This window comes from Panicum virgatum, chromosome 9K (genome assembly GCF_016808335.1).
Source record: "Panicum virgatum strain AP13 chromosome 9K, P.virgatum_v5, whole genome shotgun sequence".
Classification (NCBI taxonomy): Eukaryota; Viridiplantae; Streptophyta; class Magnoliopsida; order Poales; family Poaceae; genus Panicum; species Panicum virgatum.
Window position 1 is genome coordinate 9,657,711 of NC_053144.1, and position 556,197 is coordinate 10,213,907.

At 46.8% G+C, this 556,197-nt stretch overlaps 44 protein-coding genes, 6 long non-coding RNA genes and 3 pseudogenes across 64 annotated transcripts; 19 read left to right on the forward strand and 34 right to left on the reverse strand.

The window, feature by feature from the left end:
- Nucleotides 1-6,244: 6,244 nt before the first annotated feature.
- On the reverse strand, nt 6,245-12,095 carry LOC120649972 (protein POLLEN DEFECTIVE IN GUIDANCE 1-like). The gene is made up of 11 exons (XM_039926923.1): nt 11,362-12,095; nt 10,800-10,951; nt 9,877-9,980; nt 9,155-9,243; nt 8,994-9,067; nt 8,761-8,911; nt 8,353-8,520; nt 7,802-7,899; nt 7,586-7,708; nt 6,924-6,992; nt 6,245-6,834 (listed from the first exon to the last, which is right to left on the reverse strand). The coding sequence occupies exons 1-11, from the start codon at nt 11,930-11,932 to the stop codon at nt 6,634-6,636; spliced, it is 1,800 nt and encodes a 599-aa protein (XP_039782857.1). The 5' UTR covers nt 11,933-12,095; the 3' UTR covers nt 6,245-6,633.
- A 5,151-nt stretch (nt 12,096-17,246) lies between these two features.
- LOC120649973 (GPN-loop GTPase 3-like) lies at nt 17,247-21,331 on the reverse strand. The gene is made up of 9 exons (XM_039926924.1): nt 21,074-21,331; nt 20,550-20,658; nt 20,358-20,439; nt 19,910-19,995; nt 19,521-19,624; nt 19,275-19,405; nt 19,098-19,191; nt 18,005-18,060; nt 17,247-17,650 (listed from the first exon to the last, which is right to left on the reverse strand). Exons 1-9 carry the CDS (start codon nt 21,116-21,118, stop codon nt 17,551-17,553), a joined length of 807 nt encoding a protein of 268 aa, XP_039782858.1. The 5' UTR covers nt 21,119-21,331; the 3' UTR covers nt 17,247-17,550.
- Nucleotides 21,332-22,066: 735 nt separating this feature from the next.
- On the reverse strand, nt 22,067-23,222 carry LOC120649974. The gene is made up of 2 exons (XR_005665431.1): nt 22,450-23,222; nt 22,067-22,368 (listed from the first exon to the last, which is right to left on the reverse strand). It is a non-coding gene; the product is annotated as an uncharacterized LOC120649974 (long non-coding RNA).
- Nucleotides 23,223-33,069: 9,847 nt separating this feature from the next.
- LOC120649975 lies at nt 33,070-34,792 on the reverse strand. Of its 2 annotated transcripts, none has more exons than XR_005665433.1 (2): nt 33,741-34,792; nt 33,070-33,406 (listed from the first exon to the last, which is right to left on the reverse strand). It is a non-coding gene; the product is annotated as an uncharacterized LOC120649975 (long non-coding RNA). The 2 variants fall into 2 exon arrangements; XR_005665432.1 differs by having other exon boundaries at nt 33,113-33,406; nt 34,580-34,792.
- Nucleotides 34,793-38,057: 3,265 nt separating this feature from the next.
- Nucleotides 38,058-38,802, reverse strand: LOC120648516. The gene has a single exon (XM_039925276.1). The coding sequence runs from the start codon at nt 38,720-38,722 to the stop codon at nt 38,279-38,281; it is 444 nt and encodes a 147-aa protein (XP_039781210.1). The 5' UTR covers nt 38,723-38,802; the 3' UTR covers nt 38,058-38,278.
- An 18,183-nt stretch (nt 38,803-56,985) lies between these two features.
- LOC120649976 (U3 small nucleolar RNA-associated protein 18 homolog) lies at nt 56,986-59,982 on the forward strand. Its single transcript, XM_039926925.1, has 2 exons — nt 56,986-57,388; nt 58,021-59,982. Exons 1-2 carry the CDS (start codon nt 57,343-57,345, stop codon nt 59,691-59,693), a joined length of 1,719 nt encoding a protein of 572 aa, XP_039782859.1. The 5' UTR covers nt 56,986-57,342; the 3' UTR covers nt 59,694-59,982.
- Nucleotides 59,983-76,672: 16,690 nt separating this feature from the next.
- LOC120649977 (binding partner of ACD11 1-like) lies at nt 76,673-80,791 on the forward strand. Its single transcript, XM_039926927.1, has 5 exons — nt 76,673-76,865; nt 78,761-78,864; nt 78,952-79,027; nt 79,183-79,266; nt 79,924-80,791. Exons 1-5 carry the CDS (start codon nt 76,860-76,862, stop codon nt 80,503-80,505), a joined length of 852 nt encoding a protein of 283 aa, XP_039782861.1. The 5' UTR covers nt 76,673-76,859; the 3' UTR covers nt 80,506-80,791.
- Nucleotides 80,792-86,984: 6,193 nt separating this feature from the next.
- LOC120648517 (mitogen-activated protein kinase kinase 9-like) lies at nt 86,985-88,008 on the reverse strand. The gene has a single exon (XM_039925277.1). The coding sequence runs from the start codon at nt 88,006-88,008 to the stop codon at nt 87,019-87,021; it is 990 nt and encodes a 329-aa protein (XP_039781211.1). The 3' UTR covers nt 86,985-87,018.
- Nucleotides 88,009-89,333: 1,325 nt separating this feature from the next.
- On the reverse strand, nt 89,334-95,213 carry LOC120649978 (exportin-2-like). Its single transcript, XM_039926928.1, has 3 exons — nt 93,427-95,213; nt 91,200-92,505; nt 89,334-89,794 (listed from the first exon to the last, which is right to left on the reverse strand). The coding sequence occupies exons 1-2, from the start codon at nt 95,067-95,069 to the stop codon at nt 91,200-91,202; spliced, it is 2,949 nt and encodes a 982-aa protein (XP_039782862.1). The 5' UTR covers nt 95,070-95,213; the 3' UTR covers nt 89,334-89,794.
- A 208-nt stretch (nt 95,214-95,421) lies between these two features.
- Nucleotides 95,422-97,903, forward strand: LOC120649980 (D-aminoacyl-tRNA deacylase-like). The gene is made up of 8 exons (XM_039926932.1): nt 95,422-95,594; nt 95,688-95,779; nt 96,283-96,349; nt 96,463-96,493; nt 96,590-96,730; nt 97,168-97,193; nt 97,279-97,352; nt 97,467-97,903. Exons 1-8 carry the CDS (start codon nt 95,553-95,555, stop codon nt 97,525-97,527), a joined length of 534 nt encoding a protein of 177 aa, XP_039782866.1. The 5' UTR covers nt 95,422-95,552; the 3' UTR covers nt 97,528-97,903.
- A 25-nt stretch (nt 97,904-97,928) lies between these two features.
- Nucleotides 97,929-105,323, reverse strand: LOC120649979 (optic atrophy 3 protein homolog). 3 transcript variants are annotated; one of them, XM_039926930.1, is made up of 5 exons: nt 104,938-105,322; nt 103,089-103,223; nt 102,888-102,974; nt 98,270-98,909; nt 97,929-98,174 (listed from the first exon to the last, which is right to left on the reverse strand). In XM_039926930.1, the coding sequence occupies exons 1-4, from the start codon at nt 105,064-105,066 to the stop codon at nt 98,316-98,318; spliced, it is 945 nt and encodes a 314-aa protein (XP_039782864.1). In that variant the 5' UTR covers nt 105,067-105,322; the 3' UTR covers nt 97,929-98,174; nt 98,270-98,315. The 3 variants fall into 3 exon arrangements, with proteins under 3 accessions (XP_039782864.1, XP_039782863.1, XP_039782865.1); XM_039926929.1 differs by having other exon boundaries at nt 97,929-98,909; nt 104,938-105,323; XM_039926931.1 differs by lacking the exons at nt 97,929-98,174; nt 98,270-98,909 and adding an exon at nt 99,246-99,777 and having other exon boundaries at nt 104,938-105,291.
- A 598-nt stretch (nt 105,324-105,921) lies between these two features.
- Nucleotides 105,922-109,393, forward strand: LOC120649981. 3 transcript variants are annotated; one of them, XR_005665435.1, is made up of 4 exons: nt 105,922-106,617; nt 106,792-107,101; nt 107,719-108,925; nt 109,134-109,393. It is a non-coding gene; the product is annotated as an uncharacterized LOC120649981 (long non-coding RNA). The 3 variants fall into 3 exon arrangements; XR_005665436.1 differs by having other exon boundaries at nt 107,719-107,825; nt 108,779-109,393; XR_005665434.1 differs by having other exon boundaries at nt 107,719-109,393.
- A 36,053-nt stretch (nt 109,394-145,446) lies between these two features.
- On the forward strand, nt 145,447-150,359 carry LOC120649983 (leucine--tRNA ligase, cytoplasmic-like). The gene is made up of 2 exons (XM_039926936.1): nt 145,447-145,770; nt 146,735-150,359. The coding sequence occupies exon 2, from the start codon at nt 146,739-146,741 to the stop codon at nt 150,021-150,023; it is 3,285 nt and encodes a 1,094-aa protein (XP_039782870.1). The 5' UTR covers nt 145,447-145,770; nt 146,735-146,738; the 3' UTR covers nt 150,024-150,359.
- Nucleotides 150,360-151,315: 956 nt separating this feature from the next.
- Nucleotides 151,316-156,611, reverse strand: LOC120649984 (annotated as a pseudogene).
- Nucleotides 156,612-159,354: 2,743 nt separating this feature from the next.
- On the forward strand, nt 159,355-169,856 carry LOC120649985 (replication protein A 70 kDa DNA-binding subunit D-like). The gene is made up of 16 exons (XM_039926938.1): nt 159,355-159,456; nt 159,771-159,845; nt 166,303-166,447; nt 166,526-166,799; nt 166,931-167,027; nt 167,115-167,242; nt 167,346-167,427; nt 167,528-167,642; nt 167,746-167,903; nt 168,064-168,377; nt 168,472-168,593; nt 168,678-168,755; nt 168,842-168,910; nt 169,004-169,080; nt 169,251-169,323; nt 169,405-169,856. Exons 3-15 carry the CDS (start codon nt 166,304-166,306, stop codon nt 169,321-169,323), a joined length of 1,731 nt encoding a protein of 576 aa, XP_039782872.1. The 5' UTR covers nt 159,355-159,456; nt 159,771-159,845; nt 166,303; the 3' UTR covers nt 169,405-169,856.
- Nucleotides 159,857-166,292, forward strand: LOC120649982. 2 transcript variants are annotated; one of them, XM_039926935.1, is made up of 4 exons: nt 159,857-160,849; nt 160,947-161,042; nt 161,128-162,668; nt 162,773-166,292. In XM_039926935.1, the coding sequence occupies exons 3-4, from the start codon at nt 161,798-161,800 to the stop codon at nt 165,706-165,708; spliced, it is 3,807 nt and encodes a 1,268-aa protein (XP_039782869.1). In that variant the 5' UTR covers nt 159,857-160,849; nt 160,947-161,042; nt 161,128-161,797; the 3' UTR covers nt 165,709-166,292. The 2 variants fall into 2 exon arrangements, with proteins under 2 accessions (XP_039782869.1, XP_039782868.1); XM_039926934.1 differs by having other exon boundaries at nt 159,857-162,668.
- Nucleotides 169,857-172,274: 2,418 nt separating the features above from the next.
- Nucleotides 172,275-175,831, reverse strand: LOC120649986 (probable folate-biopterin transporter 4). Its single transcript, XM_039926939.1, has 7 exons — nt 175,564-175,831; nt 175,092-175,219; nt 174,578-174,799; nt 174,009-174,461; nt 173,721-173,918; nt 173,069-173,206; nt 172,275-172,960 (listed from the first exon to the last, which is right to left on the reverse strand). Exons 1-7 carry the CDS (start codon nt 175,675-175,677, stop codon nt 172,699-172,701), a joined length of 1,515 nt encoding a protein of 504 aa, XP_039782873.1. The 5' UTR covers nt 175,678-175,831; the 3' UTR covers nt 172,275-172,698.
- A 3,029-nt stretch (nt 175,832-178,860) lies between these two features.
- LOC120649987 (transcription factor bHLH150-like) lies at nt 178,861-180,323 on the reverse strand. Its single transcript, XM_039926940.1, has one exon. It carries the CDS (start codon nt 179,873-179,875, stop codon nt 179,300-179,302), a length of 576 nt encoding a protein of 191 aa, XP_039782874.1. The 5' UTR covers nt 179,876-180,323; the 3' UTR covers nt 178,861-179,299.
- Nucleotides 180,324-192,837: 12,514 nt separating this feature from the next.
- Nucleotides 192,838-195,492, reverse strand: LOC120649988. The gene is made up of 7 exons (XM_039926942.1): nt 195,295-195,492; nt 194,054-194,156; nt 193,844-193,906; nt 193,680-193,727; nt 193,514-193,567; nt 193,314-193,377; nt 192,838-193,184 (listed from the first exon to the last, which is right to left on the reverse strand). Exons 2-7 carry the CDS (start codon nt 194,150-194,152, stop codon nt 193,144-193,146), a joined length of 369 nt encoding a protein of 122 aa, XP_039782876.1. The 5' UTR covers nt 194,153-194,156; nt 195,295-195,492; the 3' UTR covers nt 192,838-193,143.
- A 2,201-nt stretch (nt 195,493-197,693) lies between these two features.
- LOC120649990 (glucan endo-1,3-beta-D-glucosidase-like) lies at nt 197,694-200,304 on the reverse strand. Of its 2 annotated transcripts, none has more exons than XM_039926945.1 (2): nt 198,245-200,304; nt 197,694-198,140 (listed from the first exon to the last, which is right to left on the reverse strand). In XM_039926945.1, exons 1-2 carry the CDS (start codon nt 198,312-198,314, stop codon nt 197,863-197,865), a joined length of 348 nt encoding a protein of 115 aa, XP_039782879.1. In that variant the 5' UTR covers nt 198,315-200,304; the 3' UTR covers nt 197,694-197,862. The 2 variants fall into 2 exon arrangements, with proteins under 2 accessions (XP_039782879.1, XP_039782878.1); XM_039926944.1 differs by having other exon boundaries at nt 197,694-198,143; nt 198,245-200,229.
- A 551-nt stretch (nt 200,305-200,855) lies between these two features.
- On the reverse strand, nt 200,856-203,897 carry LOC120649989. Its single transcript, XM_039926943.1, has 4 exons — nt 203,624-203,897; nt 203,458-203,525; nt 202,750-202,871; nt 200,856-201,733 (listed from the first exon to the last, which is right to left on the reverse strand). Exons 1-4 carry the CDS (start codon nt 203,745-203,747, stop codon nt 201,199-201,201), a joined length of 849 nt encoding a protein of 282 aa, XP_039782877.1. The 5' UTR covers nt 203,748-203,897; the 3' UTR covers nt 200,856-201,198.
- Nucleotides 203,898-204,516: 619 nt separating this feature from the next.
- LOC120648518 (AT-hook motif nuclear-localized protein 23-like) lies at nt 204,517-205,287 on the reverse strand. The gene has a single exon (XM_039925278.1). It carries the CDS (start codon nt 205,223-205,225, stop codon nt 204,608-204,610), a length of 618 nt encoding a protein of 205 aa, XP_039781212.1. The 5' UTR covers nt 205,226-205,287; the 3' UTR covers nt 204,517-204,607.
- Nucleotides 205,288-211,209: 5,922 nt separating this feature from the next.
- Nucleotides 211,210-212,507, reverse strand: LOC120648519 (mitogen-activated protein kinase kinase 9-like). Its single transcript, XM_039925280.1, has one exon. The coding sequence runs from the start codon at nt 212,406-212,408 to the stop codon at nt 211,413-211,415; it is 996 nt and encodes a 331-aa protein (XP_039781214.1). The 5' UTR covers nt 212,409-212,507; the 3' UTR covers nt 211,210-211,412.
- Nucleotides 212,508-215,063: 2,556 nt separating this feature from the next.
- LOC120649991 (NADH dehydrogenase [ubiquinone] iron-sulfur protein 1, mitochondrial-like) lies at nt 215,064-218,832 on the forward strand. Its single transcript, XM_039926946.1, has 5 exons — nt 215,064-215,531; nt 215,825-216,071; nt 216,380-216,674; nt 216,848-217,222; nt 217,670-218,832. The coding sequence occupies exons 1-5, from the start codon at nt 215,114-215,116 to the stop codon at nt 218,567-218,569; spliced, it is 2,235 nt and encodes a 744-aa protein (XP_039782880.1). The 5' UTR covers nt 215,064-215,113; the 3' UTR covers nt 218,570-218,832.
- Nucleotides 218,833-220,249: 1,417 nt separating this feature from the next.
- On the forward strand, nt 220,250-221,116 carry LOC120649993. Its single transcript, XM_039926948.1, has 2 exons — nt 220,250-220,673; nt 220,827-221,116. Exons 1-2 carry the CDS (start codon nt 220,314-220,316, stop codon nt 220,998-221,000), a joined length of 534 nt encoding a protein of 177 aa, XP_039782882.1. The 5' UTR covers nt 220,250-220,313; the 3' UTR covers nt 221,001-221,116.
- On the reverse strand, nt 221,058-227,309 carry LOC120649992 (dynamin-related protein 1C-like). The gene is made up of 16 exons (XM_039926947.1): nt 226,957-227,309; nt 226,777-226,840; nt 226,590-226,694; nt 225,665-225,766; nt 225,174-225,224; nt 225,021-225,082; nt 224,683-224,773; nt 224,466-224,530; nt 224,191-224,385; nt 223,980-224,099; nt 223,719-223,789; nt 223,332-223,557; nt 222,694-222,744; nt 222,378-222,606; nt 221,807-221,946; nt 221,058-221,482 (listed from the first exon to the last, which is right to left on the reverse strand). The coding sequence occupies exons 1-16, from the start codon at nt 227,095-227,097 to the stop codon at nt 221,357-221,359; spliced, it is 1,839 nt and encodes a 612-aa protein (XP_039782881.1). The 5' UTR covers nt 227,098-227,309; the 3' UTR covers nt 221,058-221,356.
- A 1,808-nt stretch (nt 227,310-229,117) lies between these two features.
- On the reverse strand, nt 229,118-233,863 carry LOC120649995 (threonine dehydratase 1 biosynthetic, chloroplastic-like). The gene is made up of 9 exons (XM_039926949.1): nt 233,362-233,863; nt 232,368-232,547; nt 232,002-232,271; nt 231,551-231,757; nt 230,807-231,055; nt 230,657-230,730; nt 230,374-230,491; nt 229,900-230,034; nt 229,118-229,609 (listed from the first exon to the last, which is right to left on the reverse strand). Exons 1-9 carry the CDS (start codon nt 233,797-233,799, stop codon nt 229,457-229,459), a joined length of 1,824 nt encoding a protein of 607 aa, XP_039782883.1. The 5' UTR covers nt 233,800-233,863; the 3' UTR covers nt 229,118-229,456.
- Nucleotides 233,864-250,582: 16,719 nt separating this feature from the next.
- Nucleotides 250,583-258,152, reverse strand: LOC120649996 (valine--tRNA ligase, mitochondrial 1-like). Of its 2 annotated transcripts, none has more exons than XM_039926950.1 (22): nt 257,977-258,152; nt 257,850-257,891; nt 257,397-257,444; nt 257,110-257,169; nt 256,852-257,021; nt 256,684-256,756; nt 256,472-256,537; nt 256,298-256,381; nt 255,644-255,721; nt 255,374-255,457; nt 255,215-255,294; nt 255,030-255,087; nt 254,630-254,932; nt 254,362-254,532; nt 253,840-254,030; nt 253,340-253,742; nt 252,545-252,796; nt 251,964-252,464; nt 251,761-251,858; nt 251,543-251,642; nt 251,129-251,274; nt 250,583-251,031 (listed from the first exon to the last, which is right to left on the reverse strand). In XM_039926950.1, exons 1-22 carry the CDS (start codon nt 257,983-257,985, stop codon nt 250,866-250,868), a joined length of 3,183 nt encoding a protein of 1,060 aa, XP_039782884.1. In that variant the 5' UTR covers nt 257,986-258,152; the 3' UTR covers nt 250,583-250,865. The 2 variants fall into 2 exon arrangements, with proteins under 2 accessions (XP_039782884.1, XP_039782885.1); XM_039926951.1 differs by having other exon boundaries at nt 250,592-251,031; nt 257,850-257,888; nt 257,977-258,151.
- A 2,158-nt stretch (nt 258,153-260,310) lies between these two features.
- On the reverse strand, nt 260,311-261,518 carry LOC120649997. The gene is made up of 2 exons (XR_005665437.1): nt 261,178-261,518; nt 260,311-260,658 (listed from the first exon to the last, which is right to left on the reverse strand). It is a non-coding gene; the product is annotated as an uncharacterized LOC120649997 (long non-coding RNA).
- A 2,215-nt stretch (nt 261,519-263,733) lies between these two features.
- LOC120649998 lies at nt 263,734-269,608 on the reverse strand (annotated as a pseudogene). The gene is made up of 4 exons (XR_005665438.1): nt 265,741-269,608; nt 264,468-265,358; nt 264,242-264,392; nt 263,734-264,160 (listed from the first exon to the last, which is right to left on the reverse strand). The product of XR_005665438.1 is annotated as a pentatricopeptide repeat-containing protein At4g01570-like (transcript).
- A 3,615-nt stretch (nt 269,609-273,223) lies between these two features.
- LOC120648520 lies at nt 273,224-274,108 on the reverse strand. The gene is made up of 2 exons (XR_005664974.1): nt 273,693-274,108; nt 273,224-273,617 (listed from the first exon to the last, which is right to left on the reverse strand). It is a non-coding gene; the product is annotated as an uncharacterized LOC120648520 (long non-coding RNA).
- A 4,535-nt stretch (nt 274,109-278,643) lies between these two features.
- On the reverse strand, nt 278,644-280,047 carry LOC120647690 (zinc finger BED domain-containing protein RICESLEEPER 2-like). Its single transcript, XM_039924554.1, has one exon. The coding sequence runs from the start codon at nt 280,045-280,047 to the stop codon at nt 278,644-278,646; it is 1,404 nt and encodes a 467-aa protein (XP_039780488.1).
- Nucleotides 280,048-291,202: 11,155 nt separating this feature from the next.
- On the forward strand, nt 291,203-294,434 carry LOC120650000 (glutamine synthetase root isozyme 2). The gene is made up of 12 exons (XM_039926955.1): nt 291,203-291,525; nt 291,899-291,938; nt 292,160-292,263; nt 292,368-292,416; nt 292,515-292,621; nt 292,739-292,826; nt 293,053-293,256; nt 293,354-293,407; nt 293,508-293,545; nt 293,713-293,872; nt 293,971-294,031; nt 294,153-294,434. Exons 1-12 carry the CDS (start codon nt 291,452-291,454, stop codon nt 294,275-294,277), a joined length of 1,104 nt encoding a protein of 367 aa, XP_039782889.1. The 5' UTR covers nt 291,203-291,451; the 3' UTR covers nt 294,278-294,434.
- Nucleotides 294,435-295,496: 1,062 nt separating this feature from the next.
- On the reverse strand, nt 295,497-302,029 carry LOC120649999 (phosphoglucomutase, cytoplasmic 2-like). Of its 2 annotated transcripts, none has more exons than XM_039926954.1 (18): nt 301,315-302,029; nt 299,815-299,896; nt 299,463-299,518; nt 299,119-299,232; nt 298,942-299,004; nt 298,734-298,853; nt 298,540-298,640; nt 298,356-298,415; nt 298,170-298,269; nt 297,937-298,094; nt 297,757-297,852; nt 297,346-297,409; nt 297,190-297,271; nt 296,746-296,924; nt 296,577-296,653; nt 296,263-296,395; nt 295,907-296,023; nt 295,497-295,808 (listed from the first exon to the last, which is right to left on the reverse strand). In XM_039926954.1, exons 1-18 carry the CDS (start codon nt 301,597-301,599, stop codon nt 295,737-295,739), a joined length of 1,959 nt encoding a protein of 652 aa, XP_039782888.1. In that variant the 5' UTR covers nt 301,600-302,029; the 3' UTR covers nt 295,497-295,736. The 2 variants fall into 2 exon arrangements, with proteins under 2 accessions (XP_039782888.1, XP_039782887.1); XM_039926953.1 differs by lacking the exon at nt 301,315-302,029 and adding an exon at nt 300,370-300,654.
- Nucleotides 302,030-303,522: 1,493 nt separating this feature from the next.
- LOC120650001 lies at nt 303,523-307,091 on the forward strand. Of its 2 annotated transcripts, XM_039926957.1 has the most exons (3): nt 303,523-303,885; nt 303,979-306,510; nt 306,589-307,091. In XM_039926957.1, exons 2-3 carry the CDS (start codon nt 306,191-306,193, stop codon nt 306,878-306,880), a joined length of 612 nt encoding a protein of 203 aa, XP_039782891.1. In that variant the 5' UTR covers nt 303,523-303,885; nt 303,979-306,190; the 3' UTR covers nt 306,881-307,091. The 2 variants fall into 2 exon arrangements, with proteins under 2 accessions (XP_039782891.1, XP_039782890.1); XM_039926956.1 differs by lacking the exon at nt 306,589-307,091 and having other exon boundaries at nt 303,979-306,164.
- A 6,009-nt stretch (nt 307,092-313,100) lies between these two features.
- On the forward strand, nt 313,101-316,669 carry LOC120650002 (probable inactive receptor kinase RLK902). The gene is made up of 2 exons (XM_039926958.1): nt 313,101-314,858; nt 315,641-316,669. The coding sequence occupies exons 1-2, from the start codon at nt 313,427-313,429 to the stop codon at nt 316,282-316,284; spliced, it is 2,076 nt and encodes a 691-aa protein (XP_039782892.1). The 5' UTR covers nt 313,101-313,426; the 3' UTR covers nt 316,285-316,669.
- An 8,236-nt stretch (nt 316,670-324,905) lies between these two features.
- LOC120647691 lies at nt 324,906-334,377 on the reverse strand. The gene is made up of 11 exons (XM_039924555.1): nt 333,962-334,377; nt 333,311-333,428; nt 331,810-332,111; nt 331,597-331,728; nt 331,425-331,523; nt 330,702-331,233; nt 328,861-329,287; nt 326,064-326,203; nt 325,846-325,971; nt 325,631-325,757; nt 324,906-325,297 (listed from the first exon to the last, which is right to left on the reverse strand). The coding sequence occupies exons 1-11, from the start codon at nt 334,360-334,362 to the stop codon at nt 325,239-325,241; spliced, it is 2,463 nt and encodes an 820-aa protein (XP_039780489.1). The 5' UTR covers nt 334,363-334,377; the 3' UTR covers nt 324,906-325,238.
- A 544-nt stretch (nt 334,378-334,921) lies between these two features.
- On the reverse strand, nt 334,922-337,058 carry LOC120650004 (cell division cycle-associated protein 7-like). Of its 2 annotated transcripts, none has more exons than XM_039926959.1 (8): nt 336,850-337,058; nt 336,496-336,751; nt 336,217-336,397; nt 336,008-336,078; nt 335,831-335,908; nt 335,600-335,687; nt 335,412-335,467; nt 334,922-335,333 (listed from the first exon to the last, which is right to left on the reverse strand). In XM_039926959.1, the coding sequence occupies exons 1-8, from the start codon at nt 336,913-336,915 to the stop codon at nt 335,266-335,268; spliced, it is 864 nt and encodes a 287-aa protein (XP_039782893.1). In that variant the 5' UTR covers nt 336,916-337,058; the 3' UTR covers nt 334,922-335,265. The 2 variants fall into 2 exon arrangements, with proteins under 2 accessions (XP_039782893.1, XP_039782894.1); XM_039926960.1 differs by having other exon boundaries at nt 336,496-336,739; nt 336,850-337,052.
- Nucleotides 337,059-337,139: 81 nt separating this feature from the next.
- On the reverse strand, nt 337,140-337,971 carry LOC120650005 (annotated as a pseudogene).
- A 37,713-nt stretch (nt 337,972-375,684) lies between these two features.
- Nucleotides 375,685-383,496, reverse strand: LOC120650006. The gene is made up of 5 exons (XR_005665439.1): nt 382,946-383,496; nt 376,748-382,684; nt 376,447-376,632; nt 376,270-376,329; nt 375,685-376,100 (listed from the first exon to the last, which is right to left on the reverse strand). It is a non-coding gene; the product is annotated as an uncharacterized LOC120650006 (long non-coding RNA).
- A 1,338-nt stretch (nt 383,497-384,834) lies between these two features.
- On the reverse strand, nt 384,835-387,409 carry LOC120647692. The gene is made up of 5 exons (XM_039924556.1): nt 386,771-387,409; nt 386,507-386,565; nt 386,284-386,409; nt 385,361-385,496; nt 384,835-385,260 (listed from the first exon to the last, which is right to left on the reverse strand). Exons 1-5 carry the CDS (start codon nt 387,407-387,409, stop codon nt 384,895-384,897), a joined length of 1,326 nt encoding a protein of 441 aa, XP_039780490.1. The 3' UTR covers nt 384,835-384,894.
- A 731-nt stretch (nt 387,410-388,140) lies between these two features.
- On the forward strand, nt 388,141-426,605 carry LOC120647693 (probable serine/threonine protein kinase IREH1). Its single transcript, XM_039924557.1, is given in 16 exon segments — nt 388,141-388,724; nt 389,688-389,860; nt 390,019-390,125; nt 395,938-396,074; nt 396,967-397,059; nt 397,134-397,274; nt 397,350-397,442; nt 397,916-398,114; nt 398,195-398,280; nt 413,393-413,481; nt 415,316-415,367; nt 415,465-415,521; nt 415,624-415,791; nt 416,008-416,085; nt 425,668-425,718; nt 426,150-426,605. Coding segments are annotated over 16 exon segments (2,181 nt in total). The 5' UTR covers nt 388,141-388,523.
- Nucleotides 426,606-429,911: 3,306 nt separating this feature from the next.
- Nucleotides 429,912-443,261, forward strand: LOC120650007 (probable serine/threonine protein kinase IREH1). Its single transcript, XM_039926962.1, has 18 exons — nt 429,912-430,697; nt 431,690-431,757; nt 431,856-432,041; nt 432,161-433,498; nt 435,150-435,322; nt 435,450-435,684; nt 436,757-436,849; nt 436,924-437,064; nt 437,136-437,228; nt 437,980-438,190; nt 438,277-438,362; nt 438,608-438,696; nt 441,217-441,268; nt 441,362-441,418; nt 441,492-441,665; nt 441,838-441,915; nt 442,351-442,515; nt 442,600-443,261. Exons 1-17 carry the CDS (start codon nt 430,070-430,072, stop codon nt 442,432-442,434), a joined length of 3,786 nt encoding a protein of 1,261 aa, XP_039782896.1. The 5' UTR covers nt 429,912-430,069; the 3' UTR covers nt 442,435-442,515; nt 442,600-443,261.
- Nucleotides 443,262-443,418: 157 nt separating this feature from the next.
- On the reverse strand, nt 443,419-445,076 carry LOC120650009 (DNA-directed RNA polymerase I subunit RPA12-like). Its single transcript, XM_039926964.1, has 5 exons — nt 444,840-445,076; nt 444,702-444,742; nt 443,943-444,002; nt 443,803-443,859; nt 443,419-443,715 (listed from the first exon to the last, which is right to left on the reverse strand). Exons 1-5 carry the CDS (start codon nt 444,961-444,963, stop codon nt 443,644-443,646), a joined length of 354 nt encoding a protein of 117 aa, XP_039782898.1. The 5' UTR covers nt 444,964-445,076; the 3' UTR covers nt 443,419-443,643.
- Nucleotides 445,077-446,012: 936 nt separating this feature from the next.
- On the forward strand, nt 446,013-448,117 carry LOC120650008 (HMG-Y-related protein A-like). Of its 2 annotated transcripts, none has more exons than XM_039926963.1 (3): nt 446,013-446,127; nt 446,769-446,982; nt 447,113-448,117. In XM_039926963.1, exons 2-3 carry the CDS (start codon nt 446,911-446,913, stop codon nt 447,746-447,748), a joined length of 708 nt encoding a protein of 235 aa, XP_039782897.1. In that variant the 5' UTR covers nt 446,013-446,127; nt 446,769-446,910; the 3' UTR covers nt 447,749-448,117. The 2 variants fall into 2 exon arrangements, 1 of the variants encoding a protein (XP_039782897.1); XR_005665440.1 differs by lacking the exon at nt 446,013-446,127 and having other exon boundaries at nt 446,775-446,982; nt 447,113-447,801; nt 447,853-448,117.
- A 1,504-nt stretch (nt 448,118-449,621) lies between these two features.
- On the reverse strand, nt 449,622-455,242 carry LOC120650010 (coatomer subunit alpha-3). 2 transcript variants are annotated; one of them, XR_005665441.1, is made up of 4 exons: nt 454,861-455,215; nt 453,702-454,196; nt 450,252-453,260; nt 449,622-450,146 (listed from the first exon to the last, which is right to left on the reverse strand). XR_005665441.1 is itself a non-coding variant. In XM_039926965.1 (3 exons), exons 1-3 carry the CDS (start codon nt 455,066-455,068, stop codon nt 450,304-450,306), a joined length of 3,660 nt encoding a protein of 1,219 aa, XP_039782899.1. In that variant the 5' UTR covers nt 455,069-455,242; the 3' UTR covers nt 450,036-450,303. The 2 variants fall into 2 exon arrangements, 1 of the variants encoding a protein (XP_039782899.1); XM_039926965.1 differs by having other exon boundaries at nt 450,036-453,260; nt 454,861-455,242.
- Nucleotides 455,243-461,047: 5,805 nt separating this feature from the next.
- Nucleotides 461,048-468,160, forward strand: LOC120650011 (serine/threonine-protein kinase GRIK1-like). Its single transcript, XM_039926966.1, has 12 exons — nt 461,048-461,236; nt 461,479-461,893; nt 463,297-463,371; nt 463,454-463,498; nt 463,842-463,916; nt 464,711-464,798; nt 464,893-465,002; nt 466,266-466,361; nt 466,837-466,903; nt 467,183-467,298; nt 467,372-467,450; nt 467,574-468,160. The coding sequence occupies exons 2-12, from the start codon at nt 461,504-461,506 to the stop codon at nt 467,702-467,704; spliced, it is 1,272 nt and encodes a 423-aa protein (XP_039782900.1). The 5' UTR covers nt 461,048-461,236; nt 461,479-461,503; the 3' UTR covers nt 467,705-468,160.
- A 1,799-nt stretch (nt 468,161-469,959) lies between these two features.
- LOC120650012 (phosphatidylinositol 4-kinase alpha 1-like) lies at nt 469,960-493,392 on the forward strand. The gene is made up of 26 exons (XM_039926967.1): nt 469,960-470,850; nt 470,927-471,268; nt 471,358-471,519; nt 472,418-472,588; nt 472,713-472,871; nt 472,986-473,113; nt 474,578-474,881; nt 475,031-475,199; nt 475,628-475,845; nt 476,471-476,629; nt 476,709-476,891; nt 477,809-478,285; nt 478,367-478,726; nt 479,554-479,768; nt 479,958-480,135; nt 482,985-483,121; nt 483,216-483,369; nt 483,682-483,948; nt 484,111-484,188; nt 484,355-484,399; nt 485,449-485,621; nt 485,708-485,903; nt 491,701-491,841; nt 492,118-492,326; nt 492,403-492,564; nt 492,842-493,392. The coding sequence occupies exons 1-26, from the start codon at nt 470,098-470,100 to the stop codon at nt 493,098-493,100; spliced, it is 5,799 nt and encodes a 1,932-aa protein (XP_039782901.1). The 5' UTR covers nt 469,960-470,097; the 3' UTR covers nt 493,101-493,392.
- A 371-nt stretch (nt 493,393-493,763) lies between these two features.
- Nucleotides 493,764-495,678, reverse strand: LOC120650014 (zinc finger protein CONSTANS-LIKE 16-like). The gene is made up of 2 exons (XM_039926968.1): nt 494,671-495,678; nt 493,764-494,555 (listed from the first exon to the last, which is right to left on the reverse strand). The coding sequence occupies exons 1-2, from the start codon at nt 495,616-495,618 to the stop codon at nt 494,235-494,237; spliced, it is 1,269 nt and encodes a 422-aa protein (XP_039782902.1). The 5' UTR covers nt 495,619-495,678; the 3' UTR covers nt 493,764-494,234.
- Nucleotides 495,679-505,934: 10,256 nt separating this feature from the next.
- LOC120650015 (protein CASP-like) lies at nt 505,935-521,756 on the reverse strand. The gene is made up of 18 exons (XM_039926969.1): nt 521,395-521,756; nt 520,423-520,712; nt 519,810-519,959; nt 519,347-519,435; nt 518,347-518,456; nt 518,149-518,243; nt 517,630-517,682; nt 517,340-517,505; nt 516,095-516,187; nt 515,704-515,832; nt 515,473-515,592; nt 515,155-515,235; nt 507,815-507,922; nt 507,320-507,463; nt 507,145-507,243; nt 506,981-507,060; nt 506,370-506,462; nt 505,935-506,272 (listed from the first exon to the last, which is right to left on the reverse strand). The coding sequence occupies exons 1-18, from the start codon at nt 521,528-521,530 to the stop codon at nt 506,206-506,208; spliced, it is 2,103 nt and encodes a 700-aa protein (XP_039782903.1). The 5' UTR covers nt 521,531-521,756; the 3' UTR covers nt 505,935-506,205.
- Nucleotides 521,757-532,055: 10,299 nt separating this feature from the next.
- On the forward strand, nt 532,056-534,302 carry LOC120650016 (ACD11 homolog protein-like). The gene is made up of 4 exons (XM_039926970.1): nt 532,056-532,611; nt 533,125-533,297; nt 533,595-533,740; nt 533,964-534,302. Exons 1-4 carry the CDS (start codon nt 532,330-532,332, stop codon nt 534,068-534,070), a joined length of 708 nt encoding a protein of 235 aa, XP_039782904.1. The 5' UTR covers nt 532,056-532,329; the 3' UTR covers nt 534,071-534,302.
- A 4,903-nt stretch (nt 534,303-539,205) lies between these two features.
- Nucleotides 539,206-541,039, forward strand: LOC120650017. Its single transcript, XM_039926972.1, has 2 exons — nt 539,206-539,689; nt 540,658-541,039. The coding sequence occupies exons 1-2, from the start codon at nt 539,303-539,305 to the stop codon at nt 540,826-540,828; spliced, it is 558 nt and encodes a 185-aa protein (XP_039782906.1). The 5' UTR covers nt 539,206-539,302; the 3' UTR covers nt 540,829-541,039.
- A 1,852-nt stretch (nt 541,040-542,891) lies between these two features.
- Nucleotides 542,892-545,063, reverse strand: LOC120650018 (heat shock 70 kDa protein BIP2). Its single transcript, XM_039926973.1, has 2 exons — nt 543,742-545,063; nt 542,892-543,640 (listed from the first exon to the last, which is right to left on the reverse strand). The coding sequence occupies exons 1-2, from the start codon at nt 545,036-545,038 to the stop codon at nt 542,892-542,894; spliced, it is 2,046 nt and encodes a 681-aa protein (XP_039782907.1). The 5' UTR covers nt 545,039-545,063.
- Nucleotides 545,064-556,197: the final 11,134 nt, after the last annotated feature.

A 556,197-nucleotide genomic window follows, 5' to 3' on the forward strand; every position in this document is an offset into this window, starting at 1 on the left:
AAGCTTCTCTCTACTCAAATCCTTAGTCTTGCTTCTTGAATGATTGAATGAACAAATGTGTGGAAGATGAAGCTCAAGGTGGCTCTCAACAAGAGTATAGTGTATGAATGTTGCCTGGTGTCAAGAGAGCTCAAGATGACCCATTGGAGGGGTATATATAGGCAGCTCACACGAATAGAGCCGTTGGAGAAAAAGCTGCCAGAAAACTGCTTAGCGCCGGTTAATCCGACGAACCTCCAATAGCCTGCGTCGGTTTAACCGATGAATGTAAACTGCCCATTTGGAAAACTAGCCGTTACAACTCGGACAGATTAACCGACGTATCATCGGTTTAACCGGTGAGTGTAGTTGTCCACTGATCAACTGAAAAACCAACTCTCTGGACAACTGCACCGACGTTAACTCAAAAACATCGTCGGTTTAACCGGTGAGTACAACTTCTGAAATCCCTGGAAAAACCATCTCACTGGTCAATTGCACCGACGTTTGATTTCAAACATCGTCGGTTTAACCGGTGTATAGAACTTGAAACACCCTGGAAATACCAACTCTGGACTAATGCACCGACGTTAATTCAAACATCGTCAGTTAATCCGGTGTATAGAACCTGTCCAGACTCTGTTAACTGCGTTTAACCGACGTATAGAAAAATTGAGTCGTCGGTTAAACCGGTGTATAGACTTTTTCTAATTTTTGCCTTTTCTGATTTGAGTCTTGAATGAAATCCAAATATTCTTGAGATATAAGTTGAGAACCACTTATTTGAACTTCTAGGAACCTGAGTGACCATAGTGTGCATCCATTTTTGATTGACCATGTCCATTCTCAAGTTACTTAGCCTTAACCCCTCTTAATAGTGCGACCTCTACAAAACTATAAAACCTATACTAATCTAAGTGTCCTTCTCAACCTTGCGACACTTAGGACTAGAAAGATCCTTAGTCTTGTTATATATTTGAGTTGAATACCGAGATCGCCTTTTTGAATAACGAAATTGAGGGGCCTCTTTAACAAATGACCAAATGAGTGATAATATTTCATTAAGCTGCACAAACTCATTAGTCACAATAACGGTTGTCATTAATCACCGAAACATACCTAGAGGGCCTAGATGCTTACAAACTCACTACCGCTCCGGTTCTTGCTCAACCGGACATCACTAAGGGATTCGATGTGTATTGTGATGCATCTAGGATTGGACTTGGTTGTGTTCTTATGCAAGAAGGCCGATCATTGTTTATGCTTCATGTCAATTGAAGCATCATGAAGAAAATTATCCTACCCATGATCTTGAGCTAGCAGCAGTTGTTCATGCTCTCAAGATATGGCGTCATTATCTTCTAGAAAATTCTTGCAATATCTACACCGATCATCAAAGTCTCAAGTATATTTTGACTCAAGCGGAACTCAATATGAGGCAATGAAGGTGGTTGGAATTGATCAAAGATTACAAACTAGAAGTTCACTATCATCCCGGTAAGGCCAACGTGGTTGCCGATGCTTTGAGCCGAAAGGTCCAATGCCATTGCTTGCGCACTCGATCCGGAGTCAACACTCTTTGTGAAGATTTCCAGAGGCTAAATCTCTCTATGGTGGAGCATGGGTCGCTTGCTTCTTTAGTTATCACCTCCAATCTTATTGATGAAATCAAGAAAGCTCAACTTGAAGACAAGGGCATGATGAAGCTCAGAGCTAGAATTAATGAAGACAAGCTCAAGTGTTTCAAGCTCGATGATCAAGGAATTCTTTGGTTTGGGAAACGTTTGGTAGTTCCTAAGAATTTTGAGCTTAGAAAGAAAATTCTTGATGAAGCTCATGAATCTCAATTTTCCATCCATCCCGGTAGCAACAAGATGTACCAAGACGTGAAGAAGAAATTTTGGTGGACTCGCATAAAGAGGGAGATTGCAAGATATGTAGCCGAATGTGACGTTTGCCAAAGAGTGAAGGCCGAACATCTCAAGCCGGCCGGAACTCTCCAACCTCTTCCTATTCCTTCTTGGAAGTGGGAGAATATATCTATGGATTTTATTACCGGGCTTCCTCGTACTCTCCATGGGTACAATTCTATTTGGGTCATTGTGGATTGACTCACAAAATCTGCTCACTTCCTTCCGGTCAAAGCCAACTACTCCGTTGAGAAATATGCCGAGCTTTACCTCACCAAGATCATTTGTCTTCATGGAGTTCCTAAATCCATAGTGTCTGATAGAGGTCCCCAATTCACCGCTCAATTTTGGAAAAGTCTCCATGATGCTATAGGCACCGATCTCACCTTTAGCACTGCTTATCACCCTCAAACCGGTGGACAAACCGAGCGAGTCAATCAGATTCTTGAAGTTATGCTCAGATCGTGTGCAATCATTTATGGGAAAGGTTGGGATGAATGCCTACCCTTTGCTGAATTTTCCTACAATAATAGTTATCAAGCAAGTATTGGGATGTCCCCATTTGAAGCTTTGTATGGGCGGAGTTGTAGAACTCCTCTCAATTGGTCGGAATCCGGCGAGCGAGTGTACTTTGGACCGGATATTGTTATGGAGGCTGAAGAGAAGGTGAAGACCATTCAAGAACGGCTCCGGGCGGCTCAATCTCGCCAAAAGCAATATGCAGACCGTGGAAGGCGGGAACTATATTTTAAAGTTGGTGATTATGTCTATCTTAAGGTTACACCTTTCAGGGGCACACAACGATTTCAAGAAAAAGGCAAGCTTGCTCCTCGCTATGTTGGTCCATTCCGGATTTTGGCAAAACGTGGGGCTGTCGCCTACCGATTGGAATTGCCACAATCTCTATCAACTATTCATGATGTGTTTCATGTCTCTCAATTGAGGAAATGCCTAAGAGTTCCTATAGAAGCCACCAATTATGAAGATCTTGATATCCAACCGAATCTTTCTTACAAAGAGCATTCTATTCAAATTCTAGATCGAGCTGAGTGCAAAACTAGGAACAAGGTCACTAAGTTTGTAAAGGTCCAATGGAGTCGCCATTCCGAGCGTGAGGCGACATGGGAGCAAGAAGACCAATTTCGACAATCTTATCCCGAACTATTTGAGATCGAGTATGTACACTCACAACCCTCCCATTTACCTTATTCAACATCTTCTTATTGATTCTAAGTTGATTGTCACAAAATCTAAAAAATTTCTGTTGTTGGATGCTTCATGTCTTGAGAAAACCCACTTCTAGTTGTGCAGTTTCTGGGCATTTTTCGTGTCTCGCGGACAGTCCGGCCTTCAGACGCGGACAGTCCGTAGTACAAAACTCCAAATCCACCAGAGAGCCTGCAATCTGTGTCTCCCAGCCAAAAACACCTGCGGACATAGCTATGATTAATCTACATATGTACTACATATCTAGTTTATTTTGTCATAGTTTTGCAATGTCAAATCATACCTTCTCATACCATTTGCATACCATGTCAATCATTCATGGCATATTTATTTATCATGCATCATTGCACTCGTGTAGAGACCGTGACGCCGGAGCAAGAGGAGCTTCAGCCGGAGATCGTTGGAGACTCTACTCCCATCGAGACTCAAGGCAGGCCCCTAAGCATTTCTTACACCCTATTTTTGGATCAACCAAGTATATGTGTCTTGTTTGCGCATGAGTTACTATATATATATATATATATCATTGATTGCTTAGAACCTAATTGATGCATTATCAACCTTGATTAGGATACCATCCTTAGATGAGTATGCTTGAATAGGTGTCACGAACTATATGCTTAGCCATGCTTAGCTACGGTATTAGATGAGAGGTGGCAAGGTCACCACCACTTGCGAGCTATAGGATGTTTGATTAATTTACATGATTAGTCAAGAATGGATAAAAGTTGAGCAAATATGAAAGATGATTCGGACTTGGGCAAGTTGAGCAAATAATGGGACGGAAAGCCAATCAGCATGAGTCACACCTTGCCTTGATCGGATTCGGTGCGAGTTGTGATGGAGTGTGATCAGCGGGTCCGGTGCACTTGTCCTTCTTGACCGTTCGCTAATAGCCTATTGTGTTTGTGTGAAAGGTTGAGGCATGAATCAACACTTATCCTTGGCCGTGGGTATGGTCGTTGGTCTTGTTCTCGTGTGGGAAAAGTTATACACCCCTGCAGGGTTTTTGATCTATTGCAATAGCCGAGCTCTCGGACATTGAGCACGCTCTTGTACTTTGACTTTAACGTAGAGTTACCGAGGAAGTTCATGGAAGATTGAGCTCATTATTTATGAACACTTTACTTATGTAATTGTTTGATGCATGCTTTAGAGATCATAGATGCTCTGTCTCTTGCTTATTACAACTTGATCAAAGTTAGATGCTTTTATGCAAAAGTTAAATACCATACCCTATCCTTGTTACTAACCAAATGCATTCTCGTTGAGGTCGGGATAGTATATACCCATATTGGATAAGCCCTGCGAGTACCTTTTGTACTCATGGTGCTATCGTTAAAGTTGTTGCAGGTGATCTGCAGTCGGATGCCGTCTTTGGGTACTTCTACCCCGCAGACGGAGGTGCGGGCAAGGTTTTCAAGGCATCGCCTAGGCGTCCGAGCGGTAAAAAAACTGAGGCGTTGGCGTCGCCTTACCATTCCTCGCCTTGGCCGGCGTTCCAGTGCCGCGCCACTGGGGGACGGAGCTGCGCCGCCGCCTCCTGTCCTTCCTCCTCCTCCTCCTCCGGTCTTACATCGGGCTCGGGCGGAGGCAGGGGCTGGCGGCGGAGGAGGCAGAGGTGGGTGGCGGAGAAGGCAGGGGTGGGCTGCAACGGAGGAAGCAGAGGCGGAGGCGGAAGAGGACAGCGGCAGCAGCTGAGGAGGAGGAGGAGGGGGGAGGGGGGGAGGAGGAGGAGGCGTGCAGGCAGTGGCGGCGGCGGCGGCGCGGTCGTCGGAGGAGAAGTAGAGGCGGCGGCGCGGTCGGAGGAGATTAGAAGAGGCAGAGGCGGCGGGATGAGAGGAGAGCAGAGGAGGCGGCGGTAGGGTTGGCCGGTTGGATAGGGTGGAGGGGGATGGGTTAAATTGGGTTGTGCTGATTTAATGGGCCTATTTTCCACCTCTAAGCCCAGTAGTCTTCTTTTTTTCTTTTTTTACAGATAAATATATGTGTTCTAGAGGTAAATAGATGTGTTTTACATGTAAATAAGGCGTCGCCTCGCCTCACCGCCTTATCGCCTAGGCGTCCGAGCGGTGGCACATTGCCTCGCCTCGCCTTACCGCTTTAAAAACCTTGGGTGCGGGTGAGGAGTAGATGGCCGGTGGCTATGAGAAAGGCACTATCGGCATATAGTGTTAACCTTCTATTTTGTACTATATATGGAATGAGCGCGACGTAGAACTTTCCACTGCAAAAATTCTGAAACTTGATGTCCTTATACTTGAACCTCTTTTATGTAATCTAAACTATATGTACGGTTGTGCTTGTGTGACGATATCTATATATTGTGCAAGTGGAGTGTGTTTAAATCCTGGACGGTGCTCATGACACATTCCAAGGACTACCGGAGTTGGCCTTTTTTAATCTAGTTAATCAATAGACGATAACTTGATTAAACGGGATCAAATTGGGCTGGTTCCTCACACCTCCGAACCAATTCCCTTCCGGTATTAACACGCTTCGTCCCATAAAGCTCGCGGTCAACAGGGGCAGCGCAGTAATGATGTAATATATGTGATGTATGTTTGGTGATGTTGTGTGCCATCACACTTTCGAAGCTTTGATCATTGATGTATGAAAGCGGTTAACATTTGTCATGTAATGATGTAAATGATACTTGCATATCATGATTTTCGGTGGCAATTTCGTAGATTTGTTTTTTGAAAAATCATAGAAGAAATAGTAATTAAAAAGAGTATACTGAAAACCATATCGATGTAAAAAAAAAGTGGAGTCTAAAAGAAAAGAGATGACCATCCACAGTCACTTCTTTGACTAACACCCGATCAAACTTTTCAACCATCAGTTCCCAAAATGAATATAAAAATATCAGTGCAGACTTGTTATGCAAAGTAACTTGGCAATCTCAAATATGTACTGCATATTTTAACCGTATATATAAAAACAAATGAAGTATCATAACGGAAGTTTAGTTATTACTACATTCAAGTACGTACACCTTTATATTATAACAATATTCAAGTACTAGTACATTTTGATAGTAAATTGAAAAAAAAGATCTCGAACAATATAATATGTGAGAAAATAATCGCAAATACACGTACCAGCACACAGAGAGACACGCTGTGTTGAGTAATCTTATCGAGCTGGTGTTAGTATGAGATAGTACTATCTGTTTCTTTTTTTACCAAAGGAAATGTACAAACATCTTACATGACAGATCAGAACATCTTTGCTAGGTGGCAGCAAATAATTTAGGATGAAGCTAGGCTATGCACGAACAGAGGTCAGAAAGAAACTGTAAACACCACAAAATTGGACTATAAGTAGTTCCTTGAATAGACAAAACCTTGGAAGAAGACGAAACTGTGATATTCATCTGTGCTTTACTATACTATATCAAGACTTCTGTCATATATAACTCGCAGCAGCTGCAGTGCTTGCTGTACTTTATGCACCACAGAAAATGATGATCTCAGAGCTGTAACCATAGCACCAGAATTGTGGTGCCATTGTGTCAATCCATATGTTGTTTCCTTTTGAGCCGAAGATTTACATACCAATTTGCAAGGCATCGAAGTATCAATCCCACAAGTATTTTGAATATCGCGAGCATAAAATAGGTCAGAACTGACCAAAGTAAAATCCAGAATATCCTCCAGATAAAAGGGCCAGCAGGAAGGAGAGTAGCATATACTGGAGTCAAGACACGGATTACCTAAAGAAACAATGCATTTTTTTCATGTAAGTAATCTGTAAAATATAATATGGCACTATAAGATCATGAATATTTGGGTATGTACTTACCACACAAGCTGGGGCAAGGGGGATGAATGTTAAGTCCTTCTGACGGTCATCAGGTTTGTCATTCAAAATCTGTAGAGAATTTTCAGCATATGGACATTAATAGTGATTTAATGAATAATATTCTAATGTGTTGAAAATTGAAATTCTAGGCAATTAAACTTCAATGCCACAAACTTTGGTATGCTCGACTATGCCCAGGGCCCAGGGATAACCAAAAGAAAGAAGGAACCAAAATATACTGAAAACTAATGTTCAATGCATGTCAATCACCAGTCGGCTTTTTAAGTAAATGCATCCTAATATATATAACATTTTGCAAACACTGCTGTTTGGAGGAATGTACCTAACAGGATGCAGTAACACAGAGTATCATTATAGAATCACTGAAAGAGAATTACAAAAATCCAGGAGGCAACACCACAATAGTACACCCGTAATAAAGTAACCAAATAAATTTGAACATCTTGTAACTTTGCGTGTGTGTATATGTTCTTTTAACCTCATGATAATCAAGTACCTAGTTTTGTTAGGTGATCATGTACCTAATAGTTGCTTAGCATCTATTGTAAGTATCAAATGGCACAAGCCCTTATACCTGAAACTCAGATGGAATTAAAATAGCATAATATAATATGGAGTTAACAACCAGTTTAGCACCTCACCTGCTTGCAAAGATCTTCCAAAAACTCTGAATAAGCAACCGGCTTTATCTCATTAAATTTTGCAAGGAAAGAATGTTTGATAGCATCGATAAGTACTTCACACAAAAATACCAAAGACGCATTCTGCAGTGACAACAAGCAAAATCCTTGAAAGAATGTTCGCTTTTGAAAAACTTAGAATTAGACATAATAATCATAGAAGAATAGCGAACTTACAATAAGAAAGCTATCAAACCATGGACCCTCTGCTTCCAAGATGTTTTGAGCAAGTACGAATAGCAGAAAGGCTGTGATGTGAAATCTCTCGATGATGTCTGCATACAATGTTACGAGAAAATAAGAATCATTTTTATGTGAGTTAAATATCAAGAATAAAAGCTTGTAAAGATCAGAAAATTGAAAAAAGCTTGCTAAATGACACAAAGCAGCATGACAATTGAATGTAAAGAAAAATATTTAATTTCCGTTATCAAACTACCAGTTAAAGCTTAGTCCTTAGATTCTGTGTAGCATAAATTGTATTGACCCTTACATTGGTATAAAATGACACAAAAGTTATTTGTAGATGGTTCAGTTATGTCTAAAGAAGCCTGTGCAGTGTGCAGATAAACTCAACTGTGAAGTTCAAGTCAGCATTGTTTGGCATGGCTAACGGGGTCAAGGTGGTGAAACAGCAAGTAGGTCGGCAGTCAAAGAACTTTAGCATAATGAGTACAAATGCAAATTGTTTGGAATGATAGGGCAGATAAAATCATAAGCATACTCACCATAGTATACCAAATTATGAAGATTCTCTTTGCTAACGCGCTTAAATACATTGCTTTTGATCTCAGCAAAATTGTTTGATACCAGTAGAGCCAATAATGCATTGTTGTGGGCAATAATACAGGTTGACAGGGTGATAGCCTGAGCTAACAAGACAAATGAATGAACAAGTATTAACATGTTAAGGAATTCAAAAATAGATGTTTCCTAACATCAAACCGCAGCAGTAGCGATAATACAAGTAAATCTGCAATGTAATTAGAGCAAATTGATATTATTTAAAATCATATTACTGTAATTATTCAAGTGAAATTAAAGGGAAATTAGCTAGTGAGAAGCTAGAATTCAACTGAATTAACCTATGGTGAGTACCAAGAAAATTAACTGATGCGATTTGCAGAAAAGGATATCAAATGCAACAACAGCAATTGCCTCGTCCAAAAGAAATCGCATCAATTCAAATGTCACATTATCTGTAGAGCATGCTGACAACCCCTCAGCTGAGTTGAACAGAACTTGTAGGACATCCTCACCGAATGATTGACACAGTTTGTCAAAGATCTAAAACAAAAAACACATGTCAACGACACCAATTATTAGTCAATAATGACAGATGTATACTTCAGATAAATAATTTACTCACCTCTAGTACATTGTATACCACATAAAGCTTGATTGTGCCCTGACCACGAATGACATGGTAAATTAAGCTAATATCTGATACAAACAAGAATCATTTGTGGGTGGATTATTTTTGTAGGTTATCCAAAAGTTCAAGAAAAAAAACAAATATAAGAAACCAACCTATCATTTGCAAAGATGCAACTCCTAGGGCTAGAACTATAAAACATCCATAATCTGATAAATCAGCAGCATTTGGCCACAGAAACTTCCTGTCAATAATACACTCGATAAATAATTACATGATCCAACATGAGGCAAACAAATTACATGCCAGAGTAATGCTTTGAAACAGGTGACTATTTGTGTAATTACAACACACATATTCCTCTCAAATTAAATCATGTCCTTTACAAGGAGCACAATTTCTTTCAGATAAATACTGCTGCCTTTCAACTGAGATTATGTCAACTTGGAAATACATGTAACTTCTCTAAAAAAATATAGTAAAAAATAAATCATTCTTGTAAATCCAAGATATAATAAGTCCCCCTTGTTAAATCCAATAGAAATAAGTTTCTCAGAAATACAAGTGAGATTGTGGATTTGAACTTTGACAGCCAGCTTAAGTAGAAGCATTCTACCCAGATCCAGAACAAATGCTTAAGACCAGTTGAAAAACTAATGTTTAGGTGCAATTATTGACAAGAAAAATTGTAACTAAAATTTTTAAGACAACGTAAGGCATAATCAGCATCTTCAATCATATATCACAGAATGTTATCCTAATGCCAATATCATGCTAAATGACAGTTTAGTCCAAATTTCTTTCAGGAAATAAACTTTCAAGAAAAATAATCAGAATACTCGAATTCCTTGATCTAATTTACAGTAGAACTGCCAACCTGGTTTTCAGCAACCGCCAGATGGTAACAACAATTCGTGCAGGCATAATTGTGAGCAACGACAAAAATGAATCCAAGCAGACGAAGAATCCTGCGACAATTAGCTGCAGCATTTTATCATAATCAAACATCTCTCTGATCACAAACAAATGTGCAATAACTCCTGAAACATGTTAAGTACACATCTAGAGATAGATGATACAGCAATGTCAACCCAACAGCTGAATACGTGAGGATTAAGACATCACACTTCTGATAAGTTATCTTTACATAAAACGAAAACAAATGGATTGTCTACATTTTATGCCTGCTAGTTTTTTTTTTGTAACTTTAGTCAAACATATATTTGTGCTTAGAATTAAACAACCTAATTACAGACTTAAATTATCCTTCAACATCATCACAGGAATATAACAACCCATGTAAAAAATATAGCATTTACTTATATTGCCCAAAGTCTTGTACTTCTATCTATGGCATGGGATTAGACAATGCCTCATTATCAAATTTGTTCAATTAACATGTACTTTTATTAACTTTGGCAACTTGACACGAACCATATGTTTGATATAACACATTCCGAATATCCTTGAGAACTAAATATTGCATGATTTTTTAATATAATTATCCATGAAAACATTTTGAGTTTGATTGATCGTATGTTATTCTCATTTGTCCATGTGGCTACTAAGAAAGGCAGAAACAATATCCACTTCTGACAATCAATACCATAACAAGGACAGGAATTCATTCATAATCATTCAGTCAAAAACACATGGTGAGTTAATGGTTTCAGAAATATGACAAATTGCCAATAACTCTTGCATATCAAATTCATTTTCAGCAATGCCTAACCAAGCAAGGAAATAACCTAGAACAGCGTAAGAACTCCAACATTTGCCATTAGAAGTGTAGATACATACCCGCTCACATCTCCATGGGACATGAAACATAGTGTTGTACACCCGCTGTCGCTTTTTCTCATTACCCACTGCAATTGTGCTTCTAAGTGAATTGCCACCATACAATTCCCCAAGGAAGTATCTGAATGGTGAATTGTCAAGGCGCTCGACTTCTGCAATAGGCCAATAGCAGAATGGTTAAAAGGAGGCCTAAATATGCATATCTAGGATTTGTTAATCAATATGCAATAGCCCACTATAACTAAATGTACAATAACGCAGCAATGAAAGTTGCTCCACGAAATCTGTTATTCTGTTCTAAGGTCAAGATCTTCCAAATTTAGTCAGATACACAAAACCCATCAAGAACGGACCTTGAGCAAAGCAAAACAAAACATAACAATTAGTATCCCGGACTGTGCCATCTTTACAGCCCAATACAAAATTCATAAACATCGCATTCTACATTGTTCATATGACAGAAAATGGAGCAAAATTATATCATGAATTTCCTTACATTGTGTTCTCTAAAATCAGGACCGGTGAAAGGAAGATCACTTCAAGTGAGCAGCGAGATCTGTACCTCCGAGGATGTTGCTGGTCTCCTTCATGTACTTCTCCCAGTCTAGTGACTGCTCCTTCTCCAGCTTCTTCTTCACGCCCCCATTCGCCTCAGGCCGCCACGCCGCGGCGGCCACATCCGCCACCGCCGCAGCCGCCGCGGCGCTCTCCCGCGTGCTGCTGCCGCAGCTGCTGGTCCCATCCTCTGCGGATGCCGCAACCAGCCTCGCGCTCCCAGATACGCTCCTCTGCCTCAGCTCCACGCCCACATACGTGACGCAGCTCGCCGAGGACCTCTCGGCCTCCGAGCTCTCGCATACCGTCTCGGTCGTCGACCTCAGATCCGGGACCCTGAACGCCGCGGCCGCGTCGCCTTTGCCATCCCCGCGCGGCTGCTCCCCCTCCGAGGCCGCCTCCTCGATCGGGGGGCTCCGGAACCCGCGCTTGCGCTTGGACCGGCGCCTCCGGCGGCGCTGGCCGTCGGACGTGGTGTCGGGCAGGGAGCGCGGGGAGGTGTCGTCCTCGTCGTCGGCGGTGAGGTCGCCCGCGAGGAGCTCGAAGGAGAGCTGGCGGCCGCCGGATCGGACCGACATAGGAGCCTGCAGCGACGGTGGCGTGGGCCGCGCACGGCGACGAGGCGGCGCGAGGGCCCCCGCGAACCCTAGCCGAGGACGTCGCCGCGCCGCACGGCGTCGAGGAGCGGAGGCGGGGGGAGGAGTAACGGGCGCAGAGGAGAATACTCTTCCTTTCCCGGTCGCGTTTATTATGTGCTTCTTATTATTATTTCTTTTTTATTTTGTCATAATGATGGCTTAATTTCTGGATTTTTTTTGGCACTGTTTGTGACTGACTGTGAGATGGTGATGGCACATTGGCAGTTGGCACGAGAATGAACGTGGGATTCTAGCATGTTTGGAAAAGCGAATTTTCTTTCTTGATCCTGGTGCTTTCCGCACCTTTCTTAACGGCATGCTCGTAGAAAAATATCATTTGCTAAGAAAAAAATGTTAACCCATGCACATTAGATGAATGTAAGATTAACTAGACTGTTTCCACTTTCAAAAAGTGCTTGATGGATTAATCGGCTCTTTTACGCTAGAAAATTGGTTTCATTTTATCGGCACAAATGCTGCATTGGACATTGATAAATCCACATAACACAGGTGCAGTTTGAATTTCTTAGTAGGTGACCATAATTTGAGCCTTAAAAAAAAGACTCCCAAGCGGCTCGTGCGGAAACCGTACAGTGTGTGAGTGAGAATCAAGCGAAACTTTGTGCAAACTACAACTCCTACGCAAGAACCAATTGAACACTACAGTGACACTGAATGAATGAACCGACCAAATACGAAATGGATCTGTAATTCATTTTTCTTGAAAGGAAATTGATCTTTAATTAATTCTATATACATGGATCGAGAGACGGACGATCAAACTAAGCAGCAGTGGCAATTTCGACTGGTCGGTATTTGGAGTTGCTACGGCGTCGGGCAGCACGAGCTGCCGCCCCACGTGTTGCGGTTGTTGGTGCAGCACGACGGCCCCGCCGGCGAGGCGTCGCCAGCGTCGACATCCTGGCAGCGCCCGCTCCGCCTCCGTGCCCGGGCGCCCCGCCGCCCCGCGGCCCCGTCCTCGCACCGAGCGCGGCCGTGACGGCAAAGGCCACGGCGAGCGCCATGACCAACAGCAAGTCAGCAACCTGCACGCGCGTTTCGCGTCCAACTCGGCGACCTCGCGCGGATGGCACCCATGCTCGGCAAGGCAGCATCGTGATGGACAAGCCGAAGGATACGCGCATATACCCGAGCTCGCGAGGGGAGGGGGGGTGCACGTGCACGCGTGACGCCGGGAAATAGGGCGTCATTTTCCGTGGTTCCTCGGCGAAGTTCGCCTGAGGATTTCTCTGCTACTGATCCCAGCGCCGTTCCGCGCTTGCACTGCACTCGCCGCTTGCACACGCCCCTCGGAAACGGACGCTGGTACTTGCCGAGAGTTTTCACGGATCAGATCACCACCTGGAAAAGGCGGCTGGAACTGGAACCGTGGGCCGGCGGAGACGTACGCGCGCTAGGAGGGAGAGAGCAGAGAGCAAGCAACGCGATCTGCGCCGGCCGGGCGAGTCGGCGGCGGAGTTCAGCTCAACTTCTATTTCTGAGATCATGGATGCATGGCACGAGAAACGGCGGTACTGGTTGGCTGGTTCAACGACGCACAAGTTCAGCTCTGCTTACTTGAGTAGGCCAATCCTAAGAGGGATTCCATCTTATTTTTCAATAATTTATAACTTACCCGGACAAGCATTTCATTAAGAAATTAGAGAAGTACTCTAGAGAATAGTTTGTTATTACAAGAACACGGGGACGATCTATATATAAACCTAAAGTAAAGGGTCTGATTACAAGACAATCAATGGACTACCACCCAACATCTTAAGAAGCTAAATCATTTTTATGCAGGGAATAATAGTAGGATTCCGTTGTCATTAAATGAAAAATAAATAGCAAAAAAAGAGAGAATAAAATGGGTTCTAGCTAGATAAAACTATATGGGCACTGGTTTTCCACACAAACAGAGTAATATCCGAAATAATACTAATAGCCTTGTAGTTTCAAACAAAGGGAGTTCACCCTTTCCTTCTCTTTTTTTCTGTTGTCGTCTTTTTGTTTTGTCCGCAATTTTATCAGTTACCTGTCTTTTGCAACTTACTGTATTAACACACATAATCTTATTGGTTTCGTTAAAAAACTTTGGTTTTCTGACATTCTTCCGTACGTTGTTTGCCAACAGTGTCTATCGTTTGCCTCCTACCTCATTCACGGCACAGATAAGATGAGAGAATTTGACATTGTCTGACGACGTATAAATGTTTATCTGTATTTCAACACCGCTGCCTATGACTTCTCGTTCAGTTTTTTCTTTGGCACCTTCTGTGAGATGTCGATGACACATCGCTCGGATAATGAAAGTGGGGTCAGCTCCAGGGGGTCGTGGCACATTCTTGGAAAAAAGGGCTGAATTTCTTTACCGATTCATGAAGCACTTTCGAGAACTGAACATTTCAGTGATGTCATGTTGTCATGCTATTTCAGTCCACGCGCATGTGATTCTCGTATATAGAATTTCATGCGGGTACGTGACATACACACAGTTCAGATTTTCTAAGGTGGTCATAGAATGTGATCATGTGATGTATATTAACGAAGAAAGATGAACATGAACTCATCTTTTGTTTCTTAAAAAAACCTGCAAGCTAGAGGCGTGTATACTTCCTGCAAGCCTATTCCTGACAGTGACACGTACTGAATGAACGAACGAAAGTACGAAACAACAAGAACCGAGTGCAGTGTGCAGTAGGTCCAGTGTCTACACCTGGGCGGATCGAGAGACGGACAATTTACAACGCAGCAGGGGAGGCAAATTAGAAACGGATTGGCATTATTTCTGAGCGCTACGGGGCGAACGGCTGCGGGCAGCACGAGCTGCCCGGCGTGTTGGGGTCGTGGGTGCAGCACGAAGGCCCCGGCTTGGACAGCAACGACCTCCTCGCCGCCGCCAGGCCACCGCGAATGCGGTGCCGCGGCCCCGTCCTCGCGCCGTGCGCGCCCGCGGCAGCCAAGGCCAGCACCACCACCAGCAGCAGCAGCAGCATCGCGCACGCGCGCGTCGAGCTCGACGTCCTCGCGCCAGCGCCGGCGCCGGCGCCGGCGCCCATGGCTAGGAAGCTGCGACTCGTTGACTCGTTGCTCGATCGATCGAGGTCACCGAGACGAACGAAGCACCAGAAGCCAGCAGGCTGTTGTTTTCTTGCCGCTTGATGAACACAGGCCTACCTGGCACGTACGGCGGTGCTGCGTTTATAGGCGATCGCGGCCGCGAGGGAGAAGCGTGTGCTTGGAAATGTGCGGCGATTTTCCCCGAGGTCCGCGCGAAGTCTGCACGATGCTTGCCAGCGGTGATCCAGGGGCGTTCCGCGGTTGCTCACTGAGCGAGACCGCACGCGCCGCGGGCACTTGCCGAGAGTTTTCACGGAGCCGCCCAAGGGAAACGGCGGCGCCAGTCGTGTGCCGAGCCGAAGTGTGGGCAGCTCCGGCGGAACATGGCCTAGGTTCTTGCCTGTGCTGTGAGCCGCCAAACGCGAATCCCCTTCATATATAAAAAAAAAAAAGTAAAATGCACTGGGGTCCTTAAACTAGTTGGTCTGTTCTGTTTAGGTCCATAAACTTCGAAAATGCATTTATAGGTCCACAATCTATTCAAGTGTGTCATCTAGGTCCAATTCAGCCACGCCATACCCTAGAAGCTGATGTGGCAGGTTGACTGTGCGGTGATGTGGATCCTTACATGTGGGGCCCCTATGTCGGCCTCCTCCCTTCTTCTTCCTCCCCCGGCCTGCGTCCTCTCTCTTTCTCTCTCTCCCCGTTCTCCCCCTGCACCGCGGCTCCGCCTGCGTGCACGCCGCCGCCGCGGCCACTGGGGAGAGGGATGGCGCGGAAGAAGGAGGGCCGGCCCCGCATGCGTGTTCGTGCCGCGGCCAGCCTCGCGCCGCCCCGCCGCGCACCGCCATCCGCCGGCCTGGGGAGCTCCGAGATCGACGCCCGCCGCCGTGTGCCGGCCGCGTAGGCAGATCTGCGGGTCGTGGCCGTGGAGCAGCGCTAGGGCCGGCGGCACGGGAGGGAGCTCCACCCGGACAGAGGAGGGAGGAGAGCCGCAGATCCGCGCGAAGCTGGCCGCCGGCGAGCTCGGGAAGGGAGGATGCGCCGCTGCGGGGAGTGGCGCCGCCGCGAGGAAGGATTTGGCCGCCGCCATGGGAGAGGGGATCGGGGGAGCAGAGGGCCGTCGGAGGCACGACGCCGGAGATGAGGCAGGGACGGCGGAGGCCGCTCGAAGTTGACGCGAGAGCTGCCCTCGCGTCCTTCGCCCGCGCGCCGCCGCCCTCCTCCGCCTCCCCTGCGCGCCTTCATCCGGCCGCCTGGAGAAGACCGAGGAGGAGCCGCCTCCTCTGTTCCGCGCGTACTCCACCGCCGCGGCCTCCACTGGCGGGAGGGTGGTGAGGCCTCCACTCGCCAAGAGGCCGCGAGGCCGCCGCACCATCTCACCGTCGTCGCCGCTCCCACGAACCCCGCGGCGCCGGTGACCAGCACGGACAGGCCCCTATCACGCCGAGAATCCGCGAGGCCGCCGCAGCTTCGCGCGCTCCGGCGCTGGGCGCCGCCGCTGCGCGCGGCCCTACCGCGTCCGCGTCCGCGGTCGCTCCGCCCTGCCGGCGCGGGCGCAAGCGCCGGGGAGGAGGCTTGCGGCGGGGAGGCGAGCCGCCGCCGCCATGGGAGGACGGGCGCGCATCCGGCCACCCCGTCCGCGCCGGCGAAGGGAGCACAACGCGCTGGAGGACGGCGGAGCAGGGAGGGGCCGGCGCGGGTGGGGGGGAGAGAGAGAGGAGAGAGGGAGGAGAGAGAGTGGGGAGGGAGAGAGAGCGAGTTCGGGCAGGAGGGCCCCTCCGCCGCCAGCCTCACCTCGCCGGGGCTCCGTCCCCTCCGCCGCGGCTCACTTCGCCGGGGCTCCGGTCCCTCCGCCGCAGCTCGCCTCGCTGGTGGCGCAGGGGGGAGAGAGGGGGCGGCGCCGACTAGAAATGGGAGGCGGAGGCGCGGTGCAGGGGGAGAACGGGGAGAGAGAGAAAGAGAGAGAGCGCCTAGTCAGCGCCTAGTCACCGTGCCACATCAGCGCTAGCTGCCCACATGGATGCGTATGGACCTGCGGTGAACGACTTAAAAAGTTTAGGGACCCAGAAATACACTTTCGGAGTTTATGGACCTAAACAGAACAGGTCAACTAGTTAAAGGACCCCCAGTGCATTTTACTCATAAAAAAATGATCCGGTAAAAGATGTACTTTCTTGCATTGCATGATGTATGTCTGCCGGGAATCGGGGATAATTGGCGAGAATATTCACGGTAGGTACAAAAACAGCCTCAATAAGGTAGTTTTCACTTCTGGTGTTCCAACAACTCCAGAATGGGGATTTTCTTGCAAGCAGCAACTAGTTGTCAGCCATACAAGCAGGCATATATAACTTACAGGAGTTCGCATTGTTTCATCTACAGCGATCAAGTAGACACCACTTCAACGCCTACTCAAAAACCCAAGGGTTCACCACAAGACAGAAGACACCACCAACTAGTTACTAGTCGTTTGCAGTTCCAGAAGCATCAAATAGCTAGTCGTCGTCCTCGGGAAGATCAAAGTCCCTAACCTTCACGTCAGCATCTTCCCCATACTGGATGCAGGAATCGATGTATGATAGCACATATTGTATGCTGCAAAAACAAGGGCATTAGGGGGTACAAATACAGTAAATTAGTTTTAAAAAAGAACGGTGTTTTGCATGTTCACCCAGGCCTTGAAATGCATAAGAAATCTCAGAGTCAGCAACAAGAAAATGAAACGTTAATAAGTTTCATTCCAACTGACCAGATTCAGAGTATCTTATTCCCATGGTATGATTTGGATTCTGATTTCAACATGGCTTTCACAGAAGTGGTGTCATGTGTGTGTGCTTTCAGCACCAGAAATTTTGAGGTAGCAAAGATGAAAATATTTGTCTTCCAGATAAATGTAGTACAAAATTAGCTATGCTGTAATCATCAACCTAAGGGAAAGAAACAGTGTACCTGCTCTCCTTTCTCAAGTCAAGTGGAACGAAATTAACCATGTTGTAATCATCAACCTACATGATGGAACTGAGATTAATAGTGCAGACTGAGAACACTGAAAGAGGGCACTAGGAAAGTCAAACGATAAAAGATTAAACATGAAACTGGTATGAGTGAGATAAGCGGCATCTCAGATTAGTTCACATGACATGTACACCAAAATAAAGAACCACAGGTCAATAGCATACAAAATGATTAGAACTTTTAGAAGTGCTTGCTAAGATGAACAAATCTGTCTGCCCGTACAACTTTGTTTCAATGTTTCTGTGACTTCGGCTACCAAGAAACTGAACTACTTCATGGCCAAAGCAATGCAATTTCTATGATAAACATGAAGTTTCCACTGCAGAGAAGATGGACTTAACAAAAGGTAAAGCACTTGAAAACATGTGTTACCCGGACACCCGTGTCTTAATTTTTTTGCCGAGTCGGATACCCCGCACCTGTGTCGGATTCCGACACCCGTGTCGGATTCCAAGTGTTATTTGCCGTGTCCCCGAAAATTCTAACGAATCGGACACCCGCACCCGAGTCGGACACCGACACCCGCACCCGTGTCCATGTAACACTGAAAACAGTATTATCACTAGATTAATCAAGCAACAAGAACAAACCCTTTTTGAGTCCTAAGTAAGTCGGGGTAGGCTAGAGATGAAAAAACCAACACTAGATCAATAAAAAATAAAATTGAAAGAGACACATGTGGAAATCCCCCAGAATCTGATTTGTCTGATACATCCCCAGCAGACCTCCAGTCACCACAGCCAAACATTGGTGTTGAAAGAATGCTTCACACTTTCCATCCATAATGAAAACAAAGGTATGCCCATGGACAATTGCACGAAGAAGCATATGCATCATAGAAAGTGTTCAAACATTTGGGCAAATCTTAACCTGGAAACCACTCAGTATCCAGAGGACAAATTAATTGTATAAAATGTAAAACCAGCAATCATGAGTGCATGGCATCATAGCCTCACTAAAGAATTCCAGTAATAATATTTCACAAAACAAATGATTTCATAAAGTATGATGCTCATGGCAGGCATACCAGTTCAGCCAAAGACTTGTTCAACTTGCCAAACCGGGGTGCCATCTGTCGATTCAACTGTGACAAAAGAACCTGGGCGTTCGGGTCTAGATACCTAGAAATATTGAAATACTAATTCAGAAAAAGGCAGTTGAAAATCTTCGCAACTATGTAAACAAGGAAAGAAATGGAACATACTCTTCAATATCCTTTTTGTTGGAGACCAGATCCATCTTTGAAAGGATGTTGATATGAGGAAGTTCAAGCTGAATCATAGCAGAAAGAGAAGCCATGCAACCACTGATGTATTTTGTTACATCACTGACAAACTAGACCAAGAAAAACAATCAAAGTCAGGCTTGGATTCTGGTTCAGTATCTTCACTGCCAAAGTGCAAATAAAATTTCTATTCATGTCACAAAAAAAACTATTAGTGACCCGAACCTGTGAGTCAAGAAGGTACACAGCACAAACATTGAAATTTTTCCGTTTCAGATGTTCGACAAAGTTGCGCAGAACTGGAACATGAGTGAATAGTTCGATCTGGCCTGGGAAAATGAGAGGCGGAAACTTGTTAACTGATATTGTGTGATGTTAACTGTATAATTATTTCATTTAAGTAAAAGTACACATTCGCATTGCTAAACACACTAGAGGTAACTCAAGATGGTATTCTGCACACGCTTAATGCACAAGTAGTCAAGTATAATAGCTACGAAGAGATAGACAATCGCTTATTTTTGTCACTCATGCAAGTAGTAAGAATAGTACATGAGAAAGTGTGCAAGTATTAGGAAATAGTAACAGCATACAAAGATGAATTGAGAACATACCAGGGCAATCAAACACAAGATAGTCATCATCCAAATAGTTCTCTAGCTGTTCATCCAACCAATCATCCAAACTGTCTTCAAGATGCCTGAGTCGTTGTTAAGTAAACAGCAACCGATAGCATAAAATCCTATTTAAAGTAACACAAACCATGCACATGAGTAACACCCAATATCCTTGAAGAATTACACTATCAAAACTCAGTTAATTTAATTCTTGAGTGATTCCACCCCACAGCACTCATGGCAAGGAGAATCCAGTGATTGCATAACCAAAATTTGTTGTTCTTCTGTTTGAACAGCTAAGCAAGGGAATGACTTTGAAACCAATATGTACTGAACCAGCAGTTTCAAGATAGTCATGGGAGTATGGGACACGCTAAAATTAGTTAAACAATAGGATAGTCATGGGACTATGGGACATGCTAAAATTAGTTAAACAATAGGATACTCCATGCAGTAGATAAGGCCACCATTTGGTCCCATTCCAAAATCCTCCATAACATCATCCAATGAGATCAGCTCCCTGATATCTGCAAACATGCAAGAGAAAGGGGAAAGAAAGGCAGTTAAGAGCAATCACTAATAAAGGAAAATACGATGCACAGGAATGGTACTTTGTCACCGGAAACAGAAACTTTACCCATATCTACGGGATAGTTGAAATGCTCTGCAGCTGGATCCAAATTGACTATATGAATTGACCTGCCCACGGTCTGGCAATGGTCGTACAAACTGGAGCAATAAGTTGACTGCACAGTATCAACAGCCGATTAGAACTACCCGCAAAAAAAAAACCGATTAAAACGAGACATTTCGGAGCGTCTGCATAACAATCGCAGCCATAGTGCAACACGCATGCACGCTTGCAAAATAAAATGCTAGGGCATCCCTGGAATCACTATCACTAAAACGAACTAACCATCGAAATAAATCGCCTCATGTAAGAAACATGAACCCCACTAGAGCGGACCTAAACTATACCGGGTCAAAGCTAAACGGAGCTAAAACGAAGCACCATCGGAGCCCTAATCGGTCGGAGCGACGAACTGATTCGCACCGAACCCCAATCAGCGCGGGCGATTAAACAAGCCATCCCGCGACCACGGCAAACCCTCAAGAGAACTAAGCGAAAAGGAAATGGGCTGGAAGCCGGGGGAGCCTCACCTTGCCGCTCCCAGCGGGGCCGATGACGAGCTGCGCGTACCCCATGGCGGCGCGAGTGCGGCGGAGCGGGGGGGAGTTTGGAGTAGGGTTTCGAGAGCAGGAGGCGAGGGTGCGGAATAGGAGCGAGGAGCGGGAAGCGGGGAGCGGGGCGACGCGGGTTAGAACTTAGAAGGCGGAGGAGATGGCGGCGGCGAGGGAACGAGATCCTCTACCGTTTCGTCCTCATCGGCAGAGGGACGTTCCGCTGGCATGGGACGTTGATTGGACATCTGACGGCGCATACGGAAAGTAAAGAATTCCATTACCATGCGGCCTATGTATCGGCTCATTTAAATTAGCTAAACAGCCCAGATGCACACACGAGAGGAGATGAGTCTAGTGCCGCATTTCCTTCTGCGTACAGAAAAAGGAGAGCGCCGGCAGCGACCGTCCCGCCGCCGCCGGCGGGTGCCGCGTCTCTCTTGCCGCCGCCGGCGGGTGCCGCGTCTCTCTTGCCGCCGCCGGCGGGTGCCGCGTCTCTCTTGTCGCCGCCCTATTAGGCGCTGTGCCTCGCTCTTCGCCATCCATCGACGCCGGATCGATGCTTGTCGCGCTCGTCCCGTCGCCAAGGTCGTCATGGGGTTGTTTTGACCGGGGCTGTCCCCGCCGCCGCCGTCGATGGGCCAAGCCACGGTTGGGAGTCGCAAGGGGGTTCGCACGCGGAGGGGCAGCACACACGGGGAGGGCCGCTGGTGCTACCAAGGTTGAACCACCGCGGAGCAAGGGCAGCCACCGTACAGGATGGCAAATGCAACAAGCTGAGAAGCCAACTTCAGATAGCAGCCGTGTTGGCACTTTGAGCCTGATTATTGTGTCAATTTAGGAATATGATTATTGTAATTGGCTCATTCTGCCATCAATTCACGATGGCCAACTGAAATGTGATGATTGTTTTTGTCAAATGTATTTCAGCACAGTTATTCAATTTATGCATTCATGATGGCAAATTGAGAATATCATGATTATTTTGTCAAATGTATTTCACCACAGCTATAAGACAGAATGCATTGATGAATCATTACTGGTCTAGAATCTAATTTCCATGTGGCACATTAGGCACAAGACTTCAGTGCTGTCATTCTGTGACAGTAAACATTTCCATTCAGTTTATGCTTCCAGGACTGAACTCGGTATGACAAAATGCTCCAGAACTGAACATTACAAAATGGCAAAAGCCGCAACGTACTTAGACCAAGGATTGCTCAAAAGCAGTACTTCACCAACATCTAGTAAAAGATATCCTCTTTGATTGGTCCCTGTAATAAATTAAACAAAGAAGTAAGATTTTTAAAATTATCATATCTGAATTTGTAAACTAACTATATGAGCAATATTACCATTAGCATTTGGGTGAAGCTAAGGCCACCCATGTTATCTTTGGAATCAATACCATCTCCAACTAGTGCTTGAGCTTGTGCTTGTGCTTGTGCTGGTGCTTCACCTCTACATGTCTCTTGCCCACCCTCCTGTATCAAAATTAGAGGGTTTTAAGAAAATAATGGACAGAATTAGTAACAATACAAGCAAAATTGTACATCATCATACCACTAAAATATATGGCACATGTGCATGTGCAGCATCATTATTTGCCTCTTCCCCAAACTGTGATGTAGCTTTGTTTTCTCTCTTTTTTCTAAACTTGCGTTTCTTATCAAGCCAGTTTTTTCGTCGCTTTGAAGTTTTTGTTTGGACCTCTTTTTTCTTTAAGCGTGCATTACTCAACACATCATTTGGTGGAGTATCATTTGTGGAAAATACAGATGGACTCACATAAGTGCTTGGGCATGTAATGATCATCTCTTCAATTTGCTTACAAAGGATGTCAAGTGTGCTGTCCACTAACATGGTGCATTGAGGAAAGTTGGCAGCTCTATATGCCAAATTAAGAAATTTGTTAGACATATATCGACAGCGAAGCAAAGTATCCATATTTGGATTTTCAATTATATTTCTCCCCTGCTTGTCTTGTATGGTTCCACTTCGTGCTTCTCGTGTCCATCGTTTTAACACGTATTGTGGGGGTAGTAACTTAATACTCATCAAATCAAGAACTTTAAGAGCATGGGCACACAATATCCCAATTCTATCAAACTGCCGGCAACTACACTCAACTGTTTGCTTCAAAGGGTCACCGATAACTTTGTAGTCCTCCTCAAAGGTAAAATCTCCAACAAGATATGTATTGTCACCATCCAATGCCTTGCTGTAAGCTGCTAAGGACCTTTCATATTCACCTTGAAAAGCTTCAAATATAGGTGGTGTATACAATTTACTAGTCTGCACCAATATGGGTGGTGGTGTCCTTACACAAAATGTAGGGTTTTTTTTCCTTGAATCGAATTCAGAATCCAATTCATTATTCCTTTTTTCTTGTACCACCCTTTCAAAATGTTTAAAGAATCGGATGATGTCAAAATCAGATTTGAAATGTATTTTTAAATCATTGTTCAAACTCTCACTCAATTGTGTACTTCTCATTCCTAATGTGAAAACATTTTTCATGTAACATTCAACCCATTTTTCTTTCAACTTGTATATACTATCCACCAACTTGGCGACTAGCCAACTCATGTGCAGCTTTGGGTCCAATTCCTGCATCATCTGCTGTTTCAATTTCAAATGCTTGTAAATCTGAAATTTTTCTTTGTGAGACCATTAAGTGCAAGGTTTCTGGAAGGTGCAGTTGATGATTGTGTTCCAAAACCAGATCAGTCACTTTCAAAATCTCCTTCTTTCGGTCCATTATAACAATCATGTGCACTTGACAATCAGTTCTAGTTTCAGCTCGGGGACAATCCCTTTTATCTTTCAATCGATGACCCTCATTTGCGCACACAAACTTACATGATGTAATCTTCCCATCAGATTTTCTTTTGTTTGTGTACCGCTTTCTGACTTCAAATCCTTTCTGTCCACCGTAGCTAAGCCAATATGCCCAAGCCTCATTCGAATTTCTAAATTCCATGCCAACACGTGGTACAAAGCTAGGCAACATAGGTCTGACAATAGAAAAATAAATATGAGCAGGGGCTTGTATAATTGCAGAGAACAAGTAAAGAGTAAAAATACTTAGAATTGGGATTTAAGACAACTAAAATCAATTTGGTGTCACATAGAAAAAAAAATAACAAAGTGGTGTGTATTACTTACGTATTGAAAGCATCATGCCCTTCATTAGCCTTTTCTTCCATATCAATGCTACGTAATACAGATTCAACCAGCAGCTTCTTTCATGATAAAAGGGAGAGATCGATCGAGTTCAAGTAATCTGATGAGGCAACTACTGTCAATATCAGTGATCCCTTCATGTTAATGAGATGACGAGAGAAGGCGGATTAATACTTACATACAAGATTGAAGAGCCACAGCAGCAGTTCTTCCCTCCGGCAATCTCCTCCACGCCGGCCTCCTCGCGCCCGTTCTTGTCAGTTCGCGCCCTTTTCCGTCGGCCTCGCGCCCTTTGTCCCGTCCACTTTTGCGTCCGGACTGGACCGCATCGTGTTCCTGGACCAATGGATCCACTCTGTTTGTATAGTGTTGCTTCTTGCCGTCGGATGTCCAATCAACGTCGCAGGGCAGCCGAACGTCCCTCTGCCGATGACGACGAAACGGTAGAGGATCTCGTTCCGCGGCGAGGTAGGCGGCGCACCAGACGGCGGCGGCGAAGAGGGCGCTGATTAGGGTGGACAGGGCCATCGATGTCTCGGGCTCTCGGCGGCTCGCTCACTCAACTGGCCTGGTTCGCTGGTTCGCTCCCGCTCCCGCTCCCGCGGCCGCTCTCTGCAGGCTCTTTGGTTGGCTCGCTGAGTCGGTTGTGGACTTCTGGTCGAGACGTGTCGCTGGGCGCTGGGACTGCTGCGTTGCGTGTGCCGGCCCAATCGGCGCGGCGCTTCTCCTTCCTGAAGAATGAACAGACATGTTGCGTGCACATGCTCTTTTTTTTCCTCAGAAAAGAAAGCCACGTCAGTACGTGACGCTCTAGTAGTACAGTTTTTTTAAAAAAAGATAGACCACCAGCTTTTATAGAAAGCAATAAAAGGTTTGTAACAAACAAGTTTGTTGGGGTTGCCAACTTGCCAACAGAGCAATAACAGACGAACTGAAAAAGCCACATGCGGCTCAAAAGAAAAGGACAGGGCGCAGCCTGTGGGCACTAGGAAATCCAAATATCTTCATCAGGTTGACTTCTGGACTCCTCGAAGTTCTTTAGCCAGCTGATTACCTGTTCTCTAAGCCCCTCAGTTTTTCCTCCATCAGGGGGACGTAAGAGGATCTCCCATTTCTGCAGTAGAGAGTGAATTTTGTGTATAATTGAGGCGGGGGATCTAGGAAAAATATTTTGAATTCTAGATTTATTTCTAGTTAGCCATAACGCCCAGGCAACAATAGTAAAATTAAAGAGCTTCAGATTATACTCCGTGCACCCTAAAGGGATCCAGTGTTCAAAAAGATCATCGAAGTTCATGGGATTCCTGTGCCATCCTATGATTTCTTTGAAGTAGTCCAGTGTTTTCAAACCCCCTTATTCTATCCCAATTTTCGGGCAGCCCGCACTAACAGCAATGGATGGATGAATCTTTTTACAGACAGTAACAGTACAGTACTGAACGCGTAAGAAGTGATCGTCTTTTGTGTGTATCATGTGTAGTAAAATGTATTTTTTACAGTTGCAACAGATAAACTAACACACGTGCCGAAAATATCCGGCCCCAATAGCTACTACGGTTACTTTGGGTGTGTTTAATTGGTGGAAAAGTTTGGGTTTTGGTACTGTAGCACATTTTGTTGTTATTTAACAAATAATATCTAATTATGGATTAATTAGACTTAAAAGATTCATCTCGTACTAATCAGTTAGACTGTGTAATTGTTATTTTTTTCAACTATATTTAATATTTCATGCATGCGTCTGAAGATTTAATGTGACGAGTACTGGAGAAATTTTTTTGGGAACTAATGAGAGCCTTTGTTACATGAATAAACATACCAAAATACTTGCACTAGGGGGATCACTAGTGTGAGTGTCAATAGATATGGAACGACTCGAGCTGGATCTGTTCCCGCCCAGCCTGGTGCCCTGGTTACGTACTAGCGCTTCGACGGCGGGCAGGAGCGCGTATGCTCGCTGTACGAATGGCACGACGCCGCGGCTCCGTCCGTGCCGGTGGTGCCGGGCCCCGCCTCCGCCGCGGCTGCAGCCAGAGTCCGCCGCGCCAACTTGAGTGCCGTCAGCCTCAGCTCTCCGCTCCTCCTCTGCCACGGCCCCGGCTTGCCCCGCGCGGGCGTGGCTCCCGCCGACTGCGCCATGCTGGCCGCGCCACCATCACCACTACTCGTCCTCCCGACCCCGCCGTCGTCCATCTCCACGGGCCGGATTGTTGTTCCTCCTTGGGTCCCGGCGGCGCGCTGGTGCAGCGGCGCCTTCTCGGCGTCGCCGTCGCGGCGAACGGCAGCAGCGGGAGATTTGGACGGCTCCCTCGGAGAGGAGGGTGGTCGTCCTCCGCACTCGGCGGCCTGGAAAAGAAGGCCGCAACAGCAGGCAGCCAGGAGGAGCAACGGCAACGCCGCGTACACGGGGCTCGCTGGCTTCATGTTGCGGACGCTGACGCGCTTGCTTGCTTGTGTCACAAACCCGAGTTCACCGAGCTCGATCTTAACGCAGATGAGAAACGATGGTCTCGACGGACCTGCATGGGAGTGAATTTATACTTGCGCAGCTCGGGAGAGCCGTGCGTCGCAGGCTAAGAGCGCAACGCCAGGGTAAGTTCCAAAGCTACATGTAATCACACGGTGCTTACTTCGTGCAGAAGAAGATAGATATAGCTAGCCATGGACGAGTTCGAAAATAATGTCGGAAATGATGGTACAGATGAAAAAAACTGCAGGTGAATGGATGGCCCATGTGCGATTGCTTGTTCAGACTTCTTCCTCCCTCACGCTTTCAGGATCCGGACAAATTAAACCGGGAGGCGGCGGCCTCTGTTTCTTTGCAAATGCGAGCGCGACTGAGGGAGCACACGCGGCAGCACATCATCACTTGTCCGTTGCCAACGGTCAAACGGTGGAAAGAGAGGCAGAGGCATACCGAGTGCGAGCGCGCACGGCGGAGCACGTACGGCGAATTGCGATCACAGCTGACCGAAAACGACGAGCTGCGGCGCGCCCGAATTTGCAGAGGCATTTCGGCAGGCGCGCGCTAGCTCGGTTTGGCGACGGTGCCACCGTGCCACTAGGGGAGGGGTGTGATATCTGAGATACTACTACGCTACGCGCGTTGGGATGTCGATCGGTGTGGGTTGGTGAACACTTTTTCGTGCATGCTGCGTAAACGAACGGAAGATGCGTGCGCATCTTGTCGCCACAGCAAGCTGTGTGGCCAACGAAGGCACCCTACATTCGCAGAAACTATAACCCTCCACCACAGTCCGCAGTAGGGCATGTTGCACTGCTCTTAAAGAAAGCGATAGTACAGTACTTCAGTAGTGTCCCATTTGATGATACACTCCATGTCAGCATGAGCGACGGTTCAAACCAGCCAACCGCGTGCCCATGAAAAATGTGCGCCGCCTTTTTTTTTGAAAATAAAAGTGTGCGCCGCCTCACCAGCAACAGCAAGTAGTTGGAGCAAGGGTTCTGACTTCTGAGTCAGGAAAGATCTCGATCGGTGTACTTAATTACATTATGCGACGACGCCATGTGGAGGGAAACAAATTATTTTTTTACTAAAGGAGGAGAGCTTTCGTAATCAGGTCTCAATCAAATCCAAGACATATATACCGGCACAAATTGCACTGTTTTACAGGGAAAAAAAACAAACAGCTGCATCGTCTACTGTTGTTACTCCCTGCGTTCTAAACTATAAGACATCTCAAGAACATTGAAGAGTCAAAACAATCTCAAGTTTGACCAAAATCTATTATCTTATTATTTGGCCAACAAACGGAGGATCCACGTTCGCTCTTAAGGCTTAGAAATTCTCACGTTAATTGGAGAAAAATAAAAAAAATAAAAATTACCCACCACTGCCATTACGATAAAAATTAGCCTAAAATACCCCTATGCCTAATTAAAAATCACCCTCCAATGCCATTATGAAAAAACGTTCGCTCTCAAGGCCTAAAAATTATCACATTAATCGGAGAAAAATAAAAATAATAAAAATTACCCACCACTGTCATTACAATAAAAATTAGTCTAAAATACCCATGTGTCTAATTAAAAATCACCCACCAATGTCATTATGAAAAATTAAATATAAAAATATCATTTAGCTATGTATCACTTACAAATATATACTATTAATAAAAACTAAAGCTACCCGAAAAAAACTAAAGCTAACAACAATCAATCAAAATAAAATGAAAATAAGAATAATTATCTGCATAATATTATTAAAGCTCGACAAATCAAATTGTTATTATAGGTAGATCATAGTTGAATTGTTTTAATCAACAATAAGACATAATTTACGATAATAAACAGGATGATGTGTGGTAAAAAAATAGTATAACATTTAAGTAAGAATATAACGACATGTAATTTTTTGAATTTTCAATACTAGCCGCCCAAATGCGCGGGCTATACGCCTAGTATAGAGAGAAATATAAAGATTTATGATATCAAATTGATGTACTATGAAAATATAACTAATAAAGAATCTAATTGTCCTTAGTTTATATAATAAATGTCATTATTCTATTATATAAATTTAGTCAAACATAAAAAACTTTGACTCTTCAAGATTGTTGGAATGTCTTATAATTTGAAACGGAGGGAGTATATTTCATCATCAAGAAAAAAAATTTAAGATGATTTGTCGTCTTACTGTTGTTATTATACACGCTCTTACAAAGCGACCGGGTAGGTTGGGCATTGTGAAAGGATCGAGTCCCAATAAGGAGGTGTTGAATTGGGACTTTTTCAAATTTCTAGAGAGTCCTTAGCCTAGACTAGTATTGCTCAATCTACAAATTTGAAACCTAATGACTAGAGCACACTAGCAAAGGATTCTTAGGTAGGAGAACATACTAACATGATCATCTTTCCTAGGAAGAACCACACTTAGCAAGAACAAGTTCTAGTTAAGAGATCAAACTATCATGCCATTGTCCTAGTCAAACAAACAAGCAAAGAAGAGCAAGATCACAATAAAGGAAATTTTATGCTTGAATGTAAATGCGAAAAACACGAGACAACCGGATTTTTTCCTGTGATATCGAGGAGTTGACGCTCCCCCCTAATTCACGTTGGAGCACCCACACAAGGGTATCGCTCCCTTGCTTCACCAAGGAGCAAGTGATCACTAAGAATGCTCCTTCTCCATCTCCGGAACGGCGAGCTTCACACCGTGTACAAATTTCTTGTCTTGGGGCTCCCACAAACTCCAAGAGCTCACCAAGAACCTCCCGATCACCGAGACCGGCTAGGTGCCGTCAAACACCAAGAGTAACAAGCTCCTAAGCCTTCACTTGACCTACACTCAATTGGCCCTAACTCAAGCACACTTGCTACACCTGCAAAGGTTGAATTCTTCAAGATTGAAGCACAATCAATGTACTAGATCTTCACTCTTTTGCTCAAAGCACTCTCTCTTCTTCTCAAGGGTGGCTTCAGATATTCAATGCGTCAAAGGCAGTTCAAATGAGCCAGGGGGTGCCCTTATATAGAGTGGAGAGGGTCACATAACCGTTGGAAGTTCACTGTAGAAAAATCGTGACCATCGGAAGAACCGACGGGTGAGAAATTGAATGCGTCGGTTCAACCGGTCTCTCTGTGTCCAGATAGTAGCCGTTGGGGGTTCGGACACAGTATCCAGACTTGCGTCATTGCACCGGTGCATGCTCCGTAGGGGCATCGGTTCAACCGGTGCTGAAGAGGTTCACTGATCAACTCAAACAAGTTTTCTGGAACATACTACATCCAATGCACTGATGGTTGATTCTTAAGCGTCGGTTCAACCGGTGCTGAAGACGAGTTGAGTTCCACCAAAACATACTCTCTGGTACAAAGTACATCTAATGCACCGGTGCTTTGTTTGGGACCATCGGTTCAACCGGTGCTATAGAGATTGTTGACTTAATTTCCCCTTGTATCCAGAGAAGATAGACCGACAGGGGCGTCAGAACTTCCGCCAAGCATCGGATGCACCGATGCTAAGGCATCGGTTAAACCGGTGCTGCAGTTTTTCTTGATTTTCAGCTTAATTGACTTGGAGTTGAATGTAACTTCGATTGTTTCTTCTTCCAAGTGTTGTGTCGACTTATTTTGACTATCTTGGGCTGTTTTTGAGCGAGTGTGCAAGATTTCTAAGGCCAACTCAATTTTGGTCAAGCTACAAACTCATGAACCCCTCTTAATAGTACGGTCAAGAACTAAAAACTATAAACCCTAGCTAAATCAAGTGTCCTTCATCTCCTTGTGACACTTGAGATTAGAAAGATCCTTAATCTTTGGAATTGAGTCCTTGGCACGCATGATTGTTTTGAATTGAGGGGTCTCCTTTCATATTTCATATGAGACTAATCTAATCATTGATTTTTCCTTCAAAACACATGTTAGTCGCATACAGTTGTCATTAATCACCGAAACTTACCATTAGCATCTATCGGCCTAGATGCGCTTCACATTGGCGTGCTGTGTGTAGAGAGAGTTGGGAGTGACGATCCATGCATCCTCTTGATTGCTTCAGTCGTTTCATCTCTCCATCTACTGAACTTCTTTGTCTCCACTCTCGTGAGAAGGTGATCGACGACGAAAAGAAAATCATCCCAGGGTTTTCAATTTCGTTTGACAAAAAATTTCGGACATGACCGAAATCAGCGAATTTCGCGAAATTTCAGCCGAAATTTATTTTTAGACTATTTTTAAAATACTTTTAAATATATTTAAATTATTATTTCTGGAATTTTCAAATTTCGGAGGGGGCCGAAATCAGCGAATTTCGCCGAAATTTTGAACACTAGATCAGCCTACATCATCAACATATACCATACACCAATGCCGCAATAGCCAGGTCACCTCAGTTCCGACCTCCACAGCTTCTGTTTGTAGCTAGCTATCCTTTCTCTTGCTTGGATATGTTGCGTGGTAGGAGTAGAAATTAGGGAAGCTGGAATACGTTTCTACATCGCGAGTTGTACAATAAGCTCCCTAATACAAAGATGCGTGCTCTTAACAAGACGCATCCTTCCGCTGGCATTTCTGACGATGGCGTCTGTATAGCAAGATTGGAATATGGAAGAACAGACTAACTGACGCTTTGTGTTCTTGCTGACGACGAGAGTTTGCTTCTTGCTGGGAGCGGGCTCTGTTCTGCGCTGAAGAAGTTGAACACAGAAACTGAGAAAAGTATTGAAATAATGCTAAGCTTCTTCACACGTCGTTACACAAATATCTATGCATGCACGTATATATTGTCCGGCCATCATCATGTTTTCATGCCTATGTACATGTTATCCTGTAGCTAGCTAGCTAGCAATCCCCAATGTGGTTAACGCCTTAACGGACACACCCCGTGTGGCCGTGTCCATCAATTGATAGCCTAGGGCTACCTAATTATTTGGGTGCGTGAATAAATAAAAGTAATAAACATACAAAATAATAGTTCACAAGCAGCCAAGCCGGCCCGGCCGGTCGTCGTTGTTACTTGTTAGGACTTCGACGCCGGGGGACAGTTTATGTGCACGCTGTTCGAATGGCAAGATGGCCCCGCTCCGTCCGTGCCGGCGCCCTCCACGCCTGCCGCTTCTGCCAGAAGCCGCCGCGCCAGCTTCTGCCAGAGCGGCGGCCGCGGAGCGACGACGCCCTCGGCCCGCACAGGTGTCGCCGCTGCCGATGGTGCCTCATCGCCGTCATCAGCGGCGCCGCCGGTCCCCCCGTACCCCGACAGCTCCATGATGGCCCGGGCGGCGCGTGCCTCGACATCGACCGGCACCTGCTGGCACGGGGCGGCGCCGTGAGCGCCACCACCAGCTGGTTCCCGCGGCTCCTTCGCCGGAGACGATGATGCCGGTGATGACGAGCAGTCGGACACGTCGAGACGGAGGAGGAGGAAGCAGGCGGCGAGGAGCAGCGGAAGCATTCGTCGGGGCACGGATCGCGCCATTCTTGCGTGCTGAAGTTTGAGCTTCCGTCCAACTCAAGTTAGTAGTTGATCAGCTAGCTGATCGAACTGTGGAGCGACCGAGGATGATGATCGATAACCGACGGCACTGTGGGGGTAGAATTTATAGAGCAAGGAGGCTAGGCGGCTGCATTGGGGAAGTAAGTTGAGCGAGCAATTGTATTGCAAATTCGGAGTAACTACGACGTGGAAATGTGAAGGAAGGAGTCGATCGATGTGGCGGCTGGACTAAGGACTGGCCGATACCGGAAATGGTAATCAACGTCGACCTAGCCCTGACTTAACCTCTCCATGATCGAGCGGTGGCTGGCGATGGCGACCGATTGGATATAACAATAATTTCAGTTGAGACTCTCTCCAGACATCGTGGCGACAGCCGTTCTTATAAAACCAGACATGCATGCTGGCGACCGTCTCTCCAGGCTCTGCTAGTTCTCTACGCTCGATGTACGGACGTACGCGCACCGTGCATCACCTGCCAAAGCTTTATTATATTAGAGACTACAGAGATCCAAAGTGCCAAGTGCTGAATGGGCCTATCGTCTTTAGAACGAAAAAGATGAGCCTGAATTTCGCGTGCGAATCCCTTTGCCGTGAGACGGTATGTCTGGACGACGGTACCAGCCCCTACGCTTCAGTGTCTGTTTTTTTGGAAAAGATGCTTCAGGCCTCGTTCGGCAGCAACAGGGTTGGTTCCTGCCCCTGATCCGATCCAGACCAGGATACAGTGAACCGAGTGGATCCACTCATTCCTGGCCTAGACCGATCCTGCCCCTGAACCAACCCTGCTGGTGTCGTTGGGTTCCATTGCTAGGTGATCTGGAAGCATTCAACATTATATAACACATGCATGCATGCTGTCTCAAAAAAAAAACACATACATGCATGCTTCCATCCATCCATCATACAGGCTTTCATCCATCAGTAAATACAATAGTAAACAAGAAAAATGCAGTAATAGAGTTCTTCACACTTAAATTACAAGAGGATATTATCTGAAACTTGCACAACAGTTGTAGATAACAACTCCAAACCAATCATCACTCAATCTGTCAATCAAAAAGCTAGATATAGAGATCTAAAGGAGGAAGAGGAGCAGGAGATAGAGATATATAGCGCATGAGCAATTGCATTGCATGCCGTCCATCATCTCAAACTTGGGTCTCATCAACCTGCATGAACAAACCAAAACCATGCAGTATATATTAATATAGAGCAAATGACTCATCAAATTATAATAATGTAAAACAAATGTGTCCAACCTCAATGAATATTCAGTGAAATCAAGTAAAGCAATAGGTGAAGTAGTGAACATATAACAAACTTGCTCTTAGATCAACTTCAATAAATATGACATCAGCATGCTTCACATAAATTTGTTCATGCAAGTAGTGAATATGCAGTGACATCAGCGTACTTCAAGTAAGGCAGTAAATATGTTTTCTTTCCATGTCTATTCAGAAAATAACATTTCAGATGAGCAGGTAGATGATATTGCATTATTACATTAACCAAATACAACAGCGTGTATCAGGTAGATGGTTGCAAAAGAAACCTCCAATTGAACACAAAGTTGGCCACATGCTCATACTTGCAGGGCTGCTGGTCCAGCAATTGTTCTTTTCTGTGAACTCACATGTTATCAATCAAGAAAATTCAGAGGGTTGCCAATCACTTCTACTCACTTATTAAACTAACAAACAGTAATGGTGAAAAATTGTAAACAAAACAACTACAGCCTACTTCGAGCCAGACAAAGTCATTATAGAAATTGATAGAAAAATAGAAAACTTAACAATTTACTGGATCCTCACAATCACAAATGGAGCCTGAGGACTTGAGGAGGCCATTGCAAATTAGCAATGTGCAATGAATGGCAGGACAGGGTGGCACTCAGTTTTGGTCATAATAAGCAAGTCCCAGAGGAACTTTTAGATAGCAAATTGAGGATCTCAGGCACCTTCGGATCTCTATAGCAAGCAAATATCCCTATCAATTATACATTGTCCACTCACTTCTATACATGAGCACAACAAGCTAGCATCTCCCTATACCCCTCTGCGCTGCTACTCACTCCATTCGTGTCACAAGGCAGCACCCAAGTTTCTTCAGCAGCAGTGAAGCAAGGCGATGACGCTCTCCTTCAGAAGCAGCAGCAGCCACGCACGTACTCGGCCACTAGCTTCATGTTGCGCAACGCCTCCGCCGCACTGGGATTGGATCAGCCGCCGCCGGTGCCGTCCTCAACGCCTCCACCGCCGCCGGTGCCGCCCGAGGAGACTGCCGACACGGCAAGATCCAAGAAACGCGGAGAGGGGAAGGAGGAGACAGAGGCGGCGGTTTACTGGTGAAAGCTCGCCGCCGGTGCGCTGCCGTGCCGCTGCGCCGTCGCCCGCGAACCTTCATACGCCGCCAGCCGCGCCCTCCCCTCTCCGCGCGCCATCGCCCACGAGCGCGCCGCCTGCCGCGCCCCGTCGCCCTTACCTCTCCGCGTCGATCCGGATTGGATCCGGAGGGTGGGAGGTGGGGATTGAAACCGGGCCGGAATGGGGCGGAAGGAGGCCGAATCGAGCCCGTTTTCAATCCGGGCAGCCCAAAACGAACGAGGATTCCAGCCCAAATCTGGTTGCAAACCGGGCCACTTCGTTTCGGCCGGAATGGAGGCCGTTCCGGGCCGGATTGGAGCAACCAAACGAGGCCTCAGTGTCTGTACTTGCCAACTCCACGCAGAAAAGAAATTTTAAAAAAAGGTGCCGCGACACCAAATTACCACGAAGCACAGCTCCTGTTTTGACTGCCCTAAAGAATCGATGCTCGCTGGTTGTGACTTCTTTTTTTTTTTCTTTTTGAGAGCGCTGGTTGTGACTTCTGACGACAAAGATACTCCCACCGGAAGAAAGCGATTTCGTGTGCGCATGGGCTGAGCATTTATTTATTTGAAGCTGTCGCGGACTGTCGAGATGCATGGCGGCATGCATGGCGGCCCGGCGGCCACCGGCTCGATTCCAGGCAAATGGTGTTGAGACTTGCGGCCGGACACGTGCTGCTCCGCGTGACGGTATGAGTTGACTCGTCCGTCCCCAGCAGTCGTCGCCTAGTTCTCGGAGATGTCGCGATCAGCGATGGAAGTTTAGATCATGCATCATGATCAGATTCTGATGTGAAACGCTTTTTCAGCATTGGACCATTCTGGTTGCGCGTAAAACATTCCATTTTATTATGAACTGAATTAAATCTATCAATCTTCTGCGTGTACTACAGATTACACTAGGTCCTAAGAAAGCATGTCTCTTCGGCCAGTCTCAATGGAAGTCATAGATATTAAATTTGCTGACATATGACAGTCTCATTATTATAAAGAAAGAGAAGGTAGAGTTTGTGAGAGGAGTGTCATCAACATAATACTCCTCTGGCACGGTTACCTAATTCACAATCTTGCACATCGCTGGAGCGGCGCGGCGACGGGCCACGGAGTCCGCGCGCCGGGCGCTCACCCGGCGCCTGTGCGTTCCCGCAGCTCCATCCTCCGCCGGAGGAAGAGAAGACGGCCTAGAGTCGTCTGCCACCGGGAAGAGGAAGCAGGCCTAGAGCCGTGGATATCGATGGCCGTAAGGCCAGTCTCAGTGGGAGTTTCATGACATTTAATACAATCGCTTTTGCTGACATGGCAAGAAGAGAGAATGATGGAGTTACATGGGATGTGAGGAGAACTCCATCACCATAAAACTCATCTGATACAGTTACCTAATTCTTAGTCTAGATAATTTTGCCCATAAAACTCCCGCTAAGAGTGGCCTAAGAAAAAAGAAACTTTACACGTCCTTGGTCGCCAAGGCGGCAGCCACGACAAGGTGATCATGCACTGTACGCGTGGCCGTAAAACTTGACCAAGAAGTCTAACTACCGTGTATCGAAACTTGTGGGTGGGGGGGGGGGGGCTGAGCCGTAGCTCAGTTGTCAATATAAGCCGGTGTGCTCCTGCCCGCCCGCGTTGCCTGGTCTTCGTGAATATATTGTAGGCGTGTCCCTATGTATAAGTTTAGGTCTAGCGTACGCCTTAAGTGTGTGAGTGAGGTGCGTGGGTTATGTGTGGTGTGTGTTGGGCGTGCGTTCAGTCAGTACAATTTGTACTCCAGGTCTGAGGAATAAAAAAAACTTGCAGGGGGTTCGCCTTCTTTGCAGCCCGCCTTCTTGCCCAGGCGCGAGACACTAGACATCGCACCTCCATGCCAGCCCTGTTTAGTTCGCGATTTTTTTTGGGTTTTGATATTGTAGCACTTTCGTTGTTATTTGATAATCAATATTCAATTATGGACTAATTAGGTTTAAAAGATTCATCTTGTGCTAATCAGTTAGACTGTGTCATTAGTTATTTTTAACTGTATTTAATACTCCATGTATATATCCAAACATTCGATGTGACGGGTACTGCACAAAAATTTTTAGGAACTAAACAGGGTCGTCGTTGCGAAATGCGAACCAGAGGTGCTAGCCCCACCGGTGCCGTACGCGTAACATGCTGTGCGGGAGGGTTCTGGGAAAACGCATGGAGTATTGGAGTTCCTCGCGCATGCCTTCGCCAACGGTGAAGCGCGTTGCCGTATGTGAGCGCGCTGCCTGAGCTGCCTGGAACGCACGAGATCGACGAGAGGTTTCGTATACATTCAATCGGAACAGATGCAGGAACAAACTGGATCGAGCCGCCGTGCTGGTCGGTTCATGAGGCTTTTTTCACGCGTGAAACTCCAAGAAGAATGCGCTCGCGAGATGACAAGAGATAGAGGTAGGGTGTATTTGGTTGAGCTAAAGTTGAGTGCTAAAATTTAACACCAATTAGTTCTCGTGCCATTGCTCAAACTTTTAAATTTTGGTTGAAGTTTAGTCCACTTTATTATCAAAATGTACTGAAGTTTTTTTTAGGCGAAAAATGTACTAAAGTTTAGAATTAGGCATAAGCATATGGATCTAAACACCTCCTAACACGCTGCTTTTAAAGAACCCCCCACCCCCGCGCAATGTAGGCATCTAAAATCTGCACGCGTGTACATCTGCGTCCTTCCAAATGGTCCTGCATGCAGCATGCAGGCTACGCAAAAGTTCAGAATCAGAATCAGAATCTTTGACTCACGCCGGTAAACGCCAACTAATTGTCCACGATCGATCCACTTGCATTGTGCACTTTTGTGCGGCAGCAGCTTATTGTCAGTCGAGTACGTTTGACCTGGGATGCATGTTTGCGTTTGTTGAGATCTGAGACGTGTCGTACTTGGGTACTTGCATGCCACGTACGACTTTTACTTGATGCGTGTTTGACGGTGCGACTCGTGGCATGCATGTGATGCCTTTTGGGTGCCAGCTTCAGACCAATACTCTACAGTACGCGCAGCATCGGCCAGCCCGCCAGTGAGTGCAATGTCGGTGGTAAGGATTGTAGTTTTTTTAGGCCGTGTTTGGTTCGAATTTTTCCCGATGGAATCTTACTATTTGAAGTATTAAATGAAGTCTATTTACAAATTTTTTTACACAGATGGGTTGTAAATCGCGAGACGAATCTAATGATGCTAATTAATTCATAATTAATCTACAATTAGCAGATAGTTACTATAGCATCACTGTTAATGGCACAGATGGGTTGTAATTGGAAGGCCCAAACTGCCGCCTTACATGCATCTGGTGGTATGTCAACAGATAAATTAAACAATGGTATATATCCACACGTCAGTGAGACAACGATGATATATATCTAACTTTGAGATCTTTTAATGGTGCAGATCCAATTTTTTTCTTAAATTAAACGGCATATATAATATAATTGCACAGCCAGTAACGAGATCGAATCACAACTTTAAGGATCATAAAAAAATTTGAATCGGTCGGCATCACTACCCAACAATGTTGATAGAGAAGGGTTCTGGTTTGAGGGTCATCAATGAACGAATGAAACTGGACAAGGGGAAACAGGGCTGCATGCAGGTAGGTGCTAACTTCGCACGCATGCATGCGTTTGCATGCATCCACGTCGTCGACCAAGCAGAATATAATCGTCAGTGCTCCGCCGGCGGCGCGCAGCCGATGTGCGCGTCGCTGGAGCGGCAGGATGCCCTGGCAGCCGAGTCCGCGCCCTCCACCACCCCTGACATCAGGAACCGCCGCGCTAACTTGTTGGAACGCCGCAGCACCGGCGGCGGCGGCGGCTCCAGCAGCGCGCTGCTGATCCCGTGCCCCGACCCGACGCCGCCGCCACCCTGCTCCTTGTCGCGCGGGGATGCCGTCGCCAACGACGACGGTGGCCCGTCGTCCTTCGTCTCCACGGCCACGGGTTGTTGGGTCCCAGTCTCGGCGGCCACAGCAGGAGGAGCCGTGGCCGTGGGAGCTCGCGGCTGTCGTTGCTCCGGGGATGATGGTCTTGAGCAGTCGGAAGCTCCGAAGAGGAGGAAGGAGATGGCGAGGATCAACGGCAGCACTGCGCACAGGCGTCGAGCTGCCATCTTCTTCGTTCGCAGCGCGCGTGCCTGTGTGTTGTGCGTGCGTGTAGTCTCGATCGGCTGCCAAACTACTCTAGCTGGGCTACAAGCTCTCACGAATGATCATGTACAAAAGGCTCTGCATGTATGGGCCGGCGTTTTATAGCAGGGAGGAGCCGGCAGGGCTGCATGCATGCGTGCTTGCAAAGTTATGAAAGGAGAGCAACGCCAAGAGGAAAGTTCGACGCAGCAACGTCTGTGAGTGCAGACGAACTGAAGTCAACTGGATGGGACACGCGCACGCAGCTGGTGGGCGGTGCCTTGGTACGAACAAGTCGGTGTATATTTGGCATAGCTTCAGCTTCTCCTACGACAGCTCCTCAAGTTTTGAAGCAGCGTCTCTGATAAAATTAAAACTATTTTCAAAATAGTTTGGCGAAATGTGGATCTGCGGGAGAAGCTGGACGACGCTACGATTTCCGACTCCTCCCCACTGCAAGCCGAAAACAACTTTACCAGATGCTTCGTGGATGAAGCTGCTTGACCCCGATGTACTAGGTACTAGTACTAATAAGCACAAAGAAACCTGGTCAGCCTAGTGCCCACCCAGCCCATGCGGTATCGGTTCAGACTTCCCCGTGAGTGCTCGTCGGCCACGGAACCCTTCAGGCTAGGTTCAGGATCAGAACGGCACGTCGGCACAACGGGACACAGACTGGACAGTTTCCAACTCCCCGGTGGTAGTACGTACTTCCCTCTTGTCTACTACGGGCTTGTTTGGAGAAATAGTCAAGAGTTATTTTCAGGACTATTCTTTAGCACATGCAAAATAGCTCTCTATCCAAATAACCCTGGCCTGTTTGGATCCCTTGGCTATTTTGGGCTATTTTGGCTTTAATACATTTTTTCAATCCCCCACACCAAGATTCAATGAAATGTGCCTAGCCATGGCTTTAATACATTATGTAATTGTACTGTGCAAGAAAAGAGAGATTGCATGCAATACAAGATCCATGACTTCCAAATCACTAGAGAGACTCAGCTTACACTAACAGCAAATTACATAATGAATCGGAAAAAAATTACAACAGAGTGCATGTCTTCCTGGGAGAAGAAATTGTCAATCGAAGCCGCCCCTCTCCATGGAGAACAAATCGAAGGGGATCCGCGTGGATCTGGAGGCGGCGGCGGCGGCGTCTGGGGGCTGGATTCGCGACTGAGAGGCGGCGGCGGCGCGAGTGAGGTGGGTGACCGGCGACTGGGAGGTGGCGGCGGCGCTAGTCAAGGCCTGACGGCGGCGCATGCAGGGGCAGGTGGCGGCGTGGCGCGACACTGGGAGAGAGGCGCGGATGGGGGGAGGCGACAGCGCAGGGCGGCGCGGATGGGGCAGTCGCGGCACGGCGCGCGTCCGCGCGGAGAGGCTCACGGGAGGATCCCGTGCGGTGGGGAGGAGATAAGATGGGCCCCACTGAAAAATAGCCCAAATAGCATCTCTTGAGGAGTTATTTTTTTGGCTGGGCTATTTTCAAATAGCTCTAAAATAGCCTTTCCGTTTGGATCTTTTTGGATTATTTAGGACTATTTAGGATGGGCTAAAAAAATAACACATAGATCCAAATAGAACCTACATGTCGGTACGGACGGTGGCTCAGGCGCGCGGTGCCGTCACGTATGTCGGTATGTGCCTTGCGGACGACTATGCAAACAATCGCCAAGAAACACGTCGCGCGCGGCGCGCGCAGTGTGATCATCGTGCTGTATGAGGCGCGATTCGAGCGATGAATTTTGTTCAGAACTAATCAGAAACAGACATGAGGTCCTCTTCTTCTGAACAAAAGAAGAACGACGTACAGAAGTTCGTCTGTAGCGTCCGGCCGGGCCGCCTTTAGTTCGGCCGAGGGATACGCGTGCTTGGGGTATTTTGCCGTATCGGTCGGTTGGTAAGGTTTTCGCTCATGGGAACTCCATGAAAAACGCGCTTGCGGTAAAGGTAAGTTTATCAAGCACGAGGTGCGAGCGACCAAACGATGGCTGGCGACCAAATATTTGTCATCTTCAGAACTCAGAAGGGAAGAAGATCGATCCGGATCACGGCCTGAACCACCACCAGGCTTTGTTTTGGTTGGCTCTGCTCTTAAAGAAGCGACATTTCCCTCTTTTTTTCAGACGAAAAGCCAAAAGGCGACATGGCAGCCTGCTATAGTGCTATCTCAGACCTGCGCACGTGGGGAATCCTGCTTCAAAACGGCCAGCAATGGCTGCAAAAAAGTACACGCGCCGCCCTTAACCAAATTAGAGCAACAAGCCAACAAGGCAGGGCATATGAAAATAGATAAAAGAGCTCAAAGAATTCCGGCGATATATTTTGAGTATTTGGATAAAAAATATCGAAATGCATTAAGAAAGTGTTTGGTTGGAGAAAGCAGACACAGGAGATTTAAATTAAGCTCGCCCTGTGTTGTGTCTCTGAACAGAACGGGCATTGCCTCTTCTCGATGACGCCCCTCGCTGCACGTGCAATGCACCTGACCATTGCCAAACCGTACGGACCATATATAACAAGCCCAGCCACAAGCGGTTCTTCCTGCAACTTTCTTAACGCTCGCAACAAGCAGGCGACGATGACAAGCCATTGCAATGGACAAGAGCTAGGAGACGAGAAGAGAGGGATAGCGGTGCTCGTATTGGGGGGCAATTGCTGGGCAGTACGATGGGTCCAGTTTGTTTCAGTTTATGGCCGATTTTGAAGACTTGATTTTAAGAAATTTAAAAATCAGTGACTCTTAGAATCTAGAATCAACTGAATTTTCGATTATCGATTCTGGGAGTCATTTGACTTTTGAATTTTCCAAAATTGGCGAGAAGCTGAAATAAACGGGACCTTTAGAACTTACTCAACACCCAACCCAGCTGATTATCCAACAACGATATTAGGGCTGAGCAATGCGCGTGTGCGGGTAGTGGTTGGATCCGTCGATCCTAGTTCTACAGTCGACCGGAAGTATTTATCCGCACGGTCGATTTCCAACACTCTACGTGTGTAGGCCCCGAGTTATCCGTTCCCCTCAGGTTCCTTCCAGAAGCACTATTCCATTATCTTTCCTCCTCCATCCTCAACTTTTCTCTCCAGCTCACCCCTTCTCTCTCTCAGGAATGGAACCCCTGCTTGGAATGAGCAACGGCAGGGAAACGGAGTCAGCACACCTTTCCCAGCGACTGGTGGTGGACGACTGCGGGAGTGCACGACGAAGGCCATGTTTGGATGCAAAATTCCAAATTCCAAAATTTTTTTCCGGCACCTGCATGGAGACTTAAATCTAGACGAAATAAAAAACGCATTACGACTGTTGTCTGTAAATGGCGAGACGAATCTAATGAACTTAATTAGGCTGTAATTAGATGCTAAATTACTACAGTAATGCTACAGTAAACAACCTCTAATGATGGATTAATTAGGCTCATTAGATTCGTCTCGCAATTTACAGACGAGTTCTGTAATTATTTTTGTGATTAGTCTATGTTTAGTACTTCAAATATAAAAAGATGTCTTTTCAAAAAATTTACACCTGCAACCAAACACGGCCGAAGCATAAGGAGCAGGCTAGCAGCGACAGGCAACGCTGACGAGCGGCACCTTTCTTTTTTAAGTTTCTTCCTTTTTTGCTTGAATTTTTTGTTGAGAGCTTGTCGTAACATTTGTTGACACAGAATCGCGCCAACACACTCGAATGCGTTAGAACGCGCAAGAGATCGTCAAAATGATCTGAACCAGCAATGCCCTGGCGGACCGGTATGACCGGTTCCACAGACCGGTCTGACCGGTGTGGAGCAGAGAACCGCGAAGACCTAGAAACACGAGCTCGGGAGGGACCCCGTCGGAGCTTGCGCGGCTAGGGTTGCTCTGAGGTCGGCAGACTACTCAGAACGTCTTCAAACGTCGTCGAGACGAAGGAAGAAAGTAATTTAGAGTTGGAAAAGGTTAGGGTTTCAGAGATAAAAAGTAATGCGATATTTTGATTGATTCGATTGAAAATACCTCAATCGGCCTTAGGTTTTATATTTATAGGCCGGGGAAGTCGTACCCCTCTCCAAGTCGGTTTATACAAAAATTTTCAAAAATAAAACGAAGCCTACTCGGATTACAACTGGACAGACCGGTCCCGACCGGTTAGACCGGTCGGCCTCTAAACTGTCAGAATTGGCTATTAACATATGCCCCCTGCTTTTTGGTGAGTTTCACAAGCCAAAAAGCAAGGACTATCCTGATGTACATATTTTACACAGAGCATACAAATCTAAAAATAAAACTAAGGGCGATATCCAATACCGGCCATCTTCGTCCTCATGCACTTTGGCATACGCTAGGATAGAACTTCTTCAAGTACCTCCCATTGATAGACCTTGGTAGACGCTCACCTTGCACCGTCTCCACCATATACAAATTACCGGAGATAACTTTAATAATCTTGTATGGACCCTCCCAACCTGGCGACCATTTGCCAAACTTGTTGCTTTTCATCCCAAGAGATAAAATTGTCATTCAAACCAGATCCCCAACCTAAAAAGATTTAAGTTCTATCTTTTTATTGTAAGCTCTGGCCACCCGAACCTTGTCTTTCTCAATCTCCTTCAAAGCCTTCAAATGCTTGTCGGTCACCTCATCAATATTATCCATCATCAAATCATGGTAATCAACAGCGGAGAGGTCATTTTGCTTTGCCAATCTATATGCGTCCAGATTTACCTCAACGGGTAAAACGGCCTCTTGACCATACACAAGCTCAAAAGGAGTAACCTTAGTAGCATCATGTCTAGATATACGATGAGCCCACAATGCTTCGGATAACACTTCATGCCACCTCTTAGGATTTTTTCCTATCTTCTTCTAGACAAGTTTGATCAAAATATTATTACTAGACTCGGATGCCCATTGGTCTGAGCAACTTAATCTTGTAAGATTCGGCAAAGGCACGCACCTCTTTTGATATAAATGAAGAACCTTGATCCGTTGTCAAAGTTTGTGGAATGCCGAATCTATGAATAATATGCTCAGTAATAAATTCAATTACCTTCTTATGTGTCATATTCTTCAAAGGAACCACTTCGGTCCATTTAGTGAAATAATCCGTAGCAACCAACACGAAGTGATGCCCCTTTGAAGATGGTGGATTAATTGGTCCAATAAAATCCAACCCCCAACCTCAGAACGGCCATGGTTTAATAATAGGATGCATCAACGTAGCAGGCACCAATTGCAAATCACCAAACCGCTGAAATTCTTCACATAATTTATAGTACTTGAAACAATCGGATAGCATGGTGGGCCAATAGAAACCAGCTCTTCTAAGTAACTACTTCATCTTGGTAGCCGATTGATGAGTACCACAAATACCTTCATGAACCTCACCCATAGCAATCCGGGCCTGATCCAAGTCTAAACACTTGAGAAGCAAATCTTCGGCAGTTCGACGATAAAATTCATCGTCAATTAAAACGTACATGAAAGCCAAATGCCGAATATTTTTCTCTGCACCACAACCAGGATCTCTCAAATCCTGGTCTTCGACCGAGACAATTGAGTCATATTTTTTGGCCGAATCAGAACCAGCTGCCGCATTACCGGTCAGACCGGTCTCTGGACCGGTCAGACCGGTCTGGGCGATCAGACCGGTTTCGCTGACCGGTCGGACCGGTGCGTCCAGAACCAGGCACTCTGCTTTCGTTTGCATCGGCTTGCGAATGTTGAAATATTTTCTTCATAACATTATTGCCAGATGCTTGCTGAGCCAGAGTATTTGCCTTTCCATTCTCTTCCCTCGGAATATGTTTGATAATATATTCATCTAAGGAAGAAATAATATCGAGGCATTTATCAAGATATGCATTTAGAGAACCATTATAACACTGGCATACCTTAGATACTTGCTACACCACCAGAAGAGAATCTCCAAATACTTCAACATGCTTCACGCCCATGGATTGCAATAATTCCAAGCCAAATAGAAGAGCCTCATATTCAACTTGCTTATTTGTGCACTCTTCTTCCAATCGGTTTGAAAATTCAAAAACAACACCATTCGGAGAAATAAGAACATCACCAATCCCTTGACCATCATCACAAACCGATCCACCAAAGTACAACTTTCATGGTGTGCAAGTAATATAGCCGACTTCTAGATCATGCTTGTCATTAATCCGATGCTCAACAATAAAATCCGCTACAATTTGGCCTCTCATAGATTTTAAAGGTTCACAAGCCAAATCATATTCAACCAAAGCATAAGCCCACTTGCCGATTCTACCACTCAAAATCGGTTTTTGTAACATATGTTTGATCACATCGGTTTGACATACTACTATACAAGTACTAGATAGTAGATAATGCCTTAATTTGGTACAAGCATATTAAAGAGACAAACACTTCTCAATAAATGTATACCTCATCTCCGCATCAATAAGTCGTCGGCTTAAATATGTAATGATATACTTCTTTCCTTCGGTTTCTTGAGTCAAAACAGCCCCAATAACCTTGTCTCCAGCAGCCACATAAAGTCTGAAAGGTACTCATCTCCTAGGTGCTTTGAGTACGGGTGGCGAACAAAAATAAATCTTGATCTTCTCAAACACTTCTTGCCTTTTTGCCCCCCCAAGTAAATTCGGTTTCATCTTTTAACCGAAGAATATGAGTAAAAGCATCGATTTTCCCGGACAAGTTAGATATAAACCTTCTCAAGAAATTTACCTTACCCAAGAACTTCTGTAAATCCTTCTTGCATGTAGGGGCTTCAACCTTCCTCATGGCTTCAATTCTTTTAGGATCAAGCTCTATTCCCTTCTCATGAACAATGAAGCCAAGAAACTTTCCAGCCGATACACCAAAAACACATTTGAGTGGATTCATCTTCAAACCATACCAGCGCATCCTCTCAGGAGCAAGCCTCAAATCGGCTAAATGATTATCCAAACTGGCCGATTTAATGACAATATCATCAATGTACACCTCCAAGATGACACCAAGCAAATCATGGAAGATTAAATTCATAGCTCTTTGATAAGTAGCACCCGCATTGTTCAAACCAAAAGTCATAACAATCCACTCAAACAAGTCGACAAATCCTGGACATCTAAAGGCCGCTTTAGATATATCTTCTTCGGCCATGAATATTTGATTGTAACCGGCGTTACCATCAAGAAAACTAATGACACGATGTCCGGAAGCCTCATTGATCAACATATCGGCTATAGGCATAGGATATTCATCCTTGGGAGTAGCTTTATTAAGATCTCTAAAATCAATGCACACTCTAATTTTCCCCGAATCCTTTTTCTCAACGGGCACAATATTAGAGATCCAATTAGCATAACGACAAGACCGAATAAATCCAGCGTCAAGTAAACGATTAATTTCAGTTTTAATTCGGTCATAAATAATGGGATTGAAAAGCCTAACCGGTTGTTTATAAGGTCTAAAACCGGATTTAATCGGTAAACGATGCTCAACAAGATCACGACTTAAACCGGGCATTTCATGATACTCCCAAGCAAAGCAATCAACATACTCCTTCAATAAATTAACCAAATCGGCTTTATATTCAGTCGATAAATTTTTGTTTACAAAGGTCGGCCTAGGGATAGTTCCATCACCAATGTCTACCTTTTCTAAAGGATCGGCCGATACAAACCCTTGGCCCAATTTGTCTAGATCATCAGAATCTTCAATGGCTTCACATATATCGTTCGTACGCGCCCGATACTGATCTTGCCTTTGCTGTAACCACTCTGTGTTGGACCGGTCTGACCGGTCGAGGTGTCCGGTCTGACCGGTCGGCTCTGTGCACCGAACGGGACTGGACCGGTCTGACCGGTCGGCACAAGCGGTATGACCGGTCGCTTCTGGAGCTTCTGTTATTCTCATCTGATTTACATTAAATGATTTAGCCGATTATCCAACGGCTTTAGTATAGCAAAAACAAAACCATCCTTAGTGCAACTAATCAAATCATAATCGGACAGATCCACGCCCGATAAACACTTGACGTTGTCGTGTGCACTAATAGAAACCGAATCGGCTAAAGCAACAAAGGATGAAGTGTCCCCATGGACAATCTCAACCTCATCGCCGATCCACTGAACAAGAAACTGATGCAAGGTAGAAGGAACGCACTGATTTGCATGAATCCAATCCCTCCCAAGAATCAAATTGTAGTTACCTTGCACCTCCGAGACGAAGAAAGCCGTAGCAAGCATATTGCTCCCAATGGTGAGCTCCATGGAAGCAACTCCCTTAGCGCTAAGGGGCTCGCTCCCTCCAACACCACTGACCGTCATGTTTGTCTTGATCAAGTCCTCGTCTTGGCCACCGAGCTTCTTGTACAGCGAGTAGGGCATAAGATTTACAATGGCCCCACCATCCACTAGCATGCAAGTCACCAGCTTTCCGTTGATGTGTCCCCTCAGGTAAAGAGCCTTCAGATGGTTGTCCTTCTCGCTTGGCTTCTGAAACATAGCTTCACGGGGCCCAAATTGGAGATGAGCCAAATCCTCTTCCGGAACCACGAAGTAATCCGAAGACAAGTGCACCACGTTAATCTCCAAGTTGGTGCGCTCCGGAGATGCTTCATAATCCACCAATTCCTCATCTTCTGCTGTCAGAGGAACTGCTGGGGCTTCGTCTACAGAAGTAACCGAAACGGGCGGTGCCGATTCGGCTGCTGGCTCTGCAGTAGGCTCTATCGGTCTGACCGGTTGGTCAGAGCGGTCTGACCGGTCTATCTGACCGGTCTGACCGGTCGGCTGCGGCGGTTCGACCGGTCTGGCTGGCTGATCAACTGTCTTGACCTTCCAAACCTTGCTCTGAGGGAACATGGGCCTGTATCTGTTGAAGTCCTCATCCCTCATCTTCTCTTTCTCCTGCTTCTTCTTTTCTTTGTTGCGAAGGCGCTGCAATTTCCTCTTCTGTGTACGAGTTAAACCTGAAGGGAACCACCTAGGCTGATGGTACTTGTCCGCTGCGCTCTTGCTGCTACCAGCCTCATGATCATTAGCTATGAGCGGCTTTTGTGAAGGAACATCAGCTGATTCTTCAATATCCATCGGCTTTTTGCCCGTGTCTTTTATGGGCACTTTGATTTCACTGATTTGAATAACATCGGTTTTAGACTTCTCTGGATCAGCAACAGGCTTCTGCTCCTCTTTCTTTTCCTTGATGCGATACTCGAATCTTGGAGCAGGAACCTGGCCCGGCCTCTGGTGAGACCGGTCTGACCGGTCCATGGCGACCGGTCTGACCGGTGCATCCTGCATCACTGGACCAGATTGGCGTGGCCCCAATCGGTCATGCACGGGTACTCTGGAGCTTTCTCCTTGATAATGTGGAGGATAAGGCATCGGAAAGCACTGCATGCATATCCCCCCATGCTCCCATGCCAGATTTGTCGCATTTGAAGCCGGAGGCACCCATGGCATGGTAGCACACATCTGGGGAGGATACAATGTGACAACATCACCCCTGCGCCTGCTGGATTCCCTCCTTGCGGACACTGGACGGTCTTGATGCGGTGGTGATCGCGGTCTCTTTTTTAGCGGCCGATCGTTTTGAACGGCCTTTGTGTACTTGTTCAACAACTGGTTGAATGTGGGCTTTTGATTAGCAGTTCTTCCCTGCACCTTCACCTCGTTGGTCTTCTAAGTACCCACTTCCGGACGCTTTGGCTTGAAAGTCCGGGGACGGTCACCAGAGCGGTCTGACCGGTCGGAGACACCGGTCGGACCGGTCGTGCCTGATCAGCAGACCGATTTTCTGGTGGAGAGCTTCCTTGCCCCCCGAGTCTGGGATTTCTGACAATGATCTTCAGAGTATCCTTGCCATCATCAGTCTTCTCTTTGATAACTTCCCGGGCAAGGATCTTGTCACTTGTATTCATCGGTCTTGGATCATCAATGACAACATGCTTCCCCTTAGCTCTTTCGGCTTGTTCCGGCCGAATGAGCACCTTTGGATTGTTCAATTCCAGCGTATGAACAGGGAAAGAAGCTTTGTCAATTTGCATCTCAGAAAGTACCAATCATCCTTCATTAATGGCCGATTGTACCTGTCGACGAAAAACATTACAATCATTAATAGCATGAGATGTAGAGTTATGCCACTTACAATATGCATGTCGTTTGAGCTCATCGGGAGATGGAATAGCATGTGACAATCGGATGTTACCATTTTTAAGTAATTCATCAAAAATCCGATCACATTTAGAAGCATCAAAAGTAAATTTCAGCTCCTCTTACCGATTCTTTTGAATTGGCTTGAGAGACGGAACGGAACCGAATTTGGCCTTTGGTGGCCAAACAAACTCAGCAGCATATACTTTCTTGCTATCATCGTCCGAACTATCCGAATCATGATCAAGAATATGTGTCTTGGATCGATGAGGCTTGAAAGTATCTTTGGCATTTTTAAGTTTAAACTCTAAACCCATGACTTTGACTTGCAAGAAATTCACAGTATGATATTCAAAGCCCTCGAGTTTCTCTTTCAAATAAGAAAGTAAACCATTAAACGCCAAATCCGCCAAATCCTTTTCGGAAATTGTCAAACTAAAACACTGATTTTTAATTTCTTTAAATCTTTTGAAATAATCCGAAGAAGATTCATCACGTCCTTGCTTAATCAATGTTAAGTCTGACAATTTTGCTTCGGTTTCCCCACTAAAGAAGTGATCATGAAACTTATGCTCCAACTGAGCCCAATTGCGAATAGAATTAGGAACAAGCGAGGAAAACCAAGAGAAAGCCGTTCCAGTTAAAGATAAAGAAAATAAATGCACACGCAATGCATCATTGAAATCGGCTTCTCCTAATTGCAAGACATATTGACTAACGTGTTCCCAAGTTGTACGAGAATCATCACCATTAAATTTAGTAAACTCAGGAATACGCCAACCAGCAGGAAAAGGAGTAAAATCAAACTCAGCAGGATAAGGTTTTTGATATAAATGTGTAGTACCCATATCCACCCCAAGCTTACTTTTAATCGCATTTGCTAGATCCTCTTTGAACTTAAGGAGATCGGCCTGATAGTGCTGGCTGGTATAAAACTCAGAAAAACGATATGCATTAGAATTTCCATGCGCCATCGTCTGTGAAGAAGTCGGGATCGGTCCTTGGTTAGGTCTAGATCCTCGTGGCCCTCCCGCTACAGTAGTAGTGCGAGGTGGTGTATACAGTGACAATTCATTAGTTCGGTTAGGGGCAGCCGAACCTGGAATTGTCTCGAGAGGCGTCGGCGACGGTACTGAGTAACCGGTCTGACCGGTTTGATAACCGGTCTGACCAGTCTGTGGGACCGGTCCGGCTGGTGCTGTGTGCATGGTCGATGGTGGCGGGGTTTGCCCTGAGAATGAGTTTGGCGGCATACCATAGAGTGGTTCAGATGTGAACTCAGGGGTAGCCGAACTCGGATCTAATGAGTTAGGATCTAACATGGGTTGTTTACCTTTAAGCGCATCAACATCACTACTCAATTTAATCAAAATATCACCCGCAGCAGCTTGTGCAGCAACAATTTTTTGATCAATTATGGATGATATTCTATCAAACATATCAGAGGGAGAGAGAGGCTTACATTGGGGATCTCTTCAATCTTATCCTTGCTAAGCTTGAGAGACGGTAGTACGAACTCCTCCACCCTCTTGACGAGGCCACCACGATCCTTCTTGAAACCCTTCAAGAATTGTGCCTTGACATGCTCCTATACAAGAAGGTAGATCTTGCGCTCTTCTTCGGTGAGCTCCTCCATTGTAGCCGTGGTGATGTTTTCCATGTCAATCTCTGAAGAGCCCATCTTCTTCAAGGAGTAGATTAGATCGGTTTTAAAACCAGATTAATCTTTCCCCAGTAGAATCGCCAAAAAGTGTGTTGACACAGAATCGCGCCAACACACTCGAATGCGCTAGAACGCACAGGAGATCGTCAAAACGATCTGAACCAGCGATGTCCTGGTAGACCGGTCTGACCGGTTCCACAGACCGGTCTGACTGGTGTGGAGTACAAAACCGTGAAGACCTAGAAACACGAGCTCGGGAGGGACCCCGTCGGAGTTTGCGTGGCTAGGGTTGCTCTGAGGTCGGCAGGCCACTCAGAACGTCTTCAAACGTCGTCGAGATGAAGGAAGAAAGCAATATAGGGTTGGAAAAGGCTAGGGTTTGATAAAAAATAATGTGATATTTTGATTGATTCGATTGGGAATACCTCAATCGGCCTTAGCCTTTATATTTATAGGCCGGGGAAGTCATACCCCTCTCCAAGTCGGTTTATACAAGAATTTCCAAAATAAAACGAAGCCTACTCGGATTACAACTGGACAAACCGGTCTGACCGGTCGGGCCGACCGTTCAGACCGGTCGGCCTCTAAACTGCCAGAATTGGCTGTCAACAATATTTTTTCACCACAAAATTCTGCATAATTATTTGTTGGATTTGATTTCAACTTTCTAGTATAACTTTTTTCCTTAAAGTTTTTGTTTCAAACTTTTTGAATGTTTTTTTAGTTTCTGTTGCAATTTTTTCTTCCAACCTTTTGTGTTTCGAAATTTTTGTTTCTAAATTTTCGGAAAATTTTCCGTATAATTTTTATTCGATTTTGCTCCAAAACTTTTCCTGCTTGTAATATTTTTGTATTTTTTATATTTTATATTTTTATATGTTTTTTCCTTTTTAGTTTTTATAAATTATTCCCGTGAAGGTTTGTATAATTTTTGTTCAATTTTATTCCAAATTTTTGCTTGTTGTATTTTTTATTTTTTCCCAAAAGTTTTTTTTTATGTTTCTTTGTTCCTTTTTAGTTTGTATAAACTTTTCTGTGGAAATTTAATTTAAATTTGTTTTTGATGGTATTATCTATGGTTGGGGATTGGTTTGGGGCTAGCCACTAACACGAAACGACTGCGCAATTATTATAGTTTGTGCGTTGCTGAAAAGAGAAGGAAGAGAATGGCGCACTCAATGGTAACGCAAAACAGAAAGAAAATAGCTGTTGGAGATTGACCGTACGCGGCAGAATTTTCGGGCGACCGCAAATTAGTCAGGCCCGATCCGTCATGGAGAGCTGTGGTGGTGGCACGGGCATAGATCTCCCCATCGGTGTCCTCGGGCATCTCAACTATGGTGCAGCAGACCCTGGAGCTGCCGCACAAACTATCTGTCCGAACATATCAGCTACGACGGTGGTGGCTACCTCTACCCTTGCCGTAGTTTTGTGGGACGCCAGCTGTTGGCCGGAGGAGGAAATGCCAGGAAGGTGAGGAGATCTGAAGGCTTAGTCGGAACAAGTGTTAAAATATGTGGCAAATCAGTCCCTCATTTGGATTTTGACTACGCCTCACGATCCAATTGCTTACATATAGCACCCTCAAATATTTACATGTAACACCTTCATTTTTTTGGTTCGCAATTATTCTCCTCGATCCAAATATTTTCAAATACCCTCCAATTTGTTCGTGATTCAAATATGTTCAAATACCCTCTAATTTGTTCACGATCCGAATATTTTTAGATAGCCCCTCAGTGTATCGCGATTATTCTCCGCGCTCTAAATATTTTGTAAAATAGTCCCTTGTTGAGCTCCATTCCATCTGTTAACCTCCTCGTACCTCCATTTCTACAGCTGCCACTTCGTGTCCGCAGTCGGCGACATGGACTTGCTGGAGACCCGCAGTCGATGGTGCACTCGGATATCCCAATCCCAAATTCCCCTCCTCTTTGTCGTCGTTGTGGTCCTCCAAAACTCGTTCATATGATCCTCTCCCTATGTTAGAATGGCTAGAAGCCCTGTTGTAATCTTCCCGATTTTTTTGCCTCTTTCGTTGTATCTTTAAACATTTGCAGTCACTTTTTCCTTTTTTCTGTTTGTTTTTATATAATATATATTCAGTAGGGGATTTCCCCTCCCAAGTTCATAAAAAATGATGAAATACACCGATGACGATATGATCCTTTGCCACAGTCCCCTGGTGACCCTAGCAGGCGAAGGATTGAGCTCGGGCAGTGAGGGTCGACCAGAATGGGGGTGGGGCCGCTGGCGCCATGCGCCCCAGCCGTTGTGCGTCGTTGAGGAGGTGCTTCGTCGAAGTGCCTCACTTTCTTCACCATTCACTCAGGTTTGGGTTGCGCAAGAGTTCAGGCTGCAGAGTGCCACTTCGGTCCGTCCTGCAACCAAGATGTAGCTTGGCAAATTGATTGGGTATGTTTAACCACCATACCATTTTTCAAATTCGCATGCATTTGTTGGCTGTGCTTGGAAGCCATCGCTAGTACTATGATGCAAGTAAGATTATATGGTTAATGTTTCGCGAATTCAGAGCTAATGATCTTTCTTGTGTGCGCTTAGTTGATACGGGTTTCCATTTTCTTACATCATCTAGAATTTGGACAGAACAGAAATTAGAAAACAAAAGATACAAATAACAGATGCTCTGATGCCTGCCGATCAGGTCACCGCTTAAGAAATCCAATCCCGACTAATATTTTTTTCAACAATGCAATTGGTTGTTAGATGATTAATTTTGTTGTTCAATTGAAATGAAATAGTGACACAGCTGATTGGGAAGCTCTGGATGGGATCTGTTGAGAGAAATTTGTTCCCATCCTTCTTGGTGTGGTTATCTACTTTCAGTCTATGCGACGTGTCATACCTGGTGAGTTCAATTGATAATAGCAGGCCATGACTTCATGAATAGGGTTTCCATGTCTCTTGGAGAGGTCGTGTTGAAAATAACAATACATACTTATGAGAAGCTTCTATAAGATTAGAGAGTATGCGTGAACCATGGTTGCCATGCTTCACAGTGAAATATGGAATACTCTAAAAGCTAGATATTTGTACGGTTAGATAAATATGAAAAAATTTCTAGAGTTAGATATTTTGTAAAGAAGTATGTAGAAGATGGGCACATAAAAAAATCATATGAGCCATGGTTAGAGGTGTTCCCCTCTCCTATTGCCATACCATTGAATAAGAGGTCTCAAATAGGAGATGGTAATGTTGTCATGTAGTGTAGTAGTATCATGGTAGGGTAGCCACATAAAAAGTGCAATAGTCTTGTGTTGTACTAAGTTATGGTAAATAAAGAGTTGAGTTCCTATATAGAGTCTCGTGTATTGATGTCTAGGTGAAAGTCTTGTTGGTGTAATGTGGGTATAGGATCCGCCATCCACAGAAGAAGTAGTATCACACACTATTTTGGTATCTTTTTTAAGAAGTCAGTGTAAGGTTAGGGGGCACTGATTTCTCAATAGGTCAATATCATCAGAGCATCTGGAACCCATATGAGAGCAATAGAGTACTTTCAGTGTCACACAAGAAGGCTCCAACTAAAGCCTGGAATCTCATTGGAATTAGTCAGGGTTATATGTTGTTGGCTGAGGGGAAATCTGTGAGATGATCAATGTGTCGGACAATGTGTCAGAAGGCTGAGAATGCCAGTAACTTGCCCGTTGGTGGATGAAAACTACTACATCCTTGCAGTGATAAAAGCTTTTGCGATTGCCAAGCACATAAATGAGATCTCGGCTTGGTCAGCAGCACCTCTAAGAGCTGGAGGTGGAGTAACCGCTATAGCTTTTGTTGGAGACAATGTCTATATGTTAGGATATACTCTTCTGCACAAGGTGATACTTCAACCTTATCTTCAATGCAACAAGGTCCGGGTTTTAATGCCAGCAACATGGAAGGCTAGGAACAAGGGCTCACCTGTAAACTCAAGTTGATGTGTGTTCACTTGAGAGAGAAGGGCGTACAATGACACCTAAAGCCTACATTTTGAGTAGATACCTAATGGCAGACGAGTGGTTTCAATGTCAACCGAAGCCTTTTTTGGTGAAATTGTTCACACCTTTTATCGATATTTGGTGAATTATTCACACCTTGTGTGAAAACAATTGACTGGTGCCGTGCTGAAAACAAAGTTAATCTAGTATCATTGGACACACACTGGTAAACTTTCATTTCTACGATTATGATGATTTGGTTGCATTTATTTGAGTCTTTTAAAACCAGCATTATTGACCTTCTGTTGCTGCTGTGCGGATATTGCTGCTAGTAACAAGCAGTTGCAAATTTGTCGGTGTCCTGACCCGGCGGTCTGGATCCCAACTAGTGAATGCTGCGTGTTTCCTCGTCCCAGATGTTGATGCAAGAGGCAACACAGTAACGCACGGGTTTATCCTGGTTCCGGCCACGGGGCCGTACGTCCAGCAAAGGGGTGTACGAGGGCACTGTATTATTTTGCACCAGAGGTGCCTGTAGTAGGGGGGTACAGGCGTGGCGAGAGAGGGAGGGAAGCTCACAGGTCTCTGCTAGAGGAGAAGTCGATTGAGGCGAGTGCCAATATCGAGTGCTGAGAGTTGCGCTCGTGTGAGGATGATTGCGAACGTCCAAGGTGACGATCATGGCATCCCCTTTAAAGGGAAGCCCGTATCCTCCTTTTATAGTCACAAGGAGGGGCGGTGTACATGAGCAGGGGGTCTTGGGAGTCGCCGTTTTCCCCCAAATCGCGGGGGTGCAGTGGTCGAATACTGTAGGAAGTACACTGTGGGGCATGGCGTCGGGCGTGGCAGTCGTCCTGGATATCGTCCTTGGCCTTGCGGAGATGGCGCCGGCGTCCTGCCAGCCCCAGCGGGCGGTGTGGTCGTTGCTGTACGGTGTACAGTCCTCCAGATGTGGCGTGATGGCACTCCGTGGGCCTTGCAGGTCAGGGTCTTGCGTACACCAACGGTAGCGGGACACGCGGCGGTCCCGGACCCCTCTGGACGTAGTGCTGGCGTGTGCACTAAGGAGGTCCGGGACTCCGGCTGCGTGTGCTGAGCGTCCCTCCTTGAGGGGCGCGTGGCGACACCGGACCCCTTCCCGAGCAGGGGGCGGGTCCGGGGCCATACGTGTGGTGAGGTGGAGTTCGGTCAGCCGGAGTTGGCAGAATAGTATCGAAAACTGTGCCGAGCACGTCTCGTCCCGCGTCGCAGGTACCCACAGTGCCGCCACAGCGTCCGGGATGGCGGAGCAGTGGCCGGAGTTGGCGGACGGGACTCCGGTCACAGCCACTGTGGGGAATGGCGGCCTGACGCCGTCTGTCCCGGGTGCTGTGGAGGGGTGGTTGGCATTTAATGCCCCCGTACGATGGGCGGGTGAGCGGAAGGGCCGTTTGTCCTTTACGTCGACGGGTGGTCTCGAGCGAGGCGGAGATACGGGGCGCAGTCGAGGGTCTCGATGGGAGCCCTCGAGCGAGGCGGAGATCGCTCCGCGGGTTCGTGGAGGGTGCGGATGGGCCGCATGCTGGGCTTCTTTGAGTCCTTTCCTTTCTTCCAGATTGGAAGGTGGCCGTGGGCCTTCGTGGGCCCAGTTGGCTAATATGTGTTTTGTGTTTTTAGGGTGATCTTAGTACCCCGATTAGGGTGTCCCTAATCGTGGTACCCGATAAAATTGAAATGGATAAGTTGGCAGACTCATATGCTTATTCTTATTCTTTTTGTTCCGTGAAAATGGAATATTCCATGAATTCCTCAAAACGAGGCTCATCAAAATGCAAAATCTAAGACTACTAATAAAATAAGAAACAAATTGAACTATTAAATTATTTCCCTCAAATATCCAACTGATTGACTAATTTTTTATAACGTACTCTATTTTTCTTTGCCAAATAAGCCAACAAACGTTGACGTTTTCCCAAAAGTCTTCGTAGGCCTCTTTTCGATGATTTTTTTTTTGTGTGTAATTCCAAATGCGAAGCAAGTCTCTGTAGGACAGATTAAGCCTGGGATAATATTTTGGTACACTGGCCTTTGGATTAATCCTCATAATTTACTGTTATTTTATGGGCTCTGTTCTTGTTGACATACATAGAATGGACAAGTAAACAATGTAGACTGTGTAAACACTGATGTAGAGTGTGGACAAGAGCTTCGCAAGACTAGGCATAGCGATGGATTCCATCAATGTACTTGAATTATAACATAAAATTGTTTACTCCTATTCCATTAAAAATTTATGAATGATACTACTTGTTCAATGTTAACGCCTCCAGTAGTTATATTTGTGTGTTTAGAAAGACTACCTATTGTGATTTGGAGAAGATAAGATTTAAGACCGGGCCGAATAGGTCTTCTCCAGACCAATGGTCCGGCATCCTTTGAAGAGAACTCTCAGACCTACACCAACCCATGAGTAATGTAGCCCACGTCCTCGGTCCGGAAAAGGGAAAACACTTCGGCCCACCCAATCTGAAGCCCGAGCCAAACCGAAGCACTCCCCAGTCTCCCACTTCCGCACCCCCAAAGCCCTAGCGCACGCGGCGTGCGAGAGAGAGCCTTTGGCGGCGGCGGGGGCGACGCGGCAGCCGCACAAGTTCCGGTTGGTCGAGCTCGAGGAGAACGACGGCGACAACCTCGGCCCCCTCCTTCCGCCGCAGGTTGTCGCGGGCGGCCTCCGGACGGTGATCGAGTACAGCCTCGACGACTACGGCAACAAGGACAAGGTTACCACCACCACCCGCACCCGCAGCCTCGCGCACGCCCGCCTCTCCAGGAGCGCCGTCGAGCGCCGCTCGTAGGCCAAGTTCGGCGACGCCGTCAAGGGGGACGACGACGGCTCGCGCCTCACCATGGTCTCCACCGAAGAGGTCCTCCTCGAGCGCCCACGAGCCCCAGGTAGCGGCTCTTCTGTTCCCCCTCATGCGTTTCCTCCACCCTAGATCTGCCGCGTTGATCGATTTATCTCTGAAGCCATGATTAACTATAATTTGCATCGACCATGTATGATTTCCCATCATAGTGCTAATCGTGTTGTTGTTATGGACATGTGGTGTGTACACGAATTAATACTTTCGTATCACCTACCATGGAAGGGACATGCCTTCATTCTCATCCCAATTACTTCTGATGATAGTGTTACCACACACCCAGAATTAGCATTCCGCATTTTCCTGTGACTCTTCATTCTCCCTGACTGATGTCTTATGTCTAGATAATAATTCTAGCTGCTGATGAATGCTACTTTTAGTTTTAGTATATTAAAGGAACATGACCAGCTCTAAACCCTTTCTTAAATTTGTAGACAGATTGTTCTATTTCATCTCAAATACCGAATTCCATGCTGTTGTTGCTATGTTGTAGGTGTAGCAGCAACTGAAGGTGATCTCATTCTACAATAGGATTATATCCTCCTGAAATCTGAATGCAAACACACTACAAGAATCTAGCATGAGTTTTTGCTTATTACTAGTAGAAGTTTTATACATTCATGTTATGTGATTATTGACTGAATTTTGTTTTTTTGGCAGGTGGCAAGATGAGCTTGATATCCCAGAACGCCCAGAAGCGCCGCCTAGAGAAAAGTGGAGCTGATGATGGAAATGATGAGGGCATTGGCTCTCCTGTTGCTATGGATGGAGAGGTTGGGAAGGGCACCAAGTTGAAGAATCACAATAAGAAAAAGAATAAGAGGACTAAGGTGTCGAAGGCTCAGCAGAACAAAGAGGAAGAGGAGATGCAGCAGCTGGAGAGCTCGCTTTTCGGTGCCCTTTACACGCCACTGGAGTTTGGCACTGAGGTAGGGGCTGCAGTGGCAGCTCCTGACAAGGATGCGCCTTTATTCTTCACGGATAGGTCTGCTGCTGATGGTGTGGATGACTTGCCTATTTATGAGGAGGACTTGGCCCATGATGGGGAAGAAGATGAGGTAGTTATCAAGGGGAGAAAGCCTGTTTGGATAGATGAAGAAGAGGAGAGGACAGAGGTGGACATTGTGAAGGTTGCAAGGTTGAGGAAGCTGAGAAAAGAGGCTGATGAACATGTGATATCAGGGAAAGAGTACGAGGCTAGGTTGCGTGGTCAGCATGCCAAATTGAACCCCTTCACTGGTTGGGCTGATATGGACCGGAAGACTATTCCTGGCGCGTCAGATGGTGAATCTGATGATGAGGGGGGTGTTGATGATATCCTTCAGAATAATGATGAGCTTGTTGTCAAGGATACTGTTAAGCTTTTACCTGGGATGCTAGAGTTCTCAAGGCTCGTAGATGCCAATATCCAGGATCCATCGAGTGGCCCTATTAATTCAGTGCAGTTTCATAGGAATGGGCAGCTGATGCTTGCTGCTGGTTTGGACAAGCATTTGAGATTTTTCCAGATTGATGGAAAGAGAAACCCGAAGATCCAGAGCATATTTATTGGGGACTGTCCAGTACTCAAGGCTTCCTTTCTACCAGATGGCTCTGAGGTGATCCTTTCAGGCAGAAGAAAATTCTTCTACTCATTTGATCTGGTAAAAGCTGCTGTTAGCAAGATTGGACCTTTGGTAGGGCGTGAGGAGAAAAGTTTGGAGAGCTTTGAGATATCACCCGACTCAAGAACCATTGCTTTTGTCGGTAATGAAGGGTACATCCTTCTTATTTCTGCCAAGACAAAGCAGCTCATTGGAACCCTCAAGATGAACGGTAGTGTACGCTCATTGGCCTTTGCGGATGGTGGGTACCAGCTACTAAGCAGTGGTGGAGATGGGCATGTTTACCACTGGGATCTTGGAACAAGGAAGTGTATCCACAAGGCGATGGACGACGGTTCCCTGTCTGGCATTTCGCTCTGCACCTCCCGGGACAGCTCTCTGTTTGCCACAGGCTCCACCAGCGGTATTGTGAACGTGTACAAGAGGGATGATTTTCTTGGCGGGAAGAGGAAGCCACTGAAGACAATTGAGAACCTCACCACGGATGTTGGCGAAATGAAATTCAATCATGATGCCCAGATCTTGGCAATCACCTCGAGAAAGGAGAGGAATGGGATGAGGCTCGTTCACGTCCCATCCTTCAGCGTGTTCCAGAACTGGCCAGGGCCTCGGTTCAGCCTTCACTATCCCCGGTGCCTGGATTTCAGTCCAGGCAGCGGGTTCCTGTCTGTCGGACATGCTGGTGGGAAAGTTTTGCTGTACAAGCTGCACCACTATCAAAATGCCTGAGCCTGCCCTTCATAGTGTACTTGGGTAATCCATTTTTGACACTTACTAGTTTTTGAGAACTCCTGTGCCATTTGTAAGGTCAGTTATTGTCGAGTTGCCACTCGCTGATTTTGGTGCTTATCACAAGCTGGGCAATCTGCAATTGTATTTTGGTTATGCTTCTGTTGGTGAAGATTGTTGATTGGGGCGTTTCAGAAACCTTTGGGGAAACTGGCAAATACTTGTGAGAGAACTGGAGCAATGTTTTTCACTATTTTTGATGCTACATGGTGTCCACTATTTTGGTGTCGCTCGCCAGCCCCCCCTCCCACTGGAGATGAAGCTTTTTGGAGCTGAAGTTTTTCTTCTGTTGTTCTTGTTAGCTCTCTACTAGTGGTTCTGTTCCCTTAGTAGCTGCTTGGTGATAGTTTCTTTTCTGTCTGTGTGAACCTGTACCGGCAAAAGTTGGAGTCCCCAGCTGGTTTGTATCAAACTTTTTATTCGCTTTCTATATAAGCAGGAGAGAACTCTGTTTTTTTTATAAAAAAAGTCCCCCTCCCGCTGCTCTCCCCTTCCTGTCTCCCGAGTCAGTCACGCACCCGTAACCCGTTCGCCCGTTCCTCGGCCGCCGCTTCCATCCCTCTGTCCTCTCTCCTCTTCGGCGCTGGACGCCGACGCCGAACCTGCTCGCGCTGCGTGGTCCCAGCGTCTGCTGGGAGGCCAGGCTGCTCACTGGCCTGAGGATGCTGGTTGGGTCCGGACTCCACCATCCTCGCCTCCTCGTTGCTGTCTATCAGAAACTGCGCGATAGCCATGTTCCGAGCGTGGAGCTCCCTCCGTTCTAACTCCGTCAACTTCTTGGACGCTGCTCTACGCACTGCCTCGCCGTCCACCTTGCCCTCGCCGTCCATGACGCCGCAACACGGTGCTGCCGCGCCGCCTCGCCATTTGCCCTCGATCTGATCGGCCGCGTGTTAAGATCCTGTTGGGATCGAAGGGGCTTATTATAAGCACACCCGATTAAGCCCCAAATAAACCTTTTGGCCTCCAAACAGTATATACTGCTGCTCGATCGATGTGGATCTGATCGGCTGCCCCGTCCCCTCCCATCGATACTGCTGCTGTGTTAAGTATATACTGCTGCTGGCCTGCTGCTACGCGAGTCCGAGGTTGACACGAGTTCGCCGTATTCATCCGATTTAGTATCACTTTATCAGACACGCACAACAGAACATGCTACGTATTCTAATGCGGTAAAGCGAACTGCATGTGGGATAGGGTTCGCTTTACCGCGAAAATGTGCTGCAACGGGGCTCTCTATCCCTAACTATATCTTTCAGATCGTGCCTCCGCTCTCCAAATACAGAACACATAGCGACTAGATAGCGAGGAACGCTACATGCGCGGGCCCGCGCAACTAGGCGCCATCGCAACCACCGGCCGACGCGCTGCTGCCGCCACGGCCATGGGAGAATGAGTGAGGGAGGAGGAAGAAGGGCAGCGGCGGCGGAGCTCGCTCGCCCGCCGGTGGCTGGGGCGCGGGTGGCCGGCGCTCTGCTGGGGCGGCGAGGACGACGGGGCCGGCGGGGAAGAAGGACTGCTCGGCTCCTCCCTGCTGGCCCTGCGGCCCGGGCTCCTCCGGCCGGAGCAGGGGCACGCCGCCGCCCGGGCTGTAGAGAGAGGAGACGGCGGCGAGGCGGGCCCTGCGCCCCGCCGGACGCCGTGGCTCCGCCCACGCGCTCGGCTTGCCGCGCCCGTGCGCCCAACTCGGGGAGCACGAGGGCCACCGCGAGGCCCGCCGCGCCGTGGCCACGCCGGCGCGCCGAGGCCGCCGCGCCATGGACGCCGCAGCGCGCTCGGGGAGGCGGCGCCGACGAGGGTGCTGGCCGAGAGGGAGGAAGGAAGGAGGGCGCCGCCGATGGGAGAGGGAGCCGGCCACGGAGGGAGCAGGGGAGCAGGGGCGCGGCCCCGCGCCCGCCGGCCACCGCCCCGCGAGCCCGGCGCCGCCTCGCCACGCGCGTTAGTCGCAGCCACTGGAAGCTCCGCATCGAGGCGCGAGGGCTGCTCCTTCACCTCCGCAAGGCCCGCTGTGACAGAACCGCCCAAATTAAACCGGCTTAAGTGCGCTAACTATCAACTTAATTATTAATCAAGTTGTCACACAGTTAAAACGGTGTAATCCGGCAGCCTATTGGGTTAAGGATCGAAAACACTGGAAGTCTGGCATGAAGATGAGCACAGATGATTACAAGCAGATAAAAGTTTTCAAATTTAATTTACAAAGCGGAGTTTTGCAAACAAATTTATATAAAATATCAGAGTTCAAAATGCAGCGGAAATTAAATAGAAGTTTAGTTTAGAAAAACAACGATAACTACGATGACGTGAGGACGTCACATCGAGCCCACCGATGTGAATCCTAGTTAGCTCCAACCAGCAGCAGCTACCTGAAAACAGGATAATAACAAACCCTGAGTATACTAATACTCAGCAAGGCTTACCCGACTAGTAGTATATACTTAGCCGACTCCTAGATATGCAAAGCTTTTTGGCTCTGGAGTTATTTTGCTCAAAAGCTACTAATGGTGAATCATTGCTTTCAATATTTTAGCTCAAGTTTAATGTACAAATATCAACTAGGTTTGCATAAACATCTAGAGCAAACATGGTACATCACATTATATTTTCCAAGAATATCATAAACATATATTCCATCCTCGTCTTTCAATTCTTATTCCACTTCTTTACTACGATGTGACGCAGTGACCAAGGCTCTCATATCCGCGAGTCACGGCGAATCGATCCGATTTAACCTTGCATGGTGGACCTAACTCACACGACACATGCAAACCACGCCGGGCCACACGCGTCAGCTGTTTCCATCATTACCACGACATCTGAACCACGCCTGCTAAAACCCAGGTGAAGGGCCCCTCACAGCGAACTCTCAGAGAACCCGGAGGCGACATCCAATCCAACACCCGCCATCATCCCACACCCAGCATAGCAGAACAGAATTCAGAGTATCGTCATAAAGTGGTACACAGTTTACCGGTTTCGACTACCTCCTACTTCCGGTATGTGGTTAGTACTGTTCAATCCTCGATCATCAGGGCCAACAACGGTACGGTCCTCAATCGACACAGGCGGAGGTCCACTTTCCAAACATTCCATATCCGTAATCCAATTCCTCTCTGCCCGGTCTCCATTTTTTTCTTTCCTCACGGATTCATTCTCAAGCCACTTTTCCATAAATAACAAAAACCTATAGCTCGCGAGTGACAGCAATCACTCGACTTCTACCGGATCCTAGTTAAGCATGGCAATACTAACGACACCTGTATACTAGTATAGACTCAAAGGTATCTAGGGAGAAATATGCATACTAGGGTTTCATACAACTCCTAAAAACGTAAATGCACAAATACTTAAATAAACATTGAATACTCAAATTAGGGGTTATGCTCCGGGGCTTGTCTGGGTTTGACATAAAGTCAGTTAGTTAGCTTGTAGTCTTGCATCGGCTTGACATCATCCCAGTCCAAGCATGCACTCCAGTCGGTCTTTCCGTCTTCTGGATTAGTCCACCCGTACACCATCTTCTAGCTCGGCTTCAACTTTGTCCTTTAGTTCCACGCGTCGCACATATAGCGTACCTAGATGATATGCAACGATGTAAATGCAATGCAATTAAAGGAAAGACATGACTGTGCAAACATTTATCGAGCAAGCACCGCATACACACTCACCAAGACAAACTGGGTTGGTGCTACAACACGAGAGTTCACTCAAGTATTTTAGACTGAAGTGTTTCCTACTAAAAAGCATTGCTAGCTTGCTTATAAAAAGTTAAGCAAGGATATAAAGTAAGAAAGAACAATTAGAACAATTTATTTAACCAGCAAGGCATAAAAGTAAAATAAATATAAGCAACCCATGAACTAGTTCTCACGAGGTTAACATAACTTATACAGGACTAACTTAAATTGTTGGAATTAACAAGCAACCAAGATTTTCCAGTATTTATTGATAACAGGAGGTAATTAAATTTAACCCCAACATGACATACAAGTTAACTTAACTCAAATCATTGCAAGCACTCACCACTAAGAATTTGCCAAACATGTCTAGTCAAACAAGAGTTAATATACTTCACCTATAAATGACATAACTTGATGGATTGAAACATGCAGAAAAGAATGGCTTAGCAGTACTTTTGGAAAGTGAAAGATATAGCTAGAAACTAAACAAATGCAAAAACCTAACTTGAAGACATGATCTAGCAACCAAAATTTACCAGCATGGTGAGCTATTGATAAAGTATGCAACAATATTTTGCCAACATTTATTGACAACAGAAAACATTTAATTTAGCCCTAGCAAGACAAACAGAACAAAAATAGATTTACAAACATGCACATAGCTTCTGGTTCTGAAATTTTTATAGTAAACTAAACATGCAAAGAGTAAGCTACTTCATAAATATGGCATGCTCAAGATTTACAATTAAATTAGCGCCAACAAACAAGCTTTTATTGAAAATAAGCATGTGAGAGTAATATAAATGCAAAACTCAACAATTTCTGTAAACACATGGCCATATTGAATTTTGGGAAGACATCACAACATCATACAAAGGTAGTGGAAACATATTTTCTATTTTAGCATTTATATTTTATTTATAAACTATTTACTTAGCAATCAACAAATTAAATCAATAACTCGGTCATACTGCACTCAATGAACTTGCAATTTTTACCACAGCACACACATCACAAGAATAGCCTACCATAAAAGATTTCATAATTTTTGAACATCCAAAACTGTAGATATTAAATAAACAATCTAAAACAAGCATTACTCATGATTAAATCAATACCTCCTAAAAAAATTAAGTAAACAGCAGATTAAATATTTTTCCTAATTTCTAAATGCCAAAACAAAACTAACCCAACTGGTTTTACCTTTTTACCATTTTTATACTATTTACTAAGCATTTTCAAAGCTTGCAACCACTTAAACTAGCATTTAAAATAGAGCAAAAACTATTTAGAAATTGAAGATCAATCTGTAAGGAAAGTTGTAGATCTTAGAACATGGAATCCAACAAATTTTAGTTTGCATTTTTCTAATTTTTCTATGATTTTTCAAAATTTCAGCCAAAAATAACAAAAAAAAGAACAAAACTAGATATTATGTTTGGGTCCTTGGTTTTGCAGAAAACCCCCTAGATTTAATTGGAGCCTTGCAAATCGGCCCTTGGCCGGCCAAAACAGGGGAGGGGCACAGGGAGAGCGGCGCCGCCATTCCCCGACGAGGGAGCTCGCCGGCGGCGAGGGCCCGGGGCGGAGGAGCAAAAGGGGGTCGTGGACTACCTCTGGGTGCACTCGGCGCGGGCTAGGACGACCGGAGGCGGGCTCGCCGCGGAAGGGGCGGCGACGGGAGCTCTGCTCCGCGGTGGCGGCGCTCCGGCGGCGTTGGGGTGGGGCAGTTGGGTCCGGGAGCTTCACCGGCGCGTGGGGGGAGCCCGTGGGTGGGTAGGCTTGGCCAGGGAGAGGGCGGAGGGTAGAGCTCCACGGCGAGCAGGGGGCGGCGGCACTGATGGCGCGCGGCGGTGCCTCGCCGGCGGTGATTTGGAGGGGCGGCCGGGCTAGGAAAGTTCCAGGGGAGGTGGAGAAGCCAATTTTGGGGTTGGCTCGGGTTGAGAAGGGGCGGAGTGAGGAGCTCGGCATGCGGCCCGGAGTGGGCGGCGCCAATGGCAGCGGCGGAGATGCTGAGTGCGCGAGCAGGGGCCTCGGCTTGGGGTTCTGGGGAGTGAGGGAGCGAGGGGAAGAAGAAGTCGAACTTGGCTTCGTAGACGACTTGAGCGGCGGCGAGATGGCTCAACGAGCAACGCATGGCACAGACGTCGAGACGACGGTCACTGGAGGAGGCGCGTGGCGAGTTCGGCAACGCCAGCGGGGTGGTTCCAGGGCAACCCATGGGCGTGCGAGGCGGTTTCGGTCGAGGCGCGACGTGTGCAGCCAGTGGCGGCGCCGGCGTGACGGCCCCGACGCCGAGGTGGCGGGACAGCGACGAACGGCGTGAGCAGAGGAGGAAGAGAAATGAGGGGTCCAGAGCTGAAATGTAATTAACAAAATCTCAGAGATCCATCGGTAAATTAAAGTTTTCTCAAAATTTTACATTGAAACTCGAAAAATTCCAAGAATGAAAGTTATTCAAAATTTGATTTCCTCCAAATTTTGTTTTAGGCAAAACTTCATTTGAACAATAAATCATGGTTTAAAATTTGAAATTTTGAAACCAAAGCACTAATGTCCTATTCAAAGCAATATTAAAAGTTTTCTTCAAATTTTATGCTGAAACTTGAAAAACCATAAACACGAAAGTTTTTCACCACTCCAAACTCTACAACTTTGTTTTTAGGCAAAAGTTTATTTAAGCAAGAATTTAAAAGTTATTTTTTTAAAAAAATATGTTTTGTTGGATTGAAAACTAGGCATCATTTCATGTGTTAAAGCACTAGCAAAATTTAATCAAAAATATTTTATGCATGATTAACCTTAGCTATAGGTGGTTAACACCTGGGGTGTTACACCCGCCGCCAGGGGCCCCTGCTCCTCCGTGGCCGCCCTTACGACCACCCAGAGCAGAGGAAGAGGGGCGCCGGGGAGGAGGGGCCACCGGGAGGGGAGGGGCTCGGTGCCTGCCCAAGGCCGTGGTGGCGCGGAGCTGAGGCCGGAGGAGGGGCCTGAGGCGCCGCCGCTCGTCGTGTCACCGACGCGGGGAGGTAGGAGAACGGAGGAGGGAGGGAGGAGGGGCGTGCCCATGGCCGGCGCAGGGAGGGAGTAGGGGGAGGGAGGATGTAACACCCCAGGTGTTAATCACCTATAATCAAGATTAATCACGGGCTTAACTAGTTAATTAGAGACCTAATTCTTCGGGTACAAATCGAGTCACCAAAATCGACTCAAGTTCAGTCCAATTTTCTGGAGCCTGGGAAAACCCGGATACTCCGGGTTTGCACCCGGATATTCCGGAATTACCCGGATACTCCGGATTTGCTTCCGGATAGTCTGGACCTGGAGTTTCTATATCACGTGTCATAGCTCTTGCACTGTTTCCAAACATTAAAACATCAGCTCTTCTCTATTCCTCACTCCCTCGCGAGCTCTCCCTCTCCCCTTGGCCCTAAACTCCAAATCCTTCCTTCTAAATCCATTACAAGGCCAAAGAAGCTTCTACCGGCATGGGGAAATCATCTTTTCTACATGTTCCACCTTGGGTTGGCTTTGATTCAAGTTCTTCGGGCAAGAAAGGTGAGCTCAAGGTGCTAAAAGCTAGGGCTAGCCGATTTGGGTGTTTTAGGAGGTTTTGAGTGATTTCTCTTGGGTCAATAATCTTCTTATGAATCACTCTACTAGGGTCCTGGAGGGTTTCGATTTTTGTGGGTTGGTTTTGTCTCAATCAAAATTTCAGTTTTGGGGGCGAAAACTGTGTGAAACCCGGAAACTCCGGGTATTAATCCGGATACTCCGAAAATTCCGGAAATTCCGGATTTGCATTCCGGATATTCCGGGTTTTTGCAGTATTATAGACGTTGGGTTATCTCTAATTAAACTAGAGGGTTCTGTGAGTCAGTTAAATGAAATCCTTTAGTACTCTCTTTTACTTTTGTATACATGCCTAGCCTTCTAAATGAGTTTAGTAAGTTTTATTTAAAGGACACACTTCAGGCTAAAACAAATTAAATGAACTCTCATAGTGTAGCGTCGAACCATTTTCCTTTTAAGCTTGCTTTGTCTTTTTGATACATCACCCATGCATTCATACATCAATATTGTTGTGTTTCATTTAGATACGCTAGATATGCAAAACATGGGCGTGCAGCACGTGGTGTTGGAGCCGAACCACAAGACAGTGTTCGGTGGACATCTCCAGAAGATGGAAGGACTGCTGAAGCAACCGAAGACCCGGCCCAAGGTCGGAAGGGCCCAAGGCCGAAAATAATATTAACACTAACTTAGTGTCACCCTCAGGCAAGCCCCGGTGCATATCCTATTATTATAAATTATGACACTTATATATGTCTCTATTATTTGTGCATTAGATTTAGGAATTGTTTGGAACCCTAGTTGCATGATCCCTAGGTTTCCATGAGTTATACTAATATGTATAGGGCGATAGAAGTGCTATGCTTAATGGTTCCCGGTAGAAGACGAGTGCTCTCTTGTCACTCACGAGATATATGATGATTAGAAGTCGAGTAATTTCCGGTTACTCGCGAGATATATGATATATTCCTATTCTAGTACATGAGTTGTGTATTCGATATGGAATGAATGGAGAATTGAGACCGGACGGGAATGATAAGGATATGTAGGTATGGCAGCAGGACAGGGTTCCTGGGTGTCTTAGTCTCGTCTGTGTCAGTTAAGGACCGTACCGTTGTCGGCCCTGCTGATCATGTTTGAACTGTACTAATCGCATGCCAGGAGTAGGAGGTAGTCGAAACCGGTAAGCCTAGTACTGCCTCACTTTGAAAGTACAGGATCCCATCTCACCTCCTGGGGTAGTCGAGTAGTCGCGGAGAAATGTGTTGTACGTATTTACTTTTGGTGGTCTCACGTTGAGCTCGGCTGACCATATGATGGTGGGGCGATCCTGTAGTTCGAGGCGGGGAGGGGAAAGGTTGGTGCGTGTGGTCCGACGGGGCTTTTGCGTGCCGTGTTGGTTAGGTCCACCTTGCAAGGTTAAATAGGATCGATTCACCGTCAGTCGCTCTCGGATATGAGCACCTTGATCACTGCGTCGCATCGTAGTATTATGATGGGATAATGAGTATATTTATATATCTATGATGATGAAAGCATTGAATTATTATTGATTGCACTATCATGTTTGATATAGTTGATTTGTGCAAATATTAGATTAGAGTAAATTTATATAGAACCTGGAGCTAAAATATGGAAATTTAGGAATTACTTTAGTCGATGTTTTCTGCAAAATAAGCCACCAGCCAAAGGCCTCGCATGTCTAGGTAGGTGGGCTAAGTTATACCCACTGGTCGGGTAAGTCTTGCTGAGTATTAGTTGCTCAGAGTTTGTTGTTTACCCTATTTCAGGTATAGGAGCTAACTAGGTTTCACATCGGTGGGCTCGATGTGGCGCCTTGTCTTCACGTCTCAGTAGTCCTCGACTTATTTAGTTTGTTTCATTTATTCTCTAGTAAAAATGCTCTGTAAGTTAGATTCTTGTCCGCTGCTATCTTTTCTTTTGTAAAGTTTAAATTTAAAGCGGTGTTGTAAAAGCCTTGAAATTATTTACTATTTTTGTAAGATTTTATCATGCTGGTACCTTCTACGCTCGCCTTCGTGCGAGACTTTTGGTGTGTTTCGATCGGCCTGTGGGTTGGAAACAGCCTGTCGAGTTACACCTAATTAAGCTAATGCGTCTGATGTGTTCAAATGATGGCGGTTATGCTTAATTAAGCGTTTTATCTCGGCGGGTCTGTCACAGCTGGTATCAGAGCTGAAATGCACCAGGGGTACCAGCAGTATTAGTTTGGTGTTTTCAAGACTAAAAATGAATTTCAGAAATCTACATTTCTTTGCGATTAAGGGATTATGAGAGATTAGATCGTAAGCCCTATATAGCATAGGATATGTCAGGTGGCTATATATATAATATCAACTAACTCCTAGCCATTTAGTAGTTATAAATAAATATATATTATAATTTTTCTGTAGGTATACTAACCCCGTTTATGTACGGAAGCTTTATAGCAAACGGCTAGTATATATAGGGAGAGTACGTATGGTGCCACCGAATAATCTCCGTATATTGCCATAGCTTGATTGGCAAAAAAATTCTTTTGTGAGGACGTATAGGCATACATGCATCATGTCATCGCATTGGATTTTAGTGTTTTTGGTGTATTGGCGCTTTTGAGTAATCCTTTTTCACCCGGTTAGCACATCTCACATGTTTCTACGTTTTTCGCTAGTAACTTGTGGCCCAGTTTTCCCAAGTAAGGTTATTTTCCCTTAGGTGCTCATTAATGAGAAAGGTGTAGCAATTTATAGTCGGGTGTATTATTTTCCAGGGGTAACGTTGTGAGTTATGATTTATGTTTTGAGCCCACTTTTCTGAAATTTCAGGTTGCACAACAGCTATTGAGTTTAAACTTTGACATGTTAAGTTTGGAATCCATTCAAATATCTAATTATGAAGTTGTGGCTGCTGTTAACAATTTTAAGATTTTGGATAAAGAAATGGTTAGTCTTTGGATACTGCTGCATCCAAAGGTTAGTTCTACAAGTTATCTATAAATTGACTGTTTCGAAAAATGCAGATAATAAAAGAAGGATCATCAGCATTGGTAGATCTCGTTACCTTCGATCGTAGATTTTTTTATATGTTAGCATACGGTTTAGGACAAATAATTAAAATTCTCAAATCAGTGGCTCAGTGGCTCTGTGACTCTTCCATATTTTCCTAGCATAGATATATTCTGCTACTTATCAATATCAATTTTTGCGTTTTAATTATGTGTCTTAAGTTTTGCTTAACTAGACATGTATTATTAGAAAATCATGGTCATTACGATGGTGTTAGTGCATGACATAATTTAACAACCTCGCACAATGCATGTTAATGATATCATCAAGGGGTTATAGACATCAAATTGACGAATAAGCCGAATTTTAGGATTGGTTTTCGGTAAACTCTGTTCTCACTATGGATGCTACTCGTCCGCTATCTTTGATTTTATTGTGGTGGAGTTGTCCCACAATCTATGGTGCCGCATCGGAACCTAGGACCTCGTGTGTTTTGTAACCACATGATTATGTCACTAGGAGCGCGCTGGTATCTAAGCATGTGCGGATGCGACTCGGCTACAATGTCTTTTTGCACAACTCTGTTGTCTCTACTTTTTGCTTTAGGAAACGGGTAATAGCAAGAAGTTAGTTTTAAACAAAGTTATTCCTAGAAGCACGTTTCACATCCATAGTTCCTCTTTAAATCTCAAGGACGAGATTTCTTTAAGGGGGTAGGATTGTAACACCTCAGGTGGTAATCAACTATAATCAAGATTAATCACGGGATTAACTAGTTAATTAGAGACCTAATCCTTCGGGTACAAATCAAGTCACCAAAATCGACTCAAGTTCAGTCCAATTTTCTGGAGCCTAGAAAAACCCGGATACTCCAGGTTTGCACCCGGATATTCCGGAATTACCCGGATACTCCGGATTTGTTTCCGGATAGTCCGGACCTGGAGTTTCTATATCACGTGTCTTAGCTCTTGCACAGTTTCCAAACGTTAAAACATCAGCTCTTCTCTATTCCTCACTCCCTCACGAGCTCTCCCTCTCCCCTTGGCCCTTAATGTCTAGGTAGGTGGGCTAAGTTATACTCACTGGTCGGGTAAGTCTTGTTGAGTATTAGTTGCTCAGGGTCTGTTGTTTACCTTATTTCAGGTATAGGAGCTAACTATGTTTCACATCCGTGGGCTCGATGTGACGCCTTGTCTTCACGTCTCGGTAGTCCTCGACTTATTTAGTTTGTTTCATTTATTCTCTAGTAAAAATGCTCTGTAAGTTAGATTCTTCTCCGCTGCTATTTTTTCTTTTGTAAAGTTTAAATTTAAAGCGGTTTTGTAGAAGCCTTGATATTATTTACTATTTTTGTAAAATTTTATCATGTTGGTACCTTTTGCGCTCGCCTTCGTGCGAGACTTCTGGTGTGTTTCGATCGGCCTGTGGGTTGGAAACAGCCTGTTGAGTTACACTTAATTAAGCTAATGCGTCTGATGTGTTCAAATGATTGCGGTTACGTTTAATTAAGCATTTTATCTCGGTGGATCTGTCATAGAGGAGAGGCGCCCATCGCCGGCGCACGGAGGGAGCACGTGGAGAGAGAATGGGAGGGAGGGGTGGGGTAAAAAAGAGATAAAAAAATTGAAGCGTGGACTCCGCAGCTGGTAGTTGGTATAGAGAGTGATATAGAGAATGGATGGGTGCGGAAAAATTAAATATAGAGAAGACAATATTGATGATTAGGATAAAATATTCTGATTAGAGAGTGAATTTAGAGTATGACGAGTGCCGATAGGGATAAAGCAGTGGCGCGCCGGCAGACAAGATGAAGAAGAGAACCGCGGGCGATGGCCCCCATCCTCCTCAACGCACTGCGACCTGCACGCGCGTCGTCCTCACCCACGCCGGCGAGTGGCGACTCGACCTCGACTGCCAGCGGCCGACCGCCACCCTCCCCCCGCCGCAAGCCAGCAGGACCACCAGCATCGCCTGGTGGAACCTCCCCACTGGTCCTGCCGGGAAGCACGCGCGTGTGCCTCGGCCCAGTAACGGCAGCGCTTCGCCGTCGCCAGGCTGCTTGGCTTCTCCTTCTTCGCCCCCGTCGTCCAGGGGACGAAGCGCCGGGGACCCGGGGCTTGCGGCTGAGCAGCCGGCGGGCCCGTGCAGAAGGCGCGACGAGGCGACGATGAGGGCGGCGAGCATTAGCGCCTTGCAGCCGGAGAGCTCCATTGCTCGATCAATCTGCTGGAGATGGCAGTCTGAACTCTCTGCGAGAGCTGTCCAGGGTCTTCTGAAGGACGAGCAGGGTGCTGGCTGCTATTTATGGTTGCCGGCTCGCCGCCCGGATTCACACGCGCGCGCGCATGAGACCGCCGCAGGAAGTGTGCTGGAAATTTTAGGAGCAACTTCGATTGGAGTTGGAGGTGTTTTCTTAGGAACAGAGCGAGTTGACTCATATGCTGAGACACTCGTCATGACTTACATTTACGCGTCGCGTAATACGCGTGACCACAATTAGCGGTAGGAATTTCCAAGAAATCCTAAATGATCCAACAAGTCAACAACACATCTGGCTGTACTTTCACTCCATTTCCTACTTCAGTTCATGAGCCGGAGCAACCTCATCATCACTTCATCACATCAGTAGTCCTCGTCAGTTTTTCTCAGTATATTCTTGTGACATGCTTGACACAGGTACCGGACCGTGCGCGTTTGCAATTCAAGCAGGATACCAGAAAATGCCTGGAAGTAGTTAGCATTATTGGTGCCTGTCAGTGTGTCACAGATTTATGCCTCGCAGTCAAACAAGTTGCAGAAAGAGACAGTACTGGTAAGAGACGAATGCCTTTCAGCACACCTAGGCACTACAATAAATCTTGTGCCGTTCTTTTTGCAACTAAATTCTGAAAGAAACCATATGGAACGAACTAATAATACAAAAGATAGCGATATCCTGTCAAGTTATCACCGATATCAATCATAGGTCCGTTCGCAAGTAATCACTAATCTGGGAACTTCGTGCATCGGCTCAATTCACATCTGATTCTACTCTTAACATCATCTTATCTCCGAGACCTCTGTAAAATTTTAGACGACTGTATGAGAGATTTATAGGCCATCCGATCCACAAGCAACAGAGTTACTAGAGTATGGGCCAGAGTTACTAGTTTGCAAGTTAATCATCAAGGGCCGGGGGCAGAAATTTCTCCTAGAAATACCCGAGTCTTTTTTTCATTTTTATATTTAAAAAAACAAAATTTCAAAAATATATGCCGAATAGAGAAATTTTCAAAAATGGGTGCCTGTCGCCCATCCAGTTGGCGAAAGGATCTAAATGTAAAAAAATTTATATTTAGGTCCTGGTGCCCAGGGCGCATTAAACAGTGAATTTGTAAAATCGATATAAAATCATATAAAAATCATAAAAATACAAACTCAACTGTTCTGGATTCTATGAAATAAGATCTACAACTTTTGGTACATAAAGTTTTTCATTTGATCAATGTATCTAAATCAAGAAAAATAGTTTTTGTACCTAGAAAAATCTAAAATAATTCATTTGGTCTAGTTGTGCTTATCTAAAATTTACCAAACTTTTTTTATAGATCTTAGGAAATAAAATAATGGTACTGTAAAAGTTATGGCTTCTAATACTTAGTATAGCAGCATGGATAAATAACCCATTTAAACTAGACATAATGCAAGATCTAATTTTAAAACTTATTCTAGAAATGTTTTCTGGGCCTACCAATTTTGTACAAGACTATTCTCACCATATTCAACACTCTGGCCAAATATGACATGCATCCAAATTATGGATCTTGAGATTTAAATAAAAGTGCATTAAACTGATATTTAAAATAGAGCAAGATACATTGATCAAATGAAAAACTTTATGTAACAAAAGTTGTATATATTGTTTCATAGAATCCATAACAGTTGAGTTTGTATTTTTATGATTTTTATACGATTTTATATCGATTTTACAAGTTTACTGTTTAATGCACCCTGAGCGCCAGGATCTAAATATAAATTTTTTTAACATTTAGGTTCTGTCGCCAACTGGATGGGCGATAGGCACCCATTTTTGAAAAATTCCCTATTCGACATATATTTTTAAAATTTTATTTTTTTAAATATAAAAATAAAAAAAGGGCAATACCCGAAGCTGACACGGCCCAGCGTATGGGCTGATAAGCGTGCTGCGAAGCCCGTCCGTGTGGGCTGTCTCCGACCGAATTTCCTGTCTATCTTCCACAAGAAAAAAACTTACGAATCTTCCACGGTTGAAGATTCGTGCTACGGCCGGGTAGCACTAATCGCATGCGCAAGAATGGTAGGAGCGTGCACGCGGGAGCAGAGCGGAAGCAGATCCGGGTGGGAGGGAAGGTGAGCTGTCAACATGTGATTAGCTGAGGTGGGTAGGGATCTTAGTTTGGATCTCAAATTTCAATTGAACTTTTCTCACAAACTGCTAATCTATTTTCTAAACCGTTTTTACTATAGTGTTATTTAGAATTAAAGCAAAAGAATAAGATCCAATATCAATATATTTTGATTAGTTTTAGAAAATCAACAGTTTCAACATTGAAGTTTGCTATAATCAACATTTTCAATTTACTATTTCAACATTTTTTTTAAAAAATGTTGAGCTAGTTTACCTAAAGTGTTGAATCTAATATTTGAAAATATCGAACTAGTTTCTCTAAAGTGTTGAGATACATTTCAACATCACTAGCTTCACATTTATTTTATATTCGTTCTGAAGAAAAAGTTAATATACCAGCTTTACGAATACAACGATGCTGAGAAAAAAATACAGGAAAACTTTGCTAACATGCTTAAGTGATAATGGACAGTTCGTTTTGATGAGCTCCTCATGCAGCCATGCACGTGGTTGTCGACAGTTTTTTTTTATAAAAACAAACGCTTCAATAGACGGTTGGCTGCTTGTAACATGTGGGCCGTTAAAGAGAGGAAAAGATCAACTGCTTGTTATGGGCCTTAAGTGGCTATATACTGGGCTGTTATTGGATCAAAGATACACAAGCTATCTATCTACTTATTGGTACCAGAAGGTAGATAGGGCCCCCAGGGGCCCCCGTCTCCGACCGCAGCTGCTGTTGCCGAAAGAACGTGCGTTGGAGCCAGCCAACGAAGTCGTGCGGAGAGCCATCACCATTCGTCGATTTCGAACGGATCCAATCCAATCATCCCCTCCTGAATTTGCTTCCGTACGTAACGGCGTCACTCGTTTTCTTTTCTCCGGTTTCGAGGCCGAGGCGCCGAGCAAACGCCGGTGGCGTCACGATCTTGCAACTCATCCTGTGATTACCTGACGATCCGCTACCGCTAGGACGCGAGTGTTTTTGTGCGCGGCGCCTTTGCACCTGGAAAGCGACACGAGTGAATGCTGCTTTAATGAAAAAGCGATCCGTTTGCATTTACCTCGACAGCAAAGCAATGAAACCAGTTTGTACTAATTTTGATGAACCGTTGGATTAATAATGGTATGGTCTGGTCCTTGCGCTTTGTGTTTCTAGAAGGGCGTAAATGTCTGACATTTGGATGGAGGAAAGGAAAAGTCGGAGACGTGGTAGCAATTTTTTTTTGGTTGTAGTAGTGGAATAAACCATGCAATGTAAGACTTTTGGTCATTGTATTGGTCCAAACCAAATCAGAAGAAAATTCTTAACTTTCACGGTTTCACCTCAAAAAGTCAAAACATAGTTTTTCAGTTTAGAAAATCGACCCCCAAAATCCCAAGCTTGTGTTCAAAATCTATCGCAAACCCGACTTGGAGGAGCACAAGAGAAAAGTAGGCTGCGTAAGAACGAACTTTTGCACCAAACCAGAGTTTGGCAGGGTGCCCAATCCAACAGAAGTACACAAAGGAAGCGACATTCGAACTCCCAAACCCCACCATCACCGAGCCACCAAGTGGAAGCGCCCCCTCCCGCTGACAAATCGTGGAACCGGACCAGACCCCCACCCCTACAGGGCAGCCTACAACTACCAGTCGTCCAGTCCACAACCACCGGTCCACCGCCATGGTTAACCTAACCGGTGGGAACTGGTCCGGTTTGACCGGTTACCGGTCAAACCGGTCCGGTCCGGTTCCGGTTCCGGCCGGTACCCAATCGGCCAAAATTCAAATTTTAAATTTGAATTCAAAAAATGAAAAATTCCCAAAAAATTCCTAAAAATACTTCAAGGTGTGATGAATCTAATGGTGTCAAATTTTCTCAAAAATTCATTCATTTAGTATAATTTGTGGGAATTTAAAGTTAAATCAAAAAAGAAAAAGAAAAATAATGGGCCGGCCCATGAAGGCCCACCGATCAAACCGGTCAAACCGGCCGGTAAACCGGTCAAACCGGTCGGTAAACCGGTAAAACCGGCCGGTAAACCGGTTGCACGGGAGCTTTTGAATTTCAAACCGGTCGGAACCGGTTGCACGGGAAAATTTAAATTTATTTGAATTTGGATTTGAATTCAACCGGTTTCCACCGGTAACCGGTCAAACCGGTCCGGTAAACCGGAACCGGAGCCCGGCCCCTGCCCGTAGTGGCATCGTAGTGCCGCGCGCCCGCGGCCGTGCCAACGCGCGTCGCGGTCGCGGCCGGCGTCACCGCCATCTGCCGGTCGGTACGTTACAACTTCACGCGCGACGCGCAGGCAAAAAACACGCGCCTCCAAAAGTCGTCCTCTTCCTCCGCCCGCCGACACGGCGCAAATCCCCCTCCCCCTCATCAGAGGCCCGGACCGGACCCCGAGCGACGCGCGCCTCCCCTGCTCGTGCGGCTGCTCGCCCGCCTGGCCGCCTCGGATTCCACGCCGCCGCCGCGAGATCCCCCGCCGCCGGGATGGAGGTGAGTGCCGTCCGCCGGCTCCTCGAGCTCTCTCTACCTTGCGCTGCCGCTCCCGGGGAGGCTGGGCCTCGGAACTCCCCTAGTACGCGGCGCTGCTGCTGCCCCTTGCGTGCCTGGCGCCGGCGGGCTCAGTCGCCGGAGGCTTTTCCGCAGCGGCCTTGCTTGGTTTGGGTTCGGAATGCCCACCGCGACGACCGGCATTCTGCGAATGCTGCGCGACCGCGTTGCTCCCGTTTGGACGGTGGTTGCGGATATTTTTTTTTCTGGTAGATTTGGTGCGCCCGGGTCCTCCGGAAGCCTGCTGCATTGCCGAGAAATTCTAAGTGCAGACAGGCGCGCGAACGCTCTCGAGCTTCGGATTCGTCTCTTTGCCGTTGGATTCTAGCATTGTAGTGTGTTTGGTTGATGGTATGTGGATTGGCTGGACCTTTTCGGTTGTTTCATTTTTCAGGTCCATCTCTCCCTCCAATCAGAGACGCACCAACACCGCATGCCTGCGGTTCTCTTTTAGTAGTAGCTACTCTACTGGTCACTCACTCAGCCTTTGATGGTCGTGTGTTTATAGAAGGCGGCTAGATCCGATCTTAAGTTTGTTCGTTTCTCGTCGGGATGCTTCCTCTGACGTTTTGTGGCATGGCAGCAGCCAGCAATTGATGTTTTGTGCAATGGCAGTATATACTAAACTGCATATTCCTGCATTTGCCACATGCTTCATTGAGATGCAACAAGGATGCGCGGTTTTGCTTGGTTTGCCCTGACCAACCTTGCTTTATTGATTTGGCCCTTTATTTGTTCCTTTTGGGGTTTTCAGTTTAGGTTTAAGAATGCCGCTGTTGATTTTTGCATTCACAGAAAATAATTCTTCTGACATCCTAATGTGAGAGGATGAGAAGTTACCTGGCTATCCGGCATCATGATACCAGAAAACATATCATGAAATTAAATTAAGGGATCCCTTAAATTAAATATGCCAAACTTGACAATGTGTAAATAAATAAATGAGTTGTATTTCTACTTATATAAACGTCAGTGATACAAATGGTTGAATAATAAAAATGGTTGAAATATGAATAATGGGTTGGTCATGATTCGTCCTTGGATTTAAACCAAAATTTGGCAAGCACCAAGCATTTATTTATAATATTTGTTCATCAAACTCTCCTAGTGTGTTACTTAATGCATACAATACTGGAAATACCAAAATAGTATACCCCACTTGAGATTAAGGTTCCTAGAATCAACTTGATGCTGCTATAGCTTGTCATCTGTGGTCTACAGTAACCAATGCAACAATTGTAACTACATCAGGCTGCACACTTCAATCTTTTGCGCAGAGAGTTTGTCTAGGATAAACATGTCCATATCAGGCATCTCACATGTTACATATTCAGTGAAATAATCTTTAAGATAAGTGGGTTGTCAAGTACATGTCCCTTCATGTTAGCTTTATTGTAGCTTTGCTGAGAACTATATTCACCATGTTATATTGTTATCCCTTCCTCCAGCTGGTAGTATGCCACATTCCTATTTTCTCTGGTAGCTTTACTGGCACCATTGCCACCATCGACGGACCCTTTGGTACATACTACAGTAAACAACTTTTACTAAATCAGTCTGCTGGATGCCTGGATTTGACAGCTCCCTGTAATTCCTCCTTTTTAAGCTTGATGCTTCATTCTCAAAATGATCTAGATTTGCCTGTTAGAACTCTGGAACGTTTGGACTTTTAGAACCCTGGAATGTTTAGACTTTGGGACTGAAATGTGTTGTTTCTGATGTCACCTGAGGCAGTAATGTAATATCACTAAAATTAGGAAAGCCTTATTTCCTACCATGTACTGAGGTTCTATTCAGGCCAAAATTCTAATACCCTTTGCTCTCCTTTTTTTTCACAGATGCGGACAGTAAAAGTTAGCAACCTTTCATTAAACGCTGTGAAAAGAGAGATAACAGAGTTCTTTAGTTTCTCCGGGGATATAGAATATGTTGAAATGCAAAGGTAATTTGTCACTACTTACAGCATTTGCTGTATATGCCCGGAAAACTGGAATTATGCTTCTTAAGTATTTGCTTTTGTTTTCATCAGTGAATCCGAATGGTCACAGCTTGCTTATGTCACATTTAAAGACTCACAGGGAGCAGGCACTGCTGTTCTTCTCTCGGTATGTCCAAGTTCCTGCAACTCATTTCTTGCCACAGCCGTTTAGTTTTTCTGCTGCAGTAGGATGGTCTTACTTTTTGTTTCATGCTATCTAATCTCATATATTTCATTTTGGTCCAATATTTGGCTTACAATAATTTAATTCTTTGTCAACAGGGGGCAACAATTGTTGATCGTGCTGTCATCATAACTCCAGCTGAGAACTATCAACAGCCTCCAGAAGCACACAAACAATTATCGGTAAGAAATATATTTTACATTTTATGACATGTTCATCATTTCAAGTTACATCACTGAAGAAATTACTTGAAAACTGGCCATTTTATTGGATTAAGATTACCTTTGTTTTCCAAACTGAAGAGCTGGTTTATAGTAAATTATTTTCACAAAAAAATTATTCTTGCTAGGGGAGTGTTTGGGGGTTAGTGCAGGCAGTTGTTCACATTGTACTTATCAAGAAAAAAATCAGGATTACAAACAATGAGAAGAAAGTAGTGTATCTTATACAATTCTAAACAAACTATGCATGATGGTAATCAGCAAGAAAACTGCTAAATTGGGCAGTTAATTTGAATCAGCCCAATTCAGCAAAATGAAAATGCATGTCCCATCTCCAAATCAGTTACACGGAAGTTTACTTTACAGTCCATTTGATGATCACCGGTCTTAGGGGTGGTAATGGGCCATGGCCCTAGTGGCCTCTTCACAACCCAACATGACCCTTAAATTTTTTAGATCAAAATTGTATATGATTAGAGCCCAACCCTTTTAGGGCCCGACCCTTAGATTTTGTAAGCCAAAATCTAGGGCCCTTCTGCGATTCACATTCAGACGCAGCAGTACTTTTCTTGAATATGTATTGATATAATTTTTTGCATCTTGTTGTTTGTACAAAAGGGAGCAAGCCCCACTGCTGAATCTGCAGTCAGGAAGGCAGAAGATGTTGTCAGCAGCATGTTGGCCAAGGGCTTCGTCCTAAGCAAGGATGCTCTCAATTTAGCAAGATCCTTTGATGAGCGTCACAACATCCTGTCCAATGCTACAGCCACTGTCGCATCCATAGGCCGCCAGTATGGCCTGAGTGAAAAGATCAATCTGGGCCGAACAATTGTCGGCAGCAAGGTCAAGGAGGTAGATGAACGTTACCAGGTCTCAGAACTCACTAAGTCTGCTTTGGCCGCTGCTGAGCAGAAAGCCAGTATTGCAGGCTCTGCTATCTTGAGTAACCAATATGTCTCAGCTGGTGCTTCCTGGTTAACCAGTGCATTCGGTATGGTAACTAAGGCGGCAGGTGACATGACCTCGATGGCGAAAGACAAGGTAGAGAGGGCTGAGGAGGAGAGAAAAGCCATCATGTGGGAGGAGAGGAACGGGCTGGTGAGCGACTATGCAAAGATCCACCTCGACGAGCCCTCTTCATGGGAACCTGCAGTTCTTCCTTTGGAATCAGTGGATGAGCAGAAGCTCCAGGCTATTTGATTGACGAAATCAAATGTTGATTGCTTCTCACACATAATTCGTTTGCTGCTTGTCCTATATATAGATGATTCTTTTGGTCGATGCATTGAATCAAACAAAGGGGCTTGTCACCCATAGTGTCGTGTAAATTTCGGAGCGTTGTCCTTGTTTTCCTACCAGCTTTGTTATACTAGACCACTGGATGTGAATGGTCTTCTTGCCCCCTTCTACTTACTACAAACTGTAATACAGCTTCCTTCGTTAGCTTCGGCTTCTAATGCTGAGTTGAAATGTGGCAACTAAATTTACTGCTCCAGCCTTCCAGGATTCCTCTGGCTATCCGAAACTATGTGCTAGAAATACCTGATGTTACCTGCTAAATGTTTAACTATATCAATTACCAAAAGAATTCGTTTAAAAATTGTGTCTTGTTTACATTTAAATTCCGAAAATTCCAAAACAGTACGAGAATTATGGGACGTCACACTCTATGTAGCACTGAATCATGTGGCAATTAATCTATCTAGCAGAAACGATAGCTTTCATCGTGCTTGCAGAAACGATAATTCAATACAATTGCACAACAACATTTTCTTGAATTTTGGTGTGCTAGGGAAAGATTACTCCGAGGTGCACAGCGGCCTGAGAGTGCCTGACGCTGGCACACACACCTTACATCTCCCCTCGTGCTTGACGGACACTTCCCTAGCCCTTCCTGTAGGCTGTAGCTGTTGCAGCTGGTTCTTCGATGATCATGGCCTAATGGATAATTGATTTATCTTGATGTTGTCAATGCTACAGGTAGCAAGCAGACTCTGCTATTGGCGAGGCAAGAAATTGGTTGCCAATGGCTTTATGCAAATGCCGACATGGATTGGCTCATGGACAAAAAAAAAATGGCAACTTGCACAGCACAGATAAGCTTCCTACGCGTACATACGTTGACAGCCGATAAAGCCTGCGATTAACAAGATCCTAACACGTGTCACGAGCAGCCACGGTCATATACTAGTAGAATCAAATGTAAGCGGCCATGACCAATTTGGGTGTGGTGCACTCGATCACCATTAACCTGGTGGTAACTTTTGGACCAAACCCGTGGTGCCCTAAATTAAGCCCGTGTGGTGGTCGTGCCTGAACCCTTACGGCGCACCACCTCCGTTCAAGACTAGCTGCGCGCTGAACTCAAACCGTCAAAATGTCTTCAAAGTCCGAGTAGCCGTCAGCCTAATCCATCTATGTCCTTTGCTTACTCAAGCAGTCTCTGTCTTCGAAAATATCTAAGTGAGCTTTACTGATTTAAAACTGAAATTTAAAGATGAAGTGTTCGTCGCTGGCGGCGCTTCCAACCTCCAAGTGTCTTGGGTAGATTATCGGATCAAGTTTAGGCAGTTAAATAACGTCAGTCTACCGCACTCCAAAGTATAATCTTACCATCGGCACATGGTAAATAATCTTCTTGTCAAGACTTAATCATAGCCTCCATGAAAAAAAACGAGGACAATAATAGTCATGCTTATTTGGAACAGAGGAGTCGCAAAACTCTTCTCTTCAAATTAAAAAAGGAAAAAAAGTACTGGGTTAGGTGAGATCTTAAAATACTCAAAACAGAGTGCTTGGATGCTTCTGAGGGAAAACACATTAAAAACAAGTATCTTATTTGGGAGTACCTTTCAAATTACATTAATCATGCAAAATCTCCATCACATAGCCTATGGCAAACGAGGCAACGAATCCACATCAAGCTCTAAGTTACTCAAATTCAGGAGGATAAAATATACATATTCACTTCTCAAATGATTAATTTTGAAATGTTAACATCATTTTCACAATGAAAGATTTTAAATAAAAAAAATTAGTGTCTATCTCTCAGCAGAGTCAGCTGTAATATATAAGTGGCATTTTCAGGGACATCGGTAGATAAAAGCAATCGGCAAAAGAACTACTCAAGATATTTACATAATCCTTTAGCGAGCAAAAGAACTACTCAAGATATTAAGCTAAGCATATGCTAGCTTGCTCAAGCACTTGTATTAAAAAAAAGAAGAAGATTCGAGGGGCATAGAATTAAGTTGAGTGATACCATGGCCGCCAAATACCCTTGTGGCCAGTCACACATTAGATCGAGTGCTCTAAAGTCTAAACAATTGTCACAACATTGTGTGCATCGTTCTGCATTTGATAGGTTGTTACCAAATCTTGCTTGCCTGGATTTGGTTGGTGCTGATTGCTGAAGAACAATCTTTCTGAAAGTTACGTGGATTCTTGTTAGTTAGGAAACTTTTGTGTTTAGGATCACAAATTAATTGATTACCAGTACAGTAGTACCATTTTCCCACCATAATTACTTGTGCGTAAGTTCTTTTATATATGGAAAATTCTCTTTACATATAACCAATTCATATTTATTACAGCGTTGTTTAATCAGATAATCCGAGCCTTTTATTCAGTAAGTGAACCACAACGCAAGTGCTAACCATTTGATTTTCTAGTTGTAACGTGATCGTACAAAAGCTAAAACATTAGCATCCTCAAGCGATTTTTTATATCTTTAGAAAGAGAGATTTTGGTTAAAAATTACCGTCCAATAGTCTCTTCAATTGGATATATAAATATAGACAAAATTGCTCTCTAGACTACGCACAAGATATAAATTTTAGAAAAGCTCTTGGAGATGCTTAAAGTCTTTGTTTACGTCTACTAGCCATTCAAAACCGCTCTCTGCTCACGCTTGCTAAGCCCCTGGTTTTGTGATTGCTGGCTACGTGTAGGGATCAAGGTCCCTACTTCGTGGGAACGGGGATCTTTTGGCACGGTCAGGTCAGCTTTCAGTGCCACGACTGCGTGCGGACATGCCAATGCGCCGTGGCGTGTTTCTGCGGGCGACACGTGTCATTAACCCGCACGACAATACCCATGCTTGCATGGATAGTGACGGTTTAGTTAGTTGGTTGCATTATCATTCCAATGGTACTCATGTAGTACTACTTGATGAGCATAACGATGTGTTTGTTTTTATATTAAACCCTAAATGTTTTTTATTATGGAATAAAACATATTCATTCTTGTGGTCTTTTTTTTTAGATTATTTCATTCTTGTGGTTGTGGGTTGTGGCCGTACATTATTAGCAAAAAGAAACAGGAACAGAAGTGCGTGATAAAAGATTGACAGCAATCCGGTTCCTTCTTCTGCAAAAATGCCCAACTATTGACCTCGTCGGGCTCTAACTTAATTAGCATGAGCATCAGGATTAAAGACATGATGATGCCATCCGTATCTAATGGAGAACGTCGCCGTCGAAACAGAGGAACAGAACAATGACCCGTCGAAACAGAGGAACCAACAGAGAGAATCAGCCGTCGATCGAATTCAGGCCAAGACCGTGACAGTGCACGCGCGCTTTTGGTTGGTCAGATTCAGATGGAGTAGCCGTCAAGGCGTCAAAGTGGCTGCTTTGTTGTTTGCGTCTCGTGGTGGTTGATGCAGACCCACCGGATAGAATGCGCGAAGAAGGCGTCGGCTCTTACGCAAGCTGTGTCGAGCGCTGTTCCGATCCATGCAGAGATTTTTGCTGTAGATGAAATAGCAGCTGACGCTCTAGCTTGTGCGCGCGTGTAATGTTAATGTAATTGCCATGTACTATTTTTTTTCCTTCTATAGTTGATTTGTTCATAGTACTTTGTTGTTTTCAAGCCATTTACTGTTACACTTTGTTGAAATCAACTACTCCCACCGTTTCGAATTATAGATCGCTTTGACAACTTTAGATACTAGACATAGCGTATATCTAGATTCATGGCCAAATTATGTATCTAGATTTGACAAAACAATCTACAATTTGAAACGGATGGATTAACACGCAATACGCCACTTAGCAGAGCCAATCGAAATCAAGAGGGGCTGAAGATGGTGATGAACATCTTGTGAGCCACTATCATGGAAGTTGGTAATGGTACCACTGTTTTATTCTGGCTGGATGTCTGGAATGATCTATTTCTCCAAGAAAAACTCCCAAGACTTTTCACCTTTGCAAAAAATCAGAAGATTTCAGTTGCTGATTTCTTTGCAACAACAAATTTGGCATCTCACTTCCACCTACCACTATCAGAGCAGGCATATGAGGAATACCAAGAATTGCAAGAAATTATACAGAGTATACAAATTAGGCAGGAAGACAAAGACCAATGGCAATACATTTGGGGATCAACAAAATACACAGCAAAGAACTACTACAAATACCTTCACAAGGAAATACAGCCCCCAAAACCTTTCTTATGGATTTGGAATTCCAAATGCTGCAACAAGTTAAGAGTATTTTCATGGTTACTCCTAATGGACAGACTCAATATTAGAAATATGCTAAAAAAGAAAAGATACAAACTTGAAGGTAACAACTACAATTGTGTCCTGTGCCCAGCTCAAAGAGAAGAAACCGCCTTCCACTTGTTTTTTAGCTGTCCTTTTGCTTTGGATTGCTGGCAATCTATTGGAATCCAGTGGCAGATGGGAGTCCCTTTCTTCCAAATGATGGAATTGGCTAGGCAAGACTTCAGTAGCACTTACTTCTTGGAAGTTTTCATCATTGCAACATGGCACATCTGGAAACAGAGAAACAACCTGATATTCGAAAATAGCCCAGCAAGCACAATCAACTGGAAAAAAAAACATCAAAGAAGAATGCACTCATCAAGCTCAAAGAATGAAAGCATCTCTGAAGTCTCCCTTCTTAGTTTGGTCTGACAGCCTGGTTTAGTTTGTTTTGTCTTTCAGTTTTGTTCTGTAAAGTTTTTCCTTTCAGTCTCTATACCTTGTATGTTTAGTCTTGTTTTCTCTTCTGTTGTGTAAATACCCTTTCTTTCAATAAAATTTCAACAGCGGGGGCCTCCCTCGCTGTTTTCGGTTCAAAAACATCTTGTGAGCCTGGAATTCGATTGCTATTTAGACCCTTTTTGGATCCTCCCAGCTAATTCATTAGCAGATTAGCTGGGTTGAGCCAGCTAATTGGATACGTTATTTAGCTTGCTAGAAGAAGCTTAGATGCGCATTAGCTAGTCCCGTTTGGATCTGCTATAGCTAAACTTAGCTACTTATTAATTAGCTGATGGATCCAAAGAGGCTCTTAGTATTTTGCATATACTGCATTAGTGAGTTCTTACTGTATGAATCTTACAGAGAATAATATAGTTCTTGTAAAATCGTGGAAATTTCCCTGGCTCGATGAACCGCCACTGCCAGTGGCTAGGTACTTGGATACCGGCGTGCATGTAAAAAGATGAACGTGACCGGGATGCTTGTGCGTATGCAGGGTCTGCACTTTCCAGTGAAATAGCTCCCGTGGGTAACTAGGTGCCGGGTTTGGATCATAGGAGGACGTAACAAATGACGGTGTTCATGAAACTGACAGCCCGTGTGGTCTGCTGACGCCCTTCTGTTACGTCATTTCTGCTCATCGCTTTCTTTTTCAATTTCTTTGATATTTTCAAGGATGCGTAGACAGCAGATAGCGTATGCATTAGGGTTAAAGCAAGCTAGCTGCACCGCGTTTAATTTTAAGATGAGATTTGGAGACAGGATGGATTATTTTTTGCAGCCATAAGACATGTATATCCCTACTTGCCCATTCTTTTCTCTGGTCTCTTCCAATTGGATTAGGATCACTACAACATTGAATCTGCGTCCAGCCAGGCTCACAGTTAATTAGGATCCTTGTAGCTTGAGTATCTCATCCAACTAAGCGCGTAAGTATTGTTTTAATAATACTGTGATAGGATGCTTATGGTGCGATGTTACCATGTTTAGTTATAGTTTCTTGGTAGAGCTAAAGCTGAAATATAATGCTTTGTTAAAGAGTAAGTATTGTAATCAGGAAGCCCCCCTTTTTTTATTTCTGAACTTAAGTTTAAATTTTTTGTGATAGTGTTCCAATCATCATATGAAACGGCATTAACTGTGAAATTGTGTAAGGACTAACCTGCTTAGCGACATCTATTCATGATCCGTGTAGCGAATTGGCCTCTAGCTGAATTAGTTAAGTGGCTCTAGTAGCACTCTTTAGGTTCTGGTTCGACTTTCCGTTGGAGCGAAATTCAGGCTGAATTTAAAACAATTCCCCTCGCTCCCTCGCTATCGTGGTTGGGGTTTGGGAGGTTTTCTCAACCAGTAAGTCAGGTAATGAAATACGGTGGAGACCTGTCGCGTTTTTTCATAATCCGTGTAGTAGTAGGATAATTTGGGGTTGGATCTCTGATCCTTTTTGGTGTGAGAAACTAGTAGGAGAAAGTTCCATACTGTGCTTCCACATCTCAGCTTGATTCTTGTCGGATGAGGACCATGCCGGCAAACTTCTTTGAACAATATCCTTATCCCTTTATTTTTGTACTGTTCTTGTTGAAGATTCACGTCCTCATTTTTATATGTATATATTCATGTGAGTCCCTAGATTAGATTTGGTAAATTATGGGTGAGAGAGAGCTATGCACAGATGTACAATCCTACGGCTGTGGTCAATCTAATGCCTAAGCGCGGTTGGCAGTTCAGGCTCCGGCGACCAGCCGCCGGAGCGCGTCTTTCGAGGCCGCGACGTCCCTTCCGGCGACGAATGGGTGCGCAAGAAGCTGCGCCACCGACGCCCGTTTTGTGTAGTCCTTCTGCAGGCACGCGGCTAAGAACGCCCGGAGCTCCGGCGACGCCGCGCCGTCCGGCAGCGAAGGCAGCTCGCCGAAGCAGATGGCGCACATCAGCGCCGCCCAGCTCGGCTTCTGCCCGGCGGGGAGGAGCGGGTACCGGCCCATGAGGAGCTCGAGGACGGTCACGCCCAGGCTCCAGACGTCGGCGGCGCAGGGGTCGGCGTGGCCGTGGCGCTCCGTGTCGAACCGTTCGGGGCTCATGTACGCGGCGGTGCCCTCGTAGGCGGCGCAGTGATCGCCGGCGCGGGAGAGGACCTTGGCGATGCCGAAATCGGCGATCTTGACCTCCCCGGCCGCGCTGACGAGCAGGTTCGCCGGCTTGACGTCGCGGTGGACGACGCGGCGCGCGTGGAGGTGCGCCAGGCCGGACAGCGCCTGCGCCGCGACCTCCGCGAGCGCGAGCTCCGGGAACGCCCCGCGCCGGGCCACGACGGCGTCCAGCGAACCGCCGTCCACCAGCTCGAGCAGGAGCGCGACGTCGCCGGAGGCCGCCGCCGCGGGGAGCACGGAGTGGCACCGCACGACGTGCGGCGAGCAGTCGGCGCGCCGCAGGGCGTCCACCTCCGCCGCGCCCCCCGGGTCGCCGCGGTGCAGCACCTTGAGCGCGTACAGCGCCGACGTCCGGCGGTGGGCGACCTTGTACACCGTTCCCCCGTTCCCGCGCCCCAGCACGGCGAGCCTGTCAAAGTCCGAGAGCCGGAACTCTCCGTCAGCACGCGACACGGACGTCGACGCCGCCGCCGCCGCCGGTGGGTTGGGGTGCCGGAACGCGCACGAGGGCACGTCGAGGGAGATGTGAAGCTGGGGAAGCCTCCTCTCTCTGACAGTCAGAGCCATTGGCGCTTGGACAAATCACAGAGAAACTAGGAATATCTTGAGATCAATGGGAGGGAAGGGAAGGATTGCTGCAACACAAGTGTGCTTATATAGTCCCAAGGCTGATTAATTTATGGTTTGAGCTGATTGTGCCCAGAGAGTGATGGGCAACCGCCAGTAATTTTCTGATTTGATTTCTTTCCCCTTTTTTACTCCAAGATTTTTACTTGAAAATGATAGGGAACTTTCCGAGCAGCGCAAGCAACATCCACCTGCACCTGTTCTTGGTGGACGAGAGATGCAGGGTGCCGTGGCAACAAGGTTTGGTCCATGGAGAGCCTATGAGATGGACATTGCAGGTAGGCGGCAAGAATGTTCTCCCGGGCGTAATCTCTAACTCCAAGCACCTCTGGGGGTAGCCATTGGGATGGAGACGGCGTGGTGTGACCTGCCTGCGGCCCAAAATCTCGACGGCTCCGCCGTCATCGTAGAATAATCGTGTCATTTTTAAACCGGGAGATCGGCCGATAAGATCCCCGGACAATCATTAGCGATTACACGGTAATTAATTAGCATGCCTGCAATTTATTTTTCCTGCAGAATAAATTGCTATTTGTAGTAACCTGATGAAAGCAGAGATCAGATTAGCAAGGTTGATCCGTCCAGTTTTTCATCAAAAAGAAAAAAGAAACAAGGTTGATCCATATTCCACTGAGGTGGGGGCCGCTAAGCCATAGCCAGTCGTCAAAGATGAATCAACAAGCCGCTGATTCGGGAGTGAGCTTACGTTTGTTTGTTAATGGCGCTGTGTGCGCCGTGTGCCATCAGTTGCGACCGAGACCGTCATCTAATATCCAGTGTATGGAAGGCACAAAGAGACGAGTCTTTTAGTTAGTGTAAACTGGATAAGCATCATATGAAAATGGACCATATTTTGGGACGAGTACGCTGGCATCTTATCCTTATAGATGGCTAAAAATATTTATGAATATATTTTTGACCAAAATTAAGCAACAAGTTCAACGTTTTCCACTTGTTGAGAGACGGCGCTTGCTCCGAACAATTAGATGGACTGGGAGCCTGCCTAATTGTAAGCGCTTAACTGGGCGTTTCAATGGGCGAAGCGGAGCAATAATGTAAAAATATCCTCAAAGAAATACTTTTCTTAATGCAAAAGGCTTTAAATTAGAAGAAAAAAATAAAAAAAAAATCACCAAGACAATGCTAGTCTGTATCAATTATGATTTAATAATCCCATGTGAATTGTGATTTTCCCACGCATTAATAAATAAGGAACTATTGCACGCAGCAGCTTTCGCACGATTGCTGATGCCATACACTCAAGACACTAAACACTAGCCCCCTTTCCAAAGAAGAAAGGGACTATCGTTCATTCAATTCAAGCATGGTTTCGACCCCAACTGAGGAAGACTCCAATGCACCTGCAGAATACCATTTCCGGTGCTAGGCAGGCACATTAAAAAATTACAGCATGTTCCAACAGTCTCAAGGATCCAGGATGACAGACACATCTCGATCTCGACCAGTACCAATACACTTTGCCCCAAAAAAGGAACCTCTGCCTGAAAAAGAAAATCCTCGGCCAAACCAAATTGACAAATCCTCCACAAGCTAATGTTTTTCCTTTTACATGTTTTGGCATCTGCCCGTTCCATGACATAACCAACACTGTGCCACTAAACAAGGATGATACCAGAAAGGCTTGGCAAACAAACAACTCCCAGAGAATCATCTTTCAGCAATACCCATCGGAAACAAGCGAAGGCCTTCCCTCACAATTGGGTCCCTGAAATTTAGGGATAACAAGGGTTAGAGTTCGCAAAGATAACAAGGACATGTATTAGGTCAATTACAAATTTGCAATGAATGCGATTCTGATTAAAAACCATTGGAATGTTAACATTTCTGGAGCAAATATGATCCCTCACATATTCCATAGAAGCTATTATATTAAAAAAAGATTGATACTTATAGAATGAACATGCAACCAACAAGACAGCACAGACTTTTGAGGTTTTAGCGACACAGACAAAAGAATGCAACAGACCCAAAAGAAAAAGGGCATTTCTCCACTTAAAAGGGAGTGCTCTATTATTAGCTTCAAAATTGCAGATGGCTACTAAAACCTATAAATACTTTGACATTGTCTCTCCAACTGTATTTCGAATTACATTAATTGTTGAACTAGGACAACAGATATTCACTGGAATCCTAAAGACTAACACCCATATTGGTGTCATCAAGACACTTGTATTTCTAAAACCCTTTCAGAGTTAATACAAGTATTGACTCAATACTACGATCCTACCAGTGTCCCGCATATGTAAATAAAACATAAAACTTTTTGGAACTAGATCACTCGATCATTCTGCTGTGTGATTTTCTTTATAATTCGGATCACACATATGTCTAAATCTTTTTGCAGCTGCATGTCAACCCCCTCCTGATATTTAGGAGTTATAAAATTTTGGAAGACATCTTAAAAGCGACAGATTTAATCATTTCTTGTGCCAGGAGCAAGAATAATTAATAATGGGGCAACCATGTAGCTAAATGCTACTGATTACGTAGCCTCCAGACTTGTCATCGCTAAATGTGCACAAACAACACCCTACTTCCAACCAAATTGACTGCTAATCCTAACATAACAAATTTGGAAAGATGACCAAATGCTTGCATATCACCTTTGAGTTCTGATAATTTAGTACTTTACATCCTAAAACGTAAAAGGGATAAGATATGCAACCATTAGAGTTTTTTACTAGAAAAATGTGAATGAAATCACTTCGGTCATGAATTGCTTGTCAAAGAATTTCGAGAGATGTTCAATAACCACTAGTTGCTAATATATGATCATTTTTTCATTGCGTACAATTATATCTAGATGTACAAAGCTTTTCAATGATATACTTAAAGCAGCTAGATATGAAGTTGTAAACAAGAACACAACAATTCGTAATAGTGGCTAATCGAGCTTTTGCTGCATGTGTGCAATTGCAACTACAGATAGTGAAAACTATGACACCCAAATAACATTACATAGCATTCAACAGTTTTTATTGTCACTTTGGCAACATGCATATATACATGATTAACGGAAATTCAGAAATAAGAACAAATGGCATTTCTACAGCAAAAGTAGGAAATAGCTGTTGCATGTCTCATAAAAGAACATAATCAACATTGTTTACCTAGACAATGTTGGCATTGTAGGCTGCACAAAGTTGAAGAAGCACACTTTTGTTAGCTGGGTCCACATGCTGCTCAATGACAGGACCAAACCTCCCAGGAGACTGCGCAGAAAGGGTAGCCAAAGATGTGACAAGAAACTGTTTTGGATCATTTACTTCTTTCAAAAGGTCATCTTCACTCTTTCCAGTATATTGAAGCCGCACAAATGAGACGGAATAACCTGATGTCTTCTGAATATCCACTGCATCAGCACCATCGTTTTGCTCTTGTTGTGCTCCATCTTGATTCGTTCTGGACAGCAGTGTGACAATACTGTCAAGTAATTTTCCCCACAACTGGGCCGCAGCAGCATCCAAAAGCACCGCAGACTCACAAAGCAACTTTGTTGAAGCAACTGCTGTCAGCTTAACTTCAAGAGTACCTTTGATCAATTTGAGATTGGGAATCCAAAAACGCGGAAGGATTTGGGTGAAAAGATTTGGTTGAATTGCATCAATGGAACTGACAAGAACACCTGATCCATATTTGACCAGCACTAAAGACATGAAGACCACAAGAGAATTCACAAACTTCACTGCCTGTCTAGTCTGTAGCCGAGTGAACAAAGCACTCCATATCTCACTTATGTAAGGGCTCATTATGTCCAAACCAACATTTTCCACTAGTGTATTCAGCATGTAGAATGCAGAATCTTCAGTGCTGCTTCGTGAGAGGAGACTGCGGGATATTGCCAAGATATTTGGAAGCCTGCCCTCTTGGTTTAGCTCATTTGGAATTTTCCTAAGGAATGCTCGCAGCAAACGAACCAAGGCAGGAACACATGGTGGCCGATCCCAAGTGGCATTGCTAAGAAGGACTCCAAATAGCTGCATGTAATTCTGAGAGAGAGGTGGTCGGCTCAAATTGACAAGTTGTGCAAATATCTGAAAAGCATAGGGCCAGAACTCTGAGATGTCCTCAACCAATATCCTCTGGAGCACTGGGAAGAGGCTGGCCTCAAAAGCAGGGAGTAATGTTGGGTCCTGCTCACCAGTACGGCCAATTACTGCTGCCAGAGCCTCAAACAAGTAATGGTTGAAGTCAGGGTTCTTGGGGTTATTGCACACTTCCATGAGAATACCCACAAGACGAGTGGTGATCTCGTGAACAATTTGACCAGCTATACTAGCGATCCCAAGAACCCGCATCAGGCACTTCATCAGATAAGGATTTTCATATGAATCGGGCAAACTTAGTGCTGTGGACAGGTTCTGAATGATCTGTGGGGCAAACGGATTGATATCAGTAGCAACATAGCGTGGAGACCTGGAATTGCAAAACAAAACCGTGCAACAAATAGGTTAGGCTAAAAAGGTAACTCTGCATTTGCATTTCCTATTTCTTTGTATAGCATAGAAGGAAAAGGGAAGAGGGAAGCAGATACACATAATACATCATCAGACAAGCGGCCTATGATCAGAATTGAAAAAGATGATTTGGACATCATGAAATAATTAAGAGCGTCTTTTGTACAGAACAAAATACACACAGCAGAGTCAATCAGTAAGCTTGCATGAACAATTCACTACTGCAAGCAAATCTGTTCCAGCAGTAAAACTAACATTAGGAAGATGTACTAACTATCAACTTCTTCCCACAAAAAATTCAGTGTACATAACATGGAATGCTCATGTCAGAATTAAAGAGAATTAAAAGGAGCACAACTAAGTCCTTAGTGCTAATCAACAACTAATGCATCATTTATTCTAGAGCACATGAACTGAGAAGACACAGCAGAATATACGGCTAACAAGAAAATGCAAACAAGGAAACTTCTAGCTTGTCAGTATGAGACACACAAATGCATTGTTTTTGTCTATTCAACACACTAATGCAGAGTTGGCAAGAAAACTAGCAGTCTAAATTAGAAGGAAACTAACTCGAATGGCACTAGCGCACAAGGTTATCTGCTCTTCCATTATAGAACTGAAAGACATGGTGGCTTGAGGATCTATAACTAATAGAGCATTGGATAGAAGATAACTCAAACAGCACAAGTTCAAGGTAAAAGCTGCCCGTTCCTAGTGTGAGTATGAAACCATTTTGTCAATAGGTGATTTGGCTCAGCACTTCAACCCAAAAGGTACCTATGGAACTACTGCCATATAAACTGTGAAAAAGGAGGATATAACACGTGAAAGCCAAAATTGACAAATTTTGGTGGGGTGTTGTTGGAACTTTACGCACCTTGTCACTGTGCTCACCCCTGGTACCGGGACCACATCCTTGATGATCAGCAGGTTCTCGATAAAGATCGCAGCATATGAATGAACAACATTGGACTCATGTGTCAAAAACCTCACCACACTTGGTAACAATGCCAGTGCAGTGGCTTTTGGGATTTGATCCCTGAACTCCTTCAAGAACCTGAGGACAGTAGCCTTCAACATTGGCTCAGACTGCCAATCAGGGGCCTGGAGCTCAGGCACAATCACAGATGTAAAGAAGCTCTCCATGTCAACCACAGGTGTGCCACCACCAGTGGCACCAGGCTTCTGCATAAGAGCGATAACAAGGTATATTGCGGCATCCTTCTCCTTCCAGTTGTTTGCCCGATCAGCTGCATATGCAGCCAACATCTGCTGAACCTGTGCTGACACGAGTGCAGCGACATGGTCCTGGTAGTTCGCAGCAAGGCCTCTCAGCAACCGGCATGCAGCCCGTCTTAGCGTATCCGCATCGCTCCCCTCAGAGTCGCGCCTGACATATTCCACCCAGTTGCCCTCAAACAATTCCTCATCCTCATCCCGCAGCCGCAGGTTAGGCACAACAACACTATCACATATCTGCTTCATCGCCTCAGGACTCCCGAACAAGGCATGGTGCACACTCTCGGCAACTGTAGTCAAGAACCTTATTGCTGTCACAGCTAGTTGCGCGCGGGATGGCGAAGCAGTCTGCGCCGTGAGGAGCCCCCACACAGCCTCAACAAATTCCTTCAAGTATCCCCTGAACTCCTCCTCGTACTTCTCCATATAGAGCTGCAAGTTATCACAAACAGCAGCACGCAGGGCATCTGGGGCACCATCTGCCTCAACAGGCGGTGGATATGATGTGGTGAGGAAGGCACGGAACTCTGTCATCCACTGGCGCATGTTGTCCTCGAAGAACTCAGGCAGGTCGACTGAGTTAAGCGAGTAGAAGATCTCGCAGCAGAGACGAAGGCACTCAAACACGGGGCGGAGCTCGAGCGGATTGACCGTGGTGGACGCGGCCTGAAGTCGGCGGGATGCGAACAGGAAGACCTCGAGGAGCGGGGCGGCAAAGATTTCGAGGCAGTACTTGAGGTCGAGGCGGAGGGCATTGGTGTCGAAGGCGTTGCGGAATCGGGAGAAGAGCGACGCCGCAGCGGCGAGCAAGGAATTGGTGGCGGCGACGTCCCCCGCGTTGACGGCGGTGCCGAGGGAGGATACGATGGACGGGAGAAGCGACTCCCACCTGGCGGGGAAGTCGGACTCCGCGGCGGCGGCAAGGGCCTCGGAGAGCTGCGCCTGGATGAGGGGCGGGGCGGTGAGGAGGAGCTGGAGGAGGTTCGCCTTGATGATGGCGCAGTCGGAGGCGGGGAGGTGGTCGGCGGCGTCGTCGGCCTCTGCGTCGGGCTTGGGCCACCGGCGGCGGAGCAGGTTCTTGAAGTGGACCGAGGCAGCGAGGCGGGCCTGGAGGTCGTTCCGCGGGGAGGCGGAGAGGCCGAGGAGCGCGAGCGCGAAGCCCGGGGAGGCGGCGGCGGAGGAGATGCTCTGCTCGGCGGCGCGGCGCGCGGCGGCGTCGGGGGAGAGCGACTGCGCGAACCAGCCCGCGAGGGCGTCGAGCATCTCCGGCGGCACCTCCATTCCGCGCCGCCGCTGCTCGGCGATCTGGGTGGGATTGGGAGATCGGTGGTGGCCTGGTGGGGAGGTAGGGTTTTTGAAATCCTCCCTTGCGTTTGCGTCTGCTTTGCGACTCGCAAAGGAACGGGGAGGGGGCCGGAAGGGGAGGGGGAGACAGGTAGAGAGAAATGGGGGAGACGTGGGGAGAAAAAGGGAAAAAGGAGAGCGGGTGGTTTGGGCCATCGTATTGGGCCTGCTGTTCTCCGGCCCATAGAGAAAGTCCAAGAAAGTATAGTACTAGAAGAAATTCAAAGCCCGGCCCATTACTCTGTTGGCGTTTCTCACGGCCCATCACTGAGGCATCAGCAGCTTCGCACACGCACGCACCACCAGAGCCGCCGTTCTCTCTTGGCGGTGTCTCTCTCCGGCGAGCTGGGAGCAGCGGCTCGTCCCTCACCGCGCGAGGAGCTGGCACCTGGCGTGGCGGGGGGCAGGAGAAGACAGAGGATGAGGGCCGTGGTGCAGCGCGTCCTCTCGGCCAGCGTCGAGGTGAGCGCCCTCCTCAACTCACTCTGCACGGTCGTAATTTGCTCGGAATCTTGGTGGGCACGAGCCTTGAATGCTCCTTCTGGGCGGTCGCAGGTGGAGGGGCGAGTAGTGTCGGCGATCGGCCCTGGACTCCTCGTACTCGTCGGCGTCCACGAGGCGGACACCGACTCCGACGCCGACTACATGTATAGACTCCTATTCATCAATCCCCCTCACTTCCTCCAATTAGTGGCTTATTACTGGCTACTGCCAGCCATTGTCTCAATCATTGTCTGTTTAGACTTTACCCATTCTAATCTTTGGAAGCTCACCAGAATCTGTAGTGGAAATTTGTTGATCCAGAGATCAGTTAGCTGTGTTGGTTCACTGATCAGTTATTTGAGCTGGTGGAGTGATTGAATGGTGATTCTTTATAGATGAATTGTGATACTAGTCACTTGTACAACTAAGGTCACTTGTTGTGTGGATGCTCATTATATGAAGTACCAAAGGCAATCTGTGGCAGCTGACTAGGTTGCACTAATATTTGTTTCTTGCTCATTCATTTATCAAAGGTCTTCTACTCACAATTTTTCTGATTTGTTACCAACTTACCATCTTTTGATGAAATTTGTTTATGCCGAAATGTTCAGTTAAAATGGCTTGCTATTATAGCGTTGGTTGCATTCTGATACCGTGTCTTATTTAGTTGCCGGAAGGTCCTGAACATGAGGCTATTTCCTAATGAGAAGACTGGGAAAGCATGGGATCAAAGTGTAAGCCCTAGATCCATCTTGGGACCAATAGAATAATCTTGGCCTACTTGAAAATGTTGATTGTCTTCTGTACTTCATATGAGCTTTGAAGATAAACTTTTTCCTTCCTGCAGGTTATGCAGCGTAGCTTTGAAGTCCTATTAGGTAATGTAATGTGACCTTTTACCCTCAAGTGAACATATTAATAACCTCCAGTAGGCCTGTTATTAACTACTCCGTTTCTACTGATATCTTATTCAGTCAGTCAGTTTACATTATATGGCATCCTGAAGGGTAACAAGCCAGATTTTCATGTGGCTATGCCACCTGCAAAAGCAAAACCATTCTATGCTTCTCTAGTCGAAAAATTTCAGAGGTCATACTCGTCCGATTCAGTGAAAGGTAAGACATATTCATTTGCCATCCTGAACTCCTGATTATCAAATAAATGTTTTTTTTGTTAAAAAGGATATGCCTATGTTGGGATTTGCCTTTTGTAGCTGATGAATTGTAACTTTCCCGTGCTTCTCATGGTCCTGAATATTCCTTTATGAGGGCCGCGTATTTCATGCCTGTTATGCTATGCTAATAACTTAGTATTTTCTTTAGTGATGTTTTCTAGTTGTTATGCTAAGTTTTTTACTTTGCTGATATATGGCCATGAGTATGTCTATGTATCAGGCATCGTGCCTGTAGAGTTGTAGTGCATGATCTTCTTGCCGTTGATTTTGTTCCTGCTGTTATTTCTTTTGTAATTTGCTCCATGTACATTTGAAAGATTTCTTCTGTATCATGTGCATGAATCTAATGTTGTTCCTACTTTGACTATTTTTTGGCAGATGGCATTTTTGGAGCAATGATGAAGGTGTGTCTGAGTGAAAAATATGTTGTTTTGTCTTTGCATGTTGTATGGTCTTTTCAGAATAAGAGTTACTTTGAAAGTCTTCCAGGTTTCTTTGGTAAATGATGGCCCAGTGACAATGCAAGTCGACTCACCCTCACTGCAAGGCGCTGCTCAGTCAAGGTGATTTTCCTCAAATTATCGAACTAATTTTGCTATTTGTTGTATTTTATACATGCTGACTGCAAAAGCACGCCTATACCTGGCTGATTTATATGTCTTTATGCATTTGAATAGCAACGGTGATGATGGTTTGCTTAGAGATGGTGAGGCAAGAGTACCTAAAGAGACATGCTAAATTCTATGACTTGGTCTCCTGAGTCCTGCCGGCCTACACGTGATGGAGCCCTGGTCAATGTTCTCCATTACAGAATCTTGAGTTTGGGGTTGGAGCGGCGCTGTGCTTCTATCTGACTTGTTGATCCCTGAGGAAATATCAGTCTTGATTTTTGTTACAAGTTGACATGGATCTTGTTGTTTGCTCACAAATTCATGTAAACCGTCTTAGATATTTGTCATTGGCAGTCACTGCAAACATTGTATTTGTGCAAAACTGCAAATGAGAGGAACAGGCAGTCCAGACTAATTGCTTGTTATCCTGTTCATTTTCTTGTGTGGGATGCTAGACCTCATTATATGATAGCATTAATATGAGAGAATTGTATGAATGGACAGACTGAAAATGCATATGGTCACATGAGCTTGTCTGTAATTTCTGGGATTATACAACTGGATTAACAATCGCCGTACATCATGATAACCGGCGGCTTAAATCAATCAATATACATAACTGGGTTCTTCTACTTGGAATTGTCCGTGTCCTGCTCGAGCAGAATATGGGTAACCATAAGGCAAAATTAAAATGAGGCCCATGTCTTATTTTTTTGAATTCAAAATCAATTCTTGGTACCCTCTTTTGTGCCCAGTGGCTAGCAGCAGCGTCACCTGCAGTTGCAAAGAAAGTGCGGAGAAGCCAGTGTATATCCAGCATGCAAAGCCTCGGCACTTGAACGCATGGAGGAATACAAGAGCATCCTCACCTGGCGTTGCTCTTGATGTCCCTAGGAGGATCGGCTTGGCATCCTCTCATGGCGACGGTGGCGCATCCGGTGCCGACTTCCTGCCGTTGGCCGTCGCCGGAAAAACCGGCACGCCGCGGTAGCCGCCCAACATGGTCTGCGCTGCCGGAGCTGCGGGGGCATGAGTCGGCGGTCGCACGGCCACCACGAGTCCATTACCGCCGGCGCTGCCGTTGTAGCAGCCTCCGGCCATGTTGCTGTTGGCAGTGGGAGCGGCGGTGGCCCTGGACCAGAGCAACAGCTGCTGCTGCTCGGCCAGCTGCCTCCGCAGCGCGGCGTTCTCGGCGCGCAGCACGGCGTTGTCGCGGCGCAGGCAGGACACCTCGCGGTAGCACCCCTCCGAGGGGTCGCGCTCCCGCCAGCGCGCCTCCCAGGTGAGCGTCTCGGCGGCGCGCCGGCGGGCGGCCTCGGTGGCGTTGGCCTTGATGAGCTTAGTGAGGTTGGCCACCCCGAAGACGAGGTGCAGCGCCCGGAAGTCGTTCATCCTGTGCGCCGGGAAGTAGGCGGCCAGCTCGCAGTTGGGCTCGCACTTGCGCCGCTGGTGCTTGCACACCGCGCACGCGCCGCCGCTGCTGCCGGTCATGCCCGTCGTCCGTCCCCACTGTAGATGGAGGGGAGGGAGGGGGAGAGAGATGCATGCGTATACATGTACATGCATATATGGAACATCAAGGGCCAAGGGCATATACATGTACGAATGCAAGAAAGTAAGGTGAGAGGAGGGTCACAGGCTTTATTTCTAGGTTGCTCACAGCAAGAGTTCGCAGAACAAATAGCTAGCTTAAGCCTGCTTGGCTGCTACTGCTAGGGAGACATGGAAACTTCAAATGCATTGTACAAAAAAAATTACAAATGAGCACACGGGCCACTGGAGCAGCGCAATATGTATGGTCAGCTATAGCAGAACCATACATAACTCACAGATGTATCCTTGAACAAAGAAAATAGATATATATATATCTATAATCAGCTATGGCTGAAACATTTTACCTGTGAGGGTCTCAACTTTATGAGTTAGGGGGGACAATGTAAGACTACATTCATCTTTAATATCTCGTTCTGTAGTTACCACCCACAGGTAATCTATGCTGCACTCTAGTTGCTTCTTTCTTACACACTATTATTTCTGGGTGTCCATGGATCAGCAACTACAAATTATGATCCAATATAAACACCAAAGAATGGGCATGCAAACACAACTGTCAATAAAGAATTGGGAAATCAATCAGCAATTTCGAGGTGTTTCAGGGCACCACTTAGCAACATGGAATCCTACTTTACCGCACCAAAGTTGAAATGCATAATCACGCCGCAGGTGTCGCTGTCTTTCCGCCTTCTGCCACATGGACCCCTTTGAAGTTAAGGATTCCTGTTAGGCCTCGTCCTTTAGCAAGCTGCTCGATTTCATTGAGCTTCAATTTAAGATTCTCCAATTCTTTTGCTAAACTCTCTTCTCTTTGTTTCAATTCCTTGGCGTCAACAAAAATAATTGTTAAGCTAAGTTACCACTTGTACAGTTGAAAGCAAAAGTAACAAAAAAAACATCTTTGGACCTGTGCATGTGTCAATTTTCCATGAGTGTTAGAGTATATTTAGTAGTTTAGATATTGTATCCGGACTGCCATACATATCCGGTGGGGTTGCCTTGTACCCAAGTCTTGTACTCTTATATATACCAGCCGAGGCCTCAAGCTAATACAATCCATCAATTATACCAATTCTATCCTTCCTACATGGTATCACGAGATTAGGGTTTGAGATCCTAGGCTATCTTCCGCAGCCCTAACCCTATCGGTCGGCGCCCCTCCTGCCTCCTGCGCGCCGCCGGCCGTCCCCCACGGCTCCCATCCAGGGCGCCCCCTCGACGGCCTCCTAACACGCCCCCGGGGAGGTCTCCCATGACCTCCGCCGGGGGCAGCGCCCTCCATCCCTCCATCGCGGCGGATCGAGTTAATCCGCCGCCGTCCTCCCGTCTAGCAGCAGCAGATCGTGACGTACCTCGCCACCGCCGCCATGAAAGCTGTCGTCGACGACCCCGATCTGCGCTGCCGTGGTGGCAGCCGCAGTCTCCTCCGACGTCTGTGCCCTACCCCGTGGTGCCGTGGTGGCAGCAGGGGCCCCGACACAGCGCGTCGACCTCGTCGCCGGCGGCATGCATGACGGCGCCGCCCCTTCACCGCGTGGGCTCCAGCCGCCTTTCCCCGCGCGGGCTCTAGCCGCCGCAAGGGAGGGAGCCGCCCGTCTTCAACCGCCCCTCCGCGGCCCCTCCCGGCGGGGAACCGCCCGGCGCAGGACCTCCAGCGCCGCCGCAGGGAGCCGGCCGCCCGCCTCCCTCATCGCCGTCCGCCGTCCCTCTCTCACACTCTGTTTCTTCTGCTTCAGATGCAGTCATTGACCGTGACGGGAGAGAAAGAAAAAGAGGAGATTGAGAGGATTGCGCTACGCGAACCCAGAGGTGCTACACGAGCTGCTGCTGATTTGTTTTTTTAGTAATTCCTCTGTTTTTTACTCGAGCACTGCTCGAGATTGAGTCGCCCACCGCCCATCGACCGCACGCCTCTACTTCGACATCAGCATCGGCTTCACCGGCCTCTTCTTCGTCTTCGACTGTGCGGCATAGAGACATGGACGGTGCCCTAGGGGACGCCCATCTGTGCCGCCCACCTCGTCGCCTCGTCCGCACGTCGATCTTCGCCGGCTCGTCGTCGCCTCCACCGATCGGGACGCCTCCACCGACTTCGCCCATCGTCGTCTCGCCTCGCACATACTCGGTCTGATCAGCCGACGTGCGCGATCCACCTGGCTCCCGTGACGTCCATCATCGTATTGCGCGGCTCTTCCCCGAGTATGGAGGGTGGTTGCTGCTTCGCCTCTTCGGGCAGCAGCGGTACCGTCCGTGGTGTTCCTCGTCGTTGCATCTTCACCACCGCCGACTACGTCCTCGACTTCGTCCACGCCGGCCACTTCGACCGCATCTTCGACATCGTCTACGACTACGTCAGTGCGCGCCTTGCGCGCACATGGTCTTCACCGAGCTGTTCGAGTTCTTCGTCGCCTTCTTCGAGCTCCGCTGCCGCGTCCTCCGGTTCATCAGGCCTTGCGCCAGATCATCCGGGGTTACCTCATCGCTTCGTCCAGCACCACCTCGTCGCCATCGTCGCCGTCCACTTCTACCCCTTCGTCTACTCCAGCAACTGCGGGCTGCATCGGCATCTTCTTCCTCGCTGTTCTTCTGCGCCTGCGACCGTCGTGGAGGCCTTCTCTGCTGGTCCCTCAGACAACGGCGTCTTGGTGGTGCACTCTCCCTCGCACGTCCGGTCTTGGCAACACCGGTGCGTGCCATCGCCCCCGATGCATTCACGAGTCTGGCAAACCCGGGGATGTGTCGCTCGATGGCGTGTCTGCGTCGACTGCGGCATCGACTCTCTCTTCGACTGCCTCGACGCGTCGCCGTCTTCATCTCCGGCGTCGTCTCCGTTACGCCTCCACCATGGCGCTTCCTCGTGCGCCCGCGGATTCCTGTGCGGCTCCTTACCATTGGCAACCTCGACAGCTCACCATCGACCACGGCTACCCTACGCACGACTTCCTCGACCACGGCTACTTGCTCCAGTTCGGCTTCTTCGACATCGGCACAAAGGGCTACCATCCGCATGAGTTTCTCGCCGGTTCTCTCCAGTCGCAGCATCCGCATTGCGCCGACGCTACAACTGCGGGGGGTGTCAGTCCGTCGGTTCCTACCTTCGGCTTCTCCTCCAGTCTCACCGTCTGCAGTGCTCCCGCTGTGACTGCGGGGGGATGTTAGAGTATATTTGGTAGTTTAGATATTGTATCCGGACTGCCATACATATCCGGTGGGGTTGCATTGCACCCAAGTCTTGTACTCTTATATATACCGGTCGAGGCCTCAAGCTAATACAATCCATCAATTATACCAATTCTATCCTTCCTACAATGAGCATATGACAGGCCTATTCAATTTTGCAGGCCCTGAATCACACGAAACAATTTTCCGACCTCATAATTCAACTAGGAGTGATGCATTCAAAAAAAATTCAGTTGATGTCTTGCTGTTGGAAATGCCATCAATAGCCAATTTTAGCCAGCGATTAGTAATCCCCATTTTTTGGTTGATCCCTGGGCCAACTCCCTTGCTTCCCAGGCGAAGTCGTAAAAGTAGTGATGACATACTTTTTGACTTCTCTCATAAGGACAGCTTCTAATATGTTGTTGCATAAACCCTATAGGCTATAACTCATTACTAATTTTCCTGAACATGCATTTTTTTAGTCATAAATCATTCCTCTGAAAAAGGCATAAATCCATAATAAATGTTCATAGTAACGAAGCATGTGCAGCCCATCATATGATATATTAGAATAGATCATGACCAATAATTCCTGCCAGGCAAACTACACTCAGGATGTCAATTACTTCCTTATGTAATATGCTCATTATGACACTGCAGATATCCTAATATCTCTGTGTGTTTTCACTTTGTAAATTTTCTGAAAACAAACTACAATTAATGTGTTCAAACTCTAAAACAATGCAAATGGCATTGAGTGAAAGACACTACCTCAAGTTCCTGTTTACGAGCTTCCTCCTTCCTAGCCTCTGACCTTGCACTTCTTTGAACCTCAAAAATTAAAGCAGCAACGGCTACCTATTATCAGTATAACAAAAAGATAGTGTATCATTAGCTGAGCGTTTAATATGTCCATGTGGGTAAATGCAGATGTAATAGCACATATGATTTATTACTGGTTTCGAGAAGTACCGAAAAGATAAAGGCTTCTCCAATGAGATCTGTAGCAGCTTGTACTGCTTTCTGCTCATTTAAAGGTCTGATCTCCATATCTGTTGTATGCCCATAAATGCGCCTTTGAATCTTTGTGGTGATACGATGGTGTATCTGTAATAATGTTTATAGTGATTACCATCAATATGCATGAACAATGTCAGTACCCCAGGACTGGGGTACCCCCTCTTGCTGCGTCTAGGCAAGAGCCTTATAGTTATCCTTAACTACGTCCAGCAGCCGATCCCTTGCGGTCCGGAGCCCTGCTCATCCAACAGCGGTCCCGGACCCGTCCCCTGGTTGGGAATGGTTCGGGAGCACCACGTGTCCCGGGAAAAGCTGGCGGTCAGCCCGAACGGCTGGAAGCTCCGGACCTCCTCCCGAAGAGGACCGGATCCCCAGGGAATCCCGGACCCCCCATGGGGTCCGGGACCCCCCTTTATAGTAACCGAACCCCTCTCCAAGGAAAGGAATCGTCACCCCGCCTAGGGGTGGTCCGGGGCCACCACGTGTCAACAGGCCCAGACACGTATATAAAGCCGCTTGGTCTCCTTATTAAGGCTCACCTACAGCGGCATTCATTACGACAGGAGGATGTCCGCATTAATGTAGCAGAAGCCGAGGCGATACTTTGACCAGGGGACACTATTGATCGCGTATTACCAAGATAGTGGAGCTGCTGGCGCCGCCCACGCCGCGCCTGCCAGTCTGCCATAACAGATGGATATGACGGCTCGGCTTCACCCATTATGACGCCTACATAATAGCCTCCACAGGCCACGCCGCAAGCTACGCTCCCCCAACGGACACCTTGGTGACGGGACAAGAGAAGACCACTGTAGCGCTAGCAGGGCGTGGGAGCGTATCGGAGGAAAGATTCGTAACCACTGTACCCATTTAAATACTCTGCGTAGTATGCTGCGCAGTCACGTTGGGCCCACTTGTCGGGGCCCCAACGTCCTATGTATCCGCCCCCTTGGTCTATAAAAGGGGGCGCCCGCTAGAAGGAAAGGTCAGGCTGGGTGAGAGCCAAGCCCCGGCAGAGGATAGACTCATACACAACAGAGGTCAAAACTTCTCCCAGTGGACGTAGGGTATTACGCTCCGGCGGCCCGAACCACTCTAGATCGTGTGTTCTTGTGTGCTCATCTCAGAGCTAGATCAACCCAATCGCCTAGTACCTCCCCGAGCACTCCCTCTCTGGGAATAGGCGGGTGCGTTCCGCCACCCGGCTGTGGGTACCCAAGAAATCCCACGACAAACAATCACAAGAGAAGTAAGGATATGACAACAAATACAAATGCATTCAATAGCCTAGAATGCTCCCCTTTTGCTCTCTCTTTTTTTTTCCCCTCAAAAAGCAGGCAGTATCAAGTTTGATAGCTAACCAAATACATATATGATCCTAAAGCAGTCATGTCATCAAGGTTCACTAGCTCATCATTTTTATCCAAAGAACGATTGTATTGCATCCTGCCTATTCCAGCCTTGGTAGGCTTGAAACCTATCCTAAATCAAGTTCCACTAATTTGGGAGGCAGAACGCTGATCAATTACTAAACAGAGGAAGCTCTTGACAAATTAGACAAGTGTGAGTGCATGATCAGCGCACATATACAATTTATTCCTAAATCCCTTCGACTCTTCAAATGACAATCTCATTTCGAATGAGATTGTACAATTTATCATACATTACCGCGAACTGCAAGTGCCGCTCTAATCGAACGGATCCCCTTGCTAATTAAGAAGCAGTTTGGCGCAGGGGATGTGCCATTTGACCTAGAATACAATCACCCCGAACGGAGGCGACAGAGGCAATCTTAGCTTACCTGAGCGATGGCGATGATGAAGTTGCGGAACTTGGAATGGACGGCGGCCTGGCTCTTGAGGCGGCTGGCGATGGGCTTGGACAGGGTCCGCAGCGCCAAGGTTCCCAGCTTCGCCACCGGCAGCGCCATTCACGGCTCTCCCTCCGCCGCCGCCTCGACCCCGAGCGGGGGATTCGTTTGCCTCTTGGTTGATCGAATCGAAGGGGACCGGGCCGGATGGATGGATTCGGATCGCTCCCTCCCCTGGTGGGCTTGCGTTGAAACGGAGCTGAACGGGGACAGTCGGACAGAGGAATTGATTGGTCGCCAGCTCAGGGCGTTGTGAGTTTTGACCACTCACATCCGTCCATTTCTAGTTTCAGCTGCAAACTCCTTTTCTTTTTCTTTTTCCGAGTCAAAATGCAAAAACCTTCTTCTTGCTAAGCAAGGCAGCCTACCCTTCTTCTTGGAGTGAGAGGATTTGACTAGTCATCCATAAAAGGTAAAATTTGCTGCCCGACTATGTTAAAAGATGTCTTTTTTCTGATGATAAGTTGAAAGTGCAACTTCAAGAAATTAACTCTTGCAACATTTTTCTCACGTTTTCTGTGTAGTAGTAGCGCTACTGCAGTCGCAGGGCCTAAACCATATCTCTATGTATAGCCTGCCAATTCCTAATTCTAGCTAGCATTTGCCAATTCCTAATCCTTGCTAACGTTTGCTTAAGAAGTTGAGTCCAATAACTCTCTGTCTCTGTCTCATGTAAATCATAATTACTGAAACTGTTTCCCGCTTCTTAATTTGTTTTTACTCGAGTTGATGCCCAATCATGTAGAACTATAAGGACAGCAGCAATCAGTTAGCTAGCTAGAAGGATCAAAGAAAGCTGATTCTGCTTTCCAGCAGCACCCGTAGAAATATAATCCACGTAACTCTTGGTCGACAGGATCTTGTATCTCCTACTCCCTAAAAAGAACGAAGTGGACAGTTTGTCTGCCAATCGGTGTGTCCGCCCCACTCCTCCCGACGGTTCCATGACCCTTCCTCCGCTCCCGCTCCGTCCCCACTCCTCCCCGACGGTTCCATAACGAGCTCGAGCGCCGAGCGCTCCGGCCTCGTCCGCGCCTCGCTCCAGCTCCGACCTCCTCCGCGTCTCTCCAGCTCTGACCTCCTCCGCGCCTCTCCAGCTCCGGCCTCCCCCTCACGCACTGTGCCTCTCCGCCGCGACGGAGCCCGAGGTCGAGCTCTGCCCCACCTCCGACCTCTCCCGCGCGTCGTGCCTCTCCGCCACGCCTCTCCAGATCCAGCCTCCATCTCGCGCCGCTGTGCCTCTCCACAACGCTTGCCCGACGGTTCCTCACCGACGATCTGCTCAGGTCGCGCCCCCTCTCGCGCGGCAGCTCCTCGCCCCCCCCCCCCCCCCCCCCCCCATAATAGGCGCTAGCCTCCTCCAGCCCCTCTCCGCGCTGGCTCCCCTCGCATTCGGCCTGCTCTCCGCGCGTCGTCAGCCTCGACCCGTTCGGCCTATGAGATCCGACCGCCTCGACGTCTGCTGGGCACCACGAGCACCACTGTGTCGAGCCGCACCTCCACCACCTCCTCAAGTCGCTGAAGCCCCGCCGGAGGAGCGCCCCCACGAACAGCAACTCCGGCCGTCGGGCACCACGAAATTCCGGCCGTTCCCATGGTCCTCCACTGTCGGTGAGCCCTCAAACGAGTCCCTTCTCCCCCTCTCTCTTTTCCCTACCTCGCCATGCCCTCCCGTGCACGAGGGAAAGCCTTCTATCCGCCATGGAGGCAAGGTACCAATGACAATTATATTTCCCTAAAAAAAACCAATGACCATTATATGCACTTGAAAATTATTTGACGCAGGTGCGGCATCCTCGGATCCACCCTCGCCCTCGAGGCCGATACGGCAGCAGCCCAGGTGCCGAGGCGTCGTCGCAGGCGGCATGCTGAACAGAGCCGCCTAGGCAGAGCCGCGGCCGGTGAAGACGGTGGCCTGCACGGCGGCAAGCGACGCCAGCACACCATCGCCGGGTCTGCAATGACACATTTCTCCCCGACGAGCACGCCAACTACGCTGCCCTGCCCCTCTGCGCCCTGCAACACAGACCCAGGCACTGTGTAGGAGCTCGTCACCACGTCGCCCACCAAGCGCTCGACAGATTGCCTCAGCCAGGTATTTTAGGCACTGAAGCATGTTTATCTTTATTGTATGTGTTGCTTTTCCTTCATATGGAATGCTACTTTGCTAATTTTGTCCAGTTGATCAAAGTTGATCCACCTTCAACGGCTACTGGCCATGCTATTGCAATTCTTAGTGATAAAAGCTGCTGTGAATCAGACGAGTTCCATTTCAATGTGTACATATTGTGATCCTAGAAATCACATGGGTTCCATTTTAGTCACTAAACTTGGTTTGGATGTAGGCCTTGTGGCTATAATCTATTGCCTCTTGCTTTCATGTGCTTTGTCAGCTTATTATTGAGCAGCACAAGCGGTAGCGCAGCTGTATTATTCTCTGCACTATTTTGCAGCCTCTGAACTTATTATTCAACAGCACAAGCAGTAGCACAACTGCATTATTCTCTGCACAATTTTGCACCGAAGTAACCTGGACATGGCTTCACATTCATTGACATGTACATGCTTAATATATATACGCATATAAATTACTTCACAATTAATGGATTTCGCATTTTTGGTTTGTAAATATTATACCTTGTTATTTATCAGTGCAAGAATGACACAGAGGCTGTCACTTCAGTATTGACTCCATCTCCATGCTTGGTTCAGGTGATCAGTTGCAGTGTGAAGGCTACAATTGAGAGGTACAAGCTAAGAAGGCACATGCCGTTGGATCGTCGTCATCTGGAGCCCCATTCTTAGAGCTCAACGCCCAGGTAATAATTCTCACAGTTAAACAAATATGGTGCTTATTTTATGAGTTGCATACACTAAAGTCAATGCAACCACATGTATTTCTCCACCTTCAAACATTCTAAGTAACCTGGACTATATGGCGGAGCTATAATCTATTTTGTAAGTATAAGATCCTTTAAACTAATTTACGGGTCCTGACTATATGGCGGAGCTATATCTTGAGCCTACTGTTTTTAAACATTTATGGATTTAGCCATTACAGAGTGAATATATGTCTTGCTATAGAACGTGCTACTCCAGTCATGCTGTATTGAGTTCATTGTCCTTGCAGCAAAATGTACTGTAACTCGCAAAATATTTGAAAAACCTTCAGTCTTGGTAAAGATCACATCAATTTCAGTTCTCTGTAACTTGTTTAGGCACTTTCCAGATAGCCTTGCACACTGGTAGCCATGGCTTGTGTTCTGCTAGAATGTTGCTTTGCTAATCTTGTCTTGGTGATCCAAGTTAAATCTTGCTTCGTTAGACACAGCATCTCTCTGTATTATGTGGTGCCATTTATTATTAGGTTCTCTTCTCGGATGTTAATTGTCATGAACTTTTCTGTTATGAAAACTTCAACTCATATAGTGACATGATTTCTTATCAAGTATAGCAAACAAAGTTCAGTAGTTGAGACCTTAATGATCAGAATGTTCAGAAAGCTTACCTTGTTACTCCAATCACCATAAGCTCTGGATCAGGCATCATCAATCATAAAAGATATAATTGTTTTCATTATATTAGAGTATTCAAAGCAACTGAATTTGAAATCTTGGACATAATGATACAACTTACATGCATAACCTATTCATTTGATGTGATAGACCATGACTAAATATTATTTTTATTCAAAAAAGCATGTTGTTTGTGCTGAATTATTTGATTCATGGCTTATCTGATTTGTTTGACTCGTGGCTTATGCTGGTTGCAGCTTGATGAATTGTCATGGTTTAAGTGTTCCTTTGATATTTGCCACAATATGCATAATTTCTATGAAAATGACTGGTGTATGACATTTGCAACTCTTGGGAAGGGCTGACCCATCACATCATAACCAGATATTGGAGGAGCAGCTACTGTAAGTTTACTCCATGATTGTTTTGTGAATAATACTAAGAATGCTAGGCAACTAAGTCAACGACGTAGGGACACTTTTCTTTTTGTTCTGAAAGATGCTTTCCTTATGTTTCATTGATACATATGCGATAATGATACATGACAAAATGAGGACACCTTTCAACTGATCTTCTCATTTGCTGCCTCCTTCGGCTGCATGCCCCCCCTAGGTTTCTGCTCTTGAGAATAGTTCATGCAACCCCCAGGACGATCGCGCGGGAGGGAGGCTCAGTGTTGCAATGACGCACCATCGCCTTCTTGCACTTTTTAGTAGTAGAGAATCCTCATATAGTTTAATATGTGATGTATCTCCAATTTTTATTGTAAAGAAACTTTGCATAAATTTTTGGGTTGTCAATTTCTTTGAAGACACTAATTTTTTGTGCAACCCATCAAAATAAACACCTGCATAGTACATATTTAAGAGCAACCTTAATGTTTCCAGAAAGTAAAGATGAACTTCTTTGTTAAAAAACATGAGCATATGTGTCATTTACTAATGAAAATAAATTAGGTTGTCATGCTAAATTAGCCTGACCCCTTAGCCATAACTCATTGTCATGATCCTATGATAGTGGTGTACATGTTGTAGTTTTTATTTTGTAAAGAACCTAATATGTTTGGGAAAGAGATTTTTTTATGGCATGTGCTACCAGAACATGGATGAGAATATATTGTCTGTGTCACAGCTAAGCTGAGCTCATGTAACATGTTTATTTGGAGGGTTCTACGTACCAAGGTTAAACTAACTGGAATGGTTTCTTGCATTAACATGAAATCTGTCTCTGGATGGTACCAATATAGCCAGCTTGAAATTTATTCTAATTTGTATTCTGATCATACCTTTTTATAAAGGCAACGCGTGCGAGCTGTTCACGGTTGCAGACAATTTTATTTGGCTTTATTGTATATTTATTTGCATATTTAGTTGACCTTGGTGATAATGGTGTACATACAGGTTTGATTTATCTCAATACTTTTTGGAGTGAAATGTTATATATGATGAATATTTTTTTAGTAGATTTACATCTTCCACTATATTTTAGCTCCCGTAGCAATGCACGGGCATTCAACTAGTCAGCAAGAACTTCCATTGTATAACCAGAATGCACTGAGGACGCAATTAAGCTAATTAGCACTAGCAATGCAAATGTGCGTGGTGTGTATAGGCATTTGGGATTAAATGGCGTGTGAGTTAAAGCAAGATGGTCTCATAATATACTTGGAACATCAGATGTGGCACTTTACAGTAGTCTCACTCTCTCATGAAACATCAATTGAGGTTCAGCTTGGATGCATCATGTCCAACTGCAAAGTGCAGAGACGATGGCTACGTTCGTCGACCTTGAGCACCGCTGGGAACAGGCTCCGGGTACCGACTACTGTAATGTAAATGCACGCAAGAGATCAGTGACTTAACTTCCATCACAAGGTCATGAGTCATGACTCACCCATGAGCGTGAGGCGTTACCTGCTTGGGCTCAACCTGCTCGATCCCCACGTCCATTTCTGTCGCTGATCAGATCATTATATTAGACCTTCCCTGCGTCTCCATTTTAATAGACCGTACATAAGCAGGAGCAAACAAACAACCAAAGATGCTCATTGTACTGAATCTGTGAATAATATTTATCCATAAAAATTTAACAAAACTGGTCCCGTAGCTCAGTCGCAGTGTCGGTGTCCCGACCCGGGGGTCCGGATCCCAACTAGTAAATGCTGCGTGTTTCCTCGTCCCAGATGTTGATGCAAGAGGCAACACAGTAACGCACGGGTTTATCCTGGTTCCGGCTACGGGGCCGTACGTCCAGCAAGAGGGTGGGCGAGGGCACTGTATTATCTTGCACCCGGAGTGCTTGTAGTAGGGGATACAAGCGAGGCGAGAGAGGGAGGGAGGCTCCCAAGTCTCCCCTAGAAGAGGAGTCGGTTGAGGTGAGAGCTTAGTGGTGCTGAGAATGATCGCGAGTGTGGGTGACCGTGGTTGCTGATCTTCAGAACGTCCCCCTTTAAAGGAAGTCTGCCTCCTCCTTTTATAGTCACAAGGAGGGGCGGTGTACATGAGTGGGGGAACATGGAAGTCGTCGTCTTCCCCCGAATCGCGTGCGTGCAGTGGTCGAACACTGTAAGAAGTACACTGTGGGGCATGACGTCGGGCATGGTGGTTGTCCTGGGTGTCGTCCTTGACCTCGCGGAGATCGCGCCGGCCTCCTGTCAACCCCAGCAGGCGGCGTGGTCGTCGCTATAGGATGTTCAGTGCTCCAGACGTGGCGTTTTGTGGGTCCTGCAGGTCAGGGCCCTGCGTGCTCCAGCGGTGGCGGGGCACGCGGCGGTCCCGGACCCCCCAGGACGGAGTGCTAGCGTGCACATCAGGAGGTCCGGGGGACACGTGGAGGTCCCGGACCCCTCGAGGGGGGAGGTCCGGGACTCCAGCTGCGTGTGCTGTGTGTCCTTCTTGGAGGGGCACGTGGTGTCGCCGGACCCCTTCCCAGGAGGTGGGTCCGGGGCCATACGTGTGATGAGGTGGAGTCCGGTCGGCCGGAGTTGGCAGAATAGTGCGGGGAGCAGTGCCGAGCAAGCTGCGTCCCGCGTCGTAGGTCCCACAGTGCTGCCACAGAGTCCGGGATGGCGGAGCAGTGACCGGAGTTGGCGGATGGGACTCCGGTCACAGCCACTGTGGGGAATGGTGGCCTGACGCCGTCTGTCCTGAGCACTGTGGAGGAGTGGTTGGTTTTCAATGCCTTCGTACGGCGGGCGGTTGAGCGGCAGGGCCGTTTGTCCCTTACGCCAAGGGGTGGCCTCGAGCGAGGCGGAGATGGGTTACCTGCTCGAGGGAGGTTCGCTACCCTCGAGCGAGGCGGAGATGGTTTGCCTGCTCGAGGGTAGATTCGCTACCCTCGAGTGAGGCGGAGATGCGGGGCGCAGTCGGGGTTCCCGATGGGAGCCCTCGAGCGAGGCGGAGATCGTCCCGTGGGCCCGAGAGGGGTGCAAATGGGCCGCATGATGGGCTTCTTTGAGTCATTTCCTTTCTTCCAAATTGGAGGGAGGCCTTGGGCTTTCGTGGGCCCAGTTGCCTTAACACGTGTTTGTGTTTTCTAGGGTGATCTTAGTACCCCAATTAGGGTGTCCCTAATCGTGGTATCCGACAGTAGCCCCCGAGGCTTTGGTCGAGTCAAGGGATTCGGCCAAAGGGTAACTCGGCAATTTTCCCCTTGATGTGATCGGTCAATGTCGTGCACCTGCCAGGCGCGCCTGAGCGCCAGCCCGGCGGATGTGACAACTCGTCGGTCGGGGTATTGCGCCTGCGGGGAGAGTACTTCGAGGCGCGCGCCTTTTTGTTTGTTTGTTCCGGGGACAAGACGTGTCCGCGTGCTGAGGGGGCCAGGGCGACGATGGCGCCTGCTGCTCGGTTTCCCTGGTTGCCTTGCGGCGCGCCGTTCGAGGGCTGTCGGCCAGAGCCGATGCTGCGCCACTCGGCGTCCAAGGGCTCAGCCTTATTTTGTTCAGTCGCGTCTCGACGCGGTAACCGAGGGCATCTTTTGCTCATGGAGTGCCGCGCCGTCACGGGTGATCCAAGCCCTTGTCCTTTGACAGGCTTGAAACTTGGTGCCCGACGCAGCTATAAATAGGAGTCGTGGGGTTCCCTTTCCTCTCCAACTTCCCTGCTCTTTCTTCCGGCATTGCCTAAGTCTTGTAATGTTTTCTTTTGCCTTTCGTGACCGGCCCCCAGATGGGGTGGCCTGGCTTTTTTAGGCTTTGGTGCTAGGAGAATGCTTGCGAGTGGCGGGGGAAGACCGGAGAGGGCGTGCGCACCATCCCTCAGCTTTAGTGGGATCAGCAGAAGAACATTGGGCCCAAGGGGTCCTGCTCCTGCGATGTCCCTTAGCCTGAAGGGGGGTGGAGACGCCTGACCATGGCGTTAGTGCCAGGTTTGGTGGCCGTTCTTCGCATCGTCCCCCTCAGCAACAAGGTTGCTCTCGGGGAGACGGTGCGGAGGGTGCTGTCCGCCAGCTCGACCCCCCGCATAGTCTTCGGTGGAGGAGATGCTAGAAGAAAGCTTGCGAGGTGGGCATCTCGCTGGACCCGTGCGGCCTGGGGCCGTTCCTTGCATCCCTAGCAGCCTGGCCATCGCGTCAGCCAGTGGCTCGGTGCTTTTCTTCGTCGCTCGCTCCTCCCCAAGACAGGGAAAATTGCCACGCAGGTGGCAACGTGCTTGTAGTTTTTGACGACTTCGCGCCGGTAACCCTTTGTAACCTTTATTTGCATGGAGCAATAAAGTCCATTTCTCCTTCACGGGGAGGATGACCGAGGGGTATAGGGATGTACAGAGGGTTACAACCCTCGAATATGTGTGAAGTTTCCTTCGTGGGGGCGCGTCAGCGCACCCGCGGGTGTAGCCCCCGAGGCCTTGGAGGAGTGTTTGTACTCATCCAAGGGCTATAAACGTCGCCCCGCTGGGTTGCTTCACTGGGGTGGCCGTCCAGCGTCTTTTTCAGCCGGCAACGGCACTCTTTCAGCCGCCCTCGGCATTCTCCGTGCTGGTACAGCGACCCGGCGTTCAGCTTAACCATCAGGCGGGCACGCATTAATAGCGGGGGATTTGGTTTAGACACGTGGAGCTTCACAATTGACGGTCGTCGACTTATTCGAGGGTGCGGTCTGAACCATGGTGTGCGAGTAGCCCCCGAGCCCAGGCCCATGTGAAGGCGTTCAGGGGAACCCTCGACTTTGATTTCGACCCTCGTCGCCCTTCCGTAGGGAGGAGGGGTAAAGCGCACCATGCTACCCATGCCCGGGCCGCGAGCTATGGCCGCATCGGTGAGCTATTAGCGGGTAGTTCAAGCGGACGTCCGTGCCCCGTTCGATAAGGGTCGGCTCGTGATCCATGGACACGTCACATAAAGCGCTTGCGAAGGTTCGCTAGGCGGGGCTCGGACCCGTTCGATGGGGTCCGAGGGCTCGATGCTCTCCCTCGATGGGATCCCCCTTCTAGGCACCCTCGACTGGCCTTGAACACTGCGTAGGATGTCTCGAACTCCGCGTTCGAGGGTAGCTTGTACGGCACATCCCTGCAGTCCCTGACTCTGGCGATCTAGGGCGCCTGTCGAACCCCCGACGGGCCAGGCTTCAAACCCCTGATCAGTAAGGCCTTGGAATGCGATCCCTTCGAGGGTGAAGAGACCCCGGAAGGAATATTCCGTCATGATTAGAGAATGACGCGGAGTCGCCGGTCACGAGCACGGGTCTTCCGCTGATTATGGGTGACGTGGCCCAATTTGCTCGGTGCGGTGCGGGCGCGCCTTTTCAGGTGGCAGCCTCGGGCAGACGAAGCGGCGTGGGCAGCGGCTGACAGATGGGATAGTGCAACAGTCGCATCGCACCCGCCGGTTACCGTGCCGCAATTATCGCTGCGTGCGCGCGTGGGAGACTCTGCGGCCGTAGGGCCCAGCAGTCAGTGACAGCGAAATCTACCGCATTCAATGCGGTAGATTCGGGCTGTGGCGGCGGACCCACCCGTCGCGGTGAATAAAAGTGAAGAGGAAGGGGTTGTTTGGGCTTACCTGGCTATTTGCCTTCGTCCGACTTTGCCTTCTCCGCCTCTACTGCATCCTAAGCGCGCAGCCAAGAGCAAAAGGAGGAAGAAGAAGGAGTGAGAGCGCACCTTTGCCATCCCGGAGCCTTCATTCCCACATCCCCCCTCGACTCGCAGAGATGTCGGATGTCCGGGAGCCCTTGCCGTGGGGGAGGTCCTCTGCCACCGTGGCGGTCCTGGAGCAGTTGGTCGCCGACCGGCTGCTGCTGGTGAACACCAATTCGAGGGCGCCGGCGTGGATCTCCCCGCTGCCATAGGAGACCGAGCCGAAGCCCCCGCAGGGCTACGTTGTGAGCTTCGTGCGCCTTCATGAGCGAGGCTTCGGCGTCCCCGTCTGCAGGTTCATGCGGGCGTTGTGCGAGTATTATGGAGCGGAGCTGCACAGCTTCGGCCCTAACTCCATCACGCAGGCGGTGGTCTTCGTCGCTGTCTGCGAGGGGTATCTTGGGATAGAAGCGCGCGGGGCCAACCGAAGCGGTTCGCGCGCGCTGGTGGCCTGACGTTCCACGTGCGTCACTCCCGGAAGAACTTCTACATCCCCAGCAAGATGACGACGAACAATGCCGGGTGGAGCCGAGGGTGGTTCTACCTTCAGAACTACAGCGGCGCGCTCTCGGCGTTCACCAACAGAGTTCTCCGGGAGCGACCGCCGAAGTGGGACTGGGGGGTGTCGCCCCCAGCGCAACAAGCCCTTCGCAGGGGTTGAAGTGCCACCCCTCGAGGCCTCCAGTCCCTGAAGAATGCCAGATCAACTGCCTGCACGCAGAAAAGTTGAAGAGGCGGAAGGACGCGGCGGAGGCGAATTCCGAGAGAAAGAGGAGGAGGAAGGCAAAGCACGACAAGGCGTGCAAGATCGCTCGCGCGGAGGGGAAGCCGCGGCCTGCCACGCCCGAGTCCACGGACGAGGAGGAGGAGGAGGCCTCGGACGGCGAGGGCCGCCTTCTGGGGGACGACGGGGTGGCAGCGGATGCGAGTTCCCCGCCGACCTACCGGTGGGATGACGGCGAGGGGGCGCCGTCGGCACCGGAAGAAACAAGGACCGCGGCGGAGTCGTCGGCGGATCCATCCCTCGAAGGGGCGGAGCAGGAGTCGTCCCCTCCGGCGGCGGGCGTGGAGACGCCCGTGCTGATAGCTTTGAGGCACTAGGCTGGCCCGAGGGGGGCGCCCTCGGTATAGTCTTCGAGGGGCGGCACGGTACCGCGGGCCCGAAGAAGCGCCACGAGGAAGCGGAGCATGAGCGCTCGATCCGGGTAAGTAGACTTGGAATTCATCTCTGTTGTGTGTTTGATCGATTTCTCAATCCTGTTGTCCTCAGCTTTTGTTGCTCGATTTCCAGCCCCGGGGCCGTCGCCAAGAACGCGGTGCAGCTCGCCCTGACCAAGGCCCTCAAGACCGGGGCCCGCAGCATGCCGCATACGGCGCCGCAGCTCCTGCCTGCCGTGGACCTTGTGGCGGAGGCCGCGAAGCTGCGGGAGGCGATGGTTCGAGGGGCCCAGGCGGCCCAGCAAGCTCGAGCACAGGAGGAGGAGGGCGACGTCGGCAAGAGCGGTGCTGAATCAGCCGCCCAAGCCGACGACGTCGAGGAGACCGGCCGGGGCGGTGCGGATGGCGCCGCCCGGCCGGACATCGAAGTTAAGGCCGGTCAGGGCGACGCGGCCAGTGCCGCCCGGCCGATTACAGAAGGAGAAACTGGTGGTGGTGCGCAGGAGCGCCCCGCCGACCATGTGGAGGTGGAGACCCTCGTCCTCGAGCCCCTGAGGGCCGAGGTCAAGAGTGTCGCAGAAGAGGAGACGGCGCTAGGGGTGCCGGAGGTGGAAGGAGCCCCCGTCTCGGAGCCCACCGAGGCCCGGGACGAGGGTATCGTCGCGGTGGTGCCAGTGCCGACGGCGAAGGGAGCATGGTGGCGGTGGTGGAGCTGCCGGACAGCAGCGAGGAATATGGGGATTCGATGGAAATCGACCCTGCTGCTGCGGCAAGCGCCGCCATGCACATCGCCGAGTTCGCATCGGCCAGCGCGGATGTGCTCGAGGCGGGGACGTCCAAGGGGCCTCAACACGGGGCGATCATCCCGTCCGGGCTCCCCTCAGAGTTCCTCCGCAAAGTGCAGGAGGAAGAGGAGGCCTGGAACGCGCAACTCGACGTCGGCCGCGAGATCCTGCAAGCCCTCGACAGCGCCTTCCAGCTCCATCAGGGGATGGATTACCAGGTCAGCCAGGTAAATACTTTCCCCTGAAAATTGCTTGGATTCGATTTGGCTTTAACGTGCTTTTACCCATGCCCTCCTACTTGCAGCGGCTGAGGGAAATCTCGCGCGAAAAGAGCGCAGAGATGACCCGGATGTACTCCCAGATGAGCTAGCTTGGGCAGCACAACGCCGAGCTAGAGCTCAAGAACATCGAAGCCAACACTAAAATGGCAGATCTGGGAGCGCGTCAGCAGGCGCTGGAGGAGGATTTGGCGCGGGCTACCGGTGAGCGGGATGTCCAGAGGGCCGCAGTGGAGCAGAAGGCTCGAGAGGCCGAAGCGCAGTCTGCCGAGCTGCAACGCCTCCGAGCAGCGCTCGAGGAGAAGGCTCGGGAAGCCGAGGCGCAGATCGCCGAGCTACGGTACCTCAGGACATCGCTCGAAGAATAGGAGACCGAGATCCTCCACAAGGAGGTGGCCGTTATCGCGCTCACCGGAACCCTTCGGGAAAAGAGCGAGGCCCTCGAGGAGAAGGAGGTGGCCCTCCAGAACGTGGGGACCACCCTTAAGGAGAAGGAAGACTCCTTATTCTCGCTCGAAGAGGCCGCCCGAGCCCAGAGGGAAGAGGCGCAGAAGAGTATCACGGGTAAGTACCTTCGAGTTTTCGTCGGTTTGTTTCTTTTCGTAGCTTATGTTGATTTCCTTTGCTCAGAGCTGAGGGAGAAGGTGGCGGACGAGTCCGCGGCGAAGGATGCAGTTCACACTGTGCTCACGGCGGCACAGGCGGAATTTGCTAAGCTGGAGCAAACCGCCATGAGCGTGTGCCAAGGGCTCGAGGGAGTGGGTGCCGTCTTGGGCAGTTCGGTGATCAACCGCCTGCGCGCGCTAGGCGGTCGGATTGCCGAACACGCCAAGAGCACCTTCCGCCTCGGTGTCCTCCGGGCCCTCGCCGTGGCCTCGACACACTACCTCATGGATCTCCAGATGGTGATCTCCAGATGGTGTCGTCGGGGTATGTCGTTCCCGATGACGCTGATACGGACACCGCGTCGGCCATCATGGACGAAACCGACGTAGCCGCGGAGGAGTTCGCCACAATCCTCGCCGAGAAGCTCGAAGCCGACATCCCTCCCATTGCTGAATTCGACGCCACTGAAGACCCGCAAGGGGGGATGGTAGCCTGTAGGAAATCTGGGCCTCGAAGCCCATGTAATATATTAGTGATTATCGTAATCACACTTTGTAATCGTATCTTATGAATATAAGAAATTAATTTTCGTTAAATCGACTGTGTGGCCCATCGAGGCCTTGTGCGTTCGAGCCTTTGTTTTTTTTACTTTATTTCCGTGTTCTCGTATGCGACTTAGATAAACTTCTATGAGGAATTTCGCGTTCATAAACAACGTAGGCGTGGGGTGGTGAGGGGGGTGCCGTATCCCGGAGGCGTAGGCGGCCCCACGACTCGGCCGGCCCCGTACCGTAGTTGCTTATGCCCCGCATCCGTTTTTTCCAAGTATACGAGAAGCTTAAGGATGAGACAGAAATATTTCGAAAAAACATTGACGATTTTCGGGGACGTTCGGGGGTTCCCCCCGTAGTAGCCCCCGAGGGAGGCTTGGCTTTGCCGAGGGTAAAGCCGAGCGTACCTCAGTGTTCGTGCGCGTCCGAGCCCTCGAGGGTCCGGAAGGTTCCCAAAAATAAACAAGTAAAGTGTACTTCTTTATTATTTCGGGAAATCGAAAATGCGAGTACAAACGATGTACAAATAGCTCGGAATTCTAAGGATAGAAGCGACGTAGCTGTTGTATGTTCCAAGCGTTGGTGAGGACTTCGCCTTTTTCATTTGCCAGCTTGTACGTGCCAGGTTTGAGCACCTCGGTGATTATGTACGGTCCTTCCCATGGTGGTGAGAGCTTGTGGCGGCCCCTACTGTCCTGTCTAAGCCTCAGCACCAAGTCCCCCTTGTTGAGGTCTCGACGCCGGACTCTCTGCGCCAGATACATTCGTAGAGACTGCTGGTAGCGCGCAAAGTGTAGGAGCGCCACGTCTCTAACCTCATCCACTTGGTCCAACGAGTCCTCGCGGGCTCGCTGGTTCTGCTGCTCTTGGTATGCCTTGAGCCTCGGCGACCCGTACTCCAAGTCCGTGGGGAGTATGGCCTCGGCGCCATAGACGAGGAAGAACGGGGTAAAGCCTGTGGCTCTGCTCGGGGTCGTCCTCAGGCTCCAAATGACCGAGGGTAGCTCCGTGAGCCACCTTCGGCCAAATCTGTTCAACTTGTTCAAGATTCTTGGCTTCAGTCCCTGGAGGATCATGCCGTTGGCACGCTCCACTTGCCCGTTCGTCTGTGGGTGTGCCACAGCCGACCAATCCACACGTATGTGGAAACTGTCGCAGAACATCAATAACTTCTTGCCTGTGAACTGGGTGTTGTTGTCGGTGACAATCGAGTTCGGGACCCCGAACCTGAAGACGATATCGGTGAAGAATAGAACCGCTTGCTCGGATTTGATTTTGCCGATCGGTCGAGCCTCGATCCATTTGGAGAATTTGTCGATCGCCACCAGCAAGTGGGTGAAGCCCCCGGGCGCCTTCTGTAGCGGACCTGTCGGTACCCTGTAGCAGGGGTACCCACTCTTACTGCGGCAAGACAGGACCCGCGTAGTTATCCGTAACTGTGCGCAAAGGATGGAGTAGCCAGGCCCACGGGTCAGGCTCCTTCCTCACCAGGCCAATGTGTGACATCCCAGAGTTTTAAAATGCTAAGTAAGAAATATTAAATACGATATTATGCATAATCAACCAAGAAGATGGACTCGAATACATTTATGTGTGCATGCATGTGTATGTGTATAGATGCATAGGTCAGAAACCGTAAATAATTTTGTAAACCAATGCAAGTATACATATGAAAGCGAATAGGCGTCTCTCTAAAATCATGTTAAATCAAAGTCTTGTTGAAGTTAAAGAGAGAAAATAAAAGTTTGAACATAAAATGACAGGTCCTTTGAACCGTAGTGTTCAAAGATTTAATTTATCTGTCAAATCTCAAACTAATCTGCTTTGAAAATAATTTCTAAAATATAGCTCAAATGAATTTTTGTCCAAAACCAAAGTTGTAGGTTTTCAAAATACGAACAACTTTCGTGTTCAAAGTTTTTTTTTGTTGCCGCACAAAAATGGAAGAAACATTTGAATTTCGAAGCGCACAGGACATTTTCAAATGTACTTAAGTTTTAAATTGTATCTTTCAAACGAAGCTTCAAATGAACTTTTGCCTAAAACGAAAGTTGTAGCTCTCGAAATTCTAAGCAAGTTTGGTATTCAAAAGTTTTTCATTTGAGGCCATGTAGAAGGAGAAAATTTTAGTTTTCAAACTGGAGTTTTGAACTTCGCTTTATTTACGAAACTGCCATTACCTCCATCCCCTCACACCTCCCTCTCTGTTCTCGCCGTGACGACGGCGTTTGCCAGCGCCGCCGGCCACGCGCCGCGCCCCAGCCCTCTCCGCGCCTCTGGTGTTTCCCTGAAGCTTCGCGACATCGCCACGCGGCGCCATCTCCCTACGCGCACGCCGAGGACGGCCGTCGACGCGCCACGGCGACGAACACGCCGAGCCGTGCCGTGTGCCGCTTCGCAGCTCGCCGCGAAACCCCTGCCCTGCCCCTCCTCCGCCACAACTCAGCGCCCAGATAGCATCTCTCTCGTCCCGTGCATCTCCCAGGCCTGCCCACCGTCTCTCCCTGGACGCGCAGAGGCGCCACCACACCATGGCCGCCGCCTCCACCTAGGCCGCCGCCGAGCCTCCTCCTGCGCCCCTCCTCTCCCCAAACCGACCCTTTAGCGAGCTTCCTCGACCTCCACTGGTCCTCCCAAGCCCAGCCAGGCCGCCTCCCACTCGCCGGAGTGCCGCAGCCGCGGCACAGGGCCGCCGCCGGCCGCCGCCGCCCGCGGACAGCCCGCTACGGGCCACCTCAGCCTCCACCGAGACCATCTACAGGTGCGGCTCGACCTCCTCTCCATTTCCCCCAACCTAGCCCCCACCTCCGGTGCCTCTCCTCGCCGGGAAACGGACCGCCGTCGTTCCTCTGTTCCTGGTCCGTCCAGGGACCTACGGTTAGAAGAAACAGAAGTCCAGGGGGCCAAGCGCAAAAACGCCATGAACTCAAAACAGCGAACTTTGAAAATACCTAGAAAATCGTAGAAAAATCAGAAAAATACAAATCCAAATGTTTTGGAATCCTTGCAACAGGACCTACAACTTTTGTTACATCCAGTTTTGCATTTGACCAATAGTTTTATCTCTATATTAAATATTAGTTTTATACACCTTTGTATGTATCTCCTGTTGTAGTCATGAACTAAGGCTAGTTTTTGGACAGTTTGCTACACCATAGATGAATAGAGTACTGTAAAAATTTGAGTACATTTTGACAACTCTAGCTATATATTTCATTAGATCTTGGTTTATGCTTGTGTTAAATAGAGTTAAATCCACAGGGTTCTATACTAGTTTTCTTGATCTGAAATTTTTATTACAGTCTTAATTTTGTTTATAGATGATATAGAAAAATTTTGGGAATTTTTAGTAATGTGTAACTAGTACTTTTGATTTATTCATGAATAAACTTTGTAAATCAAAAGCCCTAGTTTCTTTTATTAGAAAAATCTCATGTTTTTATTAGAGCTTGATTTTCAGTACATGAACATTCCTGTAAAATTTTAGCCACTGAAACTTAGTATTTTGGTCTGAATAAATTGAACTTGGTCTATGTTACTATAACTTGATTTACTTTGGATGCCTTTTATAGCGCTTGTTTAAATCTGAAAAATATACAGTAGTCTCATCATGAGATCGCCAACACTTAGTGAAGAATCCCTTATCTTTACTTGCATGTTTTGACCTGTACCTTTTATCTTTGTTTAATTAGTGTCTGTTGAAACACTTGCGTTTTATGACTTAGCCAGATTCTGGGAAGCCACCCCACGTTGTTTTTATGAACTAAATTGCATCAAGTTACTACTCTATAAATGACTGCCCAGTAAGTAGGAAATGAAATAAGTGTTTTCTTGACTTAAGTTTTATGTGGACTACAACTTTATCGTGAAGGAAAAAAAATAATAACATCTATATTGTTGAGCAACTCGAAACTGTGCATTCATACATATGCATTGTTGCATTTCATTTAGGTACGATAGATGAATCACGTGAAGGACGCGACGTTGGAGTCAAGCCAGAAGACGGTGAATGGTGGACACATCCAGAAGATGGACGGATGGATCCCGATGTGCACGACCGAAGGAAGATGCTCGCCGAGCAGTTGTTCTCTAACTAACACTAACCTAGTGTTAATTCCAGGCAAGCCCCGGAGCATGACCTACTATTTTAAATTTATGCAACTTATTATTGTTCCTATCTATTTGTGCATTTAAGTTTACAGGAGTTGACTGGAACCTTAATTGCATAATCCTAGGTACCGATGTTTGAACACTAGTATGTGTAGGTCGCTAGTTGGCTATGCTAATGTTTCGGTAGAAGTCGAGTGATTTCCTGTCACTCGCGAGAAATATAGGAGTTGGATGTTTACTACCTGCTGCAACTATAAGGCCTACGGGCGGGACTGTGGTACTTGGGATGTCCCGTCTGTTTAGTGAAATGTGATAAGGCCGCAGTGTGTGGTAGTGGTAGTTAAGCGTTTGAACGTACTAAACACATGCCGAGAATATGGTAATCGGTAAGCTTAAGTACCTGATTGGCCCGGCAAGTGGACTTCTCCCTCACCTTCTTTGAACGTTGTTTCTCATGCGCGCACATGCGGGTGCAGAGTCGTCGTACTCTGTAGTCGAGGACGGTGACCCTGATCCACAACCCGGAAAGAAAGGGGAAATGTTGCACGTGTGACTCTGGGAGTAACCACGTGACGTGTGTTTAGGTCTGCCTTGCAAGGTTAACAAATTCGATTCGAATCGTCCGCCTCTCACGGATAATGGGACTGCTTAACTCTTCTGCTACATAGAGTAAGAAGTGAAAGATGATGATGATGAATATGGTTGGTTGAATGTTGAAAGATAATTGTTTCCCACCATGTATGCTATTGGATAGATGCTCACCTAGAATGGTTAATTGAACTAGAACCTGAAAACTAAAATATAAAATTAAGGATCTACTCTTTACTGCTTTTCGGCAAACAAACCCTCAAGCCAAAAGCCTTGCATGTCTAGATAAAGGGCTAAGTATACCCTTAGTCGGGTAAGCCTTGCTGAGTATTAGTATACTCAGCCATGCTTGTGGCTTTGTTTTTCAGGTGGTACATCTGAGGATGTGGCTGACGTCATGTACGGGCTTCATCATGACGTCTTGTTTCGTCGCTAGACTATCGTTCGTTTTCCGTCAAACTTAAACTCTGTTATACTTTTATGAATTCAAACCTGGTTTGTAATAATAATTCAATTTCATACTCTATGCTGTAAAATTTGTGGAATGTTGCATTCTCTGGACTGCTTTGTCGATCCTGTTCAAGTGGTTTAATCGGGATTTTACCCGACAGCACTGCCGGATTACTCCGTTTTAAGTGCGTGTTAACCTTGATTGTTGTTTTGATGATGGTTAGCGCGCTTAAGCCGGTTTAATTTAGGCGGGGCTGCCACAGCTGGTATCAGAGCTGCAAAGCATACTTCAGAGGGGACAACAAACCTTAAAACATGTTTTCTTAAAGACTTGACCACAAAAATCGCGTTTGCAAATGCGTTGGTCCGTTAAGGATTGTGCCTAGATCGTAAAGCCCTAGGGAAAATTATGGGAAGTTGCTAGGTGGCTATCTATCTATGGTTTATTTATTTCTGACTTCCAGCACTTTACATTTCTGTCAAACCTTATTTTTGTGCACAATCAACCCTTAAATTCTGTAACGACGCACCTACGCTAAGGTAAGAAGGTAAGGATCCTCAGTCAGCTGAGAGAGTCTGACCTTCCTGTCGGTGATGCGAGCCGAACGCTGTCCTCAAGCAGTGGCTTACTTGAGGTGCTGTCAATATATCAACTATCGGTTGAATATATTGGGAGTAAAGTATACTCAGTCAGCTGAGGGAGTCTGACCTTCCTGTCGGTGATGTGAACCGAACGCTGTGCTCAAGCAGTGGCCTACTTGAGCTGCTGCCAATATACCGACCATCAGTCGATTATATTGGGAGTAAAGGAACTTGTGAATACGCTATTTTGATGGCGTATGTTAACGTTGGCCATACGGCGGAAAAAAAATTGTATGGCTGCCGTTTCTATAGTGAACGGTAATGTATGGGTGAATATGTGGGCAACTGCATATGCGTTACCCATGTGGCGTAGGACACATGGGGGCCGTTCATGAGTGCTGGCACGAAGGGTCCAGTCGTGAATATTTTTATATATCTATTTGTGCTGTTCATTTCCTGCAGGTACGCTAACCCCGATTTCGATAGGTTAAGAACGAATAGAACTCGGCTAAATATATATAGGGAGAGACGTAATTTGTGCCAAGCCATCGGTGCTAACCCCGTAAGTCCAAAGCTATTTGGCAGTTGTTTTATTTTGTGAGGACGTATAGGACGTGCATGCATCATGGCATATCTTGATTTGGTTGATCGACTTGCTTGTTATGTTGTTTTATTAAAATATGTTGCTTTTACCTGAATGTCCTCCTAGGTTTTCTGTTGTACTAGTGTGCCCGACGCAATCTGCTAGTCTGATCTTGAGTTGAGAAGGTCTTTTGTAAGTTAGTGGCTTTGGGTCTTGCGTGAACCTTACCGTTGATCTTAACCTGTCAATCGATCCAACCCTTGATCAATGCTTTGAATCTATTCCTATCAAAACCATTGTTTTTTTTTTATTTTTATTATTTCATGGCTCCCTGGCTAAGCCATGATGTTTGTTAACAAAACCCCATCAATAATCATTCTATTCCTCTTGATGTTATGTTTGATCTTGCTGGCTACCTTGATTTCAACATTTAAAAACTTATACTTTCATTCTTGCTCAGTTAATTTTGGATAAATTAAAAAGATTTATGATAATAAAAACTTTTGAAATACAGTCATTGATGCAATAATCATGCATCACCTCATTTCATGTCATTCGTCAAGTGCATGGTGTTGCATCATGATCGGGAATCTGTAGACTGACTAATGGGTATGCGTTTGAGTATCACTTCGTGGGCTGTCTTTAGTTCCCTCTAACCTATCTTGCCATTGCTGGCACTATTGGGTTGCCAGTCTTGATTTCTCTTGTGGTGGTGTTTAGTCACGTGACCTTGATGCCGCGACGGAACCTAGACTCTCGTGTGCGCTGCAGCCACATGATTGAGCTACTAGGAGCGCGCTGGTGTCTAGGTATGCATGACGTAACTCACTACAATTCCCTTCTATGCAACCCTTAAGTGTCCTAACTTCTGATCTTTACTCGAGAGTATAGAGCTAACAAGGTGTTAGTCATGAGAGAATGGTTATGAGGTGTGAATCATGTGCATCATCAACTCGTGTGTACGCATCATATTTTATGCCTCTCCTATATGCATACATCAAAGAACATTGTCATTGGTGCATCATGATGTCTGCATCATTGGTCCAGCAGCATGGCAATTGCATCATGTCATATTCACCATTTCATTCGCATGGGAAAAATTTCATCATTGTATTGCACTAGCATTGCAATCATACGTTTCGAGGGTGCATCATTCTTATGGCCTTCGAACATATGCATCTCGCATCATACTGTTTAATTTAATCAACAGTTTAAGCAAGAATGTCCTTGAGCAAAAACTCACCTTGATATCCTTTCTATTTAGATTCACCACCAGATTGCGAAATTGATTCTTCCCGGACTTAGATCCTCTATTCTCTGCAAAATCCTGCTATATGTTGGTACTAGAATAGTCCATCGGTCCTTTCCAGCCGACTTTGATGGTGATTGTGTCTGCATATATTATCCACATACTCTTGCTACAAAAACTGAAGCCCTGGAGCTTTTTAGTGTGGAAAAAACAATTGATTAGTTCACACAATGGTACGATTAATCTCTACTACTCATAATACCATACCTTGTTTAAAAAAAAAAAAACTCTCTCTGAGTTCTCAATTCTTATCTGCAAAGGATCATATCGTCAACATCAATCTTCTCTATTGTGACTTTAATCGTTCGGAATCTCGGGACGAGATTCTTTTTAAGGGGGGTAGGCTGTGACATCCCAGAGTTTTAAAATGCTAAGTAAGAAATATTAAATACGATATTATGCATAATCAACCAAGAAGATGGACTCGAATACATTTATGTGTGCATGCATGTGTATGTGTATAGATGCATAGGTCAGAAACCGTAAATAATTTTGTAAACCAATGCAAGTATACATATGAAAGCGAATAGGCGTCTCTCTAAAATCATGTTAAATCAAAGTCTTGTTGAAGTTAAAGAGAGAAAATAAAAGTTTGAACATAAAATGACAGGTCCTTTGAACCGTAGTGTTCAAAGATTTAATTTATCTGTCAAATCTCAAACTAATCTGCTTTGAAAATAATTTCTAAAATATAGCTCAAATGAATTTTTGTCCAAAACCAAAGTTGTAGGTTTTCAAAATACGAACAACTTTCGTGTTCAAAGTTTTTTTTTTGTTGCCGCACAAAAATGGAAGAAACATTTGAATTTCGAAGCGCACAGGACATTTTCAAATGTACTTAAGTTTTAAATTGTATCTTTCAAACGAAGCTTCAAATGAACTTTTGCCTAAAACGAAAGTTGTAGCTCTCGAAATTCTAAGCAAGTTTGGTATTCAAAAGTTTTTCATTTGAGGCCATGTAGAAGGAGAAAATTTTAGTTTTCAAACTGGAGTTTTGAACTTCGCTTTATTTACGAAACTGCCATTACCTCCATCCCCTCACACCTCCCTCTCTGTTCTCGCCGTGACGACGGCGTTTGCCAGCGCCGCCGGCCACGCGCCGCGCCCCAGCCCTCTCCGCGCCTCTGGTGTTTCCCTGAAGCTTCGCGACATCGCCACGCGGCGCCATCTCCCTACGCGCACGCCGAGGACGGCCGTCGACGCGCCACGGCGACGAACACGCCGAGCCGTGCCGTGTGCCGCTTCGCAGCTCGCCGCGAAACCCCTGCCCTGCCCCTCCTCCGCCACAACTCAGCGCCCAGATAGCATCTCTCTCGTCCCGTGCATCTCCCAGGCCTGCCCACCGTCTCTCCCTGGACGCGCAGAGGCGCCACCACACCATGGCCGCCGCCTCCACCTAGGCCGCCGCCGAGCCTCCTCCTGCGCCCCTCCTCTCCCCAAACCGACCCTTTAGCGAGCTTCCTCGACCTCCACTGGTCCTCCCAAGCCCAGCCAGGCCGCCTCCCACTCGCCGGAGTGCCGCAGCCGCGGCACAGGGCCGCCGCCGGCCGCCGCCGCCCGCGGACAGCCCGCTACGGGCCACCTCAGCCTCCACCGAGACCATCTACAGGTGCGGCTCGACCTCCTCTCCATTTCCCCCAACCTAGCCCCCACCTCCGGTGCCTCTCCTCGCCGGGAAACGGACCGCCGTCGTTCCTCTGTTCCTGGTCCGTCCAGGGACCTACGGTTAGAAGAAACAGAAGTCCAGGGGGCCAAGCGCAAAAACGCCATGAACTCAAAACAGCGAACTTTGAAAATACCTAGAAAATCGTAGAAAAATCAGAAAAATACAAATCCAAATGTTTTGGAATCCTTGCAACAGGACCTACAACTTTTGTTACATCCAGTTTTGCATTTGACCAATAGTTTTATCTCTATATTAAATATTAGTTTTATACACCTTTGTATGTATCTCCTGTTGTAGTCATGAACTAAGGCTAGTTTTTGGACAGTTTGCTACACCATAGATGAATAGAGTACTGTAAAAATTTGAGTACATTTTGACAACTCTAGCTATATATTTCATTAGATCTTGGTTTATGCTTGTGTTAAATAGAGTTAAATCCACAGGGTTCTATACTAGTTTTCTTGATCTGAAATTTTTATTACAGTCTTAATTTTGTTTATAGATGATATAGAAAAATTTTGGGAATTTTTAGTAATGTGTAACTAGTACTTTTGATTTATTCATGAATAAACTTTGTAAATCAAAAGCCCTAGTTTCTTTTATTAGAAAAATCTCATGTTTTTATTAGAGCTTGATTTTCAGTACATGAACATTCCTGTAAAATTTTAGCCACTGAAACTTAGTATTTTGGTCTGAATAAATTGAACTTGGTCTATGTTACTATAACTTGATTTACTTTGGATGCCTTTTATAGCGCTTGTTTAAATCTGAAAAATATACAGTAGTCTCATCATGAGATCGCCAACACTTAGTGAAGAATCCCTTATCTTTACTTGCATGTTTTGACCTGTACCTTTTATCTTTGTTTAATTAGTGTCTGTTGAAACACTTGCGTTTTATGACTTAGCCAGATTCTGGGAAGCCACCCCACGTTGTTTTTATGAACTAAATTGCATCAAGTTACTACTCTATAAATGACTGCCCAGTAAGTAGGAAATGAAATAAGTGTTTTCTTGACTTAAGTTTTATGTGGACTACAACTTTATCGTGAAGGAAAAAAAATAATAACATCTATATTGTTGAGCAACTCGAAACTGTGCATTCATACATATGCATTGTTGCATTTCATTTAGGTACGATAGATGAATCACGTGAAGGACGCGACGTTGGAGTCAAGCCAGAAGACGGTGAATGGTGGACACATCCAGAAGATGGACGGATGGATCCCGATGTGCACGACCGAAGGAAGATGCTCGCCGAGCAGTTGTTCTCTAACTAACACTAACCTAGTGTTAATTCCAGGCAAGCCCCGGAGCATGACCTACTATTTTAAATTTATGCAACTTATTATTGTTCCTATCTATTTGTGCATTTAAGTTTACAGGAGTTGACTGGAACCTTAATTGCATAATCCTAGGTACCGATGTTTGAACACTAGTATGTGTAGGTCGCTAGTTGGCTATGCTAATGTTTCGGTAGAAGTCGAGTGATTTCCTGTCACTCGCGAGAAATATAGGAGTTGGATGTTTACTACCTGCTGCAACTATAAGGCCTACGGGCGGGACTGTGGTACTTGGGATGTCCCGTCTGTTTAGTGAAATGTGATAAGGCCGCAGTGTGTGGTAGTGGTAGTTAAGCGTTTGAACGTACTAAACACATGCCGAGAATATGGTAATCGGTAAGCTTAAGTACCTGATTGGCCCGGCAAGTGGACTTCTCCCTCACCTTCTTTGAACGTTGTTTCTCATGCGCGCACATGCGGGTGCAGAGTCGTCGTACTCTGTAGTCGAGGACGGTGACCCTGATCCACAACCCGGAAAGAAAGGGGAAATGTTGCACGTGTGACTCTGGGAGTAACCACGTGACGTGTGTTTAGGTCTGCCTTGCAAGGTTAACAAATTCGATTCGAATCGTCCGCCTCTCACGGATAATGGGACTGCTTAACTCTTCTGCTACATAGAGTAAGAAGTGAAAGATGATGATGATGAATATGGTTGGTTGAATGTTGAAAGATAATTGTTTCCCACCATGTATGCTATTGGATAGATGCTCACCTAGAATGGTTAATTGAACTAGAACCTGAAAACTAAAATATAAAATTAAGGATCTACTCTTTACTGCTTTTCGGCAAACAAACCCTCAAGCCAAAAGCCTTGCATGTCTAGATAAAGGGCTAAGTATACCCTTAGTCGGGTAAGCCTTGCTGAGTATTAGTATACTCAGCCTTGCTTGTGGCTTTGTTTTTCAGGTGGTACATCTGAGGATGTGGCTGACGTCATGTACGGGCTTCATCATGACGTCTTGTTTCGTCGCTAGACTATCGTTCGTTTTCCGTCAAACTTAAACTCTGTTATACTTTTATGAATTCAAACCTGGTTTGTAATAATAATTCAATTTCATACTCTATGCTGTAAAATTTGTGGAATGTTGCATTCTCTGGACTGCTTTGTCGATCCTGTTCAAGTGGTTTAATCGGGATTTTACCCGACAGCACTGCCGGATTACTCCGTTTTAAGTGCGTGTTAACCTTGATTGTTGTTTTGATGATGGTTAGCGCGCTTAAGCCGGTTTAATTTAGGCGGGGCTGCCACACAATGGCCCCGGACCTGTTCCCCGCCTGGGGATAGATCCGGAGACGCCACGTGCCCCTAAGGATGGGAAGCTCCGAGTTGACAGCCGAGGCCTCGGACCTCCCATAGAGGTCCAGGACCTCCTGCGTCCATCCAGACCTCCCTTACTGTGCGGGGGTCCAGAGCCGCCACGTGTCCCGGAGGCACGGGCGTGGGCTCGTGCGCGAGCCTTCCGCTGGAAGACTCGCCCACCCACTGCATTTAATGCAGATGGTTGAGGCGTGCTCTGCCACCGCGGCACGCGGGATAGCCTTTGTCAGGCCTCACTGTGGACCGCGTATTACCAAGGTACACAGTGCAGCCGCCTGTGCCGCACCCGCGTAGAGCCCGTCTGCTGCATTAAATGGATACGACGGCACGGCTCTTTTCCATCATGCCGCCTACGCCGCAAGCTACTCAGCCCATTCAGCTACGTGGCAGGCGACGCCGCTAGCTACATCTGGCACCGTTCCGACAAGACAGCGCCTGGACATGCTGAACGGGGGACTCCAGGAGCAGGCGAGGGAATCCAGAAGAGAGATCTCTTTTGCTTGCGATGCTATAATGTATGAACAGTATGTTATTTTATACTACATCGTTGGGCCCACCTGTCGGGGACCCAGCAGCCATGTACGCGCCTCCCTTGAGATATAAAAGGGAGGCCCTCGCTGTACACTACAAGCCCAAACAGACACATGACACACAGGCTCTCTCGAACTCTCTCGAGGCAAGGCAATACAGCACACAGTGGACGTAGGGTATTACGATCCGGCGGCCCGAACCACTCTAAATCTTGCTGTGTTCATCGTGTTCTTGAGCGAGATCTAACTAGGACTAGCTAACCCCCGAGTACACACCCTCTGGGCTGAGGCGGGTGCCTTCCGCCACCCGGCTGTGGTTTGCAGCACCACGACATTTGGCGCGCCAGGTAGGGGGCTATAGCTAGTTTCAGTTCATCTCTTCCTCGTCTCCATGGTTTGTGTGGACGACGTGGAGATGACAGAGGGTGTGGCGTCCTCCACGCCACAGGCCTCTCGTGTTCCTGCTCCAGGGGCTACTGTGCCTGTGGAGCAGCCACCGTCGGCGGCGGCGCGCGCTACTCACTGGCAAGAGTCAGGGCGCCCATCAAGGGCCCCCTCACAAGCTGCGAGTGGCGGAGCCCTGGCAGCGGCTAGGGAGTTGCTTCGCAACCCCCCGGCTGCTGCAGCCTCGCCAGACGCCCTGAGGCAGTGGCGGGACGACGTTGACCGTCTCCTCCACCTGGCTCAGGCCTCCCCCAGTTCTGTAAGGACTTGGCAACGACCTCCGCCCGGCAATGCGATGGTACCTTACCGCCAGCGTCAGGGCGGTGCGTCGGCGTCCGTGCGCTCCCCCACCATGAGGGGTGCACGAACAGAAGACCTGCGGGCGGAGCTCAACCGTCGGCGTGCGAGAGAGGATGCCCGCATCTCCGTCGAGAGGGCGCGAGAGCGCCGTCTCAACATTGAGGGTCGCAACCTCAACGCCGACTTGGACGTGGTGGCACCCAAGCCCCCGGTGAACGCCCGGATACAGTTGGGCGCACCAGTGGCTGGGGTGGGCTACGCTGCGGTGGCGGAGCACCTCCGCGCCGTGGCATGGCCGTCCAAGTTCCGCCCGCACCTGCCGGAGAAGTACGACGGTACCACTAACCCGTCGGAATTCCTGTAGGTGTACGTTACCGCCATCACAGCAGCTGGTGGTAACGGCGCCGTCATGGCGAGCTACTTTCATGTAGCCTTGTCTGGGCCAGCCCAGACTTGGCTCATGAACCTCACACCTGGGACGATCCAGTCCTGGGAGGAGCTCTGTGCGAGGTTCACAGTGAACTTTGCCAGCGCATACCAGCAGCATGGTGTGGAGGCACACCTTCACGCCATGAGGTAAAAACCCGGAGAAACGCTCCGGGCCTTCATCTCGCGCTTCACCAAGGTACGGGGTACCATTCCTCGTATCTCCGATGCATCTATTATCACTGCTTTCCGCCAGGGGGTACGTGACGAGAAGATGCTCGAGAAGCTGGCGACGCACGAGGTGGAAAGGGTTACTACGCTTTTCTCCCTGGCAGACAAGTGTGCCAGGGCTAACGAGGGCCGTTGATGGCACTCAGCCCCCCAAGACGGAGACGCCAAGGCTGGTGGCTCCGGTGCTACCGCTCAGGGCGGTGGCAAGAAGAAGAAGAACAAGAACCGGAGTCGCGGGGAGCCGCATTCTGGCGGACCAGTCGTTGCAGCAGCAGCGCCAGCAGCGGTGCCGGCTGCAGCAGCGGCGGCTGGGGGCCAGAATGCGCATGGCAAACGCCCTCGCCCGCAAGGTGTAAGCGGAGGTTCATGCCCAGTGCATCCCACCGCTCGCTACAGCACCGCTGACTGCCGCGAGATCCAGAAGCTCGCGAAGAGTGTCAGTGGGCGGCGTGAGCAGTCCTCCAAGGACGGTTCACCCCCTCCTCGCCAGCGGCCTGGCAAGGAGAAAGCCTCCGATAACGGAGTCACTGCTGGGGAGAAGGAGCTGGGGTACCAGTCCCCCGCTCGGGTTGCTGAAGGGCGTCTACCATGACGACGACTCCGATTCCGACAACGGCGACCGCCGCAAGAAGCTGTACGTAATGTACGGCGGAAGCTGGGAGTTTGTCTCCCGGCGGGACGTGAAGACCCTTCGCCGAGAGGTCCTTTCGGTGAAGCTGGGGGTCCCGAAGGCGGCGCCGCACCAGAGGTGGATGAACACCACCATATCTTTCGGGCCATCCGACTGCCCGGAGAATATGGCCGGAGCTGGTGTACTACCTCTAGTCACCGCTCCTGTCATATCCAACGTGAGGCTCTATCCGCGAAGAAGTCCGCAAGCTCCTACACGCTGGCTTCATCGAGGAGGTCCGCCACCCTGAGTTGTTGGCCAACCCGGTCGTCGTTCCAAAGGCCAATGGGAAGCTTCGGATGTGCATCTACTACACCAGCCTCAACAAGGCCTGTCCTAGAGACCCCTATCCTCTTCCACGTATCGATCAGATCGTGGACTCCACCTCCGGGTGTGACCTTTTGTCTTTCCTAGATGCATACTCTGGTTTTCACCAGATTCAGATGTCTAGAGAGGATAGGAATCATACTGCTTTTGTAATAGTAGATGTTCTTTATTGCTATATTGTCATGCCATATGGTCAACGGAATGCCTTACCCACGTTTGTACGAGCTATGAACAAAACCTTCTGTAATCTAATTAGAGATATTGTTGAGGTTTATATCGATGACATTGTGGTCAAGACTAAGGTAGGGTCAACACTAGTGGAGGACCTATCCCTTGTCTTCGACCAGCTCCGCGCCACGCGCACGAAGCTGAACCCCGAGAAGTGCATCTTCGGCATCTCAGCAGGGAAGCTACTGGGTTTCCTGGTCTCACATCGAGGCATCGAGGCAAACCTAGCCAAGATCAAGGCGATCAAAGCGATGAGGCCTCCTGGCCGCATCAAGGACGTCCAGAAGCTTACTGGATCTCTCGCTGCTCTTAGCCGCTTCATAACGAGGCTGGCTGAGAGAGCCCTCCCCTTCTTCAAGCTATTGAGGAGGTCCGGTCCATTTTCTTGGACCGAAGAGGCTGAACAGGCCTTCCAGGAACTGAAGTAGCACCTCACCTCACTGCCAGTATTGGTGGCTCTAGAGCCCGGTGAGCCATTGTTTCTGTATCTAGCTGCGTCTGCGGAGGCGGTCAGCATGGTGCTAGTCGCCGAAAGGACGGAGCAAGCTCGCCAGGGGAACACCAGGGTCTCCCCGGCCAAGGATGGTGAGCCGGACCCCGGACACGGGGGCCCGTCAGCCTCACCCCAGCCTGAAGGTCTAGACCCCGCACAAGGGGGTCCGGAGGAGCCTTGTCCCAGTGAGAACCCAGAGCCGCTGGGGGCCCAAGGACCAGACAAAGCGGACAAGGGCAAGCCGGACCCGGTCACCAGGGTCCGGACCATCCAAAAGCCAATCTACTACATCAGCGAAGTCCTACACGAGGAGAAGGCCAGGTATCTTGAGACGCATAAGCTTATCTATGCGATACTTATTGCGTCCAGGAAACTGCGCCACTACTTTCAGGCGCACCGAGTTGTCGTAGTGACCTCTTACCCGCTAAGAGCGATCCTGCACAACTCCAACGCCACAGGCAATATCGCCACGTGGGCGGCAGAGCTGGCTGAGTTCCAACTGGACTTCCAGCCTCGCCATGCAGTCAAGAGCCAGATCCTGGCTGATTTCATAGCGGAGTTGACTCCTTCCCCAAGCAATTTTGGGGGTCCGGACTTCAACGCCGGACCCTTGGAGCCGGAAATCAGGACACCAATCTTCACCGAGCCCCACTGGACACTCTTCTTCGACGGGTCCGCCCGCGAGAAGTGGGCCGGAGCTGGTGTGGTCCTCATCGACCCAAACGGAGATCAGCTGAAGTACATGGTGCACCTTGAGTTCAAGGCCACCAACAACATGGCGGAGTACGAAGCCCTGATCTTTGGCCTGACGCAAGCCCTGTCTCTGGGGTCCGGCAGCTTCTGGTGAAGGGGGACTCACAACTAATAGTCAAGCAGGTCAGAGGGGCTTGCAGCTGCAACAATCCCTAGCTCGCGGCATACCTCATATACGTGAGGAAGCTCGAGAAGGACTTCGACGCCTTGAACTGCAACATGTTCCCCGCGAACTCAACTCAGCAGCAGATGATCTCTCCGCGAGAGCATCTACCTGGGCATCCGTGCTCGAGGGCGTCTTCGAAAGACGGCTGCTGAGACCAACCGCCCAGCCTGCCGAACTGGGTGACGGGGATCAAGCTAGCACCCCGAAGCTAGCGATCCCGGCGGCATCCCACCTATGGTGCCCAACCTGGGCTGTGTGCTCTGTCGAGGATCCTGGAGACCTCGTGGATCCACCCCCACCTGCTCAGGGAAGCCCCGATGCATGGATCTCCGAGATCCGGGGCTACCTGAAAGATAACATCCTCCCTGATGACGATGTGTCCGCTGAGCGCATAGTCTGATTGGCTAAACTTTACGCGGTGGTAGAAGGGGATCTCTACCGCCGTGGCGCCAATGGTGTTCTCATGCTGTGCATTTCCCAGGAAGAGGGCCGTGAGTTGCTCGCGGAGATCCATGGAGGCGAGTGTGGGAGTCATTCCTCATCTCGCACGCTTGTTGGCAAGGCCTTTCGGCATGGTTTCTACTGGCCAACAGCACTCCAGGATGCAGCTGAGCTGGTAAAATCCTGCAAAGCATGCCAGTTCCATGCAAAGCAAATTCACACACCGGCTCAAGCTCTGCAAATGATTCCGCCCTCATGGCCATTTGCCGTGTGGGGTGTGGATATCCTAGGGCCTTTCCCCCGGGCCGTCGGTGGGTACCGGTTCCTCTACGTCGCCATTGAGAAATTCACAAAGTGGCCGGAGGTTACCCCTGTGGTGAATATCACAAAAAAATCAGCAGTCGCATTCCTCAAGTCCATTGTGTGCAGATTTGGCGTCCCAAACCGCATCATCACGGACAACGGGACCCAATTCAAAAGCAGACTCATCCAAGAGTACTGTGAGGACATCGGCATCCAGCTATGCTTTGCGTCCGTGGCACATCTCCGCAGCAATGGACAGGTTGAGAGAGCGAATGCAGAGATCCTCAGGGGACTCAAGACCCGCACCTACAACTGCTTGAAGAAGCATGGTGCCAAATGGGTTGACGAGCTTCCGTGCGTACTGTGGGGCAACCGGACGACACCCAACCGAGCCACCGGGGAGACTCCATTCTTCCTGGTCTACGGGGCTGAAGCATGCCTTCCCCCAGAAATTCACCTGGGCTCACCAAGGGTCCAGGCTTTTGACGAATCCATGCAGGAGCAGTTGCGGCGTGACGACGTGGACTTCGTTGACGAACGAAGGTGGCGAGCAGCAATCCGAAATGCACGCTACAACCAGGCGCTCCGGCGCTATCATCAACGGTTCGTGCACAGTAGGGAGCTTCAGGCTGGCGACCTCATCCTCAGACGGATCCTGAACCGAGCGGGGCTCCACAAACTCTCCCCCAGCTGGGAGGGGCCCTTCAAGGTCACAGAGGTATGCCGGCCCGGGTGCGTTCGCCTCGCCACAGAAGATGGAGTGCCGCTGCCTAACCCATAGAACATAGAGCATCAGAGTAAGTTTTACACCTAGGCAGAGCAGGGAAATAAAATTTTCCTTTGTAATAAGATAGAGTTAGCGTGCGGCTCAGAGCGGTTGGGGGCCACCCTCGTAAACCCGACCTCTGGCATCCATCGTACCGTCGGCTAACGCGCGGCTCAGAGCGGTAGAGGTCCGACCTCGTAAACCCGGCCTCTGGCATCCATCGCGCAAGCCATGTACATCAAGATTGCAAAGGAAAGATCAACTAGTACAATGTTTGTTACATAACGCAAAAGATACAAAGATACAATGCCCAGCTCAAGGGTACGCGCCTCCCTTGAGATATAAAAGGGAGGCGCTCGCTGTACACTACAAGCCCAAACAGACACATGACACACAGGCTCTCTCGAACTCTCTCGAGGCAAGGCAATACATCACACAGTGGACGTAGGGTATTACGCTCCGGCGGCCCGAACCACTCTAAATCTTGCTGTGTTCATCATGTTCTTGAGCGAGATCTAACTAGGACTAGCTAACCCCCGAGTACACACCCTCTGAGTTGAGGCGGGTGCCTTCCGCCACCCGGCTGTGGTTTGCAGCACCACGACAAGACCGACGAGGTCCAGCCCCCACACAGCGAAAGGCCATGTAATGGGGATGGTCTGCAGAACGTGCGCGGGGAGGTGTGTTTTTCGAGCATAGAACTGGCAACCCCCGCAGGTCCGCACGACGTCGGTGGCGTCGGCAACTGCGGTGGGCTAGTAAAAACCTTGCTGAAACGCCACGAGGGTGCGTGGCACGGCATGGTGGCCGCAGACGCCTGCGTGGATATCGCGGATCAGCTCCTTTCCCTCGGGGATAGGAATGCATCGCTGCAGGACTCCTGAGGGACTGCGCTTGTATAGCTCGATGTCGATCAGGACGAAGGACTTGGCCCGCCTAGCGAGGCACCGCGCCTGAGCGCGGTTCGAGGGTAGGACCCCTTGAATCATCCAGTCAAGGTACTGGACGCGCCAATCTTGCGAGGTGGGGGCCTCGTCGACATCCATTGCTTCGGCCTCGTCCGCGGAGGTGGTCCCGAAGTCAATGTCCAAGGGCTCGGCCTCGTCCGCCGGGGGACTCCCGCCGGAGGGCCCGGCGGACGAGGGGCCCAGTTCCGTTGGGTGCTTGAATTCGACGGAGGGCTTGGTGATATCGCGAGCGAAGATGTTCGGGGGGACAGTGGTCCGCCCCGACGCAATCTTGGCTAGTTCGTCGGCGTCCTCGTTATACTAGCGCGGGACATGGTTGAGTTCTAGGCCATTGAACTTATCTTCGAGGCGGCGCACTGCATTGCAGTATGCCTCCATCTTTGAGTCGTGGCAGCTAGACTCTTTCATTACTTGGTCGATGACGAGTTGAGAGTCACCGCGTACGTCGAGGCGTTTGACGCCGAGCTCGATGGCGATGCGGAGGCCACTGAGGACGGCCTCGTATTCCGCCATATTGTTAGACGCAGGGAAATACAAGCGTATCATGTACCGCATGTGTTCCCCAGCGGTGAGATGAAAAGGAGGCCGGCACCGGTGCCGGTTTTCACCACCGACCCGTCGAAGTACATGGTCCAGCATTCGGCCTGGATTGCGGTGGGGGTAGCTGAGTGTCTGTTCACTCAGCCACGAAGTCAGCCAAGACTTCGGACTTGATCGCTTTGCGGGGGGCGTAGGTGAGAGTTTCTCCCATCAGCTCCACAGACCATTTGGCGATTCTACCCTCGGCTTCCCGGTTGCGGACTATCTCTCCCAAAGGGAAAGACGGGACCACGGTGACGGGATGGGCCTCAAAGTAGTGGCGCAGCTTGCGCCAAGCCAAAACCACCGCGTAGAGCAGCTTCTGAATCTGCGGATAGCGTGTCTTAGTTTCAGACAACACCTCACTGATGTAGTACACCGGCCGTTGGACGGACAGAGCATGGCCCTCCTCTTGTCTTTCGACAACGACCACCGCGCTGACCACTTGAGTCGTTGCGGCTACGTACAGAAAGAGGGGCTCGCCGTCCGTGGGTGGTGTGAGAATGGGGGCATGAGTGAGCATTGCCTTCAGCCTGTCGAGGGCTTCTTGGGCTTCGGGGGTCCACGTGAAGCGCTCGGTTTTCCTCAAAAGTCGATACAGGGGTAAGCCTTTCTCGCCAAGACGCGAGATGAACCGGCTGAGAGACGCTAGGCATCCCATGACCCTCTGTACCCCCTTTAGGTCTCGGATCGGTCCCATCCGAGTGATGGCTGAGACTTTCTCAGGGTTGGGTTCGATGCCCCGCTGGGAGACAATGAAGCCCAAGAGCATGCCTCGAGTCACCCTGAACACGCACTTCTCGGGGTTGAGTTTTACCCCTTTGGCCCGTAGGCAATCGAATGCGATCCTGAGATCAGCAATCAGGTCGTCCGCCTTCCTGGATTTTACAACGATATCATCGAGATATGCCTCTACGTTGCGCCCGAGATGGTCCCCAAAAACGTGGAGCATACACCGCTGATACGTAGCTCCAGCATTTCTGAGGCCAAAGGGCATCGTGACGTAGCAGTACATGCCGAAAGGTGTGATAAAAGAAGTCGCGAGCTGGTCGGAATCTTTCATCTTGATTTGATGGTAACTAGAGTAAGCATCAAGAAAGGATAAAAGTTCACACCCCGCAGTAGAATCTACAATCTGATCAATTCGTGGCAAAGGAAAGGGAACCTTCGGACATGTCTTATTTAAACTAGTGTAATCTACACACATCCTCCAGTTTCCACTCTTTTTCTTCACAAATACAGGATTAGCTAGCCACTCGGGATGGAATACCTCCTTGATGAACCCGGCCGCCAGAAGTTTCTGCAACTCCTCGCCGATCGCCCGACGCTTGAGCTCGTCGAAGCGTCGCAGGCGCTGCTTCACCGGCTTGGAGTTGGGTCGGATATCAAGGGAGTGCTCGGCGACCTCCCTCGGTATGCCAGGCATATCCGAGAGGCTCCACGCAAAGATGTCTGCATTGGCGCGGAGAAAGTCGACGAGCACCACTTCCTATTTGCCATCGAGGGTGGCGCTGATTTGTAACGCCTTGTCATCGGGGTGGCTCGGGTCAAGGGGCACCTTCTTCATACCCTCGGCGGGCTTGAAGCTTCCCGAGTGTCGGTGCCTGGGGGTCCAAGGCCTCGCTTGCCATTTTGTCGAGGGTGGCTGCGAGGACCTCGTCCTCCGCTTGAGCCTCTGCGTGCTCAACGCACTCGACGTCGCACTCGTAAACGTGCTCGAACGAAGAGCCGACGGTGATGACGCCCTTCGGACCCGGCATCTTCAGCTTGAGGTAGGTGTAGTTGGGGATGGCCAAGAACTTGGCATAGCAGGGACGACCAAGAATGGCATGATAGGATCCCCGAAACCCCACCACCTCGAAGGTGAGTACTTCCTTGCGGAAGTTGGCTGCCGTGTCGAAGCAGACAGGTAGTTCGATCTGGCCGAGGGTTTGGACGCGCTTCCCCAGCGCAACGCCATGAAATGGCGACTTGCTGGGATGAAGCTTGTTCAGTCCAATCCCCATGAGCTCCAAGGTGTGGGCGTACATGATGTTCAGGCTGCTGCCTCCGTCCATGAGTACCTTGGAGAAGCGGGTGTTGCCGATGATGGGGTCGACAACGAGCGGATACCGTCCCGGGTGCGGGACGTAGTCGGGGTGATCCTCGCGGCCAAAGGAAATGGTATCCTTCGACCAATCAAGGTAGGATGGCGTGGCTTTGGTGACGGAGAAAACTTCCCGGCGCTCACGCTTGCGCTGCCGAGAGGTCATGTTCGTCGTTGGTCCTCCAAAGATGAAGAAGGCGTTCTCCACCGGGGGGAACTCGTCATCTCCATCTTTGTCGCCAGCATCCTTCTTTTTATCCTCGTCGCGGTGCGTGACGCAGTTGTAATACTTCTTGAGTATCTCACACTGCTCGAGGGTGTGATTGACCGAGCCCTTGTGGTAAGGACATGACTTCTTAAGCATGTCGTCGAACAGGCCACCACCGCCTCGAGGGGGGCCTCGAGGTCCTTTGCGGTCCGGGGCGGCAGCGAAGGCCTCCTCGGAGTCCTCTGCCCGCCCCGATCCGCGCTGGTTCAGTGGGACCGGCTTCTTTCCCTTCCTCCCCCGCTTCTGTTTCTTGGCGGGGGCATTGGGCTTGACGTTGCTGCCCTCCGCGGGCGCATTGTCCTTGCGCTTGCTCGGCTTATCGTCGAAGATGGCACCAACAGCCTCCTCGCCGGCGGCGTAGTTGGTGGAGGCATCGAACAGCTCATTCGTGTTGGCGGGTCGGCTTCTCGCAAGCTCGTGCACCAGGTTCCTGCACGTCGTACCCTCGAGGAAGGCGTTGATGACCTCGACGTGGGTGACGCTGGGGAGCTCGGTGCATTGCTTGGAGAAGCGCCGCACGTAGTCGCGCAGGGACTCGCTGGGCTTCTGGCGACATCCTTTGAGGTCCCAAGAGTTCCCAGGGCGCACGTATGTGCCCTGGAAGTTGCCCACGAAGATCTTGACTAAGTCGGCCCAGTTGTGGATCTGGTCCGCAGGCAAGTGCTCGAGCCACGTTCGTGTGGCATCAGCAAGGTGAAGAGGAAGGTTGTGGATGATGACCGCATCTTCCATCGCGCTGCCTAGCTGGCATGCTAGGCGGTAATCATTGAGCCAGACTGCAGGATCAGTCTCGCCCGAGTACTTGACGAGGGTGGTGGGTTGTCGAAAGCGCGGGGGAAAAGAAGTAGTTCGAATCTCCCGGCTGAACACCCGGGTGCCCGGAGGCTCCGGTGACTCACCCCTGTCGTGCTCGGGGTCGAAGCGTCCACCCCGCCGAGGGGTGTACTTCCTGCCGCCGACGATGTAGCGGGTGTCGCCGTCCTCGGCGTGCCCGCGTGTGTCGTGGAGACGCTCCGTCGCGGGAGGCCTTCCGATGCGGTCGTGCACCGAGGGTGCCTTCGTACCGGGCGCTACGGCTGCCTTGCCCTTCCCTGCCGGTGGAGTGTGCACAGAAGCCTCGTGGTCCTGGCGCGCAGTCCCACCGAGCTGCTCTGGAGCTTTCGAGCGCATTCGAGGCGCAGAGCTCTCGGCTTCCTGCACGGCAGCTTGCTCGATGAGTGCCTGTGCCTCGCGGCGCAGGTTGCGGCCCGAAGGCGTCGATGGCTCGGGCATGGCTTGGAGTAGGTAGGCCGCAGCGATGAGTTTTTCGCCGGCCGTCTTCAGTTCTGGAGGTTTGTCGACGTTGTCGTCGACCAGGACATGCTCCCGGGCAACGCGCGCCGCTGCCTGGGCATGTGCACCACGTGCGGTGCGCTGCTGCTCGAGCGCGGTGCGCAGCTCCTGGGTTTGCCGGCGTTGCTCGTTAAGCTTGGCTTGAAGCTCTTTGAGCTGTGCCAGCTGAGCTTGCCGCACCGCCGAGCTTGACGAAGAAGAAGGGGCCGCAGGCGACACCACTGGTTGGTTCCCCTGTGCGTCCGCCCCGTCGTCCCCGTCATCGCCCGGGGTGTTGTCGTTTTGCTCGTCCGCAAGGTCGGCCATGAAACATTCTCGGGCGGGATCATAATCCCCCTCGCTGGAGTCCTCAGAGCAGGTGAGGCAATAAGCCGTCGCAAGCTGGAACGAGCGCAATGCGTCGGGGTCGCGGACCCCAGAATAGTCCTCGGCCTCCTCGGCTGTGAAGTTGTTCATGAAGAAGTTGACGTCGTCGGCGATTGAGCTCGCCGTCTCGGGGTAGGATTCGTCAGGAGACGACGCGATGAGGCTACGGATCGACAGAATATGATGACCCGGTACATCCTCATACTCGGTGAAGTTAGAGCTGATCGAAGAGGCGTAGGTCGCAGCATTGCGCATCCCGAAGGGGAAGGGCGACGGCGAGGTCGAGCCCCCCCTGGGAGGCACTGGTGCTGCAGCAGCTGATGGTGATGGCGCAGATGGCACCGAGGCACATGATGATGAAGCGATGGTCCCGTTGGCCGCGATGCTGAGTTGCGACATGCCAGCCTCAATCCACGTGGGGGAGCTGTGGCGTGCCGCGCGGCGCCGCTCCGCACGTGCTTGTCGCGAACGGTGGCCCGAGCGCCTGTTGCGCTGGGCTGGTGAAGTCGGAGTGGCAGGGTCGCGTCTGGGCGAGAGGAGCTACATGAGGTAACCGTTGCTAGTTGCTCTGAACTTGAGACTCCCGAACCAGATCACGTAGCCCGCTGGGAGCGGATCCGAAACGCCCATGGGGTATGGGTTGGATCTGCCCGCCATCCCTGGAGATCAAATGGGAACAAGAGAGAAAATGTCACGCAGCGAGCCCCTACCTGGCGTGCCAACTGTCGGTGTCCCGACCCGGGGGTCCGGATCCCAACTAGTAAATGCTGCGTGTTTCCTCGTCCCAGATGTTGATGCAAGAGGCAACACAGTAACGCATGGGTTTATCCTGGTTCTGGCTACGAGGTCATACGTCCAGCAAGAGGGTGTGCGAGGGCACTGTATTATCTTGCACCCGGAGTGCTTGTAGTAGGGGGTACAAGCGAGGCGAGAGAGGGAGGGATGCTCTCAAGTCTCCCCTAGAAGAGGAGTCGGTTGAGGTGAGAGCTCAGTGGTGCTGAGAATGATCGCGAGTGTGGGTGACCGTGGTTGCTGATGTCTAGAACGTCCCCCTTTAAAGGAAGCCCGCCTCCTCCTTTTATAGTCACAAGGAGGGGCGGTGTACATGAGTGGGGGAACGTGGAAGTCATCATCTTCCCCCGAATCGCGGGGGTGCAGTGGTCGAACACTGTAAGAAGTACACTGTGGGGCATGGCGTCGGGCATGGTGGTCGTCCTGGGCGTCGTCCTTGACCTCGCGAAGATCGCGCCGGCCTCCTGTCAACCCCAGCAGGCGGCGTGGTCGTCGCTGTAGGATGTTCAGTCCTCCAGACATGGCGTTCCGTGGGTCCTGCAGGTCAGGGCCCTGCGTGATCCAGCGGTGGCGGGGCACGCGGCGGTCCCGGACCCCCCAGGACGGAGTGCTGGCGTGCACATCAAGAGGCCCGGGGGGCACGTGGAGGTCCCGGACCCCTCGAGGGAGGAGGTCCGGGACTCCAGCTGCGTGTGCTGTGTGTCCCTCTTGGAGGGGCACGTGGCGTCGCCGGACCCCTTCCCAAGCAGGAGGTGGGTCGGGGGCCATACGTGTGATGAGGTGGAGTCCGGTCGGCCGGAGTTGGCAGAATAGTGCGGGGAGCAGTGCCGAGCACGCTGTGCCCGCGTCGTAGGTCCCACAGTGCTGCCACAGAGTCCGGGATGGCGGAGCAGTGACCGGAGTTGGCGGATGGGACTCCGGTCACAGCCACTGTGGGGGAATGGCGGCCTGACGCCGTCTGTCCTGAGCACTGTGGAGGAATGGTTGGTTTTCAATGCCTTCGTACGGCGGGCGGTTGAGCGGCGGGGCCGTTTGTCCCTTACGCCAAGGGGTGACCTCGAGCGAGACGGAGATGGGTTACCTGCTCGAGGGAGGTTCGCTACCCTCGAGTGAGGCGGAGATGGTTTGCCCGCTCGAGGGTAGATTCGCTACCCTCGAGCGAGGCGGAGATGTGGGGCGCAGTCGAGGGTCCCGATGGGAGCCCTCGAGCGAGGCGGAGATCGTCCCGTGGGCCCGAGAGGGGTGCGAATGGGCCGCATGCTGGGCTTCTTTGAGTCCTTTCCTTTCTTCCAAATTGGAGGGAGGCCGTGGGCTTCCGTGGGCCCAGTTGCCTTAACACGTGTTTGTGTTTTCTAGGGTGATCTTAGTACCCCAATTAGGGTGTCCCTAATTGTGGTATCCGACACGCGGGTTCAAGCCCCGCCGGGACCATTCCCTATTGCATATCATTTTTTCTGTTTACTTCTAATAATACCATTCATTCTTCATTTTGTTCTTATGTTTATTTATATCTCTCATACCCTTTTCCTTTACATGTCCTTTACATTTCATATGGAAAAAATGCTTTCGTCCTTTTTACAAACCATTCTTGGTTTTTTTTACGTCTCCAATCAGATAAATGTCTATTGTCGTTTCTACATGTCATAGTTTCATCAAAGGCTTTGTATCAAATAAATGTTTTTTCTCCCTAGATCCCATTGTTTCCTAAAGGCTTGCTATTTTTCCTTTTCCTTTACATGTCCTTTACTTCTCATATGAAATAAATGCTTTCGTCCTTTTTACAAACCATTCTTGGTTTTTTACGTCTCCAATCAGATAAATGTCTATTGTCGTTTCTACATGTCATAGTTTCATCAAAGGCTTTGTATCAAATAAATGTTTTTTCTCCCTAGATCCCATTGTTTCCTAGAGGTTTGTTATTTTTTAAAATAAGCGAAATAAAAAAACTTTACTCTCATAATTTCCTCAATGCTTGTTCTTTTTTGTTAAAAAAATGTATTTTAGACACATACACATTGGAGGCCTGTAGTTCATGCTAGTACCAACGGATTATAACCTGAAGATATGATTGCCAAACGAGCCCTATGGTAATAACTACAAGTGCATGTAGTAGATTGACGTGATTTTTTTTTAAAAAAAAATCAATTTTCTAAGGCCATTGTGGGAAATTTTGTGCCCTTTAATACAACTAAGTATAATGTTGTGCTACTGCTACTCTTGACATATTGAGCTATTATATGTTTTGCTAATGCAAATCAAATAACCAAAAGATCGCTGTATGTTTTATAATCTAAAGAACTACAAAGATTTATGCATTGGGCAAATATAGGGGGCACAAGGAATGCATGCAGGAAGATACCAAAGACTCTAGGGAACGAGATGCTCAAAGAAAGTGATTAATTGGAAAGTTTGAGTTAAATGGGGCTGATGATGTACTTGATTTTTTTAAGAAAAAAGTCATTAAATGTTAAAGTAACATAGAATGGAATATATTTTACATTGAATATGATCCAATTTTGTTATCCAGCTACTATTATTAAAAGATAGCAGTACTCCTTCCATCCCGAGTGCAATTCTATTTTTTCGGATAGATTAGTAGTAGCATGAAAAAAACACACATGCCCTCATTTATTTGCCACGCGACATTAGTTTTTGCATAAAAATTAAATCTGGCCACTTAATTAGGCAGACAGTTGAGTTCCACTCTCTAGAATTTCACTCTTTGTAACATTTTTTTAAATACAGATTGTACTTTTTAGGGAACGAAGAAAGGATGTAGGAGGATGACTTAGTAACCGATTATAAGAAAAAAAAACGGTAAAAGAAAGTCTTGGCCTGACCGCCTGAGCGCGTTGCTGTCACTCGCTGCCCGCGCGCGCACACAAACACACGGGCCGAACAGGCCTAACTTAACGGGTGCCTTGGGCGTGATGGCCCGCTAAGGTACGGCCCAAGTATGACAACGGGGTCGGGCCGTGCCAGGCACGGCCCGATCCCCGGCCCCTACGCCTTCCCCATATAAAATGTTGCTGCCCCAACTCTAGCCCCTAGTTTTTCCCCTCCCCAGCAGCCGCCGCGCCATTGCCGCCGCCGCTCCCCTCCGCCGAGCTAGACGGCGGTGGGCGGCCCCTATTGTCCCCTCCCTCCCCCGGCCTCCCCTTAACGCCAGGCGCCGGCATCATCGCTGTGGCCACCCGCTCTGAGCAGCGCGTGCCTGCTAGGCTTTCACGGTTCACCCCTCCTCATCTCCGTTTCTCTCCCCCGTTCCCTTCTCTCTCAGTCTCTCTTGGTCTTCCTTTCCTGGTGGCGACGACTGGTCGAGCGGCTGCGCTACTCGCTCTTCGCCGGGCACTTTGCTGGCGACGAACACCCACCAGGTATGCCCTTCCCTTCTCTTCGCTTCCTGTTATCCGAAACGGAGCACCCCAAACCCTAATATAAGCTAGTTGTATTCGGATCTGACCCGGTTACTGTATATTACCTACTAGCTTCGATTTTGTTTGCAAAAATTATTGGGTTTACATGTGTGCACCCATGTCATATGCTTAGTCCGCCCCCGCCCCTGGGTGCTCGTGTTGTTAGGCGCAGACCTCCTTATCTGCACTTTGCCATGTGTTGTGATTTGAGGGGATGTATTTTATGCACTTTTCAATCCGAGCACATATAGAACTTAAAATAACTTGATATGCTGGATGCGGCTACGATAAGTGGCTCTTGCTAGTTTCTATCCATCTCTGCGATAATTAATTGCTCATTGTTTTTTTGTCAAGTAAAATGTACTTATTTCAATCAAATTATGTGCTTAGTTTAGGTTTGTCAGCTAGTACTCAGCTATACTTGTGCTGTAAGTTTGCTGCTGGGTTCATGAATTTCATGATATATATAGAGAGTTATAAGATTGCAGACACCTACAGTTTCTTGGACCAGGTGCAATTGGATTATATCTAAACATGTTTCTTTTAGTGGTGATGCTGTTAACCCTTGTTTGATTAGTTCAGAATAGATTCGATAGAATATAGGTTGGCTTTACAAGAAAATTGTACTGATATTTCTGCAAAGTTAAATAACTGCTGTTAACCCCTGTTTTTTTAATCAAGCTAAAGTTCTTTTTTTGTTGCTGATATCTGTCATTTAAAATATTATTACTGCCTTTTGTTGCTTGGAGTGGATAGTGGACGCTTGATTGTCTCATTACAGCTTGTAACAAATATTCCCTGCATGTTTATGCATCTTTTAGCTCTTCTGTATACATTCGATGTAATCCACTAGTTTTTGACAACTTTGTTAAATCATACCATGCCAAGCGACTTGTACCCTGATACATCTTTTTTGTTTGCTTAGGAAAATGTCGTCTAATCCTGATGGCGCCAAGAGCTATGCTCGCAGAGACTTCTTGATCAAAATTCAATCAGAGGCTCAAAAGCTCTGGGATGAGAACCGGATTTTTGAGGCTGAACCAGGCAACAGTCGTCCGGGACCTGGTGGAAAATTCTTTGGCAACTTTCCGTATCCTTACATGAATGGATTGTTACATTTGGGCCATGCCTTCTCACTGTCCAAGCTTGAGTTCGGCGCTGCGTACCACAGACTGCGGGGTTCCAACGTCCTTTTGCCGTTTGCTTTCCATTGTACTGGAATGCCTATCAAGGCCTCAGCAGATAAGCTTGCAAGGGAGATTCAGCAATATGGTAATCCTCCAGTGTTTCCTGCTGTAGAGGAGGAAGTCAGCTCGGAAGTAGCAGATAGCCAGGCTAACCAGGATGTTGCTGTTGCCCCAGATAAATTTAAGAGCAAGAAATCTAAGGCTGCTGCAAAGACTGGTGTGCAGAAGTTCCAATGGGAGATCATGAGGGGCTTTGGCTTGTCAGATAAAGAAATTGCTAAATTCCAGGATCCATACCACTGGTTGACATACTTCCCTCCATTGGCAAAGGAGGACCTTAAGGCTTTTGGCCTGGGATGTGATTGGAGGCGGTCATTCATAACAACTGACATGAACCCATTCTATGATGCTTTTGTCCGGTGGCAGATGAGAAAGCTGAAGAAAATGGGCAAGGTTGTTAAAGATATGAGGTATACAATCTACTCTCCATTGGATGGCCAACCTTGTGCTGATCATGATCGAGCAACAGGTGAAGGTGTGCAGCCACAAGAATATGTGTTGATCAAAATGGAGGTGATCCCACCTTTCCCTCCCCAGTTGAAGGCCTTAGAGGGGAAGAAAGTTTACTTGGCTGCAGCTACACTGAGACCTGAGACAATGTATGGGCAGACAAATTGTTGGGTACTACCTGATGGAAAGTATGGGGCCTTTGAGATCAATGATACTGATGTCTTCATTCTGACTGCAAGGTCTGCACTTAACCTCGCATATCAAAATCTATCAAGGATCCCACAGAAGCCAACATGCTTGGCTGAGATATCTGGAAATGATCTGATTGGTTTGCCACTGAAGTCTCCTCTTGCCTTCAATGAAATCATATATGCGCTTCCTATGATGACCATCCTAACAGATAAAGGGACTGGTATTGTGACTAGTGTTCCAAGTGATTCGCCAGATGATTTCATGGCGCTGCAAGATTTAGTCTCAAAACCAGCTCTGAGAGGGAAGTTTGCTGTGAAAGATGAGTGGGTTCTTCCATTCAAGGTTGTTCCAATAATCAATATCCCTGAATTTGGTGACAAGTCAGCTGAGAAGGTGTGCTTAGATCTTAAGATTAAGAGCCAGAATGACAAGGAGAAGCTTGCCGAAGCAAAGCGGATGACATATTTGAAAGGATTCACTGATGGAACTATGATTGTAGGAGAGTTCAAGGGCAGAAAAGTTCAAGATGTGAAGCCGTTGATAAAGAACAAGCTTCTGGAAGAAGGCACTGCAGTGTTGTACAGCGAGCCTGAGAAGAAGGTAATGTCAAGATCTGGTGACGAGTGTGTTGTTGCTCTCACGGACCAGTGGTATATAACATATGGTGAGGCTGAATGGAAACAGTTGGCAGAGAAATGTTTAGAAAATATGAATACATTCTCAGCTGAGACCCGCAACGGCTTTGAGCACACTTTGGGCTGGCTGAACCAGTGGGCCTGTTCACGTTCTTTTGGTCTAGGGACTCGTATTCCATGGGACGAGCAGTTCCTTGTGGAATCTCTTTCAGATTCGACCCTATATATGGCCTATTACACCATCGCACATTTTTTGCAAAATGGCAATATGTATGGCAAAGAGATATCTGCTATCAGGCCAGAACAAATGACAGATGATGTCTGGGAGTATGTGTTCTGCAATGGTCCAGCACCAAAAAGTGACATCCCTGCTACCCTCTTGAGCAAAATGAAGCAGGAATTTGAGTACTGGTATCCCTTTGATATCCGGGTTTCTGGTAAGGATCTTATCCAGAACCACCTGACATTCTGCATTTACAACCATACAGCAATTCTACCGGAACACCATTGGCCCCGTGGCTTCCGTTGCAATGGGCATCTTATGCTCAACTCTGAGAAGATGTCCAAGTCGACAGGGAATTTCCGTACTCTCAAGCAGGCCATTGAAGAATTCTCACCTGATGCCACTAGGTTTGCGCTTGCTGATGCTGGTGATGGTATGGATGATGCAAACTTTGTCTTTGAAATTGCAAATGCTGCTATCATGAGGCTTACAAAGGAAATTGCATGGATGGAAGAGGTGGTAGCTGCTGAATCTTCTCTGCGAGCTGGGCCTCCATCTAGTTATGCTGACCGCGTTTTTGCCAATGAGATAAACATTGCAGTCAAGGAAACTGAGAAGAGCTACAATGCCTTCATGTTCCGAGATGCGCTGAAGTCTGGGTTCTATGACCTGCAGCTGGCTAGAGATGAATACAGACTCTCCTGTGGAGCGGCAGGCATGAACCGTGATTTACTTTGGCAATTTATGGATGTCCAGACGAGGCTTATCACCCCTATCTGTCCACATTACGCGGAGCATGTGTGGCAAAAGATCCTGAGGAAAGAAGGCTTTGCAATTAAAGCTGGGTGGCCAGTGGCAGACACCCCAGACCCTACTCTAAGAATCGCAAACAAGTACCTGCAAGATTCTATAGTTTTAATGAGGAAGCTGCTTCAGAAGCAAGAATCTGGTTCAAAGAAACCCAAGAAGGGAGCTCAACCTGCTCCTCCGTCAGACAACAAGATGAGCATTGGTCTTATATATGTGAACGAGCACTTCTATGGCTGGAAAGAGCAATGCTTGAAGGTGCTCCAGTCTAAATTTGACAGTCAAGCACGTTCCTTTGCACCAGATCAGGAGATTATAGAAGCTCTGAAGAACTGTTCCATTGGACAGGAAGCAAACTTCAAACAAGTTCAGAAGCTGTGCATGCCTTTCATCAGATTCAAGAAAGACGAGGCGAGGGAGGTTGGACCTCAGGCTTTGGAGTTGAAGCTTCCTTTTGGTGAAATGGATGTTCTGCAGGAGAACCTGGAGCTGATCAGAAGGCAATTGGGCCTTGAGCATGTAGAGGTGTTGTCAGCATCTGATGAAGCTGCTCGTTCTAAAGCTGGCAAGTATGCGTCTCTACTGAACCAGTACCCTCCGTCTCCTGGCGAGCCAGTTGCAATCTTCATGAGCAAGCAGGAATTTGAAGCCCAAAACTAAGGTTGCGCATAGCTTTTGAGTTATCATGATAGATAACAGGAGTGTTATCGTTTCCTTTTTTTGTGGACATGTTACAGTTTGATTAGCTTTGAGCTTTTGCCGTGCAAACAATTTTCTCTTCTCTGTAAGACCAGTTCATCGTGAACATCGACATTGCAAACTGATGCTGCCTTCCGTGTGTTTCTCCTTTTGTTTCTCCATTACAAGTCTTTCCTTTGATGTTTTTGTTCTATTGTTAAGTAGGGCACACCGGGAAGCAATTGTGATATTCTATTTGCCCTATAATTTGATGTAATGATACAACTCAATGTGTTACTGCTATACTCCATAGTTTTAGCTAGCTGTGGTACTGTTAAAATGAACAATTCATTTATGCCTTCACGGGCCTATTTAGGCGTTTGCACAATTCTGGTTAGCAGTTTGCACTTAGCAGGTAAACCTATTTTTGCATCACTTGAATTTAGCATTGTGCTGTTAAAATGAACAATTAATTTAGGCCTTCATAGGCTACTTAAGCATTTGCACAGTTCTGGTTTGTTCAGTTGCCAAGTTGGGGTTACACATGCTGGAATCAGCTGCTAACTAAGAATCTTGATGCCTTTGTTCTGCTGTTCATGAATCTGTCGCATTGTATTTCGCAAAATGAATTTTAATATAGATCTCAAGTCAAATATGCACTGAAAGAGGATAACCAGTTTTGTTAACTGCCACAATAATTTTGAAGACTTGCAAAGCCAAAAAAGCCTGCAGATTTTAATCAGTCCAAACATTGTGTACTCATTGGTGCTATATAAGCACAGAGCTGTTGACTTTACTTAAATTACTGGATGATCAGTATGCCTCTCGTTAAGCTCTGCATGCAGTTGATGATTTTTTGGTATAATGCCAATTTTGTTTGAGATTAGAGATTACATAGCTCATTTCTGAATGATTTTAGTTTTTTAATATGGTATTCCCTCTATCTTAATTTATTAGTCGTTTTAGTTTTTCTTGATATATAGATTTTTCTATGCACTTAGACATAATATATTATATTACATTGCCCTGTTTTCTTTTCGAACTCAGCTTTTTTTTATTACCTTTTTTCTTTGGGATTCTATATGTATATCTAATAGTCTATTGGTCCGGCTAAAAAAAGTCTACAGGTTGATTAGTTGTGACTTGTTAAGTCTATGAAATAATTTCTACGGTTGCCTGAATTGAACGTGTGATGTGATGTACTTGTAGCGTAACAATCTTGGAGATAGTATTGACAAAAATATGTATATTTTCTTAAACTATTGGCAAAAATATTACATGAAGGAAAGAGCATAAAAAGTTATGATTTACAATAATATGCCAGATTGCCAGCAATGTACAGAAGTTTCGCAAACAGAGCTACTACTATCTTACAACACGAGCGTCTCTCACTGCACAGCACGCTGCTATTTGTTAGTGCGGAGTATCTATTTATTCTTCACAAATATGAACAACAAAACAAGGCTTTCTAAGATCAACATTCCCTGGGTCTATGAACAACAAAGAAGACCGCATGTCTGAACCAAATCACCAGCAAGATTACAAGAACAAAACTGATGATCTTGCAAAATTGCAATCCTTATAAGGCCTGAGTATCAACCTTTGCTTCCAACGCATCTTCTTCAGTGCCGTCACCCTTGCCATGTTCCGTTGTCTGATGGGCCCTGTATTTCTACTGGTTCACCTTCAATGGGCATATGTTCTTCAATCACTGACTCGGATCCATGAGCTTCAACCTGCTCCGGGATTTCTGACAGGTTATCCTCCGCTCTCTTCCTGGAAACATTCCTGCTCAATGTGCTTGTTAGTGATCTGCCTGGTTCGCCTGCATTTTTTTCGATAACCTTTGCTACATCTTCTGTTGAGTTATCCGCGTCTCCCACCTTGCTTGCTGGGCTTGCTTCTTCGTTCACTACGAGCTTTATTGATGTCCGCTTCTCACCAATCTCCTTCAGGTTGGGACGTGGTGTTTTGGGGAGCTTTGGATCAAGCTCTGTCACAGAACCTGTAGTAGTAGGAAGGCTGGGATTTAGACTTCCCTTCTTTGAGTTCTTCCGGAAAAAGGAGCCTAGGTTAAACAGACCCCCTTGCCCACTGCTTTTTGGTGTGGGGATTTCCTTTGACTTGTCAACTTCTTGGTAAATCTGAGTGTCCGGGCTACGTGCTCGTCCTTTCCGGGATTCCCATGTCTTTGGAACCCCAGTGCCAGGGCGATGAACATATAACCCTCCAGGTTGTTCTTGTCCATCAATGTTTATGTGCTCCACTTCATCCATTAAGACTTTCTTTTCTTCAGGCAGTTCACCAGCATCCAATGCGCTGTCAACTTTGGTTGATACTGGTAGTTCAGCATCAGCTTTCCTCAATGATTCGTCCAAATATGATACATTTTTGTCCTGCAGATACAAACATAACTAGAATTGAGTCCACAAGTGACCTTTTACAGCTCAGTTTCGAACATGCCGTATACTGTCTAGCTCATCAAGTTATTTTTACAAGATAATTTCAAAGAGTAGCAAATAGAATCACCAACCACTTTGGTTTAACCCTGTCACCTCATCAATGGCCACTAAAATGGTGTTGAAAATTATGGCAAAAATGGAAGGAGAATGCTGCAACTGACCTCAGATACATCTTCAACTGTTACTGCCAAGTGAATCCTTCCTTTCTTGACATTATTCAATGATATCCACTTGTCATGTCTTTGTCCACCTCTCAGCTCATGTAAATCAATGGTACATTCTCTGTAAAAGAACAGAACACAACATATTTTTTTTATATCATTTCTGAAAATTACCAAATATATCAGATCCTTACAAAACAACAGTAAGTGACAGATTGTTAGCTTCAACACAAGCCAATTGAATCAAGACACCAGGTTAGTAAGACAGTAGAAGCGTTATCCTATAGATTTTTACTGGTCAAGGCATCATTAGCATTTAGCAGCACGAGCTCAGAAAACAGAACATACCCAAGCAAGTCATCAAACATGGGGTCCTTATCACGAACTTCCATGAGAAGTTCATTTGATGCCTCCCACGATGTAATTGGTATTTTGAATTCTTCAAACCACTTAGGGGATAGTGTTTTCCTCTGTATCTGTGTTTGGAATTTGAAAGGACCAAGACGACCTTTCACATAAGGGTCCGCTAGTCCTGTGCAATAGAACATGAGATGTGCTAAACTAATGAAGAGTAACACAAAAGTTGTCACAGGTTATTCTCACCATTTATATCAGATGGCTTCATGTCAGTTCCTTCTAAAATCTCAAGCTTCACATACGCAATAGGAGGCCTCTCCTCAATGCTGAACCAGTTATTTTCTGTAGAATGCAAAGACATTGGTACAATATAGAAGATAACAGAAAGGGACTGAAAGTTAACCATCACAGAAAAAGGAACTACTAATTTATTATTCTGCTTGATGATGTTGGTCATGATCGATTTTTGTAGCAGCATAGCCGATAGGCCAAAAAATTACAAAATTTGTTTAGTTCAGGTACATAAATTAAAGGAGCATACCAAATTATAGCATTAACTGTCCATAGCTAACATTAATTGTACATCTGCAGGAGGATTTCAGAAACTATAGTGATTTTTTTTTACCGGGAGGACTGATAGGATAATTTATGAAACACAAGCAGAAATAAAGTTGCTTCCTACCTGAAGGAGTAGATGCAAATTTTTCAACATTGATGACAACCATATTGGGCTGGCAGAAGAAAATATACCTCAGTAAGGGGGAAAAAAATACACAGTGGAGAACCTTCAAAAGGTTGCCCTGAGAAAGCTTCTGAAAGAAGCAAAATAAATTAAAAAAGTTAGCTATAAGAATCTGACCTCAACTAATGTCTGCCCAAATGCAGTATCCATCAACTTATCCTGGTAAAACATATCCAAGAGGCTGAGTGATCAGTAAGAAATAGAATCCCAACTGTATTGTAAGAAAGATTATAACACAGGACGATCGTACCAGCCATCCTGAAATTCCTGGAAATTCAGTGACATCAAGACCATGATTAATGAGTGGTTTCACAGTCATCTGAAAATAAGGTGACTCCACAAAGCAAAGTCTTACGCGGCCAAGAAATGGCCAGCTCCGAACAAACTTCACACCAACTAAAATCTGTAAATACATATTCTTAGCTGAGTACAAGGTAATAATACATTTAAGGAAGAAATTGCTTTGTTTATCTAATGAGGGTCTTATAAATTTTGAACTGTACTTTTCACTCATCTGTTTTCCCATAGAAATTTGTATACTTTTACACTATTGCTTAGCACATTTATACATCTGTGGGATCTCTCATTTGTCACAAGAAAAGAGAAGAATATGTAAAGACTCATTGGTTGACCAGAAAACTTTAATTAATTCCCTTAGGATTACATTAAAGTTACAACAGGTACTTGCCACCAGTATGTACAAGAAATGGTGTAATTCTTTTTACATATCACTTTAAGGTGCACGAGTATTAGCAGTTGCCTTCATCAAGGTAAGGAAAACTGTATGAATTTATTTCGAATTTTTGAGCAAGGTCCATAAGGATAATAGAGAACTTCAACTAACAAAAGCAAGTCATTTCCTTTCTTTCTCCATCAAGTGAATCACATGTTTTCTGAAGCATCATTCTTCCTATGTGCGGGTTTAGTGTTTTAAACTGCAATGAGAAAATCAGTTAACTTACCTTTCCCTCGACATGCATGCTAGTTAAATGCATGTTTGCAGTCATTCCAAGTCCCACACTCTTATGCAGCTGCATAGCAAGTACAACACTCATATCTTCAGCGGAAAGGAAATTCATTCCCAGCTCAAGAACCTGGATAGGTGCATTAGAATGATGCAGATTGTTATTAATTGCCTATAAATATTCAGATCAAACGACAGTGATACATACCAAATGGTCATCATCTGATGTCTCAGGTAGAACTCTCATGGAGGTAAACATTGGTGGATTCCTACCCATGTAAAGCTCCTGAACACTTGCTTTGCTCTGTAGAATAACCAGATCAAGTGAGCTAACAGGTATCGATGGATGGTAATGCCTAATTGAAGAAATTAAATGTGAACTGCTTAAAATAAGCATTGTTAAAGTGGCAGTACCACGTAAAATGTCACAAAATAGAGCACATGAATTAGAAAATCAAGATAAAAGAAGGAAACTGTACAACTGTCCAAGGTTTGAACTTGTCCAAGAACCACGGTATGATGGGCCATAGAAGTTGTGAAACGATCTTCTGCATACAGATAGGCCACATCTTGTTGATTGCATGGTTTAACCACCGTACTGACTCTGCATCAGAAAGGAGCTGATAGATAAAAACAATATGAGCTGAATGTGCACAAGCGAGAACAGTCATCAAAATGGAAACAAAAAGGAGAAAATGAAATTGATAGCCTAGTCAACCAGGTTTATCCTTGCATCATCTAACAAGTGAAAATCTTGGATTGGATCACAGAAAAAGGTGAATACTCTTCTTTGGTAGGCGGATTTCATCTCCTCATGTTGTATCCTCTTTCGCAGTCTCATCGCACACCGAGCATTTACCTACAAGGAGGAGCATTTTCATTAATCAATTTATCTGATCATGATCTAATTGCACATCGAGCATTTTACCTACAAACAATTATTAGATCACGACCTGAAAGGCTTCAAAAGTTAATTTATCCAGAAAGGTAGAACTTGGAATGGGAAATACGCTAGATGTACGGTACGTGCAACGACAAGATGAGGAAGTAAATAAACAGGGAAAAAGAAACAGTGTGGTCCGAAAAAATTTGAAGCAGCTTGTAGTCAGTGTTGATGAAGAGATGGAAAATTTCATGTTATACCATAAAGATACAGTGGTAAGGTGGCTAATTAATCAGCCAATGATAGCATAGGAAAGCAACAACTTCATGTCTCTGGGTTCGAACTTTCTAGGAAAATTGCGAACTGCTAGAATCATCCAGAAGATCATACCACTGAAAGCGGAGTGAAGAAAAAGCAAGTCTCAATCACATAGCATGTGTTCTCGATCTATAGGTCTTTGCTGGAATTGAGTTGCACGAATCGCAAAAGGTGTGAATAGATTTTTGTGACAGAAACAGATGAAAGTGAGAATGCAAAGACAAGAATCGCCGTGCGGTGTGGTCCGGTTCTTGCAAGGGAGGGGAGGGGGGAAAAGAAAGGTAAATCTTTTGAGGGGGATCGGAAGTAGTACCCACCATGTAGAGGTAGAGGAAGGCCAGGAGGAAGAGGAGAGAGTGGCGGATGCCGAGGGCGCCGGCGGCCCAGAGCGCGGCCAGCACGAGGCCGATGTGGTAGACGAGAGGAAGCTCGGCGGCGTCCATTCGCGTCCTCCGGTCGGTGCCAGCGGGGTTCTCGCGAGCTGCCGAACTGGGCGAGGAAGATGAAAAAGATGCTGACCGGTGGCGTGGCGGGGCGTGGTGTGAATCTGGAAGGCAACCGGCCACGGCAGCTGGCGGACGGCGAGCGGAAGGAACTAGAGAGGAAGTGAAATTGATTTGTGATAGGGACAGGGGGCGACTGAGAGATATTGTTGCTGTCAGATTCTCCTGGAAGAAGAAGAAGAAGAAGAAGAACTTGTTATCAGGGCAAGCAAGGTGATGGCCGCCAAGTGGAGTGGTGGGTGGCGCACGGCGTCACGGCGTCACGGCGTCACGACGTCACGTGGCTGCCGACGCAAGGGAGGCCAGGTCTAGCTCAGCAACCCGCCCCAGCGCCCGCCGTCCCTCGGCTTTCCCCAGCTCGTCCTGCCGGCACACCAACGACCGCGCCGCCGCTCCTCCCGGTAAGGCTTCTCTTCTTCTCCCTTGTAACGGCATCGTGCAGTGGCCTCAGGGGCGGACCTAGTATTGATGCCCCCGTATTCCTAGGAATACCCTGCCGCCAGAAAAACAAATTAAATATATCTATATATGTATAGATAATTTGATATGTATACTCAGTATGCTTGAACCAAAATACTTCATTTAGACCATTGTAGTTGATCTTTTTTTTTAGAAATACCCTACCTAGAAATTCTAGATCCGCCACTGAGTGGCCTCCATTCATTTCTCCCTTGTAGTTTTCAGGAACATTACATGAGGTGTTAACGGCATAAACAATTTTATGTCCACTGTGGTTCAGAGCTGAAGATGATATACATCGTCACTATGGAGTTCTGAAAGGATAGGACACTACTGTGAGCTTCATATGGAGCAATTTTTCCTTGTATTGTTATTTTTTCCCCTTCTATTGTTATGAACTGCTGTATAAATTCAATTCATAGCTAGTACTTGCTCATAATTGTCTGCCATCTCTTTCTACCTCTGCATGATGATGTTGATAATGTGCTGAGTTTCATCAAGAATTTTTTGCGTTCCGAACTCTTCTCCATCACATAATAATCATCCCAGGTTGCTTCAGACTAGCTTTTCGTTGGTGTATACATATTCAGAGATGGTTTTTTGATATCTGAATGCTATATAGCCTTCATTTTAGTATTCAGGAAACAAGTGATGAATAACGCCACATTGGGAATTGACAACAGGAGAAAAAATTACCAGAACATCTCACAGACAAATTGGTGACGCCCCATTCTTGATTTGATGTCCGAATTAACAACAATCTCAATTTGAGGTTGCTGCAGTGCTGGGCTTCAGGTTCAGGAGCTCTGGCCAGCTCCGGTCACCTTCGATGGCGGCCAGCCAGTCAGCCACGACCCCGCAACTGCTGCGACGCACCACCACCTGCGTGACTGCGTCTCGGTGGCCCCGTGTCCGTCGGCGTCGACAAGCAATGCCGGTCCTCTCCTCCACTGGAAGCGCAAGGTCCCTTTCCCCTAGAAGCAGCACCCCTCGTATTGTACCCTAGCAACCTCGCCTCTCACATTCAATCTCCTTCTCCCGCGTAAGGCCAAGGATTGGAAGCGCGAAATCATCCGCCTCCGCGAGGAGCTCAAGCTCGTCCGTGGTATGGTACGCTAGTGCCAATCCATCCCCCGCGATTGTCCGATTGACCAACTCCCATTTCCCGGCTCCTGTAAATTCAAGAAATTCAATGTGTTGTGTTTCTGGGTCGACGCGGCGACGACGAGGAGGGTTCCTCAGACTCGGTATGATTTCGATTTGATTCGATGTGTTTTTTTTTTTTGGATTTTTGTGTGGGGGTTCTACTAGAATTTGACGCACCTATTCTGATCTGACAGTGTGGTGGAAGGAGAATTGACGGCGAGTGGATTGACCATTTCCAAGGAGTAGTTCGATTGGTTAGTTTTAACTTGAATTTACTGAGCAATGATTTGATGTTGAACATCGAAATTTGAGAAACAACCTTCCTTTGAACTGCAGTTTTTCTGCACTCCGCCAACAGAGGCTTTGAGCAACTAATTTTAGGGGAATCGAATTAACTTTTGCTTAACAAACTCAACTTATAGAGCCAGCACTAAGAGCAACTCCAGTGGAGTGACTAAATTTGAGTGACTAAAACTCATTTTAGTCACCCACTTTCCAAGTTTAGTCGCTCGAAACGTAGTCTCTACTCCAGCAGCACCAACTAAATAGACTAAAAAATAGTGGGGTCTTACTTTTGGTAGTCTAAGTAGAGGGTGACCAAATTGAGGGGGTGGGAGAGAAAATTTAGTCACTCTCTCATTTTAGTCACCCAAATAGAGGCCCTGCTGGAGATGGAAATTTGAGCAAAATAACTAAAATATGGGTTTAGTCACCTAAATAGAGGCCCTGCTGGAGTTGCTCTAAAAGCCAGATCAATGAAGTAACAAACTAGCCAACTTAATCCCCAGGCTAATATAGTAATATCCAATCTGACCAAGCTGAAAGACGAAGCATACCGTACACTTTTGCTGCAGTTTTGGGCGCCGAGGTAGGAATTGACATGCATGCTTCTAGTAAGTAAATCTATATAGCTGAACTAAAGCGGGGCTTCCGGAGGCCTAAGCGTTATCCCGTCAATTCCGTGTGTCCATGTGTCTCCGCCTGTCCTTGATTTTTTTTCCCTGGTAGGGCCCGCAGGAGTTTATATGGTTGTCCCTATATTCCTGTGGCGTGGTCCTCTTTGGGACGGTTGTATTTCGTGGGCTGCTCCTTCCGTTGCCCGTGTGTGCTCATTAATTTGGCCTTCTTTGGTTCAGCCTGCTCCATCGCCGCCTGGTTGGGGTCTGTGTGGTTTGGACGCCATCTCGCTCCTGTGACGTCCCTTGCTGGCGTCGCCCTCAGCTTCCACCTGTGCCTCGCTTTCTTTTGACTCAGCCGCCGGCTGCAGTGCCTTTCCTACGGAAAGCACTGGTTCCTTTTCTTCTTCGGTAAGCGCCAGGCTCGTGTGCCTGTTGTTTTTTTTCGTTACTTTTGGTGAGGATTCAGATTTCCCCGTCTTTTCTCGGTTGTTCGCCGTGCATTTTCTTTGGCTGCTCCGCTGGTAGGGTTCTTGCTCATCTTCTTTTCCCTTTTGTAGATTCAGATTTCCTCGTCTTTTCCCGGCCATTCGCCCTGCTTTTCCTTCGATTGCTCCGCTGGTTACGGTGCCAGCTGACTTTATTTTCCCTTCTCTATTCTTTACTATTGCGTTCCTTTTCTTCATTTCTTCTCCTTCTGTTTTTTCGCATTTGCTTTGTTTGGTTGCTCTGCTTTTATTTCTTAATTTTGTTAGCAGTGTTCCCACATTCGATTTCTTCTCTTGGATTTTTTTTAGGGTGATAGGCACATGCCATATTTTCATTTCTTTCTATCCAGGTTCCATTGGGATCATTTGTGTTGTGGTCTTCGTGGTCCGGGGGCCTTCGGCCTCCCTCTTGGTGTTTACTCTAGGTGAGATTAGTGATTTCAGATTATTACTGTTTGTTGTTTAGTTGCATTATTTATTCTGCTATACCTGTGCTGAGCCATGAATCTTCTTTGTTTCTTTGTTTATGTCTGATATGTCCTTTTGCCTACATGCTCTCAAGGGAATTTTTTCGTTTATGTTAGTTGTGCTCCATGCATGTAGATTCTATCTGCATTATACCGTTATTATATTAGTTGTGGTCGTGCATGTACATTCTATCTGCATTGTCCCGTTATATTTATGTGCCCTGTGTTTATTCTATGCAGTTCGGTTTCTTCTACTTTGTGTTTGGCCTTGCTTGTGTTGTCAGTGTCAGAGTGCGATGTGTCCTCTGTGGGTGTCAATACTTTGTTATGTTGGATGATGTGGATTGATTTGTCATTCCATTATTGTTGGGCTCATTTGTAGCCTGCAGTAGCTGTCAGCTTGGTAAATTTTTTGGATGTGCTGTCCTTTCACTGTGGGTAGGCTCACAAATTAGTCTACACTATTGTTGCTCTACACTGAGGGGTTTTTATGTGTCGTTGATGCCCATTTTGGCTATGGTCCTCTCTTCCTAAATTGCTTTAGTTTTATTTCTTTTGTCAGTGTTTCTACCTCTCTGTCAGTTTCTTTGTTGTCTTGCAGCCTATTTCGATGCCTTCTAAAAGGCCAAAAAAGGCATGCTCACCTGCAATCAGTCCAATCTGGTTTGTTTGTTCATCATGTGCATCGTAGTTCTCCAGCAAGTTGTCATGGCCTTATGGAAGGCCAGCCAGCTGCATTTTTAGGTGCAGGTTTGTGGTTCATTGAGGAACATTTTGGTTCGGTGCCATTCATTTTGTGCTCGGTTGCTTCGTGTTCATCTTTTTGCTCGGTGTGTGCAATTATTCGTTTGCTCATCTGTGCTTTATCTAGACCTTTGTTGACACAGATGGTTGTTCTTATTTGCATTCATGTTCTATTAGGTGCAGCCTCCTCGGCTGTTCCTTCATGGGCATCATCGTCAGTTAGTACCTTCTCTTTTATGTGCATTCTATATTGTCAGCCATATAGAATGTCACTTCATTATTGAGTCTGTCTATGGTCATATATTGTTGGTATAGGGGACCATTACTGTCCAATGGTGGCACGTGTTGATTCAAACGAGAATCGTGCTAAAAGAATGTGTTGTAATAGAGTCAAAGCGGCAGCGAGGCAAGGTCTGTGTATTTCCTCATTGCGTGCCTGCTCTATTTGTTTCTCTCTATTTGATGCCTGCATTTTTTTGGTTACTGTTGGTTGTAGATCGCATTTACCGTGCTCCCTTTGTTGAGCCTGTATTTTCATTTCCTAAGGAGTATATTGATATGTTGAAAGGTACGCTCTTGGATGAGTCTATATGTTTAGGTACTGTAGGTCTATTGTTCTGTATTTTATTTGCACTGTCGCATCTCTTACTGTTCCTGCAGCTAGATATCCCGGACGGTCTTTTTATGGTGGTCCTGACTATGTGTGCCAATATTGTCTTGCTGTTTTCTGGTATCATGAGAGAATACAGAATCAAAGTAACCGTCACAAAATTTGTTATAATGGATGTTGTCGTGGGGGTAGGGTGTCTCTACCTAAGAATAGAGCTTTCCCTTCACCTCTTCAAGAGTTAGTGAGTTTTAATGGAGGTCCACGGTCCAATTCTTTCATGCGACTTATTAGGCAGTACAATTCATTGTTTGCCTTTTGCTCCTTGGGTGTTCATGTTGACAAATCTATCAATACTGGAGATGGTCCTTATGTTTTCCGTATCAATGGTGTTGTTCATCACCGCATTGGGTCACTGCTCCCTGCTCCTGGCAATTGTCCGGAATATGCGCAGCTATATATTTATGACACGGCCAATGAAATTCAGAATAGGCTTAATATTTTCTCTGCTGAAAGTTTTGACCAGCCAGATGCATAGATTGTTGGTGCACTCATCCAAATGCTAAATGAGAATAATCCTTTGGTCCATAAATTTAGAATGGCACGTGATAGGCTTCTGTCACCTGTTGCACCAGATATTGCCATCAGACTGGCTGGCACTATAGATGGTCATGGTGATAGGTATTCTTTACCTGTAGTTCCTGAGTTGGCTGCCTTGCTTATAGGTGGTTTATCACCTAATGTCTCATCCTTTGATGTTATTGTTGAGGCCCATACATCTGAGCTTAAGCAAATCTCTCCAATTCATCCGGCATTAATGTCATTGCAATATCCATTACTTTTCCCACATGGCGATCCTGGTTTTCACCCTGGGATAATGCTGAAACAGATAGATGGCCACCCTACTGGCCGAGATAAGGTGTCTATGCTAGAGTACTATGCATACTATATGCATTACCGTAGAGGAGAGCCTAATCCTGCTCTTTGTTGTGGAAGACTAGCACAACAATATGAGGTTAACTGTTATTCCTGTGTTGAGGCCAATAAATTAGCTTTTTATTTTTTCAATCAAGATTTACTTCGATGTGAGACCTACCAAGGTATATCCGATGCAATTGGTCATGGAGCATCAACAGGAAGAGATGTTGGGATTAAGAAGATGTTGCCTGCCAGTCATATTGGGAGTAAGAGATATATGCAGCAGAATTTTCATGATTGCATGGCTATTTGTTGTGTGTATGGTCCACCAGACAAGTTCACTACTTTTACATGCAATTCCAAGTGGCCTGAGATTACAGAGGCACTTAGATTTGAGGCAGGTCAAAAACCTTGTGACCGAGCAGACATGGTAGTTCGAGTTTTCCATATGAAGCTGCAGGAGTACCTTACTGATATAAAGGAAGGACATATTTTTGGACCTGTTCGTGCAGGTCTGTTCTTATACAGCAATTTTTATTGCCGATTATTTTTTAGATTATGGGTGTTTCAGCTCTTCGTGTATTCTGATTCTATTTAATTTGTGTTGTGTTTGCAGTTGCACATACAAATGAGTTTCAAAAACGCGGCCTACCACATTCACATATCCTTGTGTGGCAAGTTGAGACAGGTAGTGAACTGTCTGCTTCCGAAGTTGATAAGTATATTTCTGCTGAGCTTCCTGATCCAAAGGTGGATCCATTGGGATTTTCTTTGGTCCAAGAATTCATGATTCATGGCCCATGTGGTGTCACCAATCCAAAAAGTCCATGTATGAAAAATGGCAAGTGCTCCAAGAATTATCCAAAGCTCTTTCGTTCAGAAACGAGCTTTGATTCGGATGGATATCCTTTATATCGGCGCAGAGATAATGGCATTCAAGTATGGAAAAACAATGTCCAACTGGATAATAGATGGGTTGTGCCCCACAATCTTACAGCGCTGAAGAAGTATCAAGCACATATCAATGTTGAGTCCTGCAATAAAACGTATCTTATCAAGTACCTTTTCAAGTATGTAAACAAGGGCTTCGATTGTGCCAGAGTGGGATTTCAGACAAAGCAATCCAGTTCAGCTGTGCAATCTAATCATGGACACATTGCATCTGTTCAGCAAGAGCCTGGTGATGGTGGTGTAGATGAAATTGCAGAATATATCAGATCTAGATATTTATCTTGCTGTGAAGCAACTTGGAGACTTTTTGGATTTGAAATACATGGAAATTTTCCTTCTGTTGAAAGACTCTTTGTGCATCTTCCAGGAATGAACTTTGTCACTCTTGATGAAAATGCAGACCTACAAGAGGTGATTGATGATCCTGAATCAGAAAAGAGCATGTTAACTGAATGGTTCACTGCAAACCAGATTTCCTCAGCTGGGCATGATCTTACTTACTGTCAGTTTCCAACTAGATATACCTGGGATTCGGATAGTAAGACATGGAAAGTTCGCAAGAGGGGCACTAAATTAGGAAGGCTCAGGTTCGTGCACATTAGCACTGGTGAAACGTTTTACCTTAGAATGTTGTTGATGGTAGTTCGTGGTGCCAGAAGCTATGAGGAGGTACGCACCCATGAAGGAATTGTCTATTCTACTTTCCGAGAGGCATGTCAGGCTCGAGGCCTCATTGGAGATGACACTGAATGGGCCTTTTTATTCGATGAGGCCATTATTTGGGCAACTGCATATCAACTGAGAAATTTATTTATGACTGTTTTAGTGTACTGCGATGTCGGTAATGTCAGAGCTTTATTTGATAAGTATTGGAAATATACGGCTGATGACATTGGTTACCGCCTTCGCGTTGCACTCCAGAATCCATCGTATATAATTCCTGATTCCGTGCTGCAGTCTGGTCTCATGAAAGAACTGAGTGATATGTTCAGTAACAATGGGCTCTCCATATCATCCTATGATCTACCTATTTCCGGAATGAATTCTGTGGATGCCAGTACCAATAGACTTATTATGGAGGAGATGTGCTATGATAAGGCTGCATTACTTGCTGATTCAGTAAAAATAGTCGCTTCCTTGAATTCTGATCAGAGGTTCATATATGACTCCGTTACTGAGGCTATTTCCAGACATGAATCATTTGTTTATTTTGTTTCTGGACATGGAGGTACTAGCAAGACCTTTTTATGGAATGCTATTTTAGCAACTCTGAGATCACATGATCATATTGTTTTAGCAGTTGCTTCATGTGGTGTTGCCTTTCTTCTCCTTCCTGGAGGTCGTACAGCCCATTCGAGGTTTAAAATACCACTTGATATTCATGAGAATAGCCTTTGTGGAATTGGAAGGGGAACTAACATTGCTGGTCTCATCGCTAGGACTTCTTTGATTATATGGGACGAGGCTCCTATGAGTCATAAACACTGTTTTGAGGCCCTGGATCGCTCACTTCGTGATATTCTGGCTGTTGAGGACACTAGAAATGCTTCATTGCCATTTGGTGGTAAACCAATGTTGCTTGGTGGAGATTTTAGACAAGTTTTGCCTATTATTCAAGGTGGTGACCGTACTGAAACGATGAAGGCATCTTTACTAGGGTCATATTTATGGAGACATGTTAAGGTTATGCGACTCTCTATAAATATGAGACTAAGTAATCCATCTCTTTCTCCACAAGACAAGATTGAAATGGAAAAGTTTGCAAAATGGGTTCTTGAGATCGGTGAGGGCCGAGTACCGATGGTAGTTAAGAATAACCAGCTGCAAAATGATTGGATACAGATACCACAAAATTTGGTGCTCTCACCGAATGGTCCTAAAATACCAGCCATTACTGAAACTATATATGATGATTTCGACCTCTTCTATGCATCGATTCCCTATCTTGCCCAGCGATCCATAGTATGTCCTGTCAATGCTATTGTTGATGAGATAAATAGTTTCATGCTAAACAAGGTGGCCGGTTGTACCCGTGAATACCTGAGTTTTGATACCATTGCCAATTCATCTGAGCAGCCTTCAGATTTTCAAATGCTATACCCCCCCGAGTTCCTAAACTCCATAACTCTTAATAATTTTCCACAGCATTGTCTTGATCTCAAAATAGGTGTTCCTGTTGTCCTTCTAAGAAATATAAACCAATCAATTGGACTCTGCAATGGCACTAGATTGCTGATTGAGAGATTAGGTGACCGGTTACTGGAAGGTACAATCATAACTAGAAATCATGTTGGAGAGACAGTTTGCATACCTAGAATTGTTCTGAATGGTACAAGCCCAAAATGGCCTTTCACTTTACAACGCAGGCAGTTCCCAATAAGAGTTTGCTATGCAATGACGATAAACAAATGCCAAGGCCAGACACTAGGAAAAGTTGGTGTGTACCTTCGTGAACCAGTGTTCACTCATGGGCAGTTGTATGTGGCTGTGTCAAGGGTAAACTCAAATAGTGGTCTCAAACTACTCATTGAAGATGATGATGGTGAACCAACTAACACAACAAGAAATATTGTGTACCATGAGGTTTTAGAACATGTTTAGTGGTTGCGCTATCCAGGCCATTACTTGATCAGATTTGGCAGATCTTTATTGTACATGCTTTATTTTTCTTTTATGTGTTGCATCTTAGTGGTATTGTTAAAAGGTCATCCAGATGCACTGCCATCTGTTTTGATTAGGCGTTACCTAAATATATGTACAGCTTCCTTCATTGTTGCCTACTGTATATGTTACTATTTTAGCTAAACATTGCCTTCACCTGTTACTATTTTAGCTAAACATTGCCTTCACCGTTTCTCTTTTCTCATATTTGTTGCTTCAACAGTTCGGGTAATTATTCTTAGGCCTACTCTTTGCTTCTTTTTTATCTTCTCTGCTATTATTTGTTTGTGCAACAAAGATTTAGTCGCAGTGCCGGAACTCTTACAAAATCCTTATTCACTTTATTTGCACATGACATTGTTTGCTCTCCTACTATTGCATTTCGTCATTTTGCATGGAGCTTCTATTTCATTTCATTATTTTCAATGGAGTTGTTGCTACTACTATTTATTAAATTTAGTTTCTTCTATATTTTTATTGCGCAGAATTTTTATTCCAAAAAATAATTGTTATGCACTTTTCCTTGCAAGGCAGGATGGAGTATTCATTGCTCAAAGATGACACTTCTGAATCACAACATTGGACTGTAAGGACACGAGTTGTCAGATTTTCAGAGTATGTAAGCAACGATGATCCCCCAAAGATTCTGAGCCTTGATCTGATACTTCTTGATGAAGAGGTATTTATACATTCCTAATAATGCTTCTTTCAGTTTGCTGTTCTCCCATTAGTCTGCAACAATTCTTTTTGCATATAGGGAAAAGCAATGGAGGGTCAAATTCCAGAGAATTGGGTACCCTTATTTAAACCACAACTAAAGGAAGACTTTGTTTACTACATCAGATACTTTCAAGTTTGCAATGCCCGCACCACATATTGTCCTGTTGACCATCCATACATGATGAGGTTCACTGCTCATACTAAAGTGCATGAGGTAAAAAATGTCCAAGACACCTTCCCAAAATATGCATGTGCACTGACAACATATGATGTGCTTCGAACCAGAGTAGGCATTACAAATTACTGTTCAGGTAATGACACTCATTCTCTCATTCCAAAAGTATTCATTTCCTAGCACTAATTAGAACATCATTCAATCCTCAGCGAGTCTATTGTTTTTATTATTCTCTTGCATTATAACCACGCATATTCTTCCATACAGATGACATTGGACTTTTCACTGGATGTTCACATGTCAAGCTACAACAAACTAAAGGAGGAACTAAGCATCTACGAAATGTATACCTTACTGATGGCAGGTAAAAAAAAACTATTCCTCTGCATTGCATTGAGTTTGTGAATTTTATATATTTTATTTCATGATTGTTTCTCCTGCTCTCCTATAGAGAGACGACGGTTGTTTCTCTATGGAATCAACATGCACAGAGCTTCGACGCAGACCGTTACATGGAAATGGCCAGCCGTGCTCCAGTTGCCTTTCTTTTTGTTGGCATGACATGCCGCATATTTGAAGGTATACATTTTCTACCCTTTTACCAAGTACCTACTACATTCCATCATCCTCTTTGCATGTTCCACCATCCCTTTCATACACTGCCATTCATTTCCGTTTTCAGAAAAACTGACACTTCAAGGATCCACACTATGCAAATGGTATGCCAATCCAGAGTTACCAGAGGCTGCTGCTCTACAAGATAGGTACTTATTATAGACTCTATCACAAAATCAGCACTAAATAACAAAAGTAGAGATGCAACATCTTAAATGCATTATAATTAAATGCATGGTATACCTGCAGTTGCGCTGGTCAGCTTCTCCCACCTACATGGTTTGGCCCAACTGCAGCACAAATGGAACCAGAGAGAATAACAATGACACAGCTTTCACTATTTACAAATCCCCATATTATATATGTATGGCACTTCTTATCTAACAGTGCATTATTCCAATTTCATACTTACAGAATGCACACATCCCTTTAAAAATTCACACAACTATTCCTCTTCTCTCACATAGAGCAACAGGTACATTATCACTGCAAAAATCAAACATGTGGTTCCTAATCAGTCATGGTGGTACTATGCTTGTGACGAGTGCAACAAAACACTGCAGCCCCATGGAGACAAATATAAGTGTACTGGTCCTAAGTGTTTTGGAACAATAGGAGGGCCTAGGTACTGTATTGTTATTACACATGCCCATAAAGATATGGCCTATTTTATCATGTAGCCTTTCCTGCATTTATATTAGCACAAAAAATTATATTCCTTCATTACATTATTGCTTTGTATATCATAATGCCATACGCTTAACATACCTCCATATATCGTGTAGGTATCGTCTTTCTATTATTGCCACTGACCCTAACCCACCAGCAGAGCAGCAAAGTGAGAGAACTATCCAACTTGTGTTCTTTGGGTCCACAGCACAGGAAATAATTGGCACTCCAGTTGATACTCTCATTGCTACTAATCAAGGCGTCGGAATGTTCCTCCCTAGAAAAATCACTACTCTTTATGAAAAGAAATATGACCTCCGTGTAAGTGTTTCCTCAATGTCACTGCAGCAGGTCAACATCACCTATCAAGTTGATGCCATTGTAGGTGTTGGTACCATCTCTGCACCTACACTACCTCTATTGCATTCCCGTATGTCACATAATCTAAATCTTTTCCATCAACCTGGTTGAGTATAGTAACATGAACTACCAAGTACTCTATTTACCTGACTGTTCTTACTCAGCAATTACAGGACAATGTTCTCAACAGTCAGGAACTGAGAGTCAAGGAATTCACTCTACTGAAAAATCTATAGCCATCACTGCAGCAAGTGGCTCTGGATCCACACCACCTGAATGTAACAAGGTATCTATATGGCACATAAACACCACCTGGTTTCGTTACAAAATTGAACCAACACGTTACTTAATGATTTAAAAATGATGCTAGGAGACCAGCTTGGCATTAACTGATATAAATGTATCTGCCGAAGCAAATCCTGAACTTCAAATCGCTGCAACAACAAAAGTACAACTCCATACCAGAAACTTTTTTTCCTGTTCATAATTATATTTCAGAATATGTATGCACTAATTGTGTCCATGTAATCCTAGACTCCTGAATCAGTTCAAACCAAACTGGCATCAACTCCAGCCTCATTTGTGGACCTACCTACAGCTCAGGTATACATCATAGCAACATGCCTACCATATTACACACAAAATTAATCAGCATTTAATTATGTACTAAAACATTTATACTAATTACTTGTGCAGGTTCATGACCCAAAGACCAAAAAGACCAAGCGTTCAACTGATGAGGCGTCTGGAAGCCTCAAAGAAAATGACCCAGAGTATGTTAATCACTCTATATTTATCTAAATAGAAACTGTACCACAATTCAAACCAGTGAATGATATTTTGTACTGCAATTTATAATTTACAATTCACTTCAAATCAGTATCTCATCGATTTTTTTATATTCAGTAATGTATATGACACTTTGCCTTTCTCTTTGTTGCAGGGATAACCATACAGCAGCCAAAAAAAATACCAAAAGGCGACTAAATCTCACTGATACAGATGAACAAGATTAGGTAATTTCTACAGACCAACAAATCAATTGATATACGCTCTCACAATCTGATCACGAAATTGAACTCATTGCTTCAATACAGGATAAGCACGCAGTAGATGGAGACCTGCTATTTTGCTAATCGACCTGGGAGAACTATGGCACCACATGGAACTGCCTGTCGTCCCACCATGACCTGTTTAGCCCTATTCCATGTATATTAAGTAGTATGATGATGCCTTCCTAGCCGCAGCACTAGATAACTCCGTGAAGTCACTTCAGAGACCTGCTATTTTGCCAATCGACTTGGGAAAACTATGCCACCACATGGAACTGCCTGTCGTTCCACCATGATCTGCATAACCCTATCTCATGTATATTAAGTAGTATGATGATGGCTTTCTAGCCGCATCACTATATAACTGCATGAAGTCACTTCCTTATGTATTAAATAGTAATAACTGCCTGAAGTCACTTCCTTATGTATTAAACAGTAAATCGTGGTTACTATGTAAACCTAGCCAGTTTAGCACCGTGCTCCCTAACATCGATCAACCTCGCCATCCAGTGACGAAAAAAGTCTGCTCTTTTGTACAAAACATTTTTATCCAGTTGTAGAACATCTATATCATGTCTTCCAAACAACTGGTATAAGTATATTAATCAGCGCTACCTCTGCTTGCCGGCCGCTGTACAGTATATTATTGCATCTCTAAATTAGTGTCCTCCAAAAAAAATTTAGCCCTCTATTCCAAACTACACAATTAACATGTGACAAATATTTTATATGCCACATATATCTACACAATTTTGTCACGCACACAATATTTTCTTTCCATAGCTCAAATACCGCTTCAAGCACTGCCACACTAATGTTTTCGCACGCCACACATTATGTTCCTGACATACTCATGTAATTCAGAGAAAAACATACCGACACAACAACAACCATTCCAACAACAACAACATACGGAACACGTGGTGGCTCCGGACCTGCCCCAGGCGGGGTGTCGGTTCCTCCCTGCTGAGGGGTCCGGATAGTATATGGGGGTCCGGGACCCGGCGGGGGTCCGGAACTCCCTGGGAGGTCCGGGGCCCCCAGCTATTTTGGCTGAGGGCTACCTCCTCCGGGACATGTGGCGTCACCGGACCCTCCTCAAGCGGGAAGCGGGTCCGGGGCCGTTTGCCGGGGGAGTAGGGCTTCGGACCTCAGAGGTCCGGCTGCTCGGCCGTCAGGGCGTAGTTAAGGGTAACTACGAGGCTCTTGCCTAGACACAGCAAGAGAGGGTACCCCAGTCCTGGGGTACCGACAAGCTGCTTTGATATAACAACTGGGCGTGCAACCTAATAAACACAAAGATAAGAAAAAAATACTCCCTGCATTACTACCAACAGATCACATGAAGACATCAACTACTTAATTCGTCACAGAATTAAAAAATACACGGTAGCCATCAATAAGCAAAAGTGCGCAACAACATATATACATAGACTTACCCCCCAACAAAGACATCACTCAACAATTCATCATCAGAACCCTGTCCTCCAATGAACACCTCCGATTGCAAAGCACCAGTAAAAGCAAAAAAATCAAAAGCAGAGCAAGCCTCTGGTGAAGCATTGATGAACACAGCAGGAGAATACTCCATTGCCACCACTACTCGAACCAACATCCAAATCTTTAAATGCGCAACCCTGTATAAAAATCGACAATAAAAAATTGAAATAAACACCACAATGTACGCAATCACAACAGCTACCAACACACCTGATGACCCTTCTTCGCACAGCGCAGACCCGGATCCCATTCAGCAGCCCTCTTAACACCAGCACTGCTTCCTCTCGCGCAGTATATAAAGCCCCGTGGCCTTTTTGCCTGCCAGAGTAAGCATAGGTGGCAACGATATTACAGTGCCACCAGGCAGTCCCTGAACCAAAGCTGTCCACAACTGAGCCAAACAGTGCTGCAACTTGTCCATCGAGCAGGACTCATAAAGGCATGCACCAACTACACATGGGCTCCTTCCTTTATTCCCTCACATTTACAAAGTCACGCAATATGGACCTAATCCAGACAGCAACATGCAAATAACACATCAGAGCCCCAACGCATCATTTCTTTATACCTTTGGCAATACAATCAACGAGCCTAAACAGGCCACACGACCATATATGCGCACAACCTCCAGGCGCAGCGTTAGCGCGCCAATTTACCTAGTTGTTCAGACTGCTGGTAGGTTCAACCAAGCAACGGTGTCCACAGCACGTGTAGAGTTCGTGCTTTATTTTGCTCATGTCTGCTATCTTTGTGGTCATATCTTGTTTTGTTTAGTTATTTTTTACCATTTGGTTACAGGGAACAGCACACTGAATAAACAACGGGAATTAAGGTCTGAATTTGGAAGTGTGTTTGCTTCCTGTATAAACAATAGCATATCGATATGTATTCCTTCCATTTTGTTCAATACTTTGCAGGATCAATTAGACTGCTCAGATGCCCAATTCTCAGTTCAGCACTTGGGCAGTGTCGTTGGATTCACTTGGACATAAATTTATTATACAACTATGCTGCTGCTTTAGCATTGCAAAAGCAAAAAGATGGCTTTGAATATGAACCAAGACGGTCTTCATCAGCCAACTATAGTTTCTCCTCACGGCAAAACAAGAAAAGTTTGAGGCTTTTGTAACGGCTGAAACATTAATTGTTTATATACTAGAGGTTAAATCAGAATTGGCTGTATGAGGAAGGGTGTATGTTTGTTGTATTCTGAATTCCTAACAAGATGGGTAACTCATTCACTTGTTGGATAGATATTGCAATGGAATGACCAAGCAGCCAAATGTCACGTCCAATTGGTGGTTTGAAGCATCAGCGCTTTTGAAACGGTTTCCACAACCAATGGAATGGAATTGGGTGAGGGGCATTTCTTCCTTTCCTTTGGAGTACAAGCAGCAATAAGATTTATCACAATAGATATAGTGATCATAGGCTAATGGCAAACAAATGGTTTAGAGTTTATGCACAAACAGCTTCGGAACAGGCGTTACACAATGCAGCTAATATTTTCAGATTTATTCGTCAGTAACATCACTCGAGATCATGTCTGCCTGTTCTTGCTGCCACGTTTTCTAATTTCTACATATGTAAAGTAATATCAACTTCAGTATGCCTAATCATCTATTGCACTCTTCTTTCCTCTAATCCTGGTACAGAGCCGTATAAATCTTTCAACAAAACTGTCTAGCTTCAACTATATTTTAATTTCCTTGATATGATGAATATGCTCCTCTCACTCTGGTAGACTGGTACAGAGCTGTAAGTGAGTCAGGAATTCGGGCACAGACCATTACCTTCTGGGGAAATAAAATAGGTATGATTAGGCCCGCACCCCTCAACCTATGATGTTAGTCCTGTAACTTCCTTTGGAATCAGAAACAGGAACCCAATTGGTAAGAGAGTACCAATCAGCTGTACACCCAAACCCAGAGCAAGATTGTCAAACTGTGCCGTCGAGATATTCAAAGCCGACGCCAGAGCAGCCCCCAGGAATGAACCTAGCGTTGAACCAAGGTTGTTGATGGACATGAAGAGAGCAAATAGAGTGCCCTCAATTCCAGGTGGGCAAAGCTGCCCCGACAAGATCAGGAATGGCATCATCCTGCCAAATGGTAAAACATTCTTGTCAGAAACTAGCACATGGTTCGAGATCAAGTGCCATAGTGCTAGTTAGTTTCACAACTAAAAGAAAGGATAACTAGGGGCATACTTGAACTGATTGATTGCATCAGCCAAAGCAGAACCCCAGAGCACCATGTACTTATCACCGATTCTGTATGGAACATGCAACCGTGACACCAAAGCAATGTCCAGTAGGCTTGTTATGGCAAGACCGGCATGAGCAAACCTGGAAAACTTAAAATCAAATGTTAAATGTTAACACTTAGCAGCCACAAATAGATGTTTCTACATTTTTGTTCTGGCCAATGATTTCTAAAAGTTGTGTCTAGGAACAGGAGTAGTTAAAACTATAAAACCTTTGTGTTTACAAAAACTGGCGAAATTGGGCCACAATACTGACCAAAATATGACCAGTAATGGCTTATAGAAGCACAACACATTGGACGAAAAAAAGAGTAGGGTTTCAGGGGGTTAATCCAGCATGCATTCAGTTTAAGGTGCATTTGCAAATATGGAGAGAAAAAGGTGGTGGATTGAGATGTTGAAATTTTGCTCTAAGAACAGAAGAGGCAACGACCTAATCAAGTACATTAACCATATTTTGTCAAAAATGGACTTACAGTCATATCAAGAAAAAACAAGTGAGCTAACAGTAAAGCTACTTAGTTCCATTACCCATATGGAAATGATGACTTAGAGGTAACATTCAGACAAAGAAATAAATTCAACAAATAACTTACACAAGAATATTCCTGAGCTTCTTGCGCTTAAAATAGCGGTTGTAGGTATATGTGCCAAAAATCAGACTGAACCATCCAATCACACGTGCAGTCCCTATAAAAGATGCCTCCAAATGTAGCTCCTCTGTTTGATAATAGAACATGACTGTCGAAATATTTGGAATTGTAACATTTGAAAAGAAAAACCACGCCATAGGTCTGGATTAAAAGAACAAAATTACCGATTAGTAACTTCGATCAAAGTTAGGGGTATACATTGGAGATAATGTAGCAAGAGTCCTTGGTTACCGCAGAATGGTTGGCTGCTTAAAAGCTGTACACAAACTGAAGAAGGCTGATCTCAGAGACAAAGGTGGCGATGAATTGTTAGAGACATTGTGTTTCTCATTAGCCTCAGCCTGCTTTGACATTGGTCTCCTTTTATTAATTTTACGAGTCCCCTTTCGCCTTCTAGTGCCCTCATATCCAAGTGTTTCACTAGACCCTTTTCCAGAAAAGGCAGTAACAGCACTTTGACTGTCTACATACTTATGCTCATCAATGGCACTCTGGTATCCTTTTGGAGAATCCTCAACAAACATGCAGGAAACGAGTTGAAAGAATGGGAGGGCTGAGAAAACAACATATATGGCATGGAATGGGAGATTGGATAATGCATATCCTCCCAATAAGTTCCCCAAAATCCCACCTACAGCCATTGACGACCAAGATAATGATTGTAGATCACCAGCAAACTCTGGCCTGGAAATAAAAGTAGTGAGTTTTTGGGTCACAATACTCTATGGCAGCATGTAATTTTTTTTTTCAGGGCATAGCAGCATGCCAAATGGGGACACAGGATACACATACAAACTTACCCTGCTGATCGAACTGCTTCCGCAACCATTGCATCTATAACAACATCTGCCATGGCAGATCCCAGGTTCTGTACTATGAGCAAAGCAGTAAGCATATCGGCTGAGGTCCTTAAAGTCTGTGATAGCCCAAGGATAAGCCACGGAAGTAGAGAAAGACAGCTAGAAATGATCAAATAGGGTATACGCTTCCTCTGCTTAATCGGAATGCAGTCTGACAAGATCCTGCAGAAAACAATTGGTATATAGTTAGCCAGTTAGGTAAAAGGTAGGAGGATTTAGATTTTAAAGAGAAGCAGAATGGATGTGGTTATGCATGCATCAAGGCATAGTTCTTGTTTTTTGAGTAACTAGAAAATAGTATCAAGAAGCAGGCATCACTGCAGAAAAGGCATATATAGAGCGTACTATCAATTTGTGGCAAAAAAAAACATAATCTCAGGTAAGTTTGACTGGTAACAGTAGTAGAGGAGGAAAAGCGAAAAAAGTTGCACAAGGCAACGGAACATAACATTACCCATATATAGGTTTAATGCTCCAAGGGAAATATGCAAGGGAGACCAAAAACTGCGATGTGGAGGGCGATAGCTTCATCATGTCCTTCATCTGGTAGGAGACAGCCGTCCATACAAAAGACCTGAAACCCTAGAATGTTCGAAGGAACAGTAGAATTGGATTTAGCGGAATGATTGATGTTGGGGAAGAAAACAGAGAACAGCACACATGTGTAAATTTACAGAAAGATCAGGCTGTTGATAAGAATTTGATTGATTGACTGAAAGGAGGAACTCGAGGTTGCAGGTAACCAGGCATGGTACAGGTTTGATCTGACCAATCGCAGAGCATGGCCAGTGGTGGTGGTGGTGGTGGTGTCAAATACGAATGAGCAGAATTTTCTGGCATTTCGGCGTGCCTGATCTATGCACTCCTCCCAAGTAGGGTCCTGAGGGATGCGATGAGATTGAGATCCAAAGGATAAATTTACGGACCTGGATGAAGTATATGAGGCATACGAGGCAGAGGAAGGAGGGCCCGAACGCCGCCCCCATCCGCCCCGGCCACCAGGCCTGCTGGTGCTGGGGCGGGGCCGCCGCCGCCGCCATGTTGCTTCCTTCCTTGGTGGTGTTTGGGCTGGACGGATCAGCCGGGAGGGAGGGAGGGAGGCCGGGGAAGGAAGGAGAGACGAGATCAGGAGTTGCCTTGGCTTCCCTTCTTCCCTCGCCGCGCCGCGCGGGGAAGTCCGCGGACGGACACGCGCACGCGCTCTGCTGCTGACCTGAACTGCTCGGAGACCTGGCTCAGTGACCAACCGGCGATGGGCCTCGTGAGATGGGCTTTTGTTGTGAAGAGAGAAAGTTCCTGTTGGGCTATTTCTTGCCGAGCCCAGCGCCAGCTGTGAATGAATGACTGATGACATTTCCCCTTAGAAAGGATCAGTAAAGCAGCCCTGTAAACAGTATACTCCTGTAATTCTTCTGTATACACCTGTGTGGGATTTTGCCTACTATATGCTGAGGCTACTCCCTCCGTTTCAAATTATACTCCAGGTCGTTTGACTTTTTCAATCCCAAATTTAACTACTCGTTTTATTCAAAAATCTGTGCAAAACATCACTTCTTTTGTTGTGGGTTGTTTTATCAATGCAAGATCTTCAACAATGACTTAAATTTGACAATGTTTGCATAAATTTTTAGAATAAGACGAATGATCAAATTTAAGATAAAAAAGTCAAACGAACTACAATTTGAAACGGAGGTACTAGTAATACTTTAGTATTCTGCCAAGAAGAAGAGGAAGAGTTAGAGAAATCTTTGTGTCTTCCTATTAGAACTTCTTTGATCCGATGTGATTCTTGTGTAAGTCCTGAGCTGCTGTATTCGGGGAAATTTTCACGGCCCACGCGATTAAATGTGCCAGATAGTTGAAGGCTGTTGTGGTTCCGTGTGAGTTAGGTCCGGTCTAGATCCAAGTGTTTGATCGTGAAAGTGCTCCAAACATGAGAGCTAAGGCTGGTTCCAACGGGGGTCGGTACCGACCCCCGCCGGTCGGTACCGACCCGGCTACCGACCCGCGCCGGTCGGTAAGCGCGGAAACCGAGAGCGCGGGGCGGTAGCGCTACCGACCGGCCGGGCGGTCGGTACCGACCGGCGTTGGAGCCGCGCGCGGTCGGTACCGGCCGGTCGGTACCGACCCGGCCGGTCGGTACCGACCCGGCGTCCGGTCGGCTGCCACATGGCGCTATGTGATTGGCCAACGGCTGCCACGTCAGCTAGCCGTTGTAATTAGCCGTTTTTGACCGTTTGAACTCCAAAAAATTCGAAAAAAATTCCAAAAAATCACAAATTTCGTCCCCAACTCATCTATAAATAGAGAGGGCTGGTTGGAGCTCATTCCACACCTCTCACTCCCCATTTCACTCACTTCCTCACCCACGCCATGTCTTCTTCGAGTTCAAGCGACGGGCTAGGCGATGCTCTCTTCGCCGTCGTTGAGGATACGATCACCGCGCTGAAGGCACAGATGGAAGCTTCATCCTCAAGACGGCGGGCTTGCATTATTTTGCACAACATGATCATCGATGACGAGCGAGGCGGATCGTTTGACGAAAACTATGAGACTGTCACTTCTTTCGTCGGACCAGCGATCCACTACAACGCACCGCCGAGTCTAGCAATTCGCCTTCAGAGAGAGGCCGCGATGACATCAGGGCAAGTATATTCACAGCTTCAGAGGGATTTGATTGAGCATGTTTGGAACAAAAATCATCATTAGATTTATGTAATTTTTTTATTCTTATGTAATTTCCTTTATTTTAAATTGTCGTGTAATTTTTATTTCGAATTTTTATGTAATTTCCGAATTTTTAAATTTAATAAAATGAGGTTATTGTGTCCATTTAAATTATAAAAGAACGCGTTCTGAAATGGTTAAGTCTGGAATGGAAAAGCTGACGTGGCGCTGACGTGGCTGTGGGCTGAGGCTGCAGGCTCACTGATGGAGCGCTGGGGTCGAGTGGGCTGGCGAGAGCTGACGTGGCGCTGATGTGGCTGTGGCTGCGGGCTGGGGCTGCAGACCCACTGTTGGAACCAGCCTAATAGGGTGGGCTAAGTTTAACCAAGACTTATAAACTTTAGCAAAGATACGAGTGCTAATAGGTGCTATAGTTTAGTACTCAACTTTAACCCTTTCAAACAGGTTGTTAGTTGGTTTCTCTCTATTTATCGATTTTACAACAATTCCTCATTAGCTACTTTTTGCAGTTGCTCGACAACTTGGTTTTGGGGTGTTGGACGGCAAGAGCTGGTATTAGGTGTGCTGACAAAGCATCAGGTCTGGGAGTCCTGGGATCAACTCTTTGACCTAGGATTTGATGCCAAAATCCGGACCTTCTTACGATAAGTATGACTTCAATTTGAGGTATAAACATATATCACTCTCCTTCAGGTTGTTTCTCTTATAACTGACCTAAAAAAAACCTGAAAATATTCTTATCTAATCAGGTTCTTGATGATAGGTGTTTATTATGTGTCATTCTAAGTAATGGTCCTTGCCTCACAGGCCCTATAATGTTGAATGAGTGTAGTAGATAGATTCATAGATCTCTGTGCATCAAATGCTGTATGTTTGGATGTTATATTTTACAGACTTGACAATGATATGCGGATCAGATTTTTGGTTGAATGTTTACCTTATGTACTATTTCATTCTGCCTATGCTCTTTTTAGAACCTTTTGTAAAAATATGATAGGCGATTAGCTATTTCTTATTGAGGTAGTCATGTGCAGTTGAATTGCTTATCTTACAATAATGCCCACACTGCATTTTCGAAAATTTTGTGTATATTGTTGCGCGCTTTTGGTAAGCACAGGGAATATAATCTAGCCTCACTCTGTATGTGTTCCAGAACATGATATGAAATTTGTGGAAGAAATCTCTAGGAAGTCCTCTTAATCACAACTCTTATCATTAGGCAATAGTGTCTAATAGTGTAGTGGTGTCGGGCCGAATAGTGTGAGTGAAATGTAGTGTCGGGTCGCCCATTTTGCCAACTTTCGGTGACTCTGCACTGTGCTCTACTGATTATATGGTGTCAGGACAGATCCATTCCGTTCCATTCATTAGTTGGCAGACAGCAGGACAGGGCAGAGTCAGACAGAGATTCAGATGAGGCCACGTTGAAGTCCTTAAAATGCAAAGATTATACGGTAGTACATGTACGAAAATTCATCATCTAATCTGAATGTCTGAGAGAGAGAGAGAGAGAGAGAGAGAGAGAGGCAGCAGCAGCAGCACAAGAGAACAATCTATTCCCAAACATACAGATGGTACGTAACACGACAGCAGATGGTAGGTAGGTACTCCACAGCACAGCAGATGAACAGAGCAGAAACAATACAAGACGAAGAGCAGCATTCACTTGCACGAAGAAGAACTACCCCAGTAGCTGGATCATCCAACACATCAGTAACAAGAGAAGTGTCAACAAGCAAGGAAAGGAATTTACAAATCATGAGCATACATGCATGGACCATTAGTTCATGACAATCCCACCATCATTTAATCGTTCGTTCCCAATCAAAGCAACGGAACGCAATGATTACTAGTACTCCATAGAGTAATGCAATCGCCCTCCTCCCAATCCCGATCAGCTGGCTGCAGGTCGGTTGGTGATCAATCAATCATGTCATGGGGGCCATGCCAGGCTGCCAGGCCAATCAATCCTCCTCACCTCTCCGCGTCGGAGAGCTGCGCCGCCGCCAGCGCGTCGGCGAGCGCGCGCATGGTGTTGACCTGCATCTGCAGCGCCGCCACGTAGTCGACCGCCTCCTCGAGCAGCTCCGGCGCGGGGAGCTTCCGGCATCCCGGGACGAGGCGGCCCAGCACGCGGAGCCGCTCCTGCACCTTGCCGCCCTCCTTCGAATCGGCCGCCGCCCCTGCAAAAGCGGCGGCTTTGCTCCTGGCATGCTGCGGCCGGCGGTGGCGCCGCCGGATCTTGCCGCCCGCCTTCACCAGCACGCGGCGGCGGCTGCAGGCGGCGCCGGCCAGCAGGATTGCGCGGCTCCAGCGCGTCTGGCCGCGCGCCGTGAGCGCCAGCGCCGAGTCGGCCGCGGCCTTGACGGCGCGCGGCTGGCCGCCGCCCGTGGCGCGGAGCGCGTCCAGCAGGCGGCGCCCGTAGATCTTGTGCTGCGTGCCGCTGCGCCACTTGCTGGCCTGCTGCTGCGGTGGCGGCTTACTGCTACCGGAGCGGCTTGCTGCCGCGGCAGACGAGGACGACGGCGGCGAAGGAGAAGAGGAGATCATAGCCGCGCTCGCGCCCGCCCCAGGCCTTATCCGGTTATTCCTGTTCCTTCCAGAAGAGCTGAGACGCGGAAGGGGATTGGGGGCGTGGGGGAAAGGGAAGACGATGGTGGTGGTGGTGGTGGTGGTGGTGGGAGGAAGAAGAAAGGAAATATTGGGTGGGGGTGGGTGCGCTGCGCTTGTCCTGCCGCCTTCTATTCGCTTTGCTGCTGCTGCTGCTGCTGCTGATTAGAGTAGTGGTAGTGGGCTTCTCCTTGCTTGGTTGTTGCTTCTCTCTCTTTACCACACCACACAACACTGCTGACTCTTCTGGTCCTGCTCTGGTTTATTTTACATCATCTTTGCAATTCCACTCATTAGTAGCAGCTAGATCAGGAAACGCACCAGCAAATCGTGCTCATGTCTTGGCTTGCAAACTCAGAAGAGTACATCATGTATCATGATGGATGGATGGATGGATGGGTTATGGGCATACAAATATACATAGAAGACAATAGAGTTGATGCAATTGTTGTTAATTCATGATTCGCAAAAAAATTGTTGTTAATTCATTTTGTCAACATATATAATGGAGGGAGAAGGTGAGTGAAGACATGTCAACAGGCCGGGGGCCCACTAATCATAGATTGGATGGGCCGCCGATTCCTTCCCTTCAGGTCCCGTTTAGTTCCCGAAAAAGTTTGGGTTTTGATACTGTAGTACTTTCGTTGTTATTTGCCAATTAATGTCCAATCATGGATTAATTAACGTCGTTAGATTCATCTCGTGAAAATCAGTCAGACTGTATAATTAGTTATTTTTTCAACTATATTTAATGCTTCATGCATGTGTCGAAAGATTCGATGTGACGGTTACTGTAGTAAAATTTTGGGAACTAAACGGCCCCCCTTTTCCCTTATCATCTACCTTGTTCTGCCTTTACAACAACTGTATGCTTAATACTATAATAGCAATTCATTTTAGTACTATTAATTAGTAGTATCAGCCAGCTAGCTAGCTAGCAGACTGATTGCTTTATTAGTTCGTTGCACATAGCCTTGAATTGATTTAATCTGTGTGGCTTGCATGTGATGTGCTCAATCAGCACAACTGAACTTGGTCGTCATTGTGTTCACTTGAGGAAAACGTCACCTGCAAATGAATTTGTAGCTAAACTGATATCAACAGGTTTATCCATTTAGCATTTTCTCACATATACTAATGCTCTCCCCCTTTTTCCTGAGAAAGTACAAGAGAATGAGGTAATAGGAAATTTCATCGTATCCTTTTTCAACCCTTGGTCTGACTTGAAGAAAACTAAACGGAAAAAAACTACTCGTAAGAAATTCAATAATCTGAAGGGTCATCGTTTTGTTTTCTCGTAGCTTAATAACTAGTGGAATATATATAATGACAAAAGGAAGCAGTAATTATTTATTGTTTCGCTTTAAGCCCTTTAATGGAGTTAGCATCACGCTACCGATTCATCCTTTTCTTTTTGTCAAAAGAAAACGAAAAAGGAAAGGGAGAACGAAATGTGATCAACTCACCTTCTTTATTCCAAGCATTTCGCGACCCCCACAACTTATCATTACAAGTTGAGCTGCGTTGGTTTTGTTAGATATCTAGGCAATTTTCGGTATATTTTAATTCCAAATATTAATATTAATTTCATGATATAGATGAGTGATAATGTGTGTACAAGATATGTGCATGTGTTCATGTTATTCTCACTAATAAGCATGAACAAAGAATTAAACCAGAGTAGGTTTAGTAAGTACCCCAAGGCGGGACCAGTGCCGGAGGCACCGGTTGCGCCGTTACCAGCTGGAATAGACATGCTATTCGACTGGTCTTGCTCGAAGTAGCCGAACTATGTCGATGCAGGAAGATGTTCGCAGTGCAGTCCCACGAACGGTTACGCCGGGAAGTAGACGAAGTAGTCGTTCGCACGAGCGGTTACGCCGGGAAGTAGACGAAGGAGTCGTTCAGGGAGCGAGCAGTCGCGTCAAGACGCTTCCCACAAACCTAATTGCCCGCGTCCCGTGCAGGACCTTCAGCGAGCAGAGGTTCCGGAGGCCCTGCTCTCGCTAGACCTGTGCGCGCAGTGCTAGCGGTGGGGAAGGCAGAAAGCAGCTGAGGGAGAAGGGAGAGGTCTCCTGAAGATGAGTACCTGGATGAGTGCTTGAGATGAGTGAGGATGAGAGGAGAGGGTGCTGGTTTATATAGGCACGATATGCCTCAGGTTCAACGAACCTGGACATCATGAATGACTTTGATGAGCGGCAGTTAATGTACCTCAGGTTCAACGAACCTGGACATCGTAAAGAGCCTTCAATGTCCGGTCATTAGTGACGACATTAATCCTCTGTTTTAATACTCTTTACTGCAAAACATCCTTCTCATCTCAGCACATCACGTCGCACCGCACCGCACCGCACCGGCACCTGCACGTCACGTCCGGCCGCGCACGCGCATGCGCACGCGCACCGCCCCGCGCCGCGCCTCGCCTCGTCTCGTCTCGGCCTCGGCCACGGCCACGGCCCGGCCCGGCCCGGCCCGGCCCGGCTCGGCGAGGCGAGCGAGCGCGCGCGCGTGTGGTTCACTGTCCTCCTCTTACCGGCTTCACAAGTGGTGTACACGAAGTCCACCTTTTAAGTCGGTTGAGATCCTCCTCAATTCCCGGTACGGAATTAAGCATTGATTCCCTAGCATTAATAGTGGGCTTTAAATTCTTTTAATGCTTTAGAAATAATGGGCCAAGCCCATTACTCCAACAATCCCCACCAAGAAATTTAAGCCACACTAGAAATACCCTCATTCCCTCATTGATATACCAGTATTCGATAGAGACTGTTAAGTTGAACTTCCATCTAGGACAAAGGCTACACTTATTCACAACTGTGCAATGGACTATGCCTTGAATTGCCAGTTTTGTGCAAACAAGTTTGACCAGAGCCCTACACTGGTACTAGGCTGCAAAAGCATCCCCGCGGTTTGGAGCTTATAAGTCATACTCCAGGCCCTTCATGAGTTTCTAGAGAATACCCAATTCTCATAGACCATGACCAGTGGTCAAACTCATATAGGTGTGTTCCTTTCAGATGTTCTGTAGGACAACATCTTTGTTTCAAGAAAACAACTCATTTGTTTAAAAAAACCACCTGGCACACATTAAGGTATAGACCAACCTGCCATACAGATTAGAAGAGAAATGCACCTTATACACGGAATGAGCCCTTTTCACAAAGGTTCTCTTCTCACAGTCAGACTTTAGTTTGTTTCACCATCCTAATTCACGGGATCTCCGATCACATAGGACAGGTTTCCACTATAAAAAGACTCACGTGGGTCTCAAGCCCAATTCCATAGATGCATTGTCTATCACATTTCGTGAAAGACCCTTTGTAAATTGATCTGCCAGATTTTTAGCCGTCTGAACATAGTCCAGGGCTATAACTCCGGAGTTTCTCAATTTTCTGACAGATTTCAACCGCCTTTTCACATGTCTAGATGACTTCATGTTATCCTTTGAACTATTCACCTTGACAATTACCGTTTGATTGTCACAGTTCATTAAGATTGCCGGTAACGGTTTTTCAACTATTGGCAAGTCCATAAGGAGCTCACGAAGCCACTCAGCCTCAACAGTGGCGGTATTCAATGCTGTGAGTTCTGCTTCCATAGTTGACCTCGTTAAGATGGTCTGCTTGCAAGACTTCCAGGAAACAGCTCCACCACCAAGTGTAAACACATATCCACTTGTGGCCTTTATCTCATCAGCATCAGAAATCCAATTTGAATCACTATACCCTTCTAGTACCCTTGGGTACCCGGTGTAGTGAATTCCAAAGTTCATTGTTGTAACACCCCGGGTGTTTAAAACACTAAACATAAAATATTAAACATAGCATCATGCATAATCATCAAGATTAAATTAGATAATGCATTTCTTGTATGTTTACAAATGCATGTGTATGTATGTGTATCTAGGTGTATGTGTGCAAGATATGTGTAGAATAGAGTGCTCATGTATTTTTCACCCTCACCATGAAATGACAAATAGAATGTAACGATAGACACCCTAGGTGATGTTTAAAATTTTTGCAAGAATAATCAGATTCAAATTTTAAAGTGGTCACATGAAATGATGAATTAATTCAAATCTTTACCAACATGCTTTAAAAATAATTTTCAAACCATAGCTCAACTAAACTTTTGCCCAAAACAAAAGTTGTAGAGTTTGACAAGATAAACAACTTTCGTATTCAAAGTTTTTCAAGTTATAACATGAAATTTGGAGATAACCCCGAAAAACAGTGGGTTCATTAAACTTGCATTCAAATTTTAAACTTTCAACTCGTTGCTCAAATGAAGTTTTGACTGAAAGGAAAGTTGTAGGAATTTGAATTTTGAACAACTTTCGTGTTCAAAATTTTTCGAGTTTCCATTGAAATTTTTGAGTTTGAAACGAGTCAAATCGTTGACCTTTCTTTTTTTCTCTCTCTCTTCTCTCTTTCTCTCTCCCCTTTCCTCCTCTCTGCGCTCGCGGCAGGGCACTCGAGCACGAGCTCGCTGCGCCGCTGCACGCCGCACTTGCTGCCCGGCCATGAGTGCAATCCCGCTGACCTTCCTTCCCGTCCCGTCGAGCCTGCCCTGCTGCTGACCCTCTGCTCCGTCGAGCACGCCACCAAGCGACGAGAGCTCGGCGACAACACCGTGGCGACGCCGCTGGCCATCAATGCCGATCCCAGCGCCGCGTCCTCTACTTCGCCTGGCCGCACTGCGAAGCTCTGCCCTCTCTCATTTGCATCGCGGACCAGCACCTCGCCCCGCCCCCTCTCCACTCTCGCGCGCCAGAGCTCGCCACAGCCGCCCGCCATGGCCGCCACCCGAGCTCCACCGCCGAGCTCCCTTCTCCAGCCCTCCTCCGTCCAAGCCAACCCCCGAAACGGCATCCTCACCTCCCCCTGAAGCTCCACGGCGAGGTCCCGGCCGCCCATACCTACTGGAACACCGCCGCCGTCGTCATTCGCCGCCGCCGTCGTCATTCGCTGCCGCCGGAGCCGCTGCTCCGTGGAGCTCGCCCCTCCGGTCTCCCTCCGCCCAGAATGACCCCTCAGCTAGCTCCCCCTCGCCGCTCTGAACATCCTGCACCCGGGCCCCGGCCACCCCCTCCTTCCCCCGCCGGAACGCCGCCGCCGCAGGTCCAGTCCGCCGCCGGCCGCCCCTCTCCGCGGCGAGGCCACCACAGGCCACCATCTCGAGCCCCAAGCCCCTCCAAAGGTAGCTCTTGTGCCCCTCTCGCTTTTCCCTAGTGGGGCCCCCATCGCCGGGGCCTCTCCTCGCCGGGAAAGGCTGCGCCGACCCTCCTCTGTTCCTGGTCCGACCAGGGACCTCGGGTTAAAAGAAAACGAAGTTCCAGGGGCCTAGATGCAAAAGTTCGTTTCCTTTTTCTTTTGTTTTCAAAAACAGCAAACTTGTAAATTCCATATAAAATCGTATAAAAATCATAAAAATGCAAACTAAAATGTTTTGGAATCCTTAGATCAAAACCTACAACTTTCGTTACATTCACTTTTTCTTTAGCTCAATAGTTTTTGCTATATTAAAAATACAAAGAAAGTGTAGCTTTTATTAGATCTCAAGTTACATGCATGATATGTTAGCCATTTTCGGTCAGTGTGTTACATGTTAGATTTATAGCCTTGTGTAAAATTTTCATAGACATTTGACACTCCTAGATGTAGGTTTTATTTAGGACTTTATGTATGCCTAGGATAAATAGTTTTAATTTTCCAAGTTGTTCCACCTTGAACCATAAGCTGAAATTTTTTCAGTGATTTGTAATTGTTACTTTGATGCTTTAGAAAAATTTATAGACTTTTTACCCAAGCAGAACATGCTCAAGTGATTTATGCTATGAATAAATGCACTAAACTGAGAAAAATAGCTTCTGTGCCTAGAAAAATCTGATAGTTTTACTAAAGCTTTCTTTTGAGTACTTAATCATGCTAGTAATGTTTGAGCTCCTGGTACTCAGTATAACTACCTATAGAATTTATTTTTCTTTACTGCAGTTGTACATTGTGCTATTTTTCATGCCTTTTGTAATGTTTAGTTAAATCTGAAAATTTTCCAGTAGGTTCATAATAGGATCATAAATACTCAGTTAAATTTTCAGTACTAGTACTTACACGGTTTGATCTATACAAATTAATATTGTTCCTAGCAGTGGCTGTTTAATGCATTTTTAATAATTAATATGCTCAGTAAAAATAGCTAAAAATTTTATGGCACGTTTGTAATTAAGTAATTGACTCTACATAAAAATTCCATCTTCAGAAGCTATACCCTTCAGCGGATTTAAATATTCCATGCTTGCACTTGAAAATAACTTTTCTAAAAATAACAAAACCCCCACTTACTTAATAAGAAATAGTTAATCTAGATAATACTCTATAAATGATTGCCCGAGGAGATGTAAAGAAAATATTTTACCACTTTATAGTGAAGTAAATAATAAATTGTTACGGTCACACAACTCATGCATGTGCATTTCATATAGATACGCATACTCTCGCCGACGGTACGTACGAGCTGGTGCCCGAGTCCGAGAGTGAGCAGCGTGAAGCCCAAACTAATCTAACTGAAGCCGCCGAAGACCCGAACCAAAGTTCGGAAGAGCCCAAGGCTAACTTTGCTTAGCAAGGCAAGCCCCGGAGCATGTCCTACCTATTTTAATTTATGCAACTATTTGTATTCCTGTTTATTGTGTATTTAAGTTGCAGGAATTGTTTGGAACCTTAGTTGCATAATCCTAGGTACCTATGCTTGAACACTAGTATGTGTAGGTCGCTAGTTGGCTATGCTAATGTTCGGTAGAAGTCGAGTGATTTCCTGTCACTCGCGAGCTCATAGGAGTTGAATGCTTACTGCACACTGCAATATAAGGTTTACGGGCGGGGTTGTTGTACTAGTGATACCCCGTCTGTTTAGTCAAAATGGATAAGGCCGCGGTGTGTGGTAGTGGTGGTTAAGCGTTTGAACGTACTAACCACATGCCGAGAATATGGTAATCGGTAAGCTTAAGTACCTGATGGAACCGGCCGTGGAACATACTCCCCACTGTCTGGTCTATGGTCACGCACGGGTGCAGGGCACCCTAGGACGGTGGGCCTGTTTCATGCCCGGGGAAAAAGGGGAAAAGTCGCGTGGGTGATTGCATTCCCCATGCGTGTGTTTAGGTCTGCCTGGCCAGGTTAACAAATTCGATTCGAATCGTCCGTCTCTCACGGATATTGAGACTGCTTAACCCTTTTGCCACATAGAGTAAGAAGTGGAACAATGATGATTAGAAATATGGTTGAATGATGAAAAATAATTGTTTTTCCACCATGTATGCTATTGGATAGATGCTAATGTAGAATGGTTAATCAAACTAGAACTTGAAAGCTAAAATCGGGAAATAAGGACTTACTCTTTATTGCTTGCGGCAAAAACAAACCCCTCAAGCCAAAAGCCTTGCATGTCTAGTTAGAGGGTTAGATATATCCTAGTCAGGTAAGCCTTGAGGAGTATTAGTATACTCAGCCTTGCTTGTGGCTCAATTTTGTTTCAGGTGATACTTTTGAGGACATGATTGCTAGTTTGACTTGGCCGTGTACTCTGCCTCCTGGTTGGTCGGTGGAGTGGGATACGACTCCGGCCAACGATGGCAATGCCGAGTGATGTCACGTACGGGCTTCAACATGACATCATGTATCGTCGTTTAGAACTCGTTTTATTTCCGCTGCAATGAACTCTGAACTACATTCAATTTGAACTTCAAGTACCTTTCAGAGATTTCGAACTTGGTTTGTAATAATTAAGTTAAGACCCTGTAATGTAATGTATCTGTGAAATGTTGTACTCTCTGGACTCACCTTCGTGTGGGTTGCATGTAAGCTTTGGGTTCGATCGGCGCTAAGGTGGATTCTTCGGGACTTTACCCGACAGCACTGCCGAATTACTCCGTTTGAAGTGCGTGTTAGCCGGGATTCTCTTTAAGATGATGGTTAGCGCACTTGAGCCGGATTAATTAGGGCGGTACTGCCACAATTGTCCCCTTCAGATAGCGCATTACTCTTTCAAGAGCCTTCCAATGATCATCTCCCGGGTTTGAAACAAACCGGCTCAGTTTGCTTACAGCAAACGAGATGTCAGGTCTTGTAGCGCTCGCTAAATACATTAATGAACCAATGATCTGAGAATATCTCAGCTGATCTCGCATTATCCTTTTGTTCTTTCTAAGAATTAAACTGGCATCATATGGTGTTGAGACAGGTTTATAGTCGCTATAACCAAAGCGACTTAACACCTTCTCTACATAGTGAGACTGTGTAAGAATCACCCCACCATTGATCTCTTTTACCAGTTTTATATTAAGGATAACATCAGCTTCTCCCAGATCCTTCATCTCAAAATTTTGAGATAAAAACTCTTTGACTTCCTTAATCACATTAAGGCTAGTGCCAAAGATCAGTATGTCATCCACATACAAGCACAAAATCACTCCTTCAGCCCCACCATAGCGATAGTACACACATCTGTCAGCTTCGTTCACAACAAAGACGGCAGAGGTCAAAGTTCTATCAAACTTTTCATGCCACTGCTTAGGCGCTTGCTTGAGACCATATAAAGATTTTAACAACTTACAAACCATTCCTTCTTGACCCTTTGATACAAACCCATCCGGCTGATCCATATAGATCTCCTCTTCTAACTCTCCATTGAGGAAAGCCGTCTTAACGTCCATCTGATGAACGAGAAGACCATAAGAGGCTGCCAGGGAAAGTAACACTCGAATTGTGGTCAATCGGGCAACTGGTGAATAAGTGTCAAAGAAATCTTCTCCTTTTTGGGTATAACCCTTGGCCACAAGCCTAGCCTTGTACTTTTCAATAGTACCATCTGGCCTAAGCTTTTTCTTGAACACCCACTTGCATCCAACCGGTTTACATCCATAAGGACGTTCAACGACCTCCCAGGTTCCATAAGACATAATAGAATCCATCTCACTCCTTACTGCTTCCTTCCAATAGTCAGCATCAGGAGATGAATATGTCTCTTCAATGGTTCTGGGTGTATCATCTATGAGGTATACAATGAAATCATCACCAAAAGACTTTACAGTCCTTTGTCTCTTGCTCTTTCTCGGAGCATCATTGTTATCCTCCTCAGGATTTTCTACAAGTGTATGTTCATTGTGTTCTATCGGCTCAGCAGAGCCATCATCCTCGATGAACTCTTGCCTAGATGAACTTGTTTCATCTCTCATGGGAAAAATGTTTTCAAAAAATGTAGCATCTCTGGACTCCATTATAGTACCAACATGCATGTCAGGTACTCCAGATTTCACTATTAAAAATCTATATCCAACGCTGTGAATAGCATAACCTAGAAAGATACAATACACAGTTTTAGGTCCAAGCTTACGTTTCTTGGTTATTGGCACACTCACTTTTGCCAAACAACCCCATGTACGTAAGTATGACAGTGTTGGCCTTTTCTTCTCCCATTCCTCTAATGGAGTTATCTCTTTATTCTTTGTAGGAACACGGTTTAGGACATGACATGCAGTCAATATAGCCTCACCCCACCATTCCTTGGAAAGTCCCGCTGTATCTAACATGGCGTTAACCAAATCCGTTAGAGTGCGGTTCTTTCTTTCGGCAACCCCATTTGACTGAGGTGAATAGGGAGGCGTCCTTTCATGAATAATACCATGTTCCTCGCAGAATAAAGTAAATAAATTTGAGAAATACTCGCCACCATGATCTGACCTAACTCTTTTGATCTTTCTCTCAAGTTGGTTTTCTACTTCAGCTTTATAGATTTTAAAGTAGTGTAAAGCTTCATCTTTTGACTTCAACAAATAGATGTAACAAAATCTAGTACTATCATCAATCAAAGTCATGAAATATTTTTTACCACCTTTTGTCAACACTCCATTCATTTCGCACAAATCGGAATGAATTAATTCTAAGGGTGCCAAGCTCCTTGCGTCCGCGGTCTTATGAGGCTTACGAGTTTGTTTTGATTCAACACATACATGACACTTAGAATTTTTGACAAAAGTGAACTTTGGAATTAAGCTCAAATTAACTAAGCGCATCATACAACCAAAATTAACGTGACAAAGCCTCGAATGCCAAACATTTGTTTCATCAACGTTAATAACATTGTATGCAATTTTATTACAAACATCTGACAAAGAAAGACGGAACAAGCCTCCGCTTTCATAACCTTTTCCAACAAAAGTACCAAACTTAGACAAGATACATTTATTGGACTCAAAGACTAATTTGAAACTATCTCTACACAGTAGAGAGCCGCTGACTAAATTCTTCTTGATGGTGGGGACATGCTGCACGTTCTTCAGCTGCACGGTCTTCCCCGAAGTAAACTTCAGATTTACCGTACCAACACCAAGAACACACGTATGTGATCCGTTCCCCATCAGCAAGGAGGAAGTCCCGCCGGTCTGGTAAGAAGAGAACAAAGAAGCATCAGCACAAACATGAATATTAGCACCAGTGTCAACCCACCACTCGGGTGAACCAAAGACTGAAAGAACAGTAGGTAATAAATTACCGTACCCCGAAGTTCCTCCAGGCTCGCTAATAACCATGTTGGCGGAGTCGTTGCCTTTGCAGTTCGGACACTTTGCAGCAAAGTGATCCGTACTAGCGCACACATAGCAAGCTCCCGTCTTCTTCTTCTTCTTAAAAGTGGTTGTCTTCTTAGTCTTTGGTTGGTTCTGCGGTGGCTTTTTCCTGTTCTTGTGGGAGTTATTCTTCTGAACAAGATTGACACTTGAAGCACCAACAACTCCTTTCCCACGTATGTCCTTTGCTCTCGCCTTCTCCTCAACATTAAGAGTCCCTATGAGTCCATCTATTGTGAACTCCTGTCTCTTGTGTTTTAGAGAAGTAGCAAAGTCCCTCCAAGAAGGTGGCAGCTTAGAGATTATACCTCCGGCCACAAACTTATTGGGTAACACACATGGGGACTCTTTGCTGCAATTTTTGAGATCTTTTGCCAGAGTATGTATTTCATGAGCCTGTTCCACTACAGAACGGTCTTCGACCATCCTGTACTCAAGGAACTGCTCCATGATATACAACTCACTCCCGGCGTCAGATACTCCATATTGAGCCTCAAGAGCATCCCACAATGCTTTGCCAGTTGGCAGACGGATATAAGAATCCACCAGGTTATCACCGAGAACACTAATGATCAAGCCTCGAAAGAGAATATCAGCCTCATCGAACGCACTCCCTTCCTCTGGAGAGAATTGTTCAGGCTTACCCTCTTTCACATGGATCACTCTCGATAGTGTTAACCACAGTATAAGCCGCTCTTGCCAACGTTTGTAATTTGAACCATCAAAAGGTGGTGGTTTGATTGATGCAGCAAAGCTAGATACCGAAAGCCTATTAACACAATTAGGTTTTTGGATTGTTAGATATCTAGGCAATTTTCGGTATATTTTAATTCCAAATATTAATATCAATTTCATGATATAGATGAGTGATAATGTGTGTACAAGATATGTGCATGTGTTCATGTTATTCTCACTAATAAGCATGAACAAAGAATTAAACCAGAGTAGGTTTAGTAAGTACCCCAAGGCGGGACCAGTGCCGGAGGCACCGGTTGCGCCGTTACCAGCTGGAATAGACATGCTATTCGACTGGTCTTGCTCGAAGTAGCCGAACTATGTCGATGCAGGAAGATGTTCGCAGTGCAGTCCCACGAACGGTTACGCCGGGAAGTAGACGAAGTAGTCGTTCGCACGAGCGGTTACGCCGGGAAGTAGACGAAGGAGTCGTTCAGGGAGCGAGCAGTCGCGTCAAGACGCTTCCCAAAAACCTAATTGCCCGCGTCCCGTGCAGGACCTTCAGCGAGCAGAGGTTCCGGAGGCCCTGCTCTCGCTAGGCAGAAAGCAGCTGAGGGAGAAGGGAGAGGTCTCCTGAAGAGGAGTACCTGGATGAGTGCTTGAGATGAGTGAGGATGAGATGAGTGAGGATGAGAGGAGAGGGTGCTGGTTTATATAGGCACAATATGCCTCAGGTTCAACGAACCTGGACATCATGAATGGCTTTGATGAGCGGCAGTTAATGTACCTCAGGTTCAACGAACCTGGACATCGTAAAGAGCCTTCAATGTCCGGTGCAGGACCTTCAGCGAGCAGAGGTTCCAACGAACCTGGACATCATGAATGGCTTTGATGAGCGGCAGTTAATGTACCTCAGGTTCAACGAACCTGGACATCGTAAAGAGCCTTCAATGTCCGGTCATTAGTGACGACATTAACCCTCTGTTTTAATACTCTTTACTGCAAAACATCCTTCTCATCTCAGCACATCGCGCCGCGCCCACGGCCCGGCGAGCGAGCGCGTGCGCGCGTGTGGTTCACCGTCCTCCTCTTACCGGCTTCACAAGTGGTGTACACGAAGTCCACCTTTTAAGTCGGTTGAGATCCTCCTCAATTCCCGGTACGGAATTAAGTATTGATTCCCTAGCATTAATAGTGGGCTTTAAATTCTTTTAATGCTTTAGAAATAATGGGCCAAGCCCATTACTCCAACAGGTTTTGGCCTTACCTTGTTCATCAGGCTGCACACCATTATATATTCTCTGTGTGGTAATTTTGGTTCTCCAGTTAAAACTTTAGTAATCGACACTGGATTAATTGCGATTGAGAATGTTGGAACAGTTTTATTTTTGTCTTTCTAAAAAAGGTAAATGCATCAGGAGCACTGTATTGGCCGTGTCGGTCGGAGGCGCATCAGAAGCTGATGTCCCTCTCTGACTCTCGCCATCAGCGAGCAGGCAGTTGACTGACAGAACGAGCAGCCATCATGAGCAGGCAGGCAGAGTTGATTGGTATGATTGGTCCAGCAATCATGTTACTGCAGCTCCACCACCGTCATCGATAATTTCATACATGCTCAACAAAACACGCAGCATATATTTATCCACAAATAAATATGCAGTATAATAATTTCATAGGCTATCTCATGCCAAATGCTGGACTAATTAACCTTGTACACCATCATCTCATGCGGAGATGCAACTAATGCAAGGGTCACCTATGTCCATCAATGGGGGAAACGCAACACAACACTCGATAACGAGGATTTTCTTATATCCATCAACCCACACGACGACCGAAAGCGGGCTGCCTGCTCGAAGTAACTGAATTCTCCAACAACGCAGCACGTCCTGCAGATTCCAGGGCCACTTCAGTTGATGTTCATATCCTCAGCACCAGCGCTATCACCGTCTGCAAGCATGCGTCAACAGTTGATTCAGACAACTAAAGCCCATCCTCATTTGCTTCAACTAGTATGCCTAGCTTAGCTTTGCTTGTACAAAAGGGCCGGATCAAAGGCATTACGCACAAAGAGCTTACCCTCGTTTTCTGACGAAGTGTAAATAGAGCGCCTTGCACGTTGTTGTCGCTGTTGGCGTGTTGGCTGAAACAAACAAGAACAAGCGATATTTCATTTCAGGACCAGAAAAGATGAACCTCAGCAGAACGCACATCATCACTTGGAATAGGGTGCTGAATTGAATATGCATGGCTATATATAGAGATAGCACGAGTGGTACCTGCAGCTTTGGCCTAAGTGCCTCCAGGGGTCCTTTGGGTTTGGCAACACCTTGCTGTACAAACCAAGCGTTATGTCAGGACATTAAACCATTCGATTTGGAACTCAAGTATGCTCTACATTAGACGTACTGGAGCCAAAAGAAAATAAAAGGGCAATGATAATACCTTTCCTAGAGCCCAATCAGCAGAATCAAAGTAGGCCCGCTCATGATCCTACATTTACAGAGAATAATTCAGTTACTGATCGCATCAGTTTCCTTATGTGGATACAATCTTATCTTGCGGTGCTATTCAATTTTGTGATAAAGTGAACAAATTCAGAAATGAACCTTTGAGATGAGTGGTGGCTTTTTGGGCATTAGTCCACCAAACTTCTTCTTGATTGCTTCTTCCTGCCCAGAGGAAAATATTATTATGTTCAGTACAACCTCTCGTGCCACTTTAAAGAAACTTTGCTGGTTATTCCATCACAAAAAGAGTGCAGGAGTGACATTTAGATGGCCCTATAATATCTAGAACTAGTGCAGAAAATAAATAACCTGCTGCTGAGCTGATGGCATAGAATTGTCTTCACTTTGATCCATAGGTTCAGGATTTCCATCAAGAGCAGCAGTGTTAGAGTCCTTCGTCTCCGACATGATGCTAAAAAATAGGATCACGGATGTCATTATGCCAGTGGTCACACAATAAAAGCATCACAATAAAGCTGATGGAGGCCACAATTTTACAGTGTCAATGCAGTATGGCTTATACCAGAAAGGCAACATATTGAATAAATAGTGCTTTCTGAAGAGGTGAGGCAATACACATTCTTTTCGCATGGACATATTACTCCGCTACCTAATAGTTTGTTGGTTTGTTCACATCCATTTACATTTTAATTAATGCACTGGTTACTCTGTTTGCTATTACTCGAATGACATGTTAGTACCGAACAAAGGTCAGATCCAGATTTCAGCTACCCAGTCAATTTGTTTCGCTCGTTAGTTGCACTAATTATTAACAGACCCATGCTCAGGCGTGGTAGATGGTAAACCTAAGATCCTTGAGGAGCAGTGTTTATGTTCATCAGTTAATCCAAGAACAAACCACACAAGGAAAATGTCCCAGGAGTCCAACATGCTTTTATGATTCAACTGGCAGTATAACTTTTGTTTCGGTAGGATTAAAACAAGAACGAACTGGGCAACTGCTTTTATAGTTCAAGGAGTTGACACGGATGCCGAGTCAATAAAAAGAAAAAGAAAAAGAAAAAAAACTGGCATGAGAAAGAAGCACAAGCTTCAACTGCTTTCTGAATCTGGAACCTGAGGGAGGCTCCATATCCAAAGAGACTCATACTCCATGAATTGCCGTCAGCATGCATGCTGGGCGACGGACCGACGGCCTCCAATTGTTCATGTAGAAATTAAACAGTACCACTAGCTAGTACTGGAGTAGCATAAGAAATCATAACCATCTGCACCGAACGAATGGTTCGGTCTCCATAACGAAATCGTTCTCTACTGATATGATCAGATCATCAGAACATTAGGTGAGATGAGGGAAGGGGCAAGCATAGCGGCTCTGGTTAAAAAAAAAGAAATTCCCCAAAATTCTGGGAATTGAACAGCGATCAGGGAAGCTACCCCCACGCCACGCAGCAAAGCAATCCGCGGCAAATCTAATGTTTGGAGCTGGGGCTCAGGTCGTCACAGCTAGCTAGCCCGGAAAGAAAACACTATGCAAGGATCGCATCCATGGAAGCAAGCAAGCAAGCAAAGGTTCAAGATTTCCTTACCGGCAAAAGAAGAGGGGTGCGGACGAATGGATCTCTCCTCCAGTCAACAGCAGCCCGGCAGCCCCCCCGGTAGCGGACAAGTCACCGCACAGCACAGCACAGCACAGGGAAGGCCGGAAGGAGGCCGAGGGATTTTTTTTTTTTTTGAAACGAGGCCGAGGGAATTGAGGACGGCAAGGCGAGGACAAGAGGAGGAGGACGAGCCGCGGCAGTGAAAGCAATATGATGATTTGGCTCGGCTCGGCTCGGTCCGGAGAGAGCGTGTGGGGCCTACCACCGCCAATTCGGACGTTAACAAGCGCGCGCAGCCGGCCGTGCGTCGCACATGGGTAAATACGGGACCCAACAGGTGGGTGCGGTTTACGCGTCACTTGTTCCGCAAACCATCACCCGAAATAAGCGCACAGTTCACCGAAGTACTGGTTTGTTTGAGGCTGATCCATTATTTTTCTTAATTGTTGCGTATATTACGCTAAATAGGAGATAATCTATGTATTCATGTTGAAGTAGAAAAAATGCTGACACCCTACATGCATACAAATCCGAAGCTAATAAGTTATAACTGTTAAACTGAACATCTAGATTAAATTTAGATTGCGCTATTATCTTTTTTATAATAAAATTTTTAAAATATGACCATACTTATTTATTTTCACATAATATTTTTAAAAATATTTTTCATTATTTTCTACGAATAAAAAGTTAAACAAAATGAACAAATAGTACACATCGTGAATATTTAGTTGTATAGCATAAATAATGAAAAATGAATATTGCAAACAAATGCATCAACTTCAAGAGTAAATTTAATCACAAGCAAACAAATAATTTGACGTTGCGAACACATTAGTTAAACACAGACAAATAATATAAAATCAGAAACAAATACTTATACACTTAGAGGAACAACAATTTGTATACTTGGAACAAACATTATATGAACAAACAACATCTCTTATAATCTTTGAAAAAGTTTAAATGGACGAAGTTATGTATAAAAAGTAAGGGAGAATGTAAGCTAAATAAGAATAAAATAAAAGGATAGATAAAAATATAAACAATTTACTATGAAATAGAAAGATAAAGTAAAATTATATAAGAAATCAGGGGAACCAAACAAATCAAAATATTAAAAAGAAAAAAAGGGGAAACATCAAATACTAATATCTTTCTATTAGTTATGCACATAGTATAAAAGAAGGAAGAAACATAAACCACAAAATGAAATAGACGATATGAATATTATATATGAAATATCCAAACTTAAAAAGAAGAAAATGTGAAAAAATAAGGGGAAATGAATATCTATAAAATATTTACTAAAAGAAAAAAAGAAAAAGAAAAAGTATGAAGGAAGCAAGGTCGGAACAAGGAAAAAGTATGAAAGAAGCAAGCAACATAGAAGAGAAGAAAAGAGAAACAAAATAAGAAGAAGAAAAGAAAATAAGAAAACTATTGGTTGATGGACTCAAAGCATACGTACGGCAACTACTGACTACACAATAGAGAATCAGTAAACAAATATATATTAGACTTCTTGCGCTAAGTAATATTTGGCCGAATTAGTTTCACCAAATCCTTCAGGTGATGGATCATTGATTTGTGTCACGCGGGCGACATATAGCCGCTGAGGGACAAGGTACCCCAAGAATTCTAAATCACTTGAACAGACGACCCGAATTTTAGAAGTCTGAATGGATGGATGTGCTTTGCTCACAATGGTAAATTGCCTAAAAATATAGCTTAGATAATGTAAGAGAGTCAGACTCTAATCTTATATAGTTTTGAGCTAAAAATATATAAAGATCAAGTCAGATTGTGAAGAGACCATTAATTCCATAATCCGATACCACCCTATGCCCCTGTGAAAATGCATAAGCGGATGCAGTGATCTTGCACTTGAGTCATCAGCCGATACACCGGGCGTGCGTGAACAGAGTTCGTCTACCCAAATTAGTCCGTTGTTCTAGGTCTTGTACCACCGTCAATGCGGTGTGGTGTTTTTATAATTCTGCATCTTCAGGGTTCTCTTAAGATTGCGTCATTATAGTTTTTTTCTTAATGAAATACATGCATGAGCATGCTCGTGAAAATACAGGGCCGGAAATGACTCGATGGCCTTCATTCAATAAGGCATCAACGTGAACTAGTTTTCGTTATATCATAGCATTCTAGATTATGTTGTTCAACTTTGGTCGCGACTTGGTCCAATAGATTTATGAATGCCTGCTGCTGCTGGAGAAAGAATTGCAACAATACTCGCTACATGATGTACAGAGATCAAAGCCGCTGGAACGAACAAGTCGCACACAAATCGATCCGTATGTATGGTCTGGTGATGTATGACAAGGCAGACTCTGATAGATTTTAAAGTATTAATTACGAAACAAATGACCAAGTCATCGGAAACCAACCAATCAAACTGTATTATATGAGCTGGTGATCATGCATGTTATGGCACTCTAAGCATCAGCTGCAGCAGCAGCACTGCACAGTTTTCGTTCAGCTAAAGTAAGTTGGACACAATGCAAGACAGCAGTTGCAAGAGAAGTAGCCGGCGATCATCTACTAGTAGTAGGTGCAGGATCCATAGCTGGGATCGGAGCGCACCACGAGCGCCGAGTTGTTGAAGTAGCAATTCCAGGGGTGCCTGCCGTTGGCGGCGTAGTAGAGGTTCATGGCGACGGCGGCGCGGGACACCAGGCTGTCCGGGTAGTAGCACGGCCCGCCCTTCTGGATCACGGCGCAGCTCACCTGGGAGCACGCGTAGTTGAGGTTCAGCAGCAGGACCTGGTTGGAGGCCGAGGGCTTGGCGACGCACCACGTCTTCTGCGCATCCGCGACACCTGCTGCAATCACACAGTTCAGAAAGACAGCCAGGGCCGGCTTCAGAAACCGATCGCAGGAGAAGGGATGAGATTGAGCATCATCGATTGGTGAATTTATTTACCTGAGGTGAAGCAGAGGAGCATAAGCCCCATGGAGAAGAGCAGCAGCGACGCCGGTGACTGAGCTGTCATCTTGCCGGAGCTGGAGCTGTGGAGACAGATCAGGCGGGGCGCTCTGCCTGAAGTTTCTCCCGTTCCTTTATAAAGAGGAGAAGATGCCCGCCTTGTTCGAGTAGAGTCGAGTAGGTGTCTACCACTACCAGTGACACGGGACTTTGCTTGCACTTTGCATTGCTTGCTGGATGCTCATGTGACCCCATCGACACATGTCTTTGCCTTGCACCCAAGGAAACCTGCCATGTGCTTCTGCTTCGGCTCAAATGCTCAATACCAGAATTCTTTCTGCTCTGGCAGCTGGCATCTCACTCACACAAGCGTCTATGAACTCTGCAGTGCAGTGACCTTTCTTGTGGATCCCGATCCACACGGCACAGCACATTTTAGCCCGCATTGACCAACTCCAGCTTTCCTTCCTCCGACCCCAGTTTTTATGATGTATGCGAGTACTGAAAACAGGTTGCAAAATTCTTCCAAATGTGAGTTCACTTTCCTACTATCTATTTATATGCCCAGCAGAGCAGCGTTCGTATCTCCTCTTTAGTACCCAGCCTTGTTCTTCCAAATGTGTTCTACAAGCACAATTGCACAAACATACTGCATGCTAGAACAAAAGCATGAGATGATAATTACCAAATGATGAATGCATTACTCCACCCATGTGGGTCTGGCTGGGTTCCATAACCACCAATGAGGATGGAGGTAAATCCAGAATTGCCCGTAAAAGATGTTCAACATACCTTGCTTTGTTCCTCCTTGTCATTACACCTTTTCTGATTGCCTTTGCTCCTGCTCTTATTCTCATCCACATTTTCCCCCTTGCCCTGCGAAACTAATTTTTGTCCACTTTGCATCGAAAGATTCAATTGGTTTCAGCCAGATACATCTATTTTCAACATTTGGAATCCTTGCCTCTGGAAGAAAGAAAAAGTTGCTTATACACAAACCTCACCATCCAAAATCAGTACAGACACCACATGAGAGAAATCTTCCCATGGCACACAATACTTCTCAACTGAAGCCAAGCCACAAGCAACCAACATTAAACACATGATTCCCTGTCATGTATGTCTACCATTGCGGGTTGCATCTGACTAACAGAAACATTCATCAGCTAACATAGACAATATAATAGCTAGTCCGCGGCTCTGTCCACAAAAACAGTCAGTAGAAGCAACCCTAGATCCTATGCGCCAGGTAGCCTGAGTTCGGTGCTATCTCCGTCTGGATTAAGCGAAAATTAGACATAAGAAACTCATTGTTAGATGCCATTGCAAGACAAAGCGCATGCTTTGCCGAAAGAACAAGCTTACCTGTGAAAAAGATATCCATACATTGGAGATGCGCACAGGAGCACTTTCTTCAGCCACACTGATGTCAGTGCTGCTTCTATTATATATGCTAGCATAAAAAGAAATGGGTAAAGCCGTAACTAGATCGACCCTATCTCTCTGCCACCAAATCGTCCATTCATTTATTATTTCAATGCTGGTAACATTAAAAAAGCAGAAAGCAACCTAACAGATTAACTTGCAATTTACACAATTATGTAATTAGGATATCATGGCATTACTGTCATTCAGTATGGATGGCAAAGCTTCAAGGGGGCTGGATGTAAAAAAGTTTGAATCAGTAGACATAGATATCTTATGCATGGCACTCTGTAAGACAACATAAATCGAGTGTGTGAGTGGTGTCTTCTATGCAATTATACGCTGCTCTCTTCCATGTTCAAGAAAAAAAAAATCGACAAATAAGGTGATTCTTTTGTGTACCATTCTGCATATGCTGATGAGATAAATGTAGAATTGATGACAGTTAAAAGAATTTTTTAAAAAATATAACATTCTTCTGTGTACCCTTCTGCATATGCTGATGAGATAAATGTAGAATTGACCACAGTTAAAAGAACTTTTTTTTAAAAAAATCATGTAGTTAAAAGTTTAACCGAAAGGTACACACGGGTTTGGAAACTATAATAACTTATACAAGCATAAACATTCCACAACCTGTTGAAAACACGGGACATGTCATCAGCACGCTAGATTTCCATATGTGGGTTTTCATATGGAAAACCACGAAAAGAATATTAATAGCAGCCAAATTCACATGACAGATATTCAATTTTCTATCTTCCATTGACCAAAACATCATGTGTGTGCATATTTTCTCGACTGGTTCACTTTAAGGACATCTGGCCACTTTCTACATGCCTACCTAATTGTTCTTTTTTTTTTGTGGCTTGTGGAAAAGGCAAGTAGAAGATAAACAATGGTATAAAGAAACAGCAACAATGTTGAGTTATTTACCAGCATAATACTTTCATAGTTAGTCATACATAGCGTATGGAAAAGCTCATATATACATGATGATACTTGATACTTGGCACCTACAATAGTCAAAACATAGTTGGGCAGAGCAAAAGATTTTTCTCATGAAAAAACAAACAGTATTTCACGAGGCAAAATATCAGTTTGTACCAATCCCATTTTAAATTTGGAGGATTGTTAGGCGCAGAAGAATGTAAGCAGACAAAACAATAGACGAGCAGTTGAGTTTTTTCACCTATTCACAATCCTCACATCATATTATTACCATATAATCTTTCAAGTGCTGTACAGTTTTGACATGAAATCAAGGAACACAACACAATGGAATCACGTTATGTACATATATTAGTGCATTCACATATATATAAGGCGCTCTCATAGTCTCATGTGCACGCAGGAGACTATACAATACATACAAAATCAACACCAACGACTTGTATGGTAAGGCAGGCAAAACAAGCTCCTACCATTCTTCTTCAATTCAGTGAGAGGATTTCACACTTCTCGCTTATAATGGGTCATGTTACATGAAGATCTGAAGAGGGAGGGCAACCGCATTTATCAGTTGCTCACTCACTAAACACAAGTACAACATCCGGCAGTGAAGCCCCAAATACCTGGGCTAGCGCCAGCTTCTGCCTCTTGTTCAGTCTAGAAAAGTCTTGTCCCCTGCGGGTGTCACCATTCAATAGCTTGCGCCCATCGTCTACTGCTTTCCTTCTCAGGGAGCACAGCTGTGCCGACGCTTCTGCTGTAACAGCGCCATCAGCCTCAGCTTCCGCCTCATCTGCTCCCCAGTCCAACTCGTCATCATCAGTCATGCCCTTTGATGCCTCGCCAAGGGCTTCGCAGCTTCCATCTTTGGTGGGCGCACAGTCCGAGTCACTGCTCCCGCCCCACCATTTCTTAGTTTCACAGGACAAGCCAGATGATGGGAATCCGTACTTGAAATCATCCATGTAGCTTGGAATGGCTTTGGCTTGGCTACCATGCGCCAAGCTAACTGACGCATTTTGTTTAACCGCTGGGGGTGAAACCGAAACTTGCCCTGCCTTAGAACTGCCCTGTTGAGATTTTGCCACTCCTTGGGAAGTGTTCGTTGACCTATTAGCATGCCCAGTCCAATCCAAGTGTCAAATGAATGATGCAATTTGTTTCTTCAGTATAACATATCATCATATGATCCATGCACAGTGCAGATGTACTACTCTGGGGAAAAATGGGGTACACAAAAAAAATTCATTTAACAAAACATGAAGCTGCTTTTCTAGATCGGAGAGACGCGGACAGGCGAGTGGTCTGGTCATCATCAGGTCTACCTGGTAACAACCGCCCTACAAGCCCTAAGAAAGCAGATGGGCAGTAGAAAGCTGAATCATGAACCACTACAAAACACACTTTATGCAATGCAAAGTCATCTTCCAGTTTACATCCATATGCACAGCCATCGAGTCTCAAGTGCTCACAACACAATTTACCAAAGTAGTGATTTGACTAAACAAGGACAAAAGTAAAGATAAAAAAACCACATTCATGCAGATAATTAGTTTAGTTTACATGAAACGGTGAAACATAAATGCATCAACACACTTCCCAACCTATTCTCAAGCAAAGCTGCGCAGAAATCAATCGTGGAGACATTTACCTTATACTGATGTTGAAAATATCACTGTTCAAAGAGTTCATAGAAACCTCCTACTTGCTGAGTTTCTGGGCACACTGGTTGTGCTATAAAGCACCACAATGAAACAACAACTGCGATAGTTTTAGTGATACAAGAGCCATATGTACGATAGCTCTTAATTGCTCAACTAGATAGAGACATCAGACAACATAGCAATATACGACCGTACTATACTTCTTTTGTAGGAATATAAAAACTTAAATTGTTAAATTATGCTGATGTGTCAAACCTGACACAGAATTAGTTACATGACTGAAACAACATTGCGCTTCAGGCATATGTTTTCAACAATACTTCAGTATATTTCATAGGTTTTTATTTAAAGTGGCACTATCAAGTGGCGTTGAACACTCAGTAAGACAACTGCATGAGCCTACTCAAGCTTTGCAGAGCGTGAGAAGTAGGCAGGGAGGGAGGGAGGGAGAGCTTTACTCACGCTACTGATGAACCAGATGGGCTGAAAGCCTTTTGTTTTGCAATTTTTGACAACTCAAGAAGCTCCTTGGCTTTCTCTCTTTCAGGACCTTTTGTGTCGTCACCAGCTTTCCCAGAAACAAGCTACAAGTACGATGATTTAAGTAAAATTACAAATGACTAGACAGAGTCAGAAATACAAGTTGTTGTAAGCAGCGCGACAACATTTCCTCAAGAAGCTGCACATTAATGTACATTGGAATTTAAGTTATCCTCAGATGAGATTATCATATGTGGCAATGAATCTTATTCATGAGGAACAGCTAAGTTGTTGTTCTATGTGCAAGTCACGTGTGTGTTCCAGAAATAGAGAAAGATCAAACATCTGAATCAATTCAGAGCCTGTGCATCAACATGATTCCAGGCATTGGACACTTGGACTGGGGTTTGGTGCTTTGGTAAAGACTAATTGAAAGGTATACATATGCGGTACTCTGTGAAGACAGATGAGGTGTCGATAACTCGATATTGTTGGTATGTTTCTTTTTTTTTTTGGGGCAAAGCTGGTCAATCCAAATTCAGAGCTTGTGCATCATATGGGCAACGCAAGTTGTGCAAGTAGGAAAGTGTGCCAAAAACATCACAGGTAAAACGCATTTTAATTCCCTCTTGTTACCACAGGGTCTAGAGGCGTACGAAAATTTAGGTGCCGAAGCAACGAGCTTGTTACCTTTCGATACGGCCACCGAACAATCCCGTGGCTGCGGCAAATCCTCTTCAAGACACTGGTGCAGACTCCTGCAGACGGGACGAGCAGGCGGGGCGAGACCGTGAGCGGGATGGAAGCAGCGCGGCGCGAGAGAGACAGAGAGGGGGGCAGGGGCGGGGGGCCATACCGAGGATGGAGGCTGCCTCGGCGATGGGGAGCGAGAAGAGCTTGGAGATCTCCTCGTAGGACAGCGAGACCCTAGTGGGCTTGGGCAGGGCCTGGGGCTGGGGCGCCGGGGCGTTGGAGGCCATCCGCGAGGCGGTGATTTGACGCGGGAAGCAGCGAACCGAATCGACGAAGCGGTGAGGAGGAGGAAGCGGCGGCGGGGGGGGAGCACGGCACGGATCGGACAATTGCTGGCTCGCTCGATTCGCTCGCTTTGGTGGTTTAGGATGGTGGATTGATTCGGGAGGGAGGAGGGGAACGTGGTGGGCCCCATTGGGTGAACCCTGATTGATTACAGGCCATGACCGGGCTGGAATTGCCAAGTCAGTCAGTCAGGCCCGGTCAAGTCATGTCTCGCTCGTGTTATTAGGTTTTCGGCCGGGCTCCTTCCTTGCTAAAAAGCTAGTTCGGCCAGCCCAGCCCAGATTTTTTTCTCTTGGCTATTTCTTTATTTTCCCCCCCTCTAAAAGTAGACTATTTCTTTCTTTTTGATACAAGAGTTGTCCCAAATGGATGAAGGTTTTTGCCTACAAATTATTTTTTAAAAAAAAAACAGGCCACCCGTCCTGCCCCATTTCACTGAAACAAAGCAAATTAACGTTCTAAAGCGTGTTGAGTACATTTCATCACACACCCGTCACCACAGATCGGCTCACCGGCACCATGCGACGAGAGCTACGACGACGCCAGTGGAAAGCACATACAAGTCGCAACGTACTACGGCTAGAAGTCCGTGTCACCCTCATGCGTGATCAGTTCCCAGAACACAAGCCGTACATCCAGCATTCTACGCTCAATCTGCACAGAAGCTTGAAATCATCTGAAATCCCAAAAGCAAAGCAACTCCGCTCTGGCTAGCGAGAACAGCTCAAGACGCACGCAATGAGATGCATGTTTCATCTATAATCTATTCAATTAAAATTCAAACATCGATGAGCCCTTTAATTTAATTGATTTCCCTCGGCGCGGCGCTCGGCAAGATCTTATTGGCGCCCAGGCCCAGCTGCTGCTGCTGCTGTTGCTGCTTTGGGCACACCGGCCAGCCGCGGTGTCCATGCACGGGCTCCTCCCCCTTGAGCAACGGCAGCCTGTCCAGCGCCGCTGCGACAAACGTGGCCACCACGACCACCACCGGCCCGGCGGCCACCAGCCCCCCCGGCGCGACGGCGCCGCCCAGCACGGTGCCCCGTGGCCCTGCCAGGAACACCGCCGTCCCCGCCGCGCCGGGGCTGGGGAAAGGGAAGAAGCAGCCGGCCAGGCCCAGTATCTCCGTGGTGCCGCGGAGCACCAGCGCGGCGGCGGCGGGGTCCCGGAGCACGACGTCGGCGACGCGGCCGGCCGCGCCCAGCACCAGCGCGCCCCGCCGCCCGCGCCGCGCGAACGCGGCGACGCACGAGAGGACGTCGCGGCCCGGGGGCACCTCCAGGACGTGGGCGCGCATCGCGCTGGGGCACTCATGCTGTGCGATCACCACCGGCGGCCCGCTGGGCACGGGCCTGCGCCGCGGCAGGTGGTGCTGGCGGCCCGCCGTCGTCGTCCTCGCCGCGGTGGTCTTGGAGGCCATCACGCCGCCCGGGCGCACGCGGCACGTCCGATCCGACCCGGTCCTTGCAGATGGTGATCCACGATGAGGGCCGGGGTGAGGTCGGGTTAGTTTGTCGTTGGCTTTTAAAGGGTTAGGTGCCCGGGCAGGCAGCAGAACTAAGCAGAGGCTGTTGGTTAGCAAGGCAAATAAGCGTGACACAGTTTACTAGTCTATCTCTGATGGAGATAAGCTCGAACATCCTAACAAGCTCCCAACTGTCACGGTCCAACTAACATTCCTTAATCATTTTCTGATAGGGCAGAGCACAGAAGCAGGTGCCATCAGTTAGTGATCTTCCTGTGCAATGTCATGTCATGTAAAATCGATTTGTACTAGAAACCAGGCGCGGCTTTGCCGCGCCCTGTGATGGTGCTTAGCCACTGTTTTGCACTATATAATCCTAATGTATATATTCATGCCTTAAGACCATATTGGATGACCTTGATGTGACTATATAAAGTTATTTCTGTTTATTATGTCGTCAAGCATGCACACAAAGGCAATTCCATATATTTTGTCAACATATTATTTGGAAAATATTGTTCACGTAAATGGTCATTTAGCATGTTTGCACACCACTTAAACGCTACACAGTGGTACATCTTTTTAGTATGTGAGATTGCTGTGTGTGCTTCATCAGATTAGAGCTTCTCCTCCGTGTCAACTCGGCGGCTCAGCTCGGACATTAACCAGGGAGTTAATTCCTTGAATGCCATCAAAATTTATATCAATCCCTTCAATGCCACTGAAAATTAAGCTATCCCTTTGTTGCCATCAAAATTTAATGTTTTATCCCTTCAATGCCATTCCGTTCAATTCTGCTGTTAACCTAACGGAAGCTACTGCGGACCCCATGTGTAAGTGAAAGGGAGGACTAAGGCCTCTGCTTGCGCCGCACCCCAACAGCGCCTCAGCTTGCTCCGCCCCGCCGCGCCATGGCCCCTGCTCCTCCTCCCTCCCTCCTTCCCCCCGGCGCGCTGCGCCGCTCCGCCATGGACCGCAGCCCGCCAGCAGCCGAGCTCGCGCAGGGCCGCCCGCCCGCACGCGCACCGAGCTCCGGTCACCGGCGGAGGGAGCAGAGATGGGGCGCGGCGCCGAGGAAGGAGGCGCGGCGCGGCGAGGTGAGCTGGCCGTGGCGCCCCGAGGCGAGCCGATGGGCAGAGGTCGAGGCAGGCCGAGCTCGAGCGCCCCCGAGCTCCAGGGAGGGCGTCGTGTGCGCTGCTGCCGTCGAGGCCACTCCGAATCGGCCGGGCCGCCGCGCTATGGCCCTGCTCGCCGGAGGAGGACGCGGCCGGGTGCCGCCGCCGCAAAGAGCCTCCACCGCCGCCCCCATAGTGACGCGCCGCCTGCTGAAGCCGTCGCGCGGCCACGGCCAGGTGGGAGCGGAAGCAGGCCTCTGCGCGCTCGCCGGCCGCTGCTCCGCTCCGGATCCGGCCGCCTGCCATGGAAGGAAAGGAGGAGGGGCCGGCCGCGCGCCACTCCGGATCCGGCGCCGGCGAGGGTGGGCGGAGAGGGAGGGAGGGGGCAGAGGGTCGGCGGCGCCCCGATCCAGTCGCCGGCGAGGGAGGGGGAGGACCGTCCCCGGCGATGGGTGAGGGAACGCCGGCGAGGGAGGGGGAGGAGCGCCGGCGGCCGGCCCGCGTCGTGCCTCCGCGCGGAGAGGGAGCAGGGAGGGCGCCGGTCACGAGCGCCATGGGGGCCGGCCGCGCGCCCCGCCATGGCGGGATAGAGGAGCTGTGGCGCGCCGGGGGGAGGGAGGGAGGAGGAGCAGGGGCCATGGCGCGGCGGGGCGGAGGGAGCGGAGGTGCTGTTGGGGGTGCGGCGCGAGCAGAGGCCTTAGCCCTCCCTTTCACTTACACGTGGGGTCCGCAGCAGCTTCCGTTAGGTTAACAGCAGAATTGAACGGAATGGCATTGAAGGGATAAAACATTAAATTTTGATGGCAACAAAGGGATAGCTTAATTTTCAGTGGCATTGAAGGGATTGATATAAATTTTGATGGCATTCAAGGAATTAACTCTTAACCAGGAGGGAGGGAGAATCGTATGGTAGAATTGGAGCGAAATGGTAAGTTTTAGAAATGCTAGAAACTTGTTTCATGAAGCGGTGTGGCAGTGGTCCGGCAGGGGATCTATTCCTCGCACGCTACCGGCGCGCAAGCTATCACAGAAGGGAGGTTCCCTTGGACCCACGCATTGTTCTTCTTCAACCTCGAGCCTGCGATGGTGGTTAGGCCGGGGTTAGGGGAGGAGCTTGCCGGGTGTTGTGGTGTCCGTCGCAAGCCATCAGTTCAATATGATAAGCAAAGGCATGTAAAGAATATTAAAGTTTTTGCTTCCTCCATGGAGACCATTTTCACAATTATGTATCAAAATTAACAGTAGCACATACTCCATCCATCCCAATTATTAATTGTTTTAATTTTTTTAGATACATATTTTGTTTTATGTATTTCCACAGAGCTTGAATAGCGCCATGCGTCTGTGGGAAGCTCAGCCCCAAATCCCAATCCAATGAATTGTTGTCTTCTTTATTTCTGAAAGAAGAATTGCCTTCGCATCATGGCTACAAGATTACCCGTAAACTTAATATTTTCTCATCTTCTTGCCCTTGAATTGAGATGTCCTGTACAATCTTCTTCAACTCGTAATCAGTTTTCAGTATTGGACGCAACCGTTAGCTGTACAAATTTATCAAGGTCTTGCACTCAATTTCTTGGCTTCTCGACCATAGACCAATATGGTATGAATGAGGAAACAAGTAACGAAATGGTGATCTGCATGAAAGAGTTTATCCCATGGGTACGCACCTCTGCCTTCGTCCCGTTGCCGTGCAGCCGTCGAGTCGCCACCGCCTCCACCCGCAGAGGAGGCCCCAGATTTGGGTGGTGGCGGGCACAAGCAGGGGCCAGGCGCACCGGCGTAGCGGCTCGCCGCGGGCTGGCCGCCGTAGCACGTTGTGTTCACGGGAAGCTCTCCTCAGGTGGGCAGCGGATGCGCTGGACCTCCATGTGCGCGGTCCTCTGTGCTTGGGGCCCTGCGAGGCGCGTCAGCAACCATCCCGCACGCCAGGCTCCCTCTCCCGGCGGCCGGCCCTCCCCGCAAGACGTCCTCCCCGGCGACGTCCTCCTGCCGGAGCTCGGGCCCTTCCTGGTGCCGCACGGCCTCCTCCCCTGTCCGCCGTCGCTCTCTATCGCCAGATCCGCCGCGTCAGTCGGCGCGAACGGGTACGGGTGGGCGGGCGAGGTCAGTGTCGGCAGGCGTGGGCGGCGTTGGCGTGCTGCGGGCCACGGCTGCGGCGCGGGCCATGGACGAGCAGGCCAAGGCGGCGGCCGGCGGGGCGGGCCACGGTGGGCGCGGGCGGCATCAACGGCCGTGCAGGCCAAGGCGGGTGCGGGTGGTGTCGGCAGGCGAGCAGGCCAAGGCGCGAGCGGGCGCCGGCGGCGTGGTTCACTACGACCAGGATCCTGGCTTGATTCGTCGCCGTGCCCTCCGCACGTCGAGGTCGAGGGAGCTCCCTGATGGTTCTAGAATAGCCGGAGGAAGAAGCTGCAGAGGTTGCATCCGATCGTTAGCATGGGAACGGACGGTTGAGAAAATTCGGGTGACGTGGCTCATCCTGCGCTCGATTTTGGCCCGATCCAGGGTGAGGTTTCGTCTATTAGAGATTTCAGCTGTCACGTGCCAGAACAGGAACTTCCAGTGCGAGAGCATCTCGAGAGATACAATTGGTAAGTTACTAGTATGGGTAACGGACCAGTCTTCATAGGTAAAAATATTTCAGACAGCCTGCTCCGGCTTTTTTTGCTTTTTGGCCCTTCTCGCGAAAGATTTTTACAAATAGACTCCTAACAAAACGAATTGCGTTTCTGGACCTCAGGAGTCGGCGCCACGACTCATGGCGCCAGTTAACACGTCTCGGCGCCATAGGTCATGGCACCAAACTGTTTGGTCCGTGGCTAAGCTGTCGCTGATGTGGCAGCCTGCTCGGCGCCGCAAAGCAGGCGCCGAGCTCGGCGCCATAAGCTACGGCGCCGAGCTGGCTTCCTACTTCTCTGCACCAATCGAGTACAGTGCCGTGCCGTGCTTTATGTCGTGCTGCTGGCTCGTTCGAGATCGGTTCAGACTCTTGATTGCATGGAGCGGTGGCCGGCTTGCCGCTTGACTACATGCGAGGTGAGGTGAGAAGCAGTTCGGACGCGACGAACTCCTGCCTACTGCCAGGATCGAAAAGAAAGATAAAAAAAAGAAGCCTACTGCCTCTAACTCCAAGGCACGGTACAAATAAAGAAAAAGAAGCATGTACCCTGGCCCGTGTTTGGATGATGGTGAAAATTTTTTTACCTAAAGGAATCTTTTACCAGGCCTCAACCTCCGCCATCCGCTCGTTCTTCTCAGGAAAACACCATGCCGGGCGCAGCATGCTCTGGACGCTCTTTTACCCGGCCAGGACGACCGCGAGCGTGTCCATGACGGCACGGCGTTCAGCGCCTTCCCGGCCTCGTCCTCCACCGCCACGGCCGTTCTCGCCTCCGAGGCCCTCCCGCCGCCTCCCCCACCGTCGTGCGTCCCGGAGGTGTTCAGGTCAAGACACAGGCAGCCAGCTCGGTGCCGTAGCTCATGGCACCGAGCTCGGCGCCATGTTTTGCGGCGCCGAGCAGGCTGCCACATCAGCGCCAGCTCAGCCACGGACTAAACAGCTTGGCGCCATGACCTATGGCGGCGAGACGTGTTAACTCGGTGCCATGAGTTGTGGCGCCGACCCTGGGTCCAGAAACGCAATTTGTTTCGCTAGGGGTCTATTTGTGAAAATCTTTCACGAGAAGGGTTAAAAAGCAAAAAATGCTGCAGCCTGCTAAACTCGGGCTTGGGATTTCGGCTTGCTCGACAGCGAGGTGAATCACCGCACGAGCAGATCGTCGTACGTGTGCAAGTACGTAAGCAGAGTGCCAGAGTCCACGGTCATTTGCCCGGCGGCCCGGGTTTGATGGAGAAGTTGATAAATTGACTTTTACATTTTTCTGGAGTGTGTATATGTCACTCGAGTGAAATTCCAGCTTTCCTCACTCTTTTTTTTGGCCGTTGGATCAAAATCTAACGACATTCTATTCGCTGTATCCAGCCAACAGTATTTTTCTCTCACACCAAACTAGCACCAGCCAGCAGTCAGCAGCCACCAGCCAGCCAGCAGTACTTTTCTCTCACAACAAATCAGCACCAGCCACCAGCCACTGCACAGTGAACAGAGTCTGATTCTCATTTATTTTCTACCTCCAGACATCTTCTAGTCTTCCAGCACCAGCTTGCCACCCACCGCCCAGCCCCACTGCCACACCTCCGGTGCGGGCGAGCTAGGGCTGTGCCAGAGCCCCTCCCGCCTCCGCCTCCCACCGTTATCGCCCCCGCCCCGACAAGGCCCAACTACCTTCATCCATCGTCCGGGCCGGCTGCGCCACCACCGCCGGCCTTGCTACTCCGAACCCACTGCCGCCGCCGAAGTTGGAGAAGAAAGGGAGGATTTGGGTAAAAAAAAGAGAGAGAGGAAATCGCTCAACTGAGTGAAAGCTTTCCCCTTTCAGTTTGTCGTAAGAAAACACAACCCCACACGCACACATGCGAGTAGATCTCAAGCCACAAACAGTACAACAAAAGACATCCACGCATTAATGAAGATAAAACCGAACGCTGGTTCCCATGTTAGCAAGAAGCCCGAGTGAGTATGGACACTGGACAAGTGACACTCATCTTAATTGTTAATTCACAAGATAATCCACATAATGGCAAGTAGCGCAAGTTCGAAATAGCAAAATCATTTCTTCAAAATAAAAAAAGTAAAATCTAGACACACAATTCACACTCAAAAAGCATATAGTTTTAATCGAGAAGAGCATGTGCAAACTTCAGTTTGTCACTGTACAATGTCAGCGACAGTTAGTAATGTACATCACTTATTTCTGTCCCTCATTTACATTTCAACTATGTGATATCTAATCCTAATCCTAACATATGTGCAACAAGAGAACTAAGCTCTAATCGGGTTTGGTCTGTGCAAATGTACATCAATCCTACAGCACCATGTACAGGTCTAACAAAAATTGGTCGTGTCTATGTGTCTGCCTCCGGCGGTCAGGTAGATGATGCCGCGCTAGCGACGGCGGGGACGAGAGCTAGGCCTCGGCGACTAGCTCTCGGAGCGCGCGCCTCGACCTGGCCACGTCCCTCCCGGCGACGAACGGGTGGGCAAGCAGCTCCGCGACGGACGCCCTCTTGCGGTAGTCCTTCTGCAGGCAGGCGGCGACGAAACTCCGGAGCTCCGGCGACGCGGCGCCGTCGGGTAGCGCGGGGGGCTCGCCGAAGCAGATGGCGCACATGAGCGCCGCCCAGTTGGGCTGCTGCCCGGCGGGGAGCAGCGGGTAACGGCCCAAGAGGAGCTCCAGGACGGTGACCCCGAGGCTCCACACGTCGGCGGCGCAGGGGTCGTAGTGCCCGCCGTGCGCCTCCGGGTCGAAGCGCTCCGGGCTCATGTACGCGGCGGTGCCCACGTAGGACGTGCAGTGGTCGCCGGCGCGGGAGAGGACCTTGGCGATGCCGAAGTCGGCGACCTTGACCTCGCCGGCCGCGGTGGCGAGGAGGTTCGCCGGCTTGATGTCGAGGTGCACGATGCGGCGGGCGTGGAGGTAGGCCAGGCCGGACAGCGCCTGCGCCGCCGCCTCCGCGAGCGCCGGCTCCGGGAACGCCCCGCGGCGGCTCCGTACGGAGTCCAGCGACCCGCCGTCCGCCAGCTCGAGGAGCAGCGCGACGTCACCCGACGCGGCCGGCAGGACGGAGTGGCACCGGACGACGAACGGCGAGGCGGTGCGACCGATGATGTCCGCCTCGGCGGCGTCGCCCTGGTGCAGGACCTTGAGCGCGTAGAGCGCGCCCGTCTCGCGGTGGCGAACCTTGTACACGGTGCCGCCGTTCCCGCGGCCCAGGACGGCGAGCCGGTCGAAGTCGGCGAGGCGGAACTGGCTGGACCGGGCCAGCGGGGTCGACGACGCGGGCGGCGGCGCGGCGAGCGGAGGGTTGGCGTGCCGGAAGGCCGGCTCCTGGACGGCGGGGCGGGACGGGACGTTGAGCGAGAGGTGGAGCGGGGGAAGCCTCTTCTCTCTTGCTAGAGCCATGGGTGATGGTACGCTTAACCAACTGTTATGTGGCTAATGACTACAGGTACTAAGTGATTAGTGTGCTATGCTACTCAGCTACTGCTTTGGGCTGGAGACTTGGAGTATTGGATCACAAACTGGCTGCTTATTTATACATATGCAATATATTGTAAGTAATCTGTAACTGTATGTGTTGCTTTCAGTCAGTCACACTCAGATTGTGATGTGTAATTCCCTTTCTTATTATTTTGTTTGCCTTTTCCGAACGAGATCTAGAAGGTGAATCTTCCATCAAGCCATGCCTGCACTTGTTACGGAAGGCTACAGTTGAAAAGAGCCTGAAATCTTTGTGGACTCTGGTTCAAACAGGACTCCAGGAGAGGGCCACGGTTGCTAGGATTCGCTTGTGAGGGCTCTTACAGGGAATATCTCCCATGGTAAATAAATATAATAAAACCGCCACTTGCTTAATTAATCAGAAGATGGATGTAGCTGCCGCCCGTCAGAGATTAACAACAATTTTTGGAAGAGTGACGTGTGAGAACGTGACCCCAGATGGTTGTAACTATAGGGCAGAAAAATATTGGGGTGCACCGGCGCCAATTGGCATTGTTAGGCGTTAATTAGAGCAAAAAGGCTAGGGAGAGATGAGAGCTCAGTATGTGCGCGCGTGAAGATGGCCATGTCAACACCAACGGTCAGCAAGCTAGCGGCTCTTGTAGGACCTACCTACCGTGCATTCCGGCGGCGACGTCTTTAGTTGAAAGAAATGTTGGGCGACGTGTGTCATCAGCCGTGCCCCAGGTTAGACTGCCACGACACGCCGTGGCACTTCAGGCGCGACCATTGTTTGGCAGCCGCCGCGTGCAGCGCATCGCGCGAACCTTATAATCCAGTTCAAAATTCGTCGGCTAAAAAAGACATACTACTTTATTAAAAATTACTCAGGCCAGTCTAAATAGAGTTTCATGAAGAATTTCATGACATTAAATATCATCAATTTTGCTGATATGGCTAAGAGAGAAGGATGATGTTTCATGAGATGTAAGAAGAGTTTCATCACCATAAATCTCATCTGGCACATTTATTTAGTTTTCAATCTAGATAATTATGCCTATATAGCGGCGGATCCAGCAGGGGGCTAGAGCCCCCCTAAGCTCCCCTAATTACACGTAAAATACTGTAGCAAAACATCAAATCACCATTAAATTTTCACACAAATCAACATCTCCATTGTTTCAGCCCCCCCTTGCCTCTCATCCTGCATCCGCCACTGTGCCTATAGAACACTTATTGAGACTAACCTCATGGTTTTCGAGTTGTTAACTTTTCTAGGAAGTTGGAACAAACCATGTACAAACTCCAAAGGACGAAAGAAATTCGAATGTATAAATAAGCACACTCGCAAACGAAATATATAAATAAGCATGCAAACAAAAAATATATAATGATATTAGCTTTTTTTCCTGGGAGCTCGGAACTGCAAAAAGGACGGACATCAATTCAAAGATATACGTGATGACTAGTAAAAGGTCTGAAAAATTGGCGTATCTATTTTAATGATCAGGCTTAAAACGAACCACAATAACATTTCTATATTTGCACGTTTAAAATGATTATAAGTCCATAATCTATTACCACCACTATATAGTATCCACCCTATGGACAATGCTGATATGCTAGAATCAGCTAATGTTGAACAGCAGCACCAAATAAGTTCAACCTACCCTCAAAACAATTTCAGGATTTTTAGTTAAGGAAACATGCATAGTCGCACTGTCAGATGCGGTTTTAGTAGGGGTGCAAAGTAATATTCTTTAGGTGCACCTCCAATCTTTTTTAGTTCAAATTTTAAACTACTTCTTCACTGTGGAATTCTATTTTGGAAAAATAGTACAAAATTTTAAAATAAAAAAGGTTGAAGGTGCATCTAAAGATCACCTCTTTACACCCCTAGATTTTAGAATAACACAACCTAACCACCATCTCTTTCTGGGCTGTTCAATCCCTTCAGCTAGAACATGCTTGTCACTCAGTTTATCTTGGATGGTCTCGAAATGAAAACCTTAAACACTTGGGAAAGCCCACGAAAAGTGAATGAAAACTGACGGAATTGGATTAGTCCAGAGTCCAGACAATATCTGCAAGGCCCAAATCCATTGCAGCTGCGGATGTCAAATGGTAGGCCCAACTAACTACAGAATTGAGGCCTCTCCATTTCAAATCCTGGAGCTGACCTTACAAAATCCGGCCCATTTCTTCCAGCGTTGACAGCGTTTCATACACCCATGGACCACGCGCACACGAGGTCTTCTTCTTCCCAGTTCCCTGCCTCGTGCCAGCTGCCGGCCTTGCCGCACCACGGGAGAGGGGACCCAAGCCATTTCATGCCCATCGTCCATGCACCGATTCCATCCAAGTTCTCGATCCAACACCTCAGCGAAACACAGAGCCCACGCGCCCCCTCCACCACCACGAAACCGTCCTCTCACTGCGCGCGGGTCCCGCAGGCCGGGCCCGGTCGTCATTCTCTCACGGACCTCGAAACCTCGTGGGCTCGTAGCAGCGCCCACCTCTCTCCTGAGACAACCCCATCCCTCTCACCACTCTCCCTAGGCTGAGGGCTCCTCCCCTTCTCTCTCTCTCTCTCTCTCTCTCTCTCTCTCTCTCTCCCCCCCTACCGTCTCCTGCGATCCCATCGCCTCGCCGCCGCCGCCGCCGCCATGGCGTTCCTCGCGAGGGCGCTCCGCCAGTCGAACTCGCGCCTGTCGTCGCGCTGCCCCGCCGTGGCCGCGTCCTGCCGCTGGATCTCCCCGACCGCCGCCGCGGGATCGCCGGAGGCCGGCGCGGCGGTGGCGCCGGCCGACCCGGAGCTGCCGCCGCCGCGGGAGCCCGTGGGGGGCGCTCGGGTGGAGCTCCCGCCCAACCCGGAGGACGCGCTCGAGGTGTTCGTGGACGGGCACGCGGTGCGGATCCCCAAGGGGTTCACCGTGCTCCAGGCCTGCGAGGTCGCCGGCGTCGACATACCGCGCTTCTGCTACCACAGCCGACTCTCCATCGCCGGGAACTGCCGCATGTGCCTCGTCGAGGTCGAGAAATCGCCCAAGCCCGTCGCCTCCTGCGCCATGCCCGCGCTCCCAGGTCAGCCACTGCCACCCCATCTGCGCACGTCGCATTTCCTTGTTCCTGCGTGTTGTTTTGAGATTGAAAACTGGGTCATGTTGATCTGCTTCGTTGGTCCATTACCTAGTGTTGTATAATGTATGCGGCAAATGCTCAGATCCATTCAGTTCCTTGGCGTCTCAGTAATTTAGGGTTATGAGTAGATTTGCTTGTTTGATTTCCCATTTCATCGGAAATAGTTGAAGAAACTAGAGACGTGACCTTGATTTAGTGGATTTTGGAGTACTCAATGATCACTCTTGCTGGATTAGGGATGAAGATTAAGACAAACACTCCAGTGGCGAAGAAGGCAAGGGAGGGTGTCATGGAGTTCCTGCTGATGAACCATCCACTTGACTGCCCAATCTGCGATCAGGGTGGGGAGTGCGACCTCCAGGATCAGTCTATGGCATTTGGTGCTGACCGTGGTCGGTTCACTGAGATGAAGCGGTCAGTTGTGGACAAGAATTTGGGTCCCTTGGTTAAGACAGTGATGACCCGTTGCATCCAATGTACAAGGTGATGTTTTTTTTGTTTTGGGTAATATCTATTAGCATCGCTTCAGGTGGTTTCATGGTTATCCTGTTTGTCTATGTTGTGTTTTCTGCAACCGCCTCATTCTTGACGCACTATATACAGGGTTAGCAACTGATCAGATCAACTTTAAAATATTTTCAACCTCTTGAGACTAGCATTTTTATCTGATGTATATATTCATGCTTCAATCTACTGGTTCTTAATTTGCGTTGTAGAAAATTGTTCTAGCTGCCTGTGCAAGCTCTGTACCTTGGCTGAGATGTATTGCTATTTTCGTTTCAATGTTGCAGGTGTGTCAGGTTTGCTACTGAGGTTGCTGGTGTTCAAGACCTTGGTATGTTAGGTCGTGGTAGTGGTGAAGAAATTGGAACATATGTTGAGAAACTTATGACAAGTGAACTATCCGGAAATGTTATTGATATCTGCCCTGTTGGGGCTCTTACGTCCAAGCCATTTGCATTTAAAGCTCGGAACTGGGAGCTGAAGGGCACCGAGACTATCGATGTTACTGATGCGGTAGGGTCAAACATAAGAGTTGACAGCAGAGGTCCTGAAGTTATGCGTATTGTTCCACGTCTCAATGAGGTTTGATTACTTCTCACTTCTCTTACAATTTTGACTCCTATATATGTTTGTTTTGTTGGTGATAGTACGTGAGCTGACGCTTCGTGGTGTATTGTAGAGTTCATTTAGTCTGCTATATACCTTTGAGAAAAGAAAGATTATGTTTAGTTAACATCACTTCCTGTTCCTTGCAGGACATAAATGAAGAATGGATATCTGACAAAACACGGTTTTGTTATGATGGTCTGAAGAGGCAAAGACTAAATGACCCTATGATCCGTGGTCCTGATGGCAGGTTCAAGGCAGTGACATGGCGTGATGCTCTTGCAGTTGTTGCTGAGGTTTTGCATCAAGTCAAGCCAGAAGAAATTACTGGAGTTGCTGGAAAACTTTCTGATGCAGAATCCATGATGGCTCTGAAAGATTTTGTTAACAGAATGGGTTCAGATAAGGTCCTCTGCGAGGGAAATGGTCCAAATCCTCCAGCAGACCTACAATCAAACTACCTAATGAATACAGGCATTGCTGGGCTTGAAAAGGCTGATGTCTTCCTTTTGGTTGGCACTCAGGTAGGATTCTCCTCCTTGTGCTCATAGCTAATATCTAGTACCATTTTCTTGATCTATCTGCGTTCTATGAAACACCATTATATTATATAGTCACTCAATGGTGTGGTGCCGCATGCTTTTGCGATAGCTATGCAGTGCATATGAATTAAATTGCAGTTGACATTCTTCAAACAAAAGTTATTGGTGATTTCAGTTTTCATCAATTTTCAAGCATACGGAGACACCATTACTGTAATTATCTGTCGGGAAAGGTTTTAAATTGATCTGGTTCGACCAAAAAAAAAATCTTTTGTACATGTAATAGTCCATATTTGAAGTGCCATGTTTGTTCTTTTGTTAAACTTTTTCTCTCCTCATGCATCCTTTTTAGTCATGTTTTGCCGATATGCAGTCTATTGTGAATATAAATGTTATAATGACACGACCCTCTTTTGTGCCATGGAACAGCCAAGAGTGGAGGCAGCTATTGTTAATGCTAGGATTCGGAAGACCGTTAGAGCAACACAAGCAAAGGTGGGCTATATCGGCCCTCCAGCTGACTTCAACTATGACCATGAGCATCTTGGCACAGGACCACAGACCCTTGTTGAGATTGCAGAAGGTCGGCACCCTTTCTGCTCAGTACTGCAATCTGCTAAAAACCCTGTCATCATCGCTGGAGCTGGATTATTTGAACGGGAGGACCAAGATGCCCTATTCTCAACGATTGAGACTGTAGCCAAGAAGTTCAATGTGACGAGACCAGACTGGAATGGCCTTAATGTCCTACTGCTCCATGCTGCTCAGGCTGCAGCTCTTGATCTTGGCCTTGTTGCTAATCCTGCTGAGAGCATCAAGTCAGCGAAGTTCTTGTACTTGATGGGAGCTGATGATATAAGTCTAGACAATCTTCCAGAAGATGCATTTGTTGTTTATCAGGGGCACCACGGTGACAAGGCTGTCTATAGGGCCAATGTTATTCTGCCATCTTCAGCATTCAGTGAGAAGGAAGGTACCTACGAGAACACCGAAGGTTGCACCCAGTGGACCATCCCAGCTGTTCCCACAGTTGGTGATGCTAGGGATGATTGGAAGATCATCCGTGCTCTTTCTGAGGTTGCTGGGGTTCAACTGCCTTATGACAGTCTGTCAGCTGTGAGGGACCGGATCAGCACAGTTGCACCTAATCTCATTCACGTAGATGAGAAAGAACCATGCACAATTTCACCTGAGGTGAAGCCGCCAGTAAAGCAACAAGTGAGCTCAACCCCGTTCAAAACCGTCATTGAGAACTTCTATATGACTGATGCAATCACACGAGCTTCAAAGATAATGGCCCAATGCAGTGCGACCTTGTTGAAGAAGTGAGGTCTGTGTCTTTCAAGCTAATCATCAGCGAAGAGCATCTTAGTTCCCTTTCTTTCTTTGCTACGAGGTCACCACCTGTTGCTTGCTTGGTTGGGAGGTTGGTGTATAATTTGGACTGCCTCTAGATTTTCAGAGCAGCAAAACTTGATCAGTGCATTTCTGTGTTGTGTATGAGAAGCAGAGCATACTCAATAAGCTTGTTGCCCTTTTGAATCATACAACGGGCTACAAGCAATGATTTTACCTGTTCCAGATTTGCTCCTTCCGCTTGGTTGTGAATGCTGCTTATGTAAGCTGGCAAAATAAATTGTTGGTAGGTTAAATTGTTAAAATGATTTAGCGTAAAGGTGAAATAGCCGATTTCATCCCGAAACTATCTCGTTTGGCTCAATTTCGTCCCGTAACTATGAAAACGTCCAAATCGATCCTTGAACTATCCAAACCGGCTCAGTTTCGTCCACTCCAGCCAGCTAGAGCTTCAATTCAATTGAATTGACCATTTTGCCCTCATTTTTTTTTTCACATCAGAGCAGCACAATCTTTTTTCTCATCCCCATGGCGGCTTCACATGAACCTCCTCCCCTTTAAGGAGGACCTCACTATTAACGTAATTATTAAATCTCTTTCTTCGTTCCTTGTCTCAATTAATTATTACCTACCTATAGTATAAATAAGATGCATGTATGTATGTGCGTTCAGCTCCTTCCTGCAGCGACACACGACGAGCACAAGATTCAGCAGTTGCGGCCTTGCAGGTGGAGCTTGGCTGCATGAACAAGGAGAACCAACGTTTGCGGGGATGCTCACGCAGGTCACTATCAGCTACCAGACGCTCCAAATTACAGAGGAGGGTTCTGTGCAGTCGTCATGGGGAGGAGAAATGGGACGGTGCTGATCTAATGTGAAAAGAAAACGGGGTAAAATGGTCCATTCAATTGAATTGAAGCTCCAGCTGACTGGAATGGATGAAACTGGGCCAGCTTAGATAGTTTGAGGATCGATTTGGACGTTTTCATAGTTGAGGGACGAGATTGAACCAAACATAATAATTCAAGGACGAAATTAGCTATTTTGCCTAGCGTAAACATATAGTACTATGCTTCCTTTGCCGAATTTTACCGGTCCGTTCAAAGACTTCTTTAACCTGTTATCATTTGGTATGTCAAGCTGGCCTCCTTTGTGTTTTCTAACAATAATCACAGCTTTTACCCTGGTTGCAACGTGTCTTGGAGAACGTACAATTTCTTCACGGGGGTTTGCTACCCAAGACCACTCTAGAACTTACCATGTATGACACTGGCACCACGCCTTGAACTTGCTAGAAATTCGAAGAGATCATCAACAGGACACTCTATGCCACTGTATTTAGGCTTACTCGCATCTCCACAACCAGGAAACGGTCAATAGGGACTGTTAAACAAGTTGTAACTAACCAAATATGGTTGTATCTAAATATAGAAGAGATATGGCTGGTTAGGAAACATAGGATGTTATTAGAGATAGAACAGTTGTAACCGTGTAAATCTTCCTTTCCTAGATAGTTTCCAAACTAGCCAACTCTCCTATATATTGTGTACATGCGCTTGTTATGCGCCACCAATATTATTAACACGAAGCTGTCGTGATCTCTGATTTGAGGCCGACGTTCACATCTTCTATTGCGCCTCTGATTCTTTTCAGGACAGCGCTCGAACCGTGCCTTATCTATCCAGCTGCCACTTCGCTCGCTCCACACCCAGCCGGCATGGTGCTGCACTGCGCCGCCACACCGACCGTCTCTCCGCCCGCCGCCAGACCCTGCCGCCTCCACCACGGCGCCTGCGGAGCCCTCCCGCACCCGGCCGCAGCCCCAGCGCGCGCGCTCGGTCTCGGGGACCTGCTCCGCCTCGTCGGCGGCGGCGGCGACGCGCGCGCAGACAGAGCCGTCTGCCGCGTGAGGCGGCGGGTGCGGTACGAGGAGGACGAGGACGAGGAAAACGACGAGGAGTGGGGGCACAACGAGGACGTCGCGAGGATGGAGCGGTACACCGAGGACGCGCGCGACCAGGCGCTGCTGGTGAAGGCCCGGGTGGACGACGAGGTGGAGGTCGTGCTCACCTTCAAGGTACCGAGCCAGGATGGGCAAATGCCGCGGTGGCGCGGCGGCTGCAATGCGGCTGTGCTGCCGCCGGTTACTAGTTTTCCGGCGCAGGCCGTGGTTCTCGTCAAGATGCTTTCGTTCTGCCTGTTGCTTGTGCGTGACCGCACTGTGTCGCAGGGCTTCTCGTCGAGCTTGAGCGGGGGAACGGCGGCGGATCCGGCGAGGAGCATCCTGCCGGAGAGGGCGATCATACAGTCGGTGGACGTGGTGAAGGGGCCATTTGACCCCAACAACATCGAGTACCTGGAGAAGGGGGTGGAATGGGACGACTTCAAGAGCCGCCTCCAATAGCAGGAAATTGCCCATGTAAATTTTGTATGCTGTTGTGTCAGTTAATCGAGAAAAATATGATCCTCACCTGTCATTTTCAACTGTTGTTCAGTTCAAATGCATCAAAGAGATCGGCCGAGACAGTAAAAATCAACAAAAGAATACATCTGTACTCGATGGGACCCTACAGATCAGGTCATCCATAATCGTAGGAAAGGCCAAGACGGCCGATGAAGAATGTCCGACAAGCGCGTTTGAAAATCGTGTACAAGACCCTCAATAAAACTCAGATATGAAAAGAATCGACCATTCTACAGCAGTCACACGTGTGCCGCGGTTGTACATTCTATGTTCCAGCTGTGGCAGCCACTGGCCAATCATTTCCATGCGACCGAGTCGATTTCATTCCTCGCCGATTTGTACAGCTCTAGCCTCTTCACCAAGGCATCCCTCTTCTCCATCAAAGCGGGATCCTCATCCAGCATTGCACTGAGCTGTTTCTTCTGTATCGTGAAAAGTAAAGCAAATGAGGGAACAATAATCTCTTTATCGTCCAAGAATCATGAACCATTGCTAACATGAAATGATCTAGACAAGACTAGAACAAAACAAGGAGGGAACAGAATGATACTATCAGGTTCTCTGAACCCTGTGAGCAAGAACAAGCATCAGTAAGAACAAGTTCACAAGCTAGACGAGAAATCAGGGGTGAAAAATATCACATTCAACAAAACTGATGTTTAAAAAAATTCATAATGCATGCCACACCAGTGTGACCTATCTTTTAATTGGATGCAAAACAATTTAATTAGTCAAAGTCAACATACCTCCTTGCTTCCCACATGTGCGTAGAAACGGTTAAGCAAATTTCTTTTTGCCTCCTTCACTTGACAATGTACAATGGCTTTCGGAATTGTGTTCCTCAATGTCTCACAGACCATGTTAATATAAGATGACACATTCGATCCTGACAAAAAAAAACAACAATAAAACCATAATTAGCAGCACATCATAATGGACTCTATTCACATGCGGTAAATATACAAAAAACGTGTAACTAATGCAGAAACTATACCACGGCTAGAACATCAACAAAGGACCATGACCCTACAATAATGTGTTCACAGTTTATGCAAAGAAAAAAAGTAAATGGCACAGATGGCTCACTGGCTAATATTTCATCATGCACTGGAGATATACAACCAACTGGTATGGCACTGCAGCTGTCTGGTTAAGGGCCACATTATTCAATCTGCCTACCATGATTATGTGTCAACATAATAAAGACTTCCTATAATTTAATATTAAGTTTCTTGTGTTGTATATATGTTAAAAATGGTTGTGCATTTTAGTAAATCAGATGTCTTTTTTCCACAAGAGCAAGGAAGGTGAATTTACCGATTCTTCTGAGATGATTGTCCTGATACCTATCACTCACTGGAGTGTTCTTATCAGCTGCTTTCTCTGGTTCAGTAGGAAGTTTACGGAAAAATTCTACTGTTAGGTAGCTGGCTTCCATCTCAACTAGACGAAGAACAGTCTTTCGACCGTCCTCGCGGAATCTTTCCAGGCTTTCATTTGCAGCAGCAGCTATGTCTGATTGAAGTGTCGGGAATCGCTTCAACTCCTATGATATCCAAGATTATGATTGATCAGTAAGAAGAAACAGTAAGACAAAAAGAGAAAGGAAGGAAGGAACAAAGAAGGCACTAACCTCTGTTGCTGCAATTGATCTTCGAACAAGCTCCTTCAAGACCAAATGGACCTGCAAATACGAGGGCATCATTAACCACAAACAGTGAGCAATATCCTATGAAATATGGCTTAAATGCAATTGAAGTGACCAACAAAACCCGGGTATCAGACACCATCCTTCATCCAGCAAAATTTAAAAAATTCAATTTAATGATAAGTATAGAACATCCTTCCATCACATTTGAGAATGCCCCTGACAAGATAAGGTTTCCTGCTATGCATAACATATAGAGGGCATGACTTCCATCATTCATTGGGATGTCCATAGGTTAGTGTCACGGCAATAGTGTGCACATCATATGATTTTAGCAGGCCAATGAACCTTTGATTTCAGCTCTATTTTGATGATTACAAGAGCCTTATAGTAGTTCCCTACTTTTCCCATTTGCCTTTCTAATAACAGTAAGATTAGCCTAGTTTTTCCCAGAAGATAGCAGTACGTGCAAGCCAACATAAATTTAACAGCTGCATAATATAAAATGTATACATACATGTAGGATACGAGATTACTAATATATTCACATACTTGTGCATGAACTATTGAAACATGAACTAAAACATATTAAAAGGAGCCATGCGTCAACGGAGAAGTCATACCGCATCAACAGAAGCTTCAGCTGGACCCTTAAAGTAGCTTAGAGAACTATCTATGAGTCTTCTGTATCCTTGCTCAGGGGCAATCAAGTGGGGCTGGTAACCATCAGCCTCTGAAATAACTTTCCTAACATTTTGCATTGAAAGATGCCGGTCAAATGGAAGCTTCTTCAGTGCTGCAGGTAACTGGTTGTCAAAGACACCATAAATCCGATCTCCACCTGGCCGACTGAGAAGAAGGGGAGTAATGATTAAGTGTAAGTTATCAAAAGCAAACCTAAAAAAATGCTTCTAGTACCTTAACAATACATACAACTATGATAATTTATATTTGGCAATAATTATGGAAGGCACAGGCAGATTAGAAAAAAGGTCGGTTGAATATCTTACCCGCCATCTAAATGCTCTTTGAAAACGCGATCAAATGCACGACACATATCCAATATAGTGTATAATTGAGCCTGCAGATTATACGAACTTTATGAGAGAAAACATAAATAAGGTTTAGAAATATATAATACACAGTGTTTCGTATTCATCCCTGCAAATAAACAATGCGGGTTGCAACACAAACTACCAAGAATGCTTATGCAGTTATGCTTAATTCACAGCAACCTAACACATATAATAAAAAAATACGGTTACTCTTACCCCAGCATCACCACCAATTGGCCTACCAAGTTTATCCAACTGGGCTTCTATTTCATCATTTGTTTTGTTAATCATGGCTATAATACTTGGAATTTTCGCTCTGATCACAGCCTCTAAATGCTGCATAAATAAATGGAAATACATCAGCCCTCAGCATATGCCATTCAAAAGTTTATGGTCGAAGCATACCACAGAAGAAAAATACCCTCACCTGTGACAGAAGCTTGGCAAGATACTCTGCGCCCATTTTATGTGCCAAGTGCCCATATTCAGGACTGCTCTCAAAGTATTCTTTTTCTTTGCGTCTTGCTGAGAGCATGTCAACATTCTTGTTGATATCAGCTTGTGAGCGGTTGACAATTCCCACCCAGGGGTGTTGTAAGCGATACTGCCTCCCTTCAAGTACCTAGGATTACATGGAGAAAGGAATTACTTTAGTGATATGTACATGGAGCATGCATTAAGAAAAAACTGAAAGCGTCATACATCAACAGCATTGGTACCCTTGTCCATCAAATCAAGCTTTGTTAAGACTCCAAAAGTCCTGTCACCTAAAGATGTTAAGAAAAAAGGATGTTAATATATATGATTGGAATTTCACAGACAAATAGGTAGGCTAACAAAATGATCTATCGACAATCCCATCTAATGGAAAGTGAGAAGTCAAATGCCGCAGGGATTTTTTTTCTTTCAAAAACTGCACCTGAAGGATCAACATCCCTAGCAAGCTTGATGGCATCCGATGTAGCTATATCTTGGTTAGCTGGGGAGATGGCCAAGATGATGCAATTTGGCTGAAATATCCAGACAAAAAAGAACATGAGTTAAAAAAAGGTTTTAAACAACGCGATCAAAGCATCTTTAGCAACAGGAAATACAGATAGCTGATCTAGATAAACTAGAATGAAAAATATTATATCTAAATATATATAATGCCCAGACCATGGGGAAAAGTGTCACAGAAGATTCAATGAAGTACAAGTAACTCAAGCAAACATCACATTGTTGTAAGTAGCATGTAACAGAGACGATTTTCTTTACCTTGTCAACATAAGATCGGACCATGTTTTCAATATCTTGAACAATAGATTCTGCTTGTCCCTCTGTAGTAAAATATTCCAGGTGTCAAAAGTTAAATAAAAGAAGGGCACAGTAACAAAAACAAAGCAACAAATTCAACAATTGTGGCATTACCTACAGCGACCTTTGTCAGTCCAGGGAGATCAATAAGTGTCAAGTTAACAACTGCAAACAGAAGTATGGCAAATTAATCCACAGACAGTTCAAGGGATAAGGAACATACATGTACTCACTGCATATAAAACTTCAAGTAACGTAATAAAGCTCGTGCACCAAGAATGTGCAAGTTACAATTTTTAGTTACTTGTGCTTCAGGAACAGGATCCAGAAAGAACCTCTATCACTGTGATTGTACCTTGAATAGAAGACATGACACACTACTTCTAACAACCTCAACAAAAAAAAAATCATAGTCATTTAATCTTCAAATCCTAATTCACGTGTTCTTTATAATTAGGTCCTGAGTAAAGTTAAATCATAAATCTTAATGCATTTCAGAGTAAGCTATTTAAAGGTTTTGCAGGGAGACCAATGCTGGAAAGTCCAAATCCACCATGTTTACCATGCATCAATACTTCAAAATCAGAACAAGCATCAACACTTACCATGTGGTGAATATATACTCAAATGGATGGGAACGTTTGAAATGGCCTTAGTTTTCCCAGTTATGCGATCTGTTTCATCAGCAATCTCTTTCCTCACAGCAGCTGCAATTATATGGAAATTTAAAAATAGTCCAACTATACATATCCAGCAAATTTACAAAAACAGAAAGAGTAGTTCAATAACAAATGCTATTTGACATCTCATTAATAAAATATAGACATAGATGGATACAATAACTATCAGAATGCCATTTTAGACAATAGAAATCAGCCCAGAAAATCGATAGCCGAAATCGATACAACTGCAAGCAAATATATCAAGGATACATCAGTGAATTGGTTCACAGTTATTTCTTTCATGAACTAATCACAATTAGTTCCTTTTCACACATGATATTTCTCACTTTTTTAAACACAGTGAATAGTTTCTCGGTGGCATCTGCTAGAAATTCAATGTAACGTTTAAATAAAGATAAAACGGATGTGTACTGTTCATTTAAGGAAAGGAAAGCAACCAAGGTGAAAGCACGGTAAACTACAAATATATTATGATTTACATGCATTGCAGATATTTCCTAAATATGTTGTTAGTGTACATCACATTGGTTGTCATGGTCAGCATAGTACCATTGTTACAATTAGCAACTACTAGGATGCCCTCTTGCTCTCAAATATTATGACATGCTAGTGATTAGTTGAAGCATGTAACAGTAAATGCCACCATGCATTGTTACCCTGCGGTATCAATTTCATTCAATTTTGGTAAGACAGATGATGCAATTTGTATCTATCTTATTTGAGCATAATTGAAATGAACCTTCACAACAGGCAGGCAGGCATCTTAGTATATCACTAACCCTAACAATTAGAAGTGAATAAAACAAGCAAATTACTGTGATAAATAAATGCAAATTGGTCGCCATACCAAAGTCGGTAAACCGCTTCCTCGGGGCGTGGAGGAACTCGGCATACTCGTGCCCACCATCCGTCTTGTGCAGCTGCAGCACTAGAGGTCGCCTCGTCACAATGCCTAATCAAAACCCAAATTAAATCCTCGACGCCCAAGCCGGTCCAAATCAAACAGCACGCGCGCGATCTAGCCACGACATTACCAGATCCACGAGGCAGGAAGTCCCTCCCCACTATGCTCTCGAGGACAGACGACTTCCCGGAACTCTGGAGGCATCATCAGGAGAGAGAAAAAAAACGAGAACTAAACCGTGAGCGAGCGCACTAGCTAGATCTGGGACGGGGGCTAGCGGATCTGGAAGCGATGCTGCAGCGGCGCGTACCTGCCCGCCGACGACAGCGACGGAGGGGAGCGCCTCCCAGAGCGAGCCCTCGCCGCCGGCGCCGCCGCCGTGGTCACCGAGGACGGTGCACGCGCGCTGGATCCGGTTCACCAGCCCGATCAGGCTCCCCATGGTCGCCATCCTGGGCGAGGCCGCACGCGATGGTCCCGCCGGCGGCTCTGCGTCAGGCGGCGGTGGTTCGTCGGCGGCGGCGAGCAGCGGGAGGCGGTGGGATCTAATCTAACGAGTGGGAAGAGCGGAGAGAATCGCTGCGACAGATTTTAAAAAAGCGAGCCTGTAGTTTTGCTTGCGAGGTGGTGGTGGTGACGGTCGGCACGCGGGAGTATGGGTTTGCGTGGACGCGGCGTTCGAGCGCCGGTGCGGGTGGGCTGAGCCCCTGCAGGTGGGGCTACGAGAACTGTGGGGTCGTGATGGCAGTGGAAGAGTTTGTTCGACGGATCGCCGTCCGTCCTGCTGGTATGGACGTTTGGACGCGCGGCGGACGTGCGGGTTGGATGGGCTCGAATGGACCGGGGCTATGGATCGGGAACCGTTGGATCTCGGCTGCCTTGGCGTGGGGTCAGTTTGTCGGAGGGCTGGTTTATGGGTGGCACCCCACATCCTGGTGCAGTGTCACGCTTCAGCAACAGCTACGCTAAAAAAGGTTTCTTTTTTTAATCCGCTAAAAAAATGTTTAAAAATAAACATCCATTCTCAATGTTTAGAGGGGATAATAGAAAAAATATATTCCTCACGCACGGGTGGAGGCGAGCCGTCACGGAAGAGGAGCAGCCGTCGGCGAGCTAGAAGAGTGAGGAAGGAAGTGGGTGGAGCAACCGTCAATGAGCTAGGGTAGGAGGAGGGGGATGGGGTGGAGCGGTCACCCGCGAGGTGGGGGAGGTCAAGGTGGTGGTCAAGGCGGCGGAGCTTGGGATTTCGAGTTTCCAGGGCTCTAATAGCCACCGGCTCTAAAGGAGGAGGTTGGCGGCCCAATAGTGGATGGTGGGCTGTACATTTGTGGGCAGTGGGCAGCGGCGGGGGCGAGGAGAAAGTCGGGAAGGGGTGGGTGGTGCTGCAGTGGCGGTGGAGGGCCGTGTCTAGGGATGTAAATGGTACGGATATTTTCCGACCATATTTAAATTCGATTCGGATTGGAAGGGTTTTTATCTGTCCGTATCCGATTTCAACTATCCAATATCCGTAACCGATCCGTATCTGAATGCTCAAAAGTTACATTTTTATGATGTGAATATCTGTTACAATCTTATCCGATAAAATCTAACACTATTTGTATTCGACTCCGTATTCGAACATAAATATGAAAATAAATATGATATCAGTAATATCCGTCCGTATCCGATCCGTTTTCATCCCTAGCCGCGTCGGAGCCTGAGCTGGAGCAGGTAGCGACGCTCAGCTCAGAGAGCGATAAACAGATGCTAAAAAAACGAGCAACGCTAAACCTGGAGGACCGCGTCGGAGCCGGGGCTGGAGCAGGTAGCGACGCTCAGCTCAGAGAGCGATAAACAGATGCTAAAAAAACGAGCAACGCTAAACCTGGAGGAGCGGTGATGTGACGTTCGGTCCTGCAGGCAACTTGCAATTTTATTTTGAGTTCTATGCAAATTTAGAACTCCAGAAGGCCGATAAGGATAAAAGATACTGGTACATTCCATTTGGAATTATTGGAAATGCCAGGAAATGTGACTGCGTGCCACCCACATGGCACATGTAAGCGACTCCTGCTGTCGAGCTTAACCACCACGCACCAACTGACCATCCAACAAACTCTCTCCCCCACCATTTCAGTTAACCGCTGCAACAGTAATAGCAACACAACACACCACACCCATCCATCCAAGCGTCACAGCAGAACAGTAGACCACACATTATCACACATTCTCAAATTGACACCACATAATTCACATCCCCGCAGATAAGGTTTCCAAACCTAGCGATAGGCTCCTCCAGACATGTTTTAATTTACTTGAGAACTGGAATGCAGAAGATAAACTCAGTTTGAACTCCACATAACTGCTAACAATATAGGGGAGGTTCAATATGTCAGCATATTTTCCAGCTTGTTATACAAAACTTTGTGAAAAGTCAAAAGTCCCCAATTTTGTTTCAAAACTCAATATAGCGAAGAGATAGGATGGTATACACTTTATAGAACTGATGCAGTCCGGATCTCAATACATTATTATCAGATATTTGGGTTACATATTTATTATCATTATTTGCGAAATTTAGGTGACTTGCACCAATAATTGAGACCACAAAGCACGAATTACAGATGCACAATAGCAGATACACTACACAATCTAACAAGTTAACAAAAGCCAAATCAGCACTACATAAATGGGTATGGCGATGGCTTTACTCCTACAGATGCAGCAAGGTGTGCCTTCTACCTTGGAGTTGAATCTTGCTTGCAAAGTCTCATCAATTTATGGGGGCAAAGGAAAATAGCCATTCACCCATCATGTGCCTAACGACATTAAATGTTCGGATCACGCAACAGCAGCCGGTATATCTCATTGTTGTGCTCTGACATGTACTCGTACCCAAGACTGTCAGCACAACTCTTGAATTCATCGAAGTCTTGCGGTGGCACTTGTATGCCAACTAATACATTTGCTCCAGCTTCACCCTGCACAAGAGAATTAGGTGATGAATGCTCTTTTTTGGTGGTCTTCATTGTTTACTAACACTCATACAAGCAATACACATGTCCCAGAACAATTTCCAGCATGGTATATACTTTTTCTCAAGTTCAGAACGAAAGGGGCATATAATCATTTGAAGAGCAGGGTTTTTTTAAACATGTTCTGGCTTCATGGAATGGAAGTAACAACAAGATCAAAGTTTCAAATTATGAGATCGCATAGATAGACACAATGTAAGAAGGGTACAGACAATAAGGCCAGACTGATCGCATACCTGTCCACGATAATGGAAAAGGCTGATATTCCAACGAGGACTGAATGCATCCAAAAATTTCATGAGGGCCCCAGGCCTTTCTGGAAAAATGAACCGGTAAACAAGTTCATCCTTTATTTCTGATCTACCTCCAATCTGAAAATTGATACAGTGGAATCACTAATAAGATAGCAGGACATTTGCATGAAAAATGCCCCTAAGGGAACTAAAACAATTGACATTCAAAACCTTGGCAGTGTACTAAATTAACCTACAAAATGTCAGCTGCAATCTAGATTTTTAAGGTAATTATTTGTAAACTAGACATCCTCAGTCACAGGTTGCAAAAACATACTAGCCTGATAGATACCTTAATGGGCGTAGATGCATATCCATTGCCATAATAACACTAAAAGTAGACTCATTTACAAATTACAACTGATCCCTTGAAAAATAATGTGCTAATAGCTATTCAGTGTGACAGATGCAACTTACAAAGTATCTAAGGTGGTCTTTTGCTAAATCATTGTCTGTAAGGTTAACAGTCCTCAGTTTCGCAGATTCCATTCGATTCACCATTGCTCCAAGCTCGTTGTTTGTGTAGATGCCAACGCTGTAACAAATATCAATCTAAGTATCTAAGGTAACCATTGTTGTATATACTTTAAAAAAAGATCAGACAATAAAATAAAAAGAATGTACATCTCAGTCAAGGATAAAAACATTGGCAATTTGACATGGATGAATAATGATAAAAAATGTCCAACTTTATAAGTACCTGTAAAGAACAAGGGCATCTTTAGCATTAGAATCATATCTGTATTTAAATTCAGTAATATTCATCCGGCCAACCTGCAGAATGAGATGTCACAAGAAAGGAAATTGATTTTAAACTAAAACAAGTTGGCATTACTATCACAGGGTATACCAATTCTGCAAATCGTTTGAAGCTCCCCTGCTCCTCTGGTAAAAATGTGGCTAGAACTGCTTCACGCTTTCGACCAACATCAGCAAGTTCAGTTACTAGTCTAAGTCGGTCAAAGTTCATATTTGCTCCACTAGTTATGGCAACCACAGTTTCTCCCTTCAAGTTATAGTATTTGCAGTAGGCTTCAGCCCCTGCCAGTGCAAGGGCTCCAGCAGGTTCAAGGATACTTCTTTTCTCCTCAAACATATCCTGCACGCATTAAAAAAAGATACATCTCAGTACCACTGATATACCAAGTGCAGAATGCAAGTATAATGCACTGTATATGATGAAAAAGGACAATATGTATTCAAAAAGATCGAAATACAATAAGTAGTTTGTGATGAATTCTATTTCTGTATCCATACTAACAGAACACTTACAGTAAACTTAGAGAGAGAAAAACTATATTGGATAATGCCCTACACAGTAAATGAACTGATACTAGATAGAGAGTTACGGAACCATAACCTTATAAGGCATTCCCACTAGACAGTGTTCTGATTTCCGAAAATGTTATGGTTTACATTGACTGGCCACTACAACAGAGAATGCTAATGGAACAAATTACAATCTTGTTCTTGAGCATTCTATCCAGAATTCCAGAGCTTCAAGTGAGTTGAGACTATGAAATATTACAGTGTTCAATTAAACACCCATTTAAAGCACTAATGAATGGCAGATGAATACATGTATAGTTCTCACCTTTATAGAAGCACAAATAGCATCTCGTCTGACCATAACAATGCCATCTACCAGTTCTCTACACAGGCGAAATGTTTCCTCCCCTACAGTTTTGACTGCTACACCATCTGCGAAACCACCAACATGCTCTAACATGACCCTCTTGCCATGACACAAGGACAATGCCATTGCATTTGCATCTGAGGGTTCTACTCCAATTATTTTCACCTGTACAGAAGAAATGATGCCAAAGCATACCAAAAAATATCAGCCTGAATGGAAATCACTGTAAGATAGATATACTGGGTTCAATTGTGAAAAGGATTACAGTACAAGGTTGATTCAACATGAAATAATTCAACTACACAAATGCACTTAAACATCAAATCCAAATCTCCATGATGGCATGAAAAGAAACTCATTGTCTTCAACATATTGTTTTTCTAAAGAAATGGTACAATGGAAAACTTACCTCTGGGCGAACCCGTTTCACATAGGCAGCAATACCAGCGATTAATCCGCCACCTCCCACAGGTACAAATATTGCATGCAGTGGACCTTGCAGTTGCCTAACAATTTCCATGCCGACAGTTCCTTGTCCAGTGATAACATCAGGATGGTCAAATGGAGGTATGAACGTGCGACCCTCCTGCTCGCATCGTAGTTTTGCATATGACTGAGCTTCATCGTATGAGTCCCCCTCGAGGACTACCGTTGCACCCAACCTCTCCACTGATTTCCACTGGAATTAAGGTGTTAAGTTTATTGTTCAGTGAGCATTAAGTAGAATACATCGTGAAAGGGAAGCCCTAAGTTTGGGCATGAAAAGATCAGAAACCTTGATTTCTGGTGTTGTCACCGGCATGACGATGACGGCATCGCATCCCAGTCTCTGAGCAGAAAGAGCAACTCCCTGAGCATGGTTTCCAGCAGAGGAGCAGATGACGCCCCTCTCCAACTGCTCAGGAGAGAGTTTTGCCATCATATTATATGCACCCCGCAACTTGAATGAGAATACCTATAACCAAGGAAACAAAATTTGAGAAACAAAGAAAAGAAAGCACAGAAGTGGAACAGTACTTTTCAGTGAACTTGAAATTTACCACATAGAAACACTAAACACAGTCAAGTAAAAAAAATTAGGAAACTGTAATATGTGCAGAAAAAAAATTAGGAACTGTACTATGTATGAAACGTATGTATGGCAAACAGATAGGGAGATTATCTTTGAAACGTGTATAGGATTCCTTCTCAAAAGGTATATATGCACATAAGGTTCCATCGCTATGGGTTATGCTATTGATAAGAACACAGAAAATCAAATATATTAGAACAGTTACAAACTTCCCAGACCCTGAATCAGAGTCTGTCAACTTAAAAAAGAACAGCCACCTCAAGATTTCATCACTATAGAAATCAACCGATAATTGAAGGGAATGTCTAAGTGCAAAATATCCTGAAACGTCTACTCTCCTCGGAGAAAGCGTGACAAGAACGTGTCAAAGCCAAGGTGGAAAATTGAAGGGAATGTCTAAGTACCTGTCCCGGCACCAAGAGAATTCATGAGATTCTGTGAATCCCAGCATCCTATTCAAACCAGCAGAACCATGACGCTACCGAGGTAAACCCCGAAAAGTTTCAGCGTTATCAAAATACTCCATTGAACTTGGCTATGGTTGAGTGCAAAATGTATCCAGAGACACAGGTAGCGGCTAAAGCTTCTTTTGGAATAATAGAAACGCTTTAGTAGCCGCGCCCGTGAACACAACAAACCAACCCAAAAAAGGTGGCTAGACAAAGTAAAACGAAGGCTGCGCGTCGTCGTGGATTACCGGCTGCAGGTCCTCGCGCTTGATCCAGAGGTTGACCCCGAGGCGGTCGGAGAGCTTGGTGGCGAGCTGCAGCGGCGACTCGATTGCCACGTCGTACACCTTGGACGACAGCACGCTGGTCAGGTACTCCATCGCGCCGGGCCCTCCTCCCCCCGCCGCGCCGCCGTCCCCACCGAACCCCTCCCCGTCCGCCGCGCCCGCGTTGCGCTCCCGGAACCCCGCCACGAGGCACCCGCTCTCCCTCTGCAGCGACTCCGGCGCCACCCGCACCATCGGCGCCGGCGCCGCCGGGGCGGCCGCGAGCGCCGCCGACGCCGCCTCCGCGGGCGTCGTCGCCGCGGCGCTGACGGCCACGCGGGAGGGCCTGCGGCCGTCGCGGCGGAGGGGGGAGGCCGCGGGGAAGGCGGCCGAGGCAGAGGCGGTGGCGGCGGCCGCCATGGTGGTGCCCTCGCGGAATTCCTGATTTGTTTTTTTTCCTCTCGCTGGGCGCCGGGGCCGGGTGAAGCGGGGAATGCGTCGTCGCGAGTCGCGGGGGGCGATATGAATATGATGTGGCGCGGAGGAGGACATGGGCCCGTGGGTTGGTCGGGGGGAGGGCGGGGCCCGCGCGGGATCGGGGGGCGTCAGCGTCAAGATCCCCGCACCCGTCCGCGCGCGCGCGGCCTGGGTATCCTTGGCGGTTATGCACCGTCGTTTTCCGCGCGGGCGCCGGTGCGGGGGCATGCCTAACACGAGCGCGGCGAGACTCGAGGGAGAGGGGTCGGCCGTCGGCGGCTCGGCTTCGCGCGTACTGGCGGGCGTACGGGCTCCGCGCCAAGCCGGAGGCCGTGCCGTGGCGGCATGGCCGAGCCGCCGGGGCGGCGGGCCGTCGGACCGTGGACAGTTTCAGGCTCTCATTGCCGACGGCTGGGATTGAGTTTTGGGTGCATCTACACGGCGGTGTCGTCGCGGCACGAGCTTGACTAAGCACAGGTTTCTTGTGCCCGTTCAAAGGGAGCGTGGAGCCTCTCAGGGTTGATGCAAATCAAACCAAGAGACAGAACAGGGCTTTGGTACGCATTGTACGATGGCAGCCTTGGAGGGGGGAAAAAACTGTCCAAGAGACCGTACAAGAGTGTGTATAGGCGACATTAGCTGTCTACTGGAAGATGTGCCATATGAGATCTTGAGGTGCAGCCGTGCAGGAGGAGAAACAGGGAGAGGATGACATCTACTTCCTCTGTTTCAAAATATACTAGCAGATTTTATTTATTTGTTTACCTACATATCATTTGCTATGAATCCAAACATACGCTATTGTATAGATATATAGAAAAAACTATGTATCTAGAAAAGTCAACACGGTGTATAAATCGAAAGGAGGAACAAGTAGTAATTAATTAACTATTTATGAACTATCAATTTGATTGTCGGCAGTGGCGGAGGGCCCAGTGTGGCGAGGTGTGGCTCTCGCCATACCTCGGCCCGGCCCATAGTGGGAATATACATCGGCCCATGAAGAAAGTCCGGTTTACCTCCCTGACCCTAGCAGCCGCAACTTCGTCAGTTCGTCCTAGTCGTCCCCGCTGCGCACCGAGGCGCCGCGCGCCCGACGCCCTCGCCCAGATCCCGGCTCCCTGCAGCTGCGCCCTCGCCCTCCGCCCCTCCGGCCCCGATGCGCCTGGGCACCTCGCTGCCTCCCCGGCTCCCTGCTGCAGGCTGCAGTGGCGTGCCGGCGCCCACGCCCTCCGGCCTTCATCCCCGGCTCGGCGCCTCGGCGGCTCCCCGTGTCCGCGCCGTGCCTGGGTGCCTCGCCGTCTCCCCGGTGAAAGGCCCTTATTTGGTTTTGGTAATTGAGTGACAACTTAGGTGGACTAATAAGTGTTTATGTTGAGATACACAGGAGATTAGTCCACACAAAGACACTAGTATGAGCGACATATGCCATGGAGGAGAAATGGCTAAGGGTTGATGCTATGCTCATATAGTGTGATGGAGGAACTCATTGCATATGAGACATGACATGGAGTTATGTGACCAAAGTGGAGAAGATCAAGACAAGGCTTGGCTTGATGGACCGGTTGCAATGGAGAAGGGCAAGTCAAGGTTTTGAAGCGAGGGACCGCGAGGCGGTGAAGCTTGGGCAAGATTTGGCGCCGATGGACCGAGGCAACGGTGAAGAGCGAGCAAGGTCAAGATCGATGGACCAAAGAGGTCATGTGATGATATGGAGTGGATCATATCATTCAAGGAAGATCAAGCCAAGTGTTGACTCATGAAGATGAAATGGAATGTGCAAGGCAAAGGTATGACTTGTAGGGCATTTCATTTCACCGGTCAAAGGTTGTGTAGAGAAGTGCATGACCGGATTTAGGATAGATGGCCGTACTATCAAGAGGGGCAAACTTGTTTGCATATCGGTCATCTAGTGCCACTTGAGCGATCTAACTTTGCGATGTTGCTAGGATCGAGTGGCGTGGTGAGATCAAGTGAAAATCCTTTGAAAATGATTGTGAAATGCTAACACACATGCACATGGTATTGTTCACGTGGTGGTGTTGGCACATTTGTAAAGGAAAAAGAGTTGGAGTTGATGTTGATCAACTTTGGGAAGCAAGAAAGGTCTTTTGGTTTTCTCCGGAAATTAGGTTGTCTCTTGGAATGGAATACTGCTTTGATCCATTGTGTTTTGGATCAAGAATTCAGTTGGGTTGTGTAGCCCTCTGAATTAGCTTTCCATAGAGTCCAAGATCACCTAATTTGGACATCGGAGCTAAGAGTTATGGCCGTTTTACCGAGATACATTTCTGCTGGAAATAGACCTGCGGACGGTCCGCCCTAGACCTGCGGACGGTCCGCCCTTGAGGGGCGGACGGTCCGCCGTTATCTCGGTTGAGCTCGAACAGAACCATTTTTGGCTCTGTGGGTGGACCAAAATGACCTGCGGACCGTCCGGTCCATGGGGGCGGACGGTCCGCCTTTAAAAGCTTAAACGGGCGCAGAAACTTAGTTGTTCTGTCTTGGGTGTCCAAAATGAACTGCGGACCGTCCGGTCCTTGGGGGCGGACGGTCCGCCTCCTACTGAAAATTCTGGGACAGAAACACTGCGGTTTCTGTGTGTGCTCACTTTTTGAACTGCGGACAGTCCGCCCCTGGGGAGCGGACAGTCCGCCGGTAACTTCCAGATTTAGTCAGAGACGTTTGCAAATCGGTTGGTTCGAAGTTTTGAACCGCGGACAGTCCGCCCCAGGGGAGCGGACAGTCCGCCCGGGGCTCTAACGGTCGACTCTGACACATAATCATTGCAGTTCTAGCCGTTGGTTTTAAATGGCGGACGGTCCGGTTTTTGTGAGGCGGACAGTCCGCGAAAACTCAGTTTTCACGGGATTTGAGTGTAACGGCTAGTTTGGGGCCTCCCTCTATAAATAGAGGGTGTGGCCGGCCATTTGAGATGGCTTAGCACCTTGGGGACTTGGTGTCCATGTGTGAGAGTGCTTGAGAGCCCTCTACTCACTTTAACTTGATAGTAATCATCCGATCGAGTGAGAGAGCGATTCTAGTGCGATTGCTTTGAGAGATTGCATCGAGTGGCACTAGGTGATCGTGTTGCAAGCCGGTGTGCTTGTTACTCTTGGAGGTTGCCACCTCCTAGACGGCTTGGTGGCAAGAGGCTCCGTTGAAGCCCGCAAGAAGAGTGTGCGATGCTCCGGAGAAGAGATTGTGAGGGGTATTGTGCTCACCCCGCGGGAGCCGCGAAGAGCAACTCTAGTTGAGCGAGACGTGAAGAGCAACAAGTGGTTCGGCCGGATCATGTGCTAGAGCTCGGTGTGAGCACTCCACGTGGGAGAGTGTGACTTGAGAGTCACCACTAGCAAGAGGATCGGCGGCAACCTTGGAGCTTGTCTCAACGGGGATTAGCTTGGTGGCAACCAAGTGAACCTCGGGATAAAAATCACCGTGTCAATCTTGTCTACTCTTCTCGGTGGTTTGCATTCTCCAAATCACAAGCGTTGTATTTACTTTCATATATATCTTGTGCTTGTGTAGTTGCTCTCTAGTAATTAGTTAGCTTGTGTAGCTTGCTAATCATCTTCTTGCTTGTGTAGCTAGAAGTAGAGATCCTAGTGTAACTAGTTAACTTGTGTAGCTTAATTAGTTGCTCTTGCTTAGATTTTGTAGCTAAGCAAGTTGAGCTCTTGGATTTGGATTGTGTATCCTTGTCCTTGAGCATCTAGTGAGCTTAGGTTTGGCTTTGTGCTTTTGCTCATTAGAATTGTGTAGGAGCTCCTCCGGTTTGTGAAGTACTAGTGGTTAGACTTATATGACTTGGCATTAGAATTGTTAGGAGAGCTCTTACTAGCTTGGCACTCCTTTTGCTTTTTGTAGGATCTTTTTGGAGGTGCCTTAGAGTCATAGTTAGAGGGGTGAAGTCTTGGCTAAGCGAATAGTTTCAATTCCGCATAAGTTTCGGTTAGCCGGCGCAATTAGTTTTAGAAAGGACTATTCACCCCCCCTCTAGTCCGCCATCTCAACCCTACAAGTGGTATCAGAGCCGAGGTCTCTCATTTGTGGTCCTTACCGACCCGAGAGGATGGCGACTTATGGGCTAGATGTTGAGTGTCCACACATTTTTGATGGCACACACTTTGCACGGTGGAAAAATTGGATAATATGCAATTTTAAATTTATTTGCCCTCAAATGTGGTGGATGGTGGATGTAGGTTTTTCTCATGTGTTAGATGATGGAAATCTAACTCCAACACAAGAGAAATGCCTAGATCTAGACATCCATGCTACTAACATATTATTTAGATCTTTGCATGATTGCATTCTTTGTGAGGTCATGGACAAGAAAACCGCCCACAAGATTTGGAGTTATCTAAATGAGAAATATGGGGCGGCCTCCGATGATCATGATGATTATAAGACCAAGGAGGAAGTGCATGAGGATGATGAGCACATCCATGACATGGTGGTTGTGAAAGATTGCTCCACCTCATGGTCAAGTGATGACGATGATAATCAATCTACAACAAGTTCACTTGACATGATTGATGATGATTCAAGTGTTGCAAATTATGATTCTATTCCAAGCATACTTGATGATCAAGTTGGCTCATGTACGGATGATATTGCTACTTCAAGCTCATCTCCATCTCCACATTGCTTCATGTCACAAGGTGAAACAAAGGTATCAAATTGCAATGTGATTGATCTTAATTCATATGATGAGCTCTTGAGTAGATATGCTAGCTTGACCAAATTATTTGAGGAAGTGTTAGCTAAAACAATCAAATTTGAAAAAGAAAACTCTTTTCTCAAAGACACATGTGAACAACAAAAGCATCTACTTTATGTCATAAGTTGTTCACATGAGGAGCTAAAATTGACTCATGAGGAGCTTAGTGTTGCTCATGAGAATTTGGTACAAGACCATGCTTTACTCACTAACAAGCTTTCTAGTAAAGTAATTAAAACTAGTGAGAGCTCATCACATGTGTCAAAGGATCAATTGCAAAATATTGCTAACCCTTGTGATGTAGGTAAGAAACATGTATCCACCTCATGTGATGATTTATTGTTTATGCCATGTACTTCAAATGCTTGTTCTTCTTCTACTATGCAATATGAGACTAACCTTGTAGAAGAAAACAAAGAGCTCCAAAGTCAAGTGAAGTATTTGAGCAACAAGATAGAGAGATGGACAAAATCAAAAGTCACCCTTGAAAGCATAATAAAAAATCAAAGAAGTTTCGGTGACATGAGTGGCATTGGTTCCAACAAGAGCAAAGCCAAAGGAAAGAAATGGGGCAAGAATAAATATAATAGGAAGATGAAGAAGTAAGAAGAAATGAAGCTATCTCATTTCATGTGCTTTCAATGCCATGAGATGGGACACTTTGCAAATGGTTGCCCCAACAAAGAAAAGCTCAAGTTGAAGAAGGAAGAAGAGAAGTTTAAATATGTCAAATGCTTCAAGTGCCGCACTTGGGGTCATCTCACCTTAATGTGCCCAACCAAGCAATTGGTGAAGCAACAAGAACCTCAACCAAAGCCACAAGTTGAGCAAGAGAAGGCACCCCAACTTCAAGTCAAGATCAACCATGATGACCAAGTTGATGATTTGAAGATGATGAAAAAGAAAACAAGAAGGGGTGGCAAGGCAAGAGAAAGGCATCCAACTCACATTCAAGATGCCAAGAAGTTGAGCAAGAACAAGAATCAAGAGAAGAATCCACATGCTCACATCAAGTGTCATAGTTGTGCAACATTGGGTCACCTAGTTTCGGGTTGCCCAAGCAAGCTTGAGAAGAAGACTCAAGCAAACAATGAGAAGCAAGGCAATGAGAAGCATCAAATGAGCAAGGAAGAAAAGGCTCAACAAAAGAGAAGATGCTACTTATGCCGGGAAAGGGGACACATGGCTTATTCATGTCCCTTAGGTAACAATTCTAAGCTTATTTCAATTGATGCAAATACTATGCTTAGAAAGGATGATAATGGTACCTCATTTGTTACTATTGCAAAACATCCCGCTATTCATAGTAAGGCATTGCCAAAGTATGTTGCTCATAACTTGAGAGGACCCAACCTAGTTTGGGTACCATCAAAACGTGGATAAATGTGTGTAGGTACCAATGACATTGGAGGCTTGATTCAATTGATTTTATCTTGTTCATCATGTGATTGAGTCAAGTAATTAAAGCCTAGTGCTATTCTCATCCCAATGTCAAAACAAAACATTGAAGTCCAAGTACTACAACATACAAATGTCTTATTCTAGTTGTGATGATTTGTTGGAAATATTTGTTGGCTTGCTAATTTATTTGTGTTAAACTTTGCTTTTGGATGAACAATCTTTTTGCAAATTGAAAAATGAGTTAAATGTCATTTACTTCTCAAATGTGGCTTGAAAACTAGTTCTTATGACATTTGGTTCTTTTGTGCACTCCTTGCTTCAAATTTCTGAATTTTCAAAGCATTTATGGGGTATTTATGAGTTTCCTTGATTTTACTCGAATTATTTTTGAATTCTCATTCTTACTCACTCATATGAGTCTTTGGATGATGTTCATGCTAGTTTTGAGATTTTTTGGAATTTTATATGAGCAATGATCCCAATTCAAAGTTAAAATTGTGAAATTTGAAAAGTTCTGGGCTGTCTGAAATTTGGTAGTGCGGACAGTCCGCGGGTAAGAGGCGGACAGTCCGCCGTTCAAGTGACTTGTTCACCAGAGGCTCTGCAGAGAAGTTCTCAACCGCAAAAATACACTGCGGACGGTCCGCCAAAGGACCGCAGACGGTCCGCCTGTGTTGGGCAGTATTTGCCAGAGGCAGTTTCAGTCGGGCGGCGGTGTGAAAATTCAAAGGCGGACGGTCCGCTAGGATATCGCGGACAGTCCGCGAATGGACAAAAAGGAGGATCCTGACATCTAGACTTATCATCAGCTATCAAGGTATATCTCTAGTTGATCACATTCATTTGAGTGCAAATGAGATGTTTGAATTGGATATATATGCTCTTGTTGCTTGCTACAAGATGATTGATTGGATTAAATGGTTAGTGATCAAAATTGAGTTAGTTTGAATGGATATGATCATGAGATGACATTCAATATGGGATATGATTAGATATATGTCTTGTGAGTTCATTCAAATAAGTTAACATCAAGTTTGATTCAATTTTATGAAGTATAGCTCAATTGCTCAAAATCTGTCCTTTATTGAAAATCTGAGTAAGCTGAGAAGATAGCTATAGTTGGATGATCAAATTTATTTGGACTGGCTTGAAATTTGGTATGCATGCCCTACACTTATGGTACTAGTTGCTGTGCAAATTTCATGAGAGTATGATGAGAAATATTTTAATTTTGAAGTGGATCTTGTCAATGCATGTGCAGCAGTTTTCAGCATGCACCCATGAGTGAAGATGTGAAATCTGGTAGCAATCTAGAAAAGCATTGAAGCTCAATTTTTTATGGCTACTAGATGACCTAGTGCCACACATCTCCACAAATTTTTGTGGCAATTCAACATGTACTTTGAGAGATTTGATGTATTATTTGAGAAGTACAAAATCTGCCAGAAAAGTGACAAATATTGGATTGATCTTGAGTCACTTAAATTGAAAGGTCCTCAAGTTGGAATCATCGTTACAAGTGGTTGAGGAACTTAGGTTTGGTTTTGAGAGGAGTTATAAGCATGACAAGAAGCATGACAAGTATTAGGTACAAGGCCATTTGATTGTAGAGTGTACTTATCACATTTTTGGTACTAAAATTGGAAGATCAAGAAAAGCAGGCAATACCCAATATAGAGAGATTCATGATAATTCAAGTATATTCAAATGGTATTCTCTCATGCAAGCAAGGATCAAAGAGATGAAGCAAGCCAACCACAACAAGATAATGCATTTGATGATAAGTGATATTCATTTCATATGGGTGAAGAATGGTATTCATTGTCTTCACCAAGCTATTATAATTGGACTTCATGATGCTAGTTGGAGAACTGAATTGGAATCTAATGACTATCCTCTACTCCAACATAGCAAGGTGAAATTGCTTGACATATGCATTCATTATATGCTAAGGACATGATTAGTGCATATAGTCATATATAGTGATCATTCATGAAAAATAAAATAATTTTAAATGTTTTATGATGCCACTATTGCTTCTATGCTTGATATGATCTAGTGGTAACATATGACATGTTCATGAGCTAGTAAACCCAAGTAGTTGATCTAAAAAATGAGCTTTCAAGTGTTTAACTCAACATTGTCAAGATAACCCTTAGAATGAGGTGTGAAGAAGCTTGTCATTGGTTCAAACCGAGTTGAATTATTTGGACAAGTAGTCTTGATCAAGTCAAAGAGAAAGAAGCTCATGGAAACAATCTAGTTCAAGAATTGGTTATCAATGTCAAATTCAACATAGTGGTCCATCATGATTTTACAAGTGATACTAGATTCAACAAAAGATATATCATTGTATCTCTACAAATGATATACATGGTCATACAAGTGGTATTCATTCAAGTAGATCTAGTGCAATAATGGTGGTTCCACAAGTGATCCTCAACTTTAAGTGATCAATTCAAATCAAGAAAGCTACCCTCATCAAGAAGAGCTCAAGATTCAAGTAGATTGACAAACACTTTGACATAGGGGGAGGAGCCCCACTACAAGGTATCAAGGTCAAGAATCCTACTAGTATCCTACATGTGGCATTTCAATGTGGTCTTCATGCTTTCACATGTTGTTGTTACAAGTGGTGTCAATTTTAATCAAATTGAAAGTGTCCATCAAAAATGAAGATTCAAGACTCAACCATCTACCCAAGTCCAACTCTTTGTATCAAACCACAAGCGCTTCATATGATTGCCTACAAGGAGTATACAAGTGGTAACCCTACAAGTACAAGAGGTACAACTTCAAGTGGTAGCCATTGATCTTCACATGGAAAATTTCATGTGGCTTCGGCCCTTTTTATGGTCATTGATGACAAAGAGGAAGAGAAATGAACAAAGATATGAATTATCCTTTGATGACAAAGGGGGAGATGAGATGAGAGTGCGATCATGGACATGGATCAAGAGGATCAATATTCTTAGACAAGAGAAGCACACAAGTAGGGGGAGAAAGCTCATGAACTTGGTTGCTTGCATTTGATATGTGCATATTCATGTGCTTGCTTGCATTTGCATAAGTTTTAAAATTTATATATGCATTGCTTGTGTGTGATGTATGCTAGTCATAGAACTTAATTGATGATTTGATAACTAGCATGCATAGATTGTAGCTAAACATTTTTTACAAATGAATCAAGAGCCTTGCTAATATTGTTGATCTCATGAGGTATCTTGAGTTTTTGATGAATGTCTAGTTACTCATTGATGCTAAAGAATGAACTTCAAGGATGCAACTCAAATTGGTATCACGCTTCAAAGGTTTATCCTATATACCTTAGCATCACTTAGTAGTGATAACAATCCCACAAATTTCATATTTATGCATGTGTGTGAGTTTAAAACCAAATCTCTTGATCACACATGTAGGGGGAGTTATTACTACCAAGTCGGATTTTTATGGTGCTTATTCAATCTTTCACAAGTAGTCTTATTGGTGGATAAGAAACATAAAATCCAAACCAAGTTAGCTATTTACACATGTGTGAAGTGCTAGCTTGGAATATGCTTAATTTCCATATCTTTGTAGAGTTGTCATCAATTACCAAAAAGGGGGAGATTGAAAGACCCTTATTTGGTTTTGGTAATTGAGTGACAACTTAGGTGGACTAATAAGTGTTTATGTTGAGATACACAGGAGATTAGTCCACACAAAGACACTAGTATGAGCGACATATGCCATGGAGGAGAAATGGCTAAGGGTTGATGCTATGCTCATATAGTGTGATGGAGGAACTCATTGCATATGAGACATGACATGGAGTTATGTGACCAAAGTGGAGAAGATCAAGACAAGGCTTGGCTTGATGGACCGGTTGCAATGGAGAAGGGCAAGTCAAGGTTTTGAAGCGAGGGACCGCGAGGCGGTGAAGCTTGGGCAAGATTTGGCGCCGATGGACCGAGGCAACGGTGAAGAGCGAGCAAGGTCAAGATCGATGGACCAAAGAGGTCATGTGATGATATGGAGTGGATCATATCATTCAAGGAAGATCAAGCCAAGTGTTGACTCATGAAGATGAAATGGAATGTGCAAGGCAAAGGTATGACTTGTAGGGCATTTCATTTCACCGGTCAAAGGTTGTGTAGAGAAGTGCATGACCGGATTTAGGATAGATGGCCGTACTATCAAGAGGGGCAAACTTGTTTGCATATCGGTCATCTAGTGCCACTTGAGCGATCTAACTTTGCGATGTTGCTAGGATCGAGTGGCGTGGTGAGATCAAGTGAAAATCCTTTGAAAATGATTGTGAAATGCTAACACACATGCACATGGTATTGTTCACGTGGTGGTGTTGGCACATTTGCAAAGGAAAAAGAGTTGGAGTTGATGTTGATCAACTTTGGGAAGCAAGAAAGGTCTTTTGGTTTTCTCCGGAAATTAGGTTGTCTCTTGGAGTGGAATACTGCTTTGATCCATTGTGTTTTGGATCAAGAATTCAGTTGGGTTGTGTAGCCCTCTGAATTAGCTTTCCATAGAGTTTAAGATCACCTAATTTGGACATCGGAGCTAAGAGTTATGGCCGTTTTACCGAGATACATTTCTGCTGGAAATAGACCTGCGGACGGTCCGCCCTAGACCTGCGGACGGTCCGCCCTTGAGGGGCGGACGGTCCGCCGTTATCTCGGTTGAGCTCGAACAGAACCGTTTTTGGCTCTGTGGGTGGACCAAAATGACCTGCGGACCGTCCGGTCCATGGGGGCGGACGGTCCGCCTTTAAAAGCTTAAACGGACGCAGAAACTTGGTTGTTCTGTCTTGGGTGTCCAAAATGAACTGCGGACCGTCCGGTCCTTGGGGGCGGACGGTCCGCCTCCTACTGCAAATTCTGGGACAGAAACACTGCGGTTTCTGTGTGTGCTCACTTTTTGAATTGCGGACAGTCCGCCCCTGGGGAGCGGACAGTCCGCCGGTAACTTCCAGATTTAGTCAGAGACGTTTGCAAATCGGTTGGTTCGAAGTTTTGAACCGCGGACAGTCCGCCCCAGGGGAGCGGACAGTCCGCCCGGGGCTTTAACGGTCGACTCTGACACATAATCATTGCAGTTCTAGCCGTTGGTTTTAAATGGCGGACGGTCCGGTTTTTGTGAGGCGGACAGTCCGCGAAAACTCAGTTTTCACGGGATTTGAGTGTAACGGCTAGTTTGGGGCCTCCCTCTATAAATAGAGGGTGTGGCCGGCCATTTGAGATGGCTTAGCACCTTGGGGACTTGGTGTCCATGTGTGAGAGTGCTTGAGAGCCCTCTACTCACTCTAACTTGATAGTAATCATCCGATCGAGTGAGAGAGCGATTCTAATGCGATTGCTTTGAGAGATTGCATCGAGTGGCACTAGGTGATCGTGTTGCAAGCCGGTGTGCTTGTTACTCTTGGAGGTTGCCACCTCCTAGACGGCTTGGTGGCAAGAGGCTCCGTTGAAGCCCGCAAGAAGAGTGTGCGATGCTCCGGAGAAGAGATTGTGAGAGGTATTGTGCTCACCCCGCGGGAGCCGCGAAGAGCAACTCTAGTTGAGCGAGACGTGAAGAGCAACAAGTGGTTCGGCCGGATCATGTGCTAGAGCTCGGTGTGAGCACTCCACGTGGGAGAGTGTGACTTGAGAGTCACCACTAGCAAGAGGATCGGCGGCAACCTTGGAGCTTGTCTCAACGGGGATTAGCTTGGTGGCAACCAAGTGAACCTCGGGATAAAAATCACCGTGTCAATCTTGTCTACTCTTCTCGGTGGTTTGCATTCTCCAAATCACAAGCGTTGTATTTACTTTCATATATATCTTGTGCTTGTGTAGTTGCTCTCTAGTAATTAGTTAGCTTGTGTAGCTTGCTAATCATCTTCTTGCTTGTGTAGCTAGAAGTAGAGATCCTAGTGTAACTAGTTAACTTGTGTAGCTTAATTAGTTGCTCTTGCTTAGATTTTGTAGCTAAGCAAGTTGAGCTCTTGGATTTGGATTGTGTATCCTTGTCCTTGAGCATCTAGTGAGCTTAGGTTTGGCTTTGTGCTTTTGCTCATTAGAATTGTGTAGGAGCTCCTCCGGTTTGTGAAGTACTAGTGGTTAGACTTATATGACTTGGCATTAGAATTGTTAGGAGAGCTCTTACTAGCTTGGCACTCCTTTTGCTTTTTGTAGGATCTTTTTGGAGGTGCCTTAGAGTCATAGTTAGAGGGGTGAAGTCTTGGCTAAGCGAATAGTTTCAATTCCGCATAAGTTTCGGTTAGCCGGCGCAATTAGTTTTAGAAAGGACTATTCACCCCCCCTCTAGTCCGCCATCTCGACCCTACACCCGGCTCCCTGCAGCGGCGCGGGCGCAGCCGGCAGCCCCCTCTCCGGCTCCCCGCAACGCCGTTGCGGCCTCCGGTACTCCCTCCCCTCATCCCTCTGCCCCTTACCCTCTCCCTCCATCCCTTGGTCACTCTCAAATCTCAATTACAGAATTACTCACTCACTGCAGCAGAAACTAGGGAAGGGAAGGCAGCTGCCGGCTCAAGCTCCATGGAGCAACAACCAAGCTCTAGCAGAAAAGGGAAAAGAAAGGCACAAGGAAGAGGTGAGAGAAGTAGTGTTTTTTTGGGTGTTGTATAGGATTGGGAACTTAAACTAATTTACTTTAATGTGAATTTGACTATTTATTTCATATCTAAAGAGCTATTTTAGTCCATTCGGATCCAGTAGCACAAACCCAAGCACTCATCTGTTGCAGAAGAAGGATCAAAATATTGTTGAGGCCATGTCTTTGGTTATTGACGTGAAAACACGTTTGAACGATTTGGGAAGCGAAGGTTATGAGCCACTACTTGAAGAAGTCAAAACATTTTGCCAAGAAAATGATATCCCAATACCAAATATGGAAGATAGTGTACCAAGATTTGGTAGATCAAGGAAAGGAGGGAGAAACAACATCACTCAAGATCATTACTTTCGTGTTGATACCTTCTTTGCTACCATAGATGCTATCACAACAGAGTTTGATCATCGATTTAGTGAGGTATCATCGGAATTACTTACTTGCTTTGCTTGCCTTGATCCTAGAGATTCATTCTCTAACTTTGATGTGAATAAACTTGCTCGCCTCACGGATATATATTTGGATGATTTTTCTTTTGATGACCGAAAAAGAATAAGAGACCAGTTAGAAACCTTGATTATTCATGTTAGAAGAGTTGAGGCATTCAGAGCTTGTTATGACCTTGCAAGCCTAGCAATGAAAATGGTTGAACTTAAGAGGCATGAAATATTTCCCTTGGTTTATCGCCTAATTGAGCTGGCATTGCTGCTACCAGTAGCAACTGCATCAGTTGAAAGAGCATTTTCAGCCATGAAGATTATTAAAACTGAGTTGCGGAACAAGATGTCCGATGGTTGGCTTAATGACTTGATGGTGGTGTATATTGAGCGGGAGATATTTAAAGGAATTGATCTTGAATCTATCAAGAAGGCTTTTCAGAAGAAAAAAAGATAGAAATATGCAATTGCCAAAGTCTCCTAGACGCAACTAATAATAAATATACCGGTATAACTCTATACTCTAATTGTGTATCTTGTATTACATTTAATATTTTAACTCTAATATTTCGTTACTAATTTATGTTTTCTCTTTGTTTGATAGCTTCTTTGGTCCAATTGTTGATTTGATGCGTACTTTACATGTTTTTCTTCATTTGAGGTACTTCTAAATCATATTTTTGTTGTGAACCTTTATTTCCGTATAATATTTGAACATAATCTAGTAATCCACCGCCACACCTAAAATTTTTGGCATCCTCCGCCACTGATTGTCGGATATGTTATTTGTGTCATCAAGTATGTATAGTATCGGTGTCCTGACATCGCGGCCCGGCTTCAACCAGTGAATGTGCTGCGTGTCCCTGTCTCCAGATGATTGATGTAAGAAGAAACATAATGACACCGGGTGTATCCTGGTTCCGGCCAATGAGACCGTATGTCCAGCAGAGAGGTATACACTGTATTACTTGCACCTAAGTGCTCGTAATAGGGGGTACAAGCTGTGGAGGGAAGCTCCCAAGTCCCGGATGCGCTAGGGTTGATTGAGGCGAGTGCCAATATCGAGTGGGGCGTGTGTGTGTGTGTGTGGAGATGAGCGTGCGACCGTCCGTCCGTGGGTGCCCGTGCATGCTCCTCCTTTTATAGACCAAGGAGGTGGGAGTTACACGTGTTGGATATCTACAGGTCGCCTCTTCTCCCCCCGGTCCGGGGGAGCACAGTTGGTCTTCCTTGTCGCCGAGCGCTGTGGAGAATGGCTTAAGTCGTGGTCATCGTTCTTGCGAATCCTTCCACCCATGCCCGGAGCGTGTCCTTGTCCAGTGGCGCCAGTCAACGGCGTGGTGATAGTTGTAGAAGTGCGCAGAACCCCATGTCGGATGAGGTGAGGCATCGAGGGTGTTGAAGGCGCCGGTCTGGCTTTGGTCGAGGCTCGTACTGTGTTCGAGGGTCGTTGCCCATGACCTCCGAGGGTCCTGCAAGGGAAAAAAGGTACAGAGAGTAGGCAGCACAGTGATGGAGGCGTCAGGCAAGTCCGCACAGAGCTCTGCAGACCCATCCTGCACCGGGAACAGCGGCACAGTAGCGGGCGCAGATTGATGAGACGCCGATCATATCCGCTGTGCGGCATGATGGCCAATGTCAGCTGACGCCGCCTGACACCGCCCGATTCCCGCCCCGTGCTGTGGAATAGTTGACGAGTAAATGCGCCCGTCCCGTCGGGTGGTTGGGCCGCCGCTCCGGTCCGCCAAGGGTGGTCTCGAACGAGGCGAAGATTTCTTCTGCGCCGAGGCCCCGCAGAGGGCTCGGCTGAGGGAGCCTCGAGCGAGGCGGAGTCTGTCCTCGCATCGAGGGGCCCCGACGGGCGATCCTCGAGCGAGTCAGAGCTTGCCTTTGCTTCGAGGGTCCTCGGCAGGGAGCTCTCGAGCGAGGCAGAGATCTCTTCCACAGTCAGCGAGGCCTTAGGGGGGCCATATCGTGGTGCTGGGCCGTGGGCCGAGCATGACTCGGGCTTTCCGTATCTGAAGAGGCTTCGTGCGTCCGAGTTTGGGAAGGATCCGGCCCGGGTGACGAATCCCGTTTTGCGCATGTTGAGGGTTTTTTAGCCCAGGGTTAGGGTGCCCCATAATTATGGTATCCGACACATAGACTAATGATTTGTTAATTATATTGACAGTAAATTTTATGGTGTTGTGCTTACAATGGTAGGCAATGTTTCCCTTGATGGTGATGCGCCTATGATGATAATTTTGTCAATTTTGAGTATTTGTGGGCTCGGTCTTTGAAGATACTTATAGATGCAGGATTTGTATATACGCGTTTATAGAGGTGAGTGTGCGTACATTGTGAGTTTCTGAGTTGTGCCATGTGATTAAAAATATTACAAAAACAGCTCGAGCGAAAGCGAATCATGTGCATGTGACTATGCACGTTTGCTGATGGTACAGTATTTTGGAGGATAACGCAATGTTTATGTAAGTTTCGGATGGTTGTTGGCTCTACCAACAGAAAAATGCAATGCGGTACAAGTGCGAGATGAAAAGAATGACGAAATTAGAATTGCAGAATAGACACGTGAAAGAGCATTGGTAGTGCAACGGCCGCTAATACTTCATGATTTTCTACGCAAAGTCATGTATTAGGCATCACAGTCTGCATTTTGCTGCAGTCCAAACCATATATAAACGCTAATCCGATTCGATGAGCTGCCAGGAGCAATCGAATCGAATGGCCGGCTAGCACGTGGGGAGTGTAGTCTCCAAGAACCATACAAAATTTCAGACTCAGATGCCATGCATACAGGAAGAAGCAGAAAAGAGAAGTCTCTGCAGGGGTTGGTCGATCGGTAAACGAAATAACAATCACCCCCGACTCCCGGGAAATCCCCATTTGACGGCGGCACGGGTGCGCAGAAATCCTACAAAAATTCATGGAGACGAGGAACGCGGTGACAAGGCGTCACACAAAGTTTCAAGTTCAGATACAGATAGAGAAAGAGAAAAGAGAACTTCCGCGTGGGGTGGACGGTAAATGAAATCACGACCACCCCGTCCATCTCCGAGCGGCGCGCGCCCCTACTCGCCGCGGGCCGCGGGGGATGGTGCGCCTGGAGCGCGATCTGCCTGCCTTGGAGCCGGCGATGAGCGCGTCGCGGTTGGTGTGGCAGGCGGAGATGAAGAGCGGCGGCGTCCGCGGAGCGCGCGTCGATCGAGCTTGCTGTCGTGGCGTGGCGCTGAGGGAGCGGCGGCCCTCTGCTGCGGCGACGTTAACCCGGCAGTGCGGCGGTGGGCGAAGCTGCAGCCCGTAAGCTAGCGTCCCTTGACACACAGAGTGGTCCTTGATTCACAAGTTTGGCCGCAGAAGAATAGCTAAGTGGCGCATTGTTGCATACTCACTCCGTCCTAGTACAACACAGGGCGTCATCAAAATTTAACCAAATTTATTGAAAAAAAAGGAGAGAATTAACATCCGCTATGAAAATAATACTTCATAATAGATCTAATTATGATATTTTGATATTGTGAATATTTGGTTTCTGGACAGAGGGAGCGCACCTTGAAGCTTGCTGACAGGAAACCTCAAATAATAGTTAATACATCTACAGCATATTCTGGCATAGTGCCCACATGCATCAACATCAAAAGCTTGGCAGTATCGAACATTCAAAAATATGGTTCTGTACAGACCGTCAGTATAATCTTACAAGCTGGAAAATGTGACTTTAATTTCAATTAAAACCATCAATTCTAAACCTGAGTATACAGGTGCCATAACTGACTTCCGGCAAAAAAATGTGGGATCAACTTTGCTACAAGCAGAGCATCTTTAAAACAGAAGCCACAGACTCAGTTATTTCCAATTTTTGCATCTAATTTCTTCTCAGCTTCACTGATGACCTCTAGTTGTTCCAATAATGCAGTGAGCTTTCTCATGTCCTCTTCCTGCACATTCTGTGGAGCCTTCTCACGGTAACCAGAGGCGTCTATTTTCTGTGTCAAGGCATGTTGTAGCCTACATGTACAACAAGAGACCAACCTTGTTAATGAATACCAATACCATACAATAACTGTAAAAAAGTGGACCATGGAGACAGGTTGAGCACACGTACTTTTGAATTTCATCCTTTTTCTTCCTTAGCTTTTCACGTTCAGCATCTGTATTTAGAGCTCCTTGGAGCTGGAGGTACACGGATAAGTCTTTATTTACAACAGCAGTGGCACAGTCAGCTGGAGTTTCATCGTTCTCTGTCAGGATCTGAAGAATTCCAAATAACAGATCAGTGCTCTTGTTCAGGAGCTTTTAATTCAGATGGAATTCAATTTTTTTCTCAAGTATGTAGCATATAAATATGAAAAGATGAAGAAAACCAAGAACAGTTATTTGGCAAGAAACAGCAGGTAACAACAGCAATTTCAAGCAATAGAACTCCATTTAGGTTTCAGGATTATTGATTGTAGATGATGCAAGGCATATATTTCCCTAATGAAAAATAACAGAATAGTACAGAAATGTAAGGCATAACCTTGAGATGTGACACAGAGGAAAGAGACACGATGAGAGATTGATAGCATTGGATAGTAGCAGCAATCTCTTGGCCTCGGCAAAGTGCAAAAGCATGTCGCCTGTAAAGAAAGAAGAAAATATCAACAAGATATTACTCCATTTTGCAAAAGCAGGTTGAAGAAGAATCAAACAAGCAAATACCAAACACAAAAACAAAACAGATGACCATGCACATACCTTTCATTTGAATCTGTTGGTGGCTTCAACGATCTTATTCTGTTCACGGCGTCCAAGACAATGTCCATTTCATTTTCAAGTCTATCATTAGTCCATTCCTGTCATAAAGAATAGTTTCCATGTGTTAAGTTCTCAAAGACTCTTTGCTCAAATCACCAATTGAATTTTTCCTACAAGAATCTTCTTTAGGACATAGGCATTACCTTAACAAGAGATGGATATTCCGAAATCATAATTGAATCTTTCCTACAAGAATCTTTGGGCTGTGGAAGACGCTGCCACAGCTCTTCTGTTACATAAGGCATGAATGGGTGGAGCAGGCGCAGACCAGTCTCCAGGCAGATCCAAAGGGTATCTCTGGAGGCAGCTCTTGCTGATTCAAACTCTTGAGAATCACTGAAGAAATAAGGTTTGATAGCTTCGATAAATACATCACATAGCTGGTACTGCCACCACGAGTATATAGTAGATGTTGCATCAGAGAATTTGTAAGCTTCTAAAGAAGTAACGGTTTTGCCAATGGCTTTGTTAAGCACTGAGAGTATCCACTTGCAGATTGGTGGCATGCGAGAAACATCTACAGTTGCAGGTGGAGTGTAATGGTCGCCCAGTTTGCCCATCGCAAAACGGATGGCATTCCATAATTTGTTGCACCACTGTCTGTATCCAACCACTCTCTTGATATCAAGATTTATCCTGTCAGACTGAGAAACAAAACAGATTGTAAAAGAAAACTTAAATGCATGTATAATAAAGAAAAAACTCAACTGGGCACCATAACAACCTGGGATGTGTAAGCAATCAGTGCAAAGCGGAGGGCATCAGTACCACATTCAGCTATGCCATCAGGAAAATCTTTCTTCTTCCCTTCTTTTGCAATGATTAATTCATTTGGATCCAGGTTGCCTTCTTCCAAACGTTTCAGAAGACCTTCCAGTGACATACCATTTATCACCTCAAGCGGATCAACAACATTACCAAGTGATTTTGACATCTTTCTCCCATGTGCATCACGGATCATAGGATGTAAATAAACCTGAGAAGAGGGTGTGTGGTCATTGATCATTGGACATGAGATAAAATATACTTGACTGCCATATGAAGTGTTAATTGAGTTCAGAAATAAAAAGATATAACTTGGAGCTACAAGCAAAAGGAAAGATGGTAACTTCATGCATTTACTATAACAGAAATAAAGGATGATGTCACCAAATACGTGAGCAATATATGGTAAATATTAAAAAGGTGCAGAGTTCATTCAGAAGGAAATCATTGTGGACTGTAGAGATTACGGGCGGAGAACATAAGCAGAGAACAATTTAAAATGGGCAGATTCCTTATTTCAGTTAACAAAATTCCAGTAACTTGATTAAAATCCACGATATTACAGGTAGATTGCACTAGCATGGGTCTTCTTTTGGTCAGATTACAGCGTTACAAAATTTAGCCACATGAAGGGTCAAAGAAGGCAGAGATAGGTTTTGAATAGAGTATCTAACATGAACAAAATGTATTAGACCAGACTGCTACAATCATATGGTACAGTTTAAAAGGCAGTGAACTGGGACTTGTGCAATACCTTCTCAAATGGCACATTACCACCCAGTTGCAGTCCCATCATCACCATCCTTGCTACCCAAAAGAAGAGAATATCAAGTCCAGTTTCTAGCACCGAAGTAGGGTAGAAAGCACGGAGGTCAGCGGTATCGGACGGCCAACCAAGGACTGTTAAGGGGAAAAGACCAGATGAAAACCATGTATCCAGCACATCAGGGTCTTGATCTAGCCATAATTTCTTTCCTGGATACTTTTTCTGCGCCTCCAGGTTTGCGTCGCTTTCATTTCTTGCAACTATCCAGCGGTTATTGTCGGAACCAAGGTTTTTATCCTGGTCATCTTCTAGTGTCACATACCATGCAGGTACACGATGTCCCCACCATAGTTGCCTCGACACACACCAATCACGTATATTTTCAAGCCATCTGCAAGGACAGCAGTAATTAATGGATAATTTCATTTCAGATTTATCTAATTCATTTGACATGATGATTATAAGAAATGACACATCATAAGATATACCTGTACCAGTCTTGTTCATACTGCTGGGGAATAATCTCAATCTTTTTGGACCTTACAGCATCAAGGCCCGCCTTGGCCATGGAGTTGCAATTCACAAACCACTGTGGTTTTATCATAGGCTCCACTACATCATTAGTTCTTGAACAAACACCCAAGCTCATTTCATTCTTCTTTGTGTCTTTATAGAGACCCTCAATTAGACGAACAAAAAAAAATGTTAATCCATCATACAAAACAAGAAGGCAAAGACCTAACTTTTTTATAAAAAATGATCAAGCTATCAACAATTTCCAGTTTTCCACAGCACAAAGGATATCTGTAAGACATGAGACTAAAAAAATATATTTTTGGATAGCTGATCCCAACCTGACACTAATAAGCTGTTTTCAGCACAAATGCTGAACTGAAAGTCATGCAACATGGTTATGATACAAAGACCATGATATTTCATACAAATGATTGATAATCAGCAATTTTCAGGGAATTTTTTTGAGAGGGATAGTTAAGCAAATCCAGTAATACCTTTTCCTTTAGCGCCTCAATAACGGCAACTCTAGCTGTGAATCTGGGCATTCCTTCAAATTGTGCACCTCCATTGCTGTTTATTTTTCCATCATCGGTGAATATATTGATGAAGTCAAGGTTATGCCGTTTTCCAACCTCAAAGTCATTTGGATCATGGGCAGGTGTAATCTGCATAAAAAAACAGAAAACAATACAATCAATGGGGAAGGTCCAAGTAGTAGGTAAAATAAGATTATAAAAAATAGCCCTCAGCAACAGCTCTTACCTTTACAGCCCCAGTACCAAAAGTGGGATCAACTAACTCAGCATCGCAGATTATTTTTAGTTTCCGTCCATTGAAGGGGTGGACTGCATACCTTCCATGCAGATGCTTATATCTTTTATCCTCGGGGTGAACAGCTATTGCTGTATCGCCCAGCATCGTTTCAATTCTGGTGGTTGCTACAACAATCTCACCAAGTCCTTCTTCAAGAGGATAGGCAAAAGATATCAATACACCAAACTGCACCTCATTGGCATAACCAGGGACCTTTAACATAGTTTCTTCTTTAAGATCAATATGATCAACCTATCAAAACAGCACTTTCCATCTTAGTTATCTTAATTATGCATACAAATGATAACAATGTCTATCATATCATAGAAATTATAAAAGTTCCCTCAACCTCGATGTCCGAAATTGCAGTTCGAAGTGTGCAATCCCAGTTCACAAGGCGATAATCTCTGAAAAGGAATAAACCATTCAAAACTAGGTTGGCAACTAAAAAAAAGGAAGCGTAAGTCAACAATCAAGCAAAATTGATAGTGGAAAAATTTTCAATTTAACACTTGAAAGTGTGGAGAAACTAACCTATATATCAAGCCTTCCTTGTGCAACCTGACAAAAGCTTCAGTTACAGCTTTCGATCTTTGCTCATCCATTGTAAAAGCCTGGTATCCAGTTTGAAATGACGTTACTATGCATGGTTCAATCATGAGCCATGCCAACTAAAATAAATAGGTATGTTACCTCGCGGGACCAATCAAGTGAGGCCCCAAGCCGGCGCAATTGATTCAATATGGTACCACCATATTGATCTTTCCATTTGAGTACCTGTTTGTAAGACGATAAAATGGAAGAAATGAATTGGACAGAAAATTGATACATTAGATACAGGATTAAGCATTCAAACAACACAGAAAACCTTTTCATTTCAAGAACATAGACACTAAGTATATAATGGAAACAAATAAACAATTGGCCGACAAAAATAATATTTCATGGAAACAAAGTGCTTACTTCAGAAACAAAATTTTCACGCCCTAGGTCATGCCTTGTCAGCTTCCTTTCACGCATAAGCTTCTTTTCTACGACAACCTGATATACATGAGAGCAGATGTCAAAAAAAACTACAAAACATTGAAGCACTCAATTGTCCACCAATTAGTCCAAACAAGACATCTTAACCACAAATGCTAGGTTAAATCATAGAAATAATACAAGTTGAAATGAGAAAACACAAAACACACATTTGGCCAAAATTATACAATATTGATTTGCTTAAGCGAATAGAAGTAACAAAAAAGCTACCTCCTACCTCCATCCTGTCATCTGAAATATAAGGGATTCTGGCTATGCACAAATGAATGAACAAGTGCTAACAGTAAACATCCAAAAGTAACGAATGAAATTCAAAACATGAATTCAAAAAAAATACTAAATTGCAGAAGTGTGTTCTATTAACATGTCCCAACACCCATGTTGACAGATTTCTTTTAATGGCTACATATTCTTAACTAGCACTGCCAGCACAGATCTCTACATGTTTGTTCCACAACTTGATTGACAATATACCCAGCCAAAATAAACATATCAGCAACAAAATCACATCATCTGAAGTTGTATGTTTCATCATATAAATTCCACGAAATTAATGAATTCTTAAATGCAGACCTGTGTGGCAATGCCAGCATGGTCCACTCCAGGAACCCATAGAGCATTGTACCCTGACATCCTACGCCAGCGTATCATAGCGTCCTGCATTGGATAATGTAATGAGAATAAAATCATTGTATAGTCAATGTCTATAGTGTTAACATGACATATCTGCAAAAAAAAAAAGAATACCTCTATAGCCACTGTAAGGGCATGGCCTATGTGAAGAGCTCCGGTCACATTTGGCGGCGGCAGAACCTGAAAAGAAATAACAACTCTTTGTTGGAAGCTTACCCAGTAGTTGACAGTACCAAAGCACTAACTACAGTTAAGTAAAAAGATGCAGTATTCTAAATCAGCTTCTATCTAATCTTGCACAACATTCAAGAGCATGAATCACTTACTATAACAAATGGTGGTTTTGTGCTTGCAGAATCTGCACAAAAATATCCTGATGATTCCCACCAGGCATACCATCTGCATAAAAAGAAAAAAATCATGCAGTTGAGCTAGACATTTACAGTGCTACCAATTATAAATTCGACAAATGCAAAAAAAAAAGAATATCATACGATTTCTCAACTGCACTTGGACTGTATTGCTTGGCCATCTGAGGTGCAAGCAATTTCTTCCGTCCATTAGGAGTGTCTGGATCAATGAAATCCTCTGGATTTTCATTCTCCACAGCTTTCTTCCTCTGTTTTTTCTCTGTCTTCTTTGCTCCGTCTGAGGTTGCTTGTGCCTAAGTCATATCCAACAAGCATTTCACTTACTAGATATCTGGATCATCTGTTCAGTCATATACAAATTCAAGAGCATTATAATTGAACCTGGAGCCTAGCTGCCTCCTTTTGTTTTGCCTTAAGTTTTTTCTCTTCTTTCTCTTTTGCCTGCAAATGAAAATTTCACCGATAAATGACTATTCACACACACCATAACAAATTAAACGTCCGATCTCATAACACAGCACATTTCCATCTTCAGTGAAATAACATTAAGTTTGATCCATTGACCATTTCCAATTACTGATTAACCATTTGGGCCAACAAAAAAGAATATTGCAGGGAAATGAGTATACAGTATCGAAAGCAAAGCAAGAAAAGAACTTGGTTGATACCTTTTGGTCTTTTTTCAGCTTCCTTTCTAACTCTTTCTCATCAAGTTGCTGCACGAATTAAAAAGAAGTGAATATTGAAGAGAAAGTGCTGCTAACTAGTTCTGACCGCACAAAGGTGCCAAGTACCCCCCCCCCCCCCACACACACACACAAGCACATTTTTCGAGTGTGGTTGTGTGAGTGGGGAGCATTATACTACCAAAGTGCACAAATTGTCACTTCATACTGTTCATGCATTTCTTCAGGCTCCGCTAACACATACTAGTATGCATTACGCAACCACAAACTGCTGATTCAGACATCTCAGAAAACAAATAGTTGATTCGGAGACTATATGTCACAAGTGAAGTTCAATTTACAATCTCACACTTCCCACGCCACTTGATAGAAAACACGCAAGCTAGCCCCATCAATGAGAACGCGAGATAGAGTGAGGTAAGTGAGTACACGTACCTTCTCATCCGCAAGCTTCCCCGCCCCCTGAGCCCCGGGCTGCTGCATAAAACCTCACCCAAATCAGTCCCACAAACAGAGAGCAGATCCCCACGACCATGAGCTCGATCCGTGCTCCTTTGCTTACCTTCTCCATGCTTCAGATCAAGTCGGATGGGTTGGCTCTCCTCTCGCCGCCGCCAGTAGAGTGGATGGACTACGAGGACGGCGGGAGCGAGCAGGAGGGTAGGGAGGCTAGGGTTCTGTGTTTTTTTTTCCGGTTTGGAGATGAAAGAGATTGGGCAAGCCGGCGCGAGGAGAGCCAACCCGGCTCGCCGATTTAGGGGTCACACGAGTTACTGCCAGCCGATTTGTCGCAGAAGTGGGGTTGTCCGCCCAGATTTTTTGGGCCGATAATTGCTTTACGGGCCGCGTTTTTTCATTTTTATATTTAAAAAAACAAAATTTTAAAAATATATGCCGAATAGGGAAATTTTCAAAAATGAGTGCCTGTAATGGGCGACAGGGTGTCTGTCGCCCATCCAGTGGACGACATGACCTAAATGTAAAAAAAATTATATTTAGGTCATAGCGCCCAGGGCGCATTAAACAGTGAACTTGTAAAATCGATATAAAATTGTAGAAAAATAAAAAAAATACAAACTCAACTGTTGTGAATTCTATGAAACAATATCTACAACTTTTGTTACATAAAGTTTTTCATTTGATCAATGTATCTTGCTCTATTTTAAATACCAGTTTAATACACTTTTATTTAAATCTCAAGATTCATCCTTTGGATGCATGTCATCTTCGACCAGAGTGTTGCATATGTTGAGCATAGACTTGTACAAAATTGGTAGGCCCAGAAAACATTTCTAGAATAAGTTTTAAAATTAGATCTTGCAATATGTCTAGTTTAAATGAGTTATTTATCCATGCTACTATACTGAGTATTATAAGCCATAACTTTTACAGTACCATTATTTTATTTCCAAAGAGCTATAAAAAAAAGTTTGGTAAATTTTAGATAAGCACAACTAGACCAAATGAATTATTTTAGATTTTTCTAGATATAAGAACTATTTTTCTTGATTTAGATACATTGATCAAATGAAAAACTTTATATAAAAAAGTTTTAGATATTATTTCATAGAATCCAGAATAGTTGAATTTGTATTTTTCTGATTTTTTCTACGATTTTATATCGATTTTACAAGTTTACTGTTTAATACGCGCTGGGCGCCAGGACCTAAATGTATTTTTTTTTATATTTAGGTCTTGTCGCCCACTGAATGAGCGACAGGCACCCATTTTTAAAAATTTTCCTATTCGACATATATTTTTAAAATTTTGTTTTTTTAATATAAAAATGAAAAAAAGGCTTACGGGCCACCGCTGCCACCCACTACCCGCCGGTCCGACGGACCTTCTGATATCTGGTCATTACTCACTTTCAGCACGTTGGTGTCTCTCCTCTTCTGCCACCACTCCGCCGTCCCGACGGGGCTTTTCGATGTCATGCCACCCACTCCCCGCTTTCTAATAGATTATGAGCTTCTGATCGTCTATTCTCTCAATTTTCTTAGAAAAATGGAATCAAGTTTAAATGGTCAACACAATGATTCGAAACTTTCTAATAGATTATGAGCTTCTGATCGTCTATTCTCTCAATTTTCTTAGAAAAATGGAATCAAGTTTAAATGGTCAACACAATGATTCGAAACTCTGAAGATCATGATGATTCTATTAGATCAATTAGTACAAGATCAGAAAACTTGCCGGTGCTTCTTCAACCTTGTTCGTGCTTCTACAACTTCAACACAATTAATAATTGCATAATATATTACATTATGTAATTATTAATTAAACCTCAAGTTTGAAACATTAATCCTTGCTGGTGCTTCTTTAACCTTGTAGACTATCACTCTTCTTCCAGTTTGACCTTACATAATATATTGATTTAAAAAGAAGAAGTGACAGATAATTTAGAACAAAAAATCTATTTGGCTTTTGGAACAAAATGCTACAATTGTTCCTCTGGAACATAATTGTTGGAGAACAAATTATTGCATTTGTTCCTCTAGAGCAGAATTTCCAATTTAAAAACAAATAGTTGTTTCAATAGTATTATATTTGTTCCAATGGAACAAATTTTTGATTTACAACCAATTATGAATTAAAATAAAATTATTGATGTGGAACATAATACTAGAATTGTTTCAATAGAATACATTTTTGATTTGAGAAAAAAAATTGTGGAACAAAAAATTCTATTTGGCTTTTGGAACAAAATGCTAGAATTGTTCCTCTGGAGCATAATTGCTGGAGAACAAATTATTGCATTTGTTCCATGGAACAAAACTTCCAATTTAAAAACAAATAGTTGTTACAATAGTATTATATTTGTCCCAATGGAACAAATTTTTTATTTAGAACAAATTATGAATTAAAATAAAATTAGGAATAATTTGTTCTACTCTGAGATGGGAGCAACAAATTTAAATTTCACGAAATGGAACAAATTATTACATTTACATTTGTTCTAATGGAACAAATTTTTTGATTTAGAAAAAAATAAAAATTTGTACAACATATGTGGAACATAATACTAGAATAGTTCCAATAGGACACATCCTTGATTTGAGAACAAATAAAATATGTGGAACAAAAATTTCTATTTGGCTTTTGGAACAAAATGCTACAATTGTTCATCTGGAACAAAATTGCTGAAGAACAAATTTCTACAATTGTTCCTCTAGAACAAAGTTGCTGGAGAACAAAACGACATGAAGAGAACCGAATCTTCAAACATTCTGGAGGTGCCATGCTGAAACTTGTAACAGAAACCAAATAAAAAAGAATGGAACAATTGCGTATGAATATAAGGCAAGAAAGCTAAACCAAAAAAGCTCTAATTGCAAATATGCAAACAAGTATGAATTTTAGGAACTACTATACTAAATACAGACCTGAATAGACATAAAAGTACACATAGAACTGCGCTTCGACCATACTGCTAATGATAAGAAACGGAACATTAACGAGTAAAATAGCTAGAGACAAATCTTTAGATAAATAGCTAGAGACATACGAATGGAACATGCATAAAAGAAATTGTGGAAAGGAATTAAACTAGGAACTAGAAATGGGGATCAACAATAGCACTGAACATTAACGAGTAGCATCTGTACATCACCAAATAAGCGCACCTATTGCTTGCAATATTGTGGAAGGAAGGAAGCAATCATCACAGGAAGATATTGGGTAAAAAGGAATCGGCATAGCGTACCAACTAATCAAACCAGGGAAATCAAAAACAAGATTCCAATTGAAGATCCTCCATTACCTCGACGGAATCCTCTCTCAAGGAAACCCTAGCCAGCTAAATGGATGCCTTGCGAAAGCCGTCGCCTCGCATGAACCCTCCCGTGCAGAAACCCTCACCGGTGAATAGCCTCGGCTTTCATCCCGTGCTGAATCCCTCACCGGCGAATGGCGCCTCATTGCGGAAGCTATCGCAGCAGTCGCTGGAGAACCGAAACAAAAGCAAGAAGAAGAAAAGAAGGAAACAGAAGATGCGAGAGGAGGAAAAGGAAGAAAAGAAAGCTGGGCCGATAACTTGGGCCGGTGAGCAAAGAAAAGAACCGAGCAGGCCGCGCACGGGGAAACGCTTTTGTGACGAAATGGATGGCACCCGCACGCGTGAGTGCGTGACCCTTAATATTTGTGTGTGTGGTGGGGGGGGTTATATACTTCCCCCTCCCCTGGGCAGCTGGCTGGGCCGGCCTCGGCCGTTGGAGTTAGCGGGTCACTATTGGGCCGGCCTGCTAACTCTGTGTCGAGCGGGCCGGCCCACAGGCTAGGGTGACGGCCCAAGCTCGAGCACGGTTCACAGACCGGGCCAGCCCAGGCACGATAGGGAGCGGGCCGGGCCAGACCAAAAATCCGAGCTTTCGGGCGGGCCAGTGGGCTGCATGGCCAACAATTGGAGGCGGATTAGACAAGTGGGTGTTCTCTAAACGTGTCACTGGCACGTGGGGTCCGCTATGTGTTGGGCTAACTTGCACCCCACGGAAGTTTTGGCCCATAAGCTTTTCTTCTCTTTTAGCTTTTGGGGCGGATGGGCTTTACGGGCTTTCTTCTCTTCTCCTGCTGAATCCTCTTCATGGGCCCAAAATTTTGCACGCCGCCTAGCGGATTAGAAATCAGTTGCTTTAGGTTGGGCCGGCGTACACGTGCGATCCAGCTCAGAAGATTTGGGTGGTTTTTTTATTTTTACATTTTTCAATTTTGTTTTTTACAAAAATATATTTTCGTTTTCGAAATTTACAAGTATATACCCCTGCATCCCTGCTGCCGGGCGGCCGGCACCTGGTCGCCCCGCTGCGGGGCGGCAGGGGGTTTTCAACAATTTTCAACGGTGAAAATTTGCGCGCCGGCCCCTGGAGGACCGGTCGCCCGGCAGTGGGGCGACCGGTCCCCCAGGCCGCCCGGCAGCGGGGCGGCGGGCCTGGTGCGCAAGCCGGCCACCCAAACGCGCACCAGGCAGCAGCAAGCAGCTGCGCGCGGCCCAAGGCCAACAGCGGCGCTCCTCTTTCAGCCAGCAGCACATGCGGGTGATTAATTTACTGCTCCAGCTCTTGCATGCAACAGTGAACTATCTTTGATTTGGCATTATTTATTTACTGCTTGCTTGTTTTGTCCGGGAGATTGAGAAATGGATTAGTTTTTCAGACAATGAATTTGAGCCCGTATATATATAATCTGTTGAGTGTTGAGTGAAAATTTGCACGCCGGCTCCTGGAGGACCGGTCGCCCGGTAGCGGGGCGGCCGTCCCCCAGGCATATAATCCAGAAAAAATCCAGGAAAAATTTGCTTCACCAAAAATCCAGGAAAAATCCAGAAAAAAGTTATCGGTTTGTCGTAACACTATTCATACAACATATAATGGTCTAACAGTTCAGTAGTACTGCAAAAGTGTGCTCCGCTGCCGGACGACCGGTCCTCCAGGGGCCGGCATGCAAATTTTCACTCAACACTCAACAGATCATATATATACAGGCTCAAATTCATTCTCTGAAAAACTAATCCATTTCTCAATCTATCCGACAAAGCAAGCAAGCAGTAAATAAATAATGCCAAGTCAAAGATAGTTCACTGTTGCATGAAAGAGATGGAGCAGTAAATTAATCACCTGCATATGCTGCTGGTTGAAAGAGGAGCGCCGCTGTTGGCCTTGGGCCGCGTGCAGCTGCTTGCTGCTGCCTGGTGCACGTCTGGGTGGCCGGCTTGTGCAGCAGGGCCGGCCGCCCCGCTGCCGGGCGACCGGTCCTTCAGGGACCGGCGCGCAAATTTTTACCGTTGAAAATTATAGAAAACCCCCTGCCGCCCCGCGGTGGGGCGACCAGGTGCAGGCCGCCCGGGATATATATCTGTAAATTTCGAAAACAAAAAAATATTTTTGTAAAAAACGAAATTAAAAAATAAAAAAATAAAAAAATCGCGAAGATTTGGAGCAGTCGCTTGAATTCCTCGCGGCGCGCGTCTTCCTGTGGCCGATCACCCTGAGATCACAGGCTCTGCCGGTCGCCCGCCGGACATCGATGCAGAGGAGAGGAGAGTGTGGGCGGCGGAGATCAATCTGTGTGCACCGCCCATTCCCGCGCTCTACATCCAACTGGTTGCAATTGCTTGTCCCTGCGTGCCGGCAAGTGATAGCAGGTGATCGATGACGACCTCAGCTCAATGGCAAGCAGCAACTGGCACCCCCCGCCCTGCTGCCCCCTGTACTAGGTAGAGGTTCTGTTTCAGAGACTTTATGCTTTCTGTATCACCCCAATGGAATGCTTCGAGAGTTCGAGTTGAGCTAGATATATCTGTTCAAGACTATTCCAGCATGGCTTCTAGTAGGGAAGATAGCAGCAATACACTTGTATTAATAACATCCGGATCACAGCGAAAAGAAATTATTTCACAATATTGATCTAGACAAATGTTTTATGATTGAAAACTAAGAGGAGTTACTCTATCTACCCTCTATGACTGTAAGAGTCACTGTGTTCTTAGAGTTCACAATACTTTCACTCATTTGCCCCTCATCACTATTTCTCTTTATGAAATATGCAGGGTGATTTGGCGCTGGTAGTGTTGTACATCCATTCTCCAAGTTGAGCACAACATTAGACATGAATGGCCTGTCGTCAGGATTTTCTTGTACACACAAAAGCCCCATATGGACGCAGAGTGAAGCTTCATCTAGTAAGCAGTTCTCCACAATACATTTGTCTACCAAATCTTTTGCCTTCCCTTCCTTCCAAAGGTTCCATGCCTGAAACAATTGTCACTCATTGAGATTGTATAAAAACTAGATCAAAACCCTTTACTCTGCTAAATAATAATATTTACTTACATAGACTATTAGGTTTGCGTAACTCGGAATGCGATCAACAGAGCTTATCTTGATGCCACTTACAACCTCCAACAGTAAGACACCAAAGCTATAGACATCGGTCTTCGCAGAGAAAATGCCCTCCATTGCATACTCAGGAGCCATATAAGCACTGGTATTTCATATGCAAAAGTTATTAAGATGAATTTGGTACAATCATATATAATTCGTGAAGAATAGTACTTACTATGTCCCAACAACTCTTCTTGTATTTGCATTTTCCTGGTTGTCACCAAAGATCCTTGCCATACCAAAGTCTGCTATCTTGGGTCTCATCTCTGCATCTAGCAAAATATTACTGGCTTCGAGATCTCTGTGTACTATTGTAAGTCTTGAATCATGATGGAGGTAAAGAAGTCCTCTAGCTACTCCTTTGATTATCCCGAACCTTATTGGCCAATCAAGTGTTGCATTTCTTTCATGACCTACAATGAACAATCATGGAATGTCTATTAAAACTAGTAAGGTGCCCGTGCTAACGCCACGAAAAATTTTCAGACATACACCAAACAATACATGATTCATAATTCAAATTGAAAAATATTTAATTCACACAAAAGATAAAGTATTTTGTTGATTACACAACCACATACATAGAGTAAAATCACAACTTTATGGGATCATACATTGAATTTTGATGTATCATCTTAAGAAATGCTAGACAAAGACCATAAACCATCTAAGAACGACAGGCTCAAGGCTGTCGTTTCCCCTAATTTTTGCAAACTAATCGGAGCTTGAAATTGGCATTAGGAGTTCAGGACAGCATAGGTTAATGCAATCCCATATCTTGTTCTCTCTCCCCACTCTCTCTCTCTGCCACCTAATCAAAAATCTTATGTGGACTTGCAGAGTTTTCTTGATGCTTTCAGAAACTAATGAATGAAACCCAATGAAAGCAACCTACAAAATTTACTCCCATTTTCAGCTTCTGCCTTTCTCCCTCCACTTCAGCAAACTGCACGCTGAGTTCTGAGTACCTCCTACCCTGCATTTCCTTTAGCTCACTTTCTACTGCTACCTGCCTTCTTTTCAACTTAATCATGCCGCTTCATCATTGTGCTGCTTCAAGAATGACCTAAGAAGAAAAATGAAGAAATTTAATTGACTTGATTTACTAAAACCTACATTTGTTGTATTTGCTGAAAACTGCAGTCTGAATCTGCTGGATGTGGTTGTTTCACTGTTTTAACAGGTGAAATTGGTAGCTGCTAGCCGTCCCAGCTTCTATTCTGTTAATTTGGTGGGACTAACTTATTTTAATCTTCCCGTAAAAGCACAGCTGAAACCTATACTCCAAAAATGCTAAAAGCTGTGGACCATAATTCATCATATAATCGATGCAGATGTCCAAAATTATTTCGTGTTCGTGTATAGAGATGCATCATATCAGTAAAAGCCATATAATGCTAAGAACTATGTGTAAATGAAGGAACTCAGAATGGCAAGAAGCATGTTACCAACGGATCAAATCAGCTTGTTTCCAGTGATCCAATAACAACATGACTTCATTCTTTGCCTCCAAAATTTTACACACAATTGATAGGAGTTAGTTTGATGTCAATCCTCGGAAATAAATGAATCTGATTTGTCTGATTCGCACCTGTAGCTCATGGATTTTTTTTTTCTTCAAATGATCCTCTTCCTGTGTTAAGCACATCTGTATAGAAGACAACAATTATTCTTATGAGAGAAAAGAATAAAGATGAAATCACAACAATTGGGCAATAAGTTTCATGAACTATACATGCCCCATTCAACATTTAATTAACAAAAGAGCTTAAAGTCTTCTAGTGTTTTTTCACCATATTAAGGATTCCAGGAGCCAGACCAAGAGGACTATTTGAATTACAGCAACAAGTGTTAGATTAAAATATCGAAGGACCTTATTGATTTGTCCTTGTTTTCATAGGAAGGTGGCTCTGTGACTCCATTTCCTGTGCTTAAAACTCTGAAAGTTGCAAATTTGAAGGAAAAAAAAGGTCGTACTTCCTACCATGGGTTCGATAAGAGAAGCCAAGATTGCTCTGTTAGTTCAAAAGAAGAATGCATAGGTAAGATAATTTATTTCAACATTTGGTTGACGCATGTATACTGATAGCATATTCATGTAAAAAAAAGGGAGCAAATGAGTTCAACACCTGAATTAAACAACTATAGGAAAAACATTGACATAACTAAAACTATCAATATCTCCCAACATATCACTTGTAGAGAAAAATGAGAGCATGACTGAGTCTATGCAACATCAAACTTCACACAAGGGAAAAGAAAAAAGAAACAGAAGTATCTACAGGTACCTACCGAATACTTCAGCTATCCAATTCTCTAATAAAATGCATTCTTAACAATGACTTTGCAGCAGACAATTGTGATCAAGTAATTCTAAATAGCCTTATACATTGCTGCAGTTTCATTCATCTAACATATATTGGATACAAAACTCAAAAGATAACTAACAAAAAAATTAGGGAAAAAATAATTGCATACTGCAAGATTTACCTCATGGCAGTTTAAATTGACTCTGCATATGTGATGTGGTACTGGAAGATCCCATTCGATGCAATTAATGCAGTTTGTGGCATTTGACGTGTCATTTGGACAACATGCTGCCTAATCATCTAAGCATGTTTACAGGAAACCCGCAGTAATTTCTCTAAACTGTCAAGACATCAGACATCTTCCTTCTTGGTAAAAGCAGGAATACCAGCATACTGAAAGTGATTATCACTCCAGTATTGTGGTTCAGCCAAGCCTTCTGAACTGTATTAGTACCAAATTTTTTATAACAATAATAATGATTTGTACTGCAGTTTTTCAGTTTGAATATAGAAAGAACGTGCCTTCAAATGATCCATACAAAATTAGAAGTTATGGCACTGTTTTTGTTCATATTTTATTGCCGTAGTTCATTCATCCTGCTGCCTTTTCTTTTCAATCTCCTTATGAAGGAAAACCAGTATTGTTTCTGTGGCATGGTTTGGCACAATGCCTTCTGTAATCATCCTCCTCAAATACTTGTCAGCTTCCTTTAATCTACCAGCTTTTGCATTAATATTAATCAAGGTATTAAAAGTGACAACATCTGGCTTCATGCCGCTTCTGAGTATCTGCTCAAACAAACAGCTTGCTTCTTCAACCTTCCCAACCTTCCCAAACTGATTGATCAGTGTGTTATACATGACAATGTCCATGTAAACACCTTTCTTTGACAACCTGTCAATAATTGTGCTAGCAACCTCTGCTTTTCCCATCTGCCCGAGACCCTGAATGATTAGATTATAAGTTGCTACATCATTAGGACAGAGCTGTCCGCCCCTCTCATGAAGAATTGCCCACACCTGTTTCAAATATCCCTTCTTGACAAATGAGGTCATCAGTGAATTGTATGTATAGCTTGTCCCTTTGTTTCCTAGATTTGTAAAGATCTCAAATAACTTGCAAGCTACACTTAGCTTCCCTTTGGCTAAAAAAATTGACACGTATGTATTGATCATGTCAGCGTCAAAAGTTTTGGCCCCCATACCTTGCACCCGCTGCCCTCTGTGCATTGTAAATATAACAGAGCTCTCTAAACTGTCAGCACGTTTAGCAAGATGATCCAAGTGTGGTGACAATGACCAATCATCCTTGGGATCATTATTTGGGGGCATCAGTATCAGTACGTCCTGCAGGATTAACCAAACCCATTACGTCATCCATATTACCATCAAAGGAAAACATCGGCATCCCATCTTTTGCCCTGTCCTGAGGGCCTCTCAAGGCAACCATCATGTTTGATTTCCACCAGATGGCATCCGGCAATACAGAGCCATCCCTTATAAACTTTACTATTTGTTCTTCCAGGTCCCAACGTTTACTCTTGGTAAAACCTATAAGCAACGATGTTATGGTAACCAAATCAACAACGAAGCCCCTCTGCTCCATCTCCTTCACCAACTCTAGGGCCTCTGCAACTTGGTCCCCCACCCCCTCCTTGCAGAACTCCCGCACCATGATACTATAAGCAATTCCATCCAACAGTTGTTCTTTCCTTCTTAGCTCATAAAACAGCCGGCATGCTGCTTCTGCCCTCCCATTCTTGAACAGCCCATCGATCACAGTGTTGTGTGTGCTCGCTGAGCATTGGATTCCATCCGCCACCATTGTCTCAAAAAATCCACATGCCTCATCGAGCTTTTTCGCTTTAAACAGCCCATCAAGAAGTGAATTGTACACAACAACATCACTCACCCCACTGCTACCCCGCATCTCCTGAAACACACGCAATGCATCATCCATCCGAAAACTCTTGCAGCACCCATTCATGACTGCTCGATAAGTGAACACATCAGGCTCAATTCCAGAAGACTTCATTTCATCAAAGGTGACCAAAGCATCAGTAACCCGCCCACCAACCACAAGCGCCCGGATGACCGAGTTATGCGTGCATATGTCTGGCACAACAGGAGTGGCAGCCTTCATTGCCGCGAAAAGCCTCAGTGACATATCCAGCTGCCTCCACTTGCCAAACGCGTGGATGCAAATGTTGTAGAACCTTACATTCGACTGGAGGCCCCTCCTCGACATTTCGTCGAACACATGGCGGAAGTCATCGCAGAGGTTCTCCTTGGACAAGGCGAGAAGGAGGCGGTTCGTGGCCCGGATGGGCGGTGGGTGGGAGGCGATAGGCAGTAGCCTGCGAATGGCGGGGACGGCCGCGATGATGTCCGGGGAGGCTATGAGGGAAGGGAGAGCGGCGGCGGCGAGGCGGGGGAGGAGGTCGGGCGGCGCGGCGTCCAAGAGGGCGAGCGCGGCGTCGAGGCGCGACGCGGAGAGGAGCGATGCGAGGAGGGTGGGGAGCAGGGCGGCCGGGGACGGGCAGGAGAGCGCGAACGGGAGGAGCTCGTCGAGGAGCGTCGGGGAGCCCGCGGCGAGCGCGCGGAGGAGGGCGGGGAAGGTGGAGGCGAGGAGCGGGGAGGCCGGCGGCGTGGCGGCGAGGAAGAAGGAGAGCTTGGAGGCCGGCGGGAGCGCCGGGTGGCGGAGGATGTGCAGGTGGACGGGGAGCGGCAGCGGCGCCGCGGGCAGCAGCTCGGCGGGCAGGTGCGGCGTGGCGAGGAGGTGGGTCGCGAGGCGGGTGGCGAGGAGCGCGTCGGTGAGGCTGGAGAGCGGCGTGGCGGCGGCCGCGGTCGAGAGCCGGCGGCCGCGGATGGCAGCGAACAGCCCGGGTGGCATGCCTGCTGCCCCGCGGGGCGTCGTGCTGCGCTGCGTGCGACTGCGACGGCCGCGCTTTCAGGTGGGTTTCTCCGCGCGCAGCCGCGCACTCTCCCACTTCCCGGCCGCGAGCGCACACAATGGGGGGATCGCCGGGGCGGCTCGGCTCGACCACGACCCACGGCGGGCGGCGCGTCAGGCGTTCCCTGAGCCGCACAGTGGGCTGTGATGTGCGCTTGGGCTTTATCGTGAAGGACTGAAAACGGCCACAGGCTGCTTATATAAATAAAAAAACGAGTTCCTCTAAAAAAAACGAATGAGGCATTGGCCCTAAAGGATCTCGGAGCCTGGCAGCTCTTGCCTCTGCCGTTTTTTTTGTGTGGGTGGGTGGGTAAAGAGCAGCTCCAGCGTTGAAGGAAAGCGAACGGGGCGCTGCATGCAAACCATACGCATTGGATGGTTCGCATGTTTGCTGTCAGAAAGTGGAAGTGAACTCTACAAATGCGCCGAATCAAAGCCAATAAAATAATGAGGCATGCACATAGCCATTACTTCCTCCTCTCATTTCAAATAGAAATAAGCATTGTACAGTATATATGGAGGCGAGGGCGGATGAGGATCACGATTTTTCATTTTGTGATGTGGGCCCCACTTTTCGATGTTGACGCTCGAGAGACCGAACCGTGATTTGGTTCAGCAGGTTGCCTTTGCGAGTTCTAACAGGACTGGAGCTGCTAAATATGCCCCTGGCGCTCGGATCCCATCCATGGATTTCATGCTACGTACACACACGTACAGTGGAGACTGCAGTCTGCAGGGACGCCATGCCACTCTCTCTGTTTAGATCCAAAATTTTTACCTCAAAAAATATCACATCGAACATTTGGATATATGTATGGAGTACTAAATAAAGTCTAATTTTAATTTTTTTTTGCACGAATGGGTTGTAAATCGCGAGATGAATCTAATGAGCTTAATTAATCCATGATTTGCAACAATGATGCTACCGTAACTATCCGCTAATTGTGAACTAATCATGGATTAATTAGGCTTGTTAAATTCGTCTCGTGATTTACAACTCATCCGTGTAAAAAGTTTTGTAAATAAATTTCATTTAGTACTCCGAAATAACAAGATTTTATTTCAATTTTTTTTTTTGCAAAATGAACTAAACACAATATCCTTGGAGAGATTCAGTACCACGTCGCGGTCATGTCAACCGCATCGCGTTTGCATTTCGCTTCTAAGATTCCACTACTAGCACCATTACCAGCGTGCGCCACCTGTGGCTGTGTGTGCCTCGTCGGCAATTCACCAGCCCCCCGTGGGCGAGCCTTTCAGCAAGGGATTCTACAGACTACAGCCAGTCAGCCACGTAGCCGGATGCAACAAAAGAAGAAGAAGACATTTTGACCGTAGCGGCGTAGCATCATGGCGCTACCCCCTTAAATTTCACCCCTGAGAAGAAATACTCACGCGGCGCGGAAAGGAAAAAAGAAAAGTTTTGGTCATGCTTTTCTTTTGACCACAGCTAGCACAAATTTTAACTAACAATTAGGGTACTAAATGAAGGCAGTTTACAAAATTAACTCCACAACTACTGCGCTACTTCGCGAGACGAATCTAATAAAATCTTTGGCCGCACGGTTAGAGAATTGTACTGTAGTATTACTGTAGTCAATCACGAATTTTTTAGCTCGTTAGATTCGTCGCGCAAAATTGCACCCATTTATAAAAAAAATTATAAATAGACTTCGTTTAAGTCCGTATGCATGAAAGATTTCGCGGTTACTGTTCACAGCACAGATGAACCAAACGGGATGTGAGTGCAGCTACGCATGTGAGTGCTACGCTGAAAAAGCTATCGACAGGAGCCAGCGGACAAACGCGAAATTCGAATCAGAGTTGGAACATGCATGGCAGTATCAGCCGGATGGCTTCTCAAGCGTACAGTCACCGTACATATCCTGTACCTGCTCAGTGCCTTCGCATCCGACGATTGCTTGCTGTAGCCTCTGCCATGCTTCAGGCGCAGGGCTACAGTGTTAGTACGTACTTGTTTGGATGCAAAACCTTTTGGCGCAGATTTTGTGATTTTTACGTTCCAAATGATGCCGAGTTTGTAAATCAATCATCACTCTGTTGGTTGTGCTGCGGTTGGTGGCTGGTGCTGATTTGTTGTGAGAGAAAAGTATCGTTGGCTGGTTGGTGGCTGCTGGCTGGTGCTAGTTTGGTGTGAGAGAAAAATACTGTTGGCTGGATGCAGCGAACAGAGTGTATGTAATTAATCACGTTGCCGGTGGGCAAGCTTTGCATATACCCTCAGCATTCCCTACCCATACTCATGAGTTAATTATCCAATTATTATCCTACCCATAACCTGCCCACTTCAATTTGACCATACCCATTGGGTAACGGATAATATAGAATGTATATGGGTAATCGTGCATCGAACAGAGAAACAAGTCGTGGCTGTACAGGATACATTGAGACATCTGAAAACAAGCTCAACCTGGAGCGCACCGTGTTAGACAGCCACGTAATAATCTCAACGTGCATCTCCATGGGTGGAGATCAATAACAACATATTCAATTTCTATCTTAGAGCATCTCCAAGAATCTAGGCAAATCAAATTAGCTAAATTTTTATTTAGCTATTCATTTAACTAAGATTGTCTTTTTATTTGGTGGTACTCTCCAACAGCCTAGCTATCTATTTATTCAACCATTCCCCTACCCACACACTGATGAGTGGGTCCCACGTGTCATCCCCTTCCACTGACTGTCGAGGGGCTTGATGGCAGCCGCGAGAGCGGGAGGAGGCGACGGCGGTTGGGCTCGGCGCGACGGCGGCCGGTTGGGGAGCTCGTATGGGAGGTCTTGGCAGAGCTTCTCACGGAAGGAATCGAACTGAAACGCCGCCTTGAGCTGGGCTAATCGAGCTGCTGAGCGGAGACGGCCTATGGCGGTCATGGCGGACACGGGAGCAGGACCTGTCGAGGGGCCAGCAGCTCCCAGTAGTAGGCGGACATGGCGGCGTAGTTGCCGTAGGCGAGCTGCACCATATCATCCTCGTCGGGCCCCTGAGGAGGATGCAGCTAGCCGAGAATCTTGCCAACGTTCTGCTGCACCCTCGAGAAGGCTAGCTTGGCGAGCTCCGAGAAGTCCATCTCGCCGCGCGCGCACTAGGAGTGAGAATCCAACCTCTGCCGGGAGCTCGGCGCCGCAGCCTAGGTCCGCGCGCCGCCGCGGCTGCAGGATGCCGGGTCGTGGCCGCGGGCGCCGGGGCTGGAGGCGTTGCACGTTAAGGCGGAGGCCGCGGGCGCCGGGGATGCACAAGGGGCCGCCGGGGAGCAGAACGGCAGCAGCTGAGCAGAGCGGGCGGTGGAGGGGCTTCGCCTTGCGCCCGGCCACCCTCCGCGGTGCGGGACGAGGAAGACGGAGGGGCGAGATGCCGAGCGAGGCCGGCCCGGCAAATATGCCGCGCGAGACCTGCGTTTTGCCGAACGGGATAGCGAGGCAGCCGGGATAGCGAGTCTGTTGGATGATGTTTTTCTGATTTTTTTTCCAAAATTTTAGCTAGCCAGATCTATTTGGAGAGTCTGTTGGAGATGCTCTTACAATACGAATGTTATAGAAGTGTACAACAGTAATCTTTTACATCATCCTCTATCCTCTCTGTACAGAAACTAACTCCTAGCAAGATTCATGTCTGAGCCACTTAACATAGAGCATGCCACTTGCAACGTCCACAAACATTGTATCAGATCTTTCTTCTTCCTTGATTGCTGAAAAGTTATAATATTGTCAGCTTAGACAAGGGTAAGCCATATTTCAAACAAGGTATATGAAAATACAACACTACAAAATGCAGAATTTCAGATCGACGAGGACACAAAGGTCTGATTCTATACTTTAGCGGCTAGACTGATATGCTGAAATATGTGAGACTCACATTTTTTTCTTAAAAGAGTATAAATGTCAACAGCTCAGTGTATAATATTGAATAAAGCAATCTAGTGCCATTAGAGTAGGGTGAAACATGAAAGCCTACCTTAATCACCATCAGTTTGATCTTCCTGATTTCGAGTTGCTACAAATAATTCATAAGCAGGTATGCTATCTTCGACAACTCTCGGCTCAACTGTTTGAAATAAAATAAAGTTAGAAAGCCTATATATAAGTACCAAAAATATTACATAGAAGTAGAAATATGCACCTGGTATGCGACCCTTGAGCCAATCATGTGAACACATTATAGCCTCAATTATTTCCGAGGTTGCAGCGATAATCATCAAGTATTCTTTTAGCAGAACTGAAAATTGACTCAGAGGCTACGATTGAAAGTGGAACACTCAATATATCATGAGCCATCCGAGAAATGATTGGATATTTTGGGCCATTAACCCTCCACCAAGCCAGAATATCAAAAGAACTATTGCCAATTCCAGGAGAAGACGGATCTTCGAGATAGATCTCCAACTCTGATTTACTATGACGACTTGAATTGCTCTCATATATAAACTTCTCTAGTCCCAACCTAGTTGCAAACAAACTAGATGATGACTGTGTTGAACTAGGTATTGCTGCCTCAGAATTCCTTGATGAGTTACCATCTGATGATGCTTGGGAGGGTTGATGTCGGTACCCCTAGACTGGGGTATCCCTTCTTGCTGAGGCTAGGCAAGAGCTTCGTAGTCATCCTTGACTACGTGCTGGCGGCCTAAGCAGTCGGACCCCCGTGGTCCGGAGCCCTTCTCACTCGGTGTAAGGATCGATGGAACAAGAGGGGGGTGAATTGGGCCTTTTTCAAAATTCTAAAACAATTAAAACAACCTTAACCTATGCAATGCTAGTAAGGCTCAATGCACCAACCGGCTAACTAAGCAAACTACACAAGCTAGCAAAGATACAAAAAGATATGAAACTAAGCAAGGTAGAGCTAAGTTATAATCTCTAAGGTTAAGCACATGAATAATTGCAAAAAAGTAAGTGCTTGAAATGAAAGAGTGGGCAAGAGACAACCGGATTTTTTCCCGTGGTGTCGATGTGTTGGCACACACCCCTAATCCACATTGTGACACTCACTAAGAGTCTTGTCACCTCCCATGTCACCGAGACTTTGGCGCTCACTAAGAATCTCCGTTCACCATCCCGGCGTGGTGGAGCTCAAGCCACATACAAACTTCTTCGGGCTCCCACAAACCTTGGCAAGCTCCGGAAGAAACACCTTCAATCACCAAGATCTTCTAGGTGCTGTCAATCACCAAGAGTAACAAGCTAGGGTCTTCACTTGAGCAAGAACCGATCACCAAGAACGAATGCACACAAGCTTCTCTCTACTCAAGTCCTTAGTCTTGCTTCTTGAATAATTGAATGAACAAATGTGCGAAATATGAAGCTCAAGGTGGCTCTCAACAATAGTATAGTGTATGAATGTTGCCTGGTGTCAAGAGAGCTCAAAATGACCCATTGGAGGGGTATATATAGGCATCTCACACGAATAGAGCCGTTGGGGAAAAACTGCCAGAAAACTGCTTAGCGCCGGTTAATCCGATGAATGTAAACTGCCCATTTGGAAAACTAGCCGTTACAACTTGGGCAGATTAACCGACGTATCATCGGTTTAACCGGTGAGTGTAGTTGTCCATTGATCAACTAAAAAACCAAGTCTCTGGACAACTGCACCGACGTTGACTCAAATCCATCATCGGTTTAACCGGTGAGTATAACTTCTAAAATCCCTGGAAAAACCGACTCACCGGGCAAATGCACCGACATCAATTTCAAATATTGTCGGTTTAACCGGTGTGATAGCCTTGAAACACCCTGGAAAACCAACCTTCTGGACAACTGCACCGACGTCAATTTTAAACATCGTCGGTTTAACCGGTGTATAGACTTGTCCAGACTCTACTAACTGCGTTTAACCGACGTATAGAAAAATGGAAGCGTCGGTTAAACCGGTGTATAGACTTTTTCTGATTTTGCCTTTTCTGATTTGAGTGCGATCACTACAAAACTATAAAATCTATACTAACCTAAGTGTCCTTCTCAACCTTACGACACTTAGGACTAGAAAGATCCTTAGTATATATATTTGAGTTGAAAACCGAGATCGTCTTTTTGAATAATGAGATTTAAGGGCCTCTTTTGACATATGACCAAATGAGCGATAATGTTTCATTAAGCTGCACAAACTCATTAGTCACAATAATGGTTGTCATTAATCACCGAAACATACCTAGAGGGCCTAGATGCTTACAATCTCCCCCTTTTTGGTGATTGATGACAACACAAACAACACAATAACGACAGTCTGCTATGCCAGTGTGACACAGTTAGCGATAATGTTTCATTAAGCTGCACAAACTCATTAGTCACAGTGCACCCGTTGGCGCTGCCCACGCCACGCGCGTCAGTCTGCTACGCCAGTCAGACACGACAGCTCGGCTTTGCCCATCATAACGCCTACGCCGTAGACCCAACAGTCTACGCCGCAACCTACACTGCCCCAACGGGCGCCTCGTCGATGGGACAAGTGAAGACCCCCCTCGGTCAGAGAGACAACAGGGCGATGAAGCGTATCCGGGGAGAGATTCTCGACCACTGTAGCACCATTAATGTCTTTTTCGTGGTATACTATACATCCTCGTTGGGCCACCTGTCGGGGTCCAACGCCTGTGTACACGTCTTCCTTGCGCTATAAAAGGGAGACGCCCGTTAGAGAAGGCCTCAGGTCGAAAAGGGACTGATAGGTAGAGGATAGACTCATCCACAGACTCAAGAGCAATACAACTCTCAATGGACGTAGGGTATTACGCTCCGGCGGCCTGAACTACTCTAAATCTTCGAGTGTTCTGGTGTTCTTGCTTCATGAGTAGATCTGCCGAATCGACTGCACTCCCCCCGAGTAACCACCCTCTGGGATTAGGCGGGTGCACTACGCCACCCGGCTGTGGCCCTCCTCCTAGAGCCACGACAGTTGACTTGCATATTCATTAACAACTCAAGGAATGATTTTCTTGCAGATTCAATTCTTAGATCGGCCACAAATGGATCATAAAGCAATTTATAGTAGTACTCAATGGATTTCATTTTGTAGCAGGGGTCAAGAATTGTTGTAATTTCTAATAATTTATTTGCAATGTCCCGATATTTCTCAAACTTGTCCACCATTGGTACATCCATTGATGCGACAAATATATCAACACCGACCTGCCACTCCTGGAGAAGAAGATAAATTCCACAGAAATCATTGAAGTACAGACTTAAAGTGGGATATTTTGTACCTAAAAGTCTTTTTGTAACCTCATAAAAGACCTTGAGGCAATTTGCTACACAATGAATATGCTGCCAGTCCTCATTGGAAGGTAAGAACTTGTAGGAGCTATCACATTCATGCAATATGTGAAAAGCATCACGAAATTCCATAGCTCTTTCAAGCATAAGAAAAGTATCATCGCCGAAGATAGGAATATCCAACTTTGGACTACCAAATTTTCTTCTCCTTGATAACTGAAGCTTAGGACAGACTCCAATGTGGTACTTCAAGTGGCTTGTACCAGCTCTATTACCGGCTGCTAAATCTTTTTTACAGTGCTTGCATATTGCTTTATAAGTACCATCATCTAGCATAGCTAACTCAAATTCTTTCCAGACATTTGACCACAGTTTTTTATTAGCAAGCAAACTTTCTGTACTAACATCTTCCTCTAAATTTGGTTGTATCGAACTAGAAAAGTAAAATGAAGACATATTCAGCAGTGGATATGAAAATCATAGTACAAAAGGAACTAAAATTGAAGTGTTGCAATTAAAGTATAAGGAAAGCAACCGTGTGGAAAAGAATTCTTACTTGAGGTTGACACCTTCAGAGCATAAGTTAATTGAGCTGTTTTCCCTCTCTGCTGTGCCATCGGAGCTTCCAACAGTCCCATGAGAGCCCATCCCATGAGTTTCCATAAGCCACTGCAAAGAAATATAAGGTCCATTAATTTTGTGTTCGGCAACCAAATTTTCTGATCTGTATGTGCAGGAAAATAATCTGGACAAAAAATGCTTGCTCCATTTCAATCGTTAACTGTAAAAAGTGGAAGCGATAGATGACAAAACTACCCAAACCATTGTGCATGGCATCAGCTCCCTGCCGGCCACTGCACTGGGCCGTTTCTGGGCTCTTTGGCACCCATGCCCGGCGGCCGTTGTGATCTGGTCATCTAACCCATCTACGCATGGCATCAGATCCCACTCTACCTTCCAAACATTATACACTATGCATACTCAGCACCTAACCCATCTCCAATTCTGCTTTTGTGCTCGAATCCCATCCAATGGAAAACCCACGGCGGCTATTGGGGAAGAGAAAGGAACTAGAAGCAAACGAAAAGAGAAAGAAGACGAGGAGTTTGTACCGGCGGCTATTGGAGATTGGACGGCGGCGCCGGTCTCCTCGACAGCGGCCTCACGGGCGCGTCCTTGGCAACGGCGGGTCAAGCCTTGCGAACTCGCGAGATTGCCTGCGGCGGCGGCGGCGGCCGGGTGTCGAGGGTTTGGGTAACAGGGAAGAACAGGCAAATACAAAAATACTCTCCCCAAGTCCCCATACCCACCTCACAATTGGATATACTAGGCCTGCCAAGGGAGCGGTTCGGTGCGACCCGCCTGCTGCCCCTCTGCCCCGCCAGAGAAATAAGAGGTTCGAGGATCGACCCGACCCTCACGTCAAAAGAAATCTACTGGCCCGCGGTGCACCCTGGATCGAACCCACACAACCTGTACGTTCGTGTACGAGAACCCACGCCCACCGGCGCTTCCAGGATCAGCAGCTAATAACTACGTGCGTGGTTACTGCATGAATGGGCATATATTGAATGTTTGAACCAGCTTGACCCTGTACGTATTGATATCAAACAACTAATAAACAACTATGCAACGTATTCATAATTCAAGCAACGCTAATAAAATATAAAGGTAGCTCGTAGAGTCATCATAAGGGTCTAAACAACTATGCAACTTATTGATATCAACGTCTCATTATTCCAAAGGATAACTTAATAATGTCTGATGAGAAATTTTTATTTCTCCTTCCACTTCCTGCTGTCTCTGTCTATTCCTCTTTTTTTTTCCAGTTCATCTTCACTCTTCAGTGTTGGTTCAGGAAGCTCTCACTAGCCTTCATCTTCACTCTTGAGGTATCTGAAATAAGTCAGCGTGTTAGAAATTAAGGTACCTGCTGCTGCCCGGTACCAATCCTGAGTGCATATTAGTGCTTCAACCATCTCGGGGGCTAAGCTGCTGCGATGGTCACTGATAATTTTTTTTCCTGTGCTAAAAGCTGACTCAGATGCTACAGCGGAAGCTGCAACAGCTAGCAAATCCCGCGCTATGCGAGCAAGAGTTGGATACTTCAATGAGTTGCCCATCCACCACTTCAATATATCGAATTCTTCTAACCGTGGGATTGGACTCTCCTCCAAATATCTATCAAGCTCTGTGGCCATATGAGTTTCACGGTCATTGAGAAGTTGCTGATCCCATGCAGCCCATACATCTTCCCCTACTAAACTCTTTTCAGCATTTTCAGCTTGCTTTACTTGCTGCTCTGCTTGCTGAGTTGAATATGATGAAAATAACCCAAGCACAAGTTTTTTCACTTCATCAATCTTTTGCTTGCCAGTGTTAGGATAGGACTTGGTAAAAAGAAATTCAAGAAACTTAAGCTTAAACCTTGGGTCAAAAACCACAGGGACAGCTAGCAGTATATATGATATTCTCCAATACTTCTTGAATTTCTTCTTCATCCCTTCCAATACATTGGCAATTTCAGCAACTTCTATGTTTGACTCTTGTTCCAAAGTTAGCTTGATCTTCCACATGTGATGGAAATAGAGGTTTGAGGTAGGGTATTCTATGCCTGAGATGACTTCAGTTGCATCTTTGAAGACTGCCAGCACCTTACAAAGTACTTCAGCTCTTGTCCATTGTTCAGCAGAGGGTGCATAAGTGTATTTTTGGTCCTCTGATTTTAGTGTGTCAAATGCTGCCCCAAACTTAATGGCTGCTTCAAGCATTGACAGCGTTGAGTTCCAATGTGTGGTCACGTCAAGGCCCGGCTTCTTCTTAGATGTAATGCCTAATCGTGCAACTATTTCCTTGAACATTTGTTTTCTAGACTGTGAAGAGCGAATGTACTTGATACTCTCACGAATGTCCTCAACAATTGGTTCCACAAACGTAAGCCCATCCTTAACAATGAGATTGAAGACATGTCCAGCACACCGATGGTGAAGCAAATCTCCATCTGCTGGTATATATTTCTTATCCACAAGATTTTTCTTCAACAAGGCAGCCATTGTATTGTTTGCTACAGCATTATCAAGTGTGATCCCAAACAGCTTGTCTTCAATTGACCAATCTTGAACACAGTTGAGGATCTGGTTGAATAACTCAATTCCAGTGTGCAGTGTCTTCACATCTAGAAACTTGATTATCCTTTTCTGTAGTTTCCAATTAGCATCAACGAAATGACATGTAACAACGATGTAGCCTAGGGTTTGATTGCTAGTCCACATGTCCGCTATCAAAGAGAACCTACAATTTTCATTCTTGAATATATCCTTAAGCTCAGCTTTCATCTCTTGAAAAGCTTTCATGCATCCACTCCTAGCTGTTGTCCTGCAAGGCATCTTAAACAATGGGTTCAGGCTTTCAACAAAGCTCCTAAATCCATCATACTCCGTAACCAGGAAGGGAAGCCCATGAAAGGATATCATCCGCATCAGATGATATCGTGAAACATCTGGATCATAGCTCCAATCCTTTAAACGACTTCCACAAGGAGACCTCAATGTAGAGCTCAAGTCTTCTACTATCCTGAGAGCCCTACTCCGTTTCCTACATCTCCTCAAATGGGTTAGAAGCGCGCTTGTTCCTGAACCACGCTTTGCACCAATAATATCCTCACAATGTTTGCACTTTCCTTGAACCACCACTCCATCCTCGAGTATTGGAACATACTCCTTCCAGCATTGAGATCTGAACCTTTTTGTTGCTCTTGCAATAGTTGCAGCCATAGATACATTAGCCCCATGAGTCTAAGGTTGGTCACTATTGTTGTTACCATCGGCACCATCTATTTCAACGTCTTCTTCAAAATCTGTTAGCAAAAGAATTCAAAATGTTTGATTTTATCAACCACTATTGTTTTGAATGTTTGATTGAGCATGTAGAGGGAAATGGAGACATGAATCTCACTAGCAAATGAACTCGTGCCAATTGTTGTTGGGGAAGTGGGTGCTCGTGGGGAGCCCACACGTTCCTCACAAGCAAAGTAGGGACTTTCAGGGTACGATGGGGAAGGACACGGATCAATATAAGGTGGCAGAGGGGTAATAGGCTCTTGGCTTCGGCTTGCATGGAGCCCTTCATTGTGCCCGGGGGAGATGGCCAAGGCCAATCGGTCAGGAGATAAGATCGGGGATTCATCCATCAAATACCAAATCTGTTGTTCAAAAAATAATTAAATGTAACAGATTACTGTAATCTACTATAAATGTAGACATTACTGGAACAATACAGTAATAAAAGTGCCATGTAATAAAAGTGCAAGCAATAGAGCAAAAGTAAAAAATACAGAAATATAGATTCATGAGTTGCATCTAGACTGCCACGCCTGAGTTTCTAGTGAACAAGAGAATGAATCATAGGAGCACTAGGCCGCCATCCAATCAAATCCCCTGGAAAGAAAGAAAGCAGGCGAAATCTGAACCTGCAATCGTTGGTGGCGGCGGGTGCGGGGACGGAAAGCTTGCAGTTCCAATCTGAGAAGGAGCGGATCTCATCCAGTTCTTGGACAGAAGCTTGCAGTTCCAATCTCATCCAGTTCTTGGACAACAGAGTCAAGGCAAGCAGAGGCGAGGCGGCTGGGCTAGTTGGCGAGCGCTGAGCGGAGGCGAGGCGGCCGGTGCCCGGTTGGCGAGCGCCGAGCGGAGGCGAGGCGGCTGGGTCGCCGCTCGCGGCAGGGTGGGGTGGATCGATTCCGACCCTAGGGTCTCCACGGTTCGATCCTCTTTGCCCCTCTGTCTCTTAGGGTCGGCCCGAACCGAACCGTGGGCCAAATTGCGGAGCGGAGCGAGTTCAGAAACGGGCCAAACCGCTCCCTTTGCAGGCCTTGGATATACCCATCCCCGGTGTACCCATACCCTACCCATTTGCTGCGGGTGTGGATATGGGTAACGGGTATGGATACCCAGTGGCAACATGTAAATCAGCGTTTCATTACGTTCCTGAAAAAGTCGATGGGATGCTGATGCTGCGTACGGTACCGGTAGGCTAGAGTTAGGTTCATGTCAAGTTAGGTTTTGGATCCAAATCCAGATAAGCTATAGCAAGGCGCGCAAATGCGCAATTATGCAGGCTTTTCAATTCGTGCCTACCAGACCCCGCAGAAGGAAAACAGATTGCCTGGAAATGTGCAATAATTATGCGAAGATAAGGTCCTTATCTCCGATCGGCGCAGGTCCGTCTTTTGCCTCGCACACCGTTCGGTGGGATAGGAATTTAGGTATCCCGTGATGATCGTGATCTCCGTCGTGATTCGCCTGCTCGCCACTGCCGCCGGCCGGTCGGTCCGCCGCGTTCCGCTCGTGAATCATGAGATCTCTCTCTTCCGGCGGCGCCGGGGCGGCGGCGGGGGGAAGAGAGCACACAGCAGACAGCGCAGCAGGGGCGGCGGATTGCCTGGCAGGGAGGACGAGAAGCGCACTCGGATTACGTTCCATGCCGCGCAAACCGACGGACGGTAGTCGGTAGTGCCCTGCTGCAAGCTGTGGAGCGTAGCCTAGCCCGGCCCGGCCTCGTGTGGCCCGCCGGGCACGGGCACGGGCACGCGGCTCAAAGCTGCTGCTGCTACGCGCCAACGCCGCCCATCAAACCGTGGTACGGCGGGATCACGCGAGCGTCGTACGGCACCGTCAGCGCTCAGCATCAGCGCGGGGGGCCTCGATCGATCGGTGCCACTGCCACACCTACTGCTGGCGAGTGGCGACGTCGTGGTCATGTTGGTGGTAGCATCGCGTTTCGACTTGGCTTCGCTCCAGGCCGCTAAGATCCAAGCCGCGTCATCGATTCAGGCCCCGATCCAAGCCGCGTCATCGATTCAGGCCCCGTTTGGTTGCGCCGTTTGGTTGGGCGTTGTAAAAATTTTGAAAAGACATCTTTCTACATTTAAAATACTAAACATAGACTAATCACAAAATTAATTACATAACTCGTCTGTAAATCGCGAGACGAATCTAACAAGTCTAATTAATCCGTCATTAGAAGTTGTTTACTGTAGCATTACTGTAGCAATTTAGCATCTAATCACAGACTAATTAGGTTCATTAGATTCGTCTCGCCATTTACAGACAGCAGTCGCAATGCGTTTTTTATTTCGTCTAGATTTAAGTCTCCATGCAGGTACCGGAAAAAATTTTGGAATTTGGATTTTTGAATCCAAACACGGCCTCAGTAGCTCCATCTGGACGGACGAGGACGACACCCGGCTGGTGTTTAATATTTTGGATCAGCGAGACTCAGCTTCTTAATCTTAAATATAATCTAATACAGTCATTGGACCTTGGGTTGTAGAGGTTGTGGCAAAATCTGAGATTTTTGGATCTCCAGCTAGATTTTGAAAGCTGGATTCTAGAATCGCCAGCGACAGTGGCGGATCTAGAATTGAAATTTAGGGTACGCCATATCAAAATTTTAACATACAATTCGGTATTCGGTACAATCTAAAAAAGTTCGATGCATAATAAAAAAATTTCACGAGCAATTCGGTATACATGTAATTATGTTCAATACTTGCATAGATTATAATATAAATAGTAGAAGCACATTAAAAATGTGTTTGGTTGAGCTGTGACTTTTGAAAAAAGCTGTTGTGAGCTGTGGGCCATGGAAAAACAGCTGTGAAAAAATCAGAAGGCCATTTGGTTGGACAGCTGTAATTTTTTATTAGAAAACTGTTAAGGGAACCCACATATCATCCACAATCATCCCGATGCGGCCCTCTTGAGGAAGGCCATTTGGTAGAAGCAAGACTAATTTTAGAAGATTGTAAACCATATCATAAACCTTATGTCTCCCAATTTGAATTAGAACTGAGATGTCAACAAGATTGGTAAGACCTATGAAGCTGTCCTCATGTCTAGTGTCATCAATATAATTATCAAATTGTACTTCAAATTTTATTAATCCTAGTCAAAAAGTCATTAGAAAAAAAAGTGCTGGCAGGCCACCCACTGGGTCCGCCAGTGACGCCAAGTTCACACAATTTACGGTCAGCAGCGGCGTCTGTATCCTCGTTGGGCGGATCCGCAATTCATGGCTCCAACTCCCCAAACGCGTGACGTACGCGCAAATGTGTGCGAGCGAGTGTGCGTGTAGATAAATTAAAGCTCGCTAGCGTAGGGAACGGGACGAACAGGCACGTGAGCCACCATAGCGAGCAGCGGTCATCTCCACACGCGCTGAACCGCTTCTCACACCGCCGTCGCACGCAGCCATCTCCACCCATCACGATATCTGTGGTGATCTGGTCTGATTTTCTGAATACGTGGACCTGCCTATCCTGGGCGGCGCTGTTTATTTGCCTGTAGCATTGTAGCTTCCGCGACGCGGCACGCAGATGGCGGCCTGTCAGCACGGACGTTTCGTTCGCGTGCGATGCATGTGCTGCACCTCAACGTACGTGCAGCACCCGGGCGGGTGAACGCTTACATTGCAGACGAAATCGCAGTGAAACCTTCCTGACCTGTCGCTATCCGGTCCAGCCTCACTCGAGACATGGCGTGGAAGATGGAACATGAGTTACAGAACGCCGTTCAGTAAATATTACTAGTATTTTGTAGTAGGTTTTCAGAGGAAGCGCTACACTACATCTACTTGAATTCCACCCCTTATTTAGTTGCAAAGTTCAAAATTCTAATTTTTTTTCCGACACATGCATAGACTTAAATATAGACGAAATAAAAAACGCATTGCACAGTTTGCCTGTAAATTGCGAGATGAATCTAATTAGCCCGTAATTAGACGCTAAATTGCTACAGTAATGCTACGGTAAACAGCCTCTACTGACGGATTAATTAGACTCATTAGATTCGTCTCGCGATTTACAGACGAGTTCTGTAATTTATTTTGTGATTAGTCTATGTTTAATACTTTAAATATAGAAAGATATTTTTTCAAAAACTTTACAACAAAGATCTAAACACGGCCCAAGTGAGGGGGCCAAGTTAGGTCGTTGATCGGACCTGGTAGGTGTAACACCCCTGTATTAATCGTGCTCGCTAATCACGTGTTTAATCGCTAATTATGGCTTAAGCGCATCATTAGCGTTAACCGAGTTCGCGTGTTAAACATCGTTTTAGCTGTGTTCGACTATGTTTTTCTCCTTGATTCGAGCCTCAAATCAACTTTCGCCCAAAACGAAAGTTGTAGAGCCAAATTTCAAGTTGCTATGTGAAATTATGAGTTTTGGACGGTCAAATCGAGTCAAAACTTCAGTCAAAATCGAACACAGTTCTTCTCCTGTGCACCACTGTGCTAGTCCCGATGTCCATACCGGCGCTGTGGCCGCCGGCGAGCTCTCCACGCGTCGCCGCATCGGCGATCCTCGCCCTCCACGCACGCGGGCGCTGGATGCTTCTCATCAGTTCCTTTTCCCTTCCTCGAGCTCGCGCGAGCAGAGCCTAGCGAAGCCGCCGTCGCTCGCCGCGCCGGCCGCTCCTCGCCGCCTCATCTCGACTCCTCGCGCCAGAGCCTCCTTCGCCTTACCCCGCACCCACGCCGCACCGCCCCGACCTCGATTAGGCCGTTTCCCGGCCGGAATCGGGCCGCCGCCGCCGTCCACCATTGTCGTCCGCCCCAAAGCTCTGCCTCTCCGTCGATCTCTCCTCTCCGGCCACCCTCCGCCCAAATCGAGTGCACGGTGAGCTTCGCCGCATCCTCCTCATCCTCTCCGCCCCTTTCCCCGCCTAAATCCAGCGCCGCGGCCGCCGGAGTGTTGCCGCGCTGCTGTGGCCGCGCCGCCAACACTGCGCGCACGCCGCGGGCCGCCTTAGCGGGGCCCGCAAGCCACTGTCGCGCGCCCAGCAGCCGCCGGCCTCCGCGGATCGCGCCCCCGCCGCCTGGCTCCGCCTCAGCCGCCGGCCGGGCCGGACCGCCGCGCGCCGCCGCCGGAGTGCTGCTGCGACGCCGCAAGCCGCTCCACGCGCAGGCCCTGCCGCGCCGCCGCGTGCGCCTGGCCGCGGGCAGGCCAGGCCGCAACGCCGGCGAGCCGCGGCCCAGCGAGGACAGCGCCGCTGCGAGCCTCCTGGCCGGGCGCCGGCCGTGGCGTGGGCAAAGCAGGGGAGGGAGCTGGCTCCCCCCCGACGTGTGGGACGGGCTGTCAGCCGGTTTAAGTTTTATTTGTTTTCCAAAATCTTCTATTTCGGCTGAAATTTCATAATTGCATAACAATTCACAGGAAAATACAAAAAATGCAAACTAAATTTTGTTAGGTTTCTAAAATCACGATCTTCATAAGAAAAATACTCATGCTTGTGAAATGTCACTTTTTCCTCTGTTAAAAAAATTTGGTTTGTGTTTAAGCTAGTTTATTTAATACCAATTGTTCTGTTGTTCTAAAAATTATGAAAATTATGTAGTGGCTTACTCCTTGCATGTGTAATCCATTGTAAAAATTTCATGTGCTGGTGTTGTGCACTTTTGTGTAAATCTATTTATGTTTAGTTTACCTTGCTAGAGTTAAATAAATGCTTTCTATCAGCAATAAATGTTGGAAAATTTTGATGGCATGCTTTATTAATATCACGTTAAGCTGGTAATTTTTTGTTGCTAGATCATGTATGCAAGTTAGGTTTTTACTTTTAAATTGCCCCTAGCTATGCTCTTTTCTTTTATAAATGTTGTTAGTTAATTATTTTCATGCATGTGTAACCTCAACAAAACAAGCTCCTGTCTTAATCCATGCTACTCTAAGCTAGTTTAGTAGTTGTTGTTTTGAAGAAAACACTTCAGGCTAAACTAGGTTGGAAACTAAACTTACCTAGCAGCGCTAAGCCGTTTCCTTTATCGCTTGGTTTCCTTGTTGTTCGTTAAAGGATTGCCAGTCATGTCATCTTTTAATCGCGTTGCATTGCATTCTGGCCGCCATGCATTGTTTTAGTCAATGCATGACATCCTTTTTCATACATGTAGACCCACGAACGAAGCCGTCCACGAGCTGGTTGCTGAGCCGGTCCAGGAGCTGCAAGTAGGAGAACAGCAGGAGGATGCAGTCGAACACGCTCCCGAAGAAGTCGCTAACCCCGCTGACCTGCAAGGCAAGCCCCGGAGCATAACCCTAATTTAAGTATTCAATGTTTATTTAAGTATTTGTGCATTTAAGTTTTAGGAGTTGTATGAAACCGTAGTATGCATGGTTTCCTGTGAGTGCATACTAGTGTGCAGGTATCGTTAGCAATGCTTTGCTAAGTAGGATCTCGGTAAAAGTCGAGTGATTACTGTCACTCGCTAGTTTTAGGATCTTGATTCCTTAGCTATGTCTTTGAAATGTGTTGATGAGTAAAGAGAAATGGAGACCGGGCGGAGATGAGTTGGATCTGGATATGAAAGGAATGGAAAGTAGCCTCCGCCTGTGTCAATTGAGGACTGTACCGTTGTTGGCTGTGCTGACCAAGTTTGAACAGTACTAACCACATGCCGAAAATAGGAGGTAGTCGAAACTGGTAAGCTAATTACCTGATTTGCACCGATACTTTGAATCGCGACTCGCTACTCTGGGAGTGGAATGATGGCGGGTGTTGGATAGTATGTCACCTCCGGGTTCTCAGGGAGTTCGCTGTGAGGGACCCTTCACCCGGGTTTTGGCAGGCGTGATTCAGACGTCGGGGTAAAGAGGGGAACGATTGACGTGTGTGACCCGACGGGTTTTACGCGTGTCGTGTGAGTTAGGTCCACCTTGCAAGGTTAAATCGGATCGATTCGCCGTCTCTTTCGGTTAAGAGAACCTTGGTCACTTCGTCACATCGTAGTAAAGGATGAAATGAGAATGAGTTGAAGACGTTTGAATGGTTTTAATAGAGGTTTAATGTGATCAACCAGGTGTGCTCTAGATGTTCAGGCTAATCTAGTTGTTACTTGTCAAACGAAATGTAGTTAAAATATTGAAAGTAAGGATCCAGCATTAGTAGTTTTTCAGCAAAACAAACCCAGAGCCAAAAGCCTGCATGTCTCGGAGTCGGCTAAGTATATACCATAGTCAGGGTAAGCCTTGCTGAGTATTAGTATACGCAGAGTTGTTGTTGTACCCCTCCTGAGCAGGTTGTATCCCAGCTGACTTCGAGGAGGTCTGTGCGTCCTGGATTGGATAACCGCTTCCTGCGGGTTGGACCGTCGAGTGGGTCCCGTCTTCTCCGTGAAGTTGGGGCCAGTTGGCAGCACATCGTGGGTAGGATGTGAAGCCCACTTTTATCGTCGTCCGTAGTACTTTATTGTATTTCGAACTCGGTTTTACCTTCCGCTGTGTATTTAAACTCTGTGGTTTGTATTTAAAGCTTTTATGTAAAATTGTGTTGTAAATTAATTTGAGTATCTCTGTATGCTTGTATCACATGTGCTCGTCTTCGTGCGAGACGTCAGTGCAAATGTGATCCTGGAGTACAGTAGTTTAATCGGGATTTATCCGACGGACTGCCGGATTACACCGTTTTAAGGGCGTGGTAATTTGATTATTCATTTAGATGATAATTAGCGTACTTAAGCCGGTTTAATTTAGGTGGATCTGCTACATCAGGTTCTTTGATTTTTATGGAAAGATTACGCGTCCTAGCTTTTTCTCTCCGGCGGAACACACACCACAAAATACCTCGAAAGATTAAAGAATGGCGGGCGTGAAAAGGAAGATAAAGGCCGGTGGCGATACGATCTCTCTGCCCGGCCGCCGGCCGGCTTTTCCATCTCTCGCCGTGCGCCTCTCGCGGTCGAACCGGCCTCCATGTACGGCCACGAATTGCCGCCGGCCGCCGCTTTATTCCGGCGCGAACACCGGTGAGTATCGTCGCCGTCCCGATCATGGCTGGCCGCCTGGCCGCGGCGCCTGGCGCCTGCACGCCACGACGCTACGGGCGACGTGACGCCTCACCTCTGACCGATCGATCGATCGCGTCGTCTTCCTCTCCTTTCCGTAGCAAGCGTGCGCGCACCTGTCTGTCTGGCCGCAACAGGAGATGAAACAGCTGCCTGTTCACACTCATGATTTCCTAAATTCATCCTATAAAAAAATATTTATGTCATGATCATTCAGATTTTCTCCTCTATATTAAGTTTTTCTACACTCATTCATCCTCTAAATCTCTCCACTATACCAACTACCCGCCGCTGCGAGACCCACCTGTCGGTTTTTCTCTGTTTTTTTCAATTTTACCCGAAGCCCCCCTCTCTCTGCTCCCATCCCCGCTCGCCCCGCCGGCCTCCCTCCCTCCCAGCGCGGACGCCGGCCCTAGTGCCCGCCCTCCCCGCGCCGCCGCCGGCTCTGGCGCCCTTCTTCCTCCCGGGCCGAGCGGGGCCATGGCGGCAGTCGGATCTCGGCGGCGCGGTGGAGGCCCGCCTCGAGCTCGGCGGCGCGCACCGGCCACGCGGGGCATGGTGCGGCGACCGAATCTGCCCCGGCGCGGGGCCATGGCCGGTGCCTCGAGCTCGGCGGCGCGGACGGCCATGGTGGCGGCGGTCTCGACTCCGGCAAGGCGCGGCTCCCCTCCATCCTCGCCGACCTCCTTCATGGGGCGGCGGCGGGCCTCCTCCCTCCCTCGGCGGCCATGGCGGGCTCGGATCCCGTGCGCTGCCGCCGGCAGCACGGCTCCCCTCCTCCCTCCTCCCTCGCGGCCTGCGGGCCCGGCTCCGGCGCCTCGAGCTCGGCGGCGCTCGGCCGCGCCTCGAGCTCGGCTGCTCGCTGTCTCCTCCTCCCCTCTCTCCGCCGTGCCTTCCTCTCTCCCTCCTCCCCTGTCTCCTCTCCCTCGGTGGCGGGGCGCGGGCCATGGCGACGGCGGAGGCGGAGGCCTGCGCGTTCCTCTTCCCTGCTCCTCCCTCGCGGCCCTGCACCGAGCGATTGGGACGCGCGGGCCATGGCGCCGCTCGCCCCGCGGCAGCGGAGCTCCCGCTCGCGCGCCGGCGAGCCATGGGGGCGCGCGGCAGGCCGGACGGGAACACGTGGCGGGGCGGAGGACGCGTGCGCGCCGGCGGAGCGGAGGTGCGAGCGCGTGGGGTGGACCAGGTGGTTGAGATGGGGGTAGAAAGGAGGATACGGGATTCCTCCGTGAATAGAGGAAACGCGAGCTTCCTTTATGGTCTAGTAAGGGTAATAGTACACCGCTGCAGGCAATTCTACTGGATGCCCTTCCTCTAGGAACCTTTACAGGAGCCCAGTGTCTCTCTCTGTGTGTTTTGGCAGCGCCGAGCAGGGTTCACCTTACCGTTTTTATTGTAGTGGTAACTTTTTTTTTGAAAAAAATTTGACTTTTGTATTTTTGAATTTTGAATCGGAAAACACTGTTTACCGGACCGGTAACCGCATACCGCTCAGTAGCGGTATCAGTAAAATCACCGATAATCGGCGATTTACCGGCGGTAAGGTGAACCCTGGCGCCGACACGGCACGAGCTGGCCTCGATCGGAGTTCGACCACGGACGCCGAGGCTCGGCCGTGCGAGGTCGGTTTGGTATTCTAAGCCAAGTGGAAGGAGTGCTGCCCGCCTGCCCCTGTGTCCTGCGGCTCCGTCTCCATTGCTGTTTGATCATTCCTGCGTGTTATCGCCAAGTACCAACAGGTTCTTATTCTGGTTGCCGACTCCGGCCGGTATAAAAACTCGCGGAACTACTTCCTCCGTTCATTTATGTTTGACGTCAGCCTCAAAATTGAGCTAATCAAGGTCATCTATAAACAAACAGAGGGAGTATCTCCCAGCCAGACACTCAAACTGTTTATTGTTAGAACTGCTTCATGCTATACTACTACTCAAGATCCCATCTGCATCTACCGATTCACTGTAGTATTAAAAAAAACTGCAATTCTAATTTTATCCTAAATCAAATCATCTTAAGTTTGACAGAATATTTAGAGAAGAGTATGACTCCGTGCAATTCTGACCGTTGAAACAGCTAAACAACAACGCTAAAGGAGCAGAATAACAACTTTGTCAAACTGAACCGAGCATCGTGTCAAAAAAGCATCCACTTTTACCAAAGCACTTCGAATCCATCGAGTGTGACAGCGCGTGCGGCCGAGGACAACCGTACCACGGCGCCTTCCAGAATTCAAGCTCCCAATTCCCAAAGTCAGCATCGCACTTCAGCGAAAAAGGCACACCACATTCTTCCGGTCGCCGGTTCTCCTACTGGCGAGAGGGCGGATCTCTTACGGCTCTTCCTCGCTCTCGATGTGATTGGGAGTGCATAGTAGTAAATTCTTCTCTGCGGTCTCCTCCACAAGCTGGGGTCTCGTCGAGTGTCTTTGGCGTGAAGATTCAAGAACTTTACTTTCAAATTTGAGTGAGTTGAGGGTCTTATACGTAAATTTACACCTCCGGACGATGGAGATTATGAACTATGTTTTAAAATTTCTTTCCTCCAGAGTGCTGGTTATAAAAGCCCAGCTTTTATAAATGGGGATCCTTGCCCCTTCACAAAAAAAAAAACCCCCACCGAGGGGCTCTGGCTCTCCTCCCTTCACTGCCTCGCCTCTATTTATAGAGGGGCAGCTAGCTACGGCTGTGACACACAGATCAATCACACTCTCAAGTCTCAACCTGTGCAGCAACACTCCAAGAGATTCAGAGAGAGCGGAGAGGTGTCCCCTGCCATTAGTCTCTGCTCGTGCTCTGCCTTCCCAGAGGAAGAAGTGAGGAGAGGAAGGCCATCTCCGTCGTCGCCATGGCTCAGCTCGCCGACCTCATCAACCTTGACCTCTCCGACTGCACCGAGAAGATCATCGCCGAGTACATCTGGTGAGTGATGCTGCCGTTCCCTCTCGTTGCATCCGATGCTTTTCCGTTTCCGTCAGGCACCATGGTGTTCATCGGGATCTTGCTGCGTTTCATTTTGTGTTTATGTACATGGAAGACAAGCAAAAGAGAATCACACTGCCAGGAATTTTCATGACCATCTTACGGATGCCTGTATGAATCCTATTAGTTTGATAAAAAAAAGAACTTATGAATTGTAGCTTCTTGATTTTTATCATGGACTCCAGACAGTTGCGCATCGATTCATTCCAAAATGCTGGTGTCAACATGTTCCCCTTCACAAGTAACTAGACACGTCAGCATGCCACTCTTAGGCCGTACTAATCCACTTATAATTCTACCTTGTCTGATCCAGGGTTGGCGGCTCTGGGATGGATGTGAGGAGCAAAGCCAGGGTTAGTACACCTTTTCCTTCCTCCATGATAACCATGAACCCTTATCTTGATCAGTTTTCTTTGGATGATATGTGCCGTGCAAGTGTGCCTTTTGAGCTGTGACAAGTTTTGAAGTGGTTTCTTCACACGCAAAATACTCAGCTCTCTTGCTTGTTCTCAAAACCAAAAAAGTTTAGTTTTCAAGTGCATGACAGCTCCTCTGACTGCCTTTTACTCATCAGACACTGTCCGGACCTGTGGATGACCCTAGCAAGCTTCCGAAATGGAACTTCGACGGCTCCAGCACAGGCCAAGCTACGGGAGACGACAGTGAAGTCATCCTTTGGTACCATGCTCCTGACTCCATTCTTCATCCCCACCGTAATGTGTGTGCCTTGTCGTTGAAGCCTTGAACTAATTCGCTTTCGCATTTGTATTTTTGGCACCAAGTCCCCAAGCCATCTTCAGGGATCCGTTCAGGAAGGGGAAGAACATACTGGTAACAGACCCTCCTTTGATTCATATCTGCAGATTTTCTGCATGAATGTTGGCCATGGGTATGGAGATCTTTTATCTAAAATTTCGAGGCGTGTATAGGTTATGTGCGACTGCTATGCGCCGAACGGGGAGCCGATTCCGACCAACAAGCGGCACGGGGCGGCGAAGATCTTCAGCCAGCCTGATGTCAAGGCTGAAGAACCATGGTTGGATTCTTCAGCTTTTCCATATCTGTAGTCCTGCACAAATTGGACTCATTTGTTGTGTACAGATATTTCATTCAATCAGATGGTGTTTCTTATGGTGCATCTGTCAAAATTCAGGTTCGGGATTGAGCAGGAGTACACCCTTCTTCAGAAGGACACCAACTGGCCTCTTGGCTGGCCATTAGGCGGCTACCCTGGCCCTCAGGTAGAGCTAGGCATTTGTTACAATAAAAAGCTACTTTTCAGCATAACTGAGAGGGAAGAAAATTAGGTGCAAATGCAAGAAAAAAACAAATTCAATACCTCTTGATGATCACAGCTTTTTCATTAACCATAGGTCCATAGCAGAGTTGCTAAGCTTAGATCAATGAACAATGCTTGCCAGCATGCATGAGTTTTAGCCAATTCAGTGAGCGGTGGTCTAACTGCAGGGACCTTACTACTGCGCCGCCGGAGCGGACAAATCGTACGGGCGGGACATCGTGGACGCGCACTACAAGGCCTGCCTCTACGCCGGCATCGACATCAGCGGGATCAACGGGGAGGTCATGCCAGGGCAGTGGGAGTTCCAGGTCGGCCCCACCGTCGGCATCTCCGCCGGCGACCAGGTCTGGGTGGCTCGCTACATTCTTGAGGTACGCAGAGCTGCCGAGACATGGCGTGCCGTGTCACTTGTGAGTGCGTTTTGCTTAACCAGGCGTGCGTTTTTATTTGTTGCGCTGTGGTTGGCAGAGGATTACCGAAATCGCCGGCGTGGTCGTCTCCTTCGATCCCAAGCCGATTCCGGTGACCATTTCTTCACCAAATGTGTTACGTTTTTTTTTATCCGAGGTCATGTTACCCTTGTGGTCTTATCACATGTCATCTTTCTTCTATGTGACTGCAGGGAGATTGGAATGGCGCTGGTGCTCACACTAACTACAGGTACTAGAATGAAATAAAATAAAATAAAATAAAATAAAATAAAATAGTGTCAAGTGCAAAGACTAGCTTTTTTTTTTTAAAGATAAAGACTAGCTTCACTAGCTGGATCGTGAACCTTGCTCTGTGTTGTGTATCGCGTGTTAACCTGCTCCCTGGTGTGCATCCAGCACCAAGTCGATGAGGAGCGACGGCGGGTACGAGGTGATCAAGAAGGCGATCCAGAAGCTGGGCCTCCGGCACCGGGAGCACATCGCCGCGTACGGGGACGGCAACGAGCGCCGCCTCACCGGCCGCCACGAGACCGCCGACATCAACACCTTCATCTGGGTGAGCGACCGCAACCTCATACCAACTGCACATTTCTTTCATCAGCCAGATCACACGCAACGACATATATATGGGCTCATCTCTCTTTTCCTGTTCAGGGTGTCGCCAACCGCGGCGCGTCGGTGCGGGTCGGCCGCGACACCGAGAAGGAAGGCAAAGGTGAGAGATGCAGTGAGGGCGGCGAAACTTTCTTTGGCTGGGTTCAGGAAGGTTTCGATGGGGGTTTTGTGCTTGATGAAGCAAGGGCTGAACCGTGCGGGGTTTTCTTGGCTCGTTGCAGGCTACTTCGAGGACCGGAGGCCGGCGTCCAACATGGACCCGTACGTGGTGACCTCGCTGATCGCGGAGACCACCATCCTGTGGGAGCCGAGCCACTCCAACGGCAACGGCGTCGCGGCTGCTTGATGGTTCTTCCCGGATAGATCCAGCGGAGGAGTCACACGGGTTTCTTCGGCCCGGGTGTGTTGTGCGTGTGAGCCGCGCTGCGGAGATGGCAATTGAGACGGACGGTGTCAGACAATTTCAGACGACAATAATAAACTGCCGTGTGCTCGTTCCTGTCGCTCTCGTTGTTTGCTTGGATGTCTGAATTTCGACGTGATCGCTCTGGTCCATCCTTGCTGATCTCTCGTCAACAAATAAAGTTTAGAACAAACTAGTTAGTAATTCATAGCTTATCAATACATCTCGTTTTAAAATAAGCTAGCAACATTTAGATTTAGGCCCTATTTAGTTCTCAAAAAAATTTCTGCAGTACCTGTCATATCGAATGTTCGGACACATGCATAGAGCATTACATACAGTTGAAAAAATAACTAATTACACAGTCTAACTGATTAGCACGAGATAAATTTTTTAAACTTAATTAGTCCATGATTGGATATTATTTGTCAAATAACAACGAAAGTGCTACAATGTCAAAATTCAAATATTTTTGCGAACTAAACAGGACCTTAGAACAAGCCAAACGTCTAGATTGGTCTTCAAGAATCAAAATTATGGACCGGAAGGAGCTCGGAGCATCACTAGAAATCAGGAACACTGAAACAGAGCTCAGCGGTTTCGAGGGATGAAAACAAAAAGGGCAATTTCTGATTTTCGAGGATCGTTTTCAAGATTTATTCACTTTTAAGCCTAAACAAAAATGAAAACAATTATGGGAAAAAAGCAAAAATAGCAAAAAAAATGAAAATGAAAACAGGAATTATCTGATCATCTTCCGATCTTTTTTAGAACCGATAAAAATACCATATCCACGTAAGCACAACTTGCTATCTATATTTTAGAATATCATATCTATATTTTTAGAGAGTCATGACTCAATTGTCTTAACTCTAAATCACAACCTAGCGACCTAAATTTTTATGGGACTATGAATAGTTTCGTGGATGATATGATTTATAACTAAATTTTTAATCCTTTCGCCCATAATTTCCAAGCACCGGAAGGCAGGGGTGCCGACAATATCGTCTAACACGATCAAGCGCGGAGACAAAGTTAATTCAACCCCAGCCCAGATAATATCCCGGGTTGGCACACAGGAAAAGGTTGTCGATTATCAGATGGTTTGGAGAAAACAAAACAACACTGACAAGTGCCATACAGGTGGGTAAAGATTTTGATATGCTCAAACAAACAAAAAAACACATCTGATATATTGCGAGAGGAGAAACAAGCTCCCAGTTACAGCACTGTGACAAGACTTATTACCGCATGCTGTGCCAGCGGCAAGTCTGCAGTATGGGCAATAAACATACACTTTATTCACTGGTGAGATGGACACGGGGAAAAACTATCAAACACGAGGCCGGAAAGAAGGTTTGTGTAAGTGCTGCTCATTCTAAAACACAGGCTCTTCAAAAATTTATGTGATCACGGTGGGGGCAGAGCGGCCAGTGTACTCTTGCATCTTGGAGAGCTTGAGTGCAACATCAACCTGACATTCAAAACACAACATCAGTAACTGCAGTTTCACAAAAGGGCAAAGCATATTCATCTCTGTGTGTCAGAAAGAATATATAGGAGATATCTTACCAGTGGAGCAAGAGCATCCTGTGAATCCCTGCCGGTCTTGGAGGAATCCTTCTCGTACTGCTCAATGTAGACACGGATGGTGGCACCAACAGAACCGGTTCCAGAGAGACGGAACACCTAGAATGCCAAGAATTCATGTTAGTTCACAAGCATCTTTTGCAATCAGTATGACACAACCTAATCTCTCAAATATAGATCCATCTTGCCGAGGATGATCTCGACTCCACTATTGTGGACTGACTATATTGCTAAAATGTAAGGGTGCATGTGGGCTAAGGTTTGTACCCTACTTTTGCTTTGGTTAAAGAAATAAAAGGAGGATATCTGAAACAACATAGGTTATTCAATCTACATACCAGTCGTGAACCATCTCCAAAGAGGTATCGGATACCCTGGTGCTTGGACACAGAGCCATCAACAGGATCCTTATACTCAAACTCGTCAGCTGCAACTACTTCGGAAACATCAGATCTATTCTCCTTGATCAACCTAGCACAGGGATAATTTAGACATGGTACACAAAAAGTTTTAAGTTTTGCGTTTGCTTGTATTGATAATGAACTACATAAAGCCAAGATACTCTAGGATAACAATTAAAAATTGTCACTTGCATAGTTTGTTTTGGGGAAAGTGCTAGTCTTTTTGGTACCAAAGTCAAAAGAACACTCACTTGTTAACATCAGAAAGTGATGATTGCATGCTGACTAGGTTTGCCATAAGCTCCTTAGCAGCACCAGCATCAACATTCTTCACAAACGAACATGTACATTAAGCATGCTATCTAAAGTGTGGTACACACATGCAAGAATGCAAGATGCAGGTTAAAATAATGCAAGTACCTCGTAGTCATAGCGTGTGTAATAGTGACGACCATAGGTGGCCCAGTGCTGACGAACAATATCTTCAACTGAGACAAGCTTATTATCTCCTTCAAGGTTGTCCTTGTTCTTGAAAGCAAGAATAGACAGCCATGCAAGCACAGCCCAAATACCATCCTTCTCACGAATGTGATCAGAACCTAAACAAAGTAGTAGATATAAACATCTCAACCATGTCAATGCTGCAATACAAAAGTCCCTGACTATGGATTGATTCATGCAAATCACCAACTAAAGAAAATGGGTAGAGCTTATTGTCAGAACACATCAAGACACTTGCCCCATTGATTTACCAAACATTAAACCAATTAGTTCATTGACATGGCAATACAAGAGGTGCTGACATATTTATTACTGTTATCAGCATATACATAGATGATAGCCATAAGTGTTTCAAAAAATTACCGGTGCCAAAGCTCTCTTCGCCACAGATTGAGCACATTCCAGCATCCATCAAGTTGCCAAAAAATTTCCACCCAGTAGGCACCTGAAACATGGTTTTTTATGTTACAATTGTCTGACATTCAAAAATCTTGTAAATCAAGGTCTTTACTAATGTACCTCAAAGAACTTGAGATTTAAATTCTTCGCAACAACATCAAGGGCAGCAGATGTTGGCATGCTCCTGCAGTTTCACCATCGGATCAACATAAATTAAATATAGAGAAACCTTAAATGCATCTAAGATTGTACACCTGCATATCAAGCAGGGATGAAAACACTGGCATTAGCAGCCAGCATGTTTCAGATGGTACTGTTCACTTGTTGCTGATATCTTAACGGTTCATGAGTAGAACCTCACCAAGATTACTCATAAGCAGAACCATTTTGTTGAAGGAAACATGCATTTTTACAGCAGGCTGTGGTGAAGCTTATGCTCAGCCGTAAGCCCTTGACTGAACTCAAGTGAGAATTTGATAGCAACAATATCTGGATGTTGAATTATAAGCAATATGGAGGAGAGTTATTTACCTGGCAACTCCCTTCAGGCCAGAAGCAAAGTAAGGAATTGACTGAACAGCATTGGCCGCGATAATGGCAACAGAGTCCGATGGCGTCACAAAGAATCTGGAACAGAAAAGGGGATCGGCTGCTTTTGATTTTTGAACAAATGTTGTGCATAAGATTCTCAGACAGATCAATAGATCATACCTTTTACCCAGAATCATGTTTCGGTCCGCATCTCCATCAGCAGCCGCACCAAATTCAGGAGGTTCGACGTTTGAAGATGACTTTCCAAGACCCATCCGTTCAACCAACTCTTTTGCATAGGTGAGGTTAGGATCTGGATGGCCACCGCCAAAGTCCTCCTGCAAAAATATGTGATGAATTAACACCAACCCACATTTTTTGGTACAACTTGTGACAATAGAAGAATACATTACCTTCGGGACGCAATTCAACAGAGAGCTTTCATCAGCACCAAGCTCTTCCACAAAGATGTGTTTGGCATAAGCTCCAGCAACACCATGGAGGGCATCATAACTAAAAGCATAAAGCAAGTTTTTTTTAGATGTGCTACAATATGTTAATATGAGAATGGTAGCGTAGTTGGAGTCATAGGTGGGTACCAGAATGTAAATTTTGGAGAGGTCAGCAACTTCTTTATTGCCTCAAAATCAAAAATCGTCCTGGAAATAATAGTAATTAAATCATTAGATTCCATTGTCAACATAACAAGATCTAAGCAATCTACAAAGCATGGAAATTCTCACTTCGATAAAAAAAAACACGAAAGAACATTAAGCTACTTACTTCATTAACTTTATGTAATCTACACTGGAGTCAAAGACATCCACATCAAAGGGGCCTTCAGGTCCACTGAAGCTAGTGACACCAGCAACAGAAATATCAACCTGCAGTAGCAAAGCAACAAGGAGCAGATGAATATTTCGAACACTTGTCAAAAGAAAGAGCAACAAAAAATTTAGCAGGGCACTGAATCATACATCTGGAAGGTCTTCGGCGATGAGGTATTCAGAGATCGTCGTTGTATTAGAGAAAATCTTGTCAGTAACAGACTCAGGGGCAGGCCCACCATTTCCCATATTGTATTTGATCCCGAAGTCCTGGAAATTTCAATGAGATGTATTCAATAACACAAAACACAAGTGGCACTTGATTTGCAACAGACATAGTAGCAGTTAAAGTTGGTACCTCAGTTGGACCACCTGGGTTGTGGCTCGCTGTTAAGATGAAGGCACCCGTAGCCTTTGATCCCTATTATCCATGTGTTTATAAATCAGTAGTCAGGTAATTTCTTAGAACAGTGAACAGGAGTAACAAGCATGTTTATACTGCTAAACATTGTATTTTATCATAAATCAAACTTACATCTGCACCAACTCTTTCACGGATGACAGCAGACACTGCAGGAGTAGACATGAGACTGTTTAGCCCAACCCAAACACGTCTTGCTCCATTGGCAGCAGCCATTTTTGTTATGATCTGTAAGAAGCAAAGAAATGTCATTTCTTGACACTCTATTTAGCAGATGAACACTAAGACTACCAAAAAAACAAAAAGAAAAACCGACCACATGGAGAAAACAACATTCACTGAGACTATATCAATATTGGAATTGAAGTATACAGCAACTATTATCAAAACAGTACAAGCATTACAAAATTGGGTTTGAAAAAAAGGATATATGGGGCATGAAGACTATTCTAAATCACCTGAACAGCATCTTTTGAGAAATAGCGGCCATCACCAGAGACAACAATGGTCGCACCTATAAGAAAGGAAAGGAGACATGAGTAACGACTGCAGAAAAAAACAAGGGGGATGTGGCTATGGCAAATAAATTTCACTATTACAACTCAAATGATGAACAAACATATGCATAAAAACAGCACAGACATAACTTATTAAAACCTTGTATCCTCAAAACTAGTTAGGCCGAATAATATCAGTTACTGCACACTGCACAGTTTATTAACCTAGTCATATTTGATAATATGAACAAAAGAAAAGCAAAGGAGTTGTATGTTTGATGAAAGACTGGTATTTATCTGATAAGTAACTTACCTTTTACATCCTCAGCAGGAAGGGCATTGAATGTTGATTGGACAAAGTTCTGTAGATAATGAGGTTGCTGGAATACAGTAACCTGGTAATAATTTAAAAAATCAATCATACAAAAATAGCCATAATGCATTGTAATTATGCTATAAATAACACTATAAGTACTCAAGTGGCAGAAAATCTGATGAAAAAAATGACCAGCATCTGCAATAGATGTCAGTCATAAACCTTTTCTTTACAATCATACAAATTGAAATACTCTTTATTCATTCCGATAAAGAGAAGGCCAGCTGACTAGGAACTATAAAATGCTCAGGATCACAGGAAAACAAGGTATGTGTAAAATATAAATAGACATTTTGGCAGACAAATATAATAGACACGGTTGCCTCGACTGGAGGAATAACCCATAGTTCTACCCTGCTAATAGCAAAAATACATTTTTTTAATATTTTCCTATTATTAATACTACACCGCACAACAAAGAAAGCACCATGTAAAAACAATCAATAATATTAACTTGATATAATCACATATGGACATTGGATGATTTTATACCATATTGGAGGCCCATAGACATGAGTTGAAAATACTCAGGTCACACCTCGAGAAATTTGTGACACGCCACACTTGAAGCATGACAATTATCAGAATTGCGTCATCACATTCAACCAACAAAAGGCTGAGATCAAATATAACTAACTTGCAACATACTTCCACCTTTACAACAGGAGTCACCAGGCACACATTTAAGCCAAGGGTGCCAACTGAAAAATCAGAATCCTCTGCCTGATCCCAATTGTTCAAATACACAATCCACTCATGCATTGACACATTATGAGTTAGATCCTAACGAACATCAAACAGACCCAACCTGATGCTGCAAACCATGCCAGAAGAGTTTTTGTGTGAGCTATCTCTCGACGATAAACATTGAGAGACCGAAAACCATATCACCGAGTAAGAGCTAGATAGCAAAACAGAGGACCTCGCCATCTTCTCCAGCCACCTAAGCCAGTAATCTAAGCGGTGAGATCCAGTAACAATTACCGAAAGCTGATCAATGCGCGCGTAAATCTTATGAACCAAAGGCATGCAAGCATACAATTCAGATCATTCGAACCCCGTACAGGTAAGCCTAACGATCTATAGTAATCAGCGGATCAAGCCAGCAGGCATGCTCCGAGCCACGGCCGCCCAACAGCGGCTACACCCACCCAACCGCAAGCAAACGCACCACCGCGGATCGCGATCATGGCAGCGGGGTTCCCCAGCAGATCCAACCGAAACGGCGGATCAAACGGAGCCCCGAGATCCCGAGCGAGAGGCCTCCCGGCGAGATCCGCGAGGTGGCGGGAAAGCGAAGGGTGGCGCGCCGCGGATCCGAGCCAACAGAGCCGAGCGCGAACCCAGCGCATCACAGAAACAGAGAGATCCAGATTGGGAGCCTATGAACGCAGGCGGGGATGGGGAGCGAGGGAGGGGCGAGGGCGGGAGGGAAACCTTCTTCCGGAGGCCGGAGGTGCCGGGCTTCTGGCCCTCGAAGGGCGTGGTGGCCTTCTTCGTCACGGTGAAGAGCCCCATGATCGGCCCGCCGACGTCCCGCCGCCGGTCGCCGCGCGAGGCGAGGGGAGTGGTGGCGCGGAGAGGGCGGTGGTGGTGGTGGATAGATCGGGAGCGAGAGGGCAGGGAGGGAGTGGCGGTGTGGTGACGATGGCGACGAGGGCGTGGCGATATTATAGCGGGGGAGGGCAGGGAGCGCACCGAAGAAGGATGCAGATGCTTCATTCCTCGTCGCTCTTTTTTTTCCTTCTCTCCTTCACTTTTTTAAAATGTCCGCCGTGGCTTCTGTTGCTGTGGGTGTATCGCGCTTCCTGTGGACGGGGAGGCGGCGATTGGAGGAAGAAGAAGCAGGTGGTGTATTCTGTGTTGGTTATACGGTAATGCCTCTACGTGATCCTCGCTCCGGACGGGGATTTAGGCACGAGCTAAACCACACAGCCCATATCGTCCTCTTCAACTTTTTATCCTCTCTCTCCCACGCCATGCAGCCGGCCAAGCCGCTACCGGCCGCGCGCACAGCAAACAATGGCGGGCTCCATGGAACTCATGCAGCTCCTCCGCCTCCGGGGACGCGCCGTGGCCGTTGCCTCTACAGCGCTCCGCGGTTCTGTGGTATACTGTGGTAATCAGTGGGTGTAGTTTGGATGTTTCCAGGTGTTCATTTCAAAAAAAATTTGTTGATACATGCATGACCTTCTCAGAACAAGTCATATGCGGTTTCAACTTTTTGAGACTTGAGAGGTTGGTTTGGGATTTGGTACTTGAAGTTTATCGTAAAGAATGTGAGATGGAAGAATGAGGCTGATGTGATCTGTGGGCAGTCTTTGTTTGCATGTTTTGATTTTGTTGGTATACATTATTTAACCTGAGAACAAGTCATCATTTTGCAAGTGGTTTAGAGTTTGATACGTCAGCTTCGAGTTTGACAATTTATAGTTTTCTGTCTCTGAAGCTGTAGACAAAATGAAAGTTTGATATTAGAATTTGTGTATGTATTCAAGTAGAGCCTATAAATACACAAAAAAGTTATTACAACCAATCTGTTTATTTTTTTAATAAAGCATAATTCCACTCTTTACAATGACATGTCGGAAAAAAAAAGGTGACACGAGAATTCTCACGAGCTCTCTGTTATACTTTTAGCGGCCCCTGAAACGGCTTCACATGTGAAGCTAAAGGGGTGTTTGGTTCATAGCCACAATTTGCCATGGGACCTTAGTTGTATTAGGAATCAAGTTAGTTAGGCCTCGAAAGTAGCTTATGTTTTAAGAGCTATGCCATATCCTTCCAACAAAAAGGCAGCTACTTCTCTAGCCTGTAGGGGCCAGCTGCACTTGAGTTCATCGTATGTTCCACGGTACTGCATATAAAAAAATCGTAAAGAAACTCTTTGTAAAATAAGTAAATAAATTTCTGTTGGAAAATATGAGTACGTGCTACCAGATTGGTCCTAAACGAAATAGAAAATAGCTTGGTTTTTAAGCACCCCCCCCCCCCCCCCCAACGAAAGAAAGCGAGGTCTTGCAGCAGTTGCACCTATAGCTGTGTGCCTTGCTGTTTGCAGCAAAAGCAAGAATTGGGCACGTAAAAGACAAGAGCTAGCACGCCAAAAAACTGTGAGAAATACCAATGGCCCACACCTGGTCATTTGCGACGCACAGCTTTTCTCCAAGTACAAAAGCACCTAGTTTTGCATCCTTGCTGAGCCGCAGCTGTCGCCTAATCAAACTCCTCCTCCCACTATATTACACGCAGAAAGCGAACTAATCAGGGATGGGCGGATGGCACTGACGTATGCGTGCCAGAAATCGAAGTGGGCGAGGAGGATCCGCAAGGAGAATCATTCCGATTCCGTGGCCGTGAGCACTACGTTTTTCGGATGAGTACCTGCTCAATTTCCAGAAGGGCACGTTAGATTAGAAGTGGATGTGGCGACCGGTCTGATCAAGCTGATCCGTTCGTCGCACTATCTGCCGCATCCGATTCGACGGCGACCCACCCGCTACAGCCACCGACACCACGTGTGCTCCCGAGCTCGTCGGGCGTCGGTGGACCGGGGGCGGGGGGGCCCGAGTCGTGGCCACAACCACATGGAGGCCGAGACTGGAGCAGAGAGGAGCCTGCCCTGACCTGGCGTAGCATTTTAGGGAAAATTGGGTATGTACCATTAAAAGAATATAATTTTGGGGATGTACCATTAAAAGAACGCTTCTTTGCTTCATACCATCGAAAGGTTGAAACGTTACAGGTTATTACCATTCCGTCTTGTTCAGCTACAAAATCTACTAGTTTTTATTTTTTTCCCCATGAGTTAATTAGGAAAGGACGTATTTGCCCATGTGCCATAAAGAACAAGGAGTTCCTTCGGTTCCTTCCTGCTCTCACGCACATATCGCGAGAGGCGCACGCACGGCCAAAGGCGCGACAGGACAGGCTCCCCGGCGGCGGCGGACCTCCCGGCAGCCAACCTTCAAGCGACGACCTCCTCCACTCGAGCCCCTCTCTTCCATGGTGTGCATCTCTCGCTCCCCCTCTCTCTCCCTTCCTCGTTCCCTCCAATGCGAGTTCATGTCCTAACCCTAGTTTTTTGGGGAGATTTTGTAGGCCTAATTGATGTGAAATTGACTGGAGATGGATCCAACTAGTGTTTTGGAGGGGTAATTTTCTCTCAAACCTTCCAAAATTCTTCTAGTTTTGCTTGTATATGAGTATATGCATATGAGGATGGAGGACTTGGCTGTGTGAAGTGAACGAATGGACCTAAAATTGTTGTTCTTGCTAGGTCCTTACGCTTTGTTCCTTTTGTGTGTGCCCTATATTTCAGGGACAATCTAAAGAATTCATGTAGACTAGATGTTACTGTCAACTCTTACTTAACTGTTCTGGAGGGTAAAAAGGTGTACAATCGGGGCAGAACCATAAATTTGGCTGTGTATCCAGAACACTATGCACTCATCGATCTAGAGAAGGATATTGATGGGTATTTCAAATGGGGCAGTCATGAAAAACCGGTTTTCTGGGTTGTTGGAAAGGGAGATAAATGGCATTGCAAATTGGCATCGGATGCTCAATTTCTTGACCTGCTAAGATCGTCTGATCTAGTCAAGTTGTTTATGACAGTGGGAAGACGTCAGGATGAGGAGGAGACGATGTGTGCTGCAGCCAATGTGGTGGCTAAGGAGATGCCTGCCATAACAGATACAGCAACAGCAACATATGTGGTCTGTGAGGAGATGACTGGTGTAGTTGATGTGGTGGCCAAGGAAAAGATTGGTACAACAGAGAGTGGAGATGAGGATATGCATGCTGATATGGAATGGAGAGAAGTACCTGAATATGGTCAAACAACTGCTGGGCCACCAATGGCTGAAGAAGAGGAAAAAGAACACTTCATGACAGCTGGTTGTGATCCAGATGGAGATGAGCCAATTGGATCAAATGAAGAATGGAGGTACTTCAAATTGGTTGATGGTAATAATGTGAAACCAGTGGAGGTACAACAGACAAGAAAGAGGGCAAGGCCTATTCTAGACTTTGATATTGACAGTGTTCCTGATGATGTGGCTGGCTTGGTAGATGATTATGTTGTGCCTCACACAACATATGACAAAGAGAATCCAGTAATCAAAGAGGGAGACACATTTGAAGACAAGGATGAATTTCTTGAAACAATTAGGACATATGCCATAAGAAATGAGTTTAAGACAAAGATTGAGCACAGTGACAAAGAGAGATACAGAGCAAGGTGCAAAGATGCTAGTTGTGAGTGGAAAGTGTTTGCAAAGAGGCTGCATGGTGGCAACGCATTTATGGTTTTATTTCTATCCTCTTGTTATATATTCTTGTAAAAGGGTTATTTTTTGTGTTTTGCGCTTGATCTAATATGTTTCTAGTTATTCTTGCAGGTGGTCAAACTTTCAAATTTAGATGTGCACACTTGTTGTAGCTCAACCACAGTCAAGGGGCGAGAGGCCACTATAAATTGGTTGTCTCGTAGATCTAAGGATATTGTGAAGGAAGATCCCTCTCTTAGTGCGAAGAAGTTGCAAAAAAGGTTGCAGAAACAATACAACGTTGATTTGTCGTATTGGAAAGTGTGGTCTGCAAAGAAGTCAACCATGAATGACCTTCATGGTACTTGGGAGGAGGGTTTCACAATGTTGTGGAGATTCAAAGCTGCACTAGAAGAATTTTGCCCAGGAAGCATTGTCGAGGTTGATTGTAAGAAGATTGATGGAAAAATGCACTTCTCAAGGATGTTTGTGTGCATCAGAGCTTGTGCCGATGGTTTTTTGGCTGGGTGCAGACCATATCTTGGTGTCGATTCCACTCACCTCACAGGAAAGTATAAGGGACAATTGGCTGCAGCAACTGCAATTGACGGACACAACTGGATGTATCCTGTTGCCTATGCAATTTTCTTCAAAGAAACAAATGCCAACTGAGCTTGGTTCATGGGCAATCTGAAAAAAGCTATTGGGACTCTACCTGGACTGACAATTCATAGTGATGCTTGTAAGGGATTAGCATATGGTGTCAAAAAAATATTTAAGGGAGATGCTGAGCATCGAGTGTTTTAGACACCTCATGGCTAATTTCAGGAAGAGGTACAAAGGTGATGTACTGAAATTTATGTGGCCTTGCGCATGGGCATGTACAGCTCGTAGGCATGATTATCTAATGGAGAAAATTGCAACAGCTGCTCCTAAAGCAATTCCTTGGAGAAACTTGTAGCTGTGGGCAATGGGAGGTGTCTGGGAAACCATGCACTCATGCTATTTTTGCACTTGGGAAATTCAGACAGAAAGAGCTCAAAATGGAGGATTTTGTGGATGAATATTACTCAATAGAGAGGTTCAAACTAGCTTATCAATTTGAGGTCAGTCCAATGGGTGACAAATCTCAATGGCCAAAGAATGACCCTGGTTTTGAAATGATCCCTCCACCACTAGAAAGGCCTGCTGGTAGACCAAGGAAGCAAAGAATTAAGGCTAGTGGAGAGCCAGGAAAAAGAGGTCCATATCAATGCAAAAGATGCTTCAAGTTTGGACATATAGAGAAGGGATGTAATGCAACTCAAGCTGAACTAGAACAAGAGCTTCCACCACCTCGTCCAAAAAAACAGAAAAAGCAAAGGTAAAACTCTCTTATACTACTATTTCATGCCTTATATGTGATACTGTATGGTATACTAACCCTATTTAAACCTTGCAGCAAAACCAAATCTAAAGCTGCCGAAGCCTCTACCAAAGGTGATGAGCTCTCAAACATTGTTGCTGATCCAAAATTCACTTTAAGCCCAGGTGTGACAACTAGGAGTATGGCATCCCTCTCTCCAGCAAGTCTAGGTGTGACCACACGGAGGGCGACATCCATCTCTCCAGCAAGTCCAGGTGTGACCACACGGAGGGCGACATCCATATCTCCAGCAAGTCCAGGTGTGACGACAAGGAGGATGGCATCTATCTCACCTGGAGGAATCAACCGTAGACTTATTATTGAATAATTGTACTAGTGTAATGTTAGAATGGATGACTTGGTTTATGGTCTGTTCTCAACTTGGAACCATGTGAGCTATGGTTAGCTTGTAAGAATGTGTTAGATTATCATGTTCTCAGGTTGGAACTGTATGAACTATGATCAGTTGGTAGTACTGTGCACTGACAAACCTGTGTTATATCATGTTCTAATGTGTGGTGTTGAATTTATGCTCTCAATTGATCTGGAGATCCCTTTGATCTGTTATGTGATGAGATATGTGAAGTGGTAGGGGTATATATGTCCTATCTAACAGAGACTTAACGGTTGTGCTAAGATTCAAATGGATGCAATCTTTCGATGGTATGGAGCAAAGAAGAGTTCTTTTAATGGTACATCCCCAAAGTTGTGTTCTTTTAATGGTACATCCCCAATTTTTCCCATTTTTTAATCAATCAGGATTAGCCAGGCAGGCGGCGGAGGGCCGGGCCGTTAGTTGCATCACAGCATGGTGGGCCCACTAAACCAAAGGCCGAAATGCGGTTTTTTTTTATTTTTTTATTTTTATTTTTTACAAAAAAATATATTTTCGTTTTCGAAATTTACAAGAATATACCCCGGCCGCCCAGCTTCAAGGCGGCCGGCACCTGGTCGCCCCGCTTCCGGGCGGCAGGGGACTTATCTGTAAAAAATTTCGTAAAAAAATTGCGTTCCGGTCCTGAAGGACCAGCCGCCCGGCAGCCGGGCGGCCGGTCCAGGCTAGCTGGTTCTTCAATATTTTCAGAGGACGGGAAGAGCTCGTGTTTCATCTGCCTGCTGGTCTGATTGTGACAGGCTCACTGCTCTCTCTCCACCGAGCAAATCAGCACCTGCTCTCCTTTTTCCATGCCAAGCACAGCAGAGCAATCAATTAGCAGCAGCAGCTCTCTCTCTTCTCACTCATGCATGCATGCACACTCACGCACTGGCACATAGCACAAGCAGCAGCCAGAGCTCCTCTTTAATGCCCCCAGTTATTTCTTTTTCCCCAACCACACCACCGCCAGCAGCCTGGGCTCCTGCTCCTCACGCCATGTGCCTCCTCTCAAGCCGCCGCCACCTCTGTTCCTCACTGTCATGATCAGACCAGCAGGCAGATGAAACACGAGCTCTTCCTGGACGGGAGAGAAGAGAGTGTGCATGAGTGAGAGAGAATAGAGAGCTTTTGGCAGTGCGTGAGTGTGCATTTATGAGAGAGAAGTGAGAGAGCTGCTGCTGCTAATTGATTGCTCTGTTGTGCTTGGCGTGGAAAAAGGAGAGCATGTGCTGATTTGCTCGGTGGAGAGAGAGCAGTGAGCCTGTCACGATCAGACCAGCAGGCAGATGAAACACGAGCTCTTTCTGTCCTCTGAAAATATTGAAGAACCAGCTAGCCTGGACCGGCCGCCCAGCTGACGGGCGGCCTGAGGGGCCGGGCGACCGGTCCTTCAGGGACCGAAACGCAATTTTTTTACGAAAATTTTTACAGATAAGCCCCTGCCGCCTGGCAGCAGGGCGACCAGGTGACGGCCGCCCGACAGCTGGGCGGCCGGGGTTTATTATTGTAAATTTCGAAAACGAAAATATATTTTTGTAAAAAATGAAAATAAAAAATAAAAAAACCGCGGCCGAAATCTTTGGTAGGCCCACGTAGAATAGAGACCGGCCTTCAAAAACGTCGGTGATTTGGGCTGAATGTTTCCGGTATTGACAGACTGAAAAGAAACGGCGGTGTTTTGGGCTGGATTCTTTCAGGCAACGTAGACCAAACCCCCAACGATGTTTTGGGCTGCGCGCCAAATCGAGCCCAGAACGGAAAAACAACATCACCACTGCTGCACCTGCACTGCATGCGATGAACAGCTCAACTTTAGTTGTAGGCTCATGGGTCCCGTTTGGTTCCGTAGTACTCCCTCCTTCCCTGTTTATAAGGCATACACGTATATCAAGATTCAAACCTTGTCATCTTTGACCAATAATTTGACTATTAAATTTTTATTTTTATAATGCAAATTTCATATGATTGGATTCATAATCAAATATATTTTACAATGATTATAAGTTTATAATCAAAAGTGATATAATATATGATAAATAAATGATCAAAGTGTTGTTTAGAAGACCGTGTCATGTTCCACCATGCCTTATAAACGGGGAAGGAGGGAGTATTAGTTTTACTAGGGAATTTTGACTACTAATTACTGGTATTAAATGAAGCCAAATTTGCAAAACTAACTTCACAACTTTTGTGCTACTTCACGAGAGAATTTAATGAGGTCTTTGACCGCATAATTAGAGAATGATTATTGTATCATTACTGTAGCCAATTATCGATTAATTACCGTCATTAGATTCGTAGGGAGAAGTTATACCCATCCCTAAAAAGATTTTGCAAATAGACTTCATTTAACACTCTATACATGTGATATTCTTTTCTTGGATTGTGTGCACTAGCAAACCAAACAAGGCCATGATAACAGAAGAATTAGAACGAAAATATCATATGGTTTGTTGTATACCGCTGCTACTAATTTGAATGCCTGCCTAGGCTACCACCAAGTCCACGGTACTCGATTTGTACTGCGGCACGGCGCCAATGCCCAATTTCACTCTGCCACAAAACCAAAGACCACCACCTCAAGAGACAGAGAGTCATCGGGGCCTCGGGTACCACTCCGTGCTAGTGCAGGAAGGACGCTCCATGCTCTGACGGCAATGCGGCATCGCTGTCGTCTGCTTACAGCCGCAACCGCCCATCTTGTCGCGGTCCGCCTTAACAAAGACCCTGTTCGCATGCTGGTGCGGGAGGCTGATGTTAGAGTGGTGTGAGACAAAAATACTATTGTCTGGTTGGAGGTTATTACTAGAGTAGTGTGAGAGGAAAATACTATTAGCTGGTGCTGGAGCAAAACAGCAAAACGGGTGAAAGTCAGCACGTGAAGGCGCGAGCAGGTCGCTTGGCAAACGGGGGACAACGCACCGGAGGCCGACCCGCCCGCTAAACGCTCTCAAATTGGCCGGCGCGCGCGCGCGATGGCAACGTGAACACGCGCCGCGCCATGCCGCCATGGCCCGTGGCGTCGCCAGCCTCCCGGCAACCTATCGTGCTCACGGGCAAAACATGTCCACGGCGCTGTACAGAGATCTCCCGGGGCACGCCCGGTCGTACCGTACCACGAGGGCTCAAGAGCCTGGCCGGGCGAGGGGCTACTCGAGCCACTCACAAGGATGACCACGCGAGGGAGCTAGGCAGTGACCTCACAGCAATAATGAAGCATCGGCCAAAATCGGCACGAAGTTTAGACCAGATCGGCCGCTGTTCGCCAAGGACTCGGTATCGACATGCCTTGCGCATTCGCCGCGACGAGCCGCCATTGTTTTCTCTTTGCGCGGGCGCCGAGACGCCGCCCGCCGGCTTCCGCGGTGACCGTTCCTCCTGCTTCGGCTTCGCCGGACCCGGCGGCCGGCGCGTCACGACGACACCCCGCAATTGATTAACCCTTCCGGGCAGGCCGCCGCACGAGGAGCCGCGCGCGGGAGGGGCGGAGCGGAGCGCGACGCGAGGTCGCGGAACAAGGCGGCCGGCCGGCGCGCGGGTCGGGCCCCGCGACGGCGGCGGCGTCGGGTCGACGACGTCGCGCACCAGGGTGCCGTGTGCCCGCGGGCGGGAGCACCTCGCGGCGATCCGCTCTGCAGTCTGCAGACGAGGAGTCCAGTTTGAATGGCTTTTCGGCTCGCGCGCAAGTGGCCACCAGAACAAGAGGAGTTTTTTTTTTTTTTAAGATAACCAGAACAAGAGGAGATGCCACCGCTTTTCGTTCCCTCGAGATCCTCGATTGTAATGGTGCCGGCCCATTGCGGAAAACATGTGTCGCCGGAACTGGGCCTCATGTCGTCGCCTTTCGCTTTCTCCCTTTTCCACTACGAGCTTTTGCTCTTTGGTTTTAACAACGTAGTGGGTTCCTGACTTCCTGTAGAAAACAAATGCCACCAGGTTTAACTTTCAACTTTTCAGTTCTCACTGAAGAGATTCAAGCCAAAGGGGGTCATCTAGAGGAGCTCGAGCTTATTCTACTCGGTCGACAACCATTTTCTCAATATGACGCATCAGGCGACGTGCAACTAGTGGAGATGGAGATGGTCAGATGGACGGGACAAGGGTGTCGTGTCGTGTCGTGTGTTGAATGAAATCGCAGGACCGAAGTAGCCAAGGGGAAGAAGAACGGTGGGAGGTTGGAAACGCTGATGGACAATTGGATCTCAACAGAACTGGCAAATTTGTGGGCCTGTGGCCATCCTTTCAACTTTGAAGCACGCTGAACACGTAAGACCTTGAACCTAAACCACAACTCTCAACCATGCACCTTTCCGCCTTTTTGTGGTCAATGAAGAACCCCAATGAGGTACAAAATTATAATTTAGGTGTTGTTTGTTTCCCAAGGTTTTTTTAAGTCCCTGTCACATTAAAAAGAATCTTACTATTTTGGAGTATCAAATAAAATTTTACACGTATAATTTTTTTTTTACAGCTGAGTGCTATTTCGCGAGACGAATCTAATGAGCCTAATTAATCTATAATTTACTACAGTGACCATCCGCTAATCATGGATTAATATATCTTATTAGATTCGTCTCGCAGTTTAGCCCTAGGATTCTGCAGTTAGTTTTATAATTAAACTTTATTTAATACTTCTAAATACTAAGATTCTCTTTGATATGACATAGACTAAAGTCTAGCCCCCTGAAATCAAACAACCCCTTAGATTTTGATATCTAATTATCAAAGAAATACTAACTCACATTCAAATGTTGGTAGTTATAATAGGAAAAATATCATGTGCAAATCAATTTCTTCATGCAAACCGTGCAAACTTTAAAATGAGATTGATCCAATCCTCCATGCTCTTTAGATGCTGATCTGGTGGTTCAGATTGAAGTTTACATTAAGGGATTGATTTGCATCTAATTTGTTCCCGGTTATAATCGGTGATATGCCCCTTGATAGACCGTAAGGAAAAAAACTCTATGGCCTAACCTAGCAAATGGTAGTTATAATTGGTGATACGACCTCTTGATAGACCGTAAGGAGAGGAGAAAAAAAAAACTCTATGTCTTAGCCTTGCAGGTGATGACCGTGGACTGGTCATTGATGGGAGATGCATGAAACAAAACAACTGTTTGGCAAGCAGATCGACCATGGAAGGCTGTACTGATTAGCGGCTAGCGCAGTTGCCAATTTGGATGGGGCAGCCAATTTGCCGGGAAAGGGTGCAGGAGGGGGGGCGTCAGATGCCACACGGACACGATTCATTCCTGCCAAGGTCACCAACAAAGTACAGCGTCAAGTGCGTAACGAGAACGGATGGCGGTGGGCGGCGGCCGATGATCCGCCCATCATCAGACATGCACAGCCACCCCGGGTTACGAATTTCGTTCCGAATCCACTGGTAAGCGAACGGTTCTCGCCTACCCTGCCACACCCCGGTGCCTGCCGCACCATCGATCCGGTTCGCTTATCAGGAACGAAAGCTCGGCGCGTGGACTCGACACGCAAGTGATCCCGTGCGGTTTCGGCCAGGCGAGTCCATGTTCAACACGGGGACGCAGTTTCAGCGAAGGGCTGACCCCAAAACAAGCATGGGAATATGGAATCAGTACACGCCTGGTGTTTCTACCAAATTTCCAGGGGTTGATGAACGGAAGGCAACGTTTATTTATGGCCATCATAAAACGCGAAGGCCTTTCAAAATGAAGTTTATTTATGGGAATTTTATGTAGCTCCAGCCTCCAGCTGTTCGACGCGCAGCTAAAAAATGGAGGGTGATAGCACCAGTAAAACCTGCCAGGATAAACCGGTCAAACCCGCCCGTCCCGGCCGGTGGGGGGCCCGGCTGTCAGAAACGGCCCAGCGCCAGCTGCCAGCAGGCCTGTGCACGCGAACCAACACGCATTTTTTGGTTTGTTTGTTCCGGGGTCAGGTCCAGCCGGAGTCCGACGCAGCAGCACGGCGCCGCGCCGCCGCCCCCTAGGCAGTCTGAACTCAACCACCCTCCCCCGGCAGTGCGCCGCGCACGCGCGGAGCACCGTCTCGCTCGCGCTCCCATTCCCACAGCCGCCGCGCAGGCGCGCAGCCCGGCGCGGCCCTCCCCGTCCCCCGTCCATCGGACCCCCCTTCCCCTCCCCGGAGAGGAAACATCACAGCAAACCTGTTGCGCTCGCGCAGTCGGGCCACCTGTTGCGCTCCCGTCCCCGTCCCTCGCGCGGTCTCGCGGGCGCGGGTCGCCCGCCGCCACCGAACCCCAACGGCCGCCCCCCTCCGCTCCAGCCCCCGGAATAAATCCCGCGCCGCTAATTACCCAACTCCCCGAGCCCTATTCCGCGAAACGCGCACGGGAGTTTTTAGGGTTTTTCTCCCCGCACGCCACCTCTCCCCTCCCTCCGCACACGCAGACGCGGCCGCGTCCCCCAAACCCCCAAAACGCCAACGCCATCGTCACCCCTCTCCGCCGCGCCCCGCTCCGGCCCGGCTCCCTCCACCTCACCTGCCGCCGCCGCGATGCGGTCGACGCCGGCCCCGCCCCCGCCATGGCGGCCGCCGCGGCGCCTCCATTCGGCGCTCCCCCTGCTCCTGCTCGTCGCCGCGGCGCTGGCGGCGCGGGCGGGGGCCGACGACCTGGCGAGCGACGGGCGGGCGCTGCTGGCGTTCCGCGACGCCGTCGGCCCGCGCCTGGCGTGGAACGCGTCGGACCCCACGGGCGCCTGCTCGTGGACGGGGGTCACCTGCGAGAACGGCCGCGTGGCGGTGCTGCGCCTCCCCGGGGCGACGCTTTCTGGGGCGATCCCGGCGGGGACGCTCGGGAACCTGACGGCGCTCCACACGCTCAGCCTCCGCCTCAACGGGCTCTCCGGCGCGCTCCCGGACGACCTTGCCAACGCCGCCGCGCTCCGGAACTTCTTCCTCAACGGCAACAGGCTGTCCGGCGGGTTCCCGCAGGGGATTCTCGGGCTCCAGGGGCTCGTCAGGCTCGCGCTCGACGGGAACGACCTGTCCGGGCCCATCCCGGCGGCGCTCGGCAACCTCACGCACCTCAGGGCCCTGCTCCTCGAGAATAATCGCTTCTCCGGCGAGATTCCGGATTTGAAGCAGCAGCTGCAGCAGTTCAATGTCTCGTTCAACCAGCTGAACGGATCTATCCCGGCCGCACTCCGATCACAGCCGCGCTCCGCGTTCCTGGGGACGGGCTTGTGCGGCGGGCCCTTGGGGCCTTGCCCTGGTGAGATCTCCCCTTCCCCTGCTCCAGCGGGGCAGACTCCATCGCCGACGCCTGTGCCCAGCGGCAGTGGCAGCGGCGGAAGTAACGGCGGCAACAACGGTGGGAATGGCAGAGAAAGTGGCCATAAGAGCAAGAAGCTATCTGGCGGCGCCATTGCCGGAATCGCCATAGGCTCCGCCTTGGGAGCCGCGCTTCTCCTCTTCCTCCTCATCTGCCTCTGTCGCAGGTCGGGGGGCACTAAGACGCAGTCTCTGGAGATGCCACCACCTTCTCCCACGCCTGCTGCTATTGCCGGCGGTCGGAAACCACCCGAGATGACCAGCGGTGCGGCTGTAGCGCCGTTGACCACAATAGGCCACCCTAATGCTCCTATCGGCCAGTCGACATCCGGTAAGAAGCTGGTCTTCTTTGGGTCGGCGGCCGCCGTGGCACCATTCGACCTGGAGGACCTGCTGCGCGCGTCGGCTGAGGTGCTCGGGAAAGGAGCGTTTGGTACAACATACAAGGCAGTGCTCGAGTCTGGGGCAACTGTGGCGGTGAAGCGGCTCAAGGACGTGACTCTATCCGAGCCTGAGTTCCGTGAACGCATTTCTGAGATTGGTGAGCTTCAGCATGAGTTCATCGTGCCGCTCCGTGCCTACTACTACAGCAAAGATGAGAAGCTACTTGTATACGACTTCATGCCCATGGGTAGCCTTTCTGCAGTCCTGCACGGTGAGATCTTTGTGTTCCCGAATTTTTTATCACAAGTTCCAGTTGCATATTACCTTGATTTTAACACTAGCGCTACCATTTGGTTGAACCTGTGCTTGTTAGTACCATTGCCTTTGCATTATCCTTTGGCGGTGGTGGTAGGTAGGGTATTGTTTGATTTCTTCACATATGTTTGTTCTTTAGGAGCTAATCTGCATTGTTTTTCCGTTTGAATATCATCCTCTGCTAGTACAGCACTCAGGATTTGTCCTGGTCTAGGGAGGCCAAGTCAAATTCAGTGGGGGTCAAGGCGTTATTTATTTGCTCGATATCCAAATCATTGGGTTCTGGTTTGCAGTTTATTGGGTATTACTAAGTCGTATACTTACATTGTTGACTCAGATTTATGTGTTAAATCCGGTGATGTCAACATGGAAGCTCTGTTTACCATGCTGAACTCCCCCTTTCATGTTATTGGTCAATTAATATTTCTCAAGTTTAGAATGTCGGAAGTAATTGATTTAGTCATCCTTTGTTAGTTGTATGTATGTTCTTGTGAAGGTCATTTTGAACTTTTCATTTTAATTTTCTGTGCTCTCTGCTTGGCTGTTAGAATACTCTGGATTGATTAAAGAACACAATCTGTCGAGGTCATTGTAGTTTGTGAGCCGGTATTTTATGATTTAGATGTTCCTTGATGCTTCTACGTACGACCGTCTTAATTGTGTCTGTTGACCTTCACAATGTAAGTGGTTAAGACTCTTGTCTCATTCAAAGTATATGAATTTGTTTTTGTTGAACAGGTAACAGAAGTTCTGGCCGTACACAACTTAACTGGGATTTAAGGTCACGTATTGCCCTAGCTGCAGCCCGTGGTGTGGAGTACATTCACTCAACAAGCTCGACAGCTTCCCACGGCAACATCAAGTCATCCAACGTCCTACTCGGTAAATCATATCAAGCACGTGTATCAGACAACGGGCTTACCACTCTTGTTGCTCCATCATCCTCACCGTCTCGCACCACTGGATACCGTGCGCCCGAGGTTATTGATTCCCGGAGGGTTTCCCAGAAGGCAGATGTTTACAGCTTCGGTGTTCTATTGCTTGAGCTGCTCACAGGCAAGGCCCCTAGCCAGGCTGCTCTCAATGATGAGGGTGTCGACCTGCCCAGATGGGTTCAGTCAGTTAATCGCTCTGACTGGAGTTCAGAAGTTTTTGATATGGAGCTCATGAGACATCAGAATGGTGAGGAACAGATGGCTCAGATCCTGCAGCTTGCTATGGACTGCGTAGCAAACAGCCCAGAGGCCCGCCCAACAATGGCACATGTTGTTACGCGGATAGAGGATATCAAGAAGTCAAGCGTGGCCTCAAACATTGAAGAAGGTGATGATCAATCTTCCAAGGCTGAATCGGAGGTGCCCACCAACCCATTCGCTCCTTGATCTCAATTGACTTGAGGGAGAAATCGGCTATAACTCTAGCCTGCATTCAATCGATTCATGCATTGGATGAATCCTATCTTCGACTGAGTCAACTGTTTCGCATCTTTTAGCCTATTGAATTTGACGGTTAACCTGATTGTCATTAAGTTGTGCGTGGTGCTTGCACGCTGTGCTGCAGAAGGTTGATTGGCGTGTGTTTAGGGACCAGTTCTAAAGTGCGATTGCTAAATTACCGTGCGCATTCTAGCCTTGACTAGGTTGGTGTTAGCTTTGTAGCTGCTGCCGTCATTCGTCTTATCCATGTGTAATTACTCAGGCCCATCTAGTGTTTTGATTTTTTTTTGCCAGATTTTTTCTTGACTTTTCTTGTTCTGGTATGGTATGCGATTTTCGTGTGGTCATGTTTTGTAAAAGTTTGGTGAGCTACTGTCAGCTACTGGTACCAAAGGTGGCAGCTGATTGATGGTGGCATTGCCATCGGTCCGTGAAAGCTAGTGCCTCCGTTCGTCAATTGTTGACGTTTCCGACCATGGATTGAACTAGGAATGAACTAATCTACCCTGTCCGAACGTCATCAATAAGAAAACGGAGGGAGTACCTTCTGATTTCTGAAGTCGTGACCTGGTGCCATGGATCCTGTTTTCGGTGAGGCTGTTTGAAATCGGAGCGATTTAGTTGCTCTGCAGGCCCCCCCCCCCCCCCCCCCCCCCCCGGTCTGATATCTTGATGAGCAGGATAGTGATGTGCCTGTCGCCCTGCACAATTTGGGCTGTGTTTAGTTCCAAAATTTATCTCTCCAAATTTCACTATTCACCTATCACATTAAATTTTTTACCTCATGCATGGAGCATTAAATATATGTAAATAAAAAAATTTAATTGCATAGTTTTGATGTACACGACGAGACGAATCTTTTGAGCATACTTAGGTCATAATAGGACAACAATTAACACAAACAAACGAAAATGCTACAGTATTCGATGTGATCTTTTTTACCACCATTTTACAGATCTAAACACAGCCTTGGCCTTGTTCATTAATAGTAGCTGACATGGTACTCGCTGATAATTCAAGTCGGGAGGGTGGGTGGGGGCGGGCCTCTGCGATGCCCACAGGATTCAGGAACCGCGAAATATTCTTGCTCCAAAATTGGGGGTAACGCGTCCAAACTGCTGAACAAACTGCCGAAAAAAAGGGTCGTGATCTAAATGACCCCACTAGCTCTCGTGGTTAGTTTCTCCCCTCCTATTTTTCCTGATTCTGGCAGCACGAGACGCTCAACAAACCGGCCGATTTCCTTTCGTCACAAGCGTAGTATGCGCTGAGCACGACAGCGCGAGACGGAACTGATCCCTTCGTCCGTGGTAGGTCACCTGCGCTCTCGTCCCGCCGCCGCCCGGCGTGGTCCTGCCAGCCATCCTGGACCATTGGGCGGGGGCGGGGCCAGGCGAGCGAGGCCGCCAAATCTGAAAAAATCCCGGGCCATCCCGTGCTCCCGTGTGCCGCCGGGGCGCGTCCCAGATAGACGACGCGGCCGCGTCACGGACGCCGTCGCCCTGTGCCCCCGTGGCCGTGGTGGGCCTCGCCCGTATCGCATACGCATCCCGTATCACGAGCGCTGGGGAGTGGGGACCGGCCGTGCGGAGCAGCAGCAGCGGCAGGGCTCGTCTCCGGCCTAGGGAGCACCAGTATTGCTGCTGCGGGGACCTCGTCTCATTTAGTCATTACCACCTCGTTGCCAGGCAAGGCAACCTTGGATCTGGTACGCGAGCGCGCCGTCGTCGCGGATCACGGGCCCCATGCCGTAGTCGTGACTCGGTGCCTCCCGGAGCAGGCCATTCCATTCCATTCGGGCACCAGCTTGGATCTGTTGCTGTTGGGTACCATCGCCATGGAAATTGTACCATACGAACCACACCGGCCTGAGGCTCAGAATTACCCTGCGAAGAAGCAATTCCCTGCACTTCCAAGCTTCAAATCTTGATCACAAGTGCAATGCTTAAACTTTTGTTTCGTTTGACTTGTATAACAACATATAGTACGGTGCGTCGAAGGACTTTTTGCCGAGTAAGACCACGTCATACGGAGATCAGCATCTCCCAAGTTAAAAGCAGATTAGACTTGGCTCGCAATGCCGGGCGTCGCGGCAGCAGGTGCAGCGGGACGTCTGTTTCGTTAGTTATGAGACGGCTTTGCTAAACATTGGACACGTAGGCACGCAGCGTTGGTGAGAGTTTGACCAAACGCATCAGGTTTTCAGATTGAGAACCGTGATTCTGACTCCCTTTTATGCGTCTGTTGACTAGCACCATCCACACCAAGAGTATTCCAGCATTGTTAACTGGGGAAAAGGACAGTACAACTGTACAAGGAGTCAAAGGATGATATCAACGTCTTCTAGAATTATATTCCTCCTTATGGTGCAAGAAAACAAGTAAATGTAAACAGATGCACGACTCTTTGAACATTTGCTTTTCGCCGCCACCTGTTGTTACCCTTAATCAAGCACACACCATTCAAAATGTCTCCGGGTGTCGTCACACTCGTGTTAGATAGAACTCAGATGGTAGAAGCTTCAAATTGACCAGAAGGGATCGGAGGAAAACACATGCCGTCACGAAAAGCATCTGGCGGCAATCACCGTTCAAATATGAAAGCAAAATCTTATAAAGAAAATGTGAAAGTAAAAAAAAAAGATGAGAAAAGCATCTGTCAATGTGACATGTACGCATGTGTACGTCCTGTCCTTTCACAGGCCGGCCACCGAGCGGCGAGGATGTTGTTGTCCAAATAAAGGCGACTCTCGCAGGCTAAGCTGAGAGCGACAGAGGTCACTCTTTTCCAGCATGCCACAACGGCCTGTGTCAAAGTCTCAAACACGCTCTAGCATGGAACAGTAGCTTGATCCGTGAAAGGCAGTGATAATGACTTTTTTTTGAAGAATTAGTGATAATGACTTTTGGGATGGAGATTACTGAACAGTCCGGCAGAGGTGAAGGGGAATGCTGGTGCTAGTGGCTTCTGAAAAAGATGGAGTGGAGAGATTTTGCTTGTTTTCCGAACTTTGGCTGTGTTTTCTCCGAACTTTCCAAACTTTCCGTCACATCGAAACATTAAATATAGCAAATGACGCATGTATAGAACACTAAATGTGGGTAAACAAAACAACTTATTGCACAGTTTGAATGTACGTTGCGAGATAAATCTTTTGAGCCTAGTTAGCCTATGGTAAGACAATATTTACCACATACAAATGAAAAGTGCTACAGTGCTTTTCAGCTTCACTTTTCGCAAACTTTTCGCATCTAAACACAGCCTTTGTGGGATTTGTACTACTGATTTTCAGCAGTTACATCACGCACCTGTCAGTGATTTCTTTTGGGTCAACGCTCCCTCTCCAACTTAACTGACCAGTATTTGCTCTAAAAAAATCCTTAACTGACCAGTAGTGTAGTTTCTGACTGGTTAAGGATGGTTTGGAGGTGTTTACCCACTTGGATATCAGGGTCACAGTGGCAGCCTCCCAGACGGCTTGCTAAACGTTGAACACGTAATTGTCAGAATATGACCCAACACATCAGGGTTACAGATGAAGGACCGTGATTTTGACATTGTTTTTGTGCCTCTGTTGACCACTACACCAAGAATCTTCTGGAGTTCTGGTAGTATTGTAAAGTGGGAAAATGGAATACTCTCTTAAAACGAGTGAATTTCAGTTAGATCCTTCTTTCTTCAAACCTGCCTAACCACCTTTGGTTGGATCCTTGACTTCACGGAACATAAGCATGGCGTTTTCCTTCTGAACTACCCGAAATTCTTCAATGGGCGAGCAAATTCCCCATGTGTTTTACTATGGTTTTTATCTACCACACCCATCCCATTGTCGTTGAATAAACATGTAGAATGATATTACTAAAACACATCAACTTCTTCTAGAATTCTTCCTTACGAGGAAAAGGAAAAATAGAAATGCGAATGGTTACTGTAGCATCACTGTAGCAAATTATGAATTAATTAGGCTCATTAGATTCGTCTCGCGAAAAAGCACTCAGCTGTCAAAAAACATTTATAAACATATTTTATTTAATATTATAAAATAGTAAGATTCTTTTTGATGTGATAGGGACTTCTGAAAAAAATTTAGAACCAAACAGGGCCGTAGTTTGTCCCATGAAAGGTGAGGATGGCTAGCTTTTGGGATGATGCGGCAAAGGTGAAGGTACTGCTGCTAGTGCCTTCTGAAAAAGATGAACTGGGGTGCTTTTGCTGATTTTACTTTGAGCTTGTTGGGATTTGTACTTGACACAACGACACGTACTCATCGATCTTCAGTGGTTACATCCTGGGCCTGCCAGTGATTTCTTTTGGGTCAAATCAATGGTCCCTTTCCGACTGAACGGACCAAATACTGTAGTTTCTGAATTTTGACTGCTTGAAAGGGATCTGAGGACGTTGATTGCTACTTGCTGTATGCCTCTATACGAGCTGACGGCTGAATCCAGAATTAGTGCCGAGCAAGAGCTCGTGTGTTACATCTGAACTCTATTATTACTGCAGTAACGTGAGCTTAAGCTCTCCAAATCCAGTCGCTCTGTGCGGAAGATATGTGAGAACCGTCCAATTTGATACTATTTTAAACGAACCGCCGGTCATTATCATCCAGATGAGAGTTAACACGTGCTTGCCAGAGCGCGTGCCACGTGTTATCCCACATCTAGTGACACGAATAACCGACACGTCATTCATCCAAAATAATATCAAATCCGGTAGTCCCGGTATGCGCTCCAACATACGCCCAGAATCAGCATATGTACATACCGTTTACAATCGAATACATCGCCAAAAATCCACAAAGAGCAGTTTTATATTATCAGAGTTCACAGCTTAATATTACAAGTTTAACATAGGTGGGTTTCAAACTTCTCTTACAAGCCTTGGGCTCACGAAAGTCATATTAAACAGAAACATAAAGTTTATTATATTTACATGCTCTCGCGAAGCTTAGATACGATAAGCACTTACTAAAGTAATGATGCCTTCCTCAAGGACATCACTACAGCCACCACGACCTATTCTTCCCCCGCGTTTGGATCAGCGGGGTAGAAATGGCCGAACACCACTTCGGGCTCACCTGCAACTAGGTTTAGAAAGCAACCTGAGTACAAAAGGTACTCGCAAGACTTACGCGATTACATATACAAGGATCATGCGAATGCTCAATTAAAACTTTAAGGTTAAGTAATTATTGCACAAGCACTAACTCTCTACACTAACACTTATCAAAATTAATTAATCTTGCACAACCCAAACACTTTTAGTTGATTAAGAGAGTAACATAACAGCCAGTAGATCATTGACAAGACATGATTCCAAAACCAACAATACCGAAACTCTCTAAGAGGAATTCGGCGAACCAAGAGCTTGCTCATATCCGAGAGCGCGGCAATTCGAATTGATTATAACCTTGCAAGGGTGTACTACTTTACCCACACGACGCGAGGACCATGCGACTCACCCAACCGATCACGCTGGGCAAGGGGGTACTCACGTCAGCCGTTCCCAACAAGGCTCAACCGTTGAGGGTACGCCCAGCTTGCGTGTGGAGACTTATTTCCACCGAGGACATCTCTAAATTTTCCTACACATAATTCCACTCGGGGACTTGCTAAGCCTCCCTGCATAGCCCGTTGGCCACGCATCTGAGACCGGGCCCCAATGATCAAGTCAAAGAAGGTAATTGGCTCATCCGTTCCATTATATTGGATATGTGGTAGCACGGAAAGATGCTCAAGGCCGATGGCATCCACTCGGTCCTTAATCGATCCAAGCGGACTATGCCCATGTGATTTCATTCTCGAGGCCCTACCATTCCGCTCGAATCTCGATACTACCAAACTCTACTTGCCCCAGCTCAAGTGCGATCAAGGATAAACAGGTAAGTGTGATAATCCAAACCATTCCTTTCTAGCGAGCAATATAAGTACTCTAAGCAAAACTAAGCATCTAGTCAAATTAAGTTAATAGCTGACTAACATGTGGCAAGGACATGGTCAAACAATTCAAGGAAGGCTAGTGCATCAACGTAGGTACAAAAATGCAATACATAGATAATAAATATAACCCAACATTACCCGGTGAGATAGCTAAGCTAAATCAGATTAAATAGGTGCAAGGAATATGCTTAGCTGCTTGCCTGGGTGAACTTCGGACTCGACCACGAACGGGACTCCGGGTTCAGGCTCCACGGACTCGGCGGGTTCCACGGGTTCGTTCTCCGACGATTCGGTCACTAAAATGCATGAATGCGATGCATGAATTAATAAATGAACTAAACAACAAGAATAAATCATGAAATAATTTGAGCATGCAGAGGACATCACAAAGAACTCATGAAAATTGGTTTTGCAGTAAAAGCATTTTCCTAAAAGTAATTATAAATAAAACAGTTTTCAGCCACTCTAAACAAGGTAAAACAGAAAAGGAATGCAAACTAAACTAAACAAATCCAAGAAAATTATCATAGATACTAGGCATGAAAAAAAACTAAAAAAACTGGTTTTGTCATTTTATCACTTTCCAGCAAGAAGTTCTAGAATAAACCATTTTCAGATAAAGTATAGGAAAACGAACTAAAACTTTGATACACAGCAAGGACCCAAGTAAACAAGGTGCACCACTGAAAACTACACCTAACAAGGAGTCTAACAAAATTTGGTTTGACATTTTTCAAGCAGTATACAAATAACTAAGCAATAAACTCACTTTTTCAAGATAAATCTATAGATAAATCTACAACAAAGTAACATGCAAAAAAATATTTTTCCTAAGTATATATCAGCTAGAGGAATCCAACAAAACAAGTTTCACAATTTTTGGAGCTATACATGAATTTCTATGGATTTTGTAAGATTGCTGCTCAAATAAACCTAAAGAAACCCTAACCGAAATCGCTAGGTGCACCCGAATTCCCACACCCGCAGGCGCTGACGGGTGGGGCCCGCTAGCCAGCGGCCCACCGGCCCGAGTCAAGGCCAACCAAGGGCCTTGACCCGCGGCGGGGCGCGGCCACGGCGCGCGCGCCGCGCGGTGGGTGCGGACACCGTGTGCGCGGCGGCGCCGACGGACGGTGGCGTGAGGCGGCGCGGAGAGGAAGCTCGGCGGCGACGACAATGGAGGAGGGGCTAGGGTTTGCGGGGGAACGGGGCTGAGCTCGACGCGAATAAGGAGAGGGGGCGAGGGAGGAGTGAAGGGGCGGCACGGGACACAAGGATGGCCGGCACGTGGCGCAACTCACGAGGATGGCCGGCGGCGGGGCGACGCGTGCGCGCGGCGCCGAGCGAAACAGAGGAGAGGGAGAGGGAGAGGCTGACGTGTGGGCCCGGCGTGGGATTTTCTTTTTCTTTTCTTTTTTTTCCTGGGTCGTGACAAGATAAGTGCTCATCGGAGTTGGCTGGCCCTCGAGAGAAGAACAGCAGACGACGAACAGTCGACAGCGGCGACGATGATTCCACAGGACAGGACGTGCCGTCAGCTTCGCAACTTGCAAGGCGAGATGAGATGAGTGAGATGATGGGGTAGGGAAGCACCGAAGCGGAGCATCTCGCTTTCTTCTGATGACCGTGCTGTTGGCCTCTGGCCCGAACGGCAACATGTTCCCTTGCCTTTCGGGGGCGCCTTTTCGACCGGCCGTCCTCCCGTTCTCCTGCCCGTCCATGTCCTTCGCGAGAGGAGCTTTCTCAGGCTGAAATGTCAGCAGCCTCTAGATCGATGTGGACAAGCAGACCGCACACTGAAGATCCGGCTTTTCAGAGATAAGTTTGTGGATAATATATGAAGGACATGGTTGGTTGAAATTGGTTTCAGATCTTTATGCAAACAGCTGGTCTGAATTCTACTGCTTTACATGCAGCGATGAAACTGACTCTCTCGGCATGCGCTAGACCACGGTTGTTTCTGAACCCAAGGCAGGATCACTGCCACTTCACATATGAGAGAACAAGTGCCAAGCATGGAGGACCCAAAGGACTTATTTGTAATTTTATCTTTGTCAAGGATCCTTTGTGGGGTCTGTTCGGCTGTCATATTGAACAGTGCTCGGCTGGCATATTACAACTTATTCCCTCTCATATAATACTATTCATTCTACCAGCCGAGCACTATTCATTCTACTAGCCGAACATGCCCTAAGTTGGGTTGGACAGCTGTCCCTTCTGTATCCTTCTAGTACGTGCCTATATTTGAATGTACTATTCATGTATATTTTCTTTAAATTTTAATATAGTTGCGCGTACAATTATCAAAAAAAGTGGCAGGCCATTTCATGTACTCCCTCCATCCCAAAAGAATGCAACTCTCGCTTATCGAGAAGTCAAACAATTTAAAATTTGACCAAATTTATACGAAAAATTACTAACATTTATATCTTCAGATAGATTTACTATAAAAATATATTACATAATTAATCTAATAATACTTGTTTTGTAACATAAATGTTAATATTATTTTGTATAAATTTGATTAAATTTAAAATTGTTTGACTTCTTAGAAAATGAGATCACGACGTACAACTATTGGTTATTAAGGAAAACCGGGCAAAAAACAATCTACATTGTCACATTGGGTAGAAAGAGCAATAACAACCAATCAGGCTGTGATATTTATCAATACGCTGTTCCTGTATAAAACAACAGGCCTAGACAGATAACCCGACGGTACATACTACAGAGTGTTTACAAACAGGCAGAATGAGCGATGTGAAGCTCATTGTCCTTCACTGAACCTGAATGGGGTAACATGTTACATGGTGCGCAGGCAAATCAACAGAGTCCTCGATACTTTATTGCAACTCTTGCGCAGTTTGGACAAATTACACGATTTCCTGAGAAGGTTCCTCACTTCTGCATCCCATGCAGTCATGCTACTCAACTCAAGCTGTACATTGCAATGCACATCTGTTACATGATGACACATCTATGAGGCAGCCCTTTCTGCTCTACTCTTTGGTCTTCATTACCTGCAGAGAAGAAACGAAAATTAAGAAATCAGGGGCAATTTATAGAGAATTGTCGCAAACACGTAACCTCATAAATTTACCCCGCAGGTTTCCATAACTAAATAATATTGATTACAGTGCATAATGAAGAAGATTGCTTATGACCATGAACATTAGATTCCTGTTTTTGGCCTTGCTGCCAGCTGCTGGCTTGACAAGTGAACTATGTTGCGGCTAAACACAAGCTACTCTTGACAAGGATTTCAGATATTCAAGGCAGATCCCTTCATGTAGCTAAGTTCAGTAGCATTGTCACGTATCAGCTACTGAAGCAATGAAAAGGAAAAAAAAAACCTTCTTGAGGCTGGTGCAGCCTGCGATTCTGAGGAGTCGACATCTCCCTTTTTAAGCTGGTTAGGATGTCCTCCATTGTATGTTCCCTTTGCCAGTTTCCAAGCATAGGAAATAGACTTGGTTCAACCTAGAAACGTTACTAGTTAAGTACTAGGCCTAACATCATTAAAAACAGCCTCATAGGTTGGCATATATGAAAATAAATGCGTGAGTACCAATCCAGTTTCTTTGTTCACACATGTCATATTGATTCGAGTCTGAAATCGAACAGTTGGTGGTTTATCTGGATAATCTGTATCACAGAAAAGCTTTAATTGATAGATTCGTCCCTCGTGAACAGTCTGCAAAAAAAATACAGTAAGTCCTCAGCTTTGAGCACAATAAAGCAAATGTAATATGTATGTATCCAGTTATGGGTATTTATGCAGCATACATTGGGAGGGCCAATGATAGTTCCTGTCCAGGACCGCATATAAATGTCATCAGCATCATCCATCCCGTAGCTCACTGTCCCATCACCAATGCCCTTCTCACCACGTTCTAGTTCTTCTAGCAGCCTGAAGTTTCTGGGAACTGCAGAAAACATAGTACAACAAAGTATGAACTAAATTATTATTAGGCGACTAAAAACTTGCTTAGCGGATATTCTGAATCAAAATTTCATCATTCTTATGGATGAAATAAGTTTCGTAATTTACTGGAATATCGTCAGCTACCCATGAGACTTTAAATTTCCAGAACAATCCATATGCCAATTTCTATAAAGGAATGCCAGGTATAAGGCAAGTCCCAAGCCTGCTTTATGTGCAGAAGAGCAAATTCCAATACATTTTTAGGAACTATGCCAGTTTCCAAAACAATTCATACTGTATATTTCTTTAAAATTAGAGACTGGCAAGAATTGAAGTATCAATTCATTATACTGGGCCTGTTTTATGTATGGAATATCATATTCATACCTTTAGGAATGGTGCCATAAATACACAAAGAAAACAATGGTGAACTATTGATGCACAAGAAGGCTGAATGGCCAATAGCCGTAACTTTAATAAACCACAAGAAACATTATCTGTACTTGTGGAGGCACTAAAGCTAGAAAATATCCCTTCTTTCTTTTCCCCCACTATATTTCGAAGGAACCATTTTGTGAGAGTGAGAGCCAAATGACTAAATTTAGTATCACAAATACCAATTTACATTTGGGGCAACATAGAAAGTTTTTTGTCAGATTATAAAAGGGTGGCAGATAGTTATTTTTAAGTAAAATAGAATTTCTAGCTACTCTAAAATGAAGATGAAGGGCCGAACATATAGTTCCCAATCAACTTATGAGTGCATCCACATTGAATAATCTCAGACTTCCAACAATTATTTTGACACTTGATGCTTCATAAGCCATCTGAAACAAAGTAGTTGGGGGCAGTGGGGCTTTGAGTGGAGAATGAATTTAAACATGCCAAATAAGCCACATAAAAGGCTGCTAAACATATTTCAACTCTAATTATGTAATCTGTGAAAGCAATATTGCTGTCATCTCTCAGCAGCGATGCCAGATGCCTTTGGTCGGCCATAGCGGGCTGACAGATTATGATGAGATACTATCAAGGACTATGTTGTCAAGACAAGAGTAATGGAAGTCTAGGTCAACCATGAACACATGGCATGGAGCTAATTTTGATAGGACTCATGCTTGATAATTATCAGCTAGTAAGTATACTTGTGAAATTGTGATACTGGTTTAAAAGAAGACTATAAACTAGGACCATTGAATAGATCACCCCACCTCCTCCTACGAAAGCATGCGCACACACAATTTTGAATTACTTTGATCACTTTAATTGAAGAATGAAGACACCAAATCAACAACCCTACAGCAAGATGCATTCATGCTATGTCACTATACTTGTCCTCCTAGTATGTTCAACAATCCACTGCTAGTGAATGTCTATCTATCACTGTTGGCAAGCAAAAGTGGATACCATCTGTAAATCTTTGAGCAAGATCACATAGAGGCACTTCTACGTAAGGGACTAAGGCCACAGATCAACTCAATATGTGCTAGGTTTAGGAAAACCGATTGATCATGGTGAGTTGCGGATTGGTGCAATTTCCATCAAGGAATGGCAAACCAAAAATGAAGGAAAATGATATGTCAGTTAAGAGTAGGACTAGCAAGTAGATAAAGCACAATATTGGAATCGGGCATCACTGCCAAGAAGGCCTCCAAGCCACATGGAAGAAAATTTTACAGATGGATCCTATTTACTAAATGTTAAGAAAACCGTTAGTAGTAACTTTCAACTTCATTCCTTTAGAATTTGGAGAATTGTCATTTGGTTATCAGGGGCATGCTGGTCAGAAATGGCTAACCGTAACTCATTCCGAAACCATTAGTGTAGACTCATAAGGATTTATTATCGCAAGATTACTATACAAATGGTCCCAAATTCGGTGACAATTAACAGATTGCACTTATGGCTTAATGGATTACACGTTACAAGTACCCAAATGAATATATGATTCAACTGTTCAGAAACTTTTACAAATAAAAAAATAATCTCAGACTACAAAGCCATTCCATGAGCAATGATTTCCAAGAAAAGATGAGTGTGACTGCTCAACAAAAATGATGTGGCCCCCCTCCAAACCCTGAGCCAACCCACCCATCTAGAGTTGGACCAATAATCAAGGAATTGAACCTTCTTACTTATCCATGAAGAAACAAGCCTTCCAAGTATCAACCAAACACACATCATAATGATCATATTTAGAAGGAATGGTCAATTGGGCCTCACCAGCAACTACAGGGAGATGCTAAATTTACCCCAACATTCCACTGTCGCACTACAATCCCAACCCAAAGTAAAATCCTTGTCCCAAGAACCTATAGTTTGCGCAATAGTTTTTTCCACCACACGGAGATAGAAATGGTAACCTTGCACCACCTAAAGTTGCGGGCTTGCGGCCAAGGCAAACTTCACATGGCATGAATCAGAGGCATTGCCGGATCGGGTTCACCCAGCAACCCCAGGTGACCCTGAGCCCAATACCGCTCAGCTCCCTCCTCCCTTGCTCAAGCACGCCCAAATCCGATCAGGAATCCAAAAAGGCACGACTGGCACACAGATCCCACCTCTTCACTTGAATCAGCAGCCCGAGTAACAAACAATCCCACTATATACAACAAGTAACCTCGGGAGAAACGATGAACAGAGACTGGTAGTACTCACCGACGACCGGAGCCGACGGTCCCTCGGACCCCATCGCGAGCCCCTCCGCTTCCTCCAGCTTCACTTGCTGCAACGGCGATTTCTTGAGATGGGAGGAGAGGAGGACGCGTACTGGAGCCGAAGGGCGGTGTTGGTGCCTAACCGAGCCGAGAAGACAAGGAATATTCGAAGCCCCGCGTGAGGTCGTCTTCCAATTCCAAGGGTGGCCGAGAGGAAAATGAAGAAGTGAGAGCACGCCCGGAGCAGCTCCAGAAAGGGAACTGCTCCAGAAAGGAAAAAGGAATACAACTGGAAGGGGGCGGCACACGAGAGAGAGAGAGAGAGAGGCGAAGAATGAGTGGAGCAGTTTAAGAGGACATTTATTCAAAAAGTTTAAGAGGACAGTTTGCTCCAACCTGTCAGCCTTCCCCTCGAATGAGAATTTTGTCTATTTTCAGCAAAGTTTCTACCCATTAACCACTACTAGTAAATAACATGATAAACAACCCAGTGCCACTCCTGATCTGTGAAGGAGATGACTTGGATTCTTGGAGGATCTAGTTCCTTGTACACTATGCGTCAAGTAGTCAAGTTTGATCTAGGTAGACAAGCGTTGATTCCTCGAAACACCTTAGACCCCACATGTCAAACACCAAAATTATATGTTGCGGCCTCATGTCTGAATTCCTTTCCAAGCTCTTGCAGGATCCTATCACCAATTGGCAGAAATGGTTCCATCATTGCTATGGGTCCGGGGCTGGTCATGATTTTGGTGATGCACATTATTTAGATACTGCTATTTGGTCTGCTTTACGCCAATTACTGCCTGAATTCAGACCTGTACCAAGGTGCACGTGCACCCAGGCGATGGCAAGATGGACAGCGTTTGGTTTGATCGCTGGATTGGTCACCAGCCCCTAACTGAGCTGTTCCCGGCCTTGTACTCCCGCCGGCGACCCAACACATCATGGTTTTTGACTCAAGGTCGGGTGATGCTGAGGTTGAGCTCCGAGTAGGGATGTGAGTTATATATATTTTGGCTTATTAGATTCATCCAAAAAGTTAATAAAATGAAAGGATGACATTCTGAGTAAATAATTTGGGATAGAAAATGAACTAGAGTGGCATATCATCCAAAAAATACTATTGACCATCCACTTCCTTAGCTCCGAGGTTGACTTTTTCTACACCCGAGGTAACCTTGTACTCTGTTGCTATAGCTTTTTTTCTAACCTTGCTGATGTACAACCCCTCCCTGGATGTTCCGATCGTCGTGGCATTGGGACGACGCAGCTCGTTCCCTTCTCGTCACGGTTTTTCTACCAATGGCATACGCAGCAATGTCCTTTAGATGAGTTCTCCCCGAGCATTTGGTCGAATGTTGATCGGCTACCCACTGCAGCCTAGCTCATGCGCCGCAACATTACTGAATTGAACCTCTGCGCATACTGTGGCGCTGTGGAGGATCAATCTCATTTGCTTCTACGCTGTCCTCGTGCTAAGATCATCTGGCGCCGCCTGGGCTGGGATGCTGCTTCCGAGACCTGTGCCACCTCAAAACCCTGGACGACGCCTACCCAAAGGCCCGATCCACGGTCATCATTCCAAATGCCAGTTACTATTGCTATTGCAGATGCACTAAGCAGCAATCCAGCGAAACAAGAAAATGGCACTCTGCAGCTCAATCACACACAAAGACCCCTAGCAAAATCATAGCATGCGACTGGGCAGCACATAACAGAACTCCAAAACATCAATGGTAGTCTCGAGTGAGCTTTTACTTTTTACTATTTTTGCCTGAATTTTAGTAACTCTTAAAGATGCAAATTTTACACAGGGGCATCTACAAATCACACACATTACAAAATTTGGTTATGCCTTCTCCATATTTTATTAGCTCCGCCCGAAAACCATGAGGCGATATCATCATCAGAGTCAACCAGCTCCATGCTTCTAGGAAGACGAACGGACCTAAAAGGTCGACTGCATTCTCGTGATTCCTTTATTAGTAGGCCTTTGTTCCTCCTGGACATTTCATCCTTCCATTTCTCCCTTGCAAGAGGATCTTGCGCAGTAGCAGTCTTGCCACGAGCAATGGGAAAACTCTCAAGGAATTTGTAGTCCTGTAGCGGGAGCAAAACGTTAGCCCTGCTGTCATCACCTTCACTGTCTGCACTCCAGAAATCTGAATCTTCGTCAGATTGTGGAGCATTCTTCTGTGGAATTTGCCAATTCTTTGATTGGACGCCATCTTGAACAAATGAAATAGAGGGATTCCTACTATGCTCCAAATCATGATGTGATTCAATACTATCTTGACTGTTCAGAGATTTTGGTCTTTTCCAACAACATTTCAAGCAGAATGCATTCCTCTTGAAGTTCACATAGTTACACCTGTTATTGAACATTTAGCATATAGTTATCTTCCATATTCTGACAAGAACTAAAGTTAACATCATGGTAGGGAAAAGATAGTCACACATTTCAAACTTTTTTTTTCTGATTATAAGCTCATACTGGTGGTAGGCACCAAAACAACTCAATGGATAAGCAGATATAATAGCATAGTGGAAATAGGCACTCACGATACACATTCCCATTCTCCTGGATTGAGCAAACGGTTTGTTGGTTTCTCATGGCATTGCAAGCATCTTGTATTCTTTGCAAAATTCAAAAAATTGCACCTAAAAATGTAAGGTCAGTACAGGAGAGAAAGAAAAAGTAATTGCAGTAAATCCTGGAGCTAAGAAAGCTCACTTTTTGCATATCCAATCACCCTTTTTGAGAGGTAGATGCTCTTGGTCTTCATGCAGCAACTGATACCTCTCTTGGAATTCTCCATCACAGCGCAAACATTTGATATTCTTCGCGAAGTTCAGGAAGTCACATCTGAAATCAATTGAAAGGCATTGCGACGGAGTGGATAGGTTATAGTCTTATAGAACACAAATATTAGCTTTCCAAACATACTTGGGACAATTCCAATCACCCTGCTTCCGGGGTAAAGCTGATTGACCTTTGCACTGTGCAGATTTAGTGGTGCTGGAACCAGGTCCCCTAGAATCGACCTCAACAACCTCGTTTAGTAGGCTCTTTATTGATTCCTTAACAGTTTTGTTTAGGCATGCTCTGTTCTCTACATTGTCAGTAATAACATCAAGACCATAAGTCAAAAGGATGCGCATAACATCCACAGTCCTTCCAACTTCTTCTTTCCGAGCCTTTACATATGCCCTCTCACAACTTCCTCTTAAATTGCATTGACTGCAAACCTGTCAGGGTAAGCTGATGCTACATAAATTAATGTCACAGAATTAAAGCACTCAAACTTTTAAGCATAGATGAAAGTACTGATCCAATGGGTTTGGGAAACCAGACTGCATCAGCAGCAGGCCAAGTGAACTTTTCCCTCTTGTCACAAAGAGATATGATCATTGATTAATTTCATTGACTACCTCTCAAAAATGGAAAGTGTAAAATCCATATTGCAAATATTTTATACATGCTATCACCAGTGTGCGATGGATTTTAGTGAAAGAAGGGTTACTGATGAGTTCGAATAGGTGATCCGTTTTATTCCTTCACAACAAATTTTTGCAGTCAACTATTTCAAGCATGCAATTGAAAAACAAACATATTAAGATCACATACAGTTATATTATCATTACTCGTGCCTAATAACTTGTACATGTGCTTAGTTTTCTAGGCCTTTTTGTGTGTCTAATTCTGGTATCGACACGTAGATCCTACCCAAGAATTTTTGTTTATACTCCAAATAGGCCTAATAACCATTTTCATCCCCCAACTTTGCCCAAAGGCTCAAATTTGTCCTATCAGACCAACCATTCTAGTCCTCCAACTTTTCTTTTGGGCTCAGATATGTCCCTTATCTACTGTGGCATGCCATGTTATTAGCCTACCCTGTGATTTGAACGGACAAATCTGCCTCACCAGCAGACATGAATTGACAAGATTTTTTATCAGTTCATATATTCTTGGAGCAAATTTCATAAACCACATGTATATGTGACATGGTAAAAGAAAATGACTTAAAATTCTTTACTAGCACTCATGATGGATTTGTTGTGCATGTTAACATGGCAGATCAGCTAAAATGGCCAGGCAAGCATCTCCTATGCAGGAAGGTGACAGAGGGGGCAAGAGACAAACAAGCATGGGGAGGATTAAGGAGAGTAGACGACCCCTTTTACATTTGTACATGGCCAACATAAAACCTAGTGACTCATTGCTGACTAGACTTGTCGGAGGAGGGCTGGAGGGGTGAAATTGACCCCAAACACTGGAAAGGTTGGTTTAAGCTGAGGGACGAATTTGAGCATCGGGGCAAAGTTGAAGGACAAAAATGACAATTCCATGAATATTTAAAGTGCAAGGTACTTTTTAAATTGATGAGAAAAGAAAAACGTGCTGCAACAAGATAAATTTTCAATAAATAGTTCCATGTAATTACCTCTCCTTCATCAAGGCCTACATAAGCCCGCAATCGCTTCCCAGAATTTACAACCTTCCTGTCAATGCTGGGGCAACCACATCGCAAGGCGACCTGAATATCCCATCTTGATATATACCTGCAACAAAAGGCTTTCAACTTTAGCTGTAGTGCATCCATTTAAGTCCTTTAGTTGAAAGATGGGACTCGCAAAAGAAATTATAACAGTACTACTTTGCAAGCTGAAACCATGTCTTGTAATTGCACACATGACTATACTGATAGTCTGATAATTTGTGCACCATATGCTTTCCCTGGTTACTAACCCAAAAATGACACTATTAAGGCAGCTTTGCTCCTAAAAGTTGCTACTGAAGTGCGCATGATCAATGTAACATAGCTTAGGGGCACACGTTGTGAGCCAAAATGCTGCAAAAACTGCCAAAATGTGTGCCAATATGGTAATAAACCACCTTGCATGCACCACCGGAGTTCCTGACGAAGAAAGGAGGCGACGCAAATAGCTATTACATTTCCACAAACACCTCGCGTGCAGCTAAAACCATAGCCCCCAAGTGGCCCCAACAGAGACAATGGCCTCAACCCGCACACCAACCAACCCAGGCCACGAACTCCACCCCAGCAAGATTCCTCTGAGATAGGCCACTTCACCTGATGAGCTCAGGCCGCTCGCGCCCAAAACGGAGGCAGGCGGTGCGGACAGCGTTGGCGTCCTTAGAAGACGGCGAGCTGGCGGCGAAGGCGGAGGGATCGACGTGGCCCCTCCGGAGGAGGAGCTCCATCAGCGCGACCCACTCCGGCCACGGATGCGCTATGTCCACTGCGGCTGGTGCGCCTCCGGCCTGAGCAAGACCGCTTCTTGGCTTCTCTGTCACTTGGCATTGGTCGCTAGGTGGAGGTCGTGATCGTGGTTTATGGGATGACGAGAGGGAAAGGTCGTCGATCTCGGAGCGGAGGAAGGCGAGCTTTGGGTCATGCCGGGGAGGCGCTCTGTGGTGCGAGAGCCGCCGGAGCGCCGGCGCGGCGGCCGCGGTGGCGAGACGGCGGTGCATCGCTTGCAGAGGTCCAAAAATTTGAGAAATCAAGTTGCCCAACTATGCGTATTCGTCGGGCTCCGGGCCGGCCCAGTTTAGTAAACTAGGCCAAGTTTGGCCCAACTAAAGTTCCAGAGAGCTTGCATAGTGAAGAATGAACAATTTGCTTATTAGTACGTATTTACTGAGATTTCATTATGCAAGCAACTTTATTCGGCCAAGAAAAAATAAACAATTTAATATATAGATCCCCCCGCTGGAATCACGCTTAGAAAAATCCATGCGTGGCTATAAAATGTTAAAATGAAACAGATATTTATGCCTTTTTTTTTCACTTCCAGCTCATCATAGCTTAGCTGGGAGTTTGTTTTGGTGGCTCGACCTCCCAATACCTCTAAAACAGGGAAAGTTACAATTGTTGAAGACATGAACTGGCCATATAATTCAAGACCAGTTGAAAAATTATACTGATACCATATAGCTGGATCTATGACAGATACCGTAAAATGACAACTGTCATCAAGTCACGGTCTAAGCAAGCAGCAGCATTGACTTCGTTTTATCGTCCAAATCACGGTGTAAGCAAGTCACGGCTCGTCCTTGTTCTATTCCTCAACACAAGTACACAACACGGATACGATAAATAGACAAGTTGACATTGGCCCATCACAATGCCCATTGTGACTGTCTGATCTCTGAAACATCTCAGTGACAGAATTTCTAGCTCCTTGGACGCAAAAGTGTACCATTTCAGCAAACACTTCTAGTGGTAGAGCTCCTAATTTCACATTCCTGGGCGCAAAAGTGTACCATTTCAACAGAGACACTTGTCGTAACAGGATTAACTGCCAGAAAACATCTACAGTCGCAACCATCGTCACTAAATCACTGAAGCATTGAACATGTGAAAACCAGTCATTGTCAGAATGCTTGTCGCTTCAGCCTGTCCATGAGAAGGTGCGCAACTGACTCGTATCCTTGTTCCCTTGCTGTTGCAATGACAAAGAAAGTGAAAAGGAGGCACAACATTTGTCACACATATTTAAAAGCAGTGGAAACAGAATTACCATTGTATATGGCAATCCCAGTTGGTGGTATCTTCCTCTTCTTCAGGCATAAGGAGCTGCAATGTTGTATGACCAAAGGCTACCAAGTAAGCAATGGGAGATATTTTCTCCATGAAAAATCCAACATATCTTGACAGCGCCATTCCAGGCCTCTGAATCTCTGGTTGAACGAGGTTGGGGAAGCTCACCTGTTGCATATCCAGAACTTCTTGATACCCTTCTCCTCAATGCAGTGAGGGCACATCCAATTCTTGTTCTTCCTCACCTCTTCCATCTCTGCTAAAGCAGTTCAAAGTTCAGCTAGCAGGCCAATAAAAATCCACCAAGAACAATGGCATTTCTTGACAACATTGAGCATGATACAAACAGCCCAAGTTCAACCATGGCATTTGTTGACAACGTTGAGCGAGTTCACTTACCTTCGCCGTACCTAACTTTCAGGCAAGCACGGCAGAGTATCCCATTCGAAGAATGACAAGATGAACACTCCGTCTTTCCTGTTAAAATTTACAACAGTATTGACCATGATCAGACAAGAATACATGATGACACGATTGGGGAAAAGAAAGGAGATATGTTCACGGATTCTTTTTTACCTAAGCACGGCTGCTTCAGATCACCTTTCCCGCAGCGCTTGCAGTCCTCCTCGCTGCACAATTTCTTCTGCCTTCGGTCACAGAAGAATGAGTTTTCTCAACTACTTGCACAAAGACTCTAATCCCGCGCAATAACGCGAACAGAGCACAAAACCGGTCATAAACGCGACCAACTACATGTTCGCAATGGTGCGAACTTGCCAGTGTACCTGCAGAAATGGCAGCAGATCCCAAGAACAGAGTCGTACACGCCTCCCCTTCCCTTGCTGTCGCATCGTCTCTCCTGCAGCGCCGGCACCCTCTTCTTGTCCACCACCAACTCCAGATTCTCCTCCTCATCGTCATCGTCTGCCTCCTCCGCCGCTGCCGCCGCCAACTTACTCAAAGCTCCTACAAGACGACAAAAGAAACTTGTTTGAGTCGTTTCCAATCCAGTCGCATACAGCACGGCCAGAATCCAGGGAAGAGCAGCAAATTCGGCAGACGACCTTTGGGAGGCAGCGCCTTGTGCTGAACAGACTGCCCGTTCAACCGGGCGGAGCGGCGGTTCGTCGACGTGGATCCAGTCGGCGTCGCGGCGGCGAGGCGGCTGGAGCGGCGGAGCGGGGTCATCATGCTCATCGCTCCCCGCGGCCTGGGGGGCTTCCGATTCCGGGGGGTAGCGCTCCCGGCCGCGCGGTGGCTGGAGGCGATGTCGCTGAGCTCCCCCGCGCAGCGGAGCAGGCCGAGCATCTCCATTCGGGCCTGCACACCACACGCGCTAAGAATCAGTGGCGCCGCAAGAAATTCCTCGTCCGGTGGAGATCGGATCTGGCCACCTGCGGAAGATGCTTGCGCCTTACCATGTTCTCGGAGATGCGGGCGTCGCGGAGACACTCGTAGTCGGACTTGGCGCTGAGCATCCCCATCGCGGCGGCGGCTTCGGCGGCGGCGGCGGCCTTGCCTTGCCTTGCAAAGATTGGCTGAGATGGCTGGGTGATTGGGGACAGGGTCTAGTGGGCGGTGGGCCGGTGGCTCAAGCGCTCCGCGCTGACCAGTGGTGAGATGTGCGGAGTTTGAATGTGAAAAAGGTGAACAAACGGCTCTCTATTTTATGCGGGGAAAATTGGCCGCTGGACCCGTTAAAAAGTGTTTTTTTTCTCTAGACCACTAAAAAATTATGATTTTACTGAGACACATTAAAATTCTATGGTAGTTTGCTACCGGACACTATAGTGTATATAATAGTATTTTCTAACCAAATGAGTCACAAAACAATCATATAGGACAAGTATACCCTTGCCGCTGCCATGGCCGGCGCTCTCGCGCACCGCAGCCAGCCCTGACCGCAGCTCGAGCCCATCCGCGGGCGCGGGAGGGCTCGGCTAGCACCGGCGCGAGTGAGGAGGACAGGGCCATCCAGAGGAGCTCGCAGCCGACGACGGTGCAGCCGGCCTCGGCGCCGTCGGCGGCGCGGTGGACGAGGGACTGGAACAGCGGGTGGCCCATGGGCTCCTCGGGGATGAGGTAACGACGGCACAACTTGCCGACGTAGACCGGGTGCAGGCCCTTGGCACCTCGTCCGCGCCGTGGAACGACGCGCCGGGCCCGCGCTCGCCGCCGCCGCCGACCTCCTCCTCGCCGGGCGACGACGGCGCGATGCAACTGGACGAGTGCCACCTCCGGATCATGCACCGCAGCTTGCTCAGCCCGCCCTTCGCCATCGATGAATCGATGGATCGGCCGGTAAGACTCCCCCGGCCTCCTCCTCCTCGGATGCACACGCACGCACGGGGCACGGCGCGGCGTCCAGCGACACACGCACGCGCAGTTCACGAATGAAGCGGAGAGGTTTTGGGGAGAGGGGATTGGCCGCTGGAGGTCTGCCCACGACCCTCCATGCGGCGCCCGCTCGAGTTTGCCGTGGCGCTCGATCCCAACAGTGGGGTCTGCTCCCGGCGGCCGCAGCGCTCGATTCCGGCAGTGGAGCCTGCTCCCGGCGGCCGTGGCGCTCGATTCCTGCAGTGGAGCCTGAACCTGACGGCCGCGTCGCTCGATTCCGGAGGGGGTTCCTTCATGCTACCGTCGAATCGGCCGGTGGGAGATGGAATTGAGTCAAGCAATAAGCCCAGGAAGAAGATAGGGAAGGTCGAATCGGCCGGTGGGAGATGGAATTGAGTCAAGCAATAAGCCCAGGAAGAAGATAGGGAAGGGTAGATGAGTCAGTTCTAGTAGCCTTTTATTAAAATTGAATATTATAAGTGATCTAGTGTCTCGTAGCAAATTACCATAAAATTTTAATGTGTCCCAGAAAAGTCATAATTTTTTAGTGACCTGGAGCAAAAGACACTTTTTAATAGTATCCAGCGGCTAATTTTCCCTTTTATGCGCAGTGCTGCACTAGCACTACTGGCGGAGGTTTTTTACCGTGAAAATTTTAACATTTTCCGGTGACGCTTGATGTGGCTTAACTCTTCACCATTAAAAACCAAAAAATGGCAGCTTATCCTAATTTTTTTTGGAACTAGTAAAAACTAAGGTAATGACTTCATACCGGCCGGTTGTTTTTTCGTCCACTCGGACGGCCGGTTCAATCCACCGCCCAGTCGCCATCCAACGATCACGCATCGCGCGCGCCACACGTGCCCCTGACAGGCTGGCCCCACCTTATACAACCGGCGAGGAATTTTATTCAAAACATCGGGTCTCGCGCCGGTCATTTCGTCTTCTCATTCTCTGTCTAGGGTTCCTCTCTATCCCCTCTATCCTCTCGAATCACCGCTCGATTCACCTACCCATCGCAGAGCAAGCTCGGATCCTCAGCGGGGAATCAACAGGATTCTCAATCGGAGACAAATCTCAGGTCAGTTCCCTCTTGTTCTTCAGCTATCGTCGCATCATTTTCGATTTCACGACGATGCAATTTTTTGGGGGGTTGCGTGGCTGTTTTTGGTGGAGATTATCAAGCCAAGCAAATGGGAATCCGCGCGGGGAGGAGACTCATTAGAATCAGGGGGGAGCATCTCTCCTTAGCGATTTTTTTTCATCTCTGATCTGTAGCATTTTGGTAGGGGATGGAGCGGAGGAGCGTGGTGTCGTCTCTGTTTTTGCATTTGATTTTTCTGCAAGGGGTCCATGAAGTTGTGGAAGTGTAGATCAGATAGGTGAGCGCATCCACGGGATATAGCAGCATCTGGTGTCGGGGATAAGATCAGGGGAGGGCTTTTGGGGTGGGGATGGAGTTCACCTCTATTTTTTGTTGGTGGATGTCATCCACAGAGTAACATTTTGGTGTGGGGGCTTTTTTTGGGGGAGATCTAGGCCAGTTTGTGCTGGTTCAGAGTCAGGCAAATGCGTGTGCCCCTTGCCCCATCTGAAAATCATCAAGTTCATAATCAGATAGGAATCAAGTTTGACTCTATTTTTTTTTGCTTAGATAGGAATCAAGTTCATGATGCAACATTTTTTATTAGATTCCTGTAGGAGGAGGGGATCTAGTAGAATCAGATAGGCGAATGAGTGGCAATTGGCATGGGGGCTTTTTTCAGGGTACAGGGAGGGGGGGGGATCCAGTTGTGTAGGTTCGGGATTAGGTAGATATTCTCACCTGAATCAGGCCTTCCCTTTGTAGCGGTTGTGTGTTTTGTGATGTTGATGAAAAGAAATCATAGACGCAGCTACATTTGTTCTTCATATCTGTATGATTCACATATCTGCATATCATGTCTGTATGATTCACATATCTGTATATTATGTTTTTAAAAATAAATCATAGATGCAGCTACTAACCCCCTTTTCCTTTGTAAAGTACAGAACCCCTAGGGAACTCTTATTTTTCCAAGGCAATCACAATGCCAAGGGAGAAACAAGGTCGCGCGCCATCATCTGACGCTGTATGCCCCTCGCATTTTCTGTTTTCATGTTGTTTTTATCAGCAGTATCCATTTTTAGGCACTTTGATTAGGCAAAAATAATCTCCCCATTAGGCAATAACATGATCCCAACTTAGGCAATAATATGATTTTCTGAATCATGCAAAGTACTAGGTAGTATACAACTATCATCACTTGTATTTTTCCCAGCATCTTTCTTAAGTTTGATGCGCAAGCAGTTCTGTGATTACTCAATACCAATTCAGTACTTTTTTTTTCAGCAGGAGGCATATTCATTAATTTCATTAGGCAAAATACCTTTTCAGCAAAGGCATGAGTCATATTGATGTGTTTCATTAGGCAAAATACTTTTCAGCAGAGGCTTTTTTGTTCATTAGATTTGGCAAATTCTACTGAACATGTCTCTCAACCTTTTCATTAGTAGTCATATTCATGCATTATTTTCACTTTTAGGGGGGGACAAAGTTCACTGAATATGTCTCTCACAAACATTAAAACATTATCTATTTATGTGAAGGTTCCAAGGAACAGAGCATCACCCGCTAGACTCGTCAAACTAGATGTATACATGAGTGAACCCAGCGCAAGATGATACGTGATATCAATTTTGGTGGACTACTTAACATCCCATGCTCCACAATACCAGCTGAGTTCGCAAACTGGCTTTTTGTTGAGTGTTTTGATCCTGAAACTTCAGAGTAGTGTTTCTAGGACGTGGTAGAATTCCCGTCACACCAGATTCGGTTGCTCGCATTTTCAATTTGCCAAATAAAGGGGGGAAGGTGATGTATGAGCTTGATGTTGAGGCAAAAAAACTTCATACAGAGCAAGTATGACACCATTCAAGGATCAGCACCAAAGATTGAACAAATAATGGAGATGCTGAAAAAAAGCAAGACTGCAGACGAAGATTACATGAGAGGCTAGCTGATGATAGCTATTTCAACATTCTTGTGCCCACCGACTAGCTTGGCAATAAGCCCTCGATGTTACCCTGCTTTAGTCGACCTCTCAGCTGTGAAGAAGTTGAACTGGTGTGAGTTTGTGGTGAATCAGCTGAAGGATGCAGCTATAAAAATCAACAAGAAAAATTCTGTGAGGGGTTGCATTCTTCTACTTGTTGTAAGTTTCACTTTTTTTTTCCATCTGCAGTAATACGTGTTTCCCAGATTCACTAGATTTATTGTAGTTAATACATGCACACAGACTCATTTGTATCTATTGTTTTTTTTCTTTTCTTTTTCAGATTTTGTATGCAGACTCACTAGATCTTCCTAATATACAAGTCCCCACTTTTCGGTACCCTGTAGCAGGGATACCCACTCTTACTGCAGCAAGGCAGGACTCGCGTAGTCATCCATAACTACGCGATGAGGGGCGGAGCAGCCAGCCCCCATGAGTCAGGCTCTTTCCTCACCGGGCCAACGGCCCCGGACCCGCTCCCCGCTCTGGGACGGGTCCGGTGACGCCACGTGTCCCTGAGGAGGGGAAGCTCCGAGCCAACAGCTGAGGCCGTGGACCCCCCATAGGGGTCCGGGACCTCTCGCGTCCATCCGGACCTCCCACGTGCGTAGAACCAACATACCACCGGGGGGGGGGGGGTCCGGAGGCGCCACGTGTCCCGCAGGGGCGGGCGCGGGCGCGGGTCTTCCGCTGGGAGACTCGCCCACCCACCGCATTCAATGCGGGTGGTTGAGGCGTGCTTTGCCGCCGCGGCACGCTGGGCAGCCTTTGACATGTCTCACTATAGACCGCGTATTACCGAGGTACACAGTGCAGCCGCCTGCGCCACATCCGCGCAGTGCCCGTCTGCCGCATTAATTGGATACGACGGCACGACACTTTTCCATCATGCCGCCTAAGCCGCAAGCTACACGGCCAGTTCAGCTACGCTTCAGGCGACGCCGCAAGCTACGCCTGGCGCCGTTTCGACAAGACAGCGCATGGGTATGCTGGACGGAGGATTCCCAGGAGCCGGCAAGAAAATCCAGGAATGCGATCTCCTTCGCCTGCAACGCCATAATGTATGAACAATATGTTATTTTATACTACATCATTTGGGCCCACCTGTCGGGGACCCAACGGCCATGTACGCGCCTCCCTTGAGATATAAAAGGGAGGCGCTCGCTGCACACGACAAGCTCTCAGGCTCTCAAGCACTCAAGGTCCCTCAGACTCTCTCGAGACTAAGGGAACACAGGCAATACAACACACAGTGGACGTAGGGTATTACGCTCTGGCGGCCCGAACCACTCTAAACCTGCTGTGCTTTTCGTGTTCTTCTAGTGAGATCGAACTAGTCCTAGCTAACCCCCGAGTACACACCCTCTGGGCTTAGGCGGGTGCATTACGCCACCCGGCTGTGGGTTTGCACACCACGACACCACTGATACTCCAAGGGTCTCTGCTTGGACGAGGACACTTATTGATCAGGTCATCAAGCTGGACAGAAATCACAATGGCTCTTTCGGCAAACTGAAGGTATACCAAAAGAATAACTGTAATATTGGGCGGCCTTCCATCACTTTTTTTTCACACACCACTGCATTACGCGCCAAACTGAATAATCACATTTTCTTTTCTTGTTCAGCTGAAACAATCTCATCATTCAGTGGGGGCAGGTTTCAGTCTACAGATGGATGACATTAGCAGATTTGTAACTTTAAAAGTCCCAAGACAGCTAGCAGCAGCGGTATGTGTGACAAGCCAATATCTATCTATTTTTTGTTACATGTCAAGGTCTATGTAGGTTAATGCTACAAGTAAAGCAATTATTTTAGAATGGAATGCAGCATCCCCCACACCCCCAAGCTCATGGTCTATGTAGGTTAACGCAGCACGGGAATGCAGCTTGATGATTTCATCCAACCTTTTCTTTTTTGCAGAAGAAAAGGAAAATCTGTGAAGCTGTAAGCAAAGCCCTCAGCGGTGTCATAGAGATTCTAGGCACATTCATCCAAGATTTGTGTGCCGTAGAAGAAACTGCTTGAGCAAGTACTAGTAGACCCAAGCGTAGGAGGGTAGTGAAACACGATGATGAAGAAGAAGAATCTGAGGATCCAGACTACAAAGAAGATGAGACAGAGGAAGATTCATACTACAGTGAAGAAGATGGTATGGAGGACAACAACGATGATGGAAGCACAGGGCTGCCCCCTGAGGATGAACCTGCTGGTGTAGATGTGCCTGGGGATGCCCCATATATAGAAGAAAATGAAGATCTCGTTCCACTCAGCACAAGGCTAAAAAGGTTACAAACTTACAATCCATTGCAACAAAAAATGCATAGGGAAATTCTGCAGCAGCACCTCAAGGAATAGCCGAATGTTTACCACCAGAGAAGTCTCCAGTAGTGCAGAAACTATGCAACATTGATGCCAGATGTGCAAGACTAAAGCTGCCAGACATCCCAACTAGTGCAGCTGAAGCTGACAAGAACAATGTTGCAACTGACAAAGGTTGCAGCTCCAAGGAGAGTGTGCCAACAGTCAGCAAGCATCACATTGCCACTCCAAGAACTAATGCAGTTCAAGATGACAAGAACAATAACACCACAAAACAATCTAGCAGCACACCTGGGATGGATAAAGCGAGAGCTAATGTTGTACTAGAGTCAGCAAGCAGCTCCAAGGTGCGCCCCTGGGACTTCCCCGTCGACGTCTCTGAGTTTGATATCATGAAGTCAATTGAAGAGGCCACACCCCTTGAGACTTGCCCACCCACACCTCCTACCGGCAAGACCAGTAAGTTCTGGTCAAGCAACGTACTCAATTTTTACGGACTGCTAATACATATATTGAGTTGCATATCTGAAAATTTAGAAAATTTATCTAGACAAATACACTGAATTTGCCATGTTCTTAACACATTATCGCCTCAATAAATGCACTAAGTAGCATGATGCATTCCCATTTTTGATGGATCCCCATACTGTTATTGCCAAAGTTTAAACACAAAAATGCTGAACCTAACTGACCAATTTGCTTGTTAGTTTAGTTTAAGTTGCCTGCAAATAAGAGTAGAGACACCATAGAAAACATTGGAGGAAAGCAAAATGATTAACACTTGTTTGGTTGGGGGGGGGGGAGTTATGGTGATTATATATGTAGACAAACTAATTAAAGTTAGTAGGCAACAACGTTGTAACACAGCTAACATATTTGCCCTCCCTTTTTAATTGTTTTTCAGATTCTGGATGGACACTGGACGGCCTACCTGACGAGAAATATTTATTATGGGAAGCGGAAACTATTCGGGTTCATGAACAAGCAAAAGCAAAGCAACACAAAGGCTCAACATCAAACTCACAAAGCATAGAAGACCCTACAAGCAACAAGTGTTACAATCCAATTTCAGCATCAATCACCAAGCCAACAATGCATGCAGCACCAACCCCACAAGCAGTGGGGATAACTGCTACTGCATCAGTAGGGGGTGATTCTTCTATCACACCTTTGTGTGTTCCTCCACCGAGAAGAGCATTCAAACTGGGTGCAGCATTGCAATCCCCGTACGTTCCGATTGAGCCAAGGAGAATGCCCTTCAAATGCAGCAAGGAAGTGTGCAAGGTATATGATGCCGTTTGCATGTTTGCTCGAAGGCCCACCAGGTCGAAGAGCAGCGAGTATGTAAACTCCCCTTTCTGATCCCTGTTTATAAAGTTTTTATAGCCCACAAAATATGACCTACAACATTGTTTTTTTACAGGCATCCCATAATAAACTACATTTTCAACTTCGCTTCATTGGGCCATCTTGCGGACTCAGTGAAACCAGGTGGGAAGCTAAAGAACACTGTCGCAGAGATCGGCATCTATGTCATTAATGGCAAGAAAAAAAGGGGAGCCACAAGACAGGTTCTGCCACTTCATGTTTCAGTGAGCCCCTCCCCCCACCCGAGTAATTTAGTAATGTTCTGAAGGAATTTTTGTTTCTCTAGGAAGGCAACTTATTTACAATATCACATGCCAATGCAGACATTTCTGCAGCACAACCAAAGTAGGATGGCAGCCATGACACAAGTGTTTAAGAAGGAGACAAACCACCTGGACCACAGACAACTGTATATAACACTGCGCACGGGGAGTTAGCTAAATCATCTATGTGTTTTGCTTTATTTTTCTGCACATTATTTTTCTTTTTTGCTACACCTGCCCCCCTCTGCAATGGTGAATTTTCTGCATGATGCTGAACACATTTTTTTTTTACAGATTCTCTTCCCAGTTCTACAAAAGCTAGTACAGTCTGATGAACATTCCGGGCATTACTTTCTGATTGTGCTTAATTTGCGCAATAAAAGATTTGAAGTGTTGGACTCTATGAGGACTCTGGAAAACGGGAAGCTGGCTGAATGTTGTAACAAGATCACCAATGCAATAAAATCTCTGTGGAAGATATATTATCCTGATGTAACACCTCAGGTGTTTAAAAATAATTAGCAAGGTCCTTAACCATGTCATCATGCATAATCATCAAGATTAAACTAAATAATGCATTTCTTGTATGTTTACAAATGCATGTGTATGTATGTATGTGTATATGTGTATGTGTGCAAGTATAGTGTGCCTTTGTAACTTTTCATAAATAACTCAAAACAATGGCTAGTAAAATGCATCTACACATCCCTAATTACAGGGTCTACAAAAGCCTAGTTGACATCATGATCAAAATAATGATGATTCCACATGAAATGACAAGTATTTTTGAATCATAGTTTTCGAACATTTAAAAATAAATTTGACTTTTGCCTAAAATCAAAATTGTAGGTTTTTAAATTCTCTACAACTTTCGTGTTGAAAGTTTTTCAAATCTCCACACAAAATTCTGAGAAAACCACGGTCAACCCAGGCTCTTTCTCTCATCTCTTTCTTCTCTCTCCCTCCTCTGTTTTCTCTGGCTCCATGGCAGAGCAGGCAGCGCCGTGCTGCCCATCAATGATGCCCCTGCCGCCGCTGCGCCACTTCCGCGTCGGGCACGCGCCGCTGCTGCCATCGCTGCCTGCCCTGTCGCTGCCCGCTGCTCGTCGAGCACATCGCGTCCCGACGCCCGCTCGGCGACAACGCCGTGGCGACGCCGCCGGCCATCAATACCGAGCCCGCCGCGTGCTTACCCGAGTCCTTGCCCGCTGCCCGGCCTCCCTTGCTTAGCCAAAGCCCCTCCACTAGCCTCCTCCCTCCTTTCTATCGCTACAAAAGGGCCAGCGGATCCCCTGCGCGCCCAAAACGCCACCACCCCTCGCCATTCCCGCCGGTGAGCAGCAGCTCACCGTGGCGCCGCCTCTCCACCCCTGCACTGCCCAAATCGAGTACCCCACTACCTTCCTAGCCTCCCCGTGAAGCTCACCGGCCCGGCTATTGGCCCCTTCCCCCACCGGAGCGCCGCCACCTCCGCCCGCAACCGCCGCCGGCCGCCGCTCGCCGTGGGCGAGCCACCTCCAGCCGCCCCAACCCCAATCAAAACCATCCACGGGTATCCCTCGAGCCCCGCGTGCTTTTCCCCCTCTTTCCTCTCGCCGCTGGTGAACAGGAACACCGGATTTCGGCCGCCCGCCGCCTCCTCTGTTCCAACTCCAGCTAGGGATCTATTTGCAATCGCCCAAATCTTTCCAGGGGCCTAGATGCAAGGTCTCGTTTCTTTTCTTTTTGCTTTTCAAAAACAGCAAACTTTTAAAATTGATATAAATTCATAGAAAAATAGGAAAAATGCAAACTCAACTATTCTGTGTTCCTAGTGTATAGATCTACAACTTTTGTTACATGCACTTGTTCTTTTGCACAATAGTTTTTGCTCTATTTAAAATACAAAGAAAAGGTAGCTTTTATTGTATCTCAAGTTATATATACTGCATGTCGACCATTTTCAGTCAGTGAAGTAGATGCTAGCAGAATAGTCTTGTGTCAAATTTTCATGTCCATTTGACACTCCTAGCTATAGTTTTTATTTAGGACTTAATGTATGCCTAGGATAAATAGTTTTATTTATCCAAGTTGTTCTGATATGATTCATGAGCTTAAACTTTTACAGTTTCTCTATGTGATGTATGTATTCTTCAGAAACAGTTTGGCAATTTTTAGTTAAGTGAAACTAGTCTAAATAATTTATGGAAGGAAGAAATGTACTAAATAAGGAAAAATAATTTCTCTATATATAAAAATCTCATATTTTTACTATAGCTTCTTTTATGGCACCCAGTCATGCTGGTAAAGTTTGAGCCTCTAGAACTTGGTGTAACAGTCTGTGGGAAATTAGGTTTGATCCATACAGCTATATATTTCTCTATTTTTCATGCCTGTTATATTGGTATTTTAAATCTGAAACTTTTACAGTAGCTTCACAATAGTATCATAAACTCTCATTTAAATTTTTAATACCATTATTTGTATATTTTGACCTGTAAAAATTAAACTTGTTTCTAGCAGTGGCTATGTATCTTATTTTTCACAATTTATTTGATGCTCAAAACTTTCTGAAATTTTAGCAGTACGATCTACACTTGTTGAAGTGCAATGTATAAAAATTTCAACCCCAGAAGCACTGTGTAACTATAGTTTTAGACAGCACATGTTATCTCTAGTTTTTGTTAAAGAAAATGACTTTTGGTATGTATTGGTAAATGATGAAAACTCCACAGTGACTTTATGAACTAACAATTGTTGTTTACTACTCTATAAAGGATTGTCCAAGAAGTTGAAAAGAAAATGATCTCCAACTTAACTTGAGTTTTGTTGGATTACAACTCTATAGTGAAGAAATGAATAAATCGTTGCCACTAAAGTAACTCATGCATGTGCATTTCATATAGATTCAACTACTCTCGCTGACGGAATGTACGAGCTGGTGCCGGAGTCCAAGAGTGAGCAGTGTGAAGCTCAAGTGAATCTAACTGAAGCCACTGAAGACCCCGAACCAAGTTTCGGAAGAGCCCAAGGCTTGCTACGCTCAGGAAGGCAAGCCCCGGAGCATGACCTATTACTTTCAACTTTATGCCACTTATTGTTTCTATACACTTGTGCATTTAAGTTTACAGGAGATGACTGAAACCTTAGTTGCATGATCCTAGGTACCTATGTTTGAACACTATTATGTGTAGGTCGCTAGATGGCTATGCTATTGATTCGGTAGAAGTCGAGTGATTTCCTGTCACTCGTGAGCTTATAGGAGTTGAATGTCACTTGTTGATGCCCCGTCTATTTAGTGAAAAATATTAAGGTCGCAGTGTGTGGTAGTGGTGGTTAAGCGTTTGAACGTACTAACCATATGCCGAGAAATATAGTAATCGGTAAGCTTAAGTACCTGATGGAACCGGTCGTGGAACATACTCCCCACTATTTGGTCTTTGTTCACGCACGGGTGCAGGGCACCCTAGGGCGGTGGGCCTGTTCCATGCCCGGGGAAAAAGGGGAAAAGTCGCGTGGGTGACTTTATTCTCCATGCGTGTGTTTAGGTCTGCCTGGCCAGGTTAACAAATTCGATTTGAATCGTCCGTTTCTCGCGGTTATTGAGACTGCTTAACTCTTTTGCCACATAGAGTAAGAAGTGGAACAATGATGATGATAAATATGGTTGAATGATGAAAAATAATTGTTTTCCACTATGTATGCTATTGGATAGATGCTCACTTAGAATGGTTAATTGAACTAGAATTTTGAAGCTAAAATCGGAAAATAAGGATTTACTCTTAGTTGCTTTTCGGCAAAACAAACCCCTCTAGCCAAAAGCCTTGCATGTCTAGATAGTGGGCTAAGTATACACATAGTCGGGTAAGCCTTGCTGAGTATTACTATACTCAGCCTTGCTTGTGGCTCAACTTTGTTTTCAGATGATACGTTTGAAGATCAGATAGCTAGCTTGACTTGGCCGTGTACTTTATCTCCTGGTTGGTCGGTGGAGTGGGATCCGACTCCGGCCAACGATGACAATGCCGAGTGATGTCATGTACGGGCTTCATCATGACATCTTGTATCGTCATTTAGAACTCGCTTTATTTCTGCTACAGTTGAATTCTAAACTACTTTAAATTTGAATTTTAAGTACCTTTCTGAGATTTCAAACTTGGTTTGTAATATTTAAGTTAAGACTCTGTGATATAATAATTTGTGAAATGTTGTACTCTCTGAACTCACCATCGTGTGAGTTGCAAGTAAAGCTTTGGGTTTCGATCGCAGCTCAGGTGGTTTCATCGAGACTTTACCCGACTAGACTGTCGGATTACTCCGTTTGAAGTGCGTGTTAGTCGGAATTACCTTTATGGTGATGGTTAGCGCACTTGAGCTGGATTAATTCGGGCGATTCTGCCACACCTGACACAAAAAACCCAATCGACAAATACGAAATTGTCGATATTCCAATCCAAAAACAAACAAACAAGTAAGTAACTCTTTTTTTTCCCTTCATGCCTACTGTACATGTACCCCACAACCCCTCCCAACACACGCAAAACTTACATGCTCCCTCTTGTCATTTTTTTTGACGACAACACTCAGCCACGACTGCGGGTTCCACATGCTGATGAACATAGAGTATTACGATGGGCGCACAGTGTGCAATATCCAAGAGGATGACATGCCCAAGATCCGAAAGATATTGACACACAAATGGGTGACCTACGATGAAAATGACACAGACTGGGAAGATATGCTAAACCTGAAAATGACACTCAAGGGTATGTATGCAGTTTCTCACATTATCAATAGCATTTCAGTTGTAAGCACTAGGCAATTCAACACATTCCCCCAGTCCCTTTTTAGCATATGAAAAAAATACAAAACGCCGTAATAGTATCAGGGCTGTACTGAAGCCATATTTTAAGCAACTATTTAGGCACCACCACGCTATTGTTTTCTCCATTCTCTTCAAAAAAAGCTTATTTCACAGCAACAGATCCTAACACCACACCTTCTCCCTCTTTCGTTGGGCACTTCGCAGCATTATGGTTAGTGCTTTTGCAAAGGCTGCACTTGTTCTTTCTTTTTGATCCAGCATTCATCTTTTTTTAAACCTTTTCTCCTTCTTGTGCCCCTTGACTTTGATCTTGGGGGGTTGCCGACACCTGCAGTCATTGCACTAGCGCCATCGAAATCACCATAGATGGTAACAGGGGCATCACCTAAAAATAAAAACAAAGTTTCCATTAACAGCTATAAACTCCCCCTTTTAACAGGATAGCAGACATAAAAAATGTCTTTTTTTTTGCTGCAGCAAAAAATGCACCTGCTGGGAGAGGGGCCAAACCACCTGTGTCTTCAGTCACACCTGCTTCATGGTGCGTTGAAATATTTTGCACGATAGGATCAAACACAACTTGTGTATCAGTTGAACCAATTATACCCATATTAGCAGCACCATTAGACCTATCCGCATTGACAGACCTTGCTCGATTAGTGCCCCGCGCCTTTCGAGCATTGCTTTTTTTTCCCTCTGTTTGATCTCAGCAATTTCAGCTTGCATCAACTTTATGTGATTGTCCATAACAGTGTAGGTCTCCTTCGAAACACACCCCTCAACTGCTAAACTTGCAAAAGCTGTAGATAGATTGGTGAACCACAAAGTCCTTTTGCTATTGAGGGGCATGCCACGGGCTATGAATTCAGCAGGCACATGTGCATTAGGCTTAGCATTCCCATCCCCTTGAATTGCTTCTTGCGTCCATCTCTTCAATATGTAGCGTTGTGGTATATTCTTCACTCCCAATCTTGTCAAGATCTTCATTATATGGCAACAAAGCATCCCATCCCTATCAAACTTGCTGCACTCACAGTAGTAACATTCTTCCTCCACCACAGCCATCACAAGATATGTCCTTTTTCCATAGCCGTAGACAAATTTGTTGTTAGGCACAAGCAAATATTGGAACTGACCTTCAGACGTCACATCATATTCAGCAGTTTTCTCAAATTCTTTTGAGAATCTGTAGAATAGGTTCTTAGTGTACACAGTTGATGCGTGTTTCTCAATTGGGTATCTAGACCACCTTCTCCTCTCCTTATCATCAGTTCTGAAGTCCTGCCCATCTTGAGCCACCAAGCACTTGTCTTGAATCTTTTGGTACTGCCTAACAAAGTGCAGAACCGACATGTTTGGGTTCACATACTTTTTCAGCACAGCATTAAACCCCTAACTCCTCTGAGTCGATTGCAAGAACGGGTAAAAACAATGCATGTAGTAAGCTGGCACAAAACTGCTACGGATTGCATAAAGACGTTGGAAATGAACATTTTCTTGCAAATTATATTTGCTGATCATAGCAGACCACTTTGCTTCAAATTCATCTGGACTAACGGTGTAGTTCATGCATTCCTTGAAGTCATCTTCCAGTTTTTCATCTTTATCCAGGATAGGGCCTATTGTTCCAGTAAATTTGTCCATTATGTGCCACCGACAGTTCCTGTGATTTGTATTTGGAAATGTCTGCGCGATTGCACACCTCATAGCACCATCTTGGTCAGTTATTATGCTCACAGGCGCTTTGCCCTGCATTGCTTCTAGGAATGTTTCAAATAGCCACAAATAGTGTCGGGTACCATGATTAGGGGCGCCCTAATCAGGGGACTAAAATCACCCTAAAATGCAAACACATGCTGGGCAACCGGACCCACGAAGGCCTACAGCCTCCTTCGAATCTGGAAGAAAGGAAAGGACTCAAAGAAGCCCAACACGTAGCCCACGTACGCAGTACGGCCCATCCGCACCCCCCTCGGACCCGCGGTGTGATCTCCGCCTCGCTCGAGGGCTCCCCGCCGAAGCCCTCGACCGTGCCCCGCGCCTCCGCCTCGCTCGAGGGTAACGAGCCTGCCCTCGAGAAAGCAGAACGTCTCCGCCTCGCTCGAGGCCACTCCTCGACGGAAAGGACAAACGTCCCTTCCGCTCACCCGCCCGCCGTACGGAAGCATTAAATGCCAACCAGTCCTCCACAGCGCCCGGGCCAAACAGCGCCAGGCCGCCATTCCCCACAGTGGCTGTGACTGGAGTCTCGTCCGCCAACTCCGGTCACTGCTCCGCCATCTCGGACGCTGTGACGACACTGTGGGAACCTGTGGCACAGTGCAAGACGTGCTCGGCACTGCTCCAGCTACTATACTGCCAACTCCCCATACCTCCTTCGTACTTTCCCTTTCGCGGAGCCCTCGAACGGCATGGGCACGACCCTCGGAAGCGGCTCCGGCCTTGACCAGGACAAGACCCTGGCCTGTAGGACCCTCGGAACGCCGCCACGCCACGCCTGGAGGACAGTACCCCCACAGCAACGACCACGCCGCCCGCTGGAGCCGCCAGGACGCCGGCACAATCTCCGCAAGACCAAGGACGATGCCCAGGACGACTGCCATGCCCGGCGCCATACCCCACAGTGTACTTCCCACAGTGTACTTCCACAATCCCCTGTGCATGTACACCGTCCCTCCTTGTGTCTATAAAAGGAGGAGGCGGGCTTTCCCTTAAGGGGGTCGGCCCATTCGGTAGAACACAACGCTCAGCACTACTCACAGAGCACATACGCTCTTCTGAGTCCCGATATTGGCACTCGCCTCAATCAACTCCCCCTCTAGCAGAGACTTGGGAGCTTCTCTCCCTCTCTCACCTTGCTTGTACCCCCTACTACAGGCACCCCCGGTGCAATACAGTACAGTGCTCTCGCACACCCCTTTGCTGGACGTACGGCCCCATGCCCGGAACCAGGATAAACCCGTGCGTTACTGTGTTGCCTCTTGCATCAACATCTGGGACGAGGAACATGCATCATCATCACTGGTTGGGTTCGGACCGCCGGGTCAGGACACCGACAAATAGCTAGGGTTTTTTTCATCTCTTATGAAGCCACACCTCAGCATGAACGACTGCCCATGCTTGTTGATCCCAATAAATGGAGCAAATGGCATATCATACATGTTTGTCATATAGGTAGCATCAAAAGACATCAAATCATTGTATAATTCAATGTAGGCACGCCTTGCAGCTCCATCAACCTAAAACAGGCATTCAACTCTGTTATCTTCGTCAAGCTTTATCTTGTAAAAGAATTCAGCACCTTGCTCTTCTAGCTCCTTAAAGTAGTCCAAGGTCTCCTGAACATCTTTGTACTTTTAAGCTTTCCTAATGGTGGAGCGAAAGTTGCTAACATCCTTTCCTTCATATGGAACTAGTTGCGCATAGCCATAAAACTCGTTCATAAGTTGCATTATACAACCAGTGCTCAAGTTGCACCCATGCAACAATGCAATGAAATCCTTCTCCTCTTTAGGTGTCCCCTTGTGAGACCTTAGGAACTTTTTCAGTGATGGCTTCAAAACAAGGTCATGGTTGTGATCTGGCACAAAGTTTATCACATGCCATTTGCCAGCAATCAGTTTGACAACCATTTTGGCTTTACAGTCTGTATGCATCATCTTTTCCATCTTTCTCTTTTTGCCACCATCCAACTTCTTCTTCTTTTCTGCTCCCTCATCGCAATCATTAGGATCTGAATCTCCATCAAAATTGCTATCATCAGTTTCAGCAACTGGTTACTCTTCCTTTGTTTTCCTCTGTCGTCCCTCTTTGTTGCAGACGAACTGAACCTTGTTCTGCTCTCTGGTCACCCCTGATAGCCGTGTAGTACTAGTACGAATAGAAAAACCAATCCTCTTTGCATATGAATTGTAGAACTCTCTTGCTTCCTGTTTAGTGGAAAATGCTTGCCCTGTGTATGGCACTGGTGGTGTCAACCAAACATCTTCCATAACCTCTTCTGTAACAACAGTAGATTCTTGGTTGTTAAGCGGACAACCATCTGCATTTTGGGTTGCAGTGTCAGCATTTGATGGATTGTTAATGCCATTGCGCTCATCACCTTCTAAACTTGCATCAACCAAAGGCACTTGAGTGCAGTAGGAAGGACTTGTATTAACAGCATCCAGGAAATTAAAATCAACTTCTGGAGGAAACTGATTCAAATTCATGGCCTTTTTCTCCCACAAATGCATTTTTTTTGTAAAACATCCGGCAACAAAGTCATTACAAAAATGCATAATAGACTACTTTTGTATGGCAATTTTCAACCACAAAAAGCTAAAAAGATTCATTGTTTTTCCTACAGGTAAAGAGAAGGAATGAGCAGCACTGCAAACTGATGATGGATGCAGGCTGGAGAGGCAATTTAGAATCGTGCAGTCTTTTTTTAGTTTGTGAATGGACAGTCAAAAAGGCATAATGTTCTTTGTACACTAAAACATGATAGCTACCCCTCGATTTGGAGGCAATTCAGATCTACCTGGGGGGGCAACCCTAAACCAAACTTTTTCTGGTGAATCTGCTGACTAATGTTCATACAGATCTCAAGGCAACACATACCTTTCTCTGATGTTGATGCAGCACTCAAGGCACTTGAGCAATTCTGATTCTTGTTGTTGTTGCCTTCATCAGGTGAGAGGCACTTCTTTTTTGTTTCTTGCTTCTTCTTTTTTTCTGCAGGCGGCAGGCAGTTTGGTCGATGCCGGCGAAGGGGGATGAGGAAGTTCTAGTCAACTTAGCACATGACAGGAGTTGAGAAAATGGGCCGCCCAAAGGTATGTGGGCCTGCGTTGATTTGGTTTGGGCTTGTTGACACTCCTTAGCGCCCCCAATTTATATACCGCAAGCGCACGGTTTCGTGTAGCTTTTCGCTTAGAGTATTCCCCCAAGGTTTATCAATCCACGGAACCAAAGAGACAAGAAACAATCTACTAGCATAGAGATTCCTTTGTGTTGAGATGGTGAAAACGAATCTAATCTACTAAAAACACGACAAACACCGAAGGTAGCAAGAGAAAGTTAGAGATAACCAATCTAGATCACCTAGATCATGCATATGTTGTAGTTCCAGCTAGATAAAGTGAAGTAAGATAGATGTGAATCTCAATGAAAAGCCTCTTTAACCCCAAAATCTCCAATCCGATCCCTCGATACCCAACCTACTAAGTGGCAACGGCCTGTCACGACGCCACCCCTTTCAACGAGATACCCTGAAGCAAGTCGAACCCCCTTTGGTAGTTCCGCCATGAACCTCTAGCCACCATGACTACAAGATCATGCTAAGTGATCTATCTCGATAATAGATCTAGGATGAAGCGAACCCAAAGAAAAGAACGAAATCGAAAGAGGAGAACATGGTCGCTAAACATTCGGAAACACAAATAACTTCACCATGAATGATTGTACATCACAAGATCACAACCGGGGCCCTACCTTGATCTTGATGATCCTAGCTCCAGAACTCCGACGTGGTCTTCCTTGCAAGGTTCCCACGTCGGCTAGGGCAAACCCTAGACAACTAGCACGACCCTCGGCTCTCCGAGAGGTGTCCCTCTATCTTCTCTGCTCCTTGGCGTCGTCTCCCGAATTGATCTCTGCGTGAACCTTGGGGAGGGGTCTTTAAATAGCCTCAGGGAACCCTCGGTCAAAGGGGAGGTCGAACAGACCTAAAAACAGGCTGGGCCGGCCGGCCCAATGAGCCTAGGCCGGCCGGCCTGGGTCTTTCCTTCGCCGGCTGGTGCTCAACTTTCTCCCTAAGTCTCCTGGAATCTTCTAGAGTTTATGTCTTTCACGATTGCACCCCTTTAGACGTCGTTATCTTCGAGATTTCTTCGAGGAGAAGGATAGGATGGAAAATCCTTCCTTAAATATCTCTTTGCTTTGCTTAGCCCCGAAGTATCTCGATCTTATCTTGTGGGCTTTGTCTTTTGGGCTTCATTGGAGGGTGGATGTGCATGAACGGGCCTCTAATCATCATGGCCTTCGATCCTTTGTTCGGGCTTTGGCCTTTGTCATTCTTCGTGTCATCGCGTGATCGTGGGCCTCGCCATTTCATGCTCCAAAATTGGTCAAAAACCTGCAAAAACGAAGTACCTCCAAAATATATGTGCAAACGCGAAAACGACCAATAATTGGGCCGAGGTTAGGATGGTTAGTGATTCTGATATTAAATTCATGCCATTATCAAAGTTAAACAGGGGATAAAATGGATACTTAAGGAGTGCCAAAATTCCCCCCATGCTTAAACCTTGCTCGTCCTCGAGTAAGTCTTTGATAAAAAATCAGCGCTGCCTTTCAGTGTCCAATCCCTGCATTTGATCATACACGAGAAAACACAATGCTCCCAAAAAATATTTTGCAATTAATAATTCAAGTTATAACCAGCTTTTTCAATGTGGAAGGTAGATACAAGTTAAACGCTTCCCCACGATTATTAAGCACATGCTCTCAAAATTAAACAAGTCTCAGAATTAAGAAAGTAAGTTCCATAAGTAATGCTAAACCAAGATCAATAATTCAAACCTCATTGCACTTTGCTCATGGAAACTCTCAGCTCATCTTGTCTCTCAATCTTGCTAGAACTCTCTCCTTTCTTTCTCTCATATGTATGTGTGAGGCTTTATCTGGAGCTCTGGAAAGGTTAGTCCTAACAAAAGATATTATAATCAAGATATTATCAAAACAAGAAATACTTCTTATGGATTTACCGAGACTCGTCAAAAAGACCATTGGAAAATAATTTCTTTGTGGAGAGGGAGAGAATGGAACACACACTTTAGATGGTGGACATGTGCAAATGGCAACGGTTGATCCCAAGGCACGACTGAAGTCCTTGTTATCGGATTGCACATGGTTGGAATAATTGAGTATAGAATAATCTTCAAAGTACTTGGAGTTTAATGAAGCTAAAGGAACCGAGGAGCTTTTCATCATCATTCATTTTTTTTCTTTTCTCTCTTCCTCTTTTTTTTCTTTCTTTCTTTTTGCTCCTCAGAACCTTTGGCAACACAATGCACTTACTTCACCTCCCCCCATGCTTGAACGTTTGCTTGTCCTCAAGCAATGAAGTGATGATAACTTGATGGAGTGAGTGCACAAAACCTTTATCAATTCTCTGGACTCAACTTTGGAATTCAATGAAGCATCTTCTCGTGAAAGATTGAAGCCAACAGAGGAGGAAAAGGGGCAGGCCGGCCAGCCTAGGGGTGTTGAGCCGGCCGGCCTACTGCTTGTAGGCCTCCACTTCTTCGGATTTTTCTTCTGCGAACTCTTTGATGCTTCCTAAGCTTATGTTTTACTGAATTTTGCTCTTGATTCCACTGTTTTGCCGTCGAAATATATATACTCAATATATAGGTTGTGGTCAAGGAGGTATTTCACAAAAAGATGTTTTTGGTTAGGGGTGGATATCCAGCGAGGTTTGCGATGTTCCCGGTATAGAAACTCACAATCCATGGATAGAATGGCTAGCAAAAGAGAGGTACGCAAAAATACGGAATGGTCAGCTTCTTAGTCTCGTACCAAAGAAGATAAATCCTGAATTAATTCACTTGAAAATAATTCTTGCTCTATGGTTTGTTATGATGTATCATTTAGGCTTGTAGAAGGGTAGAGCAATTGCAAAAGGTATCATTGACAAGGTTAGCTCAAAATTAAATCCAAATTAAATTTTCCTTGACAAGCTTAAGTAAGAGAGGAAGAGTAAAAGATATGGGTCTTAATTTATCATAACCTCCACAATTGAATTAGCCGGCATTTAATTAATTTTCAGATCATGTTAGAGAGAGCATTAGTTTAATCATGCATAAACCAAGCACAAGAAAGTAGACAAAGCGGCAACGATCATCATATTTTAACATGGCACAAACTTTCTATCATCATTACTACCCATAACATTAAAGCGTAGGTGATGCATTTATTTATTATGGTGATGAAGACAAAATAAAACAAATTGCACACATGCTGAAATAAGTAAAACAGAAAATTGCTACGCACACACAAGCTTGCACACATACTGAAAATAAATGAAAAGAAATAGAAAATCCAAACCACACGTGCGAGCATTTTATTCATGGTCTTGCCGTCGATCAATCTCCTTGATTGGCTCTTGCGTTGTATCCTTGATCATAATACTGCTAAAATGCTCCTCCATTAAATTGTTCCGGTGGCGCCAGGCCTAGAAGTCCCATTTGATATGCAATTCCTGCATTTCCATCTTCTAGTTGGGTTGTATGCCTCCGGATGGCATCTATATCTTCCATGTTTCTTCTCGCATAAGCACCCATAATTCTCATTCCTTGTTCTGGTTGAGGGAGGTCAAAAAATTGTGCTCCAAATGACGGGTCGGGCATCTCTCCTTGATATGACGAGGGTGGGTAGCTGTAGTTGCTAAACGGTGGGGGTGCCGCCGCAGCGTGCCCCCATGCTTGTTCTTGGCTTCCTTCCCATTGACTCGTCCATCCTTGCGGGTATCCCTGTCCACTTGATGCACCTTGAAATTCATTCCTCCAATAAGCAGAACTTGGCGGTGGAAGGTTTACTTCCAAGTCTTCTTGTTGTGCCGATGCCGATGTCCCTTCAATTAACCTTCCTCTATTTGATTTCTTCATCTTTTTTCCAATATTTTCAACTCGCCAATCAGTCCTCCCTCTTGCAAATAATTTCAGCATTTGATCGGGGAGGGAAATATCCATCTCAGAAATAGTAAATCCCTTCTTTTCATCCCCTCCGATATAGTGGCCTTGCCTCAAATGATCAATCCCAATATCTCTTCCCGGGACATAAAATTTTTGGATCACTCGTAACCTCGGATTCATTGCTCGGGCTATCATTGTGAGATAATATCCCGAACCAACTTCTCCTGTGCCGGATGATGCTTCATAAAGCCACCTTTCAACCATGATGTTGGTGGGATCAATTACTTGTTTCTTCACCAATGCAGCATAAATCCAATTTAATTCTTGGTCGGTGACCTTCGATTCTCTCATCCTCCCGAGAATTCTCTTGCTCAACCAAGAGTGGAATATTTGGAGGGTAACATTACTTATATTCTTTCTTTGGTGGTTGACATCTTTTGCTATTTTTGTCCAAAATTCATCAAGCTCTCCATCTTCAACTTGCACCATTTCATATGCATTATTTTTGAATCCGAGCAAGCTTCCTATTTCTCCATCGGTGATTACTTTCTCTTCATTTTTGAGCCTAAATTTCAGACATGGAACTTCTTCATCATCCACCACTTCCGTTGATTTTTCTAATGTCATGAACATCTCAAGAGCCACTTCTTCTTGCATATCAACCGTGACACCATCGGAAAATAACTTCCAACTGATGTTCTCCAATAGCTCATAAATGTCATGATGAAATCCCAGCTTCACCAATGCTTCATCATCAAAATCATAATTTGCTCGTAGTCTTCCCTTCATGAACTTGAGCCTTTCTTCTTCTTCCTTCGACAAGATAATAAACCTATATTCTGAATTCTTGGGCTTGTATGGTGGTGGTGCGGATGACCTTGTCGAACGCCGTGGAGGAGGTGGCATCCCTTCGGTGAATCTCATGGAGGAGCTTCTCGGGTCTCTCATCCCACCAAGGAGCAGCATGTCGCTCCTCGGTGCGGGGTTGTCTTCCTCCATGCTCCGCGGAGACTCGGAGACCGAGTGCCTCCGCGAAGAACTTCCGATGCGTCGGATGTTGATGAACGCGTCCTTCTCCTCCCGGCGATGAACTTCATGAGGCCACTCATGGTGACTCCTTGCTGCACACACTCAAAAACAAACACACCGGGGGTTTCTTGCCGGTGGAAGAACAATATATCGAAGAGTGGAACAAACTAGGAATTGTGGTGAATTTTCTGAGATTTTTGGAATAGATTTTGGTGGACGAATTTTTCAGGGCTCTAACTGATGTTTCTGGGCAAAGAACTTGAAGAACATAAGCAAGGAAATGAGTGAGGAGTATACCTGCCAAAGGGGAGCACCAGAGGGCTTAAATAGGGGCCAGGCCGGCCGGCCTAGGGCCTTGGGGCCGGCCGGCCTAGGGTGTTTTTCCCTCTTCTCCACTTCAATTTTCTCTAGTGGCTTCGTGGTGCAATTATTTCCTTCTGTCCAGTACATCTTGTATGCTTTGCACTGCCCAAATCATGTGAACCACTCCTTCTTTGCCTTTGATGTCCATTTGCAACATTATTTCTCCACTTTGTGTCATTCACCTTGTCCCATGCTTAATCATTCATCACATGGTGCCATCTTTGCTGAAAATGACTTGTCTTTCCCATGCATGGCTGCTCCCTCTTTTGAATTATTTGCATGTGGTGGTAGGTAGAGAGCACAACTCTTTCCCGTGAACTTACTTTGATCAATGGGTGTTAATCAAGCACATAAACCCTTTCCAAATCATGCTTAGATGTTTAATCCTCCTCCAACTTCGAAATTTCAGAATTGACTCAAAGCATGCAATGAATAATTAGAGGGGAATTGAAACATCTTTACATTTGTAAGTCGAAAAATATTTTCCGACTACATTAATTTTGGTTGCACCGGAACCGTTCACTTTCATAAATTGATAGTGAACAATCTCGAATTCAACCGTGGGTCTTGGGTTTATGTTCTAATTTTTGCCAAAATGAGAGAGAGAATTTTGAAAAAGAGAATAATCATGGTTAGGAAAATTCTAGTCCTATGGTAATGAAACTGAAAATTCTCTCTATGTTTGTGCGAACCTACGCATCAAGAATTTAAGTAATATTAACATAGCACGGCTCTACTCGTGTGTTTTGTCAACTTGGTCCGGCCGTCATGGACAGGACGGTCGCCAAAAATAGGTATGGAATTTTGTATGTGGCTTTCTCAAGAAGAGGCAAATAAATCATAGGATGGCTCATGTCATTGGTTTAAAATAAGAAATAACATCGGAATGACCGAGCGAATAAAATCCAAATCGAATTGTTTGACCGAACAACCAATTGTTCAAAAGTATATCATGTTCTTGCGTAGCAAAATTCTCGACTCACTTACCTAAACTTTTCGCGGGTTGTCCTCCCGGCAGCTTATTCTTGAATCGACGAAAGGGTTGAACTCCCGGCAGCTTTATTCTTGACTCGACGAACGGGTTGCCTCCCGCAAAACGCTTCGTTTATAGTCTATAGCTAGACTTTCTTCTTCTTCACTTCGGACCAATGCTTGGTGATGGCGCTGCAGTCTAGGGTACCCACTTCCGCACAATCCTTGGTGCGGGTTTGTCTTCTACGTTAGTCTTCTTTTTGGTCTTCACAGGCGGGCTTTTAGCTTTCTTCTTGACGGGTGCAACGATCTTCTTTGTCGCAATGGACGCGACGACTTCTATCTCCTTCTTCGCTTCCTTCTTGTTCGGCTCCTCTTCTTTCTTTGGCTTCTCCTCTGTGACACGGCGGTGAGGCGGAACATATTTGACATTGATCATGTTGCATACCTCGAGGCGTGGACGAAACTTGAATTCGCTTGTGGTGCCATTGATGTCGAACTTTATCTCCCCCTTGCCAACGTCGATGCTCGCCCTTGCGGTCTTAAGGAAAGGCCTCCCAAGTATGAGAGGCGCCTTGCTCCCTTCTCCCATATCGAGAATCACAAAGTCAACGGGGACTAAGTGTTCTCCAATCTTCACGGGCACGTCTTCGGCGATTCCCAAAGGATAGCGAACGGAATTGTCCGCTAACTCTAGGCACATGGCAGTGGGCTCCGGCTCCGGTAAGCGTAGCTTCTCGAACACATTCTTTGGCATGACGCTCACACTTGCACCGAGATCACAAAGTGCTCTTTCGAACATAAGAGATCCAATGGAACATGGGATGGTAGGACATCCGGGGTCCCTCTTCTTTTCAGGAGCTTCATTAGCGATTGCCGCACTACATTCCTCGGTTAGCTTGACAGTGCTTGGCGGTATCTCGCGCTTGTTTCCCATGATGTCTTTGAAGTAGCGAGAATACGTCGGAACTTGTAGAGCGTCCAAGAGCGGCATATTGATGCTCAACCTGCATACCATGTCAACAAATTTGTTGAATTGCACATCTTCATGTTTACCTTTGCGGTATCGTGGCCTTGGCGGTAGAATCTTGGTGTCTATATCATCTAGCTCAAACTCCGGCTCTTCGGTGACTATCTCTGGCATAGGAGTAGGTGCCTTCTCCTTGATGATGGTCTCCACTTCAACTCTTGGCTTAGGCTTCCTTGCTCCCGCCGCATGTTCGGGTTCTTCGGTCTCCTTTCCCGAGCGAGTTTGAATTGCCTTAGCCGTCTCCGGACTTTGAGGTTGCCCGGGCAATTTTCCTTCATTGCTAGATAAGCGTCCGGCGAGCTGGGCTACTTGTGTTTCTAGCATCTTCATCATGTTGAGTACTTGAAGGTTAGAGCTCCCGACCTCCGTCACCTTGCCATCAATGTTCTCCAAAATCTTGTCCATAGCCTTGAACTTGGTGACGGTGTCCTTGTTGATCTTGCCTTGCTCCTCCATGAACTCCTTCAATTGTATACGAAGAGGCACCGAGTTTTGAATGGAAGAGCTTACATTAAATTGGGGTCTACCTTGCCCGTAGCGGAAATTGGTCGGCGGAATCCATTCTCCCTTCTTCATCTAGTCGAGCATCTTGGCTTCCTCCGGGCAATTCTTTTGTACATGGCCGTACTCTCCACATTCTTCACATGTAGACCTTGCTTCGGCCGCCTTTAAATCAATAGCTTGGGCTTCTCTCTTTTCCACTTCCATCTTCTCCAACCTTCTCATGAGCGAGTCGATCTTCCCTTCTAGCACTTCTTCGCGTTCCACTTGTAATACACTCTTCACGGCGCCCACGGCTTGGAGTGGTTGTAGGCACCCCGATGATGCCCATGCGTCATTGTCCGCCACCTTCTTGAATAGCTTGAAAACTTGAGTAGGCGTGAGCTCAATGATAGAACCTCCGGCCGATGCGTCAATGATCCCCCTTGATGCAGTAGTGAGGCCTTGATAGAACTTCTGGACCACATCCTCCCTTGAGAACTTGTGATGAGGTACGGCGCGGATGTAGTCGTTGAAGCGCTCATAGTCTTCCGCAATAGTCTCCGTCGGGGCTTGCGCGAATGTTGCAATCTTGTTGCGCAGAATCTGGGTCTTGCCCGGCGAGTAGAACTCCGTCATGAATTCTTTCATCAAGGACTCCCAATTTTGCACCGTGCGCGGTGGTAGAGAATGAAACCATTGCAGCGCTCTCCCATGTAGAGAGAACGGAAAGAGCCACGCTCTTATTTGATCTTGAGTCATCCCTTGCATGTCAAAGGTGCGGCATAGTTGGAGGAACGCTTGAAGATGTAGATTAGCGTCTTCTTTTCCAGTGAAGGGCGAGCTTTGCACCATCCTTATGATTGAAGTCTTGATCTCGAACGGAACTCCGATGTTGTCGAGATTTTGGATCGGCAAGTCTCGAACGTCCGGAGTGCATAGCTCTCCGATCGTACGCTCCGGCTCCGGTAGCGCCATCCCTTGGTGAAGTGACGCCTCCTTTGGACTTGTTGGTGGAGTTGCTTGAGGTGAAGACGATGAACCGTCGGCTTCAACTTTTGGATCTACTAGTTCCGGCTTCTTTGATCGTGCTTCTCGTCTCCTTTGCCTGTTAATTTTTTTCTGGATCATCCACAAAATTTTCGGGTTTGTTGGAGAGGCTCCCGTCCATCTCCTGTTAGGGGTTAGTGAAAAAGAAAAATATATACGAGATCTAAAAGATGAATGTACAAGATCTAAAACATAAAAGAAAAATAAAGCAAAAATAAAGAAAACTCTAGATTAGATTGATTTTCGTGGAATAGATCCGTTTTTTTAGTTAGCTCAGAAAAACAAGAGATCTAAAAAGAAGTCAAAAAGAAAAATCAAGAAGTATTTACGAATGCAAGTAAGATTGGATCTTAAATCGATGGTTCCCCGGCAACGGCGCCAGAAAAGCTTGTTGACGCTCCTTAGCGCCCCCGATTTATATACCGCAAGCGCACGGTTTCGTGTAGCTTTTCCCTTAGAGTATTCCCCCAAGGTTTATCAATCCACGGAACCAAAGAGACAAGAAACAATCTACTAGCATAGAGATTCCTTTGTGTTGAGATGGTGAAAACGAATCTAATCTACTAAAAACACGACAAACACCGAAGGTAGCAAGAGAAAGTTAGAGATAACCAATCTAGATCACCTAGATCATGCATATGTTGTAGTTCCAGCTAGATAAAGTGAAGTAAGATAGATGTGAATCTCAATGAAAAGCCTCTTTAACCCCAAAATCTCCAATCCGATCCCTCGATACCCAACCTACTAAGTGGCAACGGCCTGTCACGACGCCACCCCTTTCAACGAGATACCCTGAAGCAAGTCGAACCCCCTTTGGTAGTTCCGCCATGAACCTCTAGCCACCATGACTACAAGATCATGCTAAGTGATCTATCTCGATAATAGATCTAGGATGAAGCGAACCCAAAGAAAAGAACGAAATCGAAAGAGGAGAACATGGTCGCTAAACATTCGGAAACACAAATAACTTCACCATGAATGATTGTACATCACAAGATCACAACCGGGGCCCTACCTTGATCTTGATGATCCTAGCTCCAGAACTCCGACGTGGTCTTCCTTGCAAGGTTCCCACGTCGGCTAGGGCAAACCCTAGACAACTAGCACGACCCTCGGCTCTCCGAGAGGTGTCCCTCTATCTTCTCTGCTCCTTGGCGTCGTCTCCCGAATTGATCTCTGCGTGAACCTTGGGGAGGGGTCTTTAAATAGCCTCAGGGAACCCTCGGTCAAAGGGGAGGTCGAACCGACCTAAAAACAGGCTGGGCCGGCCGGCCCAATGAGCCTAGGCCGGCCGGCCTGGGTCTTTCCTTCGCCGGCTGGTGCTCAACTTTCTCCCTAAGTCTCCTGGAATCTTCTAGAGTTTATGTCTTTCACGATTGCACCCCTTTAGACGTCGTTATCTTCGAGATTTCTTCGAGGAGAAGGATAGGATGGAAAATCCTTCCTTAAATATCTCTTTGCTTTGCTTAGCCCCGAAGTATCTCGATCTTATCTTGTGGGCTTTGTCTTTTGGGCTTCATTGGAGGGTGGATGTGCATGAACGGGCCTCTAATCATCATGGCCTTCGATCCTTTGTTCGGGCTTTGGCCTTTGTCATTCTTCGTGTCATCGCGTGATCGTGGGCCTCGCCATTTCATGCTCCAAAATTGGTCAAAAACCTGCAAAAACGAAGTACCTCCAAAATATATGTGCAAACGCGAAAACGACCAATAATTGGGCCGAGGTTAGGATGGTTAGTGATTCTGATATTAAATTCATGCCATTATCAAAGTTAAACAGGGGATAAAATGGATACTTAAGGAGTGCCAAAATTCCCCCCATGCTTAAACCTTGCTCGTCCTCGAGTAAGTCTTTGATAAAAAATCAGCGCTGCCTTTCAGTGTCCAATCCCTGCATTTGATCATACACGAGAAAACACAATGCTCCCAAAAAATATTTTGCAATTAATAATTCAAGTTATAACCAGCTTTTTCAATGTGGAAGGTAGATACAAGTTAAACGCTTCCCCACGATTATTAAGCACATGCAAACGCGAAAACGACCAATAATTGGGCCGAGGTTAGGATGGTTAGTGATTCTGATATTAAATTCATGCCATTATCAAAGTTAAACAGGGGATAAAATGGATACTTAAAGAGCGCCAATAGGGCTACAGAGAGGCGCGGACCAAACAATTGTTGCTGGCGACAAAACAGGAATTAGCCAGTTTAGGTTTTTTTTCCTAATATAGGTAGGCCGTACGGAAGTGCATATTAACGGCCGGCCGTAATATAGCCGCTTCCAAAAACTAATCCTAATTACTCACATAGTGAATCGGCAATGTATGGTAACATATGCCACATGTAAATGGCATACCATGAGCTGAGCCCCTCAAATGCATGAAGACAAGGTTTCGTAGAATTATCTTCCAAGATCCAACCCAGATAGACAAGACAACAGGCATTTACACAATATATAACTTAAATATAGGACTGTTTTATTTTACTAGGTTCGTGCCCATGCGTTGCAGCGGGCAACAAAGATTTTATCAATTCATATATTAATTCATAACTCAACTTTATATAACTTCTTCAAAATTCAACTCCAGTGGTAAAAGTTTACTCAAAATAATGTATAGCATGGGTAGCACGATGTTGGTCTTAGCAACATGATATTATAAGGCTAATTTAGACTTGAAAGAACCATTTCAGTGATATGAGTGAACAAAAGTAAACCCAAAACAATATTCTACACGTCCAAAAAATATTGCATTCGATGAAATCAAAATATCCATAATGGATTAAGAATTCATCCAGACAAAATCACAGTATCCATAATCTCATAAGCTTAGTTTGAATAATTTATCTCATATATCTAATTCAAATGTCTTTTCCTGTGATGCGGCTTAGGCACTTCTTAATACAAACAGGAAGTATTTTCCGATATGAGTTTCCATCGAATGCCGGCGCGTCAATCACAAAATTCCTCCTCAGTGCTTGTCCATCTTGGAGTTAAGATTGTATATACATAAGCATCAAGTTGTGCTGAAAAGAATCACGAACGTAGAAAAACATAATATACGCACCACACATATTGGTGTAGTCCTCACATGCTTCCAGGCAGCCATATATTGCATTGCAGAACTATGTAGCCAGTTAAACACCTGTGATTGAATGCTCTGTGAATACATGTGACAGTCATATATAATACACCGCAATTTCAGATATGAGTTAAGTTACCCGTCTTTATCCTCGACAATACCATCTGCACTTTTAGCTTTCCATGTGAAAATGGTCTGACTCCATGCCGTACCGAGAATAGTATATCATTTCAGTATAAGCGTAAAGATGCCCTACACACGTTATGTATTTGGCTAGTATAAAGGATCTAAACTGGAGTGCAAGCCCGCCATTACAAACTGAACACTTGAGGACCTGGGCCTGGTTAGAGCAATTATTCCTTCCAGACAAGCCCCATTGCATCTAGAGGTATAGGAGCATATGGCAAATTTTAAATGGTACAAATATCGTATACAGCATGTCAGCTCATATAATCCATAACCATGTTCAGTCGAAATGTCATGTTTTATTCAGCAGGACATCTTGATATTAAACAGTGACAAACCTACTCTCCAGAAAAATTTAGAGTCCTGGCAAGCTATGGACACTAATTTGTGTATATATGTGAAGCAATAAATAAACACCCACTGAATAGAACAGGTGACAACATGGAGTTGTCACTTGTTACAGATGTTTCCTGTTGACGGTCCATAAGTGTCATATCTGACTGTCAACTCTTACAATGATCTGTGCCAAAACAAACACCAAACTAGAATTAGGACTTTGATACTAATCATTTCCACAAGTTTTGGTGAATCGCAGTTTATAGGAAGCAACGTCTACATACGGGTGAAAACCGTGCTCATACAAAGGGAAAAGTCCACATCAGAGCATTCTACGCGGGCACGAGAACTAGAGGGCCCACATCCTGAAACAAATTAGCCCAAGTCCAAGAGAAAAGACACTTCCGACAAACAACAGCAGTGCGCACAAGGATCTTAGGGCCCAAATGACATGCCAAACCCACACATCTACAGGAATGCACCCTTAAATCTACATAAGGAGCCCACAAGGAGTGTGTCACCCGAAGATGACCCCAAAAGGCCTCAGCAAGGGTGTGGCCGAACCCCTGTTCCGCTAGGCGCTAGGCGGAATCTAGGCGCTGACCCTCAGCCTAGAGACTAGTCGGGAGTAATCGCGCCTAGGAGGTCCTAGGCATTTTTCTAGGCGTTTCACAAATACACGTGTATACACGTATTACATAAAAAAGCGAAAACAAATAGAAGACTACGTATAGTCTGTATAGAGATGCATAGAAAGGCCCATCAAAAGCAGCCTAGCCCACCTTATCCATCTGCTGTCCTATGCATCTCCCTAGTGCTCTGCTTCCAGCTGCACGCCCGCTCCCGCACGAGAAATGCGTGCTCTGCTTCCAGCCGCGAGCCGCCCGCCGCCACCACCGCCGGCCTCCTCCCTGCCGCCTCCATCGGCTCCTCTTCCTCCTCCTCCGCCGCCGCCTGATGTCCCTGCCTCCTCCGCCGCCGCCGCTCTCTGCTGCGCCTCATCCCCGGGTCGCCGGATCTGCACGTGGGACCTCACCGGCAGGAGCAGCTGAGCAGGGCGACTAGCGCGACCTCACCGGCGGGAGCATGACGAGCCTCAGGCGGGAGCAGGGAGGCCGGCGCGCCGTCGCAGGCGGAGCCACCGAGGAGGACATGCGGGAGTGGCCGTCTGCGAGCGGGTGCGGCCGTCTACGCCCGCCTAGGGGTCCGACTACCCCGCTAGGCCAGGCGACGGGCCTCGACTCGTGATTAGTCGCGCGGAATCGCGCCTAGGCGAGCGCCTAGCAGAATAGGGGGCCGAACCCTTGGTTCGACCGACCCCCTTCTGGGCCCGTTCAGGCCCAGCTTTCTCCAGCAGTCTCCCATGGCTCTCCTACATCCATCCCGGACGTGCATAGTGCCACCTTGCAAGTCTAACCGTGGATCCACCATTGGAGAGGCTATATAAGGAGGAGGAGAGCCCCCCATTCAAGACACACAACAAGAGAGGAGGAAGAGCTCCACTCCAAGGCTTAGGCCTAGTACTTAGAAAATAGGGAGAGAGTGAGGGGTAGTTCGGAGGGGCCCTGGCCTGTCGGCGCTCTTCTCCGGCCTTGTACCTCGACGGATGCTTCCTTTCTTAAGTAAGTATTCGTGATCTTCTATGGTAGTTAGTCTTTTAGTAAAGTTAGTTTTATTCTTTATTTGCTTGCGGGATCATCGTCTATCCTCGTGACGGGTGCTCTAGTCTGATGGCTCGAGTCGTGGACAGAGTCAGGGCTAGAGTAGTAATCGGTAGCGTAGACGTGGTGTCCAGGCTAGAGGTTACCATTGTTTGCATACCTTCTCCACGGTCTGTCGGGGTAGGCGGCAGGTGGTGACAGCCCTGTCCGTCCTTTGTAGTCCCCCACGTGAGGGTTGGGTGTAGAGCTAATAGCCGGATACTCTTGGCAGACCAAGAGTAAACCGGTGCCCGAAGTAAGCAAGTAGAGGTAGAACCTATCTTTACTAGAACTCTAAGCCATAGGAATCCTCTCTATCCTTGCCTACCTACCTCTTGTTTGTCCTTGGACAAACCAGTTAGAAGGTTAGTGTCAGACCCGGGGCAGCGGGACTGCTTATAGGCATAGAATGTTCTAGAGTAAGGGATAGCTCATGGATGTACCTTATCTCTTTTTGTAACTACCCGAATAGGCGTAGAACTAGCTGCAGTACAAGGAAACTACCCGGTCGTGTTGTAGTAGGACTCCAACTGTACTCGGCTAGGACTTTCCATGTAATCATGTCCCCCCGGATATATAAGGGCGGACAGGGACCCCCTCAAAATAATCATCTACACCTAAGGCAATACAAACCACCACACAGGATGTAGGGTATTACGCAACTCGCGGCCCGAACCTGCCTAAATCTTCGTGTTCCTTGCTCCATCGAGTTCCAGAGCCGTCGATCCCTACCTACAAACCCTACTGCTAAGGGTATCCCTGAGCAGGCTTGGCGGTAAACACCCACAGCTGGTGCGTCAGGTAGGGGACTCGGCGAGTTCATCGGCGAGTTCGATGGCCACTTTCGCTTTCAGCACCAAGACGCCTCCCAGAGGCATCACCTTCATCTTCGGCTCATGGATCTGCGTCACCAATGGTTCAGGTGGCTTCGATAGCCACTTAACCAACTCTCCCATGCCGAAGAGCTCCACGTCGGAAGACTCCAACAAGCTCGCCAGATCTCATGATCGCGGCGTTATGTTGCTTCCCGACCTTGCCAAGGAGATCGAGTCAAAACTCGAAATCAACTCGAGTTCTACTCGGACTCAGATTGATCTCAAACCGAAATTTACTCGGATTAAGACTCTTATCGCGCAACCCGTCTTTGGTTTGTGCAATTCATTGTCTGTTTACAAACAGATGATTAGATCCTCCTATGAAAATAGCTTGGATCGCCTACTTCACGTCGAAAACCAATCAGCCACCGCTAGCCGGGAGACACCCGTTTTTGACGTCTATCCAGATCCAGTCGAGTCGTCTCAAGACAGCCTGGATTTCATCACCAATGCGCTGGCTAAGATGCAACTCAAATCTTACCGAGATCATACTCTCGTAGAACTACTCGACAACCTGCGAGAAGTCACCAGCATTGATGATCTCCCGTTTCAACACGGTACTCCCTTCGAAACGGAGAGGGAAACTGGCTCCAGTGGAACTGTCCTAGCTGATTACGAATCAGACCTGGAAAGCTTCTCTCACGAGCGTTTGGTTCCGGTAATCATCCAGCCCGGAGGTGTTCCAAGCCACCATGATCCAAATGAAGCCTTGATCTCAGCAGACAACCTGACCCAAGACGCTCCAGCTGATGAAGACGAAGTCACTCGTACAACCCGCAGGGAACGGAATCAACGCAAAGAAGTGCGCAGGACTCGTGCGTCTAAACGTGCTCATCTCCCGCCACGCAACCTCAACAATGAATTCAACAATGCTGCGGATCCCATCTTCAGAACACCAATCGCCGCAATGACAGAAGCAACCCTGCGACTCATGACAATGCCCCAGAATCCCAAGTTGGAATGAGTCATAAATCTTACCAAAAATGCTGTTGAACAACTCGAGAGACAGAACCCCATGTCCTCACTTCACGGTACGCGATCAAGGGCTACCGCAACAGCAATACCGCAAGCAAGCCGTACCCCCGGAGGCCACCAGCGTCAGCAGCAGCAAGAACAACAGAATCGAAGAAACCTAGAGGATCAGGAAGCTGTGAGTAGTCACCGCCCCAGAGGTGGCCAACCACAAGCAAATTAAGCTCCTGGCCCTCAGCCAAACCGCAACAACAACAACAACTGTGGGAACAACAGGGAAGAGGTAGCCGATTCCATTATGGATGCACGGGACATCATCAACGCAAGACGCAGTGCACAGCTTGCAGACAACTCCGATCGTTTCCTCGCCCTTAGCAGTGTCTTCGACAACGTCGAGTACCCAAAGGATTTCAAGCCGACAAACATCCAGAAGCACGGCGGTAAACAAGACCCTGCTCAATGGTTACGTTTATATTCAACCGCTGTTAGTGTTGCAGGGGGAGACACCAACACCAAGGTCCTCTACTTCCCGATGGCCCTGGAGCCCGCACCCCTCACATGTCTCGAAAGCTTCGCGCGCGAGTCCATTCACTCATGGGACGACCTCAAGAAGGCCTTCATCGACAACTTCCAAGGGTCGCTACACTGTGTAGCTACTCGACACGCCCTGCCCATGTGCAAGCAAGAACAAGGTGAGTCGATCAGATCCTACGTCAAGCGCTTCTTCGACACAAGAGCCACCATCCCCAACGTCGCCGACGACGACGTCATCGACTACTTCCAGTGCGGCATCACCGTCCAATCACTATACCGCGACTTTGGGCGTAATCGACCCAAAACAGTGGTAGATCTACGTGACATGATGCAGCACTGGGCAGATGAAGAGGAGCAAGAACGCAGTCGCTTTCCCCGCCGCAACAACGGGAAGCGCCACAACGACCGTGGAGGGCCCAGCAACCAGCGGGATCCTACGCGTAAGCGTAAGCCTGACGACACTGTCGGAACCATGGATCGCACACCGCGTGGTAAGAAGGGCGACAAACCGCAGGACCAGTTCGACAAGATACTTCACAACAAAAGATGTCCAATCCACCCCAAGAGCAACCACTCGATGTGGGAGTGCACGAACCTGCGCAAATCCTTCCAGTCGGCACCTGCAACTACTCCAAAGAAAGAACAAGACAAAGATGATGAAGCCAACAAAAAAGACCGTGACGGTTTCCAACAGCAGCAAACGTCGTCAACGTCATATTCGGAGGAGATTCTAGCTTCTCCAAGCGAGCTCAGAAGCTCCTACTCAGAGAAATTCTCTCAGTCGAACCAGCAATTCAGAGGCCACTCAAATATAGCGAGGTCCCCATTACGTTCTCCAGGGAGGATCAGTGGACCAGCTTCTCTGAACCTGGAAAGTTCCCGCTAGTACTCGATCCAGTCGTTCAGGGCTCCAAGCTTACTCGAGTACTCATCGACGGCGGAAGTGGGCTCAACCTAATCTTTGCAAGCACACTGGTAAAGATGGGCCTCAACTATATGAGTCTGCTTACTCCAAGCAAGGCTCCGTTCTACGGCATCGTCCCCGGAAATTCCTCTACTCCAATTGGCTCGGTTACCCTCCCAGTCACATTTGGTACAGAACAGAACTTCCGGATAGAGTACATCAAATTCGAAGTAGCCGACTTCGAGTCCTCTTATCATGCTATCTTGGGAAGACCTGCACTAGCCAAATTCATGGCAGTACCACACTATGTCTACCTGCTCCTCAAGATGCCAGGCAACACAGGAGTCCTTTCACTACGGGGAGACCTCCTCAAATCCTTCGAGTGCGACAAAGAAGCAATAAATCATGCTTCTACTATCCGGGTTCCCAGCTCTGTCAGCGAAATACTTGCCGCTGCTAAAGAACTCTCACTCAAGGAGTCGATGCCTTCCAAGAAGCCAAACCAATCATCGGTTAAACCAACCAATAGTGTGGGCACTAAGACTATCCTGTTGCAAGAGGGAGACGACTCCAAAACATCCATCATCGAAGCAGGACTGGGTGACAAATAGGAACTCGAGCTCGTCAACTTCTCTAGGGCCAATCGAGACGTATTCGCGTGGAAACCAACGGATATGCCAGGGGTGCCCAAGGAGTTGATCGAGCATGCCTTGAAGGTCGACCCTAAAGCAACACCAAAAAAGCAACGCTTACGGCGGTTTTCACCGGACAAGCGAGAAGCCATCAAGAAAGAGCTGGCAAAACTACTCGCAGCTGGGTTCATCAAGGAAGTCTACCACCCTGATTGGTTGGCCAACCCTGTGCTCGTCCAGAAGAAGAACAACAACGAGTGGAGGATGTGCGTCGACTACACTGATCTAAACAAGCATTGCCCGAAGGATCCTTTCGGGCTACCACGTATTGATCAAGTAATCGACTCGACAACAAGATGCGTCATGTTATCCTTCCTCGACTGCTACTCAGGGTATCATCAGATCGCCCTAAAAGAGGAAGACTAAATCAAGACGGCCTTCATCACCTCTTATGGGGCATACGCCTACAAGACCATGTCCTTTGGGTTGAAGAACGCCGGCGCTACTTACCAGCGTGCGATACAGCTGTGCTTCTCTGACCAGCTACATCGTAATGTTGAAGCCTATGTCGACGACGTCGTTGTCAAAACGAAGACCCAGGATCAATTCATTACTGACCTGGAAGAGACCTTCAATAGCCTCCGAAAATTCCGCTGGAAGCTCAACCCAACAAAGTGTGTCTTTGGTGTACCCTCTGGAAAACTACTCGGATTCATCATTAGTAACCGAGGAATTGAGGCTAATCCAGAGAAGATCAATGCCATCATGGCCATGGACGCCTCAACTACCATCAAAGACATCCAGAAGCTTACAGGCTGCATGGCAGCCTTAAATCGATTCTTGTCCAGGCTTGGCGAACGGGGATTACCCTTCTTCAAACTTCTAAAGCGACAAGACAAACTCGAGTGGACTACAGAAGCCGCGGAAGCACTCGAGAATCTCAAGCAACATCTCCAGTCACCGCCGATTCTAATAGCCCCACTACCCGGTGAGGAATTACTCCTCTACATCGCTGCGACTACCCATGTAGTCAGTACGGCGATAGTAGTCGAACGCTCGGAGGAAGGCCACGCTTACGGTGTTCAGAAACCATTCTACTTCATCAATGAAGTACTCTCTGAATCAAAGGTTAGATACCCATCAATTCAGAAACTTCTGTATGGAATTCTAATCACCTCCAGGAAGCTCCGGTATTACTTCGACGAATACAAGATCTCAGTCATAACTGACTTCCCATTGGGGGATATACTCCACAATCGGGATGCCACTTGACGAATCTCAAAGTGGGCAGTTGAACTGGGAGCTTTAGAAATCAACTTCAAGCCAAGAACAGCAATCAAGTCACAGGCACTAGTCGACTTCTTGGCTGAATGGTGGGAAAACCAAATTCCAGCACCCCAGAACATTCCAGAGTATTGGGTGATGTACTTCGATGGCTCACTCAAGATCGATGGAGACGGCGCAGGAGTTTTGTTCATCTCTCCAAAGGGAGAATAATTGAAGTATGTGTTCCAAACCTTGTTCAAGATCTCCAATAATGAAGCTGAATACGAGGCATTGCTACACGTCCTCCAACCAGCAGTATCTCTCGGCATCAAGCGACTACTCGTCTACGGCGATTCTCTACTTGTCGTTCAACAAGTCAATAAAGAATGGGACGTCAACAAGGATACAATGGACGCATACGTTGCAGAAATATGGAAACAAGGAAGAAGAAATGTTGGAAAAGATGGAAATGGGGGAGAAGTCCAAGGAATGCCTCACAAAAATGAGTGAAAATTGAAAGATGCAAGATGGATTGGGGAGTGAGATGGTGTAACTGAACTCTCCAAAACTGAAGAAGTCTATAGAAAAATTCTGATACGGGAAGAGTGAGACCACATTCTACAAAATCATGAAACATAACGGTCTTAAGAGTACCTTCCATGGGGTTATCTTCTCCTTCACCAGCGCGCCATTGGCTTATGCCCTGTTCTTGGAGGAGACCCATATTCTCCAACTCTCGGACCAGTGATTCAAACATCTTGCTTTTACGCCAACCTGTGGACATATTGGCGACAGTTCCCTCCTCAACTTTGGATTTATTCTTCCTGGGAGCCCTCTCAAAGTCACGAGTTTTGGTTCGGGGGCTACGAGAGGGGCTTTTGGATTTTGACTGAGAAGAGGCAAATGCGAAATCCGAGTTTGACGGCGGCCAGGAGTTCAAGGGGTAAAACCCTTGGAAGTTTTCAACTGGCTTTATACGGTCTTCAAGGGCAATTTTGTGAATATTTGGGGATGCTAACAGACTCTTTCCTTCTCGGGGAAATTTTCAGTTTTTGCCACGAGTTTACATTAATTCTTAAATCTAAATGGAGGGATTTAAATTCAAGACTCGGGGGCTGCAGAATATATGTATCAGAGATTTATTTTTTCAATTTTTTTGAAAAATAAAGAAGGAGAAAAAGACTGAAGTGACCCTCGACCTGATTCTACGATTCAACCTAAGGCTCGGGGGCTACTCCATATGGAGCGCGAGTACTTCACGCACCATATATGATCAAGATTTCGGGACTTGAGCACCTCACAGCCTCGAAGCAAATAGAAGTACTTGAAGGACTACTCGACGTATATGAAGGAAGAGTCAGAAGCAAACAATAGGATGTTTAGACTACTCGAAGAACTCGAAGACGCCCAGCCAAGTACTCGACGCCTGCAGGACTCGGCTACGAAGAGCTTGGGGGCTTGTCAGACCCGGGGCAGCGGGACTGCTTATAGGCATAGAATGTTCTAGAGTAAGGGATAGCTCATGGATGTACTTTACCTCTTTTTGTAACTACCCGAATAGGCGTAGAACTAGCTGCAGTAGAAGGAAACTACCCGATCGTGTTGTAGTAGGACTCCAACTATACTCGGCTAGGACTTTCCATGTAATCCTGTCCCCCCGGATATATAAGGGCGGGCAGGGACCCCTTCAAAACAATCATCTACACATAAGGAAATACAAACCACCACACAGAACGTAGGGTATTACGCAACTCGTGGCCCGAACCTGTCTAAATCTTCGTGTTCCTTGCACCATCGAGTTCCAGAGCCGTCGATCCCTACCTACAAACCCTACTGCTAAGGGTATTCCTGAGCAGGCTTGGCGGTAAACACCGACAGTTAGTACCTCCATTCCCCGTGGAAATACGATACCCTGAATACTCACGGGTGAAGTGCTACAACGGTATCTCCGTACGCTTGCGGATTATTCTGTGAACGTTAAGAAATGCCAACATTGCCCAAAACAAGAACATCGCCTCATGTGAAATGAACGATATGAATTACAAAGAATGACTTCTCAAAGCTTGAACTGCTGTTCTGTGAAGAGCCATACAATGGGCTGAACAAAGTTGCTAAGATATGAAGAATGAAGCAGTTTGGAAATACGTTTATTCATGTTATGGTATATTTAAGTCTTAAACCTGCCCAAAACCTATTATGAAGTTATGTTCAGAAACAGGAAAGGCATATGAAAATCTCCTTCCATGCCATAGCCATGCCGAGGCTATACCCACGGCCAATATGCTTCAGACATTGGTAACCTCAATCACCAGCTGCCAATATGCTGTAGAACAAGATAACAAATCTGAATACGAGCTCCAGACTTGGGTTGCATGGACTTTATAGTCTCACCAGCCTTACCAATAACCAGACCCACCTAAAAAGGAACAAATCATAAGCAGAAAGAAAGAAAAAACATGTTGGAGCAATACTTATTAACTATATACTGAGAAATGGGCACCTGTGATTATTTCAAAACTGTGATAAATTGTAGTCTTCTCATCCTAAAGTTAAGCTTATCAAGAAAAAACAGCATGTGTACTAACCTTGTTATTAACAATTTTCATCTAGAACGTGTCGGCACCTGGCTGTGGTGCATAATATTTCTGGCCACCAGATCCAGTACCAGATGACCCAGCATCAGCCCGCAGAAGATTGGAAGATCAACAGCATATATGCAAAAAGAAATGAAGAACAAAAGCTGTGGTTGTAACAAGTAATACCTCTGCCAGAACTTCTTTGATCAGCTGCTCAGCTTTGCTTATCTGCTCATGAGTGCCTGAAAGTTCAACTGGTCTTGTCTGTGCACCTGGTTCAGCTTCATTGTCTCTTGTTACTTGAATCTTTGCTCCTGACTGAAGTTGGAGATACCTGATAGTTTCCCCAGCTTTTCTGATAATAACAACCTCCTACAGCAAGTCAACAACAGTGCCAGTTAACATGACTACTAACTTCACACTTTAGGTGACACTTTCTAACACGACTATAAATTTAGTGATTGAAAACAAATTGAACACAGCTTACCCTTCCATTTCATATTTCAATCTTTTTGCTTGTACCCTGATATCCACCATATGAAGAGTACAGAGACGCACCGCTCGGTGAAGATAACAGCGGGATAGAAGAACCACAAGAATTCAGAATTCATTTGTGGTCATCAGAATTTATGGTGCGAAAATAGCTTCTACTTACTCAACACAAGTGCAATGTGCCCTCTCTACTAGCCTGAGCAAAAAGGTTCAACAACGCAGTTTAGTTAGATTAAGTGTCACGCGCGATGCGGCGGACACGGTGGAAGAGATGCGTGAACCATCCAGCTAAGCAAAGCGTGAGTTGTAAACATGGGTGTGTGGCGGGCCACCGGCCAGTGTCTGGCCTCTGGGTATATCTACCCATGCCGTGTACAAGTCAAACAGATTTTGTATTCGCTGAGAATTAAGAGAAGATGAGACCGCGGGTCAGGGTCCTTCCCCTTCCCCAAGTATCCCCTGCTCTGCTCTACCGATTTTCCTCGTGTTCACGTCACCGGCGACCGCCGCGGCCTAGGGATACGACAGTTGGTATCAGATTCGGGCGATTCCTCGCCGCCGCTACCACCCCACCGATCGATTCTGTTCTGGTCAGCCCATTCCCTCGGCGCTCGACCTGCTCCGCCATGAATCACGCGATTCCGGCGTCCTCCGCCCCACTCTCCGATGACCGTCGCTAGCGGCCACCACAAATCGCCGGTTAGCCGTTCCGGCGCCGTCGACCACCCAAATTTCTGTGCCGCTTAGGTCTGTAGTGGAATCGATCTACCGAGGCGACGGGACTGTGTGGTCTGCATCACGGGCGCAACATCGAACGATTCGGTGTTGTGCGTGGGTTCCGTGGCGTGATTACTGTACTCCGGCGGCTTAGCAACCCTGCTCGAGCCTCGTTGAGGTGCCTCAATTCGAGTTGTGGTAGCTTTGTTTCCGGTGCGGTCACCACGGCTCCCCCTAAGCCCTCCGTGCAGACCCAAATCATCCTCGGCCGGATGGAGGAGCACATCCAGGCTGAGGACACTCACTGGGATCAGGTTATGGAGAGATTGGATCTTCTCTTCGCGCGCGTCACCGACATCGGCCGTGACCAGCAGCAGATTCGTGTTCAATTGGGTCATCACACCGAAGTGTTGCAGGGGTATGCACAAGCACAAGAGGTTCTCATGCACAAGGTGGACGCTGCAAGCCAAGATGTTGCTAAGTTGACTTCAGATTTCGTGGGTTCCGATTCGGCGAGGCAACCTCCTTCTCCGCAGCAGGATCCTTCAGGTGAGAACAATCACCAGCGCACCCAGTTTCATTTTGGCCGTTCGAATCATGATCAGTCGGGGGGGAAATCGTAATTACATCCCTAAGCTCTGGTTTCCGCGTTTTGATGGCCGTCATCCTAAAATCTGGCGTGATAAGTGCATGGATTATTTTCATATTTGCAATGTTCCTGAGTATATGTGGGTCACGACTGCTTCGTTACATCTGGATGATAATGCGGCCCAGTGGTTTCAAATGTACAAGCTACAACATGGGGGGGTTGGTACTTGGTTACAGTTTGTACAGGCAGTCGAAGATCAGTTCGGTTCAGATGATTATAGAGAAGCCCTAGATGAGTTGTTGATGCTAAAACAATGTGGCACGGTGGAAGAATATGTTACTGAGTTTGAGTCTTTGCAGTTCCAAGTCTCTATGCATAATTCTGGTTAAGGTGAATTGTTTTTTGTGGCTCAATTCATCAAAGGGTTGAGAGAGGATATTCAATCTGCTGTGTAGCTTCAGCTGCCTGATAAAGTTAACAAGGCCATTCTACTGGCTAAGATCCAACAGAAAATGATTGACGGAGGCAAATATAAAGCACAGAGATCAGTGTATCAGGGCAAACCTCAGAATTTTGGCGGGAAGTCTGATGGCAAACAACACTTGCAGACCTCTGCTTTGTGGAAAGAAAAACAGAAAGGGACTATAGAAAGGCACATGGACTATGTTTCTATTGTGCTGAAAAGTTTGAACCAGGCCATGCAAACAAATGTCCCAAACGACCCAAGCCTCAGCTCAATGCTTTGGTGGTGAATAATCTGGATGTTTAATTAACTGATGAAATATTGCACCAACTAGCTGTTGAAGATTCTTTGCAGCAGGAATTCGGTTAGTTATCACTGAATGCTCTTTCTTCTGCAGTCGGTTCTGAATGCATACAAATTCATGGACGAGTTCAGAACAAAGTGTTTCTCTTGTTGCTGGATAGTGGTAGTTCCAACAGCTTTGTCAGCTCTGCATTTGTGCACAAAGCTGGGCTATCCACTATTCCCACCAATCCACAACAAGTCAGATTGCCCAATGGGGAGGTTCTTATCTCAGATCGACTGGTTCCTTCCTTGTCTTGGTGGTGCCAGGGCCACACAATTTCTACTGATATGAGAGTCCTAGATTTGGATGTGTATGATGGCATACTGGGATATGATTGGCTTAAATTGCACAGCCCAATGACCTGTGATTGGACTAACAAGCAAATTAAGTTTCGGCAGGGATATACACTAGTTACTATTCAGGGAATGCAGTCCCCACCTTTACAACTGTCTCCATTGTCTGCAGACAAATTGGTCAAATGCTGCAAGGGCAATGATGTTTGGGCTTTTGCCATGGTGGAAGCATCAGACTCTGTCACACCTACAGAGATTTCTCCTGCTGTACAGTCATTAATGACCACCTATTCAGATTTGTTTCATGTTCCCACTACTCTTCCTCCTTCCAGAGTTCATGATCATGCCATTCCATTACTTCCTGAGGCTGTTCCTGTCAATGCTAGGCCTTACAAGTACTCTCCCACACACAAGTCTGAAATTGAGAAGCAAGTGAAGGAGTTATTGGCAGCTGGTCTGATCACTCACAGTTCTAGCCCTTTTGCCTCTCCTGTGCTTTTGGTACAAAAGAAGGATGGCAGCTGGAGATTTTGTGTGGATTATCGAAGACTCAATGATCTCACTATCAAGAACAGATTTCATATGCCTGTCATAGAGGAAATCTTGGAGGAACTATTTGGTGCCAAGTATTTTATAAAGTTGGATATGAGGGCAGGTTATCATCAGATTAGGATGGTGCCCAGTGATGAATATAAAACAGCTTTTAAAACCCATCATGGCCATTATCAGTTTAGAGTGATGCCTTTTGGTCTCACTAATGCTCTAGCTACTTTTCAGTGCCTCATGAATGATATTCTGGGTCCTTTTCTGAGAAAGTTTGTTTTAGTTTTCTTGGATGACATTCTCATTTATAGCCCTTCATTGGAGTCTCATCTGGATCATCTGACTCAAGTCTTTGACAAATTAAAGGACAATCAGTTATACCTGAAAGCTAACAAATGCTCCTTTGCTCAGCATAAACTAAAATATTTGGGCTACATTATTTCTGCTGATGGGGTGGCTACAGATCCTTCCAAAACCAGTACTATGTACAACTGGCCAACACCAACCAATTTTACAGAGCTCAGGGGATTTTTAGGCTTGACAGGTTACTACAGACGTTTTGTCAAGCATTATGGTCTGCTAGCAAAGGCACTTACCAATTTGCTGAAGTGCAAACAATTTTTGTGGACTTCTGCAGCACAGCAAGCTTTTGTCAAACTCAAGGAGGCCATGGTAACTACTCCAGTGCTGGGTTTGCCTGATTTCACCACTCCTTTCATTGTTGAAACCGATGCTTGTGATGATGGTATTGGAGCTGTTCTCATCCAGCATGGCCAGCCTTTAGCTTTCCTCAGTAAAGCTTTAGGGCCTGCCCACAAACACTTGTCCATTTATGAGAAAGAGTTTTTGGCTCTAATCATGGCTGTGGAACGTTGGCGTCCATACTTGCAGCTACAAGAGTTTCTCATCCGGACTGATCACAAAAGTTTAGCCTATCTTACTGAGCAGAATCTCCATTCTGACATGTAGCGTAAAGCTATGACTCGGTTGATGGGACTTCAGTTCAAAGTGGTGTATCGACAGGGCAAGGATAATGTAGTGGCTGATGCTCTTTCTCGTGTAGGTCACCTCATGGCACTTCAGGCTGTATCAATGGCTCAACCAGTATGGCTCCAGGAAGTCTCCAATTCATACAGAACAGACTCCATGGCTCAACAACTACTCACCCAGCTTGCTATTCACAGTCCTGATTCCTTGGGATACTCATTGCATAATGGCCTGATTCGATTCAAAGGTAAATTGTGGATTGGGAATAATTCTGCCCTGCAAACCAAGATCATTGCAGCTTTTCATGCTAGCCCTATTGGAGGACATTCTGGGATTACTGCCACATATCATCGAGTTAAGGGTCTCTTCTACTGGAAAGGGCTGAAATAGGCTGTGGAGATCTTTGTTCAACAATGTGAGATATGCCAACATGCTAAGCACACAAATGAGCACCCAGCAGGTTTACTCCAACCACTTCCAATACCTGGTGGTGCTTGGCAGGATTGGTCTATGGACTTCGTGGAAGGCCTACCTGTTGTGGAAGGTTATTCAGCCATCTTAGTGGTGGTAGATCGACTGACCAAGTATGCTCACTTCTTGCCGCTCAAACATCCCTATACTACCCAGTCTGTTGCCAAGTTGCTGCTCGATCAAGTCATCCGATTACATGGGTTTCCTACTACCATTGTCAGTGATCGTGATAAGATCTTCTTGAGTTCATTCTGGCGGGAACTGTTCAAGTTGCATGGGACTCAGTTGTTGATGAGTACAGCTTATCCCCCACAAACTGACGGGCAAACGGAGCGGGTGAATCAGTGCCTCGAAATGTTTCTACGCTGCGCAGTGTATGATCAACCTAAGCAATGGAAAACTTGGCTACCTTTAGCAGAACTATGGTATAACTCCTCATATCACTCTGCTATTGGTTATTCACCATTCAAGGCACTCTACGGTCATGAACCGGCTATGCCTACTGTCCCACCTGAAGCTTCAGACGCTTCTCCTCAAGTTGCTGAGTTGATCACAAATCGTGCAGACCATCTACTCATGTTGAAGGAACATTTGGCCAAGGCTCAACACCGCATGAAGACTTATGCTGACAGAAACCGAGTTGAACGTCAGTATCAAGTCGGTGAGCAAGTGCTGCTGAAACTCCAGCCCTATGCTCAGACGTCAGTGGCTAATCGTCCGTTCCCTAAGCTGGCCTTCAAATACTTTGGACCCTATGCTGTTACTGAGAAGATCGGCACCGTGGCTTATCGTTTAGCATTACCTGTGGATTCAAAAATCCATGATGTCTTTCATGTCTCCCAGTTGAAACCATTTACTGCTAACTATTCTCTAGTTTACTCAGATGTTACCAAGATTGTCCACCTCGACACGGTCACACTCCAACCAGAGAAGATTCTTGAACGTCGCTTGGTCAAGAAGGGAAATGCTGCAATTCCTTAGGTGCGTGTCAACTGATCTCATCTGCCTGTCGATTCAGCAACTTGGGAAGATTTTCATGTGCTCCGTCAACAATTTCCGGCATCTCCTGCTTGTGGACAAGCAGCACCTCTAGCGGGGGGAAGTGTCACGCGCGATGCGGCGGACACGGTGGAAGAGATGCGTGAACCATCCAGCTAAGCAAAGCGTGAGTTGTAAACATGGGTGTGTGGCAGGCCACCGGCCAGTGTCTGGCCTCTGGGTATATCTACCCATGCCGTGTACAAGTCAAACAGATTTTGTATTTGCTGAGAATTAAGAGAAGACAAGACCGGGGGTCAGGGTCCTTCCCCTTCCCCAAGTATCCCTGCTCTACTCTACCGATTTTCCTCGTGTTCACGTCGCCGGCGACCGCCGCGGCCTAGGGATACGACATTAAGCCTCTACTCTTCCACCACCAATCTACTGTATTGCAACGTGAAGCTGCAGAGCCACGAAGGATACCCCGTGGTTACTTGCAGCTCGTGTCGTTATAAGATGGCGAATTGGTGATGACGTAAAAGTGCCTGCAAAAATAATTTTGATAACATTAGCGGCTGCTACCTACTATTGCGTCAATAGGAATACCAATAGCACACAGGTTAAATTAACCAAGAAGCAGATTTGCGCATCACAACAGCACACGCTCATGATCTGTCGATCCAGCCCCCAAATCGAAGCATAAAACAACCCAAAATCAACGTCATGGAAGCGGCCATAAATCGTGAGCACAAACAGATCTCTGCAATCAAGAATGGGCTTAGCGAGAAATCAATCCAGTGACTCACCATCACCAGCAGATCGAGGACGAGAAGCCGAGCTCCCCACCGCCGATGTAGATCGAGGACGAGAAGCCGAGCCCCCCACCGCCAATGCAGCCACCTCTACCACAACGGAAAGATCGCGCGATTGGTTTTGTCGACAGCGGGGCGTCGGCGTGGAGGCGGCGATGAATGCGACGACGACGGTGATGGCGAGGGCCCGGGGGGCGACGGATGTCGCGGGGGAGGCGGCGGCGGTGGCCTGGACGCAGCGTGCGGCGTCCGCCCGGAGACCGCGCGGACGAACGCGACGGCGACGGCGACGGCGACGGTGATGGTGAGGTCCCGGGGGGAGGCGACAACAGATGTCCCTAGAGCCCGCGCAGACGAACGCGACAGCGACGGTGACGGCGATGGTGAGGTCCCGGGGGAGGCGACGACGAATGTCGCGGGGGAGGCGGCGGCGGCGGCGTGCGGGGGGCGCGGGCTGCGGTGGCGGCGGCGTGTAGGCGTGTGGGCATGCTTGAGAGCTGGCGCACGGGAGAAGGGGGGCCAGGGGCGTGTGGGCAAGATTAGCGGTGGACGAATCACGACCATCGGAGGCTTAACCAAAATTGAGGAGGGGAGGATGTAAAAAAAACGTCACCCTTAACCTCTTTTTAGTAGTAGAGAAGTCACGATCAGAACGCTGCCGAATCATATAGGCAAAATTAGATTCATTCAACTAAAAGAACTAAACTTTAGATATATATACCATCAAAAGATCTCACTATAGATACTTCCTCCATACTCGAAAAGAATGTCATTTGGACAGCGACACGGTCTCCAAAATTTAACTTTGATTTCTTATTTTTATAAAAATATTTATCGCAAAGTTATATATTTATATTTTTATGAAAGTATTTTTCAAGATAAATCTATTCATATGGTTTTTGTATTTTGAAACTCAACAGCTTGAAAATTATTTACGATTTATATTTTCAATGTTTGATCAAAATCTTGTCCAAAACGATATTTATTTATTTTCGAGTATAGAGAGAGTATATCATCAAAAGATTGAACGTTATAGCTATTTAACATTCTGCTGGTACCTTCTGCCATTAGTTCAATCGTTACTCCGTTTGGTCACCGCCGATTCCGTCGTGCCATGGCGACGGCCGGCCGTCCTCGCGCGCTGCTCACCGTCATTGAGCCCTGCGAGCCCGAGCACGCCCAATAACTCCACCCGGCATCTTCTCCCCGGCGTCCATCCCCCCCCCCCCCCCCCCCCCCCCTCCCTCTCTCTCTCTCCCTGCTTCTTCTTCCTCGAGCAGAGCCGCCCGAGCTCGAGTAGCTTGCCACTACCGGCCAAACTTCTATGGGGTTCAGTGGTATGTTAATGAATTGGTCGATTACCAAAACTAGACTTTCTCAATTTAGAGACTGGAGAGAGAAGAGGGGAAAGCTCGCAACATAGTCGTCATCCATTCCTATTTTCCCATTCGAACCCCAAAAAAAACGCGGACAGGGTGGCAAGAGCGATGGGGGCTAATCTCCCTCCCGTTGGGCGTGATGGTGCACAGGAGGATTTTCATGGTGCAGCCGTGCAGGTTAAGGTAAGCTCTCTGCCAGGACTTCAGAGGGATAATTTAAGCCTTCAAGGAATCAGGATCAGCTATATGGTGCTTGGAAAAAAAACAAACATGGACAAATATGAAATCCTCTATTCAGATTATTGTTAGTCAGTCATGCTTCACCGCTTAATTTTTAGTGATATGGGCACTGGATAGGAATTAAAATTAGTTGTCATCCAAATTACTCATGAGAGCTAGGAAGATAGCAAATGGGCTTCCATGCCTGAACAGCAACTGATTTTGGCTCAAAGACTAATTTGCACTGAACTGAACTAGTATAACCTAATCATGACAAGTGCCTCCAATAAAATTGGCCGATTACATATTGGAGGTGGCAGTACTTGTAGGCAAGATGCAATAGTCTTATTTACAACGAAAAGGCAGATAATTCATAAGGATGTTACACAGTATTTCACCATTGCCATGTCCTAGGTCATCGTCATGTTCATGATCATCCAGGAAAGCCGCTACAAGCTCATCCCACTCAGATGGTTCACTCCTCGGTGACGATGAGGCGCTGCATGACGTTGTTGAGGTCCTAGGGCTATCAAAGTCCAATGACGACGACACGGAATTGTCTTGCAAAGTCTCTTCCTCAAGAGACAACAGATGCTCAATACTATGAAGGCCAATCGTTCCCTCCTCAACGTCGACAGACTGAACCTCCTGTGCTCTTAGCATCTTCTGTTGCACTGGAGGAGATGTCGACTCTTCTTCTTGCTCCATCAACTGATGACAGTCAAAACAGATGAAGTAATGTCACAATTTACATGATCACAAACAGATATAAATGGTAGACCGGAGACATGCAAGCATGATATGAACTCACATCTAAAGCCTTCTGAGCCTCTCTTTCGATCCAAATAATTCCATGGTCGGTGGCAGCATTGCATGACAGAACAACATGCTCGAATCTGCCCACTGTTGGAACTGCTGTTCGGACCTCTGGAGGAAATCTTCCGCATCTGCATAAAAAAAAACACATTGCTGCAATGCTAAATAGCAAGACTCCATAATTCAAATTTTAAGAACCAGATGTTATGGATTTTGCTTTTCCGCAGAAACTGGAGAAACCTGTTTAACAGGTGGTTTGGTTTCAAATTCTTGCAGGAAATTAGGAGAAACATTTTCTTTACTAGCATGAAAATCAACCAAAATGTTGGTTTTCATGGGAAGGGATCCCCTCATGAGAATCATTTCCCCCTCTCACATTGCACAAAGTGACCCTCTTTCTCTATAGAAATGTACCAGGAAGAAACAGATCCAGACACATAAATTGGAGAATCCAGAACCGTACCGTGGACAAATGATGCCCAAATTACATCACAGGTGCAAATTCAGAAGGTATATGTTAGTTTTTTTTAGGAAAACTACGGCGGGGCAAGGAGACAGCCTGAGCTTTGTATTATGCGAGATTGTTGCATAGGAGTACAAGATTTGTGGGGGGGAGAGAGAGAGAGAGAGAGAGAGAGAGAGAGAGAGAGAGAGAGAGAGAGAGAGAGAGAGAGAGAGGCCTAGGATATATAATAGTGCTCGCCCACCAGAGCAGAGCAGCGGCATCAGAAGGTATATAATAGTTCAGAAGCTTGTTAAAAAAATCCTATGCAGAGTAGAGAGGTGTACAACTGTGCAAGTAACGAATCAGAGAGGCCGTTAGGTAATAGGTATATGCCCCATTAGTCCACTACGATATCATCCGGTGACCCCGTTTTATCCAAGCGACGCTAGCAGATTTAGAGACAATGGAGATACCTGCAATTCTTTCGTTCCACGATATGGAACACCGTGCCAGGAGCGTAGAGTTTAGATGGATCCTTGAGCTTCCCTTCTGAGACAAAGGTGTCTCTCATGCAAACGAAACATAGCAGACACGGCAAGCTGCAAAACGGAAAAGGAAATGAACGAGCCAAACTATCAGGAACTAAGCATGATTACTCAGAACATGGCTTTTTGAAAGGCGTCTGAGCAAGCTTACCAGAAAATGGATCCAAAAATGTGCTGCAGGGGCGCCGGAGTCCTGGGCAAGAAATCATCCTGCAGAGGTTCCACAAATGCGCATGATCAGGGCGATCATGGATGCCAAAATAACAAGCAATATCTATTGTATTTGCATGAGTTTTGATACTGCAACTTCAAGACTTCAAAAGTTCGCTAGTGTCATTGTTCAAAAGAAATGGATACCTGAGAGGAACAAAGAAGCATTAAGAGGCAGCAATCTGAGCACTCTCAGCGGACTTGCCTGCAGCACGACGGAGTGGACGACGTCGGCGTACTCGACGGCAAGCCCGAGCGACATGCACCGCGGCGGCGCCATGGCGGAGCACCTCACGTCTTCGCGGCGGAGCCTGAGCCTCCCGAGCCAGCACCTCACCGCCACGACGGCCGCCAGCGCGGCCACGCCCGCGCCGAGCGAGTGGCCCACGAACACGAGCCTGCACCGTCCGGGCCCGGCCTCCGCCACCATCCGCCGCAGCGCGGGGCCCTCGCGGTCGAGCAGCCACACGGCGGCGCGGAGCAGGCCGCGGTGCGCGTGCCCTCCCGCGAAGGGCTCGGGCCCGCCGGCGTCGAGGAGGAGGCGATAGTCCTCGGGCCGCGCGAGGCCGAGGCCACGAACGGCGAGCACGACCTCCCCACGGGCGCGGTCGTGGTGGAGCCGGTACGGCGGGCAGAGCGGCGACGGCGGCGGCACGTCGCCCGCGCCGCCGTCGTCGTAGGCGGCGAGCGCGACGCGGCAGGCGCGCGGGACGGGCTCGAAGGAGGCGCGCGAGGCCGCGGGCCACGACGCGCTGTCGTCGGCGCCCGAGAGGGAGAGGCGGCGGGCCGCCCACCGCGCGCAGGCGAGGGAGAGCGCGTACTCGGCGGCGCAGGAGAAGGCCATGGCGTGCTCGCGGCGCGCGCGTGGAAGCGGGACTCGACGGGCATGGGCATCCTTGGCTTGGGGTGCAAGAATTAAGGGAGGGGGCAAGGCGTTCTCGAAGGCAATGGGGAGTTGATTTCGACAACGCGGCAACGAAGGCGGCGAAGTTATGCACGTGTGAGAGTTCGAAAATTCGAACTTCTAGATCGGAGAAATCAAAGATCAAAACAATTCTTAATTCATCAACCGGGAATCTTTGACCGTTGCAGACCAGGAATCGGGCGACCCACCGGAAACTCCCACCACTGGCCCACTGCCAGTCGCCGCGACCGTGTCGTCGTCGTCGCCCGTCGGTCGTCGCTGGGGCTGAATCGGGTCAAGGCGAGACAGCGAGTGCAGAGCCTCGCCGCCGCGCTCGGGACTGGGGAGCAGTGGCCTCTCGCGCGGTTGGGCGAAGGAGGAGCCGTCGGCCGGCGGCGGCGGGAGCTCGTGGCCGTGGTCAGATTCGAGTAGCGGTCTCTCGTTGGAAGGGGAATTTGGCGCCTGGGGGCCGAGCAGCTGTTGCGGGGTCCGACAGGAACCAGCGTCGCAGTAAAAGGTGGCGATCCTATTCCTGTTCTTTTTTTTTTTGTAAATTTGTTCAGGTTTAATACGCTTTTTTTTTCACGCCGTAGTAGGTGATGCTTACACATGTCTGCGTTAACATCTTGTTCGGCAGTGCGCATTTGAGATCCCTGCGAGACACCGAAGGAACCCGAGTCTCTTCACTTTGAAACAAAAATGCAGGCTCCCGGTGCGCCAGGAAATGGAGCCCCTGCAGGCTACCAGACACTGGTCTGATGATGAGTCGGACCAGCCAAATGTTTGCGAAGAGGGTTCAATAATGTGCCGCATATGCGAAGAGTAGGTCCCTACACATTGGGTGGAGGATCACTCAAGGGTTTGTGCAGTTGCTGATAGGTGCGACCAGAAAGGTTTTAGCATTGATGAGCGTCTAATAAGAGTTGCAGAAACACTAGAAAAGATGGTAGAGTCGTATTCGCTTGACGACCATCCAAGCGCTGTTGGCCGCAATGGTGAAAACGTTTCAAGCATCACTGAAGAGTCCAATTGATCTAGAAGAGGATATGCTAATATGCCTGACTGTATCCAAGAGACTGATAACACTACTTCATACGATGACATAATAAATCGTCCTCCAGTGACATGTGAGACTCCTAGATCATCTGCCGGAAGTATGACTCCTAGATCTCCATTGGCAACTCCAAGGTCGAATCACATCGACATGCTTTCAGCTGACAAAAGTGCAAATAATAAGAGTGATGATCTTCTGCAGGTCAGACATTTATACGACTCCCACAATTATGCTTGTATATTTTTCTCCTCTGTTAATCGATCATTTTGTCATAAACTTGTGACTTAATAATTTTTTTTGCATCGGTATAGCGTAAATCTAGTAGCCATAATAAAAATTTTGCAGACATGTGATTCTCTTTGTCTATCATTTATGGCAATGTGGAAATCAATTATTCAGTGCAACTGTATTAAATCGACCACTGAAAAATATGAGGATATATCTGGAGGTGCTTCAGAAATTTTGAAAGCAATTAATCGGTTTATCCTATTAAAACACGTGATGTTGAATTTCAAATTAGAACTACATGATATCCACAATTTAGATGCCACTTCTGTGCTTTATTAGTATGCCTATGTGCAACTTTGTTAATTTTGATAGACTTGTAAGTTTAGAGGCCATACAAAGGAGCAGACCATAAATATAGTTCTAGGTATAAGGTTTGGAAAGAAAAGAATTCCTTCATCATCTCACTTATTAAGCCTTACCTTCTGCATAGCAAGGATGTTGGGCATGCCTGGATAATGTAGAGCAGGCTCTGGCCACCAACTTATTGAATCTTAGGTCATCTTATCCACCTTGATACTTAGGAAAGCTAATTACTGTTAGGTCAAAATAACTTCAAATGGCAACTGCTGCCTTATGAGTTATGACTGAAGTCTGGATTTGGGCCATGGAGGGATGGTAAAATTTATGGGGATCCACCCCTTGCTATGAAGTTTCATGAACTTATCTCTTGTAAATTATTACTCTGATATCAGGTTACCTAGAGGTTTTCATTCTTGAAGTCCCAGTAGCCCCTTTGTTGCCTGCTGTGAAAGTTATTTTTGGGTACTGAATCACTGATGATGTTTTATACTAGATAGTTCACTACATCTTCAACTCTGGGCATCTAGTTCTTGACAGTAGCTATAACGAGTTAGTGACTTCCTCCTTTCTGTTCAGATTGTCGAACTAGCTGATCTTGCACGACACATCTCGAATATGTCTCTGGATGAAGAAGGTGCATTATCCAAAATGGTTACCTGCATGAAAGATATGCAAGAAAATATCAACCATAGGGAGCATCACTCACTCACGGTGCAAGCATTTGGTGCACGTATAGTAAAACTACACCGGTAAGAGCTCGCAGATTTAAGCACCGAATTGGCCTTTTATTTCCAGTTTGTTTACCAGAAATTGTAAGGAAAAAAGATCTTATTTTAGACCACTTCATTTTAGCTGCTTTTAATTTTTTAGCATGCTAAGTTTTGTGCAATTTGTCATTTTCCTGAAGGGAGAAATACCAGCATCTCTATGATTCTGTTAATATGAAAAAGGTTGACTCGGCAAGTAGTACCATGACAAAACAAGATGATGTTGTCCATAGCTTACAAGCAAGTCTTACCAATCCAATTAAGGGCCATCCTTGATAGAAGGAATAATTGATGTATTCCTCCAACCCTAGAAGGGTGGGTATATATAGTATCTACACATGGGCCTCTAGATAGGCCTCTATACACATGGGCTCAATATACTCCAACACCCCCCGTAGTCTGAACTACCGACGCAGCGGTGTTCAAGACTGGACAACAAGAAAGCTAACACCCCCCGCAGTCTGAACAACCGACGTAGCGGTGTTCAATACTGGACAAGATGAGAGTACAAGTAGAGTACAAAGGGCTAAAACCCCCCGCAGCTACAACTAGCCACCGGCTACGTTGAGGCTGGATCAAAACTCCGAGAAGGTAGACGAGGGCAGCCCCTTGGTGAAGATGTCAGCAAACTGGGAGGTAGTCGGGACATGGAGTACCCGAACATCGCCGATGGCGACTCTGTCGCGCACGAAGTGTAGGTCGATCTCCACGTGCTTCGTCCCCTGATGCTGGACGGGGTTGGTGGAGAGATATACGGCGCTGACGTTGTCGCAGTAGACGAGCGTGCTCTTGGCGAGCGGGCTGTGGAGCTCCGCCAAGAGCTGTCGTAGCCAGGACGCCTCCGCCACGCCGTTAGCGACAGCCCGGTACTCCGCCTCGGCACTGAAGCGGGAGACAACCGGCTGCCGCTTGGACGACCAGGAGACCAGGTTGCCGCCCAGGAAGACGGCGTAGCCGGAAGTGGAGCGACGAGTGTCTGGGCAGCCAGCCTTGTCAGCGTCGGTGTAGACCACCAGCTCAGCAGAAGACGAGCGGTGAAGCACCAGGCCGAGGTCCACAGTGCCACGGACGTACCGGAGGAGACGCTTCAGCGCAACAAGGTGTGACTCCCTGGGATCATGCATATGGAGACAGACCTGCTGAACAGCGTAGGAGAGGTCCGGCCTAGTGAAGGTGAGGTACTGCAAAGCGCCGGCCAGACTCCGGTAGGCAGTAGGATCAGCTACCGGATCACCCAGATCAGCAGACAGTTTCGCCTGAGTGTCGACAGGAGTGGAGCAGGGCTTGCAATCAGTCATCCCAGCCCGCTTCAAGATATCGAGGGCATACTGCCGCTGGTGAAGGAGAAGACCAGACGGGCGAGGCTCAACAGTGACGCCCAAGAAGTGGTGGAGCTGACCAAGATCCTTCATAGCGAACTCCTGCTATAGAGAGGAGATGACACTCTGAAGTAACTGCTGACTGGATGCTGTGAGCACAATGTCGTCGACGTATAGCAGCAGATAGGCAGTCTCATCCCCACGGCGGTAGACGAAGAGAGACGTGTCAGACTTGGCCTCGGTGAACCCCAATGTCAGCAAGAACGTGGCGAACCGAGAGTACCAAGCCCGAGGAGCCTGCTTCAGACCATAAAGAGACTTGTTGAGCCGGCAGACCATATCCGGACGACTCGAGTCCACAAATCCCGCTGGCTGAGAGCACTAGACAGTCTCTAACAAGGTGCCGTGAAGAAACGCATTCTTCACGTCCAGCTGGTGCATTGGCCAAGAGCGCGAGAGCGCAAGTGAGAGGACCGTGTGCACCGTAGCGGGCTTCACGACCGGTCTGATGGTCTCATCATAGTTCACACCAGACCGCTGAGTGAACCCCCGGAGAACCCAGTGAGCCTTGTAGCGCTCCAGTGTGCCATCAGCCCGACGCTTATGCGTCCAGATCCACTTGCCAGTCACCACATTGCAACCAGACAGACGCGGCACGAGGTCCCACGTCTGGTTGGCAAGAAGAGCCGTGTACTCCTCTTCCATCGCGCGACGCCAGTGAGGATCCGCCAAGGCGTCGCAGACAGAGGAGGGTACCGGAGAGACCCGCGGCTCTCCCTCGGTGGCGGAGAGAGTCGCGGCCTGAGATGCCATCTGCCGAGTCACCTTGGGATGGATATGCCGAGGATCCCGATGGATGACTGGCGGGTGGTACACCTCCGGCTCGGCTCGAGAGGGAGCCGGAGGAGGCGGTGGCGGCGACGGCTCCGGTGTCGGCATCGCAGGAGCCTCCGGAGCAGGAGGCGGCGCCAGTGTCGACGACGGTACACCTGCACCGGCTCAGCGTACCGCTGCGGTGTCGGGGTCGGCGCCGAGCGACGCCGGTACACCTGCACCGGCTGAGCGTACCGCGCAGGTGCAGGTGAAGGCACCGGGGCCGCGCGTGGCGCAGTGGGAGACACCGGGTCCGCGCGCTGCACGACCGGAGGTCCGGGGACCGCGCGTGGCGCGACCGCGGGCACCGGGGCCGCGCTCGGCGCAGCAGGGATCACCGGAAACGGTGCCGGCGTGCCGGGAAAACCTGCAGGAAAAGGACAGACAGGTAACGGTGGCTGAACCACCGGGTCAGTCGGAAACATAGACTCCCGCTCGGGGTCAGGAGAAGGTGTAGAGGAGGTAGAGTAGGGGAAATCCGACTCGTCAAAGACAACGTGTCGGGAGATCAGAACGCGGCGAGTGGTGAGGTCAAAACATCGGTACCCCTTGTGGTCAGTGGAGTAGCCGAGGAACACACAACGAGTCGAGCGGGGCGCCAGCTTGTGAGAAGCGGTGGCGGAGGTGTTAGGGTAACACGCACACTCGAAGACCCGAATGTGGTCGTAGCGAGGAGGGGTACCGAAAAGAGCGTGGTGTGGAGTGAGAGCAGAAGAAGCAGTGGACGGAAGGCGGTTGAGCAGGTAGGTGGCGGTATGGAGGCTCTCAGCCCAGAAGCGCGGGGGGAGAGAAGCCTGGATCAGAAGGGTGCGCACGACGTCGTTCGTCGTGCGAATCATCCGCTCAGCCTTGTCGTTCTGAGGAGAGGTATACGGACAAGACATACGCAGCTAAACACCCCGAGACAGGAAGAAAGACCGGGAGGTGGAGTTATCGAACTCCCGCCCGTTGTCACACTGGACGGCCTTAACGGTGAGGCCGAACTGAGTGGACACCCAGGCAAAGAAGTGAAGGAGGGTGGGGAAGGTCTCAGACTTGGCGCGTAAAGGGAAAGTCCAAGAGTAATGAAAAAAATCATCAACAATGACCAGATAATATTTATAGCCAGACATGCTGAGTACAGGAGATGTCCACAGGTCACAGCGAATGAGATCAAAAGCATGTGCAGCATGCGAAGAAGAAAAAGAAAACGGAAGTCTAACATGACGACCTAACTGGCACGCATGACAGAGGTGCTCAGCAGGAGCCCTAGTACATAGAACATCGGTACTACGGCTAAGCTGAGCCAAAATGTCGCGGCCGTGGTGACCAAGCCGGCGGTGCCAGGTGGTGGAAGAAGGCGTCACGGCAAAAGCAGTAGACGAAGAAGCCGAAGGCGAGGCAGCGGAAGAAGGAAGCCGAAGAGTGTAAAGGGTCCCCGGGCTGTCACATCGGAGGAGCAGACGCCGGGAAGCCGAATCCTTCACAATAAGACCAGAGGAGTCAAATTCGATAGAACAGGAGTTGTCAGCAATAAACTGGCGAATAGAAAATAGGTTGTGAACCATTTGAGGAGCAACAAGAACATTAGGAAGACGAGGAGCAGAACCCACGGCGGTGACAGGAAGGCAAGACCCATCACCAATCATGATAGAAGAAGGACAAGCGGGGTGTGGGGGTCGGACAGAAGAGAGAATACCAGCATCTGGAGTGGTGTGGGACGAGGCACCCGAGTCGACGATCCACTCGGTGCTGGCCGGCGGCGTCAGTCCCATGGTGCTGAAGGACTGCGCCAGTGCGGCCTGGTCCCACCCCCCAGGCCAGGTCGGCTGCTGGCTGGGCTGAGCGGGCGGAGTCCAGGACGGCGCGAAGAGAGGAGCAGCGCCAGTGAACATGGCCATCTGCTGGAGCTGAGGACGAGGCCCCCCGCCTGGACCCTGGAATGGCCACATCGAGATGCGCCCTGACCATGGGTTGCTGAAGGATGGCCAGGGCGTACCTCCAGGGACAGGGGCAGGAGCGGGAGCAGGAGCCGGTGTCGGTGCGCTCCGACGGCCCCCACCGGTACTGGTACCCCCAGAAGCAGGTCCACCGGTGCCACCACTTCTCCCTCGACGGCGACGTCCACGCCCCCCCTCCTCCGGTCTGCCCGGCGGGAGCAGCACTGAGCAGGGAGGTGGCAGGAGCAGCGGAGGAGGTCGGTGGAGCAGCAACGAGCGCAGAGGAGGTGGGCGAGGACGATCCGGGCGCGAGACCCCTGGTGATCTCCTCGAGGGCGAGGTCGTCCCTGACCTGCAGAAAGGTGGGGAAGGGCCGCTGACGGGCGATCCAGCCCTTCAGGTGGTCGTAGGTGCTGCTCAGGCCCCGCAGGACATTGAGCACCAAGACCCGATCGGACACTGCATCCCCGAGGTCGTGAAGAGCATTGGCCATGCTCTTCATCCGCCGGCAGTACTCACCGACGGAGAGGTCCCCCTGCACGAAGGTGCAGAAGGTGGCGTCGAGTTGGAGGGCGCGGTACTCGGCGTTGCCGAGGAACTGGCCCTCGAGCGCCACCCAAGCCTGCCGCGCGGTGCCGCCGTGGACCCTGACGAGGTCCTGAAGATCCAGGGAGATGGTCCCGAAGATCCAGGACATGGCGACGCTGTCGAGGCGCAGCCACGCCACGTCCTGTGCCTCGATCGGCAAGTCGACGAGGATGTGGTCGTCGAGGGCGTAGCGGTGGAGGGCGAGCAGAACCTGGTCCCGCCAGCGGCCGTAGGAGGAGGACGCGGGGTCGAGGAGGACGGAGACCAGGGCCCTGATTTTCTGGACCCCGGCGGCCTGGAGGTGGAGCTGGGCGACCATGGGGTCGGTCGGGTCGTACCGGGCTCCAGATCCAGCGGGCGGCGCCTGGCGTGAGGAAGAGGTGCCTGGCTCAGTGTTGATGGGCAGCTGGCCGGAGGATGCGCGGAGGAAGCGCTCCGCCTCGGCGACCCGGAGAGCGGAGGCGTCGGCCGCGGCGCGCTCGCGCTCCCAGGCGAGGGCAGCCACGCGGACCCGCTCCTGGGCCGCCGAAGCCTCCGACTTGGCGGCGAGGAGGGCCGCGGCGAGAGCGGCGTCGGCCTGCTGCCCGCGGAGAGCGGCGCATCCGCAGGCGACATCCCGAGCCCGGTCCACGCAGCATTAGGCGCGGCGTTGGTGGCGGGCGGCTTTCCCGCGGCGACAGCGATGCGGTGGGCCACAGCGGCGGCGGCGGGATCTTGCAGCTGCGCCCGTGGCCTGCAGCAGCTGTGCCGCGGCCCGTAGGACGGCCGGATCGATGGCAGCGCGGTGGGCGGCGGCGGCCTGCGCAGCTTCGGCGCTCCCTCCAGCAGCAGCAACCGCGGCGAACTCGGCATCCGCAGGATGGGGCAGCGGCGGCCCAGGGGGCACCGGCCCACGGGGAGGAAAACCAGGGGGCGGCCCAGGAAGAGGCGGCTCCTCACCCGTGCGGGACAGGGGAGGCGCCTAGTCGACCTCCGCCGCGCCCCCAGCAGGCGGATCGAGCGCCGCCAGGGCGACGGCCGCTCCCCCAGCAGATCCGCCCCCCCCCCCTGTCCGCCGCGCCCACGCGCGTACCAGCGGCGGCGGCGGCAGGAGCAAGCAGGGGACCCCCGATGGGTCCATGCGTTCCAGGCGGCGGCGGACCAGGCGGGGCTCGGAGCAGAGGAAGGGAGGGGTGGGAAGGAGGAGAGGGAAAGGGAGGAGGAGGAGGAGGAGGCCGGCGGCGCCGGCGACGGCTGGCAACAGAAGAGAGGTGAAAACCTAAGCTAATGATACCATGATAGAAGGAATAATTGTTGTATTCCTCCAACCCTAGAAGGGTGGGTATATATAGTACCTACACATGGGCCTCTAGATGGGCATCTATACACATGGGCTCAATATACTCCAACAATCCTTCAATTGATGACTTTGAAATCATAAGGCCTATCAGCCATTGTGCATTTGGACATGTTTATTTGGCCAAGAAAAAAACTACAGGAGATCTCTTTGCTATTAAGGTACTTATTGATGAATCTTTTTTGTTCTGTTATACACCCATGCGTGTCCTCCTTTTGGCCCTGGGGCATGTTGGTCGTGCACTAGTTTTTATTTTTATCTTTTTTACTACTGTTGTTCATAACTTAGACCTTGGAATTAGAAACTTTCTATTTGCTTGATAACAGCGGGTCCATGCAAGAGTACATGGTATGTGCACATTCTTGTCCAGTCCAACTAGTTTGATGGGCTTGCTTCACCTTTGGACCCCCACAATAGAAATATGTATATGCTTAAATTTGTGACTATTCCTTACACCATCAACTCATTAACCATCATGCACAAGAGTAATTGCTTATGATTTTGGATAGATGCTTGCCTCTGGGAAGCTGGTCCTGCAGATCATGTTGCTCCACTTACAAATGTGCCTAACCATTGAATCATAAGTCAAATAAATATTGGTACTTTTACACAGGGTTTTCCAGCCTGTGATTCTGTCTGGACATGTTATCTGGATTGAGTTCCTACTCTATCTTGTTCCACCATTTAGCTCAAAAAAAGAAGTCTAAAACCTGCAATAGCCTCATATATCTCAGACTGCATGCTTGGATTTGATGTTTGTGCTGGTCTTGCTATAATTTTCGCACTGTAGCATTAAGGTTGAAATGACTTTCATGCAAATAGTAATTCTTATGGGGTGGGTATCTTGCTGAACACACAATCCATGCTTCTGGCAACTATTACAGTTCTGAGATGTGTAACCATAGCATGGAACTAATTTGACGGCTAGCATTTCACATCTTATATTCGTGTATTTACAGTTGCGAATTTGCTTCAGTACATCTTTCTTTCATTTAATCATAATATTGCAGTTACTTTTTGTTGATTTAACAAGTTTATTTTCCTTTTAAGCAGGTACTTAGAAAGGCAGATATAGTCCAGAAAAGTTTTGCTGAGAGTATATTGACTGAACGTGATATTTTGATTACAGTCCAAAATCCTTTCGTGGTGAGTGAACCTACAAATCTCACTCCTAGTTTGGAAAACTATAATATTATTTTAAAACTATCGTACTTTATAAGGTGAGCTTCTTCTATTCTTTTACTTCTCGGGAAAATTTGTATCTGGTCATGGAATACCTAAATGGAGGGAACCTATACTCATTACTGAGAAATCATGGTTGCTTCAATGAAGATGTTGCTCGAATGTATCTTGCAGAAGTTGTAAGTTTCGAGAACTGACTAGTTTTCCCGCAATCTTTGCCATCTTTGCTTTCTGGTAATCAGTTTTTCCTGCAGGTGCTAGCTTTGGAATATTTGCACTTTTTACACATAGTTCATAGAGATCTAAAACCTGACAACTTGTTTGTAGCCAATGACGGGCATATCAAGGTACCACAGCTATGGTCAATTTGGTCATAGCTTTCATTTTTTTATTGTATTACATTTCACATAAAGTTCACATTCCACATGTCTTTTAAATGGATCTTCATGGTTCTACATGCCTTGTTGCTGGAAGATGTGTTGCTGTGTTGGTATAGTTTGTTCCGGTAAAAAAATAGACAATGAAAGGACTACCCTTAGCAACCGCTACAACGGCATGTACTGAATTTGTAATGAGAGAGAAAATAAAGCGTATTAGGTAATGCTGAGATTCTCCGTGAGAGTTATTTATGCTTGCGGAAAAGCAACTCTTTAATGTATTTTCCACACAAGTCAAGTATAAGCAATTTCTTTTGCATACTGGTATGTGGTGTCACATCAATTATATGGAAGTATGTCACATTCTTGGTCCCAGAATATCATTATCATATATTTTGATGTATCTGCTATTGGCATTGCATATTAATCTGGATTGTTTTCAGTTGGCAGAATTTGGGCTGTCGAATGTTGGTCTGATAGACAGCACAGAGGATATGCCTGATACTGTTGTTAGCGGACCTGCATTGTACGAATATGGTGACCTGATGAGTGAACTCAAGCACCTAACCTGGATAAGAAAACGTTCTGCTGCTGGAACCCCTGATTATTTAGCACCATAACTTCTTTTTTGAACAGGATGTGGTAAATTCTGAGCAAAGTCGTCAATGTTTTGCACTCTCATTTTGGTTACCAGTTTGATACTAATTGCTTCATTATTGCAGGTACTAGTGCAGATTGGTGGTCTGTTTGTGTGATTCTGTTTGAGCTAATTGTTGGCATGCCTCCGTTCAATGCAGAACATCCCCAAGTACCGTACATTACATTTACTGAATTTCTTTTCTGAGCTCTAACAAATCCATTACATTAATTTCCTTTTGCCACTACCCCTGTAGGAGTATTTGGTAGATTGGAGGTGCAATGTTTGGCGCCAGAGCTTATAAGTTTGGCCCTAAACTACCTAGACTGCCAAGATAGGACAATCCCATCACATCAGAACACTTAGGCCATCTGAACTATTCTGTTTAGTCTTTCCTCTAACTCTTCTTGTTCAGAGCGCAAGATACTGTTGTGAAGTATTAGCGGATTGCCCACCTCTTCCCAATAGCTTAATCTTTTGGGTTCATTTGGTTGGTGCATGAAACCTAACATGGTATCAAAGCTAGAGGTCTCGAGTTCGAGTCTTGGTAGAGGCATCTTTTAAGTACTCCGCTCACTTCTTTATTTCCACATTTGCGCCTTGTTCCGGCTGCATGTGAGTGGGAGTGTTGTGAAGTATTAGCGGATTGCCCACCTCTTCCCAATAGCTTAAGCTTTTGGGTTCATCTGGTTGGTGCATGAAACCTAACAGATACCAGTATAACACAGCTGAGATGACTTATTTGATTTTTTTTCTCGAATATGCAGGAGAGCTGCATATCATTGCATTAAGAAGAGGAAAAAGGTCAAAATAGCCAAATTACACACACCACTACGCACCCAAGACACACACCACCACCCCAGCCCCTGGGGGGTTCACTGTTTGAAAGTTACAAACGCGCCGACAAACAATAGCAATACCACCATGACCACTTGGTTGTCGCTATATAAGACTCCTGTTTAGGGAGCATGACTGCGACCACCGCACTTAGCCCTTTTGCACCTGCAAGCATCCAAAGTTCAGCTTCATCCTGTGCAAGCAAGAGAGCTCTATCAATACTGGGAGCGATCCTATCAAACACAACATCATCTCTAGTCCTCCAAATAGATCATGCCCCCAGAACGACCAGGGTATTGAAACCCGGCAATGCACCGGCACTTATCCTGTCACCAGCCTGCTGCCACCACAAAAAGAAATCCACATCTTTTGGAAGAGGCGTGACGGCCTGAATTCCGAAACAGCTCAAAAACCGATGCCGAGAAAGTGGTTTATTGTCTCCTCTTCTTTGATAGAAGTATATGGTTGTAATCCATATATTGCGCAGTGTGGTCGTGCAGCAAGTATTCATCAATCACCATACTTTTGGATCTTCACTGGAAATCAGTTATCTGAAAAGTGATGTAACTTAACATTCTTGTTGTATGTGTTGCTGCATGTAAGCAATAGGGAATGTAATGTATTGATTGATCAAAGGAGAGTACATGGGTACATATAGGCAAGGTCACGGTAGGGCTTATGGAAATATAGCTGTACCGAGATCCTTGCCTATCCTAATCAACCAAGGGCCTTGGCCACTAAGTAAATGAACCTGCCCATATTACTATCCACGTACAGAGCCAAATGAACCTTGCTAACACGCCCCCGCAGTCGGATCGTCAGCCACTAACGTTCAGGCTGGATTGAAACTCCACGAAGATCGACGAAGGAAGCCCTTTGGTGAAGACATCAGCATAATGCGAAGTGGTGGGAGCATGCAGTACTTTGACATGACCAAGGGCGACGCGCTCCCGGATGAAGTGGAGGTCAATCTCAATGTGCTTGGTCCTCTGATGCTGCACCGGGTTGCTAGACATGTAGACAGCACTGATGTTATCACAATACACAACCGTGGCGCGGCGAAGGGGAGTGTGCAGCTCAAGGAGTAGCTGGCGCAGCCAGGTAGCCTCTGCTACAGCATTGGCTACCGCTCTGTACTCTGCCTCGGCGCTGGAGTGGGACACTGTGTTCTGGCGCTTGGAGGACCAGGAGATAAGATTGTCACCGAGGAACACGGCATAACCCGATGTCGATTTACGTGTATCAGGACAATCCGCCCAGTCGGCATCCGAGTAGGCGACAAGCTCATCAACCCGAGAAGGACGCAGATGAAGCCCCAGATGAAGTGTACCACGGACGTAGCGCAGGATCCTCTTCAAGGCAGCCAGATGGGGTTCTCGCGGGTCATACATATGGAGACAGACCTGCTGAACAGCATAGGCAATATCTGGCCTGGTGAAGGTGAGGTACTGAAGTGCGCCTGCCAAGCTGCGAAAATCAGTCGGATCCGAGAGAGGTGCGCCATTAACTGCAGAAACCTTGGGGTTGGTGTCAACCGGAGTAGAACAAGGTTTGCAGTCCGCCATACCAGCCCGATCAAGTATGTCCAGCATGTACTGCCGCTGAGACAGGAGAAGTCCATCACCATGTTGCTGAACATGCATCCCTAGGAAGTGGTGGAGCTCGCCAAGATCCTTCATGGAGAATTCTCGCTGCAGGGCTGAGATGATCTGCCTAAGAAGGTCCACTGAGGATGCTGTGAGGACAATGTCATCGACATAAAGCAGCAAGTAAGCCATGTCAATGCCGCGGTGGAAGACGAACAAGCTGGTGTCCGAACGAGTCTCCACAAAACCAATGGTCTGAATGAATGCTGCAAACTGTGTGTTCCAGGCGCGAGGAGCCTGCTTCAGGCCGTACAGTGACTTGTTGAGGCGGCAAACGAAGCCAGGGTGAGCAGGGTCCTCAAATCTAGAAGGCTGGGAGTAGTAGACAGTCTCAGACAGAGTCTCATGGAGAAAGACATTTTTCACATCGAGCTGATGGATGGGCCACTGGCGGGACAGAGCAAGGGAGAGCACTGTACGGACGGTGGCGGGCTTCACAACTAGGCCGAATGTCTCATCAAAGTCCACACCAGGTCGCTGTGTGAAGCCGCGAAGGACCCAGCGTGCCTTGTACTGCTCAAGCGAGCCATCAGCCTTGAGCTTGTGCTTGAAGATCCACTTGACGGAGACAACATTGGTTCGTGGGGGGCGCGGAACGAGGTCCCAAGTGTGGTTCTGCAAAAGCGCCCCATGTTCTTCTTCCATAGAAGCCCGCCAATTGAGGTCAGCAAGGGCGCTGCGGAAGGTCTTCGAAATCGGTGACAGTGGGGCTGCATGGTACAGCGCTGGCAGCTGAAAGCCCTGCTTGCCTCTGGTGGTCATGGAGTGCTGGTTCACCACTGGGGGAACGAGCACAGCACCCTTGGGCAAGGGGGATGGAGGACCAACAGGAGCGGTAGCAGGGGCAAGAGCGCGTGGGCGCCGGGCATAGACGTGCTGGAAGGCGCTGAGAGGCCGGTGAAGGCCAACGGGGGCCGCCTGACTGCCGGGCGCAGCATCCGGCGGCGACGAGGAGCCGGCTGTGGCCGGCGGGTAGCCAGCTGTGGCCGGCTTGGTGCCGGCGGAGGTCGGCGCGAGTCCTGCAGGGGCAGCCGCGTGTGGCTGCACGGGGGAGGTGGCCACGGCCGGCCAGGGAGTGGCCGGCGGCGGCGGCGAGGAGATGTCGGAGGCCGCACGTGGCAGTGCAGGTACACCAGCTGGACAGCCTGCAACCAAAGGCGACTGTGCGGGTCCAATGATGGCTGGCACAAGGTTAAGATCATCTGCCAGAAACTCAAAATCAGCAAGGCTGGGTGGTGATGGCTGCTCGGAAAAGGGAAAAGAAGTCTCATCAAAGATGACGTGCCGAGAGATGATGACTCGGTTAGTAGCAATGTCGAGACAGCGATAACCCTTATGGTGAGTGGAGTAGCCAAGAAGGACACACCGAGCGGAGCGTGAGGCGAGCTTATGGGGGGCTGTGGATGAGAGGTTTGGATAACACAGGCAACCAAAGACTCGCAGATGATCATAAGTAGGTTGGGAGCCGAGCAAGGCGAAGTGTGGTGTAGCGAAGTTGAGGGTTTTGGTTGGGGTGATGTTCAGCAGATGGGTGGAGGTGTTGAGAGCCTCTGCCCAATATGCAGGGGGGGCATGCGCCTGAAACAAAAGAGAGCACACCATGTTGTTGATGGAACGAATGATGCACTCTGCTTTACCGTTCTGAGGCGAGGTGTATGGGCATGACATATAGAGATGGACGCCATGGGTGAGGAAGAAGGTGCGAGCGCTGAGGTTGTCAAACTCGCGACCATTATCACCCTGGATGTTCTGGATGGTGGCGCCAAACTGCGTACGTACATAGGAGAAGAAGTTAGCAATTGTCGAGAACGTGCCAGATTTTAGGCGCAAGGGAAAGGTCCATAGAAAATGTGAGCAATCATCCAAGATAACCAGGTAATATTTGTAACCAGAAACACTCACAACGGGAGAGGTCCAAATATCACAGTGCATTAACTGGAAATTATGAGTAGCACGAGATGATGACACATGAAAGGGTAGATGAGTATGACGCCCTAACTGACACGCATGACAAAGAGTACCACTAGCACTTTTATTACAACTAATGGTAGATGATTGTGCTAGTTTGGCTAAAACTTCATGACCAGGATGCCCAAGACACTGATGCCAAAGCGAAGAGGTGGTGGTGGCATGGAAGGTGGACGCCGAAAAACGGAGAGGGTATAGAGCCCCGAAGCTGTCACATCGGACAATCTCTCTCCCCGACTGAAGATCCTTCACAGAACAGCCACGAGGGTCAAATTCCACGGAGACATTGTTGTCAGATGTAAACTGGCGTTTAGAAATCAAGTTCTTGATGAGGTTAGGGGAAACAAGAACATTATTAAGATGGAGTGAATGAGGTAAAGTAGTACTGCCAGTAGAAAGAACGGGAAGTAAATTGCCGTTCCCGACAACAATGGAGGAGGGGGTGGCGAACTGTGGGGAGGAGGAGCGGGACAGGATACCGGCATCAGATGTCATGTTGTTGGTGGCGCCGGAGTCGAAGTACTAGTCGTGGGAGGGAGGCTGAGCGAGCGACACCGTGTTGAAGTTGTTGGCGAGCGCCTGCTGGTCCCATGACATCGCGCCGGAGGGCTGGCCGTAGAACCCTGGAGGCGGAGCGACCTGGCTGTACAATCCAGGGGTCGGCGACGCAGGAAAGGAGGGCCACAGCCCCTGGCTCTGGGCGCCAGCAACCAGCGCGCTGGGCTGCTGGGCGACCATGGTCTGGGGGGGTGGCTGTTGCTAAGTCGCCGGGCGGGGAATGGGCGCCAGGGGAGGCCGTTGGCCCGGCCACATGTAGATGGCCCCGGTCCAGGGGTGCTGGATGCTCACCATTCCGGGAGGAATAGTGCTGGCGCCCCCGAACTTGGAGCCCTGGCTGCTGCCTCCAGACTGGGAGGTGTCGCTCGGCTTTCCGCTGCCGGAGCGCTTGCCGAAGCGCGGCTTGCCCTTCTTCTGGCCGCCCCCGGAGGTGCTGTCCCCATGGCCGCCGGCGTGCTGGGGCGGCTTGGGTGCGGGCGGGGAAGGCGTCGCCTTGCCGGTGGAGGTGAGGAGGGCGGACGGGGTGGAGGAGCAGTGTTGAAGTTGAGATCCTCTAGCAGCAAATCATTCCGGGCATCGAGATAGGAGGGGAAGGGCCGGCCACGTCGGATGTGGCGGCCAACATCCTTGAACTGCTCATTGAGGCCGCGGATGAGGGTGAGCACGAGCGTGCGGTCGTGGACCTCCTTACCAAGGGCACGAAGATCAGCAGCCATACCCTGCAGTTTGCTGCAGTAGTCGGTGATGTTGAGGTCGCCCTGCTTGACGTTACGGAACTCTTGGTCGAGGATGAGGGCGCGTGTCTCCCTGTTCCCAAGGAACAGGGACTCAACGGCGAGCGAAGCAGTGCGAGCACTGACCCCGCGATCCAGCACGGTGTCGGCGAGGTCGGGGGAGAGGGTGCCGAGGATCCACGACTTGACCACGCAGTCCATGCGCACCTAGTCCGGCGAGGTGGAGAAGGAGGCATCGCAGAGGACATGGTCGCTGAGGGAGTACTTCCCAAGGACGAGCAGGAGGGACTCCTTCCACCGGAAGTAGATGGTGGACTTGGTGTCGAGGACGACAGGCACCAGGGAGCGGATGCTCTGGACGGCGACGCCTGCGCGTGGAGGTTGATGATGGCGGCAGCCTCGTGGACGAGTAGAGCGTCGTGGATGCAGGGACGAGGCGCATGGGAAGAGGCGCCATAGTCATCGCCGCCCTCGACATCGAGGTCGCCATCGGCGTCGGCGTCAGCGTCAGCGACCTTGAGGGCCGCTTCAGCAGCGGCGCTCTCGCGCCCGCTCAGATGCGAGGCGAGCGCGATTGGCAGCGGCGTCGCGCTGCTCGCCGGCCTCCCTCGCCTCGCGCTTGGCCTCCTGGGCGCGGGTGAGGGCGGCATCGTGGGCGAGCTTCGCCTGGCGGACGCGTTCCTCGGCGAGGCGCGCGTCCTCGGCGCGCTTGGTGGCATCGGCATCGGCAGCAGCAGCCGCCGAGAGGTCGACAACGGAGGCGGCACCGTCCTTGGAGCCGACCATGGCGCGCGGAGGGGGGAAGGAAGCTGCGTCGGGGGTGGCGAGCTTGGGTTTAGGGTTGCGGAAGCGAGACGGGAGAGGCCCGGTCTCTTGATACCATGTAAGCAATAGGGAATGTAATGTATTGATTGATCAAAGGTGAGGAATGTTGAGTACTCTATCCTGCTTGTGATGAGTGAATTGTCAACCGTGCGGTGTGATCATGCGCTTGGTCTTTGGATTGCAGGTACACGGGCGTCGAGTGTCGACAGGGAGCTGCCGTGGAGGTGCTGTGGCCGATGGACCATGCGGTGGACGGCGGTGAAGGGCAGCCGGGACCGGAGCTCGGACCGGGCGGCAGCTGTGGCGTCCACTCCTGGATCGAGGGCACAAGCGGCGACGGAAGGCGGGTTTCTTGGTTTGCGCCACAAAACCAAGGAGGCGGACAGCGGTTGAAGACGCCAAGTCGTGGAGGCACGGGCGTCGGTCTCGGGACTGACGGAGGCGACGGGCGTCGACGGCGTCTAGGGCCTCGCTGCGGGCGAGGAGGTGACGGGCGTCGGGTGGCGTCTAGGGCCGTCAGAAGGCCGAGGCGGGAACGGCATCTAGGGCCACGGCGTGGAGGCGGGAATCTTCCCGCGCGTGAGGTTTTGGCGGTTTTCTCAAAACCGGCCATCTACCCGGGTTTTGCGGACCCTCCAAAACCGCGGACTGGATCTTCATCAAGACGGCGGCATCGCGGAGAAGACTTCGTTTCGAAGAAAGAACCTCGGCCGTCGGATGAGATCATGTACAGGGGGTGCTGCAGGCCAACCGGTCTGACCGGTCCCTGGCACCGGTCTGACCGGTCTAACCAACCAGTCTGACTGGTCCAGCACACCGGTCTGACCGGTCCCGCGGGTATAAATACCCCTTCACTTGTGTTAGGTTAAGAGCGGCTTTTGTAATCTGTTCGTGGACTCTCTGTTTCTCCAGGCCGCCGCCCCTGCGTCTCCCTCCCTCTGTTTCTCTCGTTTGAGTTGATTTTGTCCATGGATTGATGAAATCTTGTAAGGGATTTGATTGGGAAAGGAGGCCCTATCCTCCTCGTGCCCTCTGGGCTTTTGATTCAATTCAATCCCCTGGTTTTGTGCCTTGTGCAATGGATTTTCGATTTTGTTTTTGGCACACTTGATTGAGAGGAGGCCTCGAGTTCTTTGCTGTGATTCCTGTGCTCCCAACTCTGACCTAAACCCTCTGGAATCACTGGCGTGTTCGAATTCGAGTTCTTGAGTGTTTGAGAAAACCCCAATCCCTTTTGATCTCCCCCATAATTCTCACGTTTCGTTGATCTTTGGGACGGGATGTTTTGGGGATATGCTTACGGGGTAGGGGCGAAGCAATCCCCCAAGTTTCATCGGTTTTCGTGGTCGTTTGCTCAGGATTCACCGTTTGAATCCAATTTCTCGGGGGTTTTCTGGGTGCTACCGGTCAGACCGGTAGGCACGACCGGTTAGACCGGTCCAGCGCACCGGTCAGACCGGTCCAGCGCACCGGTCAGACCGGTCCAGCGCACCGGTCAGACCGGTCCAGGCAGATCAGTTCTGCAGTTTTCCCGATTCGCTTCCGTTTTGCTTCGTGGTTTCGCTCGCTCGTTCGAGGCCTTTTGTGTAGGTTTAGCTTTTCCATAGCTACTCCAAATTTTGGCCAGAACGCTTGAGGGCTTGGGTGATTTTCGGGATATAGGCCGACGGTTTGAATTTCGGAAGAAATTTTGATCGGCTCCCATTCACCCCCTCTCTGGTCGCCGGCTTCGGTCCCACAATTGGTATCAGAGCTTGGTTGAGGTTTTCAATACCTTAACCGGTTCGAAAACCACTCGACGACCATGGCGAGTCTTGGTAAGATCCCGGTGTTTTCCGGCGAGGACTATGCCTACTGGAAGGTTCACATGAGAGCCTTCCTGCAGAGCATGGGAGCCGAAGTCTGGGAGATTACCACGAACCACCTTTACGAGGTGTTTGCTGTTCAGACCACACCGCTTCAGGTGACCCAGCACGAGGCTAACGCCAAGGCCGTCAATGCCTTGTTCGCTGGCGTTTCTCGTGCGGAGTTCTCACGCGTCCAGGGTTTTCAGGAAGCCCACAAAATTTGGACGTGTCTTGAGAACTACCACGAGGGTACACCTCAGGTGAAGGCCAGACTGTTCGAGACTCACCGGCGTGAGTATGAGAACTTCACACAGGAGCCGGGTGAGAGCATTGACCTGATGTTCAGTCGTTTTCAGTCGATTGTGAACAAGGTCAATGCGAACAGATCTGCTGGTGCCCTTGAGTACACAGAGCACGAGAAGGCTCTCAAGTTGCTTTACGCACTTGACCGCTCTGTGTGGGATCTCAAGGTGAACACGATCATTGAGTCTGCAGGCTATGAGACTCTGACCGTGAACGAGCTTTTCAGCAAGCTCAAGGCCACAGAGGTGGATAACCAGACACGAGCCAAGCTCAATGGTGCCCCTCCTTCCAAGAGCGTCGCTCTTGTGACTGGCCCAGGTGGATCGAGCTCTAACGCTAACTCTGCTCTTGCCTTTTCTCTTGCCTCTTTGCCTTCTGTTTCAGATGAGCAGCTGGAGACGCTGGGCGACGACGACTTGTGCCTCCTCATCAGCAAGTTCCAGCACGTCTACCACAACAGGCAGAGAAAGAAGGACCCCGGGTGCTACAACTGCGGCGATCTGAACCACTTCGTCGCCGATTGCCCCAAGAAGTCCGGCGGTGGCCAGAACAACTCCTTCGACTACTACCGCCACCGCGACCGCGACGAGGGAGGCTCCAACAAGGAGCGTCGGCGCCACAAGCACCGCAGTCGTGACCGGGGAGGACGCTTCGACAAGGAGTCGCTCAAGAAGCGCTTCCAGTACAAGGCCAAGAAGTGGGAGAAGGCCTTCCTGGCGCAGCTCAGCGACCTCGACAAGAGCTCCAACACCGACCGCTCTTCTTCACCGACCTCCGACGACGACGACAAGAAGAAGAAGAAGTGGGACAAGGAAGCCACCGGCTTCATCGGCCTTTGCTTGGCGGCCGGTCGACGCAAGAGCTTCTGCACCATGGCGGGCGAAGCCAATGGTGCTCGTGCGTCTTCGGGTGGACATGCTACACCGACGCACTCCGGCTCTTCTCCTGGATCCGAGAGCGATTCAGAGGTAAACTCCACGATCGACCTGCTTGATACAGAGGTTAGGGAGTTGTACGCCACTCTCGACAACTAGAAGAGGCTCCTTAAGGAAGCAGCTAGAGAGCGTAGAAAGCTTAGGGCTGAGCTGGCTTGTGCTAGGGAGAAATCTAGTGAGGATGAGTGCGTTGGCTGCATATCTCACATGAATGATCTTGTTGCTCTCCGTGCCAAGCATGATGAGAACGTCGCGAACTTAGATATTGCTAAGACTTCGCTTTCTGACGTGTCTCACGAGCTAGCCAAGGCCAAGCATGAGCTTGAACTTGTCAAGGACGCTCCCATTGTTAGTGATGTGCTTGAATGCGATGAGTGTCCTATCTTTAAGTCTGATCTAGCTTCGTTGCCGTCTAAGTTTGCTACTGTTGTGTGCGAGCTAGAGGAGATGAAGTCTAGGCCAGTTTTGCTTGGCGCTTGTAAGCTTTGTCCCATGCTTAGGTCGGAGCTAGAGGAGAATAACGCTTTGATCAAGTCTTTTGGAAAGACTAAGGTCATAGAGTCTAGCCCACCTATTGACTGCTCTGTTTGCCCTGGTTTGATCTCTGATTTGGATAATCTTGCGATAGAGAAAGTCAATCTGGAGAATGAGAATACCTATCTTAGGGCGATTCTTAGTTGGGTTTCTGCTAGTGAGCCGCAGTTGGGCATGATGATCAAGCAGTTCAAGCGTGGTGATGGGTTTGGGGTCGGTTACACATACACGAAGTCAGACTTTGACAGGTTGTATGGTAAGATCGGCAAGGCTGCTGGAAACACTGCTAGCACGAGCATGCAACCTTCGCTTGTTGACCCCGCGGATGGTGTGCTTAAAGAACCACCGAAAGCACCTCCGCAGAAGCAGGTTTGGGTTCCAAAGCCCAATGCGCTGAGGAACCCCCTCGACACGCTCCCTGCTGCCACAGCCCAAGTTGCCCAGAAGAAGAGGGCTGCTCCTCCCCGTCCGCAGGCTAGGCCTCCACCTCCCAAGCGTGAGGTGAGGTACCACTGCGACTTCTGTGACAGGGAAGGTCACCTGGAGGAGTTTTGCTTCAGGAGGAAGCGGGCTGTGAGGAGAGAGCAGGAGAGACGGAACGCGGACATGTACTCTGCTCGGGTGCATGGTCCTTCTCGGCGTGGTGATAGGCGAGATGCTAGGGCGCGCCGTGTAGGTGGAGGTCAGGGAGACGGTGGTGATTACCGTGCTCCAGCGGGTGGTCGCTTTGCCGGCCGTGCTCCTGGTCGTTTTCAGTACGGCTATGGACCACAGGATCGAGGCTTTGGAGGAGGTTTTGAGACTCCACGCTTTCCTCGCGGTGGTGTTCGTCAGCCTCGCGGTAGACGGGACAGGGGATATGCTTTGCCTGACTTTGCTTACCCTTCTGTCGAGCAGATGGCTCGTCACTGGTTTGCTTCTCACTTTGCTAACCCCAGTGTCGAGACGTTTGCTCCTCCTTTGTCTCGATGGTCATGCAGGTTGGAGGCCTGGAGAACAAGTGCTCCATGGATCTTGGTCTTATGCAGGTTTGATCAAGACTTGATGGTTCTCCAAGGCTGATGGATAGTCCATGGTGGCTGTTGTATCCTATGTACATTTGAGTTTGCTCTTTGAGTTCTTTGTACACTTTCTGCTTGTGACTTGTTGTAGACTCTTTATCTCATACTTGCTCTGCTTGCTAGGTCTGTACTTGTGCTATGGTGGACTAGCCACTCTGTATGCTAGTTTTTGTGGTTTTCATATTGTCATGACTCTTGCTAGCTCAGGGTGTGTGCCTTGTTCAGTTCCCCTCATGCTTGTGTAGCGTGTACTCCTTAGGTCTGGTTGCTAGCTCAAGTATTTTTTTTCATATAGTCTTGCTGCCTTGGTTCATGTTGTTGAGTGCCTTTAGACTTTTCTAGGAATATCTTTCGTCTTGATATATTCTAGAGTGTCTTTTGGTATACTTTTGCATGTAGCTTGACTAACACCTAATCGTTTGCTTGAGTGTTGCTCTGGATTTTTGGAGTTTGCTATTTTCTTGTGTCCTAGCTTCTCTTGTGCTAGGTATCACTTGTTGAGGGGGAGCTCTACCTCAGGTGCCGATGATGATCCGGAGTTACTGCGCCGGCTGCAGTCTCCGGCCCCTTCTGCTTCGACTACATCAGCTCAGGAGGACGATCCAGTACCACTACTTCCATTTCGATCGTTCACCTCTACAAGAACCTGTTCGAGCAGAAGGTGGACCCGCTGAGGACGCAGGGGAGGTGACCTCGAGCTTGCTATGCTCTAGGTCCAGCGGGATCTTCATCGAGGTATGTGAGCGTTCGGCTTGTACGTTTTCCTCTCAGGATGGACTGGTGGTATTCTGATTGTTGCCTTTTCCATGGTACTCAGTTGGATTCATTGGTCTAGTTCTGTGTGTCTTTGAGCCGTTGTATTTGCTAAATTCTTCAGTTGCTTAGCTTTTGGCTTTTCCGTGTTTTTCTCTTAGTTTGGTAGTTGCATTGTGCATATGCATTGTACATGTTTGTATTTTGCATTGTCTCACTTGCACTAGCATTCTTGTATACATTGCTAATCTTCTAGTGCCTGCTAGTGTGAGTTGATAAACTTGATCATGTATAGCTTGCTCCATTGTGTATATGACATCATCTGAGTTAAGCTATTTTGATTTGAAAATCTGAAAACATGATCACCCTGTCTTGGCTACTAGCATGTTAGGGCGTGTTGATATGCTTTGCTATCTTATTCATGCTAGTGTGGCTTTTCGTTAAGCAATTCATACTTGAAATGATCTAAATCTGTTAAAATTGCTTGAACTGTTCTTAAATTGGATTGAAAAGATCCAGGTGGGATTGCTTGTCGCACTGATCGAGCTTTCGGGACGGCTCACTTTGCACTTGTGAGAACCCGGGCAAGGCTGTGCATGACTGAAACGAGTGCTTTAAGCTTCTGATTGTCTTTTGGCATAGGCTTGGCCTCGTTGCTAAGTAAAGCATGACAAGCTTTCAACCCTTGGCATTAAGAATTGATTGAGATAAATTTGTTTGAAAAAGGAATGTTGGCAACTTGTTTTGGCTGGTTTGGCTCACCTGTATGTGTTTGAGTAGCACTGCTTTCCATTTCCTACTTGTTAGTGCTAGATCATGGGTGATGCTTTTATTTCTCCTAAACTGAACTTGCCTAGCTCTAGACTGATTTGATATACCCTGTTGAGCTAGATGCAGGTCTGGTTTGTGGATGCACACGTGCTTGTGACTAGATGTTGCTCATATCTTTGTATCCCTGAATGCTTTCACTTACACCTCTTGCATTGCATTCATTACATAGCATCTGTTCAGGGGGAGTCTCTGCTTCAGGGGGACCTTTAGGTCTTTTTAGGCTTGATGTGTGCATGTGCCAACAAGGGGGAGAATTTTGAGAGAAGTGATCGAACAAGGGGGAGACTTGTTTGATTTTTGAAAAATTTGTTGTGCACAGGGCTTTGAGAGTGCATCATTTTGGGAGAGTTGCACTTGTGAGAGGGAAAAACTTTGCTTGGGGAGTTTCTGCTTTGGTTTTGGCTCCTAGTTTTCCTCGTTTTCCCTCTGCTTCTTGCATGACTGCGTCGAGCGTTACCTCTGTCTTTGAGGAGTCATGTTTTGGCTTTTGATCGATTGTGTCGAGCTTTTGCCCTTGTCTTAGGGGATCGGTCTTTGCTTGAGTAAGTGACTGTTCTTGCCTTTTTGAGCTTTTCGTCACTTGCTTGAGTTCTTCTCTTTCGTGCTTCTTTGTTCTTCTTTGGTTTCACTTCTCTTGGTTCGTTTGTGGTGTGTTGACAATGCACTCATCAAGGGGAAGATTGAGGAATGTTGAGTACTCTATCCTGCTTGTGATGAGTGAATTGTCAACCGTGCGGTGTGATCGTGCGCTTGGTCTTTGGATTGCAGGTACACGGGCGTCGAGTGTCGACGGGGAGCTGCCGTGGAGGTGCTGTGGCCGATGGACCGTGCGGTGGACGGCGGTGAAGGGCAGCCGGGACCGAAGCTCGGACCGGGCGGCAGCTGTGGCGTCCACTCCTGGATCGAGGGCGCAAGCGGCAACGGAAGGCGGGTTTCTTGGTTTGCGCCACAAAACCAAGGAGGCGGACGGCGGTTGAAGACGCCAAGTCGTGTAGGCACGGGCGTCGGTCTCGGGACTGACGGAGGTGACGGGCGTCGACGGCGTCTAGGGCCTCGCTGCGGGCGAGGAGGTGACGGGCGTCGGGCGGCATCTAGGGCCGTCAGAAGGCCGAGGCGGGAATGGCATCTAGGGCCACGGCGTGGAGGCGGGAATCTTCCAGCGCGTGAGGTTTTGGCGGTTTTCTCAAAACCGGCCATCAACCCGGGTTTCGCGGACCCTCCAAAACCGCGGACTGGATCTTCATCAAGACGGCGGCATCGCGGAGAAGACTTCGTTTCGAAGAAAGAACCTCGGCCGTCGGATGAGATCATGTACAGGGGGTGCTGCAGGCCAACCGGTCTGACCGGTCTCTGGCACCGGTCTGACCGGTCTAACCAACCGGTCTGACCGGTCCAGCGCACCGGTCTGACCGGTCCCGCGGGTATAAATACCCATTCACTTGTGTTAGGTTAAGAGCGGCTTTTGTAATCTGTTCGTGGACTCTCTGTTTCTCCAGGCCGCCGCCCCTGCGTCTCCCTCCCTCTGTTCCTCTCGTTTGAGTTGATTTTGTCCATGGATTGTTGAAACCTTGTAAGGGATTTGATTGGAAAAGGAGGCCCTATCCTCCTCGTGCCCTCTGGGCTTTTGATTCAATTCAATCCCCTGGTTTTGTGCCTTGTGCAATGGATTTTCGATTTCGTTTTTGGCACACTTGATTGAGAGGAGGCCTCGAGTTCTTTGCTGTGATTACTGTGCTCCCAACTCTGACCTAAACCCTCTGGAATCACTGGCGTGTTCGAATTCGAGTTCTTGAGTGTTTGAGAAAACCTCAATCCCTTTTGATCTCCCCCATAATTCTCATGTTTCGTTGATCTTTGGGACGGGATCTTTTGGGGATATGCTTACGGGGTAGGGGCGAAGCAATCCCCCAAGTTTCATCGGTTTTCGTGGTCGTTTGCTCAGGATTCACCGTTTGAATCCAATTTCTCGGGGGTTTTCTGGGTGCTACCGGTCAGACCGGTAGGCACGACCGGTCAGATCGGTCCAGCGCACCGGTCAGATCGGTCTAGGCAGATCAGTTCTGCAGTTTTCCCGATTCGCTTCCGTTTTGCTTCGTGGTTTCGCTCGCTCGTTCGAGGCCTTTTGTGTAGGTTTAGCTTTTCCATAGCTACTCCAAACTTTGGCCAGAACGCTTGAGGGCTTGGGTGATTTTCGCGATATAGACCGACGGTTTGAATTTCGGAAGAAATTTTGATCGGCTCCCATTCACCCCCTCTGGTCGCCGGCTTCGGTCCCACAAAAGGAGAGTACATGGGTACATATTGGCAAGGTCACGGTAGGGCTTATGGAAATATAGCTGCACCGAGATCCTTGCCTATCCTAATCAACCAAGGGACTTGGCCACTAAGTAAATGAACCTGCCCATATTACTATCCACGTACAGAGCCAAATGAACCTTGCTAACACTGCAGGCAATTTTTGACAGTATTTTGAATCGCAAAATACATTGGCCAGTTGTCCCAGAGAAGATGAGTTTCGAAGCACAAGATTTAATTGACAAGTAAGAAATGTTCAAAACCATTAGAGTGTTAAATTACTTCCGGCACAAGTTTGCATGCTATAGCTCCTTGAGTTCAAATGTTTATCTGCCGAATGATTTTGCCAGTATCGAGAAAAAGGTAGCATGGATTTCATAGCAGAAACAGTTGAGGGGCTAACAACTGTACTGCATTATTCTTTTCTGGGCACCATTCTTCACAATTATTGTTGCAATGCCAAGCATGAGATCCCTACATTGTTTTCTGAACGCGCAGGAGAGCTGTGTTGATTACAATAAGGAGAAGAAAATATACAAATATAAGCCTCAATCCCCTCCCCAAAAAGAATCAGTTACATTAGCCCTACATTACAACCAATGATGAATGATCCATCATTGTTAATTAACTATGCTATGCTTGCAAGAAAAAACTTTACTTCACCTCCCATATTTCAAGTATTAAATAAATGTGCAAGTAAAAACAAAAGGTTGATCAAAATCAACTGTCATTCAGATACTAACAATGAGCATCAGATTCTTAGCAATGTCATGCAGACTCCAAACAGTTTAAATGATTATTGAGGCCGATAGGATGTTGGGCACCTAGACTAGGGGCAAATCCAGACTAAGTGACTAACAGATCATTGGTGTCACCTTCATTGAAATATTGGGTCGTTTCATCTGGGTCGTTTCATCTGATGAGCAGTGCTGAAGTGTAACTTATACTCGATTTCAAAATTTGATTGCTGTCATCGGACAGCACACAGCAGCGCTTGTACAGCGGACTGGATTGACCGTGAACTAGGCGCTGCTATTGTACTCTTAAAAAGTTGACGCAGATCAACTTCATCAATTAGATTCTAACACTGAACGTCAGAATTATTGCTAAGAAAGAACATCAGATTCATAGTAGTGTCATGCAGATTCCAAATAATTCAAGTGATTTGAGGTCGATCAGGATCTGGGGCAATGCTATTGTAATATAATCGACTGATGGTCGGTATATTGGCAGCAGTTCAAGTAGGCCACTGCTTGAGCACAGCGTTCGGTTCGCATCACCGACGGGAAGGTCAGACTCCCTCAGCTGACTGAGGATCCTTACCTTCTTACCTTAGCGTAGGTGCGTCATTACAGAATTTAAGGGTTGATTGTGCACAAAAGTAAGATTTGACAAAAATGTAAAGTGCTGGAAATCAGATATAAATAAACCATAAGTAAATAGCCACCTAACAAAACTATCATAGTTTTCTCTAGGACTTTACGATCTAGGCACAATCCTTAACGGACCAACACATTTGCAAACGCGATTTTTGTGGTCAAATCTTTAAGAAAACAGGTTTTTAAGGTTTGTTGTCCTCTCTGGAGTATGCTTTGCAGCTCTGATACCAATCATGGCAGCCCTGCCTAAATTAATCCGGCTTAAGTGCGCTAACCATCACCGAAACGGTAACTAGGGTTAACACGCACTTAAAACGGAGTAATCCGGCAGTGCTGTCGTGTAAAATCCCGATTAAACCACTTGAAACAGGATCGACAAAGCAGATTCATAGTAGTGTCATGCAGATTCCAAATAATTCAAGTGATTTGAGGTCGATCAGGATCTGGGGGATCTGGGGCAATGCTATTGTAATGTATCCCTAAAACACTGCACTAGGCACAGTACCTTTAGTGTTATCTCTGTTCAGTTGTGTTCTTGGTTTAAATTATACTAGTTTGTTTCTCAGGGTATAACTTTTCATTAGCGACATGTGCTTGAAACCTTTATGTGTGATAATGATATAATTCTTTGAGCAAGTTAATTTCTAATATTGTTTGAGTAAACTTATTTGATAAATTGATAGTCAACAAATTGCTCCAGATTATTAACAGAAGATCCTCATCAACGTCTAGGAGCAAATGGTGCCTTTGAGGTAATCTTATGATACTATAAATCCTATATCATGCTATAATTTATTCAAATGTTTATGATATAGACATAAATGATGTTGGGAATCTTATTTTCTTTAGGTTAAACAACATCCTTTCTTTAAAGACATTAGCTGGGATACCCTTACTTGGCAGAAGGTGAGAAAGCCAGAAAGGGGTTATTTGTTACTTCATTTCTTCCAAGTTGTCCTGTGTCTCTTTCGTGTAGGCATGCTCGGGATAACACGAAACTGTTTGCAGACTGCCTTTGTCCCATCCTCAGAGAGTGCATTTGATGCCAGCCACTTCAGCAATCGTTGTTCTTGGAATCTGTCAGATGAAACCATATATAAAACATATGGCTTCGAGGATTCCAGTGATAATCGAAATAGAAGCAGTAGCTGTGCAAGCAAACGCCAAGATGGCACGGTATGAATAATTTTAAGTAGTAGAAGAAAGTAGAGGGAAAAGGATATATATATATATATATATATATATATATATATATATATATATATATATATATATATATATATATATATATATATATATAAAAGAGTACTGCACTACTGCATATGAATCGTTGACCTACCTTCATGTTCTTCAGTTGCTTTGCTTAATCGTTTTACAAATTGTGCAAATTAGGAAAATTGTTGCAGTGAGCTTAATGAGTTTGAATCTGACTCAGAAGTCAATTATTATTTCAGAAACTTCTCATTCAAGGTAAGCCTACAGCTTCACGGGACGTTTATTTTCCTTACTTTTTAACAATATTAAAGCACAGAAAGATGCATAATTGAATCATCATTGAGTAGCCTCTTTTTTCCTTTGTGTTGGTGTATATGTGAGCTCTTGTATAGAGGCTCATCTAGCGCCCCATGTATAGGAACTATATATCCCACCCTTCTAGAGTTTGGAGGAATACAAGCCATTATTCTCTCCTACATGGTATCATTAGCCTAGATCCTCTCTTCCCTATCCAGACGCCGCCGCCGCCTCCATGGCCGGCCGGCCGCCGGCGCCGCCGGACTTCCCTTCCCTCTCCTCCTTCCCTCCTCTCTCCCCTGCCGCCGGGCCGGCCTCTGGCGCTGCAGGCACGGGCCCCTCTGCTCCGGCTGCGGCTACCGCGGCCTCCCCTGGTCGCGGGCGCAGCGGGCGCGGACGCCCCTGCTGCCGCCCCTCCTCTGCTCCAGGGCGGGGCCGCCGCCGCCGACGCTGCTGCCGCCGCCCCCGCCACGGGCGCGGCCGGCGCGGGCCCGGCCGGCGCGGACGCAGCCGCCGCCGCCGCCCAGGCCACTGCTGATCTAGGTTGGTGGCCAAGCTGGCTTGCTGCCCCGCCTGGGCTCCCTCGCATTGAGCTGGGTGCGGGCGTGTGGCAGCCCTGCCTAAATTAATCCGGCTTAAGTGCGCTAACCATCACCGAAACGGTAACTAGGGTTAACACGCACTTAAAACAGAGTAATCCGGCAGTGCTGTCGGGTAAAATCCCGATTAAACCACTTGAAACAGGATCGACAAAGCAGTCCAGAGAATGCAACATTCCGCAAATTTTACAAAATAGAGTATGAAACTGAATCATTATTACAAACCGGGTTTGAATTTTACAAAAGAAAAAAATACAGAGTTCAGTGTGATGGAAAACGAACGATAGCCTAACGACGAAATAAGACGTCATGATGAAGCCCGTACATGACGTCATCCATATCCTCAGATGTGCCACCTGAAAAACAAGCCACAAGCAAGGCCGAGTATACTAATATTCAGCAAGGCTTACCCGACTAAGGGTATACTTAGCCCTTTATCTAGACATGCAAGGCTTTTGGCTTGAGGGGTTTGTTTGCCGAAAAGCGTCTAAAAATGAGTCCTTACTTTCTTCATTTTAGCTCAAGTTTAATGTAGCAAGCATTAACTAGGTTTGCACGAATATCTAGAACAAGCATGGTATATCAAATTAATCCTCCAAGAATAGCATCATCATTTCATCCTCATTTCAATTTCTTACTACGATGTGACAAAGAGATCAAGGCTCTCATATCCGCGAGTCACGGCGAATCGATCCGATATTATACCTTGCAAGGTGGACCTAACACACACGACCTGTGTAAGCCCCGTCGGACTATACAAGTCAACCATTTCCTATATGCACACCGAATAGCTGAACTGCCCTGCAACTCGGGACTGCTAGCCCCACCGTTACCTACAAAGGGTCAGCCATGAGTTTACCCACTAGCACCACTGGGAAGACAGTATCAAGTTCATACTACCAGTGTGCATATGGTACCGAGCTTACCGGTTTCGACTACCTCCTACTTTCGGCATGTGGTTAGTACTGTTCAATCCTCGATCAACACTGCCACAACAGATCGGTCCTCAATCGACACAGGCGGAGACGCACTTTCCATCCAATTCATATCCTTAGCCAAACTCATCTCCGCCCGATCTCCATTTTCTTTCCACATTGATTCATCCTCAATAACTTTTCCATAATCCAAAAAGTCCTAACTCTCGCGAGTGATAGAAAATCACTCGACTTCTATCGAGTCCTATTTAGCATGGCGGTACTAACGACCTACACATACTAGTAGATCAACTGAGGGAACCTAGGAATCATGCAACTAAGGTTCCAGTCAACTCCTGTAAACTTAAGTGCACAGATACATAATAGGAACATAATTTGGTATAGCATTTAAAATACTGGGATTGATGCACCGGGGCTTGCCTGGGATTAACATTTGGTCAGTGTTAGTTAAAGGACAGCTGCTCGGCGAGCATCTTCCTTCCGTCGTGCACATCGGGATCCATCCGTCCATCTTCTAGACGTCTCCACCATTCACCGTCTTCTGGCTCGGCTTCAATCGTCGTATTCTTCACGTGGTTCATCTATCGTACCTAAATAAAATGCAACAATGCATATGTATGAATGTAAAGTTTCGAGTTGTTTAGCGATTTAGATGTTATTATTTTTCCTTCACGATAAAGTTGTAGTCCAACATAAAGTGAGTTGGTATGGGAAACTTGTCAATTAATATTTCCTGGGCAGTCATTTATGGAGTATTAATTTTATCTATACTAACTCATAAAAGAGCTGGGTGTGTTGCTTTTCTTTTATATTGGAACAGAAAAATGCAGAAAAAGTGTTTTTCATCATATTAACACATGGAAAACAAGAGAAAACTATAACTAAAGCTAAAAGCATAGAATGGTGCTGATATTATTATGAGAGATGATTTACTGGGTCACTAGTGTGTAGTAAAATTTTCAGGTCATTTTATGTAACAAATAAATCATAAAAACTCATGAATCTATTACTACTAGTGTACAAAAACAAAACTCTAGGGTTAAAAAAAATGCAAGTTCTGGTAATGAAATTTTACCAGTAGGTTAGATTCCTTAAGATGAGCTTGTGGTAAAGTTTTCATAATTTATTGAGCTATACAGCAAGCATAGGAATTTAGATTCCTTTCCTAGGCATTTATCTAACTAAAAATCTACAGAGTAAACTACTTAGTTTCAGTGGCTAAAATTTTACAGACAAGTTCATGTACTGAAAACCAAGCTCTAGTAAAAATTATGAGATTTTTCTAATGAAGGAAACTAGGGCTTTTGATTTACAAAGTTTATTCATGAATAAATTAAAAGGACTAGTTATACTTTACTAAAAATTCCCAAAAATTTTCTATAGCATCTAGAAATGGTAAGTCTGTTGTAAAAATTTCAGCTTAATAAAACTAATATAAAGCCCTGTGGATTTAATTCTATTTAACATAGGCATAAACCAATATCTAATGAAACATATAGCTAGATTTGTCAAAATGTCCTCAAATTTTTACAGTGATCTATTCATATAGGGTGTAGCACACTGTCCAAAAATTAGCTAAATATCGTGGGTATAACTTGAGATACATACCAATGTGGATAAAACTAATATTTAATATAAAGATAAAAAAATTGGTCAAATGCAAAAGTGGATGTAACAAAAGTTGTAGATATGGGTGCAAGGATTTCGGAACAGTTGATTTTGTATTTTTCTGATTTTTCTACGATTTTCTACGAATTTTCAAAGTTTGCTGTTTGAAGTCCATGTACATTTTGCAAACTAGCCCCTGGAATTTTCATTTCTTTTAACTGGATGTCCCTGGTCGGACCAGGAACAGAGGAGCGGCGGCCGACCCTTTTCCGGCGAGCAGAGTCACCGGCGGTGGGGGCTAGGTTAGGGGAAATGGAGAGGAGTTCGAGCCGCACCTGTAGAGGGCCTTTGTGGGGGCTGGGGTGCTCGGAATTGGCGGCGCCGCGGAGAGCGGCGGACGGCGGCGGTCTGCTCCGGCGCAGCCGCGCTCCGGCGGCCATGGGTGGAGGTGGCTAGGCTTGGGAGCTCCATTGGGGCGAGGTGAAGCCGTTCCCGAGGTCGGTTGGAGCCAAGGGAGGGCGGAGGAGGGGTCTCCACGGAGAGGTAGGGGCGGCGGCGGCCCTGCTCACCGGCGGTAGCGTTCCGGCGTGGCTGGGCGACGGTGGCCAGGCCGAGGAGCTTCGGGTGGACGTGAGGAAAGTCGTGGTGCGCTCGATTTTGGCATAATGGGAGCGGAGGGTGGAGTTCCGCGGCGAGCTGAGCTCGGCGGCCATGGCGACAGCGACGACGAGGCTAGCTCGGGCGATGGGGAAGAGGGTTCGGCTCTGGACAAGGTGAAGCAGAGAGGAGAAATCAAATTTGGCTCACGAATGGATTGGGACGGCTTGAGCGGTGGGGAAGGCAACGACGCGACGATGCGGGACGGCACCGACGTCGAGACGGCAACGGCGCGAGCGGAGGATGGCGGGGCGCGTGTCGCGCGTAGGAGAAGCCAGGGCGAGCGGTTTTGGGCGATACCAGGGGCGCGCGAGGCGGATTTGGCCGGGGCGCGGTGCGTGGCCGGCCAGGTGGCCGACGCTGGCTCACCGGCGGCAAACGGCGTGAGGGAGGGAGAAAACAGAGGAAGAAGAGAGATGGAGTGAGGGCAGTTTCGTAAATAAAGCGAAGTTTAAAACTCCAGTTTGTAAACTCAATTTTTCTACTTCTACATGTCCTCAAATGAAAAACTTTTGAATACCAAACTTGCTCAAAATTTCGATATCTACAACTTTCGTTTTAGGCAAACGTTCATTTGAAACTTCGTTTGAAAGATATAAATTGAAACTTGAGTGCATCCGAAAAGGTCCTATATGCTTCGAAATTCAAATTTTTCTCCCATTTTTGTGTGGCGACTCGAAAAACTTTGAACACAAAAGTTGTTCGTCATTCGAAAACTTATAACATTGGTTTTGGTCAAAAATCCATTTAAGCAACGGTTTAAAATTTATTTTGAAAACCTATTTGTTACAATTTGAAAGATAATTTAAATGTTTAAAAACTGTGATTTGAAGAACTCGTCATTTCATGTGCAAAACTTCATTTTCTCACCTGTTTTCATATACGTATAGACACATATACACATGCATAATCAAACACACACATATATTATTTCTCGAAAGAAATGCATAATTTTAATTGCTCTTGTTTATTAGGCATGATTCTATGTTTAGTTTATTTTGCTTAGCATTTTAAAACTCTGGGATGTCACAGGGCGCGACCTGGCTTGCGGACGAGGGCGCGCCCCCCGCGGCCGGCGCGGGCCTGGCTGCCACTGCTGCTGCTACCCCCATGGGTGCGGTCGCCGCCGAGCTGCAGCGCTCGCACTCCAGCAGTAGCTGCGTGGCCCACCTCCTCCTTGGCGCGGACTGGCGATGCCCCCTGTGCTCGTGGCCGCGCCCGCGGCGCCTTTGCCCACGACGACCGCGCCCCTGCCCGCGCCCGCGACGGCCGCGCCGGCCATGGCATTCAGTATGCCCCCCGCGGACGCACCGTTCGCCGCCACCGCCTTTCGCAAGCAGCAGGCCGCCGCCGACACTACTACGGTCGACGCCGCTCTCGCCGCGGCCCTCCTCGCTGCCAAGTCCGAGGCTTCGGCAGCTCAGGAGCGGGCCCGCGCGGCTGCCGTCACTTGGGAGCGCGAGAAGCTCCATTTCCTTGTCCCGCCCATCATTCCCTTCACCGAGCACGGCGCTTCGTCCTCCCACCAGGCTTCGCCCTCTGGATCTAGACCCCGGATCGACCCGCCTGACCCCCTCCATGGTGCTCCTCTCACCGGCCAGACCGGGGGTGGGGAGGGGACGTGGTGGTGGTGCCCGAGGCACTCCGGACCCGACTCCGGCTCCCACTCCTGCTCCTGGCCCTGGAGGTACGCCCTGGCCATCCTTCAGCACCCCATGGCTAGGGCGCATCCCGATGTGGCCATTTTAGGGTCAGGGGGGCCTCGTCCTCAGCCCCAGCCGGCGGCCATGCTCGCCGCAGCTGCTCCCCTGTTCGCGCCGCTCTAGACCCCGTCCGCTCCACCCAGCCAGCAGCCGACTTGGCCTGGGGGTGGGACTAGGCCGCACTGGCGCAGTCCTTCAGCGCCATGGGGCGGACGCCGCCGGTCTGCACCGAGTGGATCGCCGACTCGGGTGCCTCCTTCCACACCACCCCACATGCCGGTATCCTCTCTTCTGTCTGACCCCCACACTCCTCTTGTCCTTCTTCCATCATGGTTGGTAAGGGGTCTTGCCTTCCTGTTACTGCCGTGGGTTCTACTCCTGGTTCCTTTCGTCTTCCCAATGTCCTTATTGCTCCTCAGATGGTTCATAACTTTCTTTCCATTCGTCAGTTTACAGCTGACAATTCTTGTTCCATCGAGTTTGATTCATCTGGCCTCACTGTAAAGGATTCGGCCTCTCGCCGTCCACTACTCCAGTGTGACAGCACGGGGCCCCTTTACACCCTTCGCCTTCCTTCTTCCGCTGCACCACTCTCGCCTTCTTCTTCGCCCTGGCCGTCTTGGTCTGTCGCTTTTGCCGCGACGCCATCTTCCACCACCTGGCACCGCCATCTTGGTCACCCTGGCCGCGACGTTCTGGCTCAGCTCAGTCGTAGTACCGATGTTCCTAGTACTATGGCTCCTGCTGAGCCCCTTTGCCATGCGTGCCAGCTCGGTTGTCATGTTCGGCTCCCTTTTTCTTCTTCTTCGCATGCGACGCATGCATTTGATCTTGTTCACTATGACCTGTGGACCTCTCCTGTTCTTAGCTTTTCTGGCTATAAGTATTATCTGGTGGTGGTCGATGATTTTTGCACTACTCTTGGACGTTTCTTTTGTGCGCCAAGTCTAAGATCTTTCCCACCCTCCTCCACTTCTTTGCCTGGGTGTCCACTCAGTTCGGTCTCACCGTTAAGGCCGTCCAGTGTGACAATGGGCGTGAGTTCGATAACTCCACCTCCCGTTCCTTCTTCCTCTCTCGGGGTGTTCTGCTGCGTATGTCTTGTCTGTATACCTCTCCTCAGAATGACAAGGCTGAGTGGGTGATTCGCACGACGAATGACGTCGTGCGCACCCTTCTGATCCAGGCCTCTCTGCCCTCACACTTCTGGGCTGAGAGCGTCCACACCGCCACATACTTGCTCAACCGTCTTCTGTCCTCTGCTTCTCCTGCTCCCACCCCACACCACGCTCTTTTCGGTACCATTCCTCGCTACGACCACCTTCGGGTCTTCGGGTGTGCGTGTTACCCTAACACCTCCGCCACTGCTCCTCACAAACTGGCGCCCTACTCGACTCGGTGTGTGTTCCTTGGTTATTCCCCTGACCACAAGGGGTACCGATGCTTTGACCTCACCTCTCGTCGCGTCCTGATCTCCCGACACGTCGTCTTTGACGAGTCGGATTTCCCCTACTCCACCTCCTCCACACCTTCTCCTGACCCCGAGCTGGAGTCCCTCTTTCCGACTGACCCGGTGGTTCAACCACCTTTACCTGTCTTTCCTTTCCCTGCAGGTTTTCCCGGCACACCGACACCGCTTCCGGTGATCAGGACCTGCGCTGTACGCTCAGCCGGTGCAGGTGTACCAGCGTTATCCGGCGCCGACTCCGGCGCCGCCGCGGTACGCTCAGCTGGTGCAGATGTACCGGCGTCATTCGGCTCCTCTGGCTCCGGAGGCTCCTCTGACGCCTACACCGGAGTCGTCGCCGCCGCCATCTACACCGGAGCTGCCGCCGCCTCCGCCTCCGCCGACTCGCTCTCGAGTCGAGCCGGAAGTGTACCACCCGCCAGTCGTCCACCGGGATCCTCGGCATATTCATCCCATGGTGACTCGACGGATGGCGTCTCAGGCCGCGACTCTCTCCGCCACCGAGGGAGAGCCGCGGATCTCTCTGGTACCCTCCTCTGTCCGCGACACCTTGGCGGATCCTCACTGGCGTCGCGCGATGGAAGAGGAGTGTGCGGCTCTTCTCGCCAACAAGACATGAGACCTCGTGCCGCGTCCGTCTAGTTACAATGTGGTGACTGGCAAGTGGATCTGGACGCATAAGCATCGGGCTGACGGCACACTGGAGCGCTACAAGGCTCGCTAGGTTCTCCGGGGGTTCACCCAGCGGCCTGGTGTGGACTATGATGAGACCTTCAGTCTAGTAGTGAATCCTGCTACTGTGCGTATGGTCCTTTCACTCGCACTCTCTCGCTCCTGGCCTGTGCACCAGCTGGATGTGAAGAATGCCTTTCTTCACGGCACTCTGTCAGAGACAGTGTACTGCTCTCAGCCAGCGGGATTTGTGGACTCGAGTCATCCGGATATGGTCTGCCGGCTCAACAAGTCCCTCTATGGTCTGAAGTAGGCTCCTCGGGCTTGGTACTCTCGGTTCGCCATTTTCTTGCTGACTTTGGGATTCACCGAGGCCAAGACTGACACTTCTCTGTTCATCTACCGCCGTGGGGATGAGACTGCCTACCTGCTGCTCTAAGTTGATGATATTGTGCTCACCACCTTCAGTCAGCAGTTGCTTGAGCGCGTCATCTCCTCTCTGCAGCAAGAGTTTGCTATGAAGGATCTTGGTCAGCTCCACCACTTCTTGGGCGTTATTGTTGAGACTCGCATGTCTGGCCTGTTCCTTCACCAGCGGCAGTATGCACTCGACATTCTGGAGCGGACTGGGATGACTGATTGCAAGCCATGCTCCACTCCTGTCGATACTCAAGCAAAGCTATCTGCTGATCTGGGTGATCCCGTGGCTGATCCTACTGCCTACCGGAGCCTTGCCGGTGCCTTGCAGTATCTGAACTTCACCCGACCGGATCTCACCTATGTCGTTCAGCAGGTATGCCTTCACATGCATAATCCCCGGGAGTCTCACCTGGCTGCACTGAAGCGTCTCCTCCGCTACGTCCGTGGTACCGTTGGCTTCGGCTTGGTTCTTCACCGCTCTCCCACCTCTGAGCTGGTGGTCTACACTAACGCTGACTGGGCTGGCTGCCCGGACACTCGCCGCTCCACTTCCGGCTATGCCGTCTTCCTGGGCGACAACCTGGTCTCCTGGTCGTCCAAGCGGCAGCCGGTTGTCTCCCGCTCCAGTGCTGAGGATGAGTACCGGGCTGTCGCTAACGGCGTGGTGGAGGCGTCCTGGCTCCGACAGCTCTTGGCAGAGCTCCACAGCCCACTCGCCAAGAGCACGCTCGTCTACTACGACAACATCAATGCCGTGTACCTCTCCACCAACCTCGTTCATCATCAGCGGACGAAGCATGTGGAGATCGACTTACACTTCGTGCGCGACAGGGTCGCCGTCGGCGATGTTCGGGTACTCCATGTCCCGACCACCTCCCAATTTGCTGACATCTTTACCAAGGGACTACCCTCCTCGACCTTCTCGGAGTTTCGCTCCAGTCTCAACGTAGCATGTGGCTAGTTGTGGCTGCGGGGGGTATTTACCCTTTGTACTTTCTTCTTGTCCAGTCTTGAACACCGCTGCGACGGTAGTTCAGACTGCGGGGGGTGTGGGCTTTCTTGGTGTCCAGTCTTGAACACCGCTGCGCCGGTAGTTCAGACTACGGGGGGGTGTTGGTGTATATGTGAGTCCTTGTATAGAGGCCCATGTATAGAAACTATATATCCCACCCTTCTAGGGTTTGGAGGAATACAAAACATTATTTTCTCCTACACTTTGAAACAAATAGATTAGACCTGTTCTTTTCACTTTGCGGATGCCCAAGTTTATCCACATTTTGTTCACTTCCTCAGTTCCTCTATATATCTCCTCAGTAATATGCAATCAATATCTGCACAACTGAAGTAGTAAAAATCATCTTATGTACTATTAGTGTGATCATAGTACCAGAGAGCCAGGTGTCAAAGGTGTCCATCATCCGATGCTAGAGACGAGTAATTTGCCTAAAATTTACACACTATTCTAACTTTTGCTGCAGAATCTATCACAGCTTGCCTCCATCAATTATGATTTGCTCACTAAAGGTTTGGCGGATGGTCCTACGAAATCTGATACATAGCTATCAATCTAAATCTCGGTTGATTCATTCCAAGTAATAAAAAAGTTTACAAGGTGATTTGTGATTCAAATCATGTACATCCAAGTGTATTAGCTGCACCATTTTGGCAATTTCTCTCTTTCATTTAGTATAATGTCGTCTCATTAAGTAGTAATTGCCGATTTTGCAGATAAATGTGACGCCTGGTCTCTGTTTCCTGTTGAGGATGTTCCTACATATATAGTGGATCGAGAACAGTTATTCTTTTACCGTGTTTTCACAACAGTTGCCATGTCATTAATGAACCCTTAGGCTCCGTTTGGATGTCGATATTGGAGCCATTGGCACTTAATTAGTTTCAATGCCAAATCAGAATAGTATTGTTATTGGGTTACAATACCAAAGTCATTGTTTGGATGCAGATGAAATTGCTAGATGGAATCAAGGAGCAAGGCAGGACGGGGGCGGCACAAGTCGTCGGGGGGAGGGAGGACGGGGCGGCGCGGCCCACCAAGGGAGGGAGGATGGGGGCGGCGCGGCCCGCCGGCGTAGCGGGGAGGGGGAGGGTGGCACGCCTCACCGGCGGAGGGAGCAGAGGGCGGCGCGGCTCACCGGACGGGAAGAAGAAGAGGAAGGTCGCGGCGACGGAGATGGAGGGCCGCGGCGGCGGAGATGGAGGACCGCGGCGGCGAGAGATGGTGGAGGGAAGGAACAGGCGGCACAGCTCACCGGCGGCGGGAGCAGAGGGCGGCGCGCCTCACCGGCGGAGGGAGCAGAGGGCGGCGCGGCCTCAACGGCGGAGGGAGGAGAGGGCGGCGCGGCTTGCTGGACTCACCGCCGCTGGTGGAGGGAATGGCGACGGCTATGGCGGGGTCTGAGCGATTCCTCCCAATACGGAGGGGCATGGCTCGGTTTTGATGAAGGGCTATTTTAGCTGTCGATCGATTCCGTGGTATTGGCTCCTCAATACCAAATCTCAATTCCCCGGACATCCAAACAGCGGTATTCATCGTATGCAATTCCAATTCTCAATTCCGACCTCCAATGCCAACATCCAAACGTACCTTACCAAAATTTGGCATGAGACACGTCACACGTACGGGCCCTTTTTCCCCCTTGTTGTTTTGCTACAATCCAACCCATTACCAACCTTGAAGATAGTTTAAAAACAATTAACTTCTCACATAAATCTTGTGTTTTTTAATGGGATATTCGTTTGCATGCTACCTTTTAATAAAGCAAATAAAAAAGTTTTTACTTCTCCTTGCATTCTCTGGTCTGCCCCTCTATCCCCACTGGAGATGCAGTTGTAAACGCCACTGAAATGATTATTTTTCAATGAGGGACATTATTTTTATAACTGACTCCATGGTTATGCAAGAACTGGACATTTCTTTTGTACTCTGAGACAATTTAGCTCAAAAAAAAAAGTTCTCCTATGCTCTACACACCACCGGTCTAGAAAGTTTTCTTTTCTTTTGTATTCCTAGAATATCCTTTTTTTTTAATGCATGGAACATGTTTCCTTCTCCTATGCTCCAAACTATTAGACGAGTGGATCACGTCACACTGACAGTATGGGACTTCGGTGGGCGCTGATCCCATACAATGTTTTTGAATCAATTTTTTTTGATAATTTTGTTTGCCTTCGTAGGCTTTTGTTAGGCGGCTCCATTCATGGGTTTTTATATTTTTACCATTATGTCGGATGGCACTTGTCCGATTCTCACTCTTAAAGTGACGCCTACAACTTTTCCACTCTTATTTTGCGGCTCATTCATTTTACCACATTTGTCTATGTGGCACGCCACCAAGTTATGACGCACTGGCGCACAGTTAGCAGGGCCACGCGAAATATTCTCTCTACCCGTAACCACCTCATCTCCCCTCCCTCTCCGACAGTTGGGTCCCACATATCCTCTAACTGCCGGCTGGGGCCCATTTGTCAGTTCCATCTCCTACCTCTGGCATCGGCCCGAAACTCGCAAGCATGCAGCGAGCAGGGGAGGGGCAGCAGTGGAGCTCCCGTGAACCGCCCTCTCATCTCTCCCTCCTCCTCCTCCTCCTCCCCACCGAATCCCATGGCCAGCCCTTCCCGAATCCTCTCCGATGGATAGTTTCAAATTGTAAGTTTTTCTAAATATATAGTTTTTATTATATATTTAGACACAATATATATCTAGATGCGTAGCAAAAATTATGAATTTAGAAAAAAATAAAAGGATCTATAATTTAGAACAGATAAGTATCTCTATACTAGCCATCTTGCTTTCTCACCATAACGCAGTCGAGTTGGTACCTAGCATAGGAAAAAAAACTCATGTGCAGTTGGGGGGCTATTTGCCTGATGGCATCACAATTCAGACGTCGTTTAGTATCTTCTAAAGCGGCTCCTGAAGCAAATTCTTTGGTGAAGCAGTTTACCTGATGAAGCTGAAGTTATTTTCAAAATCGTTTGCAAAACGTGGGCTTGCCGATTTTCGGCTTCTTCTCCTAAGCGTAAGCTGAAAATAGCTTCACCAGGTGCTTCATGGATGAAATTACTAGCAAAACATCCGTTTGGCACAACTTCATATGAAGCTGCGCCAATTGGGTCTCAGTTTAGTATCCGTTTCATCCACTCCCAGTTGCTAGTCACTACTTTTCTTCACCGTTGTTCCTTTGCACTCTATGCTCTTTCCTCCACCGAATTGTCTTAGGATGCAATAACTAGATAGCAAGAAAAGCTCGACATATTCGCCTTGTCCAAGGCGACCCACCCGACTAAAGGCTGAATCCGATTGCGTGTATAGTGATCACAAATTACTAGGTTGTTAGTCATCGGATCCGCCTATATACTCGCTAGTTGCTAAATTTTCTCCATATATAGTGTCGGTACTCGCACGATATCCTCTTTCTCTGCTAGTTCAATTCTCCATCACCATCACCACATACATCTCAACTGTCAAACTGATGTGAGGAAATCTCCCTGGTGAAGGCACAAGCAGGTCTTTAACTCGATCTTAGGGTAGAGCATCGCGGGTAGCGATGCGGGACTTACTCATGAAACAATCCTAAAGCTTAATTAGTCGCTAATCACAATACATTTCCTTTGTATTGTCACGCTCGCACTCTTTCCTCTGTCTCTACCATTGTCTTGCTCCACCGTCACATACCACGATGCAGAAAAACACTTTTACACAGAGAGAACAAAGAGATCCGCTTGATCCAGGAACGAACCAACCAGCCTAAGAGCACTGCGGCAACTCAGGTTGTCATCATTATAAACATGTTGACTCTGCTTGCACACTATTTTCTCTATGTTGTTACTTTTGACTCATAGACAGGGGTGCCAAAGGGTGTCTCTTAGGGAGTTTGGAAGTGCCTCTAAGAATCACCCATTTGCACCCCTACTCATAGATTTTCGCTAATAAGTTGTACATGCATCTCATCGACTCATCCTAGCTATTAGACCCCGACACCCCGTATGTTTGCTATCACGCTGGTCAAGGTGAAAAAGCGCTAAGAATTCACCCCACTGGCTCAAGCATTTTCCGCCGTGTATCCATGCTTGCAAGCTCTCCTCTCTCTACCGGTTCGCCTCTACATTATACAAACTTTGCACGTTTGGGTAGGTATAAATGTGATCCAAGCAACATATGTATGGATATGACTGTTGTTTGGCTTCGCGGCTCGGCTTGTCGAAATCCCACTTGCTTCCCACCATATGTTCTCCTCGCATCCTCTCCTACAGCTCTACTTGTTCGTTTGTTGTATTACCACAGTCTATCAATCAAGCCAATGAACAAAAATACTCGCACCGTATATATGCAAAAACAACTTATTCATTCGGTCATTGGGAAAAGGGTTTAACCATTGGTCCATTGCATTGCATTGCAGCTTAGTTTGTCCATTCTGATTTACAGTCACTACGTTTTATCACTCACTACTCACACTTCTATCTCTGCCCAGCTAACTCCATCCCCATATGCGTACCTATTATTAGAGGGTTCAATTTTTTTTGGTTATATACAACCTCTCGACTTATTCTTATCTATATATTTTTGAGAGGGGTATCTATATATTTTTTTTTATACCATCTCAACTCACTGCATATCTCACGCCGTTAGTGATTAGTCTCGTCACATGCCGCCTGCGGTCACGCGGGGGGAAGAAACACTACACGGAGTCCACCCCACTGGTCCCAGCATTTTCCTTGCGGTGTCCCCGCTCGCACGCTCTCTCCCTCTCTCTACCAGTCCGTCTCTCTGGCGCTCGCTTCGCTTCGCTTCGCTTCGCTTCCACCACCTGTTCGACGAAACTCCTCCCCGGCGGGCGGGGCGGGGAGGGGCGGACCGACGCGATGGTGTTCAAGGGCCGCTTCTTCTCGTCGCGGCATAAGTCTTCGGAGTCCTCGTCCAGCCCAGACGGCAGCAACAGCCCGCGCACGCCCACCTCGGCGCCGGCCTCGGGCTCCGTGGCGTCGCCGGCGTCCTCGTCCTCCTCCAGATCCGACAAGAAGAAGACTAAATCGGAGACTCCTAGGAAGCGCGACAAGCTCTTCGGCTCCGCGGCCGCCGCCCCCAAGAGCGCCTCCTCGTCGGCCTCTTCGAGCCCGGCAGGTGATGGGAGGAAGGGGTCCGTGGCGCCGCTTAGGGATGCGGGCGGCGGAGGCGCGTCGGCGGCCGCGCTGTCGCCGATCCTGGCGTCCTCGCTGGGGCTCAACCGGATCAAGACGAGATCCGGGCCGCTGCCGCAGGAGGGGCAGCGCATGGCCGCTGCGCTCGGGAGCAGCAACCTCTCGCGCGGGCAGGGCCAAGCGGAGCCGTCGGCTGCATCAGCCGGCGTCGGCGGGAGAAAGGGTGTGAGCTCGTGGGCGGATTCGAGTAGCAGTGGTAGTAGCTGCCGGGGAAAGGGGAAGACGGCCGAGCTGCCGATGCGAAGTGCAGCTGGGACGAGCTTGGGAGCTGAAGGGAAGAGCGCTGTAAAAGGTTAGCAAAATTATGTCCCTGTTTTTTTCATTCAAAAGGCAGTTTAGTTTAGGGTTATCCTGCACGCCCTGTAAGCTGGTGAATGATCTGTCGAAGCTAGGGGTTAGAATTTTACCATGTTGAGCAAGGCAGGGGAAGAGGGAAATGGGCAAGCAAACGCTAGTTATTCGACGATCCCTCTAATGCTCAACTGTTTGAGACAAGCATTTGACAGAGAGGTCTTAAGCTGTTAGAAGTTGAGATTACACAATTCATCATGCTCAGTGGTATCCATTTACGGAACTTGAAACACTGGTGCAAGGAAGAAAGTTTTTCTCTGTTTAACGTGAAATCCACAAGCTAGAGAGTTATTATTCACAAGTGGAGTTCTCTGGTGCTTGCTCTTTTTGGTGCTTGACCATAAGGCATTTCTAATGAACTCATAAGCCCTGTTTAAGTGTTTATTCCTATTTATACAGTTTGTTGGATCTGTGCTTGATTGATAATTGATATGTTCTAGCTCATGCTAGACACTGTTTACGCTATAACTTCCTTGACACTTAAGCACCTTGTATAGAAGCTATGGAAGTCTATTTTCGGTTTATGCTTTTAAAAATTGAACTGTTTGAAAAATGAAATCACAGCACACTGGATGGTAGTTTGTGGTTGAGTGAGAATGCTTTACGACAACTATACATCTCCTTCTACCCCAACTAGCTGATCATTATGTGACCTGTGCTTATATATTTCTGCATATCCCACATGAAACTGCATTATGCTTATGTTAGGCTTGCAAGCAACAAGTCTTGCTTTTCCCCATTGGGCTGCCCAGATTACACTATCTGACAGCTGCAGATTTGATCGATAAAAATTGGAGTCAAATGCTTCTTCTGTAGCAGAGATATCTTGTTTGTGTTCATATTCTTTTTCTCCGTTAATTTTCCCTCTTTAGGAGGCCTTCTATTTTTTCTAGTCTCTCTGATACATGGCCATCTAATCTATCTCATACACAGCTAAAACTAGTGCACTGCGGAACCATTCAGGAGATCTGAGGACACCGACTCACATACCAGAGGCTACGGTAGTGATATTTCCATTTGTTTATTTTTTAATTTTCTATGGCTTACAATTAAGTAAACAATGGCTAATGTATTGTTGCCTCTTTTGCTTGCTTTTTAGTGTGCATATGATCCGTGTGAGACGCCAAAGGAATCCGAGTCTCCACGCTTTAAAGCCATTATGCAGGCTACAAGTGCACCGAGGAAGAGAGTCCCCGCAGATATAAAAAGTTTTTCACATGAGCTGAATTCCAAAGGGGTGCGCCCTTTTCCTTTTTTGAAACCTCGGGGCATTTACAACCTAAAGGTAATCCCAGCCCACGGTCTGTGTTGTTGATACATATGTGTTTGATCCCCCCCCCTCCACACGTTCTAGTTTTTCAAGATTTGTTAAATAATAATAATAGTCTCCTGTTATCTGTGCAGGAGGTGATAAAAGCTATCCAGGTGAGATTTGAGAAGGCAAAGGAAGAAGTAAATTCAGATTTGGCAGTATTTGCAGGAGACTTGGTTAGTGTAATGGAAAAGTATGCAGAATCTCATCCTGAGTGGAAAGAAACCCTGGAGGATTTGTTAATACTTGCACGAAGCTGCTGTGTCATGACACCTGGGGAATTTTGGCTTCAGTGTGAAGGTATAGTGCAAGATTTGGATGATCATCGTCAGGAGCTCCCAATGGGCGTGCTGAAAAAACTGTACACGCGGATGCTTTTTATCCTTACAAGATGTACAAGGCTGCTCCAGTTCCACAAGGAGAGTGGGTTTGCTGAGGATGAAGTTGTTATTGATCAGCGTGATAAGATTATACAGTCTGCAGACAGGCGGATTTTAGCCCAACCAGGTGTGCATGACACAACATCCAGATCCAGTAAAAGCGATGCAAGAAAATCATACAGTCAGGAGCAGCATAATTTGAAATGGAAGCGCAGCCAGGAGATAAAGCCTGTTAAGCTTCTGCCCCCCCTTGATACAGATATTAAGAAAGAGGCTGATTCTCCAACCAAAGAACGGATGTCTTCCTGGAAACCTTTTCCATCACCTGTTATAAAGGACCCAAAAGAATCTACCCCTACTAAATCAGAATCACCCAATAAGAAAACAGATGCACACTCTACAGTTAGTAGCCATGTTGAAGTAAGCAGTCCAGTCGAATCTATACCACCACAACAGCTTCCTTCCAAGCATCAACATAAAACTTCATGGGGACACTGGTCTGACCAGCCAAATATTTCTGAAGAGGGTTCAATAATGTGTCGCATATGTGAAGAATATGTTCCAACACATTATGTAGAAGATCATTCCAGGGTCTGTGCAGTTGCGGACAGGTGTGATCAAAAAGGTGTTAGTGTTGATGAACGTTTAATCAGAGTTGCAGAAACATTAGAAAAGTTGGTAGAATCTTATTCGCAGAAAGATCTTCCAAATGCTGCAGGCAGCCCAGATGTTGCAAAAGTTTCAAATTCAAGCATCAATGAAGAATCTGATGGTCCCTCTCCAAAACTCTCCGATTGGTCTAGAAGAGGATCTGCCGATATGCTTGACTATCTTCAAGAGGCTGATAACACTATTTCATTGGATGACATTAAAAATCTTCCTTCAATGACATGCAAGACTCGTTTTGGACCAAAATCTGATCATGGGATGGCTACATCATCAGCGGGAAGTATGACTCCTAGATCTCCATTAACGACTCCAAGATCAAACCATATAGACATGCTTTTAGCTGGTAAAAATGCAATTAATGAGAGTGATGATCTTCCGCAGGTAAGAGATACAGTTTCTATATTTTGCTTATCTCTTTTCTCTTTTGCTACCTGATGATCATTATGCTACAAATTTGACATTTGATGTGTGAATAGAGAAGTAGCATTTATGCAACTATTTGTACTGGCATAATGTGCAAGCTATCGATCACAACAAAAACCAATAGATTAGATTGTTTTATTTGTCTGTTGTTGCTGGCAGTTGGCTTTTTTCCATACAACTGATGCATGTCACTTGGTAAGTGAACATGTATCAGCAGGTGCTTCATGCAATTTGAAAACAATCAATAGGTTTATTGTATTGAAATCTATTATATTTGATTAGATGACTGCATGCTATCCACACTTTATGAAATGCTGGTACATTTTATCAATATGCCATATATCATGTGTGCTGCTTTTTGTTTAAGTACAATTGTCCTAATATGCAGGCTTCTTAATTAAAGGTGTGAGAATTAGAGAAACACAACTATCTTCTGATATCTCACTTAATCCTCCCCTTGTCACCATGATCAGATTCTAATCCTAGTGACATTTCACATTTGTTAGGGATGTAGGGCTGTAGCAAAACCGCATTATGCAACTCTGTTCGCATACCTTGTGTGTACCTCTTGAAATTTGATCTTTGTAACTTGTTGATAGTCTATGAAATATTAAGGACATACCACTCTGTTCAATGGGACTCCGTAAACAATTCCATTCCCCAATTACCCACATGTCAGTGTGGCATCGAGTGGAACTGTGGAAGTCCTAGAAATTTCCTTGTGGTATATTTTCGCTAGGAATCTAGGATTGACGAAGCCATTGGAATTAGGCCCTGCCATTAAGCTTGAAATATGTTGTGGACGCTTTCGTTGACAAGTCCTACACATGCTGGAAGCAGCAGCAGCAGGCGTCCACGGCTTGAGTTGTTAGGCATCAGTTTGTTAGTTTGTTGAGTCTTTCTTATCCATGGTTGTGAGCTGTTAGAGTCTATGAAAATGCTAGCTGTTTATTAGGAGTGAAAGTTGGATTTATTAGGTGTCCACGGCTTAGTTGTTAGGCGTCAGTTTGTTAGTTTTTTTAGTCTTTCTTAACCATGGTTGTGAGTTGTTAAGAGTTGATGGAAATGCTAGTGTATTATAAAGTGGTGTGAGTGATAAACTTTCGCTAGAATGCAGAAGCAGTGAAACTATACCTTGGAAGTTTCAGAAATTTACTGACTTAGGGTGCCGAGGATTATTTGAAGGAAGTTTGTGACATGGTCAATCGGTGATAGCTTGATAGTCTGAGTTGTCCTCTGCACTGGTGGGTGTGCACACCGAAAGAACAGATGTAAAACTGCTGTGATGTGTGGTAATGCTAGAGTTTGTGAGATTTAGATGGGAAGTCGGCAACACAAGGGATACATGATTCCGACACATAAGTCATGCAGAAATGATGGTTTATCTAAGAAGTGTAATTTCACAGGCCTTGCTAGCTTAAGAGTAAACTGTAGATCTCAGTACTAGTCGAAAAGGTTCTTATTCCTATGTTCATATTATTCCTTGTTTGGCTGTAAGGAAAATGAATTCAGTTATTAACATTATATTCTGGATATCCGACTCCATCTTGAACTCTAGACATTTGATAATTGTAAGAGTTGCTATAATAACTTCCTTCAATTTATGCAGATTGTTGAACTTGCTGATATTGCACGATGCATCGCGAATACTCCTCTGGATGAAGAAAGTGCATTGTCCCAAATGGTTACCTGCATCGAAGATCTTCAAGAAATTGTCAACCGCAGGAAGCATGAGGCCCTTACAGTGCAAACATTTGGAACACGAATAGAAAAACTACACCGGTGAGACTCTTATTTGGACTTCTATTTTAATTAATATCCTGACCAGATAATAAAAGTTATTCTTGCGGGTCACTTTGTTTTTCGAAACTTATCAACGGCGATGTTACTTTCTTGTATAATCCTTTAGGGAGAAATACCTGCAACTATGTGATTCGGTTGATATGGACAAGGTTGATTCAGCAAGCACTATAATGGATGAAGAAGATGACGTTGTTCGTAGCTTGCGCGCAAGTCCTGTCCATCCAGTCAAGGATCGCACTTCAATTGATGACTTTGAAATCATAAAACCTATCAGTCGTGGAGCATTTGGACGTGTTTTTTTGGCCAAGAAAAGAACTACCGGAGACCTCTTTGCTATAAAGGTAATTATTGGCTGATCTTTTTTTTCTTCTTCCATGCAATCATGCACCCCTTTCATTAGGCACTGGTATTGTGGTTCATATCTTCGAAGTTGTGCAAGTGGTTCAGGCACAAAAGTCGAAACTTTTCTTTATTGCTTCGTAACAGTAGGTTTGTCCAATCACTTTGTTTTCAAGTCCTGTGCACATATTTCTTAGTGCTGTGATTCCTGTCTAATTAGTTTGATGTCCTAGTGTCACCTTTAGGTCCACAATGTGAGTCTGGCTGGTGCCTGCACCATCAATTCTTTAACTGTTCACCTGAGGTTACACTAAAGCCAAATGGCTATCACTGATTTGTCTTGACATAGCAACACGGCAGTATTCCTAGAGATCACCTTGCACCATATACAAATATGTTCACACATTATCATTTGACTATCCAATTAAACATTAGCATTCTTATGCTGCAAGTTGTAATTGAGTTTCTGTATCATGGTCGTCGCTTTGTCTTGACATCGTAACAGATTACAATGTTCTTTTCTCTACTGCATATTGTCAGAGAGCTCATGATTGGTACCTGATAATGTCAATTACAGATTCAGACCACATCCTCTCATGTTTGTGCTGCTCTTGTGCTAACTTTTGCAATATAACTTTTAGGCTGAAGTGAGTTTAATGCTAACGATGATACTTCTGGTGTATATCTTGTTGAACATATAACATCTTGCTTCTTGCAAGCATTGTAGTCTAAGATGTCTAGCAAATAGCAACACAACAACAGCAATTTTCTTCTGGGTTCCATTCCATCAGAATGGCTGGATTTTTTATGCTGGCCTGCCGAGCCTGTCACAACTAACAATCAGCTATGTCCAAACAACATAGGAGGGATCTGGCTCTGCTGAACATAGGTGGATTTATAGCAGCAAGCGATACCATGGCACCAATTTCACTAACATTTCTCAGCTTACTTTTGTGTATAATTATAATAGAAATTGTGTCTCCTACATACTTCAGGGCACCTTGCTTCCTTTCATTTCAGGGCATACATTGCTATTTTATTCGCTTATTTAACAAGATATCTTCCTTTAAGCAGGTTCTTAGAAAGGCAGATATGATTCGGAAAAATGCTGTCGAGAGTATATTGGCTGAACGTGATATCTTGATTACAGTCAGGAATCCTTTTGTAGTAAGTGAACCTACAAATCTGACCCTGTTTTGGAATGTTATAATTTGATTATAAAGTTGTCGTGCTTTTGAAAGGTACGGTTTTTCTATTCATTTACCTCCCGGGAGAATTTGTATCTGGTCATGGAGTACCTAAATGGAGGGGACCTTTACTCATTACTGAGGAATCTGGGATGCCTGGATGAAGATGTTGCTCGTGTATATCTTGCAGAAGTTGTAAGTTTATAGTATCTAATAGTTTTTTATCCTTTTCATTCCCTCTGTCTCATAATCAATTTATCCTGCAGGTACTAGCTTTGGAATATTTGCACTCTATGCACATAGTTCATAGGGATCTAAAACCTGACAACCTGTTGATAGCCCATGATGGACATATTAAGGTATGCGGAGGCATGCACATGGTCATTAAACCTTATCTCGTTATATATTTTTATGTTTCATGTTAGATATGGACAAACTAAAGTTAATTCCTCATGCTTTTCGATGGCAAGCTCTAACTCGTGTCATCTGACTGGTTGAAGATGTTTGATGTATCAGCAATTTGGTATATTTTGTTCATGCAATCAAAATGCGCAATTGTAATGGTTCATAGCAGTTTTAGAACAGCATGTACTAGATTTCTAAAAGGAAAGAACAGGAGCGAAGCCAGGTTAGAAATAACCCTGGTAGACAATATTGTATAGAAGAAAACTAGTACAATTTATATGGTAAATTGAGTCAGCCACAAGTAAGTTTTTGTTTGGCCCTGGTGCACGTGCACCATGTGCCCTGGGAGAGAATAGCCAGCAAATGCATGTGACTATTGAGACCAGTCTTTTTTGGAGATCATGATGGATGATTAGAAAGTTTGTGATGCCTCCATATTTTTCTTTTGGACTTTAAATACTGATAGAAGGCCTATGCTCAAATCATGGAGGTTATTTTTTCTTGAAGAAAAATGGCACTTAGTTGTAGTTTTTACAAAAGGTCAAATATCTCGTGTTATTTACTGTTCAATTTTCATGTCACTAATTCAATACCCTTTTCCTTTTATATTTCTGCGGACGTGCAAAATCATTGTTTTAATCTGACATGGTTACTTGTACTCTTGCATTTTCTATTTATGCTGCTTATTAATGTTCATTTCTTCAGTTGACAGATTTTGGGTTGTCCAAGGTTGGTTTGATCAACAGCACAGATGATCTGTCTGGTCCTGCTGTTAGTGGGTCTTCACTGTATGGAGATGATGAGCCTCAGATGAGTGAACTCGAGCAAATGGATCACCGAGCTCGGAGACAAAATCGTTCTGCCGTTGGAACTCCTGATTATTTAGCACCAGAAATCCTTTTGGGGACAGGACATGGTAAATGCTGAACAAATTCATTGTTTAGGCTCAGTGCACCTTTTCACTTTTTACTGACTATTTTATCATTCTGTATATCCTCCTAGGTTGCAGTGCAGATTGGTGGTCTGTTGGTGTCATTCTTTTTGAGCTCATTGTTGGTATACCTCCATTCAACGCAGAACACCCCCAGGTATTGTACATTAAGTGAATGATTCTTTTGCAGCTAGATTATTAGTCTTCCGGTAAATTTTTATATTGTCATAACATCAAATTATCAGTTTAACACAGTTGCAGCCAGCCAGGGCTTATTAGATATTTTCTGGAAATAAATATCCTTTATTAACGTGTGCTGAGCAAATATTTACCAATATACTATTAGATTTTTCTCTATAGATCAATGATCCGGAAAAACTTATTATTATACTTGTGCTGTAGACAATCTTTGACAATATTCTGAATCGCAAAATACCTTGGCCACATGTCCCAGAAGAGATGAGTGTGGAGACACAAGATTTAATTGACAAGTAAGAAATATTTCAAACCATTTTTAGCACTCAATTGCTTGCTATAGGATTCCATGTTATACCTCCTGTTAAAATGTCTACTATGTCGTAGGTAATTGTGCTTTGGTTGAAAGGATCTTATGGCGCGCACAATTTAGGGCTAACCACTGTTACGAATGAGATAGAGGCTAAACAGATGGATGTATTGGATAGCCCCTAATGGGGTATATATATAGTACATGAACACCCAAACCCTAGACAATAGGAAAAGACTAAACTACCCTTGACTGTTATACTCTAACACCCCCTCTCAAATGCAACGTGAATGCAATGACGTTGCATTTGGAGAGTTGATACTAAGCACTAGACTCAACAAAAAGAAAAAGATACATCCAAAGTCCAAAATCAAAGATGTCATCGAAGCGTGCAACTCTTGAACATGTCGATGTAGATGATCTCCTCCAAAAGAGGGTATTGCCTTCACAACCGTACTTCAGCGAATAGCCCGAGTCTTCACAAACCAGTACGTCAACTCCTCAAAGATGAGTCGTGCTTTGGAGACTTTGAACTTGACAGTAACATTGAGATGTGTCAAACCAGCCAAATGGAGAGGAGAGTGAAAGATCACTGCTGCAAGACGGCAAGCAGGATGACAAGGTGATGACGACAAATAAACAGCCATTGGTCATGATGTGGAGCAAAACGGCTCCGAAAGGGACCAAGAGGACAAATGTCGCATCAACGACGATGATGTGATTAGCTAAATCGACGGGACTTAGCTAACCAAAATAAAAACAAAATATGGGCTGATTTGACAAGGAAATGGTGGACACACACGGCATTGACGAACTGGATGTATGCAATTGGACTTGGATAGACACTAGCATTGGTGGACACACTGGAATTGGGATGACGGAGATGCTAGCTGGACATGAGACAAAAGACTCTAATATAGCAGATACTAGCAGGCAGCAGCAAGCAGCAGCGATATGGCAGCAGCAGGACAAAATATGGAGATGAACTAGAAGCAATTGGCCAACACAAGAATACAAGATGATGCAAAACAGAGACGTGCAGCACAGAGCCGCACAAACACCCCATGTCCGCACTGCAAAAGCCCCAACGGGAGGCAAGGAAGAAGACCCAGGCGGGCAGCAGCAGCACACAAGAGACAGCCAGCAGGAAGATGCAGCACGCAAGAGACGGGCGGGCAGCCGCGACGGGCGGACGCAGCAGAGGACGTGCTGCTGCCACGGGCGGCAGGAGATGGCCGCAACGAGCTGATTCGCGACGGGCGGCCGGCCGGCAGCGGCGCGAGGCCACGACGGCCGCGGATCCACGCCGGGACGAGCCGCAACGAGGAGAGGAAGACTAGCTGCGACGTGCAGGTCCCCCTCTCGCGGACAGAGCGGACGAGCAGGGACGGCGGCCGCGCGACGAGCGGCCGGGAAGAGCGGATCCACCGGTGACGGCGGCGGAGGACGACGGCACGAACAGGGACGGCATGGATGGGCGCAGACGGATCCGCCGCAACGGGCGGCGGACGGAGGATGGCAGCGACGGATCCATGACGGGCAGGGGCTGCTGCTCCCCTCCCGCGAGCGGATCGACGACGGCGGGGAAGGACGACGGAAAAAAAATTGGTTAAGCTGCTCTCTGCTGCTGCTGTGACTCAATAACTAAGAAAGAATGGGTTTGGGGCTGGAGGATGCCGCCCCTAGGAGCAAGACGAAGCTCCCAGGGGCAGCGCAGCGACGAAGATGAAGGGTGGCGGATGGATCTCAAGAAACCTGGAGCTCTGATACCATGTTACAAATGAGATAGAGGCTAAACAGATGGATGTATTGGATAGCCCCTAATAGGGTATATATATAGTACATGAGCACCCAAACCCTAGACAATAGGAAAAGACTAAACTACCCTTGACTATTATACTCTAACAACCACATCATAATTTTGCATGCTTGTGCTGCATTTTTCTTTTCCTTTGCAGCATTCTTTTCGACCTATTGTTCTGATACAGTCTTCAAATACCATGCATGACTACCGATGCATTCCATCCATCATTTTTGAACTATGCTTCAAAGAGAACTTAATATGTTGTACCATATTTTAATTATTAAATCATCATAATTGTTTCGGATAATGTTATCTTTTAGATTCTAAGAATGGGAGCATCAAACTGTTAACTAGAGGGCACTTTTGTAATCTTACTCTTGGGGCAGTTGCCCGTGAGAATCTAGATAGCTTGTCATTTTCAGTTTGTATTTATAGGATAATGGCGGCATACCAACCTATATTCTGTACCCTTTCAGTTGTATTCTGTTGTTTTAAGTTACTCTAGGTTGCTTCCTCAGAGGTAGGACTTTTTGCAAGTATGTATGTTGGGATCTTGTATGTGACAGTCATATGCAACACTACAAATTTCAATTGCAACGCTACTCATGTAGTTCATGCTCAATTTCTAATTATTTCAGCAAGTTAGTTTCTGATACGATTGAAGTAAAGTTATTCTGAAGATCTTACAAAAATTTTGTCCAGATTATTGACAGAAGATCCTCATCAACGACTAGGGGCAAATGGTGCCTCAGAGGTACTTTAGAGATGCTACAGAGCACCTTTCTTGGTAAATTTGTTAAAAAAGGCTATGATATGAACATGATGTTGGGAATCTTGTTTCTTTTAGGTTAAAAGACATCCCTTTTTCAAAGACATTAGCTGGGATACCCTTGCTAGGCAGAAGGTGAGAAAGGACTCTTCAAACTTGTAGCGCATCTTGTTTATGTATACCAGGAATAACAGAAAATCATTTGCAGGCTGCCTTTGTTCCCTCCTCAGATAGTGCATTTGATACTAGCTACTTCACTAGTCGCTATTCTTGGAATCCATCAGATGAAAACATATATGAAGCATACGAGTTTGAGGATTCCAGTGATAATGGAAGCCTTAGTGGAAGCAGTAGTTGTGTGAGCAACCGCCAAGATGACATGGTATGAGTATTTTTCTTATTTAGTTGCCGAGAAACAAATAAAAACCTTAACATTTTAAGCAATGTAGGAAGTAGAGAAAAAGAGAAGTCAAAAGAACACTGTATTTTGAATAGCTGATCTAGCTTTACGTTCTTAAGTTGCTTTGCTAACTGTTTCATATATTGTGCAATAGGGGGAGGACAGTGGTGGCCTCAATGATTTTGAATCTAGTGCAAATGTCAATTATTCTTTCAGCAACTTCTCATTCAAGGTAAGACTACATCCACTATGCAACTATTTCCTATGATGTCTTGATAGTGAGTGAAGCATTTCTTCTTCTTAATATAATGATGTGCAGTTCTCCTGCGCATTCGAGGAAAAAAAAAAGAAAGTGAGTGAAGCATGGCAACCTCCTATCGTTTCACTAGGCTTTGTTCCTTTCATTTATTACCCTCTCAATTTTAACTCTTCTATTTGTCTTGCATCTCAGCAATAGGCAAAGTCCATATTTGAACGAGTAGTAAATATCACTTTTTGTGGTATTACTGTGACTGTAGTATCGCTTATATCACTTCTTGCGGTGTTGCTGTGATCGTAGTATCACTGTACCCATGAGCCGGATACTGAACTTTTAAGGCACTATCCATTGACAGATTGCCTAGAAGATTGTACCACGACATTCTTCTAACATCATTTCCCACTGCAGAATCTGTCACAACTTGCTTCCATCAATTATGACATGCTCACCAAGGGATTGAAGGACGATCCTCCGCCGAGATCGGAAACATAGCAATCAATCTAAATCTGGATCGACTCATTTGGAGTAATCCAACAGTTTACAAGGTGCTCGCGTGACGTAGGTCTTGTACATGTAAGTATATCACCTCTCTATTTGCACTTAATTTTCTCCTCTTGAAATGTTGTTTTATCTTAGCTGTTAGTGTCATTTTTGCAGATCAAAGTGTGAGGCATGGTCTGTTCTTATTGAGGCTGTTCCTACATCTCGCGGAGACGAGTACAGTTTTGCTGTTACCTTGTTTTCATGACAATTGCCATGCCATCGTCAGTGAATCATCCTTGACCAAATTTGGCATGAGACCTAGGAGCGCTGTTTTTTGTTTTTTTTCCCCGCCCCATTATCAGCCTTGGGTTTGCCAAGATTGGTCAAGGTTACTGTATTCAGAATTCAACCCCTCAAGATGGAGGTGGGTTTAAGAAATTTGCCATTCTGGCATATAATCGATAATGGCTCGTTAAGCTGGCAGCCAGCAGGATTTCTCTGCGGCAAGAACTGTTCACAACATTTTGGTGGCCATGGAACCGGTCGAAAAAAGATGTCAGTTGCTATTTCCTTGGTGATAGTATTAACTTGAATAACTGCACATGTTTCTGTTTACAGACCAGGGACATCATAGAAGAATATAGGAAATTGCCCAAGAATATATACTGATCATTGACTTGACCGCTGGCAGTCAAGTCATGTATCTGATCCCTGACTTCCTATATTGGGCTGGTCTGATTTTGACTTATGTAATAGTATTATGTGAGAATAATAAGTCGGAATAAGCTGAAAGTAGATTAGCAGAATAGAGATTTATCATAATGACTGCTTTAGTAGAGTTAACTGTTACCATAATGATTATCAAACAATTTTGCATGCAAAAGATGTTGGTGTTTATAAAATTGCAACCTAGAGTCCTAGAATCTTTTGACAGAAAACTGAACATTGCAGCACCCCCGATTAGGTTTGTAATTTTCCGTAACACATTAAAACTAAAATAAGCCATTGCCGATTTGTACTTCATCTCAAGATCAATTGTTGTTTAGGAAGTAGAAGGAAAGTAGTAGCACTTAATACGGTACGTGCACATTGATAATAAAAAAATACACGAGTAATAATCTAATCTTCAGTACAGAGGTTCCGTCAAAAAGGAGTTTGGCACAAAGCATGAGTGTGCACATCCATGTAATACACTTGGGCAAACATACTGCAACTATTTTAATCCGTGAATTTGTGCCGGCACTCAGTGCACTCGTAGAATGTCGTCTCTCCCTCGTCTGCTGAACGCATCTGCAATTTCAGGTGTCAAGAGACAGAATTGCAAACGGAAAACAAGTAAAGAATTTGCCATCCAGTGCTGAAGGATCAGTTGCTAACCTGTCTAGAGTAGTATTCAGCTTTTGAATGGTTGCACTCCGGACAGGATTTTGTTATCTAATGCAGAAATCAAATTTGTGAAGAGCACAGAATAATAAGAACTTATTTGACTTAGACCATATTTTCGACAGTGTACTTACCACAGGTCTTTGTACCAACACCTCCTCGAACGGATCGATCTTTAGCTCCCTTCGAATATCCTGCAAATAACATGTAGTTAAAGACCAAAGGCATATTGAGGGTTAATGCCAGCCATGTTCAACATGCGAAAACACTTAATGCCATGCTGCTTGGACAAAATAACAGAGTATGAAGTCTAGAAATCTGAAATTTCCTTTTAGTTACGGCAAACTGAAAGCTTAGTCTGATTCTGATAAGAAATCCTTATATCATCCTTGGTCAGCATAGCATATACACGCAAAGCTAGAAATCATCAGTGCAGTTCAATTGCTACACGAGATTTTGTGCTAAATTTACACTATAACTCACTACCCAAGGCAATTTTCCATAATGTTGGAAGCATGACCTATGCTGCTACGCTGTGCATTGTACATCTAGTATTCTCTAAAAAATCGAAGGAAAATCACTCTAAAGACACTGGCTTGGCAGCTTGGTTGGCAACTTGGCATAGCCTGATAAGGCGAAATTTTGATAAAATGAACAGGAGCGGAGAGAGCTTTATAAAAAGAAAAATTAGTCAGGCATGCAAGCATCCTACAAATAATTCACTGAATTTAACCCGACTCGATTTTTTTCCATCAGATGATCATCATATGCTTGAAAATACTTCTCTCGGTCACAGAGGTCGCACATTAGAATTCTTCTAGGACTATGCGTTTCAGTTCTAGATTGAAAATACAAGGCGATGAGAAAAGCATCAGGACAGCCGTGAGTTTTACCTCGGCGGTGACGATGTACCGTGTTTCCTTCCCTTCAATCTCTGCAAAAAGGGGGAAGTCATTCCACGTTATTACGGATCAGTCGTGTATACCAGCGAAGCGCCAGTGGAGGAGGAGGCGGCGGCGGAGGAAGGAGACCTTTGGCCTTGCGCTTGAAGCCGCAGAGAGGGCACGACGCTGAGCGGACGGAGTCGAAGGTGAGGAGGGTGCCGCACACGCCGCAGAAGAGGAAATCACGAGCCTGCCACTGCCACGACGCCATGGCCGTCGCTTGCTTGGTCGCCCCTCCCTCGCGGCTCGTGCTATGCCGCCGCCGCCGCCGCCACCTGAAAAGGAAAAAACACTCGGCCTACGAAGCGCCGCGGTCCGCTGGTCGGCGCCTCATTTAGGGTTTTAGTGGGCCCGAAGTTGGCCCAATGGGCCTGCCTAACTCGGAAGGGCCTCGTGGCGTGCCACGTCACTTGCTACTTTTTTTTTTTTGAAAGACACACTTGCTACTTATCAAAGCTGGAGAATAAGGCATCATGGCAGTAGCTGGTAGTGAATAGTCAAGGGCTCTAATAACAAAAGCAAGTAGTGATAGCTCCAGGGAAATTTAACAATGCTCATGGAATAATAGTACTCGTACGTGCTATTGTTTTTAGCATAATGATTTTCTATTTTTCTCCGGAAGGCTATCCTTTGTTTACCATTTTGTGAATTTCATGGCCTTGAAGCAATGGCTTATAGACAAAACCTGATGCTTCCTTTTGTTTGTTGCTGCACTTAACCTTCCGCTGTCTAGATTTCTAACCGTGCGTTCTTTTTTTCCCCCTATAAATCACAGATCGAATTTCAAGTTCCATAATCCATATGATGGCGTGAGCCGTGAGGTTGTCAAAGGCTCAAAGCAAAGCATCTGTCCATAATGCAACATGGAACGCAATGGCATCCACACAAGCGTAACAGAATACACATTGTGACAGAGAAAGGCTTAGAACGACGAACGATTCCATACGTACGACGATACTTCTTTTTAACTCGCTTCACGTGGATCCCCACCATTTTCTTTCTTTACACATCCGGCATCGATGAGGATGGTTCGGCGTAACATGCTTTGCTTCCCTCCATTTCTCCACTTGTTTTGTTTTACAATCACCTCGAAACTTCCTTTTTCTCCTTTGCACCCACCAGTTTTCCTTTCCACCGCGCTTCGGTTCCGCGGTCTTGGTCTGGTCAGCCGCCCAAAGAAAAAAACAAATTGAATGCCCTGGTCAGCCACCACGGTCGACAGCACAGCACAAGTGCCGAACGGTCGAGCTGAGCCGAAACCCGAAAGGCCCCGAGCCGGGTCGCCCCGGTACCACACGGCCACACCATACCACCCCGACAGATTCCTTGTCGAAACTGTACTTGCATTCCCTGAGCGGCCGCGCCCCCGGTCTCAGATCCGCGCAGGGTTCACCAAACCGGCCGGAACCGGTCCGGTTACCGCGGTTACCGGTCTAACCGGCCCGGACCGGTTCCGGTTCCGGCCGGTTTTAAACCAGCCCAAATTCAAATTTTAAATTTGAATTCTAAAAAATGGAAAAATCCCAAAAAAACCTTAAAAATACTTCAAGTTGCGACGAATTTAATGATGTCAAATTTTTTCAAATATTCGTTCATTTAGTATACTTTGCGAGCATTTGAAGTTAAACAAAAAAACGTGCATACAAAAATATACAAATACAATGTAAAAGTAGTACAAAAAAGGGTTGGAGGGTTCATTTAGGCTAAAACATGTTATACAAACATTCATTTAGTATACTTTGCGGATATTTGAATTTAAACAAAAAAGAAAAAAAATAAATTTAGCGTGTTACCAGTCAAACCGACCGGTAACCGGTCAAACCGACCGGTAACCGGTCAAACCGGACCGGTAAACCGGTCTAACCGGCCGGTTAGCCATTCGAAACCGGTATAACTACGGGTTTTGAATTCAAATTTGAGTTTGACCGGTTTTTACCGGTAACCGGTCAAATCAGACCGGTTAGCCGGAACCTGAAGCCGGCGGTTCGGTCCAAACGGTCGGATAAAAAAACCCTGGATCCGCGTCGTCGCGGCCCCTCTCCTTCTCCTCCCGTGCGCTGCGGCCCCCGAATTCCTCCCACTCCCCCCAGCACGCCCGCAAAGGCACGCCGAGAGGCGAGAGGGAGAGGAAGCGACAGCCAGCGGCCGAGGCAAAGGCATGGCCACTCCCACTCCTAGTGGCGGCGGCGGAGGGCGAGCCTCCGACCTCGTGCCCCCCTCCTACCCCGAGGCGAGCCGCCTCCCGTCCCGAACCCTACATCCTCCTCCCCCTCTGCTTCGATCCTTTGGCGCCAGATCTGCGCGGATCTGCGGAATTTGACTGACCCCGTTGCGCGTGCCGTGGCCTTCCCCCTCTGCAGATGATCGTCGCGGCGATCGCCGCGCTAGCGGAGGAGAACGGCTCCAGCCAGGCCGCCATCGCGCGCCGCATCGAGGCGGAGGCCCGCGGCGACCTGCCGGCCTCGCACCCGGCGCTCGTCGCCGCGCACCTCACCCGCATGTCCGCCGCCGGGGAGCTCGTCGCCGTCGCGGGGGGGAAGTACGCGCTGCCCCCGCCCCCGCCGCCGGCTCCGCCGGCGCCGGAGTCGCCAGCTGACGGCGGCGTCGTCGTTGACGACGACTGCGCCGACGAGGAGGAGGAGGAGGAGGAGGAGGAGGAGGAGGCGCCGGAGCCTCTGCCGCAGCCGCCCGCTAAGCGCGGGCGCGGAAGGCCCCCGAAGGTGCGCCCCCCGGGCTACCCCGCCACCGGGTCGGGATCTGCCGGCCCCGTCGGCGCGCCCGGAGCTGCCGCCGCACCACCCGCCGCGCCGCGCCGGCGCGGCCGCCCGCCCAAGCCGCGGGACCCGCACGCGCCGCCCAAGATCGCGCGCCCGCGCGGCCGCCCGCGCAAGAACCCGCTCCCGGAGGGGATGGCGCCGCGGCCGCGCCCGCGCCCCGGCGCGCCAACGACGGCCAAGGCGGCGCGCCCGCAGTTCGCCGAGGTCGGCTTCGTGTGATGCGCGGACCCCTCTCGCCGGCAGGGCCGGGGGCGCGGTGGGGTGCAGAGCTGGCGCTAGCTAACATTTTGCCCGGGCCGGGGGCGCGGTGGGGTGCAGAGCAGGCGCTAGCTAACATTTTGCCCTTGTTCCAGCTGTTGTCTGATGTGGGGTTTCTTCTCAGTTCGTGTTGTTGTCTAATTTCTGGAGCGTGTAGGAGCAGGAGTCTGAGTGGGCGGTAGGGCGACGATGGCGGCGGTGTGTCGTGGTGTTGCTACCTTACTATTGGCGGTCGCCGGAGGGGTTCGCCTCCGGCGGTGTATCTTGTGTCTCATCTCCTTGTCGCTCGCGCGCAATGCAATGCAGTTAGTCTGATCGTTTGATTTCCCAGTCTTTGTCTCGGTTCGTGATGATCCATCTGCAATTGCGGTCTTGCTGCATCCTCGTCCTCTTGTTGTTGGATTGTTCTATGGTCGCGTGGAATATGCGTGGAATTTGTTCATGTTGCAATTTGCAGTTTGCTGGTGCAGTCGTAGATGGATCGATGAACACGATCAGACTATCACATCGGCTGTCCCTCAGATGATACGGAGATGGTCGTGCTTGATGGAACGCGTGTGATCCGCTCATGTGGAGAAGCGCCCGTAGCAGATCGATCGGCGATCACGCACGGTCCCACCGGATGCGATGATCCGATGTCAGTTATGGGTGATGGTGACACACTAACACTGGCCAGTCCTAGGTTTCATGTGGTGGCCTCACCAACGCAGCGGCTGCAGAAGGCTGCTGCACAGAAGACTCGTTAGGTGGGTTCCTGAATTCTGATTCCTGTGAGCATGACACGCTATGATGCTTGTCAATTACGCAAGTTGCAGCTACTGGCAGTGCTGTTCCGTGAAGTTAGCTTGAGATCACGATCTGTCAGACAATCTCGCTTTGAGTAGACTGCTTCAGTCGTGGCAGCCTTGAAAATAACGGAGTTTGTTGGGAATTTTTGGCCTGGCTGCACTGACAGGCTGGGAATAACGGAGTTTTCTGCCGGTTCACTCATCATGCCCCGTTGAGTTTTCTGGGAGAATGTGTTGCTTCTTAACTTTGCTTGGACTTTAACCTTCCCCGATTTCTAATTGAGCTGCCTGAAACTCTGATGAACAAAGGCGCGGATGGAGTGGCATACGTCCTCTGAAAGTCTGCATAATCCCCGAGTCATTTTCGCCGATCGGATACGGATTCCCTTGACCCGCCCATCTCTTTTCTGTTGAGAAGCTATCTGATTCGAAAGCAACGCTCGAGATCCTTTTCAAGCAGTGTCCGATCTCTGGTACCGAAAGGAACAAGATCCGTCCTTTGAGGTTTTCGAATTTGTTCGGTTGAGCTGAACTTCATGCGAGTGAGTGCTTGAAAACCTCTGTTGAATTTCGCTCCGAGTGAGAGTGAATATTCGAAAATCTGAGTTGAAATTTGTTTGGTTGAGTTTTTTTTTATTTTCATATGGATTTGCTCCGAGTCATCGACGGTCGATGAATTCTAGAATGGTTCATGAAACGCATATCATATGCAGAGGCACAAACCACAAACTTATTAGAACTTATAATCGCATGTAACTGTTCATCCGCGGAAACAAGATTCAGAAAATTCAGAGAAGCGGAGGGGGGTTTACAATAATACATTCAGCATCTCTGCGAAAGGTGATGTTGCAACAAAACTACACAAAACCCAGAAGTAACCATGCATCATCCGTGGCGACAGCGGATGAACTAGGGAAGACAGATAATGAGATTCTAACAAAAACTCATATCACGAAGAGAAAAGCAGGTGCAGAATGTGCTAGACAAGTACGGACGGCCTCTTTGTTAGTGGACGCCCAAAGTTTATCAAATCACGGAAACGAACACAAACGAACAGCACTTGTTTATTAACGTGGTGTAAGAACGGAAGTGTAAGAACAGGGCAGACCCTTCGAATCTGTTGGGACAAAACCGTACCATGGCAAGGGAATATCTGCCAGCCTTGAACCGTACCATTCATATATGTGAATATGTGATAAGTAAGCAACAAGGAAATTAGAAGTCCCATCACCGAAAGGGAAATATTCACCCATTTATGCGGCCACCACATCAAAGGCAAGGCAGCTGCGCGCATGACATTCGATCCATTCAGCGCTGACACGGTGCTCTCGCTTCTCGCCTCCACTTCTCGCAGATGAGCCATCAAACAGGGTGGCCCGATAAATCCATCCGATGAAGAGTAACCAACATATATCACATAAAACCAACGTAAGGATACAGATTCAATGCAACCCGAGACATCGAAAAAGAATTGTAAAGAGCGAGATAAACTTTGCATACATCATTGTATAGCATAGCTTACATAGGTTGATCATAAGTCTAAACCATATGGCAAGTGATCACAGCAGTCTCTAGGCAAACAAAAAAAAATGGTAAGAAACTGGATAAAACCATGTATAATACTTATTCCTTACAATCAGTAAAGTTCCTGATAAAATATATGATGAAAGTCTTACATTTAGAACTTTTGACACTAGAAAGAATATAGGGGCCTGTAGCTTCCATTGCTTATCTCAATTGTGTAGGGGAGCAGAGGAGGCCTGAAGCATCTGCTCCAACTGTGGCAAGCTCACATATGGTACAAAGCTGCCCCTCGATGGAAGGTACAAACCGGGATCCGCAATATGGGCAGGAAACATCCTTTTGGCCACGGTAGATAGGAACATATGTAGCACCGCAGACAACGAATGGATTTCTAAAGTCGTAGTTCAGTTCGTGAGAATCATTCTTGTCCTGGCAAGCTTGCAGCACCTGCCGAGCCTTCTTTGCTTGAGCCTCTTGGGGGCTGTTCTCAAGAAGCATCCTTGCAAAGTGTGCTGCAGTAGCATAGTTTCTCTGCTTGAAACAAAGAGCCATAGCGCTTGCAAGCACAAGCCTCATATGAACTCTTTGAAGCTTGCAATTAGTGAAGTAAGCAGCCAACTCCTGTTGACGGGTAACATCATCCCTCAATTCCTTTCTCTTGAGCTCCATTTTCAGACCAAGAACGTACTCTCTCACTATCTCAATTAATTCCTTCACTTCATCAACTTCTCTCCGTGAGTCCACCACAATAACAGGAATGGTATGTAAGATGCTTAGGAACTGCCTCAGTGCTTCCGGGAACCTGCCCTCTGTTGTGGCTTTGTAGGCAGCCTTGAGTCTGTCTTCCAATTGTGAGAAGCTGAAAACAAGTGCAGGAGGGCCCCTCACATTAGGGCTAGCAGACTCATTCCATCCTTTCTCAACAGCAACTGATATTACCGGAGCAGCAGCAAGTGCACGCAGATATGTGTGACTGCCCATGTGCAGATCAAGAAACAAGGGCTTCAGGGGAGCGAAATTCTTGATACCCAACTGGCGGTTAAGTAAACGCATTGCTGTGTCAAAGTTCCCTGAAGCTGCATGCTCCCCAGCCAGAGAAGATCTCTGAGTCCAAATCTGGCTGACAGGGATGCCTGGTGTAGGAGCAACAAATACAGCAGAGCGAGCATTGCCAGCAGCTTTTGGAGTCTCTGTTTCAGGTGGAAGTTCCAGATCTTCCAGGTCCCAGCCGCCTTCCTCACCATCCTCCTCATTTGGTTCATTCTCCTCCGCATCAACAAAACCATCAGCACCATTTGCCACCACCTCACTTGCATCAATAATATCCAAATCTTCATCACCCCAGTCAGCACCAGCAGCTTCATCATCTTCCTCAAGCTCTGCCCTTCCAGTTGCATCCAGTCCACCTTCAAAAATTCCACGCATCACACGCAGCAATGGCCAATCACCACAGGCTGTAAGCGGTGCAGGGGGAATCAGCAGTGAGTGAGATTTTCCTTCAGGCAGTGAAGGAACATTTTCCCCCAATTCAGCAGAGATCCTCTCAGCAATTTCAGTGAGCCCGTGAGTGACTGCAGTAACATAAGCAAGCGGTAGCTGCCCAGCATTCTCCAAGATCTCAACTCTCTTCTTAGCATCCCCAAGATATAGTGCATTGTGGAACTGTCCCATCAAATTATTATTCTGTCCAGCAATTTTGCACATGAAGCCCACCTTGTCCAAATAACCAGTAATAAGATACAGAAAAGCAAGCCTCTCAAAATTCTTTGTTCGTTGGTATGCATATTCCACAATGCCAACATTTCCTTGCCTCAGGGCCTCAATCCCCAACCTGTACCAGTGATCCTTGTCATCAATCTCCTTTGCAGAAGCGACTGCAATTTGAATGTTACCACTCTCAAGAGCTAGGTTAAATCTGGTCTTCTCATCCTTCACAAAGTGCAGAGCAACTTCTGGAAAACCTTTCTGCTGTAAATAAGAAATAACAGCCTGTCCACACAACTGGGAGTTCTTAATCATACTCATAACATGATCATAGCGTTTTCGGAGAAGTGCGAGCTTGAAAATGTATTCAGATGCATCAACTGCAATCAACTTGTTCTTTCCATCACGATCTAGGCAGAAAATATTGTTCCCAACAACCCTTGTTATGTAAATAGGAACATCAAGGGTTTTTATGATCCCACTATCTCCATTGGGAAGACAGTACTTCATATGGTTCAATGTAGTGTAAATGAACACGCCATTCTCATCCCAGGCACCACTTTTCACACGGATAGTTTCATGCAATGTGCAACGATGGACAAGCTTCTTGCTAGCTATAACCACTGCATGCTTGCTCAACAGTGCTACAGATTCCATATCGGTGGACCAAGCAACATATTTAACAGCAGGGGTCTGGAGCTCACCAAGAACCAGTCTTTGCTGAAGATCAAAGATGGCCACCCGATCTTCTGCTTTGCACAGCAAGTTGCCAGTCCCAGCATAGTATATTGCATCAGTCGCAATTGGAAGGGGACTTTTCTTCACAATTTCATTCTTAAGATTCTTGACCAAAACTTGATTGCTACTCTTCTCAAGGACTGCGAACCTGTTGCGCGCCACAAAAACTGCAGAACCACCAGCTCCCTTCTTTGCCTCTTGCAAATAATCAGACCTGCCAGCTGAATCCTTAGGAACAATGTAGAGTTCATATGAGCCTCCATCAGCATCAGAACAGATCAAGACAGCATTTTCAGTTGGGCTGTATGATAAAGACCTTGGTGACTGGTTCAAGCTAACTGATCCAGGCCTTCTTATGGGAGCCACTTGAACTTCTTTCTGGGTAGAGTATTCAAAGAACCGGAGAAATCGGTCCTTCACGTAGAAAACAGTATCACCACTTACACAGAAGGCTGGGCGTTCCCTCTCTAGTTTGAACACAATCATGCCACTGTCATGACCAGCAGCAAGAAGATTCATTTCAGGGTGAGCAGCAAGAATCCAGAAACGGTCATGTTCCCGCCTAAATGTTTGAATACCAGTTCTCTTTGTGGCATCCCAAATGCGAATGCTTTTATCTTCTGAGTTAGACACAATGATGTCTTGCTTTGCATGGAACATCACGCAAGACACATTATTCATGTGGCCCCTCAAAGTATCAACTTCCCAAGCCTTGGTGTCTGTAATAAAGGGCAAATGCAGATTATTATATTTCAAATATTTCCATTGAAATAATGTACATAGATTTTTCCCCACACATGCAAGTATCTAATCAGTAAAAGAATTATGTGTGCTAACTTCACCATCTGGAACCATTTTGCATGCAATATTAAATAAAAAATCTGAATCAAGAAATTACTATTGTGAGGCATGCCTGTTGCATTCAGCAACAAGTTACATCATATTGTAATATCCATACTAAGGATTAAGTGGTATAAATTTCCGTGAAGGCAAGATATGTTGAACACAAAGGAAAAAGGAACCATGCTTAAAAAAATATACAATTAGGTAATTCTTTCATGTGGAAACATCAAATTATGCATACTTGAATTGTTATTATTCGGCTACACAAAATAGAAACAGCTCGTGCAAAGTAAAGATCAGGAAGTAACAAGACTTACCATTCATTCTCCATAGCTTCACCTGCCGGTCATCTGCCCCAGAAACAATGAGTGGCAAAGTGGGATGAAACGAGGCCCAATTGACTCCACGGTCATGGCCTTCCAAGACATATTTCACAACAGCATCAACACCGCCAAATAGGTCTGTGTTCATCTGGGTGAGACGGAGGATGTCATCTGCAGGTGATACTGTCTTCTTCCTCAGAGCTCCAATATCCCAGACGCGAACAGTCTGATCAAGTGATGCTGATACAACCAGGTCCTCTTTGGGATGGAAAGATGCACACATTACATAGTGGTTATGCCCAGTCAGCACAGCCACACAGGTGCGTGACTGCCAGTTCCAGATCCGTATTGTCTGATCATCACTAGCACTTACGATCCATGGGTACTCATGATGGAATTGCACGGTGCGAATATAGTCAAGGTGCCCATGAAGTGTGAAGAGACAGCGGTGTGTCTTGTAATTCCAGACTTTAATCTTATAATCATCACCTGCATCCCATCATAGTGACCAGAATATTAGAAGATTCATATTTTTCAAACATGGCATGTCAAAGTCTAGCTGTTTCACAAGTAACAATGGTAAATGCACTAAAGGATGCCTTAGTTTCATCAGTCTGAATTCGACGATTAACAGCATTAACACTGCAGTGGTTTTGGTTTTGCTGCGTGCTAATGTGAATGCATTCGTTTCATAAGTCTGAATTCGACGATTAACAGCATTAACACTGCAGTGGTTTTGGTTTCGCTGCATGCTGATGTGAATGCATTCGTGGTTAGTGAAATCAGGTATTCCACCTCGTGCTTCGAAGGATCATGGCCACAGGAAAATATAAGTACAAAGGAATTAATTATCATGCAGATCACGGTAAGCCAAGATGATAAAACAAGCACCAGATCCGACCAACCCATCGTATACCAACCATTATTTTCTTAATCACCACACCTCCCCCCACCGAAAACGATCTAATCGAAGAACTTATAAACAAGTATAGTCCAAGCGCCAAGGATTACACAATCGACGGATCGCACAAACATCAGACGGCCACGAAACCCGCGCGCGCGCCTCCAATCAGGCTAAGCATGCCAAACGCCGCAACGGCCACGGCGAATCACGCACCAGACGGGCGAGACGAGGAGAGATCTAGCTGATTACCTCCGGAGACGAAGAGCGGCTGGGTGGCGTGGAAGTGGACGCCGCGGACAGGCCCGTCGTGCTCGTCGAAGCGGTCAAGGAGGGTGCCCATGCGGTAGTCCCACATCTGGATCACCCCACTGTGGAGGCTCGCCAGGATCCATGGCCGCCGCGGGTGGAAGCTCAGGCCCTTCACCCGGTTGCTCTTCGTCTCGAACTTGGTCAGCATCCTCGCGGCCTGGCGTCCCCGTCCACCGCGGCGGCGAAGCCCGTGGCCCTCTAGTCCTGGCCGCGGCGGAGAGGAGCGGCGAGGAGGCGGTGGATCTGGAGATAGGGGAAGGGGTAGAGGGGGGAGGGAGGGGGGTATGCACTGGACGAGGGAAGAAGGGAGGGGAGATCTGATGAGTGATGAGCCTCGGCGCGGGGTGAGGTAGTGGGAGGGGTCGTGGCCGTTCGATGCTGGGGCAGGACGATCTGAGACGTTGGAGAGGGTGCGCCCGGGTTGTCAGCGAGACATTTGCGTTGCCGTAATGCGGATTGGTCTGTTTGGATCGGAGGAAAACCGGAAGAGAAGCCCAGGGTCAACACGGATCAGGGTTGCATTGCCTGAAGTTCATGCTGTTTGGAACGAGTTTCCATTTTTCATTCCGCTGTAAAGTTTCCATGGTATTTTTGTAACACCCCTGTGTTAATCGTCTCGCTAAGCATGAGTTAACTCGCTAATCGTGGACTCAAATTCGTCGTTAACGCTAATCGCGTTCGCGTAGTAAACAGCTACTTAGCTGTGTTCGATCTCGTTTTTGTCCTTGTTCCGAGCTCCAAATCAACTTTTGCCCAAAACGAAAGTTGTAGATCTTCTTTTCCTCTACAACTTTTGTTTTGGCCAAATTTCATGTTCCCATATGAAATTTGGAGTTTCAACTGTTCAAATTCGAGCCAAAATCATTAAACGAAGAAACAGTGCATCTCCAGTGCTCAGCACTGTGCACGCCCGCGCCCATACCGGCGACTGAACGCCGGCGAGCGCGTCCACGCGTCGGCAATCGCGCCCGGCGCCGCTCTTCTCCTCTCACGGACGCCTCGAAGCTTCCCGGGCCGTCCTAATCCTCCTTCCTCCTTCCTCTGAGCTAGGTCGAGCTCGAGCAAGCAGAACCGAGCGAAATCGTCGTCGTTCGTCGCTCCGGCCAACCCTCGCTGCCCCACCTCAATCCGTCGCACTCCGAGCTGCGCGACCTCGCCCCGAAGCTCCTCCATCCCTCCACGAGCGCGGCCGTGCCCTACTCCGACTGAAATCGAGCACAGACCGCCGCCCGCCATTGTCGACCTCCGTCAAGCTCCGCTCCGAGCTCCGCCCCTCCCGTCGACGACCCCCCTTCCGGCCTTCCTTCGCGCAAAACGAATCCCCGGTGAGCTTCCCCGCAACCTGCTCTCGCTCCCCGACCCTCTCCTCACCCAAGTCCGCGGCCGCCGCCATCGGAGCGCCGCCGCGCCGCCGCGAACACGCCGGCCGCCGCCCGCACACGCCGCCAGCCCCCTCTGCTCCTCCCTGGGCGCCACCTCCGCGCGCCCTAGGGCCACCCGGGCTCCCTGGAGCTCGCGCCGCCCGCCCTCGCCGCCGGCCGGCCCGGGCCAGGCCGAAACACCGGCCGCCGCCGCGCGCCCCTCCCTGCGCCGCCGCGGGCCGCCGCGCCCCGCCCTGCGCCGCGCCCCGCCCTGCGCCTGCCTCGCCGCCCTGCCCCCCCCCCCCCGGCCGCCTGGCGCCTCGGCCCGGCCGCCGCAGCGCCGCCGGTCAGCCTCGCCGGCGAGGAGCGCCGCCGCGGGCTGCCCAGCCAGCGCGCGCCGCCCGTGCGGCAAAACAGAGGAGGAGGGGGCGGGCTGGGCCACTGTCTAGTGGGGCCCGGCTGTTAGCCCCCCCCCCCCCTTTATTGTTTTTCTTTTATTTTAAATGGCTGAAACCTTCCAAAAGTTGTAGAAATTTGTAGAAAAATCCAAAAATTGCAAACCCAATTTTGTTAGGTTTCTAAAATCACAAATTTCTGAGTAAAAATACTTGTGCCTGTATTTTGTCACTTTTGCTGTGGTGAAAATTCAGTTTGCGTTAAACCTAGCTTAATTATTGTAGGTAGTTCCATGGCTCTAAAAATTATGAAAAATTGGTAGTGGCTTAGTTCTTGCATGTGTAGTTCACTGAAAAAGTTTCAGGTGCTTGTTCTATGTGCAAGTGTGTGGATCTATTTGTTGTTTAATTGCTTTTCTAGGGTAAGATAAATGCTTTCGATCGTCTTTAATTGCTGGAAAAATTTGTGAGGCATGCTTTACTACTTTCGCGGTGCGCTGATTAATTGGGTTGCTAGTTCATGTCTGCAAGTTAGGGTTTTGCTTGTAGTTTGCCCTAGCCATGCTCTTTTCTTTATTTAAAAGTTAGTAGTTGTTTTTGGAAGGAAACACTTCAGGCTAATTCGAGTTAATCGTTTCATCGCATTATGTGCTTATGCTTTGCGCTGTGTTCTAATTGTTGCATGACATATTTTATTCGTGTAGACGCCACGAACGAAGCTGTCCACGAGCTGATCGTTGAGCCGGTCCAGGAGCCACGAGCAGAGGCGCAGCAGGAGGACGCCGTTGAGCACGCCCCCGGAGACCTAGTTAACCCCGCTGACCTGCAAGGCAAGCCCCGGAGCATAACCATAATTTAAATTATTCAATGTTTATTTAAGTATTGTGCATTTATGTTCTAGGAGTTGAATGGAACCATAGTATGTATGTTTTCCCTAGGTACCGTGGGCCTATACTAGTATGCAGGTGTCGATAGAAATGCTTTGCTAAATAGGATTTCGGTAGAAGTCGAGTGATTGCTGTCACTCGCGAGTTTAGGATCTTGATCCCTTAGCTTTGGCTTGAAATGAATTGTTGAGTAAAGAGAAATGGAGACCGGGCGGAAATGAGTTGGTTTGGTATGGAATGGATGGAAAGTTAGCTCCGCCTGTGTCGATTGAGGACCGTTCCGTTGTTGGCAGTGCTGATCGAGGATTGAACAGTACTAACCACATACCGGAAGTAGGAGGTAGTCGAAACCGGTAAGCTGTGTACCACCTTACAGCGGTGATTTGAATTCCGCCATGCTACGCTGGCGTGGGAGTTGGCGGGTGTTGGATAGGATGCCGCCTCCGGGTTCTCCGGGAGTTCACTGCGAGGGGCCCATCACCTGGGTTTTAGCAGGCGTAGTTCAGATGCCGTGGTAATGTGGAAACAGTTGACGCGAGTGGCCCGACGGGGCTTGCATGTGTCGTGTGAGTTAGGTCCACCTTGCAAGGTTAAATCGGATCGATTCGCTGTGACTCGCGGTTATGAGAGCCTTGATCTCTTTGTCACATCGTAGTAAGAAAGTGGAATGAAAACGGAATGGAAAAGACTGGTTTGGAAGTTACTAAAAGATAATCTGTTCCACCATGTGTGTTTTAGATGAATAGGCGAACTTAGTAATACTTGGTATACTAAATGGAGCTAAAATATTGAAAGTAAGGATTCACTTATAGCAGCTTTTCAGCAAAAGAACTCCAGAGCCAAAAAGCTTTGCATGTCTAGGTAATGGGCTAAGTATACCCAAGGTCGGGTAAGCCTTGCTGAGTATTAGTATACTCAGGGTTGTTGTTGTACCCTTTTAAGCAGGTTGTGTCCCGGTGGACTTCGAGGAGATCTGTGCGTCCTGGATTGGACAGCCGCTTCCTCCAGGTTGGACCGTCGAGTGGGCCCCGTCTTCCCCGTGAAGATTGGGCAGGTTGGCGTCACATCGGTGGGCAGGATGTGGAGCTCACCTTTTATCGTCGTCGTAGCTATCGTATTGTATTTCGAACTCAGTTTTAAACTTCCGCTGTGTGTTTGAACTCTGTTGTTTGTATTTAAGACTTTTATGTAAAACTGGTGTTGTAAATTAATTTGAAGATTTTTGTATGCGGGTAACACCTGTGCTCGTCTTCGTACGGGTCTAAGTGCAATTGTGATCCTGGAGTACAGTAGTTTAATCGGGATTTTACCCGACAGCCTGTCAGGTTACACCGTTTTAAGTGCACAGTAACTGGATTAAGTATTAAGATGATGGTTAGTGCATTTAAGCCGGTCTAATTTGGACGGTGCTGCTACAAATTTACTCCTTTATCTAGAAACAATACCGGGGTAGAATAGTGCAGTCACATTCTGTGCAATGATGTCATTCCGTAATTCATCACTAGAACGTGTCTCCGTGGTTTATACCGTAGATACTGTGTTATTCACTAAATAAGTGGTTCATATGTGTGCACTAGTGCAATGATGTGAGTTTCCTGTACAGGGGTACCATGTGTTTGGTTTGTGGCTATTAATAATCTAATTATTACCATCTAAAGGCACTAAGATTCAAATGTTGATCACCCAAAAACAATTCGCGACAAACGAAACAAATACAAAATTGAAACTAGGCACTCACTACGAACTTGCTGCTTAATCAAACAAAAGATAGATTAGTTTAGGAGAACACTGAACAAGAAAATTCAAAGTCCGAATTAGATCCACCAAATCAAGAAATGTCGTAGGGGCATATTACCAAGCGATGATGGCAAGGTGGAAGAGCTTGCCGGTAGGGAAGATAACAAGTCTGAAAACACCTTGCGAAGAAAATTCTTGGCCGAGCCACCGACAAGTAGATGAGGTGGTGGCACCGTTATAGAATATGTCTTTGCAAATGAGGCTTCATCAATGGTTCAACTTAATCCAGCAATAATAAGTTTTCACCGCGGGTTCACTAATAAGTGGATATAGTGGTCGTTGGAATATGGTAAAGACAACTATCAATCTATCACCACATATCTATACTGTAGACTGACGGTAGAAATGGAATACGAACTGATGGAATCTATTCATGATCTAGTGGTGAAAATAAAATCACCATTCATCTGAAAAAATAACTTTCATATAAAGTTAATAAAGGTAAATTTTAATTGAAAGGGATGAGCTTGTGAAGCCATATGGATATCGCGGCCGTTCTGTGACGGTGTAGTGGGTGGAGACAACTCACACAAGGAGTCGAGCATTTAAAAGTTTTCAACCCTTCAATGACTCTATTCAGGCCTATCCAAACTAGTTCAAAATGTTCATGTGTATAGACACCAAATGATCAAACTGAACTAAACCATATTTGGGTGCCAGCCCATTAGCAGCAAAACAAAATCCAACCATTCCAAAATGGACCCGAATCATTACCAGATCACGGCCCACCTCTATTTCTTTTTATTGTTCCTCTCTCTCGTCGTCTCTTTCCTAGCAGCGACGATTGGGTGAGCAGCAGCGTGATTCACCAAGGCGTCCCTTGCCGGGCCCTTTGCCGGCAACGAGTACCCACCAGGTATACTCTTCCCTTCCTGTTGTGCAAAACAGAGCACCCAACCCCCTAATGCAAGCATGGAAAACTACATGAATGGAAAGTTTAGGTGTTGGAACATAGGAACATAAGAAAACTACATGAATGAAAACACCCAACCCCTAATGTACACCCAAAACATAGGGGCAGAGTAAAATATAGGAATCATGTGAAGTAAAACGTGGAAAACTGCATGAATAGAAAGTTTAGGTCGTTCGGATCAATAGGAAAATATAAAACCTTTGCAAATGCTAATGAAACAAGATTCCAGTAGTTCACTCTAATTAAACTAGGTTTACATGCTAAGACACGAGAATAAATTCCTATATATTCCTTTCTCAAATCTCTTCCTCGTTTCTTCCTTTCTTTCTCCCATAATAATCATATCCCTTCTCATCCCTTTCTAATTATTCTTGTTTCTAAAGCTGCCATGTATTACTATTCAAATTGACGAGAATTTAGGCTCAATGCACGGATTCATCGGCAATAAATTATGAAGCACAATTATTCAAGAAATTATGAAGCATGGTAATATAGTAAGATCTACTCTCCAATAGAACCATCTTGATGAAATGCGTAGAAATTCTTCTTTTTAAATTCTGTTGGATGCTGTTTTCTATATTTTGTGAAGGAACGTAAACTTTTTTTGAGATTTGAGATGGAAATCAGTTTTTCTCCGTTTCAAACACCTAAACCAAAAAATTTATTTATTTAATTTTCCCATAAAAATTCTCCATTCTAAACGGGTAACAAACATGCCTACTAGATCAACCTCGGCTCGGGATCAGGTGGAAGGCTTGCTCGAGCTCGGCTCATTGACAGCCCTCCCAGCTCCCGCTCAGGGCCTCAGGTTCGTCTCCTCCCTCTGTTTCTTAAAGCTTCCTCTTCTCTCGGACTCTCTCTTTCCTTTTCTCTTCCTTCCCCGGCGGCGACGACTGGGCGAGCGGCGGCGCCATTTGTCCTGTCTTCGCCCAGCCCTTTGCCGGCGATGAGCGCATCCTCCAGGTATGCCCGCCCCTTCTCTTTCCTTTTGCTGTGCGGGACGGAGCACCCCAAACCCTAACAAGACTATTTGTATTCGGATCTGAATCCAGTTACAATATATTACCTACTAACTTCGATTTCGTTTGCAAGAATTATCGGGTGCACATGTGTACACCCATGTTCTATGCTGGGTCCGCCCCTGCCGATTGCTTTCCTATCCTGATGGTCTGTTTTTAACCTTGTTACTTGTTTTGTTGTTCCAGGGTTTCTTGTGCCTACCCTTTCTGAATGGCGGACCTAACCGACATAGGCTGCTGTAGTTGCTTTAGCTTTTTAAGGAAGCCCAGCGCGTCTGTTCCTCAACCTCGGGATGCTGATGGCACATTTTCTGAAGAATTGCTGAAACGTCAATCCGCTGAAGATCCATATGAAAGCTTCTATACTGGAGATGATCCTGATCTAACCTTATACAATGGGGATAATCTTGATGGAAGCTTCTCCCATGGAGATGATCCTGATAGATGCTTGTACGATGAAGGCGGTAATGACTATCCTGATGGAAGTGATGATGGACCTCCAAGGAAGAGTTCTGAAGATATCATACAGTCAAGAGCTCAAAATGGCTTTGCATGTAGAGAGATCCCAGTTAAAGAGACAAATAAAGTATTTCGTTCAGAGGTACCATCTTTGTAGGCTTGAATATTTTGTCCAGCTATCGTTCTATGTAAGAGGATATGCCTATTTAGGTCCTGCCTAGCATTACCCACTGGTTTCTTGTAAGCTAGCTTACACCATGCACATATATGTGCTTGAGCTAGTCCGGATGCTTAGAAGAAGCTGGTTTCCATTCATCTCAGGCAACCAACACCACACATTAATTTTGATGTTCATGGTCTTACCATCTGGCGCTGCTTTAGGTTATCTTTTGGGAAAAGAAGTGAGCTTTTGGTTTATTGGGAACTTCTTTCTACTGAGGAATTGCACAATACCCATATGGAAACAAGTTGCCTTTTGGTACCCTTGAATATTATTCATGCTCATTAGTAGTCATCAAAAGTAGGCTGGCCAAACATTTGTGCTGCCAAAACTTGGAGATGTACATTGTGCTGTTCCTACTATTTTGCCTCCCTTGAACGGGATTAAACTTAACTCCACCATGAATGAATTGAACATTTTCACCCCTTTTCTAAGGTTCCAACATGACATCTTCCTGGAAGAAAACAAGGCTGTTTTTGGTTTACTTCCCACCACACCCTGGCTTGCTGCACGATGCAGGCTCCCCTTGGCCAGGCTTGCCAGGTGCAGCAGCCTCTTGATTGGTTCCTGTATCCATATAGCCAGGCTCAGCACAGAAATTGTTTGGTTGCCTGCACAACTGGCACCTAACAGCCTATTCTCCTCTGCATGCAGCTCTTTCATGCACCGCGCGAACCAGGCCCTGTGGGCACGCCCGAATCCTATGTTTCCAGTGAGCCTGGCTCGAGTGGTACGGTCGCATGAGCTCAGCCTGGCTGACGCGTCCGCGCAGACAAGCAAACACCGCGCAGCTGCATGCCGTCAGCCTGGCCAGGGGGCAAACAGGCATCCAAACACGCCCCAAAACACCTAATGCTAGCACCAGATATGCCTCGTGCAGCTTCTCTCCTTCTGTAGCGATGTTAATTTTGATGTGGGGACTCCTGCTAGGAAACCATGATAGACTTTGACCCGTGCATCTTCTTTCCATTTTTGGGTGGTGAATAAGCAATCATTTTTTTATTGGTAAACGATTAATCTATCTATTGTTCTTCAGAATGGTAAATAATCGATCCGTCCTTATCATGGCATGATAGGAGAAACCTATGTTCATTACATATGTGGTCTGTTAAAAATACACATGAGACATTTGAAAGTGATTTAAGAACTAAATGTGGCATTGGTTTCACTGTTCTGACTAGCTATCCAAGAGGCCGACTATGTTTTTTGCCCGTTTAGTTCTAATAATTGGATTTTGCATGACAAATGGTGGTCAGCAAGTTCTGTGAGAGCATTACCTTTTGCATTGATCACTACAATAACCTTGTCCCTTTTGCCATGCTTAGGATGAAAATGGTAATAAGATGGTTAATCAATATGTTCACTTGGGAAAGATTGGTTCCGGAAGCTATGGCAAAGTGGTAAGGTACCTTGGATGTGCTAATAATTATTATTTTTTTATGGGTAGATGTCTAAATTCCTTTTATTTTGGTGCTTCAAAAGGTTCTATACAGAAACGTGGAAGATGGGAAACTATATGCAGTGAAGGTATTGCTTTATGCTACTCTTGTGTATGTAACTTAAATGTTTTTTTTTATGAAACCCTTTCATGAGAAACAGGCTTAGGTTTTAGGGTTTAGTGAAGACGGGAAACTATTGCGTATTCTTGTTGCATAACTTAGCTATATCATTCTGGTAGCTATCAGTTATACTTTCGCTGCTAGTTGATTTGCTTGCTTAAGGAGTGAATCGTTAACCAGCTGTTTAAGTCTATCATCTATTCATCCCTTTTTCTTTGCTCAGCACTGTTGTTGTTAACACCCGCATGTGTGCTGGGTGCATGTGCTGATGTCTAACTGATGGAATTGTAGCATTTTCCCTTCTCTTTCAGGTTTTGAATAAGCCTTACATGATGAAAGTACGTGTTGTACGATCAGAAACTGCAATGACAGATGTTCTTCGGGAGGTGAGTAACTTGGTTATCTTATTACTACATGTAATACGCGTATTCTTTTTCCTCATGCATGTGTAACATAGTTCTCTTTTAAAGTTGTTGTGGCTTCTTTGAGATGCTATCTGTCTAGGACCTATCACACACTCAATATGTACGCTAACCATTTAAAATGCTAATTGATGCTGTTCTTTCCACTACTTGAATATGATAAAAGAATTAATGTTTATGATTATTTGGTTAGGCTGATCGGAACAAAAGTTTCATTTTGCACCGGAAATTCTTGTTTTTGGGGCGCCCACTGTTTATGGTTACTTGAAGAGAAATAAACTAGTTGGTACCCAGCTCCTTAGCAATTAACATATGAGAATGGCCACCTAACATATTGGGAATGCATTTCTGGCTATTGATTAGCAATTAAGTGTGCACTCATTGCACAATAGAAACTTTACCCGTTAAGGAGGAATGGATTCACCATGATACAAAGTTCATGTATTTTTGTCTAGCTGAAAATTATCCTTCCGCTAAATTCGCCTGATGATTGCTAGCATGGTAACTACCATGAAGAGGCTGAATTGTAGCTAATTTGTGTTCCTAATTCTTGAAATTCACTCTTAGTCTTGAGCTGTTGTAAGAGGTTAAATAGATATACATGACTAATATGCAAGTGGATTAGAGGTTCAGCAATTTCTGTGAATGGAAATTTTCCTTTCAAAATGTAGAAGCAAAATATTTTGGTCATTGGCACTATGTTAGCACATGTAAATTAACTACATTGTTTATTGTGTATGCTATCTAATTGCTTGCAGGTATCCATAATGAAAATGTTGAATCACCCCAATATTGTAAATCTTGTTGAAGTGATCAATGATCCAAACATAGATAAATTCTACATGGGTATGCAAATATGTTCTTATCATTATTTTCTTATTTTTTTACTAACATGTATTTTATATATTTGGCATTTACATTTTTCCATGTGAATTGCCAGTTCTTGAGTATGTTGAAGGGAAAATGGTTTGTGATAATGGTTTAGAAGAAGCTACCACAAGAAGTTATTTGCGAGACATAATATATGGTCTTATGTATCTTCATTCTCATGTAAGGTTTCAGTTTCTTTTTTGGTTTCTGTTATCTGGTATTCATAGTTGAATACTGTGCCATGTCAAATTTACTAGTTTGAGACACCGATGATAATAAGTTGAGGTATATCATGTTAAAAACAATTTTCTAGGGTGCTAATTTTCTCTTTTACAAATCACCCCCATCCACCCGTTTTCTTTGTTTCTTCTTTTTTTCTATTTTTCTAAAGGCTGTGAACTTAGCCTATGCTTGGTACTAAAGCTCTATTTCTTTGCCAATTGCAAGTGCCGATCTTGTTTTGGCTTCCTATTTTCTATTTCATTCCCATGCATTGGAAAATATTAGCTATTTGTTATTTTTAGGGAATGATCGGATTTAGCTAAAAATCTGACAATTTCATTTCTCAAGTACTAGGCAAAGCGCAACATTTAGGATGGTGGCATGTTGCATGCATCAAAACTTTGATATTGTTGTTGTAAAGCTTGATGTAGTAATATCTTACTATCTGTCACACAGATTATTTAGTTTCCTGTAATGTGCTTGAGCCCTAGCAGCAGTGTGCAATGCAATTAACAGGCAGGAGCAACAATGCTTCTAGATATTACATTGTTCAATGAGGTTCATTTAACAGATCAGTTTAACCATAGAGTTGAGGAATGGCATATCTGTGTCAGGCGTGGATGCCTGGATGCCTGCAAGAGTTGAGGAGGGTTTTGCTTAGGACTCAGGAAGATGATTAGGAAGGCGAAGTCTAGTTAAATTGAGTCCATGTAAGTTCTTAAAGATAGGGCTGGGAAATCAAAGGTAACTAGAGTTAGAATGGAGTAAGTATTATAGAAACCCAATCTTCAGTAATAGTAAGCTGTGTACTTGAGTTTTATTCTATCAAGAAAATAATTTCTCCAGTATCTAAACTGTTCGCTATATCTCTCAAGTCTCAACCCTTCTGTTCTCTCATCTCAACTATGTAATACCCTAATTGAAGTAACGCCATCTGGTTGGTCCCCTGCACGATACAATCCCGGTATGAACCAGAACCACAATTCACAACAGCACTAAAATTCTTATTTAGTTTATTCATGCACTGTGGTGCATGATAGATCTTGCTTGCCTAAGAAAGTCAACCCCACAGTTTCCAGACTCCAATCAAATGTCTCTTTCATTTTCGACGTATTGTGCCAATATACATTGAATACTTGGCTATGCACTTTAGTCTATGCTGTGCGTTTCCCAGCTTGAATACTTGAATAAGACATTGAATCTTGTCATTTTCATACACAGAACGTTATTCACGGCGATATCAAACCAGACAATCTCTTGGTTACAAGTTCTGGCAATGTGAAGATAGGAGATTTCAGTGTTAGCCAGGTTTTTGAGGTAGTTCCACAATCCTGCAACTTTGTGTATTCAAGTGAGATTTTATTATACTTGTTAGGAAACAACGATACTTTTAGTTGAATGAATTCAGCCTTGAAATACTTAAGTGTTCTAGTTTTTTATTTGTGTCACTAAATTGCACTTACTCTTATAAACAGTTGTCTTTGTAGATTCAGAGTTTCTCATCTGACACTTTCAAACAATAATCTTCTTTCTGTCTTCCTGAGGTTTTTAGGATAAATTGAGTTGACAACCAAGATGCTTCCTTGTTCTTCTTTTGGAATTATGTTCATTGCGCAGTAGGCTCAGTTTTATTTTGTTAAACTTGTTTCACTCCTTAAACACAAGTAAACCCCCTTGATCTTTTCAGAGTATGTGCATGCTTTTGTGGCAAATTCCTCTGGATTATCAAATTTCGTATCTTGTTGTTTTACTGATAAATTGATACAGTGATGCTCATGGGTTTACAATGTAGGATGATGATGATATGCTTTGGAGATCTCCCGGTACACCTGTTTTCACCGCTCCGGAGTGCTGTCAAGGTACAACTACCTATGTTTAATATTTAAGTTGTAAATGCCACACTAAAAATCTGTTAATCACCAAGTGTTCTAATAATACAACAGTGATTTTGGGGTAGCAAGATACTCTTGATGTTCCATTTTTATAACTAAATGTTTGCAGAATTGCAAATAAGCTTAAGTACAACAGCCCAGATTCTTCTTCATTAAGTTAGAAGTACTGAAACATTATTGGGCAGTTTGTGTACTGGGTATAGACTTGCTAAATATGGTGAAGTGTTTCTCTTTACCTTAGTGCAGGTTCAGCCTACCATGGCAGGGCATCCGATACATGGGCAGTCGGCGTAACTTTATATTGCATGATTTCTGGGCACTATCCTTTTCTTGGAGATACATTGCAGGAAACTTATGATAAGGTTGAAAGACATTTCCTTGTTTTTAATATGAATGTGAATACACGAAACTCACTGAGTCATTGCTACCAAATAGATTGCCAATGATCCTGTGCAAATACCTGGTGACATGAATCCCCAACTTGCTGATTTGATCCAAAGGCTTCTCTGCAAAGGTTTATTTTTTCCTTTAAGAAAATCGTGTATCCCCATATGATTTTAATATGTGGGAGTTTTGATACCAGATGTGCTCTGTTAACGGATACCCTTTTTTGTTTTGTTGCATGGTTACTTTGCAGATCCCGGGGATCGTATCACCTTGCAGGCTGTGGCGGAGCATCCTTGGGTTGTTGGGGACATGGGCCCAATTCCTGAATACATCTGCAGGTGTGGCTTTGGCCGCAGAGAGAGGAATGATTTTCGGGAATAACTACAATAACAAGGCATCACCAGATGGTCTAGTGTAGATAACTGATGAAGTGTGGCAAAGTAAAACTTTTGATATGACTGACGATGGTTTCTCTGTTTATCGTGTGCTTCCTTCTTCCGACTGAGGTGTCTTGCGCTCGGCTGAATATCTTTATTTTATGGTACATGGTAGAGTGGGCAACCCTGCACGAGTAAAATCGCCGCCTGTTGTCAAAGGTTTTTTTCTCTCTCACTGTAGCTATAGGATAGACATTGTCACAAGCAAGATTCGTGGTCTGCCACAGAAATTGAAAATGGTATAGTTTCAAAGAGTTTCCTGAACGCTGTGCTCATTATTTTCATTTCATGAGTGAATGGTGACTACCAGCAGGGAAATGTGATGCGAACTTATTGCAACAGCAGCGTCTGCCGTGTTATGTAGTTGATGAATCAATGGTTATAAATGCAATTGAAATGATGCGATGTGTGGGGTTGGTGGCTGTTGTTTTGATCGGGAAAAGTTGGGTTCTGAAATTCGTCAGATTGATGCAAAATCTGTCAGAAAAGTTGTAGCATCGTGGATTTGGTCACATTCATATTTAATTTAAGGGGTTTTTTATTGGTGCCACTGTAATTTTCGAAGTTACGAGATATGCCATTACAATTCACGTATTTTGAATCGTGCCATTATAGTTCTTCTCTTTTTTGAACCGTGCCATTTTATACGTCTTTGATGCTCTTGGACCCACTCGCAGACCTGTGTATTTTCGTATGGTCCAAAATATCCCTGCTACTTCTCTCCCTTCCTTCAACCTCACCTCCACTGCGTTGCTCACCTCCGCCCCCATGCCGCCGCCGTCGGCCTGCTCCCCCACCGGGCGAGCTCCTCCCCCGTCGCCGCCGGCCTTGCCTGGCCCTCGCGCGGGCTCGCCGCTGCTGCTGCCTCGCCTGGCCCTCGCGCGGGCACTCCGCCACCATGCCCTCCCCTCGTGCCTACTGGAGGCGATGCCAGCTGCGAGGCGAGCGCGCGGCGAAGGAAGGGTGGCGCGGTGAGGCCAACTGCGAGGTGAGAGCGCGCGGGCGGAGGAAGGGGGGGCGCGGCGAGAGCAGCTGCGAGGCGAGCGCAGGCGGAAGACCGGCAGCCCGGCTCCTAGCTCGCGCGGGGTGCGGGCGGAGCAAGGATCCGCGGCGGCGCGGGCGGAGGGAGGGTGGCGGCGGCGTGCCAGCAGCGATGGCGAGTCTGCGCGAGGGCGCGACGGCGGTGTGCCGGTGTGAGGACGCAGCGGCAGCGGGCCCGTGCAAGGGCCAGGCGAGCCCGCCCGAGGGCGCGGCGGCGGCGTGCCGGCGCGAGGGCACGGCGGTGTGAGGGCGCGGCGGCAGCGGGCCCGTGCGAGGTGGAGCAACGCGGTGGAGGTGAGGTTGAAGAAGAAGCTGACGTGTGGGCCCCACACGTCAGTGAGGGAAGGGAGAGAAGTAGCAGGGGTATTTTGGACCATACGAAAATACACGGGTCTGCGAGTGAGTCCAAGAACATCAAAGACGTATAAAATGGCACGGTTTAAAGAAGAGAAGAATTGTAATGGCACGATTTAAAATACGTGAATTGTAATAGTATATCTCATAACTTCGAAAATTGCAGTGGCACCAATAAAAAAACCCTTAATTTAATTTAAACCTGCCTCTGCCTGGTTGCTGTCTCTAAGCTCTACGCGCATCCCCACAATTCTTGTCAAAGTGTCGGAGTGACCTTACAGATAACAGTAGGACAATGCAGTTCCAGAACGAGACACAAGCGTATCCAACGTAAACGAGAGCATATATAGAAGCTAAAGATTCGCAGTGATAACCCGGCTTCGTACACGTCCGGACCACTTGCCGTGGCCACAAGTGGCATCAACGCATTAATGCATCACGTGAAACGCCACAGGCCCGCGTCGAAATCGCGAGCTCGCGACAGCAGGTTCCCCGGCAAACCCCGCTCCCGCAACCTCACCCCGTCACCCGTCACTCGCGCAGTCGCGCCCCCGTCTACCTCCTCGCGTCGCGAACTCCCGAAGGAGAAGGACCCGACCGCACCGCGGTCGGGAATCGCATCGACGTCGCGTGCCTTTCTTCCTCGTTTCCCTTGCCTGACTGGCTCCGGGGGTGCCCGCCCACCCGGCCCCAAACATTTGGCGGCCGAGTCAACCGAGAAAATTAACACGAGCCGTCCACCCACCTTGTGTCTCTGTCTGTCCCTTCCCGGCTTCCCCCCCGGTCCTCGGCTCCACCAATCGCTCTCGCGTCAGTGGAAGGGAGAAAACCAAGGGGAGGGAGGAGCGCATCTCCGCCCCGCCCGCGTCGCCGTCCCCGATCTGCCTCCATGATCTGACACAGCATTGCCGCCGCGGTGACCCCTCCTCCCGCCGCCCCGGCATGGAGGCGCTCAACGAGCTCTGCGACCTGGTGGCCGCGCACCCGGATCTCCTCCTCGCCGACAAGCTCGCGTGGCTCTCCTCCCGCTGCGCCGCCGCCCCGGCGGCCGCGGCCCCGCAGCGCGCGTCCAGGGCGCACCTCCACTCGCTCCTCGCGCTCGCGCGCCTCCTACCGGCGGGCGGCGCCGGAGCCGAGGCGGCGCCCCCGGCCCCGCTCCTGTCCTTCCTCAAGTCCCACGCCTTCCTCTCGCCGGCCTTCTGGCCCCAGTCCTTCGCCCCGGCGCCGTTCCTCTCCAGGCTCCTCCCGCTCCTCGCCGCGGCTCCGGGCTCGCCGGCCCTCTCGTCCGCGCTCTCCGCCGCGCTCCTCGCCGCTATCGACGTCGCCGACCCGGCCTCCGCTCCGCTCGCCCGCGCGTTCCTCTCCGCCGCCGCCGCAACGGCGCCCTTGCCGCTCCTCCCCGCGGATGCTGCGCCCGTCGCTGCCCGGCTGCTCCTCGAATTTCCCGCCTCCGAGGATGCGCCGGCAAGGACGAAGGGGAAAGGGGAGGAAGCGGTGGGCGAGGAGAACGGAGGGATCAGGGACGTGGTGCGGAGGTTCGAGGAGGAGCAGGTCGAGGAGCTGGAGCGAAAGGAGGTCGCATTCAGGCTCATTGTGCACATGCTTGGGGGCGAGGGTGGGCTAGAGGCTGAGCAGGTCGGAAAGGTCAGGAATGCTGCCGCACGGCAAGTCCGATCACTCACGGATTTCCTCAAGGTGAGGTTCTTCCCTCCGTTTCATGCCTGTGTGTGTCGATTGCTGTTTGCTCATTGTCGTGGTGAATGGTTTGCAGATTAGAAAGCGGGATTGGAGGGAGCAGGGAGCACAGCTGAGGGCAAGGATAAACACCAAATTGATGTGCTGCCAAGCTGCAGTGGTGGTGCTGGTGCGAAGCGTTTCCACCATGGATACTGATAGCAAGTCTTCCAAGGATATGCTCCAGCAGACTCTAGCTTGGTTCATCGATGCCACCAAGTCATGCATTCTGTCATCCTGGCGGAAACTGAAGATCTGTGAGGAGCTGTTTTGCACCCTGCTCAATGGGATCAGCCAGATAACTGTCTCACGTGGGGGCCAGCTCCTGCCAGTGCTGCTGATTCCCTTAAAACCGCTTGTTGTGAGCACGTGTTCGCAGGCATGTTTCTTTTTCACGTGTGTTGCTTGGACTAAGAAATTTTTGTGTTCATGGTATGTTATCTAATGTGAAATTGTTATTTGATGCAGGCTGACATGACAGGCAGTAGCCCTGGGGCTTTATTTGAGGCAGTGGTGAAGTTGAGCTGTGAGATTATAGAGTTTGGCTGGACGAAGGATAGGGCCCTTGTTGACACATTCATTATGCGTCTAGCTGCATATGTTCGCGAGCGGAACGATTATGAGGAGGAGGTATTCCCCTTTGCTTTTCTCTTAACATGTTCATGAATGTTCTGTGATCTAGGCAGACTGGAAGTGTTGCTGCGACCCAGGATCATTTTTGTACTATATATTATGACAATATCGACAAATCAGCATAACTGGATATTGCTCCTGTGCGTTGTCAACTATTTTTCTCAGTGCAATCTCAGTTATAGTCAGGCATGACATGTGCGTCCTAGATCTTTTGGATATTTCAATATGGCAATCTGCGCGTTCTAGATCTATTTGGATATGGCAATCAGGCTAGTTGGGTGTTTTACAACAGCACTTGGTTATATCAATGAACCTTGAGTGATTATATGTATAAATCATCCCGTTTTTAAGCTGGGGTGTTCTGATAGTGTTAAGTTTTTGTGTGAATAGATAGATGGATCGAGTCATGTATAATTCTGTAAATTTACTAAAAGAGCAGGACTCATTAACTATTTGAAGCTACCATGCTGCTTTATAACGACATCTGTAACATCTGTTGATATTTCAGTGCTGTGACCTTGTGCGTTTGCGGGCTTTATTTTACAATAATATCTTCGAGTTTCTTATACTTTAAGCTGCAATCAGAGTCAGCAGCTATCATTTTAGTTGGTCTTTATTTTGATTTTGACAGTTCTTTCAGCTGTAGCGTGATTGCCGATTGCAAGCACCACATTTGTGGTTGTTACATATATGCTCAGGGTGAGATCATTCTGAAAGTGAACTTATAACTATAGTTGGGACTGAACATTTGTTCTGTCACAAATTAACCTTACCTGCTGCTGGCAGATTTTATGTGACTTCACCTGACTACTTGAAATGACAAAACATATGCATTGCAGTAGCATTGAATAACATTCCAGTCCTGGCTGTTTACTTGACTGTGAATCTGTTCCAGGATGGCAAAGGAAAAGAGGCAGTTCCAGTTATTCGACTTAATGTCATACGCCTTCTGGCCGAGTTATGTGTTTGCTTAAAAAAATGGGAAGTTGTAGACATGATTTTGCCCCTTTTCATTGAACATCTAGAAGAGGGTGATGCTTCATCTCCAAGCTCATTGCGTCTACGAGTATGGAACTTTGTCTCTTATTCGTCTACATATTTCTGCCTTGCATTTTCAGTTTATGTTTCTCGCAGCTTCTTGTTTCAATCAAAGGCATTCTTCTGGAACTCACTTGGTTAAAGTATTGCAGTTATTAGATGCAATATCTCGTGTTGCATGCTTGGGTTTTGAAAAGTCATATCGTGAGAGTATTGTCTTGATGACAAGAAGCTATCTTGACAAAGTTAAAGCTCTAGGAGCTTCAGAAAACAACACAGTGCCATCAGAAGCAACTACTGAGCGTACAGAGGTATGTGATGACTGATGAATTCTGTAAGAAATTGATTTTATATCTTTATTTACAAAGTGTGATTTATTATTTCTTTTCTATGTTCCATGCTAACTATGTCAAACAATATTCTAGACTCTTCCTGCAGGCTTTCTGCTTGTTGCCTCCAACCTCACAAGCACAAAACTTAGGTCTGATTATCGTCATAGGTTACTGTCTCTGTGCTCAGATGTGGGGCTAGTTGCTGAATCTAAAAGTGGGAGGTAAGGTACTTCGCAGTTAGTTTCTATCAATCTTATTAATTTTCTAGGAAGCTCAATTTTACTGAGTAAAAAAAGGCATATATACTATTTTGCTGGATGCAAACAGACTCTTGTTACGTACTTACGTCTGCATTCTGATTTGCGTGCTGTAGTTATTTGTATGGAAAGCATCAATCTATGGATGGTGGTTTATCTTAATTCCGGTTACTGCTAGATGCCCAGTCAGAATGGAAAAAATTCATCTTGAAGTGCTACCTCTGGACTAAAACATTCCTTAAATTTGTTATGTGCATGGTTGCGTGTGGGTCTAAGGGTCGAGGTTGGATTTTCTCCCTTGTCAGGCTGGCGGGGGATCTTCTCCGTTGGCATATAACCTAGGCTTTAAGGCGAGTTGGAGAGAACTAAAAATTCTTTGATCAAATCTTGCTTAACGAATACAAAGACGTAACCCTTTAAACAGGCATATGGCAGCTAATGCAACTTTCTTATACTAGCATAAGTAGATAAGCCTGCAAACAACTAATCACTGCCCTCATCTGTTGCCACCGAGGGTGCTCCTGCCTTCCCTTGGGGCAACCCTTGCAGGCTATATATTGATTAGACTTGCAACCTCTGTATAAATGAACAGTCATGCACATGCACACCTGTCTTTGTTCATCTCTGCTTTTATATGAATACTTTTCAACGGATATATTCTGTTTTCTGGCCAAGGTATTATGATGGTCTTTGCTAGCATTTGATGGACTATGGATAAAAACACCCACCCCTCCCACTATAACACCTGGGTTTTATGGTCGGGTTGGCTAGGTGGGGCGTGCTAACATGGTACCAGAGCCAAGGTCCCGGGTTCGAACCCACCCAGCCACGCATTTCCGCTGCGCGATTTCCCCTGCGCCTCTCGTGTGCTGAGACCTGCTGCGGGCTACGCCGGGCACTAGAACCTGCTGCGGGCTATGCCGGGCTCGCACGCCGTAGGGAATGATGGACTATGGATAAAAGCCCCCACCCCTCCCACTATAACACCTGGGTTTTATGGTCGGGTTGGCTAGGTGGGGCGCGCTAACAGCATTCATATATTGAGGGTAGCAAAACGTCAAAGCAATAAATAAATGCTAGTTTGGCTGTTCTTAGGTAAGTATTGTGTTTGAAGGGAAGTTTCACATGCTGTCTTGATTCTAATCCAAGACGAGCTGTAGGGACATCCACCTTATGCTTTAACAACCAAAATATAGAAAAGGCTGTCTTGTTGGTTTCCAAGTGAAGAGTAATGACTAGTATGCAAAGAGAGCAACTAACTCGTGGTGCTATCTGTTATCACTTATCAGATGGTTCTGTATGTTGTATTATTTTGGTTCATTTCTTATTTTGTTTTACATGATTTTACTATGTCTTGTGTTTGTCTATTTGTCATAATAAAGTCAGCTGAAGCATAGTTTGCATTGTTATTAATTTTCATCAATGCAGGAGTGGTGCTGATTTGATGGGTCCATTGCTTCCCGCAGTTGCTGAAATATGCTCTGATTTTGATCCCGTGTCCACTGTTGAGCCATCATTATTGAAATTATTCCGAAACCTTTGGTTCTACATTGTATTGTTTGGCCTAGCTCCACCCATACAGAAAAATGAGGCACCCTCAAAACCAGTTTCCACTTCATTAAACATGGAAAGCACCAGTGCTATAGCCCTTCAAGCTGTAGCTGGACCATACATGTGGAATAACCAATGGTCTGTAGCAGTGCAACGTATTGCGCAAGGAACTCCTCCTCTGGTAAGTTAATTGGGGACATAGATCTAGGAACATTTTGTTTTCTATGTTATTAGAAATTTGAACTTCCTTTCCTGGAACTGGTGAACAAAACTGGTACTCTTGCTGTGATTGATACGGTGTTAACATCCTGTATGCTTTCCTGATTTCAGGTTGTGAGTTCCGTGAAATGGCTTGAAGATGAGCTAGAGTTAAATGCTCTACACAACCCAGGTAGTCGTCGTGGTAATGGTAATGAAAATTCTGCCGTTGGGCAGAGAACTGCACTTTCTGCTGCTTTGGGAGGTCGAGTTGAGGTAGCAGCTATGAGTACTATTTCAGGTCAGTGTTTATCCTCTGATGAATGTTTCACAGCTTATTTGGTTATTATTCTGGGGAAAAACAATATTGCACTCCAATCAAATACATTGATGTGTCCAAAGTAAATCGCACTGGAGATCCTTAATTATAATGTTCTGTATAAGGTCTGTAAACTTCAGTCTTTCTGGTATGTATAAACAGTCATGCAAATAAATAAGCTATGCTCTGTACAAATGGATTTCTTTTGGGGGAACAACTTATACAGGGAAAACCTGCTATTTTTGGAAACTAAATGAGAAGCAGAGAATACTTGTTTGTCCATTCATTTCCCTTGTTAGAACTAAATTGGGTTGTTGTTATTAACATATTCTGGCATTCTTTAAGTGCTATAGTAGGCAGATGAACTTTTGTTGATGTATCCCATTAATCCTTGTCTACTTTAATTTCAGGAGTAAAAGCTACGTACCTCCTCGCAGTTGCTTTCCTAGAGATACTGCGTTTTAGTTGCAATGGTGGCATACTCTCAGCTACATCTACATTGAATAAATCAAATAGTGCATTCAGCTGTGTATTTGAATATCTGCTTACTCCAAACTTGACACCGCAAGTAACTCAGTGTTTGACGGCAGTTGTGCATAGAGCTTTTGAAACGATGTTGTCATGGCTGGTACACTCCTCACTTTAGCAATCTTTTGGAACATCTCTGGCATTTGATAAACCATCCTGTATCCCATCGTTTACTTTGAAATATGTAGCAAACTGGAAATTTTGCAAGCCATTGTGATTTACTCTGTTATTTTCTGTTGAACTTGTATGTAAAAACTCTACAATCGAGGTCATTTCTCTGTCTGGATAGCTTTTAGTTGGTTCTCACATTTCCTTTTGCACTGCACACGTGTTAACATCCAGGATTCTTATTGGGCAATCAAGTTGTTAGGAAATGTGCTGTAGCAAAAGGATACATTAAACACGTTCAATTGTTACTTCTGTTGATCTGAAATAAAGAAATCATGCCTCAATCATCCATTGTTGAAGAGGTTTTTTACTTTTCCTTCAAGCAATATAATGGGGCACTGACTATAAGATGTATTCTGTGTTGCAATATTTTCTGGATCTTGTTTGCACCATTGAATTTCTCTGTGTTCTGCTCCATTTAACCTGGAGATATTCCATCATCCATTCATTGCTGATGCATTGTATTTATTTTATTTATTGAGATACATCTTAGAGTTAACAATAAACTGGTACTTCTAGCTGTGCAAGCTGTTTATGTCTTTTGTTTTGGTGACCAGGAGGATCGCATATCTGATATAGGTGAAGGAGCTGATGTTAGAGAATCAGTTCTTTCTGATCACGCTTGCTTCCTCATAAAGAGCATGTCTCAGAGGGATGAACATGTCCGTGATGTGAGTGTTAAGCTGTTAACACAGCTGAAGGAAAAGTTCCCACAGGTACCTTTTATTTGGTTCATCATGTTTTAATATTATTGATTTGAGACACATTGATGTACTCTAATATTCTGAATTTCAGGTCCACTGGAACTCTTCATGCTTGGATTTACTTCTTATTTCTGTTCACAATGAGTTGACTTCTGGCCCAGTCAGCGATCCTGCTTGGGTTGCAACTATACGATCACTATATCAAAAGATAGCTAGGGAATGGTTAACAAGTGCTCTTTCATATGCTCCGTGTACCACTCAAGGCCTTATACAGGTTTAGTGAATACTCCCTCCTTCCCAGTTTATAAGGCATACACGTATATCAAGATTCAAACCTTCTCATCTTTGACCAATAATTTGACTATTAAATTTTTGTTTTTATAATGCAAATTTCATATGATTGGATTCATAATCAAATATAGTTTACAATGATTATAAGCTTATAATCAAAAGTGATATAATATATGATAAATAAATGGTCAAAGTGTTGTTTAGAAGACCGTGTCATGTTCCACCATGCCTTATAAACGGGGAAGGAGGGAGTATAATATTATTCAGCCTGACTTTTGTTCCCAGCAACATTGTTCCGAGTTTGTGTGAGGCTGATGCTTTATTTCCTGTTAGTAGATGGTCACTGTCCTGTCATGTTACAGTTGCCAATTGCTTGTCTGGTTGAGGTTAAGCTTGCGGATCATGTAGATCGTTTTTCTTTTATTAGATTCCTTATGTAGTATATGTTTTTTAACTTCATTAGGAACAATTTATTTTTCTTCTTTAGTTGTGCTCATTAATTAGGTTCTGCTGCTACTTTGATTAACTCCGCATGCATAGCATACTCCTGCCTTTTTTCTTTTTCTTTCTGTTTGATCTAAAAGAGTTCATACTACTTTCAGTAATAAACAAGTGTAAGTTCTTGCTATTTGGTAAGGATTTTTCTATTGTTTTGGAGGCCGCTACCTCACATAGATTATATTTGTTGGATATGGCATGTCGAGGGAAACACCTTTGGATTAGCTTTTATATTGGTAGAAATCTATGAACTTAGCATTTGTCCATTGTTTGTTTGAACATTGTACAAGAACAATATCTGAAGGTTGTGCTTTCTCTTTTGGTTATTGCATACGGAGTTCTCTCTTTTTCCACCCAATGCTTTATATAGCTATTGATGAGGGTTTTGATTGCATTGTCTAGGAAAATTTTTGCAAGCCAAGCGGAGTACAAAGAACACAGCATACAGCTGATGTTGTCTCACTTTTATCTGAGATACGTATTTGTAGTGGAAAGAATGATTGGAACGGCATTAGGACGGCCAATGTTCCTGCAGTTATGGACTCTGCTGCTGCAGCATCAGGAGCCAAGAAGGAAGCACCTGACTTCACTCTGGAAGTACTCTCTACTGCAGTAGTGAGTGCAACTGTGAAATGCAACCATGCTGGTGAGATTGCTGGTATGAGAAGGCTATTCAGTACTATGGGAGGCGTAAACATGGGCATGGCTCCTCCTGGTATGCAGTCTGTACAGCCTCATCAGTCATTTGATGAAGTTTTTGTATCCAAGTTTGTTAGTCTTCTTCAGAACTTTGTTGTTGCGGCAGAGAAACAACCAATAGATAATTCACAATTTCGTGAAACATGTTCTCAGGCTACAGCATTACTTCTTGATCATATGGTAAGTCACTTTTGCAACTAGGTGGCTTGTTGTTTCCTTAATTATGGATTTGATTGTACTTTCCTATATTGTAACATGCAGATGTCTGATTCTAGAGCAAATCTGGGAGGATTTTCTCAGCTTATACGGCTTCTATGTTGGTGTCCTGCTTATATTTCTACCCCTGATTCAATGGAGACTGGGATCTATATCTGGACATGGCTAGTATCAGCAGCACCTTCTTTAGGGCCTCTTGTGCTCGCGGAACTTGTTGATGCATGGTTGTGGACCATAGATACAAAGCGTGGATTGTTTGCATCAGATATGAATTACTGTGGCCCAGATGCAAAATTGAGGCCGCATCTTATCCCTGGTGAGCCTGAGGCACCACCAGAAAAGGATCCAGTAGAAGCGATAATAGCTCATAGACTCTGGCTTGGCTTCTTTATCGATCGGTTTGAGGTATAATCTCATCTTTTCTTCATTTATGTTATGATGAGTTTCTACTATTTCCTTCTATGGCTAACAATGGTACCAGTGTGCTTGCAGCACATCTTCATTTGTTCTTACATAACAGTTGTTACACCTTGTCTTAATCTCTTTTTTTTTTCTGCGCTATCGCCTTATCGGAGTGTATTCCATTTGTGGTTGCATACTAGTGTGGAGCATGGAAGGTTTTTGCACTGAAAAAAATGAATAGGGCATTGTGATCTGTACGAGACAGCTTCCGTTAAGCTTGTTTCATATATGATCTTTTGGACTGGGATTAAGGGATGGCATAAATGAAAAGAAAAGCGAATAATACGATATTTTTTCCCTAAATTGTCCGCATTTTATCTCCTTTATTATCCATCACTTATTCAAGAGTTGTTTTGTTGTCTAGAACTTCTGTATGTCTGTCTTTCTGAATTCTCCTGTCGGTGTGCATATAGATTCAATCTCACTCTGATCTTTTATAAGTAGATTCATAATAAATTGACTAAATTTAGAATATGTTTATGTATAGGTAAATATTTGTTTTATACTTCATGTCAGAGATGTATGTTTGGATTGATAAGAAACTCACATGATCCCTAACAAGTCTTTTGCACCCGTGGGATGAAAGAAACTAACTTGCATTGTTTCTTCAAGTAAGAATTAAACTGCAATGATCCACAATATTCTGCAGAAGCAATATATGTATGTTTTAATTGTACCTAGCTACATTCTCTTGTTGCAGTGTCTAAGTGTCTTGCATCTATCCTTCAAATCTGGACCTTTGCATCCTTATACAAGTGCTATTGTGGCAGGTGGTTCGGCATGATAGCATTGAGCAACTTCTACTTCTAGGTCGGATGCTACAAGGAACAATGAAGTCTCCAGCTCATTTTTCTCACCATCCTGCTGCTACTGGCACTTTCTTTACTGCGATGCTCCTTGGATTGAAGTTCTGCTCGTGCCAGTCTCAGTCTAACTTACAGAAGTGTAATATGGGGCTTCAGTTGTTAGAGGACAGGGTATACCGGTAAAATTTGCTTCGTTGCATTGTTTCTGCATACTTGTATAATTCTATCGATTAGGTTTCAATTCTCCATTATATGCATGCTATAGCATTTCATTATTTTTTTTATTTTTCATGCTTGTTTCAGCTGCAAGTTTGCATCTTTATTGTTTTGTGCTTTCCTGATGTACTTTTCTTTGTCCATCTTTTCAGTGCTGCTTTGGGATGGTTTTCTTATGCACCTGAATGGTATGAATCTCAAAACAAATCATATGCTCAGAGAGAGGCTCAGTCAGTGTCAGTATTTGTCCATTTTCTACAAAATGAGCGCAGCAGCAATCCTGTCGATTCTGCTTCAAAGTCACAGGGACGAGAAGGTGAACATAATACGGTATGACTGAATGACAATTTTTCTCCCCATTAGCTTTGTTACCTTTGGATGATTAGACAAGTGATGATCTCCATTAGTCCTAGGTGGACATATATGTAGCCAGGGTGTGGGCCACTATGGGCCTAGATAACATATGGGCCTTAACACCCCCCCTCAAATTCAAGGCGGATCTGAAGCATTGAGTTTGAGCAAATGAAGACGGTGATGTTTTCGAGTTTGTGCTTTAGTGAAAAAATAAGCAAGTTGCTGCTCTGATGAAACATACTCAAGAGCAATAGTTTTCTGATGACAATGAGACCGTGTAAAGGCAGCATCAACACCAATGTGCTTTGTAAGTTCATGTTTCACAGGATCATTAGCAATCTGAATGGCTCCAGTGTTGTCACAAAGAAGAGGTGTTGGGGTATCACAAGAAACTCCAAAATCAGCTAATAGCCATCGAATCCATACAATCTCAGCTGTAGTAGCGGCAAGTGCTCTAAGTCCTGCCTCTGTACTAGAGCGGGAGACAGCAGCTTGCTTCTTGGACTTCCAGGCAAGAGGAGAAGAACCAAGAAGAATGCAATAACCAGAGACAGAACGGCGATATGTTGGATCACTGGACCAAGTGGAATTTGAATAAGCATGAAGCTGAAGTGAGTTGTCATGAGCATAGAATAAACCCCGAGAGGATTTCCCACGTAAGTATCGCAGTACATGAAGCAAATGTCCAAAATGAACTGAAGTTGGAGCACTCCCAAACTGACTCAAAATATGAACAACATGAGCAATATCAGGCCTTGTGACTGTGAGATATACTAGACTACCAACAATATGGCGGTATCGAGCAGGATCTTCGAGAGGGGTACCATCCGTAGGACGAAGCTGTAAGTGAATATCCATAGGAGTGGCAGCTGTCCGAGTATCAGTAATACCAGATCGAGCAATCATATCTTGAATGTATTTAGATTGAGAAATGTAATAGCCCTTGTCAAATCGTGAAACCTCAATGCCCAAGAAATAACTGAGGGGACCCAAATTAGTCATCTGAAATTGTTGACTAAGGTGCCTCTTGACCAAGGAAATATGCTCGGCATCATCACCCGTGATCAACATATCACCTTTTGCGCTTAGCAACCCCATTCTGAGCATGAGCTCCAGAACATGAAAGCTGAGGAAGAGTACCCTCAGAGGCCAAAAATTGGCGAAGAGCATCAGATATGTACTCGCCACCAGAATCAGAACGAAACACTTTAATAGAAGTGGAAAACTGAGTATGCATCATACGAGCAAAATTCTGGTAAATGGAACACAACTGGGAGCGATGATTCATAAAGTAAATCCAAATATATCGAGAGTGATCATCAATAAAAATAACATAATACTCATGACCACCCTTGGTGGGAAAAGATGCTTTACCCCATACATCTGAATGAATAAGATCAAAAGGTCGAGCTGAATGAGATGTACTAGAAGAATATGGAAGATGTACTGAAAACTAGACTCAACAGAAGTGTTGCCTAGACAACCACTACTTATTAAGGTCGACAAACGAGATCCACATAGATGACCGAGGCGATGATGCCACATGGCAAAAGGTGCAGATGATGATGCAACAGATGCCACATGAGCTGTAGAGGTAGCGGAAGCAGGAAGACTCAATGTGTCCAAAACATAGAGGCTAGAGGAACCTCTACGGCGCTGGCCAGTCCCAATCACTCTACCGGTTCGACGATCCTGAACAAAACAAGATGAGTCATCAAATCCAATAAAACAATTCTGATCGGTGATCTGTCCTACTGAAAGAAGATTCACGGACAGCTGAGGTACAAATGAAACATTGGGTACAGAAAAGTGTGGTGTAGAAAGTGAACCATGAGAAGTAATAGGACAAGATGTACCATCCGCTGTCTGAACAGAAGCACCATTATGGACTGCTTGGCAATTAACCAACTGAGATTTATCAGAAGTCACGTGGAAAGAAGCGCTTGAATCAAGGACCCAAGAGGACTGAGGAGCATGAACAGGTGAAGCAGCAGCAACAGACACAGAGCCCCGAGGAGGATTAGATGTACCACGACCACGAGCCGCACGACGAGCACGGAACTCAGCTAGCTTCTCAGGATACTTAGCGAAACAATGCTCTGAACGGTGAGTATTCTTACAATGTTCACAAAGAGGGGAAGTATCAGACGCACGAGACCTGTGAGCAGCGGCAAGAACACTCTGAGGTGCCAACACTGAAGGAGCAGATGACAATGAACGAAGTCGAGCCTCTTCAGCAGTCAATGAGGATAGAACCTCTGATAAGGATGGAGTGGGAGATCTATTGAGAAGCTGCGCACGAACAGGCTCATATTCAGACCTGAGTCCCATAACAAACTGATGCATCATGAACTGGTCAATGAACTTGTTCTTCTTGGAGCACCGATCACAATCTGCATCGACGGCGGCGCGGCAGGACGGGCCGCGACGGCGGCCTGGGCCGCGACAGCGGCAGAGCAGAGGCGCCGCGACGGGCGGCGCGACGGACGAGCCGCGACGGCGGCAAAACAGAGGAATCCGACGGGGGGGAAAATGGATCGGGGGTAGGGATTAGATTAGTCCTAACCCTAACCCTAAACCATGCTCTGATTCCATGTTACCTTTGGATGATTAGACAAGTGATGATCTCCATTAGTCCTAGGTGGACATATATGTAGCTAGGGTATGGGCCACTATGGGCCTAGATAACATATGGGCCTTAACAAGCTTCACTGATCTCTTCCTGAATTCAGAGAATAAAAATTGCCTCTCTTCTCCCACGCATCTCCTATAAATGTTTTGAAAATTTAAACTTTTATCTCCCTGTCATTTTTCTTTGGTTGCAGGCAGATCAGATCCATCCTGTCTGGGGCTGTGTTGACAACTATGCAACTGCAAGGGAAAAGCGAAAGCAATTACTTCTCACACTTTCTCAGAATGAGGCGGACAGGCTTGAAGTCTGGGCACAACCAATAAATACTAAGTAACTATGCTACCTTGAGTTTCCATTCTTCCTTTTGTTTCTATGGGTCCTATTGAGTTTGAATTCACATGTGTCTCATGTTGTGTGTGACCAGAGATACTACGACGTTTCGTGGTAAAATCAGCTCAGATAAATGGATCGATCATGTTAGAACCGCTTTTGCTGTTGATCCTCGAATTGCTCTCTCTATGCCTTTGAGGTTCCCCACAAATGCAACAATGCAATCCGAGATCACTCAGTTGGTACAAGTATGGTTCTTTCCTATAGCTAACTTTTCAAATATTATATTGCTACTAGGTTTCTTTTTTTTCACAAGTTATCTTTATAATATCTTTGCTTTGCATCATGTTCCATACATGTGTGTAGAGATTTGATATAGTCCTGTAGGAATATACTAGTGAGTGTAGGCAACATCCATTTCAATTGGGTTATGTGATTGGTTACTGATTTTGAGCGACTTATTTTGCATATTTGAAATCTCTCTAATTGCTTATTTCTTTCATTGATAAGCTGGCTGATGTTGATATAATTTATCATATTCTCTCTTTTTTTCTGTATAGATGCGATTACTGGAGCTTCGTACAATTCCTGAAGCATTACCTTTTTTCATTACTCCAAAGGCAGTAGATGAAAATTCAGTGCTGTTACAGCAACTACCACACTGGGCTCCATGTTCTGTTACACAGGCATTGGAGTTTCTTACTCCTCCTTATAAAGGACATCCGCGTGTTATGGCATATGTACTTCGTGTCTTGGAGACTTACCCACCTGAGACTGTTACCTTTTTTATGCCACAGTTGGTGCAATCTCTCAGATATGACGAACAGGTGAGAATTCTTTCAGTGATATGCATGTTTCTCTCACCAATGCTGATTAGGGAAATTTCAGTCTACATATTTTTCTTTATCATTACTTATAGAAGCCATATTATTTTCTTGAAAATATTTTGACACATGCAACTCATTTTTTCCTGCCTTTGGACTCATCAGAAACTGGTTGAAGGGTACTTGCTTGGAGCTACTCGAAGAAGTAATATATTTGCTCATATCTTAATCTGGCATCTGCAGGTGAAATTTATTTAGATTCTACTCTGTTATAGTGTTATATCTAGATTACCCTGTTCTTTCCTTTTCCCCTCATTTTCTTTAAAATTATTTTTCTGTTCTGTAACTTTTTCCTTATATGAAACTCTTTCACTGATTTTTTTCTGGTCTTGGACAACTTGAAATGCAGGGAGAATATGTTGATGAATCTGAGAAAGATGCAGCCGCTCTAAAGGTTTGATTTTTTGTTTTTCTTTAGCATTATGTCCTTTTTTGTATCAAAATATACAAAGCATGTACTGTTTTCTCCATTGTGGTCCTTTTCTGAAGCTTCATTACTAATGTTTGACGCCCCGTAATTATGATCAACTGTCATTTCCTTGTTGGTGATGGTTACCAATACCTAACCAGTCAAAGATTATTTGACCCTAAAGAAATTGGATTAATTCCATCATTCTTGAAGTTATCACTGCCTGTAATGTTCCATAAATGACGGGCTGGAACAATTAATGCAATGTTATGGGCTTATTGTGCATATGGGGAAAGAGATTTAAACATGGAGTGGAGAATGTAGCTTAGTGGGTGAAAAACATACCGGTACTTTTGACTAATCATGTGTTTGTACTATTTTTATATTTTCTTGTCTCAATTCATTCAAAGGGAAACTATGGTATTGTAAAAGAAGAATTCAAAACTTATCTTTGTTTGTGTACAATTTTATTTCAGATTTATTCTATGCGAAGAGGGACTAAATGAGAAAATTCTGGCTAGTGATAGATGAAAATTAACAGGGATAAGAAATAATAAGTCTTACTAATTACTGTCACCAGCAAATTTATTTTGCTTCTTCAAATAAATTTTACTGTGAAGTTCAAATTTTGAAGGGTGATACGACACTTCAAATTCTACTGAATAACTCTTTTGGGATTTCTTTTCATGATAATTTTGTGCAAGGACAAGTTGAATGCGCACCACAAAGAGGTGATTACACAAGATATGATGCTATTAATGTAATATTTAAGGAAAATCTACACATAATTTTTCATGTTTCCAAAACATATAGTTTAAAATTTATTGGTAGTCAAAGTTTCAAAAGGTTGCCTGAACCTTGTCCAAATTGCAAATACTTGATGCCGAGGGAGCATTTTGTAATTTGTAATAGTTAATGTTTGCGGATATAATGAAGTTTGCAGCAATTTATTGGATTACATTTATCATACAATATTGTTTCTATGCTTTCAAGGTCACAAGTGTGATGTTCATTTTCATTTTTATTCTTTTCAGGGCAGTGCATTCCAATCCTTGCTTCCTGCTGTTAAGGACAAAATTATTGAAAGTTTCACTCCAGAGGCTCGTGACATGTTTGAAAGAGAGTTTGATTTTTTTGATAAGGTCACCTCTATTTCTGGAGTTCTTTTCCCTCTACCCAAGGAAGAGCGGAGAGCGGGTATAAGAAGGTAATTCTAGAGAGTTATTGTAACGTTTTAAAAATAAAAATAAAAATTGAGAACTTACTTTTATATAATTTTGAACTTTCATGCAGGGAACTGGAGAAGATTACGATTCCAGGTGATGACCTCTACCTACCTACTGCAACAAACAAGTTTGTACGGGGTATACAGCTAGACAGTGGTATTCCTCTCCAGTCTGCTGCAAAAGTTCCAATAATGATTACTTTTAACGTTGTTGACCGTGATGGAGACCCAAATGATGTAAAACCACAGGCTTGCATTTTTAAGGTAAATATAATTTTCCTTTACAGTTAATATGCACAAACATCCTTTGCTTCTAAATTTTCTGTAATAGAATGATGTTCAGCTCTCTTGCCTATTCAAGAAATAAAAAACTTTACTTCTCGATATCTTTTGATCATATATGGATCAGTAATCCATATGATATGGCTAGTGGATTGGTTTGGGAATAGCAGAAAGTTGGAGCGTGTTCGCTCTCATGAGAGGCTCTGAACAGCTAGATGGAATTGGGGTTTTATTCTGCTAGATTAGCCTAATTGCCAAAGCCTTGACATAGAGTTGGCACCTAGAAATCTGATACTTATCCCACAAACTAAGATCCTAACAAACTGACAATAAGAGCTAATCTCCTGTTGCTATTGTGGGTGCCATGCAGCGGTGATAGGTGTCACCCACAAAAGCATCCACAACACCTCATTTCTTCTTCCTATCTTCAAGAGCATGTTTTAAATATCAATATTGTTAATTAATACTAGGATTATAAAATTACCTACTTTATGATTGACCAGAAAAGTTAGTCATATTCAAGTAAACTAGACAATTATTCCCGCGCATTGCTACGGACAAAGTTGGTATAAGTATCTGTAGGAGAGAATAATGCTTGTATTCCTCCAACCCTATAAGGGTGGGTATATATAATACCTCTAGATGAGCCTATATACACATGGGCTCAATATACTCCAACACCCCCCCGCAGTCTGAACTACCGGCGCAGCGGTGTTCAAGACTGGACAAGAAGAGAGTACAAATAGAGTACAAATGGCAAATACCCCCCGCAGCCACAACTAGCCACCGGCTATGTTGAGGCTGGATCGAAACTCCGAGAAGGTCGAGGAGGGCAGCCCCTTGGTGAAGATGTCAGCAAATCGGGAGGTAGTCGGAACATGGAGTACCCGAACATCGCCGATTGCGACTCTGTCGCGCACGAAGTGTAGGCCGATCTCCACGTGCTTCGTCCGCTGATGCTAGGCGGGGTTGGTGGAGAGATACACGGTGTTGACGTTGTCGCAGTAGATGAGCGTGCTCTTGGCGAGCGGGCTGTGGAGCTCCGCCAAGAGCTATCGTAGTCAGGACGCCTCCGCTATGCCGTTAGCGACAGCCCGGTACTCTGCCTCGGGACTGGAGCGGGAGACAACCGGCTGCCGCTTGGACGACCAGGAGACCAGGTTGCCGCCCAGGAAGACGGCGTAGCCGGAAGTGGAGCGACGAGTGTCCGGGCAGCCAGCCTAGTCGGCGCCGGTGTAGACCACCAGCTTAGCAGAGAACGAGCGGTGAAGCACCAGGCCGAGGTCAGTGCCACGGACGTAGCGGAGGAGACGCTTCAGCGCAGCAAGGTGTGACTCCCGGGGATCATGCATATGGAGACAGACCTGCTGGACAGCGTAGGTGAGGTCCGGCCTGATGAAGTTGAGGTACTGCAAAACACCAGCCAGACTCCGGTAGGCAGTAGGATCAGCCACCGGATCACCCAGATCAGCGGACAACTTCGCCTGAGTGTCGACAGGAGTGGAGCAGGGCTTGCAATCAGCCATCCCAGCCCGCTCCAGGATATCGAGTGCGTACTGCCACTGGTGCAGGAGAAGACCAGACGGGCGAGGCTCAACAGTGACGCCCAAGAAGTGGTGGAGCTGACCGAGATCCTTCATAGCAAACTCCTGCTGCAGAGAGTAGATGACACTCTGAACCAACCGCTGACTAGAGGTTGTGAGCACAATGTCATCAACGTAGAGCAGCAGATAGGAAGTCTCATCCCCACGGTGGTAGACGAAGAGAGACGTGTCAGACTTGGCCTCGGTGAACCCCAATGTCAGCAAGAACGTGGCGAACCGAGAGTACCAAGCCCGAGGAGCCTGCTTCAGTCCATAGAGAGACTTGTTGAGCCGGCAGACCATATCCGAACGACTCGAATCCACAAATCCCGCTGGCTGAGAGCAGTAGACAGTCTCTGACAGAGTGCCGTGAAGAAACGCATTCTTCACGTCCAGTTGGTGCACATGCCAAGAGCGCGAGAGGACCGTGCGCACCGTAGCGGGCTTCACGACTGGGCTGAAGGTCTCATCATAGTCCACACCAGGCCGCTGAGTGAACCCCCGGAGAACCCAGTGAGCCTTGTAGCGCTCCAGTGTGCTATCAGCCCGACGTTTATGCGTCCAGATCCACTTGCCAGTCACCACATTGCAACCAGACGGACGCGGCACGAGGTCCCACGTCTGGTTGTCAAGAAGAGCCGCGTACTCTTCCATCGCGCGACGCCAGTGAGGATCCGCCAAGGCGTCGCGGACAGAGGAGGGTACCGGAGAGACCCGCGGCTCTCCCTCGGTGGCGGAGAGAGTCGCGGCCTGAGACGCCATCCGCCGAGTCACCATGGGATGGATATGCCGAGGATCCCGATGGATGATTGGCGGGTAGTATACCTCCGGCTCGTCTCGAGAGGGAGCCGGAGGAGGCGGCGGCGGCGACGGCTCCGGCGTCGACGTCGCAGGAGCCTCCGGAGCAGGAGGCGGCGCCAGTATCGGCACCGAACGACGCCGGTACACCTGCACCGGCTCAGCGTACCGCTGCGGTCTCGGGGTCGGCGCCGAGCGACGCCGGTACACCTGCACCGGCTGAGCGTACCGCGCAGGTGCAGGTGAAGGCACCGGGGCCGCGCTCGGCGCAGCAGGGATCACCAGAAACGGTGCCGGCGTGCTAGGAAAACCTGCAGGAAAAGGACAGACAGGTAACGGTGTCTGAACCACCGGGTCAGCCGGATACAGAGACTCCAGCTCGGGGTCAGGAGAAGATGTAGAGGAGGTAGACTAGGGGAAATCCGAATCGTCAAAGACGACGTGTCGGGAAATCAGAACGCGGCGAGATGTGAGATCAAAGCATCGGTACCCCTTGTGGTCAGGGGAGTACCCGAGGAACACACAACGAGTCGAGCGGGGCGCCAGCTTGTGAGAAGCAGTGGCGGAGGTGTTAGGGTAACACGCACACCCGAAGACCCGAAGGTGGTCGTAGCGAGGAGGGGTACCGAAGAGAGCGTGGTGTGGAGTGGGAGCAGGAGAAGTAGTGGACGGAAGACGGTTGAGCAGGTAGGTGGCGGTGTGGAGGCTCTCAGCCCAGAAGCGTGGGGGCAGAGAAGCCTGGATCAGAAGGGTGCGCACGACGTCGTTCGTCGTGCGAATCATCCGCTCAGCCTTGCCGTTCTGAGAGGTATACGGACAAGACATACGCAGTTGAACACCCCGAGACAGGAAGAAGGAATGGGAGGTGGAGTTGTTGAACTCCCGCCCGTTGTCACACTGGACGGCCTTAAGCCCTTAACGGTGAGGCCGAACTGAGTGGACACCCAGGCAAAGAAGTGGAGGGTGGGGAAGGTCTCAGACTTGGCGCGCAAAGGAAACGTCCAAGAGTAGTGCGAGAAGTCGTCGACCACCACCAGATAGTACTTATAACCAGAAAGGCTACGTACAGGAGAGGTCCACAGGTCACAGTGAATAAGGTCAAATGCATGCGTCGCATGCAAAGAAGAGGAAAAATGGAGCCGAACATGACGACCGAGCTGGCACGCATGGCAGATGGGCTCAGCAGGAGCCCTAGTACCAGGAACATCGGTACTACGACTGAGCTGAGCCAGAACGTCGCGGCCAGGGTGACCAAGACGGCGGTGCCAGGTGGTGGAAGACGGCGTCGTGGCAAAAGCGGCAGACCAAGACGGCCAGGGCGAAGAAGAAGACGAGAGTGGTGCAGCGGAAGAAGTAAGGCGAAGGGTGTAAAGGGGCCCCGTGCTGTCACACCGGAGTAGCGGACGCCGGGAGGCCGAATACTTTACAGTGAGGCCAGAAGAATCAAACTCGATGGAACAAGAATTGTCAGCTGTAAACTGACGAATGGAAAGAAGGTTATGAACCATCTGAGTAGCAACAAGGACATTGGGAAGACGAAAAGAGCCAGGAGCAGAACCCACGGCGGTGATAGGAAGGCAAGACCCGTCACCAACCATGATGGAAGAAGGACAAGAGGGGTGTGGGGGTCGGACAGAAGAGAGGATACCGGCATGTGGGGTGGTGTGGAAGGAGGCACCCGAGTCGGCGATCCACTCGGTGCAGACCGGTGGCGTCCGCCCCATGGCGCTGAAGGACTGCGCCAGTGCGGCCTGGTCCCACCCCCAGGCCAGGTCGGCTGCTGGCTGGGTGGAGCGGGTGGCGTCCAGAACGGCGCAAACAGGGGAGCAGCAGCGGCGAGCATGGCCGCTGGCTGGGGCCGAGGACGAGGGCCCGCGACGGCCTGGATCGGCGCGGCGTGTGCGGCGGGCGCGACAGCCTGCGCAGCGGCGAGAGAGGCAGCGGCCCGCGCGGGGTCCCTGGGCGCGACGTCCTGGGCGGCGGCCCGCGCGGCGTGCGCGGCGGGCGTGACAACGGCCACAAAGGCGGCGGCGGCGGCCAGGTCTGCGGGCGCGACGGCCTGAGCCTGCGCGGCGGGCGCGACGGCCTGCTCGGCGGCGAGGGAGGCAGCAGCTTCGGCGGCGCGGCCCGCGCCCTGGAGTGGAGGAGGCGCCTGGGCGGCTGCCTGGAACAGATGAGGGGTGCTCGCGCCGGAGGCCAACGCGCCCACAAAAAGGGCCCTGGCGCCGACGGCAGTAGGGGCTGCAGCGGCAGCAGCAGGGGCGGCGGCGGCGTGCATGAGGGCGGGTGCGACGGCCGCGACGCGGGGGTCCTGGAGGTGGCAGTGTGCGTCGAAGAGCTGCACGGCGGAGGAGGCGCGCGCCGGCGCGAGGCTGCAGGAGCTCGCGGAGGCGCTCGACAGGGCCGTCCGCGCGCTCGAGTCCGCTCCAGCCAGATGCGCGCCACCGGACGCCACGAGAGGAGCAGCAGCGGCGACAGCGGCGGTGGGCACCCGCGCAGGCCTCGGCGGCGGCACGGGCGGCGCGGGCTGGAGAGGACCCGGCAGGCCCAGCTGCAGGGGATCCGCGGGCCCGGCGGCGGCACCCGTGCAGTCCCCGGCGGCGGCGCCCGCGCCCTGCTGCAGGGGGCCCGCGAGCCCGGCGGCGGGGGGGCCAAGGCGAGGGCGGACGGGTAGAGGAGCACCTCGCCCTCGCGGACGCTGCGGGCGGCCACGAGTCCGCGCTCGCGGCCGGGGAGTTCGGCTGCAGCGGCGGCGGCGCACGGCGCAGCACCCGCGCAGGCCCCGGCGGCGGCGGCCGAGGGGAGGGGCCACGCAGGTCGAGCAGCGACGTGCGCGGCGGCGACCGCAGTAGGGCCAGAAGCAGGGGAGAGAGGAGAGGGAAGGAAAGGAGGAGAGGGCCGGCGGCGCCGGCGGCCGGCCGGCCATGGGCGGCGGTGGCAGCACAGAGCCTAGGCGACGGCCATGGAGAGAAGAGGGAGGGCTGATACCATGTAGGAGAGAATAATGCTTGTATTCCTCCAACCCTAGAAGGGTGGGTATATATAATACCTATACATGGGCCTCTATACACATGGGCTCAATATACTCCAACAGTATCAGATACGTATAGTTCGTGCATTAATTTGTAGGGATCTACGCGATCGAGTCGTGGACGGAGGGGTGGTCCGACTTGCATACATGATGGACCAAACCAAAAATTTAGGTGGAAACGTTACATATTTTAGAAATAGGTACAGATAAAGGCACCAAAAGTTAATTCTGTAAAGAAAAGGTACTGTACTTTCGTTTTAAACTGTGAATTTACCCTATCTGAACTGTAGTGTGGCAGTCCTATTTCTTCATGTAGTTAGATATCATCCACTGTTCTTAACACAAGCTGTTTTCTATGATATGACAGGTTGGTGATGACTGTAGACAAGATGTGCTGGCGCTGCAAGTTATTGCTCTATTGAGGGATGTATTTCAAGCTGTGGGATTAAACCTGTATCTTTTTCCATACGGTGTTTTGCCTACTGGACCGGGGCGAGGCATAATTGAGGTGAACATGTGTTTGCGACTGTTATTTAAAAAAAAAACTATATGGACTACGGAATCACTAAGCGAAAATTTTGTGTTTTGTTGCTTTTTGTTTCCACTCAAATGTGAGGTGGATTGCTTTATCTATGAGATAAGTCAACAGAGTTCCTATTTGCATTGCTAATAATTCATGATATGCTAGTGTCCTTTGCTTTTGTTGATATGTTAGAATATTCCGTTATGCCCAATGGTTATTAGGGTTCTTGGTTTTCACTATATTAATCCAAGGCTGCTGCAGGTGGTCCCAAATACTCGTAGTAGAAATCAAATGGGTGAAACAACAGACGGTGGTTTATTAGAGATATTTCAGCAAGACTATGGTCCTGTAGGTTCACCTTCTTTCGAAGCTGCTCGAGAAATGTTTATGATAAGTAGTGCTGGATATGCTGTTGCTAGCTTACTTCTTCAACCGAAGGATCGGCATAATGGCAATCTTCTATTTGATAGGTATGGCGTACTCAGCTTTTCAAAATGAATGGTTGAATCTAGAATTTGCAGCTTAACCATCACTTTGTTTATGCAGCCAGGGGAGATTAGTTCATATTGATTTTGGTTTTATTTTGGAGATTTCACCTGGAGGTAACATGGGGTTTGAGAGTGCACATTTCAAGCTAAGCCACGAGATGACACAACTGCTGGATCCATCTGGAACTATGAAGAGTGATACATGGAACCAGTTTCGCAGGTAGGCATATATTGCACAGTTCTAAGGAATTAGAGTTCATCCATGCACTTGTATACACTTTTGCCACCATCGAGTTTTAGTATCAGATTAAACTTGGTTGAGGGTGGATGTCACACTGAAGAACAAACATTCATGATAGGAACCAACTGATCAGTAGTTTCTGAAATATGGTTCAGACTATTTATAAGTTCTCTGCTGTGAAAAAATTTATCAAGCAGTTCGCCACTTTTGTGATATGTACATTATGATGTTCTTATTCTGAGTATTACCCTTTCAGATTGTGTGTCAAAGGGTACCTAGCAGCAAGGAGGCACATGAATGGGATTTTAACTACAGTCAACCTGATGGTGGACAGTGGGCTTCCTTGCTTTAGCAGGGGAGATCCTATCAATAATCTTCGTAAGCGGTTTCATCCAGAGATGAATGAGCGGGAGGCTGCTAACTTCATGGCACGGACATGTGCTGATGCTTACAACAAGTGGACTACCGCAGGATATGACTTAATTCAGTACTTGCAGCAGGGTATTGAGAAATAGTTTGTTTCTCATTTTGTAAATGGTATGTTCGTGTACATCAATTGTATGTAGCTGCTAATTTTTTCTTATGTAGAATTGATTTTTTTAGCTGTATCATTGTATGGTAAGGAATTCACGTGATTAACAGAGGATGTTTGTTGCACAGAGGCAATTCTTTTCTTTGCACTGCCTAGAGCAAGTAGCTCATCGAGTTTTTGTATTAGGGCCTCAGAATCCAGAACTTGTGCATTTGCACCTGATATACTCCCAACTTTACTACATGTATGGTTCGTAGTTGTTCAATGTGGATTAATTTTTACCATTCTATTACGGGATGCTTGTCCAGTGCTAACAGCGTGTGTTCCGTTATTGCCTTTGTTGGGCGTGTGTAGCGGGCAGTGTTGGCTAAAACTGAAAATACTTGCTCAGGTGCTGCAGATTTCTCTGAAATTGCAGCTAGATGAAATTCAAACAATGTGCGCCGTGCTACAATGATCGATGCGATCATGCTTAACGAATGAAAAGCAACGGTGGTTTGAACTGCCGCAATGGTGACCTTCGTACTTCCCTACTAACAATATGTTGAGTTGACTCCTTGACGGGCATACCCAAGGCAAGGCAAAATGACAGGATTGGTTATGGGAACTACACAAGATCCGAAACAGAATCGAAAACAAGAATAAATTAAGAACCCTAAGCAATCCACGCACATAGTATATCAGATCATCACTTTGATCTTACACAGCTTCAGTTCAGAGTTTCAGACCTTTAATTTACACATGTAATGTAATACTCCAATATTCTGGTCGATGAGATCGAGCATCAAACTCTACTCGCCCTTGTAATTAGTAGGTCCTTTACAAACAGAAGAGAAGCACCCAACCTAGCTATGCATTACATATCTATACTTACCGATCCTTAGCTTCTTTGCACATTAGAATCTGCTCAGGTGGATACGAATATTTCTGTACGGATTCTGCTCAAAACTAACTCTAGGTACGTCCCCATTTACAAGTAGAGTAGAAAGAACATGCTACGTGATACTGTCTGTTGTGTTTCCTTGTGTAGATCACATGTACGTGTACGCGCAGATGCACCGATGCATCATGCACACACTATATATATAATACTATGCTTTGCAATGCGCGACTAGTCTCAAAAACGGAAGCGCCCGTGCGCGCCCACTGGCGGCGCGAGCATCATGCCCACGTGATGCGGCATCGCCCGCGGCGGCTGCTTCGGCTGCTGCTGCGGCGGCGGCGGGGGCCTCGGCAGCGGCGGCAGCGAGCTGCGCTTCACGAACCGGCCCTTCATGCGCGGCCGCTTCTCGGCGTTGAGCTTGCGCACCTCGTACCGGATCTTCTTGGCGAACAGCCGCGTCCGCCGCTTCTCCCGGTACCGCGACACCCGCGCCTCCCGCTCGCCGCCGGTCACCGCTGTCACGGCGCCGCCGAGGAGGCCCCTGCTGCACCCCGCCTGCACACGATCCGTGGCATGCAACCGATCAGTTATTTGGATATGATCGGACGGATCCCAAGACACAGTGTGTGTGGAAATGGAAGAAACTGTAGATGCCATGCTTGAGCCGTACCGGGAAGTCCGACCAGGACTCTTCGTAAGGATCGAGGTGAGGACGACGCTCGCCGTGGAACCACGGCGACCCGCCGTCACGGACCCAAGAGGCGATGACTCCCTCGTAGTTGAGCTTGAGTATCATCTCTGGCCGCTTCCTTTTCTTCTCATCTCGTTCCGGCGCCGGCGCCGGCGCCGCCATGGCCTCGAGGTTCATGCGGCCCAGGTCCACGTTCACCTGAGGCTTCTCCTCGTCCAAGAAATCCAGATTATCAAACCCGTCCTCGACTCCCATGAGGAGGCTCTCCATGTCCGCGGCGAAGCTAGCGAGCTCCATGTCCGGGACGTCGAATCCGGAGAGCCCGTCCGCCTCCGCCGAGCCGGAGGCAAACTCCGGCGACGTCTCCGCGAGTGACAAGATCAGGCAGGCCGCCGGCTTCTGCTCCCCCTCGTCGGTCACGGGGTTGTCCAGCTCGGCGAGCATGGGGTCCAACACAGGGACACGGTACAGAAGATCCTCGTCGTCGTCGTCCAACCCGTGGAAGTCGTCGTTGTCGCCCACGATGCCGGAGCCAGACTCCTCCGTCTCGAGGTCGGGCACCGTTGCCGAAACGGCCGCGGCGATCGATGCGAGCGTGGCCTCGTGCTTGCTGCTCCCCCTTGGTTTGGACCGCGGCGTCCGCGGCCGGCGCTTGAGGCCGTGGAGCCACGCGGGCGCGTCGGGGTCGCGCGGAGGGGAGGAGCAGGACGCCGAGGGGAGGCGGACGCGGTGGTGGCGGCGCGCGAGCGGGTTGGCCGAGTGGACGGAGGCGTCGCAGGCCTGGCACAGGAAGGCGTCGTCAGCGGAGCAGTGCCACCGCGCCCGCCGGCGCATGCAGCCGTCGCAGGAGCGCGCCGTGCGCGCGCCCAGCGCGGCGCCCGTCGCCGATCCGGCGGCGCCCGTCGCCGATCCGGCGGCGCTCGTCATTTCGTCGAACACTTGTGCTGCTCCCGGCGGTTGGGTTAAGCGAGAGCTTAACAAAAGCGGGAACAGTGGGGGGGCCAGCTCCAAAGCCCTTTCCTTTATAAAATTGTGAACTGGCCCCGGGGACTCGGACCCACCAGCCAGTGAAGGTTGGTGCCAATAGTCGTGATCGCGGAGCGGGCATGTGGGGCCCCTGAATGCGCTTTTGGGCTACGTGGAGCGAGGAGGAGCGAGGGCAGCGTGCGGTGGGCCCAGGAAAAATGCTTATCTCGAAGCTCATTGGCTGGGGAGCGCGCGGAATCCGCTGGGCTGGAATGCTATTGGGCTGCCTGTCACGCAGTTGGATTTCCGGTGGGGCCCATGAGGGGTTGACGATGACGTGGACTCCTCTCCAGCTAAACTCTCTCTCTCTCCTATCTTGCATATGATATGGGCCTATTGGGTGACTCAGCAGCTACTGTATACCATCATGTATGTGCCCAGGCTGACTTGTCTTCGCCGTTTGCTCCCATGCACAGGACCTCTTGAAATTATCTGTCAACATATTAGTTGTGAGTCATGTGCTAAATATAGAACGAATGCCTCAAAATTTGGAGGAAACAAATAAAAGTTGATATTAACCAATTCCCTTGGTTTGCCTTTCAAATCAATCCGCATATTGCATTTTAAAAACAAATAAAAGTTGATACCTAAGACCATCATCCTCAACACTCCTAGTAGGACGGTGTCCATAACATTAATGAAGCTGCCACATAAGTAATTTGGTGACATGTCAAGTGAGTTAATAAGAAAAAAGATGGACACGATTTCTCATGCAAGACACCTTATCTACACAAGAATCAAGAAAGAGAAGAGTGATAGGATGAGGCAATGAGAGAGAAGTGAAAGGATTGGACGAGATTTATTTTCTTCATTCATCATACAAACTATGCATTGAGGAGGTAGTGCCTATAAGTAGTTTCTTACTCTCTTTTTTTTCTTTAGACATCACCTATGGACATTATGGGTTGGCGATGGCCTAATGTCAGTTGCACAATACCAAAAGTAACCACATCACCTTATGTAGCGCACATGTTTAGTTATCCCATATATAAATGTGTGTAAATTTTACTAATATTGAGAAGGTGGTCTCGCCCGCCACCAGCAGTTTGATGGTGGCAAGCAAGCATGGTACAAGTATGTTTGTATTGCGAAAATTGGTATTTGTGTAGTTCTGTCGGGGAAGTTATGTTAAAGATTCCACCTTTTAATTTTAGAAAAAAGTACGGTTTATATCTTTGAACTATCACAAAAGTCCAATTTTCAACATTTAACTATGAGATCGGATAACAGAAGTCATTCAACTGTCAAAACTAGACAAATTTGGCCCTTTGGGTGGTTTTGGAAAGTGGTTTTACATTTTATCAAAACTAGACAAATTTATATAAATAATTCATTTCAAATAAAAATATGGAATGGGTATAAAAAGTTTTTTAAAAATATAACGTATCTATTGGCACTATATTTGTTAGTTATTCAGATCCAAATTTTTCATATTCATAGTATTTGGTTGCTTTTAGTTATGTCTATTATCTTCGAATAACTAAAATTCAAATAGAGCAATAATAGAAAGGTTACATTTCTAGAAAAATTTTGGTACTAATTTCATATTTTTCTGATTTAAAATGAATTAATCTTGAATCTGAAGATCTAATTAGAATTTTTTGTTTTTTAAAAACAATACAAAACCACCTTTGAAACCACCATATGGGCTAAATTTGCACGATTTTAACAGTTGGATGACCTCCGTTATCCTGTTTTATAGTTGAAGATTGAAAATCAAACTTTTGCGATAGTTCGAGAGTGCAAATTGTCAAAAATTTTCCCTTTAATTTTTAAGCAAGGGCAAAACTAGAACAAAATAATCTTGGTGCATTAATGTAACTGTAGCAAATGTACTAGCGTTTCAAGCAAAAAATATTAATTGGAGCTGTTTTGGAGTGCCGAATTTTGAGACAGATGGATGCAAATTCGACCAATATATGCCTATTAGTTATAAAAATGTCTTTTGGACACAGGTTCCTGCGCACCAAGGAAGGTACATAAGCTCAGACTGAATAAACCATCATAAAACTCTCCGTTCCTGATTACAAACTAACTGGTTACAAGGATATAGTACCTCTCTGTTAGTATCGAGAACAGAGAAAAGGGAAATTCCTGATTAATCTGCTGCCGTGTTGACATTGCTCATACAAAGAGAAAAGGGATTGCTGACATTACTGTTGCGACTTAGGCCCCGTTTGTTTCCGTGTTCGCTTCGATTATGAGCTAAATAAGCGGAATAATCCCGCCAAACAGCTTGCGTCAAACACGCGTTGCACAGCCGCCGGCCACTGAAAATCACGAAGATTGAACTGCGTGGCCCATAATCGCAGAAGCGGGTCAGGAGCTGCGTTGCGTTTATTCTGTTCGCGCTTATCAGGCTCGCGGTCCCAAACAGGGCCTTAAGTAGCAAATTCGATGGATATATATGATGCTCAATCTTTAGAACTTATGTTACATCACTTAGTACTTAATATATATATATATATATATATATATATATATATATATATATATATAGCACCATAATCTTAGAACTTATTTGATGCTCAACACTTATGACATACTTAATTTGTTAAGCACCACTTAGTCTTAAACTTAGTTCATTTAGGCCTTGAATATTTATGTTTGATTCTGAATTCAATCTTTCACAATGTCTTAGGTCTGGAAATACCCCTCGACATGTTACTCGATCCAAAATTGCACTCTTTCAATTAATAATTTCTGGGATAAATTGCTTAAAGCAATTTCTTATCTTTAAAATGATATGGATTAGGGACACAAATACATATTTAACGGTGTATAATTCAAGACATGCCGCAACTTAACTTGCATCTTTAACGATGCCTTTAGATAAAGTATTGGTTGAAGCCTTCCACATATGACTTCTCCCACAAGAGTGTTGATAATACTTTATGTGGAATTTCTCAGTATCAACACTTCTTGTAACATAATTGTCCAAAAATATTGGACTCCTTATTTGTGGGCATGCAACATAACACCTTTGCATTTGTGCCAATAAGGCAAAGTGTTCTTAATCGATTTTTCCAGGGGTCCAGTCCTGGACTTATTTCCCAGATATCCCGGTCCTTTAAGAAAATTTAGGGCAACTTATAACTTAATTAAACACATAATGCTTACGTCTGCCACAACATATGCATACTTATTGCCCTTAATGGGAATCAACCCCTTTTCTAGACCTTTATCTTGGTGAATATTAGTATTCTAAACTTAAGAGATATCACCAAGATAATCTTAATATCCAGATAAAAGAAAATCTAGATCTTATATATGCAATATCCATATTGTTTAAAAATTAATTAAATAACTTATTTATTATTGTACATATGTATCACTTATGGAGTCAATCCTTATATATATGCCTTTCACTTTAAGTGGGATTGATCAAAAGTCTTCATGTGGGCACAAAAGCACCACAAGGAGCTAAAGCAAGTATTCATAAGCGAGCTTAGCTTATTTTCTTTAATATTTTTTTTGCTTTAGAGCTCCCAACTAATTCTCAACTTAGGACATTAGTGGTGAGATATGATACTGAAATAATATTCAGTTCTAAGACTAGCATATAGCTCATAATAAGAATAACATTGTCAATTAAATGACACATAAGAAACTAATACATGATAAATTTATCTTAATATTTTTCTCAATATTTAATTCTTACCTGACATAAAGAGGTGGAAAATATTTTCTTAATGAAAGTTCCACTCCCCCCCTCGAAATGTGGACTATGCAGTAGTACGATATTTCGAAGAACTTTCATAGCCCTTTTGTTAATATATGTTCTAAGTGAAATCCCTATTCCAACATATAAGAGCAATATGAATGTATATATTGGAAATAAATAAAATTTTATACTAATAGAATCTAATGACATTATCTTTCTTTTCATAAATACAATTCTTTAAAACTTAGGATTTTTATTACTTAGAGACTCATCTTATTACCTTGTCTTAGTCTTATTTCCTTGAGCTTAATGATGCCCATAGCCATATCATAATATATTGCCTTCATTGATATGAAGGAAACAACTCACCACTAATATCAAACGTGCTTTAATAAATACTTATCTTGGGAATTACTCCCCCTGATTCTTACATTTATCTAGAATTGAGGGGTTCCTCCCCTTTATTCTGATATTTGTCCATAAGTGACTTATCTTAATATTTTCCCATTAGAAATTGATGATCAATAAAATCATTATTTTCTCATCAATATCCTTAGTATTGAACTTTTCTATTGGGAACTACACCTCTTATGATACTTGTATGTGCCATCTTAGTTATAATCTTAAGAACCAATGAGGTGCAGGTAAAAGCACTTCACTTCTGATAGTGATACTTAAAAGGATCTTAGGAATTTATGACTTAATTAATACTTATCATCAATAGAGATAATTCATAAGTTTGATTTTGCATCCATAAACGGATGTTCTTTCCATGAGGCATAGTTACTCTCATTTAATTGCTTAGTGCCACTCATTAATTTTGATCTTTAGAGGCATTGAATGCTTTATTGAATACTTTAGAAAGCATCAGCACAGACTTCTTCTATTGAACCAGTCCAAGTCAGGTTTGGCCATAAATGGAAAAGAACAATAGAATTTTGTAAACTAGTACTTATTCATCAGCTTTGACCAGAAGAATAAGTACAAGTCACACTTAATATCATGTGCATAAAACTTCTTTTGTTGAATCATAACCCAAATTAGCTTTGGCCAGAAGTGGATTAAGACCAACAAAAGTATTGTGGACAGGTATTTATCAATCAGTTTTGGCCAGAATGATAAACACAAGCCACACTTAGTTTAAGATATAAACTCCTTTCATTATTCCGATTCAAAATAAGCTTTGGCCAGAAGATGAACCGGAATAATAAAATTTTGTAGTCACACATTCATCAATCAGCTTTGGCCAGAATGATGAATGTATGCTACACTTAATCAGAGTGTTATTCCTTTTGCAGTGGAAACTTTATTGGAAATGGCCCATGTGCCTTTCAACATAATTTCTCATAACTGAATCATTAACTAAGGCACTTCTTTGATTTTTTCTTAATAAGAGATTTCTTAATTTTATATAAACATAATCATTATTGACATTAATCATCAATAGTTCAGTCTATCTTAATTTATGATTATACCCATAATTGCTCTAGAGCTGGCAACTTAATAACTCAATAAATCTTGGTGACACATGACCATAAACAACTTTGGTCAGTATATAGTCATGAGTCACAAAATTAATCATAATCTTCAGGATGAAAATGACATGTGGCTACAAACAACTTTGTTCAGTATATAGTCACAAGTCATATAATCAGTTACGTTATGCCAATACTCTTTTGAGCAAACTCTCACTTATTAGAGAAAACTTTAGTGTTTTCCTGACATTCTTATCAACATTACTTGTGGCTCAACTAAGAAAATATTCAAAAGCCAGCTATTAAGATTTATGTCCAAAATTGGACTCACTAAGTATGCATGGCTTAAGAATAATATACTTTATTAATGAATTAAATCATGATAATCCATGATTGTAAACAACTTTGGTTAGAATACAATCACGAATCACCATTAAAATTCTGATCTTGAATGAAAATATCCCGTTGGATTGATTCCAAAATGGGATAAAATTATAAGTAAAAGCCACTTAATTATTGGAATTTGTGCATTCCAATCATTATAATAAGTGATTCCTTAGTGTTATTATTAATGGAATGCACATTTTCCAAACGTAAGTAAAAGTATTAATGACATCAACCAAATATGGCCCATTATTTAATTTCTTAGAGGACTGGCCATTAAAAGATGTCATTATTTAATTTTCCCAAAAATGGGTCTTAAGCTTCATTCTTAACTTATGGGCATATCAATTCTTGTGAGTAAAACATGCTCACACAATTGATAATACTTATGGGTCATAAGATGTTTCATAATTAAGCCTCAATTCAAGTGGCACGTAAGTACGTGGCAGATAATTTAATTTCATAATGAAAGTAATTCATCATTATTGAGCTATAAACATTACAAATAAATGCCTCAAATAGACTTAAAACTGCATTTAAAGCTTTAATGAAAATAATTCCATTTTTAAATGGAGAGTATTTCATGATTTTTAGTGGTAGAATAAATTGCACTAAGGCAAAACATAAACATAATGAAATACTTTAGAAATAAAGTGAAGTATTAAAGCATAATGAGAATACTTAATCATAAACATAAGGAAAAAATACTTAATCATTAATGGAGAAAATTTTCATAAAATTTGGACTAAAAAACATCATTATCTAAAAAAACTAATTATCTATAAATTTACCATAATTTTGCTCAATTTTGGCCTTACTTAAAAAGAGAATTACTTATAACACATAAAATAATGACTTCAAGTAATAGCCATAATGTAATCATCACAAAATTTAAATAAACATAAGAAAATTTCATCACTAAGTCTAGTCATAATCCTTATTATTATTATTTGCTAAAGTATAATAAAAGGTATTTAAAATTTAATCATGAAATAACGTTCATAATCACAATGCTTAAAGGTCAAAAATAGAGGAGAAAAACATTCTAAAATTTTGACATTATTTTCATCTCTTCTTTGAATTCAGCCCATCATTATTTGGCCCGTTGCTATGCAGCCCAATATCATTTCTAATTTTTCAGAAAAATATTGAAAGAATTTTGGCCCAATCTTACATTCTAAGCTGGGCCGTCACCGGCCTGGCCCATTAAGGCCGCACCGCCTTCCGCCCGGGCTCCAGGCCCAAAAACCTGGGCCTGGGCCGTGAATCTGGTGCCCCCACGCCGGCCTCTCGCGGCCCGACCGCGCCCAACGCACGCGAGCCATTAGATTAAATCCTACGGCCAACGCTCCTCCCCGTTGCCATATAAAAGCGGCGTCGGCCGCCCCCCCCCCGAAACCCTAATCATTTACACCCTCCCTCTCTCTCTTCTCTCCACCCGGCGACGGCGGGCGAGCGGCGAGCGATGGCGCCGGTGGAGTGGCGCGCAGCGCTAGCGCGACGAGAGGGGGCGGCGCCGGCGAGCTCCGCTCGCCGGATCTGCGTGCCGCGGATGCGGGCGCGCAGCTCCGTCGAGCGTTGCTCGACGGTGCCCTAAGGCACCGGCCGGCCGCGCCAAGATCTACAGCGGCGGCGACGGCGGTCTGCAGCAGATCCGGATCCTGCGAGCGGCCGACCACCTCGGGTTCATGGCGCCCGCGAGGGGTCTGCGGCGCCGGCGTGGGGGGTCGCGAGGCCGCTTGGGACCAAGTCCCGAGCGCGCGCTCGCCATCAGTAACGGCCATGGCAGCGGCCATGGCGACGGTGTTGGCCATGCCGGCCCTTAAGGTAAGCCCCCCTGACCCTTTTCTTTAGATCTTAGGGTTAGGGTTCCTTAGATTTGGGGATTTCTTAGGATTATGGTTTCGGTAGTGGGGATTTGGGGCTCTGGGCTTTATTATTTGGGCAAAAACATCATGACAGAGGCTTAAACATGTGCAATTAGAGTGCACAGAGCACTAATTGGGCTCTAGTTGATGCTAACCCAAGCTCTTGATGCCATTGTTAGGTTTCTAGGATCATTAGCTCAAACTAGAACCACAAAAGGGGCATGGAATCCATACCTTGGTCACTAGGACCTCCCATCTCTCTCTTTCTTTGATCTTGTTCTTGATTTCTCTCTGTGTATATGTATGTCGGTTGTTTTTCCCCGGTGATGGCCACGACTGGCTGATCAGATGCCTCAATGGGGTTTTACCCCTTCTCCTTTTTTATAGTCGCCTCCAATTAGGACGGGAACGGGAACATTCGTTCCCGTTCTCTTATCTTCTTTAATTCTTAATTAATTATTTTACTGTAAATTATTTAATGAGTTCACTGTTTAAACTTTACAGATCACTCGGTTCTAACAGCTTTTGGTTTAGTCTAGCAAAGTCGTCGGATCTTCTGAAGACTCATGTGCCACAAAAAAACATGTTAAGGTGCTAAAGCAGAGTGGAACACCAACTTGCGTTTTTTTTAATAAAAAAACCCACAATTTTTAAATGGTCCGGGTGTACGTCCAGAACTAAGATTATCCACCCAAGCTAGACTCCATTAGGATGAAGAAATAACGGTATCACCACCTGATCCTCTCCATCGGTCGCCTCAAGTACTTGCTGCCCACGTGTCAAGGCTAATGGCTCCTGGCTCCCGCTCCAAATTTCCCCTCGCGGCGGCACCCCCAACTTGACGGAAAGCGGGATAGGCACGCCAGATCACGCCGACGGCGACCTCGGGGCCCCACGGCGACGCCGCGCCCCCGCGAGCTTCCCCTCCTCCGATCCGCGGCGACGTGGCCGCATCGACCCCATGGGTCGCGTGTGGCCCATATGCAGCGATCACGCCAAGACCGGTGGTTCGCCTCCCGTGCCGGCGACTGGAGAGAGAGGCTCGCGCGGGCTCGGCTCGGCTGCGGCTATTCGGCGGCCAGTGAGCTGATGGGTGCCCGTTTGGTGCCTTCCCCACGGCCCACACCATCAATTGGGGCTTCGGCCGCGGTCGCAGCCACAGGGGAGACGTCGAGACGACGACGACCTCGTCTCTTTCTGGATGGAGGTCTGCTGGTACGAGTAATCCTTGGGCTCGCCGCTAGCCAGGGCTATTCGGTCGCTGTTGCTGCCGCTTGTGAGGGCCTTAGGGTCAAGCGGAAGAGGTAGATGGCAGTGATAAGCGAGCAACCACGTAACGGAACTGGATGTCTTGAAGCTCAAAAGAACTGGATGTCTTGCTCTGTCGCTGTTCCATGTTTTTACAGAAAATAATACAGTACTTGTTTCTTTATATGTGCTTTCATAGTTTTTACTTTAATTTCACGCATCTAAACTACCACTAGTTTCTTTTTCCAAAACAAAATACAGATGGTTGAAACGAAGATTGCAGCAATTATTTCTTGATATGTTCTTTCATAGTTTTTACTTTAATTGCACACACATCTAAAGTGCCGCTAACTGAAAAGTTTATTGAATGTTGACGGAAATCATTATCAAATTTCTGCCTTGTGGATCTGAAATCAAGCGTACAACGGTGTGTAACTGTATATACTATGCGCGGCCTGGAGGGGGAGGGCTAGGAGCACTCGGCTGCTCCCAGAGCGACACGTGCCCCTTGGAGAGAGACGCGCGACGCAGCCCCTGGTTTTGCCGAGCCGTGCGTCGTTGGCCCTCGCTTGCGGCGCAGAGCGTTGAGCTGTGTCACTGAGCGTCCGTTTTGGTCATTTTTCAAAAAAGTCCCTCACTTTTTAGGATATTGAACCCGCGGTCCAGTCCTTTTGCAAAAAGAACCCTCTCAGCCTCCCACTCCTCCCCCTCCGCCGCTCCCCTCCCCGCTCCCCATCCGCCGCTCCCCTCCTCCTCCCTCCCTCCCTTCTCCGTAGCTGGTTCCACCTCCATGTTCCCCTCAGTCTGCCCCTCCACTTCCCCCTCCCCCTCCACTTGATGGCGCGGCGGCGCGGCCGGCCCAACGCGGGTGGCTCCGCGATCCCGTCCCCGTCGGTGGCTCCACCGTACCTCCAACTCCCACTCACGCTTCCACATCCCCTCGACGGACGCGACAACGCTGCTCCATGGAATTTGGCACTTTCGTTCGCCCTTTCCTCTCGAAGACTCGACAGAGAGAAGCTAGCTAGACAGGGATGACACTCCTGCTCCCTTCTTCTCCCATGAGCATATGCTGCCTTCATTACATTCTGCCTTGGGTTTGGGTCTCCGATGCTCACTATTCTTCTTCCCCTATGCTTCCTGGTCTTCTATTTCGATGCTCACTGTGTTCCTGTGCTGTCCATTTGCCGTGAAGGGGCGCCTGATCTCAGGTGCGTTGACTTCACCTACCCATGGCGCCCGAACATCCCCGTCCTGCGCGGCTCGGCGGCGGCGGCGTGTGGGCGTAGGGGACGGGAGAAGGCGTGGGTAGAGTTTCTATGGGATGAGCCATATGTTGGGTTGGGCCTCTTTTTTTTTCCTTCTTTTCATTTTTATTTTCTTTTCTTTTGTGCTGCTACTATTTTTTTCCTGTTGCCGTCGCTGGAGAGGCCGCTGCCGTCGCTGTCCGGGAGGCAGTGTGGCCTGGCCCTTCCAGCGCGGCGGAGCGCACAGCTCGGCCTAGTAAATCTATCTACTAGTGAAGATAGTGTCTTTCGAGCGTATATAAAATATATAAGAACAATGTATGTGACGGTATGATGTACCTTCTGTGGCCAAATGTGTGCTTTCATTTACCAGGAAAATGGCAATTAATAATACAACAGTATACAGTTGACTTCAAAGTCCATGCCCTGATACCCCTGCCCCCAAAACTGGAAAACTTTTATCTACAGAAGAAACATATCCAGACGCCTAAGGGAACAGATAAAAATTGCAATTTCAGTCATGATCCTATGCAAAGATTCTACAGATCAAAACCCAGAATGTATCTGCTTCTATGATACTGTCCATGGAAGTTCAGCTTGAATTAGAGCATGTGCGATAGCGTCTGATTGCCAGCATCCAGAATGATTTCATCATGTCCAGGAGTCGTGCTGTGTAAAAAAAAATCATGTTAGAAATGCTCAGGAACTTTGGTCAAATCTTGTTTGTAACAGTTCAGCTTAAATTATTATAGCACTGGGCACTTACTGGAGATAGCTCAAAGCTGACATTCTGTACAGCAATGTAAATACAAGGAGATGCAATCCAATGCTGTAGAAGAATATAAATGTCCGGGCGTATCTACGAGTAGACATAAATAGCTGTAATATAAATATCTCATTCCAGTCTGAGGTAAAGAAACTCTGGCCTCATGCAGCACAAACGTATCTGATCGAATCATGTGCCATGAAAGATCTATTTAAAACAAGTTTCTCAACACTATGAAGCTGAAATAAACTAAAAAAAGTCACAGCTTTAGACATTGTGTTTTGACCCAACATATGAAGTTTGAGCATAGCTGCTATGACACAGCGTAATTTCAAGCTAGGGCTACAATAACTACCATTGTATCAGTAGTAAGGGACCCAAGCCTAAGTCATAGGGGTTGCAATCATTCGGTTCAAGTTCCAAATGTTCGGGCAACACAATATAAAAACATGACAACAAAATCACATAATTGTAAATGGTCAAATATAGACATCTCCGTCTGTCTCTACAACCACCTAATGGTTATTATCAAACTTCAGCATACAGGATGAAAAAACAAAAGGAGAGGGAGGGAGGGAGAGTTTTACGCAAAGAAAAGAAGAGTATCATACTTGTTGCCAAGGAGAAACCGACCACTGCTAAGAGTGATTTTATCTCTTAAACCAAGTTCCTTGTATCGTTGATCCTTTTCCTTTGTATGAAAAGGAAAGTATAAATAAACTATGTGCAATACCATACATACAAGTGTTGCTAATGATATGTTAAACATATGTACCTTCTTTGAAAAAGCAGCAAAAGGATTTATGTCGTCCTCATACATTTTCTTGTACTTTGCTTCAACATCTGAAGAACCACTTTCAATATCTTCTGCATACTGAAACAACACAACAAAGGTCAAATGCTAGAAAACACAAATAACACAATTCATATCGTAAAGATTTATGATAAACCTTCTTTGGTCCTCTGGAAACAATCTTGTCGTGGCTGTAGTCCTGGACATATCGAATCTTTCCATAAAGTTGGACGTTATCAGCTTTAGTTTTTTCCAGCTCTACAGTCAACATCGCATACTTCTCCTTCAATTTCCTCAGTTCCTATGATATCAAAGAATGATGATCAGCCATGCTGATGCACCGTCATGTTTCACATAGCAAAGACGACTCATCATTGGGTATAAGAAAAATTCCACAAGAAACATAACAAAGACAAAGCTTGGAAGATAATCAAGGTAAATGGCCATGTCATCTGGTATTCACTCACTCCTATAAATATTATTCTCAAGGTCAGCGTAATCACCAATTGAGCAAAACCAGTCATTCTCAACCGTCGTCCAATGGCATTGTAAATTGTGAAACATGCTGCATGTACTTATCTGAGGACTAGACACCCAATTTCACTTTACCCTAAAATGATGCAGCCATTTTCTGGAAATTCATCAAATATACCTCCTCGGTTTCACGTAGTCGTGCACGGAAACGATCCCTCTGGTTGCAGATGACCTTGAGCATAGAATTTTGATCTTGATCTGGTGATGCATACCTTGGATCAGTACCCTGTAAAATAAAAAATATATGCACAGATTTGAGAACAGCACCCATCCCATTATGCATGTCAAGGGCAGCTAAACAATTAGTGTTATAATCATCTATTTTGACAGGCCATCATTTTTCCTCTTAACAAACTGCAACCTTAGATAGAGGGCCTAAGAGATGTTTCCTTAAAATAAAATAAAAAAAAACTGCAGTTAAAATTCTAGCTGCAGTACATACATATATAGCCAACTATGCTGCTAATAGTACATGTTTGGTACAAATCTAAAGGTTAATATAAGAAAAATTCTGGCACATTTACATATTTTGTAGAATAGACTCAGGTAATAAAAATCTGAGTAAAATGCACTGTGGGTACATGAACTTATAGTGCTGTGTCAAATAGGTCCATAAACTTAGAAACCGGACATCTACCCCCTCGAACTTGCGAACCCGTTCACCCCAGGTCCAGTCCGGTTTTGCATGGCACTGTGCGCCCGGGATTTGCTACAGTAAACCCGGATTTGCTACAGTTACCGCGGTTTTGTTTTTTCTTTTCTAATTTATTTCGGCTGAACCTTTGAAAAATCATAACTCTTCGATACAACATCGGATGAAGATGATTTTTATATGAAAATTGTAGCCCTCGACGAGATCTACAACTTTCTAGTTTCGAGTTTTTTCATTTGATGAAGTTAAGTTGCCCCAAAAAATTATACAAAAGTACAGCACCATAATAATCACGTACTTCTGCTTGTCGCACTAGAAAATTAATATATTTTTCTGTTTGTTGTCAAATGAAGACACTTTATATACCAAAATTTTAACACTTTTAACGATCTAGATTCTTGTAGTTTTGAGTTTTTACATTTAAAGTTGTTAAGATGTTGATAAAATAGTATAAAGCCTCAACGTCTTTTGCGTACTTAATATGCTGCTTTATACTGTTTTATCGACATTTTAACAACTTCAAATATAAAAACTTAAAACTCTAAGAATCTAGATCTTTTAGAGTACTAAAATTTTAGTATACAAGTGTCTTCATTTGACAACAAACAGAAAATATATTAATTTTCTAGTGCGAGAAGCAGAAGTGCGTGATTATTATGGTGCTGTACTTTTGTATAATTTTTTTGGGCAACTTAACTTCATCAAATGAAAAAACTCAAAACTAGAAAGTTGTAGATCTCGTCGATGGCTACAATTTTCATATAAAAATCATCTTCATCCGATGTTGTATCGAAGAGTTATGATTTTTCAAAGATTCAGCCGAAATAAATTAGAAAAGAAAAAACAAAACCGCGGTAACTGTAGCAAATCCGGGTTTACTGTAGCAAATCGCGGGCGCACAATGCCATGCAAGCCATGCAAAACCGGACTGGACCTGGGGTGAACGGGTTCGCAAGTTCGAGGGGCTAGATGTCCGGTTTCTAAGTTTATGGACCTATTTGACACAGCAGTACAAGTTCATGTACCCACAGTGCATTTTACTCTAAAAATCTGCATATATTGCTAATCAACAACTATCTTTTTAGGGGGGGTGCTATATATTATTGTAGGAGAGAATAATGGCTTGTATTCCTCCAACCCTAGAAGGGTGGGTATATATAGATCCTATACATGGGCCTCTAAATGGGCCTCTATACACATGGGCTCAATATACTCCAACACCCCCCCCCCCCCGCAGTCTGAACTACCGGCGCAGCGGTGTTCAAGACTGGACAACAAGAAAGCTAACACCCCCCGCAGTCTGAACAACCGACGCAGCGGTGTTCAAGACTGGACAAGATGAGAGTACAAGTAGAGCACAAAAGGGCTAATACGCCCCGCAGCCACAACTAGCCACCGGCTACGTTGAGGCTGGATCGAAACTCCGAGAAGGTCGACGAGGGCAGCCCCTTCGTGAAGATGTCAGCAAACTGGGAGGTAGTCGGGACATGGAGTACCCGAACATCGCCGATGGCGACTCTGTCGCGCACGAAGTGTAGGTCGATCTCCACGTGCTTCGTCCGCTGATGCTGGACGGGGTTGGTGGAGAGATACACGGCGCTGACGTTGTCGCAGTAGACGAGCGTGCTCTTGGCGAGCGGGCTGTGGAGCTCCGCCAAGAGCTGTCGCAGCCAGGACGCCTCCGCCACGCCGTTAGCGACAGCCCGGTACTCTGCATCGGCACTGGAGCGGGAGACAACCGGCTGCCGCTTGGACGACCAGGAGACCAGGTTGCCGCCCAGGAAGACGGCGTAGCCGGAGGTGGAGCGACGAGTGTCCGGGCAGCCAGCCCAGTCAGCGTCGGTGTAGACCATCAGCTCAGCTGAGGACGAGCGGTGAAGTACCAGGCCGAGGTCCACAGTGCCACGGACGTACCGAAGGAGACGCTTCAGCGCAGCAAGGTGTGACTCCCGGGGATCATGCATATGGAGTCAGATCTGCTGAACAGCGTAGGTGAGGTCTGGCCTAGTGAAGGGTAGGTACTGCAAAGCGCCGGCCAGACTCCGGTAGGCAGTAGGATTAGCCACCGGATCACCCAGATCAATAGACAGCTTCGCCTGAGTGTCGACTGGAGTGGAGCAGGGCTTGCAATCAGTTATCCCAGCTCGCTCCAGAATATCGAGGGCGTACTGCCGCTGGTGAATTAGAAGACCAGACGGGCGAGGCTCAACAGTGACGCCCAAGTGGTGGAGCTGACCGAGATCCTTCATAGCGAACTCCTGCTGCAGAGAGGAGATGACACTCTGAAGCAACTGCTGACTGGAGGCTGTAAGCACAATGTCATCGACATAGAGCAGCAGATATGCAGCCTCATCCCCACGGCGGTAGACGAAGATAGACGTGTCGGACTTCGCCTCGGTGAACCCCAATGTCAGCATGAACGTGGCAAACCGAGAGTACCAAGCCCGAGGAGCCTGCTTCAGCCCATAGAGAGACTTGTTGAGCCGGCAGACCATATCCGGACGACTCGAGTCCACAAAACCCGCTGGCTGTGAGCAGTAGACAGTCTCTGAGAGAGTGCCGTGAAGAAACGCATTCTTCACGTCCAGCTGATGCACAGGCCAGGAGCGCGAGAGCGCAAACGAGAGGACCGTGCGCACCGTAGCGGGCTTCACGACCGGGCTGAAGGTCTCATCATAGTCCACACCAGGCCGCTGAGTGAACCCCCGGAGAACCCAGCGAGCCTTGTAGCGCTCCAGTGTGCCATCAGCCCGACGCTTATGCGTCCAAATCCACTTGCCAGTCACCACTCACCACATTGCAACCAGACGGACGCGGCACGAGGTCTCATGTCTGGTTGGCAAGAAGAGCCGCGTACTCCTCTTCCATCGCGCGACGCCAGTGAGGATCCACCAAGGCGTCGCGGACAGAGGAGGGTACCGGAGAGACCCTGGGCGCTCCCTCGGTGGCGGAGAGAGTCGCGGCCTGAGACGCCATCTGCCGAGTCACCATGGGATGGGTATGTCGAGGATCCCGATGGATGACCGGCGGGTGGTACACCGCCGGCTCGGCTCGAGAGGGAGCCGAAGTAGGCGGCGACGGCGACGGTTCCAGTGGCGGCGGCGCAGGAGCCTCCGGAGCAGGAGGCGGCACCGGTGTCGGCGCCGAACGACGCCGGTACACCTGCACCGGCTGAGCGTACCGCTGCGGCGCCGGGGTCGGCGCCGAGCGACGCCGGTACACCTGCACCGGCTGAGCGTACCGCGCAGGTGCAGGGGAAGGCACCGGGGCCGCGCGTGGCGCAGCGGGAGACACCGGGTCCGTGCGCGGCACGACCGGAGGTCCGGGGGCCGCGCGTGGCGCGACCGCGGGTACCGGGACCGCTCTCGGCGCAGCAGGGATCACCGGAAACGGTGCCGGCGTGCCAGGAAAACCTGCAGGAAAAGGACAGACAGGTAACGGTGTCTGAATCACCGGGTCAGTCGGAAACAGAGACTGCAGCTCGGGGTCAGGAGAAGGTGTAGAGGAGGTAGAGTAGAGGAAATCCGACTCGTCAAAGACGACGTGTCGGGAGATCAGAACGCGGCGAGAGGTGAGGTCAAAGCATCGGTACCCCTTGTGGTCAGGGGAGTACCCGAGGAACACACGAGTCGAGCGGGGCGCCTGCTTGTGAGAAGCGGTGGCGGAGGTGTTAGGGTAACACGCACACCCGAAGACCCGAAGGTGATCGTAGCGAGGAGGGGTACCGAAGAGAGCGTGGTGTGGAGTGGGAGCAGGAGAAGCAGTGGACGGAAGGCGGTTGAGCAGATAGGTGGCGGTGTGGAGGCTCTCAGCCCAGAAGCGCGGGGGCAGAGAAGCCTGGATCAGAAGGGTGCGCACGACGTCGTTCGTCGTGCGAATCATCCGCTCAGCCTTGCCGTTCTGAGGAGAGGTATACGGACAAGACATACGCAGCTGAACACCCCGAGATAGGAAGAAGGAACGGGAGGTGGAGTTGTCAAACTCTCGCCCGTTGTCACACTGGACGGCCTTAACGGTGAGACCGAACTGAGTGGACACCTAGGCAAAGAAGTGGAGGTAGGCAAAGAAGTGGAGGTGGGTGGGGAAGGTCTCAGACTTGGCGCGCAAAGGAAACGTCCAAGAGTAGTGCGAGAAGTCGTCGACCACCACCAGATAGTACTTATAACCAGAAAGGCTAAGTACAGAAGAGGTCCACAGGTCACAGTGAACAAGGTCAAATGCATGCGTCACATGCGAAGAAGAAGAGGAAAAAGGGAGCCGAACATGACCGAGCTGACACGCATGGCAGAGGGGCTCAGCAGGAGCCCTAGTACCAGGAACATCGGTACTACGACTGAGCTTAGCCAGAACGTCGCGGCCAGGGTGACCAAGACGGCGGTGCCAGGTGGTGGAAGACGGCGTCGTGGTAAAAGTGGCAGACCAAGACGGCCAGGATGAAGAAGACATGAGTGGTGTAGCGGAAGAAGGAAGGCGAAGGATGTAAAGGGGCCCCGTGCTGACACACCGGAGTAGCGGACGCCGGGAGGCCGAATCCTTTACAGTGAGGCCAGAAGAATCAAACTCGATGGAACAAGAATTGTCAGTTGTAAACTGACGAATGGAAAGAAGGTTATGAACCATCTGAGGAGCAATAAGGACATTGGGAAGACGAAAAGAGCCAGGAGCAGAACCCACGGCGGTGACAGGAAGGCAAGACCCGTCACCAACCATGATGGAAGAAGGACAAGAGTGGTGTGGGGGTCGGACAGAATAGAGGATACCGGCATGTGGGGTGGTGTGGAAGGAGGCACCCGAGTCGGCGATCCACTCGGTGCAGACCGGCGGTGTCCGCCCCATGGCGCTGAAGGACTGCACCAGTGCGGCCTGGTCGCACCCTCCAGGCCAGGTCGGCTACTGGCTGGGTGGAGTGGGCAGTGTCCAGAACGGCGCGAACAAGGGAGCACCAGCGGCGAGCATGGCCGCCGGCTGGGGCCGAGGAGGAGGGCCCGCGACGGCCTGGACCGGCGCGGCGTGCAAGGCAGCCGGCGCAGCGGCGTGAGAGGCAACAGCCCACGCAGGGTCCCTGGACGCGACGGCCTGGGCGGCGTGCGCGGCGGGCGCGACGGCCTGCGCGGCGTTCGCGGCGGCGAGGGAGGCGGCGGCCCGCGCGGCGGGCGCGACGGCGGCCACAAAGGCGGCGGCGGCGGCCAGGTCTGCGGGCGCGACGGCCTGAGCCTGCGCGGCGGCTGTAGCGGGCCACGCACCCTAGGCGGCCAGGTCAGTGACGGCGGCCTGGGCAGGCCACGCATGCCCGGCGGCCAGGGCAGCGGCTGCCTGGGCAGCGGCAGTGGCCTGGGCGACCGGAGGAGCACCGGTTCCGGCGGATCCGGCGGGCCTGGGCCACGCGGCGGCGGCGGATCCGGCGGCAGGAGCGACAGCCAGCGCGTGCAGCGAGCCGGGAGGTGGGCCGCGCAGCTGCTGCTGGCCGTGCAGAACAGGGGCCGCGGCGGCGGCGCCCGGGGCCAGCGTGCCCGGCGCGGTGGCACCCAGGTCCGGCCCGCCCGCAGCGGCGGCGGGGCCGGCCGCAGGGTGGGGCCAAGCGCACAGCGCCGCAGCAGGGGCGACGGGCTGGAGCAGGGGAGGCAGCACAAAAGCAGGGGAGGGAAGGGGAGGCGGCGCCTGATGGGCGGCAGGGGCGGCCGCAGCAGCCTGCTGGGCCGCGGCCAGCTGCACGGCGACCTGCTGGGCGGCGCCGGCGGCCGCGGCAGCAGCGCCCGCGGCGGCTCCGGCAGCGCCCCAAGTGGCAGCGCCAGCACCCGTGGCGGCGGCTGCTGGATCTGCGGCGGCAGCGGCATCACCCGGCGGCTGCAGGGAGGTGACCAGGGCGGCGGCGGCTTGCGGGTGCCCGGCCTCCGCGTCCGCGCCAGCTGCTGCAGAGGTGGCGGCGCGGATCTGCGGGCAGGGGGCCCCTGCGGCCCAGACAGAGGAGCGCAGCGCCTGCTGCAGGGGAGGCGCGGCAGCAGAGGAAGAAGAGGGGAGAGGAGGGAAGGAGGAAGGGGGGAAGACGGACGGCGCCGGTGGCCGGCGGCCAGCCATGGAGGCTGGCGGCGGCGGCTGCAGGGTAGGGAGGAGAGAAAAAAAAATCTAGCCTGATACCATGTAGGAGAGAATAATGTCTTGTATTCCTCCAACCCTAGAAGGGTGGGTATATATAGATCCTATACATGGGCCTCTAGACACATGGGCTCAATATACTCCAACAATTACTTTTGCTAGCGCATTAACTCTGGAGCTATTAAATTTGGATGCAATGGATCTTTTTAACAAACTGTTAGTACAGTCGTACAGAATCAATGGTATTTATTGGCTCAAAGAAGTAACATGATGTGTAAACAGTTACAGGCAACAAGATGATGAGGAAGTATCCTGTGCAGAACAGTACAGATGGACATATCCACAATCTCAATAACAATCACATCCCTCGGATCAAGCTTGAGTGGCTCAAATTGGGGGTGCGAGTTCTCTCATTGCTCTTGAGCTAACTTAGGCCAGATTGGATTTAGTCCAATTAAAAACACGATGAGGGAATTCACACCTCTCACTAGGGCCATTCAGATTGGAACAAATCCATTATATAAAGTTTGTGTGTTGTGTATCAATATATACACTTATGCACTTGATATTTCATCTAAGATGATAGCCACTAATACAGGGACCAATTGTAATACAAATATTCTAAAAAAAACTTCAGCAACCATATCTTCAGATAACAAGAAGCATTGCAGAATTACGGTTAGACATGATAAGTGAACCTAAGTAGTAATTACCTCCGATGCTTCACTAGAGCCGATTTCTTGAAGATCCCAATCATTCAACTGTGAAGCCCTTCTATCGGTTGAACTGTAACCCTGCACAAAGGATAAGAAACATTAGTTGTGGGTGCTTTTGAAGATGAAAGTAGAGCAATAATATAGCAACCTTCTGGTTTCTAAGATTTGCATTACAGAATTATAACAGTACTCAAACTACAGTGCTAAAGTGTTCCTGAATGCAAAAGAAATGACACCTTACAGATTTTATGAATGTTCAAGAAATCAAGAATTAATTGGTTCTAGGAAAGTTATCAAAGGACCATGTGAAACAACCTTTAATATGTCATCCTCGAGTTTCAAAATCAACTTTTGCTGCTCCTCGACCTTTGAAGTTAGTTCAGCTATCCTTTTTTCAGCTTCGTCAAGAAGACTCGTTTTCTCCGATATTTTAACCTTTAAAAATAGAACTTATCAGCCAGTTACAGAAGATAAAGATGCCCTTAAGAGAAAAGAATTACTTAAACAGAAAAAACACAGCTTTCAGCATCCAAACCAGATACCAACCTTCAGTTGTGTTAGTTCATGCTCCATTTTACGGTTCTTGTCAAGAAGCAATGCTTCCAGCTTGCTCATTTCTTCACCATTGGTAGCTAGTTCCCAGTCTTCAGCTTCTATGGAGTTGTAACCAACGGCCTATTGAACAAAATACTGGTATTAGCACAAATAAGGACCAAAGAGTCAAAAGATAGTGGAGTCGCATGTAGTGTAGCAATGACAAAGTGGTACATTACATATAACTGATCACAAATATATCATTTTAGAATCATCACTTTTATAAATGGAATATAGATGGTTAAGAACTTAGAAATTGGCACACGAAATACTGATGGTGGTCTCAAAAGAAGAGGGTTTATTGTAATGATTGTGGTACGCAGATGTATTTTTGTTGCAATACCTGCAAAATCTGAACCTTTTTCTTGAGATCATCTACCATTTTTTGTGTAGGTCGTTCTTGAAGTTCTTTCTTCAATTCCATAAGAGCACTTTCCTACAGATGGAAAATTAATCAACAAAAAATTTCAAGAAAAAGTACAGTTTAGTTGCATAGACACCTGCTGCCCACCAAGGAATTTATTTTCCGTTTTCCGCGGTTGTATCCTCAGGCGCCTATGCAGCACAATAGGAGGCGACATTCTCGTCGCTAAGCGAAGCCTGGTCTTCGTGAATATATTATAGGCGTGTCCCTATGTATAAGTTTAGGTCTAGCGTACGCCTTAGGGGTGTGTGTGTGTGAGGTGCGTGGGTTGTGTGTGGTGTGTGTTGGGCGTGCGTTCAGATACTACAATTTGTACTCCAGGTCTGAGGAATAAAAAAAACTTGCAGGGGGTTCGCCTTCTTTGCACGCCGTAGCTCAGTTGGCAAGGGAAGCCGGTGTGCTCCCTGCCCGCCCGCGTTCGAAGCCGTGCTTCGACGCATGCTGCCCACCAAGGAATTTATTTTCCGTTTTCTGCGGTTGTATTCTCAGGCGCCTATGCAGCACAATAGGAGGCGACGTTCTCGTCGCTAAGCGAATAAGATAACTAACAGAAGCAATAAATATGTACAATATTTTTTTGTCACTAGAACTGTTGTTTCTGTGTATGTGTTTTCTACGAGGAAATGCAAACCTTAAGGATATACTGATATCTATCGCGCATAACAATTTACAATAGGTGAACAAAAAATGGCAGGTGAACAATGACAACAGCAAATAAATTAGCATTTACTGAACTACTTTTTGGAAAATGGATCACAGGGGTTGAGTAACTAGACAGGTTAAGAACTTAAGACCCTTTGGTGCTCAGCTGGAGCCCATGCACTTCATGAATTTCTGTCAAGGTCGTCTAAGTTGTTTTTCTCCCGCGAGTGGCACATAAGTAACAACTTTATTTGGGGACCCCTGTGATCCCTACTTTGTATTTATTCTCTCTTCTTAATGAAATGAAACGCAGTTCTGCCGTGTTTTCGAGGAAAAAAAAAAGAACCTAAGACCCATAAATGAAGGTTTTCTAAATAAGCCCCTTACAACTTCAAGAAATCTGCACAATAAACAAAATAGATATACTTTATATTTAGTAATCAGCATACAAGAATACTCTGCTGATCCAAAAACACCAGTTACCGAGTTTACACATGATAGCAGTCTTTAAGAAGTTAGTACCTTTTCGGTGAGTGAAGCAGTCAACTTCTTCAGCTCATTCACATGCATTTCTCTCTCACTTGATAAAGTACTTTCAATATTGCGAAGTTCTGCATTTAACTCTGAGATAATCTTCTCCTTGGCGTTCAAGGAACTCTCAAGTATATCACTTGATTCCAAATAATCACTACAAAATTATGTAGTTCAGATAACAAGATCAACTTAAAAAAAATTAAACCCCACTGCCAAAAAGCAGCACTGCTGAAAGTTCACAAGAAATACACAGGCAAAATAAGGTCAAAATAACTGACCTACTCTTGCTTGCATCTTCATTTGTTGTCTGCAACTGGGACCGTAAATCCCCCTGCAGGAAAAAAGGAAAAGGGTATTACAAAATGGTATTTCTGATCAGCACATCTATATTATTCACTGTCCATGAAGTTAGGGCATTTCAGATTGATGGTGATTACTGACGTCACACAGTTTAGGTCAAGGTCCACGCCTTGATATAGATCACACTGAAGAGCATTAATTATTGGAAAATATATATGGCTAGTCTCTCAACTTATATATAATGAAGGGTTATTTGGTCCATGAATTCTAGTTTGGTTAATTTGACCCCCACTACACTTGATGCAAAATCACCAGGAAAATTTTGGTTGGTTTGTCAGGTAGGTGGGTGGGATAAAACCCATTCAATTTCTAAAAGTGAAAAACATGACGGCCAATAAATCATAACAAATTGACACAGTTCCACATGTTAGAACCATCCACATAGAAAAGTTATGCAAGCAGAAACATGAAAGTGGAATTGCAAATCACAAGGCTACCTTTTCCCTCTCGAGACTGACTAATCGTGCTTGAGCACGTTCAACTTCATCCATCAGAAGGCTGACTTCAGCCTCCTTTGCAGTTCGATCCTCCTCTGAATGAAATGAGATGCTTCAATTCACTAGAACATTTAGAATATATTGTGCCAACCCAACTATGTCAGAAGATGATCATGGTAACACAGCTTAGAAATAGACCTGACTGAGTGCGAAGCTCAAACAGCTGGCTTTGCGCCGATTCATGTAGCTTCTGCATATTCTTTACACTTTCTGTAGCTTGCCTTAGTTGGTCCTGCAATGACCGTTCCCTACGATTACAGAAACATAAAGGTCAAAATATGTGGTATGAGTCAAGGTATATGAGTAAAACCTTTAGTGTCAGGCCATTGCGATTGGGGTGATACAAGGTTCAAGAAAACGCTAGGCGCTAGGCGGGCGCTAGGCCTCTGAACATAGAGTAAACGTGATTAATCGTTTGTGAATTTTTATTATTTTCCATTATATATATATATATATTAATTTTTGGATTTATAAGTGATGTAGATGCATATATATGAAAGAATAAATAAGAAATGAAGAGAAACACCTCAACAGCCCAGCCCAGCCCAGCCCACCATCCTAGCAGCCCACTAGCCCATCTAAACCCCATACCACCCCATCGATACCCTACCGTTCACGCACGATACCTAGCAGCCAGCAGCCGCCGTCTTCCTCCTCACGCAGCCGGCCGCCAGGCGCTGGCCCCTCCCTCTCTTCCCACGCCGAGCGCCGCACCTACTTCTCTCCCCGCGCCGGCCGCTGCTCCTCCCTCACTTCTCCGCGCCGGCCACCGGCCTCCTCTGCGCCCGCAGCTCCTCCCTCTCAACTCGTGGCGGGCGCCAGGTGCCGGCCGCTCCCTCTCTTCCCCACGCCGTCCGCTCCTCCCTCTCTTCCCCAGCGCCGACAGCGCACCACCCCATCTGGTAAGCATTGGTGGAATCATTTTGCAGTCCAAATCTCATTTCTCCTCTTGTTTTCTTCACCATTCATGGGTTTGACTGTTCACCGAGCGTTTAATTGGGCATTTATGGCCTAAACACAATGCTGGGGGTCCGATTTGCGCTTAATCGCGATTAAACGTACGTTTAAAAACGATTTCTCGAACATTGGGGTGACAACATATCAATTCATTTTCATATTTAGTGTTAATTAGGCATACCTATCTTTAAGGGCTTCCAAAGTTTTCTGACTATCTTCAGCCATGCTTCGCTGCTTCATTTCAACCATCTCCCTCACTTTCTCCTCCATCTAAAACCATTAGCAGGTTAATTGAACATGAAAATATTGCAAATTAAAAAATCCTGAGAAATAAAGTTGGTATTTAAACTTATCTGAAGTAGTCTAAAACTATAAATTAATTTTATAAAAAGTTACCAGACTTAAGTCTAAAGGTTAGCTACTGGTAGACAACAGAAATTTCCACCCCTCATTAGTAACTCACACAGAAGCATACTTATACGAAATAGAATTTAGCATTTTGTTCATCATTATTCTATGCATGAATTGCCACATTTCACTATTTACGAACATGACAGAAGAAACTCATTTTTATTTCCTAGACATACAAGAAAGTTACAAAGATAAGAAAATAGAGCAGATATTTGAATGGAAACAAGGCATACCTGCTGCTCTAGTTGGCGATTTCGCTCTTCAAGTCGCCTAATTGTTGCCTGCTGGTTCTTCAAGTGCGCAGCTTCAGCACGGTATTCTTCAAGCTCTAGTTTCATCTTACGGTTTTCTGTCTCAAGTTCAGATAGTTGCTGGTCTTGATCCTGCATGCATTGAAATCCTTAGGACTCAAATTAATGATTGCAGATAAGCTTCTTGTTAGGAAAACTGATTCAAGATCAAATGTAAAATAAAGTTAAAAACATGTGATTTTATCAGAGGAAATCATAAAATATCATTCTTTGCAAAAACTGGTACTACATTTTACCATTTGAAAACCTAGTGCCTATATGTTTCCATGTTGTAACAAACTAGCTTTTGTTGATGGATGGTAGAATACAGCTAGGTGAAAGAAATATAATACAAGAATTTAATCATATAAAACTATCTTACATGTTTGAGAAATTACGACGAGATGACAAATGTTGTTTTCCTTCATGATAACATGAAATTTTACGACCTTGGAAACTTAAGGACAGATTTTGCCAGTTTTTAGCAGTATATTTGCAAGTACAAGAGATAACTGAATTTGAAGAGTAACAAAAGAAAATATTTGAAAGAACATACAGCCATAGAAGCAAGAGCTGGATATGGATCAGGGGCTTCATAGAGCTTCTGGTAGATGTTGAGAAATGCATTTTCTCCAAACTTTGCTCTCTTTGTGAGGTTATCGACTTCTTCTTGGTAACTCTTCAGCAAAGAGTTGAACAAACTCAGCTTATCATCTGAAGATGCCTTTTTGAAATCCCGAGTGTTCTCAGCCAGCTTACGTCTGTTCTTTTGGCTAGTCTCTTGATTCTCCGCAATCTTTAAACCTTGCTCATCCAAACCGCTTCTTTCCTTCTCCAAATCGAAGTCTATTGTGCACAAGAAGCCAGAGTCAGAATTACCGCCACTGATAGCATTCCACAGAGCAAGACAATTCACAGTTACCTCAGTGTGGCTAAACTAAATCACAAGAAGAAACCACAATTACTTGGTGCTCGAAGCTCACAACACTTGTTCTCAATCTCGTAAATCATCACACAGAGACAATTGCGATGTTGCAAACTCTATAGAAAAAGCTAAATTTAGGACAAGAAAATTTTCCAAGCTTCTCAGAAATGGGAAGTTATATTTGAGATGGATACTGAAGGCTTCTGCACTGAAACTGATTTCCATACTTGGTGCCAGTGGACAGTGAATAATGCCATGAGCCACAAGGTCCTCACACCTAGAGACCCATTCACATTAAGACTTGGAGTTGGAGTAATCAATTTGACAAGGTGCCCAGAGCAAATGCGGGAGGATGGCTATGTCAATACCAAATGTATGTCAACATTTCAGGGCAATTAAGATCAATTCAGTCGAAATCAGCGACAAATTCTAATAGTACCTACAACCACTAGGGGCCAGTACGAGAGGGGAGCAGGAATCGCGACTCTGCACAGCTAGCGCGGCATGATCCAGTCCTACTGCGCTCCCTGGAGCTCACCAGTACGAAGCTGCACCGCCTACTGGACGAGTGGAACCAAACCGTCGGGTAGGATCGAGGCGCACCTTTCCAGAAGCTGCAGACGACGGCGAGCGGCGACGAGATCGCCGCGGCGGCCGACGACTGGGGCGGGGGAGGCGGCGGCGGCGGAGGCGAGCGGTCGCGGTCCGACGCGCCCGCCTGCGCCGGCGAGGGCTCCATGGGGGCACGCGCGGGTGTTCGGGGATCTGGACGCCTGGATCTGGCAGGTCGGACGGCGGCGACGCGCGGAGTGGAGTCGGTGGTATATATGGGATCTGCTTCGTCCGAAGTGGGTTTCGTGTAGTTGTCGCAGCACCGGACTGCGTCGCGTGGAGCGGTGGAGATGACGACGCCGCGACGGGAGGGGAGGGCGTGGTGCCACTGGGTTTGGAGTTTGGTTTGATTCTCTGCCGGTTTTCGTAGGCTTTTCGCTTGTTTATTTTGTTTTTCTACTAAATGAAGACTGATTTTTTTCAGCCCTGTAAATATTTTTTAATTACACAATATAACTCAAACACTCACTTTGAATGTATATAAACAAACTCTAACTCGGTATTAAGACTGGACCGACAAATCCTCGAGATCCACAAAGTCACCATGGGTGTCTCGTCTCATCTCGTTGTCAACGGGAACGGCGTCTACCACTGAAAGCACGCCGTTAAATGTATACTAGAATATTCTTCTCCACGGAGCGTCGAACCCAGAACTTGAGATGCTACCGAGACTTTTGTAGCACTAAGTTAAGTTACGGACCCTTTCACCAAAATCTAACTTAATATTTTCATTAAGTTAGATTTTATTGTGCCAGATCACCTCAAAATGGCAAATATTATATAGGAATAAGAGAAGCGTGGTTTACCAAGGCGTGATTAGGATCTCAATCACCATGTGTAAGAATGTGAGATATGCCGTTAGGTAATATGGGTTGCTATTGAATCAAATTTAATAGTCTCTTTTATATACTGTAACGTAATACTTTTGATATACTGTAATATTTGTAGCACAAAATCTTTATCTCTATCTTTATCTTTTCTTTATACTACTAAAAAGAGGTCAAGAGTGACGTTTTTTTCGTCTTTCGTCCCCCTCGACCGATCGCGGGCCTGCACCTTCGTCGTCCGGCCTCGGGCGAATTCCAATCGTCTGATCGCGTTCCTTTCCTTCGTCGTTCGGTCTCGGAAGAATTCCGGTCGTCCGATGTGAAGCATCGCGCCCGATGATCACGCGCCCTCCCACACCACGCCCGCGCCGATAATCACGTGCCCTCCCTTTCAATCAATTCAATCGCGAGCCCATCGCGCCGCCGCCGCTCCGTCCCCGACTTCCGGCCACGCCGCGCCACCATTCAGTTCCCGCGATAGAATCTATATCGAGTCGGCGGTAGCTGCCGTCGCGCCGCCGCGCCGTGCGTACCTCTTCTTCTGATCCCATGGGCTTCACCTCTTCCTCTTCCTTCCGTCGGGCAGTTCGTGGTGGCGGAGAAGCGGAGGCGTTCCTCTTGGGAAGCGGAGGGCGGAGGCGGAGGCGGCGACGAGGGGGACGGGTGGGGCGCAGACGCAAGCGCAGCTGCCGGCCGGCCGCGAGGTCGCTGCCGCCTTCTGTTAGATATCTAGGTAATTTTCGGTATATTTTAATTCCAAATATTAATATCAATTTCATGATATAGATGAGTGATAATGTGTGTACAAGATATGTGCATGTGTTCATGTTATTCTCACTAATAAGCATGAACAAAGAATTAAACCAGAGTAGGTTTGGTAAGTACCCCAAGGCGGGACCAGTGCCGGAGGCACCGGTTGCGCCGTTACCCGCTGGAATAGACATGCTATTCGACTGGTCTTGCTCGAAGTAGCCGAACTATGTCGATGCAGGAAGATGTTCGCAGTGCAGTCCCACGAACGGTTACGCCGGGAAGTAGACGAAGTAGTCGTTCGCACGAGCGGTTACGCCGGGAAGTAGACGAAGGAGTCGTTCAGGGAGCGAGCAGTCGCGTCAAGACGCTCCCCAAAAACCTAATTGCCCGCGTCCCGTGCAGGACCTTCAGCGAGCAGAGGTTCCGGAGGCCCTGCTCTCGCTAGACCTGTGCGCGCAGTGCTAGCGGTGGGGAAGGCAGAAAGCAGCTGAGGGAGAAGGGAGAGGTCTCCTGAAGAGGAGTACCTGGATGAGTGCTTGAGATGAGTGAGGATGAGAGGAGAAGGTGCTGGATGAGTGCTTGAGATGAGTGAGGATGAGAGGAGAGGGTGCTGGTTTATATAGGCACGATATGCCTCAAGTTCAACGAACCTGGACATCATGAATGGCTTTGATGAGCGGCAGTTAATGTGCCTCAGGTTCAACGAACCTGGACGTCGTAAAGAGCCTTCAATGTCCGGTCATTAGTGACGATATTAACCCTCTGTTTTAATACTCTTTACTGCAAAACATCCTTCTCATCTCAGCACATCACGTCGCACCGCACCGCACCGGCACCGGCACCGGCACGTCACGTCACGTCCGCGCACCGCCCGCCCGTCCGGCCGGCCGGATGCGCCGCGTCTCGGCCACGGCCCGGCGAGGTGAGCGAGCGCGCGCGCGCGTGTGGTTCACCGTCCTCCTCTTACCGGCTTCACAAGTGGTGTACACGAAGTCCACCTTTTAAGTCGGTTGAGATCCTCCTCAATTCCCGGTACAGAATTAAGCATTGATTCCCTAGCATTAATAGTGGGCTTTAAATTATTTTAATGCTTTAGAAGTAATGGGCCAAGCCCATTACTCCAACAATCCCCACCAAGAAATTCAAGCCACACTAGAAATACCCTCATTCCCTCATTGATATACCAGTATTCGACAGAGACTGTTAAGTTGAACTTCCATCTAGGACAAAGGCTACACTTATTCACAACTGTGCAATGGACTATGCCTTGAATTGCCAGTTTTGTGCAAACAAGTTTGACCAGAGCCCTACACTAGTACTAGGCTGCAAAAGTATCCCCGCGGTTTGGAGCTTATAAGTCATACTCCAGGCCCTTCATGAGTTTCTAGAGAATACCCAATTCTCATAGACCATGACCAGTGGTCAAACTCATATAGGTGTGTTCCTTTCAGATGTTCTGTAGGACAACATCTTTGTTTCAAGAAAACAACTCATTTGTTTAAAAGAAACCACCTGGCACACATTAAGGTATAGACCAACCTGCCATACAGATTAGAATAGAAATGCACCTTATACACGGAATGAGTCCTTTTCACAAAGGTTCTCTTCTCACAGTCAGACTTTAGTTTATTTCACCATCCTAATTCACGGGATCTCCGATCACATAGGACAGGTTTCCACTATAAAATGACTCACGTGGGTCTCAAGCCCAATTCCATAGATGCATTGTCTATCACATTTCGTGAAAGACCCTTTGTAAACTGATCTGCCAGATTTTTAGCCGTCTGAACATAGTCCAGGGCTATAACTCCGGAGTTTCTCAATTTTCTGACAGATTTCAACCGCCTTTTCACATGTCTAGATGACTTCATGTTATCCTTTGAACTATTCACCTTGACAATTACCGTTTGATTGTCACAGTTCATTAGGATTGCCGGTAACGGTTTTTCAACTATCGGCAAGTCCATAAGGAGCTCACGAAGCCACTCAGCCTCAACAGTGGCGGTATCTAATGCTGTGAGTTCTGCTTCCATAGTTGACCTCGTTAAGATGGTCTGCTTGCAAGACTTCCAGGAAACAGCTCCACCACCAAGTGTAAACACATATCCACTTGTTGCCTTTATCTCATCAGCATCAGAAATCCAATTTGAATCACTATACCCTTCTAGTACCCTTGGGTACCCGGTGTAGTGAATTCCATAGTTCATTGTCCCCTTCAGATAGCGCATTACTCTTTCAAGAGCCTTCCAATGATCATCTCCCGGGTTTGAAACAAACCGGCTCAGTTTGCTTACAGCAAACGAGATGTCAGGTCTTGTAGCGCTTGCTAAATACATTAATGAACCAATGATCTGAGAATATCTCAGCTGATCTCGCATTATCCTTTTATTCTTTCTAAGAATTAAACTGGCATCATATGGTGTTGAGACAGGTTTATAGTCGCTATAACCAAAGCGACTTAACACCTTCTCCACATAGTGAGACTGTGTAAGAATCACCCCACCATTGATCTCTTTTACCAGTTTTATATTAAGGATAACATCAGCTTCTCCCAGATCCTTCATCTCAAAATTTTGAGATAAAAACTCTTTGACTTCCTTAATCACATTAAGGCTAGTGCCAAAGATCAGTATGTCATCCACATACAAGCACAAAATCACTCCTTCAGCCCCACCATAGCGATAGTACACACATCTGTCAGCTTCGTTCACAACAAAGCCGGCAGAGGTCAAAGTTCTATCAAACTTTTCATGCCACTGCTTAGGCGCTTGCTTGAGACCATATAAAGATTTTAACAACTTACAATCCATTCCTTCTTGACTCTTTGATACAAACCCATCCGGCTGATCCATATAGATCTCCTCTTCTAACTCTCCATTGAGGAAAGCCGTCTTAACGTCCATCTGATGAACGAGAAGACCATAAGAGGCTGCCAGGGAAAGTAACACTCGAATTGTGGTCAATCGGGCAACTGGTGAATAAGTGTCAAAGAAATCTTCTTCTTCTTTTTTGGGTATAACCCTTGGCCACAAGCCTAGCCTTGTACTTTTCAATAGTACCATCTGGCCTAAGCTTTTTCTTGAACACCCACTTGCATCCAACCGGTTTACATCCATAAGGACGTTCAACGACCTCCCAGGTTCCATTAGACATAATAGAATCCATCTCACTCCTTACTGCTTCCTTCCAATAGTCAGCATCAGGAGATGAATATGCCTCTTCAATGGTTCTGGGTGTATCATCTATGAGGTATACAATGAAATCATCACCAAAAGACTTTACAGTCCTTTGTCTCTTGCTCTTTCTCGGAGCATCATTGTTATCCTCCTCAGGATTTTCTACAAGTGTATGTTCATTGTGTTTTATCGGCTCAGCAGAGCCATCATCCTCGATGAACTCTTGCCTAGATGAACTTGTTTCATCTCTCATGGGAAAAATGTTTTCAAAAAATGTAGCATCTCTGGACTCCATTATAGTACCAACATGCATGTCAGGTACTCCAGATTTCACTATTAAAAATCTATATCCAACGCTGTGAATAGCATAACCTAGAAAGATACAATCCACAGTTTTAGTTCCAAGCTTACGTTTCTTGGTTATTGGCACACTCACTTTTGCCAAACAACCCCATGTATGTAAGTATGACAGTGTTGGCATTTTCTTCTCCCATTCCTCGAATGGAGTTATCTCTTTATTCTTTGTAGGAACACGGTTTATGACATGACATGCAGTCAATATAGCCTCACCCCACCATTCCTTGGAAAGTCCCGCTGTATCTAACATGGCGTTAACCAAATCCGTTAGAGTGCTGTATCTATGCAATTTTCGGTATATTTTAATTCCAAATATTAATATCAATTTCATGATATAGATGAGTGATAATGTGTGTACAAGATATGTGCATGTGTTCATGTTATTCTCACTAATAAGCATGAACAAAGAATTAAACCAGAGTAGGTTTAGTAAGTACCCCAAGGCGGGACCAGTGCCGGAGGCACCGGTTGCGCCGTTACCAGCTGGAATAGACATGCTATTCGACTGGTCTTGCTCGAAGTAGCCGAACTATGTCGATGCAGGAAGATGTTCGCAGTGCAGTCCCACGAACGGTTACGCCGGGAAGTAGACGAAGTAGTCGTTCGCACGAGCGGTTACGCCGGGAAGTAGACGAAGGAGTCGTTCAGGGAGCGAGCAGTCGCGTCAAGACGCTCCCCAAAAACCTAATTGCCCGCGTCCCGTGCAGGACCTTCAGCGAGCAGAGGTTCCGGAGGCCCTGCTCTCGCTAGACCTGTGCGCGCAGTGCTAGCGGTGGGGAAGGCAGAAAGCAGCTGAGGGAGAAGGGAGAGGTCTCCTGAAGAGGAGTACCTGGATGAGTGCCTGGATGAGTGCTTGAGATGAGTGAGGATGAGAGGAGAGGGGGAAGGCAGAAAGCAGCCGAACCTGGACATCATGAATGGCTTTGATGAGCGGCAGTTAATGTGCCTCAGGTTCAACGAACCTGGACGTCGTAAAGAGCCTTCAATGTCCGGTCATTAGTGACGACATTAACCCTCTGTTTTAATACTCTTTACTGCAAAACATCCTTCTCATCTCAGCACATCACGTCGCACCGCACCGGCACGTCACGTCCGCGCACCGCCCGCCCGTCCGACCGGCCGGACGCGTCTCGGCCACGGCCCGGCGAGGCGAGCGAGCGCGCGCGCGTGTGGTTCATCGTCCTCCTCTTACCGGCTTCACAAGTGGTGTACACGAAGTCCACCTTTTAAGTCGGTTGAGATCCTCCTCAATTCCCGGTACGGAATTAAGCATTGATTCCCTAACATTAATAGTGGGCTTTAAATTATTTTAATGCTTTAGAAGTAATGGGCCAAGCCCATTACTCCAACACCTTCCACCGCAAAAGGTTCGCTGCTGTCCCCTTGGTTCTTCGGTCAGCTTAATTGATCTGTCGCGGTGCATGTAGATTAGTCACTAGATTCTTCTACTCGTGAGTAGAAGTGAATTGGGTGTTAGGATACGATCTTAATCAAGGAGGACGTCAACGAGTCGCATGCATACTTGCACATCAAGGACACTGCCGAGGGTGCTTGACACTGGTGGGTTTCGTGATGTCTATGCCGAGCAGACTCCGCAGGCGAGCTGTTGAGCATCCTCCCAGAACTCCTCCTGGAGTACCCTATCTAGACGAGGTATGGCAAATGCGATGCTTACTGATTCTAGCTAGCGCTGCTTTGAAGCCTGAATCACTGCTAACTTGCTCAATCAGGAGGCGTTAGTAATATATTTTTTTTTTAAGAAGTCAGGTCTGCTTGGATTATGCTAAAATTGGACTTCGGCACAATAATGTAGATAAATCAATATTGGAGATGGTTTCCAGGTAACCAAGTTAGTCTGGACACTAATGAATAATAAACAATTTCAGAAAAAGGTCAGCCATTGTCAAATGGGTGTCCAGGGATTAGAGAACTCGACTGCAGCTGCAGAATGCTTGATGATCATCTACGGGAGCTCTCAGACATCCATGTCGATTGACGGCAGTCATTTTAAGTTGCTCCGCTTCACACGATTGTGAGGGAAAGATTGTGAACAAATGGTTGCTTCACACGCTAAGCTCGACTGCCCGCCATCAGCAAGCAGATGACTGCCGAGGAGATTTGTTTACATGTGATTTAAAGCTCTTCAATCCTCAGTTACTAGATATGCTGAATTCCAATTACATTCTCACATTTTAATGGAACTTGATGAAGAAAGTCTTTGTTGTTGTCTTTTTATTGTTACAAGGTTGCTTCACACGCTAAGCTCGACTGCCCCGCCATCAGCAAGCAGATGACTGCCGAGCAGATTTATTTACAGGTGACTTATAGCTCTCGAATCCTCTTACCCGCAAAAAAAAGAATCCTCTTACTAGCTAAATATGCTGAATTCCAATTACATTCTCACATTTCAATGGAACTCGATGAAGAAAGTCTTTGTTGTTTTTTATATTGTTACAAGGTTTCATATTTTAATCGAACTTGATGAAGCAAGCTTTCATTGTATATGATTGGTGCAGTCATCTGGAATATGAATGAATGAATCCATTTTGTATTAGAAATAGGATGACCAGATACATGCAAGAGATATAATCAGAAATTAGTGACTTTTGAAAATTGCACAAAGGAGTTCAATGGTACTTTTAATCGATAACTGCTGAGAAACGACATTATCTACTGCTTAGTTTCTTGCCGGCAAAATTATAATGCTATTTGTCTATAATTTTTGTTGCCCGTTGCAACGCACGAGCACGAACCTAATCACAATAATAAACAATTACTACTTTGAGATGTTACGAGGGCGAAGATTACGATGTTGGGCCACCAAATGTGTGCAGTCCACGTAACACACTCAGTCATGGGCTGATAGGCAAGAGCTTCTAGCCGAAATTTAAGGCTGTGAAGCCCACTAGAAAAAATTACCCTAGCGCTGGCCCAACAGAAAAAGTCTACCGATGTTCTACTCGTCAAGGCGATCACGACGAGCTCATTTCTGGACCTTGACTTTTGTTCGTTCTTCCAGAAAGAAAAAGAAAAAAAATAGTACTTTTTTATAATAATAGAAAAACAGTAGTACCTTCTGGACAAGACATGTCGCTTGCTTGGCTGGACCGGAAATCAATCTCGGAGTCCCATTCCCATCTGCGTAGTCTTCCCCTCTACTACTAGTACTTCGTATCTCGTATCTCCTCGACTCCCTTTTTTTCATAGATAACTTGCAACAGAGTGCTTCCAGAACAGGGTACGGCCAACTGGCCAAGAGAGGCGGACCGGATATTCTGCGGGGCAGAAGCCAGCCTACTATGGGGTTGTTTGGTTCTAGGGACTTTTTTTAAGTCCCTGGAACTTTTTAGTATTTAGAAGTATTAAATAAATGTTAATTATAAAACTAACTGCAGAACCTTGGGGTTAAACTGCGAGACGAATCTAATGAGGTATCTTAATCTATGATTAGCGAATGGTTACTGTAGCATCACTGTAGCAAATTATGAATTAATTAGGCTCATTAGATTCGTCTCGCGAAAAAGAACTCAGCTGTCAAAAAACATTTACAAACAGATTTTATTTAATACTATAAAATAGTAAGATTCCTTTTGATGTGATAGGGACTTTTGAAAAAAAGTCCTGGAGCCAAACAAGGCCTATAACTTCTGCAATAATGCACAGCATGTGCAGCTAAGCTCCGGCTGTGCGCCACCAGCCAACAGTTAGGCCGCCGGGCTTTCGAGTTGTCGCGGGGCCTGCGCGGTCGACCTCGCCGGCGCAGAGATCGCCGGCCAGGTTGGCTGGCTGCCTGGCTGCAGCACGAACGCTCGTCGCGCCGAGAGAGAGAGTGATTTTGAAGACGGCAGTGGTCGCTTTTTAGGCCGTGTTTAGTTTAGGGGAGGTGTAAACGCAAAAATTTTTTGCGAAAGAATCTTCTCAATTTGAAGTACTAAATGGAGTCTATTTATAAATTTTTTTGCACAGATGTGTTGTAAATCGCGAGACGAATCTAATGATGCTGATTAATCCATGATTAAGCAATAATTAGCGGATGGTTACTGTAGCATCACTGTTGCAAATCATGGATTAAGTAGGCTCATTAGATTCGTCTCGCGATTTACAGCCCAACCATGCAAAAAGTTTTGTAAATAGACTTCATTTATTATTTCAAATTAGTAAGATTTCTTTTTACTTTAATGTGTTTCCGACTTTTTTGCATTTACGGGTGGGAACTAAACAGGGCCTTAGGATATCTTCATGTATATCTTCATGTATTGGGGTGGGTCCAGATTCCAGACTGTGTCCACTGGTGCAGCTCGCATCAGTGCATACTCTGACGTGGGACTGGGAACAGCTCCGAGCGAGCTAAAATGGGCAGCGCGCCGTGGGCATGCGATGGCACGTATTTTTGTTTTTTTTTTGAAAGATAAACGACGGCTCAGAATAAAGTGATATTACTATTTCGTTGATTGCAAGCTGCATTTATACGTTGAGTTTGCATATTTAAAGTTGATATGGATATACTTTTATAAAAAAAAACTAGTTTCATCATAAATATAATACTATACCATTTCGCTTTGTGACACATATATTACACTAAAAATATTGATTAAAGTTATATTATGAAGATTTTGTTGTGGCTCAGTACATCTCTATTTTTGACTAGGTAGTGTACTAAAAAAACAGAAAATTGCAAAAAAAAAACACACACACACACACACATCAAGGAACATGAGGGTTTTGGTGGTATGTGTATGCCACGCTAAAACTGTGGCGTGACTAAAAAACTGCTAAAAATGTACGATAAGGTTTAGGTAAACCGCAGTAGCCAATAAAAGAGGCATTTATGCTCGTTGCCCATGCTGATCTTCTAATCTGAGAAGGCCAGAAGGGGCAACCTAAATATGTACTATTTTCCAAACAAAAACATAGTGGAGAGAACGTGATTCTTTGAAACGCCTTGGTTTGTGACATTCGCTCAGAATTTAGGGTGCGATTCTCCCGTGTTCTGTTTCGGTTTCCCTTCCGGCCAGTCCGCCACTCCGTCAGTGACCACCACCCACCAGTCGCTTTCGATTCGGTTACGACTCCACCTGGACTCGCCCTCCCCCTCTCAATTCCCCACGGAGACATATCTGGTGCAATCACGGAACTGGTGAAATCACCGTGTAATCCGACTAAAAAGGTCTTCAAAAAATTCTGAAAAAAATTATGAATGTACATCTCGGTCTACCCCATCTACATATAAATTTCCACTATCAAATTCATCTTACACTTGCAGTTACAAAAAAGACAAATTTTAACGTTCAAATGCAGCCCAAATTTGTCTTTTTTGTAACTGCTAGAGTAAGATGAATTTGACCATGAAATTTTATATGTAGATGGGGTAGACCGAGATGTACATTCATGATTTTTTTCAGAATTTTTTGAAGACCTTTTTAGTCGGATTGCACGGTGATTTCACCAGTTCCGTGATTGCACCAGATATGTCTCCATTCCCCACGAGATGCCTATATAAAGCAGGGCCAGATTCGCGCAGCCGTTGCCCCTCGAATCCTCCCTCTGTCCCCGTCCACGGCAGAATTCCGGTTCCGGCCGCCTCCTATACATAGCCTCCCTCCCCTCCCCAGCACCGAGCCCTGCCCAGGCAAGCCGCGCGCGGAGGTGAGGCGTTCGCATCGCACACCTCTCGCCGCGCTATATCCCCGGGCGCGCCGGTCCTCCCCTCCCTCTCGCCACCCCTACCCCCCGCACCACCACCACCACCAGCAGCAGCGGTTCCGGCGGCGCACCTGTCGTCAGCGGTTCCGCGTTCCCCGCGAGAGGGCACGATGCTCGGGTTCAGGACACAGATGCCCTGGTCGTCGGCGCAGGAGGAGTCGTCGCAGGGGCAGCTCTGCGAGGGCGCGGCGGCGGTCGTGGCGGCGCGGCAGGGGATGGAGACGCCGCTCACGGCGGTGGCGGAGGCGTTTGAGGAGTTGGCGCGCGGGATGGACGCCGACGGCGGGGAGCTCCGCCTCGCGCCCTTCGGAGACACCTGCGCGCTCGTCTCCGTGCTCTTCAGCAGCCTCGGCATGGCCTTCAGGTTCGCCGAGATCGAGTACGTCACCAAGGTGAGCGCCAGACGACGACCCGTTCCGCGACCGCGATCGATCCCCTTCGCGGCTGTTTCCTTTTGGGATTTTTTTCCCCGTTTTCTTTCTGGAACCGTTTGCTTCTCTCGCGCCGTTGTTTCGATCCGTGGGGCAAAGATCCAAATTTTGTCACGGTGACGAGGTGAAATCGTGCGAGCGGCGCCTGGATTAGATTGCCACGTTGTTTCTGATTTTCTTCAGATCTTGCTTCTTGCACCGTCCACCGATGTTGATCCGGAAATCTGATTGGATTATTCTATAGTTTTCGTCTTTCACCCCAAAAAACTGAAACCTTTTCTCTTCCTTCAAGAAAGCTCCTGGAAGGAGCGTTGCCGCGTTGATTTGACTTACTGTCGATTCAATGGTCGGTGTTCATTAGTAAAGAAACAAAATTGCTCACGTACTCTATTGGCCGTGAGGAATGGTCCCGTCAAGAAATGTAACCGCATTCTCCCGTCTGAATACTGAATATTCAATCATCCATCCACCCAGGTGAACGACCTCATCGGCGCGGGCAAGTCGTACCGCACCCTGAGCGACATCCTCGACAAGGACATCGAGAACGACTCCGTGAAGAAGCAGGGCAGCCACTCCCGGAACCTGCGCAGGGTCCGACTCGGCCTCGGCCTCATCAAGGCCCTCTTCGAGCAGTTCCTCACCACCGAGTACGTCTCCTTGCATTTCACCCAAACACAAGCATCTCATCACTCAAGTCGGAACATTTAGGCCGCTTGTCTGAATGTTGTCGTCCAGTACACAACGTCTTCTGTCCTTTTTTATGAGGACAGCTGCATGATCCTAGAAATGGTTGTTTGCTGATAAATCTATTTATCAATTGCCAACTGGTGCTCGTAAGATATTGCATATGTAACTGTCAATTGCTATGATTGACAGGTACTGGTCCTCCTGCTTTAAGAAAATTATTGACAGGTCGATCTGTTCTGTGTCACTTGAATTTTCAGGGGTTGTTCATTGTATGATGCTGCCACGACAGCTTACGGACAGGTCTGCGCGCCATTTCATAGCTGGGCAATCAGAAAGGCTGTTGGCGCTGGCATGTACACTCTTCCAAGCAGGGAGCAGTTGATAGTGAGGCTGAATGAAACTGGTGAGCAAACATGACCGCCCATCGTGTTCAGAAGGATCAAAATGCCTGTCGACCTTCGAAATCCGGATTTTCCTAAAAGAAAGAACCTTGAATTTTTCCCAAAATTGATCGGAGGTTTTGTAGATGATCTGTTACCAAACTTTTAGGAGCCTCGTATTCAGATGTCCTGCTAATATTTTTTATGTCAAGTGTTAACAGTGCCCATTATTGATTGTTCCTGCAGATTGCTCTGTGCAGAAGGAGATGAGGAGATACATTGATGCTTCTAGTCCTATTATAGAGTACATCGATAACCTCTTCCTCTCTAGGAACATTAGCTTAGATTGGTGAACTGATCCGAACTGGACTGAAGATCAAGTTTATAGCTTATCGGCAAGCTGTTGTTGGCGCCGTCAATTTATTCTGTTCATAGTTATTTATTCAGCCTTGGTGGGTGGTGGATGCTCCCCTTTCTTCCTTTGTCGCACGCACGGTCTCGTGCTTGTATTGTACAACCACATGATAATTCTAGCACGACCATTGATATTCTTTCCAACTGTCCACAGAAATTGATGGACATCCAGTAGTTCTATGATTTCCACAATCCACTTGCAGATCTTGTTTTTTTAAGAAAAAAGATAGCAGGAGCACTGCTCTGTCATTTACGAAGAAGAAGCAATTGTACATCACGCGCTGAAGGGAACATCACCACCACACAAACAATGCACGCAGACAAAAAGCTACACCACCATAACCTGGGAGAGGAGCCGAAAGTAAGCCACCAAGAGCTGCGCTGTCATCGCCAACGCTGTGCCACGCCAAAAGCCGCGACCCACTGCAAGCCTGAGCGGCAACCAGAACTCCTCCACCGCGGGGTTGTCATCCTCATGCCGCACACACACGACCGTCGATCCCCCAGTTCCAGCCTTGCTTTAGTAGAATACTAGCAAGGTGGCCCGCGCAAATAGCGTGGGAATCTAGCTTTGTACAAATATTTGATATTCTTTATTTAACATGAAAAATAAATTTTGTTTTGTTGCTTCGAGACCAAGTAAATTTGTAGGCCATCGAAATTATATCACCAAGGTAAATCAAGGCTAGAGTAAGGATAATCAAGACCGTTAATTACCATAAAATTTAGTGGTATTTTTTTTATTTTTTTCAACTAACATGATAACTTCTAAGTCCTCTTAATATTTAAAATATTTATATTTATTTGTTGTACTCAACGAAGGTCTCATCCACATGCTCTATTTTTATCAAATGTTGTATAGTCTAAATTCGCATGATCAATAAATCTATGTATAGTTCATATCTCTCTAATTTAAAGATCTAATCAATCTAAATATTTTCTCATAGTTCAATTGATTAGTTTATAGATCAAAGTTTTTATAAGCATTTTTTGTAAAAAAAACATAGATAGTTTAGGATTCCAAATTTTTCTCATCACTAAACCACCATCTGTTCGCAGGTAATTCATGCCTTACGCAATTCCTATCTAAATATCATAGTGTAGGTTCAGAACCCTTGTGTGTGAAGCTTCTCCCATCCTTGTCCTCTCCCACCTCTTCTACTGTAGCTCACCGAGATCCCATGGCTTCCAGACCCTTCCTCTCCTCCTCTGGCGTCTCGCCGGTGGTGAGAGGAAGGTGGGCCTGTCCTCTTCTCCTGGTATATATTATGGTATAATATCTATAGTCTGTTGTGCCCAGATGGACGATCGGGGGTGCACCACCGCTCCCCTATTGTTGTGGCCATTGCCGGTGCTGCCGGCGTCCTCATCGCCTTCTCCATTGTGGTGGTTGCAGGGCAAACCCGAATAAAGGTTCCTCCCTCCCTCTTCTTCTTCCTTTTGCTCTGCCCGACCAAATCTCCTCCACTTCGTCTCCTCTTCTGGTGTCTCACTGGTGGTGAGAGGAAGGTGGCCAATCCCCTTCTCTCTAGTGTATATTATGGTATATTATCTGTGGTCTGTTGTGCCCGAATGGATGCTCGGCGGCCGTGCTGCCGCTCCTTTGTTGCTGGTGCCACCAGCGTCCTTGTAACCTTCTTCATTATGGTGGCTGCAGGGTTCCTCGCTCCCTCTTCTTCTTCTTTTTGCTCTGCCCAATCAAATCTCCTCTACGTGGTTGGGCTCCTTCACTTCCTTCTTCCTCTTTCCTCCTTCCTCTTTTCTTCCTCCTCTTGCTTCTAGGTTTCTACCTGAATCTGCTTATTTTAGTTTTTATTTTTGTTAGAGTCACAGTAGATCTGCTTGCTCGTGATGCAGATTTGCTTATGTTCATCACATTAGTGAACTGGTGAGGTCGTTGCTTGCTGATTTTTGTTGTGATTCTGGTTTGCTTCAACTCTTCCTTCGCCGCCTTTTCTATTAGGTAGCTTTGAGCTTTCTCTTCGGGTCCCCTTGGATCTCTGTCATTTATTGTGTTGCAAGCCTTCCATCGGATTCGAAGACTCTGCTTTGCCGCTTTCATCTGTATCCTTAGGTCGAAGATACGGTGTTGGTTTTCATCAGCGGAATCTTCTGGGGCCCTTTGGATGTTGGTGCCACTTTTGGCCTTCACTGGCAAGCTTCACGGCAGTGACAAATGGTATTTTGCAGCTTGCGCGTGGATTCATCTGAAATCGCACTTCTATGATGCAAGGAGGTATTCGTGTGTGTCTGACCGTTTGACTTGGTTTGTAACTGGCTCCTCTCTGCAGGCACCTTTCTGCAATACTACAATTTCTATGACATATGTTATAATTTTTTTTAAAAAAAAAATAGCATAATGTAGTGAACCCACATCTTCATCAATTTTTTGTCACTATCTGATGAGGTTGGGGTAGGACACATGTGATGTCTACCGCTTATGCTTCCTTTGACACGTAATTATGCATTGCAACAATAAATGTTCTCGAATCCATAATTCTTATGCAATTTTTTTATTAAACACAGATCAATATCCCATCATAAATTTATCTATTTACTAATCATACTTGGCATGGAGCCCTTAATCATATCCTAATATTTCAAATCTTTTTAATACAAAAAATTAGCTATTTATAATTGTATTTGATATGGACTCTTGAATTTTCTTATTTTTTTAATTCCAAATTTATATGTTTACTAATCGTACTCGGTATAGACTCTTTGGGCATGCTCTATTTTTTCTTAATTTTCTTATTCCGAGATAAACTATTTATTAATCATATTTTTGATATGGACTCTTGGGTTAATCTAGACTATTATATCTTTATGAAATCCAATGGTATAAATTCTTCTCTTTTTAGATTAACATAGGAATTTCTGGACCCTCTAATATGGTGGCTTATTTTATCACTCCCTTATTTGAGCATTCAAGCTGCTACTTAGCGTTGTTCATTCTAAGTCTTTATAATCTTAGAGTTTGCGCTATCAAAAATACGGCATGCCATCTTGACATTGTTGTTGTTTCTTGTGGGATACCAAACACTCAGGACATGCGTTGACATCCTTACTCCTTAGCAATTATTTGGCTTGGCGGCTTGACGCTCGCATAGTGTGCGATGCGTGGTTACCAGATGAGGCTGAAGCTTCAAGAAGCGATATGATACCGAAAGGCTGCAACAATATATCAATCTGCTGTTAGTGACTGCATACCAGATTTTTTTTATTTTCCTTTTCCTACGTGATCTACTTCTCCTTGAAGAGGAAGCGAGGAAGGCACGATTTACCTTCTATGAAAAAGTATGATCGTTTCCTAATATAATAAAACTTCTAATTCTATTATAGAGTTAATATAGAGTTGTATCTGGATACAACTCTTTATATCAATAGATCTATTTACCTTCCATATTTTAATTCTGAATTTAATTACTATAATTGTATTTGGTACAAATTCATTGATGATTATTGTAGACCGTTAGATCTTCATAAAATCTAACGGTCTAAATTCTTCTCTTTTTTAGATTAACGTGAGAATTTCTAGACCCTCTCGACGAATGTTGCGGCTTCTTTTAACACTCTCTTATTAATATAATAGATAGATTCCCACCGCAGCACCAGTATAGCCACCTTTTAACACTCAATGCGTGGGGGGGCCTCTCCACATCCACCGCCTCATACTCCTCAGAATCAACCACCTTAAAGTGTACGGTGACCTTGCCACCCGCCACACTGGACACTGCTTAGCCAAGGATCCTTGCCATCGAAACCCGCTACTAAAGAAAGAACATAGGAGTACAAAGAGCTCAGACCCTCTGCTTCTTTTCTGCACCTGACACTGGACTTACCTTGTGTAGTCAAACCAATCAAAACCTCATGCTAAGAGCTCGTTTGGGGTCAATACCTTGTAAATGATATAGTTAGCTAGCTTAGCTTTAGCTCTCCCTTCCAGTTACCGTTTTTTTTTCACTGGTAGCTGTTTTGTTTTTTTGCCCTGTAAGCATCCCTTTTCTTTGGTTAGACATTTTTAAAAAAATTCACAGTGGGGGCCTCCCTCACCGTGTTTCCAGGTTCAAAAAAAGAGCTCGTTTGGTGTGGCTCCGGCTCTTGCCCTGTACCATGTAACCATGTAGGGCCTGTAGCCGGAGGAGCCACAATTTGTGGCTACACCAGCTCCTTGTGTTCTTGTGAGGAGAGAAAGAGGAGAGAGAACCTTCCATGTGCTTCAATCTTGGAGCAGTCAGCTCCTTGTGTTCTTGTGAGGAGAGGGAGAGGAGAGAGAAAACAGCATCCATGTGCTTTGATCTTGGAGCAGTTTTGATGTTGAGAATTTGGTAGAGCTCCTGATGAAGCTAGAGGTGGTATTGTTGCAAGAATCTGTCATTTCATACATTTTTAGCTCAAAATAATTATAGCAAATATTTACATTATATTATATTATCTCAATTTTCCATAGCCCCAGCTTGATGTTCTGGTTGGTTGATTAAATGAAGAAGTTTGTGTGACGGAGATAGGGTTTTTTTTTTCGAACTAGTTTGAAGGTGGAAAATGGATAATATCGATAGCTTGATGATTTCTTTGGTTTTAGAGTTCGAAGACCAAAATCAGTTTTTTTTCTAAAAGTTTGGGAGGAAACATGCTGAATTCTATTTTGTTCTCATGGGGTTTATTTGTGACACTCAAAAGTTCTGAGAAGAAATAGATATACTTTCTATTCCATATTACAGATCGTTTGATTTTTTTAACTTCAAGTCTGATCACTCGTTTTATTTAAAAATTAGTGCAAAAAATAATTTCTTTTGTTTTTTATCGTGGTTTGCTTTATCAATAGAAGTTCTTTAAAAGTAACTTAAATTTTAATTTTACTGTGTTTGTATAAATTTTTTAAATGAGACGAGTGGTCAAATTCGAGATTAAAAAAGTAAAAGGATCTATAATTTGAAATCGAGAGAGTATATCTCAAGAGTCTAAACTATTAAAAAAAATCAACCCTGTCTCTATTGCAGGGAAATAGGAAAATGAAAACGTAACGTTTATATGCAAATGCAAACAAAACCAAGAAAGAAAAGAAAAAGAAAAAGAAAACAAAAAAATCTTATCTCATCTTCATCCCCACTATTCCACCTCGAGACACGCATCCACAGCCAGGAGCTCCGCTGCCCCGCCGTCTCAGCCTCATGTCTCTGCTGGCCTCCCCCACGGCGTTCGGCGCGGCCGTCGCCCGCCGTCGCGCCGCACCGCTTCCTCTTCTCCCCGCGAGCGGCCGCGCTGCCCTGCACGTGGCCCTTGCTCGCCGCGGCGGGGTCTCGTCCCGCACGCAGCGGCGCCTCGAGGAGCGCGGCGGCAAGAAGCGCCGCGGCGGGGTCGCGGCGCCCGAGGTGGACGAGGAAGCGGCGGAGGCGGAGGCCGCGGAGTGGGAAGGGGAGCCGCTGGGGTTCGAGGTGTCGACGGAGCCCATGCCGGTGCTGCCGGACCCGGAGACGCCGGACTTCTGGGAGGGGCCCCAGTGGGAGGCCCTTGGCTTCTTCGTCCAGTATATGTGGGCGTTTGGCGTTGTGTTCGGCGTGAGTACACCCTCCTCTATTGGTTCTTGCTTGATGATTATGTGGTATCCATGCTCATTAGTCAAGCGCTCAACAAAGTTAAATCTTACGCTAATTGGACTCCTCCGTGGCTCCACGTCGAATTGCTCTGCATATAGATAGAGGTCATCGGGAAACAGTCCACTCTATGCTGACATGCTGTAACTTTAGTGGATAGTTCTAAACTGCAGTGTGTTATTGTGAGCTTGACCCTGGTCCTGTTTGTTTACAAGATTATATAATCTAGCTTATAGGTGATGAATTATATAATCTTGATTATTATAAACTTGAGAGAAATAATCTATTAGCTGTTTGGCAACATAGATTATTTGAGATCTAGATTACTATAATCTGAAATAAGCATGTTTTCAGCAGCTTATGGATTATTATAATCTAGAGGTATAAATTATATAATCTGATGAATAAGCTGGAGTGTTTGTTTCCTTGTGAGATTATTTTTCAGACTTTAAGCTGGAATATATAATCTTATGGGCAAACAAACAGGGCCTCTAGCTTGACATGTCAATCTTGATTGCTCATCTGAATTTATCTGTAGTAGTAATAACTAGCATTCAAAATTCATTATATAGTGGTTTAGTTCCACTGATTGTTAGTGGTTATTTATTGTATCTGGGCTAAAAAAAGGATCCTTTCCAGTGGCTAATGGGTGGCAGATTATTTTTTATTTTCTGCTGAAAAGAATCAGGAATCTGTTTCTTTGTGTACTGCTCAAGAAGATCAAGTTGTAGGGTTAATTTATTGAGTTACTTTACCGAATGAAACACTCCGATTTTTGTTTACTGGGAGTTGTCCTACATTCTTATTTAACTTGATTGCCTTGAAAAACATTTACTTGTGATTCCTCAGGTATACATTTTTAACTATCCAGCAATGAGATGTGATAGTAATTTGTGGATTCAGCTTTGAGTCAGTGTTGCCTACTTGTGCAGCTCGTTGCTTGTGGTGTCGCGGTGTCTACCTACAACGATGGGGCAACAGATTTCAGAGACACTCCTGCTTACAAGGAATCACAAACACAGGAGTTCCCTGAGGAGTCTGAATCATCAAGCGCCGATGTGTTTGAAGGCAATCCGACTGAAGTAGCACCAGCTCTTGAGTAGGACTTCGAGAGGAGACATCAGGGGATGATGGCCCTCCATCTGAGGTATAGCCTATAGGACTTTACCTTGAAAGTAGCTGGTAAGCATGTACGGTTTGGTTGAAATCATGATGCTAAGAAAATTGGCTGGTAATTATTGTGTACTGAATTTTCCCCTGGAAGAAAATATAGATGGCTAGTGCCTAGTGGTGATGGATTTCATCTGTACTTTAGAGCATCTCCAAGAGTGACCAATAAATTCCTCCAATAATCAGTTTTGGGTGAAAAACTGAAAAACAAAGGTCCAACAGTGCCCAATTTTTTGGCGTGGCCAATATTGGAGCTATTCTGGGCTAAATTTGACCTTCTCTCTGCACTCCCAATCCTTCCTTGAGAAAAAAAAAGGGCCACGTGGAGAGGAGATGGAGGGGCAAGGAGGTGTCGTGCCCTTTTTTTCTCGCGAGAAATAAAAGTGCAGGCCCAGCTTACGTTACTTTATTTTTCAGATTTGGCAAATATTTAAGGCACTGTTGGAGAGGTGGGTGTTTTCTACACCCAAAATCTTTTTAGCAAGGTCCCAATACAGATTTATTGGGAGTAAAATATTAAGCACTTAGGGTTATACCCACTTACCCAGAAGTAGGGAAAAAGAAAGAGAACAACCGTTGCTATCTCCCCTGAATTTTGCGTTCATGCACCGTACATCCTTTCCGTCAAATGACGATTTTTCATGCATATAGTCCAAGAATGTGTAATTCAAATGAATTTCACAAATTACATTCTGTGCCGGCACAATTCATCACGTCTCTTGGTGAAATTTGCAGTATTGCTGCAAATTCCCGGCTGCAACACGTGGCATCGTCAGAATCAGTATGGATTTTTTTTTTCCTTTTCAACTTCATCCAGCTCATCCAGATATCATTTCAGACTGCCAAGCAACTTCTAAATCTTGGCATGTATTTTGTTATTTACTTCACATCATTTTAACTTTGGTGCTTTAGTAATAAGACCCCCCAAGGGATGGCCCTCCTGTACAAGGTTAATGGCTTTAGCTGAGTGGGCTCAAGTCGCTGGAGTGCTGGAGCCCCAACTAACCGGTGCCCACGGGACGAGCACCGGAGGAGCACGCAAAAGCGCCATGGCCGTGGTGGAATTCCCAGACAGACAGGGAACCATCCGTTTTAAAGCGGACAAGCAAACATACGCGTTGCGCGCTGCTGTTCTTGCGTCGTGGCCCAGCTTTTCATGATCCGGGGCAGCAAAAGAGGGCGAGGCCGTCCTCTTTGCGGAGCTCGCCTCACACGATCCATGGCGCCGGTGGTTGCGCCCGGCACGGGAAAGCTACGGCGGCGGCGGCCATATATGTTCGCCTGCCCCGTTAGTTTGCCATTCCACGACAGCTGAAAGACGTGTGCAGCCGAGAACGTCCCAACCTGCCGAGTGCCGAGGAACGATGGCGGCGTACGCGGTGATCGCGGCGGAGGACGCGGCGCGGCTGGTGTCCCTGCTGGCGCCCCTGCTCGTCGTGGCGCTCGTCGCCGCGGTGGTCGCGGCGGCGTGGGCGGACGGTGGCGCGCGCGGGGCCGCGGCGGCGCAGGCGGACGCGCAGGCCGCGGAGTGGGCGCGGTACGTGTTCGGCCCGGAGACCGCGGAGTCCGCCGAGCCCACTCCCGGTGGGCCGGTGGCGTGGCAAGGGGAGCGCGGCTGAGGTAGATTAGACAGTAGAAGTAGTCTGGTGGGTACAATGCAGGCGCCCTTCTACGTTCGCTACTAATTCCTCTGACGTGTGCGATGCTTATAGATGTCAGAGCATCCTCTTCGTCTCGCTTACGGATCAGATATTATTGTGGATCCAAGGCTACTGCTATCGCAAGTGTCGTTAAACTGTCTTACCATTTGATTGATTTACTCCATTAGTGAAGAAAAGTACTAACAGTGAATTTGATGATTTACTAGCAATAGCGGCTTCACTCGATCACTTCACGAGAACTTGCTATTTACATCAGGATTACCCCCAAACGCCCAGAAAGCTCTCCACGGAGCAGCAGCTGCTAGAAGATGATCGGCCAGCCGGTCTCGATCACTCTACAGCTCGTTCACGTCGTCCTCGTCCGCGGCGCCGGCCGACCCGCCAGCGCCGCCTCCGCTCTTTTCGTACACCTGCTTGATGATGGGGCCGCACACCTCCTCCACCTCCCTCAGCTTCTCCTCGTAGTCCTCCTTCTCGGCCGTCCGGGCGCCCCCGTCCTGCTCCTCGAGCCACTCCAGCGCCTCCGCCAGGGCGGCCTCCATCCTCTCCCGGTCCTCCTCGCCGATCTTCCCAGCCACGCCGCCGCCGTCCTTCACGGCGGCCCTCATCCGGTGCACGTAGTTCTCGAGGCGGTTCCGCGCGTCGACGCGCTCCCGGACGCGGCGGTCCTCCTCGGCGAACTCCTCGGCCTCGCGCACCATCCGGTCGATCTCCTCCTGGCTGAGCCGGCCCTTGTCGTTGGTGATGGTGATGGACTTGGACCGGCCGCCGGCCTTGTCCGCGGCGGTCACGTGGAGGATGCCGTTCTCGTCCACCTCGAAGGTGACCTCTATCTGCGGCACGCCGCGGGGCGCCGGCGGGATGCCCGTCAGGTCGAAGCGCCCCAGCTCGCGGCAGTCCCTGGTCAGGCTCCGCTCGCCCTCGAACACCTTGATGGAGACCGTCGTCTGGTGGTCCTCGTAGGTCGTGAACACCTGCGACTTCTTCACCGGGATCCTCGTGTTCCGCGGGATCAGCTTCGTCATCACGCCGCCGGCCGTCTCGATGCCCAGCGTCAGCGGCGTCACGTCCAGCAGCAAGATGTCTGGCCGGCCGTTGAGGACATCAGGAATTAATTAAAAACATGTCAGCATCTGAAGCAGGCAGCCCATGCATCATCGGTGTCAAATGCTAGTAGCAGGTTACCTTTGGTCTCGGCGCCGCCCTCGCCGCTGATGATGCTGCCCTGGACGGCGGCACCGTACGCGACGGCCTCGTCGGGGTTGATCCCCTTGTTGGGCTCCTTGCCGTCGAAGAACTCGGTGAGGAGCTCCTGCACCTTGGGGATCCTGGTGCTGCCGCCGACGAGCACGATCTCGTCGATGTCGGTCTTCTTGAGCTTGGCGTCGGCGATGGCCTTCTTGACGGGGCCCAGCGTCTTCTTGAAGAGGTCCATGTTGAGCTCCTCGAACTTGGCCCTCGTCAGCGGCTCGGAGAAGTCGACGCCGTCGAACAGGGACTCGATCTCGACGCGCACCTGGTGCTGGCTGCTGAGCGCGCGCTTGGTGCGCTCGCACTCGCGGCGGAGCTTGCCGAGCGCGCGGCCGTCCCCGCTGATGTCCCTGCCGTGCTTCCGCCGGATGAGGCGGATGAAGTGGTCCATGACGCGCTGGTCGAAGTCCTCGCCGCCGAGGTGCGTGTCGCCGGCGGTGGCGAGCACCTCGAAGACGCCGCGGTCGAGGCTGAGCACGCTCACGTCGAAGGTGCCGCCGCCGAGGTCGTAGACCAGCACGTTCATCATCTCGGCGCCCTTCCTGTTCAGCCCGTACGCGATCGCCGCCGCGGTGGGCTCGTTGAGGATCCGCGGCACGTTGAGCCCCGCGATGGTGCCGGCGTCCTTGGTCGCCTGCCGCTGCGCGTCGTTGAAGTAGGCCGGCACGGTGACGACGGCGTCGGTGACGCGCCGGCCGAGGAAGGACTCGGCCGTCTCCCGCATCTTGGACAGGATCACGGCGCTGATCTCCTCGGGGCTGAACGCCTTGGCCTCGCCGCCGCTCAGGGGCACCTCCACGTAGGGCTTGCCGCCCCGGTCCACCACCTTGTACGGCAGGTACCGGAGGTCGCGCTGCACCTCCTCGTCGTCGAACCGCCGGCCGATGAGGCGCTTGATGCCGAAGATGGTGCGCCGCGGGTTGAGCGGCGCCTGGTTCTTGGCGGCCTCGCCGACGAGGCGCTCGTCGTCGGTGAAGGCCACCCACGACGGCGTGATCCGGTTGCCCTGGTCGTTGGCGATGATGTCCACGTGCCCGTTCCGGTACACCCCGACGCACGAGTACGTGGTGCCCAGGTCGATGCCGATCACCGGCCCCGACGCCGCCGCCTTCCCCCCTTTCTTCCCCTTCGCCGCCGCCTCCGCGCCATCGGCCAACCCGCACAAGAACCCAGCTGTGCAGAGAAGAGAGAGCAGAACGAGAGCTAGAGCAGAGTGCGAGTGCTTCGTCATCGTCGCCGGTTGTCTGCTGAGATGTCTTGCTTGTAACATGTGTGATCCTGCAAGATCAGGCTCTGGGGTTATATAGGTTCTGGCCGGCGATGAGCGTGGTAGTCACCAGAGTGTTCTGGCCCGGGCCGGACCTCCACATCACAGGGCACCGTAAAAGGGAGTCCACGTTTGGCGCCCAATTGGGTGTCGCCACGTAACAGGATGGTCGCGGTGCGGTCAGGTCCGATCTGCCCAGAACATTCGGGTCGTGGGCCGTGTTTGGTTTGGGGAGGAGAAAATTTTCTCGGTGCCGAATGTCATATGTTTGGTTCCAACAGTTGGGAAATTGAGCCCATGGGATGGGGCCATAGGCGGGACCCACATCGAACCCCGTTAGGTGTCCCCATTCGCGTGCCCCAGCGCAAGATGCCCCCCCCCGGGCGCAGACCTCCCCTAGGCCCCCTCCCTACCTGTTAGGTGTCCCCATTCGCGTGCCCCAGCGCAAGATGCCCCCCGGCGCAGACCTCCCCTAGGCCCCCTCCCTACCTGCATTTGGGGACAACTAGGTGTGTGCATCCACCATTTTTTTGACTTTGCATGTCGTTGGGTTTGCCAAACATATGGAAACATTTTCATGCAATTGTTTTCACCCCTAAACCAAACAGGGCCGTGAGTCCCAAGCAGGGGGTCCTATGGGAATTTTTTTATTTTAATTCTTTTTAATCTAATATTTTAATAATAGCGCGTCCAGATCTAAATTTTCAAGAACTAGCTCTTTTGGTCGCGCCAAGTCCCGTGGCGCGACTCCCTGAAAGGCGCCACATGCTTTGACGCGACTCAGCCTAATACAGGCCCATCCGGCCAGCCTCCTCTTCCTCCTTCTCCCATTCTTTTTTCCTCCACTCTCCACTAGACCCGACCTCCATGGCGCCGCCCCTCCCTCTCCACCTCTAGATCCACTCCATCCTCCACCCGATTTGAAGGGGAAGTGAAGGGAAACTGATCCTTGAAGGTAACTCCTCCATTCTAACCGATTGGTTTTCCTCCATTTCGCGGATTTTTTAGGGTTTGAGTTGGTTAGGGTTTTTGTAGGGCTTGAGTTGAAATGGGCCCAACAATTCGTTAGACTCTTTGGCGCTGCCGGCCGCCGCCACCTACGCCTCTTGTTGCTGCCGGGTCCTGCCCGTGGCCCTGCCTGGCTAGCGCTAAGGCCACCCCTCCCGCCTGCGCCGGGTGCTGCTACCCTGCTGTGCGTGCGCGGAGAGCGCCCCTCCCGCCGGCGCTGGGTGTCGTGGCCCTGCTGGGCGTGCGCCGACCGCGCCCCTCCTGCCGATGTCGCCCCGCCTCCAATACCGACCACCAGTCCGGCCGCGCCCCGCCGCCGACGCTGGGCCTCTCCGACGGTCGTGCGGCCCGCCCCTCCCCGACGCCCCCCTTCTCTCTCAGCAGGTCGTCTCCCCCCTGTTTAGGAGTAGACTTTTTGTTATTGATGCTGAATTTGTGATACGGACACGCGTAGCGTGACTGAAAGAAGTGTCAATGATGGATGGCATGAGCTTCAGGTCGTAGGAATTTTCCATGTCATGTCCAAGTTATCTGGTTTCATCGATTTGGGAAGATTGTTGACGTTTACTCTCATGCCTTACACATCAGCTCTAATGTTTTCGGCTGGTAGCTAGAGTTTGCTTCGATTGCTGTTAAAGCATCCCCTCATAAGAGAAGATTTAAAATTAATACATTATCAGTCCCAGGAGGCTGATAACACTTTTATTATATCAGATGGTACATCACCGTACAACTCTACGCGGAAGTGGGCAGTGAAGCGCCACTATCGCGAGGATAACAACTAACACCCACACAACGATATTAACTACGAAGAGGGGTCATCAGAGTCTTGCGCCATACGGAGCTTCCTGCGGGTGACCCTATCCACAGGCAAGGTTGGGTGCAGGACGGAACCTCTACTCAACGTCTTCGGGAATGAAGTCTGGATCTTCCTCTATAAAAATTAAGAATGGGGTGAGTACAAACGTACTCAGCAAGTCCAACCACACCCATGGAGGGGTATAAACAGAATATAATGCACATGGTAAATCAAGGATAAGGCTAGGGTTTATTTTGCGGAAAGCTAATTTTTATACAGAGGTTTATTTGAAAGAAAGGGGTTTTCAAAAACCATTGTCTTGCACTGAGTAACACGTGGGGTTGATCCACATAGGATCCCAGTTTTAAGTTGCTACTGGACTCCTCATTCGCCGTAGCGCACGGCACAGCTGCCGGACACTTTCCCAAACACAACTCACGCCAACCCATCCATTCCCAGAAGAAACACTAGTTGTGTGACTAAACCGTAACTTGCCCAGTACCATGGGCACGGCTATTCGAATAGATTTTAACTCTGCAGAGGTGTGCAACTTTACCCACAAGAGGGGTACCACAGCACGATCACTTTAGTGTCGGTGCAGATCCCAACAAAGCCATTACCCACCTTAGCTAGACCTGACTAGCCACCACGGGATTCACCAAGAGGCCACTGACCTATCACTGAGGTTTAACCAGGGCATAAGTCAAACGGAGTTTATCCCTTCTCCTTGATCACCCGTTGCTCTCAGCTCTCCTGATGGCTATCAGACTAACTAGTGGGGTTTATACTAAGCCGTTGTCCATACAACAGTCGAGTGGTTTGCACGATAGTGGATTTAGGCAAGATGACACACCAACTCGGTCCTTAATTGTGACAAGATGGATATCTCCCTTCCTCGCTCAACCACACAGGTACGAGCACACTATTTGGCAATTCACACAGAAATGCCATCCATCCCGTCTAAACCAATCTTTCGAAAATTCCACATTTTCCCTTCCCACACACACTCACACATTTTCTTTTTATAAAACAAGTGGTACCGAGTTCAAGGTTCTAAGCGTTCTAGCAGCGATTAACGTCCAAACAAATCACATTCAGACATTAATCTAGGTGGTCAAGGAATGGTTATAACGAATCAAGGGGTGGCTATCCAACCATGTTTTCAGCAGACAAAACATATGCAGTTTTATAAACTAGGCCAATAGGTTGTGTTTTTAAAAACTGGGACAAAATATGCATCAAAGGGCGGGATTGAACTTGCCGTTCTCAAAGCTTTCCGGGAAGTCCTGATTGAGGTACTGTCCTTCGGGTTCGGGGTCGCGGAACTGGTCCTCGTTCACTTGCTCGCAGTACTGCTCGTCGACGGGTTCTCCCTCGTTCACACCGTGATCTATGACGCACACAAGCAAGCACACAATCAAGATAAAGAAATAAAGGTTTTATCGCTGAGCTCGAATCGGAAATAATTAAGATATGGAGACAGGAGTAATATTTCTAGGCGGTTTTCTAATGGCATAGCCAAAATTATGATAAGAAGGGCGTGGTAAAGTTTCAGGTCGATCGGAGATTGTTTTGCGCATGAAATGATAAGTTAACGAGGTGTTTAGGGTCTAAACAAGGGTCTAGGGACTTGTTTGTAATTAGTGAAAGGACCTTATTAGAAATATGGGGAATGTTTGGGTTATTTTGGAAAAAGGTAGGGGTTTATTTATAAATATGTTTATATGGTGGAGGGTTTATTTGCAAATAGAAAAGTTAGAAGGGTTTCTTTTGGAAAAAGGATTAGAGAGTGGAAGGGTTCTTTAAAGAAAAGAGGGAAGGGGAGGGGGGTTTTTGGCAAATGTGCCTCCTTCTTCCTCCCTCACGTGATGGGAAACAGAGGAAGGGAGGGGCTATCGTCGGCGGCGCCTGGCCGGCGGCCCTGGGCCACGGTGGCGGCCGGGAGGAGGGGGAAAGGGGGCAGAGAGGTGCGGGGGTTCGATCCCCCTCCCGATTTCAGGGAAGAAGGCCCGCGGGGAGGGGAGCCATGGCGGCGGGCGGAGGCCGTCTCTGGCCGGTGCGGTGGTGGTGCTGTAGGGCCTGGCGGCGGCCGGAGCTAGGGGAAAAGGGAGAGGGAACCAAGGGGGTTCTATCCCCTACCTTGGCTCGGGCTGGGGCGTAGCGAGGAGGGGGCTCCGCGGTGGCCGGCGTCCTGGAGGTGGCGGCAATGGTGGTGGCGGCGGTGCTAGGGAGCTGGAGGGGGCTAGCGGCGGCAATGGGATTCATGGTGGTGGAGAGCTCGGCGGAGGGGGTTACTTATAGGCCGAGAGAGGCGGTGGAGCGGTGGTGGCCGGTGGGGTGGCTTTAATGCCGCCCGGTGTCGCGGCGCGGCCGGCGAGGTCGGCATAGGGCGACACGATGGCGGGCGGCGCTGCGCGTGGTTCACGTGGGAGCAGTGCGTGCGCGTGGACGGGAGCAGGGCGTCGGCCGGCGGCGAAGGCGGGCACTGTGCGCGGCTCTGTTCGCGGCGAGCACGAGCGTCGAGGCGAGCAAGGGGCACGGGTGCGCGCAGAGGTGGGGACGGGGTGAGCAGGAGGCAGCCGCGCGAGTGGGGAGGGTGGTGGCTGGGCGGTGCGGCGAGCGGCGGGCGGTGCGGCGAGCGGCGGGCGGTGCGGCGAGCGGCGCGGCCACGTGGGGCGCGTGGGCCGGGCCGCACGCGAGGGCAGGGAATGGGCACGGCGTGCGGGGCAGGTGAGCAGGGCGCCGGGGAGGGGAGGCCGCGAGCTGGGCAGGCACGCGCGTGCGCGTGGCCGGGGAGCAGAGAAGGAAGGAGGAGAAGGGAGAAGAAGGGAAAAAGAAAAGGAAAAAGGAAAAAGAAAAGGGGAAAAAGAAAAGGAGAGAGAAAGAGAAAAAGAGAGAGGGAGGGAGATTGCGCCGTCGCCGATCGCGGCGACGACTGCGACTGGTCGGGCATGCGCGCCGGTCGGGCGTGACGTGCGGGACGAGGGCGAACAGGGAGATGGGACAGCGATGGATTTAGATGTCGGGACCGGTTTTTCGGGAGATCGGGCGGGAAAGGTCTGAGCTCAACGATGAAAAAGTTTTCAGAATTATTTTTAGTGCATGCTTTATTTGGTAAATTTTTCGGGATGTCACAGCTGTCTTTTACAGAATTCTCTGATGTGCACGGCAGTTTTACAGAGGTGCTACACTATGGCTAGACGCTAGACCACATACAGTTAATCAGCATCTTCAATTATAGGCAAGTAGAGTCATTAGGTAGCCAAAAGTGAGATTATGGGGTTAATCATTGTCTGGGCTGGTGTGTATGATCTACTACCTACTACTACCTTTATGCATTGTCCATTGGAGTACAGTAAAGTTCAGTATGATGGAGCATCACATTCGTATATATTCAAACACTGGAACATGTCAGAGTTCTTCTCGTCGGTCGTCACAGGCAATGCAGGTTTTATCTCAGTTGAATTGAATCTGAAAGCTTGTGCCTTGATCTGTTCTTGACGCAGGTGGTGGAGGTCCGTCGCATAGCCCTCCCGCGACGAACACATCCTCGGACAACACCAGCGGTGGACAGAGCAGCTCCAGGCCCCCAACGGCGTCAGGAAGCAGTAGAAGAGAGCGTCTTTTGGTACACATGGATCTTGTTTATCTATCATGCACTACTATAATTTGAATTATTCTTGTAGGGGACTTGTAATGTGCACTTTTGTGGTCATGTATTGGTACTACTGTTATTAGACGTGTAATGGACCACACTTTGTGGAATCGAGTATATTGTAATGTCCTATCAAACGGGTAATGTGATATCTACAATTTTGTGATGGGCAATCAAGTATCTTGTCTTGCAAGGAGTCGGGTCATTTCTCTTGGCACCAAAGTATCTTGAGCCAAAGTATCTGGTTAGTGCTATCGCGTGGCGTGACTCCTTTACGAGTCACGCCGAGTGGCTTGGCGCGACTCTTCAAAGAGTCACGCCGTTTCCAGTGGCGCAGCTCAGTGAGGAGTCGCGCCAACCTTTGACTCCGACCAGATTTGGCTCAGGTCTAATTTTTGCTAACTTGTCACGCCAAGATAAATGGCGCGACTCCAGATAACTGAAAAGAGTATGAAAATAAAACATAACAACAACTTGGAAAGCAAACATTGTCAGTAGTAGACAGAGTAAAACAAGTGATAATCTTGAAATAACACCACACTGATAATCTTGAATAGATACACCCACCAACAAGTGAACATGGGCATTGAGCTACATAATCCTATAATTTAAATGTAGACAGAATAAAACAATTAGCCATTTATGGACAGGTCCTGATAATGACTTCCCATGCACATGATGCATCGTCAGTAGTGGCACAAAGAGAGCCAGATAGTTAGGATCTGCATCCTCTGATGCATCATCAGTAGTGGCACAAAGAGAATTTATTCAACATATGTATAGCTAATCACAATCATTAAGTATTAGAAATGAAAAAACAACAAAAAAGAAAAAAGAAAAAGAAAAATAGGTGACCAAAATGGACAAAAAAAGAATAGGCCATATATGCATCATAGTTCCTCCTCTAATCACATATACTTGTGTTCATACATCTATGCTCATACATACATTACAGTGGCTCCTCTAATCTTCTACCTTATTTTTAGCAGTTCCTAAAGCCACCGATCTGAATTAGTACACAAGCTGATCCTAATGCCATTCTATGAGAACTAAATCTCGACTTGTCACTTTGAGCCATGCTGGTGAATACTAATTACGGGACCATCTAATAGTTTGATCCAGAAGTCGAGAAGCCAAAAGAGGTGTAAGCACTACCTTGTGCATCTTCAAGAGAAGAGACTCATCGCCAATGCCAAAGACAAAATAAAAAAAAGTAATATTAGAGAGTAACATTGCAGCTATACTGATTTTAGATGTTAAGCAACGTTTAACAGCAGGTAATTTTCATAAATATGTCGTAGACCTACTCAAATTTATCATATATTATTTTGTCACCTCAAGAATAAAAGAATGCAGCCTTCCTATCTTAGGTCATTGCATTAGAAAATAGTAAAAAAAACAAGTTCAGTTGAAATGCTCCTAATAAATGTTACTTACCGTTACTCATTGCTAATTGCATCTCCAGAAAATGACCGATTGCGCCTCAGACACTCTAAGGTTCTTATTACGAAATGCGAAGTACCTTTAAAAAAACCTTGAATATTGGTGATACTACATTCCCCTACGCCCCTAGTATCTCAACAGGAGATAGCAGGCTAGGTCGATTTGGGCATTTCTTCGCCCAATTTCTGAGCAGCATAAACGCAGGAGCTGCTCCTACGTTTCTGATTTTCCACGGAGTAGCACAATTTACACGGACTACCACAAAATTAGCAGTGCGAAGGCTACAGACCAACAATCTAAGATTACTGATTTTATTTGGATGTGATAGCAAGTGCAAGCGCGGGGAGGAGAAAGCATGAAGCACGGGGCGGCAGGAACGAGAGGCGTGCGCGCATACCTCCAGGGCCTGGAAGACTAGCGGCAGCGAGACCGGCACGAGCGGCACCGCGGCGGCGGGCAGGAGGTACCGGCGGAGGAGCGCGGGGTCGACGGGGAGCTCGGCGCAGCTGACTGGGCAGCCGCAGCGCGTGAGCTCCAACCGCACGATTAACCACTTGAGCGGCCGCCGTGGAAGTCGCCTAGGTAGATGCAGCACCCGTCCAGCAGCGCGGCCGGCGAGAGGCCGAGAGCGAGTCGAAGTGCACCGCCGGGGACTTCAACTCAAACCCTACAAAAAATTCTAACCAACTCAAACCCTAAAAAAATCCGCAAAATGAAGAAAAACCAATTAGTTAGAATGGAGGAGTTACCTTCCAGGATCGGTTTCCCTTCGTTTTCCCTTCGAATCGGGTGGATGATGGAGTGGATCTAGAGGGGGAGAGGGAGGGGCGGCGCCATAGAGGTCGGGTCGAGTGGGCAGTAGAGAAAAAAGAATGGGAGGAGGAGAAAGAGGAGGCTGGCTGGGTGGGCCTGTATTAGGCTGAGTCGCGCCATGGCGCGACTCAGTCGTGCCAAAGCATATGGCGCGACTCAGCCTTGCCACGTCAGACCCGCTGGCACACGCGTGCCAGCATGGCAGCTCGGTCGCGCCGAAGCATATGGCGTGACCCTTCAGGGAGTCGCGCCACGGGACTTGGCGCGACCAAAAGGGCTAGTTGTAACATCCCGAAAAATTCACAAAATTAAATTACTCGCTAAAAAATATTTTTGAAAATATTTTCATCGCCGAGCTCGAATCTTTTCCGGCAATTCGTCGCCCGGACACGAAAAATCAAATCTCCGTCCCGACACCGAAATCAAACATCGTTTAAACTTTCCCTGTTCTCCTCGTTTCTCGTGCGCGTCGCTTCTCGTCGACACCACGCTCGGCTCGCGACCGACGCCGCGAATCCCGTCGGCGTCACCTTTTCTTTTTCTCCTTTTCCTCTTTTTCCCATCTCTCCTTTTCTTTTTCCCTTCTCCTTTCTTCGTTCTTCTCTTCCTCTCCCTGCTCACGCACAACCCCTGCCCACGCGCTGCACGCGCAAGCCACTATGCGCCCCCACGCGCACCACGCTTCCGGGATGCCCGGCGCGCCGCTCGGCCTCTGCCCGAGCCGTCCCGTCGCCTGTACCGCCGCCGCGAATCGCGCCGCCGCTCCGCGACGCCACGACGAGTCCAAGCGCCATTAATGGCCGTCGAGCTCGCCGGCCGGCCTCCACCGCGCTCCACCGCCTCTCCTTGCCTATAAATAGGCCTCCATGAGCTCGCCTCGCCACCACCAAGCACGCCGAGCTGCGCAGCTCCGCCGCTCGCCTTCCTCGCTGCTCCAATTTCCCGCTTCTCTGTTTCTTCCCCAAGAACAGACCCTCGTCGATCTCCCCGCTCAGGCCATCTCGGTCCAATTCCTTCCACGGTGAGCACCCCCATACCCTACTATACATGCCCCAAGCCGCCCCCTTCCCCCTCCTGCTCGAACAGAGCTCTCCACGAGCTGCTACGGTCGCAATCATGGCCGCCCGTGGACGACCACCTTCCACCCCCTCACTCATGTCCTGAGTCTCCAAAACTGAACCCCCTCACTCTCCTCTCTCTCCCCATGCCCTCGGATCTGGAAATGGTGGATGTAGCTCGATGCCGACGAAGCTCCGACGAGCTGCCACCGTGAGTGCCGGTGGCGCCGCCTGTGAACGTCGCTGCCCTCCCTCCCTGTATCCCTTCCCGGCCTTGTTGTCACGTTGTACACCCAGCCCACAAAAAAAAAAAATCACCAGCCCAAACACTAGCTGCAAAGCCCAATTCTCCGACCAACAGCCCGTGCACCCCTTCCCTATATTATTTTCCATTTTCGGAATTTAATTAAGAGCCACAATTACAGAGCCATAACTCTACCGTCCCAACTCCGATTCACTTGATTCTTCTTCCTAAATTTTTATAAAATCATATACTATCATTTCCTTCTATTTTCATTCCTCCTTGAGCTCATTTTATTTTACATTTGTGCTTGTTTGTGCTTGTTTGTCGTGGTGCCATTCTCGCCCGTAGCCGACAGAGTGACTGAGAAGAGAACGCCGAGGAGTACCCAGAGCAGTACCGCGAGCCGGAGCCCGAGAACGAGTACCGCGAGCAGGAGCTCGGCATTGAAGACGGCAAGTTCAATCCCATCATTTGATGTATATTTTGTCCTAGTTTTTATAAACACAATCTATTGGCCTGTTTTATAAAATTGCATATGTTTTGCCTGCTGAAAACATGGTCGGATAGCCACCCCTTGATTTATTATAACCATTCCTTGACCACCTAGATTAATATCTGAATGTGATTTGTTTGGACGTTAATCGCTGCTAGAACGCTTAGGACCTTATACACGGTACAACTTGTTTTATAAAGAAAATGCATGAGTGTGTGTGGGAAGGGAAAACATGGAATTTTCGAAAGATAAGTTTACACATGATGGATGGCACTTCTGTGTGAATTGCCAAATGGTGTGCTCGTGCCTGTGTGGTTAAGCAAGGAAGGGAGATATCCATCTTGTCACAATTAAGGACCGAGTTGGTGTGTCATCTCACATAACTCCACTATCGTGCAAACCACTCGACCGTTGTATGGGCAACGGCTTAGCATAAACCCCCACTAGTTAGTCTGATAGCCATCAGGAGAGCTGAGAGCAACGGGTGATCAAGGAGAAGGGATTAGCTCTGTGTGACTTATGCCCTGGTTAAAACCTCTGTGATAGGTCAATGACCCCTTGGTGGATCCCGTGATGGCTAGTCAGGTCTAGCTAAGGTGGGTAATGGCTTTGTTGGGATCTGCGCTGACACTAAGGTGATCGAGTTGCGGTACCCCGCTTGTGGGTAAAGTTGCACACCTCTGAAGAGTAAAAATCTATTCGAATAGCCGTGTCCACGGTACTGGGCGAGTTACGGTGTGGTCATATAACTAGTGTTTCTTCTGGAATTGGATGAGTTGGCGTGAGGTGTTTTGGAAAAGTGTCCTGCGGCTGTGCCGTGTGCTATGGCGGATGAGGAGTCCGGCAGCAACTTAAAACTGTGATCATGCGTGTATCAGCCCTACGTGCTACTCAGTGCAAGATAATGGCTTTGAAAACCCCTTTCTTTCAAATAAACCTCTGCATAAAAATTAGTTTTCCACAAATTAAACCCTAGCCTTATCCTTTGATTTATCCTGTGCATTATATTCTATTTATACCCCCTCCGTGGGTGTGGTTGGACTTGCTAAGTACATTTGTACTCACCCCATTCTTAATTTTTACAGAGGAAGATCCCAACTTTGTTCCCGAAGACGTTGAGTAGGAGTCCGTCCTGCACCCAACCTTGCCTGTGGATAGGATCTCCCGCAGGAAGTTCTGTATGGCGCAAGACTCTGATGACCCCCTCTTCGTAGTTAATATCGTTGTGTGGGTGTTAGTTGTTATCCTCGCGATAGTGGCGTTTCACAGCCCACTTCCGCGTAGAGTTGTACGGTGATGTACCATCTGATGTAATAAAAGTGTTATCAGCCTCTTGGGACTGATATTGTATCACTTTTAAGTCTTCTACTATGAGGGGATGCTTCACTAGTTTTTGGAAATTTAGATATGGACGGGCTATTATTAAAATATTAAATTAAAAAGGATTAAAATAAAAAAATTTGTCCCTATATGTCGTCCGGAAGATAGTTAATCGACTTGTCGCACAGCCCAAATCGGCTCACCTGCCCGCACGGCCCAGCCGAACTCAGTCCTCTTGCGCATGTATCGAGAACAACAGAACGATGAGAGAGGAGAGAGAAGGCATTGCA

Coding starts and splice junctions, on each gene's coding strand:
- LOC120649972 (XM_039926923.1), bottom strand. CDS start 11,932: ATGTCGGTCCGATCCGGCGGCCGCCAGCTCTCCTTCGAGCTCCTCGCG. Junction 9,244..9,876: donor TGGCGGTTGCTGAAAACCAG/GTTGGCAGTTCT, acceptor TATTATTGACAG/GAAGTTTCTGTGGCCAAATG. Junction 8,912..8,993: donor TGGTATACAATGTACTAGAG/GTGAGTAAATTA, acceptor TTTTTGTTTTAG/ATCTTTGACAAACTGTGTCA.
- LOC120649973 (XM_039926924.1), bottom strand. CDS start 21,118: ATGGGGTACGCGCAGCTCGTCATCGGCCCCGCTGGGAGCGGCAAG. Junction 20,659..21,073: donor GCCCCGCTGGGAGCGGCAAG/GTGAGGCTCCCC, acceptor GATACTGTGCAG/TCAACTTATTGCTCCAGTTT. Junction 19,996..20,357: donor GGCCTTATCTACTGCATGGA/GTATCCTATTGT, acceptor ACAACGACTCAG/GCATCTTGAAGACAGTTTGG.
- LOC120648516 (XM_039925276.1), bottom strand. CDS start 38,722: ATGGCAGCTCGACGCCTGTGCGCAGTGCTGCCGTTGATCCTCGCCATC.
- LOC120649976 (XM_039926925.1), top strand. CDS start 57,343: ATGGTCTCCACCGAAGAGGTCCTCCTCGAGCGCCCACGAGCCCCAG. Junction 57,389..58,020: donor CGAGCGCCCACGAGCCCCAG/GTAGCGGCTCTT, acceptor TTTTTTTGGCAG/GTGGCAAGATGAGCTTGATA.
- LOC120649977 (XM_039926927.1), top strand. Junction 78,865..78,951: donor GAATATGTTGAAATGCAAAG/GTAATTTGTCAC, acceptor TGTTTTCATCAG/TGAATCCGAATGGTCACAGC. Junction 79,267..79,923: donor AAGCACACAAACAATTATCG/GTAAGAAATATA, acceptor TTTGTACAAAAG/GGAGCAAGCCCCACTGCTGA.
- LOC120648517 (XM_039925277.1), bottom strand. CDS start 88,008: ATGGCTCTGACTGTCAGAGAGAGGAGGCTTCCCCAGCTTCACATCTCC.
- LOC120649978 (XM_039926928.1), bottom strand. CDS start 95,069: ATGGAGGTGCCGCCGGAGATGCTCGACGCCCTCGCGGGCTGGTTCGCG. Junction 92,506..93,426: donor GGGGTGAGCACAGTGACAAG/GTGCGTAAAGTT, acceptor TTGCAATTCCAG/GTCTCCACGCTATGTTGCTA.
- LOC120649980 (XM_039926932.1), top strand. CDS start 95,553: ATGAGGGCCGTGGTGCAGCGCGTCCTCTCGGCCAGCGTCGAG. Junction 95,780..96,282: donor GACTCCGACGCCGACTACAT/GTATAGACTCCT, acceptor TGTCTTATTTAG/TTGCCGGAAGGTCCTGAACA. Junction 96,731..97,167: donor CTCGTCCGATTCAGTGAAAG/GTAAGACATATT, acceptor ATTTTTTGGCAG/ATGGCATTTTTGGAGCAATG.
- LOC120649979 (XM_039926929.1), bottom strand. CDS start 105,066: ATGGCGCTGCCGGTGGCGAAGCTGGGAACCTTGGCGCTGCGGACCCTG. Junction 103,224..104,937: donor TCATCATCGCCATCGCTCAG/GTAAGCTAAGAT, acceptor ACATTATTACAG/ATACACCATCGTATCACCAC. Junction 98,910..102,887: donor CTCGTAAACAGGAACTTGAG/GTAGTGTCTTTC, acceptor CTCCATCTACAG/TGGGGACGGACGACGGGCAT.
- LOC120649983 (XM_039926936.1), top strand. CDS start 146,739: ATGTCGTCTAATCCTGATGGCGCCAAGAGCTATGCTCGCAGAGACTTC.
- LOC120649982 (XM_039926934.1), top strand. CDS start 161,798: ATGCTAAATGAGAATAATCCTTTGGTCCATAAATTTAGAATGGCACGT. Junction 162,669..162,772: donor TTTTGGACCTGTTCGTGCAG/GTCTGTTCTTAT, acceptor TTGTGTTTGCAG/TTGCACATACAAATGAGTTT.
- LOC120649985 (XM_039926938.1), top strand. CDS start 166,304: ATGGAGTATTCATTGCTCAAAGATGACACTTCTGAATCACAACATTGG. Junction 166,800..166,930: donor CATTACAAATTACTGTTCAG/GTAATGACACTC, acceptor TCTTCCATACAG/ATGACATTGGACTTTTCACT. Junction 167,904..168,063: donor GGAACAATAGGAGGGCCTAG/GTACTGTATTGT, acceptor TATATCGTGTAG/GTATCGTCTTTCTATTATTG.
- LOC120649986 (XM_039926939.1), bottom strand. CDS start 175,677: ATGGCGGCGGCGGCGGCCCCGCCCCAGCACCAGCAGGCCTGGTGGCCG. Junction 174,800..175,091: donor AGCATTAAACCTATATATGG/GTAATGTTATGT, acceptor TGTTTTCTGCAG/GATCTTGTCAGACTGCATTC. Junction 173,207..173,720: donor AAGCTCAGGAATATTCTTGT/GTAAGTTATTTG, acceptor TAAGTTTTCCAG/GTTTGCTCATGCCGGTCTTG.
- LOC120649987 (XM_039926940.1), bottom strand. CDS start 179,875: ATGATCTCCTCTTCTCCTTCGCCGCCGTCGTCCTCGTCTGCCGCGGCA.
- LOC120649988 (XM_039926942.1), bottom strand. CDS start 194,152: ATGTCGGAGACGAAGGACTCTAACACTGCTGCTCTTGATGGAAATCCT. Junction 193,907..194,053: donor TGCCATCAGCTCAGCAGCAG/GTTATTTATTTT, acceptor TCCTCTGGGCAG/GAAGAAGCAATCAAGAAGAA. Junction 193,568..193,679: donor CTGATTGGGCTCTAGGAAAG/GTATTATCATTG, acceptor TGGTTTGTACAG/CAAGGTGTTGCCAAACCCAA.
- LOC120649990 (XM_039926944.1), bottom strand. CDS start 198,314: ATGACAGCTCAGTCACCGGCGTCGCTGCTGCTCTTCTCCATGGGGCTT. Junction 198,144..198,244: donor GCTCCTCTGCTTCACCTCAG/GTAAATAAATTC, acceptor GTGTGATTGCAG/CAGGTGTCGCGGATGCGCAG.
- LOC120649989 (XM_039926943.1), bottom strand. CDS start 203,747: ATGGCCTCCAACGCCCCGGCGCCCCAGCCCCAGGCCCTGCCCAAGCCC. Junction 202,872..203,457: donor TTCGGTGGCCGTATCGAAAG/GTAACAAGCTCG, acceptor TCGTACTTGTAG/CTTGTTTCTGGGAAAGCTGG. Junction 201,734..202,749: donor CCATCTGGTTCATCAGTAGC/GTGAGTAAAGCT, acceptor GCATGCTAATAG/GTCAACGAACACTTCCCAAG.
- LOC120648518 (XM_039925278.1), bottom strand. CDS start 205,225: ATGGCCTCCAAGACCACCGCGGCGAGGACGACGACGGCGGGCCGCCAG.
- LOC120648519 (XM_039925280.1), bottom strand. CDS start 212,408: ATGGCTCTAGCAAGAGAGAAGAGGCTTCCCCCGCTCCACCTCTCGCTC.
- LOC120649991 (XM_039926946.1), top strand. CDS start 215,114: ATGGCGTTCCTCGCGAGGGCGCTCCGCCAGTCGAACTCGCGCCTGTCG. Junction 216,675..216,847: donor TTGTTCCACGTCTCAATGAG/GTTTGATTACTT, acceptor TGTTCCTTGCAG/GACATAAATGAAGAATGGAT. Junction 217,223..217,669: donor TCCTTTTGGTTGGCACTCAG/GTAGGATTCTCC, acceptor GCCATGGAACAG/CCAAGAGTGGAGGCAGCTAT.
- LOC120649993 (XM_039926948.1), top strand. CDS start 220,314: ATGGTGCTGCACTGCGCCGCCACACCGACCGTCTCTCCGCCCGCCGCC. Junction 220,674..220,826: donor AGGTCGTGCTCACCTTCAAG/GTACCGAGCCAG, acceptor ACTGTGTCGCAG/GGCTTCTCGTCGAGCTTGAG.
- LOC120649992 (XM_039926947.1), bottom strand. CDS start 227,097: ATGGCGACCATGGGGAGCCTGATCGGGCTGGTGAACCGGATCCAGCGC. Junction 226,695..226,776: donor CTTCCTGCCTCGTGGATCTG/GTAATGTCGTGG, acceptor GGTTTTGATTAG/GCATTGTGACGAGGCGACCT. Junction 221,483..221,806: donor CACATGTGGGAAGCAAGGAG/GTATGTTGACTT, acceptor TTCACGATACAG/AAGAAACAGCTCAGTGCAAT.
- LOC120649995 (XM_039926949.1), bottom strand. CDS start 233,799: ATGGCGGCCGCCGCCACCGCCTCTGCCTCGGCCGCCTTCCCCGCGGCC. Junction 232,272..232,367: donor TGACAACACCAGAAATCAAG/GTTTCTGATCTT, acceptor CCTTAATTCCAG/TGGAAATCAGTGGAGAGGTT. Junction 231,056..231,550: donor CTATTTGTGCTTCTATAAAG/GTGAGAACTATA, acceptor TAATGCGTGCAG/GATATGTTTGAGGAGAAAAG.
- LOC120649996 (XM_039926950.1), bottom strand. Junction 254,031..254,361: donor TTGAGGCGCTAAAGGAAAAG/GTATTACTGGAT, acceptor CGTCTAATTGAG/GGTCTCTATAAAGACACAAA. Junction 251,859..251,963: donor AATATCCATCTCTTGTTAAG/GTAATGCCTATG, acceptor TCTTTATGACAG/GAATGGACTAATGATAGACT.
- LOC120647690 (XM_039924554.1), bottom strand. CDS start 280,047: ATGTGGACTAGCAATCAAACCCTAGGCTACATCGTTGTTACATGTCAT.
- LOC120650000 (XM_039926955.1), top strand. CDS start 291,452: ATGGCTCAGCTCGCCGACCTCATCAACCTTGACCTCTCCGACTGCACC. Junction 293,257..293,353: donor TGGCTCGCTACATTCTTGAG/GTACGCAGAGCT, acceptor TGTGGTTGGCAG/AGGATTACCGAAATCGCCGG. Junction 293,546..293,712: donor GGTGCTCACACTAACTACAG/GTACTAGAATGA, acceptor GTGTGCATCCAG/CACCAAGTCGATGAGGAGCG.
- LOC120649999 (XM_039926954.1), bottom strand. CDS start 301,599: ATGAAGCATCTGCATCCTTCTTCGGTGCGCTCCCTGCCCTCCCCCGCT. Junction 298,416..298,539: donor GATTACATAAAGTTAATGAA/GTAAGTAGCTTA, acceptor TATTATTTCCAG/GACGATTTTTGATTTTGAGG. Junction 298,095..298,169: donor TGTTGAATTGCGTCCCGAAG/GTAATGTATTCT, acceptor ATATTTTTGCAG/GAGGACTTTGGCGGTGGCCA.
- LOC120650001 (XM_039926956.1), top strand. CDS start 304,488: ATGACAGTGGGAAGACGTCAGGATGAGGAGGAGACGATGTGTGCTGCA.
- LOC120650002 (XM_039926958.1), top strand. CDS start 313,427: ATGCGGTCGACGCCGGCCCCGCCCCCGCCATGGCGGCCGCCGCGGCGC. Junction 314,859..315,640: donor CCTTTCTGCAGTCCTGCACG/GTGAGATCTTTG, acceptor TTTGTTGAACAG/GTAACAGAAGTTCTGGCCGT.
- LOC120647691 (XM_039924555.1), bottom strand. CDS start 334,362: ATGCACCGCCGTCTCGCCACCGCGGCCGCCGCGCCGGCGCTCCGGCGG. Junction 331,729..331,809: donor GGTGATTGGAATTGTCCCAA/GTATGTTTGGAA, acceptor AATTGATTTCAG/ATGTGACTTCCTGAACTTCG. Junction 329,288..330,701: donor GAAGGCATAACCAAATTTTG/TAATGTGTGTGA, acceptor TGCTGAAAATAG/ACAAAATTCTCATTCGAGGG.
- LOC120650004 (XM_039926959.1), bottom strand. CDS start 336,915: ATGGGGATGCTCAGCGCCAAGTCCGACTACGAGTGTCTCCGCGACGCC. Junction 336,398..336,495: donor CAAGGCGCTGCCTCCCAAAG/GTCGTCTGCCGA, acceptor GTCGTCTTGTAG/GAGCTTTGAGTAAGTTGGCG. Junction 335,468..335,599: donor AAGTTCTGGATATGCAACAG/GTGAGCTTCCCC, acceptor ACAACATTGCAG/CTCCTTATGCCTGAAGAAGA.
- LOC120647692 (XM_039924556.1), bottom strand. CDS start 387,409: ATGGCCTTCTCCTGCGCCGCCGAGTACGCGCTCTCCCTCGCCTGCGCG. Junction 386,566..386,770: donor TCCACTCCGTCGTGCTGCAG/GCAAGTCCGCTG, acceptor GAACCTCTGCAG/GATGATTTCTTGCCCAGGAC. Junction 385,261..385,360: donor AGGCTCAGAAGGCTTTAGAT/GTGAGTTCATAT, acceptor GACTGTCATCAG/TTGATGGAGCAAGAAGAAGA.
- LOC120650007 (XM_039926962.1), top strand. CDS start 430,070: ATGGTGTTCAAGGGCCGCTTCTTCTCGTCGCGGCATAAGTCTTCGGAG. Junction 435,323..435,449: donor CGAATAGAAAAACTACACCG/GTGAGACTCTTA, acceptor ATAATCCTTTAG/GGAGAAATACCTGCAACTAT. Junction 438,363..438,607: donor TCAACGCAGAACACCCCCAG/GTATTGTACATT, acceptor CTTGTGCTGTAG/ACAATCTTTGACAATATTCT.
- LOC120650009 (XM_039926964.1), bottom strand. CDS start 444,963: ATGGCGTCGTGGCAGTGGCAGGCTCGTGATTTCCTCTTCTGCGGCGTG. Junction 443,860..443,942: donor TGTTGGTACAAAGACCTGTG/GTAAGTACACTG, acceptor TTTCTGCATTAG/ATAACAAAATCCTGTCCGGA. Junction 443,716..443,802: donor CTGAATACTACTCTAGACAG/GTTAGCAACTGA, acceptor CTGAAATTGCAG/ATGCGTTCAGCAGACGAGGG.
- LOC120650008 (XM_039926963.1), top strand. CDS start 446,911: ATGGCCACTCCCACTCCTAGTGGCGGCGGCGGAGGGCGAGCCTCCGAC. Junction 446,983..447,112: donor TGCCCCCCTCCTACCCCGAG/GCGAGCCGCCTC, acceptor CCCCCTCTGCAG/ATGATCGTCGCGGCGATCGC.
- LOC120650010 (XM_039926965.1), bottom strand. CDS start 455,068: ATGCTGACCAAGTTCGAGACGAAGAGCAACCGGGTGAAGGGCCTGAGC. Junction 454,197..454,860: donor GCCGCTCTTCGTCTCCGGAG/GTAATCAGCTAG, acceptor GATGGGATGCAG/GTGATGATTATAAGATTAAA. Junction 453,261..453,701: donor GAAGCTATGGAGAATGAATG/GTAAGTCTTGTT, acceptor CCTTTATTACAG/ACACCAAGGCTTGGGAAGTT.
- LOC120650011 (XM_039926966.1), top strand. CDS start 461,504: ATGGCGGACCTAACCGACATAGGCTGCTGTAGTTGCTTTAGCTTTTTA. Junction 466,904..467,182: donor CGCTCCGGAGTGCTGTCAAG/GTACAACTACCT, acceptor ACCTTAGTGCAG/GTTCAGCCTACCATGGCAGG. Junction 467,299..467,371: donor TGCAGGAAACTTATGATAAG/GTTGAAAGACAT, acceptor GCTACCAAATAG/ATTGCCAATGATCCTGTGCA.
- LOC120650012 (XM_039926967.1), top strand. CDS start 470,098: ATGGAGGCGCTCAACGAGCTCTGCGACCTGGTGGCCGCGCACCCGGAT. Junction 471,269..471,357: donor TTGTGAGCACGTGTTCGCAG/GCATGTTTCTTT, acceptor TATTTGATGCAG/GCTGACATGACAGGCAGTAG. Junction 474,882..475,030: donor CGCAAGGAACTCCTCCTCTG/GTAAGTTAATTG, acceptor TCCTGATTTCAG/GTTGTGAGTTCCGTGAAATG.
- LOC120650014 (XM_039926968.1), bottom strand. CDS start 495,618: ATGACGAGCGCCGCCGGATCGGCGACGGGCGCCGCCGGATCGGCGACG. Junction 494,556..494,670: donor AGTCCTGGTCGGACTTCCCG/GTACGGCTCAAG, acceptor GATCGTGTGCAG/GCGGGGTGCAGCAGGGGCCT.
- LOC120650015 (XM_039926969.1), bottom strand. CDS start 521,530: ATGGAGCCCTCGCCGGCGCAGGCGGGCGCGTCGGACCGCGACCGCTCG. Junction 519,436..519,809: donor ATCGCCAACTAGAGCAGCAG/GTATGCCTTGTT, acceptor TAATGGTTTTAG/ATGGAGGAGAAAGTGAGGGA. Junction 507,464..507,814: donor GACTACGTGAAACCGAGGAG/GTATATTTGATG, acceptor TTGATATCATAG/GAACTGAGGAAATTGAAGGA.
- LOC120650016 (XM_039926970.1), top strand. CDS start 532,330: ATGCTCGGGTTCAGGACACAGATGCCCTGGTCGTCGGCGCAGGAGGAG. Junction 532,612..533,124: donor AGATCGAGTACGTCACCAAG/GTGAGCGCCAGA, acceptor CCATCCACCCAG/GTGAACGACCTCATCGGCGC. Junction 533,298..533,594: donor GAGCAGTTCCTCACCACCGA/GTACGTCTCCTT, acceptor TTGAATTTTCAG/GGGTTGTTCATTGTATGATG.
- LOC120650017 (XM_039926972.1), top strand. CDS start 539,303: ATGTCTCTGCTGGCCTCCCCCACGGCGTTCGGCGCGGCCGTCGCCCGC. Junction 539,690..540,657: donor CGTTTGGCGTTGTGTTCGGC/GTGAGTACACCC, acceptor CTACTTGTGCAG/CTCGTTGCTTGTGGTGTCGC.
- LOC120650018 (XM_039926973.1), bottom strand. CDS start 545,038: ATGACGAAGCACTCGCACTCTGCTCTAGCTCTCGTTCTGCTCTCTCTT. Junction 543,641..543,741: donor GGGCGGCGCCGAGACCAAAG/GTAACCTGCTAC, acceptor ACGGCCGGCCAG/ACATCTTGCTGCTGGACGTG.